The 576,716-nt window shown below is 44.9% G+C and overlaps 3 protein-coding genes across 3 annotated transcripts; 2 read left to right on the top strand and 1 right to left on the bottom strand.

Moving 5' to 3' along the window:
• Nucleotides 1–105,426: 105,426 nt before the first annotated feature.
• LOC115323642 lies at nucleotides 105,427–124,135 on the top strand. Its single transcript, XM_042294745.1, has 4 exons — nucleotides 105,427–105,782; nucleotides 108,537–108,696; nucleotides 111,135–111,313; nucleotides 123,962–124,135. Exons 1-4 carry the CDS (start codon nucleotides 105,576–105,578, stop codon nucleotides 124,133–124,135), a joined length of 720 nt encoding a protein of 239 aa, XP_042150679.1. The 5' UTR covers nucleotides 105,427–105,575.
• Nucleotides 124,136–148,116: 23,981 nt separating this feature from the next.
• LOC8025322 (guanylate cyclase 32E) lies at nucleotides 148,117–461,079 on the bottom strand. The gene is made up of 21 exons (XM_040210470.2): nucleotides 461,032–461,079; nucleotides 314,818–314,964; nucleotides 277,012–277,187; nucleotides 275,863–275,998; nucleotides 266,984–267,138; nucleotides 250,982–251,072; nucleotides 249,752–249,824; nucleotides 247,110–247,218; nucleotides 243,745–243,766; nucleotides 243,002–243,066; nucleotides 227,781–227,873; nucleotides 214,252–214,428; nucleotides 205,860–206,031; nucleotides 202,658–202,807; nucleotides 201,831–202,020; nucleotides 190,616–190,756; nucleotides 185,805–185,928; nucleotides 178,169–178,412; nucleotides 169,529–169,627; nucleotides 149,928–150,019; nucleotides 148,117–148,680 (listed from the first exon to the last, which is right to left on the bottom strand). The coding sequence occupies exons 1-21, from the start codon at nucleotides 461,045–461,047 to the stop codon at nucleotides 148,261–148,263; spliced, it is 2,892 nt and encodes a 963-aa protein (XP_040066404.1). The 5' UTR covers nucleotides 461,048–461,079; the 3' UTR covers nucleotides 148,117–148,260.
• Nucleotides 461,080–572,103: 111,024 nt separating this feature from the next.
• On the top strand, nucleotides 572,104–574,664 carry LOC121838467. Its single transcript, XM_042294744.1, has 2 exons — nucleotides 572,104–572,149; nucleotides 572,197–574,664. The coding sequence occupies exons 1-2, from the start codon at nucleotides 572,104–572,106 to the stop codon at nucleotides 574,527–574,529; spliced, it is 2,379 nt and encodes a 792-aa protein (XP_042150678.1). The 3' UTR covers nucleotides 574,530–574,664.
• Nucleotides 574,665–576,716: the final 2,052 nt, after the last annotated feature.

The raw sequence follows: 576,716 nt of genomic DNA, 5'->3' as shown, positions 1-576,716 counted from the left end.
TTTTCCCTGCTTTGTTTTCGGCCGTGTTCCTTGCTACGTTTTCGACGTTCACGCTGCGACCCGTCATCTGCGTGAGTATGCACATAATTTTTAATATGTTGCATGTTTACACTTTGGGTAAAGCGTTACCTCGTGCGTTTCAACAATAGTTCTTAATATGTTGCAGGTTTACACTTTTGGTTAAGCCTTACCTCGTGCGTTTCAACGAGCGGAAAGCCGCGCCGTGCTTAGGGTCGGAGCAATATAAGCGCGGCCCCGAATGGCTCCAGGCTTTGACAGTTGCTCCTCTGCACGGGATTTTGTACAGCCAATGTTTTAACTTGTGCGACGAGGTCGCGCTTGAGGGGAGACGCGGGTCTTCAAATACCAAAAAATCGCAAAAAATGCCATTTTTCAAAATTCACGATTTTGAGGTCTATATAGTCCAGAGTTTGTCCTCACAAAATATAAATGCTCAATTCAATCTCTAAATAGGAAAATAATGACAATTTGTAAGCGTTGACAGACCCGACTTGAAGCCTAAATTCTGAAATGTCAACAAAGTTCAAGCCGTCTGAGCTCTGCAACGGCTCAACCGATTGCAGCCATCTTGGTCTTGTTCGAACCCATACAAAAATGGTCTATGGTCGGCTATAGAAAATCCTTTGTATGGCCGGCTATAGAAAATTGGCCCAATTAGCTATAGCCGCTTCTATGGCTGTCTATAGCTTTTCCTATGGTCTACCCTATGGTTGTTTATAGCTTTTTCAATAGAAATTTGGCTATCGAATTTCGTATGGTTTAATCTATGGGTCTCTTTAGAAAAGATGCTATAGCCGCCTATGGCTTTTCTTTTGGTTCCTTTGGCCGTCTATAGCTTCTTGTAAGGTCTTCTATAGAGATCTCTATGGCTTACTTTATGGTTCGCTTTAGACACCGTGCTATAGCTACCTATGGCTTTTCTTTTGGTTCCTTTGGCCGTCTATAGCTTCTTGTAAGGTCTTCTATAGAGATCTCTATGGCTTACTTTATGGTTCGCTTTAGACACCGTGCTATAGCTGCCTATGGCTTTTCTTTTGGTTCCTTTGGCCGTCTATAGCTTCTTGTAAGGTCTTCTATAGAGATCTCTATGGCTTACTTTATGGTTCGCTTTAGACACCGTGCTATAGCTGCCTATGGCTTTTCTTTTGGTTCCTTTGGCCGTCTATAGCTTCTTGTAAGGTCTTCTATAGAGATCTCTATGGCTTACTTTATGGTTCGCTTTAGACACCGTGCTGTAGTTGCCTATGGCTTTTCTTTTGGTTCCTTTGGCCGTCTATAGCTTCTTGTAAGGTCTTCTATAGAGATCTCTATGGCTTACTTTATGGTTCGCTTTAGACACCGTGCTATAGCTGCCTATGGCTTTTCTTTTGGTTCCTTTGGCCGTCTATAGCTTCTTGTAAGGTCTTCTATAGAGATCTCTATGGCTTACTTTATGGTTCGCTTTAGACACCATGCTATAGCTGCCTATGGCTTTTCTTTTGGTTCCTTTGGCCGTCTATAGCTTCTTGTAAGGTCTTCTATAGAGATCTCTATGGCTTACTTTATGGTTCGCTTTAGACACCGTGCTATAGCTGCCTATGGCTTTTCTTTTGGTTCCTTTGGCCGTCTATAGCTTCTTGTAAGGTCTTCTATAGAGATCTCTATGGCTTACTTTATGGTTCGCTTTAGACACCGTGCTATAGCTGCCGATGGCTTTTCCTGTGCTTTCTTTAGCCGCCTATTGCTCTTTGTATGGTTTGCTATAGCTCATTCTATAGTTCGTCCTATGGTTCCTTCTACCCATCGTGCTACGGCCGCCTATAGCTTCTTGCATGGTCTGCTATAGAGATCTCTATGGCTTACCTTATGGATCTTTTTAGACACCGTGCTATAGCTGCTTATGGCTTTTCCTATAGTTTTTTTAGCCGCCTATGGCTCTTTGCATGGTCCGCTATAGCTCATTCTATAGCTCGTCTTATGAGTCTCTTTGCCATCGTGCCAAAGCTGCCTGTAGTTTTTCTTTTTACCGCAATCGTATGAAATGTGAAACAAATCATTTGTTGTCACTGGACATCTTTAAAAAAAAACCTTGTGAGACGTGCCGAACTTCATAGCCCCATTTAAAACAAATAGCTAACATTTCAACAAAACAACAACAAAAAACAAATGCACTCACTCAGGTGTTTGCAAAAGCACAGGTAAACAGACACAAGGTATTGTTTTCAAATCTCCTAGAAGTTTATTACACACAGCCCATTCTGTAGACAAGCACACATTAAGCAATCTCTACTATGTGAAGAGGTACTTGAGCTGTTATACAACTGAGAATATTGCAAAGCAAACAAGAACCAAAGGCAATTCCTGGGTAGTGTCTAGTCCCCCGGCAGCCGGCCGAATTCTCCCCCCCCCCCCCTTCCCCCCGAAATTCTAATGCCAGTCGCCACTCATTGGCGCTGCAATCAGTTTATCAAACGACGTTTCATCGAGATCGTTTCATCAACACGTGACGTTTATAAACAACTCAAAATATGTCTTTTTTTTTTAATAATTTGCCAAGAAGTGGCGTGAACAGGTGGGCTGAGTCGGTGAGCACGCGCTTCAGGAATACAGGCGCGACGAAATGTCCCTGCAGCGTGCAATTCGCGTAACGAGTGCCGACTAAACGTGTGTCCATGAAACGTCTTTCCACGCAAAGGTGTCCATGAAACGTCTTTTCACAAAACGCTGGGAGAATAAGAATGTCAGTATCCTAACTACAATTTTCACATGATTTCAGAGAGCTAATGGCAGGCGACTGCGTTAGAATTACGGGGAAATTATTCTCCCAGCTGTCAGAAGATAGGCACTGCCAGGAGATAGACACTACAGAACGGTCAATTGTCGCCAAGTAGGTTGCAGCGCACTTACGTTCAAAATACCGGACTTGAAAGATGTAATCCGAAATATACGTCGACACGGGCACTGCAGACCAACCACTCAAACACAAAACCGAGAAGGAAGGGATCCATGAAGATTCACCACGATGTAGCACAAGCTGTCATTTGCCGAACCGAACACTGAAAGCATCACAAGAATGTCTTGGGCTTCCTTGAAGAAATCGCTTGTTGCCGACATACGGGTAGGACTTTTCGATCGGGATACCTTTTACCATAGAAGCGAAATCCACAGCAGCCCCGCGGGCCGCACGACACGCGAAACTAGGTCCGCAAGCAGCCTCATTCCGGGATTGGCAGTGGCTAATGCGTCATCCGTCAAACCACGTGATCACGCTCCTTCCGTTACATGCGCACAGAGAGCGGAGTGAAGTGATAAAAAGTCTACGGTTGATTGGTCCGCCGAGTCCGCACCTCCTACAATGCTTTTAGCTTAGGGAAAAAGAGAAAACAGAAAAATTGAAAAGCGGGGCTTCTTCAAGGCCAAAACGGGGGTGCGATCACAAAGACTAATCTTCAGGGGCATACCAACAATGAACACAGCGAGAGAATGTGTCACTTATATCCTGTTGACAGTTCGAGCCAAGGTTGATAGTGCAGTGGATGCTATGTGTGGCCTTGGGCTTAAGGCAGGTGCCGTGTCCAGCGTTATCACCAGCTTCGAGACAGTTGTCACGGGACCCTAACCCGAGACGTGATTGGCCTCAAACACGCATAGCGCCTACTCTGCTGTCACTACCGAGTGAACAGGACAGCTCCATGAAGCTTTTGGACTTTTTTCTAAAGCTGCACTTCCCAGAAGTGACCCAAAACGAGGGAGGTTTGAAGATATCATATTTTACGCCTTGTAGCCCACATTATAATTTAAAATGAATAATTAATGGCGAATACTTTTCTTTTGCGCAGAATGTCCACAAGCAAACAAATAAATAAATAAATAAATAAATAAATATATATATATATATATATGTCTTTTTTTTTACCAAGCACTTTTGAATTATGTGTACACTGTTAGGTTCGCATTTTTAAACTTAAATTTTGGGAATCTTTGCATCGTTGTGGCATCTATGATTGCGTGGTTAAAGAAATTTGTGTAATACGTTTTTCATCCGTGAGTTCAGTCTATATCACTGCCATCAATGACAATCTCTGAGCACCATGATGACACGTGGTGGGGATGTGTGCTCCAAGAAGCTCTAACGACTTTAATGTCTCATAATTTAAAGAAAAAGAAGAGAAATTAGCCACAGCGCTTGCTGATTTGTTGAATTCGCAGAACAGAGAGATAATAGGACGCACCTAGGGTAGCGCGTGCCTAATGATATTAATTTTTTTTCGGCTGTTATTTGTGTATATTTCGCCGTTCTCGACATGGGCGTTGACGGAGATTGCACCGCTGCTCACGCCCCTGCCGGGGTAAGCTTTTTTGTTGTCACGACACTCTATCCCGCTATAGACGCGTCGATTTAACGCTCATGAAGTCTCGAGAGAACTGTCAATTGTTTAGTCAGAGCAACGACGCAGCAATCGCGAAGTGAGAGACGACTGCGCCTCACTCTGATAAAATGTGAGCGTGGGACTCTCGAGCAGCGTTAACTTGCTGATGATGCAGGGCGCTGCTTTGTCGTTGAGAATCTTTGTCCTGCGAACGCCGGCGAAAACGTTCCAGCGCTCGGCGTACCCTAGGCACAACGATGTCAGCGACCGCCCGCGCAGCATCGCAAACTTTCTGGAGCCTACTGGCAGTCTGCGAGCGCCGACGATTTATCGTCGCGACTTCAATGGGAGCATTTTATGAACTCCTGCGGCGAACATGAAACACCGCGAACATGAACTTCCGCGAACATAACCCCCGCGACGGCGAACCGCCGGGGCTCGCAGACGGAGGGTTCCGATGCTGTGCGAACGGTTGTTGGAGGACACTGCGTAGGGTATACGCCGGGCGCTGGAACGGCTTCGAAGCCATTCGATGGGCAAAGGATTCGCGACGACCAAGTAGTGTCTTGCATCTTCAGTAAGCTAACAGGGCTCGAGAGTCCCAAGCTTACATTTCCACAGAGCGAGCGCGGCCGGCCAGATCGAGGCGCAGTCAGCACTCGCGTCGCGATTGCTACGTCGTTGCTCTACCTACACCGATGACATGTGCACCGGCATTCGAAACCGCCCTCTCGAGACTTTATACGAGTCCAATGGACGGCTTTATAGCGCGATAAACCGTCGTGGCAAGAGTAAAGCTCACCTCTGTAGTGGCATAAGCAGCGTTCTTGACGCCGCGTCGAGAACGACGAAATATACACAAAAAACATTAAATATATTTAACACAGCAGGCAGAAAGAAATAAAAACATGGCAGGGATATGGACAAAGTAGAAGGCGCGCTATGAAATACATATACTTACAAAATACACTGGAAACGACAGATAATTAGAGCTAAAAAACGGAAGATTGAGATGACGTCAACGCCGAAATAAGGCAATGTGCAGGGAAAGCAGCCGGCAAAACTGCAATAGTCCTATAGGCAGCTAAGGAAGCTTTTCTGATCGCGGGCGTCCAGCCGCGGCGACGTACGCCCCGTTAATTTGGCTGAAAAAAATTCTCGCCCCGATCGAGCGCATGAATGACTCTCTTCCACTTTCGTACATCTGCAGTAAAAATTAAAAAAAAAGGGTCGCGGACCTATAGTTTAAGCAAACCATTGAGCCGACTAAAAAAATTGGATGGTCGCGAGTCTATAGCTCGGGAAACATACATCCCTCTATAGCCGGCTAAAGCACATTGTAAGGTCGGAGGCTATAGCTTTGGTGACATAGAACACTATTGAGACGGCTAAAGAAAATTCAATGGTCGCGATTCTATAGATTTAGGGACATACACCACTCTATAGTCGGCTAAAGCACGTTGAATGGTCGGAGGCCTATAGCTTAGGTGACATAAAACACTATAGAGACGGCTAAAGAAAGTTCGATGGTCGCGAGTCTATAGGTTTAGGGACATACACCATTCTATAGCCGGCTAAAGAACATTGAAAGGTCAGAGGCCTATAGCTTCGGTGACATAAAATGCTATAGAGTGGGCTAAAGAAAATTCAATGGTTGCGATTCTATAGATTTAGGGACATACACCACTCTATAGCCGGCTAAAGCATATTCAATAGTCGCGAATCTATAGCATCAAGGACATACATATGTCTATAGCTTGCTAAAGAATATTGAATAGTCGCGAGTCTATAGCTGCGTAGTCATAAATTATTCTATAGCCAGGTATAGAAATCGGAATGGTCGAGATTCTAAAGCTTTGAAGACATACATTTTTCTATAGGTGGCTATAGCGTGTTTTATGGTTTCTTATGGCTGACCATAGAGGGCCATAGAAGGTGATAGCTCACCATAGGATTTTCCATAGACGTCCATAGACCATTTTTGTATGGGAAAGCTGGTTTCCCGCGCTTATTTTTCCCGCGCTCCAAAGCGGCGTACCCTTCAAAGCCGTGGCGTCATCGATGCCGGACGAAAGGCCGTCACCAGCGCTAGAAAGGCGCTGATTGGGCAAAGCGCGCGCTCCTCCGAGGCGCAGCTCTCTCATTGGCCAAGACGCGCGCTTCCTCTCCTGGCTTCCCCGGCGCGACGTCCAAGTCGCTCCGCGGGCTCCCGCGTCGTCTGCTTTCCCTCGCTTCGCCGTTCGAGGCGCACGTTACATTCGGATTTCTCCACTTTCTCTATCAATATTTTCAGTGTTTTCTTGTGCTTCCTAGTATTTTGTAGGTTCCCTGTCTTCCTCGCATGGTTCGTGTAAATATTTTGATGCCTCTTTGTTTTGGCTTTGCTTTTTCCTTTCTGCGCCGTTGTTCTTTGTTTCGTTCTGCGCACTTCGATGGTTGGGGACGCCGGTTTGAAACTTAACACGCAGAGACTAAACAGAAAGAGGAGACGTGCCTAGACCTCCGCATTGACAAAAACATTCCGCTTCGCCGATGCGCAAGTCTCTCTACCGCTGGTGGAAGCGACTGGATCAAGTTCGTATTCGACAACTTCGCCGATGCCTAGGGGGAAAAAAAACACCCTAAAAAGCCCTCAGGGCTAACCAATTGTTGCATATGGGGCTGCTTTCCCTACCCGTGTCTCTTTTTTAGTATGCAATTCTAACCAAAGGCATCCCATCAAAACATTGTTACTTATGCATATCCAAATTTCGAAGTCTATTACCCCAGCTTTGTTTTTTTTTTTTTTTTTCAGCATAGGCTTTTGATTCACTTGCGCTCAACCGATTTTCATAAACTCTGTACAATTTTCTTTGGAATGAACTAGGCTGCAAGCTAAAGCAACTTTTATATGATATTTAGGTATATAGAACTGGCATTTCATTATTAGACATTCTTATAGCCTCTATTATATGACTTTTGTTCACTTTAATTCTTTTACATGATTATATTGTGCCAAAGAAACAAAAATAGCTTTGCTTGTATGGTATTTCTTTAGGAAGCAAGCGATACCTTTTTTGCATTAAAATTTTAATAGGTTTTTTTTTAAACCCATGCTCAAATTAGCTAATTAATAATTTATATTGTTGATAACTTTTGAAAAAGAAGAGATATCTGAAATCTGATAGCAGTTATGGAATCAGCATAGTAAACTGCATGCCTATGCGAAACATCACTGACATACCAATAAACAATAAAATATTGTGCCGCACTTCCTCCCAGTGTGATTTTATAACATTTCACTAATTCTTTACTTTTATCATATTTTTTTCTAATGTTCCGATGAATGGATTACGTCATTTTTTATGTCAAGTTGTTCAGGAAGACTTACACTTCACCTTGATCTATTGCTTATCATTCTTCACACAATTTTCTATGTTCACTATCAAAACTTTAACTTCGATTTTCTCATCTTCGTGTTTTTTGTCAGCATGCTTAGCCTTACAGGTTTTTTCATTAGGTTTTTATCGCAGCATTCTGGAAACTTTGATACTGTTTTATTCAGAAAGCACTGGACTACGGAGTAAAGCTATTTTTTTAGTCTAGAGTTAAAAAAAATTTATGATTAATAATGTTACCTCGTTAATGTCATAATTGGCATAATTAGCCAATTTTTATATAATATTTTCATTTTGTGAAAATTTAAATAGCTTTATAATGCCTGGCAGACCTTTAGCTATGCATCTACATTAATAAAAAAAAATGTTTTGTTGGAAATGGCCTTAACGACTCGTAAGAAATTACCAAATTAGGCAACGCTATTTTTAATAACTTGAGAACAACTTAAGATATTTTAAGACTGATTTCATATTTATATTGAGAAACAAGAAGCACATAGGCACAGTGATTTTCATTAGAATAGCTGCAAAAATAAAAAAAAAGTAAATTTTAGAACCTGATGGCAGGGCCACTTGTTACTGCAAACCTGTGTCCATATTTGTTTGTGACAGGTGGTGCATGCGCTGCTCCTTGGGGAGCTCTGGAACAGGATATGCAGTTAGTAAACATGACGCCTATCTTCACTGCTTCTTCCCTGTACAGAATGAAAAAATTTGCGGTGGTGAAATTTCCACAAGAAAAAGACTGTGTGGCAGCCGTGCCCCTTTCATGGCTGTCGGAAAATCGTGCGGTCTGCCACTGGCCATCAAAAGATGCAGGCCTGGATGCTCTGGCACTGGCCAAGCAGGAGGCTTCACCAGGCACTGTGGAGGAAGGGTGGCAGCCCTTTCCAGTTGATGTACTGGGAACTTCTAGTAAGTAATTTGTGCATGTACTCTCTCTCCTTCTCTGCATGACTGCGATTACAAGTTTTATTTCTCCAAAAGGGGGTCAGAACTTCCAAGTACATGACATTTGGATTGAGACGCCAGATTATCACAACTTAGCACATTACAGAGTTAGTGATTTTGAGAATTTGTTACACTTCTAAGGGGATTCGCATTAGACAACAAAGTTTATGGTTCGAAACAATGGAGATATGAATTAATGTCTGAATACGAATGGAGATACGAATTAATGTCTTGATGTGTAAAGGCTGGTTCACACAGTAGCGTTAAGTGCGACTGCAACCGCCTGCAATGCTTAAAACAAGATTGCCTCTGCGAGATGGCAGATCTACTCTTTCAAAATGCATGTAGACACAATCGCAGCTGCTTCCCACTGCATTTTAAAGGGATGCGGAAACAAAATTCTAGCAGTCATTTTATCGTTTACATGTCCGCTAGGCAGTGGTATCACCTCTCAAAGACCTATATTTTGTCCAAAAAAACACCAAAAGGAATTTTAAAAATAATTCAATAGTAACCAAATAACACTTCGTGGCTGCTTCAAAAGGTTCGTTGGAAGTCGTTGCATCACATGCTGCAAAAGCATCATGTGATGCAACGACTTCCAAGAAGTCTGCGGGCGCGGCTTACCCATTTTAGGTGGCTTAGGCTTGAACGCAATTTTTTTTAAACCTTGGCAGAGAAAGTCGGTAGAGCTGGCCACAGCGAACCAACCTACTACCTCATGCCCATGCTTTTGCTTTGCTGCACACAACTTGAGAGATGGAACATATATAGACAAGGTCCCTGCACCGCTTCAGATCGTAGCTACACTGAGGTTGATCGTGGACTATGATTAGGCACGAGTGCCGCGTCAGTGTTTGGCTGGCACTCATGTTCAATCAGCATGTCGAAGGTCGGACGAAGACGAAGCAGAGGGATCGTAGACGTATGACTGCAGGTCAAATCTCCTCTCCGAAAACAAGTCACGAGAGCAGGATCCTCGTCCTCGCTGACATCGTTAGCACCAAGGTAGTCGTTTCGGTACTCGTTCGATTGAGCCATGGTTATGGAATCGGTCCTGGCACAATCAAAGTGGGAACAGCTGCCAATATGCACGACTAGCGCATGATAACACTTTGCATATGTGTGGGGTTGTCTTTAATTCCAAGTTAGTCTACGTTGCGCACGTCCTCGAACTTTAGGCTTTTTTCAGCTCTCTGCACAAGCGCGTCCAACGTTCGTTAGGCCTATCACATCTTCAGAGAGCCCTCCTTGCGCTGCATTGCACAGACTCGCCTGATTGAGCACACGGACGTCACGTCGCACACCAATACAAATCACGAGAACACCACACCACAGAAGTGGTTCAGATCGCAGTGCACAACGCACACACACACGGTTCGACTGGTTGACTCGTCCTTCGCTGCAATCTCGCCTGTGCCGCTGGGTGACGGAGCCACGGAGCTCTCGCTGGGTTGCGATTTCTCTTGAGCTTTGGTTATCTCACACGGCTGAGTTGCAACATGCTGACGCCTCCATGTGGCAAACGTGATTATCATGGCAACCTCCATGTAGCTTTGCCCATACTCGGAGCTATGACATCATGGATATCACTGAACATCCCAGCTTGCATTGCACCCTCCGACCGCCGCTCATCAAGTGCCAGCAAGATTCTGGCGTTTGGAACGGAAATTAGATCGACCCGCAAGAAATACCATCGTGCCATTGTCATCTACGTACAATAGGGATCGCATTTTGCTTGTTTCTGAACAAAATACCGTATAATTGCACGTAAGGGCTGCGCCCATGTAAGAGTCGTACCCCCGTATATAGGACAAAGAATTGCAAAAAAAATATTTACAGAAATGATTTGTGTATGGGCCGCACCCCCTCGCTTTCGAGGCGCGCCGACTGTAATACCACGTTTCTATGAACATATATGGCTACGTGGCGCTAGCCACCGCCTGAGCACATAGCGGCACGTGTCCGCATCCCCGATATTTGCTCTCCACTCATCTGTATCACCGTATGGCACAATGGCTGTCGACCTTGATCGTGGTCGGCCGCACTGTCAAGATGCGTTTATGTTGCGGCAAGGCATTGAGAAAAGATAAAGGATATGTCAGTTTACGTGGCAAGCGTGAGGAATGGGAATTCAGTGGGCTGGGCTTGTGCATGTACTCGGGTTTCCGAACGCCACTGTACGCTCTGGGTAGGTATCCTTTTGTTCTTCGATTAATGTCAAAGTGTCTTGATTTGTCTGCATTTTCGCACAATCTGAGAGCTATGCGCAAGTACCACTTCAACAGTCATACGCGATTCGAGCGGAAAGTTGTCGCGCATGCTATCAAATACGGCAAAAAAGAAAAAAAGTGTATTGTGCAGTATGTAAACTAATTAAGTCCGACTGCCGATTGGGTCCGGATACCATAGTGGGGGCGTTTCCGACCAGTGCAGCCGAGCGCGCTCATGTACGTTCATTTTGAAATGTGGATACAGATTTTTTTTTTATCTGTGTATAGGCTGCATTTTGAAAATTTGCCCTCAAATCGGGAAAATAGTGCGGTTCTTACACGGGTATACGGTAGCTAAACATCAATTTTCGTTTCAGTACCCCTTTAAAACGGCAAATGCATTGGTAATGCTGCCATAGGCATGTTCTCGCAAACCCGCTATCTGAAGTGTCACAAGCGATTGCAGTCGCCCTCTGTTGGACTCAACGCGATTAACTGTGTCAGCCAGCCTTAAGTCTTCATGTATAGTATGTGGAGACCTCTTTTACATCGATGGAACTGCTGCAGCAATTGCGTCCTTAGCTCAAAATGACTTTATATATCTACCATGCTCATACAAAAGTAAAACAAAATAAGAGCAAAGTTGCTAAAAAAATCTGTCCAGGTCCTACCAAAATTTCAAGTTCCTGCTGGTAACATAATACCAGCTTAGAGGGTAGATTCTTGAAAGTATCGATTTTCCACTGGCTTTTAGCTTGGTTGCATGGGGTTGGTGAAAATCTATAGTGCAGCGCATTGTAATTTGTTTGTATGAAGAAGCAGGTTTTTTTGTTTGTATAAAGGAGGCACTTAAATTTAATTTTCCTTACAGGCACCTACCAAAGAGCAGAGAAAAAGCTTACCAAGTGGATACACACATGTTCCATTGAGTCCTCGGAGATTTCCGGTGATCAGAGTTTAAATTTTTTATAGAAAGATGGTGGGAAATAATGAACTGTATTCTAATGGGCATATATATTTTACTACCTAGACAATGCAGTACCGGTAGAAAGGAGAGCAGAGGCGACACATCCCCGTCTGCAGATACCAGTACTATGTAAGTAATAAATAAAAATATTTATTGTGCTGTTTTACTGAAGGGCTCTTTACGATAATGTTTGCCTTCAGTATTTTCAACTAAACGCATTTGAATGAAGGGGGTTCTTCACATTCATGCCTCAAGGGTTTCGTTGCCCCCCTGTCCCCCCGTCCCCTCCCCTCGAAAGGGCACAACCTTTAACGCCCAAAATATCCCTCATCTTGGTTGCAAGGTGATGGCCGTAGTCTGAAGCTTATTCATCAGTTTTGCTTGTGCCCTAGACCCGTAAACGCATCACATGCTTTAGCAGCCCAGCTGAGCTCTCTACGTGAACAATCTCACTGTCGAAATTGTTCCTGCTTTAAAGGACACATGCAAAGGAAAAAAAAACATTTTTTTTAAACAGCTTAGAATGAAAAAGGATGTCATAAAATGATTTTACAACAAAGAAAAAAAACTTTTAGAGCTATATTTACGACGCTATACGAGTTTGTAGTTGGCGCCCATCGGGAGCCGCCGCTGGTCACGTGGTAGGCCCGCGCCCGCCGTGCTGCGTCGGCGCCGCACGGTGCGCGTTGTGCGGACGCCGCTTCAACGCGTTTCTCCACGCTGCCGTCGGCGCCGCAGCACAAGGGGCGCCGCCACCGTCTGACCGGCACACAGGTCTATCACGTCTGCTTGCGCTTTGTCAGGAGTTTCCTTTGGGCTTTAAAAGTTACCTATTATTATAGTTTTTTTGTTATACTTCAAACAAAGATGAATAAGTTAACTTTTAGACGCCACACGAAGCTTCCGAAAGAGCGCAAGCACCACGTGATAAATAAAGGCCAGTCACGTGACATAGAGGGGCCACTTTTCCGCGGCGCCGGCGGTTGCCAACTACAAATTCGTATAGCGCCATAAGCATAGCTCTACAAATTTTTTTCTTCGTCGTAATATTGTTTTACGACATACTTTTTTCATTAAGCTGTTAAAAAAAATGTTTTTTTCCTTTGCATGTGTCCTTTAAGATGTGCTCTTCTCATTTAGCTCACTCTGAATCTTGAGGAGAAGCAACCGGAGATCGAGATATAGAGGTTACACCTTTTTCTTCTAAACAATTCGTGGGTCAACGAACTGTGACAAGTGCAGGAGGTATGCTTTGCTGCGTAGTTACTTTAACATAGACTAGAAGGTTAAAAAGAGATAGACAGAAAAGAGTACAACATACATGTGAAGGCACAGACAAACCTTTAGGTAGAAGGAAGGGAAAAAAATAAGCAGTTCTTATTCCGCACCTTCACATGTACGTCATGTTTTTTTCTGTCTGTTTTTTAACCTTCAAGTCGACGTGTTTGTTATTGTGGAACTACGCAGTGCAGCATACCTCAGGACCTTGTTTTAGAGTGATTTCAAGCCTTTCTTTTTTTTCGCACCAAAAAGCATGCCCACGAGGAAAGATGCTTGTTTTTATTTGTGGCTTTGCAGCATGGATACACTATATATATTTCACTTGTTCTCTTAAGTATGTTTTGGGCTAGGCATTATACAAATCCACAACCTCCATAATCTTCCAGTAATGGAAGCATAGGTAGTGCTTGGGCATTCACTAAACAACAGTAATCATTAGTGTTGTGACAGGAATTGGGGGTGCCCAGCTAGGACTTCTTGCTGCTAATGTTTCTTGTTATTCAGCCCCACAGGCCCCATCAAGCTCCTGTTCAAGTGACGGTCCTGGTGATTCTGCTCCGGCATCGAAGCAGCAGTCACAGCGGGTTGAAGAGCCTTCACAGATCCAGGCGAATGGTGGAGCAACCCGTGAGTCTTCATTTATTCTTAAACAGTTACGGCCTACATAGGTTGAAGGCTGAGTCAGTTCTGTCATATACGTAATGTAAGAAGGGCTGACTGCAGGCACATATCCAAGTGAGCGGCCCGGCCCCCCTTTCCGCCCCCCCCCCCGAAATTTTCCATTTTGCTGGGACCTCCTCTCCCCCCTCCCCCATACAGCATTTTGACATGGGCGCCCAAGTAGCACGGGGAGCCCGGCCGAAGGATGGCCATATCCCCATGGCCGAGCCTAATTTCATCGGCCATTGCCCGGCCAAAGAGGTCGGTGCCGACCTCGTTATGGTCCCTCGGCATAAGAAAGGCCCACCTGCCCGGGCTTTGGGAGGGCCGGGCCTCATGGCCGAGCACCCCTGGCTCAGGCATCGGCTGGGCACCAATGGCCGGGCACCGGCAGAAGACTAAGGGCCAAGGGCGGTATTGGGTCGGCCACCGAGCTGGCATGGTGGCATTGGCAGAACACCAGTGGCCGAGGGCGGATTTGGGTCGGCCACCAACCTGAAATCGTGGCACCGGCAGAACACCAGTGGCCGAGGGTGGATTTGGGTCGGCCACCAAGATGATATCGTGGCACCGGTAAAACACCAGCTGCCAAGGGCGGATTTGGGTCGGCCACCGAGATGATATCGTGGCACCGGCAGAACACCAGTGGCCGAGGGCGGATTTGGGTCGGTCACCGAGATGATACCGATGGCACTGGCAAAACACCAGTGGCCGAGGGCGGTTTGGGGTCGGCCACCGAGATGATATCGATGGCACTGGCAAAACACCAGTGGCCGAGGGCGGATTTGGGTCGGCCACCGAGATGATATCGTGGCACTGGCAAAACACCAGTGGCCGAGGGCGGATTTGGGTCGGCCACCTACCTGAAATCCTGGCACCAGCAGGACCCCAATGGCCGATGGCGGCTTTGGGTCGGCCACCGAGATGATATCGTGGCACCGGCAGGACGCCAGTGGCCGAGGGTGGCTTTGGGTCGGCCACCGACCTGGGATCCTGGCACCGGCAGAACACCAGTGGCCGAGGGCGGTTTTGGGTTGGTCACCAACCTGAGATTGTGGTACCAGCAGAACGCCATTGGCCGAGGGCGGCTTTCGGTCGGCCGCCGAGTTGACAGTGTGGCACCGGCAGGATGCCAGTGGCCGGCAATGGCATTGGGTTGACAGCCAAGCTGGTATGGTGTCCATAGAAAAAACTTGGCAAAGATGGTTAGCCCAATGACTCTCACTAGAGGCCACGCTCAAGGTCTGTTCATACTTGCAAGACGCAGTGGTTGCGTGACTGCATTTTGGTCACCGAGAGACGGTGATGATCGCAAAAGCGACTGGTTTGGAGTTGAAACCGCTCGCTTTTGCGACAAAAAAGCAGTCGCGCGACCACCAGATTTTGGAAGTGTGAATGCGCCTTTAGGGACTCCACTCCCCGATTGTCTTGTGGCACCGCCAGAAGATTGAGTGAGACCGCTCTGCCATGAACCGCTTCAACATTTCTGGACGACGGAAAGCTGTCCTTGAAATTCTAAGTAAAGCTCCAAATAATTTGAATACAATAATTTTAATCCATAAGATGGCCTAAGTGTTGTTACTCTGGAGCATAGCTTATTTAGTGTCGCTTATGTTCCCCTAACCAGTGGATTGCAGGTTTCCTGTTGGCCTATTCAATTTCTTGTCATGCAGCTGGCCTCCTCTGTTTGGGGGGGGGGGGGGGGGGGGGGGGGGGGGGGCTACAGAAACACACCCTAATTCATGGCAGGAGCCAACAAAAATATGTAAATTTATTTCAAGTGAAAAATAAACAAGTGAACAGGGAATCCTATTTGGCAAGTACACATTAACAGTAAGCAAAGGACGGATATGTAATACTCTTTCAAGGAGCAATGACAGTCAAACTTCAGGGAATAACATTACCTAGCATTCCTTCATGTGTGCTTTGTTGAAAGTGATGAGATCTGATCATTTTGTTTCACACACTTGCTTCTGTTCTGTTGGGAATATGTGGAAGAGCGTCCTCCGGTACAAGCCCGTGCCATTGACTGCACTACGGTGCTGTTGGTAACCGGATATGCCTATATGCATTTTTCTCATGAGCACATGCCGTTGGCATTAGATCCTACAAGAATGACATCACCCTCAGCAGCTCCTGCCATCTAAACACAGTAAATGTTTAAAGTTGGAAAGATTGCTTGCCCCGATTTCCAGCAACCAGGACCCTGGTTAGGAGCAAGAGTATAGGGCTAGACACATCTTTCGTTAGTCTTGCCTGGCAATAGGTTGTTCGAAAACACCATGAACTGTGCTGTCGAAGGCCGAAGCTGCTTTGTCCTGACCCTAGTTGACCTAAACCCGTTGTCACATCAAGAGAAATGTTTGCACATTATTCAGGAACTATGTTTTGTAGGTATGTGTGTACAGTCAAACCCGACTATATTGAACCCGTTTACTTGGAATTATTTCTTATATTGAAAAACTTTTGTGCACAGTAATGTTACAGCGATAATATATATCAACAATTACGGTTACATTGAACAAAAATAGCAGCCACTACCGATACATCGAACTGCCAAGAGTGCCGTTTTGCTCTGCAAGCTTGCTTTCCCCCAATGTTTGCGGCTGCATTGGGGGAAAGCCAGCTTGAAGAGCACGCTGGCTTCTTTTTTGTGGGCGGACGCATTGACTTAACACCTCTAAGAAAGAAGGCCGTAGCGCTCCGAGTGGTTACATCACAATGTCGGAGAAGGAAGGCCATGGTGCAACTACATAAAAAAAAAATATCACATCGTCGTGAAAAACATTTTTCTTGTCAAGCGGCACGGTGGGGTTTGTGCGCGTTTATCCGACATTAATATGTCTTAAAAGTGCTGTCTTGTACAATTTATTATATATATATAATATAAATGTAATATACAATGTGCTACCAAGGTTGAAAGTACCAATTTTATATTCATGATTACCCCTATAACCGCGGGACTATGTGCAGTCCCGCAGCTCCCCACAACTTTCGAATGAACCAGTTCGGTGAGACATTTTCATCTTCCCTCCAACGGCTCCGATTCTGGTAAATGTATGTTGTGTGCGAGCTGCAGACTGTCTGAAAAGGAACGCTGGGACTTTCAGAAGGGAAGAGAATGGAAAAAAATCAAGTCATCGCCGTGGGGAGCGCACACGAGCAAGAGATGGGCCGACAACGTTAAGCCTCCCACACTGCTCCGCTGCTCTCGTGTGAGGTTCTTTTGATCCTTGTTCCCGACGTTTTTCTGTCGTCACCGCAGTCTCGGGTAGTTTTTGTGTTCGCTTGATACTACGGCATTTACGTGGATTCGCGGAACAAGTCCTGCTACTGTTTGAGTGACGTGTGTGGAAACTAGCCAACAATGACACTGGTTGATTATCGATAGACCTCTCGAGATCTCGACTAAGAGGGACTTCTTGGAGCTTGTCTTCAAATGTTTTCGTGCCAGATATTGTGGGACATATGGATACGATCGACAGGTGAGAAACAACTTATTTACGGGCTTTCTTGGTCATGTGGGACGCAAGTAAGTGCTGCAGTCTTTCTTTTAAAATTTTGTGATAGAGTGGAATTTTGTTCTTTGTCGCTATCCGTGTACAGTGGCGTCGACATTTGTAAATATGCGTTGTAACATTCTAGTTTTCACTGGAAGGTGAATGACAAGTTTGTGCGATCATACAAAATGCATTTTTTGTGGTTTCGTGTTTGCTGATACTAATGTCATTTTATTGCCTTTACCGCATTTATACCAGGACCTTAACTGTATTACGGCAATAGTATTATTGTATACAAAAGAAGTTATATTTTGTTTACATGATTGCAAGTGACCCTTCTCTAGCCGTGTCCACGTTGACTACGTCCACCTGATCTTTAACTGATCTGTTTTGCTGTGTCCACTCACTGCGTGTCTCACAATTTTGTTGAAGCGTTTCTGTATAAATTATGCATTCCTACAACAATTGCGTGACTCAATGTTTTCAACTTAAAACAATCACTTTGTATAGGCGTCTTATACGCATACTTCGTGCCATTTTGTACCGATTATTTAGCGATGTAATGCTTTGCCCGTGAAATACAATGTTTTCTAGACCCATTGTTATGGGCAGCTTTCATTTTAGCTAACAAATCACGCTTATGTGACTAAAACCGCGTTACAACAATCGACCCACGCGCGTTGCCTTCGCTTCGACGTGCGCCCCCGATGGCCTTCATTTGCGACGTCACGAGAGGAGCGCTACGGCCTTCTCTTCTGGGAGGTGTTGGTCGACCGCCCGGAACAAAAAAAAAAATCTCTTTTGCGCAGGGAGCAGGGGGAGGGCGCTCCATGGTTCCTCTTCCGACTCCGTCCACAAAAGAGAATACTGCCTTTTCTTCCGAGAAGGTTGAGGCGGCCGCCCGGAAAAAAAAAAGCCAGCTTGCTCTGCTAGCTGGCTTTCCCCCAATGCAGCTGCCTGCCTTAGGGGAAAGCCAACTTGCAAAGCGAAACGGAAGCTCTGCAGGTGCTACTGCTCGGACGTGCTCCGTGCTCTCGGCATAGTTCGGCCCTAATGTGCGAATATAGAAGGCAGCGGCCTCAATTTCGGAGTCCATCGATAGCGTAGAAAAATATTGTTATTGCGGATGCAATGAAGAAAAAGCAGCAGAAGATGCAAGACTATTCATTGTGTAATATTGCCGCGCGCAAGGCTGAGAAAGCAACGCTCGGTCACGGTCCTCCAGAAAGTTCCCGTTTATTCATGTACCGCACGTAACTTCTATCATTTATCCCTGCATTTGTTTTCTAGAAAGTGCGTGTTCATTCTCGCCCCGATCACGCGACGCTCGAACCGCTTTCGCCGAATCTTCGAGATAGCGACGCACTCTAGATAAGAGGCCGACCGCGACCTTGTCGAATCAGTCTCGCCTCAGCGTTTGATCGTGCTGCTTCGCCGCCTTCGACGCCCGCAATGCCCTGTTGTTATCCTTCTTTTGTACCCTTTTTATTTTTGGCACAAGTTCGCCACATTAAACGTTTATTTATTCCTCTTTATTTCTTGTTTATTGGTCACTATCCGTGACATTTTGGTGGAGGTGCTGGGTATCGCATTCTATGCCCATAAAGCGTACCCCTCCGAAGAAACCCCGGCCAAGTGAGGTGCTCAGCCCCGGAAGGCTACCCTTCGCAGAGGACGCCGACGGCAGAGCAAGCCGCCGTACCAAAGTCCAACTCCCGGGATCCGGACCCCTGCTGCAGAACCCGAAGAAGAACATCCCTACGATGACCACCCCGCCCGTCGTCGTCCTGCCCGTCGCTCCGCGGACGCCTACCCCCTTTCTCGGCGAGACCTACGAGGACGTCGAAGACTGGATCGACCAGTACGAGCGCGTGGCTCGCCACAACGGGTGGAGTGACGAACAGCGCCTGCAGAACCTTTATTTCTCGCTTGAAGGCACTGCAAGGCGCTGGTTCGAAAACCACGAAGCTTCCTTGACTTCGTGGGAGCTTTGCAAGAACGAGCTGACGCGCACGTTCGCAAATCAACACCGAAGAGAGAGGGCCGAAGATTTGCTGCAATCCAGGACCCAGGGCCCCAATGAGAGCGTCACCAGTTTCGTGGAAGACGTCCTGCGCCTGAGCTCCCGCACCGACCCTCAGGCCAGCGAGGAAAAGAAGCTGCGTATCCTGATGCGCGGCGTGAAGGACGACATTTTCGGTGGGCTCGTACGCAACCCACCGACGACCATTCAAGGATTTGTAACCGAAGCGACGAACATCGAGCGTGCTCTGAAAGCCCGAGCCAGCCACTACCAGAGGCTACCCGGCGTCATCGCGGTTCCGCCGTCCGCTTGCGACCTTGGCTCCAGCATCCCAGGCATTCGCGAGATCATTCGCGACGTCGTCCGGGAGGAGCTGCGAAAGCTGCTACCCGCCGCTGACCGACCAGCTTCGCTCTCCATCGCTGAGGTCGTGCGGGAAGAGGTGGAGAGAGCCATTCAACCAGAGGCCCCCATCAGCGCAGCAGTCCCCGAAGAACCCGGGCTAACTTACGCCGCAGTGGCCCGACGGCCACCACCTCCTCCTCGAGCCTATGTCGCGCCGCCCCGACGTCAGTCTCCTGCGCCGCAGCACGACCGACGCCGCGACGACCAGCTCCAGTACGCCAGCCAGGAGCCCCGCGCACCCCGGAAGACCGACGTGTGGCGAACGCCCGACCGACGCCCTCTGTGCTTCCACTGCGGGGAAGCCGACCACACCTACCGCCGATGCCCATACCGTCGACTCGGTCTACGCGGGTTCCACCCAAACGACCCGCGCCCCCGGTATGGTGAACGCCCTCGGGAGATCGACGAGTACCTGCGACGACCTCAGTCTCCCGAGCCTGCGTCCCGCCGAGAGTTCCGATCGCCCTCGCCACGACGTCCAGCCTCGCCGATGCACCGACCCCGACGTGAAAGCCTGTCGCCCCTCGCTCCACACCGGGGAAACTAGGCGCGGCAACCCCTGGAGGTGGAGTTGCCGAAGACGACCGACGTAAAGAGCCTCCACGAACGACGGAGCGCTCCCACTCTCCCGACGCTACGCATCACAACGACGCTCCTGCTTCGGTGTCCAACAACTTAAACGTTGTTATCGACGGCCTCGACTCATCGGCACTCGTGGACACCGGAGCAGACTACTCAGTCTTGAGTGGGAGGCTCTCTCGCCGCCTGCGAAAAGTCATGACGCCGTGGGATGGACCCCAAATACGAACCGCCGGAGGACATCTCATCACGCCGGTCGGGAGATGCACTGCTCGCGTCGAGATCCACGGTGAAACGTGCCCTGTGAAGTTCGTCGTTCTGCAAGACTGTTCGAGGGACGTTATCCTCGGAATGGACTTTCTCTGCGAGTATGGCGCCGTCATCGACCTCGCTGCAAACCAGTTGACGCTTCGAAAGCCCGTCGTGCCGCCGGAGGAGATCAACACGACGTCCACCGCGATCCGAGTTATCGCCGACCATGTGAAACTACCGCCGCGGTCGAGTGTTTTCGTCACCGTTATAACCGACGCAGCCATGCACGGTGAAGCTCTTCTGGAAGGCAGCGTCCAACTGCTCCTCGAAAAAGGAATTGGTGTCGCAAGAGGCGTGACGGATCTCCAAGAAAGACGTACAACTGTTCTTGTGACGAACTTTCGAGAAGAGCCGCAGCACCTAACGAAGGGTACCACCGTGGGCCACATCGAGGAGCTTCAGGCACCAGCCGTGGTCACCGCAATCTCCGAGGAAACCTCGTCGCCACAGCAGAAGAGCACGACGCCGCCGCCGCTCGACATCGACCCCGAACTCCCAGCTACGAAGCGCCGGCAACTGGTTGATCTCCTTGCCGAATACAGTGACTGTTTTGCCACGACATCGAAGATTCGCCAAACACCAATGGCGAAACATCGCATTGTTACCGACGACGACGCACTTCCTGTCCACCAGTCGCCGTATCGAGTCTCCTTAAAGGAAAGGAAAGTGATTCAAGATCAAGTCCAGGAGATGCTCGACGACGACATCATTCAACCCTCAAGGAGCCCATGGGCGTCCCCAGTCGTCCTTGTAAAGAAGAAGGACGGAACCCTGCGGTTCTGCGTGGACTATCGTCGACTGAACGCCGTGACAAAGAAGGACGTCTATCCGCTCCCCCGCATCGACGATACGTTAGACCGACTGCGCCACTCCCGATATTTTTCGTCGATGGACCTGAAGAGTGGTTATTGGCAGATTGAAGTCGACGAACGTGACCGGGAGAAAACTGCCTTCGTCACTCCCGACGGACTGTACGAATTCAAAGTGATGCCGTTCGGACTTTGTACAGCACCAGCCACCTTCCAGCGCGTCATGGACACCGTGCTCGCAGGTCTGAAATGGCAGAGCTGTCTCGTCTACCTGGACGATGTCGTGGTATTTTCACGAGATTTCGACGAACACCTCAGACGACTTCGAGCCGTGCTTCAAGCCATCAAGACCGCCGGCCTGTCACTCAAGCCATCGAAGTGTCGGTTCGCCTATGGGGAACTAAAGTTCCTTGGCCACGTCGTGAACAACAAGAGTGTTCTACCTGACCCCGAGAAGACCCGCGCCGTAGCTGCATTTACGCCGCCGTCTGACAAGAAGGCCGTGAGAAGATTTCTTGGACTCTGTGCCTACTACAGGCGCTTTGTTCGAGACTTCGCCAAGCTATCCGCACCGCTGACACACCTCACGAAGGACGCCGTAAAGTTCGAGTGGACAGAAGAACACCAGAGGTCATTCGACGAGCTCAAACGAAGACTCCAGACGCCCCCGATTCTTGGCCATTTCGACCAGTTTGCTGAAACCGAGATCCACACCGACGCCAGTAACACCGGACTGGGTGCGGTACTAGTCCAAGTGCAGGACGGAGCCGAGCGAGTTATCGCATACGCAAGTCGGACGCTGTCTAGCGCGGAGAGGAACTACTCAACGACCGAAAAGGAGTGCCTCGCTGTCGTATGGGCAATAACAAAGTTTCGCCCATATTTGTATGGAAGTTCTTTTCGCGTGGTCACAGACCACTACTCACTCTGCTGGCTAGCGAATCTGAAGGACCCCTCCGGTCGCCTCGCTCGGTGGAGCCTACGACTGCAGGAATTCGACATGACCGTGGTGTACAAGTCCGGCCAGAAGCACAATGACGCTGACTGCCTGTCAAGGGCCCCAGTCGAGGCCGGTCCTGCCTGCACCAAAGAGGACGACGATGAGTGTTTCCTCGGCGCTCTGGATGTCAGCGACATGGCAGCACTCCAACGAGACGACCCTGAGCTGCGAGCACTCATCGAGCACCTAGAGGGACAAGGAAGCGCCGTTCCCCGCGGTTTTGTACGAACACTGCCAACCTTCTCCATCCGACAAGGCATACTGTACAAGGAAAACTTCAGCGACAACAACACGGCGTGGCTGTTGGTGATCCCTTGCAGTCTTCGAGAAGAAATTTTTCAAGCCTGCCACGATGACCCGACGGCGGGACACCTTGGTTACAGCAGGACTCTTGCGAGGATACGCGAAAAGTACTACTGGCCCAAGCTTGCGAAGACAGTACACCATTACACTCGATCTTGCCACGAGTGTCAACGACGGAAGAAACCACCGACGAGACCGGCAGGACTTCTTCAGCCTATTGCGCCGCCATCTGCCCCATTCCAGCAAATCGGTATGGACTTACTCGGACCTTTCCCACCGTCGACGCAAGGAAACCGATGGATAATCGTCGCAACCGATTATCTCACGCGGTACGCCGAGACAAAAGCCCTTCCATCAGGAACGGCGGTTGAAGTCGCCAAGTTTTTCATCGAGTCCATTGTCCTCCGGCACGGCGCTCCCGAAGTCCTGATCTCAGACCGTGGATCATCATTCATGGCCCAGCTGACGCAAGAAGTCCTTCGTCTCAGCCACACCAGCCATCGTCGCACCACGGCGTACCACCCGCAGACAAACGGGCTGACTGAAAGACTCAACAAAACCATCGCCGACATGATCTCCATGTACGTCGACGTGGAGCACAAGACATGGGACGAGGTGTTGCCGTACGTCACATTTGCCTACAACACGGCCGTACAAGAGACCACCGGAGTGACACCCTTTCAACTGGTGCATGGGCGCAAAGTAACGACCATGCTGGACGCGATGCTACCCCATGAGCCAGCTGACATTGAGAGCGACGACGCCCAGGTGGTTGCTCAACGGGCCGAAGAAGTCCGCCAGCTCGCCCGACTCCTGATTCAAGACCAGCAACGTGTCGACGCGGGCCGCTACAACCTTCGTCGCAGGGACGTCCACTTCCAGCCCGGAGACAGGGTGTGGGTTTGGACGCCCATCCGTCGCCGCGGCCTCAGTGAGAAACTGCTGAAACGGTACTTTGGACCATACAAGGTACTTCGTCGCCTCGGCGAGCTGAACTACGAGGTGATGCCCGACGGAACACGAACATCGTCACGCCGCCCACCACGACCTGAGGTCGTCCACGTCGTGCGCCTGAAGCCGTACTACGCTCGATAGGACTGTGGACCTTGTGTGCTCCAAAAGACTCTTTAGTTTATCGTTCTTTTTTTTTATTATTCTGATTTGTTTTACACTGCATCGGGGCGATGCACTTTTAAAGGGGGGAGTAATGCCGCGCGCAAGGCTGAGAAAGCAACGCTCGGTCACGGTCCTCCAGAAAGTTCCCGTTTATTCATGTACCGCACGTAACTTCTATCATTTATCCCTGCATTTGTTTTCTAGAAAGTGCGTGTTCATTCTCGCCCCGATCACGCGACGCTCGAACCGCTTTCGCCGAATCTTCGAGATAGCGACGCACTCTAGATAAGAGGCCGACCGCGACCTTGTCGAGTCAGTCTCGCCTCAGCGTTTGATCGTGCTGCTTCGCCGCCTTCGACGCCCGCAACGCCCTGTTGTTATCCTTCTTTTGTACCCTTTTTATTTTTGGCACAAGTTCGCCACATTAAACGTTTATTTATTCCTCTTTATTTCTTGTTTATTGGTCACTATCCGTGACAATATTTCAGCAGAAAGTGGATTTTTGAGAGTCAAATTCATTAATACTTCTAATTGAATAACCCGCTATATCGAACTGGCAGACGTTTTCTTGCGAGTTTGATGTAAACGAGTTTGACGTATAGTGGATTTTGAGTTCAAAACGAATTTAAAGTGAATATTTTTTTCTGTTGAATAGTTTTGAATTTAATATTGTTATAGTTTTTACAAGCCTTCCACTAGTGTACGATACTTAAATAGAAACCCTGCAGGTTGCTGCCGAGATTTCACTTGTACTCTCCTAAGTCCTTATTTTAATACGTAACTCATATTTATAAACTGCGGCATCTGAACAAGAAATTTGTTGCAGATATTCTAGTCAAGGGGATTTTTAAATCTGCTCGTTATATGCAAATATTTTGTATTCAATATAAAGTATGAAAAAAAAAGGAGCATGAATGATGAACGTATGTTCTCAAGGCCTCTTTTGCCTAACCGAGACATTGTTTCTCAAAATTAATGAACTTCTAATTGCAAGTTTTAGAATGTGTCCAAATTTGTGCGTTTCAAAGAAATGGCATCGTCGTAATGCGCCAATCCAGACAAGGTCTAGGCTTGGCACATGCGCACTGGTGACGACGCTATTTTTGCTTCCGCAAGGCTTTTGGGTACTCTAGCCTATAATTGCCTAAAACTATTACTTAAGGTACTCACATCAAACTTGATCACATCAGTCATGCTCGTGAATGCAAGTGACAACCTAGCTTTTCATAATCTACACCTTTTTGTGTCTAGAAATTTAGTTTTTTATCCAAAAGTGTCTTTTGTGTTCCTTCATACACAAACTCATCTCTGTTACGTCACAGTGCGGTGGTGGCGCTTCGGGCACAATTCCGGTCTGGGGCTGTGGGCGGAAGTCCCCGTGCGAGACGTGTATTCCTGCGTTGTTTTGAAAGGAACCTGACAAAAACCCGCTTTCTCGTCAAAACATCACGACTGGGGCTGTACTAAAAGAGTCTAGAAAGGTTTGAAGGTTCGTTTTCATGTGCTCGGTTCGTCCGAGAACGTGGATATGTGCCGTGAAAAGGGAAAACCAGATGCCGTCGGACCACATCTGCTTGGGCGGGAAGCACTTCGGGTTGAATTCACGAATACTGGTGGTCATCAATTTATTCTTTTGTTCCCACATGAATGCCAAAAAACCGTCATGTTGTACCGACCATTGTATAATGACTATGTTCAGTGCGTCTTCAAGTTCAAACGGCCGCCTGATCATTCGAACTATCGTCTGCTGTCTCAGACAATTCTGCTTGTCTGCTCTTTTAGAAGACACCGGCCCTAACATCAAATGTTGATGCCGTACTTGCGATAAGAAGTAAGTGCAGCCCTCAAAAGACTTAAATTTGAAACTTGGTAAGCAGGCTTCATGTAAACAGTAGATACAAAAAGATGTTCATCATTGTTACCAGTGGCCATCACCAACTTGTTATGCCTAATTCACTTGGTCCGATTCTGCTTGCGATTTTCAGTATCGGCGTCGACCATCTCAGCTACGGTTCACGCTGTTGCAGCCCGAGTGACTTCGCGACTGAAAATTCCGAGCGAAATCTCATCATGCGAATCAGGCTTTAGCGTACATTCTGCGGCGTCCACGCGGAATGAATCGCCGCATGCCACATTATTCACGCGAAGTTTTGTGGTGTAACGAGCCTCGGTAATCTCCCTGAGGCCGCTCAAGTAGTCAGGCATCGCAAAAACGACGTAGAATCACCAATTCAAACGCCAAAAAGGGCAGGGGGACTCACACCGACAACGACAACATCGCATTCCAATGGTTTGTTTATGGGCGACGGCGAGCTTCTCGCCCACACTCCATCGCGCATGCGCGGCGCCAGTGGCGCTACAGTTTGTAAATATGAACTGGTGTAAACTATAATTTAGGGAATGACATATAAAATATCAAGCAAATAAAAAAATGTCAACCATTTACCTACTACTCAGTTTCATCTGAAATGACCCAATACCATGGTGTTAAGAGAGTTCAGCCTTCAGTTGTGTGGTGTAAACATCAGCCAGTGTGCAACGGTATTACAAATACCAGAGTCACCACTTGCGCGAAGGCATGATGTTGCTCCAATGACACTGCCTAGCTTTCTGCTTCTTCGTCCATTTATCATTTTCTTTTTAGACACAGCCTGCTATTGTTTTGCCCTCGCCATGCCCGCCATCAATTGGGGCATAAAATTCATAATGTTTCCTGTTCATATGTTCGTTATACCTTACAATACAACACAGACCATGCTACAGGCCACACAAGTCAACTCAATGTAGTGACCTCGGAGAGAGGCGCTGTGATGCGTTGTCACTTGATGCGCTAAGTTGCCCGAGACAGCTGGCAACGGCCGCTACAATCCATTGCACTTACAAACGGAGTATAGTGACTTCTAGATAAATTAATTGAATCATTTTGTCAACTCCCTACATGCACTAAAATACTACTTCGAGAAATTAGCACAGTTGAGAGCAATCAACCAAGCACAGCACCCCGAGGACTGATGCACCACAAAGTTCAGTTTCCATAGGCACTACCAGACACATCACAGATAAAAAAAAATATAAATAAAAAAACATTTTTTTGTATGATGCTTTGTGGTGCCTGGGAGATAATGCGACCAACTATGGCCACTGTGGATACGGTGCTCGAGTAACCACTAGTTGTTGAGACACAGCACCTCCAACAGAAATTGACTGCAACACTCGGCAAAACCGTTATTTCTTTATTTTAAGACAATAGAATACAACAGGTCTTGGTGGTGGATTCTGAATTACATGTTTCTAAATGTTCAATAACGAAAATTAAAAAAAAAAATTGAGGATGACAATATCTTTGAATTCTCACAAAAAAATTGTTTGACTTTTTCTATATTTAAAAAAACTTCTGAGCATGCATAAAAATATTTACGTTTCGGGAAGTTTTATTACCCTGTGGAGCTCGAACATATGTTTATGCGCAATTGGGAAAATCATATTTCCACCTCCTCAGACGCAATTTATTTTAACAAAAACATTGTAGGTCTTTTTGTAAAAGTAGGTCTATTCCATTGCAAGGACATATTTTGCTAGCTCCTATAAAATCTTAATTGAAAACAAAAAATAGGCACGACATTATTGTCCTATCTTAACATGTTGCCCCATTTGTTTTTATCGCCTTCCTTGTTTCTGTTAGACTCTACACATTGGCCGCTTCCCCAATTCCCCATTCTTGGGTCAGGCTCTGTTGATGCACTGTTTAGTTAAATTAAACTATTATTGCTACATGAAAGTTTTATGAGTCTGTGCTTTGTCGGACACATGTCTATATTTCCTGTTTACAGTGTAACAGTTACACTTGCGGCTCACCCGGACCGTGTCGCTTGCTCCAGTGCCGCTACAAGTCATGCCTTCATAGTGCCTTGTTTGGAAGACTTCAATGTCATGGGTGCCTTGCGACCACGGCTTCTAGAAAAAAAACAAAAAAACACACAATTAATTGCCTGCACGCAGAACACCAAAGAAAAAAATCAAACCTCTGGGTATCTAATGCCTGTCAAGAATATCAATGTAACCTGTGCTTTAGTGCACATTCTATATACTCTGTGCATTAGTTGTAACATGGGGAAGAGAGCAGATGCTGTACAGAGATGTTGTCCACCTAAAGTAGGTTTAAAGTATGTCCCTTACATCTATCACTTGCTTCATGCAGTTAAGCATGTTATGTACGAACCAAGATTGAATATGATATTCAGTCAATTTCCGTGCAAACGACATAAACAGTCACGTGCCTCTGTCAAGTGGCAAATTTGAATGCAAGCTCTGCTAGGTACATATATATGTCTTGTCTGGTTGAAATTAATCACAGGAGCTCACTCTTAAGAGACATTGCACAATTTCAGGTTGTCTGAGCCATGCAGCTTGCTCCCCCTTACGTATCATTGCGCAGCATCTTAGTAACATGACAGCCTCCTTGTCAACGCTAAAGTCATTTTCCTCGTTTGAGGTTTTTTGGCAATGCTTATTCCACAGCCTACAGCCCTAAAACTTGAATCTCTATCATATTGAGGGCTATATCACTCAGCTTGCATCCCCCCCCTTCTACAGGCTGCAACCACAGAGGCATAACATAAACAGATCCAGTCCCTATAACACCAAAAAATATTGAACGGTTCCAATTGCATTGCTGCATCAATAGACCCATTTTCTGAAAGTCCACACAAGGCACACTAGATCTTGTAAAGAGGTACAGTAGCACAGCCAAAAATAATTTACGTCCCCACTCACCCCTCCCAATATTAATTAGCGCAGTACGCTGTGTAATAATAACGCTACTTTCCACTTACAGTATGGGTGCATGTTCTGGTGTAAGTCATCGCACCAGTAATAGGCAAAATAAAATTGCCCATAAAACTGCATATCGAGTGGAACCTTGATTATGCATTTCCAGTTTATTCAACGTCCTGCATTTTACTATAATTTAGCGCAGGTTTGTCAAAGTGCTGTAATTATTGTCGTTTTGGGTAATACGACTCCGGGTTCATTATTTGACACTTTCGCGCGTTCCCATAAATGTTGTATAATGAATGTTCCACTGCATACGGTCTAAACTTCCAAGGGGGAGGGGGGGGGTACTGAAGTTTCATGAGTAAAGCACTGCGGATGCGCCAAATGCCCAAGAACTACCCACGGTTATGCCCAGAGAACTGGCAGGTGCGGATAAAAATAAATTAGATTTGGCGGATTGTGAATTGGATGCAGATGTCATGGGCTACAGGCGCGGATATCCGTGGGTCCGGATCTATATTTTTGTCGAGGGGGCTCTCAAGCGCGAGTTATCGCAGAGCGAAGGGAATAAGTGAGTAATTCTACAAAGTGCATTATGGAATGTTTGGCAGGAAAAAAATTACTCTCTCAGAAAAGGAGTGCCAATTTGGGAGAAAATATTTCTTTACACTAAGACCTGAGTCTTATCAGAGATTGGTTTAGAGTGTTCTGCGTCACCAAACCTGCTGTCCCTACAAAAAATAAAGAATGTAGGGGCATCAATTGCCTTGGGAAAGTGTGTTCTTGTCTGGCACGAAAAGAGTGGAAAACATTCTTTGGGCAAAGGAAACTCAAAACGTACAAGCCACAAAAAAGTAGAAGCCCCAGTCGTGTAATCGCGTCTTACCACGCATATACCAGTGCTTCTCTGCAAAGAGTGACCGCCTTTCCTCGCACACTTTTTTTATTTTTTAAAGGGACACTGACAGGGTATTTATGCTCGCCAAGGTTTTTAGTTGTACGTGACATATGAGAGCTCAACTACCCAGAACAGAATTTGTGGCTCAAAATTCGGTTTCTTTCCGCCCGAAAACCGCCGATCAAGAACTGGCCGGTTCGAGTCTCGCTCACTCTCCTTTCCGCGGTCACGGGCGGTTTTCTAAGGTATCGATGCGACCACCAAATTTAATCAAAGTCGTGGGTCACTGAAGGCACACACTCAATATTAAAAATAGAAAAAAAATATGAAACCCATTTTTTGTGGCTTCTAAAAAGCTGTAAATACGTTGATTGATAAAAAAAGTTCCACAGACAACCGGAAGCATTCTGTGCGTTCGTCGTTTCGCGTATCGTGGGACTCGCGGGGACGGCGATGGCAGCGGACGACGGGCATGGGACCTCTATTTCAGAACTGTCGTTTGCGGTACCGGCGAATTCTGTCTACCGTTAAAAGAGAAATTTGGGACTGATCAAAAGAATTGGTATTCATCCCGTACGACACGCCCGGCCACCAAGCAGATTTGCACGAAGACGTCGCCGAGCCGTCGCTCCCTTCTCGTGGCTGAAGACATCGCTCACGCAAACGTCAAGCACGACGTGTCTACTTCGAGTTGAATATGCACGCGTACGATTTCTTTACTACGTGCGAATGTCCCCAAAGCGTGGTGCTTCCCGACTTCGACCCGGGAGTGCTTTTGCTAGAGAAAAATCGACAGCAAACTTTCCAACTTACAGTTTACCGGCTGAATTATTACCAAGAAAAGAGATCCACCAGAAGTGAGATGTGCCAGTAGCTCAGTGGGAAAGACGTCCGGTTCACACGCGTTAGGTCTGGGATCGATCCCTCGTGTAGCTCTATTTTTTTTTTTAACATTTTCCGATGTTTACATATCTTTTTCTTTTTTTTTTACAATCATCACTGAAGAAACAAACAAAAGTTGTGGACAATACTTCGCTGAATTAAATGGTATGGGATTTCCGTTTTGACACCTGCGAACTCAATGTAATCACTTTCCACAAAATACGAGGAGCATATAAATCAGGTAGCGTCCGCTTTCCGAGGTGCCCGTATATGTTCTACAGGAATTGCAGCCAGCCATTGGTCCCGATCCCGTTGATCTTTCGGAAACTCTGTCGCACAATGCCACTTTTTTTCGGATGCAGGACATGTGAGCCAGCTCTTCACGCAACATCTTGGGTGTATTCTTTTCGGAGCTGATCATGGAAATTCACCACGGGCACCTACTACTCATCCTCCAACTCCTCAATGTACAAAACAACTCATCTTGGAGTACAAAACAACGAGCGGAACAAACATAACTGCAAAAGAATCGCACGGCGAGCAGTTCCCGCACGCCGCATAGCACACCGCATGTCGTGTCGTCTGCTATGGAGAGGAGAAAACAAAAACAAAAACGCACGGTCGGGTGTAGCCACGTGACTTCCGCCACTCACTCTCTTCTCTCCACTTCTCCGACCTCCGTCGGGTTTCGGTTTCGATTTCGAGCAGTTGCGTCTTTTGGCTATATTAAACAAATACGCTACTCTGTTGCAATATATTAATTGGGTAGTCCTCCGACACCATAATGAAGCGCCTGGCAAAAAATAAAAAAATTTGGGGGGCTGTCAGTGTCCCTTTAACTTAAAAGGGACCTTCAAAAAAGAAAATGTAGGAGGGACACGCAGGTAAAAAACAAATTTAACATGAACAAAAAAAAATTTTTTTAGAGGCTGGTACACATGTACAGCACAGAGCTGATGAACCTAATTTAGCACTAATTCACCACTGTATCACTGGTGTAGGACAAATGTAAGACTGCATAAACAAGATCAGCATTACAGTATAGACCACTTATAACGTAACCACTTATAGTGCAGGACCGGGTATAACGTGACTTTTTTAAACCACCGGTTCGCCTCCCATAGAACTCCATGTAATTACATACCACTTAAAATGCAGGCGCGAAGGGAAATACTGGTTATAGTGCGGTTTCTGGAACAGCGCGCCGATTGCCCTGCGCAGCCAGTACGCTTCCCTGTGCGACACTAGATAATGGCGCTAGCCTGGCTAGCCGCAAGCGGCACTCGCGGGGCAAAGAGGTTGCTCGAAGTCGTGGCTCCAAGAAGCGAAGAGAGAGGCTTCAGTTGCCATACCGACGAAGGGACACACGCACGTGTCGTTCACGTGCGTGCGTTGGAAACAACCGCAACGACAGACCAATTGCAGGTTGGGGAGAACTGTTATAGCGCGTTGCATGTCAGTCGCGGGCCGGCTTCTATCCGCAAACATGGCGTCGGTTGCGATCGTTCCACGCAAAAGCACTATCCTTGACTGTGAATTTTCGTTGTGTGCCGCTATGATAACCCAGCACGTACTAGAAGGGGAGATCCACCTACTCGTGCGGTGATGTCGTGGCGGCACTCTCAAGACGGCAGAAACGCCCGTGTCGTTGTGTTTGTTTACTTCGACTACAGTGGTGCTTTCTAAGCATTTGTGTTTTTGAACATCGCCCGGATTTCTTATCTGGAGCATTTCACGCCTGTGCTAATGTTGAAGGTATTACTGGCGCGTACCGTATAAAGGATGCGAATTTTCACGCGTCTTCATCACCGGAAAAAAGTGATTAGGGTTAGCAATCCTAACGCTTGCAACGTCCGTCCGCAACCAGCGACGCCGTTAAAAGGCTGCGCCAGGCAAAAGTCGCTCATTTCTTTCAAAATTGACACACTTAAAAGAGAAGTGTACTAGTCTGGTGAAATAAAGACTCCTCTTCGACTAACATAAAATACATTTTTTTTTTTTTAAGGTAAGTTGTCTCATGGCATGTATTTTGGCCTGAAAAATTGATGTTTTCGTTATAATGCGGTACCGCTTATAGTGCAGATTTTCGCGACTCCCGCGTTTTACGTTATACGCGGTCTACACTGTATTCCCAGGTCTTGACTAATAGCCCTAATTTAGAGCTGTGGTTGTATGTGTAAACAGGCCTTACATAATATCTTTTTTTCACTATTACCTTGAAGGTTTCACAACTGCGGTGATGCGATTGGCCTAACCCGTTTTGGAGCACCTTTCGGAGCAGCCAAAACAGTGTTTTGGAGCAGCAAAAGTGGCCTTTGCAGCAGCCAAGACAGTGTTTTGGAGCAGCAAAAGTGGCTTTTGGAGCAGCCAAAACAGTGTTTTGGAGCAGCAGAGGTGACTTTTGGAGCAGGTATTCTTAGAAAAAAAATATTTGTTTTAAGTGCTGGACAAACAAAGGGCACTTTGCTCGCCGCAATTCGCGACTCCAGCGACCTATAGGGGGCGCCACCACCAAACAAACATGGCGGCTGAGTCCAGGTCGCGGCGGCTCGGCCGGGCCGCCTGAACAGGTGGCGCGTTCAATTTAACAGATTTTCTTTTGTTTAATGCCCAATTTTATAGGTATTTGAACTGAGACGGTTAAGTGTAGCCGGTGCAGATAAACTTGCAAAGCATAGTTTTGTTTTGCCGGTGTTTGTTTGTTCTTTTCGTGTCAAACTTTCGTTTCGGAGGTTTCGTTCAAAACCGAAACTATCGGCTCCGGAGAGACGGTAATATACTAATCAGTTTTGAACATCTAAGGAAAGCGGCGATGACTATAGAATTGTTCCACAGAGAGTAACTTTTCAGCTAACTCGCATGCCTCGACCATGCGACTTATCTGTCCGCGGAATCGAGCTTTTGTGCGTATCCGCGTTTACGAAACAGCTCCAGTCGTCTGCTCGGCCAACAACACAGGCTGCAGGAAAATTACGAAAATTAAGCAACCGCTTCTTGAGCCAAGGACCATGTTAACCCGCCGGCGCCCCACTAAGTAGCTGATACTCGTATTTCAATTCAGGTTTTAGTAGCAATCGAGAAGTCATTTCGACGAGCCGGTTATGTATTATATTACGTATATATTACGTACTATGGGAGTACCACTAAAGCGATATTAGTATATCCTTCGGGTTGAATTATGAGCTTAGTTGACTAGCTATGAGGTGAGCTGCTGAATAAAAGTATATTTGACAGACGGAGACATACTACTTAAATTTAGCCAAATGGTTCTATAGCCGGCAGCACGGAGACAAACTGAAGAGAGTCTTCATTAAAGACCCCCGCAGAACCTCTCTGCATTGAACTTTGCTTCGAATCATGAACGGAGAAAATTAGTATTTTTCGTGGCCTGTCAACCTGACTAATGTAGACGTATATTGCTGCTGGCTTCGACGTCCTCGTAATATAAATATTGGAGGCGCGATAGGTCAAAATGCCGTGATAGCATCTAACGTTGCGAGAATTGTCTCCCACCTTTTGAAAACAGATAATTTCCCTCATTCATCATTTGGAGCGAGCAAGTTTTCCTGAAGCAAGTAATTGCGAAATCATCCCAACTCCTTCAGTGTGGTCCAGAGGCTTTTTCGGTGAAAAGCAGCCAAGATGAATAGCCAACGCACCGACCGGCGTGGGTGGCTCAAACTTGAAGCTAACCGAACACAACCAAACTCAAGAAAAGCAGCTATCGAACCTTCCCATTCACTTGACTGCAACATTGATGTTCCCTCCAGTATCAATTACCAAGCAGTCGTCACTTTGAATGTGATTCGAGACAGACAAGAATTCAAAAAGTTTTTCCGTGATTCTTCCCCACCCAAGAAATCGAAACCACGCGACCGTGTGCTGTGGAGTAAACGCGCTTTCAAACACGTAATAAAAGAAAACAGTCTACTGAGGCTTCACCACACTAATGATCACTAAGGCAAACTTAAGAAATATTCGGACCTTCGTCAAATTACATTGTTCGCCACCGTGCCGACAACACGTGTCCGCGAAAGCCACCAGAGACGCGGAGGGGCGCGGAGCGACCTGGACCGGCTGGTTCCCGGTTTTCCCGCTTGGCGGCGTCCGTTTTGCTGGAGTTGCGAATAAGCAAACTATGGTCAAGCTAGACCACCTGGGAGTCTCAACGTGTAACTGAAATGCCAATGACATGACAGATTTTGAAGTGCTTCAGGTAAATTATACACACATATGTAACTGCTGAAGATAAATAAGAACCAAACTGCACATAATAAAATTTATTTGAAAATGATCAGCTTACAAGTAAATATCACAGCAGTAGGTTGACTAGTTATATAATATAATGAAAGGAAGCAGTCTCCGACTGATGAAACGCGTAACTACTGCAGAGCAATGCGAAATTGTACACAAGACAAAGGTTCATTACGAGTCTTAGCGCGTGCTTTTCTTTTCGCTTTTTGAAACTTTCTGAAAGGCTGCTCCAAGCCTCGCTTTGCCTTCGGCTTGAAATGAATGTCAACTTTCAATGTCTCCAAAGAGACATTCAGACATCCCATAAGCGTACAATGCTGTAGGCGTTGCCGAGCGATTCCGAAAAACCGCTTGCCGCCGTTTCACTGGTTCCCGACGTGCCAGATTTTTGTCAAAAGTAAGCAAACGTAAAACAATGAATTGCAAGCGTCCCAGCAGGTGCTTCTCTTGTACAATCATATTCGCATGCACCTGAGGGCAACTTCGGCAAGCTTGCAGTTGCACGTGCTTCGTCGCGTGAGCGGAGATAGCTGTTCGACCGAAACCATGCTACTCCGCTTCAGTGCCAACTGGTTCCCAAAACTGTATGCAAGATGCAACTGTCCAGGATACAACAAAAACGTCCAGCGGCACGTGCTTGATAGGCAGGCAAACAAGGTACGTACTAAACACACACAAAAAAAGAGAACCTGAGCGCATCGATGCAAGACATCGCGAGTAAGGGTCAAAAAGCTTTTGGGGCGCTTTGTGCAACGACTGAACTCGAGACAAACAGGCACGCTCTGCGAGTTCAGCGTGCATACATTGCCTTCTTTGCTTTAGATCACTTCTCTGCACCCACTTTCTTCCGTGGGAGATTTTTTACGTATCAGGGTCCCTCTCGAAAAAAAACCTACCAAGAGAAACCTAAATAATCATTACTTCGACAGAGCAAACTGAGTTAAAGAGGGATTTTTGTAGTAGCGTAAGATTTAAAAATGCACAGGAATTTCGGTGAACACGCCGCGAACATGCGGCAGTCCTTAAATTTCAGTTTAGAAAGCGCCACATCTGCAGCGACGTGCGGATGGCAACGCCCGACGTTGCGCCACCACGGTGACTGGCAGGCAGACACAAAATATAGTTTTCCATCAGCCGTTCTTTTGAGGAGCGAGTGCTTCAGCTCACAAAGTAACTCCTCCCACCGCGCAAAAACGTGGTTTCGTTTCACACTATGACGGCATGGCTGGCCTGGTACCCGGTACGCTACTGTCGGAGCATCCACACATGCCCGCGTTTATCTTTGAAAAAAAAAGTCAGCCGCGTGAACCGCAGCGCGTGCAGCGTCATTCGCTCCCTAACACTCAACACTTTGTGTGTTGGGGAGCGAATGACGCTGCACGCGCTGCGGTTCACGCGGCTGACCGAAGTTGTTTTGTTTTCTTCTTTTACCCTAAACCACCGATCTATCAAGATCGGCCGCGCCGAAAAATAAGGCAAAACGACGACGACGACGAATAAACGCTCAGTCTTGTGACAACCAGCTAGGCTGACATGACTCCTTCATTTTGTCTTCCGAATTTACTTCACTCCTGCATGCTCAATTATGGTACTCAGTTTAGTTTGGGTTTCGAAAAGCCACCAAAATTGGTCCTTTGGCGCAGATTACTTTTATTTTGGCGAAATATAGCAGGATGTAGCAGGGTTAGTCCCTTGGCGCAGTTTGGCGTAATTGGCGCAGCAATCACATCACTGCAACTGGGCATTACACAAGGGATAGGCTGCTGATACAGTCTAGCCCGGTTATAACGAACCCGTTTATAGCGAAATAGCGGTTATAACGAAGGGATATGGATTTCCCATTCCCATTTCTGCATTTTCAATGCAATTTGGGTTCAGTTATAACGAAGTAAATAAAACAGCCTCAGCGGATATAACGAAGTCAAATTTCGTGCCGAGCAGATAAAATACCTAGCAATCACAATAATTTACGACCTTTTTTTGGCAAATTTTGCGTAAAAAACCACTCAAAATTCGGCTGCCGGCAGCCTCCGCAGCGTCGTCTGCTCTCTCTATCGCGTAGCTCCTATAAGATTGCTTCACCGCACCACCTCATGCGCCGCCGTGTCCTTGAAACTTTTCAAAACCAACAAGAAAGAAAAAAAAAATTTTCTGACGACAGCACTTTCACGTGGCCAATCGTCGTTGTCTCTCTCTCTCCCCTTTGCTGTCACGTGACGGGTACAGTCGCTGGAGCCGCCAGTTTAACTCGGAGTTGGCTGGGGTAGCTAACGCACAGTAGCGTCGTTCGTGTACTCGAGAGTGACACTCGTAACTCTCGCGCAAGGTGCAGGCGTCGTGCAATGCCAACTCCAGAGTCGCATCGCTTGGAGTTTCGAACACACCGCGACACGGGCAAGGGGGCGCCGGGGCGCTCTTCTTCTTCATTGGGTTTTAGAGACAGCGAAGGGAGAGTGGATTTCAAGACTGTAGAGATTACCAAGCAAAGATTAAGTGAATGGTGGCAGAAATCGAGAGAAAACTAGGTATTTTCTTATCCACTGATGGCAAGGGGGTTTCATAGCCTCACTTTCTTTGCACTGCGGAGTGAATATAGATTTCACATCTAAATATTCTAAGCTTAAATGGTAAAACAAAATGGCTAGGTGGCGTAAGCTACCGCCCGATCCAAAGGGCTCAGCCGTATTCATCCATGCATCCATCCATCTTCGTTCTCTGCTTTTCGTATCGTACTGACCGCTTCGCTGCTTCTGCCATCCTGACTTTCCCCCGACAACTTTTGGACAACGGACTTACTCTAGTGTTAGAATTCCACGGAAACGACTCGGACTGCCCCTTGATTCTTCTGAATCACCGTTTTGTCGACCATGTCGAGTTCCGCGAGCCCCGGGACGTCGGCGGGAAAAAGGAAAGTGCTGTCCCTGAAGCTGAAGCGCGCCATTTTGGATGAAGTCCGTAGGAACGTCAAGAAGACCGATATCGCGCGAAAGTATGATATCGCGCAGTCTACTTTGTCGACGATTATCAAGAGCGCCGGCAAGATCGACGCCGTTCTAGATGGCGACGTTGGTGGTGGTGACCGAAAACGGATCCGAGGTGCCACCTACCCCGACGTAGAAGCGGCGCTTTACAAGTGGTTCGTGGATGCCCGCGCGAAGAACATCCCGCTGAGTGGACCACTCATGCTACAAAAAGCAAGGGATTTGGGCTTCGTTCTCCACCACGACGACTTCCAACCAGGAACTGGATGGCTGCAGCGGTTCAAAGACAGGCACGACATAACGTGCAAGAACATTGTTGGTGAGGCCGCGTCCGTTGACGATCCATCACTCCAGAAGTGGATGGAAAAAAACCTGGACCGCATCCTTGCAACGTACGCCGACAGAGATATCTATAACGCCGATGAAACCGGATTGTTTTTTCAGCTGCTACCAGCGAAAACACTGGCGGCCAGGACGGACAAGTGTGTGGGAGGCAAGAATAGCAAGAACCGCATTACGGTGCTCGTTTGTTCGAACATGGACGGCTCGGACAAGCGCGATCTGCTGATCATAGGAAAGGCGAAGAAGCCACGGGGCTTCGCTAAGGTGCTGTCCATGCCGGTAGCGTATCGCCATAACAAGAAGGCCTGGATGACGCGAGACATCTTCACAAAGTGGCTCACCGACTTCGACAAGGCGATGGACAAAAAGAAGCGCAAGGTGCTGCTTCTGTTGGACAACTGCAGCGCTCATCACGTGAATGCTCATCTGAGTGCTGTCGAGGTGCTGTTCCTGCCCCCGAACACGACCGCGAAGCTACAGCCGATGGACCAAGGGGTCATTGCAAACTTCAAAGTCCTCTACCGGCGCAGAGTGATCGAGCGCCTGCTGATTGACATCCGCACCGCCGTTGACCCAGCCAGCCTGAAGGTCCCGTTGGAGAAGGCCATATTCTTTGCGAGCGGAGCCTGGAGGGACGTTAAGCCACAGACCATCCTCCACTGCTTCCAGAAAGGTGGCTTTTCGAGGAGCAGCGGTGCTGACGAGAGTCCTGCCGGAAACGGAGCAGCAGCCGCTGATGGTGACGCAGCAGCGACATGCTTGGGGCGGCTCTGGGAAACTGCAAGCAAGGTCGACCTCGTGCCTCCCGGCGTGGATCACATGGACTTTGCCTTTGCCGACGACGACATCGTCGCTACGGAGGACGTGTCCACCGAGGACCTTGCCAAGAGTGTCGTGGACGAAAGTGCCGATGACACTGCCTCCGACGACGATTGTGACGACGGTCGCATTTCGCAGCCAGTGACCTCGGGAGCAGCCGTTGCTGCGGTCGACGTGCTTCGAATGTACTTCGGAGGTTCCGATCCGAGCTTTGATCTGCAGTTTGACAAGTTTGAGGCCGCGATCGTTAAACGCTCGCTCGCGAACAGCGTGCAGGGAACCCTAGATGGCTTCTTGCAGAAGGAATAAACACGTTCCCCCAGGTGAACAATTTTGTTGTTTTTTTTCTTTAGTTCGGATATAACGAAATAGTGGATATAGCGAAGTGATTTTCAATTCCCGCCGACTTCGTTATAAACGGGCTAGACTGTATTTGCGATAGCAAATAAGTGACCATTACACTCAAGAACAAGAAAAGTCATGTAGGTAGTGTTCTAAGACATAAGAACTCGGGAGCTACATTATAAAGAATGGTCACCATCTTTTGGTTTTATTTTACATCCACTTCCTTCCCTTCTTCTCATACTTCAGTCCTTGTCTTCTTCGGTCTCCTTCCGCTTCCACACTTTGAGACTCATACCTCCTGGGATGATAAAGTAAAATATTGCCAATTGTGGCAAACTTGAGTTGGCATCACTATTTCGATATCCAATGGTCTTCAAAATGCCTTGCTGGCTGGACATCTTGACAACGCGAAAGGGCCAAGGAGGTTGGAGTTTGTCCCTAGGAGGTCTTTACGAACTAAGACCAAGTCATTCAGCTGCACGTTGGGTATCTGGCTGCCGTGGCGAGCCCTGAAGTTTTTCTTCATGCTGCCTCGATATTTGAACCTTTTGTCTCCTATTTTCCTTCATTCCCTCAGCTCCAGTTTCTCCGAAATTCCCAGCTGCTGGTCCCCTGGCAATTTAGGAGCGTCTTCAAAGACAGCATAGTATTGCACCCAGGAGCGGCAGTACGCGAACGTTGTGATGAGCCAATTCTGCCGTGAGGCAACGTTTCCATACGCCTTTGAAGGTTGGATACATCATTGCATGTTGTTGGAGGTCTTGGATGACCCTCTCTGCCATGCCATTAGCTGCTGGATGGTATGAAGATGACCATTGCAAAGTGATTCGGCGCTGCAGACCCCAGTCCCAGAGGCGTTCGCTTACAAAGGCAGGTAGGTCCGTTGTCAAAAATGACGGTCCTCCCATTTTTAATACATCCCACTCCAAAAGACGTATTACACTATTTGCATCTTCCTTTCCAGTACGGACGGTGACCCTTCGTGTGCCCTGGTCGATGCTTGAGTTTTCTGAATGCATGGGCTCTTTTTTATATCGGCGAAATCCAGATGAACAGTCTTGAAGGGTTTTCCGGGGTGTTTTGGAAGAACCATTTCGTTAGTTCGCGGACGGTACCCGGCTTGATGGAGTTGGCATTGGTAGCAAGTTGTAACATACTTCCAGATGTCCTCCTTCATGTGGTTCCATCTGAACTTTTGTACCAGTTTGTTGTAAGTGCACCAAAAACCACAATGTATGCCTGCATCTCCAATATCTTGATACAGCTGCAGCACTTTATGGACGAGTGTGCCAGGAATGGTGTATTTGGCGTCTTCGAATTGGAAATCTTCTGTTCCTTCAGATACCTTTTGAAGATTAGTCTCCTCGAATGGGAGGTCTACAGCCAGCCGGGACAATGCATTTGCGTCAGCCAGAATGCTTCCAGGACGATGGTTTACGTAAAACTCGAACTGTCCCAGTTTGTTTATCCATCTCGCCAGCTTCACTTTTGCTTCCATCAAACCAAGAAGGTAGGTCAGCACTTGATGGTCCGTGTAAACATTGAAATTCTTTTCATTGAGGTAAGTATGAAAATATTAAATCGCCATCAACAAAGCCAGTGCTTTTTTCTCAGTGGGTGTGTAGTTGATCCGTGTTTCCGAGAAGGTGAAAGAGTAGTATCCGATAACCTTGATTTGTTGATTCAGGGGTAGAGTGGTGTCTATGATACAGCACAGCTCCTGTTACATAGTGCGAGGCGTCGGTATTCAGTTTAAATGGTAATTTGATACCTGGCAGGGTCAGCACAGGATCACTGGAAACACCAGTGATCAGATATTGGTATGCAATCTTGCACTGGTTAGTCCATTCAAATGGTCTTTCTATCTTCGCGAGCCCCATGAGGCATTTCTTTTCTCTAAAATAGCCCTTTATGAACGCCCGAAATCGACCAGCCAAGCCGAGGAAACCTCGCAGAGAATGAACGTTATATGGCCTCACAAACATGGATATCCAATCGACGGATTCTTGCTTCGTCGTCTTTGTGAAGCCATCAAGCGTACGATTCAGGAAGATGACCTTGACTCGCTTTCCTTAGCATAAATTTTTAAATACGCAGTCAAAGCTTTAAGAACACTTGTGAGCTGTTCGATGTCTTCTTCGGCGGTCCTCAGGCAGACGATAACGTCGTCAATGTACACTGGAGAACATTCCTATGAAGTGCTTCAAGACCCAATTCATCATTTGCTGAAACAAGACTGGAGAATCTTTCCACGCGAACTACAGCCGGCTGCACTCGTATATGTCGAATGGAGTCACAAAGGTGTGTACTTGTATTCTTCCTGTAATGAGACTTGCCGGAAGCCTTTGCATAAGTCGATGCGCGAAAACATCTTACAGCCACCAGTCTCGTCGATGATGGCTTCAATTCGTGGCATAGGAGACGAAAATAGATGTTTGTTAGCTGATAATCCTGTAATCCGTGTACAGATGAAACGACCCATCCTCTTTCGGAACAACAGTAATTGGTGATGTGAAACTTGAAGTAGATGGGTTTTTTTTTTCGCGTCTAGCATCTTCTGCAGCTCCGACTTTGGCCACACCTTCCTCCCTCTTGACATGTTGTAGGGTTTCCTCATGACAACCATTATGACCCTTAGCTTAAAAGGTACCTCGATTGCTGTAGTCATTTCTGGAAAATCTCCAAGACATTCGAGTTCCCGGTACATCTGTGTGACGTCCTTTGCTGATTTGTGTTTTCGGAGAGCTCTTTCTGGAGTCGGCTGTGCATCTCTGAAGACTTGTGCTTTGTCAATGCTGACCTCTCCAGTCTAGTAGATGTTCAAACAAAGCTGCTCAATGAGTGGTCAAGGCAACAGGAGTTGATAGCCTTCACAGTGTTTTGGGCATGCAATAAATACCAAATACCAATACCAATAGGCAACATTCTGCCTCATCAGTGCATTGACTTTGGCGTGGTTTTTTTGATAGATGATAATTTCTGCCCATTTTCAATACACCAGCTTTTCACCATCGTAGCCCTTCACCTCAATGTGTTCATCAGATATGTTGGCATCCTTGACATGGTCCACGTTAATTACAGCGACAGTTGCTCGACTGTCGACTAAAGCTTGAAGCTTGTTTCTATCTACATTGACCAAGATATAAAGGTTATGATTGTTCAAAGAAACAGTCTCCCTTGGCGTCATTGGTCAGATACCGAAACCCTCTTTTATTAGTTTTTTGCATTGCAATCTTCCCCCTGGCCTCTTTGACGTTGCCCTCTTGGGCCACGTTGACGGTGTTGGGAGTGGTCTACTTTTGTATCCAATCATTGGGGGCAGTAACTTCATCCAAATGGTCCAGTGGACCTGGTGACAGAGCTTCCAGTGCTTTTGTGTGTCGGCACGCTGGGCTTCAGTGGAACTGAGCAGTTAAAAAAACTTTCCGCTGCTTGTGTGTGTTGGCTAATTCAGACAGTTGTTGCATACATCTTGGCAGTTATGCCAAGATGTATGCACACAACTGGTCCTTCGTCATCCCATGAATGATTAAAGGAACCAGTGAAGAATCTGGTAGCTTTGAATCTGCAAGCTGCACAAGTATCCTCTTCTAAAAATGTATGGCATTGCAGTCCCCTCTTTGTACTTCTAGGCTATTGCTCGTTGCCATGCTTGTAGCTTTTGACCAAAAGAGGAAAGAAAATTGTCTTGTCATTCCTGCCATGACTCATACTCATGCAAAAGCACGCACAGCTCGTAGTACTTTTTGGCCATGCCATCAAGAAAGAGACACAAGTTCTTCTTAACTTTGTCGTGAACTGTCTGCCAGTTGTTAGGCCCACAAGCATGCTCATAGAAATTAATCCAGCATTCTGGGTTGCTAAAAGCTCCATCAAAGATGTCGGGCTTCACCATCTTAAAACGTGGTTTGTTCGCCGCTTGCAATGTGAAAGCAATTGTCTGAAGTAGTTTGAATTGATGGACCATCTGTTGTAATCCAAGCATCCTTGCAAGTAGAAGGCCTGCATCTTCACAGTGCAGGTTTGTTGGCTTCGGTCAAGTAGTTTCCAAGATGAACTTCTGATAATCTGACAGTTTCATGTTTATCTTGACCTTGACTTTTTCTAAAACATGTTCAAGGCTTCGGCCTGGCTTGTCAACTAGATATTGACTGAAGGTGCTGGTGCTTACCGCTAGCGGTAACGCCATAGGCTCTTCATGCAGCTGACATTTCATGGAATGTATAACTCCCCTGTCACCGCTTTCAACTTCGAAGGTCACCCCTTCAACTTACTGCAATCCAGTCGGCTGTGCCGTTTTGTAGTGTTCCAAAACATTAAAACTCGGGAGCCACATTATAAAAGAATGGTCACCGTCTTTTGGATTTTATATCTTCTTCCTTCTCTTCTTTTCATACTGCACTCCTCGTCTTCTTCGGTCTCCTTACAACTCATAAACTCAAGAATAGTATACACAGATAAAAAAGTAAGGGGAGACATGGCCTAGGAAGGTCAACTTTTGAACCATTCTCTCAAATTTATTTAAACTTTCAGGGTGAATTGAACCCCATTAGGCTTGATGACATCTAAAGTTTAAGTCTTATAGGCCAGTTCTACAACCCCCCCCCCCCCATACTATGCTTAACAAACTCCAGAAAAAAGTCACTTTATTAGGAAATGTATTTAAAAAAATTGCATCCCAAAAAATGTTTGGTTTAATGTGAAGAAAAATACCCATAGTGCAAGTTAAGGTAGACATTAATTGTAGAAAATGGAATTCCAGAGAAAAACAATAACACACAAAAAAAGCAAGCGATTTTAACAAATTTCTGTGTTTTAAAGTATTCAGTTTCGTCATGAATTTAGCTTTTTCAGATTATGAGTACCTTAACGTGTCCATCAGAAATTTCAGTCCAGAACACCCTGAATGAAATCTTCACCCTTTCAATATGTCAAATGATACATTTCCTAATACCATATTTCCTGCCAAAAAGTGAAACTGAGAAAAATTCATTTGGAGTTTCAACTTTAGGTTTCTTTCTTTTATATGACTTTGAGGTAGGCAAAATTCCCCTGGAGCATTTTTAGCACCTTCCTTTGCGGCTTTGTTGTTCCCCAGGCAATAGCTACCAGTTTGTGTCACTTGCAGGCGAGCTAACTTTTGTAGCAGGCATTCCTTGACAGATAAACTGGCAAGAACTAAGAGGCAAACATACTAAGGAAGAGCAGCAAAGCAGGAATAGGATCTGAAGTGGAACATACTGTGAAAGGGTGTTACCAAAGATAACAGAATATCACTTCACCGGACAGGACCAATGATAAACCCTGTTTCGGGTCTCAACCAATAAGATTGCTCTCACCAAATTTTCTGGATTTTTTGTTTGGATGTATAGGCTTCTCCTGGCCATTGATACTTTTAAACTTGGAAAACTTCTACGGGCTAAACCTAGAATAAATAGCACTTACAACGAAAGTGGTGAGATGTTCTGGGATTGTTAAACAAGCATTAAGCCGTGCTAAATAAAATGCGCAAAAAACTTGTTTCCCATTCACTCGGATATGTCGAAAATAATTTATTGTGAGATAAATCTTGCATGTTTATGAATAAAAGTTTCTGAAACCACTCTTTTGAAGTTAATAAACATAAACATAATCTTTTTTAAGAAAAAAACTTTTTTCCTGAATTTTTTTTAGTCTGAGGCATTATCACCCTTTAGCAAAAGTTATACATACAAAAATTAACAAGGGACATCTTATCACTTGAGTGGTATTGTTAGAACCATTGATTCCAAATATTGTTAGCAGTGACTATGTGGTCGGGCAAAGCGTTTCCTTCTGTTATTGTTAAGGGTATCAAAGAGTTTGCACAGTGGACACGAAGAAGGCCTGATTGTTGCAGGTAATGTCTCGTCTTGGAAAAATAATGAAAGGGGAGATGAAAACAATGTGTTCCTAAGTGCTGGATTATGTGGTAAAATTTGTAAAACAAGTGTCCGCCGACATATTTCTCGTCTTAATGGTTAGCTCTGGGCAACGTTATTAGAACACTCAATTGGGCAACTAACCCTTGAAACCCGGACCGCGTGCGTCCACCAAGACCAAACTTTTTTATTTATTTACTTATTCATATACCCTTAAAGGCCCTCATGAGAGCATTACATAAGGGGGTGGGGGCCTGCGTGGATAAGTTTCATACAATAATTACCTGAACAAGGTAAAATAAATATACACGCATTAACACGAGTTCCCATAAAAGCACAAAAAAAAAACATTAGGCACAATAAACACATTTCAAGATTAAACCTCGCTGTTTAATCAAATAATCTCAATAATTCAGTTCTGAATGCTTCAGAGTTTTCAATTGTTACTATGGCATCAGGCAAGTTGTTCCAGTCGACAATTGTCTGGGGAAAGAAACAGTGGTTGAATGCGTTCGTGCTACCAGATAAACGGGCGATTGTTCGAGAATTCCCTTGTCGGGTCGATGATCGGAGGAGAGAACGCAGTAGGGCGTCGCGAGGCGTAGGATGATAATAGTTAATTTTGTGAAGGGCTGAAAGGGGTGCAATTTTACGGTGGACTTGTAATGGTGGGAGGTTCAGTTGATTCTTTAGAGCAGATACGCTGGTGGTGCGGTCATAGTCGAACAAGGTAAATCTTGCTGCCCGGTTCTGAACTGATTCCAGATTGTTGATAAGGTGGATCTGATGAAGGTTTCAAACCGATGCTGCATATTCTAATTTTGACCTTATGTATGTGTTACATGCCACGTTCTTTACATGCGAGGGAGAAGCTTTTAGGTTGCGTCTAATGTAACCCACAGTTCGGGATGCTTTAGCTTTAATGTTTTTAATGTGGTCAGACCAGGTAAGGTTAGCTGTCATTGTTACACCGAGATATTTATATGAGTCTACAGCCTCTATCAGACCGCTTCCTATTGAGTATGAGAATACTGATAATGATTATTTTCGAGTAAAGCAATTTAATTTACATTTTGATTTATTCAGTGACATAAGCCAGTTATTATACCATGTGCTAACTTTGTTTAAATCGCTTTGTAGCACATAGTGGTCATTCTGATTAACAATTTGTATAGTATAGTACACAGTCGTCGGCAAAAAGCCGAATGGTAGAAACGACAAATACAGGGAGATCATTAATGAATATTAAAAAAAGTAAAGCTCCAAGCACTGATCCCTGGAGAACTCCTGATGTCACTCGTTCTGTGTTAGATTCACGATTGTTAACGGATGTAAATTGCGAGCGTGAAGAAAGGAATTCTTGAATCCAAGACAGAACCAGTGAGTCAATATTAAGGCATGAGAGTTTGGCGATGAGACAATTGTGAGGAACCCTGTCAAATGCTTTTGCAAAATCCAGAAATACGGCATCAGTCTGGATGCATGCTTGAAGGTTAATATGATGATCATGGGTGAATTCCAGAAGTTATGTCTCACAGGAGTACCCTTTCCGAAATCCATGTTGATGGTTATAAAATATATTGCTAAATTCCAGATGCGATGCAATGTGCAAGAATAAAACATGTTCTAAAAGTTTTGATGCTATGCAGGTTAATGATATTTGGCGATAGTTCGAAACCAAGGAGTGAATGGCAGCTTTAAAAACGGTAACAACTCTGCCTGATTTCCAATCTGCCGGAAGACGTGATTGGAACAATGATTGCGCAAATAGTAAGTGGAGGTACGAGCTTAAAGTAACTTTTGTGTTAGCAAACATTTTTGAGCAGATATAACCTCGCCCACAAGAAGAAGTGGGTTTAAGTCTTTCGATGAGCTTTGAAATTCCAGCAGGGGAAATTTCAATAGGTGTCATAGGCTCTAAATCCAAATGACATAACAGGGGAAAGTTATTTTCTGTTTCAACAGTAAAAACAGACGAAAAATACTCATTCACTGCACTCGAAACGTTAGCTTCACAGACAGGACTTCCATTTTCATCCATCAGGTAGACAGACCGATCATTGTTTTGGGGGAATATGAATTTCCAAAACTCTTTGGGGTTATCTCGTCACATCGATGGAAAGTCCTCAAAGAAAAACTTTTTTTTTTTTTTTTTTGATGAGCGAAGAGCACTTTTATACGTCTTCAACTACATACGATTACAGTGCCGCCTCTTAGCGGCGAGTCAAAATATCAAAGTTGCTTTATATAGCTACTTCGAGATGGTGCTGCGAGATGGCGCCACCGGCCCTTGTGCAACTCCGCTGATCTGGTACGTGCAACCATGCAGTTCCCAGAGTGGGCGCTACGAGAGAAATGGCAGCAATACAATCTTGTCTAGTTCGGTTCTCAAGTACGGATCATAGCCAATTTTTCAAAGCAGGCTCCTAAGGCAGTTTCCCCGTCTGAGTTGCTCTAGTAACGTTGGCTCTGGGGGATTCACTCTCTAATGCAATTCAGAGATGCTAGTACAGTGATGCGATTGGCCTAAGCCGTTTCGGAGCACCTTTCGGAGCAGCCGAAACAGTGTTTTGGAGCAGCAAAAGTTGCCTTCGGAGCAGCCAAGACAGTGTTTTGGAGCAGAAAAAGTGGCTTTTGGAGCAGAAAAAGTGTTTTTTGGAGCAGATATTCCTAGAAATATAAAAATATTCCTTTTAAGTGCTGGACAAACGAAGGGTGCTTTGCTCGCTGCAATAAACAAATTACGGCCAAGTTAGACCATCTGGGAGTCTTTGAACATGTAACTGAAATGCCAATGACATGACCGATTTCGCAATGCTTCAATTAAATTATACATATATATGTACCCATCATAAATAAATATAAACGAAACTGGACATATTAAACCTTATTTGAAAATGACCAGCTTAGTAGTCAATATCGACAGCATTAGGTTGACCAGTCATATAATATATGGAAGCAGTCTTAGGCTGATGAAACACGTAACTACTGCAGTGAAATGCGAAATTGTACACAAGACAAGAGTGCATTACGACTAGCGGGTGTTTTTTTTTTTTTTTTTTTGCTTTTCGTAATTCTTAGCAAGGCTGCTGCAAGCCTCGCTTTGCCTTTGGCTAGTAATGAATTCCAACTTTCAATGCCTCCAAAGAGACATTGAGACATCTCACAAGTGTATACATACATTGCTAAGGCCATTGCCGAGCAATTCCGAAAAACCGCTCGCCAACGTTTTACTGGATCCCGACGTGCCAGATTTTCGTCAAAAGTAAGCAAACGTAAAACAATGAATTGCAAGCATCCCACAGGGTGCCTCTGCCGTGCATTCATGTCCGCATGCACATGAGGGCAACTTCTGCAAGCTTGCAGCTGCACGTGCTTCGTCGCGCGAGCGGAGATGGCTGTTCGATCGAAAAAAAAACATGACTCTATGCTCCGTCACCAACTGGTTTCCGAAATTGTATGCAAAGTAAACTGTAACTGTCCAGCATATATACGACAAAAAACGCACCCGTATTCACCAGGCGCGAGTAGCGCCTGTTTAACCACTGACTAGTGACGTCATCGACTAAAATTATCACGTGGCAAGCGATAGTCGCCGCTAGGTGAGCGCTTGGTTTTCACCGGTCGTGTTTAGGGCATAGTCGCCCCGCACGACTGAGGAGTCGACTGACAAATCTTAGTGATAGGGTAGGGCTAGTTTAGCCCGTGTTTAGCGGGTGACTAGCGACTCAGTGCCATGGCCAACGCGTATAGCACCGCTGACCGCCAGCGCTAACGAACCCCTTACTCTCTCGGAACCCTGGGGGCACATCTAGAAAGAATTGGAGAAGCAAATAATGCGTAAATAGCCATGTTCAGTGGACCGAGATACCGCTAAAGAGATCTCAGCAGGGCGCTGGACGACAAGAAAAAACATGTTTACCAGCGCTTTCATATTTGTTTATGTCGCTGGCAATGCGGCTTCCGTGTTTCTCCCTGGTGTTGTTTTTAAATTTTTCTTTGTAAAACTGTCTCGGACAACATGTCTCTCATTGTAACGTTTTTTTTTCCTGATAAACATTTAAAGTTTAGTTTTTATACGAAACAATACCCATTTACGCAGTTGCGTTGAAATATGCATATCCGTGTCCTATCTTTTTACGTATCTTTCGCTTGTTAGTTCTGAATAGATAGTCACCCGCTCGCTTCGCGCTCGTGAATATTGCAGAACATAATCTGCTCATTAAACGCGTATTTCTCGTTTAGCTCGCGACTACTTAGTCGTGCTACTAACCTTAGAATGGCGCTGGTTAGTCGTGCCTGGTGAATACAGGTGACAGAAGCTAAACAAGCTAAACACACGGGAAAGAAGACCCTGAGCGCATCGATGCACAACATCGCGAGCCATGGGGTCAAAAATTTCTTGGAGCGCTTTGTGCAACGGCTGAACTCAAGACAAGCAAGCGCGCTGTGCGGGTTCAGCGTGCAGACATTGCATTCTTTGCTTTAGCTCAGCTCTCTTCAACTTTCTTTTGCGGCAGATTTTTCACGTACCGGGGTCTTTCTGAAAAGAAAGCCCACCGAGAGAAACCTAGGTAATCAATACTTCGACACAGCAGTATTTGAGTTAAGAAAAATTTTTGTATTAGAGTATGATTTAAACAACAGGAATGTTGATGAACATGCGGCGGTCTTTACGTTACAGTTTAGAAAGCGCCATACCTTCAGTGACGTGGGGACGGCAACACTCGAGTTCGCGCGACCACGGTGACTGGCAGACAGGGACAAAATATAGTTTTCCCACGGCCTTTGATTTCAGGAGCGAGTGCTTCAGCTCATAAAGTAACTCGCACCGCGCAAAAACGTGGTTTCGTTTCACAGCATGACGGCATGGCTGTTATCCGGCACACTTGCGTCGGAGCGTACGCACAAGCCAGCGTCTACAGTTGAAACAATTTTAAAAAGCCGACGGACGAAACCCACGAGACGACGAGCGCGTGAAACGAGAGACGGCGGGAAAAACCATGTAAGACCGGACGGATAATTGATGCAGAGTACTTTCTGTCGGGCGGACGCTTGCGCCACCTAGCTCACGCATGCTCAATTACAGCATTCAGTTTAGTTTCGGTTTTGAAATGCGACCGAAATTGGTCCTTTGCTGCAGGCTTGGCGCAGATCACCCATATTTCGGCAAAATGTAGCAGCATGTAGCAGGGTTGGGCCCTTGGCGCAGCAATCACATCACTGTAGTATAAGAAGAGTAGACAGAATAACTAAATTGTAAAACTTTTTTGGAGAAGTTTTAATTCTTCAGCAAGATAGTTCTGCCATGGAGACCATACAGATGATGAATGTTCTAACTTAGGGCATACAAAGGTAAGGTATGCAACGCATTTATTATTAGGAGGGGCTAGTATTAAATTGTCCAGGAGAAAGTCAAGTGCGCTGTCTTCCTTACCGATAGTAGGTCTAATGCGGGTGATCCGTGTAAAATTTCTTGTTATATAAAGACAAACATATTTATAAAACAAGAATGTGCTGATGATGGTATCGTTAATACTGTAGACATAAAAAGATGGTAATGAAAGCTGAGCAAATGTAAGCAATTTGCATTTCTTTATCCTCGAGGACAACAGCCACTATCACACCAACCCGCTATGGATAATAAGGCAGTTTGCAAGGATAAGTGATGATCGCCATCTGTGACAGGAGTAAATTAGTCATCTGTGAAAAGTCAGATAGTGGACGCAACACGAAAAGGATGATCATTGATACAGATTAGGAAAAGAAGCGGTCTGAGCATGTTTTCTAAAGGAATGCCCAATGTTAAGTTGGACTTGGATCACATGAAGTTATTTATAACAGTGCATTGAACTTGATTGGAAAAAAAGTCAGTCAAATTTAGGGGTTTTACGTGCCAAACCTACGACGGGCATCTGGCACGCCCCAGCGGAGGACTGAGGATTAATTTTGACCACCTGGGGATCTTTTGACGTGCAACCGAAAGCTCGGTTACACGGCGCCTTCTCCGCAATAAGCCTCCGTCATATTGTGGGGGCACCTCGGTCGGGATTCGAACCCGCCACCTGGGGATCTGTAGGCCGGCGCTGTCGTCTCAGAGCCGCCGAGGCGGCTAACTTGATTGGAAACAAATTAGAAAATCCAGGCAACAATAAAGGGATCAATTGTGACATTGCACGATAAGGTGGTTATGAGACACCAGGGCCGTAACCAGGGGGGGAGATAGGGGGTTCTGACCACCCCCGAAATTTTTTTCTGGGTACGGCCCTGGTCGGTGCACTTGCAGCCAGCCGATTTTAATCTCCACCTCTGCGCACGCGCAGTGGCGCCGGTCGGCTACCGGATACCAAACCGGGACCGGTTCTCCGGTTTGCTGCAACTCTCCATTATATACCACCGATGCACATGATTCATAGGTGAAAATAAGACAATAGACACTTTCAAAATGGCCGCCGTTGTCGCCGAAAACCCCCCCTGAAATTTTTTTCTGGGTACGGCCCTGTGAGACACCCTGTCAAATGCTTTTGAGAAGTCTAGGAATATACAGTGGTGAAACTGACAAGAGGTGATTTGGAGCAGCTCTTGTAACAGGAAAAAATCGGTTTTGGAGCAGACAATTTTGAGCTTTCATGTCAGAAAGTTTTATACAATCTCTTCGAAAGTTAGCCCATAGAAAAGACTGTAGCTGTTGGAGCATTGGGAGACTGAAGTGTTATGCCCACAGAGGACCTGGCCTGTACAGATATTTATTTATTTATTTATTGAACAGTCATACGCCAGCAATTTTGTAGAAGTCTCAATTAACCTATTATTAGTACCGATGGCATCTTCAGTCTGTGTTTAACGTAAAAAGATATTTTCGGCTACTTTGTAGCGGGTTTTATTACAGTGACGTAATTGTCACAAATTTAACATCAAACGGACACTTATGGTTGAAAGTGCCTCACATTGCCCTCCCTCGTATTCAACTTGCTGCTGTTCATAGAACAGCTAAGCGGAGCACATAGCTACTCTAACCGATCACGAGTAGCGGTAGCTATTCATTGCGATCGATGTGAGCACCGTTCGCAAAAAAAAAAAGAAAAAGACGACAACTCTTCATTTGGCATGAGCAAAAATAGATGTTGGGTTTCAAGCAAATTCAAAGTGAATAGTAATAGTTCTTTCGGTCGAATATTTTTTAATTGAATATTGAAGACTTTTTGCACCTTTCTCCATGCCTTTTACTACTGTTCCACCATGCTTAAACAAAAATTCAGCTGGACTCACGAAGGTTGTTCCTAATTGCCCACTTATGAGTAGTTAAATTTAATCTAGCTATATTTATAGACTGTAGCCTCAGAACGTCCACTACCTACAGTGGGATGGCAAGTAAATGACAAATTTGACATACAATTAAGCCTATAAAGGAGCCTAGCCATACATAATAGAGGGGATTTTAAAAATTTTCTGCCTATATAAAAATATTTTTGTTGATTCTGAATTTAAAAAAGCACAAACAATAAACAGAGGTTTTTTGAACATTGCTGCCTACAGCCTGTTGTAACTCAAGAAGGTAGGGTGAGGGTAAGACGGGCCAGGAAAGAGGAAGCAGATGGAATGCTGGAGAAGAGAGGGGGAAATCTCTCTTAAGTGTTCCGTCTGCTTCCTCTGCCCCGGCCCGTCTTACCTTCACCCTACCTTCTTGACTTGCAACGGACTCTAACATATACCCTTGAATAATAGTTACAGTTAAATTTTGAAGATTTTACTGCAATGTAATAATAACGCTCCCAAAACTTTTATGTTTTTTTTGTTTTGTTTTTTTCTTTTAATATACATTAGGCCTGCGCGTGCACCATACTAGTTTGAAGATGTGCTTTTCGCATAAGCGCGCGAATGAGCTGCGGCGAAGCGGGTAGCGAGATCACTGTGTCAGCTTCATGGGTATTGCTTCTCCGCAGTGCAACTGTGTTTGAGGAGAAGCGCACTCAAGGGGGCTAACCCACCGCAATCAACACTTCGAAATGTACGAATATTGCAGTTAATTTTTTAAGCGAATATCACCATATTATTTCAAACTACTATTAGAAAATTAAAATATTCGCGTAGCTCTATTCTTCGCACATACTACTTAGGCATCAAGAAAAAAAAACTACTTTCTTAACTTTCAGTGGCATCGCTTGTCCCGTGCCAGACACTTTCAGTTTCCTTTTCGAGAACTGCTCCCTTTCGGCGCAGACATGACGCAAATTGCGCGCAAATACAGCCTTTAGAGCAGCATGTAGCAGGTTATTCATTCTGGCACAGTTTGGCGCAATTAGCGCAGCAGTTTTACCACTGAATATAGCAACGGTTTGTTGTTTACGTTGCAAATTTAATTGAATGTCATGTATAAATCACAAAAGCTGTATTTTGCATGATAATGTCTTTCTAAATCTGTGCTTATTTTTGTGTAGGAGCATATTAGGCTCAGTGTATCTAATGATGTTTGAAGATATCATGCTGAGTGATATAGAACAATAGTGAGGTGAATTTCTACCTCCGAACCTATGTACCTACTTTTTGTATAACATGTATTAAGTTATGTTAATCGTTTAGTTAACGCGTTTTCTGTATACATTTATTACCCTGATTGTTTTTCCTGCATCTCCGTCACCATCTGCCAAGCTCTCGGGGCCCGGACCTAGTAAGCCAACAAAGATTGGCTTTTTTGTCCGTGGTTTCGACATCTGTACTTGCAGATGCAATAAATGATTTGATTTAATGTACAGGGATTACATGGCTGATTTTTAAAAAGGCCCTGCAAGGACTTTTGTACTGGTTTTTAATTTGCACCGAACCTGAGTGCACTGAATGTCGTATCTTAATGAAACTGTTCTTTTCACGAATTTTACTTTATTTTAAAAGATATAGGCAAATTAAAAATACAAAAACAAGCACAAAAACCCTCTTTCATGACGTCCTCGTCGCTTGAGTGGTCGTGAACTAGAGCAGGATTAGTGAACTCAACAAGCACACACGGCTGCCGCACTCCGTGTCGACGGCTCGAGAGGGCGCCACTAAAGCATGTTCCGGCTAGGCTGTATGAAGCGGGCGGCCAGGGTGGCTCGCACTGCACTTGCTGCACGATTAAACACTGATTCGGCATGACACTTCATTGGCCACCAACGATAGCAAACACGAGTTAAAAATCAGTTCAGAAAGGCAGCCACTTCGCGCTACCATACCACCAAACGGCCAAATCGCAAGCCAAATCTGCTCGCCAAAGGCCTTCGAAACGCTCGGAACCAGTCGGATCCTCGAACCGTATACGACCGCAGCGCCGCCACGTACATCGGAGACCTTTCTACACTCGCCGCTCATCGGTGCCTGACCCCACTACCCCTCTAGTATGCGCCGCCTTTTCCACCGATTGGTGGTGGATATGTCGACGGGTCATTTCTTGTTTCCGTCTTTATAAACTGCATTTGTTTATTTTCTGATCTAAAATACTGAACAAAAAGTACTTTCATAAATATCTGAAACGGTTCGCGCCACTTATATTTTGTATTTCGACTAAAAAGAAGCTTTTAGCGGGTCTGACCAGTAGACTACACAAATTGCGCGCTTTCGGCACCGCAGGTCGCCCCCGTAGGTGGAGGAGGTTTCCACATCGTCCGGTTAAAATATAACGCACTGGTATTTAGTTACTCTCTCCGTGCCCGCTGCCTTGCCCGAACCCCAATAGATTTGGAAACCGCAAAGAAGGTAGACGCTTAAATATGATTGCAGGGCCCCTTTAAGTCAAGAGGTATGCTACCAGAGGAGTGATTCTCGATAGATGTCAGTTAGAACCAGAAATTCTATATGGCTTGGTGTTTTCCATGACTGCAATTTTATGTGGTTGCCACCAGAACTTGTGGAAAGTTCCAGATCTTCAATGGCTAAGGATGTATATCTAACAATTATATTCTGCAGATATTAAACAGGGAATTGCCATTATTACACAAATAATTACAATGCTCCAAGAAGTAATTCCACTAAAGAATAAAACTGAACATACCAACAGCCTCCTGTCAGCAGCTTCCATGAGTCTTGGTAGTTTCAAACTGCAACATGTCCTCTAGAAGTGGAGCATAAATGGCTCTGGTCTGTGCCTGGTCTGGTGCTCTAGCTGTCTGAGGGCCATGAGTCCACAGTCACTTGAGCCTTGGTTTCACCCCTCTATTCTTCTACACTGGCCACAAGCTGTAGTACCAGGCTTGCAGTAGAAAAGAAACTGAAGGTGTTAAAGATGCACTGCTGAAAAGACAAGGCACAAAAAAAACCATTAACTACTTAGCTTGAAAGGTGCTAAAAAAGAAAATCATACAGATTTAATTAGAACAAAACTTTGAAGATTCATCTCAACCACCCAGGTATTGTGAACCTAGACTGATCTTGCAGCACAATAAGCCTCAGTCAAATTGCAGGAACCTCAGTCTGGTTTACAACCTAATAACTCGGCATCTTGCCTCAAAGCCAACTTTCAATTAACAGCTAATACATTAAACTCTGAAGATACAGCACCAATAAGAGATGAGCATGGTCATGACAGCCTGCTTGACTTACAGTGTCAAGTTAAGGGTTAATCAATGAAACTATTCTCCTATGCCCTTGAAAACTGTGGTCGAGACAAACGTTACAACCAAAAAGATACTTCAAGTAGCTGTCAGCATGCGCTGTACAAGCAGAAGTGTCAAGGGAAGGTTGAAAGGGCCACAGGAAAGCACTGGCTTCCCAAACCTTAGATCCGCCACCCGAAAAACACCCTACTTTCACAGGGAGGAGGGAGCTAGCCTTGTGGCTACAATTTCAGCTATCTGCTCACGTGATAGGGACAGTATACCCAACCTCGACATCAGATTGGACATAGACTGAAGGTTCAGTTGACCGACTGCTTACAAAGCAAATTGCACGGACCAGAGGAGCCTGCGTTAGTATGTTGGTCAGCGACTGTGTGCTGAAAAATTAACAAATAGGGAAGAGTCATGCTAATGCAGTGCTTATATCTGTAGTGAGTTTGAAAGAAAAAGATTATGCACGTAAAATGCTTTCAACAGGCTTGTGAATGTGCATTAAAAATTTGCATAAAGATGTTGGCCTGAACTAGGTTTCGGTCGGTGCTGCTTCGATTGCTCACAACTGATCTCATTCCAGGGGTAGTGATTAACAGAAATAAAACAGGCACAAAGGCTGTTTCACACACTTGCGACTGCTTCTGGCTGGAGAGGTTAAAAGACTGGCTTTAAACCTCTATAAATGCTTATGACTGCCGTGCCGGTTGTAGGCAGTTGCAAGTGTGTGAACCATGCCTGCTTTCTTCTGCAGTAATACACTGCACAAGGAAACTTATTGTATGTTTCTATAGTTGCAACACAAGAATGTGGTGAGACTGGAGTATTCAAGTTCTAGTGCGGTGAATCACAGTTTGCTCTTCTATTTAGGCCTGCAAGAATGATGTCCTGGGAATAATAACAACATCAAGCCTATACAAACAAAAACACCTACCTGCTTCCAATCATACTTTGAAAAGACCTTGTTTTTTAAGGCATGGCCAATAAAAGAAAAAGCTGATGGCCATAGAGAATCTTCTGTCACAGAAATAACACTATATACTGCCATATATGTCAGGATAGACCATATCCCAAATTAACCATGCACAAAAGAGAATGCTGAGAATGTATGAACATACACTGCATGTGCTGGTGTCTGCAAGCGAATCTGTTCAAAGGTAAAAATCTAAAATAAATAGCACATTGCACACACATTCCTCGAAACCCTATTTTGGTTTTTTGCCTCGAATCCTTTATGCAGAGAAGGCAAGCGTGTGCAGCATGTGTACCTACGTTTCCAGCATTCCCCTTGGTGCTTGGGTAATTAGCAAAAAGTCTATTGCTGAAGTTGTGTCAAATGTGTGTCCAAGCAACACACTGTGGTCGTTGCAGACATCGTGCTTGCAACGGATGCTGTCAAAGCTACAGCTCCTGATGCAAATTTCTGAAAGGGCCATTAGAGGCAAGCACACATGTCAAAACGTCGGTGAGGGGGGGGGGGGGGGGGGCAACTTACCGGTGAAATTCCGCTGCCTCAAAGAATCATGACCACCTGTGACATCTTCGGGCGATAGTAGCTCCTGGGGTGCTATTAGAAAATAAGATGGATTGTTAGGTACAAATCTTCTAATACTCAGAATTTAAAAAATAACTATCAATTGAGTACAGAACCCTCAGATGCATCTGCTATATAAATGCTTGTGCAGCGAGAGCACATTCGAAAAATGCGACCTCCTGCTGAAAATAACAATGTATGTATGCTTTACATGCAGCATTTCTTTGCAAAGCTGGTGGTTGCATATTATCACTGTTCTCGAACTTCCACTTCTATGGTGCACAACCATGTGTTCTATGTTGAAATAGAACACAGGGCTCTCAAACCAATAAGTGTTTTCACGACAATGTCATACCTACAAGTGTTCATTCTGTTGTTTGTTTGTTTTTTCCTGTTTTTATCTCTTGAGACATATGATAGTTATCTCTTCGCTGTTTTTGTAGCTCGCTTTGTCAAGAAGATGAAAAAGAATACCTTGTCAAGCAAACAACTGTTGGCTTTTTGTCTGCCTCCCAGCATTTGTACTTGTACAGGTGCAAATAAAATGATTAATTGATTGATTGAACTAACACAAAATGGAAGTGCAACAATCTAATTCATTCCCTATAATCAAACAACAGCATTCACGTTTGAAAACAATACAGGTGCCTTCACTAAGGGAAGAAAAAGGTAAAATGTAGGCTTCAAAAAGCAAACATATTGTAGCCAATGGCGTCATGTCACTTGACACTCAGCAGACTACTTCCCGCTGCATATGCTTAGCTGTTGGCATAGGCACATAGCCCCCTGCTTCTCTCATTCACCGTCCTCTCCCCCTCCCTCTTTGTGTCACACCCTCATGGAGCTTTGGGAAGCAACTTGAAGCCAATATATATTTTGTTGCAAGTTAAAAGCCTGGGTCATCTGTATTATATTTTATGTCCCTCTTTTCTTGCCCAGTTTTCTCGCTAGACTGGCCAGGCAACAATCAAATGCAGGCGCACTTACTGCTCCCTCTCTTAAATCTAGGCTCTCTCCGTCATCTCCGCCGGCATGTTGTCGTTAGCGCTCCGAACGCCTCTATCGGCATGCCACAACGGCTTCTCCGCGTGCAATGCGGTAAAGCTGCTTCCCAGATAAGGAGCGGAGAGCAGACGACAGCCTTTCCCGCATCTTCTACTGCCTGTTTTGGGTGCCTTCTTGGTCGTGACAGTAAGGTGCGGCGGTCTGAGACTTAGGGCCAGTTGCACCAATGCAGCTTAACGCAAATCAGAGATTAGCAGGGAACCTAAGCCGAGTTTTGGTTTTGTTCTGTTGCACCAAAATCACTTATCGCTAAACCTAGCACTAAACCATGCCTATCGTGAGCGCTCAACATCGGGTACTTTACTTGGTCGTTTCTTAATCCTGGATTTAAAACATGCCGGCTGGTTTGTGGCGGTCTACACGGTGGACGAAATTGGTTGTACAAAGTGTTTTAGGCTACAGCAGCGTGAGAGCCTCAACAGAATGACCTTCGATTGTGACGAGGATGCAAAATATTATGTGAAGTGTTTATCGACCCGTTTTCAAGTTGACTTTCCAGTCTCAGTGTGTGTTAGCCCTAACCAGGGAAGGTATGCAGATGTGGGGCTCACGCACGGCTCACGTCCATCTTCCCATTGGTTTTTATTTCAGCGTGCTTATTCGTATGCAGTTATTTGCGCATATCTGTAACGTATTGCTATTTACAACCTTGTTTATCTTAGAGCGCAGCTCTTAGGCACCCGTTTCCGGCTTGAGTGGAGTCGGCGTAACCGCACGGTGCATTATGGAACACTACCCATGATGCAATGCGCAGGGAGGAGGATGAGGGGGAGGGAAGGAAGGAGGAGGAGGGGAAGAGAAGGAAGGAGGGGAGGAGAGAGGAGCTTGAAGGATGAGGTGAGGGGGAGGTGAAGGAAGATGAGGAGGAGGGGAGGAGTAGCAGGGAGGATGAGTGGGTGAGGAGGAGCAGGGAGAGGGGGTATACCCTCCCCTCAGTACCCTTCCCTCATCTTCTTTAAGAGCTGTGCTCTAATTCGGCGTTACAGGGTGTTGTAAACGTCAGATTTTTACTTTCAACGCATTTCCTTTTTTCCAATCAGCGCGTTGAATAGCGGCAGTGCACGATCTCGGCGATCAGCCGATTGTAGCCCCATTCTTCCGTTGTCATTAAATTGCGGTGAACAACGCATTTAGACAATAATGCAACGAAAAGGCTATTTTTTTTTTTTTTTTTTTAGTGTTAGGACAATTTTTAAGAGAAGTTTCTTTGTCTTCCGAGTAAAATCTTAGCTTCGGAAAACTGTGTCGTTCTACAGTCGAAACTTATCTGGTGACCGCACTTTGTAGCGGCGACAAGAAATCATAACGACTAAGATGCGAGATTTGCTCAGCACTGTATTAGGGCAGGCTGTGGCGGGTGGTGCGAAGAGATGACTGTTCTCATAGACACAATGTGATGACCTAGTGTGAGTTTTCATACTTCAAAGACCGCCACCGCCTTACGTTCAACTAGGGAGACAGGCAGTGTACTGTGCCACAGCTCACACGCCATGCCCCTCTGGGTACAGATGTTACAACATGTTCTGCAGTACCGTAGAAGCTAATAATCGTTCAGTAATTGTATTTGCACTTCGATATATTTAAATTGTTGTCAAAATTGAATACAATATTTACTTTTATTTTTGGGGTGCACTTTGTTGCAATGCACATAAGTTGTGTTGTGAAGTAGGCATCATGAAAATACCCAGTATTTCTGTTTTCTGGCTGCACTTGGAAATTTTTTATACAAATATGTATGGTTAAATTATCCTTGGCAAGCAACTGGACCCCAGCCCTAGACTCAAGCCTTGCTTATTCCAGCATCTGCTCATCTATTTTCTTAAGGAAATAATTCAGGTACTAACAAAAACATGAAATGGTTATGAAGGCTGATCGGGAATCTGAATGGTTTATTTTGGAAAATCACGTAGGTCATAAATGACCTAAGCTTAATGTGATAATCCTAGTGTTGGTTTTCATGATTGAGATCTGAGGCAGAGCAGGTGAAATAGAAAAGAAACTTTGTACAATGTCTAGGTCTAAGGCACAGCTTGTATTTGTTTGCTAAAAGACAGAACTAACAGACACTTAGAAAAACCCTCAACACCTAGGCATAGAAATTAGAACAGCATAATAGAACCAGAGGAATGAAATGCACGACTGCCACAGAAAGATGGAACTTTACCAATCTGGGGAAACTTTACGTAACACTGACTATTTAAAATAAGTGAGAAACCAGACCGTAATGCAGCTTGCTTTTTGAACTAACCTAAAATTAACTATCTTCAATTTTATGAGCTAACAAAATAATGACTGATGCAGCACAAAGAAAGTCAGAAGGTCAAGTTACAAGGTTACATGTAAAGACCCCAAGTTAGCAGTCATGCTGCATATGGTAAGTTTTCTTTCTGCAGTGGAGACACAAACAGTCTAATTTCATAGCTGACTGATTCATCACTCTCTGAAGGCTAACAACCCATTTAATTTTGACTTTTATGACCATAATAAGGTCAAAGTAGGAAAGTTTTAACCTACACAAAGATATACCAGGTGTTTCTTTCAAAACTTAACAGATTTGTTTAAAAAGCCGTGAAAGTTACACTTATGCGGTTTGTGCAGATGAGTTATACAGCCAGGGGGATAGAGTATTGGGGCTAATTGTAACGATCAGTCAGCTAATTATTTAAAATTCGTTAATTAACTTTTTAAATAATTAAAAATCGACACATAGTTCTAATTAGAAACTTGCTAAGCGCCATTGAAAACCACTAAATCAACTCTTTTTAGAACATAAAGCATGGGCAGCATTTTACGTCGTTCTAATGAAGCGCTCAATTTGGATGTGTTTCTAGGTTTCGCTTACTTATCCGAGCACATCTCTGCGCCCGCAATCCTGTCCCCTCCCCCTCCCCTCCCTCCTCCTCCTCCTCCTCCTCCTCCTCCTCCTCCTCCTCCTCCTCCTCCTCCTCCTCCCCCGGTAGTCGCGGCACAAAGCCACTCCCTCGCTTACCTTGTAGCATAGAGGGAAGTTGGGCGCAACTGTGTTGCACGTCTCAGCCACTGTCGAGCAGGACCGTGGGAGCAGAGATGCACTGCAATAACAAATCGAAACCTAGAAACGCGTCCACATTGAGCGTTTTCATGGAACGCTGTAATATACAGCCCCTGCGTTATATCTTTCGAAAAAGAGTTGATATAGTGGCCTTAGGTGACGCTGAACAAGTTTCTAATTGGAACCACATGTCTATTTTCATTTATTAAAAAGTTAATTAACGAATTTTACTTAATTAGCCAACTGATCGTTACGATTAGCCCCAATACTCTATCCCCCTGGCTGTATAACTCATCTGCACAAACCGCATAAGTGTAACTTTCACGGCTTTTTAAACAAATCTGTTAAGTTTTGAAAGAAACACCTGGTATATCTTTGTGTAGGTTAAAACTTTCCTACTTTGACCTTATTATGGTCATAAAAGTCAAAATTAAATGGGTTGTTAGCCTTCAGAGAGTGATGAATTCAATTAAGGTTAGCTTTGATGCTCAAATCGCCAGGTTAAAGTCAACAGGATATCCTAGTGCATTACTTACAGCCGTGGCAGAGGATTTATTAAAGAGAATAAGATGGGGTGAACGACCTAAACGCAATACAGAAAAGAACAGGACGGCCGTTGTTCCATATATACATAAAGTTTCGCACGGTCTAAAAAAGATAGGTAACTGCATTAACATTAATGTTGCTTTTTCAGCACCAAATAAGCTTCTAAGCCTGTGCCGGAAGGTAAACGGATCGGCACACCGGGAAGTTGGTAGTTCGAAAAAGCACCAAAAGAGCTTTGTAAATTGTACTGAAGGAGTTGTATATTTTGTCCCACTCTCATGTGTTAGAGAGTATGTAGGCCAGACTGGAACGTGTTTGAATGATCGTTTAAGAGAGCATTTTTATAACACCAGTCGTTCTGGGCTCCGTCAATTAAATATGCCGTACCGCTTGTCTGGCTCCAGTATTGCTGCTTCAGAGCAATCCAGAAAATCTAGAATCCTCACCTTTGAACAAGAATGAACTGGCGCCTGCAGGCTTGTGGGCCGTGTAAACTGCAAGAGATTTGCGATTAGTTACGTTTAAGTAACAATTTTTTTGAGTAGCCAACTACAGCACACTCAAAATTATATGCACTGGACATAGATGCCTCATGCGACGAACTTCCTTCATCCTTGTTTTCTGTTAACTCTGCCCACCTTCACCACCCGCCTCCAATTTCTGTGCTACTTTTTAAATCTCGATTCCCTGGTTCCCAAAGGCCATGCCATGGCTTGTGCCACTCACAGGTCTGTCAGCTCTGCAACCGGCGCCATTGTGGCAAAGACGCCAAAGCACCTGGCGCTTATGTGCTCTTTTAATATTTTGAGCATGGCTCAAAACAGGTGTATGGGTGTCTGGTATGCCCTTTGCTTATTTGCGGATCGTTTCGAATCAGAGGGTAGGCGCTTCTGCGATCTGAGCGCATGCTCGGTTTTTTACAATAGTTGAAATTGAACTCTGCAGGAATTTTCAATCATAACAAACAGAATGTGCATGCCAAAAGGCATAGCAAATGAAACATCCACCGTCTATCTATTTTCGGTTCTTGTCCGCAAGAAGCTGTCGTATATGTAGCCTTCCTTGCTTAAGCCACTCATCCCTAATGTCCCGGTTGGGTCTCGTCCTGATGAATTGTCGGTGGAGACCTGAGGTGCAGTCAACATCAGATTAGACCTTTTGAGACAGAACCATATACTTGCTGGAAGGAAGTACACCCAAACGAATTTTAGACATGTCATTTATAGTGAGTTTTAAAATGAGAGGCCTGATGTAAAATGAGACGTCAATACTGATGCACCAATTTTGCGAACCTAAAATTTTGAAGGCCTTGTCCCCCTAAGGCACATGAATCCCGGCATGTGGATGAAATTTTTACCTTAAGATCCTGACTCAATGCCCATCCCCGAATATTTGACCACCACACTTTTAGAAAAAGATAACTTTTTAGAAAACACCGAGTCATCGACCACCCCTACAAAAGCCTGAACCAAGCCTACTAGTACCGTGGCTTGTTTGCTCCGTGCCGCCTTGAGTTAATTCGGGCTGACAATTTTTTTTTCAAATGGAACCCACATTCTCAGTTTCGGTTTCACTTGTAGAGGCAGGTGGATACTTTTGTAAAGCTTCCTCCCTATGCGCTTCCGAGTCAACATTTTTGCAATGGCCAACCCCCGGGCTTTGATTTTTGCGCTCCTTGACAAATGCTGAAACTCATATAGCAGTGATGTGATTGGCCTAAGCCGTTTTGGAGCACCTTTCGGAGCAGCCAAAACAGTGTTTTGGAGCAGCAAAAGTAGCTTTTAAAGCAGATATTCTAATAAAAATAAAAATATTTGTTTTAAATGCTGGACACGCGAAGGGAATCTTGCTCGCCGAAATAAACCAATTATGGTCAAGTTTGGCCACCTGGGAGTCTTTCAAGATGTAACTGAAATGCCAATGACATGACACATTTCTTTTTTGGTTTTCGAAACATTCTGCAAAGCTGGAGCAAGCTTTGCTTTAGCTTAGGGTAGTATTGAATGTCCAATTTTAATGTCCCCAAAGAGACATTGCGACATCCCACAAGTGTACAGTGCTGTAGGCATTGCCAAGCAATTCCGAAAAACCGCTTGCCACCGTTTTACTGATTGCCGACGTGCCAGATTTTCGTCAAAAGTAATTAAATGTAAAACACTAAATTGCAAGCGTCCCGGCTGGTGCCTCTGTCGTGCAATTATGTTCGCATCGTTGGTTCGCATGCACGTGAGGGAAACTCCGGCAGGCTTGCAGGTGCATGTGCTTTGTCGCGCGAGCGAAATGGCTGTTTAATCGAAACCGAAAGCATGCCTCTCCGCTCCGTCCCAACTGGTTGCCAAAAATCTATGCAAAATGTAACTGCCCAGCATGCGACAAAAAAAGAGTCCAGCGCCGCGTGCTTGCAAGGCCGGCAGGCGAGGTACGAGCTAAACACAGAAAAAAAGAACCTGAGCGCATTGATACAAGACATCGCGAGCCAGGGTCGCTTTGTGCAACGACTGAACTCGAGACAAACAAGCGTTCTCTGCGGGTTCAGCGTGCGGACATTCCCTTCCTTGCTTTAGCTCACTTCAACTTTTCTTCAGAACACATTTTGCACGTACCGGGGTCCCTCTCGAAAGAAAGCCCACCAAGAGAAACCTAGGTAATCAATACTTCGACACAGCAGTCTTTGAGTTAGAGAGGGATTTTTGTAGCAGCGTATGTTTTAAACAAGAACATGAATGTTGATGAACATGCGGCGGTCCTTATGTTTCAGTTTAGGAAGCTCCATATCTGCAATGTCGTGTGGCCATTGATTTCAGGAGCGAGAGCTTCAGCTCAAAAAGCAACTCCCGCCGCGCCAAAACATAGTTTCGTTTCACAGCGCCACGTCATGGCTGGTACCCAGCACGCTAGCGTTGCAGCACACACACACGCCAACATCTATCGTTAAAAAAAAAAAAATCGCGAGACGAGATTATTGCTTACGAGACGACGAGAGCATGAAAGAAGAGACGGCATGGCGGGAAAAGACCATTAAAAAAAACCATGGACGATTGATGCAGGATATTTTGTGTCGGGCGGTTGTTTGTGCCGCCTAGCTCATGCATGCTCAGTTACGGTACTTAGTTTAGTTTCGGTTTTGAAAGGCGACCAAAATTGGCCCTTTGGCGCAGGCTCGGCGCAGATTACCCATATTTTGACAAAATGTAGCAGGGTTAGCCCCTTGGTGCAGTTTGGCGCAATTGGCGCAGCCATCACATCACTGATATAGGCGGGCAATAGCTCGCCTTGAAAATACTTGCTCTTGGTGGCCGAGAACAAACTCGTGTTTCTGATTGGCAGCCATTTGCTGTGAAGGATACCTGCACATGTCCTAAAGAACCCAGTCTTAGTCTAATACAGATGCTTTGGCCGGACAGAGACACAAAAGCCTGACACAAGACCACTATAAAGACCGGAAATAGAGTGTCTGAGGAATAAAACACACAACCCAGATAGGCATCAATCACTCACCTTGAAAACACTTGCGATGAGCGGCAAAGAGCAAACTTCTGGCCTTGATTGGCTGGTGCTTGCCACCAAGACCTGCATGTATAAGAAAGAACCCGGTCTTAATTAAACTTGGGTGTTTTTGCAGAAGGGAGACAAAAAATACTAATGCAAGACCACTACACATAGGAAATGGCATCCAAGGAGAATGAAACACTAAACGCAGTGTGTTAGTGTTGACCGTTTTTTCCCCCCGAGTCACCCGTTTTCTCGGGCGAGCCCCTGGGCTCGGTCCTTGGGCCACTTTTGTTTTTAATTTTTATTAACGATTCAAAGATACACCACCCCAATGTACAAAGCCGATTTTTTGCTGACGATTGTGTTTTATTTGCCAAGGTAAACAACCCGTCTGATCAAGAAGAATTAAATTAATGTCTATCTTTGGTTCATGCATTGTGCATAAAATGGAATATGGTTCTAAACTCTAAAAGGCGTGTTCAAATGGCCTTGACGCGGAAGAACAACCCTTTGTTTTTTTACATATTCTATCAAATGAGTACCACTCGATACTGCTAACCAATATCAATACCTCGGAGCTTTAATTAACTCTGATTTGTCATGAAGTGCACATATTGAGTTTATAGCTCGTAAAGCAATGCGGAAGCTCTGGTTTTTAAGACGAAATATTAACCTGTGTTCACCTGAAACTAAACTGACTGCTTATAAAACCATCATAAGACCAATGCTAGAATATGCATGTATTGTATGGGACCCTCATACAAAGCTGTCAATCGATATGTTACAGACTGTGCAAAAAAAAAAACATTGCAGTTTGTGTACAACCATTATGGTTTTATGTCATCAGTTTCAGATTTGTACCCAAGATCGGGATTGAGTGATTTGGCAACCCAGAGAAAAACGGACGGCTGAAGTTTCTTAATAATATGATATAGGGTAATTTGCGACTGCGTCTCTGTGATTACACTTCATTTAACGAAACAAGGCCCATGAGAGGCAAACACCAATTAGCACTTGTCGAACCATTTTGTGGAACCACTTTGTTCAAAGCATCCTTTTTTCCTAGAACCACGTGTGAGTGGAATAAGCTTCTTGAAAGTGTTTTGATTTGAGATCATTAGATGCTTTTATTGAAGCACTACTCTCGCACTTTGTTGAGCAGTGGCGCTGTCTGCTTGTTTGTACTACTTCCGCTTGTCTTTGAATATTGTTTTTGTACACCTCCTGCCTGGGCGTTCCACAGAATGCTGGCAGTATCACCAAATAAATAAATAAATAAAATATAGGCAGGCAATAGCTCACCTTGAAAATACTTGCTCTTGGTGGCCGAGAACAAACTCGTGTTCATGATTGGCAGCCATTTGCTGCGAAGAATACCTGCACATATCCTAAAGAAACCAGTCGGAGTCTAACACAGATGCTTTGGCCGGTCAGAGACACAAAAGTCTGATACAAACCACAAAAACCAGGAAATAGTGTCTGCGAAAGATGGAAACAGACCCAGGTGGAAAGGCTCGTTCTGTTTCACCTTAGTGAAATGGTGTAGCTCATTTTGCTAAAACAATGCATATTTGCTAAAAAATGTATAATATATATTTTGCCCCATTTAGCAGAGTTTACTGCCAAGGGTACCTGCACACCAGAATAAGTCAGACTTAGTTTTTTTTTTCTTTTGATGAGCGACAACAGAATCCTAAACGGGTGATGAAACAAAATATAAGCCTACCAAGCCAGGCTAGTTTGCCTTGATGCAAGCACAGTGCCTCGGCCGACAAATGGCGTTCTATTCTTGGTCACTTGCCATATTTGGTGGGAATAGTAAAGTAAATGAAAATAAGGCTATCTCTCTTGCAGCCCACAGCTGCAAACGAAATTCATATACCTCGATAAACGACCTAAAAATAAAATTGGGTGGTGGCCAAGCGGTTTATGGTGTCAAATTTCAAATTTACAGACTGTGTTGTTCTGGTTGAAGTCCTCCTGGTGTATATGTTTATCCTTATTAATTATACTTAAATTGTTTGTTTTTTTATTTTTGAGGCACTAGCACATAATTTATACGCTAATTCAGCTTTAGAAGCGTTTTAAGAATACTCCACGGCTTCCTAGTGCTTGTAATAAATTCTCAATAAGAGCGGGTTTCAATTTTTTTTCTTGCTCTCGCTGCTGCTTGCTTCCTCACCCTTAAAATGCTGACAACTCAACACAAAAGTAATAAAAAAATGTGCTTCAAATGTGATGAAGATGAGCATTTCCAAGTTGTACCCCTGCTTCATGCCCTGACCACGCCACCATACCACAGCTGAATGCAGCGACGAATGGTCCCAGGTGCTGTGACCCGACCGTATATAGCCTTACGGTGTGGCGCGACTCATGCAGCCCCTATGCTTGATGATGGAGCCAGTGTGCGAGGTGCGACCTGCTAGAGCTGTGCAAGCCACAGCTTTACAGCCTGCAAAGGGTGGGAAGATGCCCCTCCCTTTGCAGAGCTTGCAATAGCTTAGCAAGAAGCTATTGCAAGCACTAGGGAGCCACAGTGTGTGAATAAAGGCACTTCTGAATGTGAATTAGTGTGTAAATTATGCGTCTATACGTTAAAACTTAAAGGGACCATGAAATGATTTTAAAATCGAGTTTCATCCACCGCACGTCGTAAAAGGTGTGAAAAGAAACACAAAAACACAAAAATAGGGAGCCCAAAAAAATTATTTGCTATAGAACTTTTAAAAGAAAACTGGACTCTTTTGCGCCTTCCTTCCTTCGCCTGTTCACTACGATGCATACGCAGAATCGGTGCACGTCAGCCGAATCCACATCGCCTATTGGGTAAGAGCCTACCTCACCAGCCCCGCGATCGTAAACAATAAATAGCCGGCGAATGTTTCCTAAAAGTTTTGTTAAATAATATTCAGATCCACATTTTGTAGCATAATTAGAGATGTGTGGCGAAAATCGCCAAATTTGATAATGCTGAGAGCCAAGCGCCATCTATCGTGTGGTAAACGAAGCAACTACTGCGCGTGCGCAGTAGGGCAGGGCCGCCAGTTACTTGGTTGACGGCGACCGACGAACATTTATTTTCCTTCCTCTCAAAACTCTGACTGACTGAACGTTTATTTTTCTACGTGTTCTTCCCGCGCGTGCCGACTTCAAGCAGCAAGAAAACAGTACTTAAAACAGACCACGACGAACAAGAACGCTGGATTCACCGACTCCGACGAAGCGTATAGGCCTAGCAGGCATTCCGACTCGGCGCTGCGTTGCTTCGTCGCAAGACCGTCTGCCTACGACCGGCTGGCGTGCTAAATGGAATATGCCCGCGCGACCCTTGTGGACCCTTCCCGTATTATAGTTTGATCACTGACCTCAACTCTAGATTAAGAGGTGAGGAGGTCAATCTCTTCCCCTTGTTTTCCGAGGCAGTGTTGACGAACACTCGTCGAAAAGGGACTCGTCGATTCTATCTTCTTGTTTTGTGTGATATAGAGCTGAAATAAACGCCGTATGGATTGCCTTCGTAACACGGTATGTACACTTTGTTATTGGTATGCCATTTTTATTCTGACAGACTGCACGTCACTGTCGACCCCGGTCCAACCTTTCTTTGCCGAGTGTCGCGTCAGTATCGAGTTGCAATCGTAAAAGAACGGTCCCGAAGCGCTTACCAACAGCGCGAATACAAGACTTCCATCAAGCGCGCGCGTCCGCTCCGAGTGTAAGCAGGTATTTACGTGGCTCTTGCTGACACTCGTAGTTCAAACGTATCTTTTTTAACGTCGGCTCGCTCCTGCATCTCCGAGGCCGCGAAAAACGCCATCTACGTCGCTTTGCAAACGACTGACACGGGCCGGCCCTTCTGCCAACAATGACGGGGTGGTGACAAGACTCGCTGCACTTCCCAACAGGCATACCGGCGTATGGGACTAGTCCCATGCTGTCGCTGTAGCGCAACATATCTCATTGAATTTCGCTCAGCTGCGATGCGGCGATGAGAGGCGCCGATTCAGGAAATACGTCGGTGACATCAGCGCAGTAAAACCTACCGGCGCACCCCAACTCGTTGCCGCTAACACTCCCATTCTCCTACTGCCGAGAGAACTTCCGGTTCCGGAAACGGTCTACGTCACGGCTTCTTTTGCGGTCAGTTGGAGAGAATGAAAAAGTCGATATTTCAATAATTTTTTGTGTAAAAGTTAATAAACCGAGACGAAAACGGATGCCTGTTCGGCATTCAGTGAACATTGACGGTTCAATGTAAAAGTTATCTGGAAAAAGTAAAAAGGTCATTTCATGGTCCCTTTAAAAAAAAGTATTATTTATAAATATATATATACTGTATACTAAAAAAAAGGCAAAAAGAAAAGAAACGTCTCCAGGTGGGTTTGAACCCAGAGCTCCACTGCCCTTGATTTCAGTTCCCTAAAACCCGCTTCAGATGGGGCAACTTTTCTAGCAATTTTGAGGTTGCTGGCGGGTAATTCCCTAGGTTTTCCCAGATCAGCACGAATTTCTGAGATCAGGTTCGGCTTAAAACAGACACGCAACTCGAACAAACTGGAAAAGTTTGAAGCGGCAGCAGCCAATCAGGGACGCAATATTTTCACGTGACACCCCTGTGGTGGTGAGGATGACAGCTGAAGACTTGGTCCTGGTTTCAAATGGATTGTTTTTAGAAATAAACTTTTTCAGAAACATGAGTGAGTATTAATGCCAGTCAAAGATATAAAAACATGTTTTTAGCACGTAGTTGTGCGTCTATATAGTGCAAGAAAAATCAAATTTCATGATGATGATGGCAAGTCGTAGCAATTTGGTTGCAGCGTCTGAACGCAGGCGGCCTCTGTTGCTGGTGTTGCGACGTTAAGTTGCTGGGGGAAATTGCCCCGTCTGAAGTGGGGCTTAGGCTTGCTTCCACCGTTCACACTCGGCGAGCAAGCCCGCTCAACCGTTCACACCTCAAGGCAAGCTGGACAGCTACAAGCCACCTAAATGTCTACCGCCGCATTCCCGGCCAGGCCGTGACGCGACATAACTTATTAAAAGTCTTGCTGTCAGTGCCACGACCGGCCAGAGTGAAGTCGAGAAAGAATCATCTAAATCAATTCGTAGCTTTCTTGGAACGACCCCCCTCAAGGGAGAGTCGTCCCTCCGCCTTTTGTCGACTGTTGGACTGACGCGAAGAAACTAGCCGTCTTGGCCCAGCAGTTACAAATCATAGTGCTCATTAACTCGCCTGCCAGCGTTCCAGGTGCCAACCGCAATTTCCGCCAGTTTACCCGACACCCGCTGACAATCTCGTCTGCCAGTGTTCCCGGTGTCAACTGCCATTTCCGCAATCTTTCCAACACCCACTGTCAAAAACCCATCTGCACTCCAGGCCTCGACAAGCGCTTACTTGCCTACCGCATCACCCCAAGCCTAAATCCTCAATCTGCAATGAGTCCTGGCTGTTTCCCCTCCTGCCACTCGTTATCCTGCCTTCCAGCGAACATGCAGTGGATCTCCTCTGCCTCTGGAGACGACTTTCTTACACCTTAACCGCGCTCCCAGTCTCCTGCCAACCACTATTCTAGGGTACCCGAGAAAGCGTGTATTCAACCTCGTTCTTCAAGCCCTTTAGGTACTTGATTCGAGGAGACACCTGCTGAGGTCTGCCGTGAGACAAGTCGCCAAAATTCCAACATATTTGTCTCAACGGGCATCGTTAGCATTAGTGAACAACCCGCTCAACAAATCCGTATGACTCCCTGGGGACGACTAGAAGCAGAGGCATACCGAATGAGCCTCACGTTGGATGTGCCATTTTAATACTGGTTTCTTTATGGAGTTCGCTTAGCTACTAATAATCACCGCCCAATCGGTATGCGCTCCGCCCGTCACCCAGGGAGTGACATACAGCACCGAGAAGACAGCGAATAAGTTTACTACCTCACGGTTGCCCGTCGTTCAGAGCCAGCAGTCCAGGCACGCCGACCCTTGTTGTCGTCTGTCGATCAGAGCTCACAGTCAGAGTCAGTGTCCAGGCCTGCGGATCGTCCTTCCCATGCCAGCGCTGCGTAGGCTGGCTGTCCCGGGCTATCACTGCCCGAGTCTCGCTGCGAAACCACCCCGGGATCGTCGTGGCCTAGGCTAGATGGCCAGGACTCGCCGCTTCTACCAGTCCGGTTTGAACCTCGCTGGTGGACCGCTCCAAGCCAGGCAGCCCGGCTCCGATGTTCCTGCCCAGCTCCAGCCTCGCTCAGCACGCACTGTCTCGCGCCAGCTCGTGACTTCTTTCTCCGCCGACCGCCTGTCACGTGCCCTCTGCGTCGTCTTTCACCCTTGGCTCCCACAAAGTTAAGGAAAGGGAATGTACCATTATGCTCAGTGAAGTTCGGTGAGAAGACCCGGGACTCGAGCAGGAATGCCGTTATCCTTGGTGTGACCCTACGAGACTCTCTTGCTGCTTTTGCTGGGGTTTATCTAACTGAAGTACCTGTCTGAAAAGTAGAAGAAACATATGTGCATAACACTCATTATTCACAAGAAAATTTGTCAACATCCAAAATGACCCATGGAGAAAACTATGTGAGGAATTTGTTGGCCACGTTGGCCGAGTCACCTCTCGTGGCCAATGTTTCATTGCAACTTTAATTGTAGTAAACAGTCAAAGGGTATATTACAAGGTGAAATTTGGTTTTGTGCGAACCTACAACGCACAAAACAGCACTCTAACATAGTATGTAGAGGTACCTCTAAACAAATTCCAGGGTTTCATGGAGCCTCCTTCAGATAACTGATGTTGAACATAAAATGTGTGCACCAAGGAGTGAGCAAACAGTGACTTTCAATTAGTCTCAAGCACCAGCGACATGTCGACGAGGAGTGCAATGCGTAGAATGTCGTCTAGAGGTGTGCAGCCAAGATAAAAAGGCGAGATATAACGATATCAGAATAAGATCACACCAAAAAGGTTCCGTTACAATCTAGGCACAATAATGAGTCAACCGACGTACAGCCGCGATTCACTCTGTGTTGAGGTGAAACATGGCCAACAAAATATAAAAAACGCGTCTTCTTTTTTTTTTTTTTTTTTTTCTGTACATCATTTGCTTTGCGCCGTTGATAGAAGGACAGTTGGGCGGCGTCACAAAGTCACTCGCTAGCGCTTTTTCAAATTCGTTCATCGGCACTCATGGTATACCCGGGAGGAGAAAAGTACGAGCTCAGAGCCGAGCCGCCGAGCGTCGATTGCGGCTTTCCTAAAGAGAAGCTCCGGTACACTTCGGCGACTCGTCAGCTTCAGACGCCTCTTCGAATGAGCCTGACGCGCCCGCGAATCCAATGAGCCGAACGGGCGCGGCAGAAAGCACGCCGGAAGGAAGGGGGCTGGAGGCTGAGTATCCGAAAGAGACGCGGCGCTGGTTTCTATGTCTATTTCGTACATGAGATAACAAACTGGCAAAGCTAGCCGAGTGTGAACAGTGACTGACGTTACATTGGAGCACACGCAGTCGAAATGACGCCTGCAACAGAGCACAGCTAGGTGCTTTCAACAGGGGACACAGGCGTTCAAAAAGGCCTCGATTTAAAAACTTCACGTATCCTTTCTGTCCTTCGGTGTTTACTTTGATCCGCGTACGCCAAAGCACTCAATGCTGCAAGTAAGAGAGTCGTGTATACGTACCTTTCGAAGCAATTGAAAGTGTGTAGGTTTCGCTCGATGCCCACGACATCGAGCGACATCGAACGACATCGAGTGCGACGAACGCCAATCACGCCGGCTGGCCAGGCTGGCCGGGTCGCGCAACACACAGTCGTTGACACAGACATAGTGGTGACAGTGGCGCAACCGACGCCCGCCCGCTGCGCGCTGCGCACTGCGCATGCTCGTCTTGGCGGCCCGCCAGCACGCCGGCGACGCCGGCATCGCGCCGGGCCAGCCGGGCTCGCTCCCTTCGAAGTTCGAACAGTTCGAAGTCCAAACTGTGGCCCAAACTGCTTGCGCGCGCGTGCGTGTAGGCGATGGAAACTGTCTTCTCAAAAAACGAGGCTGTAACGTATCGTTTGATGGCGCAAGTGCACGTATTTTTCACGTTGTTTTTTGGACAGTGTGTGTATCTCGCGAAACAGGCGACGAAAAGTGGTGGGTGAAATGTGCTCGCATGTCGTCGTGGATTTTGTGTACCACGTAGGATTACCCAGAAAGGTGGATCAATATCGATAAATGTGTGCGTAAGAAGCAACTACATGCACGGGACCTGTCAAACCTATTCACCGTCATTATTTTATCGTGCGAACCGACATTGTCACGTATAGCGTTCGATTTCGGTCCCAACACCGGTAACTAGTATATCGTGTCATGATGTTGTATTTCTCACCGTCGGTAACTTCGTATTGATAGCGTATTCGATGTGGTGGTCGTGTCCCAACACCGATAATTTCTTGTTGTATTGCGATGGTGTGTTGCAACATCGAATTGTATCCCGGTACGTTGGGTTTATCGTTAGGCGATCAACTTTTGTTGCATTACAACTGCAATAAACATTTGTTGGAAAACAATCACTCCAATGAGCACGTCGTTATTGGGCTTTCTCATTAAAAGGTAGGTCGCGGCGGGTGTTCCGGCTAGTTATTCTGAATGGTTTGGTGGTTGTCTAGTTTCAAGCGCGCGAGGCTGTGTGTACTGTGTGCCGTACTAACAGCTGTACATACTTGCACTGTCGATCAATGTTAATGTGTTCGCAACGCAGAACGTTTATGTTATGTGTGTATCCACACCCAATATATTTTTCGCGTATTGCCGTGTGGATATGCCAACGTAATGTATGTTGGTAACTTGGTACCCGCGTTCTGAGATATATGCACGCGATATCATATTGTATTCTCCTTTGGTCCCATGATCGACGACCGATATTTGTATATCGTGCGGCCGTACAGTATGTCCATGTCGGTCACCAATATGCACGCGATGTCGTATTCTATTCCAATAACCGTGTAGTATATCGGGGTATTGTGCTCCGATATCGTGTTGTATACCAATAACCGCAAGTTATATCGGGATATTGTGCTCCAATATCCTGTTGTATACCAATAACCGCATACTATATCGGGATATTGTGCTCCGATATGAATTCCCATCGTGCGTATTGGGTTAATCGGATAACAATAAGTTTTTATTGGTTTCCATCATCTTCTTTGGAATACAATATTTCCAATAAGCCGAGTTCATATTGGCCTTTTTCAATAGGGCTATATCAAGTTTAGTAACAAAATACAAGGCTACTGACATTTGACAAGGATTCAGATGCAAAATAAAATGTGTATTTTATATCTTTAGACTACCACAGTCACTCGTACATATGCAGCTTTAAGCATCGACTAGAAGAGCAACGCAACCTTATGTACTCCATAAAATGCTGTGCATTGCGTGTCTCCATAAAAAAAATTAAGGTACCACAACATGTTTCAGAATAAAGCAGTCCTTGCTGACCTGTTTTCATTAAATACAAATGTTCTTAATCCCTGTTCATAAAATACAGTAATCCCTACACCCAAGTTAACATACTAAGCTATATCTAATTACTTTGGATGGAAAAATATATTGTCTTAAAAATATCACAGCCACTAATACATATGCAGCACAAACACTGACTAGAAGAGCCCACAGGCTCCATGTTAAAAAAAAAAGGGTTGTGACTAAGCTGAATCTGTGTAATTTAGAAACAACTGAAGTTCACCTTTTTTTTCACAGTTTGAAGGGCAGAGTCAATTTCCTTTATGCGCTCGAGTACTTTGGGCAGTTTAGAGTTCACATCTCTTAGCAGGAGGTGTCCACTCCCCACCTTGTCCATGTCCTTAACTGCCTCACCCTTGCTTATGAGTTATTGTGCACTCAGTAGAAGTGCTTTAAGAGAAGACAGTTGTGGGGGACAGTGAGCGGACTGCGTGTAGAAGACGGCGCGCCAGCAGGAAGAAGAAAAAGGGACGCTCGTGGTAGGTGCGCGAGGACGAGAGTTCGAAGGGCCGTGAGGAACGAAAGAGGCGGTGCTGAACGAGCCCAGGCAAGACCTGGACCACAGGGCAACCGTGGCCTTCCACAGCATCGACGGCACAATTTGAGTATTTATAAAGTGTTTGTCTATGATAGCGCTCCTTGTGTGACTTCCTCGGAGCGAGTAGAACTAGGCCTGATCGGGAATTGACAGGCGACCCACATAACTGGGGCAGTTATGTGGGTCGCCTGTCAATTCCCGATCAGGCCTAGTTCTACTCGCTCCGAGGAAGTCACACAAGGAGCGCTATCATAGACAAACACTTTATAAATACTCAAATTGTGCCGTCGATGCTGTGGAAGGCCACGGTTGCCCTGTGGTCCGGGTCTTGCCTGGGCTCGTTCAGCACCGCCTCTTTCGTTCCTCACGGCCCTTCGAACTCTCGTCCTCGCGCACCTACCACGAGCGTCCCTTTTTCTTCTTCCTGCTGGCGCCGTCTTCTACACGCAGTCCGCTCACTGTCCCCCACACAGTTTGAACGAGACTGAAAATGAGATGTAGCTGATCAGGCGCTGATCCCTGCGGGGCAGGCTGCCTTCTTACGTGACAAAAAGCCCACCAACTTCTCTCTACCCTACCCTACCCCCCCCCCCCCCCCCCCCAAACCAGAAACTTATACAAGTAGAGTGGCTATAGCAAGTTAAGGTGCGTTCTTGACAGGAATCGGCAGCGCGGGAGTGTTGTACGGCATTTCTGATGTAACCCCCACTCCTCCACGCTAAACGAAAGAAGCAAAAAAGTGTGTAGCACTGCCAATTAACCAACTCGCTTAAGATCGCGGGTATTGTTTTCGCCAGTGGTTTGACGGCGGTAGACAACACACGACAGCGTGCACATTCGCGCACACAATGATGGTTTTGGTTTCGTTTTGACAAGACAAATGAGCTCGAGAACGGATGTGCCTGTGCTCGCGATTCTTCACGGCTAAGCGTCCAAATATGGTAGGCTACCAAATAACAGGTAAAGCTAGTAAAGACCACTTACTTCTGCTCATGTTAATGGCCAAGGTAGCCCACCGGTGCCGAGGCACCATCTTCCACGATCACGGCAAATCGGGACCACGAGCAACTGCATGCGCGCTCCAACCGCGCCAACCAACTATGCCCGAAACCAAACCGATGTGTTCGTATATAAACTCTTTGTAGTAAAAAACGACATCGCACTCTCGATTAACTAAAATCGACGAATCGCCCTGAGGTTAGACATGGTTCGGAGCCCCAGTCGAGTTGGTACGAGTCACCCGCAGTGACACCTAAGCAAAAGTACCCACCTCATGGTGGCCCGTGACCAACCGTTTTCCACTAAATTTAGAGAAAACACAAAAAAAAAAAAGTTGAAATTGGCGTTTTGGAGCAGGCTGGCGCCGGGAAGTGAATTGGCGCAGGGTGGCGCAATTGGCGCAGCGCTTCCACCCCTGCATATTTTGGCGAAATGTAGCAGGATGTAGCAGAGTTAGCCCCTTGGCGCAGAGTTTGGCACAATTGGTGCAGCAATCACATCACTGATGTTGGCAGCGCCGATTCCACAGAAATATTAGTAGTTGCACGGTGTTTAATTGGGGGAAGACCTGTGTTTCGGAATTAGTTCAATTTGAAACAAATGCATAATCGTAAACATATAATTAAAACAGTGCAAACGAGCACAAAGACAAGTAAAAGAAGGCACAGAGACACAGCGCTGACTCACGACTTGCTCTCTTTTTCGTCTTCTTAAAACACATCAACATAAAAAGACGTGAGTCAGCGCTGTATCTGTGTCCCTCTTCTAATTGTCCTTGTGTTCGTTTGCGCTGTTTTAATTGTGTTTTTTTATACACCACCGACTAGCTCACCTCAAAACATTACTGCAAATGCAAAACATTCACCTTTCTTTTTCTCTTTTTTTTTTTTTTTTCGAGATTGATTAGCGCTAAGTGGCGCATTTGGGTAAAGATTGAACTGTACTCGCGCTCCGGGGACTTGTAAAAAGGCATGAAAGCAGGAAATAAGCAATCCTATTTTTCCTTCAGTATTTTCTTTTTCTTCTTTCTGTTAAACAAATTATTATTATTTGCAAAAAAAAAACCAAAAACAAAAACCGGAAGCTTTGCGACAGTTAGCGCATTAACATTGTGTGGTGCTTAGCTTGTGGGGTCAGTAATGTGGAAACGGACGGCGAGCAAACAATTTTCAAGGCGCAATTGCCGCCCCCCTCAAGCACACACACACAGATGTCCCAAACTTCCGCTGCTGCTGCGCCCGAAACCCACAACTTTTAACAGCCATCACATCTATCGTCGTCTACTCACAAACGCGCAAATCATTCTTTAAAAAAAAAAAAAGAAAAGCTACAGTAACAAATGGCCAGGGACTTTTCAGGCATTCCCCCATCTAGTAGTGTTAAAAGTGTTCAGAAGACGTGTATTGCCTTGTGTTGAGATGATGAGGGCAGTGGCATAGGAAAGGGAAGGGTCTTTTTTTAATAATATTGTTTACTGGAAATGACTGATTTTCCTGCCCCCCCCCCCCCCCCCCCTTTTCCTATGCCACCGCATCTAAGCACAAGACAATACAGGGAAAAAATTGTGCACTGCTCTAGTTTTTTTTCTTTCGTCAACAAAAAAAATATTTAACCCTAGAAAAAAAAATTATCGCCAGAAGCTTTCTTTTTTGGGGGGGGGGGGGGGGGGTGTTGATGTGAGTGGGATGCCCCCAAGTTTTGGAGTGGGTAAAATATTACGAAGTGTCTAGCGTTACGTCCAACGTAACCCAAGTTAAGTCCAAATCTCCGCCTTTCCCAGGTTCACGGGGGAGAGAGAGGAGGGCGGGGGGGTTAGGTATACGTGTTTCAGTGCTCCGACAGGACATAATGCTAGCCACAGTGAAAATATTAATAAAAAAGTCCCACCCCCCCCGCCACAAACACATACATACACATTGATCACCTGCGTCCAATCCCCGAGGCATGAGCACCGTTTACTCTCAAGTGCACCACCCAAGGCTAGTTATTTCTTTCAATAAAAGCAAAAATATTTGCTTGAAATTAATCTAATTCTGAAACTAGAACCGCCAATATTCCCACTGACTTGTCGAGGCTGCATAAAAGCCGATGTCATTCACAACACAAAATTGAGAACATCTACACCACTGTGTTCATAGTTTCCCGCAACAAAATCGCGCAACAAGCGGAGTGCAGGTAAATAAGATCCAACAGACTCAACAGCTTCGTGCTAACGAGCCTCCGCGCCTCCGCACGCAATCCGCACTCGGAGTGCGGATAAGAATCCAAAATTATTCGCACTCGGAGTGCAGATTAGAATCCACCACCGGGCGCGCTGAGTCCGTGCTCCGGAGCGCGAGAGTTAGATGCTCCTTTCACTAAACGGACAGGAGTGCCACCGGAGACCGACACTCGAGCGCGCTCTTCGTGCACCGAAAATTTCTCGTAGCGCGAGTGACTTCTTCGCGCTCCATGACGTCACGTAAACAAACGAGATGGCTGCGCTGCTTTTGAGACCGTCGAGTCGAGAGGCGTAGCCGGAGCGCTGCCCCTTTTCAGTTGATCAGTGCTTAATCCAGCAGGTAAAAACGATTTGATTTGAAAGCTAAGACAGCAATTAGAGTTCCGAAAAAGGTTTGTTCGTGCATCTCGCATGAAAAAGAAATTCGTCTGTCAAACGGTAGCGTGCCGGTAGCACAGCGACAGTAAAGTTGTCGATATGAGGAGATTAGGACCGCGCTTTTCCTTTTATAATGCTTAGCCCAGCGAATAAAGATACTTCGATTTGAAAGCCAAAACATCAGCGAGCGTTGAGGAAAAGGTTTGCTCGTGCGTCTTGCCTGAAAACGAATTGATCTCTCGGACGAAGTGCTGATAGCTCAGCGACAGAACAGTTGTGATGAAAGGACAGTCAGACCGCTGCCCTGCTTAGAATGCTTAGCCCAGCCGCAGCGAATAATGATACATAGATTTAGTGATGGGACGAATCTTTATCCGAATCGAGATTCGGAGCTGTTAAGTTTGTAAAAATCCTGCTTATTAGTTAAGGTGATTTTTGTTAGGAAAGTTTATCTTTCCAGAGTTGCGTCGGCATTGTTTTTTTTAGCTTTCTATGTTAGTGTCGGCGGGGCCAGAGCGGCCGCGACGCGGGAGCGGTTCCCCCCGCGGTCTTTAAGAAGCGTCTCGGGTTTCGGAAGCCTGCTCGGACCGGGAGCGGGACAGCCCGCGCATGGAGAGGCTTGTAGCTTTTAGCCGAATGTGCCTGTACATAGAGGTTTTTGCCGCTTAGTATCAAATTGTCGCTTTTTACCCGTTGTAATAATTTAGCTGTTGGCGCCAGCCCGTCTGCGTAAAATGCAGGGGTTGATTCTAGAAAGAATTTGGATTTGGCCGTTGGAAGTGCTAGGCTGACAGCTTGTTGACCATTGGAGAACAGTGTACCACGTGGGAGTGGTGAAATTTGAAGGGATTGGTTGGAGCCTGAGGGGAAAGGAGGCCCCTACGAGGCTACAAAAGGATCCCCGAGAGGGATTCTGCAGATTTGGCTTCGATTCGATTTTGGGAGACTGGGAACAGAAGTATGGGGTTTAATTTTGGGATTTTTAACTCACTGTTGAGTTGTTTTGTTTCATAATAAACGTGGCCACACTGGTCACTGTAAAGCCAACCAACGTCGCAATGTGTTCAGCGGGATCGAACAACTTTTAGTCCTTTTTTTTATTAGTATCAACTTCCCGGGGGGCTGTCATCGGGCGACCACCGTCATCGGTCATCCCCATCCGGACCAGGACGCGCCCATCCCTACACCACCAGGTCCAGGCCCCGGTGAGGAAAGTTGACTGGAGCCAAATCTGAAGATTCGGAAATATTCGGAAAAGTAGCCGAATCTCAAGCGATTCGGAAAAGTTCGGAAATATTCAAAGCGTTGCCATGGTTGCCAGATCACGTTGATGAGTGTTTCAACTTTTCGTGATACTAAATTCACTAAATTCTACAAAGTGCACAAAATAATGTTGTAATATAATATCATAGTAATTAATAAAATGCTCCGCTTTGTTTATATTTTGGATGTTTGTCGAGAATGGAAACCAGGCATCGCGGGAACATTGGTTTCGGTTCCGGATTACGACCAAAATAGGCATGCTTGGTGCACGTCGAAATACAAGCATACAAGCGCATGTTTTCATCGCCCGAGTGGCTTGGGCGGTTCGGCGACAGCCGGTTGTGGACCAGGGACCTCCGGCGTTGTCGGCGGGGCCATGGCAGTGACAACCGCGGCTGCCCTTCCAGCGAAACGCAAGCATGAAAAGTTCCCCGTGGATCTCGTCAGGCTGGGCGTGGCCGCCCCAGCCCGGCGGGATTCAGCGGACGTGCAGCCAGTGCAGCGGCGGGTCGACGGAGCGAGCTGATGTTTACGTGAAGATCAAGTTCTCATACTCCGGGGTTACCAGAGACGTCGACCGCGCTCGTCCGAGGTTCGCAGCAGTCCCCCCCCCCCCACAAGAGATTGATGCCGTACGTGCAGGAACACATCTCGTGCCCATAATTACGGTCATAGTAGCACCAGTAGCACACACCACACATATGTAAGTATGTTCGATTCGATTATCTTTAACGTGTGTCCACTGCGGTATTGTTATCGAAACACGGGAAACAATCTAAAAGTCCTTGCGCCATACTATGTACGGCGGAAGGAGTATTTGTACCTTTCTAGTTAATGATATCTTAATTAGTGTTTGTTCCTGAACAATAAAGTTGCGCTAGACACCCCTATGTTGTTTCTTTTTCATCAAATAAAGTTCTAGTATACAATACTTGCTGCCGAGACGAAGAAACGACAGTGCCAGTGTGACGTTTTTCTTCGCCGGTGCCGTACGCGGTCGAAGCTGGGACGAGCAACACTTTTCATCGCTCTCCCGTCTTACGCAGCTAGCTCTAGAAAAGGAGACGAATCATTTCCTTGCCTGAATATATTTATTGAGCGTTGCGCCACATTATGTATAATAGACAGCATTTCGCTACATTTTACCGATCCCCTCGAAACCGCACAGAAACCAAAACCGTGTATTTGTTAGGCCTACGCCAACCACACCGATCAGCTCAGCTGGACCTGGGCGCGTGCCAGGATTTAGAATGACAGTACAGTACATACCATAAGTTGAAGTAAGCAAGACGAAATCTGGAACACAACTGACCGCATTCGCGAGGTTTACGACAAGGTTCATAGTGCCGTCTGCAACCAGCAACGAACCTGACGAATCTCCGAATCTGCCGAATATTCGTCGCGGGAAGTTCGGAAATTTCCGAATCCGACCGAATCTGAATCTCCAGTGATTCGTCCCATCACTACTTAGATTGGAAAGCCGAAACACCAGTTAGCGTTGCGGGAAAGGTTTGCTCCATGCATACCGCCTAAAAACGAATTGACGTGCAATTGAACAACGGTGCGCCGGTATCGGCGTGCTTCCGTCTCGCTGCGAGACGGAACCGACGGAACCAGGGAATCTGACAAATTTGGGGGTTTCCTGCGTCGACGAGCCGGTTCAAGAATGTTTTCTTTAATTGAAATCGTAACAGCATGCATGGTCAATAGGGAGTATTCACTGGACGCCATATTTGAGGGCGATGTTTAGAGCGCATGCTCGGAACGAGCTCACGTTAATAGGCTCCTAAGACCGGCAATCTTGGTGGTGCGAAACGCACGTAGCGAAAGAACTTTGGAAGCACGCCGTCAGCACAGGCTCAGCAGTCGCGCACATAGCTATGGCCGCCAGTAAATACTCCCTATAAATACAGGGTGAAACAAGGAGACACCAGGCTCTTTAAATCGACCGGAAAATTCGGTTTCTTAACCTATCGCGCTACGACTTTGTGCAGCGTTGCCCACAGATGGTGCACTTTTTTTGTAAAATTTACAAAGAGCGAACTTACCTGAGGAAAAAGTAAAGAAAGAAAAAGGCTTAGCTCCTATGGAAACGCAGCGACGCCACCGGTCTTCAAACAACACGGCGCCGTTTCGCACGGGTCACAAGAGATGGCGCAACGAACGCCGCCAACGAACGAGCATACGGCGCCGAGAGCCAGCGCCTCAAGCAGACAATCTTTTCGACTCAAAAGCGGAGCGCGTTCCGCGGGCGGCGACTATCGCAGAAACAAAAACAAGCGCGGTAACAACAAGGAACTGCAGTTTCTGTCTGCGTCGTCTGCTCGTTCGTTGGCGGCAGTTGGCGTCACGACCGCTTGCGCCATCTCTTGTGGCCCGTGCGAAACGGCACCATGTTGTTTGAAGACCGGTGGCTACGCTGCGTTTCCATAGGAGCTAAGCCTTTTTCTTTCTTTACTTTTTCTTCAGGTAAGTTCGCTCTTTTCAAATTTTACAAAAAAAATGCACCATCTGTGGGCAACGCTGCACAAAGTCGTAGCGCGATAGGTTAATAGCGAGTTCGTTTCACGGCACTCGTGCCCACGCGTGCCCACTCGCAGCAAGGAACGGGTTCGTATCGGCCGGCGCTCCACGAGTGGTTGCACTCTCCGAGTTCGTTTCATCGCTGACACCCCACGCGTGCATGCGCTCGCTGCACCGAGAAAATCGGGAGTGCGCCAAAATGCAATCCCGTCATGCCTCGCTCCAGCGGGGCCGGCGAGGAGCGGGAGCAGACGACGAGGGTTCGTCTGCTACGATATGTGGCGGAACCGAACGGGAAAAAAAAGAGGCGAGAAACAGACGCACAGTGCTGTCTGTTTCTCGCCTCTTTGTCCCCGTTTTTTGAGCGCTAAAATGTATTCCAAAAGCGCACTGTGCTGTCTGTTTCTCGCCTCTTTGTCCCTGTTTATTGAGCGCTAAAATGTATTCCAAATTCTAAAACCAACTAGCCCAACAATCTACTCTACGGAAAAAAAAAAAGTAGATTTTCTGATAGAAATCATGTCCCGCGGGCAACGAAATCAAACGCGAACTTGAATTGTGAGCGCCTGCTATTTCACAAAGGAAGCAATTGACAACCCGTGATTCATTTGCAGGTTTTAAATCACTCTGTTGCCGTAAAAACGCTGAAATATACCAGTGTGTAAAGAAATGCTCAGAACAAACGCAACAGCGGCCCTCGAGATTTCTATCACCGTCCGTGTGCGGGTGAAAAATTGAACATTTGTCGATAAAACTCCCCCTCTGACTACCCAATAAGCATTAGAGAAAGCTAAAGATGGTGACTTTACCCGAGGATTGGGCAACATCATCATGTTTAACATTTACCTAAGCAGCTAACTTGCCCCGTCGTATTCTGTTCGAGAAAGCTCTCGTTCTCGACGCCCTCACCAAAGCTAATATCTAATCCACCTATAGTGACGATTTAAATCGAAAATCCCAGTTTCGCTGGATATTCTAACAGGCTAGTTTTAAGCCGTACCCTTTCAGTGGTTCACGCATAATACCATGCTCAAACGGATCAAGCTTCTGCTCGGACAGCATCATTAGTTTTCTTCAGTGTAAACGGTTATAAGAATTGAAAGATCGCAACCAGCTGCTTTGTAGACAGCTGGTTGCAGAAATTTACGCCGTCTGTAACTAGCTCTACGGCAGCCGAGCTGCTTGAAGACATTGCAACTATAAACTACAGGCTGCAGTTGCCAACGTTAGTAGATAAACGTTGGTAGCAACTGCATTCTCGCATTCCCACGCATCACTCAGAACCTCTATGCTCGGAACAGAAAGGCGCTAGTTTCGGTTTGAAGTCGGTGCCTTTTCTACAACATAGATGGCGGCAGCATCAGTCTTCTGCACTCGGTGCATTTGGCAAGTTCGTTTGAGTCCAGTTTTCCGTGCAACACTCTGCGAGTGCGATGCCTTCTGTTAGAGAACTCGAACGGTGCCAGTGCGTGCGAAACGAACTCGCTATAAGAGACCGAATTTTTCAATTAATTTGAAGAGCCTGGCGTCTCCTTGTTTCACCCAGTAGATCGGCCATGGTAACCTTCCAGATATGTGCACGAAACGAGTCTTAAAACCTTTCAGGAATATTAAAACGTTCGTAGAAACTTCATACGTTGCAGTCTCTTTTGCTTTAGAGTCTGCGGCTCCACACGGGCCTAATTATTTATCTTCGAAATATTTTCGGCTTCTGCCACCCGTATTCACGGTTGGAAGGAGCTTACTCGATCTACCGATCTAACTCTAGGGTAAAGGTGGTTATCGAAAACCTACCCGCGTCCAGCGTTTCTCTATTTTTGTTGTCACGTGACATAATCGGCCAGTGTAACTCGGATCCATTCGAGTAGTTTTGGAACGCAGCCTCGGCGTATCGCGCTCTTGTACGCTATGCGCCGTTTAGTTGCTGCGCTCGGAGTATGAAACTCGGAGCGTCGGAGTAGGAGTAAAGAAGCGCCGACTTAACGCGCCCACTATCCGCACTCGGAGTGCGAATAGGGACAGCCTGGATGGACTGGCTCGACACTGACAGTTATCTATTCGGACGTGACACGCCCGGCGGCGATGCTCTAAGCTCGTCTCTGTCATTTCGGCATGCGTCTCACTTCAAACTTTGAATCTACAACGAAAACTAGCTGGATATCCCTTCAAATATGTTCAATCAACACGCTATACAATCAATTTAAAAGAGAAACACTTGCTTACCGGCGGTTAGCGTTTCCCGAAGGTGCTCCGGCAGCCGTGCACAACCTACGGTCGTTGACTAGACGCAGCGTCCATCAGCGTCTCCCAGATATCGTTTGTTACTCTTGACAAAGTACCTGTAAAAGAAAAAAGAAAAAAAAACCTAAAGGAATCGGTTTAAAGGTAGAAATGAACGCAAACCACAGAGCGACGTCGACGACAGCGCGGTTCCCATTCGTATGCCAGACTGTGCCAGACCATCTGGAACTACGGAGCAAGTGGTGGTCACAAACGCAAAACTTTAAATGCTCTTTTTTTTTCTTTTTTACTTTTTCTTTTACACGTCGTATAAACAACGGCTTTTTTTTAACGCGCCTGCGACAATATTTTTGGAGTGACCGCTTTTGTGCAAAATTGTTTTGGTGCTACTGTAAATTCTGAATACTTTTGGTTTCGGTTTCGGAAACCAGGTGGAGAAAAAAAAAAAAAAATAACGCTTTCGGAAACACTAGTAGTATCTCTGGAATCGTGATTTGAAAGGGAGATTGGAAATGACGCTTTCTTTTGTTTTAGTACAAACTCTGCCTTTATTTTTTTATTTGTGCTTTTTTTAACAATTGTGCTATCCCTTCGTCGCGTAGTACAAACTGTGCCTGCATTTATTTATTTTTTGTGCATTTTTGTGCAAAATTTATTGTTTTTTTATGCTATGGCTTCGTCACATTTTCCAAAATAAATATTTGTAGCACTTCAACAACGAATATAAATGAATTAATGAAAATGGGTAAATATAAAGACGAGCTACTCTAATTCACAGTATGCCCGAAGTGCAATGTGTGCCCTTAAAAATATTTTTAAATGCAAAGGATATTTATTTTCATAAATGCTTTCAGTATAGAAATAGGAATTTCGTGAGTATGGCTTGCAGCCTAGATGACGTCACAGTATTTCGTGACACTGATGCTATCATCCCAAAGGCGCTCGAAATTCTAACCATACTCCATCTCAGAAATGTTTGCAGTAAAGACAAAGGCGCAGAGAGGCGCGTGAGCATCGCTCAGTAGTGTGCTTTTGTTTGTACGAGCACTCGTTCATGAGAGGCACTTTCTAAAGCCACGCGCTCGTGCCGGTGCCTTTGTCTTCACTGCAAAAATTTAAAAGTTCTTTTTTTTTTTTTTGCACTTTTTGAAGTAGGTTGGCCGTAGTTTGTTCCCAAAATGACTTTTTGTTTTCTTTTTACACCCTATTTTTAAACGAAGTTTGAAAGTCTCCGCAGGCACACCTGACCGCTACTGTTAATATTCTGCCGCTTTTTAGCTACACAAATTACATTTTGTTTTACATCCAGGGCCAGTGGCGTAGCCAGGGGAATCCCCCCAATACCCCCAAAAATGTGGCGGTAGGTTGCGGCATACGGACCCCCCCCCCCCCCCCCCCCTTTCTAAAAAAAAATTATGTCACCAATGTCCAGGGCTAACAAAATGAAATGCACACAGACACAGACGCACGCACACGCGAGCGCGCAAGCACACACACAGACGCACATTCACGCAGACATGCACACGCACGCACACATACACGCACGCGCACAGGGACGTGGCATACACGCGCGCGCTCCCGCGCACACATGCACACAAACGCATGCACGCCTGCACACCAGTGTTGCACACGCAATCGCATCCGCAGAGGCACGCACACGGACTCTCGCGTTCACACCTACACACACACACAACGCACGTAAAAAATGCATTTAATTTTTTTAACGTAATCTAAACCCTGAGACAAGGAGAAATAAAATAACGGAGAGGGCAAGTTGTTTTGTCTGTTATTTTGTTTATCATTGTCTCAGGGTTTACTTTCGTTCCTTGATCTTTCAAACCTGCCGGAATCTATACCGAAACTACCTCAAGTATAGTTTCGGTTTCTTTGCATGGGCAGCGCTTTGAAATAAAACTGGTAAAACCGTAAAACCGGCCGGCCAAATCAATCCATTTTTTCAATGGCGTCGCAGACTCGCAGTTTCATCTGGACGTGTCGTTTGGACGTGTTGACGGATTTAAAGGTGAGATATTATCTGCAACATTCTTTCGAACACTTGTTATTTGTTCGGGAACCTGGTAAGTGAATATAGAAACCTTTTATTGTTTACATTTGATGGGAGCGACCACATATGTCTGACTGTCTTTTTCGTGGTTTCGCGGATTGCTTTCGCTCTTTAAAAATACCCTGTGCCCAGAGTGCCCTCATTCAATTGCATTCTCACGGCGATATTTTGGGGTTCTTATGGTATCCGCGAGTTTATCGTTAATATTTTATTTTGAAGTTCTGCCGTGGTACTAGCGACATGATAACGGGGTGATCTGCTTTCAGCTTCTCAACCTGTACTATCGCGGACAAAATGAGCTGAAACAGCGCTCCGCCCTGCGCCGCCTGCCGCCTTGCTCCGCACGCACGGCGCACCCTGAGGCCGAGATAAATTCTCACTTGCGCTCGCTGCGCCACTGCGCTCTTCCGTCCGTCTGCTAGCGAGACGGCTTGTGCGACAGCGGGCGTGTGCGTGGTAGGGCGGCAGGGGGGGGGAAGGGGGATGTGCATTGTTGAGGTTGTTCAGGCCACAGTTCAGGCGTTCCGCTCTAGGCAAGGGGTTTTGCGGTGCGGCAAAGTCGCTCCCACACCACGAGGCGGCGTTTTGTTGCCTCCGTCGGATGATTCAAGTCCCCATATGGCGTATAATTTTTACGGTCACTGTCGTCGTCGTTGCCCTCCTCGGCCTCGTCTCCGTAGCCAAGGGCCTGTGCTATACCGCACTACAACGTGCTTTGCCCTTTCTGGTCGATGCTACTGCGTTGTCCCAAGATGTGTTCGACAGTCTCCTCGTCGCCGCCACAGAGCCCGCAGTTTGGATCTTCTCCATAAAGCTCAAATCTGCGTCTCTGGGTCAGTAGGGAGCCCGTTCGAGCCTGGAACAGCAGCGCGCTGGCTCGGTCTCCCTGCTAGTGTGGATAGGGCTCTGGTTCCTTCGTGTGTTTCCTGTACAGTTGGAGGCTCAGTATCCTCTGTATTGTCCTTCTCCAGTTCTCTATTCCGGCCCGTGTCACCTCTGCCCGTATTGTCCTCGCCCACTCCTGTTCCGTCGTCACCAGATGTCTTGTTGTGCCCCCACAGTACTTAGAGTCTATGGTCTTTATTCTCTTCATCCAGCCTGTCTTGGACCCCTGATATCGGATGTGGTAGTACATCCCTCTGGCGTAGCTCTCCTGGGGAAGGAACTTTAGTCTGCTCATGTATGCAAGCTTCGACCTGGCCTCTCGTATCTTGTAGGTAGACATCCCATTTCCCCGGTTACCGCTGCGTTTGCTGTGCAGCTCAGCAGCCATCTCCCCAGTCTGTATTGATGTCGATCCAGACACTTTACCACTGTCTCGCTGTATGTAATCGCGTCATTCGCGTAAGTCACTGCTTGGACTGCAAGGGATTTCCATAGTAGCCTCCCAACCGAGTGTCTATTGTATGAGTGCCTGGCGAGATGCCACACCACCCCCTTCAGTTTGTTTGACTTTTTAATTACGTTTTTTTCCTGTTTGGTCAGGTAGTCCTTGCTGTGCGTTATTGTTACACCAAGGTAATTGTAGGCTGTTGTTTTCTGTACTGTTTAATTTTGTAGGTAAAAGCTGGTGTCCAAATTCACGTTGGAGCCCATCCACTGCGTTCTTCCTGCATTAAATTTAAGGTTGTCCCTCGCTGCCACCCCTGTGCAGATGTCAATCATGTGCTGCATATCGGTTGAGGACTCTGCGAGGAGCACCACATCGTTCGCAAAGGCCAGGCATGGGATGCACGTGTATTCTTCCTCTTTGTCCTTGGTCGTAGTGCTGAAGCGCAACCCTGCCCCTTCCTCCTCCGGATGTTTGAGATGTTTGAGAAGGTCGTTTGTGTACACATTAAACAGTGTTGGTGATAGGCGACACCCCTGTCTCAGTCCAAAACTTATTGGTACTGGTTTTGATTTGTAGTTTTCTAATGTGTACCAGGCCTCGCAACCCCTGTACAAGCTCTTCAGGCGTTCGACACTTTCCTTTTCGAGTCCGCTTTTCTCCATCTTATCCCATAATCTTTGGTGTGGTACTGCATCATATGCTTTCTCGAGGTCTAGGAATGCCAGGAACAACTGGGAGTTTTGGATGTTTTTCATTTCTATGGCTTGGGATTAACGTAAATAGGTTATCGCTTGTTCTTCTGTTTTGCCGAAAGCCATTTTGAGCTTCTACGAAAAAGTTGTTTTTATCATACAAGATCTGTAGCCTGTGGTTTATTATGCTTGCAAATAATTTGCAGACTGCTGATTATTGCGATTGGTCGATAGGCATTGAGGTCTTTTGGGTCTGCTTGTTTCCCTTTATATAGGAGCTTTACTCTTGCCTGTTTCCACACTTACGGTATTTCTGTTGACACCAGGCGTTCATTAAAGCATGTTCTGAGGTTGTTTGCTGCCTCTTTCTTAATTTCCTTCAGGAACTCGTTCGGAATATCATCTATACCGGTTGCCTTCTTGTTTTTCTGTCGTCTTATTTGCCTCTTCATTTCCCCCGTGATTATGGGATCTAGTATGGAATGCTTCTGTATTTTGCGTTTTCCCAAAGTTTCTTTTTGACTGTATGTCTCTTCCGGGGTTTGCTTCAGTTTTTTGTTGTTGCTGTAAGAAGTACTCAGTCATCCATTCTTCTATTTCGCATTTTTCTTTCAGGTCTTTGCCCCCTCTTTGCAGCATACGTGTCTGTTCTTTCTTTTTTTCTGCATGCATTGTAGTAATTTGTCTCCAGAATTTCTCGCTAGATTTTTTCCCCTTTTTCAGTATGTCTTCCTCTGTCTTTCTGCAGAACTGTTGAATTTTTGTGGCCACTATACTTTGTTTCACCTTGTGTTGTACCGCAGGAAAGGCTACAAGCGCGAGCTCCTTGCTCTATGGCACACCTCGGCGGCACAAGCTCTCGTGCACCTAGGGCAGCTGCCAACGCTATGAGCTCGCACTTCTAGCCTTCGCTGCGGTACAGCATGAGGTGAAACGGGGTATAGTGCCTTCACTCGAACTTTTTGTTCTTCAAAACATTCCCACAGGTAGTCTTGGGTGTAGCCTTTTCGTTGTGCCCACCTGTGCTGCCTGTTGATCTCTCGTCTTCCCAATTGCCTCCTTTACCTCCTGTCGAACCAGGGCCTTCGGTTTTATTGTTTCCCTTTTCTGGTTTTTTCCACTTGTTCTTTGGCTGTTTGGGTAATTAGGCTCATTAGTTCTTCATATGTGTTGTCTTTTGTAATTTTTTTCTCCAATTCTGATGCAAATTTTTCTATTTTATCTTCTGCTCCTAGCATCCAGTGGTTTTCCTGGATGTTTTTTTTTTTTTCTGTCTTTGGTTGTTGGTGTTTAGTTTTAGCAGTATTCTGTTATAATCGCTTGCACAGCTGTTTACCTTGCTCTCGTCTATGTCTATAGCATCTATCTTGATGTTTTCTTTGCCTGCCTCGTCGTTTATGAGGATATAGTCAATTGTTGATTTTTGGTTGTTGCGGCTCCAGGTTGTTTTTCCCTTGCATTGTGGCTCCAGGTTAACTATAGTTAAAGGGGGAGGGGGGGGGGGTTTCAACAATTTTATGGTTAAAAGAATTTGCATCTCCTCATTTTTACATTATCGTGCCCTGGAGGATAGAGAAACCATTTCCTTCCTTCAAAATGTCGCGATTCCGCTGCATAAAATTGCAAAGCAAAAGCCGAGCTTTTTCCCCCACTTGCAGCCGCAAGTGGCAGCCGGAGGAACTACGGCTAGAAGATTACGTGACTTCGCTCGGCTCTAAGCTGCAGCCTAACGCCCGCTAATGTCAGCAGAGAGAGGGAGAGGAAGTGTCCTCCGAGACAGCACACGGGAACGCACACGGCACTCCGAAGGACGTCACTAGGAGGGGGACCAGGTGTGACCCTGAAGACTGGGAGTGAGTTGAGGGGTGCCCGAAATGCCAATATTTATCTTTTTTTATGCAACAACTAGGACACGCAGGTGAAATCGGTTTTCTGTTTGTTACTTCAGAAGTGTCAGAGGGCAACTTCCACAAATTTTTGACCGAAGTCCGGAAATCGTTGCACCCCCCCCCCCCCTTTATGCTGTGTTTTTTACTAGTTTCCTGAGTTCTGCTGCTTTGCTTTCCCTACCATCCAGTTCTAATATGTGGCAGTTAAAGTCACCCACAATCATTATCGGTTCATTTTGGAAGGTTGAGCCAATGTCTTTTGAGATGCAGTTGTAAATTGATTTGTTCCATGCCGGATCTTCATGTGCCGTTGCCGAGTAGGTTGTGCAGAGGGCGCCACTTGCCCTCGAGGCTTCCAGCGCTCCCTCAATGGTCTAACCCGAGCGACTGGCAGCAAAGTTACAGTACCTGACAAAAGTATTGTATCCTTGTCCCCAACTTTGTCGGTTCTTTATAGAAGGTAATAAAACTAATTGAAAAACCTAAAATTGTAGTCACATGAATTTTTTTTTTTCTGTGAAAAGGCATTTTGATAAATACCGAAGCAAACATTATCTGCTTCTGTCCTCGCGAACGCCAACTGTCGTTTACATGCACTTGCATTAATTTTTTATGTTCAGTTTTATTTTATTACCAACTAGCGTTCCTTAGGCCGCAGTTAACGCGTGAGCAACATAGTCGAGGCTTCCAGCGCTCCCTCAATGGTCTAACCCGAGCGACTGGCAGCAAGGTTACAGTACCTGACAAAAGTATTGTATCCTTGTCCCCAACTTTGTCGGTTCTTTATAGAAGGTAATAAAACTAATTGAAGAACCCAAAATTGTAGTCACATGAATTTTTTTTTTTCTGTGAAAAGGCATTTTGATAAATACCGAAGCAGACATTATCTGCTTCTGTCCTCGCGAACGCCAACTGTCGTTTACATGCACTTGCATTAATTGTTTATGTTCAGTTTTATTTTATTACCAACTAGCGTTCCTTAGGCCGCAGTTAACGCGTGAGCAACATAGTCTCGGCCCGTTTGCTTGAAGCGCTAACAGCTGCTAAAGTTAGCCGCACTACCTAGGAGGGGGATTATTATATCACGTGACTGGCTCGGTAGGGATGCGGGGAAACGTGGTGGTGCCCCGGTGAGTGAGTGCCGCTCGCTTTGGAACTAATATGTCGTTGTAGCTGTAATATCGGGCGCGTTAGTCAGCAACGAATCGTGCAGGAGGCTTTCGCTTTGCCTTACCTCACTTAAATCGCAAAGCATGAGCAATGACCTTGCCGCATCTTTTTTATAGTTTTTTGATTCTGGCCATTACTAAGCCTAAATGAACGCGATAATTGTCGGCATGGCAACGTCTTTGGAAAGCGGATTGCCTGACTCAATTGGCCGGGTATTGATAGCACACAAAAGCTGACAGCGTCCCATTATACCTTTTTTTAAACTACCCAAGCATCGAGAACAACGCTGGAAGTGTAATTCTACGGTCCGCGCGCGCTGGCCTTTCCCTTATAAAAGATTCAAAGTAAATAATCATAATAAGGCTTTGACGAACGTGTGTGCGAGGCAAAATTTGTTTTGGACTTTTTGATTTAGAACAATTACTACTGCAGACGCTAGCACGTGCAATGCCTGTAACTACACTCGGTGCTTGGGGAATTTAGAAAAAGGTCTATTGGGACGCTGTACAAGCTTGCACAACGTCTTTGCGGAGCAAGCCACTGAGCTGCTTCGCCTAACTGCACCTAGCCGCCTAACTGCACAAACAATTTTGTTCTTAGCGTCCCTCAAGCAGGGTAAGCAAATGGGAAAATTAAAAGTGTCCTAATGTCACTCTTCTTTTTTATTTTGCCTGGAGTACATGTGACCGAATAACAAAAAATACACCCGTTATGTGGCATACTTACCTTTGGTAATGAAGCATTTCGCATCATTGGTGATTTCCTTCTCTTGCAATTAAAATGTGCAAACACTGTTGGAATGGCAGTCTGTTTCAGCTTCTTCCAACCATCTGCGCAATTTTGCTCAAACTGGGATCCTTCAAATTGCCTAGAAAAATATAATAAATTTTACTTAACAATGCCCTATAATTAACATTTGCATGCTTAGTTGCATCATGTACATTAAATCCAGGACAACTTATAACTTTCAATTTACTTAGCAGTCACTAGTTTAAACAGGGCTGTCATAACCAGGGCCCCTTGGAAGTTGCAGATAGTGAACATGAGAAATGCGCATAATTAAAATTAACTTTGCCGTTTTGTTTCATTTAAATTCCATGTGCTCGTATATCTTTATGCAACAAACAAGGATTGTAGCTTTAGTGATCACACATGCTTATCTTGATTGCAACGAACTATAATTATGTCTCACTTTCTTGAGTTGAGCCAAAGTTTGAACTGCATATATGACCAGATCAATGCTATTTACAGTAATGTATAAATCCATACCATCCGTGATTGTAGCTGTAGATGCGATCACGCAAGGCACGGGTGATCATTTCCATAGTGGAAAGTTTTTGGAATAAATGAAAAGATTCTTACCTCACAAAGTCGGGAACCAGCCGTTGGCGTCCACGTGTCGCGCTTTATTTTTATTAGCCAGAGTTTCCCTCATTTTTTTTTTCGGAATAATAAACAACCGAAAGCCGTCATGGCTGCTGTTAGAGCACCCGACGGCGCAGCAACAAATCATTTTCGTCTTTGAAAATAAAAGCTCAGAAAATCAAGGAGCCGGTAAACCTCCAGGGTAGCCTATGCACATGTACGGGGAATAAGAACAAAAATGGTGGTCGGGAGCGTGTCGATTGCAGCGGGTTCGTCGTTGCCACGCGGTTGCTAGGGCCAACGTCAATGCCGGTGGGAGGAGTCAAGGGTCTGCCTGGGCTCACCGAGGACAATGGATGGCCAAACTCTCCCCTATCCATGGCTCTGATCCTTGGCAGATGGAGGCACCATCTGTGAGATGCTGTCACAAACAGCGGCATTCTGTCTGCTGCTTCTCAGGGACGGCGTCCTCTCCTAGTCAAAAACAGTTTTCCACTTCTAACTTTTTATTCCGGTAATGATATGCATTAAAACTTAAGCATCTCGCTTGAACGGCTGCGGCTATGTTCCAACAAAGTTTGAGCTTTCTCCAAAGTCTAGTTTATTTTTGCGGTGCGAAAACCAGGGTTCGATTTTTTCAGGGACATTCTGTACAATAAGCTATTGCACCCTCCTCCTTGTTAAAAGTTCTAGTTGTTAGGGTTTTTTTTACTTACTATATGGTGTGTCTCTCTTCATGATATAAACCACAGTGAAGTCTGAATTCTTGTGCTAGGTGCCACCCTGACCAGGCTGAAGCTGACATGATTAGCAAGCATCGTAACGTGAGTTGAATGAAATGACAGCATAAATTGACTACCGTGTGGATGTTCGTGCTTCATGGCAGTCATGCAATAACAGTTGCCTTGACGTCACTTGTGTTGATGAAAGGTTGCCCTATTATGTCAGCAAGAACTATTATTTGTTTTGATTAATTTAGGGAGCTTGTGGGCCATTACATGGAGTAACTTTGTACAGCATCCTTGTCTAAGGGCTATACCATATTTGCTGTTGTGCTTCCTGTTGGAGGATAATGCCTTATTTGCATTGCATTCCAAATCTCACTTTTTAATTACTTCAATAATACCTAGTAGCTGGCATTTATGTCAGCTTCTGCCACATCAACCAATGACCTTTGATTGTGTGCCAAACACACCACTAAATAGAAATGGCTTCGTTATTCCATTTTGTTCCTCCATTGCATAGGATATGGGAATCCCAGCAATTACATTCTCCAACGGTATTTTGTAATATTCACAATTTCAAATTATGTTAACAATTTCATAAACCTCCAAGTCACTCATTGACTGATCAATTATTTAAATAAATGTCAACTGTTAATCGGTTGCAAGTTTCTAATTAATGCACAGTCCCACCCTGCATTACTGTTTGTGTATAATATCAGGAAATGTTGATTAAACATACAGGTTATTTCATAACAACTTTTTATGTCTGACCCATTATATTCATTGTTTTCTAGATAAGTTTGAAGTTATATAAGAGAATGCTCATCTTAAAATTAAGCCATACCACTGGATGTACACTAGTGTGTGACCGATACTAATGTTCCCAGCGAAATGAAAGAAGGCATTTAAAGGACCCATGAAATGAATTTTAGGCTGGAGTAAATCAATTTATATTGGGATTTTACTAATAACACATCGTTCAGTGGGCCAAAAGAACAAAGGTAGAAAGTCAGAAGCCTGACTTTCGCTACGAAAATTTGCAAAACATAGCGGACTATTTCGTACCTCCTTCCCTTCGTAAACTCTCCGCCTTTTCACTGTGATACATCCGCGGACCCCGCAGCGCGTCACCGGGCTACTAGCCACCATAACCGGGCCCCCGCAGCGCGTCACCAGGGCCCAAGCGCACGTCACACGACACCGGACCTCACTTAATCCCTTTACCCCTAAGCTGACATTGCGGTGGAAGCTACGCGCTTGCCGGACCAATCAGCCGTCTCCCTTTCATCACCTGACCTCATTCTCTGCGGGTCGGTATGCGCGAGAGGGCATGATCACGTGGAAAATGTGTGGCTGGCCCAACGAGCACGTAGCTTCCACAGTACTGTCAGCTTCGGCGTGAACGGGGTGGGGAAAGCAACTAGTCGGAATTTTGAGCGACGGGCTAATCTTCTAGGGGGACAATGGCTGTGTCCGGCTAGTCAAGCGAGATTCCGAGCAAGAGGGGACTCCCCCCTTTCCGACTTCTTGAACTGTTTGGTACAATGCACGATTTATGAGTTGAGAAGGAAAGCTAAACAGAAAAAAGTTGAAAAAGTGTTTCATGACTCCTTTAAGAAGGGCAAACCACTTGCTTTGCTGTTTGTCTTGTCTTCTTCTAAGTGCATGGGTGTTTACGTCTAGAAGTGTTAAAGTGAAATTTGCTGCTGCAGGACTAGTTTTCCTGACTCAGCTGGTTTGTCTGGCAGCTTGCAACCTATGGGAACCTGAGGAACTGCATCACAAGAGTGAAAGGGACGCCCACCCAACACTTCTTCGAGGGTGGTGCCTTGAAGGGAGAACTGCGCCTAAAGTGAATGCCATGGCAGGTGGGTCATTACAGTGAACCCCTAGCACAAATAATCCCAAACAAAAAATTATTAACAAATGGGTTAGAAACAAAGAATGGAAATATGGAAAAAGAGGTGGAGGTGAACACACCGTAGCACTGTGTTTTATGCGTCTGTTCTCTTCTGTCCTCCGGAGTCAGGCATCATGCCACTGCAATCTCTTCTGAACGTTATCTTTTATCGCTAGTTGAAGTTTTCTTGTTAAGGCAGTGCCACTGTTGTCAGTCGTCGCTTGGTCATTTCAGCTTCTAGCAACAATGACTGGACTGTAGGGCTGATCATTGATTATAAATTTAAACCTCATTATAATTGCCATCCTTTAACCGATTATTATTAAATTAATCATTCTCATTCCTTTCCATGCATACTCAAAATTATATATATTTTTGTTTGCCTTTGCTGAATGTTTGATAAACAGTATACAAAATTGATTATGAATCAACTTCAATACATAGTTGACAACAGTTTGAGGACACACTCGCAGATTATTATTTGAGTTGCATGAGGCAAAGAGGTTTGTTGATATTCATCGGCAAGAGCGGCTTCCTTTGATTGTTCTCACTGCTCTAAACAGACACTCAATATATGTTAAAGTGGCCAGAGCACATGTAACCCTCTGCACCTTGTCTGGAGTTACAAATCTTGCCCTTACAGTTTATTTTAGGTTAAAATTTCACCTAAACTTTGCCCTTCATATACATGTACTTGGCCATTTCTCTATGGTAAAAGCATTTAATTTTGATTTTCTTTTGGTTCTTCAAAGTTTTACCGGTTGACCGGATAAACAGAATAATCCAGATTAAAGCAATATTTGTTTAATTGGTCGGTTATTCTATCCATTGCCCAGCCGTACTCTTCAATAGAAGACGCTAAGGTCCAGCAAAATATTTTTCTTTTGGAGATGGTTGTAAGTGGAAGTGCACCCATGGAAAGGGTTTCTTAAAGTCTCCCTCTATATGTTCTGTTGTGTGCCGCTTAATTAATAACTTTTCTCTCCATTTAAATTTAGCTGAGCCCCAGTCTTCGAAACATTCATCATAAGAAATTCCTTTTACAGTGAAACTTCAAGGCAATGTCAAAATTATTGCAAGTTGAAGCAAACCAAAATCACAGAATGAAGTGATTGTTTCCTCTTTTGTTTAGAGAGAACTAATGTTTATCAATATTTTGTTTGAAGGTGCTTTTATGACAAAAGGTGTCACCAACTTCTGCTCAAGACCATGTGGCTTGCGGCTTTAAAACCCATCACATTCAAGTGTTATTTAAATTTTTATCTTCATCATCATCATTTTCTTGAACCACAGCATTAGAGCACCAGTTTTACAAAGAAACTTCCATTGGGGGGGGGGGGGCAGAGACTCATGCTCTTATTAATTGTGCAATGACAGTGCAGCCACCAACTGCCAATTCTAGTGAAATAGCGGTCTCTGGTGTAACAAATCCAACAATGAACAGTGTGGAATAATGAAAAACAGTCCACTGCTGTTTTTCCAAGGTCCAGTGAATTGCTTCTGCAGGCATTTATGGTTTTCCAATGCAGTGTAAATGTGATCAAACCAAAACAGAAGATAGAAATGTGCTGCATTAATGGTCCCTAGACCTTCCCAGTGGTGATGCTCCTCCTCACCTTTTACTAGGCAACGAGCGAGAGGACTCTTCACTAACGTAATCCATCTTGGGCTTCTGGTATAACGAAGTCCACTGGGAGGGGCTCGAGGGCAGTCTGCCTTGAGGGGAAGTTGACTTCTTGATTGCTGCTACTTGGGGACTCCAAGATAGACGGACGAGGCTTTTCAGCAGACCGAGGCTATTCTGGAGTTTGGGGTGGGACGTTTGCGAGTTGTGTTACTTTCCTACATGGCGACAGCGGCCTCCTGTGCATAAGTGAACTGGTGCTCATCTTTGTGTAAGGTTGCTATTCATGTCACTGAAGGAAGCTTTACACTTCTCGTGTGGCATGTCATTTATTTGGCAGCTAGAAAAGCTGTTGCTTGAAGTCAATGTTCAGGTTCTTGGTTTTTGGAGGACCGGAAATATTTTCTAATACACTCGACTCTCAGTAACTCAAGCTCCTGGAAGCCAGACTTTAATTTGAAATATGAGAAGTTTGAATTATCGGAAATTTATGGAAAAGTGATATGAGGCAAAGTATGAAATTGCTATAGGAATAACTACATATACCAAGCAGTTGTTTATACTATCCTCTGCGCAGGCCTATTTAAAAAAGGGCACACGTAAAACATTGGTGAGGCTTAAAGCAAATATTAATATTGGCCGAATATTTTCTAATTAAATATAGAATAGTTTCTCAAAGCCTTTTACTACTGTTGTGCCGTGCTTAAACAAAAATTCAGATTAACTTGTGAAGGTTGTTCCCAACCTTCCCCTTGTCCACTTCTAAGCTCAGTTAGTTTTAATATAACTACATCTATGAACTGTGGCCTCTGTAAGTCCAATGCCCACATTGGGGTGGCATGTAAATGACAGATTTCACATAAAATTAAACCTGAAGAAACGCCCAGCTATCCTAATCGAAGGAATTTATAAATCTGCTTGCTATATGCAAATATTCTTTCTTTCATCTGGAATTTAATCCCCCTTAGAAAAATCAAAGAAGCACAAATAAATAAAGCAGATTGTCAGGACAGTGCTCCTTGCATAATCGGGATGGGTTAGTCCCATCGAGTATGCTTCTCACCTAGCACCCGTATACTGCGGCAAAGCAATGACCACGAGCTTTGCGTGTATTGCTTTTCCGGAGTACACAGGTGCTCGATGAGAAGCGCACTCAACGGGACTAACCCTCCGCAATGGACAAATAGTGTGAACGGAGTGAAAACATTGTTTGAAATAAACAGCTTATAGATGCACTTAGATTTAGCAAAAAAACTAAATTTTTAAATTTGTTTGAAATAACTGGCAGTACGAAATATCAGACTTTGATTTATTGCGAGTCCACTGTACTTTTTTTAGTTCAGACAAAACAGTATTTAGTGGCAGCTGTCAATGCAAATAGTAGTGGTTGTATACTTCATATACTTTTTTTCAGGTGCCGTAGTTTTACAGTTTTAGAGGATTTTAAACGATCACATGAAATTGGTAATACAGCACATCATTATGCTGTAACTCGCCTCTGGCAAGCACAGTCCAGTTTTACAAGCAGATTATACTTTTTCATGCAGCCATATGAGTGGAAATTCTTCGGTTTTCTGCTTGTCTAGTTTGGTAGAAACATTGTTCCGAAATGGTGACATGAAAAGAAGCTATTAGTCTAAATTAAATTTTGTTTGTCTTGATCCTATAAGTGAATTGCTCTCATATCATTTTGCAGGCATTGCGCTGAGGCTTGGGCCATGTGGAACTGGAGGCAGCCAAGTCACCAAAGAAGATAGGACTTTGGCTCATTCAGAAACCATGTGAACTACGGCACAAGAGGCCCAGGGCACCGGGACAGCTGGCTGAATAAACAGCTAAGCCTTTCAAACATTGAAGTGTGTGCTATCCCAAGGAGAGTAGTTTGAAGGGGATTAGAGTTTTAGACCTCAAGGCAAATAAATGTATTTTTTCCTGCCAAAGGTTGGATACAGCCCTGATTCAAAAATATGAAAGAGTTATACAAGGAAGGCGGACAGGACAAACACCTTTCGAATTTCAACACATTGGTGTCTTCTTTTGCTGGTATAAATTGACTAACCTGGGGACATGCACTTTTAATCTGACAGTGAATCGAACTGATGACCCTTTCTTACAGTGTCCATTGAATTCATGATCAGTTAACCAACAACCTGGCCACCAACACCTTTGAAATTTTTGGACTAGGCAATATATATATCCTTCGGAGACTATATTCTTGTGAAATCGGTAAACTGTTTCTTTGTTGTATGTTTGCCTATAGTCAGTTACAGGTTAAGAAGGTAGCGGCAAATGCCCCTCAAAGGGAATCGGATATCCCTCCGCCACCTCCGCATCCAATAGCGTCCCACCGTTTCCGTGACGTCGCGGCCAACGCGCGAGGAGGGTCTTGCCTTTCTGTACATATTTGCTTTACCTTTTGACTTTGACTTAGCATTGTGGAAGCCACGAGAGGGAGATTAGAGTTCTCCTCCACCGACGGAAACAAATACGACTTTCGGGGATTAGCTTCCCCCCGATGGATACAAAGGCTGCTTTCAGGGGCTCGGTTCCCTCTCCGATAAATACAAAGGTCGCTTTCTTAAAAAGTGGGATCGGAGACAAGTGGGAATTCATAGAAGCGGAACAAGGAGCGTTTCCAGTGAACTCTTCTTTCGACTGCGGAGAGATTTGAAACGGGCGCATCACACTTATGGGAGGAGCTTCTCCTACCTTCTTGACTTGTAACCGACTATAGTAGATAACATACACTGTAAATGACACCAATTTTTTTCTTACGGGGTGACAAGAAACATTGCACATCATTTGTGCCAGACTTCGGAGGTAGTTGTTGGAAACCTAATGCAACTGCAATTTAGCCTAGAGTTTGATTATCATGAGCAATTGCAACTAGGTAGGTTTTGTCAATCTTTTTTCTTTTTGCACAGCGAAGCAGCAGGTGCATTAACATGAAGGTTCAATAAGACTGGGTGCGTCATATGATGTTCAGATCACAAAGACCTCAATCTAAATGCCTCCTAGCTGATCTACCCCAGTGCCTTGAGTGCATTACAGTGATGCCTAGAGCTTGAGTATTGTTGCCTGCAACATGATGAACCTACAAACACAAACATCTGTTCTCGCATGTTATTTTGCCTTTAGATTGAGGACAAAACTGCCGTCTGCTATACCTTTAGTGGCAATGAAAATGCCACAGCTAGCATTATTTGCCCCATGGCCGAGGTGAAAATGACCTTCGGCTATGCCTTTGTGGCCAGGCAAATGTCACATTGTTTTTTGCTCGATGGCCGTGGTGAAAACAAAGCCAGGCTAATGCCGCGTCGGTATTTGCTTCATGGCCAGGCTGAAAACAACCCTCGAATATACCTTTGTGGCCTAGCAGATGCCGGCCCTCGTTCTTTGCTCAATAGCCGAGATGAAATCAAGGCCTCGGTGGCCTAGCAAATGCCGGTGTCTCGGTCTTTGCTTAATGGCCGAGGTGAAATCAAGGCCTCGGTGGCCTAGCAAATGCCGGCCCTTGTTTTTTGCCCAATGGCCGAGGTGAAAACGAGACCTCGGTTATACATTTGTGGCCAGGCTAATGCCGCGTCGGTATTTGCTCCATGGCCAGGCTGAAAACGACCCTCGGACATACCTTTGTGGCCTAGCAGATGCCGGCCCTCGTTCTTTGCTCAATGGCCGAGATGAAATCAAGGCCTCGGTGGCCTAGCGAATGCCGGCCCTCGGTCTTTGCTTAATGGCCGAGGTGAAATCAAGGCCTCGGTGGCCTAGCAAATGCCGGCCCTTGTTTTTTGCCCAATGGCCGAGGTGAAATCGAGACCTCGGTTATACATCTGTGGCCAGGCTAATGCCGCGTCGGTATTTGCTCCATGGCCAGGCTGAAAACGACCCTCGGATATACCTTTGTGGCCTAGCAGATGCCGGCCCTCGTTCTTTGCTCAATGGCCGAAGTGAAATCGAGGCCTCGGTGGCCTAGCAAATGCCGGTGTCTCGGTCTTTGCTTAATGGCCGAGGTGAAATTAAGGCCTCGGTGGCCTAGCAAATGCCGGCCCTTGTTTTTTGCCCAATGGCCGAGGTGAAAACGAGACCTCGGTTATACATTTGTGGCCAGGCTAATGCCGCGTCGGTATTTGCTCCATGGCCAGGCTGAAAACGACCCTCGGATATACCTTTGTGGCCTAGCAGATGCCAGCCCTCGTTCTTTGCTCAATGGCCGAGGTGAAAACAAGGCCTCGGTCGCCTAGCAAATGCCGGCCCTCGGTCTTTGCTTAATGGCCGAGGTGAAATCAAGGCCTCGGTGGCCTAGCAAATGCCGGTCCTTGTTTTTTGCCCAATGGCCGAGGTGAAAACAAGACCTCGGTGGCCTGGCGAATGCCGGCCCTCGTTTTTTTGCCCTGTGGCCGAGGTGAAAACAAGGCCTTGGCCACTGGGCAAATGCCGGGCTAGGCCCTTCCTTGGTGGCCAACATGTAAAAAAATACCTTGGATGGCCGGGAGTTTGCCGAGCACTGCCCTTTGCCAATGGCCGAGCTGAATTCGAGGCATCGGCGGCCTCGCTTTTGCCGACCATGGTTTTTGGTTGTCCACCGAGGATTTGCCGGTGGCCGACCAAATTGATCGTTGGCCTAGCAATGGCCGAGGCATGGCCGATGATTTTAGAAAATTCTGTGCTACTTGGGCGGGCCACCCCCAAAACAAAATCCTGGCTATGTGCCTGGCTGACTGTACCATCTTCTTCCTTGCTCAGGCTTAATTTTGCCAGGAAATGCAAACAGTAAGGCTGTGCTTCCTAGAAGATTGATGGAACCACCCTTTGCAAATCACCAAGTGGTTTGTGTTCAAACAAAACCGGGAGAAAAGCTCACCCAAATTATTGGGGATCTAGAGAAAAGCCTGCTTCGTTTTGATTCTACTTAGAAAAAAAGCTCTCCTGCAATCTAAGTTTTTGTTTAACAATGGGGAGTTTATTTTGTTGGGCCTGCACTTGGGGCGGTATCAGGATCAGGCCTCCAAAAACAAGCTACCAACCCCCCCCCCCCCCCCCCCCCCCCCGGATGCGGAGACTACGAACATCTCGCAGCTGGTGCTAAAAAGCTGATCGCTATTGTATGTTTCGTTAAACAGCCTATGAACCGCTGAAGTTGCCATTTACTATGCTTCATTTATTTTTATAGTCCTTAATTCTGTTATTATATATAAATATTTCATTTTATATTTGTCACTGAACCTACGGCACCTCTAAATGTAAGTCCGTCTCTTCAAAAGAATCGTAGCAAAAATGCATGCATGTAAAGGCTTTGAGACCTTTCAGTTAAAGGGGAACACTGCTTCTTGAGGTTTTTTTCTTATTTACGGTCCAGCCCAAATGAAATTTATAGAGCATAATCATCTTCCCATTCTGATGACAAATATTTACTTTGTTTCAAAATAGCTTGGTTAGTTTTGATAAAATTAACTCTTTTATTTAAACATTTTATGGGCGAGATTCCAAAAAATTATGATGACGAAACTCAAAAAGGAATATATCTCTGTAAACTAGAAGGTCTATAGAATCCAATAAGGTATAAATAAAGGCTCCATGATTTTTTATAACGTTTTTACAGCATTTCGAAATTTTCAGTTTATAAATTATTTTTTACAATATATTCGAGGTGCTAACAAAAAATACTGATGCCTAGGATGATGCAATTAGACCCCACTTATACACCTAACAAAGAAAGAAAGAATTAGGAAGATCGGTTGTGTACAGGCCGAGATACGGCTTCCGCAAAATAACAAACTGCGCAAAAAGTTCATTTCGAGAAAACAGCGAAAAACGTTCTCGTACATATTTTTACTGCACTTTCCAAAAATTCTTCATCTATCTACAAGGTAGAGGTTTAGTAGCCACCAGGAGATTTACTGCAAGTCCATAGTCGTGATCGCATTTTATGAGTTCGACATCGCCGCAACAAACTTCGCGAGTTGAAGGAGCGCGTTCACGACGTCGAGGCTTACCACGATGGAACCCTCTGTACTCTAGGGAGCTTCTTGATCGGCGCCCGAGACGCCAGCCATCAGAGCAGCTTTCCGCGTCGACGAAAGTTTTTTGAGTTTTTCCTCTGCTTTTTTTTCTTTCTCGTCGATCTCGGAAGCGCTGAGCATCACAGTGTCGAGCCGCACTCGCTCGCTTGAAGTCACCAATGTCGACGGCGCCGTCGATGCGTCATCTTCGTGTTCGGGCTCCCGCACCTCGTCGTCGACGTTCAGGCTCGCGGGAAGCTGAACTGCGCCGTGGATTAGCTTCCTCAGGCCTTTTTTTTTCCGTTTTTTTCCAAACTTGTGGGCCGTTTGAAACTTTTTCCGTGGAGTTGTTGTGCTCGGCATGGTCGGAGACGCGCACGAGAATCAAACAAGGTGGCGGATCGGAAACAACGAGCAGACGCTGCGTAACCCTAACAGCCAATGAGAAAGCGTCATTTGCACACATGATCCGAAACAGCCAACAGCGTGGCAAGATTTAGTTTTAGAGCGCAGCTCTTAGGGGCCCGTTCCCGGCTTGAGCGGCGTCGCCGTCGCCGTCGCCGTCGCCGTCGGCGTCGCCGTCGGCGTAACCAAGGTCATCCCAAGGTCACGTGACCCCCAAGGTCACGTGACCCCCCCCAAGGTCATCTAAAGGTCACGTGACCCCACGTGACTCCCAATGTCACGTGACCCCTCGAGGTCACGTGACCCCTCCCAAGGTCATCTCAAGGTCACGTGACCCCAAGACCCCACGTGACCCTTTGAAGGTCACGTGACCCCCGTCACGTGACCCCTCTGAGGTCACGTGACCCCCGAGGTCACGTGGTCTCCTCCCCAAGGTCACGTGACCCCCAAGGTCACGTGACCCCCAAGGTCACGTGACCCCTCCCAAGGTCATCTCAAGGTCACGTGACCCCAAGGTGACCCCCACGTGACCCCCAGGTCACGTGACCCCTCTGAGGTCACGTGACCCCTCTGAGCTCACGTGACCCCCCGAGGTCACGTGACCCCCCCTCCCCGAGGTCACGTGACCCCCCTCCCCGAAGTCACGTGACACCCCCCCCTCCCCCCGAGGTCACGTGACCGCCCCCCCCGGAGCATATTAAAGAATGAGGGGAGGAGGAGGGGTCTACCCTCCCCTCAGTACCCTTCACTCCTCCTCCTCAAGAGCTGCGCTCCAATTCGGCGTTACAGGGATTTGTAAACGGCTTCCACTTTTTTTATTTGTGCTTCGTTCTCAGCGGCCAATCGCCGTCTAGCATCGTGAATGGCGGGAGAAGAAAGAGCGGGAACGGAGCTTTCAAATGAGACCAAGATGTCTCCCTTCTATCGCGTTGTTCTCGAGCTAAAGGCGGTCAAATCGTACCATTTTTTTTGCTTGTTTGGGAGGAAGCATCTCCGTTTAGATACTTCAAATCAATACTCCAAAATAAATAGGGCATATTTTGCAATAATACTTAGAGAAAAGATGCGAAAATACCTGTAGATGTTAAAAAACATAGTTTCAAAAATGTGATTCTTTTTTTCATTTTTTCTTTCGTTTCAAGGAGCCGTGTCCCCCCTTAAATCAGTGCTTGATTTCTGCTGTTTGAACCACTTGACCATTGTCCACTGCGCTGCCCCGAAGCTCCCTTGTGATGTGCTTTATACGAAAATTACAGCAGCCCATTTTTTTCGTATTAGCTGCGCTGCATTGTCGCACCATGCTTGGCAGGGCTTTACTTTTTATATTTTCGTGGGCAAAGGGCACTGAGCGCTGGCATCTCACAAGGAAATATTTGCTTGTGTTTCAGGTGCCCAGCTGCGGATCATCCACCTGCTAGTGGAACTCCGCCACCAGAACCGTGAGATGCAGCACGAGACTATGCAGCTGAGGCTGGATGTCCAGCAGCTGTCGGACCAAATAGCAGCTCTAGAGGTGCCAACGGGGCAAGCTGCACCGATCCCGACGGCTGCGATTCTTCCACGGGAACTTCCGAGGCTGCCAGCCAGCACCCTGGAGGAGCTGGAAGCAGCGGAGGCAGCCATTCACGACGAGGCTGTAGCCACAGTCTTGGTAATAACAACATCTTGATTCTCTCTATCCCTATCTTGTATTGCTATGCGCTGTTACACACTATCTTTGATTTTTAAATTGTCCACCTACTGTACAATACTGAGGAAGCGCCCACCCCTCTTCTGCTGAAGAAATGGTTAAAGGGCAACTCCGCTCAATTCCGAAAAATTTAGGCTTACATGTGATTCCATTTCACAAAGCACTACTAAACAGCTCTAAGTCTTCGAATATGCGAAATGTGAAATAATATTTGTGTAATCTTAATTTAAACATCAGCTGAAACCGGAACTTTGGTTGCATCAGGCAACATTGGCCGCGGCCGGGTCATCAGAGTCATGGCCACGTCACGTCGAACCACGTGGTCTTGTGCCGTTCGTGGGGGCGAGGAACAGGACACGCGACGTGGACAGGTCGCTTCGGATGGCGTGGATGGTGACGGCCCGGGGGAGAGGGAGAAGACGAAAGAGGAGAAGGGGAGGCAGAGAAACGGACCGATAAGTGCGCCGGGAAGCGCAAACTAGTGCATCCGCGTTACGGTGATCACGTGGACGCCGTCGAGCCAACACCGGGAGGAGAAACTCATGACGTCATCGTTCAATTTCGCTCCGAGAAGTAAAAACAAACAAAACGTGAGAATGACGTAGACATGCCTCTGACGTAGTGGCTTATCGTTGGGTGCTCCAACTCCGTCGTATTGACTGCGCTGACGATTGCGCCTCACGTCGCACGCTAGAGTTGGCAGATTTTGGCGACTTGGCTTATTTGAAAGTTCGCTGGCCAGTTTATTAAATATATAGACGGAATTAGATCGTAATATTTGACATGAGGTCTTCCTATATGATGTTGAAGAGGGCTGCATAGTTTTCTAAATATCAAAAATGAAGCGGAGTTGCCTTTTAAACTTGGTATGGGCGCTTTATCTGTCCAAGCGGTTAAAACCAAGATTGCAGCTACTGAGGAGCAGTGAATGGGGGAAGAAAGCATTTTTTTTTAATGACAAATGATTGGTGGAGAGTACTCTACCATATTTACAGTACTAGTCTACCATATTTACTTGCATACTCAATGCACTTGCATAATTATGCACCCCCAACTTGAGCTTCAAAAACGTTGTTTTTCTCCTGTACGCATTTAACACATCCACAATATACGAAGGAAGCAACAGGATGCCACAGTGGTGCATGCCGCGTGCAGCAACAAAGCCGTCATATAAAAAGAAAGCCGGACAGCAGCCCAGAATTGCCAGGCCCCCTCAAAAATGCAAGTGGAGGATGTGCTGACAAGAAGGAAAGCATGCGCAAATCTCGTTTATTGTGAAGACAGGATGTCACGGGAACTATGGAAGCACACACTTCGACAGCTTCGATCCTGTGCTTGTACTCGCCGAGAGCGACTGAGTGTGTTCCGGATTTCGACATTCAGCCTGGTTTTCGATGATGTGCTTTGCACAACTAACATGTTCCGGATTGGAGATTCTGCAAGGTTTTCATCAGCGCTGCAGTGGCTACAGCCAAAGTTGTATCTACTGTAAAATACCGAGTAAGCCCCCATTTCCTAACAAGTGCCCACTACTAACATTGCAATTTTCCCAAGGGCCGTGGCCCGCGCGCGGGGAATTGTGGGAGAGGCTGTCCCTCGCCTGGCCACTCTGCCTTGAGATCGCATTACCTTGTCGCTTGTCTCCTCTTAATTCTGTTTTTCGATTCCATTACCTATTTTTATCTATTCCAGTGTATTTGTTATTGCTTTTAAGTGTTTCTATTCTATTCTGCGCATGATACTTGTATATATATAGTATTCACGTCTTTATTTTGCCTTTTTCGACGGGAGTGCCGACGAACAACACGCCGCTTCGCACGTCGTCCCCGGGTGAGTTCTACCGTTGCTACCGATTCCCATCGAGTTGTTAGCTGTTCATTTTGGTTAATTTGACCTGCGTGCGTGCGGTCGAGAGGAGCTGTTTGTGAACACCCGCGCACATGTCGTAGGGGTAGGCAGAGCTCTGAATCAACATCTTGGGACACGGCGCGAACAACAGACGCGGGCGATGAAGAAACACTCTGGACAAGCGCTGACTATCAACTGAAATATTTTAATAGGAAAACTCATAAAAACGACCATTCATCTTTTGCAGTTCACCAACCCGTCTGCGTATTACAAGACACTAGCGGCTCTAACGTCGCAATTGTTGATTCAAAGTTCTGCCTACCCCTATGACATGTACGCGGGTTAAATGAACCAAAATGAACAGCTAACAGCGCGATAGGAATCTGTAGCAACGGTAGTACTCACCCGGGTAACGACACGCGAGCAGCGTGTTGTCCGTTGGCACTCCCGTCGAAAAAGGCAACGAAGACACAAATACTGTATATATAACAGAAATATTGCGTGCAGAAGAGAATAGGAACACACGCAATAAAAAATACGCTGGAATAGATAAAAAATAGGTAATGGAATCGAAAAACACAGGATTAAGAGGAGACAAGGCAATGCCATCCCAAGGCACAGTGGCCAGGCGAGGGACAACCTCTCCCCACAATTCCTCGCGCGCGGACCTGGGCGCTTGGGAAAATTGCAAATCGTCTATTTGGAACTTGTGTTTTAAGACACATACTTCGTTTGCTTTCCGAAGCCACCCACATGTGGGTGCTGGCCTGTGGAAAATTCGTGCTGGGATATGGATTTGAAGACATGCAAAGGTGTATGATTAATGTACTAATGTTAGCTTCTTTTGTCATTTTTCATGTTTTGCAGAAGGAGCAGCTCCTCAGAATTGGAGGGAGAACACTGCTGGAAACGACAGCAAACGTCATGAAAGGTTTAATGGGCCACTCTGTCCAAGTCCTATTTTCACTGTACGGGCGGAAGGGGAAGAGGCCATTTAACAGCATGCAGCTGTGCAGAGTTGCAATTGGTAATATATTTCTAAATTTTGATCTGCAAACTTAATTCATCATTTACTGCTAGTGGCAGGCAGTGTGCTTTGCTATAGTCATTACAGCTTAAGTATTCAATGACATAGTGGACTCGAAGCATTATGCACCTGTTTTGAGTGTCTCAATCTTGTGTCAAAAAAATAGTTCGCTATGGCACGGACCCTTTTTTTTTTTCCAGGATAAGGGCTTAGTTCGAAGACTATCTTTTTTATTAAAATGGTCGCTGGCACGTCATGTTTTGTATGTGCTATGTGCCAACCTCTTCTTGGATTCGTTGCAGGCATTATACCAAACACGCGTCCTGGTGACTCGTGCTCGTAGCTCATACCTTGCACTTTGTGTGCTATTTCTCATTATAGTAAAAAGTCTTACTGCTATTTACAACTTGGTCACTAGGCCAGCAATATTAATGTAATGGCACCGCAAATGACCCTATATAAATGTCATGGATGAAGAAAGAATAAACAATTAAAACAGGGACAACACAACCACATCTTTCAACTAGCAACAGACGAGTAAACTTTCAACAGCGAGCAGCCGACTATACCCAGTAGGAGTAGGGGAGAGAAGGAAAGATAAAACACGCGAGTTTTGCAAGTCAGGGTGGTAGCGTTATCTCGGATTTTAAAAATTCAACCTCGGTTTTCGTCAGCAGGAGGGAAGGGTTTGACACGTTGTTTTTTGCTGTGGTCATGGCGAATGATTCTATGATTTCCCTGCCGAATCTGCTGTCATGCCCCCCAAGGATTTTTGTGTCATCAAAGAGGGGATGACAATGCAAACACGAACGGGAATGTATGACTATGGGACGATATGAATCTGGAGAGGCCTTAAAAACTTCGTTGTGATGTTCGCGGAGTCTGTGATTGTGCATCTGCCGGTCTGTCCTATGTATTGATGGCCACAGCTCAAGGGGATGGAGTAAACTTTCTTCTCTTTGCATGGGATGAATTTCTTTTCGTGTTTGACAGTGCATCCAATCGGAATCCGGTTGTTGTTCACTTGGTGACAGAGTTTAAGACGCATGCGGCACGAGAAGACAACATTCGTGTCGAACTTTGAGGCAAGGGATTTTATTCGGTGGGCTGAATTGTGTACGTGAGGAATGACGGCGAATCGGGCTTTCTTTTTTGTGGCTGGTGACTGGCGATCAGGCCCGCGAATCATCCTTTCCATTGTCTTCTCATGCCGCATGCGTCTTAAACAACTGTGTCAACAAGTGAATAACAACCGGATTCCAATTGGCTGCACCGTCAAACACGAAAAGAAATTCATTCCATGCAAAGAGAAGAAAGTTTACTCCATCCCCTTGAGCTGTGGCCATCAATACATAGGACAGACCGGCAGATGCACCAATCACAGACTCCGCGAACATCACAACGAAGTTTCTAAGGCCTCTCCAGATTCTTATCATCCCATAGCCATACATGCCCGTTCGTGTTTGCGTTGTCATCCCCTCTTTGATGACACAAAAATCCTTGGGGGGCATGACAGCAGATTTGGCAGGGAAATCATAGAATCATTCGCCATGACCACAGCAAAAAACAATGTGTCCAACCCTTCCCTCCTGCTGACGAAAACTGAAGTTGAATTTTTAAAATCCGAGATAACCCTACCACCCTGACTTGCAAAACTCGCGTGTTTTATCTTTCCTTCTCTCCCCTACTCCTACTGGGTATAGTCGGCTGCTCGCTGTTGAAAGTTTACTCGTCTGTTGCTAGTTGAAAGATGTGGTTGTGTTGTCCCTGTTTTAATTGTTTATTCTTTCTTCATCCATGACTTAAACCAACACGCTCTTCTACCAAGCATATCAATGTCAGTGAGCTGTTTTGAAGCATAAACAGGACCCATTTCATGACAACTCGTTCTGCATGTGGAAGAATATTGCTTTGAAAACATGATTTAAGTAAGTAAATGACTACAGACAGCAGAGAAGCAAGCAAACTCCAGTCGGGTGGCCTCGAAGTTTATTTGAGCCTGCCACGCAGCGTACCACTCCAGTGGTGATAACCACAGTATTTTCACATTGTCCCACTGATGCCGCCACAATTTTTAGACAACTTGAATCGGGGTCTAGTAGACAATGAAAAGGAGCAGATCTCGTCCTGCATATACCTCCCGGCGACTACTAAGCCTAGCGTGGACTTTGAATAATTCAGTGGCAATGCTACTGCTCCAATCTTGCAGCACTGCAAGAAGTATCCAGAAGAAAAGGGTATACCATCAGGACATACACTCGAGCGGAGAGAACAAAAAATCCCTGCGAGAAGTCACTAGTTTGCTGGGTACATCTGTAATACTGAAAGAGTTGATATTAAGAATTGCGTTGGGGTTGAGTCGCTGAATTCTGAAGCTGTAACTGACGAATTAGAAGTAGTTGTCAATTTTGTCTTGAAAGTTAGGTGTCTGCTTGCAGATGCCATTTGCGAGAAGCAAGCCGTGGATAGGACGACGGCCCTGGCCGTCATCGGCAAGTGGCTGCCCGGGTCTGTGGACCGGGGCGGTGGAAGAAAAAGGAGGTTTGCGGCAATGATTGCCGAACCTTCCGCCCAGCTCTCCGCCGAGCCCTCCGCCCAGCCTCCTGCAGAGCCTGCTGCTGACCCTGCCTAGGTCGCCCTGGTTACGCAATTTTTTTATCTTTTTATTTGATTTAAATAAATTATGAACTCTGAAACGTTTTGAATAATTCATTTGCATGCTTTAATGATTTCTAAAGTGTCCACATACAGTAAATTTGCTGCATTTATTAGATTGGTATTATCAGAAAGAAAACAGCTAGTACTGTTTTCTTTCTGATGCAGTCTAATACACTGGCTATTTTTTGCATCCATTGGCTATGCCATTCTTAGATGCCATTTTTCACCCAGTGCTGCAAGGTTGCAGCACTGGGTGAAAAATGGCATCCAAGAATGGCATAGCCAATGGATGCAAAAAAATAGCCAGTGTATTAGACTGGATGCCAATATAGGAATAGCCAATATTGGAAGAGCCAGTGTGTAAGGCGCTGGATGCCGATGTTGGTTCAGCCAACGGTCAAACATCTTATGCCAATATTGGATAAAATGCGCAAACCACGTTGGTCCAACATGGGCTAGAACGTTGGCAAACCAGTGGTTCAACATTGGCACCAATGTTGGACCGCCATTGGATCGGGTGGCGTTTTCGAAAATGTCAACGTCAGACCAATATTGGAACCATTTTTTGCCAACATTGGGCCAATGGGGGTCCAACGCTGGTGTGCTGCCTGGGGTTCAGTTCTAGAAAGAGGAATCAGTGTCGTTTCCACGGCGATACCTGACAAAAGATATCGCCGTGGGCCACATTGACTTACTCTGGAACTCAGCCGCGATCACTGAACTTTCGGACGAGCCGACTTGAACCCAGCACAAGAGAATGCCGCGTTGAGAATTTGACATTGACCCGAAGCTTCCGGCTACTGAAAGAGCACTGCTGCAGGACGGGACCCTGAGGTTCTGCGTGCGCTGTCGTCGACTGAACGCTGTCACTAAAACGGACGTCTTCCCGCTTCCCATATTGACGATACTTTAGACCGGCTGCACCACTACCGATATTTTTCGTCGATGGACCTGAAGACACCTTCAGATCGAGGATGACGAACGCGAACACGAGAAACCTGCCTTCGTCACGCCCGACGGATTGTACGAGTTCAAAGTAATGCCGTTCGGACTTTGTATAGCACCAACCACCTTCTAGTGTGTCATAGACACCGTACTGGCAGACCTAAAATGGCAGAGCTGCCTCGTCTACGTCGATGATCTTGTAGTATTTTCACGTCATTTCAAATAAACTCCTGAGATGACATCGGGCCATGCATCAAGCCATCAGGACCGCCAGCCTGTCATTCAAATCAACAAAATGTCGGTTCACCTATGGTGAACGAAAGCTCCTTGGCCAAGTCATGAGCCATGAGGGTGTTCGCACTGACCCCAAGAAGCCGCGCTCTGTAGCCATATTTAGACGCCATGTGGCATGAAGTCCATAAAAAGATATCTCGGATTCTGTGCCTACTACAGACGGTTTGTTCGAGTCTCCGTCAAGCTGTCCGCACCACTGACTGACCTTGTTTGTTTTGTATTGCATCGGTGCGATGCGCACTTGGAGTGGGGAGTAATGCCGCGTGCCCAGATAGCCAAGTAAGCAGCGCCCTTGGCTCGCACGCAGACGGCCGTGGTATTGATCATGTCATCGCTTGCCGTTCGTTTTTTCTTTCTCTATGTAAGCATAGGCTCTAGAACGCTGAGGGGCCGCGTAGCTTGTTCATGACCAGCTTGTATGCTACCGGAGCGAACGAGGTAAAATGTCCTGGGCTCCCGCTCAAAAGAAACCCCGCCGCGCAGTACGGAGTCAGTCTCGCCCCAGCATTCGGACCTGCTGTAACGCCGCCATCGACGCCTGCGACGCTAGCATTGTTTATTTTGTTTTGGGCACAAGTTTGCCCCATAAACGCTTAGTTTTCTGATGTCATTGGTCGCCTTAATAATGGTCATTCGTAAGAATATGAAGCTAAAATGTTTTATTGCTTCCAATTTTTTTAATGCGTGTTTCATTTGACTTTTTTATTTCAGTGTTTTTAACACTTCTATAACATCAGACTACGCGGTTTAATCACGGTAGGCAGCTACATCTATACCGCCGAAACAATAACATTTTTAAGAGATCTTTTTTTTTTTCAAGAACCATCGGCGTATGGTTTTGCGTACCTAAAGATGCCCTTAGCCCATTGCCCGAAAACATTTTATCAGAGAGTAAAGTAGTACATTTACAGACTGCCCGATGAAATTTATTATTATTTGTTCTTGGTGCCATGTCGTATGGAAGATGTGTCACTTTTTTATATAATTATGGCCTTTCCTCTGTGATATGTCCTCACCTGCCTGGGCCCTTACGGGACCTTTACTGTTGCAGACAAAATATAGAAATCAGGCATCCCCTAACTCCATGTATGAAACACCCTCGTTGACGAATTTGAACACATCCGCTCTCTAACAGTCTGCCAAGAACTTAACGAAGTAAACAAAGCGCCCTTCGTACATCGTCAGCGAGCTGTCCTCCTTACACGCAGCGCTCTGACCGCTTAAAAAGTGTGTGATGGTAGTGGTAATAATTTGAACGTTGGTCGCATCGACTCAACTTTGTCATGACGACGGGCAGCAACAGAAGCATTGTGGTCGATAAGTTGTCATGGGCGCGTTGCAATCCGTGCATTGCGCGACACTGTTAGCACTAGCAAGCGATAGCTTTTTTCGTTTCATTTTAGACTTCAAAGGTTTTTGTCTAACCTGCAACGTTCGTGCGATGTGCTAAATTGTACCATTAACAGTAGTGGTAAAACTTGGAGACCGGCATTCTCCTTTGAAAGTAAAACACGGAAACAGTGCCGATGTCATCTTTGAGCAAACAATGTTGGTCATTCACTGCGCAACACTGTTAGAGCGAGTACGACATCATTGATGTGTGATTTAGTTATCCACATCATCACCAATCTTGTTAGGAGGGTTGATCAAACTCTTTGCATTCGAAGGGACGAAGATCCCAGGCAGCGCTAGGTGTTTGGCCAATATTGGAAGAGCATTGGCAAAAAAGTCACAATAATGGTCCACTTTAGCCAATCTGCTCCCAATATTGTCTATGTTGGCCTTTGAGTAAGTACACTTTGCTTGCTAACATTGGATGAACACTGGAATAAAATGGTCAACGTTGGCCTGTCTGTGCCGTTGGCATTCCAATATTTTATGGGGACTGGCATAAAATGGACACTGTTGGCTTCTCTGTAGCATTTGCTTGCCAATGTTGGATAAACACGAGCTTATAATGGTTACTGTTTTCCTGTTAGTACTATTGGTTCAACGTCATTTCAAGAACACAGTGGCATATGTCACACAAACACACACATATACAGTGTGTGTTAGTCTGACAATACCATTAGCTTAATAGTGGAAGCATGTTGGAATAGGCTGGTTTAGGCGTGTTCGTTTTTACTCAACAAGCTGAAATTGCTCGAGCGCTTGTCGATTTTATGTTATTTTGTCAAAGGTGCTTTTCTGCAAAGAGAACAAGACAATAAGAAGGTACAGAACTTAATGGCGATGTTTTGCTCCTTCTTTGTGCATATTAAGGAGTCGCCAGCGATATGTGCTCATCAAAACCGCCAACTGGAAAAAAAGAACAATAATGAAAAACGATGTCCGCATTATAGAGTCAACATAATAACTACGTGCTTGTGGACTGCACCTCATGTCAGGTGAATAACTTTTTTGTGATTGACTCGAACAAGACACTATTCTGAAATGTGGTTATACAATGACGGATCTATTACTTTACGGCACTACTGGTGCCACAATAAGAGCCCAGATGCCTCCTACATGGCGCCAAGGCACTGATAGCAGAAGACAATGTTGGTTTTGATTTAGAGTTTAGCCGGATTGTCTAGCCGGATTTTGGTCTTGATTTAGAGTCTAGCACCTTTTTTCCGCATTTGATTTATCATTGTCTCTTTTTAATTTTGACATTAGGCTCCGAGCTGATTTCGGATCTTCGTGTCTGTCAGTCCCTTTTCGTCCTCTTGCGGTAGAGTTATCATGTCTAAGCAATATCTACTGCATTGGTTTCTGGAAAACTGAAAAAAAATACCAGAAGAGACAAACGAAAGAAGTTGAGAGAGAGAAGTGTGTAGGGGAGGGTCGGCGCCGACGAGCTCGGAACGGCTTGGGAAAGGGCGAGAGAGGGCATTGAAAGAACAGTTCCCCTCACGTTTTCCCCCACGCCGTCACTAATCTCTTCAAATCTCTCCTTAGTGAGCGAAGAGGACTCGGCGTCCTTAAGAAAGGAGGACACTGCGCATTCCTAAGCTGACAGTGCCGGGAGAGCTACGCGCCGGCAGGACCAGTGATCACCTGCAGCGCTCTCCGCGCGTGGTTACGGGAGAGATTGTGATCACGTGATTAAAAATAAACCTGCGATTGGTTCACCCAGCTTCTTAGCTTCCTCCACACTCTCAGGTTAGGGGTGACGGAGTCGAGCCCGCGAAACACACGCACGCACGCACACAGAAAGTGGGATCGCGTGCACCATGGCCACACGATAAGGTAGCGGCTGGAAGACGGTGGGGACGGTCTCCAGTAGGGAGCCTTCATGCGCGCTTTGCTAGGGTGATGCCACTCTTTGTAATTCCACTCGCTGGCAAACCAGCAGCCATTTTGATTCTCGGCGATAATCTGTGGGGCTTATAACCCTCCCGGAAACAAGCACCTTATCTCACAAGTACGGAGCAGCGCTGTGGAACGCATGGAGGGAGGATTAGCATTTTCCCCCTCGGATGGGAGGAACGAGGGACACAAAGGCCACTTTCCGGCGCACGGGGAAACAATGAGAGGAACAAAAAGGCGGTGGAATGGGGTGTGGCAAAGGAAAACAGGCAGTTGGCATCACTCTATGCGAAGCGCGCATGAAGGCACCCTAGTCTCCACAATTTTCAACACGCGCATCCGCGAACTGCAAGTGGGCAGATGCGCTTCGCAATTTGTGCATGTATTTTTTTGTTTCTATTTTGTGCCAGAAATAGCTATCTTCTCCAAGGAACAGGGGTGGCAAGATAATCATGCGGATATCAGGACACCGTGGTGTCTGTTTCAAAGTTTTCTGAGTGCGTTTGATTGCTTAGCAGACTGCTTTTATCGGGCGAGGCGCCTCGGCATCTCCCCCATCCACGCTACCCTATACTGGAACCGGCAAAAACGGTGGTTCTAGAGTTCAGATCACCAGCAGCACATTTCGTCTTAGTGCCAAGTGCGATCTTCAACATGCGGATTGCCAAGACCGTGGATATTCTTGCGGCAGCGCCTACACACCGGTGATCTTCTTTAGTTGTGGGCATACATGCGACCACTAGCTTCGACGGGCCGTAGACACGACGGACCGCCTTCTCTTTTATGTGAGTGACAAGGAGAGGTCCCCCTGAGCATTGGGGATAGCTATTCTTGCTTTGCAATGTACGTTTAGTCACTATCCGATGAGTTTGAACCGTGTCGAACTCTGTGCCAGCAATCTCCGACGAGTTCAGCGTGTAATCCACAGCGATCGGCCCGAAAGGCCCTGCGCAGCGCTATTTGTAAGTGCTTTTTATTCTAATCGACCGTGAGAGACGTTCTGATTGGTTATTTCTGTGTTCGAAGTCATTTTTATTACTCTTTTTTTTGTTAAAATATGGCTGTCTTCTTGGCGGTAGATGTGAGCTGTAGTAAAAAGTCCTCCCGGTATGTCCAAAGCCGAATACCACAGAGCGTTAACTAGTCCTTATTTGCCAAGGTTTGGCTTGTTGGGTGCGAGTGGAGTGTCTGTTATGTCACCGGCGCTCTGCGAGTTTAATTGCCAGTAATTGTCTTTACACGACAAGCTATTTTATGTGCGTGATATATTTTAAATTCTTGATTGATTCATGCATCAAGTTCTGTTCAACTGCCATGTTCTTATGTATGACGGGGTATTGGTTGAACTATTAATTTAGTAGTGCGTTTACACTGGTGAGCTGAAGAGGGAGGCCAGCGGTTGGATTTATGAATTGTAAATTTAATTCAGGCAATATGGGTACATTTATAACTACATATTTCCGTGCCGCAAATACCGTCAATCTTAAAAAACTTTTTTTTGTCAAGTCAACGTAGAAATATTGGTGTGAACCTAAATAGAAAAATTGTAATTCGTAAGACTTCTTAAAGTTAGATGAAAGGTAAAGGGACGCCATGATGTTGCAAGAGTAGATCTAAGCATTTTATGAAACAACCTTCGTACTATTTGATTATTTTTTTTAAATCACTATTAATATATTAATCTTGATCGATCGAGGGCTGAGTAAGGAAAAGTCGGAGGAACGAAACAATAGTAACCCCGCTCCAAAAACCCGCAGACTATGGGGTTGTGAAACCGTGTGGGTCCCACAGAAATTGTGTGGGTGTTCGGGTCCCTATGGGTCTCCGCACAGTTTGTTTGGGTGTGTGGGTCCCCACAGAGTTTGTGTGGGTATGGGGACCGCATGGGTCCCCGCACACTCTGTGTGGGTCTAGAGGAGCTGTGTGGGTACTGCAGAGATCCTATAGGAGCTGTGTAGGACCAAAGTCCTGTGGAGCTGTGTGGGTAACCCATAGGGTTTCATAACCCCACTCTCTGTGGGCAATCTGTGTGGGAGCCTGTTGGGGAATGCATGCTTGACACTGTATTTCACTGCAGACCATTGCCAAGAACCGGCGGGTTCTATATTTACTGCTTGGCTCTTCATTTCTCTTGCTTTCGCCGGTCGTTCATTTTTTCTCGTCGTATGGGGTTCACTTTTGCTGTGGTCGACATTACAGCCATATGACATCCACATGATGTTTTCGGCCACGGAGCTTGAACACTAGGCATCCTGAAAAATATACAATGACGAAATATTTAAAGGAGCACAGCTTGTAGAGGTAAGGCGTAAACAAATATTCATTTAAATCACATGCCACATCACTTTCATTAACAGTTTTATTTGGAATAGCCTTTCATAATGACACTCTTGAAAACCGCAATTGTGACATGCTTTGTAAAATCAAGAATTAAAAAGTTAATCAACAAATCTTGGTTACTTAGTCAACATATTGTGACGGTTATCCCCTTAATCTATGTTCGCCGAGCCCTACAAATACACAGTTAAAACGGCATCCACGTAACTCTCGCTCTCTTTGTCTAAACATTATGTTCGAATCAAAATGGCACATTTTCTATGATGTCAAACCCGATTATATCAAGCTATCCCTTGTATCAAACTCTTTGTGAACAGACTAGTAGCTGCAATAAAAATGCATAGCGAAACATGCGGTTACATTGAACGAAAATTGCAGCGTCTCCCGATAGATCGAACTGCCAAGAGCGGCGTTTAGCTCTGCGAGCTGGCTTTTCCCCAATGTTGGCAATTCATTCTGGGAAAGCCAGCTTGCAGAGAAAGCTGGCTTTTTTTTTTCTTTTGGGCAACCGTGTCGACTGTCCGGAAGTGGGGAGAGGATGAGCCGGTGAGACCTCGAAAAACGAAGAAGCGGCCACTGAATAGTTATGTGGAGCGTCCCTTATGACGTACAGACGCTCCCTCAAGAGTAAAACACTTTTCTAAATATGTCGCGTTTGTTTGTTGTCAGATTCATTCAAACTTTCATGTAGAATTGCAAGCTATATCGAACTGGTGGAGTTTTTTGCGAGTTCGATATAAGTGTATGTATAGTTGTATAACTGTATAGCAATTACTAATCATCGCCATTTTAAAGCTTTTTACGTCCAGTTCCTGGTTTTGACAAGTATTGGGCTCATTAAAGATACCGTCACCACGTCACCGTTTTCCACAACCATAATCCATAGAAAAGAGTGCTGGTTATACCTTTAATGTAATTTTTTTTACACTTATGCTTGACTGCGCCGGCCGCGTGTTTGAGACCCAATATATGGTGCCCCTCTCCTATCTAATGTTTGAGCAAGCCAAGATGAAGCCATTAAAAAATAAGTACAACGCTGATGCTGAGTTCAGTTTAGAGAAAATGATTAAGAGTGTTCAAACTTCCTACCAGTCATTAAGAGTACCAATACACATCACATATTATAACCCTGCTTTTGTTTGCCACTGCCTGACAAGTACTTAGAGCTACTGTAATTTTGCACAATACCTACTGGGAGTTCAAATTGTTAAATGGGCACATCGAAGTGACCAGATAAATGGGCATATTGCGCTATGATTTATTACAAGGGCATGCCTTAAAACGGTGGTTTCAGCATTTCAGAGATCTGGACATAAACCTCCTTGAGTCAAAAAGAAGAAAGAAGAAAATTTCGCAGAGCGTGATGACATCAGATATTATTCAGGGCCACTGTGGCATGTATTGGAACTGCAAATTATTGGTATAAAAAGGAAATGCCCTACGCATTGCTTACTTCATATAGCCAAAATAAAGGCCAGTGGCACAAAAAAAAGAAGAAATCTGGTATTGACTATTTCGACGTCCGCCAACCTATCTCCAAAATTATTTTAACATCCCCCGTAAAGGCAGCTGTCGCAGGGATACTAGGGTGGTAGCCATTTTGTTTGGTTTAGTTTCCGACTGAGGTATCGGTGTTGACGGAGTCCCATGTCGGTATGTCGCATGCCCGAAAAGTTTTGGTCCTTCTTGGCACTGGAAACGTCTTGTATAGTGTGTGTGAGCTCGACTGGCACGACACTTGATCCTTTCGGACATGACACGTCTGGTGGCGATGTTCTCAACTCTTGCGCGTCATTTTGGCACGTGTCTCACTTAAAGTTTTAAATTCCCATCCATAACGAGCTGGATATTCCTTCATCTTGGCTGCACATAGCAAAAGTAAGTGCGTATATAAACTACATAACAAATTTAAGGGCAAACGTAAAGTACGAAGACTGAGAGTTTTGAACAATTTTTGTGTTTCTAGGCTGCCACACCGTGCGAGCACATCTTCGAATCGTCGCAAAGTCTCGCTTTGCATCTGGCTCCCGCCCTCTCTTTTAACTGGGTTTCGTGGGTTTGCTGTTTCACCTAGATTTTATATTTGGTTGGTGTATAACATGCATAATGAATATGGGTCGCTTACGAAATCATTATGATGTTCAATAAAGTGTTGTGATGGCGAACATTGCCTCCTTGACATTGATTGGCGCAAACAGACAACCGAGGTTGCAACACACCGATTAAAAAATTACCATATAGCAATCTGCATTGTGGTTGTACGAGATACATGCATTTTCCTACAGCAAGTATCATGCTGCAAATTTTGTGCCACGAGAATCAAATCCAAAACTTTACAGAACACAAGAGCATTCTGTAATGTTTTCCACAACCAAACAAATGTCACGTGATGTCAGATGCCCCAGTTGTATTTTGAGTTTTTTTTTTACATTCCTCATAACTTATAAGGTGATAAATGGTTCACTCGGCAGCACATTTGTGTCCTGAAAACGTGTGTTGAACTGCAACGTCTATTGCAGGGGTGGCCAAACCGCGGCTCGCGAGCCGCATGTGACTCTTTGGTGGTCACCGTGCGGCTCGCGAATCCATCGTAAGGAAGCCCCCCCCCCCCCCCCACCCCTCGCCCCTCTCCGCGTTTCCCCAGGAAAATGGAAAGGATTTCAGAACAAAGAACAACGTGCGGTTTGGCAGCCTTGTGCCCCCATACGTACACTCGAACCGCTTTTCACTTGTATGTTTCCACAGATCCTGTTTCTTTCATTGTTCGGGAGAGTTTGCCGGACCCTAGGGGGAAAGGCATCAAGGAAAGGAACTGTCAAAACATGCATGCACTTCGGCTTTGGGTCGAGAAAATATTCTGTCTCGCGGCCTTTGTCACTCGCCGGTGATACATGTCCCCTTTAGTTAACGGATGTTCCCTCCATATCGTTTCTTGTTGAAGGTCGCGGAAGCCGGGGTTGACCTCATTCGAAGCTTCCACTAGTCAGAAACGTTATGTTCAAGTTCACAAAGCACCAGGAACATCCTCATTGTTATTTTTACCGACTTGCAGTTGTGACCCGCTAGCTGCTTTCTTATGCTTTCGGGGAAGGAGGGGGGGGGGGGGGGGGGTAACCAGGCAGCGGTGTTTGTTTTGCCCTCCCCCGCCCCCCTTTCGGCGGCTCTTAGAAGTTTCATGGTTTCCTTTGCGGCTCTTACGCCGGGTCAGCCTGGCCACCCCTGGTCTATTGCAAGCAAGGTGACATTTTTTCCCCAGCTACTTTCGATTACATTCCAGGTCAAAGCTCTGAAGTCCCAAGTTGGAGGCGTCAAAATAATTAATTAGTGCTACTACTTGTGACGTTTGTTTACTCAGAGTCGTGCGATATACAGTGATGTCTCGTTAATGCACACCCCCATTCCCAAAACAAAGTGTCCATAATGTAAGTTATTCATAATGATGGTACAAAAATGCATCTATCAACCCCGTTTGTCTCCCAAACTGTTGTCACAATAAAGGGGGTCTGTGTTAACACGAGAGGACACATACATCGCTAATTGGGAAACCTGGGATATTCCTCAAATAAAAACACTTTGAACAAGTCAGTTATTCGTTTTCTTACATCTTTATTTGCACACGTGGAAAAAAGTAACGCCACACAACATAGAAAAATATCAGTCCTCTGACCAAGCCTCTTGATCAAAAAGCAGTTGCCAAGACAGTCCATCAAGCGTTGTCGGATGCAACTGACTGCAGATAGAGGAGAAAGCACGCACCCTTGCACAGCGGCCTGCCACCCACATATAGTTGCAGTTTGTAGTGGTAAACAACGCCTGTGATGATGCAGAAGTAACAGTTAATTGTGACGCAAAAAATTAGCGTTCTAGAACACCAGTTCTTTGCGTCATAATTAACTGTGCTAGTCGCAAAAGTCGCGGGTGCTCAATTTTTATACATACCGGTCTTCACTCAAAGTTGGGACAAGCCTCAAGAATTTGGTTTTGCTCACTGAAATGGCTTCTGCAACCACCGCCAAGCCCAGTAAGGCGGTTCCGAAAAAATAAAGTTAGTCTGAGATCTAGGATGACGTTAGCAACGAATCGCTTACATTAAAAACGAATAGGAAAAATGGTACAATGTGCGACCAGCAATACCGCAGACGGCTTATTAACATTAGACTTCATCGTTTTTTTTTTTTTAAGGGCGACTCCGCTCAATTCTAAATACTTCGAAATGATGAGTGATTTCGCATAAACAAGCCCTAGTAAAAACACTACAACATTTTCTTCGCGAAAAGTGTGATATATATATTTTTAAGTCTCATTTTAAACACGAGCAAAAATTGAAACCGAAACTTCGGCTCCGTCTGACAACATTGGCCTCGGGCTGCCAAGAACACGGCTATCACATGGAACAAGATGTCACGTGATCCTCTACACGACAACGGGCGGGATTGGAATTGGGGCGGGCAAGTGCCAGGTGCAAGTGCCGTCTGCACCACAACCTTCACCAAGTTTTGGTGTCTACAGCATTCGACGACGTCTGCCCAACTACGGCATAAGTCTGTGCACGTAGTGGCTCTAGTGTGGACTAAATTGCAAGAGACAATAATCACAAACGGGGAGACGACGACGGCCGTTGTGACGTGGGAGACGGCGGTTACGGCGGGCGGCCGGACGGCTCCCAAGAAGCGCGTTGCGCAGGCGTGTTGCGCCAATCACGCGGACACCGCTTAGCGCCGAGAGGAAATGTTGCTGACGTTACACATTACGCTTCCCCGGAGTAGTGAAAACAGGGGGCAATGATGATGACGTTTAGCTCAGTGTTGGCTACGCCCACGCCGTAGCCTTGACTGCGCTGTTGGTTGCCGCCTCAATTCGCCCGCTCAAGTCAGCCAATTTCGGCAACTTTGCGAGTTGCAAAGTTTGCCGGACCCTTTATGAAACCTGCAGAGAGAACCAGGTCGTAATATTTGACGTGTGGTCTCCCTATGTGATACTGAAGAGGACTGCATTGGTTTTTCAAAAACAAATATGAAGCGGAGTGGCCCTTTAATACGCCGCTAGGGTTTCCAACTATAATAGCATCCAGTGCAAGGACCATATATGTATTCAATTTACACTGTTTAAAAGACGGGGGAATGTTACCGAAAGAGTGAAAGAGGCCGTGTCACAATTTTCGGATTTCGGTCAAATAATTGTGGTAGTTGTTCCCTTTCCTGTCTGGAGCAAAGGAGCTGAAAACCAATTTTGCTTCTGCACGTAAGTTTGTTTAAAAAAGAAAAATTAAAAAAGTGACATAGAACTGAATATAGCGCCGTTTTTTTTTAATAATATAGGCTTTTTAGACATTTACTCATGTTGAAACAACAATATTTATGAAAGATAGCATTAGATATTGAGCACATAGTAGCACACCTTGCCAACTTATTACAATGCACCGAGGTTGGTGTCATGCCATAGCTCCCATGGCCGCCACTTGCAGCTGTAAATAGCAAAATGTTCCTTGTTTTTTTCTTTGCTAATACACAATGGAATCGCAATATTTCACAAGAATAAGGCGGTTAAAAACTGCAAATTCTTTCGAACTTAAATTTGTTGCATTGTCCTTTTAAGCGTTGGGTGCTGAGGCCCCGAGCACTACACTGTACTGCCAAGGTACTTCACCAGCGAGAGAGCAGAAGTACCTGCTGAAGGCGTCCCTCACCGCTTTAGCCCTGTCGCCAGGCGCAATCGAGCTGATGCAACCTAAATCTGAAAGGGCAGTGCCATCATCTACATCAGCTCTCCAGCCACCGCTCAACACGCCACCCAAAAGGGTCTCGTGGTCAGCGTAGTTTTGAGGGCAGTAGCGGCGATGTCCCTGCTCACTCTCATCACACACCCTCAAGTAGTTGTGCAAGTAAACGCATGCCCAGACAACGGCGGCCTCTAGGGTTTCCTCAGAAGCCTGGATTGGTTGTCTGAAAATGCGCCACCTCGCCACCAAGATGCCAAAGGCATTCTCAATGATCCTCCTTGCCCTGGAGAGTCTGTAGTTAAACATTCGAGAGAGTAACTGCAGTTCTCTCCTGGGAAAAGGGCGCATGAGGTTAGGGAGCAGGGGGAACGCCTCATCGCCCACGAATACGAAAGGCAGCCTGGTTTTTGTTTGTGGTAGGAGCCCAGCTGACGGGAGACCAATTTCCCCCGACAGCATAGTCCGCCCCATTTTGGACTCTATGAACACTCCCCCGTCACTAAACCGCCCTGGCTGCCCAACATCTATAAGATTGAACTTGTAAGTGGCATCGCAGCTGGCCATGAGGACAGTGCTGTGGAACCCCTTGTAGTTGAAGGTGTCGGAGCCCGCACCGGATAGGGCCTGGATGGCCACGTTCTTGCCATCCAGGGCTCCGACACAGTTCGGGAAGTTCCACAGCCTGCCAAAGTCTGCTGCGATCCGCTCCCACTAGGCAGTGTTGGGGGCCTAGAACACCAGTTGACCAAGTCTTAGCCAGAATCACACAAACACCGCCAATACATACCAAACACCTCAAATCCAGAAGTGTCAGATGTTACATCATTTACACTTCCTTTTCGTAAGAAGGCATAAGTGCCACGAATACTAAGATGTTTTTCAAGTGATCCTAGCACAGCACTCATAGTCCGTGTTCCCAAATTGACTCAACCTCACTCAAGGGTAAAGGTTCTGTACCTGGTGTTGGAAAACCTAAACGCTTCCAGCGTTTCTTTATCTTTCTTGTCCCGTGACATGATCTGCTGCAGTAACACGGATCCATTCGAGTTAGATTTGGTAAACAGCCGTAATGTTGCATTGGTCGCAATTATTTGCAGTTGAGAGTTTACAGAGAGTCTACGCTTCACACAGTGAATTTTAAATCCAAAGTATTCATAAATGTCTCAAGCCAGAGCATTAATTTCTGCTAAAGAGATGCAGCCATAACTGTCTTTCACTTTACCTTCTTTATTTTATTCACTTCACTTTACCACTGTGGTTTGCACACTAGGTTGCTGTCTGCGTTTATTGTATCTTCAAGAGTTTTTGTGAAGCATTATGATCGCAGCCATGAGATGTTGGCTTAAAATAGGGCTTTTGCAGCACAGGGAATTCATGTTTCTGGATAAATGGTTAATTTGCGAGACCTAGCCTGTGTTTTTGATTTACTTCTTTAACTCCTAAAGTGACAAGGCACTAGAAGCTACTAGCTCAGTAGACGTGTTGTGTGTCTATCTTTCGTCGTATGATCACGCTCTCTTCTGTGCCCACGAGCAGAGATAGCGGTCAGGAGACGAAAGGGTGGCGGTTGATTTTTCTGGCAAGCATGTAGCTCCCACCATACTGCCAACTTAGGGGTGGAGGAAGTGTAGTGCAGCACATAACTTGTATGATGGAGCATAAACACCATTGTGCTTCTGTCACTAATGGAGGCTTTTTGTGGGTTTGCTCCTTGTCATCAACAGTCCCAGTGGTCAGCATTTCTGGGAAACAGAAATAAAGCAGTAATGGCAGCTCGCACTTGGCTACAACTTTGCCCTGCGAGCAGAGAATGCCGTGGGAGGGCTAGAAAAAGATGTAAGCCGAATTCAAGGAAGTACACAACGAAGTACAAGTGGCTACAAAATGCAGAACTATATTGGAACGCTCCGCACTGCTGGCGATGCAATGCTCAGCACACTCCAGACACTTACAAATTACGGACAGCATGTTGCAATTATTGCAAGAAATGCGGACACATTGCCAAGACACGCATCAAGAAGCGGAAGGATACGAAACATCCGCACACGAATCACATTTATCCATAACAGCGTCAGCTGCAGACAGGTGTGCCACAATTGTCATGCACCGTCCCTCACTGGCTAAGTCAACACTGTACGAGCTGAACACCGTGACAAATACTACCAATGTGCTGTAGTTCACATTGGAGGTATCAGTTGACAACAGATGCTTGAACTTCAAGGTTGACTTCGGAGCAGCCTGCACACTCATCAGCAAAGCGCTGTTATGTTCTACATGGACGAGCAGCCCGCCTCGGCTGGAAACTGAACTGAATTATCCGACGCTGTGCGACGTTAGGTCCGGACATAACAGCGACACTGACATACTCACCGGGCGGTACAAAGGGTCTACTGCATGGTGCAGTGCCCAGCACGTCTCCCGTGGGATACTGCATACGGTGGATTGCCTGATCCTGTAGCAGATGGATGCCAGCTGCTGAGAAGACCCATGAGCCAGGCACCTAAAATGTTAAAGTTGGGGGTCACAATGATACATGTGCTAACAGACAACCAACAGAAACAGTCAATGCTTGGAGCAACAGAGAACAAAAAGAGTGATATAAAAGATGAGTGGGGCTTAAAATAATGTAAATGAGATGTTTGTATATAGACAGTTAAAGGATGTTCTACCTTTGAAATACGATGACAGTAAGTTACAATCAGTGTTCCATGTTTTCAGTAAATACCAATAAAACCTTGAAAAATAAAACCGAGTCAGTTTTGTCAAAATTGGGAAAAAAACTGAAAAACTGATTTCGAGCTGTCCTTGAATTACAAAAGCGCATGCTTCACGGGAATATTCGGGCTGTCCTTGAATTACAAAGGCCAAAGCTTCACGGGAACGTTCGAGCTGTCCTTGAATTACAAAAGCCCAAGCTTCACGGGAACAAGCTTATTATGTACAGCTTTATTTTTTGCTGATCCGGAACAGGGCTATTAGAAAACTGACTGCTTCTTTCGCAGGAACCGCAGACCTTGTTCCATTTCCTGCTATTTTGGTCCTTGGAAGTTTTCAAGTACTCGGGTTGCGTGCATATTTATTCAACATTGTCGTTGGAAAACAACCAAACCGTGGAAATATAACCTCCAAAAATACACCCCCAATTTGAAAAAGAAGAACTCTGAAAATATGGAACTTTTTTATAATGCTAGTCAACAAGCCAGTATAGTATGGGTGCTAGCTGTAACGTACAACGTACAGTGGTGACACGAGCAAACACCAATACGATGCTCAATCAAATTGAAACGGGTAGGAGTGGAGATTTAGGCCAGGCTCCCTGGATCCCTGAGCATGAACCTTTTCCTCTACCTGCTCGGAGTCATGGTGCATTAACACATTCGGCCACTGATCCCCCACGCTAGAAGTCTCCCCATGGAAAAATGTCAAGATGGCATCGCATTGTGAAAATTTCCAGTGTATTTTAAAGGGGCAATGTGAAAACGTTTGTGCTTTCAGGACCAGCATTCTCTTAACTCGTTTTAAAACGTCTTTGCCTGGGCCTGCACAGTACTGTGCTCGATACAAAAGTACGAAAAAAACAACATCACAGAGATCCTTATGCAACTTTTTGCGGGACACTTCGCTTAAATATTCGAACGAAAAACGAGCTGTCAGGAATTGACATGAAACGACGACCTCCATCATATAACCGTGAATGCGCCCTGGCACCCATGCCGAAGAAACCACCAACTCGGGCAGAGCGCTACTCAGCCTCACTTGGCATACTGTGCGCAAAAAAGGGTCACCTACATCCCGCAGAAAGATAAAACGGTTCACAATTTGACGCAAAAACAAATGTGTCAATCCTAGTTCGCCGTCTGAACCTTTTCAGAGCGAGGACGCTCCGAAAAAGGTTCAGACGACTCGTCCGTTCCCACACCGAGCCCCAAATAAACACAGCAAAAACCCGGTGCAGTTTCTGCATATTCACCCGTGAACAGTGCACGACTTGGAGCACATACCGTAGCTTACTAACGAGAGACAGGTTGCAAACCGTCGCCCGAGCAAACATTGAGGATTCCTAACCTCTCCATTTCTCTGTTTTCTCCCTGAGCTCTGCCGCCTGTCCGCGCCAGTAGGGCTCGCTATCACTGTAGTTCTCGAGGGGTACTCCCTAATAATTTACTGGAGTGGTTTGCCACCTTATGTTTAAAAATACGCTTGGAGTCGAACACCAGTTCCCATGCCGAAAACCCAGACATTTGTCCCCATTGACGGCACTTGCACTAATGGCACAAAAATGTTTCTCAGTCTTCACCACTTCAACAACGCTTTCTTGATTTGTGCAATAAGTAGCAATATCGTCCGCGTAGGCTAGGATACGCACCTCAGAAGAAAAAAGCTTAAACCCATTAATACTGTTGTTTCTAATAATGCTCAGGCAAAAAGACTCGATATAGATGCAAAAAAGAGGGGGTGAGGGGGGGCATCCTTGGCGGACAGAACGGAGCGCTTTGATGGCATTTCCTAACGCTTTGTTAACTATTAGCCTTGTCGTACAACCACTATACGCCATTCGCGCTCCTTCGCGTAAAACGGAGCCGACATTATCTGATAAGAGGACGTCATGTGGCACCCGATCGAAGGCTTTCACTAGGTCTATCTGCATCATTGCTACACCAACATGCATGACGTCGCAACACTCCAGGACACTCCGCGCTTTATGAATATTAGTGAAAATTGTCCTACCTTTTATGCCACACGTTTGGTGGGGTCCTACAAGCTCTGCTATTACAGACTGTAATCTCCTGGCCAATATTTTCATGAATATTTTATAGTCCACATTAGTTAAGCTTATGGGGCGATAAGACGTGACCTGTCCAAGCTTGATTATGTCCGCTGTCTTGGGTATCAGAACGGTGTGCGACGAGAAATAGGACGGCGGGAGGACGTTAAGCTCAAAGGCCTCGTTGAAAACGTTTGTTAATACGAAAGAAATCGGAGCCACCAAGACGATCGAACATCCAAACGCATCTTTTTTGTGACTGTTTATGTTTAAGGAGAGTTAAGTACACACCTTTGCCGCGTCATGCGGAAATATCGGAAGAAGTCGCTTCCGTCGTCGAGGCGCATGTCCCGGACAAGCTGTTAAAATTCCGTGTGCGTTGCCCGGTACCGGAGCAGAAACCGAATCCACTCACGTGGCTCCCTTCGTCGGGAACGCACGAGCATCGCTGTGTACGCTTGCGCCACAAGTGCCCAGTCAACGTCGTTTTCTGCTTCTGCTATGTATCCATCAACACACTCCAAGAACAGTGTCCGCAGCACATCACTGCTGCCGGAGTCAAGCCAGTCCGGCGGGATCGGGGCCAGGGGTGAGGTTCTTGCCGGAGCAGCCATGTTGGGACGAGAAGCGAGCACCCTCGCTTTCGCATCATCCAGTGTTGTCTGACTATGTCGATTGCTAGTGGCTGAAGCCGAGCCCTTTAGCGTTCTGCTATTGGTTCTTGACGCGCGTACTACGCGAGTACGTGCGACGCGACTACGTACGACGTGAACAGCATGTCTTAGCTGGTCTTAGCAAAACGCACCATAGCAACTGTCGTCCTAAGTAGTTGTAAGAGGTTTAAAGAAGTTTTAGCGCACTCGGTCGAAGTCGGTCGCAAGGGTGTGAACGAGCCTTTAGTGGCGTTGTCAGCGTTGTGGTGGCGTGAATAGCGTCAGCGCGTTACAGCCACGTCTGCCGTGTTATAGCTAATAGTGTCAGCGATAGTAAATAGTCGAGCTGTCCTGTAGAGGCGCAGAGAGCTCACGAGCACACGGAAAGCACACGAGGGCGGAGAGCACTCGAATTCCTAATGCCGCCGCAACCCCCTAGGCGGTGGCAGTGGGGAGGCGAGGGATCGTGTCGCCACAGCGCTATCACGTGAGCATTTCGCAACGGCTTTTGCCGGAAGGTTAGGAAAGGGAGAGCAGAGCCTGTGCTGTAGATTGGGGTTTCGCGTACGTACATGAGCATTTGTCGCCTAGAAACAGCACTTGCAACTACCGCTGTAAAACAAACTTTATAGTTCACTGAGAAACTTAAATGTAAGTTTTCATGTTGGGTGCGCCAGGTGCGCGGTAAAATGAGGACGTGCCGAAGGGCAACAATGAGAGTCAAAGCTGAGGCAATACCATCTAAAAGACAAGCATGCACATGACGCCATTTAGATTAGATCCCCGGCCCCGGCGAAGGAAAAACACGATGTAGCTTGCCCAAAGCCACCGCGAAGCGGCGGACGCGTCCGTCTCGGCGAACTCATGTGCCAGTGTCAGGCTCTTTGCGAGACGTTGCCAGACACACTTGAAAACAGGCCGACGCAAGCCAGACGGCGCTACAAGAATTCATTAGTTCTGACGTTTAGGGGAAGAATTGCCGGCCTTGTCGTCTCGGTGGTATTGGTTGAGGCTGGTGGAGACTTCGGGGGCTCTAAGTTGAACACTTGTGGAAAACCTTGGCCAGGAATCCGGTGGACATGATTAGCAAGCGCCGTGCTTGACCTTGGCGCCATCCAATCACCGCGGTCGAGTTCCTCGCCGACGATTTCACTGTAGGTCCAGATTAGAGCCCCCACTGGAGGTGGAGTGGCGTCGGCGTTTGAGGTGGCGTGCTTAAAGGGAAGATGGGGCACTTCTACATTTGAGAAAAAACACTTGAATTGCGTTCATTTGGCCTTTAGAATAACAGATATCAAAATTATATTTCAATGCGACGCGCCGGAGAGCCACAAGAACAATTTCAAAATAGGGCTGAAGCCCCGCCCCCCTAGCCTTGGGCAGCCAAAAGAGCCGTCGATGACGTCATGGACAGCGACTGTCTGTCGCGTTTTTCTCGCGTTTAACAATACTTACGCAGCAAATGGTTTGGGTATTCGGGTTCACGGGGTAAAAATACACTAGAATTCACTTCTAACTCATTTTTTCCAAGAAGCTCCGTAGCTTCCCTTTAAGAAGATGACGCCTCCGTGTGTTGATGCACGCCCCAGAACACGCCCACCTGACTTCGGCGGGGGTTTCGGACTTGGAGGAGCCGAAGGCCGGGTCAGGGAGACGGTAAAAATAACTCTGGGTCTTGGACCAGTGACCGGTTCGGTGATCAATGCGTCTATCTACCCTGGTGGCTAAAATAGCCGCAAGATCGGTTTTTTGGTCATTCGACCCACTCAGAGGGTAGAATGAACCTGGCTTTTCAGCCGCTCAGAAGGCATAAACCTTGCACGTCGTTTTCTATAACTGTTACCTAACACAACCTCCCCAAGAAAAAGGTGTACATGCCCCCTCTAAAGCACACTATTGTAATTCATTGTACAAATCCCTCAAGGCTCTTCAGCATTTTTTTTTTTGTAATAATCGGGGTTTTTCGAGACCGCGGAACCTTACTTATGAGCGTTTTTCCGGGAAAGTTTGTGGGTGTGTGAATGTTCGTGTCTTCGGTAGTACTGTGCCAAACCTGTGAAATTGCATATGTGTGCCGGCACATCGATAATTTAGCGCCGTGTAGCAGTACAAAATATTTCGTCCAGACTGCGAGCTAAAATCAGTTTTTTGCGTAACGCTTCTCAAAATATGAGGCGCTGGAGAAAGTACGCCATATGTGTTGAGTCCTTATTTCAATCTCTTTTTGCATACGTTCTGCCCATTTTTCAATGCGCAGATTGTGAACACAAAAAGTTTAAAATAATAAGTGAGTACAGATTCGCCAGCGCGTATTATTTCGAAGAGCCTCACTAAAAGCATGTTAAACTGGCCTTCCGGAGGCTAATTTTTCTCCCTGGAACATGGGTCTAAAGTATGAAACTGCCTATGCCCGTTAGGAATTAATTTAGACATTTGGAAAATTGAAGAGGTCAGTAAAACAAGGAGTGCTACTTTCCTCCTAGTGTACATCGAACGTATTCTCACATCATATATATCCCTTTTTAACACTGAATATGGTTCATTACCCAATTTCTAAGAGAAAACCGTCGTGAAGATTCGTGATGGCAATTCTTCTGCAAAATGTAGCGAAGTAATTAACGCCTCTTAGAGTTTATTTCCCTTATTACTCCGCTACACTGCGAAATAAAAGCCCAGTGACCTCGTCATATGACCTCATTTTACGTGAGGATTAATTCGAACCACCTGGAGATCTTTCGATATGAAGCCAAAATTTCGTTTGCACGGCGCCTTCTCCGCAAAACGCCTGTCATATAGTGGGCACTTCTGCCGGCATTCGAATCCGTCTCCAGGAGGTTCGTGGGCCGGCGCTGTGCCTCCGAGCCACCGAGACGGTGACGGAATAAAAAATTTTGCGTGGTGGCGGTTTGCGATGAACAAAACCTGTGCTGGTCATTCTTTGCCAGCACGATCAAGCATGAAGGGGGAATAATTGTGTTTTTTACCGACAGGAAGAAAAAGCAAATAAAATATTTGTTTTATCTATTCGTCAAATTGTACACCCCCCATTCCATCTTGCTCATTTTAAAACAATGTCCGTTTCACGCTGATACCAAAGCGTAAGTATTTTCATGTGATATGTATCACCATCTAATTTATAGGAAACAAATTGAAGATATGTAGTGAGGCTCAAATGGCCGCCACTTTGGTTATTGACATACTAACCGGTTCCCTATTGAAAACTCTAATTTGTATGAGAAATTTCTGTGTCCAATAAAGATATATGAATCACAAAATATATATAAGAACATATAAGAACTTTATAAGATATGTAAAAACATATAAGGAACAAATAAAAAACTTGGGCGGCGGCAATTGGAGGAAATACCGCGGAAAGCACAACGGGAAGCTGGAGTCACTGCCCAGGTAGCACACCATGTCGGCCGATACTGGGATTACGTCGGCCAGTACCGGGAGCTGTACGGCGGATCCCGGCCAGGGACGCCGGTAAGAAACCGATCCCGGCCGATATCGGGGACTCGTTGTCTAAACTGGCCAGCGCCAGCCGGAAAGTTCCCGATGCCGGCCGACATCGTTTTCTTGCTGTAGTCACCGGCCAGTCTAGCCGTGGAGTTTCCGGTGACTGGCCGATATCGTTTTCTTGCTGTAGTCGCTGGCCAGTCTAGCCATGGAGTTTCCGGTGACTGGCCGACATCGTTTTCTTGCTGTAGTCACCGGCCAGCCTAGCCATGGAGTTTCCGGTGACTGGCCGATATCGTTTTCTTGCTGTAGTCACTGGCCACTCTAGCCATAGAGTTTCTGGTGACTGGCCGACATCGTTTTCTTGCTGTAGTCAGCGGCCAGTCTAGCCGTGGAGTCTCCGCTGACTGGCCGACATCGTTTTCTCTCTGTAATCACCGGCCAGTTCAGCCACGGAGTTTTCGATGACTGACCGACATCGTTTTCTCGCTGCTTTCACAGGCCATTCGAGCCATGCAAGTTTTGATATGTAACCGACATGGCTTTTTCGCTGATATAGAAACTATATGATGGTTACAAATGACCGTTAGGTTGGACATGTCTTCAATATGCTAAAAGGTGACACCTAATATTATCCTTGGCCTAGTATTAACGCCGCATCATCCTTGAACCAGTTAACAAAGGCTTATTTCAGTTTTGTTAAAAAAGACGGGATCAAACATGGCTGTGGAATGAAAATTCAATTTGGTTTACATCTATTAATTTTTTAGAGAGCAGCTCTTAGACGCCCGTTTCCGGCTTGAGCGGCATCGCCGTCGCAGTCGCCGTCGGCGTAACCGCGCGTTGCATTATGGGAAACGTCCCATAATGCAACGCGCGGGTCTCACTCATGACCCGCGCATTACATTATGGGGCCTTTCCCATAATGACGGCGTGTGCGCGTTGCATTATGGGAACCCTACCGAAAAATCCGGTATAACTTTTCGCTATCCGGATGATGGAACCGGAAATCTATCTGGATTCTATCTGGACTCTATCTGGAATTTAGGTTTTCAGAAATTATTCCTTTGTCTGCAATCTGGATTTCGGGTTTCCAGTAACAAATTTCCGGTTCCATATTCCGGATAGGGAAAGTTATACCGGCATTTTCGGTAGGGAAGCGTCCCATGATGCAACGCGCGGTCGGCGACGGCGACGCCAACATCGCCGTCGGCGTAACCGCGCGTTGCGTTATGGGAAACGTCCCATAATGCAACGCGCCGTCTCATTTGTGACCCGCGCATTGCATTATGGGAAGCGTCTCATGATGCCACGCGCGGGTCGGCGACGCCAACGTCGCCGTCGGCGTAACCACGCGTTGAGTTATGGGAAACGTCGTATAATGCAATGTGCAGTCTCATTCGTGACCCGCGCATTGCATTATGGGACGTTTCCTATAATGACATCACAATTGACGTCACATGTGACGTCACAAGGGTCCCGCACGTTGCATTATGGAAAAAGTCCAATGATGCAACGCGCGGGTCACTCGTGACCTGCGCGTTGCATCGTGGCGGCGAAACTTGCTTTCGATGAGTTGGGCATTTTTACTGCGGCACTGCGCTTCCGTAGAAATTTCCACATGTTCTGAACGGCAAGTCTCAGGGCTTACAGAGGGTTTTAAAGAGCTTCTTCGACGATTGACTACGAACGAGTAGAAAACGTGTCTTCAGCATGTTGCCGCCAGCCTCCGAAACGCTCCAAAAACGCGATTTTTCAACATGCAAAATCGCCGATCGGTGGCTTCACTCTCGTGCTGCAGCTGCAGCGACCAAGCGGGGATGCGCGATCCAGCCCTTTGCCCAGGCAGATGCCGAGCGCTCCGCGCAAGCGGTCGTTCAGCGGTCGGCCTCAGTAAGCGATCCACCCAGTTGCACGCGCTGCCACCGCTTTCATAGCGTCTGCCCTCGCTTTTTAACAGTTTCGGTTCCCATTGCTATTTTGCTGAAAGCATGAAGTTCTGATCGGAACTTCATGCTTTGATAAAATGTCCTGCCGTCGTGGCGCTGTACGTTTTGCAAAGGGGCTGTTAAGCAATACCAAACACGCATGCCGTAAAGCGACCGTCATCTCCGCAGGCGAGTTCCATCTGAGGGGAATTTGTCGTATTGTCTTCTAGCAAACGACATACCTAGCTCTTCATCCGAATAGGTGTGCACAACGTCTTCGACGTAACGCCATATCTTGGGCCTCTTCGCTGGCAAGGCGAATGAGTCGGCAAAGACTTTGCCGAGAACGGCTGCCTCGTCGTCACTCGAGCTGGAGCTAAGCTGGTATCTTCGTCGCTGTCGCTGATTTCGCTGCTACTGCGTTTTATTAGACGATGTCAGCGCCGCAGTATGCTCGGGCCAGTCGGTCATGACAAGAGGAGCGAAAGCAAGCACAGCAAGAGAGCCCACCCAGCAATCGAAACAAAAAAACAGCGAAACTCTTCATTTCCCCGCGGCAACGTTGATAACGAAACTGAAATGTTACGAGTGCGCGGAGAACTACTCCGGGTCCGAGCGGTCTGTCCGAGGAAGACACAGTTTGTTCGGCACATTCGTTTTTTACATCATTCTGCATGATCGTAATCGAAACATCACGTGCACCCTATATTCAACCAGAAAGGGTCACTACTTCCATAAACCCCTGCGTGCAACACGGCGCGCGTTGCTCTTTGGGAACTAGTTGGCCAGGGAGGAGAGTGGCATGGTTTCGGTTTCGATCGGCAGCGTGGACTATTAACGGCCGTGATCTCACGTTTTTTGGTCTCGAGAGCATCATTTTTGGTCTCTAAACTAACCTAAATGGCCAGACCTCGAATCTATAGCACAAGCCCGAGACGTATAGCTTGCCTTCACACATGCTTGTTGCATTTTTATACTCTATCGAGCCTTTCTGTTTGCGTTTCGAGATATATGTGAACGAGCCAGTGCTGGGAATCTCGACGCTGCGTAGCTCGGGTATCTTGCTTGTGTACGAGTCAACAAGCTGTAACGACCAATAAGTTTGCATACATCGAGCTCGCACCTTTACAGCTGGTCAGGAAGTTTGTTTGTTTTATGCGTCCATAGACGAAATAATATTTTTTGCAACTACTGTTTTTCTTAATACGCCTGAGTACGTGAGTTAAAACTTGGAGGCACCATTGAAAAGCTCAATTTGAACAAACATCTTATCTCTTATCTGTACTGACTGCACGAAGCTAAGTCCCCACCCGCTTGCATTCCGCTAATATTCAACATCGCGTATGTACATAAATGTTTTCTGCAATCATATAGGCACATTCCCCCACACAAACCGTTTTAAGAAAGCAAAAGTCGAGCAATTGTGTGAAGAACGTCGCACCGTTCGCCGGAAGTGCGTCGGACGGGCGTGAACCTTTATGCGGTGTGCCAAAGGAACGAAATTATTCAAAGCGCATTTGACGGTTGGTAATGGCCGTAATATTTATGTGTTTGCTTTCTTCCTGACTGAGTATGCCGAGATAATTTCAGACACACCGTTTAGACACAAATCTTGGGCGTCAGTAAAAGCTCGTCCAAAAAGGCTTAGCGAAGAGTAGGAGACGCTTGTTAGAGCCTCCGTCGTAGCTAGCCGACCTCAGCGTTTGCGAAGACCTAATCTCCTATCAGCGTAAAATTTGAGTGGGCGATATATGATGACACGAGGAAGACACCATAGTAATTTGTGTGCAAGGAAATTGCCCCAGTTTTCGTTTTGTCAACCATTTCGTCCTTTACCCTGAGACTGGGTTTTTTTTTTTTTTTGAAGAGCAGAAGTAACAGAAAAAAACAGACAGGTCTCAGGGTAAACGACGAAATGGTTGACAAAACGAAAACTTCCACCAGCTAGCCTGTACTTTGACTCTTTTCTCGTTTCGTTTTGTATCGTTCGAGAATGAATGTATTGTACGTTCGTGAAAAGTCAGATCATCGAAAACTCAAGCGGCGCATTCGGTCACGGCGTGATAGCATGAAAGGAAGCTGCTCAATCGAAACCGAAACTGAGTGGCCAACTAGTTCCCAGAGGGCACTTCGTCGAAGCGTCGTGTACTTCTTTGTGCCCCCGTTTTTTTTTTTTGTTTTTTTTTTTTGTTTCTTTTTATAGAGTAGCACAGTAGCACAATTATATATTTCCGACTTCGTGTTGAGACTAGAACAGACCTCATCCAGCATCGAGCCAGCTGTTGATAGACTTTGCTAGAAAGCCGATCCAGCATCCAATCCAAAGCCGGACAAGGTGAGCAAACACAAATGGCGAGCGGGACGTTGGCGTGGTTCGCGGCATGGTTCAGGTACGGTGGCTCCGGGGTTGAAAAATTGTATGTGACCGTGGTGGCGAGTGAAAGCGCTGCATGTAAATCTATGCGGGGCAGAAGTCGCTCGAAGTTACCGCCTGTGCTTTGATTTTGATGTTCGTGTTCTGTCGGTTTCGTCGTATGTAGGCCTAGTGAACCAACTTCCGCTCAACAACGCTTGCTGGTGGTTGACTCGACGGTGTTGACGGCCTTTCGCCGTATCCCGACGATCGTTTCGTCGGCATGTCCCGCAAGACGGAGTAGCCGTCAAGTAAGAGAAAGTACGAGCAGCAGGAAAGGGATGCGACCGCGTATTATTTCGTAGTGGCGAGCGGCGGCACTTTTCTGTTTACGTTCGCGCACGTTTTTGCATCGGCTTCTGCCCGTTCGTAGTGTAGATGCCCTTTGCCTTTTGTTGCATCGCGCTGTTTCCACGCTTCGAGCGCACCTTCGGTACTCCCGGCCGAGTATGGACGAATGTCGCGAGACGGCGATCGTTCGGCGGCGGCCTCCGTGTGTTGTAAGCGTTGAAGTGAAATTAAGAGGGGGGGGGGGGGAAATAGAGTCAATCGTGTACGCGCGCTAGGCGCATTTGTCACTGACTTGGGGTGGGGTGAGGGGAGAAAAGTGGGGGAGAAGATAGAAGTAAGAGTCGGGCGTCAGGAGCGTCGTCTCACCGTCCCGCTCGCTCGTCATCCCATCGTCGCGCTTAATCCGTGAGTGAGTGTGTGTGTTGGGGGGGGGGGGGGGGGATTTAGCACTGCTGGCTGGCACCGCGCGGTGTCCGGTGATCAAGGCGGTCTCCGGGGGCGACCGCGCCGTGTTGTTGGAGGCATGCTAGCTCGCCGAGACGCTGCTGGCGGGGCATCGGGTTGTGCCGTCCGCGAGACGCTTGTCCGTTATTTTATTTATCCTTGCATCAGGTTTTAGATTATGACGGTAAATTTGCATTGTTTGCCATACTTCGCAAAGTCGTAACAATTTTTCTACAGGTGACTCCTAGAGCCGCTCGTCAAATTTTGCGGCACGCAATACAACTTTTTTTTTCTTTTTTCGACACACTTTTTTTTTTTTATTATAACTTAGCGATATATCGAAACTTTCTGCTCGTAGCGCAATCGCACCAATGCTGAAAAATTCCGCACGTACTGGCTAACCGTCATCATCATAAGCTCGACTCGTTTTTCCGAGTTCACATCAAACAAAACTAGGTTCCTTCTATGAAAATACGGTGTACCGTTAAATACCGGGCAAGCGCGCACTCAAACTTTGGAAATAATCGCAAAAAAATGGGGGATAGGTGCTTGTCCGGTCGTCAATTTTACATATAAATGTACTGTGCGTATTTTCCCAGATCTCACAAATTTGGTAATGGGCGCTTAATGTGGAATGGGCGGATGCACGGTATTCTACGGTATGTCCAGGCAGTTAGCGGCATCCTATGCCTTGGTAAGCACAACCGCGCGTTGTGAAGTCCACCACCGGCGTGGCACAGGGCCCCGTCCTTACCTAGCATGTCGTCATATGCAAGGAATGTATACTCCGTTCGCCCCTAAGTTGAGACTAGAATCTCCGCCTTCAGTGCGAGCTCGCTGGCTTCTGCAGTGCTTTGGTTGCGCGTGCCTGCGTGATCGCACTTGTTTTAGCAAGGGCAGAAAGCTTGCGTTGAAGGCGGAGCTTCTAGTCTCAGCTTAAAAATGAATGGAGTATAGTCGAAACGCCATTGCCATTGCTTGAAAAACTGGATGTAAATAAGCTAATTGCACGAAACCTCGGTATCACGAAACCGTTGCAAGTAAAAAGCTACAAAGCATGGTGTAAACAGGCCTTTACGCGAAATGAGCACCGTTTTTCTCTTTTACTGCTACTTTTATTACTTGGCGTATACCGGAATGCGACGCCGTCGTGTTTCAATGTGGCCGTGCATGGGGATATGGCCATGGAGTTATTATAATATATGCTAAAGGTTGCAAAGACCTGACAGTGTGAAGTTACTTGAATGAACATCATGTCTGACCACGCCTTTTATTCTAGTGAGGAGGAGTACAGTTCATCAAAGAGAATGACGAAATAACGGTGGCGTCCGTCCCTCTGTTGTGGTTCGACTTGAGTATGAAACAACGGCAGGTGGCCAAGCAAAATGCCTGGGGCGGACATCTTGTCTCGTGTGCGACCGGGCCAAGCACCAGACTCTGACTGGCCTTCGTTCAGAGCATCAAGTTTGCTGAAATACAGTAAGTATTATTTTGTACTGTTCCTTTTCATCTAAAGTCCTGATAATGTGCTAGCACACGTTTTTCATCTGCCCTCTTTTAGCATGCTTGACCAGATTAGCTTGCGGCAGTTGCTCAATTTAGTTAGCTCCATAATCTTCGTAGTGACACATGCACAATTACAGTAGTGACCGAGTTCTTCAATACGCTACTGGTCACAAAACTTTCTCATAATGCTGTGGGAAAGCATTGCATGCTGCAAAGAACGGCCGTGGTGCTGTCCTACTCTGGAGAGGTTCGACGGACAGCTTAGAGTGTTGTTTTTAGGTGCAGCAAGTTCGCTTCGGCGCCGTGCTGTGCAGCTTCTGTTTGTACCTTGAAATGTTGTACCAATGGCCCGATTTTGGTGTTTTGTGAGATTGAGATCTCGGCAGGCTTGTACTGAGGGAGCTGACCTTTCTTTAACAGACACGTCGCCTGCTAACGTGAGTAAAGAGGGAGGGTTTGTCTGCCCTTGAGTGTCATTTGCTGCGGGAAACAAGACGCCGCTGCGTCGTCTGCTACCAGAACCGAAGAAAGGTGGATCATCTGTTACACACTGTATGCTGCAAGTTAAACGATAGAAAACAAAGTTGCTTTGGGAACTTCTGCTATTTAACAAGGGGTGCAATTGATGACCTGTGCTTTACTTGGAAGTGCCAATTCATTATAAAGCGTCATATGCCTAGGCGCGAGGTATCATGTGACCACAGAGCAGCCGCTTGCAGCCAATTTCGTTTTCTATACCAGGGCAAGTGTTCTTAACGGGATTCTCTCCCATTCTTAGACGGTTGATAGTTGAAAAAAAAGGCCGTCCTGAAAGCCCAGAAAATGGCAGTTCCAACAAGGGTACAGGCACCAAGCTAGGCCTAATAGGCACGGACCTATATATCAGATTTTTAAACTGGTGCTTATCACAGCCAAGCGCAGCGCGTCTCGCGTGCATCGCCGACGAATCAGTATTTTTATTTCCTTTGATTGTCAAAAAACATCATAAAACTTTGTGGGAGCATTCACTTTGACCATACAAGCCAAAACTGTGACGTTCTGAAAATTGGGGCCGTGTCTCCTTTTCAGAAAGTTTATTTGATTAACACATTTTTTTATTACATTTATGAATATTGCATACAAATTATAATGTCTCTTAAATTTTTACAAAAATTTGAAACACTCACTGTGTCTGGCAACCGTTCCTAAGCTACCCAAACCATCCGAAACACCTGAAGGTTCAAGCGTTCTTCTGAAACTTCCCGAAACCCAAGTTTCTGAAAAAGTTTCTTCGCATCATCAGTGCATAATGTTGATCAGCAAAATGGATAATGCTTTCTTATGCCTTGGTTATCTTGCAGCCTTCGACGCTCAGCTGCTTAGGCCGTGATAGACCTGCACATCCAGAATGGGCACCTACAGCAGCAGAACAGGGAACGGCAAGTCTGTTGGGCAGGTGCTCGGGCATGTGGTGTCTTTCAAGCACCAGGGAGAGCAGGCGAGGCCTGGGGAACAGGTGACGCCCCAGGAACTGGCCAGGCCTGAACCACCCGAGCTGTTCCTGATGCCTCTCCGCAACATGGAACAGCTTAGTGCTGCAGAAGCGCAGCTGAAGAACTTCACCAACAGGACACTGCAGGTATTTATGTGTCCTCTTTTTCACAATATTGACGGGTATAAGGCTGCGATTCTTACTTTGTGGTTTAACTTGGGTTATCTGAAGATTTATGCAAATGGGGTTGGAATGTGGACTGAAGCCTTTTACCGTAATATTTCAAATGGATGCCCACCCAAACCATGTTTTAAACACAGTCAGTGGCAAATTAAAAATGAGTAAGTTGCCGTCCCTTCATTACGGGCCTTCTGTTATTTATAACAGCAGAGTGCATGCACAGCCAATGCACATCGGAAGGCTATTTATTGTAAGGGGTACCCTTAAACTGAACCCTGCGATAGAATTGTGTCAAGGTGACGCAACGCCAGTTGCACGTTTTGCAAGTCAGCTTTAGTAGCCTGCGTAAAGTTTTTGCTATTGTTAAACTGTGTTTCATAGAGGCTACTGAAGGGAGAAATGATGGACGGTGGCCACCAAAAATTAAATATTTGTGCATCTTTACATTTTTGAACAGTTCTTTCCACCCGAAGGTCGTGTAGACAAGAGGCCTTCATGTGCATCCTCATTGAACTGCATTTTAAGTCTTTTTCAACTGCCGCTTCTTGAAATATTTTTAAGTAAAACATTTCACAACGGGGGAAGTAAAATCGCCCAACACATTTGCCTTTGGGTGCTTACAATATGTCGGCCTGCAAATAATCATAAATCATGCTGATTTGCTACGACACTTCTGACCGTTTTATCCTTAGAAGTTAAATTCCGCACCTGCAACAACTCTCGCCGTGAGTATGTGTGTGGAGCACGCACAAACCTGCCTGCGTGCTTTTTGTGTTTAATGCTTGCTTGACAGAAGGATCGAGATGCTGTAGTATATTATGGGCTTCTTTTGGTTTTGTTCCTGTTCTCACTTGAGGCTATAGTCAAGAGATCTAAATATTTAGGGCGACAAATTCATTTGCGCTTTCGGCATCTGCTACAGAAGTAAAGGTACATGCTTGAAAATAACTTTTAGCCTGGTCTAAAATCGCTTTTAAACGTGCCCACCACATGCGTATGCCCAAACAAATTTGTAAGGGGTTGCCAGATAAATCTTAATTCCATCTTTACTTTACATTAGTAGTGCATTTCCAAAATGAGATGTTAACCAGTCCTAACCGAAGGTCACCCTATGAGAGGAAATCAAATTTTCCAAGGTGAAAGAGTAACTGTCATTGCATCCGCTACTTTATTCAGGGGGTGTGAGTGCATGCTTAGCTGTGTCTCCAGGCATAGCATACGGTAGTCGCACAAGCGATTATTACACGAGGCGAGCTTGAGCTGAGTAAGTTGGTTCATTGGCCTACAGGGCCACCACTGAGTCAGCACTAAACAAAAATATGGAAAGGTAACTACTCATACTGTGCTGCTATTGCCATTTTTTGCAACTATGATGACGGTTTTGGTCAATTCCTGCCTTTTTATGCCTTTTTCAATTCCAGTCTTCGTAAAGTCGTAAAATAGGTGATAAATTTGCAGGGTGACTAACCGGCAGCTAGACTAAGCTTTAACAAAGTCGAGATGCGCAGGGTCTTGAATGCACTGTTTTGAGAACCACATACATTATTAAAATTACTGAGTGGATGCTGATGGGCAAAGAGGATCCATCAAAACGTTTGCACAATTTGGACGTTGCAACGAATTTGACTGACTATTGAGATTTAGCAGAGTACGGAGGGAAATATTTTAATCTTCCTGGTTTCGTCTAAGACAAGTAGAGTTGCCATATATTCTAATATTTTTTATTCTCTCTCTAGTAAATATGGTAAAATTTTGATGCATGTATAGTGTGGCTTGCTGCATTTACCTGGGCATTCACATTCTCTTACTTGAGACATGTTATGCATATAAATAACTTTATTGACATATTGAGAACACATTTTGTCTTTCTAGGAGGGGCAGCTCGTGTCTCTAGGAGACAGCAAGAACCTGCTGAAGGTGGTGCGAGAGATGGTGGGACGCCTGTTCTCAAAGCAAGTCCAGGAGCAGTTCTCCGGCCCTTCTGGGCTACCAAGGAAAGTCAAGGTTCAAGGACGCCATGATGTGTAAGGTGGTCATCGGTAATGCATATTTTTTACTAGCTATTAAATTGATGGTATCTCTATTGGAGCTCAATAGACAAGCACAATCTTTGAAATATGTTGACAATTAAAGGGAAACTGAAACACTTCTGGACAAAAAAACGAGTTATAGGTGACTTCTGGCGTATTTTTGTCCTGTGAATCTGAATATCGCTTTCGTTTTCCCCGAAGGTGTAACTAGACGCGAGAAAACACGAAAAACCTCAGAGCAGCCGTGACGTCGTACTAGGATCTTTGGGGCGCCAAGCACGTGTCGCTCGTGTGGGTGGCGCGTGCAATTGCAAGCTTGCCAGTTGTATTTTTCCACACTGACGCCAGTTGTGGCGTCTATTTCTGACCTTTTTTCAAATTCAAGAAAAAGGTCAGAAATAAATTTTACAAATTTATTTCTGACCTTTTTACAAATTCAATTTTCCGAAACCTCCCAGCATGACGTCACGCCCCGGGAAGGAGGGGCTTCAGCTGTACTTTAGAAATTAATTTCTGCTTCTCCTTGCACCAGATTGAAAAAATAAACTCGATATTCGTGATCCTGGAGGCCATATGAAGGCGGTTTTGGTGTTCTTCCTCAAATACAGAACAGCTTCAGTTTCCCATTAAGTCTTGCAATATGCAAAATTTAAGTCGTCAGTTCCTGTCGTTTTTAATTTGACTTGCATTCTCTATTATGAATATCTCCTGTGTTAGCATTCTCGGAACCTTCATACTGAAAAGCAGCGTTTTGAGGGAACTGGGAAAAAAGGTTTTTGTTGGTCTTGTTTTGTTAACCTGTTAGTTTCCAGGTTGAAAATCTAATGACGACCATTTAGAGGCCTTGGAGTGTCAGTTGGGGAAGTTTTGCTCTTTTTTTACCCACTCATCTCTGCACCCCACCCCGTCTCGCCCCCCATTTCAGATTAATAGGATGTTGCGTGAAATAGCCATATGCCTCCGTAGAATCTGCACCTTAGCGTGGTAGCCAAACCCACAATCTCCACCTCTGTGGTGCTCTCTTTCTGTCACCTTTGAATTGCAGGCTGGTGAGGGACCCATATTTACACAAAGGAAACGCTCGCAAACTGCAGTGTTTGAACAGCACCTTGTGTGTAGCTAATATGCAAGATATTGGCTTCCCCTATTTCTCAACTAATCTGTGTGATCTGACAATTCTCTTTACAGGTGCCATACAAAGTCGCACTCGTGCAGCGTGGACGCGGTGCGGAAGTGGCTGACGGCCAGGGAGGCGGGCAAGGGCAATAGAGTTAAAAAGACGGACACTCCACTGGTGGTTCCAACCGCCTTTGACGATGAGGGACACTCTGGCTGAGGAGCTAGCTGCTATGGATGCACGAGTCACAATAAAGAATGTCACGGTAAAAAACATTTTGTATGTTCCCTTCTTGTACTACCCACAATATGCATCTGGGCGACAGATGAATGGGACATGTCGTCTTAACGAGTATACAGTAATTGCCATGAGTATACTGTATACATGGAGAAAGTCAATTGTTCACACAGAATTGTTTCTTAAAATTGCACAAATACTAAACCGGCTTTTTTCAGTTCAAGTCCGAAAAACATGTTAAAAACGGTCAGCACCTATAAAAGATATGAAAACCAATAAAATGGTTTGGACTGAGAAATTTAGCATTTCCACGTTTAAGTCAATTTGATCTACTGAGAAGTTGGTTGTTCAAAAATGCAGTAGGATGTCATTCCTGGGCTTTAAAGCCTGACACTGCTAGTATTCTGCTGGTTCTATGCTGGATACACTGAATGACGCATACGCTGGTGCTGATCCGCAATTTCGCAGGCACTGACCCGCAATTACGCTGGCACTGATCTGTTTTTACGCTGGGACTAATCCGCAATTGGACTGGCTCTGACCCGGAATCACGCTGGCACACTGATGGTTTCCTACCGTACCACCGGTTCCATGCCGGGGATCTGTGTCGGGAGCTCGCTGGGAACATCCCGTATTCCCGGCATCCCGGTTTCCCAATAAGGTCCCGGTACCGGCCGGATTCCGGCATTGGGCCCGGCCGATGTCGCCCCTTGGGGCGTTTCCGGTACTGGCCGGTATCGCTATCCCGGCAGGCCAATACCGCCCCATCCCCAACCCGGCGTGTTGTGCTACTTGGGTGACGCTGGGCTTGTCTTAGCATGTTCACAACTCCTGCTCTTTGATTGGTCCTTCGGCGTTCTTATCGGCCAATGCTGCAATGTTATTGGCTGAGGAATAATAATTAGGTGCCCTTGACTCGCCACGCTTTGCTTTTTCCAGGCTGTGCGGGACTATATGCGGAGAACAAGTCGACTGCTTCTCTCGCAGGAGTTGCGGTGACGCCAGTACAACGCGAAGCTCTGATTGGCTTTGATTTGAAGGACAGTGGGTGCATCTCGATGCTAGATGCCTCGAGGTATACACACTAATTTTTCCAATAAGCCAATAAGAGTCGGTGTTCTAACATCTTAGAAACCCCCTGTGCAAGAAGAAGCCGAACTGGCTTTCCTCACAAAAGGACACCACAAGGTGCGCACGTTCTTTATGGCGGATATTTGACGGTTGCGGTCTGAGTGTCAATAAAACATTGCGTGAATTGGAGATATTCTCGACGGTCCTCTAAAGTCTCTTCCAAGTTTTTTTTTTTTTTTTTTTTTTTATGGAAACGGCCATTATTATAAAGTTTTAGTAGATCGTTCTAATAACTCTGATAACGACAGCCGATATTCCACCTGCGCCCTTGCGCCCGCGCATCGTATCGTTTTCGGTGGTATCAGAACGCTCTACTAAAACTCTTTATGAGCGAGGTTTCACAGTGGGTACCCGGATGCATTTCCTGTTGGGTCGTTGCTCTTAGGTAATTTTTTTCTGCTAGGTTTAGCGGAAATTGTTCCCGCCAATATTAACTTGACACTTTATCCGCTTAACCGCACCGTTTTACATGACGCGCGTGACGTGACACCACGACATCATGCGACATTGTAGAATTGCACTGTGGCGTTACTCGGCGGCGTCCCGTGATGCGACGGCATGCGACGCCATGGCATGATATCGCAATGTCACGGCATGTGATGCGATTCCGTCATATGACGTCATTACGTAAGAGTGACGACTTATTGGCACGTGACGCTGTAGTGTCAAATGACGACATGTTTAGTGTGCAGTGTGATTGTATGTAGCGTGTGTACAGCAGTCTGTGCAGCGCCTCGAATTTGGCCGTAGTTTTTACAATATGTTCTATGCACCAAAATCAAAAGTATTGTGCCACCTGATTGCCCTTTTTCAGGAAAAAAAAAACTGGAAGCGTGGTGTTAATTGTACGTGAGTACAGGTTTTACAAGAAAGCATTCATTGTGTTTCAAACAAAATCATGATATCAATTCTTGTTTATTAGCTGGCAAGTCAACGCATCTTTCACTACACTTCATGTCATCATCAGGCAGTCAAATCCCTTTTCGTCTTTTTCTTTTTCAGGTGCAGTATGTGTCAACACTTCCACCGCCCTCTTATTAGATTGCGAGAGTTCGTCCGGCATGGGTCTTGCTTTTTATTCGAAGTTATTCAATTGACACAGCGTATTCTATTATGAGTTCATTTTGAAATACTGTCCTTTTCTTAAAGCCCTTCATTCTCACTCGTGGAATACTTAAAAAGTTTACAGAAATGTTTGTGGTCTCTTTCTTTCTCCTGACGTAAGCATAAATGCGGAATAGAGCAGGCACATTTCTCAGTTTACCGTACACCGATTGGAGGACATGTGGAACACATCTCACAGTTATTGCATTAACGAACACGTGGCTAACAAAGACGTACTTTTTCGTGTATATATATTGGATTGCCATACTTTAGATGAAATATCTCAGGTAACTCGTCTTAGTAATGCCCTGTGCCACGCGCCGCTTTATGGTTGTACAATGTCCTACAGAGAATAATTTGTTTTCCAATTAGGGACACATCCATGTATATAACTGCAATAGTCTAAGCTGAAAATTAACACCATAGCTTTCTCTGTAATAGACAGACCTGCGCTTTTTGCTCAAGAACAACTACCGCCAGTCGCAGTAAAAGAGGCCGACGCGGCAGGCGAAGAAAGAACAGTTCCGAAGCCAGCGCTAGATATGTAGCCGTAGCGGTCTATTCAATTATTCTTCTCCCCGGGTTCGGTGGCCTGTCCTGGCGCAGAAGGCGCAGGCTTTTGCATCATAGAAGGGGGCTGTAGATACTCAACTTGAGTTCCATAGACGTCTACAAGTGCAACCCCTGGGCGCCGCCACCTTGCCGCTGTCGTGTGTACATCGTCCGATACTTGCAAAGTCGTGCCCATGTTTGCCAAAGTTGTGCGCAAATAAAACGCTTCCTATTCACGGTGACGAGAGCAGATCTCGAAGCGCGATCGCTCGTAAACATCTATAGCCGCAAAACACGAAAACGGCCAATCGCGGCGAATTATAGATGGTTCGCTGCAAATAGCAAAATTTGGAACGACTGAAGAAAAAAAAAGTTATGTGCAGGGACATCGACTACGGCGTTTGGCTTGTTCAATTAGCCCATCGCACACTGCATTGATAAGACCTATCGTGAGTAACAGCATAAGACGCACAGTGCGCAGCTAGTCTCGGGTTTCTAATCATCGCTCCATGGCCAATGATACTGGGGCCTTGACTATAATTGTGTTCTGAGGCTCGTCATTGGCTGCAATCATTCTACCACTTGCCATGATTGGTCGGTATTTCTCTTCTGTAGGAACGTAAACTCACAGACTCTTTTTGAGAGGGGGCTTCCACCAGCGCTCTAAGCCAACACTACCTAGTGTAACCAAAGCCGCGGTGAACATCCTCCTCCACCTTTACGTAACATCATCACGCCTGGACGGCGTCAGTCAGTACCACACGAAATACCTCCGCGTGAAGTTGTGGCTTGTGGCTATCGCGCAAAATAAAGCGTAAAATCCCAACGCATTTACTGTGCCCAATCGGTTTATCCCGTTGTGATAAATGCACAAAGACGACGGGAGCTATGACGATGCAATTTTGGCGCTGCTCGATTACGCTCGATCGGCTTTATTGGATCCCAACGTCAGCTGCGGTCGGAATATTATGAAACGGAGTATACGGTGCACGATTTTTGATTATGCTAGGCGGCGTTATCCGAGCACACGTATACCAACTCACTGATGTCCACCAAGATCGCATTCGATACTGTCTGCCGCGCGCGTCGTCGCGTTCAACTTCAGTAGCGGCTGCCTCTCGGCCGGAACACTGTGCTCGGAACTGATGCGACTTCCCGCACAGTCGCCACCACCGCCATCGCCGGGACTAGTCTTTGGGTCGTGCTCTTCAAGGGAAGGGCACGAGTGTCCTCTCCTCCAGAGCGTGGTGGTGGCTTGATGAGGGGTCTGCGGCGCCGTTGTTTGCTGCCTGTGCTTCGCGTGCAGGCGTCCGACGCCGGGCTCGCTGGCCTGGTTGCGCAGGGAGCTGCAGGTGCCGCGCACCCAGCGCACGGACGGGGAGCGGCACGGGAACTGGGGCCGCTGCCGCCGGCCTTCGACTTCGCCCACGATCCAGTAGGTGCGCATGTCACCCTTGCCCTAAAAAAACCGCGAACAAAAATACGCATCGACTGGGTTGGAAAATGCTCGAAGCCAAAAAGAAAATAATGCTCCTTTTTAGAGCACAGTTCTTAGGCGCCCCTTTCCGGCTTGAGCGTCGTCAGTGTAACCGCGAGCACCCCCCCCCCCCCCCCCCCTCGAGGACCTCGGGAGAACCTCGGTTTCCTTCGGCAGGAACTCGGGTTCCTTCGAGAGGATTTCGGGAGGACCAGGGGTTCTTTCGGGGGGACCTCGGCAGGACCTCGGGTTCCTTCGGGAGGACTCCGGGGAGGATAGGGGGGGGGGGGGGTCACGTGCCCCCCCTCCACCCCAAGGTCATGTGCCGCCCCCCCCCCCCCCAGGACACGATAAAAAAATAATGCTCCTTTTTTATCGTATCTTTTTAGAATAATATTGGAAATAATAAAACACCACATCTTGTGCATCCCTTGGTAGGTCATCCGACGTTAATTTCCCAGTAAATTTATTAGGAAAGTTGGCGTCACGTAAAGTCATTTTCAGGTCCCCTTAGCGATAAAATTATTGAAGCTCTAACGGTTTCTTCGTAACGGTTTCTTCGCATAAATCAACTGGTAACTTACATTCCGGGTTAATACACATAAGAAAGAGACAGATGAATGAAGAAGCTACTAAACACGCCTGTGTTCATGCCATTCGGAAATACAGTGATGATTCATTTGTGATATACCCTTTTGAAAATTCGTTGCCGCCTGTTGGCTCACCAAATGTGTTCCACTGTCAACAAACTAAGGGCGGTCATGAAACTAGTTTATAAGGCACCGTCGATTTCGCACGTCAATGGCGGATGAAGATTCGTTCTTCAATCGCCTCATAATTTATTCTTGATTTGTTTCAATTTTGATGGTGTGAACATAAGAACTGACCAGTGCAAAGCGGCAACCCATAACCCCCTCATTAAATTCTTACCATGAAGATGGTTTAGAGCCATACTTGTGACAAGATATACATTAGGCTACACTCCGAAATGAAATGCTTACTCAGCCGTTGTATCTCATTAATGCGTTGTGTTGTACTAACGTCTCTTACGTACAAGTCTCATATATCCCATTTGAAGTATCTTCAGCCTCTTTCTTTATCAGCCTCAGAAAGATCGCCATTTGTTTGATACAAGTACAATAGACTGAGATGACCGTGTTCAAAGTTGCCGGACTGAATTCCGAAAAAAGGTCTATTATCTAATCGCTTGTGTAAAAAGTCCCGATCACCTTGATGTAGACGACGCCTCTGTCTTCAATGATGTAACCCCCTAGCTTGTCCAGCAGGACCTTGCACGCTTCGCTGCAGTGAATCTTCAAAGCTGGAACAAAAATGGAAGTGTTTTGCACACGAGCGCCGAAGACTGAAATCAGCAACCGCATGGGACCAAATACGCCCAGATGTCTTCATTCGAAGCCAAAAAAGACAAGTCCATAATACTCGGCTAGGACATCTATTATGACTTGGAAGGGATATTTATTTGCAGCTAGCTTACAGGCTGCAGAGCTGAGTGTTAAGAACAGGAAGGTAAAGGAAAGTTAATCAAAACGGCTAAAAATATACTCCAAAAATATTTTTTGTGAAAAAAATGGTAATGCGTCTCCTTGACACCAAGCCCCCTGTTTGAAATGTGTGAAGCGATGCTACGTTTTATAGGTTATAGAGCTGTTAATCTTTTAGACCTATACTTTTCGTCGACACCTAACCCACAAAGACAATGAGCTTTATGACAATGCATCTTCGAAGCTGCTTGAATGGATCCATCTGACCATATATCGTCGGCTGCGGCATGACTTAAGGTGAAACGCAGTATATTATTGCAGATCAAACAAAAGTCTATGGCTGGCCTGGGCAAAATATTTAATTTTTCAAAGCAGGGGTAAATGGTGCCTGTACAGACTCTGACTGAGGACTTCAGCTGCCCCTCCGGATTGTCAAGGAATCAATACCATTACTAAAATAAGTTTAGGTATTAATACTTTTATTAGAGCCATAGTAGGATAATTAGTGCTCGTTTTCGGCCAGTCATATACTGCATATCGACAATCGAGGTCGTTTTAAACAAGACATTTGATGGTTCTACGCTGTTTCTTGTTTCGGTTCATATATCGATCCTATATGACTAAAAACACATACGTTGTATTTTCCTGTGGTCAAACGTTAAATATATAATTTTCAGCATGACGTGAGATGTTTGCTCTCCTTGCTACGCTTTATATTCCTAAATAAAAAAAAACAATTGAAAGCCGTTTTTTTGTGTTTTATTATAGTTTTTGGACATACTGCAAATCTTTTAATTTTCTCTGCCCATATTTTTCGCGATTCTGTCACCGAGCACATAAACGAGGTCACGAAAGTTCGCGAATTACAGTGCGTCTGCATTGAAACTCTTCAGGACCAAAATTTCCGGTGACCATAAATTTCGCAATTTTTTCGATTCGCATACTTAGGGAAAATTAAAGGCTCGCGAACATTAAGGGTTTTACAGTATTTAAAAATTCGTCTCAGCAAGAGTAATCCAGCAATATTTTGAAAGAGACCGACGTAGATTACCGACTGCGCGAGTTTTTTTTACATTTTGCGCAGTAGTATAATTACCTCATAATATTTTTGAGGGTTTATGACAACTTTATCAATTTAGCAGACTTGTTACTAGCGATTTGGCAAGAGCAATACGCTATTAGTTTTACTAAATGTTGCTTCCGATTTACTCTATACTCCGCGACAACTTTTCTTGGCAATGCAGTGGAAGGTACGTCCCGCGTCCCCTCTCCCATTTTGAGTGTACGCAGGCTCTCCTCTTCTCGGAAATGGGGGAGGAGGAGAGCCTGCGTACACTCAAAATGGGAGAGGGGACGCGGGACATACCTTCGCCAGCATTTCCAAGAAAAGTTGTCGCGGAGTATAGCGGTTAACTTGCCGCCACCGTTTGCCAATTATGACGTTATATTACAGGGTGAAACAAGGAGATGCCAGGCTCTTTAAATCGACCGGATAATTCGGTTTCTTAACCTATCGCGCTACGACTTTGTGCAGCGTTGCCCACAGATGGTGCATTTTTTTTTTGTAAACTCTGCGAAGACCGAACTTACCCGAGGAAAAAGTAAAGAAAGAAAAAAGTGAAAGCCGTTTACAACTCCCTGTAACGCCGAATTGGAGCGCAGCTCTTGAGGAGCAGGAAAAAGTACTGAAGGGAGGGTAGACATCTCCTCCTCCTCCTTCCGTCATTGTTTAATATGCTCCAGGGGGGTCATCTGACCTCGGGAGGGGGTGTCGTGTGACTTTGGGGGGGAGGGGGGTCACGTGACCTCGGGGAGGGGGGCCACGTGACCTTGGGGGGTCACGTGACCTGGGGGTCACGTGACCTTGGGGAGTCACGTGACCTTGGGAGGGGTCACGCGGCCCTGGGGTGACCTGGGTGGCCACGTGACCTTGGGGTGACCTTGGGAGGGGTCACGTGACCTGGGGTCACGTGGGGGTCACCTTGGGGGACACGTGACCTTGAGGTGACCTTGGAAGGGGTCACGTGACCTTGGGGGTCATGCGACCTTGGGAGGGGTCACATGACCTCGGGGTCGCGTGACCTTGGGGGTCACATGACCTTGGGGTGACCTTGGTTACGCCGACGGCGACGGCGACGCCGCTCAAGCCGGAAACGGGCGCTTAAGAGCTGCGCTCTAAAAGGCTTAGCTGCTACGGAAACGCAGCGACGCCACCAGTCTGCAAACAACACGGCCCTCTTTCGCACGGGAGAGAAGACATGGCGCAACAAACGCCGCCAACGAACGAGCATACGGCGCCGAGAGCTGGCCTTTTTAGCAGACGATCTTTTCGACTCAAAAGCGGCGCGCGTTCCGCAGGCGGCAACAGTGCAGAAACAGAAAAGACAGGCGCGGTAACAGCAAGGAACTGGAGTTCCTTGTCTGCAAAAGGGCCGGCTCTCGGAGTCGTCTGCTCGTTCGTTGGCGGCAGTCGGCGTCGCGACCGCTTGCGCCATCTCTTGTCTCCCGTGCGAAACGGCGCCGTGTTGTTTGCAGGCCGGTGGCGTCGCTGCGTTTCCATAGCAGCTAAGCCTTTTTCTTTCTTTACTTTTTCCTCAGGTAAGTTCGCTCTTCGCAAATTTTACAAAACAAAATGCACCATCTGTGGGCAACGCTGCACAAAGTCGTAGCGCGATAGGTTAAGAAACCGAATTTTCCAGTCGATTTAAAGAGCCTGGCGTCTCCTTGTTTCACCCTGTACAATACGTGTTATTACATTACATTATGTTGTTACTATGCATAAATAACGTTATATTACAATACATGTAAGTGTGCGCGATAGAACACACACTGGCAATGTTTGCATCAAAGCTAAAAGAGCACTGCCGAGCTTTAGAGGAAACCGACAAGTGCAATACTTGAACAAAAAGCGTTTTCATACACGACACTCATGAGATCCATTGTCGATCATATAAAGTCATAAGGGACACGTACACTGAGACAAACTATGCTAAGCTTCAAACAATTAAACGATTAGCCTCCGGATTTATCTTAGCCGCGCTTATTCACCCACAAAGCTATGTGAACTCGCAAAGCTCCTAAAATTAGAATCTAGAACACAGTATGACTGCATCAATGTTTTTCCCGGATTATTTATAATCACGTAAATATAATGAAATAAGACTATTTCAATATTCACTCTTAGAAACCATCTATACATCGCCTCAGCGTGCACATTCCAAGTCCGTCTACACAAAATGATTGTTTTAAATTCAGTTTTCTTCTTGGTCATAAAATTATGGAATACGTTACCGAATGTCACTGCTTCATCAGCGTCACTAAGTTTACTTATTTAAGGCATTAAAAAAGTATTTTATATGCCACTACTTATATTCACGATATTCATTCCCACTTTGCATTATACTAGCCCCTGGTCATGTGTTTTTTTTTTTGTTGATCGCTGATGCTTAAGTCACACGCAGTTAGTGACTACTTTTTGTAAACGTGTTTTGTTACTTTTATGAGCAGCATGCTAGTTGGTACCTGCGACCTGTATAGAGTTGATTATGTATTCTTCTTCAACCCCGTATTCGCCCTAAAAAGTCTGACGGTAATAATAAAAATGACTGAATAAAACGTATGTGCAAATGGTGATGCAGCAGCGGAATCTCATTTGCGAGTTATCGAAGCCCCATATTGTCTTTTTACTAACAACGCGAGATTCTATTAACCCGAAAATATGCGATTAATAAAAAAAATGGCTTAATCACATGCAGGCGCACACGACCCGAACGAATATCGTGCAGGGATATGTTATCGGTCCTTTGATTCAAAATTTTCGAAACTTTATTAGATATGTTTTAAATTTTTAGCCACACTGCTGCACAATTCATACGAAGGCGCTCATCTGGTGTATGTCTTTAGGGCAATGAAAACAGCCTGACGACGGAGGGAGGTAGACGAACCACAGCAAGCCTGTTTTTTTTTTCCTATGTTCTTACTTTATTCATCACCGCATCTTTATTATTTTATAGAATAACAAATTTAATACGATATTTATTTAATTGATGCATGCAGCGCCAGTGGCATTATAACTGGGGAAAAACAACGACAGCAGCAGTGCACTAAAGAGTATTTGGCAATTAGAAACAGAACATATATTACATGCAAATATGTGCACACCCCAAAAAAGGCACACAACCGGACACTGTCCACTTTCGACGAAATGATCTACGATATAATGCGATACGATTATTTTTAATTTTGACGCAGTGGTGATTAATGTTAAATTTATCATATACGTTGCATACATTTGCTCACTAGGCTTGTTAATAATTAAAATACATTGGGCTTGGGGGTTTTCCGTTGTTTTTTTTTTTTTGCTTTTTATGGCGCAAAAAAAAAAAGCAAAGTTGTGTGTCCTTTTTTTTTGAGCTCTTCATTTACTATTTCCGCGCAAAAAAACGATTGTCCAATAATTGCACGGTGCGTGATGAAAGGGACACTGCCATTCATAAATGCTTTTGAAACTGTGTTTACGGTTGCGGTAGACGATCATGCGACTAATGCTATTTTTGTACTTATTTATAACTTCTGTTTATTTCATTGAGTTAGGTACACCGCAGTACAGAAGCATTACAAAGAATTTACTTTGAGCCAAAATAAGGAAGAATAAAAATTTTGTTTTTGAAGGGCAATTGATCTACTCTTACCAATTTTAAATTTAATGCAATGTCAAATCCGCTGTTCGGAAAGTCAGAAACTAATTGTTCAATCACATTTGACATGTAACACACCCAGACGTGTGATCGTTAGTTCAAAAATGCAATGGATTAGAATTACAAATTACATAGCCTCAACTGTAATGGATTGCAGTTACAAATTAATTTCGCTGAAAAGTAAAGGATTATCTTACTCGTAACGTTACAAATTACTTCCACGTTACTTTTTCCGTACACAAATCCAGAAAAGGATAGAAACAATTTTGATAGTTTTGAAAAATGATCTGCAATCACTACTTTTCATTTCTCATACGCCCGTATTTCGGTAGTCCTTGTAAAATAAAATATTGCAATTAAGAGAAAGAGTATAGGTGCGCCCCGTTCACCTGCAAACTGACTAGAAACCGAAGGTTACAGACACGCCTGCCATCCCGCTAGCTTAAGGCCTCCGGAAATGCTCCCAGGAACTGTGCGTACAAAGCTAGCGGTGCGCCTGCTCAGTAGCAGTCTCTACCTCCGCTAAAGAATTTGGAGCTAAAGAAACGATTTAAGAGAGCTCCCTTTGACTCGGGTGTCTCGCCTGTTAGTCACAAGAGAAGAAAAACTTGGTTCTGACGTTACCATCTTTACCAATGCAGACTGTAGGCTTACCTTGATGTGTTTTCGCAGATTAAGGTTTATTGTTTTTTCTGATGACAGTTTGTGTTTGTTTGACAAGCAAAGTATGCACTGAAACTCTAGTTTTCTGTTCTCCTATTTCGAACATCTCATTAAGAGATTGCCGTGCAGACGACGGACACTGCATGACCGAAAACTCGACCAGCCGTTACGGGTTGCCAATCGTTCATCGGTTCTCACTTTCATACCAATATTCGTGGAAGCCAGGGGAGGGGAGGGCATAAAGAGCGAGGGAAGCGGTGCCCCCATCGGTCTCATAAAATAGTAGAGGATCACACCACGTTTACAAGGGCTTCTAGTCAAAATGTCCAACGAGACGAAATGTCCATCGAGTCAAAATGTCCAATAGGCCACGTGACACCCGTGTCAAAATGTCCATCGAGACGAAATGTTCAATCGGGTCAGAATGTCCATCGAGTCGAAATGTCCATCGAGACGAAATGTACAATCGGGACAAAATGTCCATCGAGTCGAAATGTTCATCGAGACGAAATGTCCATTCGGGTCAAAATGTCCATCGAGTCAAAATGTCCATTTGTTTGTTTGTTTGTTTATTTTTATTTTTGACACAATTGTCGGGGAGGTTGGGACAAAAGGCGAAAACGAATCACCTGACTAGATCCCAACCCCCGTTACAGCACTCAGCAGCAGGGCACAGGAAATGGATCAAAAACAGCATGAATCAAAAATAAAACAATATCTGAGAAGATAAAAATATGAGACAGAAAAAATGTACAATCTATTTTGATTTGTACTATGCTAGGAATACACACTAGGCGCATTGAAGTATACCGTAAGGTATTTTTGTAGAGACGAATATTCAAAAGGGTCAAAATGTCCAGGTTAAGGTGCTCAAGCATGGTTGATTGACTACACACAACCCTCGGTATAACACAAAAGGCGCTAAATTCTTTTTTTTTTCTTTTGTGGGTCAAGGTCAGTGGAGATACAATTTTGTTCAAGGATTTCGCCCCTCTGTCGGGGACACTGGGTCCGATCGGCCGGTGACCCCGTTAACACAAAAGGCGCATCTCGGTACGACAAGATTCGACCTGGTTTGCGCACGGTTTGCCTTATTTTTGCGCACGTCTGCGTTATACAAGACATAAATTGTCGGAACAAGATCTCGAGTCTCGCTACCTAAAGAAACAAGTTACAACAGCTTCTCGATTCGACACGTTCTTCTAGGATCTGGTGAGTGGAAAATTTGTTTCTCTTTTTTTTTAATAACCACGACAATTGTTTTACCAGCCAGTGTCTACTCTCGGAGATTATCAGTTGCCTGTGCGCTGGTCAAACAGAAGTAGGGTATTAATTATGTCTTGTTGATTAGTGAAATGTTGCTTGAGTTCTACGCAAATAATTGGTTTTCGAATGGTTCAATATAAATTTTAATGTGATATACTCTTATGATTATCCGCAGGTTCAACGAAAGGTACAGGACGACATCAGATCAGCATTCGACTGTTTTCGTGTCGACATGGAGCCCGGCTTCGGAGTCCCGTTGTTTGTGTCGTCACATAAGCGCTCAAGTCGACCTGTGATCCAGTATCGAAGTAAACGATGGGAGAACGCTGTGCTCGAATTTTCTTACAAGTCAGCACACCCCAAGGATCCCAGCACAGTCTACTATAGGTGTATCGCCTGCTACCGCCTGAGTCAGCAAGTCGGATCAACTGAGAGGTGCCCAGTGGCTCACCTGACACTAAGAAACGGCGTGCTGGCCACCGATCCAGATCGGCCGTCGACATCCCACAGCTGCAACACGTCTGGAGACTCCAATGCTTCCACCGTTCTCTCGAAACGCTTCGTGTATGAAATACGGACAAACGTCCGCAGGAGCCGAAAAAGACCGAGAGAAGCATTTGACGAAGCCGTCTCCTCTATTCCTGAGAGGTTTGCTGATTATGACGACACCGTTCGAGGGGAAATTCAAGCCCAACTCAACAGTGGCTACGGATTTTCTACCAAGCGACGATGCCTTTCACGGAATAGACACCACGCGGCGTTGAAAGGAAACGCTCTTGACGCCATTCTACCTGAGCTTCGTGTCACTACGGCTTCGCAAGTGTTTCTTCAACTTGAAGACAAGACTCAAGGACGGCGGGCACTGGTCTTCTACGCCGAAAAGGACCTCGATACCCTGGTGAGCGCAGAACAAGTTCTGGGCGACGGGAACTACAAGTACAACCCCCGGAGTTTCACTGCCCAGGACAGCTCTACACCCTCCACACCTCTATGAAAGGGGAAGCACACCCTGTGCTTTACGCGCTGATGCAAGCCTGTGATGTGCAAGCATACGAAGTCGTGTTTCGGTGCTTGCAGGCATCAATGGAGCGAAGATTCGGACATACTGGCACATTATCAACGACGGCTAGGTGGGTGTTCGATTACGAGTCCGCAGCAATTCAAGCTGCAATCAACGTGTTCAGGACATCTTCAGGACGCCCACAGGTGATTTATTTACGTTTTCATAGAGCGGGGCACACTCCCAATTCTCATGTTTTGTGTAGCGTTGCATAGGGTGAACTTGAGAAATGTAGAGCTGCCACTTATCGAAGCATTGAGCACGTGCCATTGCTCTTTAGATGTGGAGTAGCATGCATATCACTTTGAGTAATCAATAATTCGCAAAAACAATTCATCGTGCTCCTTGAAGTCTCTGAAACGAGGCCTCTGACATAGCAAGTGACGAGCGCCCACACGCAAAAATAAAATGCATATTTAGGACAATGCGTCATTCATTCTCTAGTACAATCATGCTTTACTCTCGAGTTGAGTAGATGAAAATGTGAATTTGTTAGGTTGGTATACAAAAACGGGGCGTGGTGTTTGCCTAATTAACATGCTTCCTTACATTCTACGTTTTTTGCATCGCAACAGATCCGAGGGTGCGCCTTCCACTTTGCAAAGGCTATTAACGCAAGGCGGGACGAGCTGGGCCTCAAGACACTCTGCAAGGATAACCCTGCAGTCCACGCGTGGTTCACAAGAGTGAGGCACCTCCCCTTCGTTCCGGACGCCTTCCGCTTGGAATTTGCCAGCGACCTGCTCTCAGACAAGCCAAACCTTCAGCCGCTGAACGCTGCGCGCCTGGACCAATTCGAGAGGTACTTCAGAGGGTTCTGGCTTACCAACAGCCTGCTCAAGGACATCTGGGGGCAATTCGGAAATCGAGGTGCCAGGACAACCAACAACGTGGAGGGCTGGCACAACGGTCTGCATAGCCGCCTGCCAAGCAGACATCCCGACCTGGCAGAGTTTCTGCAATTCCTGAAGTCGGCTCAGCATGCAGCGCAAAACAGGATTCAAGCGCTACTGCTTGACCCTCTGGCCGTGGCTCAGCCGCAATCCCACGTCATCCAAACCAGGAACAACAAATTGCACCAAGAAATGGACGCCTTTGCATCTTTCATCAGCTCTCACCCGCCCACGTTTGTTGATGTCCGGAATTACATCGACAGAATTGCCAGCAGTGGCGCGCTCCCAGTCTCACATTGAGCTGATTAACGGCGCTTGAAAAGGCGACACTATTTTTGCATGTAGAATAAACAAACTTGTATTGAACCATGTGTCATTTTTTAATCCATTCCATGCTGTATACACGCTGTATGGCTTTCGTTAAGAATGCTTATCATGAAAGTTCTTGCCACCCTGTTCAATGTTGCTTATATCAAGCATGACCGAGCCAGATATGGCATAGAAACGCGCGAAAAACTGCGGGAGGCACAGAATGCGCCGACCCCTGTCCAAGGCCTTCTGACTACTGCCACTAGCAGTGACTTTAATTATAACGAGGATGCAGTCATCTGTCCCCTTTATCGAGGGAAGGAAGATGGCAGCGAGCAAAGTAAGCGTTGCCGAATCTGAAGCATGCTGGGTTTCTTCGTACCCACTGCGTATTCATGTGCTCGCCCGGGGGAAAGATTCGGGGTGGACGACTAAAATAAGGTAATGGCGAATGCACGTTCAATGTGTAATTTCTTCTTGAGTCTCGTTTTAAACGCTTCTGCTGCAAACGTCCGCATGTGAACCTCGTGGACCTGGGCACGAAGCAGCCTCCTTGGTTTTTATGCATTAAAATTGGCTCAATATAAGATAACATTGTAGAGGCAAAAGATACAGACGAAAAAGAAGACATAAAACACAGCCTTTCTTTTTGTCTTTTTTTTTTTCGTGTTTTTTTTTTAGTTTTTCATTCCTTTTAGTCATGAACCAACTACCTAATCCAAAGTTTTAGTTAGCGCTATTTTATCTTTGCTTCAATCACCTTATATTAGCTACACAATCTATTATTGCATTTGTTGCCGTTATTCATCACTTTTAATTATATTGCCTTAGGTGTCTCCTAATTTACAGGTTAAAGAAGGAAACCCTGTTTTAAGCATCGCAAAAATATGCTGGATATAGCGGTCAGCACCAACCCCGCCAGTACATAACTCCAGCGGCTGGAGCAATTTTTCGGAAAATAGCGTAGTCTGATTCATTTTAGGCAATGCTTGCGAATACATGAAGATGAATAGCGCTCGTCTCCGGCAGCGGGCGCCATTTGTTAATTAAACCCCCCCCCCCCCCCCCCCAACCTATTAAATTTGACATTTTCTTCCAACCGCTAGGGTTACATTTTAGCGGAGTTCCAGCGTCCGCAACGTATATTAGTGTTTTTTTTTTTTTTATAGAAATATTTTTTTTCTTTTTTTTTTTTAAAGGTTTGTGAGATTTTTTCAAGTCATCACACTACTACCGCCTTAGCGAAAACCCGGGCGCGTGTAGGTATTCGGAATTCTAAAGACGTCCGTCTCAGTAATATGCAGTGCCAGAGTCTGGGCCAACGATACAGAGAGGTCAAAATGTCTATCGTTTAAAAACGTCCACCTATTCGAAATGTCCAATTGGGTCAAAATGTCCAAAGAGTCAAAATGTCCAACGAGACGAAATGTCCAATCGGGTCGAAATGTCCAAAGAGTCAGAATGTCCAACGAGACGAAATGTCCAATCGGGTCGAAATGTCCAAAGAGTCAAAATGTCCAACGAGACGAAATGTCCAACCAGGTCAAAATGTCCAACGAGACGAAATGTCCACCGAGATGAAATGTCCAATATTGGACACTCTGACCCGTTGGACGTTTCGTCTCGTTGGACATTTTTACGTGGAATCGTTTACAAGTACCTTCGCTCTCTCTCTCTGTCAGCACTCCTTAGATGGCCAACCCCCCCCCCCTCTTTGTGTGGATTCCACGCCAAAATGTCCAACGAGACGAAATGTCCAACGGGTCTGAAAGCCCAATATTGGACATTTCGTCTCGGTGGACATTTCGTCTCGTTGGACATTTTGCCCTGCTTGGACATTTCGTCTCGTTGGACATTTTGACACTTTGGACATTTTGACCCGATTGGACATTTCGTCTCGTTGGACATTTTGACTCTTTGGACATTTCAACCCGATTGGACTTTTCGAATCGGTGGTCGTTTTCACCCGATGGACATTTTGACCTCTTTGTATCGTTGGCCCAGACTCTGGCACTGCATAATGCTGAGACGAACGTCTTTAGAATTCCGAATACTTACACGCGCCCCGGGTTTTCGCTAAAGCGGTAGTAGTGCAATGACTTGAAAAAATCTGACAAACTTTTTTTGGAAAAAAAAAATATTTCTAATCGCAAAAAAACAAACAAGAACTAATACATATACGTTGCGGACGCTGAACGTCCGCTAAAATGTAACCCTAGCGGTTGGAAGAAACTGTCAAATTTCAGATTTGTGCGCTGGTTAAAAGGTGAGGGGGGGGGGTGATTTTTTTTTAAATTAACAAATGGGGCCCGTTCCCGGTGACGGACGCTATTCATCTTTATGTATTCGCGGGCTCTGTTGACCACCATTGCAGCACTGACAATTTCTAAGTATTGCCTAAAATGAATCAGACTACGCTATGTTCCGAAAAATTGAGTTAATTGCTCCAGCCGCTGGAGTTATATACTGGCGGGGTTGGTGCTGACCGCGATATTTAGCTTATTTTTGCGATGCTTAAAACAGGGCTTCCTTCCTTAACCTGCAAATTAGGAGACAGCTAAGGCAATATAATTAAACGTGATGAATAACGGCAGCAAATGCAATGATAGATTTTGTAGTTAGGATACGGTGATTGAAGCAAAGATAAAATAGAACTAACTAAAACTTTGGATTAGGTAGCTGGTTCATGACTAAAAGGAATCAAAAACGCAAAAAGACACGAACGAAAAAAAAGAGGAAAAAAAAGAAAGGTTGTGTTCTATGTCTTCTTTTTCGTCTGTATCTTTTTGCCTCTAGAATGTTATCTTATATTGAGCCAATTTTAATATATAAAAACCAAGGAGGGTGCTTCGTGCCCATGTCCACGAGGTTCACATGCGGACGTTTGCAGCAGAAGCGTTTAAAACGAGATTCAAGAAGAAATTACTCATTGCACGTGCAAATCCTTGGAACAAAATTGTGCCTCCACTGATCTTGGCCGACAAAAAAAGTCGGCGGCTCTGCGTTAAACAGGGTCTTTTGTGTTAAACGGGGTCACCGACCGATCGGACCCAGTGTCCCCGACAGTTGGGCGAAATCCTTGAACAAAATTGTATCTCCACGGACCTTGACCCACAAAAAAGAAAACGAAAGAATTTAGCGCCTTTTGTGTTAAACCGAGGGTTGTGGGTAGTCAATCAACTAAGATAGAGCACTTCTACATGGACATTTTGACCCCTTTTGGATATTCGTCTCCATGGACATTTTGACTCGATGGACATTTTGACCCTATTGGACATTTCGTCTCGATGGACATTTCGACTCGAGTCACTCGATGGACCTTTTGACCCGATTGTACATTTCGTCTCGATGGACATTTTGACTCGATGGACATTCTGACCCGATTGGACATTTTGTCTCGATGGACATTTTGACACGGGTGTCACGTGGCCTATTGGACATTTTGACTCGATGGACATTTCATCTCGTTGGACATTTTGACCAGAAGCCCTTTGTGTGGACATTTGACTGTAAAGTGAAATGTGATCTCGACCACCATGCCAAGACAAGTAAACAAAAAGAAGTATCGTCCGTACCCTCGAAGACGATGCTCTTAGCCTCATGCAGGGCGCTTTTCAGCCGTGTCTCAAGAGCGTGCTAGAATAAACTAGCGCGCATCAAAAACAAAACAAAAAATAATCGACTCACTCGCGCGAGGCTACATCGTCTCTTACGCGAGATGTGAACGTGCGAATCGAGGGGGTACGACCAGCCTTTGATGTCAGTGCAGGTGGCGAGAGATGTCAAAGAAGTTGGAAAGGGTGAAACGGTTTCAAAGACAAAAACAAATAGACACGAAGGGGAATCGGTGGCAGGGTAAGCTAGCGCACACCAGCTCGGAGCACGGTGAGCGAAAGTTCGCGCTGCAGAACTCGGAGATTCTGGGTTCACTTCCCATTCCTGCCCGTTATATCTGGATGAGCGGCGAACCGGAGTGCCGTCGCGTATCACTACTGCATGGTGCACGTTAAAGACCCCAGGCTAGCAGTTGTACTGCAATGGCTAAATTGCTTATCTATAGATTGTTGTGTTGTGTTTGAAACCTCCAATTGCGCTTCTTCGTCTTTTTTTTTCTGTTCATATTTATATGTTCGCGCACCAAAGAGGGGACCTGCAATGTTGTTTTTGGGCTGCTAAAATAAAAAAAACAAAATGTATAGTGGGTAGCAATTTCTCCCTGTTCTGGCAGACTAAACTCTTGCGGTATAAACAAGTGATGGCTAATTTGTTTGTTTGTTTCATAAACACGAAGAGCTTTCTCCTGCCGGGAGAAGAAGAAAATCACGATGGCGTTGTCTCAGTTAATCTTTTGTCTTCGTATATTTGTATATTCTATGCCCATCTTTCTAGTGGTTCTAGTGACTAGTCATACGAAAAATCGTACTTTTTTCGGCTATTCTCCCCTTCCTGATATTTTAATGCGAAATTATTATCTGTCTCATGGAGAGAGCCGACGTCATCAGCTTTGAAACCATGCAAGAGGACACCTTATTGAACGCACGCGCAAAGCTAGCCAAAGGCACGTTTTACACTTCTGTTCCATTGGCCGGCGCGCGTCGACAAGGCTCCCATTGGCCGCTGCACGTCAGTTTGTGTGGTGTCGTACTGACTGTATGATCACACTGTTGTGTGTGTTACCACTGATCACCGCGTTCGCTCGCCTCTTATCGGTTGTACAGCGCGTGACAATATATACGGCGGATGGAATCAACCAAGGGGTTCGTTCTGCTAGAACTACGTTGCTGTTTGTTCCCTCCTCGCGCCGCAGGGCACACGACAGCTTGAACGATCGCTCACCGATGGCGCTTCGTGTCCGCGAGGCAGCGGCTCGACCATTGCACGCCCAATGTTAGCGCGTTGTACGCCGCAGATTAAAGAAGCGAGCGAAAAACGGCGTGCGTGCTTTCGCATTCACAGCTCATAAAAAGTGCTTAGGTGTACCTCGAGCCTTTTTTTATTTTGTTAAACTTGCTCTTTTTATGCTGCTGAATGTTCTGGTCGTGTTCCTCCAGTTGCTGTATTATGCTAATATTTTTAAAAAGGAACGAGCAATTCAAGTAATCGGTTACCAATATTTTGTAGCGAAATTATATTAAAAATACTTCTGAAAAAAAGTAACGTTGCAATTACAAAATTACTTGAAAAAGTAACGAATTACAAGTCATCCGTTAGTTGTGAATGATTACTTCCCAAGTCGGAAAACAGCCATGCTAAAACAACTATTGCTCTATGCTAGTGAAATTAACTATTACATTTCCAGTAAGCTACGCATGGTTTGCCTAGAGAGTGTCTAGCAACAGAGTCTATATATATGAACTAATGATTACGAACAAACCGGAGTGTACCTAGCGGCACGCCGCCGACGCCGCGCATTCGCGATGGGGTACGGGCAAGAAGCACGCCTTCCCGCACCAACAGAACCATTGGAGTGTGATGTTGGTGTCCGTGTAAGACCTCGTGCTCTTCTTAGTGTATTAATTGTTGATACTATGCGTTCCCAGGAATGTCTTAATATTATAATGGCCTGAGCGAAATTAACACGGATCATTACACAACAAAACTTTGCGTAAATTATGTGGGGCGCGTAGATTCATTAAACGTAAACAGAGCAGGATGGATGCTAAAGCCTGATTCATATGATGAGATTCAGCTCGTTATTTTCAGTCCCGACGTCGCTCGGGATGCAAAAGGCTGGACGGTAGCTACTGTGCTCGACGTCGGTATATGAAATGCAGTCAGAATTGAACCAAGTGAATCAGGCATACACCCCAAAAACAATCCGTTCTTGAAAGTTTTTTTTGATGCCCAGAGAACTGTTTTAGCTCGTGAAGAACGGTTTTGCCCAAGCCCTATCGACCCCTGCCGGACTAGAAAGGCCACTTGATGAAGAAGGTATATTTGACATAAAAATAGGAGCTTAAAACAACCCTAGAGCGCAAGTTCGTGTGCTTCTCGCACGCGAGGTTCCGATGATGTCAGAACGCCGAACTCTTATATGCTGATTTAAAAAAGAAATAGTGAACAGAGCTCGGGGCATCTGGCTTCGAGGTCTACCCACTATCCCTCCAGTCGAATCCTAGAAGATAACTTGCTCTCCGCAGAGATTTTCACAACCTCGGTAAAGTGCAAAATTTGCACAAGCCGCAGATTCCCTCAAGGGCATTTTGCGATCATATTTTTTCTTAGATTGTAGCAAGTTGGTGATGCCCACTAGTAACAATGATCAACATCTCATTGTATCTACGGTTTACACCAAGCCGGCTCAACACCTGCTAGAGAAGAAAACCTAGTGTTGCATTTTTCTGCGTCACTAAAGAAGGCCATCGTGGGTCACAGATTGGACACGAAAGCTGCGGAAGCTTTGGGCCGAAACACGCGCCCCATCAATGAGAGCCCGAATCCCGGCTGAACGCTGACGCCGTAGTCGTGTCCAGTCTGTGGCCTACGCTGGCCTTCGCTAGCGACGCGGGAAAATTCCGCCCTTAGGTTTTCGTATCTAGGAGGTGCTAGCCTACTTACCTCAAAGAACTTTCAAACTTAAGTCTTTTGAGGCCTGCACTCGCTTCTTATTAATTAGTTGTTAAACGGTTTGTCTCCGGGCCGCTGTCCTTTGGACGAGCAGACGACATTTTGAACTAGCAGACGACAGTTTCAATGTGAAGACGAGCTGAACGGTGGTCCGCAGATGATCCGAATAGTCTGACGGCTTTCGCGCGTTCATGTATCCCTGAATTCAACTTAAATTGCTTGCCGCAGAAGAAATCGTGTTCTGCAAGTTTTACGTTGTCTGGTTTTCCCTTTTCACTGCATCAATCTACGTTCTCGGACGAAACGAGCAGGCAGAAAATACATGATAACTGATCACAAATTTCCCGGCTTTTTGACGAAAAGGTAGGTTTTCGGCTTCAATTTCTTCCAAAACAACAGAGGAATGCCCGTCACGCACGGCAACTTCCGCCCGAACTCCCAGACCGGAAGATCGCCCGAAGCCCCACCGCCGCGGCTTGACGTGACAAACGTGGGTTCCAAATTACCGCAGATAAGGAAAAAGGAAAACACGCAAAAAAAAAACAAAAAAACTTCAACTTTTTTTTTTTTTTTTTGGAATGTGAAGATGCGGGTGCCCCAAAGGACTGAGAAAGACGGTTACATCGCAAATCAAATAAATAAATAAAAAACAAAAGCTTTTTCTTTGGGGAAAAAAATAACGAAAGACGTTTACAAATCTCTGTAAGGCGAAAATAGAGCACAGCTCTTGAGGAGAAGGAGGGAAGAGTACAAAGGGAAGGGTATGCCCCTCCTCCTCCTGCTCTTATGGCGCGTTCACACTGGAAGCGGATCCGCGTTCGCGAAGCGGATCCGCGCGTTCTCAACCGCAAAGCGGCTAGGATCGAGCAGTTGGAGCGCGTTTTGCCAACCGCTTCGGGACCGATTTCTCCCAACCGCTTTCACGAACCGCAAAGCGGCAACCAATCACAACGCGACGCTGACGTCAGTGACTTTCGAAACAAGATGCCACCTGTTGCTGGTGAGGCGCCCAAGGCGCTGTAGTCCTAGCGCTGTAGTCTTAGCTTCCGACAAATCAACGGAGAAACTTGATGTTCACGTCCGTCACTTGATTCCGCCGCGAAAATAATTGACTCAGTAATTTTAACGGGCTTCGCACCGGTGATTTGGTTCGGGTAAGAGTTTGTTGATTATTCCGGGTGCCACAGCCCAAGCTCGCTGCCTTGTTAATCTCTGCCTGTAGAACGTCGGAACCCGCCCCTGATCGACCGAAATGTCAGCTTTTCTACCCCCTAGGGTAGTCGCGTGAACTATTGAATGCTTTCGGCACCGTGCATCACCACCACGAAGGCCGATAGAGACGTCGAGAGCTCGATTGCGTAGCCAACGCACTACCGCGGAGGGGGCAGGGTACCTGCGCTAGCTCGACCTGTAACGTTTACTACTAATAAAACAAATAAAGGGAACCTAATCAAGGAATAAAGTGTACGTACCAGAAAATGCAGAGGTAATCCATACAGCGTTTATTTGAGCTTAATGTCAAACAAACAGTAGACTGGATCGACGAGTGAGTGACGAGAGGAGAGTCCGCCACCAACGAAGCCACGACCGGCTAGCACCGAACACATTCCCGCACCACGGTCACTGTACCACGGTCCACCCAACCGCTCACAACTTCGAAAATGATAAGAGCGAACAACAACGAGGGGGAAAACTGGCTCTCTATCCCGAAAACAAGGTCAGCTATTCATGCGGGAAGGGTTCACTTCGAAGAAAAGGTCGGGGGCATCCTGTTCTGAGTCAGCAAGGCGCGCCTAGCTGGGCTTTGCTTGTGGGCGAAGTCGAGGAAATCACAGGCGAGTTTGGCGGGTCCATGCTTCTTTTTTTTGCTGCCTGAACTCGTGATGTGCGCGAACATCCCGGAGAAAAATATTTCGAGTGCCAAAATAGCAAAACTTTCGCTTTGGATCTTGAAATTAAAGTGGATTTTGGATTGTAAAACAGGGTTGCCAAACGCAAGTCTCAAAAGATCACGCATGATCGCCGAGAAACCGCCAACCGCCTCTCGGTGTGTCTGAACGGGGTCGCTCGCGAACCGCATCCGCGACCGCTTCGCGAACGCGGATCCGCTTCCAGTGTGAATGCGCCATTACACAGCAGGTATTTTGATGCTTCGAGAATTATCCTGAAATTACCGTGAAGGCTGGTTCAGACATATGCAGCGAACTTTGGGGCAAATTAAAATGCTCATCCCGGCACGTATGTTCGATTTTAAATAAAACTATCCAGAAGAGTTTCGAAAAGTGCCAGCGGATCTTCGAGGGGTGCCACTAACTTTATGGCGCATTCACACTGGAAGCGGATCCGCGTTCGCGAAGCGGTTGTAGATGCGGTTGGCGAGCGACCCCATTCAGACACACCCAGAGGCGCTTGGCGGTTCGCGAAAGGTGGTTGGCGCTTTCTCGGCGATCACGCGTGATCTTTTGAGACTTGCGTTTGGCAACTCCGTTTTACAATCCAAAATCAACTTAAATTCACGATCCACAACCCAAATCTTCGCTATTTTAGCACTCTGAAGATACCTCTTCGGGATGTTCGCACTTATCACGAGTTCAGGCAGCGAAAAAAGAGACATAGACAAGCGAAACTTGCCTGCGATTCACTCGAGTTCGCCCACAAGCAAAGCCCAACTAGGCGCGCCTTGCTGACTCACAAGAGGATGTCCCTGACCTTTTCTTTGAAGTGGACCCTTCCCGCATGAAATGGCTTACTTTGTTTTAGGAATCGAGAACCAGTTTCCCCCCCCCCATCCCCCCCATCCCCCCCCATCTCCCCCCGCCCCCTCGTCGCTTGCTCCTATCATTCTCGAAGTTTAGGGTGGTGGCGTGGACCGTGGTGCGGGGCAATATGTTCAGTGCTAGCCGGTCGTGGCTTCGTTGGTGGCGGACTCTCCTCTCGTCACTCGCACGTCAATCGAGTCTGCGGTCTGTTTGACATTAAGATCAAATAAACGCCGTACGGATTACTCTGCATCATTCTTTTACGTACACTTTATTCCTGGAGAATGTTCTCTTTGCTTCTTTTGTGAGCAGTAAACGTTACAGGTCGAGCTAGCGCAAGTAGCTCCGCGGTAGTGCGTTGCCCGCTCTACGGTAGTGCGTTGGCTACGCAATTAGGCTCACGACGTCTCCATCGGCCTTCCTGGTGGCCATGCACGGTGTCGGAAGCTTCCAATAGTTCACGCGAGTATCTTAGTGGGTACAAAAGCTGACATTTCAGTCGATCGGGGCGGGTTCCGACGTTCTACGGGGAAAGATTAACAAGGCAGCGAGCTTCGGGCTGTGGCACCCGGAATAATAAACAAATTCTTACCCAAACCAAATCCCCTCGCCGAAGCCCTTAAAGATTACGAGTCAATTATTTTCGCGGCGGATTCAAGTGACGGACGTGAACATCACGGTTCTTCGTTGATTTTTCTGTTGTAACGCTAGGACTACAGCGCCTTAAACGCCTCACCAGCGGCAGGTGCCATCTTGTTTCTAATGTCACTGACGTCACGCCAGTGTGGTGTTCTGATTGGCTGCCGCTTTGCGGTTCGCGAATGCGGTTGGGAGAAATCGCTCCTGAAGCGGTAGGCAAAAACGCGCTCCAACCGCTCGATCCTAGCCACCTTGCGATTGAGTACGAGCGGATCCGCTTCGCGTTTGCAGATCCGCTTCCAGTGTGAACGCGCCATTACACCATCTCCCTGGCATTTTCTGTATTCTACTATTGGCTGCCACAGTTCTGGCGTCGAAGGGCCGGCGTTACCCAATAGTGTAGGAGGCTATGGTATAACTTGCTTTCCACGGAGATTTCTGTAGTTTATTGTTAGTTAGGATATGAATATCTCACGCATTCCAGTCGACTCCATCCTTGAGGCCGTGTTCACGGTGTCTCCGAACAGGCAGTAACGAGGCATCTTTCTCCCAACCACACCCGCACACACAGGTCCTGCAGCAAAGACAAGTGCATCGGAATGTCACATAAAGTAGCACATAGAAACCATTCGTAAAAGCAATACGAAGCTTTATAAAAAAAAATAACCGAGTTTTTTGCCCCGCGTAAGTGAACTAGTCGCCGCAGAAAGCTCAAACTCCGTGAGAATGTTGCACTACAGGTTGGCAAGAACGCGTTCCTTTTGAGTTCATGACATTGCTTAGATAAAAAAAAAGAGAAATACCAAACTTCTTTATAAGCATTGACGTTCACATTAGCTTAATATCATCAAAACACAAAATTACATTGTGTCAGGCGTGTACGGTTACCCAAAAGATTGTATTTAAGTGACTAAGTAGCGGCTTCTTAAGTAATTTGATTTTAGCATAAATTATTCCTTTTGAAATTAATTGAGCGAACCCACCCACCATGGTCCGTAAAAAATTGGAGTTACTTTTGAAGTTACTTTTTTTAAAGAAAAGGTACACCTGTTTTGATAACAATAGCGCAACCCCGGTAGCCTAATGGAAAACACAGCTGTTTTATGGCTTCTATTTTTACCAAAAGGCTTTATTAGCTTGAAGAAGCAATTTGTTCTCAAAGTTCTTGTCTGAAGGTTCTGCTTCTTCGTGCCTTGTTGCTTTCTTCCTGGTAGGTAATATACTGCAGACGTTCCGAGCTTGGTTTTGCAGAGTTTTTTTTTTTACTATTTATAGTGTCCAGATGTTATGAGATCGATATTTGGATTTTGTTTCTCCTCCTTGGTGATATTTCAGTGTGTCATGAAAGCACCTCCAGTAATCGGGAAGAGTTCCTACGTAATGGCGAAGGGGACGGGGGGCAATCTCTTTTTTCAAATGCGCGAAGCGATTGCTTTTGGGAAGCTGGGGTCAGAAAGAAATATCTGCCTCCCGTGATAAATCCGCGGTTATTCAGCCCCACTTGAAGACATATTTGGAACACGTATTCGCGTTCAGTGTCTATTTGCAATAATCGTTGAGGCAGATGGTGGAGCTTATATAGACCTGAGAAGATATCTTTCGTTTAAAATTGTATTAACTTGAGGTCTTTCCCATCTTTTTGAATATCAGGTGATCAATTGATATATTACCTTCTTCTGTGTGCAAATGCTTGTTGACAAGCAAACCCTACCAGTAAACTCTCAAACTAATTTTTAATTATTTGGGAATTTATTCTAGGGTTGACGAAGCCTAGGATTGAAGAGATTCCTCGTGGGGTTTTTCGGAAAGGTCAATGGCGCCAGAACAGAATTGTGCATGTCTTAAATACTCGACACAAGGTACTGTATTTGAAACACTTTTGGCAGTTTTTTCTTACATTTTGCAAAATACCTATTGTTTAGCGTAATTGCTCCTCTATCTTATTCACTTTTCTCAATATCTTGTACTCATTATCTCAAATCGATTTCGAAAAATCCTCGAAAAAGTTGCCGCCGGATTAATATACAGAACTAGGGATCGTTTGACTCCTGGACAAGTCTTAACCGATTGCAATCTTGGAACCAAGCGAACAAACACAGAAGAGGAAACAAAGCTCCAGCAAAACACACTTTTCGTTTGCCTACAAAAGACCAAATGGATAGCCTCAAGTTCGCCCGCATCTATCTGTCCTCTAGTTAATTTTTTTTAAAAGTTGTTTTTGAATATCACGATGCGCTTCGGCCTAGCAAAGTGCTGGTGACGTCATCGGGATTTTACACTCATATCCTACCTTTGCTCCGAAGCTAGAGTGCTTCCGTCAACGGAGGATTCTGGCGCAAACTCTCGGCAGAATCGCAATAAACCATTTTCGGAAATCGGTTGATAAAATTCCGGTATGAAAATGCGCGAACACGTTTTCATGCGAGCACAGGCAGTCCTTCTGCCAGAAAACGCCCGATCCTGCTGGTTTTATTGCGCTACAGTGACGTAGACTGGACTTCCCCAAAATCTCCTTGTGTGTTTATTTTGGCGTAAGTTTGGCCCCTAGGCTCATTGAAATGCGTTTCTTTTCTTGTGGAAAACAGCGCGTCTCCTGTGTAGTCGTTCCTTTTTGTTATTGTTTTTCACCATGAACATGCTAGCACTGTTCTTCACGGTGAACTCGTACCAACTTTCTCAAATGTCCGTTCTACTAAGTTTTACCTCTTCGCCATCTAAATGCGCGCATTTTTTTACCCTCAAAATTCTCAAAACCAGTTTTCTGATAGGTGGAGTTAATTAATTCTAAACAGGTGGATTTTGATCCCGGAATCTTCATCATCTTGACCGGAATGCTCCGCAAATAATTTCGAACTGGTGCAGAAGGGCACATGGGAAGAGGGGTTAGAAGCGGTTTCGTGGAATATTTCTTTGTTCCCAGTGTTCCCCTCTTGGCCTCTCGAATTTGTTTCTATAGCCTCGTTCCACTAGAGCGAGAAGCACCGGTTTTTATCCGATGACACCAAAAAGTTCCGTGTCGCCGATGCAGTCCCACTGCAACGACCAACACCCGCGACAATCGCCGACACGCGCCAACAAACGACCGACGACGGGCGAGGTCTTGTCTGTCGTTGGACTTGAAGCGCAGCAAGCAGTCCCACTGAGGAACATCTCTCGGAGACAAACTTATCCTCCTCGCCCGCTTATGCTTTCTGTTGCCTCCCTTCCCACCCTTCTACCCTTCCTCCCTGAACAAGAAGCCCTTGGGGTCCACTCCTCCTTCCCGCAGTTCCGGTCCCTCGATTGCACGTAGTGGTCACGGGCGCGGCTTGCTGGCTGGCGCCGGGCGGTCCTGTTGCGAAAGGGAATTTGCTGTGGCCATAGAGTAATATAGTAAACGTAAAGAGAGGACACTGAAGCCGATTCGCGGCCCAGATAGTGTGTTTAATGCCCTCTGCTACGTGGCGCTTTTCTGTGATTTGGTTAAAATTAGGTAGAACTCTTTCCGTGACAAGTATTCATTTTGTGTTACGTTTTAGAATTATTTAAGTACTCAAAACGACTAAATAGTTTTAACTGGATACGTCACAAAAATTACGCGAGGTATGGCGCCTGCCACGGCCTGCCGTGTGCCTGCTTGCCTACACGCCGTCACATCAGCATCATTTTGCATGGCCTCTGCTCGTCCGTGCGTCGTTCGTCCGTGCCGTGCGTGCCGTGCCGTCCGTTTGTGCTTTCTGCTGCAGCGTGTTCGGTCAGCTTCGCATCAAACAAGATGACGCATGACTGCCCGCGTGCTCGCATGCTCGGCGTGAGTTTGTGGAGCCGAGCGGTTTCAGCTTCTCGCGCTGTTGTTTCCGTCGGGCTGTCGGGTGTTAATCGTGTGTGCATCTTGATTTTCGATGAGATTTCTTTGAAAAGGGACATTATTTATTACTCTGCGAACGACATTGTCCATGGATTTACAGATGACGGTGTTGAACGGTGTTTCAGATAGATCCTTGGTTGTTGTGTTGTGCTCTCTAGAATTTCCAGGAGGTCGGTTCAGCCACTTGCATACACTGTTGTGCACACTTCAATACCGTTTTTGTTAACCGCAGTCTCCTCATTTCTCTCGTTGCAAGAGCTTAAGACTGGCTTCCCACTAAAGGCTTTGGTCTGAGATAAGGGGCTCCAAACGTGAGCTTGGCCAACCCACTTGGTGTGTCTGTGGGTAAGCCGTGTTTTTGGAGCTGATAACGAATATGTTTACTTTATCTTTGATGTTTCGCACCTTATCAAAACAACCAGGAATAATCTCCAAGCACACAAATTTTGCCTTGGAATTAAGGTCATTGACTGGTCCCATATTGTTAAACTTTATCGTTTTACCCATGAGATGAGGTTGCGATTGGCTCCGAAATTTACTGAGAGACACATTTTTCAAAACCCTTTCAATAACATGAAAGTAAAACGTGCCGCACAGGTAATCAGTGCCTCAGTCTGTCTTGCAATCCTATTCATTGTTTATGCCAAGGAGCTTCCTGAGGCAGCCTTGGTTACAGCCTGCCTCTGCGATAGAATGGAGAGCTTTCTAAATAGCTCACAATTCAAGAAGACAGGGCAGAAGGTTCGTCATGCCATTCTGAAAGGAGAATCTGAGGTATTTGATCTCCTTCACCTGCAACTCGGATCTATTTCAACATGAAAGTTCGAAAGTAGGATGCAGTCACAAACCATCATAGGGTGGACATTACTAGAAAGAGTGTCCTCGTGGTGTGGGAGGAGCTTTCAAATAGCCGTGACATTTTCTTGCTTACACGACGTTTGCAGCAAGACCCACTTCAGAACATTTTTGGAGCTATATGACACCTGCAGGGCTGCAATACAAACTCAAAGTTGTATCAGTTCACCTCAGGACTGAAGCAGATAGGAATAAGGAAACTGTTCAAACTGTCGAACAATGGAAACGTAGAGGATGACAAGGCTGACCTCTTGAAGGAGTTGCCAATATTTTTGCTTTATGAAAGTTCAATTGCAGACAATCTGTAATGTCTTCCAATTGGTAACTTACCGCCACTCGAGGATATTTCTGAGCTGACATTAGACATGAGGTTTAGCATATTTGTTGACCTGGCCACTTGTTACGTTAGGGGCTATTTGATCAAGCGTTTCCTTGGACTGACAACCCACAGCTGTAGCTGTTCTCAGCTGGTGAGGGAAGAGTCTGAGAGCTTGGCCAGGCCTCACCAGTACTTACTTGTGCTTAAAGCATATCACGTGCCTGGCAAGCTCTTCGGGAATCTAATATACCATCCCAGGCTGCCTTTAATTTCATTCAGCAATTAGAAAATTGCTTTCTTGCCGTAATAGAGAATATGGCGCATGTTTGAGGAGTGTGTGCTGTCTTGTATCGCACCCTTTCAGGTCTGGGTAGTTTCGGCATTGCTTAGAGTGCCACAAATGGTTTTTAAAAATGTTTCGCAGAATACGCTTGTGTTGGCATGTTTGATTTCTTAACCGGAACCTGGACAAAGTTTGGTTAGACTCTTCAGTTGCTTTAAAGCAACTAGACAAGTTTAACTGTAATAACAGAGGTGGTTGCCAAATCGGAAACAGAAAGTTCGTATTAATTGAGCGGTGCAGCTTGCACTCGAAAAATTTGTTTCCCTTATTTCCAGCAAATATGTATCACGGCCCTTTTGCAAAGGTATTTACCCACTTCCTACATAATTTCTATAGAAAATAGTGTATAGATGCTATAGATATTAGAAAGAAAATGTATCCACCGAGTATAGCTTTTAGCCGCTTTTTTGAGCAATACTTCCTTTCTGATCAAATCTATTTCGAGGAATGTTTAGGAACGTTGAATATTGTCAGATTCTTAATAGAGTTCTCAGTGTTTGGTATTGGCTCGCCCGCAGTGTGTTTCAGGCTATGCCAATTCATATGTTTTATGATAGCCGGAAATTGGGAATTCGCACTCTTCGCTGTGTGCTTTGCACTCGTGTTATACTCTGTTGACTGGTAATGATAGCGATGTCTTATTTATTTCTGGGCTTACTTCCCGAGCCCGAGTCGGCGTGAAAGCGAATGGACCATTCAGCATGTTCTCTGTGGAAATGTTTTGTTAACTTGGTCCCGCTAAAATCTAATACGAAGTGAGCAATATGCCGAACTCCCTCATATTCATTTATTTTTGTGAGTATTAGTTTCTGTTTCTAATATAACATATATAGCGTCTGAAGTAAATCATGTAAACACAAATGTGGTCCAATAAAGTATTTTCGAACCACTCACTGTTGTTGACCCCAAAATGCTCCACCAGTCAGGAGTCAATGTGAAGGTTGTGTGACTTCAATGTTTTACAGTAGAGAAATCAAACAAACAAGATATACGCATCTGTTGTGTGAAGTAGAAATTTTGTTTTACACATTTTGCAGGAATCACATCGTAAAAACTATAATAGAACTGCGTCAACATTAAAAAAGAAAAGAAAAGAAACAGTAGCTCCGAGAGCCGAGGAGCTCCCGAGAGCGTAGCGAGGAGCGATGCAAGAAAGAAAAATTGGGAGAAAGGGAAGGAAGAAGGTACTGGAGGACCGGAGCAAAAACGCCCAAACCGAAACCGAAACTAACTTGACCGAAACCGGAACTAGGTTGTGTTTAATACCGCCTGCTAGGAGCGCTAGCTTTCACTCGTCTTTATGGGCCGCTGGGGCCTATGGCAGTGTCCGCTGTTTACCTTGTGTATATTACTCTATGCTGTGGCTGGTTTTTTCTCGCGAAAACTTGATGCGCGAGGTGGTACTTCAACTTCAAGACGCCGAGGTGTACGCCCCTGCATCAAGATAGATACACACATGTTCCAGAACTGACCAAAGTAAGACCGCTCCCCACGACGTAGAACACGACGTTCCGCGGCAAGCCATTCCGGCAGACGAGAGACTTGTCAACAGGCTCTGTTATAATCGGGTTGCCATATTGTCCACCAAAAAACGCCTGCCTTCGATCGATCATTCGAATATGAAGTTATAAACATTCTAAAAATCGGCGTGAAATTCCGTGGCGCTCCACTAGACCACCAAAAAAAAAAAAAAAAGGAACGATCCAGGTATTCTAGTTCGGAAAAATGTTGGTGTCGATTGTTACTACTGTTCACGAAAAGTCGCCAACGGCAAATGAAGAGAAGCGGAAGTTAAAACAAAACATATAGTAATCATCTCCACTTTCACCGTATATTTCGGCGCGTTTTATGCCCGAAGAGCAAAACACGAAAACCGCGTCGCCAGACTCTGTCTGTCTGTGTATTTTAAAGTGTTTTACTGATAACTCAAGTCTAACTAGGAAACAAGTTTCCTTGCCCCCGTGTTTTGCGTCGTGTCCGCCAGGTGGGACGGCGGACTCTGACAAACAGGCTGTCTTTTGTTGCTGCCTGTCGCTCTAGTGGGACGCGGCTATTTCAGTTTGATTGTACATGTGATTTTCGCTTCTGATTGGGGGGGGGGGGGGGAGGGGGGCAAAGTACTTGCTCTTGGTTGTTGATCAGCGATAGAGGCTGCTTTCCTCGAGTCGATGTTACTCCTGAGTGTGCACGTGTGTCGTTCACTCGCATAGTCATCAACAAATCTGGCTGCCTGATCAACTTCTACTTTGGCTGTTGGTGACATGCAATGCCGGACTACATGGCAAGTCCTCTGAATCGCGACGAGCCATATTAGAAACTCATTGCGGAATGCGTCATGAGCCGAGCCTTCTGCCAGGCAAACGCTCGGAAGGTTACATTTCTACAACACGTGAATTGCGTTTGTACTTAGAATACTCCGCAACACATTATGTTGCATATCCCAAATTAGGTTGAAGTAGACTTAGAATGTAGCAGCTACGCACCTCTTGAAAATCAAGAACATCGCAGCAAAATCTAATTTTTAGCGAATTCATCCGAAATAAAGCGCCCCCTTTTGAATTTTTTAGAGCGCAGCTCTTAGGCGCCCGTTTCCGCGTAAACAGGTGGCGGCGTAGCCGTTGCCGTCGTTGTCGGCGTCGCCGTCGCTATCGGCGTGACCGCGCGCGCTCCTCTATGGGACGTCACAGGCCTCTACACTAATTCAATTCCCGCTAAATTTGGCAAAGGAGCGGAATTTGTGTGTGTAGGTCTGTGATGTCCCATAATGCATCACTGCGCATGCAGTTTCCCCGCTAGATTTGGCATCGAAACTGACGTCACATGTCCTCAACACCAATTCAGTTTTTCCTCTGAATTTAGCGGGACATTGAATTGTGATTGAGGTCGTGTGGTGTCAGTTTTTCCGCTTAATTTGGCGGCGAAACCAACTTCGAGTTTAAGTTACGTGTCATAAACTCATGTGACATCGTTTACCCCCCTAAATTTAGCACGGAAACTGAATTGGTGTTGAGGTCTCGTAAGGTAAATTTTCCCGCTAAATCTAGCTTGAAAAATGATTTTGTTCATAGGCGATATGACACAAAGTCTCGTGACGCCATTTTTTTTTTTTTTGTAAATCTAGCGGGAAAAATGAAATGGTGTAGAGGTCATGTGGCGTACTTTTTCCAGCTAAATTTAATGGGGAAACTGAGACGGAATTTGACGTCACACGCCGCGGCTTCACGAAATCCGGAACAACTAGCCAAAAATGTCACGTTCAAACTAGCGCGCGTTGCATTATGCGGCTCCCACCGCGCCCTCCTCATCCTCCGTGGCCAACCCTACAGAAACCACAACAAAAATCTAGCGTATACATGTATATATATTTCTCTCTCAAATTCTCTACGACGCTACATCACAAAATCAACATACCTCAAGAGCTGCGCTCTAAATTCGCATTACAAAGAAGCGGAAAGGTCTGTATTTTTTTATTATATTACGAGCTTGGAACTTACTTGCCAAACATCGAATGTAATACCATTAAATTTCAAAATAATTTCACTCTACTCAAATAGCCTGCACTAAATCTTACTTGAACGCTACTTTAATTTTGAAAAGGTATTTTTTTTTTTATCCCATGATATGTTCTGTCGTTAAATATTTGCAACACCACTGCGTCAGATAGCAGGAGCATGGCGGCGCCCAAAAAAGACAGTCGGGGATTCGATTGTCGCTACTCTCAGCTTTTGTAGCTCTAGTCTCGCCCGCTCACCGGAGTGTATCCCCACGCGCAGCATGAGGGTGTCGTGGGGCCTGTGGCGGATGCGGAAGCAGCGGACCTCCGCGAGCAGGTGCAGTGCCATGGAGGCCACCTGGGCCGCGTGGCTGATGCCATTGCGCAGCGGGAGGCCCCCGACCACCATGTAGGCGTCGCCGATAGTCTCCACCTTGTACACCTCGTAGTGCTCGATGATCGCGTCGAAGCAGGTGTACAGGTCGTTCAGGAAGTCCACCACCTGCGCCAAGGAGCGAAGAGACACAGCGAGGCGATCGCAGTGAACATCCACGCTATTAATCTGCGGTCACACATGCTAATACATCATAGAAAAGACAGTCTGCAAACACTGTCTGAGGCTTCCTTGCTCGTGGCTCATTTTTTGTACAAAACCTTTAGGCAGACATGTTTAGAGCATACAAATGCATGAAGCAAATATGCTTAGAACATGTCTGAGGCCGGTCCGCAAAAAATTCTCTCACCATGTCTGCGGTGATACTCCGTGCCCTTCGTATGATCTACGGGCAGTGTGACTTTGTCTTAAAAAAGTCGCTAAAGTAAAGTATGAGATCGTCCTTCTACGACCATAACTCGGTCTACAGCTTTTATCGCCCTAAAAAAACAGGAAAGTGTTACCCTGTTAGTTTTGCTCTCACGAACGGGATCAGCAATCGGTACACGCCTTTTTTTTTGCGATTCGACGGAGATATTAGAGGTTGCCGTCGGTCATTCCACCGTCCATCACGAGCTACCGCTTAACACCCTGGAAGAGGTAGGCCATTCAACGGCCAATTGACTTTCGAATCTGTGGGATTTGCGAGCAGGAAGCGATCGCTCGAAATTGTCTTTCTCACCTCCCATTGCTCCCTCTAAATTCTGCGTCAAATCACACACACACAAAAAGCGGGCTTTCATGACCGTTGATCCTAGTTTTAATAGGAAATCGAACGCGTTTTAGTATAACCTTTGAATTTTTAATTATTCTTGGAGGCCGAAGATTGTGTGGTGACCGTAGAATGACGACGCCAGAAACAACTTTAGAGGCTCTTTAAGCAAATTCATCTCCACAGTGGGAATAACTAAACGAATTATTTTTGGGTTAGGGCCGCAACTGAAATTTTAAACAAATGAATGGAGACGTTTCATGAGTTGATGAAGCGGATAATTGGTCTTGTGTGGAGGTTGGTCAAATCATAAATAACATTGCCTAATTTTAACATTGTACAATGGGGACGCAAAATCTGAGATTTGCGGAAACAGTACTTTGTTAGAAATGAATTTTTTTTATATAGTGGATATATAGCAGCCACAAAATACAGTAGGTATGATGCGAGCTTCGTCTACTTCTAGATAGTTATTTAATGGAAATGGAATAACATAGTAGACTTGAAAAGCACGGCGCTGTCCTGAAATACAGAATAGAGCGTAAGGGCGCGAGTGAGCTGGTGTATACTGATCGTTTTGAAGCAATCGGCACTGAGGAAATACGACGGTTAACACCAAAAGAAGATAACGAGAACGTCTCAAACACATGTAATGTTTCTTTTGTTGTCAGCACACGTATTTCCACGTCTCGGGTTGCTTCAAACTATGCAGTTTTACCGGATCTTCATCTTCCTTTTTTAGGGCACAACACTCTAAATCTTTTGACACACAGAATTGCTTAGAAAAGTGTCTTTTTGAAACGTCTTGTTTACACTTGCTTACATAAATTTTTGAACATCTAAGGGCGTAACCTTTGTGTAAATATGCACAGTATTCTTCGTAGACATTTCGTACAAAGTTAGGCCCAAAGATGCCAGATGACAACCAAACTACCAGGCAGTGAAGCCTAAGTTTGGCACTTGTTTGGCGAATTAGGGCCAAAAATACCCAGACTGTTGCCAAGGGAGGTCAGGTTTGGCTTTACTTTGGCTTCTTCGGGCTTTTCAATGCCCTAAACTCCCAGACGCAAGCCAAGTTTTGGCCCAGATCCTGGTGCTGCCTGGGCGGCTTTAAAATAAAAAAAGGAAACCGAAATGGCGGCACTTAGTATCAAAGGAAAATTCAAGAAAAAATTTGAAAATAAGCAATTTCTGACTGGAATATTCCTTGATTTTTGAAAGGTATTTGATTGCTTTAAACACAATATCATGTTTTTCAAGTATCATTTTATGAAAATCAAAGTGATGCTTTAGATTTTCTACGTAGTTCCCTCGTCGACCACAACAAACGTGTTTTAATGGGCAGCGGTCCACAGCGAGAACAAATTTGGTACTCGTAATTCTCGGCTTTGGTCGTATCGGTGTGGGTGGTCGGTGTTAAAAATTCTCCAAGAATTTAAAACTTTCACGACCTATAGGTGGCGCGCTGGCACCTATCAAAATGACTGTCATCTGGATGGTCGTTGTAGAACAGCAGTATTCGCGTTTCCAGCTCGGCGCTCGCCCTCCCGCGGCGGAAACGGGAAGCGCTCTAGTGAGGGTCCCCCGATTCTCCTGCTCAGCGGGCATGGCGGAACTGCTTGCGATCATGGCTCGCGAGATGTCGTTTCCGAATGCAAACCGTTCTTCACTGTCCCAACGTAGTGCTGCAGCCAGTATGGGATTGTACCTTACAAGAGAGTTTTAGTATAGCGCATAGAAGCAAACGCAAGCGGTGTGTGTTTGCGTTAGAGTTGCGTGCCCCACGTTGTGCGTGCGCCTCATCGCCATGCGTTATCCAAGACCGCCATTTCGGGCTCCGCGCACGTGCAGTGTGGAACGCGCAAAGCTAACGCAAACACACAGGGCTTGAGTTCGCTCGTATACGCAATATTAAAACTCACTACTGTTTCACCGGCTTCCAACGCCAACGAAACGTGCTGCGGTGAGCAGACGTGCAAGCAGGTAGGCGTTCCTTCGAACTGGAAAGGCTGAGATTGGCAAAACAACGGCGAGTAAGTACAAAAGTAAATAAATGTTATGAAAAAACTAATAATTAAAAAAAGTTTTTTTTTTTTTTTTTACTTTTGGGCATTTGGTCTGGAAGTATATTGGCGACGACTTTGGACGTTTCGCCGATTGTCAAAAGTCGCGACCTTGATAGCACAATATACTTTAACCACAATTAATGTAATTTTACATGAATTTCTCACATTAGCTAGCATGTTTTCATTGATTTTAGACTATTTTTCTTTTATTTGTAATTAAAATGCAGCAATTGGAACCAGTGATAATAATTAGCACAATTTTCATTGTCATATTTCTTCGCGCGTTTAAAATTAGATCATAAGCAACAAATTATATTAGAGCTTGAAGAATTACTTATTCAAATATGTGAATTTTAATATTATTATATTAATACAAATCGCGGCAATGTATGCCTCTAATTAACGCCAAGATCACGAGAATACTCTATTTAACCAAATAGTCTTTCCAGAAAGGTATAATTCTGTTTTATTTTTAGCATATGAAAAAATCCGACATAGTTATCAAGATAGACAAACAGTTAAGCGCTGGATGTAATATGAAGTCCTACGCGTCACGCGGTGCTTATAAACACACACACACACACACACACACTTCAGCTGTCTGACTCGGATTCCGTCTTGGGTTGTTGTAGTGAAAGCAGCGTTTATTAGTTTATGCGTTTCGTGGACATATTGTTAAAATTGGAATTATTCTGTTATTCTTGTGCTGTGATAATTGTCATTATTTCCCATGACAATTATCTGAGCGATAAAAAGGCAGCGAGAACGCACAGATATCAGCACTGATTTTCTCAACAACTACGAATATCAGCCTGGATCGAACAGTATGTCACAAAATAAAGTTTCCGCGAACAACTTTTCTAAGTAAATAATTACGATGTGAGACATATCTTGAGTCATAGAAGAATCCGAAATTAAGACCTCTATCGAGAAATTAAATCCAAAATAGAGGTAAGTTTCGGTTTCGCTCCAGAATTAAAACACGCATCCTTCCGTAATTAATACGCAAAACACCGTTCTTGTTTTCAGGTTAAAGAGGTGACCTGCGCTCATAAAACATTAGCTTCCTCGTATTATTAGAAATAATTTATGCCGCTCAGCGAAGCCAGCACACTAGACAGGCTCAACAGCGGCACGCATCTCTGACCCTCACTAAACCCGCCATCTTGGAAAATGAGTGGCGCCACCTATAGTTAGTTGGAGTCGCGAATAAGTCTTGGTCTGCGACGCATAAGTAATCTTAGTTTTGCTTTATGCGAGCAGTATTAGAGCCTCATTCCATCTTTTACGTGAGGAAAGTGCAGGCAACCGCCCTTTATTTCAAAGCCTATCGTCCAGGAATTAGTGAGTGCAATTCTCACACCGCGGTACTACCGTCGCTGAAAGTTACGAATGCGAAGAGGCATTCCATACACCGTTTCTGCGCTCAATCCCAGGGTACGTTTCAGAGACATCTCTATTCACAGCCCAACGAGTGGTAGTTTCTCCGCTCATGGTGAGCCCATACCTCGGGTTTTCAAACTTGCCTTCAGCTGTTTGGGGTTGCAGTATGTTGAGTCAATATGATGGGTGCCGATGAAACCCGATAAGTGATAGATGCGGTCGATTTTGCGAATCGAAGCTGGATCACAATACATACCGTATTGTAATCTAGCTTCAATTCGCAGAGTCGTGACGCGAGATTTTGAATAGAAAATTTGTAGCGACTGATATATGGGACGAGAAACATAACCCTTGCCATCGTCTTCAAACAGAAACTAATCGCGTGAGGAGCGCCAGTATGTCGGTGTCGCAACCCTCCGTCGGTTCTACTAGCGAAACAGGCCGCTACACACCAAGTCATGTCTACGAACAAATCGTAGCGTCCCTAGCAGCAAGCCCCCGGCGACGCGCAAGCGCGATAGGGTGTGGGCAAGAAGCGCCCCGTCCCGCATCAACAAATCATTGGAGTCTGATTTCGTCGTTGGTGTAAGTCCCCATGTCATTTTTTTTCTGTTTTTTTTTTTTCGCGTTGGAATTGTTGGTTTTACGTTTTTCGAGGAATATCTTTCTTGTTCGGTTGACTAAGGGAAATTAGCCAGGCTCGTCGCACCGCAAAGCTTTATGCAAATAATGTGACTTGTGCTTATTCATTCCGCGTGAACGGCGCAGAATTGACGCTAAGGCCTGATTCACATAACTAAATTCTGCTCTCGATTTTCAGTCTCGATGTCACTTGGGCTGTAAAATCGTGGACGGTAGCTTCGATACTCGACGTCGATACTGGAAACCAGTGCTGCCGCAATGCCGCTTCGGTTTTTCCCTCGCCAAGCGGCGAAAATTCCTTTTTTTTTCCCACAACACCATTTTAGTGACAGAAGCCGTTTTTAAGATACGCATGACGCCAAGTATATTTAAATGCAGCAACACCTCCCCTATGTTTTTGTTTTGCAGAAGTTTGCATTGCATGAATTACGAAATGTAGTTGGCATTCGGCAAACTGGTCTCCCCTCGTTCTTCTCCGAACTATACGTTGGTTATATGAACCAAGGGAACTAAATAAAGCAAACGGACCATTAACTAAACTAAACTAAAATCACCTGCTCGTTTTCGAGATGTGAAAGGAACCCCACCCACTGTGCAATTCATGATCTAACGCACTGACAAAGGATTAGTGTGCGTAGCTAGCGGTGAGAAAAGCGCGCGAACCGGCAGTACTGTACCGGCAGGCTTGCAGCACGCACATGATGTAAGTCGTGATGAATTAGGTTGGCTCTTCAAAAGAGCAAACTGATTTGCTGGCTAGTGCCACTTCCTTTCTCTTGTTCGATGTAGATGAGAAAATTACGATATTTTGGTTCAGTTTCGTATTAAAAAATATTTCACACGATTACAAGTGTTTAAATTCTGGTTTCCCCTTTTCCCTAGCTGTCATGCTTCTTCCCACAATATAGAAAATTTCCTACGATTCGGCAACACTGCTGGAAACCGGAAGAAGAAGCGGACCCAGGGAATCAGGCATAATAAGTCGGTGATGATAAGAATGATCTACATCTTGTAGCTACTGCTTACACCGATCTTACATACCCCAAATAAGTTTCAAACTTAAACGTCGTTTGAGGCATGCACTTCTTATCGTAACGTTTTGTCTACTGGCGCTGCTTTTTGAACAAATAGACGACAATTTGTACTATCGGACGGCCGTTTAAACTTGAAAACTCACTGTACGTGGTCCAGCCGTGGTCCGGAAAACTTTACGGTTTTCCCGTGTTCATGTTGGGACGAAACGAATAGAGCTGGGGACCACAATTATCCGTGAATTCAGCCCAAAGTGCTTCCTACACAAGTAATTGTGGTCCGACGGTGTCTGTTTTTTTTGTTTTTTCTTTTCACGGCGCCTATCCACTTTCTCGGACGAACCGAGCAGGCAGAAAACATATGAAAACTAACATTCGCACTTTTCCCGGCTCTTTTGGTAGAGCTCCAGTCCCGCCGTTTCGACGAGAAGGCAGGTTGTAGTCTAGGTCTTGCAAAACAATACAAGAATGTCTGTCCCGCACGACGACTTCCACCTACAACCCCCATACTAGAAGTGCGGCCGAAGCGCCACTACCGCCGCGTAACGCGACAGAGTTATGTTGGTGTATAGCGCTGCTCTTTACCCACGTTGTTTGGATTTGAAGTCGTGTACACTGATAACGTTCCTCTACCGGTAGCCCACGCTACTAACTATTGAATCATCATTTCGCTGCAGGACTAACCGCACTGAGGTCAAGCGTGAACCCTCTGGGTACGTATACCCCTAAAATAAAATAATAAAGCCTTGTAAAAGGTTTTGGTAATCAGCAGACTAATTAACCCATTTAGCATCTTTTCTTGTGGCCGCGGTGTTAAGAAACTTGCACCCAGACATAAAACCTCGACACAAGTTAAATTTAAGCATTCTGGGCCTAAAAGAAAAGTATGCTTGGAACAGGCTTTCTATACGACCTGCAAGTTTGCCTGCTCTTTGCACATCTCGTACTTTTTTTTACCCCCCAAAGCGTGCACACCTGATTTTTTTAATCTCCAACCAGAACCAAAGATCGCGCGCTTTTGGCTGCCTAGTCATCGCGCGTTCTCTACGTGTCCTCTATTTTGCCCTTTGATTTGCATGCTCCATCTTTCCTTCCGATGGGCGAAAGACGCATATTCGAACACTCCCTCGCCGTATTCCATTTTTCTCGCGTGAGCAGTGACCCGGTGGCGCCAGTGTGCGAATACACTTTAAACATTCGGTTCTGAACAAAAGCGGCCGGGTTGCAGTATTCCTGAGATGAAACCCACGCGGTATCTTTGAAAAAAGTGATTGCTAACAACAATTGCCTCATTTGATTCACCTGCACCAGCCTGCACTGGTAACGGAAAGGGAAGCACGGTGCAGCAATGTGCGGGACAATGTATTTCCGGTTGTGTTTTTTTATATAAGCTATGGTCGTAAATCAAATACGGCAGTGTGCACCGAGTGCTTCTGGTGCACGGGGTGCTGGTAATTCGAACGCAGCAACAGTCGGATGTCATTCAATGTAATATTGAAAAATAACTTAAATGTTAACAAAAATAAGCAAATATATGCGGACTGGAAGTGTGCCAAGGTTACACTATAGATGGCGCCGCTGAGATTGTGGCGAAGAAAATCAAAAGGGGGAATAAATGCGAGAGTACCTCGAAGGGAGTGCTTTCGGCGGACATGCGCGTGAATCCCACAATGTCACTGAAGTAGACTGTGACGGACTCGAAACTCTCGGCCGTCACCTGCCGCCCACGTCTCAACTGGTCGGCTACGGACCTGAAAAAAAGACGACAAACATAATTACAGTTAGGAATTAACGCAATATCAAAACTTTTAGGTAAGCACCTGCATTTTGCCCTTTTTGAGTGGGTTTGCGCGAATCTGATATGCTTACGTGCAGATATATTTTTGCGAATTTGTATAATTAATTTCAATGCGATTGCAGTTAGTTCTGGTATAACGGATATTTTAAGTCTTTTTTATGGATAGGAAAAAATTAATAGCATGAATTTTAATGACAACATGCAGTAATATTCACTCTTAAGAGTGCATGTATGTCTGCAATTAAACCTGCCCATCATTGAAAAAAAAAAAGCAACAGTATATATTTGGCCCACTGGGTCACTGAAATCAATGGTCCAGGTTTACAAATATTCCTTACTTATTGTTGATTTCTCCCCTTTACTCAATGGATGACATGCTAAAACTGAACCGCAGAACGAACTGTTAATGAAGTTAAAATTTACTACATCTAGCTGGCAGATTATTAGGCTCCTACGGTGGTTCACGCGTCATTACGGCCCAAGTTGTTTTTCAATTTTTATAATAACTAGTGAATTCTTGGGTATTTATTTTCATTCACCGGTCCGACGTTTCCTCTGTGGCAGGGGAAGTGGATACAAAAATGGCACTGTACTTCTATGCCTTTGCGACAGAAATTGGGGATTGCGGCCAACTGCTCCTAAGTGCCGCAATGTCGAGGACGGCTTTTAAACTTCTATAAAATATTGTTTGATTGCTTGGTTAAATCTGCTCGGGACTAATATGCCGCCTGGAACGATTCTCCGACTGGCGTGTTTAGCGTCGTGTCCCACAAATACTTCAACAGTTGTCTTAAAGGGGCAACAAATGACGCCACAAAAGTCGAGGTGGAAAGCAGTTGGAATTCATTTATTTATAACATTATGTGGCCTCTTTTATAAGCCCCTGCATGCCCTTAGAAAAAAAAAAGGTATGGACAGTTCTAGGACGTTCTATAGGTAAGCGTCCATAGGCAGAACGTAAGGCATCTACAGGAAGATTAAGACTGCCGTTGCCTTCGTGAGATCGTCCTATGGCTGCCCTATAAAATATTGTCCAACGGTCGTACTATGAACGTCCTATTCTATTGACGATGCAAGGTCATTCTATACATTCTCTGTAGTGAGACACCCTATATAGTCCATAGGGACTATATAAGGTGTCTACACAGGATCCATATTGTGTCTATTGGGTGCCCGCGGAGAACCCGTACAAGGTCTACAGGGAGTCTCTACTGGACCCTCGGGGAAGGGATATCGGGTCTACAAAGGGTCTTTATGGGGTCTGCAAAGAACCCATACAATGTCTACAGGGAGTGACTAAGGGGTCCGCAGGGAAGCCATACAGGGTCTGCGCATGGTCCTTACGGCGTCTACAGAAAAGGCATACAAGGTCTGCACAGAGTCCCTACTGGGTCCGTAGAGACGCCACTCAGTCTGCAGGGGGTATGGCTACGGGGTACGCAGAAACCAAGGTTACTAGAACAAGTCAGTTAAAAAAATGCCAAAGAGCCTGCACTCAAAAAGTGGCACCGATCCGTACTCGAGAAGCGAACTAATGGCGATCGCAAAGCCGCATTTCTCAAGCAGGGGCCGCACTGAGAACTGCGCGGCCACGAGCATTGTTTTGGGAGTATCCATCTTCGACAGCGTGTGAGTGTTCTATTTTTATTTTAATCGGCTATTTTGGCTCCGAAACATATATGATAAAAGGGGATGACAACCCCCGTCTGCCTGGGTGACGCACCGCGAATCACCAACGAAATTTGGTCGCACCCAGGTCGGGATGCGCTGCCTGAAGTCACCGGCGAGACATGGCTATATGAAAACAATATTAATTGTGCCTAAAATTCCTATAAGCTAAACTTTCATGCAAACATCACGATCCGGTCATTTTGTACGAATCTCCAATAAAGGACACTACAAAAAGTTTTTTTCCCGTTTTTTTACGCAAAAACATGCCTTGTAAAAGTTTTTCTTTAAAGTGTAGGCTCCTTGAGCGACTGCGAAGAAGCCATGCAAGATCTACAGGGAGTACCTACGGGGTCCGCAGGGAAGCCATACAGGGTCTACACGGGGTCCTTATGGCGTCCGAAGGGAAGCCACTCAGTCTGTGGGGGCTATATCTACGGTGTCCACAGAGACCCACGTACACCTACCTCCCACTGATAAACTAAGCGAATTATTCCGGTACATACTGAACGCGTTCGTCTCCACATTGAATATGCCCTAAGGTTGGACATGCCTCCAGGCATCAATGTAACATATTGATGCCCGGTGCTTACTTAACTTTTTAAATCGGACACCTTCCTACACCTAAAGAAAACATTTACTCGGCATCACTTTATTAATTTACCAATCTATAGCTCCCACCAGAGAGAGGATTAGTGATATCCATAGACCAACCAGGAGCATAGCATGAAAACAGGAAGGAATGAAAGCTTTTGTTTCGCGGAAATCCCCATAGCGTTGCGGTGGCCGATCTAAAGAAAACCAGCAGTTCAAAAATGGTCCGAGAACTGTCTACAGGAATCCATAGGATGGACAAAGGGGTTATAGAACGGCAAAAGTATGGACATAGCACGTCCATAACTATTTTTGTAAGGCTGTCCGGGGCCTGAAACATCAATCACTATCCATTTGGAATGCATAAAAGAAAGAACAAATTTCATCGGCTATTTAGAACTCAGTTAAACAAGGATATTATAAATAAACGCCACAAAAACAATGTAAAATATTGCGACATAGAAAACAATGAGGGTATCTATCACATATTACATCGACTTCAACAAAATAATAAATCTTGGTAAAAAAACTGAACACTGGAAACGAAATATCGCGTTCCTGACGTTTGTCATGGAAATGCTGGCAAAAAGGTACGAGCGAACGCGACTGTCGTGGTCGTCGTGGCGTCCGAACTCCTGGCTGCCGAAGCTACCGTTGTTTGTCAAACTTTAGAGAGACCAGCAGCAGAATAGGTGTCTCTAACATACACCACCGCTGCTCGGACACCGCCAGGATCGCGACCAGCGACACCGTGACAGTTCTATGACGTCATCAGGAGGAAACCGAGGCAGTACTTTTTCGAAGGCGGTTAAAGACACCGTTCAGGGACGCGTTCGACACCGTACTACAAATGCAAAAAAAACATCACTGGCGTTTCTCATTTATTGGCTGCAAAGTATACGCCCTTCTATTCTAGAAATACGTATTTAGCGGGTCTGACGTCCCCCTAAAGGGCCGTCCGAAGAGGAGTCAGCCGATACCGTGCAGCATGCACTATACAGGAAATGGAGGATTTCCTGTATAGTACAATGCCAATCCGGTCTCCAACGTTATTTTTCTTCTTCTTTTTTCCGGGGTGGAAAGCTGCCCTCTTATGAGTCCTTGAAAAGACGCTTGAAGTGGGCTCGTCAAGCGGGTCCGGAGAGTAACTCCCTTGCTGTGTTGGATGTCGTCGAGGCCACCGTAGTTTCGGTTCCCAATCACCCCAAAACAAGAAAGGAGCGAAGACGACAACAAGGGGCACACATTTTTTCTCTTTTTGTTTTTTTTTGCGTTCTATCTCATTTGCTGTGTCCTGTTTGGAGAGCCTTTAAGGTGTCAGCAATGTGACCAAGGTTCACTGAAAGGCTGCGAGTTTGCAGTAGCTACAGGGAATAACCTGACTCAACGTAGGAGCCCATCTGGCACGCCATTACGGGAGAGACGAAGTTGACTGCCCTGACTATTCTAGCATTTTGAATACGCACGCGATGGTAGCACTGTGCCTAAAAGTCTGGCTCGCACTAAAAAACCACCGCAAGGTCGAAGGTGAAGAGGTGTTGCACGCTGTTTCGCTTCTTTCTCGGCATAAGCAGGCAGCATTTTCGCGTTTACGCATTCACCAATACATCCCTTCTATTCTGCATTACTTTTAGCTCTTAGGTGACCTTACGTTTACGCCTCCGGCGTAAACGTAAGGTCAAGTGAACCCACCAGGTCACGTGAGCCCCCAGGTAACGTGACACCGCAGGTCACGTGACCCCCAGGTCACGTGGACCCCCCGGTCACGTGACCCCTCCAGGTCATGTGACCTCCCCAGGTCACGTGACCCCTCAGTACCGTTTTTTTAAGTACCCTCCCCTCAATACCCTTCTTTCCTCCTCCTCAAGAGAGCACTCTAATTCGGCTTTAGAGGGAGTTGTAAACGGCTTTCATTTTTTTTTCTAGAAAACTGGAATTAGCTTACTATGCGCCAGACGAGTTCAAGCCTCCGGACACTTGGTATGTTTCGTGGCCAGCGCTGAACAGTAGGGCGATGCAAATATATATCGATGGTATTTTTGAGACACTTTCGAGCACTGGTCCTCTGTATCGATATAGATGTGAAAAATGCATTTTTATCCGAGTAGTGAAACCCATTTCCGATATACCGATTGTATTGTAACACCGTGCGAACATTAGAAATGTTGTAACATTTTCTGTAGAGATTTAGCTCTCAGGCTTTTACGGTAAAGTGAAAATGGAATCAATTTTAGATTTGACGCGACGGTCTATATTTTGTAATTTTTAAGTGGGATCGTATTTCGACCTCTTTGCTGCCGAATGCGCAAAACATTCTTAAGATTCACTGTAAACACGTGCCCTTAATCCAACATTGTACGTGATGGTGAAACACAAACCTCGGTAGCATTTCGTAAAGCAGCGCCTCTGTTTTTCTCTTTTCTTGGACCAGCTGGTCAGTTCGCTCGTCGACGAGAGCCTCCAGATTAGTGGCGTATTTCTCCATCATGGCCAGCATGTTGTCAAAGATGTTTGGCTTCCTGCACATGAATTTCATGCATAAACACATATGGGGGAATTTCGCTAATAAACGAACAAACCTTCGCGCGCATTTCTTTATGTTTTCCGTGATGAAATAATATCTGGCAATATAAAATAAAAAAAAATATATATATATATATATTCCCCTCGGATGTGCTAAAGTAAAGAATCTCAAATTTACTTAACGCAAACTAAGTTAGCTGTAATGTAAGATCGAAGGTACCGTATGGTTTCTAATGCTCTTCAAATATAATTATGGCATATTTATGTTCTACTATAGGCATATTCGGGTTCCGAAGGAACTCGAATTTTAGAATGCCTATAGTAGTTTCGAGCCTTCAAAAATAATGCCATTAGCAACTAACAAGTTCTCAGAGACAATAAAATGCTAATTTGAGGAACCTCACTTAGTATTGAGCTCTCTTTGAGTCGAGTAAAGTCTTACAGCGGAATTTGGACTGAATTTTATAAGTCGAAGAAGACCAGAATACTAATTTATTAAGGATAAACTTCATAATATTACTCTTACTTTTGACCTTTGACCTTTGTAATTCGGTAGTTTTTTTTTTCTTTCTTTTTTTTCTAGGGTTTCGAGGTCTACACTTTCATCAGTACCCGCCTCTTATTTTCATAGTATTTCTAGCAAAGAAAGTTGACTGCCGCTGAGAGCTGAAATTCTTTTTAACTGAATTATTCGTTAAACTTGTGACAGCTAGATGATGGACATAGAAGAAGAAGAAACCAGGCAGAGCAGGGATAGAAGTAGAAGAAAAGGGGGAATCATAGAAATGGCGGATCGAGTAAAGCACTATTTTGTAAGCTATCTCGATTTGTATTTGTAGAACGTTACATTTTGGCGCAGTCGACAGGATCCCATCATGTGGATCACCCTCACTATAAAAGATGACGCCGGAGAAGACCTCGTCTTCTCATCTTGCCAGCCTCAAGACGAGGAGGCATTTCCATTACCACCTCGTATCACTACTCGGGAGTTGATTCAACTCGTTTCTGACAATACAGGACTGGACGTCAGTGCCATCCTACAGAAAAGGACTGTCAAGGTCAACCTAAAGGTAGCAGATTTTCAGACCTTTATCATAGAGCCCATGGAGGAGGGCCCGTTGAATCCTCAAGACGGCTTCCGCTTCCATGCCGGTCCTCAAGGCGGCTCTCAAACCGGAACCCAAGGCGAGTTCCAATCCAACTTTCAAAGCGATTTCCAATTGGGAACTCAAGGTGACTCACAGGCCTGTCCCCAAGGCAATAACCAGGCCTATCCCCAAAACAACTTTGTCGGGCTCGAAAGCCTTCAGCGTGCTGTTGTCACTAACCCTGAGGACCCAAATTACCTTGTCCACCAGATCCTCCTTGCACAACAACAACAAATAATGCAAAACCAACAACAGCTTCAAGCCATCGTCGGACTTTCACGAAACCAGGAAGCTCCACGCTTTCGAATGGTAAAGCCGGACCCGTTTGATGGTCACACAACAAACTCAGAAGCTTGGTTGTCATTTTATGAATACGCTAGTGAGAAGAATGGCTGGCGTTCCGACGATGACAAAGTAAAAAATCTGCGACTTTTTCTCACCGGAATGGCGAAAAAGTGGTATGAATCCCACTTAACGGACCATCTCAACGACCCCTGGGAACAGTGGAAAAGAAGTTTTCATTCGGCATTTCAAGAGAATCCCGTGGAGAAGTGGGATAAAGCTATATTCTACAAGTACAAAGCAGGAAGGGTCATGGAATATTTCTATGAAAAACGACGATTGCTCCAGATGGCAGACTACTCCCTACCAGACACATCCGTAGTCCCGCTGGTTATTCACGGACTTCCAAAAGAGCTGCAAAAACAGGTCCAAGTGAAAGCGCCCAAAAATGTGGAGGGCCTTCTGGACTGTTTTCAACATCTCTGCTTAGATGCGTGGCCCCGAGCAGCGCAGAAGCCTGCTGAAGCAACTCCTCAGTCGCACAGATATAGAAGTCTTGGACAAAAGCCTTCGCATTGGAATCCACAAGCTGTGGCACAGAAGCAGTCAGCGACACACCTAGCAACATTTGAGGACCGTGAAATGGCTGAAGTCCAGACAACCACAAAAAACTGGTAAAGGAGGGTGTACAGTCCCACCCCTCGACAACAATGGAGACTGTCTTTTTGTCCCAATCAACACGCTTGTATATAAATGTAAATGTGAATGGAACAACTTTAAAAGCTGTCGTCGACAGCGGAGCGTCTGTAACTATAGTTAACCTAGAGGTTGTCGATCGTGAAAGAACTTTTGAGGGTCGTACAATCGAGGTTCAAGGCTACGACGGAGGAAAGAAAATACACTCCAAATGGATTCACCTGACCATTCAATATGAATCCCAACAAGTCCAGACCGAAGCTCTAGTAATTAATGGATTAAATTATGACTTGCTACTGTCTCGGCCGGATATGAAGAGAATGCACATCAACATATACTGGGATGATACGGTCCAAGTATCTGACACAAACCTTGCCAGTGCAAAGAATAAGGTAGAATATGTGGAATCGGTTGATGATATACTCATTAACTACCCAGAAATAATACCTGTGGGCAAATACCCACCCGCAACCACTTGTTTCGAAGTACCATTCGAGTTGGCGGATACCACCATTGTCAGACGGAAGCCATACAACATGTCTTTAGAAAAGAAACGTTGGCTAAAGAGGGAACTAGAAGACATGCTGGATGCCGAAATCATTCGACCATCTGTCTCTTCTTTTGCATCACCAATAACCATCGTGCCGAAGGAAGATGGATCACTACGGCTATGTACCGATTATCGCATGATTAACCGTCAAACCGAACTTTTTCCTTTTCCAATGCCCAGAATTGACAACATCATCGATGAGACAGGAGGATGCACAGTATTTTCTAGGATTGACCTGTGTAAAGGATTTTTACAAGTTCCTTTAAGGGAAGAGTACAAGAAATATATTGCATTCGTAACACCATTTGCAGTATACGAGTACAACAGACTTCCCTTTGGCTGGAAGAATTCACCAGCCTGGTTCCAAAAGATGATGAACGAACTACTAAGCCCATTTCTAGGAAAGTTCTGTAACGTCTATATCGACGACATAATTGTATATTCAAATAGTCAAGAAGATCATGGTCGACATCTGGCATCCGTGCTGGGAGCTTTGAAAGGGGCACATCTTAAGATCAATGTAAAAAAGAGTGAATTCTTCCAAGGAAAGGTTGTATTTCTTGGGCGGAACTTTGACGGAAGGTCTAAAACTACCAAGCGAAAATTCGTTGCTCGGATCTCCAGCCTCCGAAAGCCCTTTGACGTCCATTCGCTTAGAGTGTTTCTTGGGCTTGCCGGACATTTCAGGCCTTTCATCCAGGATTTTGCAAAGAAGACAAGGTGCCTTACGCGACTAACGCAGCATGATGTACCATTCGAATGGTCCAACGAGTGTAAAGAATCGTACCAGCATCTAGTGCAAGCGATTTCTTCTGATCCTGTATTGATTTTACCCGATTTTGACCTGCCTTTTGAACTGAACACGGATGCATCCCACTATGGTACAGGTGCTGTTCTGTATCAACGTAATCCGACAAAGCCAACATCTCAACAGCTCTCTGTCATAGGGTATCACTCATATACTTTTTCTAAGCCTGAAGTAAATTACACAACAACAGAAAAAGAAGCCCTAGCTGTTCTTAAGGCCGTGCGATACATTCGCTCGTACCTCGAGGGCCACAAGTTCAAGCTCTTCACGGATCACCAAGCATTAACGTTCCTCCTATGCATGACTGAACTGAAAGGAAAAACAGCTAGGTGGATAAACGAACTCCAACAATTCGAGTTTGAAGTATTTCATCGGCCAGGAGTTCACCTTAAAGATGCAGATGCATTGTCTCGTCTGTCGATTTCCGAGATGAGGCATGATACGGAGGAGGTCTTCTACACTCGACTGTGGGAGGGAACCGAAGATCTAACTTTCAGCGATGGCAAGTTTCAAGTTCCAGTCACGGCTGTGAGTTACATTCTCAGGCTATACCATGATAGTCCAGAATCAGGCGGCCATGATGGATTTTGGAAGACGTATAGTAAACTGGCTCACCGATTCTGCTGGCCTGGAATGAAGCAAGATATCTACCAGTATGTGCGTTCGTGTCACGAATGCCAGATGAACAAAGCCAAGCAGAAGCAACGATTCAATGAGATGACTTTGCCAATTCACTCGGATGTCCCATTTGAAGTAGTTCATCTGGATTTCGCCGAATTAAGAAAGAAGGGTGATGGAGTGGCTAGAACCCAAGCTTTTCTTATAGCCATAGACGAGTGTACGCGCATCGCTGCCTCAAGAGCAGGAAAAGAAGACGCAAACAGCGTCATTTCAATGCTAGAAAGGGATATGTTTAAGAACACCAAGGTGATTGTTTCGGACAATGGTCCTGCGTTCCGGAGTAAAAAACTGGAGCAATGGGCAAGATCCAGGGGAATCGAACTGCGCTTTGCTGCCCCATATCACCCGGAAGCGAATGGCCTCGCAGAACGACTGATTCGAGACTTGAAGCAGTACTTGTTTATGTACCCGAACTTCGTCGGCGGTTGGAAGTGTGCCCTTGAGGCAGCAGTGGCCCATCATAACCGCTCACATACTACAGCCCTAGGCTGTAGTCCCAACTACGCGGCCTTCGGGCTTGCACCTTACTTGCCGGCAGATGTACAACTTGGCATCAAAGATGATCTAGTGCTGACTGAAGAAAAGAAGACCTATAAACAGGAAGAGCTTTATAGGAAAAGAATGAAGAAAAACTTTGACAAAAGATTTCGTTCAGTCCCTAACATTCAAGTGGGCGATGTCGTCATTGTTAGGAAAGGCATCCATGGAACACACACAAAGTTTTCCGGGCCCTACCAAGTGACGAAAAAAGCTACCACGCAAGGTATCCTAAAAGTCATATGGTATACCACTTCAACAAATGTCACTGAATGCGCCACCATCGGAAATGTGTTTCCATATCATCCCAGGAGGAATGAGTAAAAAAAGGTTGGTATAATGTGACAGCTAGATGATGGACATAGAAGAAGAAGAAACCAGGCAGAGCAGGGATAGAAGAAGAAGAAAAGGGGGAATCATAGAAATGGCGGATCGAGTAAAGCACTATTTTGTAAGCTATCTCGATTTGTATTTGTAGAACGTTACAAAACTTAAGGGTCCTATCGCGCTTGAACGCAGTATTTCAACCCTCCAAAAAGGCTTAAATCTCTAATATGGTCAAGAGTTTCCGTTTGACAGAAAGTTCTTTCTTTTTAAAAATTAAGTTTAAGAAGATAAGGTTTCTTAATTTCTAAATATTGCTGTTATCGACAAAAGTAATGTTTGAGCAACAGAAATTAAATGTAAGCCGAATTTATATTATCAGAGAAATTTTTTCTTTTTTACAATAGTAATATCATATATGTATATACAGGATGCGCCAATTGGGGCGAATAAATTTGGCACGCCTTATAAAATTCGAGTTTTAATCCTCCAAATGCGCTCGCGAGCGTAGTTACGTCAGACGTTTATAAACATTTTCAAAGCTCAATTCTAAGGTAATGAAACATGAAAAGTAAAGCAAAAGCGGAGCTGAGTACTTATATTTACAAAACTTGAAAGTATAAAACAGAGAGGACGAGGACGAGAACAGGACATCTTTGAAAGATGTCCTGTTCTCGTCCTCGTCCTCTCTGTTTTATACTTTCAAGTTTTGTATCTATTAACCAACACGCTCGTTTTCAATTGTACTTATATTTCCTTCTAAGGTAGTAGAATATTCAGATAAAACAATATCTGGGGCCGTGTAACACCTATGTCCTACGCTTATCCTTGTTTGTCGTGTGCACTCTGATCCATGAGCTCGCTTCCAGGTGAGTACATCCGGTTGGCTATACCAGCATGTTTGTTGTATGCATATAAAATCGTTTTCGGGTGACATGCTAAATGCAAAGAAGGCAAAAAAAAATAGCAGAACCTGCCGATGAGTAAGATCGGGATAATCAATACTATTCGCAAAATGAATCAACAATGATCACCTAGGAGCAAGCTCACGAAGTAGTACATTCAAAATAGGGTATAGGAAATAAACTGCCGCCGTTTTTCATTTATTTTCATATCTTATCACCTTTAAATTGAGTTGCAAAAAAAAAAAAAACACACAGAACGTTTTGCAAAACTGCCCTCACTTGCACAATATTAGGTATCTACAGTCCTAATCACCCTTCTCTATAACGCGCGAGCGAGCGGCTTTCTCCGGGTAGCGCTAGACTGGTGGCATTCGCGGAAACTAAGCTAGTCACGCAGCGCAACATGGAACAGTCCGCTCGAGGGGTGTCTCGCCCACTCTATTGGCTTGATAAGCGATAAAAGTAAAGTGCTTTATGATATCTTTTTGTTTTTTGATGACGACATCGTTCATACGCCTTCATGCTTTTGTGTGTTTATTGTTCGAGCAATAATGTTTGTAAAAAGCGTGCGAGCAGCCTTCCGCGTTCGCCGCCAGCTGATAGAGTGGGCAGGGCACACCTCGAGCGGGCCGTTCCATGTTGCGCCACGTGACTAGCTTAGTTTCCGCGAATGCCCCGAGGGCATGTCCTGCAGGGCATGTCAAGCGAAAAACCACTTCGCAGCCTGGTGTAAAAAAGCGTCGGAAGTCGGTGAATTGAAAGACGAAGACGACGACTTCGAGATTCTCGACGTACAAGTTGACAGCCTCAGGAGCCAGCGAGACTGGACTGTGAAGGCAGTCATTGCCGGCGAAGAAGTGGTGTTAAAAGTTGATACCGGATCCCAAGCAAACCTCCTTCCCTACTCAGTCTACAGGAAAGTTAAGGCCAGGGCTCCTCTTCGCCAGAGCGGTTCCATCTTGCGGTCCTACAGCGGAGGTGTGATCAAACAGATGGGTGTCATCAACCAGCAGGTGACCTTCGATGGCCGATGCTGCAGCCTCGGTTTCTTCGTCGCAAAGAAAGGACGTCAGGCGCTACTAGGTCTCCAGGCAAGCGAGTCTTGGGCTGGTGGCCCGCAACGTGGCTTCTGTAACAACAAACAGCTGTGAGCGAATGCTGGAGGAATTTAGCGACGTGTTTAAAGGCACAGGGTGTGTACAACGCCGTTACAAGATAGTGCTACGCGACGGCGGAACCCCAGCTGTCCACGCGTCTCGACGCGCTCCTTTGGCCTTACAAGAACAGCTGCGCGACGAGCTGAAGAGAATGGAGCAGGCTGCCATAATAACAAAAGTCAACGAGCCAATGGACTGGGTAAGTCCGCTCGCGATTGTCAAAAAGAAAGACGGAAAACGGGAAAACGTAGAGTTTGTTTGGATCCAAGAATGATCAACGCGTGCATTAAGCGGGAGCACTACGAAATGCCGAGACGCGAAGATATAGAAGCCGAATTACCAGGAACGAAAGTGTTCAGCCCGCTGGACGCGAAAGCTGGGTTCCACCAAGTCCCTCTTGATGAAGAAACATCGAGGATTTGTGCGTTCTCTACTCCTTTTGGACGATACAGGTTTCAATGACTGCCTTTCGGAATCTCGTCCGCATCAGAGGTATTTCAAAAGACTTTGAACGAAAGTTTTGACTCTCTGCCCGGTGTTCCCGTGTACGTTGATGGTATCTTGGTGTGGGGAACGTCCAGGATTCAGCACGACCAACGACTAAAAGATGTGCTTGAAGCCGCCAAGCAAGTAGGACTAAATTTTAATCCGGAGAACTGTGAGATCGGAGTCTCGGAAATGGAATTTTTGGGCGATAAAATATCTCAGGAAGAAATAAAGCCAAACCGGGAACATATCAAATCTGTGAAACTGATGCCGATTCCATCCGAAAAACTAGGCGTGCAGAGGCTGTTGGGTGTAGTCAATTATTTTTCCAAGTACCTTTTCTCGTTGGCCGAGAGAACACCTCTGTTGCGAAGCTTAATTAAGCACGACGCTGTCTTTGAATGGACGCCTAACCACACCGAAGAGTGGCAAGGCATATGCGAATGTCTAAGCAAAGAACCACTTCTTGCAATGTTTGATCCGGGTAAAGATACGAAAGTAACGTCGGAGGCGTCAATGAATGGTCTGGGATCATCGCTTTTACAGCGTCATGGCGACAACTGGCGTCCCTTGACGTACGCATCGCGGACGTTAACTTCAGCCGAGTAGCGTTACTCGCAAATTGAAAAGGAGACCCTAGCAGTGAGCTTTGGGTGTCAAAAGTTTCACTACTTCGTTTATGGCCGCAAGGTAATTTTGGAAACAGATCATCGGCCATTGATTGCAATCGCTCAAAAGGCAATTGGAGAAATGCCACCCAGATTGCAAAGGCTTTTTTTTGCGGTTACTAAAATATGACTTCGTTATGGAATATCTTCCAGGGAAACAACTCCTTTTGGCCGACATACTCTCAAGGCTCACGAACGACAAGTCACGAGATGACACAACCAGCAAGGACGAGGTCGAAATGCACGCCGTGAGTGTAGTAACAGCCTTTGTCAGCGCTACCACAATGAAGTGAATTGCCGAGGGAACCGCTAAGGACCCGTATTTACGCACCGTGATACAAAGTGTCAGCAACGGCACGAGAGTCGAAGGAGAGCTAAAGCCTTTTGAGGGCGAGCTGTCAGTGGTGAAGGGTATTCTGCAGAAAGGCACAAAAGTTGTCGTACCCGAGGCCATGCGACCCAAGATGTTGAAGAGAATTCACCAAAGCCACATGGGCCTAAATAAGTGCAAAGCGAGAGCACGTCGATTCGTATTTTGGCCAGGTATTAACGCAGATGTTACATCTCTGGTAAAACAGTGTGGGATATGCAGACGCTACGCATACAATCAGCAAAGAGAACCCCTTGTCTTGAGCCCGACACCGAAATTTACGTGGTACAGGGTTGGTGTTGATCTCTTCCAGTACGGAGGAAAATCATACTTATCCGTATATGATGCTCTTTCCAAATTTCCAGAAGTGGAGGAACTAAACAACACGTCGTCAAGCACAGCCATCGAGAAGATGGCGGCCATATTTGCGAGATACGGCATCCCAGTCGAAGTATGCAGTGGCAATGGAACCCAGTTCTCAAGTCGAGAGTTCACCTTGTTTGCTCGCAAGTATGACTTCAGACGCATAACGTCAAGCCCGGAGTTCCCTCGGTCAAACGGTTCATCAGAGAAAGGCGTGCAGGTTGTGAAGCGGATCCTCAAGAAGACAAAAGAAAGCCGAGACGATTTTGGCTGGGTTTGCTGAGTTATAGGTCAACCCCACTAGAAGACGGACGTTCGCCAGGGGAGCTGCTGCAAGGACGAAGGTTGAGGTCAAGTTTTCCGGACTTCGGTGACCAGCCAGGTTTGAAGGTGCAGAAGCACGTCCAGACTGAGTATTCCAGAGGTCTACTTCTGCCATTGAAAGAGGGCCAGGTCGTCAGAGTCAAAAAGAGATGGTGGTCTAAGAAGGCGAAAGTTGTCGCCAAGACACGCCCGAGGTCGTACCAAGTTTTAACCGAGGACGGCAGGGTTATTCGGAGGAACACGCAACATCTGCTACCGACAAGCGAGCCTTTCAGACCGAACACACCGCAAGATGACACACCGGACGAGGAAACTCATCCAGACTTACCGTCGGTGGCATCACCGGGCCATGCTTTAGTGCCTTTAAGCAGGCGTTCGCCATCGCCTCCACGAAGATCCCAGCGGCAAAGAAGGCCTCCTATGCGACTACACTAAGACTGTAACTTTAATCAAGTGCCTTAATGTGTTTTCGCTTTTTTATTTGTTTTTTAACTAACGTGATTGCAAACATTAAAGAAAAGAAAAACAGGGGGGTGTATCGTATTGCGCTATACAAGATAGCCACATGACGAAGCGATGAGGTGCTCGCGCTACCAACGCGAGCGCCCGGGACATCGTTCGGAGCTTTTGGGCTGAATGGACACACGCTGGACACTGTGCGACTTAACATAGAGCTGATAATTATGTCGCAATGATAAACATCGATACACCACGACGGAGACCCCTGCCGAAATAAGCCCGCTGTGGGTCCAACGACGGGAGCCCACTGCCCAAGTAGAGCTACTGTAGGTTCCCCGAGGCAACCCAGGTGGCCTGCCCATGTGGGCCCCCTCTGGCCAGACTTACAAAGCTGATGTGGGACCCATGTCGCCTCACCTTTGTGAGCCAACTTTGTGCTACCTGGGTGAGGCTAAGAAATGTGGCCATGGGCGGCGCAAAAAAAGAGGTGATATTAGATATTTAACTGAAATATTTCAATTAACTTTCCAGTTTCATATTTTTGGGGGCATAATATAGTTAGATAACTGACGCTCGGCATCATGGCAGTCTTAACTTGACGCGAAATATTCATAAAAAGTTCCTAATGGGCTGTATGGGGCGAGAAATGCCGCCCATGCACACGGCTCCAAAACCGAAAATAATCAGCGAAACGCGCCCATGATGTGGATGTCTTCGTCCTGAGACGGCTCTGCAACCCGCGCGTCCACGCCGCAGATGGCGTCAGACCTACGCAATTGCAGAGCAGAGGGATCAACGTGCCGATCGCGCTTCGACTGATAGTTTCGGCTTCGAAGCCGTGTAAAAGTATGACAGTTCTCGCCTTGAAGCACCCCCCAGAAATTTTTATTCAAAAATACAAAGTCACAACGAGACCACAATGTGTTCAAGCGTTAATTATCTAACTACGTAATGCCCTGAAAACTAGCTCAGTAATTAACACATTTCACGCCTTGCAGGTTCGGCCATTGCCCTCAATTAAACAACGCAACATAAAAAAAAGTATAGAGCTCAATTAAAAAAACAGTTTGCATACCTTTACCTGGTTTCTGTGCGCACGCGTATTGCCCACGCCTGGTGTGAGAAAACGCGTTTGTTTGTAAAAATCGTGTTGGGTGCATACGTGTATAACTTCTACAAGTTATACTATTCTATGCTCGGTTTTCTACTTCTTTGAGGTAGAAAACCGAGCATTCGGTCTCCAGAGATCGAGTTGTCTTTTATCAAGCTGGCAACGGAGAACTCGAGACTCAGCGGGAAGAAGTACACGTACAGTCCCTTGCGCATCGGTCGGAGCCTGGTGCGAATAGCCTTGAAGTCGGGCCTCGCGTCGGGGTCCTCCGCCCAGCAGTCGACCATGCAGTCTCGGACGCACTCGGTGCCTTCTCGCTCGGGCAGGTCCCAGAGCTGCGGCCTGAAGGGCACGGCCTGCTTCTCGGGCCACATCACCCGCCGCACCATCTCTGCGATGGACGATAGGATGTCATTCGCACGTAGAGTTAAAGGGGAGCTCCGACGGCTTCTTGGCTACCCACACTAAACTCTATTTCTGATTACGGAGGCTTTACTCTTTAGAGCACATTAGTGGCATTCTCTGAATTTAAAGCAGCTATTGAGAAAACGGGAAAAGAAAGCTCATCTTTAATGAAACATTTCAATTTTGAACGCCTTTAAGTGGGGTGACGTCACAGGTCGTATAACTTGCAAGTCGGGCCGGCAGTCTTAAAAAAATTAATATTATTATTATTTTTTTTTTTGCTGGCATAAATTTAGTGAGATTCATTTGACACCATCAACCGGTTTGAGACAGAACGGGAAGAGTGCTGTAATGGCGCGATATTGCCCTGTAGTACAATGTCTGACGTCACGTTCTCAGTGTCTAGGTTGAGCCTCTCAGCGTCTGAGACCAAATATAAAACTTGAATAACTTATGCGAACAAAAAACATCGTGGCGTTTTGTTTAGGTTAATACTTCAGATGGGTCTATTAATGCGTTGATGCACTTTTGAGCCAGATCGCTTAGTATTAAAATTTAGGTGAGACTCAATTTTCCGTATGGCAACTATCACGACACCATGAATGCCTTTTTTGGCGTCTCACCAGATGGCAGCAGTGACGTCCTGCCGTAAGGGCCCTGCCTACCCAGGACCTCGAAGAGGATGATGCCGAACGAGTAGACGTCTCCCTTCTGTGTGCCCCACAGGGGTGCCAGGGCGTCCCGCAGGAGCTCCGGGGCCCTCCACAGGAGACCTGGGTCCCCCCGAACAGTCAAGGTTATTGCTCATATTTCCAAGCAAAAATTCGCTTTTATTTCATACTGGAAACTGATGTCTTCAAAAAAAAATGTATTGTGGATTAAGTAAACAGGACAATTTCGTCACCCTGATTGGCGCACTTTCAATGACGTTACATCGCCTGCTTTAAGGATAAAGAGAGAGTCGGGGAAAAAATAAAGCCGTTTACACCTCCCTGTAACACCGAATTAGAGCGCAGCTCTTGAGGAGACGGAGGGAAGGTTTACCCATCCTCCCTTCTCCTCACCTACACATCCTGCCCGCTACTCCGCCCTCCTAGCGGCGTCGCCGTCGCGTCACGGGGGTCACATCACCTCACCAGGGTCCCGTGACGTCACCGGGGTGACGTGACCTCAAGGGGACGAAAATGATCCCCGGAGAAGGGGAACAAGAGACACAAAGAACAAACACAAATCTCCAAACACAGCTAAGTAACTGGCAAAAGACTGAAAAAAAAAAAATAAAATATCCGCCTAGTCCGGGTATCGAACCCGGGACCTCTCCATTACAGGTGGAGCGCTGGAGCGCGTGTGATCGTGCTTTGCCTGTCTTGTTCCGTTCTCCAGGGATCATTTTCGTCATTCTTGTCCAGCTCGCTTGCACCTTTGCATTTAATTGCATTATAATTATGACCTCAAGGGGGTCACGTGACGATGGCGTCATCACGATGACGTTAACATAATGACGTCACCAGTGACGTCGTCAGTGAGGATGACGATGATAATGCGGACGCCTATGACGTCATCGGTGACGTCACTGAGGACGTCATCAGTGAACATGACCATGCCGTCACTGATGACGTCATTGGTGACAATGACGTCACTGATGACGTCATCAGCGACGTCACCAGGGACGTCACGCGTCCCAAAATGCACCGCGCGGTTACTACGACGCCGACGCCGACGGCTTCGCCGCTCAAGCCGGAAACGGGCGCCTAAGACGTGTGCTTTAAAAAGGGGAGAGGCTTGGGTAAACGTGCCTGAGTGATTCATGCGCTAGTTATTAGACTGCTTTCAGGTATGCTTACGATTATCTGGTGTTGTGTGAAGTCAGAAAAATTCCTACGCCATATCGCAAGCGCCCTTGATGGTTCTCAGAAATCTAGGCTTTCTATACGAAGCTCCGGGGGAAGCGACGTCATCCAGATCAAAAGATGTGAAGTGAGAAAGTACGTCCTACCCGTTTGACCATTTTCTTTAATCCTTTGCGTATGTGTGCATCCTCTTCCCGGCTCTTGCTTAGCGCTGTTACTACTTTTATAAGTCCACGAGCAACATTACCATCACCTCGGTCCCTTTGCTCGTATTTCGCCTTTTTTTCGCAGCTGTGTTTAGGTCACATGCTATTGACTTCCCGGATAAATTGAGCGGGAAAACTGAATTGGTGTATAGGTCACGTTACATCAGGTCACGAGAAGTCATTTTTTTCCAGCAGGAACAGTAAATTTCCCAATGGGTCTCGTGATGTGAGGCCACGTGATATCGAATTTCCCGCTCAATTTAGATTGGAAATTCAATTGGTGTATTAGTCAAGTGACGTTAGATTGCGTTCCGTCACATTCCCCGCTAAATCTCCCAGGAAAATGGAATTGGTGTATAATTCACGTGATTGCAAATTTTACGCTAAGTCTAGCTGGGAAACGGAATTTTGGTATAGGTCACGTGACATCAGGTCATGTTACATAACTTTTCCCGCTAAATGTAGCTGGGAAACGAAATTGTGGTATAAGTGACGTGTCCCTAATTTCTTCGCCGATTTTGGCTGGGAAACTCAATTTTTGTGTAGATCACGTGATGTCAGGTAACGTGAATCAGTTGCCGTCACGTTACCTAAACATCAATTCATTTTGCCCACTACATTTATCGGGAAATGCAAGGACAAATGGAAAGACGGAAAACACTTTGGAAATGGGATTTCCGTTAACAAGCATTTGATGATTTTGAAGAAATGCACCGAAAATAAAATATCATGATACCATACAAAAGACCCAAAAACTTTCGACAGAGCCACTTTAAACTGCTTACGTGCCGGAATGTTTCCGCATTCCTACACGTAGAGCATTCCTACACGTAGCGCATTCCTACACGTAGAGCATTCCTACACATAGCGCATTCCTACACGTAGAGCATCCCTACACGTAGAGCTTTCCTACACGTAGCGCATTCCTACACGTAGAGCATTCCTACACGTAGAGCATTCCTACATGTAGAGCATTCCTACGCGTAGCGCATTCCTACAAGCAGCGTGCCACGTCTTCCTATCGTACACGGCGATGCGTTGGTGACATCACACTCCCAAACTTCACAGGCGCGGCGAACCTTGCAGGCTTCACGGCGGCTTCCGTGAAGAAGCATTGCATTGCTGTGCTTTTATATGTGTTTTATTTCTGAAGCGCGTTCGGTTTGACCTAGAGCGGCCGCGCCGGCTTTAATGACTAAACATCTGATGTGATGCGTCCCAGCCAATGTAGGTGCCGTTTTTCGGGGGTATGAGTTTTTATGATGGATTTTTACGCGGTTACAGACGCCGCCAGCTCTGCTTCATGGACAGCTAATGATTTCGCGTTAAAAACGTTCCTGAAAACAAGAAGTTTTTTTGCCAAACTTCGCAATTCTAGGTCGTTGAAGACCACCTTCCTTAAATTATACGGTCATCCTACAAAGAAAGAATAATAAAAAAAAAACATTGCCGATGCTGTGCCCTATATCTATAAAAGTAAAGTATCGAATATAAAAGTCTTAATAAATCAAGTGGAAGAACTCCATGCAATTTATATTCTGTCTGACGGGAAAAGTACGGCGGAGAACCGTTGACAAACACAACATTTACTTCTGTGAAAAAATGCATATAATTTGGCATATGGTACTTTAATATAGTATTATGTGATATATTCGTCGTATAGGTGCATATGTCTTTTTAGTAGGGTGGCTTAAATGTGAAAAAGAGGAAAGAGACCGAAATGGGACGTCGTTGGGGTTGCGAATAAAAAGCGAGATGAAAGCGCTCACGTTGGCATTGCGCCTCCAAGTCGGAGCTCCCGTGTGGTGGTTCGGCGCCGACCTTGAGCTCAGACATGCCAAAGTCGGCAACCTTGAGCACCCAACGGCTGTCCACGAGGCAGTTGCTCGAGCGAAGGTCTCCGTGGGACCTGAGCGGGCATTCGTGCAGGAAGACCATGCCCTGATACCGGGAGGAAAAACAATTAAATACATTTCAATGGGGCGTATTGTATTGTATTGTATTTATGTGGCGATTCCCTTTGAATCGGGCGTCTACTAAATAGACACGCCAAAAAGATTAATAAAAAATTAAAAAAAAGGTTAGAAAGCGGAGTGTATCCACTAGTTTCAACAATGTACTGCCCACCAGGCCTCGAGTCTCCGCTTCGAGCACTGCACATAAGTGTTCTCCTCGGTAAACCCGAGGGCTTGCTCGATGCGAGCGCTGACGTCTGCTGCCGGTGCGAGTGCCGGACACTCAAGTACCAAGTGGTGTATAATTTCTTCCACTTCCCCACAAGCACTGCATAGGGTGTCGGTCACGTTGCTGTCGTATTTTCGTCGATAGAGGCGGGTACGCAAGGCGTCCCCTCGGGCCTCAGCGAGGAGCCTGCTGCCCAGCGTATTACCACACCAGAGGATTGGAGCAATGGTGGTCTTGAAAGACGCGTAAAGGTGCATGCTTGAGTGTTCTTGCATGTCTGCTCTCCACCGGTTCACCTCGACGGTCTTAATTTTCTCTCTCACCTTGGCAACCCACTCTTTCTTCGTCGGAGGCTCGTCGGACATTGAGAAAGCCCCGTATTTCGTGCCCAGTCGGATGGTACGGCGTCTCCATGTTGTGTGCGCGCCTCTTAGGTGAATGTACACGAAAATCCGCCGTGCCCAGCGATCCCCATTCATGTGTCGCAATCGGGCGTAGTATTCCAACTTGCTGCTGGCCTCCCGTGCCTCAAAGGAGGACCAGCCAAGGTCTCCTTGGACCAGTTCGTTTGCGACTCTTCCATGGCATCCGAGTGCCTGACGTCCGATTTCCCTTTGGCGCCGCTCAAGGTATTCTCGGATCTCGCTGGGGGCACATGTAACGGCATTGGCGAAAGTGAAGCCTGGCACAGCGACAGCTTTCCAAAGTTCACGGGTTAACACATACCGATCGCAGCACCAAAGGCTCTTTCGACGTAGCACATTTCGCTTCCTCTGCGCTGACGCCTTGAGAATTTGATGGTGCTCTGCTAGGTAGTCTTGTGCACTGGTCAGGGTCACTCCAAGGTATCTGTAGCGGCTACTAACAGGAAGCGCAGTGTTCTGGATGGTAAGAGATTCAAGGCCCTCGCCCTGCCCGGAGAAAAGCACCACGGCCGACTTGTTGGCATTGAATCGCAGTCGAAACCGAGCCGCTTCCTCTTCGCAGGCGATCAGCAGTTTTTTCATATCTGAGACGTTGTCGGCCATCAGTGCTAGATCATCCGCGAAAGCGAGCCCGGGAAGCCGCCATTCAACCATGTCTCCGTGTTGCATGTGTCGCAAAGTAAAGCCAATACCTGTGTGTTCTAGCTCCTTCTCCATGCCGGATGTATAGAGCATGTACAGAACGGGGGATAACGGACAACCCTGGCGTAGTCCCCTACGCACCGGAACGTCACCAGAAAAGGCTCCGTTGAACGTTGCCATAACTTGATTTCCATCATAAAGCCGCTTTATTAGCTCCACCCAAGGTTCCGGCATGTCAAGCTGCTGGAGCCGCTTGATCAGCAAGGAATGGGGAACACTGTCGTAAGCTTTAGCAACGTCCAAAAAGCAACAGATAAGGTTCCGCTTTTCCAACCGAGCGATCTCAATGCATATGGTCAGGGTGAACAAGTTGTCATCCAGTCGACGATCTCTGCGGAATCCATTTTGTAGCTCGGTGAGAGCACCAGCACACTCGGCCCAATATGAGATGCGCCAATTAATAATGGTTGCAAACACCTTGTAGGCTACAGCTGTTACAGTGAGTGGGCGGTAGTCACGCAGATGTTGTTTGTTGCCGCCTTTCTTAGGAATGAATGTGACTCGGCCACGCTTCCAGTCCCTTGGGATGGGTTCATCGCCGCAAACTAAACGGCTAAACAGGTGCGCCATTTGGGTGCGGGAATCGGGTCTCAAATTCTTCAGCACCTTAGCCGAGATTCCGTCTAGGCCCTGAGAAGTGTTGCCATTCAACCGCGCGAGTGCACGGTCTACATGCACTCGCCCCACTAGTGATACAAATTCATCATTAGATGCTGACAATGGAACGTCCTCTATGATTCGGCTTTGAGTTTTCCAGTTTTCTGAGGAAATTTCTACATCCGCAACTCCGAACAGAGCATAGAGCTGTGTCTCAAGAAGTTGTCCGATATTCTGAACTGGATACCCACTGTCGTAATCTAGCAGTTCTGGAGTACTCTCTTTGCCAGCCAAAGATCCCAAATATCTCCAGAACTTTTCGACGGCCTTTTTTCCTGCATCTTTGATGTCCGCCATCACCTTGCAGTCATGGGCTTGTATTTTTGCTTCCACAGTGTCCTGCGTTTGTACCTTGCACTTGCGGTATTCCTTCCATAGTTGCAAGGTCACGGGATGTTTTCCAAGAGTCCTCAGTGCTTGCCTATGTCGCCGATTAGCTTCTTGTCGTACTTAGATGAACCTCTTAATTTCGACATCCCACCATGGGACAAGTTTTCGTTTTCCTCGTGCGCTCTTGACGGTGGAGTGATTAGCGATAATGGTCCTGAGCTCTATTGCAAAGTCGTCGTAGCTTAGTGCGTGCATACGGCGGGTGCTCTCGTCAAAAGTTTGGACGACAGTGGATATGTCGTCTTCGCGTATGTGAGTTACAGCTTTGCGTTGTGAACGGCTCGGAGTTCCTCGAACAGTGCCGAAGTGCAGGAAAATGCTGTTGTGATCGCCTGCTGACGCTCCACGCACCTTCTTCGTCTACAACCACCTTTTGAAGATTGCTCCCAAGTCTTTTTGACGCGAGCGCATAGTCTATGCACGTCCGGCGGTCTCGCACTATCCAAGTGTGCTGTCCCTCACAATCTTCTCTTAAGTTCAAGATCTCCAGTTCGACGTCCTCCGCCAAGTCTCTCATCATGGTTCCGTTATTATTTTCCCGTCCATCCAATTCGACCAGGTGGCCATTAAAATCTCCCATTATCAGCACAGAGAGACCTGTGGGCAAGTTGTGTATATCTCGACGAACACACTCGATGATATTGTTATTCTCTTCTTGGCGGTTGTTTCCCACGGAAAGATAAATGATGCAGACGGCTGTCAGCACGTTACCTATCTTTCCGTGTACCCATAGGTGCTCCCTGCAGTTCTCACATGTCCGAATCCACGCTGGTCCGTGACTTGACCAAAGCAGTCTTACTCCTCCTCCTCGCCTCTCTCCTTCAACTCGATTTCACCCAGTCCAGCACCAGGCTGGATCTATAGGTGGTTCTTCCATGTCCCTCAAGTGGGTTTCCGCTACACCGAATATAGAAACGGACTTTGTAAGGAGAGTCGCGTACAATTCAAGCCACTTTCGTTGACGGCGCGTACCATTCATATTGAAAAAACCTACCACAACACTTCCTGGTTTTCGCTTCTTGGTTGTTGATCTTCTTTTCGGAACGTAAGCAGGATCAACTGCGTCTTGTGCTCCCGCTCGCGGCCTTTCTATCACTTCTGATTTTGCATAGCTTCGACCTGCTGCTGGACTACTTGTTGCACGAAGTGTAGCAACTCCAGTGATGGGGGAGCAGGAGGGGGTCGAAGAAAATTCTCGTTGATTGAGAAGCTTGGCCGGAGACCCGGCACTGTCGAAGGTCTGTTGATCTGAGCAGTTGCACTCGGAGCTGGGAAGGACGGAGGAGCTAGGAGGCGGTTGAAGTCTCCGCGGAACAAATTGTTCGGCGAGCTTTCCGACACAGGGGGTGGTCTGTCCCAATAATGAGTGTCCCTGATTGGCGTCATTGTAGAGGCTTGTCTTTGCGGGTGTCCAGGGCATAGCGTGCACGCAGGAGAACTTCGCATTTCGAGTACCGCCAATGGTGGGTATTCCCTCTGGTACTCTGATGCCGATCCTGGGCCGATCAAATACGGTGCTTGCTTGTGGCCAGGGTCCCCGGGCTGCGTATGTGGTCTCATGGTGTGTTCAACGTTCAGCGCCATCTGGTGACTCGAAATGCAGTTTCACACCCGAGCAACTAACGGCGGCCATGAAACGGTTTTCTATTGGGCACAGTTACTTTCGCACCTCAATGGTAGATGAAGATTGGTCTTTCGATCGCGTCGTAATCATTTCTTGATTTGCTTCACTTTCGATATAGTGTGAGTAGGACTGATCAGCACAACGCGGCCACCACATGAGACCCATAATGAAATTTCTATTATAAAAATGGTTTGCAGTAAAACTTGTGCCAACAGAATGATTGGACAGCACTGCAATATAAACGGCGACGAAGCAATTGTATCCAATTTGCGTTTCCTGTTGTATTGAGTTATCAAACCTTCAGGCCTTAAGCGCCCACCGCTTGGTAGCATTACGGTGACGGGAACGCGCCCCCTACTAGTCTGCAGGGTGTCACAGAAGAAAATTTACAGGGATTTTTTTACCGCAAAAATAAACTAGGCATTGCCCAGCGCTCATTCTTCGCCCAAAGGTTGCGCTAGAGGTCGCAACCAGATGCCAAAGTTTCAGCCCGATCCGCAAAAGTTATAAGTGATTTTCTGAAAAGTTCAATGGGAAGATGGCGGCCGACGGAGTTTTCGAATACATAGGGCCCTAGGGCGCCAGAAACCGAAACGGGCAAAAATCGGCTCCATTTTGCCATGGAACTTTTCAGAAAATCATTTATAACTTTTGAATAAGGTATCGGATCGGGCTGAAACTTGGACATCTGGTTGTGACCTCTAGCGCTACCTTTGGGCGGAGAATGAGCGCACGGCAATGCCTAGTTTATTTTTGCGGTGAAAAAATTCTTGTAAATTTTCTTCTGTGACACAGTGTACTTAGCGTCCTATTCCGCCAACGCATCCGAAGTGGACCCTAAGTGGCAAACAATGACGTCACAAAAAACAGTGTTACGCTGTTGGATGTCGCGACCGTGGCGGTTGGTCGTAGAATTGCTGGCGAAAAGCGCGAATGAACGGGAGTGTCGCTGTTGCCATGGCGTCCCAACTTCTGGATGACGAAGCTTCCGTGGATTGGCAAGCTGACGAGCGACAGGCTGCAGAACAGGCGTCTGCCATATCCGCCACTGCTGTTGTCACGCCGCTAAGATCGCGGCCGGCGACAGTGTGACACTTCTGGGACGTCAGCAGGTGGATATCAAGGGACCATTTTTTTTTGGGGGGGGAGCGGTAAACGCATTAGTAGGCGAAGCGTTCCAGGAGCCAGAGTACTATCTCCTACTTCTTACTTCATCATCCTCAAGAAGGCCGCTATTAGTTTGGAACAGATGCCATTCAGCAAAATGATGATTGTGATTAAATTCGCCTGTGTAGATTCTAACATTAAATCCTGCAAACCTAAAAAAAAATAAACTGGAATACTGCACATAAAGTCCTGCACAACTCCTCCTTACCGCGTAAAAGTTAGGAGAGCGCGAGGGTAGCGCAGTGACTCGTCCGACTGTCTGGCTTTGTCTTCTTCTACAACCGGTACCTTGAGTTTCACGGCATTCCTTTCAGCGCCGCGGGAGGCACTGCAAGCTTTGCTAAATGTGTATTACCCCTTATCACATCAGTAGGGAAACACATAACGCGCTGCTTGTTTCATTCCACCTGGGCTCGATTTTTTTATTTTTTTTTTAGTTTGGGGGTGACGTGAAATTCCGCTAAATCTAGCGGACAATAAACTTAGGGGGGAGCGTATTCCCTGTTAAGTTTAGCAGGGAAGTGACACAGAAATACTTATGCAGAAGCTATTTTTTTGTTATATCTAAGCGGGTAAATTGGTGTTACGAACTTCTGCACTAAATCTTTGTGTGCTTGTCTGTGTGTGCAACCATAGTCATAAAAACATGTTTTGTCTAAAAGGCCGTAGGACACGCAAAATCGGCAAATGAATGCGGTCCAGGCGTTGAGCAGGTGCAAAATACTCGTGTCTAATCGAAGACAGCTCTCGAGTCTTTCTGACTTACAAGCTGTAGCGTCATTTTCATTCAGATTAGAAACATTGGGCACCAACAGGATTATGTAAAGAGTGGAGGTCTTTGCTTTTACTGCTGCTGATTGAGCGTGCTGCCCTCTCTTGCTATTTTATTAGACGGGCGTCACGAACAAACAAAGAAATGGGGATTTCTCTAGGATGCATCTGTGCATCTGTACTCCCTCCCTAATGGCCTATTTTCCCGCTGTCGCTATTTCTGAGGGACACTCGCTGACAGCACATGCTCATCAGTTGCGCAGACGGCTATGGCCGCCGGAGAAAAAAATACTCCTTATACAGAGCGACACTGCTAGCGCGATCAAGCTTTCGCCGGTTTTTGCCATCTATCTCTTAGATTCGAAGGTCTGTTATGCAAGCTACTTATAGGATAATGCGGGCTCATTTGGGGCACCTATCTGTAGCGATTAAATGTAATGTCCGCTATCATCCTTTCGGACTATAGGGCTAACGCGCGCCGATGTCGTGTTCCCATTAACATAATCGAGGAGTGAACTTCTCTATTCCTTCGTTTCATAAGTGATTAAGACGGCAATTTCGATTTCTAACAGATCTGACCTTAGACTTTTCAGGTGGCCTCATACAGTTGCAGCTTGTCTTTGTACAGACAACGACATATTAGTGCTTATTTGGACTAACTAGGACGAATGTATACCATACTGGGTGCACCCAGCCAATACCTGTTTTCTGACAAGGATGTGACGGTAATCATTACAAGCGTCGAAACCAAAGAAAGATTGTTACGAAAGTGTGATCACCATTTTACACATTACTGTGAGAAGGCGGGGATAATATTAAATACTTTACAAGAAAGACGGCTAAGTAAAAGAAAAGAACGTTCAGATATTTAATAAAATATAACCAATAAATACGTTATACAATATATAGAGGAAAGGCTGTCTTTTTGGCATTTTCTAATGGCCTTCAAGCGCATGGCGTTCAGAACGACCCTCTCACGTCCACCAGAAAACAACAGTCTGTCTCACACACTGCACACCACAACGAAAGAAGCGTTCGTAAACAGGTGCTTGAGTTGCCGGTCGGCCGCTGTGTAATGGCAACTGGCTTCAAGTATTTGACGAGTCCAGCGCTTCGCTATGAAATCGCGTCACTCGCCCCTCCTTGTTGGCCCTGTTTCGTTCGCCGTTGTCAATTTTGCGCCGCCCTGGTGGTTCAGAAACCCCGCCATTAAGCGCCTAAGGAGAACATCTGGTCGGCTTTGCCGTCCAAGCGCACGCTGTGGAAAGTTCCCGCTCCAAGAGCAGTCGCCGACTGGACACCCGGCGCCGTACATTGTGCGCCGCACGCTCCATTTGCCTTGCTCTATCAGGACTGCATCTCATACTATTAGAACAAAAAGAAAAATAATGATGTCTCGAAATGTTTTTTTGACGCCCCATGAACCCTCAGCTCGTGAAGAAATTTCGCCTCGTACACTATCGACCCCTGGTGCAATAAAACAATAAAAAAGGCAACAAATAACTCGTTATATTAAATCACGGAAGAGCTTAAAGTAGCTTTAGTAGCTTTAGTAGCTCTTCCTCCTCTTTAAGAATTTAAGTGATGCCATTGAAACTATATCAGTGATGCGATTAGTGTTCCTCGTGTACTTAAACCAACTCGGTTATATTTGGTAGACGTTCATATCCTGGTTTATACTCTCCTTTTCTCGTCGAGTCCAACCGCAGTCGGCGCTACGATTCAGTGGAAGCGTGGCCAGTCGCACCCATACGTGCATTGTTAGCGGGCTCGTTGTCTTTGTGGCTTTGTTATCGGCGACAATCACTCGCAGAAAAAAAAAGCTTAGAATTGCGCCGCATTTACTGCGCATGATTGTAGCTCCCAGTGGTAGCAAACGCACAAAAACGACAAATGCCGTGACGTAGCACATTTACCGCCACTCGAATATTGGCTCCATAGGATCTTCGTCGCGTTTGTTCTAACAGTTCCGCGCAGTCTGACTACGCGGAGCGGAAGTTCATCTGCTTCATTTGCGGGGGTTTTGATGACGTCAGAATGCCGAGCTCTGATTGGCTCTGGTTGAGGAATAGTGGGTACACGTCGAGGCAGCTTGCTTTTAGGTTTGCCCACCATCCTTCCAATCGGAGCCAATCAGAGCTCGACGTCATTTTGACGTCACAGCGATCCTTGCAGAAGAGGCAGACGAACTTGCGCTTCGTATACATTCGGCCTTAGCCCACTGGTACGTTTGGCGCTTACCCTGACGAGGTCGCCAACGAGGGAAGCGACGAACATGGCGTCCAGCTTGACGTCTTCGTTCTCTAGAATGTCTGTGAGGCTCCCTCGAGTGCAGTACTCGGTGATGATGCAGACGTTCGGAGGGTCCACGCAGGCGCCGATGAAAGTGGCCAGGTTGTCGTGGCGCAGGTCCCGAAGCTGAAAGAGCCACCCGGAGAAGCGTATGAACGACGATCCGACACTCTTAATCACGCTTCTCTTAAACCTAACATAACCTAACCAAACCCAACCTAACCTAACCTTACCTTACCTTACCTTACATAACCCAATCTAACCTAACCTAACCAAAAGGAACCGTGTTCTGCAAACTTGGTCGTTTACACGGACCAGTGTTTCAGATAATTTTTATATAATTTATACATTACACATATCAGTACTTCAGATGATTAAAAATTGTAAACGACGCACGTAAAAATAAAATTTAATTCTGGAAGCATTAGCATGAGCAGATTGGCGCTTTACGGAAAGGGATAACTGGTACGGTCCAACAGTTGAACGATGATCCCCGTAGCAGGTCCATGTTTGAGGTAAGAAAACAAAAATTAAGCGAATAGAACTTGCGTTTCACATCTATAATCTCCCAACCCACAAAGAATGTGGCCTTTTCCCGAACAAAATGTTTGGAACGCGAATTGAACTGAAGCCTATGCACCGACTCAACTCTCTTACGCCACGCCACTGCGGCGGCGAGGCGATCGGCTCTGCGCATGCGCAAACGGTTCCTCTCACATGAATCTGGTGTATGCGCACGCGCATCGCCCACGCCAGGTGTGGGCGAACGTGGGCCTGTTTGTAGACAGTCTATTAGTGCATGAGAGTGCACTCGAAACTACCTGCTTGTGCCTATGCATGCGAGGGGCTCCAACTTAGTTCCGAGCTGTTCGACCTAGATCACGTGATTCTCGAGTGGCTTTTGTAATACAACCCTATTGAAAAAATTAACTTAAGCTGGTTCCAGCTTCAAGCTGGGTTTTTGCCCCAGCATGCCCAGCTTGGCATGCTGGTCATGCTGGTTGATCTGGTCCCAGCTTCAAGCTGGGTTATTGCCCAGCATGCCCAGTGTGGCATGCTGGTCATGCTGGTTGATCTGGTCCCAGCTCCAAGCTGGGTTATTGCCCCAGCATGCCCAGTTTGGCATGCTGGTCATGCTGGTCATGCTGGTGGACTTCCCAACCAGTTTAACCTGTTTAAATTAATACACAGGATAAACAAGCCAAGCTCTTCAGAAAAGCCAACTCGGCATCCAATTTATTATTTTCATACTTGCGGCCGCCTCACATGAACTCAGATGCTACATATCCTCGGCGCTGACACAGTACTAACCGGCGCACAGAGAGTGGTTCTCGGTGCAAAGTCAACAATGTTAATAAAACCATATTGTTTATCTTTCAACACGAAAAATACTAGACACACGCCAAAAACAGGCAATAGCTAAAGAAAAAACTACTCGGATGAGAGAAGCGAACGTGGGTCCCGCCAGTGATGGGGGCGAAGCGGCAACTTGCGCGGTCGGCAGAGGCGAGGAAATCTGTGTGGCTTGGATGGCATTGGCGATACTCCTCGGCACTACCGTCATTCACGAGCACAAACACGTTCGAAGACACGAAGTGACGCCTCAGTCAGGGAGTCGGACATCTTCCGGCACCGAACGGAGTGCAGCTCGCTGTCTCCTCAAAACCCGCTTCGCTTGCATCGTCGTTCAACTAGTCTTCAAACAACGCGCACACAGCCGTCCCTTCGAAAGACTGCCTAAGATAGCCAAACGCGTCCTAAAATTCTCCGTTCCTACCACTCTCTCTCTTTCCTCACACACAAAGGTAGCTTGCAGTGCGCCTGACGCGCCCTGTCGTCTACCAAAAACGAGAGGACAAAGAACAGGACGTGGCCTCGCTCTATCCTAAGCCGACCTTGGCGCGCGCGCTCCCAGCAATGCCAGTTCGGCTATCTCTAGCCGACCTTGGCGTCCGCGCTCCCAGCATGACCAGCTTGACCACCACGATTATTAGTTCGACCAGATTCACCAGCTTGTCTCCCAGCATGACCACCTTGTCTCCCAGCTTGACCACATTGGCTCCATGGAAAACCAGTTAAACTAGTTAGGACCAGACTGGCTCCCAGCTACACCAGATTGAATCTAAAACCAGATTCTGGTTAGACCATGCTGGTTTTTACTTAAACCAGACTGACCAGCTTAAATTCTACCTTGCCCAGCTTAAACCAGCTTGATTTCCAGTTAAACCAGTTTGATTACCACATTGACCAGATTGACCAGCTTAGTTACCAGCTTGGCCAGTTTGATTTTCATGCTGTTTTTTCCAATAGGGAAGGTATGAGTGGGTGGAGAAAAGGGTCGAGAGTCGTCGGTGCCTAGCACACAGTCTGGCCTCTCCACCTCGGGTCCTCCTAACCACGAGACGACGCACGCCTGCGTACGTGCATCCAACCTTCGGCGCGCGAGGCGTTCACATTACATTTCGAGCGCTCGTCTCCGTGGTTTGAGTCGCTTGCTCTCTTAAATCTAGGCTCTCTGCGCAACTCTAGAGGAGCAAGTGCCATCCAGCGTAACAGACGTGAAGAAGAGATGTGGCGAGCTACCCCGGGACCATCCGAGGGTGCAGCGAAAACTGGTGTGGCCTTGCGGCCGAAATGTGAAACAAATGTAAAGACGGTTGTAGTATACAGGGTGTTTCACGAAAAGTGGACCAATTCGATACTGCCGAAACTATGCGTCGTAACAAAAAAGGCTTGTGCAGTTTTGGTCCTGGGCAAGAGGCCCATTTAGGAAAATTGTTAAAGTTTGGGTAATTAAGCTTCTAATTTTTTTTTTGCGTAATTAACTCTTTTAATATTGTGTTTAGGGGCTTGGTTTCAATTATAAAATTACTGAGCATCATCGAAAAAAACAGTATATCAATACATTGCAGAACGATAGAAGGCACGCGCGGCATTTTATGGCTGTCTGAAAAACGGCGCAACTTCGACGCGATTTTAAGTTTCGGTTCGCAGTCGGAGCGCTTTTGGGGGACCGACGGCAGCGCGCCCCGTTAAAATCGCGTCGAAGTTATGCGGCTTTTCAGAAACCCATAAAATGCGGCGTGTCCCTTCTTTGTTCTGCAATTTATTGATTTAGTGTTTTTGGTGATGCTCAGCACTTTTATAATTGAAACCGAGCCCTTAAACGAACTATTAAAAAGTTGCTTACGCAAAATAACTAAGAATCTAACTATCTTGGACTTTAATCATATCCCTAAATAGGTCCCTGGCCCAGGACCAAAACCACGCAATCGTTTCTTTATGTGGCGACGCGCAATTTTCGCAATATCGAAGTTTTCCTGTTTTCGTGAAACACCCCGTATATATGATATTATACGAACAATTGACACATTATTATTTGCTATAAATTTATTCATTTCGCATTTTTTTTTAAATTTGCTATTGATGGTATATGACTTTACTATTCACTCAAGTGCGTTTTCAACGATGGTAGAAATGTACATGTATTCGTTTTTCTTAAGTACAATTTTTATATGTTTGCAATGTTGTTGGTGAATATTTTGTGGTTATCTTCAAGAACGACCGCTGAACTGTAAAGGGCAGACAGGATATCGACACGCAGAAACGCCCTTTTTCTCGCCCGCCTTTTTGGGCTTGGCTGCATGCAGAGACAAATAAATAAAATATCAATGACGTCGGAGGTGCAAATACCCCACTTGAGAGACAATGAGCAGACGACGAAAGCTCGTGTCCTGGCGAACCTATCACAACATGAAAATGAGGCACGTGATATCCTAACTTCCTCCCGGTGTGAAGGACTGTCATATACATATTTTGGCGTGTTTACTTGATTCACAGGCGCCGTATTTCCCACATTCTGCCGAGTTTTGTGTAAGGCACGAGTGCCGAGGCAAAAGGCCTTGACTGTATATAATAATAATATTAATAATAATAATATTAATAATAATAATATTAATAATAATAATAATAATAATAATAATAATAATAATAATAATATTGATCAGAAGAAGAAGAAGAATATAATTACAATAATAATAATAATAATCGTCATTCTCATCATCATCATCTTCAATTTGCTTGTGCCCACAATCACGACGGTCTGCTGAGGGGTGCCCACTACAGTAACATCACTCACGTAAAAAGTAGTAAAAATCAAACCAGATTGGCTAGAGAAGCAAGACTAAAACATATGCAACTCATGCTGTTGTAATATTCAGAATCACAACATCCATTTACTCAAATCTAAATTAAAATCAAGAAAACAGCTATAAATATTACAGTTATCTCGATGTGGGTTGTCATAATTATTTTGAATCCTTGATTGCAGGAATATAGTGGTCATAGCTGATGGATAAAACGTTAAAAGGTTCCGGCTGACAGGGGTGACGGGACAGGGCGTGAATATCTATCAACCATGATAAGTCTTAATTTCAAGTTACCGTAAACAAATTTTCGCAAAAAAGGGCCTCCTTACCGCTGACTCAGAGAATACACGTCGGCGGAGTAAGGTTTTTTAATGGTTAAAACATCGCCTCTTAATAAAACTGTCCATCACTATTCCAATTATTCGTTTCTGTCCAATTTGTAGAGCAATGATTTGTGACAGGATCAGTCAATTCCAAATGACACAGCCAAATCCAAGCCGTAATCAAGCTAAAAATATATACAGGTAAAGATAAAGAGAAATGATGTGAATATTGGCGACACAGTCGTAAAATTACGTCAAATGTTCTTGATATGCGTACACAGTGACGGAATCATGATTACTGAAAGAACGTCAGCTGTCAGATACAGACACCAAGATCCGTGATTCAAGATACTGGTGGAATCAAGATGCCTTCCATATTATATAAAAAAAAGATAATCGCGCACTTTCTAGAAAACACAGTACATTTAGATTTCTGGGGTTAATTGACAAGGCAATTTATCGAACAATGTTTCGAAACACGTTTTATGTAGACTGGAAAGCAGCAACAATCATATGCCGACTTCACATCTAAAAAAACCCAAAAAACTTAACATCATCAGCAAATAGAAGTGCCCTTGCATCGGTTACACAATAAACAATATTGTCTATAATTAAACAAGAAGCAAAGCGGTTTCAAAATTGACTCCTGAGGCACTCCTGATCATAAAATAAATTGGTGAGAGTAAATAATAAAAACACATACGGAATTGCGACTATCATTCAGACAGCTTTGTACCTAATTACAGGCTGTAGCGCAAGCTCTAAGACAACTACCGCGATTACTTTATTACGGGGACGAAATTACCCTCCGCGTAGACCGATTCATCAAAATCACTGGATACTTTTTTATTGACTCATTTTCGTGAATCGTACCAAATTACATGAACTAATGGACGATAGGTAAGGAACGTCCTACGATAATTTTCATCATAACGCCACGAGGAGCTTCTAACGCACCCATTAACGCAGCGCGCACGAACGCACAAAGAAATGACTTTGTAGTTGTCTTATTTCAGCACTAAAAATTAGACCCAGCTTGAAACATCTGAGGGGAAAAAAAAAGAGAGCCTCCTACATAGCGCGACACTGTTAACTCGAAGCAATAACCTCTTTCTTCTGTTTTTAGTTTATGATCAGAACATTGTGCTTGTGTGGTGGTGTGCTCTTTTTGGCCAGTATCTCAGCAATGGTTACTAATGTTCTCCAGTACCCTTGAAAGGAGCAGGCGAAAAGGAGCAGGCGAAAATTCGCCGAGGTCTCAGAGTTCACTCAGAGTAACGCTTTGTGTATATCATTGGAAATGTGTGCAGGGTAATTGAATTGCTGTACGAATGTCGCGTCAACAGCGGAGGTGCGCATATGACCTAAATAATACGAGCTTCGTATAATAATAATAATAATAATAATAATAATAATAATAATAATACATTTATTCACACATGTAGAATCAACAATGGAATTACGGGTCCGGTCAAAGCCAGCATGGGCTTGTGGGACCAGGCCCTGCAGTAAAAGAATTCGGAAGTGCACATTGTCACGAGGAAGAGAAAAGAAAAAAGACAGTTGCACAAGACAGTGGCAGTGGCACAAGACAAAACAAAGGCACGAGATAAAAGGCATAGTTTCATGAATCCAAACCATCACATGTTGTAGGCTGAGCACTATGCACACGATGCGTTGACCCCGTTGTCTGAAGGATTGTAGCTCGAAGTGATCGAACGACGAGGGATCACTGACACTCATGGACACGAAAGCTTGCACATACCGTAGATTGTAACTGTGTCGCTGTTAAGGTGGCATCGCACACACACACCAAAGTACCGAAGTAAAGTGAAAGAAAAAACAACCATGAGCACATGGAGACTATTGTCTATGTCCTTGATGGGTGCAGGCCTGTGTCAGACGCAGACGTCTATTTTTGGTATTGATAGCCATCATAAAAGACAACATAGTACAAGGTGCCGGTGCATATCTGAAATTAGGGTTGTATTGGATGCGCGCTGGCCAAGAAGTATGGGGTCAAAATTTGATACCAATTCCGCGTGCTTTATATCATTGCATCGATACGGCAGAATACATCTTTCTCAAGCTTTTCGTCAATGTTTTGTTGGAAGTAATTGCCAAAACCGACTCAGGGATGCTATTGAAGACATTAGGCACATAGAATATACGCAAACTTTCACCATAATGGGTCCTTACATGAGGAATTTGGAAACGAAGATGATTTCTTAGGTCACGAGATGGTAAGGATGGTATAATAAACTCACTGTCCCAAAAATGTCTTCGTATTACAGTCTGAAGGAACAGGGAGTGAAACGTAGGCAGTTCCAAGAACGAGAAAAGGTTGACATTTTTTGAACATTCTGTGTTGTATGCAATGCTCTTTAGAGTATTTCGTAGAATTCTGTCAATTCTTGACTGCCATAGAAGGGGGCAATTAAAAAAAAATGGTGATGCCATACCTCAGGACACTGTAAGTAAGAGCATGCATTATACATTTTCTTATAGTTAGCGGCATATATGTCTTAATATGGTACATCATACAAGCGACTGTTCTCAACCGTTGACATAGGTATGACATGTGGGTGTTCCAAGATAGGTCGCAATCGAAGTGAATGCCCAGGTACTTAATCGTGTTAACATATTGAACAGGCTCACAGGTAGAACATGAGCAGCCTGAGTTATGAAGAAAGAGTGGAGCGGTTAAACTCACGCTTTTTAAAGGGTTGCGGAAACAAATAAGCTTTGTTTTGGTAGTATTTACTCGAAGTTTGTTTGCCTGGAACCAGTCCATTACCTTATTGGCATCTACTTGCAGCATGTTAACCGCATGGTGATATGAAATATGTTGAGACAATAAAACTGTGTCATCTGCATATTGTAGTATCACACAGTTCGTCGTAACGGATGACATATCATTCACGTAGATGTTAAAAAATAAAGGAGAAAGAATTGAACCCTGCGGGACACCAGATGTTAAAGAAACTTGAGAGCTGTGGAAATTATCTATTGACACAATCTGAGAGCGATTAGACAAGTAATTCTCCAAAATGGCATGAAAGGGACCACGAAAGCCGATCCTATACAACTTGTCCAACAGAAGCTTGTGATTCACAGTGTCAAAAGCCTTAGCAACATCGATGAAAAGAGCACATGCGTACATATTTTTGTCAAAAGTTGAGTGTAGTATGTCCGAAAAATGTTCAAGTAGGTTAGTAGTACCTCGACCAAATATAAATCCATATTGATTTGGAGTGATTATTGCGTGTTTTTCAAGGAAACTGGACATTGCAACAAAAATATGCTTCTCTAATATCTGGGAAATGGATGACAATATTGATATTGGTCGGTACGAGGTAATAATAATAATAATAATAATAATAATAATTTTATTGGCGATGGGGAGAAGTTTAAAGAAGTTTAATTAGCGGGACTGGACAAAGCCTGCTTGGTCTTATGGGCCCAGGCCCAGTATGCTAAGTTGTCTATTAAAATGTTTAGATTATAATTTGCTTGCAATACATTATTGCTTACACATACGTATCTTTACACCCATATACATGCACAAATGTCATTATTGTTGCACCTCTAAACCATAGTGAAGCAGTGCCAGGTCGTTGCCTCGGGAGTGATTGCTGTCTGAAGACCGGCCGAGAGACGCCCAAACAGACACACACACACACACACCCGCACAGGCACAAATGGGCTGAAGTAGACCGGAAGAAATGTCGTAGAGTATATAACTCTTCTCGAGAGGGAGCAATCACAATTCCGTAAAATGATATGCAAAAAAAAATATTGATTACAATGAAAAGTATACTAAATTATGCAATTTTGAAATTAGTTAACATTTTCTTCAAATTTCTTCTCGTCGTAGCCTTGAGAATACGCTCTGGAAGCTTATTGAAAATAAGAGTAACGTAATATGAGCGAACTCTCTTACCGTAACGCGTGAAGCATCGCGGGGTTTCAAAGCGAGTTGCGTGGCGAAAATTCCTTTGAGAGATGAAGGGACGCTTAGAGTCATCGCTCCAGAAGTGGCGAAGCACAACGCTTTGTAGAAATAAGGAATAAAAAGTTGGTAATTGCAGAGTTTCAAAGAGTTCTATGTCAGATGTGAAATTCATTTGGTATCCAGCGCTTTTCAATAAGCCTTTTAGAATACGATTGATCTTGTCATGCCATAGTTCTGAGCAATTTGCGAACAGAGTGATGCCGTACCTAAGTATACTGTAGCCTAGAGCATGCGTGGTTGACTTTCTAATAGTAAATGGCATTTACACTTTTTGATTAAAGAGTAAATAACTAACACTACGAAGATTCTTACATATTTGTGAGAGATGCCTGTTCCAGGACATATCCGAGTCGAAATGTATGCCCAAATCCTTCACATTATTAACACATTCTAATGGCAGACATTTGCAGTTGCGACAGTTTGATTTGTGTAAGACAACCGACGAGCGCAGATTCAATTTCTTTAGTGGACTTCTAAAGCAGACCAACTGTGTCTTGGACATGTTAATTTTTATTAGATTTTCGTCAAAACAGTCCATTAGCTGCGTCGCGTCCTCTGTCAATAGATGTATTGCTTCGTCATAATTCAGATGACGAGATATGAGAACAGTATCGTCTGCATACTGAAATATTCTGCAGTTGGATACTCTGGTTGAGATGTCGTTCACATACAAATTAAAAAGTAAGGGTGACAGAACTGATCCCTGAGGAACTCCCGCTTTTATCATTACGCGCGAACTTTGAAAATTTCGAACACTTACAATTTCCGATCGATCAGAAAAGAAGTTTTCTATTAATGCAAAAAATGGACCTTAGAAGCCGAAGTTATAAAGTTTCTGAAGAAGCAACTTATGGCTGACCGTATCGAATGCTTTAGCAAAATCTAGGAAAAAGGCACACGTAAATAGGTTATTATCAAATGCAGTGTGTATGCGATCGGTGAAATCCTCAAGTAAGGACTGAGTGCCTCGTCCAGCTACGAAACCGTATTGATTCTCTGATAAAATTTCAGAGGTGTCAACAAAACTAGTACTTATATTGGACATGTATTTTTCCAATATCTCGCCAATGCACGGTAAGATTGAGATGGGTCGATAGCAGTCTATCCGACTTGGTGTTCCCCCCTTGAAGAGTGGTTTTACGAGTGCTGCGGGTTTTTAATTCAGCAGGAATGTTGCAAGACGACAGGATACCATTTATCATGATAAGAATGACGTTTTTGATAGTTTCAAAGTTTCGGCAGAGGTCTCCAATTCGTACGCCATCGATACCTGGAGACTTTTCCGCTTTATACCGAATACAATTGATTGCAATGTGTGCTCATCTATTGGGGGCAAAAAAGCAGATGGAGATATTTGTCAACATGACTAGGAGTGATGAATGTCACTCTGGAATCCCTGGAAATTCCCGATGATGTCGCAAATTGCTTGTTGAAGTCATTCACAGTTGACTGCAAGTCCGAACCCAAATGCTTCTCTAGGGACGCAATTATGGGTTGCCTAGATGCCCACCCTCGAAATTCGAAATGCGTTTATTAAGTCCCAGGTTTCTCGTGGATTGTACCTCGTCTCAAAAAAACTTTTTTTGGAAGTAACGGCGCTTTTAGGATCGGATCATCGCATTCAATTTGTTTCTCGCGCAACAGAATTCTGCTCTTAGCTCCAAGTTACTAGGAGCGCGACGAGAGCGTATTCATAACGCCTCTTTATCTTTAATGGCTGTCATGATATTGATGTCCAGCCAGGGCTTATCTGATCGTTGTTAGAAATTGACTACTTTGTTGGAGTTCTCAGAAAAAGACTGAAAAATTGCAACAAAAGGAGGGTATACATTACAACGTTCTCTATATTGCAGGAAGTCATTCCAGTTGAAGGCAGCAACTAAAGCATCACATTTAACAGTATCTGTTATAATTACGCACGTTTGGTTTCTTCTACTATATTTCTATCGGGTAGCTTGGTGCTCCAAGTGAAAACCTACCAAGTAGTGATCGGAAAGCTTTTGATGAATGACAGCGGTTTTCACAAGTCATCTGGGGCTCTGATATTTATGTGATCGATGCAAGCGACTACTAGTGTACCAGATAGAAGTTCTTCTCTTGTTGGGATGTTAATGGTATTTTCAATTCCATAGTCAGACAGTAAACTTAAGTAGTCACAAACTGTAGATTTGTTAGGCTTTGAAGTGCCAATATTCATGTCTCCTATTAAACAAAATTGCCCTTCTGACCGCAACTCTTTGGGGATAATGTACAGTTTTGCTAGAAAAAGCGAGGGGTTCTCCGAAGGTGGCCTGTACACTGCCAGCAAGAATAAAGAAAATGTGCAGTACGTAACTTTGATGGCGATTGATTCTGCATGTTGAAAAGACACACCTGTACTCGTTGGCAGCCATTTGTCCTTAATATGAATGGCAATACCACCGCCCCTACGAATATTACGCGTGTAAAAAAATTCATTATACCCATTCAAGACAAACTGATTATATTGACAAGCTGTCACATCAATCTCGGTTAGAACAAATATATCTACAGCTGGAACTAAGTTGTTTACGACTATTTGGAACTCCTCCCAATGCTTTCTTAAGCTTCTAATATTTACATGAATAATTGTTAATGAATGATTATAAATTGGACCTAAAATAGGATTAAATGAATTACAATCTGGAAGGAAGTAACAAGTTGTAGAAGAGATACTCATCTATGTTTAAGTGATTTGATCCAGTGCACCAGTGTCAGTGATGCGGAGGAGGGGAGAGTTCTGGCTCTGCTTAGCGTAGATTTTGCCATGTCGGAACCATACAAATTTGAAATTATTTTCCTTCCCTCTGGTCCGCGCCATCCAAAATAGCTTCCTGTTTGAATCCATGAGATTTTCGTTAAAATATACTCGGGGATGAGAATCATCCCGAGGTAAATAACCCAGGCGTCCTCTGTAGCCCATCCAGTGCTCCTCAATGGAGACAGACGAGAATCGGATTAGCACGGGTGGTACTGCACCAGACTTCACCGGCAGGCGATGTGCAGAAACGATATGTGAAGGATGAAAACCCTCAATGTTGATTTTTTGTGCGAGCCCTGTTAGATGATCCATAATGTTCTCCTGGGGTGAAAATGGGATGCCATGCACCTCTAAATTGGAGAGACGATTAAATTGCTCCATGTCATTCTGATTTGTTTTTAGCTGTTGGATTTCACGTGCCTGCTCAGATACGGTGGATTGCAAGGAACATGTTTCAGCTTGTAGCCCTTTGATTATTGTGGCCTGAGATTTAACTGAGGTCACAAGGGAGTCATACTGTGACGAGACAAAGCTAATTGATTCCTGCATTGTATTGACCAAGTCGCGCATTGTGTCGACGGCCTTTTTCATCGATAATAAAGCATCGACCTTTGGGCGTAGTTCGTGAAGGGCATCAACGGTGTCCTTCCACGAAAGCAGAAGGTCACGTTTTTTGTTCACCAAAAATAGCTCTGCCAAAAAGGCAATGGGATCAGCTTGAGATGACGGAGTGAGATCGCCGTCAAGATTTGATTTAGACAGTCCTCCCCGGCATCCGGGGCAGCGCCATTTCTCATGTTTTGCGGCGCACATCCCTTTGAATGTGCTTTCCGAGACACCGGAACTTCCTAAATGGTAGGCAAGCGCGCAGTCTGCACATTTCATGAAGCGACCGTCATTAATAATAATAATTATAATAATAACTTTATTCACCATATCACATATGATGGGAGCTAGAAAAAAAAGTTGGCAAAGCAGCTTGACGGGTCTCCAGCCCCTTCAACAGGTACACAGCGGGAGCCAAGTTTCGAACAAAGCAGAAAAATAAAAAAATAAAAGTAGAATAAACTGAAATGACCACAAAACGCTATTGTGGTAAGACAAAAAGATGGCTAACAGGCCATCAACTACGCATAAAATCAACAATGGCAAAAATATGCTAAAAAGTTTCCGCCTTCAAACAACGCAATGATAAGCAACAACAACAAATTTATTTCAACAGTTGATAGTCACGTAACTCACGCGGGCTAGAAGGTATACCAACATTCGAAGTTATGAAAGAGTTTAGAAATGTAGGAAATGCTCTTCTAATCATTTGAAGGGGTAATCTGTCCGCATGTATTAACCATCCGGAAATCTGAGTTGCGAGTAGAATGTGTAAGTGCCCTTTTTCTAAGGGATACCCTGCCTAGCAGGAAGCTATCTATCACAAAATATTCTTGTTTATACTTCATTATAAGCCTGTATTCGTATTGTTAGTGTATTCTTAGTACCCGAATGTTTAAAAAATTGGGGGGGGGGGGGTGAAAAGATGAGGCACGTTACACACGAGTCTTAATGCTCAGTTTTGCAGTAAGAATATTATATGTAAATTTGTTTTTGTAGTGGTGCCCCATACCAAATGGCAATAGTTCAAATGAGATACAAATAATGTGTTATGCATAAGTAGTTTAACACTTGGTGGAAGAATTAGACGATGGCTATGTAACAGATCCATTATACAAGCAAGTTTAGAAACAACGTAATTTAAGAACGCTTTCCAAGAAATGTGATTTGAAAACAACGCGCCAATGGTCTTGAACGTGTTAACTATTTCAATGGTGGACGAGTAGAGGAAGATGTCGCTCACAATATTAACGAAACGGAATTTCCACCATTGAAGCCGCCGCCAGAAATAAACAAAACTGCCTATAGACATGAAGTAGGCCGCTTGGAGAAGAAAAAAAACTCTGTCTGAATTGCGATGTGGTGGACTTAGTAAGGTTTTTGATATGAGTATTTGCTTTTAGCTTCACCGGTCTCTCTAGAACATATACTTCTATAAAGGGCAGCGAAGCAATGTTCGAAGCGTGCAAAATAACATTCGTAAATTTCAATATTTTTTGTTAACTCAGATACTTGAATATTTTTGTTTGGTTTTCATCTATTAGAAGATTGAATGAAGCGCATTTCAGTGAGAGTGGCCCGGGAAGTGCGAGAGGTGCATCGCTCACTATTTTCAGCTGCTCTTTCATCCGGCGAGTGATGTCGACGGACCTCTTGCGTATGCGCTTGACAGCGACCAGCTGACCACGGTATAGCCCCACCTGCGACAGGAGGAAGGTGACAGATGCCGTCACAATATCATGAACATTGTCAACGTCTACGAACATTGTTTCTTATGTTCCTATTTGCTTTCACGTGTAAAGCTTCTCGTTTTTTTTTTCTTTTGCTCTTTCAAATCCGACCAACTTTATATATCTATCCACAGTATCTGACGCAAGAGATTCGAGATCGTTGCTCAGTTCCATACTACTTCCGAACTCAAATTTCTCAGCCGCAACCTGCGTGCACAAAAGCATTGTTAATAGCTACTACGTTGAAATCAAATGATTTAACAAATAAGGAATGTGCGCTCAATTCCTTAGGTTAAACAATGTGATTCAATTAATTTTATTTTGACATGTTCTGTACGCATAGGAACCACCAATACAATCAAGCTTCCTATTGGAAGCATTTTGTCTTGACTCCTCTGAACAAATTATTGAAATGAAGTTTGAATCTCAAAGTTAAAAGAAGTGTAAATCTCCCACTCTTACAACGATTCTGGATCATCGGGCAGCCCGGTGCCTGGTGAGACATGCGGCCAGCTTTCATTAGGGATAAGTCCAATATTTTTAACATTAAAAAAAAAAAACACTCTGCTCAGCTTATATTTCTTTAATTGTTCACTTTGGCGCAAGGGAGAGACAGTGCGCCATTTTGCATCGAAATACTGCGATTCTGCTGCGTAACCTCAAAGAAAACAAACGTATTATTGCCCGATCTGCTGCCTCATGCGGCGGTCATGGCCGACATGATCTGACGACATGGCACACAAAATTCCGTGGCGTCATGTAATGAAAGTAAACAAAAATATTTCCCCTGCTTTGTTATCTTCCCCATTGTATCCGCAGTTAGTCACCTTTTGCCTTAACCACTCGCCGCGACCTATCGCCTTCGCCCATGCTGAAGTGCAAGCAAGAAAAATGTTTTTGTGTTCTTCATTGTGGTAGGTGACGTAGACTAACTCCCCCAATTAATTAGCGAAAGTACGAAAATCGTCGCGCCACTCTTTTAAGCTCGCTTATTGCAGAGACTGTCAAGTGACCTTACATCTAGAATCCAGCAACATTCGTCACGAAAAGCACATCACTAGCACAACCTCTCGTTCACGAGGAGTTCAATGTTCAGGAATGGCAATTATAAAAATCAGTGATATTATGCTGGCGCATATTTCTGGAGCAATCAGTGCCGTCAGATTATTTAATGCAAGGTCTATTATTCAAAAACAAAGCCTCGATACATTTCAGTGGCTGCGTTCTAGACGCCGCACCGTTCGCGTTTAAGGAAATCGTGTGGCCACTTTCCGAAGTAGTGCCAGCATTTCTCTTTCGCAGTGTGCTCTATTTTAACCGTTCCGCGTGCCGCAAAAACCAGGGCCGTGATGGATAGGCATTATCAAGCAATTTCATTTTTTTTCAGCACGTGAACAGGCAAACAAATAATTTTTTTTCAGAGCTGTAACATCGTTAGTGCATCAAAGCTAGGAATTTATACATCATATAGGTGGACTGAAGTAGAAATTGGTAGACTTAGACGGGCTGGATCCCGTTCATATCTGAAGAATAATGCTGAAATGCGTGGAAACATTAGTGTAGAATAGGTTGAGTATACGTCCCTTAGGAGACGAAGAGAATCACCGTTCCCTATTGGTTACTGGTTCACTACGGCTAATTCAGTGTTTAAGGTACTGCAGAACGTGGTGCAAGGATCGGCCACTAAATCCCTGAATACTTTGCAGCCTATTTCAAATGAATATAAAATAGGAGAGCAGTTCTACTCTATTGAAAATCCGTCTATGCGGCCCACCGGAATGTTTTTAAATGCTTTGACGTACCCTTGAAATGTAACTGCAAAGAAAAAAAAGTGTTGCTTTAAACAGCCTAATTGGGACCAAGCATATGTCACAAAACAAATCTTTCGCGAAAACAAATATCATTTTTGCAATATTTACGACACGGGACGGTAATTTAGTCGGAGTCAGAACCTCTCCACATCTGAATCTCGCGCTCTTTCGACCCCCGCGAAGGACCAATACGTCCCACCACTCACTTTTGATTTTGCTCTTGGAGTGACTTGGCAGCGGAGTTGAACGACGTACGCAGCGCCTCTACTTCCGGCGCGTCTTGTCAAAGATACGCCGCGGATCGGGGGGCGGGGGGGGAGGGGGGGGGGGGGGCGGGGCGTAGGTGCCGTTGATCTCCGGTGGAAGCTAGAGCCGGTTTGCTTTCGTTGTTTTTGCTTGGTCGGAAAAGGTCTGGCAACAAACCGCGTTAAACATGAAGCCGGTATTCTTTTCGTTTGACGGGACGCGAGAAGCTCCGCGTTTTGCGAGCGCATGTAGCCAAGTCGTGACCGGAGAAGTGCCCCTGGGTGATTTCAGATAAGATCGACCAAAGGGTGGCTGGTCGACATTTTTAAATCAACTGATGTTTTTATATGACATTGTCTAGTGTCAGAAAACCTTTGTCTAGTGTCAGACCAGAAAAAAAATTTGGAGACAAGAAAAATCGTAAGGCAGGGAGAGGTGGACAGTTGCAATAACGCGCACTGATGGAGGGGGCAAGTTTGAAAGTGAATAATTAAAACAATAAAATTAGGAGAATTTTAACACTTTTTACAAACAAACTATGGGTACAACTTGCTTGTAATATAAAGTAATAATATTTATTAAAAATTTATTTATTTTCTAAAAATTGCAAAACATGCCTGCTCGAACGACAAATGGCAAACTTTGGAAATCTGTATCTCATGAAATAATTTAATCATTATTACATAACTTGCAGACATTATTTTACTAATATATGGCTATCATTGAAAAAATAAATAAGGTATCTGAGTGACACAATAGTTACAATATATTCAGGCAAACATGGGAAAAAAATCAAACAAAGAAAAATTCCAATGCAAATAAAAAAAAACGCCCCCTTCGATTTTTTTTTTAAATTTGGGTACCCTGTTATACTCTATTCCGGCATTCATTTCTAGTGAAAACATGTTGCATCATTGCACTGTGAAAGAAGAAACAACTCCCCAAAGTAGGGTCCTTTTTCAAAGCCTACACTTAGCAGTGTCCTATACAAGAAGTGACTCTGAGTTCCAGTTTCATGAAACTTGCACAAATCTTTTATATACATTTATTCAGATGAGGTCATTGATAAAAAAGAGCGATCGGTCCCACAGTAAAAGGGAGGAGAAACTATATACAGCATTTTACATAAGCGTACAAAGTGGTATCATATTAGAGACTAATGATTTGAGAAAAGATGATGCAGTGTGAAGTTGTACCTTCCGGTATATTTTACATCTAGAGTAAAATAAATAACTTTACTTCCACACACAAAAACAAAGATATAATAGTAAGATATTTAGGTTGGCTGTGTATTTACGATTACAAACAATTTCAGGTGACGGATGCCATAGTGCCTAACTGGAGCAGCTTCGATGCTCTCGGTGTATGAATGAATCGTGGCAAGGCGATATATTTTATCCTGCTCGAGGATAACATTTTGGGATTTTTTTATAGTGATCAGATAAAAATTATTAGTAACCACCAACAAAAACAGTAGGGTAAATACCCCGTGAAGAAAATTGTGATAAATAAGATGTCCCTGCATTCAAAATGAGCAGTCCTTGGGAAATCAAATTCCGCACTTTACGCTAAGGTTTTCCTCGCTGTACCCATTTAATAAAGTTGCTTCCAAGCAGATCCTACTGTCCGTGCTACATATACGTCACAGGTCCCTTCTGTTGATGACTTGCTGAGCCGCCACGCGTGCCAAGGCTGAATGCCAGGGAAGGCGCGCACCGTCAGCCACTCTTCTTTTTTTTTGTTCACGATACCGAACAACCTCATTTTCGTCCAGATATACAAGATGCACGCCTTTCAGTTTCTTTGATAGAACGCTCACCATTGTCCTGGCCGTCTGAATTGCGCTTACTGAACGTTCTCTCAGGTTGTTCAGCGTGGCCTGGTGCTTCACGAGTCCGCCAACTCCGTCACATGCATTTTTCCCATGTCCAGATGCAGAAAATAACCACTGGGCTTGTGGGCAATCGTCCTTTGCAAATTAGTGAAGCTGGTAGCGATTCTTGGAATGACTGGCGGCGCCGTCACTTACGTACGTCACGTACGAGTATACCGCAACGTTGTCTTCAACCCACTCCTTCACTTTTTCTAGAGCCAAGCAAGCGTGAGCGGCGTCGTGACACAGGTCCTCACTGATGATGGCAAAGCTGTTTGTAGATTTTCTTGTCGTCACTACACATGTAAATATCGAAACTTGTTTTTTTTTTCCAGTGATATGCTTGCACTTCGTCAGGAAGCACGATGGTCCAGTTTTCAGCAAAGTCAAAATGAAAGACAATGCTCCCGCGTTGTATGCACTGTTTTTCATCGTAGATCGCTTTACCTTGCGTTTGCCGGATATGGTTGTGAAGTAACCAAATTCCAACCGTCACTTGGATGACTTTTAGAAAAGTCTCAGGTTCCAAAGTTTTTTTCAGAAGGTCGCCGGACTCCCATGTTGCAAGCACAATCTCTTCATCCTCCGGGATATCAAGTCCCTGGAGTGTAAGAAACTGGCCTTTTGGGCAGTATTGTGAAAGGCTACGACACACCCGTAGCACGTTTACGAGAGCGGCGCGTGCCCCTAGCTCACGTGGTGCAAAGCACGCTCTTGCACCGACCGGCGGCTCGTGCGGGAGCTTTGGAGAACTCGGCTCTCGAGGCAACCTTTGTACAAGCTGGGTGTCCGTGTCTGTGTGTGCGCGTGGATGACTCTTCAGCGAGCGAGCCACCACGCCGAGAGACCCGCCACGAACTTCTTCGGCATTGGCTGGCCGTTGGCACACGAACTTCTTCCACATTGGCTGCCGAGGACCACGTAGGCCCCTGCGATTGGACAAGCCAGTGAACGGCGAGATGGGAGGCGGATATATAAAGAAAGGACACCCGTGAAGTTGTTGCGGTACGAACACTGAAATGATGTTGTAATTAATGTAAATATAGTGTGTTCTATTTTGCTGAGCTCGTCGCCTCCCGGCTCCTCGATCCTGTCTCCTACCCGGCACAAAGTAGTGTCGCCGGGCTGGGAGCCTTCGTCGGAACGCTCAATCACGACAACTGGTGGCAGCGGTGGGATACGACTACGTGGGACTCGACTTCGTGGAATTCGACTACGCTGGATCGACTTCGCCGGACCATGACTTCTTGTGTGGGTGAGTGCCCGGCCCTTTCTTTCTCAATCTGCCAGACCCATTAGCTCAAAGTTTTGCCTATGGGGGTTGGAGATAATCGTTGTTAGAAGGACTGTGTGACCGTTCTAACGCGAGCATTTTATGAGAAAGGGGGCCAAGACAAGCTAGATCATGAGTCTAGAGGCGTTCCGTTGGCATGAGCTGGTACAGGTCTGTACCGAATTAGGAATCGATTTGGGGCAGACAAAAAGAAAACCGCACATCATCAAACTCCTTCAAGCCGAAGACGTCAGTGTTGAGGAGTTCGCAGAGGCTCTGGAGGAAGTTCGCGAAAGGGAGCGGGAGGAACGCAGAAAGCGGAAAGACCGGAAGAAGGCTCGCGAGAGGGCTAGAAAGGAACTCGAGAGGGCGCTCGAGGCGGCGAGATGGGAGCTCGAGAAGCGCGAGTATAAGCGCGAAATGGAGCGGCTCGACTACGAGTTCGAGCAGCTCGAGCTCGCGAAGAAAGCGCGGGAGTTGGAGGCTCTTTGTCGGGCAACAGGCGTTGAAGCGGTAACAGGGAAGGCGTGTCAGAGAAAGGAGAAAGTGGGAGCTGGGGACACTAAGATGACCGGAGACCAGCGTCTTTCTCCCGACACGGCCGTCACCGTTCTTCGCAAGCCCGACCCGAACTCCGAGCGGCGGGACGGTGAGAGTGACGTGAAAGCAGCAACAGAACTGGTGTGTCAGGAAAAGAGGAAAATGGAAGCGGGGGACACCGAGGTGACCGGAAACCAGCATGTTTCCTCCGACACGACCGACGCTGTTCCACGCAAGACCGACGCCGTTCCGTACAAGACCGACCGAACGCCCGAGCGGCGGGAAAAGGAAGAGAAGGCTCTTCGGGCGTCCAGCTGCGACTTCCTGGAGGATGAAGGCGACGCCAAGACTGAGACGACGCCGGGGGAGTCCAGCCAGCTCATGAAGAGCAGCGCCGAGATGCCGGGGAGAGCGGCCCAGCAATCAAGCCAGGATCCTGACCGCTCTGATCGGCACGCGTGCGGCTTTGAGGACAAGCCCACGGCGCCATCGCAGGAGTCCAAGCGGCCCACCAGGAGGGAGGTGGTTGAGATTTCCCTCGACGAGATCAACCACACCTGCCTGGTGTGGTTGGGGAACCCGGACTCCAGGTCATTCACGGAGTCCAGGTGCAGGGAGGACGACGAGTGCGCGTCCGGCAGCGGGTCGTCATCAGGGTTGGAGGACGGGAGACCCCAAGCCGGCCATCCCAGGGGACCTGCAACCGGCGGTGGCTGCGCGGGCAAGGGACCCTCCGGAGTCACGATGGAGCCCGGGCGGGACCAAACAGGCCCGACGCAGGTGCTTCTAAGGACGTCGTCGTCCTCGCGGCATGGGGGATCCGCCACCGAGAACTTGGAGGCCGTCATGATCCAGCGACCGAGACGCAAGAGGAAGAGGCGGCGCCGAATCAGCGTTGTACGCTCTAGCAGCAACGCTTCCTGCGAAGAGCGCCAAGGAAAGCGCGACGAGCGCCCCTTCAAAAAGAAAAAAGCGGTCCTCGAGGCTGGGAGGGGGAAGACTCCGAGCCCCTCGTCCCAACGAGCCACGGACCCACAGCTCAAGTACGAGCAAGCAGCCTGGAGGAGGCAACAACGAGCCTGGAATGACTCGGCGAGGTTCCAGACGGAGTCACAGCTCATCGCCTGTGGTTCAGCCTGGCGTCACGTCGGACGCGGAGACTAAGGGAGATCTCCGAGACTGCGACTTCGGGCCTGCACGCAAGTCCAAGGAGAAGAACTTGAACAGTCCGAGTGATGCCAAGAACAAACAGGGCGTGGGTTAGATACAAAGAAGGACTTTCGAGGGAAAAGGTGGTTCTTTAAGTGCTATTGAGTCGACTAGGTTATCCGGCAAGTTTATTAGCTTTTCTTTTTTTCGGGAGTCCGAGTTTTGCATTTCGTTGGGTTTTAGCTTGTTGTGTTAGCGTTGTTCCTTTAAAGCGGTCTTCTCCTCAGTAGAGCTTGCATTACGGAGGACGTGATCAAATTTAATAGGGATATACCCTATGTGAGTTACGTTCCGGTTTGTAATGTGGTTTTGTTTTCACGGGAGTCCGTTTTATTTTGGGTTGAGCGTTAGAGGGCTTTTATTGGTCTACAAAAGTTTCTTTCGCTAAAGCAACCTGTCGTAGGAAATAAGTTTATGTGTGTCTTTCGTTGATAGAATAGCACGGAACTTTCAAGTGGCATTTTTTATTGTTGTTTGAGAGTGGTCTGGCGGATTGAAGGTATGGAGGGCTGGGCGCTCGGCCGCGCGGAGTCTGGTTCGGTGTTGTGGGTTGCGTTACTGTCACTTCCCAGAGTTGACTCCAGCCTGGACCTCAGTCGCCAGCCTTGCCGTGAGACCACGTCTTTCAAGGGACCAGTGTGGACTGCTCCCCTTCAAGACACTCTTCCCAGCGGCGGAGGAGCTATTGTGAAAGGCTACGACACACCCGTACCATGTTTACGAGAGCGGCGCGTGCCCCTAGCTCACGTGGAGCAAAGCACGCTCTTGCACCGACCGGCGGCTCGTGCGGGAGCTTTGGAGAACTCGGCTCTCGAGGCAACCTTTGTACAAGCTGGGTGTCCGTGTCTGTGTGTGCGCGTGGATGACTCTTCAGCGAGCGAGCCACCACGCCGAGAGACCCGCCACGAACTTCTTCGGCATTGGCTGGCCGTTGGCACACGAACTTCTTCCACATTGGCTGCCGAGGACCACGTAGGCCCCTGCGATTGGACAAGCCAGTGAACGGCGAGATGGGAGGCGGATATATAAAGAAAGGACACCCGTGAAGTTGTTGCGGTACGAACACTGAAATGATGTTGTAATTAATGTAAATATAGTGTGTTCTATTTTGCTGAGCTCGTCGCCTCCCGGCTCCTCGATCCTGTCTCCTACCCGGCACAAAGTAGTGTCGCCGGGCTGGGAGCCTTCGTCGGAACGCTCAATCACGACAGCAGTGATCACAGTCTCCTTGAAGGCACAGTTCTGTTGCTGGGTCGCACAGAAATGCCGAGTTCATTTCACCAGTGTTGAATGTTGAGCCTGTAACGTTCTCAAGAGCGGCAATACAAAGATAATAATTGGCGCAGCGCACACAAACGCACACTTCCTGGTGTGGAATACATTGGACCCATCTAGGGCGCAACGAATAAAATTTCGTTAGCCCAACGCCGGAATCGGGATGCTTGTCTTTGTATATACGGAAGGCCTCTCGTATTGAGCGTGTCATGAAGCGCTTTGGCACGAACGTTTTCTCTCCGTTGAGCATGACAGAGATGACGTCCTTCTGGTTGGGACTTTGGCGCGAACATTGTAGCTCGTCTTTCGTGAAGTACTCTAGGGCAGCAGACAGGTTCTCAGGGCTCACCTTGCACCTCGTGTAAGGATCCGGCTCATACCACACGCCATGCGTTTCCTTGAGTTTTCGGGATTTACTGATGAGGTACATTGAGGCCTGTGGAATCATCTTTTGAACCTCATTCTTCGTCAGTGTTGACGGTAGGAGTGTAAGCAATTGACAACGTTCCCGGAGAGAGGTGGCGGTTTCACAGGCCTGCCGAAAGTTGTCCACCCACTCAGTGCATGTGGAGCATGTTGGTTCGGACGACCCTGATGGTGCGTCCCTGTCGTACGCAATACGTAGCCTTGGGCGTATATTCTTGACAGCAACCTGCTCCAGTTCTGTCTGCTTTCTCTTGACATAGGCAGGCCTGTCCCGACTTCTTACGATGCTTGGTTCTCTCAGCGGCGACACATCTGTAGGTAGTATGCTGCGATTTAGATCTTCAATTGCTTCTTCAGCTGGCACAAATATGTCAGGGCACTGCTCTGAGCTTCGCATCGAGATCTCCTTAGTGATGTGCATGAAGCAATGGTAGCACAGGTAGTCCGTCGCACTCACTTTGGTGGAACAGTCAGGCGGAAGCATTTGCTTCAACGAGTTTAGGTCCAACTCGCCAATACTTCGAAAATTCCGCTGCTTTGGTATAGTCTTTTTGTGTTTGCAAAAGTAATCTCCACAAAACACTCGTTCGGAGCTCCAGGACGTCTTCATAATGTACACATAAATAATACAAATTAAACCCCAACTGATGGCATATAATTGCCAAGTGAAAGAACTACTGGGTGCACAAGTGACACGTCCGAGGCTGAGGAGCTCACTCACTGCAAACGTACATTTGAAAAGAGAGGTCACAACTGAGGCTGTCGGCAAAGCTTGATCCACGTCAAAGGAAGAAAGAGGGAAAGTCTCCAGACAAAAAACTGTGGTCAGCGGCCTTCGAAAAAGACTTTCCGGAATCGCACTGTCGTCCCTCCACGCGCTGATATGAAAGCACCCGAGCTTCTACCACGTGGTTTATGACACAGCCTGAGCCATGTCGGCGACCGGTTCGCGAGGGGTTGGCGGTGGGCTTACGTTGATGGTCACTCGGATTAGCCCTTGCTGTACTGAGCTACCGCCTGCAGTGCCTTATCGCCGGCTGGTGTCAACAACGAGAACACACACACCCTGTCTACACCAAAACTACAAGCGTTCACCGCAAACGCGTCGCCGCCGGTTTTAAGCTTTTGTGAAATTGCTTTCTTTTGCCGCGGAGAACCGCCTTATCTTAACTACGCGCCTGAAATCCTTCCAGGCGGGCGTACACAATATCAAGCGTTTCGAGAAATGCCCGTGGAGTAGAACTATGGGAAAATTCGGAGCCCGCGATGTCGATATCGTCGCCGTTGTGTTAGTACGCCGTCGCGTACTGCAGTCCCCCGTTGGCGGAGGGGGGGGGGGGGGACGGTCTTACTACGATAACATGGCGACAGCGTTTACACTCTATGTATTTACGCGAGGCTCGAGTATTTGGGGATAATGCTGCCGGTTGGTGTGCCCCTTTGTGCCTGATATTATCGCCCGTGACGCCAGCGAGTGAAATGGCGACAGGCATGACTGCTCAGTAAACAGGCGTCGGCGGCCATGTTTTGCTGGTTGAAGCGAACCTCCTTGTCCTTGACAGCGAGCGGGGAAATGCGAAAAAAAGATTGTATCGGCCGTTTTGCCAGAACTAGCGACGAGTGTCGTCTGCGGTTTCCGGCAACTATTTTGCCATAATCGTGAGCTTAGCGAGGAAATGATTTTTGCTAGCCACAGAACACTACCACGCAGAAAGGGAATGCTTGAACATGTTTTTGTTCTGGATATATATCAGGGATATATATATGAGAGAGAGAGAGAGAGATGAAGGTAGAGCGGAAGAGGGAATACCATATAGTGTCGCAGGAGAATAAAGTAAACGAAGTTCCTAGTGGCCGATGGCTGCATGATCTTTTCTCGGATCACTAGTCCGTAATATGATAGCTCTTTGTACACAGTAGTTTCTCCTTAATTTAAGTGTGTGAACGATTTCTTTAGTTATCATTGGCCTCATCTGAATAAAAATATATAAAAGATGTGTGTTGGTTTCATGAAACTGTAACTCAGAGTCAGTTCTTGTATAAAACACTGCTAAGTGTAGGCTTTGAAAAAGGACCCTACTTTGGGGAGTTGTATCTTCTTTCTCAATAAAATGATGCAACATATTTTTAATGGAAATAAATGCCGAAATAGAGTATAACAGGTTACCTAAATTAAAAAAAAAAATCGAGGGTGGTGTTTTTTTTTATTTGCATCGGAATTTTTCTTTGTTTGATTTTTTTTCCATGTTTGACTAAATATATCTTAACTATTGTATCGCACAGATACCTTAGTTTTTTTTTTAAATATTAGCTATATATTAGTAGAATAATATCTGCAAAGTATATTATAATGATTAAATTATTTCATGAGATACAGACCTCCAAAGTTTGCCATTTGTCGTTCGAGCAGGCATGTTTGTCAATTTTTAAAAAAATAAATAAATTTTAAATAAATATGATTACTTTATATTACAAGCAAGCTATACCCATAGTTTGCGCCTAAAACGTATTAGAGTTCTCTTAATGTTATCGCTTTAGTTATTCACTCTCAAACGGGCCCCCTCCATCAGTGCGCGTTAATGCAACTGTCCACCACCTCATGCCTTACGATTTTTCCTGTCCCCAAGTATTTTTTCTAGTCAAAACTAAGTTTGGATTCGTTCATACCAGACACTAGACAATAACATATAAAAACATCAGTTGATTTGAAAATGTCGACTAGCCATCCTTTGGTCGATCTTATCTGAAATCACCCCCCCTTGATGTTTCCGGAAGACGAAAAGTATCATTTGTAACCGTCTTGTGCGCTTTAAAAGCGAAGGGAGTGACAGGGTCCACGAGTGCGCAACCACAAGCCAACGTTCACGTCACCGCTGCTTTGACTTCGGCGATCTCGTTCTGTATTGTCCTACCCGGCGATCCGGCAAAGAACTGAAACGCTCGTGGTGTGTGGTGAGGGGCTCGGAAGTAGAAACCTAGACTAACCGGGAGCGCAAATTGGTTGCAGTGGAATTGAGGTTCAACGGGTTCAATCCCGTCGTCGGCAGGTGATCCAGTCCAGCTGGTTCGGGAGGACGCAGCGAGCGTTCTTAATAGTGATTCATTGTTCCATTTCAAATTGTGTAAGATTCCCGACGCATACGGTGAGTAAAAAACTGCAGGCATTTTTAACAAAACTAAGTCGTTTTAATTAAAAAATGAACTCTGAATTGTTTTCCTAAATCTGCCATTTTTCTGCTTTGTGCTGTTGAACTGCGTTTGCACAGCGACGCACACCGCTCAAATAGATGATACGGTCCTGCAAACGACAGGTTATACAAAATATCAGGGAAACATAAGTCACAACCGATATTTTTCTGGAAATCTCGTATGAGTTTGTTGAACTCATCATGCGGTGTGAATAAATTTGGTCAATATTTCCTACCTGTCTACAGATGCATGCACTGAGCCCATTTTTTACTCAGTTCTTTTCATTTATTTTGGGAAGAGGCGTTGGTGCATTTATTACGGTACAATGACTTGAGAGTTCAGAAACTGGGGAGGACGAGCAAGCTTCCCCAACTTTGTCTTTTTGCTCTCTGGCACTGCCCCTAGTTTCAAGTTCTAGTTTCAGTAGACATAAATACTAGCAGGTACAAACTGATCTAAAGCAGGTAAAAGACTGGGATGTGGGGACGGTGCGGACTGCGTGTTTCGCGCTTTTCGCAAGGTAACTGGGAAAGTGCTTTTGCGAAAGATGTGAAATATGCAACCGATTTTGTTATGCATGTCGTTTGCGTCTCTCCAGCAAAACGAATAAGATGATCTAAAAAGCCGCAATCGCAAGCTAAGGTTCACAATAACACTACACATTCATTTCAAACAACTTTACGTAAAAAGGTTCGGAAGCCGTGAAAAAAATCTGTCGGCTAACGCAGAATTCGGACGCGCGAAGGCTTCTCGGGGAGCTGTTACGTGATAACCTGTCTGTACCGTGCAGGTATTTTACGTAACAGCTGTGTCTCTGTCGCGGACGTTCGGTGCACCTGGTGCGAATCTCGAAGGCCTCCGGAGCGAAATGACGAGAACATACCTGGACCAGCCGAATAGCATTCAGCGGGCCATCTTTCGCTGCGACATGGCTGCTGGAAGACTCGCTTTAGCGATCACTCATCTGGCAGCACTTTACAGAACAACGGTGCCGAAAGGAGCTGACATCTCCAAAACATAAACAACATTTGCACGCGCAAGCGAAAAAAAAAAAAATTCACGCTAAGAAAGCAAAGAGGAAAATGAAAGTAACAAACCGCACTCTGAAAGCCCAAACCCCACGTCACTTCCTAAAACTAACAGCTGCGACAGCTGCCAAATACACACTTCATCACTTCAGGAAGTTTCACTCAGGCACCTGGGTCAACACGAAACACTGATCAATTCGGCGAAACGACTGTCAAGGAAGGAAAGACCGGCGGGAGCAGAGACTTCGGAGGCCATGGAAGAATGGCGAAGATTTTGTGTTTTTATGATATGAATCCAAACGGAAGTGCCCGTCCTCTAAACCGTTTGTAAAGAATAATAACTGGAATCACATAGATTGTTCTTTAAACGTAGAAATATGTTGCTCAAAAAGAAATTACAACATATCACAAAGGTTTAACAACCAAGATCTGAGCTGTCAATCAATCTTTAGCTATTGAGAATAATTGTTATCGGACGTCGCTCCGGGACGTATAGCAGCCACTCCGTGACGTTTAATTCCCACTTTGTGGCGTGGGGTTAAAAACGGACGAAACAGCCACAAACTGAAATCAGTCTCGCGCAATAAATATTGCTGAAAAAATATTTTTTTAATGAAAAAATTGTTTTGAGTCATGCTTGTCTCAAATAGGATGTTTAAAACAACACTCTTTTCTTTGCAGTTACCATTTAAGAACGTTTGAGGGTATTGAGATGTTCGGCGACGTTTCCTAGGGTGCCTTACGTTACGTACCAGTCGAGATTTTCAGTCGAGAATTCCTAAAGGGTGTAAGACACCCGTCATAGTTTTTTAGGGGCCTTTGGTGTCTGTCCCAATCTTTTCCGTGAAATCAATGCACATATCAAAATCGTTTCTACGGGTGTGTGGCAGAGATCAGTTGACCCTTCCCTTATATGCATCGGGGAATCAGCTTGGCCAGTTTGTATGGGGCGGCCCCAACGAGTCCAGGAAATTTAAGAGACGTTCTCTCGTCACCCCCGCCTCTATCGTGTCATGACCTTGGCTAACATGGCCCCTTGGCTGTGTCTGTGTGTTCTCTGTACGTGCTGCACGGGTTGGACAAGAAGCGCCACAGGTCAACGATTCGCTCACGAGGAAGAGAGCGCGCGTGGCGAAAGCGGGAGGGGGACTTGTTTTCTGTGTGTTTAAAGATAAGCTGTTCCATTCAGTCAAAATACTGCCCTCGTCGAAAGCTACACCCAGTTTTTTCTCCGTCAACAAGCGCAAACAAAATGCTGAACAACGAGCGGACACTAAGGGTCGGCTTCCTGTACCATGCTTCGGACCTATCCTCTAGACCAACTGGCTTTTCGGATCAAGAAAATCTCTCAGCGTCCTGGGGTTTTTGCGCCTCTTCGTGCGTCCGGCCTCAGAAGCATTCAGCGAGCGAAGACGCCGCAGATGACAGCGTAACTTTGCTCGGGATTTCTCAACGGCGGCGGACGTTAACTACGCGTTCGTAGTTTTCGCTAAACGTGCTACTGACTGTGTGTTTGTGTGCGTGTGGTTCACCTGCTTGGTTTTATGAGCTGGAAAACTGTACATTTCAGACCTTAGAATTTACAATGCAGCAGTCTGCGTACCTGGATGAATATTTTTTTCCGGCAAAGAACTCGGGATTGCCTTTTTGGTCTGATCGCCTTTGTCTACAGTTGATTGCGCACGGGTACGAGTAACCGTTGGTTCTCATCGTCTTTTTGAGTTACAAGCACTTAAAACTCAATATCTGAAATAATTGTAAATCAAGTTTTAAACTCCATTCCATATCTCGTGTAGGTTCCCAGTCTTTTGGGGTCTAAAGGTTTGAAGGGATTAGGGGTCTGAAGGGATTTGAAGGGGTGAACGCGTGTTTGGTAGGCTGAAGGCGTTTGAGGTGCTGAGAGGTTTCCATAGAACATCACAGCTGAAGTGTTATTTTCAATAGGTTGGGCACGACGTGCCAAGGGTTGCAAAGCAGGGTCTCATTCCAGTGGTTTCGTTCTAATGACTGTTCAACAAACTCATGTGATACACTTCAATCGCTTCAGGATAGCTGGGATACGCACTGCTGCTTAGCCACTATTGTACCTGTGGGGTCATCAAAGAAAACCTGACACAAAATCTGATAAGGATGCCAGGCTGGCTAATAACTATTGAGTAAATCTTGCACTATGATCGCCTTCTGAGATGTAGCAAAGTTAAACATGTATAGAGGCGTCAAGGTCTCACCTGGGTGTAGACAGTAGAATAGCGGAAGTCTGCCTCTGGGTGGGACGACAGTGACACCTGGGAGGCTTGCACGGCAGACGTGGGTTGTGACAGGAAAAGGAGCGGCAAGGACCGGTTGCTGCCCACCTGAAGTATAGAAAAATATATTTCCGTTTGTTGAAATTGGAAAGTTGTATAACAAGACATTTTCTTAATTGATTTGAGTACTAATTCTTGAATGCAGTACACATATTTTCCACAGCCGAAAACCGGTTGAATTATCCAGCATACTTTTAAACTCGGATACGGCTTCGCTCATCAGGTGATTTCACTGTAAATAGCGAAACAAGACACCGAACCTAAGACGCGTCTCGCTAACGACTAGAAATCTGACTGAATAGTGGGAAATGTGGCAGTCGCTAATTTTGCATGTTTAATGCGCGCCATGAAGTACTGATATGTAACTATGTTTATATATAGACCGAAACGCGGAGCGGCTCCGTTTATTAACACGGCGGTGCCGCGCATGCGCGGAAGCTATGTGGGCAAAAGAGGCCTGGCTCTCCGTGTTTTCGTCATTGCGTTTTGTGGCGTGCGCTCGTTGTTGACATTGTAGGGACGCTTCTATCTTTATTTGTCAGTCGTATTTACTGACCAAGTTGGTCGTATGCTATGCCCGACTCTTTGACCTCGCTACCTGAGCCTGAACGGCAGCGGTATCGAAACAAACTGTGCGTGGACGGCGTTGCCTACGAGGTCCATACGCCGTAAACAAGGCCTGCTGGACTTCCGACGTGAAGTCGCTGCCACCGAACTCGACGGTTCACGTCGTTGTTTATTTAACTTTTCCGCCAAGCCAGTTCAAGACCGACACGGTGCAGGCGAACAAGTCTCTTGAAACCAACGATTACTTCGAGTCGGTTTCTGCAATACCGCGGGATCAGCAGACTGTGGTCTGCGGAAGTGTACTTATTAATTGATTAAATACGCACAGCGTCTTAAAGTCAAGGTATGATATTATTCCTACCTTCATGAGCACAAGACATGACAAGCAGTTACGCTTTGTCCGTTCTGCAGTCTCGGCGGTAACACGTTACAGGCAATGACATTACCAGGAATGCGTTACTTTTTTCAGTAATGTATTAACCTACTCGTTACTTTTTCGACAGAGTAACGGGTAACGTACTTAAGTTACTAATTCAAGTAACGTAGTTACGTTACACGTTATTACTTCCCAAGTCTCAAAGAAAATGGACTTCAATTTTCTTCTTGTTTTTAGGCGTCAAGTCATGTTTTTCTTTGCGTTTTTCTGGTGAGTATTTAGGTGAAACGGTAAAAATATATAAAGTAATTATGTTCAGTTTCAGCATGAACGTAATGTTTCTTGATATATGAGCTCATGCTTACCTTTATCGTGAAAACAGTAGAACGTATTAAATCATAGTTTTAAAAGTAACGCAGAAGTAACGTTCATTACTTTTTATCGGTAGCGGTAACGCGTTCCTTTTATTTTTAGGCAACGTAGCTCAGTAACGCGTACTTTTTATTTGCAAGTAACGATTAGCATATTTTGTTACTTTCTTTCGGTAACGCCTATAAAACTGCCGTTCTGTCGCCGATCCCCTTCTGCTACGTAGCACGGGCGAGTGCTTTGCCGGTGCTTTGTGCTCAAACACCGTGGGAACGAAATCCAAGCGGTTTTGATCTGACAACGGTTTCCCTGCACATAAGCCAGCCTCGGAACGGAGATTGAAATAGAAGCTGTACTTGCCTTAAAGAAAGTGCTTGCTGCACAAACTGTCGTTCGCGCGAGGCGAATATTCTTTTCGATCCACAGCTATTATCCCCCTTCGATGCCTTTCAGAGTCTGCCGGGATTTTGTGGAAACTCACTCCGATACTTTTCTTGTGCAATTCGGTGCAATAGACCCTTCCCGAAATTCAGTGCCATCTGGTGGCTATAATGTCAGTTTACTTTTTGCCGTACTAATGGCGGCAATGAAAATGGAGTTTGCCGTATTTTATCGGGCGTCGTCACTTTGGCAAGTCAACGGCAAACGACAGTGTCCGTTTTACTGTACATTTCCTTCTCGATCTTTTTCAGTGACGACAGAAACAAAAATGCAACCAGTCAGAACGAAGCGTCAACCCACGTACACGGCTTGATAAACTTCTACAAATCAAGGGGCTTTGAAGCACCTTGATGCTACCAACAGATTGGCTGGGCCCGAGCTAGAAATAAACGCTTAGGCAGATTTTGCTTTCAATTCCTGCTTCGCATCGTGCTAACGTCACAAATGTTTAAGCCTCGAATAATCTGCTAAGGAGCATCTTCAACTTCTTCCTTCATCAGTAAACAGAAGACCGCTATTAGTATGGCACATATGCAATTTTTTCGATGATGATGGTGATCAAAGTGGCCAGACTGAATTTCGGAAAGGGTCTATTGACAGCAACACAGCTGCGCGGCATGCTCAAATGCTTTGACGCCCGTACGAAGCGTGCGCCCTTCTGCCCACACCACCCGGCTCCGGCGCTATCGCAGCGCCGCGGCAGCTCCGTGACGTCAAGCCCGCGTGTCGGTCTATAGCAACCGACATATATCAAGAAACCGATAGACATCTGACGTTGTCACGGTGAGTGCGAATTACACGCAGGGATTTAAGCGAATCGAAAGAACGTCAAAGAATCAATTTTAAAATGTTTTATCCATCAGGACGCAGGGCTCCAGATGTCGCAACCAGCTTTTTAACGTTTTATATATAAAACAAGTAGCTGCGATGTTTATCCAACAAAGCAGGCAATCTTCCCACAGAAATTACCACACTTTCGAAAAAGCTACCCATCACTCCAGCCGCAACTTTAACAGTTTTCTTTTTATATTGGATAGGAGGTTGCTTCGAGTCCAGTGCACTGTGTATATATAATCAAGCATTATGAATATTTTTCCTCGTATAATTTTTATCTGGCCGCTTTTTTTAAAGAATGCTCAATGGTCATTATGGCGAAACATTTCACTCTAGTTTGCTACCTTGGTTCTTGAAAATAACTATCGGCATACTCTTTTATGATACTGTTACTTATATAATAATATTTCTCTAATAAAATATTATGTTGCTGTTTGTTTTATAGTCGGTTGAATAGCTCTCGTAAAGCTCTAAATTGTCTAGCGCCCGCAGCCTAGCCTCTGAGGGTATTGTGTTGCTAGGCTGGTGGCCACGAGTAAAAATACTCGAATAAATTATTAGATAAATAAATGAATACAAAAACATAATGAAATAAAGAAATAGAAAGAATTTAAAACTCATATTTCGAAACGTTGTTACGAACCCGGCTTTTTTTTTATTTTATAAGGGGAGATCATGCTTACAAAATTAGGAAATTCAACTGTACGGCTCGAAAAAGCCATGACGGAGGCAAAAAAAGGGGCGGGGGGAGGCAAACTTAACGTCTCAATTTAGATGCATTTTTTCTCCCTTTTCTTTTTCTTTTTCTTGAGTTTTATACGTTGGTTCATACTTAGCGTGCCACGCTGTCAAAGCTACTGTCGCGAGCGCGTGGCTTCATCTATGGTTTTGTTTGCGCGAGAACGCGTGCATATGATCAACGAGATCAAGCCCCACGCTTGCGCCAGTAGCTTTGACAGCGTTGCACGCTAAGTATGAAACAGAGTACAGTATATCGATTCGTCACTAGCTTGCCCGCTTATTAACGTTAATGGTCTTCAACTGTGGAGCTGACGTTTTGAAAGACATTTTTTTTTTTCACGTACGTTCGGTGATCGGTTTTGGCTAGCCTGTAATATCGTACGTATGTTCGACACTTGATATTTTTCATTCGTCATAAAACATAATTGATTTATCCTTTTTTCATGTCATGCGTTTTTATTATGATAGTGAAACTTTTTTTTTCTCAGAGTGATTGGCTCTATTAAATCGTAGCATTTGTTGCGATCGGATTTGAAGTGAAACGGAACATAATGCTAGGATTGAACAAGGTTTGGGACCGGTCTCAGTTTATGGCTTGTTTAAGATACCTCCGCACACAACCAGCGTCTTTCAGGAATGGAAACACGGCGGCATGAACAGCTGTCGCGGATTGCTGACTTTGTGCGTGTAGGTAAACGAAACGATGCTTGCCTTGGGTGCCTTGTTGGAGGGCGTGAATTCGTTGATCTGGATTTCGCGGAAGTCCACCTTCCAGAGGAGGCTGTCCAGCTCTTGCTCGTAAGCCCAATATCTGCAAGAGATGCCCGATAGAAGACAACGGACAGATACGTGGCAGTCACATTCCTTAGTTTTAGTTCCTCTTGTATATATATATATATATATATATATATATATATATATACTATTCTGGACCTTTAAAAAATTGTTCCCGTACCACTCATTTCCCTATAGCAGTATATGAGACCCGTGGCATGTACGATATAATTTTTTTTCTCAAGAAAGATGAACGCACAATTTAATTTGATACAAAGAACAAAGGGCGGGTTGGTGAAAATACAAGAACGGAAAGAATAATAAGAAATGCAAAACGTTTACGATTCCCTGTGATGCCGAATTAAAGCGCTACTCCTGAGGAGGTGGAGGAGAGGGTGCGGAGAAAAGGGTATGCCTCTCCTCCTTCTCCGTGCCCTCTCTCCCCTCCTCCTCTCCTCCTTCTCCATCCTCCTCTTCTTCGCCTCCTCCCCTCCGCCTCCCCCTACTCCTCCTCCATACGTCTTCTAATGGGGATGGAAAGGAAAAGAACGTGCGCATTTAAAAGCTAGTTGCCACTGCCTAGTCGCTAGGGTAGGGGAATAATCCAAGGAACACAGCAACTAAGAGGCCGTACCGGCACCGTATGTTTTTTGTAAGAAAAGGATTTATATAGTAAACTGTATAAATAAAAGTTTTTTTTTTTAAGTGAAAATAAAAAGGGGACGCGTCTTAGACGACGAAACGCAGCTGAGATTCCCACAATGATCGTTTGGCAACATGTCTGTTTAGAAAGCTAGCTCCGATACTTTATACTAAAGAACATAAAACAGGCAGCCAACCCAGACTTTACTGAAGCACAGCCTTTTATCGGCTGAAAATGGAAAGAGGGCAATGAAAAAAGTGGGTCGGAGTTAACGTTCCTATACCCGTAATTTATTATGAAACGACATTGCAGGTGCAGTTCAGGCAAATACTAGCCGACCAAATGCTCTGATAACATTCGCTTTAAATTTGGGATTGGAATAAAAAAAATATAACTTGTTTTGTTTGCTCATCTTTTTGGTATATATTAACTTTTTTAGGAGAAGAAAATAATAAAAAGAAAGTACCTTCCGTGTTATTACGAAAGACGCTCTATAAACTGCGAGATTTTTCTCGGTTGATGTGCGCTTCACCACATCTTTTGTTTATGGATTTCTGAAATGTACGCTATTCGAAAGTAGGAAGTGCCAACCGAGAGTTAAAATATCATGGCGATTTTACCGCTGCAATTTCAGTTTTGAACAGATTACTACTATAAACGACTGATGATAAATGTTTTGTAGCTCGGAGAGATAAAAATCTTATGACTCGGGAGAGCGATACTATTGTTTGAATGTCTTTGAAAAAAAAAAGATCATCTACCTCTAGCCTCCCTCAACTGGAATCGCCTTCCCGCGTCCGTAGTCTCACTTACCGACACTGCTGATTCTAAAGCCGCCATATCTAATGTTCTGAATAATGTTTCGTAGTGATTCTGTACCATGTGATTTTTTTTTTTTGCGTTTGTGTTTATTGTTTGACTTGTATTAATGTATAATTATCCCACTCCTCTCTGTGATGCCTTCGGGACCTGAGAGTATAATAAATAAAATGAAATTAATCAAACTTGGAAGAATACTTGTAGCTATGTGTTCAATACCAACTAACTGTTTTCTTTACTTGTGGCATAATATGTCCTATGCTTTGTTTTACTAATATCCAAGGTTAGTAGGACAAAAAAAAAAAGAGTCATTCCACTCTGTGGGAAGGTGGATGACCAGCGAAGCTGTTCAGCACACGACAAAAACTTGACGCACAATTTTGAACAAAGGTACGAACAAATTTATTGTCTTGGTCGGTGGTCTTCGTGATGAAAGGATACGCACATGATAAATTACCCAAGCATCAAGGAGAATGCAGGGAACGGTGTTCCACGCGTCGCGCGTGCCGGCGTCTCCAGCAGTAACCATTCTAAAGCAAAAGACTAAAACAAATGGCATATTTCGCGTGCGTTGGTCAATGCTTTATTTTGGTTATTTACTTCGACTCTTTCATACGGGGAAGGCGCGCGAGCAGCGCATGCGGCGGTGCGAGCGTAGAGGTTTTGGTCATCTACATAAAAAATACATAAAACCCTTGCCATAGACAGCTTCGCTATAAAAGAAAACGTTCGGTGGCGAGTTTCTTCTAGGGCACCTCGTGTATTTCTGCGTGACTTGTTTTCAAATTGCCTAAACACCTCTCAAATAAACGCCTTTATCGCTAACAATTTTCACTCTTTTTTCTTGCATTGTTTGAGATCCACAACGCAAATTTACAAGCCACGTATATGGAATTAGTGGAAATAAAACAAGTCTTATAATATTTATCTATTCGACACACAAAAGCTTGCACAGATTATATAAGTCGCATATCGATTCCTATAGTCGCTCACATTTTTTCGGGTTTATTGAACTAAGTCGTATATTTTTCTTTTTTGATCACAAAACGATTTTGGACTCTAATATTTTAAGCTCTACTTCTATGGTGCGCATGAAACCCACACTCACCTGTACACCACAAATCCCACAATGAGCAGTAGCAGAATGATGCCACCCGAAGCGCCTGTAACGACCTTCCAGGCTGCGAGGTGGAAGGAGGGAAAAGGTGGAAAGTTTGTATGAGATACAGTGGAAGGAATTACAATAGCCTGCATATAGGCCAAAGATTGCACTTTTGGTGCAGGAACAACCGACAGCGAGGCTGCGGTAAACGAGGGAGGAGGAGCGGAAGGCGAGAAGAAAATCATCTTGGAGGCAGCGCCACAAAGGTGTCGTAAGCTGAACCAATTCTTTTTCTTAATTTGTATATTTTGTGGTAGAGGAAGAAAAAAAAAACATAAAAAATGACTTGCTGCTAGCAGTGGGAATATGAGAATGCACTGACAGACTGGAAAAAGGTGTTGCGCCGTAAATAAAAATAAAACAAAAAAATAATGTTTTTTTGTTTTTTTTTCAAGAGAATACAGCCCCAGAAACAAACGTACGGGGAAATTGCACGCGGATCTGTAATGGCGCCACTGCATTTTTTAAACTTTCGTTCATATTGTGTCGTCCTGTATCTCCCAGTTTTTGAGGCCGGTTCTGGCATCGAGGCGCAGGCTTTCTTTTCCCACGTAGGAGGCTACACTCTCAGAAAGAGAGGGTGTAGTAGTTACATCCCTGCCTATATAATGCACCCCTAAACTTCAGTTTGGGGTATATGGTGTTGAACACTTCGGGTGGACACAAAGACATTTTCAATTCCTTAGTGTCTAAACGTAATACAACTTAAGAGGGTATCAAACCACGCGCTTTGAATCTCATTGTCGATTTTTTTTCTCAGAAAGGAATTTTAGGAAACAATATGTTACGATAAGGAGTGGGTGTCTTCGCAAGTCAGTTGAAGAAAAGCACACCATTACAGTATTTTGCGCATTCTTTCTTTGGTGGCATGAGCCTAATCAGTACCTATTTGACGCCGTCAAATTTCCTATAATCCGTCGGGAACGAGCTGCAATGACCCCCTACTGCCGTGTTACAGCAACCGATGTCAATTTTTTTTATTTCCAGTAAAACCTCCAAGATACACTTCGCTAAAAATAAAACACTGTGGTTTACAGTTTGGGCTACTGGTCCAGGTAGATATTAAGCTGTCGAACGATTTTTGAGGCAAATCAGTTACTATCAAAATTTCGCCATATTTTTAATGTCTGTCCAATGACATCAACGAATTCCGCTGGAGGGCGATGTGTCACTCACTGACGCACTTCTCGCCGTGAAATCCGCAGCCTGGTTCATCCAAGGGCGGGCCTCCGCCCACCCAGTCGAGTTCCGAAAACAGCTTCAGCACCTGCGGTAGGAGATCAAGGCAGAAGTAAAAGTTGTTTACGGTTGGACGAACAATCCCAGATTACAAGGCCGTCCCCAGTAGCAAAGTTGTTTTGGCCCAAAATTTACTTTTTGTCTGGTAATTCGTTGCCCTGACAATGACAACCCTCCTAGAGTCAAGGTATAATGTTACCTCGCAGTATGTATACAGAATGTAAGTAATTCGGACCTAAATTTCCTAAGAAGCGTCAGAGATGAGCTTCACTGCCTGGCTGTTAGATTGTCACCTCGCTTCCTTGGGCCATTCTTCGCAAGGAAATGCCAGAATTAGGCCTAACTTCTAGTTGTTCAGTTTTCACCTGGGAACATTTTGCCTGAATTGCCAAACAAATGCCTGAATTAGGCTTCGCTGCTTGTTGTTTAGTTGAAATGCAGTATATCTAGCTCATATCTGACACCTTGGCGATTATGTGGCGAACCAAAATAGAAACGTTTCAAAACGCCAAAGCAAAACACATTGGCACTTGCTAACGCCTTGGAACAGAACCTTATGAGTGTCGAATTGGGCCCCTATGATTGACAACCAAAAGTTAGGTGTTTCTCATGCGCGCTGCTTGGGTAGCACTACAGTTCCTATGTCATATGACAAAGGCCAGCGCAGTGTAGAGTCTGAACCCGAGCACTGCGGCAATATTTGGCAGAAACCCGTACTCTATCAATGAGGACACAAGTTCTATGCAACAGCCGTGTCCAATCTGGGACCCGCACTGACCTCCGATTTTCGACGTAGATAGTCTGTCACTACTGGCTTTGCTGTCTAGGAGGTACTGGCTATTCGTGCTGTATCGTTTCCTTCACGGATTTTGTGAGGGTCCATAAGGCCTACGACTAGATTTTTGCACTGCCTGTTCCTCAGGCGGAAAGGGCGGACCCGTTCGACTGTAGACGCTCCAGTAGATGACGTGAAATATTACACATTACGCTTTTGCCATCAATTAAAGGCTTGCGACAAGGCAGTAGCGAAACAGTGCGGCTCCTAGGAAGGAGCACTTCGCACACACCACGGCCGGGCTGGCATAGACATCTAGTGTAGGAGCCAACCTTGGTTCAAAAGTGACGTCTACTTATCTGAGTACAACGCTATACTAAACATTGGGTAGCAAACTCGGCGATAAGTTATTCTTAAACATTTAGAAACTGGAGACACATAAGGGACGATACAGACAGAACAATCATTGAATGAAAGGTTGTCCTGTCTGAACCGTCCCTTATGTGCCTCCACCTTCCAAAAGTCTCAAAAGCACCAACACGCTCAAATAGTACAAGTTCTTCTTCTATACAAAACCCAGAAATGGAGGTCACAGATCCCCTCGTTGCGCTGGCTCAATGCGCTGTAGTCATTTCAATTCCAATACGTCTATACTTGATTCCACGGCGAGCGAAGAGCAATACGATAGCAATAGGAACGAAAAGTACTTATCACGTAGATTTTATCAATTGCTGGCAGTGGTGAGTGTTGTCTCGACGTGAATTCGGGACCGTCGAAAAAACAAACGCTTCATAGGGTCAACTTTCATGACCATATACACGGGGGAAAAAGCGCACAAAAGCCTTGTGGTATCTCGACATCGTTGCCGTTTACAACTGTGGGACACGCAAATGAACCCGAGCTCTCCGAGCACTCTAGCGAGTCGAATGACGGAAACACACCCAGAGCAACAGTAGAAGAGGGTAGATTTCGAATGTCATTGTGCCAAATCTTCAGTCCAGAGCTATTGAGAAACACAGTCACTGGAAGGCACAGACCCGGCGAGGACGCTGTGGGGGCATTAGAATGCGGAGCGAAAATTCGCCTGCTTCTTTTGTAGGGGTTTTGGTGACGTCAGAATACCGAGCTCTGATTGGCTCTGATTGAAGGAGAGTGGGTAGACCACTGATCTCTATGTCTATTTGCTGGATCGCGTTTGACCAGCTCCTCCTATGGAGCGGAATGCGGTCACTGGCGGCCATCTTTAGGTAGAGTTATATCATCTCTAGCCATCATAGTAATATGGCGGACAGCGCAATGGCGACAGGCTGCTATAAAAATAGCCATAGATCTAGTACACTGTACCGTGGGTGACATTTCGTGCTTGATTGAAGTTGTTCGACGAAGCAGATTCTTAAAACCCGGCGTGAACGGTAGCCTCATCTTTGAGGACCCGACAAAAGTTCTACGAAAGCGCAGCACCGGGGGAAAGCAGCGCAGCTCGCATCAAAAGCAGACTCCGTACCGTCGTCTGCTTTCGATACTTCTTTCGATGCGACTTTCGATACGTGCTGTGCTGCTTTTCTTCCGGTGCTGCGATTTCGTGAAACTTTTACCAGGTCCTCAAAAACCGGACTGCTGTTCACGCCGGGTTTAAAAAACATGTTTCGTCAAATAATTTTAATCAAGCACGCAATATCACCCACGCTATTTTGATCGCAGCCTGCCAACCCACCTGCCAAAACGCTATCTGCCATGGATGGATGATAGCGGCTGCAGCAGCTTACATTGGCTAGAGGTGATATAACTCTACCTAAAGATGGCCGCCAGTGACCGCATTCGCGGAGCGGGCAAACGCGATCCAGCAATTGTCATAGAGATCAGTGGGGTAGACCTTCAAGCAAGCTGCCTTGAGGTCTACCCGCTAATATTCAATTAAAGCCAATTCGAGTAGGCGTCCTGATGCCACCACAACCCTTGCCAAAAGAAGCAGACGAACTTGGGCTCCGTATAGGTCGTAGCGGGCATCGCTTTACTATTCGGCGACAACAATCTACAACTCCCAAATCATTAATGTTTACAAATACTGGAGCGCACGTGAAGACCCGTGGTGCACTAATATGCCACCCGTGCAGCAGGAGCAAGGCTGGTGGTAGGAAAGCGCGGACGATAAGGTCATCCGCGTTTTAGTGCAAGTATGAGTGGTAACTTTAGCGCACCGCAGCGCTTCTCACTGACTGTAAATCTTTTAGAATATATTAGCTTAGCAGTTTCCAATCACGCTCAGCAATTTTCTAATTGCAACCACGTGTTTGTTTTCACTACTTGAAAAGGTAATTAAAAACTTCTAGTTAATTATGTGACTTACCGTGGCAATAAGGTCTCTATAATATGGCCACCGGCCAAATAAGTCACTTCGACATGCTGCATGAGTGTACTTTTCATCGCTCTTTTTTAAAAGTTTTTGCTCGAATTGATATACAACACTACGTATGTTGAAGTTACACATCTAAGATTTTAAGCAGAAAACCTCTTCGGACTATATGAGCTATTTATTATTATTATTATTATTATTATTATTATTATTATCGCTGCTTGGAACTGAAACACCACCACGAGCCGTGCATATACACTACCCCATGTGATCTTGGCAGGTCCTAATGGTCTAAGTTTTCTGAATGACTATGCCCGAAGATGACCATCCTAATGCCCCACTCGAGCGGTGCTGGCTAATGTGGTAAGCTATTCTGTATCCAGTTCAGGTAAACGCGATCTCTAATCAAATTCTGGCCAACCGTTTCAGGCCTTGACAGTCGCGGATTTACATATTGTGCGACTGTTCTCCACACGCACTGCTTGCAAAATATGACTCGCATGTAAAAACTGAAACATCTGAACTATAACTCACTGCAACATTCATTCTGAGCATTTCAAAAGTCCCTTGGAGATGTCAAAATGATTTTGACACCTAGAATCTCGCTGAGTACGAATGCGACAGACGGTTATCATAGTGGATGACATATGTGACACCTGTTCTCTGCGCGATCGTAGCGGTTCGGTCTTTGTGTACTTAATTGGAAGGCCACAGAGAGCTTCAAAGCTTCCCGTGAAATTTTATTCGGTATATGATTTACGATGTTAACATCTGTTCATGTATGCGGCCTTGTTTTACTCACCAGGCTAATATTGCGCTATTGTAGGCTTTAGCGAATGAATGGAGAACTCCTGAATGGTTGCACCTAGCTCATTATCGCATTCAACCTTATTTTCGAATATCTGGTCTAAGGGTAAATAATGAACTAACTTATTAAGAAACAGAACCGGTTAACCATGCTTTATTGTGCTGGTTTGGAATTTCGGGCTGTGTGATACTTTAAGGACTAAGCAGCTAAATAAAGAGTAATAAGATTTCTAAATGCCCTAATGAAACACGCAAGGCTCAGCATAATCGTTATTGTAAAAGGCTGTGCTGTTATTTTTTCTCCCGTGTTGGTGCTTATATTTAATTTAGCGCTAAATTCACAAAAATCCCTCCTATCTGGAAACGTCCTGTCATTGTTGCCATTTATAAGACGGTTGATTTTAGCACCAAGAATTGTGGCCCAAGTTCTTTACTTTGCCGCTTTATCTAAAGTCTTTAAAATGGCGCTGCACAAAAGTCTTCAGATATTTTTTTTGACCCAGGATTTGTCTCGAGCAGCGCGTTTTCTTGGAAAATAAAAGTAAGATGAGACAAATATATATATATATATATATATATATATATATATATATATATACGTTCCTGAATGGCGACATGTAATTTCCCTTAAAAGAAACTGTAGTAAAATTATTTTCAACCTCTGTTGAAAAGTTTCTAAAATGATACAGACAATTTATTCAAACGTTTCGAGGTTAACATAAATTGGTCTCTTAATTTTTTTAGGATTCCTCCTAACATAATTTGTATTAAATTTTTTTAGGACGAAACCACAGAAGAACGTACAAAAGACACTCGAATTTATTTGCAATATATATTTTGTATCCTCTTAGGAATTTGTGTCCCTGCGGTACTATACACATACACATCCCACAATTCCCCTTATAACCGACAGTTAAAGTTGTTGGTGTTGATGGTCCTCCCGGTGGTCTGGGAAGCAGGTTCCGCTCCGATGGTCTGGAGCGTGGTGGCACGAACGTCGCTGAAGGACGGGTCAACTCACTGCTTGTAGAGTACTATGTGCATTTATTTACACTCTTTTTACAAGTCCCAACTTGGGAGACCATCCTGCCTCGTCTAAAGTCTCGATTTCTCTCAGTCACATCCAAAGTCCGAATCCCTCGAAATTCTCTCCACGCTCTTTTTGTAGGCCCGTGGGGGCCTCCTTTCTCCTCAGGAACCGACACATCTCTTCAAATTCCACCATTCACACGTGGTACACTGTTTTCCAATGGTCTGCGAGCTGTCATCCTGGCGCTCCTACCGCGAAACCTAAATTCCTTGTAGAGTTGTTCTCTGCAATTTTCCGAGTCTGACTGACGCCAACCGCTAAGCTATTGCATCGTGCAAAAAGCGACAATTTTACACTAAGCGGCAAAACCCTCTATATATCGACACATTCGTGTAAAAGCCACAAGCGTCTTCAAGCGCGGGCTCTCCCGGTCCCTGTCCAAGCAGACCCCCGAAACCCGAGACCTTTCTTAACGACCGCGGCGGAACCGCTCCAACCTCTCGGCCGCTCTGCCCACGCAAACGCTCCCTTCAAAATGCCGACACCCACAAAGTAAGCTAAAAAAAACAATGCCGACGCAACCCTGGAGAGTCCTAATCAAAGAAAGCGCACTAAATAATAAGCATGATTTTCATATACTTAACTAGGGAGGAAAAATGTCCCTCTTAATATGCCTTTGTTTTCCGACTAAGAAAAATAATCCTACATTAAAAGAAAAAAGAAGTGCAAAGCAACTTACGAACATTTTCAGAGCTCTAACAATTATGTCAAGAGAAAAAAATCTGTAAAAAATCTATTTTCCCTTTCAATATTTTCAAAAAAATCTGGGCTGTTGTTATTCAAAACTCTCTTCCCAATTATATAAAAATATGTGTTCGATATTTTTAATAAATTTTTTTTTTTCTTTTTACAAAATCATATAAAAATAAAGTCAAAATTTTTGTCATCATAATATTTTTATTTTTTTTTATTTTTTTAGAGAATATCGTACAAAAGACGCCATTACTACCTTTTTAATTTTCTTTTTATAAATAAGTTTACAAAATAATTTTTTCTTTCTTTTGAAAGTTTTGACAGCAAACAAAACAAACTGCGTTTTTAAAGAAATTCACCAGGATCTCGGAAATTCAGTAAGGAGCCTAAAATAATTAAAAAGAAATTTAAGACCTGTTCTTGTAAGGATTGCTTATGGCCAACAAGCTAATGCAATTTATTTTGACATTTGAAAAGCACTCGACAGGGTGAATCACATTATGCTTCTACGTAAGTTGGAAGGCTACGGGCAGTGTCGCATGTACTGCCGATGGTTGAGAAGATATCTCACACGTCGTAAAAACTCTTTTAGTAGTTGTGGATTATCTAGGTCAGTGTTCTCAAACTAATTTGAGCGTGGGGGCCAGATAACCGATGCTGGAAACGCCGAGGGCCAACGTTAGACGGGGGGGGGGGGGGGGGGGGGGGAGTCAACCGATTTAAAATTGAACAGACCTCGTGCTTTATGCTTTTGTAGACTCAGTTTTGCCAGTGACATTTTTAGATGTGATTTGTTTTATGACTATTTTGGGCCGTGACCTGACGTGATAACAATAATTAAAATGACACCGCCACGCCAACGTGCTCGCATTTTTAATAGAACAAAAGGGCAAGTACGCTCGCTCCCGTTGGTCAATTCACTCAGGAATTAACCAAGCTCAACATTTATCTAAAATACACTAGGGAGTTTTAGAGTAATGTACGCAGTTTTAGCGCACGCTAGCGCTTAATTTAGAGCTTGTATTAGCGCACGCGACGCAAGAGAGTTTTAAAATAGCGTTTCTCCGTCGCGACGCAAAAGCCCAAGCAGCTCGCGCTTGCGACGCCCCCAAGATAGTCACAATTTTTAATTCACACACGAAAATCTGTAACTTTAGAAACAAACAAGTTTTTTGGTTCAGAGTACTATTTTAGATTTGCTTAAACACGAGATTGCGACGCAAGCGGTTGACCGGTCGTGTCCGCTTGTGTCGCCTCGGCACGGGAGGCCTCGTGTACTGACCGTCGCACATCGTACCTTCGCCGAGAAATCTTCGCGCGTCGCAAGTATCAAGTTGCCGGTGATCGTTGCCAAACCGAGTACAATGTCGTCCCGTATTGAAACTCGCAGTCGCGAGGAAGCCGCCGACGTCGCACTCACGACGCCGCCAAAGATGCCACCGACAAAATCCTGGAAGCCGCCATTTTTAGAGCGCAGCTCTTACGCGGCCGCTTCCGGCTTGAGCGGCGTCCCCGCCGACGTAACCGCAAGGTCACGTGACACCCAGGTCACGTGACCCTCAAGTCACGTGGCCCCAAGTCACGTGATCCCCAGGTCACGTGACCCCCCAGGCCACGTGACCGCCTGAGGTCACGTGACCCCCTAAGGTCACGTGATCGCCTGAAGTCACGTGACCCCTGAGGTCAAGTGACCCCCTCTTCCGAGGTCACGTGACCCCCTAACGTCACGCGACCCCCTCCCCAGGGGTCACGTGACCCCCCCCCCTGACGTCACATGACCCCCCTGAGGTCACGTGACCTTAAGGAGTCACCTATCCCTCAGTACGCTTTCATCTTCCCCTCAAGAGCTGCGCTCCCACCGGCGTTTTTTGTTAACTCTGTTGGTCTTGGCTTTAGCCAACTTCATCACGAATCCTCCTCGGAGAAGCTCAAAGACTCTTTGCGTACGCACGCTATTTCCAAAAATAGCGCACGCAAAGCGCAAAACCTGGTTTGCGTTCGGAGCATGTGCAGTGGCGACGACGCTATTCTTTGCGTACGCAAATGATTTAGCGTGCGCTATTCTAAAATTCCCTAATAAGTCATTTGGCAGTTCTTGCTTTCATGATGATTTTTATTCCAACACCCATACTTGTCTTTTAATAATAATTTTTTTAAGGTGAAAATTCTGAGTTTGTAGCTTTATCTTCGGTAGTTGCTCCTGCTGGTCGACAGCACGCGCAGCCGAGATGCATCCTTCAACAAAGAGCTCGCGCTTGCAGCCTAGTAGCGGAATTGTTGTACATTTCAAAAAACTGGGAAGGATAAGATAAAGTGAAAAGAGGGATGGGCAGTATTTAAAATACAAATACTTGAAATACGTATTTCAAATACTTCGTGTATTTTGCATTTGCATTTAATTACAAATCTGGTAATGTATTTGACGTGTGTATTTAAATACTAAAACGTTGGTATTTCAGAAATAATTGTAATTAAATACAATTTTGTGGACGAAAATGCATCCCTCAAATTTATTGTCACTGTCCAGAGCAGGAAGAAAACTATGTTCTGCGCCGAATGCCTCAATCTCTCAATTAAGCACAAGCGTTTAGTGGCTTTGTGATTACGGTGCTACACTCTTAGAAAAAAGGGTATGGATAGTCCTCCCTTAGGGGAGGAACGGTCTTGTAACCTATGTTCCTTTAGAAAGGGAGAAACTTTCGTCCTTGAAGCAGGGGAGCAATGTTCCTCCGTCGCTTGCATCTCAATATGGTTGCCCCGAATAGAGCAAATCGAGCCCAATAAGGCTCGATGAGGACGCTACGTCTCTTGTACGGGACGGGAGGAGCATCAAATAAAAGCGTAACACGAGCTTTCCGCATACTGTGTTTATTTCCGAAGCCAGATTCCCCCACAGGTACAGAAACTCGCGTTTTGAAAGCAGTTACTCCGACTTCTCGTCGACAGCACTGCAATGTTAAACGGAGACAACCAATACCCAGTTACTTCGCGCACTTTGCGTCTTACCTTTGGTGTTCCTCGAGTCACAATTCCTTCGTCAACCGCACATCACGGAGAAGGGCAAACTCAATCCGCGAAACCAAAAGCCGGTCTCGAAAGAACAAACTCGAAGCCGCTGTTTATCGCGTAGCGTGAAAGAAGGTTAAATCGCTAGCCACCAGATGGCGGGGTCGAGCAGAGTAATTGCAAGCAGCTAGGTACCGCCCAATTCATGTTCTAAAAAAAAAATAATTTGCTTTCCTCAGGCCACTACCCCGCTTGAGGATCCTCTACTATAGACACATTACGCTTATTACAAGCATCGGGTGGACATACATTGAGCACATAAACGGCACACACAAATATCAATACATCGGAACACCACTCTAACCCGAACACTGCACCCGCGCTCTGCGTTTCCATCTTTTATACTGGTTGTTTTGAGAGTACGGAACTTTTCGGTGACTCCTTAAGCAATACAAAATATTCCCAGCATGTTCATTTCTTCCCAGCAATGTCATACTTCTGAGAGTATATTGAATGGCTCAGGGGATAAATCTCTTATTAAAAAGTAAACGCTCAATTATGCCGTAATTATTTAAAAGCCAATAAATGAAGCCGCTCCAATGCGGTTCGAAGCCATGAGTTTGTTTCCCCACACGGAACGTCGTAGCCTGTATTTCTATTGTTTTTTTCTATTTGTGCTGTTCGCCCAAAGCTGCAATTGCCGTCTTGAATTAATCTCTGTAGAGCGGATATTCACTCAGCTGGAAGTGATGCTTCACGGGCTGAGAAATCGCTTTTCGATCAACTTGAATGCAGTCAAAGCCGCGACTTGCGGCAGGTTTTAAGTGTACGGAGCTACGCCGTGGCGAGCCCGAAAACATCTAGCGCTCATCCCAGCGCGCCACTTGGAGGGCAGTTTCTCCAGGAACCGTAGTATATTTAAGCAACAAAATAAAGGGTAGCTTTTTTTTCGATTTTGCCTACTATTGTTTTTTAATGCCGAAATTCCATACTGTAAATATACGTACTTTCCGTCACGATTTCGTACTGTTCGGTCCTTGCCCCAGAGCGAAATCGCTCTCGGGGACGAGACAATTCCGACAGTCACATTGGCCACTGTACGATAGGAGCTTCTACTGTTCAGACCAGCGTTCCAACATGACTATCCGCCCGTTGATCGATTGCACGTAATCCCTCAAGTGGTATTAAAATTTTAATGTAAAGCGGAATCCCAACCCGCGACACCCCGCCCCCTCCGATCAAGGCCCGACCAGCGGCATCAATGCCCAACAGTTTACGATCTCATCTTGTTACAGATACGCGAACACACGGTCACATCGGCGATAATTCCAGTCTTCTTTTCACAACCCACAACACTGCCATCACGATGTTGCAGCTATGTTGCTGACACGCACAAACACAGAACCACGTTGAACGCCGGTTGTACTCGGCATCAGAAAACAGAACCGAACTCAGCACGGAAGGCACCCAGGCAGCCGGCAGCAAAACCTGCCTGTCTCGGACGCAGTTCCTGCGGTTTCCATAACGTCGGAAACGTCGACACAGTTCCGCGTGGTTTCGCTACTGTAATTCCGTGCCGCGCGAGTCCTGCGAGTTCCGCAATCCGGAGACGGCCATCCCCCAGTGTACGTGGCGCTGCTGGCACTGCTCCGGAACTTCGCTGTTTCTAGCGGCTTCGTTTGCTCGTTTGGTAAAATTAGTGATAAAAACGTCAATGCAACCGGAATGTTCTGCACGTTTAGACTAGAAGACAGAATTACAGGCGGCCCTCGCTGCCGCTGAAGCTCAATCAACTCAACAACTACTTATTAAACAATGTGCGCGACCTGCTCGAAAAACGAAACCGAAAGAAGATGAGTCGGGAGGGTGAAAGCTTTCTCCCGTCTGCCTGGAGAAGGAGAAAAACGTTTCGTTCCTTCCCTTTTCTCGTGTCCGCTTGGGGGCCCGTCAGTAAAAGGGAGGAAGACGCGCCGTTGCTACTTTTTTCCTCCATTTTTTCTTAGAGTGTAGTCCAGGGTAAGAATAGTGACGAAATCGACGTTCACAGGCAGACTGGCTAAATAAGTGCCTGTGACAACTTGTGATGCTTTCCAGCCCGACTTCCTCCCACATCTTTCCTGGTACATTCTAAATGCGCGGATCGTCCAGATTTTCGTAAGTGGTGCGAGTTGCAACAATAAAACATTCTCTAGCTAGTGCTGCGCGTCTTGGTCGTCTCGGTTCTTTGTTGGTCTATACCAAAATGTAATCGACAAAAAAGCTACTTAAAGCCCTGTACCATTTGAACCTAATACATCCAAGCTGATTACACTTTTTTGTAATTATATTTATATTACGTTACTAGAGCCTCGCACACTAACTCAAGAGTGTGCGATGCAAAATTAAAATGAGATACTCAGAAACCCGCTGTAGGTACCCTGAAGTCGCTGACGCAAATTTTGAGGAATGTATGTGGAAAAGTATTTGCAGGAGACCAAATACCAGGGATGGGCAGTATTTGAAATACAAGTATTTGAAATACGTATTTCAAATGATTTGTGTATTTTGCCTTTGTATTTAATTACAAATTGGGTAATTTATTTGACGTGTGTATTTAAATACTAAAACGTGAGTATTTCAAATACAATTGTAATTAAATAGAATTTTGTAGGCGAAAATGCATCCCTCAAATGTATTGTCACTGTCCAGAGCTGGAAGAAAACTACGTTCTGCATCGAATGCAGTGTCTCTCAATCAAGCGCTAGAGTTTAGTGACTTTGTGATTACGGTGCTAGTCCAGGGCAAGAATAGTGACGAAATAGACGTTCACAGGGAGACTGGCTAAGTAAGGGCCTGTGACAACTTGGGATGCTTTCGAGCCTGATTTCCATCCATATTTTTGCCTGGAACATTCTAAATGCGCGGGTCGTCCAGATTTTCGTAACTGGTGCGAGTAAAATTTCTCTAGCTAGTGCTGCACGTCTTGGTCGTCTCGGTTCTTTGTTGGTCTATACCAAAATGTAATCGACAAAAAATCTGCCTGAAGCTCTGTACTCTTTTCACCTATTACGTCCAAGCTGATTACATTTTTTTTTGTGACAACATTTCCATTACGTTACTAGAGCCTCGCACACTAACTGCTCAGTGTGCGATGCAAAATTAAAATGAGATACCCGGAAACCCGTTTTAGGTGCCCTGAAGTCGCTAACGCAAATTTTGGGGAATGTATTTGGAAAGGTATTTGGAGGGAGCCCAAATACATTTGGTTGTATTTGTATCTTCTACTTAAATGCTTTTTTAGAAATGTAGTTATATTTGTAATTAAATACATTTTTGACGAAGTAGTGTGTATTTGTAATTCGATACATATTTACATGTATTTTGCCCATCCCTGCCAAATACTTTTGGCTGTATTTGTATCTTGTAGTTAAATGCTTTTCTGGAAATGTAATTAGATTCGTAATTAAATATATTTTTGACGAAGTATTTTGTATATGTATTTCGATACATATTTGCATGTATTTTGCACCTCCATGAGTGAAATAAGGAAGACATTAACACAGATAAGTAAAAACTCTGTAAATACGTTGAAAGAGCGGAGCGCCTTTTCAAGCGAAAATGAATTGGCGAGATGAGATCACTATGGCGCATGCGATTTCTAGCGCTCGATACATAGGAACTGGGACGCGTAGCCGTTTATCTGCGGGCCTCGTCCTAGGGAGTCGCGGGCCGCGTGTTTGAGACCCCTGATCTAGGTGATCAGCGTTTTTACTTGCTGATGACCTAGAGCTGTTTTATTGGGTTCGTTCTCAGTCTGAATGCGCACTTATTTAGTATTATGTGTTTAAACTAAGCGCGTGATATTTCCGAAATGATAATGTGTTTAATAAACACAAGACAAAAACAATACAGTTATGGGCTCTGTCCCATGTACTGCCGATGGTTCAGAAGATATCTTACACGTCGTAAAAACTCTTTTAGTAGTTCCGGATCATCCAGGTCATCAGCGCTTTTACTTGCTGATGACCTAGAGCTGTTCTGTTGGGTTCGTTCCCACAATGAATGCGCACTTATTTAGTATTATGTGTTTAAATTGAGCACGTAATGTTTCCGATAATGATAATGTGTTTAATAAACAGAAGACAACAACAATACAGTTACGGGCTGTGTTCAATGTACTGCCGATGGTTCAGAAGATATTTCACACGTCATAAAAACTTTTTCAGTAGCTCCGGATCACCTAGGTGATCAGCGCTTTTGCTTGCTGATGACCTAGAGCGGTTCTGTTGGGTTCGTTCCCACAATAAATGCGCACTTATTTAGTACTATGTGTTTAAATTGAGCACGTGATGTTTCCGATAATGATAATGTGTTTAATAAACACAAGACAAAAACAATACAGTAACGGGCTGTGTTCCATGTACTGCCGATGGTTCAGAAGATATCTCACACGTCGTAAAAACTCTTTTAGTAGTTCTGGATTACCTAAGTCATCAGCGCTTTTACTTGCTGATGACCTAGATCGGCTTTGTTGGGCTCGTTCTGACCCTGAATGCGTACTTATTTAGTATTATGTGTTGAAATTGAGCACGTGATGTTTCTGATAATAATGTGTTTAATAAACACAAGACAAAAACAATACAGCTACGGGCTGTGTCCCATGTACTGCCGATGGTTCAGAAGATATCTCACACGTCGTAAAAACTCTTTTTGTAGTTCTGGATCATCTAGGTCATCGGCGCTTTTACTTGCTGATGACCTAGATCTGTTTTGCTGGGCTCGTTCTGACTCTGAATGCGCACTTATTTAGTATTATGTGTTCAAATTGTGCACGTGATGTTTCCGGTAATGATAATGTGTTTAAAAAACACAAGACAAAAACAATACGGGAGCATGTGCTCCGAAATTTGCGTTGGGCGCATTAAAACACAAGGAGGGCCACGCCAAAAAAAAAAGGGGGGGGGAGGGTAACGCAGAGAGCGCGCAGGGAATGCGTGATGACAAAGGAGCCGAGAGCGCGTCGTCGTTGATTGAGGTGGGAGGAAACAAACGCACGTGGACGTATTTGGGGGGCAAACAAACGCACGAGGTACACGAAGGGCAGACCAAACTGCGCGTCGTATACATCTGTAAAAGAAAGGGAATGCGATTTGCGTTTAACTAGGTTTTAGATAACACTGTCATCAAACGCGCTAGTGTTATGCATGATCTCGGAGTTCATGTTGATACGCCGTTAAACTTTCAGCATCATGCATCGGACCTCAGAAAATTAGGGGCCATATACTTGGTTCACAAAACAGTTTTCTTTGTATCATGTTCCCCGAATCATTTACGTTGGGCGTGTAGCTTTGGTTTTAAAACATGTTACATAGTTCATACAACTTTATCTTCATTTGTCCCGTGTTTCGTTTTAATTTTGCTTCCGAGCTTTCTTCGTTGAAGAACAGACCTAAGCTGCAGGAACTCTCGCCCAGCGGAAGAATAATAGATAAATTTTCGAGTTCGAGGTTCTCGGCTTCAAATAGTTTTACCATTCAAATACGAGCTTTTCTGCCTTCATACTGCGGCTATACACCTTTCCAAAAAACGCCCCTAGGCCGCCGCCATGTTGCTGATGCTGATGCGGCTGGTGAGACTCTCGCGCCCTCTATGAGCTAGACATTTTCTGCCACTCTCTGGGACTGTGAAGACCCGCTCAGAGCGGTTCTCTACCTACGTTTTTGCGGTTTCGGATAAGACGTTTTTTCGCCCCTCTTGAAAGTTTCCACCTAATTTTTTTATGCGTGCTGCGTACCCTTTTTGTGTTATCTTCCATTGTGAGAAATAAGGCAGGTAGGTGCCTGCCATTCAAGCTTTTCTGCTCGACATTCACAGGAAACGAAGAAGGTGAAGGACGTCGAGCGACCCTCTACGTGATTTTGCGAACATTGTTCTCCCCCCTCCCAGAGATAATCCGCGTAGAATCCTCAGTCATCTCCAAAAATAGTTGTCCGGGTTGGGGTGAGAAATGGGTCAGTCGCGTTTCTTTCTTTGCCTTGGTGCGATTGTGAAAAAAAGGAAGCTCTCCCCAAAACGTGTCCCAAAACGAAGTCATCTCGGATTCCGCCCGATTGTCAAGATGTGACTGTCGTCGACTGTGACTCTGTTATTTGAGATCTGTCTCAAATAAATTCTTGTTGGATAACGCTGCATCGTGTGGTACGTACGATATATAGTTCGAATGTTAACACTTCCTCAATTGTATGTTCGTGTCCTGTCCATCGTTAAACACGTTATTTGTGAGCGTAAGAAATGCATGCCTTTTGGCCCTCTTCTGTCGCAATCTATTTTTGACAGCAAAGTGCTTCGTCGTTTCACATGCGGCGAATCCCACGGCGCCGTCAAAACGTATCGTAAGAAAAAAACAAATAACTAGAACTATTCGTTCCAGTCGCATTCGTTCTGTCGCGCGCGTACCCAAAAAAATTGTTTACAGATTTTTTTGTTGCTTTTTTTTTTTCAAATGCGGCACAATGCTTTCTGAATGTCCTCGGGAAAATACATGTATCATTAAACAAAAAATATAGCCGAAAAAGACGAGAATTTAGCTGCCAGCAGCGTTTGAAACTGCGCCTACGCAGGCTGCGCTTGTTGAAATCACAGTCCACTCGGCTAGGGTTAGGAGGGACGCCGGTGAGAGTCTAGCCTCAAACTCAGTGACTGGGCTCGAAAACGGTTTTTTGCCCCTGGGGTTGAGTGTTTTTTGGAAAGATGTATAGAAACCCCTAGAAAACCAAAAAGTGTCTTATGAATATATTTTTTTTTCAGAGCATGCTGAGCTGGAATAATTACCGAGTGAACTCAGCAATGGGGCCGATAGCGTGCTTGCTCTCTTGTTTTGTTAAACATTGCAGCACGTTGGCAGGGTGGTGTCATTTTAATTCGTGGTATTTTGTCAGGTAAGGACCCAAATTAGTTCAATAAACAAATGAAAGCTGAAGATGTCACTGCCAAACTCCGAGTTTACACAAATCAGAGAGCACGAGCTCATACACCCGCCCCCCCTACCCCCCTTCACCCCCGAAAGTTCGAGGTCCTTACGTTTGCCCTCGACCTTTCTGGATTGGGCTGTCTGCCCACCAAGCACGAATTACTTGAGACCCCTGTTGCTATTGGCTTAACCCGCTGGGTTGTGACTACCTCGGCGGTTTAACAAGGTATTGGAGATGGCTTGGGAAGGAGGGGGGAGGCGTTTACCGGCAGTTGGGATCCGTTGAGCGGGAGCTGAAACATGCCGATGGGGAAGAGCCCGTACTCTCCGGGCACGGCGTCCAGCTCCCGGCGAGCGATTAGGGTGTAGTTTCCTTCCGCGTCGCCCTTGTCGTCCATCTGCACCATGTAGCCCATGGCACCTGCGGCTCCAAGGTAAAGTAAAACAAACTGTTTTAGCGGCACTCAAGGTTTACAATGTGTCCTCGGGGTAAACAAAATATGGCGTTTTCTTTGTCGAAAAAATTAACTACGCATCGTCGAACGCTCAGTTTACGCCCAAATATAACGGTAGCAGTCCGAAAGGACCGCCAAAGTTTCAGAACGAACTTTTGTCTTATTCAAAAGTTACGATTTTCAGATATTTTGTTAAAGAAAAATGGTGCACGACAAAGCCCATGAATACATTGGACTGAAGAGAAACAATCATGCAGAACGGGCCCCGGTTTCCAATTGAAAGTTTGATAAAATCACGTGTGACTTTTTAGCAGGGTAGGGCAGAAATACTCAAAAATGTATTTGGAAATACAAATACTGGGGTACATTAAAATTGTACCTAAATTCCTGATACTAAAATATATCCGTAAACGTGTATCGTGATACGTGTCGGAAACACATTTCGAAGGGAGGCAAAAGGTATTTGGAAATACAAATACAAGAATACATTTTACCGAAGGGCAGAAATACAAATACAGAAATACTGATACTGCAATACATTTTTCGAATTTGTTTGAGAAGCCAAATCAGATGAAGCTTGAAGTTTGAAATGGAAGTTTTTGATCCCGAGATTACTTTCCCGTAGGCTTGGCACTATGTCTTGAAGGTAGTGGTTTTGGACGGCAAAGAGTCTTCAATGGGCTCGAAAAAAAAAAGGTTCCATCTGGGGTTGACCGCAATCCCATCTGTGACATCCTCTCTGTCTGACGAGGGAAGCGAAAAGACTTCGACCTCTAAATAAATTCGAGGTCACCGTAAATCTCATCAATTTTCTTCCTCTCAGATTTCTTGTATTCCTGAATTTTCTACCAATGTCTATTTTCCAATGGATCCAATCTGCATTGACACTATAGGCATAACCAATGTGATAGATACTTTCAAAATGTCGTCGTCTGCTGGTATTGACAACATCAATTCTAAATTCTTAAAAATACGAAAATGTACAGTGCAATTATTTTATCCAGACTTTTTGAGCAGTCTTTGGAGCTTGGTTTTATCCCCGACGATTGGAAGATTGGGAAAGTGATTCCTTTGCATAAATCAGGTGACAAACATTCTCCAACAAACTATCGTCCCATCTCAATTACTAGCATACCCTGTAAAATTCTTGGACATATCATAAACTCTCACCTTGCTAATTTTTTAGAGTCTAACTTTTACTACTGTAATGCTCAACATGGCTTCCGGAAATCATTTTCTTGTGAGACTCAGCTCTTGTGTTCCACCCATGACCTTCATTCCATTCTTGACCGGGGCTCTCAGGTACACTGTATTTTCCAAGATTTTTCTAAAGCCTTCGACAAGGTCCCTCACACCCTCGTTATTCAAAAGCTTATCATACTTAATTTAGACCCTAACGTCGTTGCATGGCTAAGCTCGTTTCTTACTAATCGATCGCAGTTTGTCACTGTCAATGATGTGGCTTCCCAGCCTTCACCAGTCACTTCAGGTGGGAGCGCGACAGAGCAGCACACGACAAAACAGCACGCGACAAAAGAGCATGGTCAAAACAGCACGCGTCAGAACAGCACAGCGTCAAAACAGCACGGCGACAAAACAGCACGCGTCAAAATAGCACGCGACAAAACAGCGCGGCGTCAAAACGGCACAGCGACAGAAGAGCACGTGCCAAAACAGCACGGCGTCAAAACCGCACAACGACAAAACACCACGCATGTAAAAAGGGTGTGATAGGCAGCGTTTTATGAAAACAAAACAGAACGTAAAGAAAAAGGGTTGGACATTGCATGCCATTATTTAACAGCTAGTGGAGAAACAATAAAAAAAACAAAAACGTACGCTGGCGGCGACGGGATCGCCACGTGCATTTTTTTTTTGAAACTTCAAACGCTATATTTAGGGTTCAGCGTTTTCGGGTTAAACCGAATATAACTGAATAAAAGTACGCCGAATTCATTATTTTACATTCGGTCTTAACTGAAAAGTTCAGAATTTTCCAGGGCGTTTGGAGTGGTGTGTGTGTGTGTGTGGGGGGGGGGGGGGGGGGGAGGGGGATGTGACTAATAACTACGTTTTCGAGTTTTCGGATAAATTCGAAAAACTCCCGCCTGTAAAAGTTTCGTCTATTCGGATTTATCTGATAAACCAGGGCTGGTCAAGCTGACCCGGCCTAAGAGCCGCAAACAAACCCCCGAAACTTCTAAGAGCAGCGAGGGGGGGGGGGGGGGGGGGGGGCAAACCTTTGTCTAGAGAAATAAACGAAACTCGAACTACTTGCAATCTATCCGAGTCAAGAGCAGTCCAACTGTACGTAAAGTAGCAGTAGCATACGACTACCAAACCGCAACCTCTCTCAATTTAAAACGCGTTCCATTTCTCTTTTTGGGGAAGTGCCCTTGTGACCGGGAGGGAGACGTGTGTGTGTGTGTGGAGGGGGGAGGGAAGTTGCTAGGAGAGGGAGCCGCGAGCCGCACTTTAACACACGAAGAGCCGCATGCGGCTAGGGAGCCGCAGCTTGGCCACCCCTCTGATAAACTCTGAATTTCGATGTGCCAATCCCCCCCCCCGCGCCCACACACACACATACATATATATATTATACAATTAATGGTTTAATCAGCGCGTAGAGTAAATGTCCTGGGAAAATGCCACCACAAATATCTTTCGAATTTCGGTCAGGACAACAGGTCATGTACTATCGGGTCAAGACAAAAGCCACTGTTTATGTTTCCGGTTTGGGTCATACTATTTGTGCCTGAGGAGAAGGAGAGGTTGTGTTTTTGTAACCGCGAAAGCTATGGACCATCGAAATTACATAAAGTGAAAAAGAGGACCAGTTGAAACTTCTGTATTACATCCTTTTCCACTCTATCTCTTGCGGCCGCGCATTAGGTTGATGGAATAGCATGGAATAAATACAGGCTTCCCAGCGACTACCTCCAGTAGGTCATTGATTTTAAGGTATTGACGCTTATCGAAATAACACTTGTGTGCCACTTTTGTTCTAGGACAAATTAGTATTGCCAGTAGTAATGACACCAACGCCAAATCCAACTGAAGAAAATATTATTTGATACAATCGCGTTTTTTTTTTGTTTTTGTTTTTCGTCCAGCGTACGTTTACATTTGGATATTATGTGTTTATTTTTACTGAGAAACACTGCGAATTTGAGCTCCAAATTTCGGAGAATTCGGAATAAAAAAAAAAATAAACTCCGATAAACTCCGAATTTTCAGCAAAAAATAAACTCAGAAAAACACCCTCCGAACTTGACGAAAACTAAACTCCGAAAACACGGAACCCTACTCATTACCGACCATATGACCACTTCCTTTCGCAGTTTTCAGTTTGTCTGCGAGATCGGTTCAACTTTCAACATAAGCTTCGGAGGCGCAGGAGTCCACAGGACGAAATCTGGGTTTTTCACCTGATAGAGATTTGTGCCGAATTCTTTGTTAAAAGAAGAGAGTTTAATCGTGAAATGAAGCAACGGAAATCAAGAGCATCCGTAAATACCGCGCATTGTTTAACACCCCTAGCTTCCGTCTATTAGAGCAGGGCATAAATACGAGTGTTTTATTGTCATTTCGGCCGTCGGCGCGAATGGGGGAAAACGCACCGAGTACGATGCTTGCTAATTTCTCCATTTTGATATTTGCCTCTCCGACCGAAGTGGTACTGAAGCTCATGCTCGTCCTGTGTACAAATACGAGCACACGACGGTAATGTCAGATACGATAAGGCCCCAGTGCATTTTACAGAACAAGTCGCGTCGGTTGCCAAAGACGGCAACAAATAAGAAGACCAGTACTTGGTACTCAATATACATTTTACAGAAACGCTTTTAATTACTGCATTTTCGTTAGTATACTGGTTTTCGTCAATAAGCCTAATATAACTGAGAAGTTTATGAGCCTACAAATATTCACCGCAATAAACCGAAATATTTTATTTGGAATAAAAACCGAAAAAAAAGTGCGCGGAATTTCAAATAATACACACCGAAAACGCCGAACCCTAGCTATATTGTCAATGTCATGTTTTGACGCTGCACTGTATTTTCGCTGGGCTGTTCTGACGCTGTGCTGTTTTGACGCCGTGCTGTTTTGGCACGTGCTCTTCTGTCGCTGTGCCGTTTTAACGCTGTGCTGTTTTGTCGCGTGCTATTTTGACGCGTGCTGTTTTGTCGCGTGCTGTTATGTCGTGTGCTGTTCTGTCATGGTGCCACTTCAGGTGTTCCCCAGGGCTCTGTTCCCTCTTATTTCTTATCTATATTAACGACCTACCTAACAATGTACGTTTCCCTGCCAGTGTGTTCGTAGATGATTGTGTTATTTATCGTGAAATTACTAATGACTCTGACATATCGCTCATTCATTCTGATGCTAACTCTATCTCTGAATGGTGTAGTTTGTGGTGCATGTAATTAAATACTGCTCAATGTAAATACATGCGTGTGTCTCGTTTTAACTCAACACGTCCTGTTTACTCCATTGGTAACATTCCTCTTGAGTATGTGCCATCCTACAAGTATCTGGGAGTGCACATAACTTCTGATTTATCCTGGAAAACGCATATTGAACATATTGCTAAGAATGCTAATCGCATGCTTGGATACCTTAAAAGAAACTTTTTTCTCGCGCCTATGTCATTGAAACTCATTCTTTACAAAACCCTTGTTGAGAGTAAGCTAGAATATGCTGCGTCTATCTGGGACCCCGGTCTTGAATCGCTCATTTCTGAATTAGAATCCGTCCAGAATCGTGCGTCCCGCTTTATCCTTTCTAATTACTATCGTACCGCCAGCGTAACCGTAATAAAAACCAGCTTATCCTTGCCTAATCTTTCTATCCGCAGAAAAGTGTCTCGCTTGTGTTTATTCCACAAAATATATCACCATAATTCATCTCTCAGGCAAAGGCTTCTAACACAACCCCATTATCTTTCAGCACGGAACGATCATAGATTCAAGGTTGGCATTCCATCCTGCAGGACTAACGCATATCATCATTCCTTTATTCCCAGCACCTCTTTGTATTGGAATCACCTTCCCATGGATGTTGCCGAAATCCTCGACATTAAGAGTTTTAGAAATGCCTTAACTAACATGTATTGCTTCACATAACTATAGTCCTGCCGTTTTGCTGTTGTGTATTGATTCTATGCTTTTTTTTTTTGTTTTTTTTAACCCACTCCTCTTTGTAACGCCTTTGGCCCTGAGGGTAAAATAAATAAATAAATAAAACGTCACAACGCCCCTCTTCAATAAGACTGCCCCTGGCAACATTGATCACATGACTTCACGGTAGAATGAACTTGTATTCTTTATCTGTAGGTGTGGCTTTAAACATGAAAATTTAACACGCTGTTGTATGAAAGGTCAATACCTACTTTCGTTATAGGTTACCTCGTTGAAGATCGTGCAGGCAGTGTCATTTAGAATTTTTGAGAATAGTGGACCACCTGAAGCATCCTGGAACACATCTCTTATCGACTACTACGGCTGAAAAAACGATACGGTAGCATCCCTGCTGCGATGGCCCTTTCTGCCGACCCTCCACCACCGACGGATGAATTGCAGTCCTCAAGTCTCGCCTAGCATCATCTAAACAGAGACCTCGTGGATTGCGACCTTATACTGCCGGCACAGGTCGAGCTCTCCGAGAAAAAGCGCGCTTGAGACGAGTCGCAGATGTAAGGAGTCTGGGTCGGCACCGCGATGCCACGTCTGGCCTCCTTTCTGGGTTTCGGATCGCCGGAGCAGCGGGTCACGTTCACGTCGGCTGACGACGTACTCTTGGGCCGTGCAATATTACGGGCGGAGCCGCAGACGCATTCGAATATGTGTTGAACACGTGATTCATCCTACTATTTCAAGCCAACCACCGCCCGGCTCGTGCTGCAACGTACTGTGACTCAGCTTTTCCCGCAGGGTGAGCTGTGTACGGTAAGGCAAAAGAGATGGTTAGGAGCGGGCATTGGATGCCAGCAAACAATGAGTCAAGAAATCCCTTTCTAAAAATTTGCGGCAGAAGATGCTCTGACTCCAGTCCTGGCACGCCACCTGGTTCGAGTCCCTGACTGCGGAACACTTCTCAGAAGAGAGAAGAGGACGCATAGGAAAATAGTTAGGAGAATCGGAAGAAACATTAGTCAGCATACTAACAATGCCCCAGTAACACCTTGACCCTAGTGCTCCCAGAAAAAAAAAAAGCGTCCGGATTTTTTTTTTCGTTATTTCTCAAGAAACTTAACAGGAGATATTTTTCAAGAAACCTAACGAAATACATTTCTTCCTGATTGTATCGCGATACAAAAAAAATATTCCAAATGCATTTCGGTACAGGAATACAGATACTGGTAAAAAAAATGTATCGCGATACAGAAATACAGATACGAAATGTATTTCTAAAATACTATCGCAATACATTTGTATCGCGATACTGCCCAACCCTGCTTTTTTGTAGATGACTGTAAGTTTTGAAACCTAGGCATTTGGTCCGGAATGCTAGCAACACTTAGAGTTCGGCGATACGTAATTTATTTAAAGTACCCTTCGTCTCCCACTTAAATTAACATGAACACTTTTCAGCTCTTAAGAAACGGTGTTCATTTATTTTTGTATTCTTTTTTTGTGTTTATTCTACTAAGACTCAGATGACTACCCATTATTTTGACTGGTGATGGAGTTTTTGCTTTTTCACCGGCAATTTAGAGTCCTGAACGCCCAGAAAGGTCAAGCTATAATCTAACTTGATAATATTTTGCCAGAGTTTTGCAAAGAATTGTCAGTTAGGCCTCACTGCCTGGCGGTTTGGTTGTCACCTTTCTTCTTTGGGTAGATCAGTTTCTGAAAAAAATACGAGAATTTCGCTTTTGCTGTTGTTTTTGGGTTTTCACCCGACAACTTCTACCGAATTGTCAAATGATTGCAGTCTTAGGCTTCCCGTTGGTTTTTTGGTCGAGACGTGACATCTTTGGCTCATTTCTGGCAAATACGCAATCATGTGGCGAACGAAAAAGTGAAAGCCGTTTACAACTCCCTGTCACGCCGAATTGGAGCGCAGCTCTTGAGGAGGAGGAGGGAAGGGTTCTTAGGGGAGGGTAGACCCCTCCTCCTTCTCCTCCTCCCCTCATTCTTCAATATGCTCCGGGGGGGGTCACCTGACCTCGGAAGGGGGGGGGGGTCACGAGACCTCGGGGGGAGGGGGCGTTGCGTGACTTCGGGGGGAGGGGGGTCACGTGACCTCGGGGAGGGGGGTCACGTGATCTTGGGGGGTCACGTGGGGGTCACCTTGGGGATCACGTGTCCTTGAGGTGACCTTGGGGTCACGTGACCTTGGGGGTCACATGACCTGGGGGTCACGTGACCTTGGGGGTCACGTGGCCTTGAGGTGGCCTTGGTTACGCCGACGGCGACGGCGCTCAAGCCGGAAACGGGCGCCTAAAGCGCGATCCAAACCAACGCTTCTTTTTGCGCCTGTAGGTCGTGCGGCTGCGGATGTGACGCATTTCGTGGCGTTTTTGCTGTTTCCGGGCGCGCTTTCTGAGTCAGAACCGTGCGCTTTGGTTTGGACGGGCGAAACTTCGGGCGAGCGCGCACGCGCGCACGCAGGCACGAGCGCTCAAGCAAAGTGCAACTGCGACAGACTGGCCGGCCAGACGGCGAGAGAAAGAGAGAGAGAGAGATCGCGTTGTCATGTTGGAAGAGAATAAAAGGGGGGGAGGAGAGGGCAGCCAGACGGCGAGAACCGCGGAGCCGGAACTAGCTTGCCCTGCACCGATTGGCCGGGACACAGGAGCGTCCTTCTACGTCACCGCGCGTTTTTGTGCGCGTTGAGAAGAAGTTGAAATTATCCAACTTTCTCGTGCGCGGCCGGAAGGAGCGAAGAAGCGGCGCGACGTCAGGAAAATACGTCACATCCGCACCCGCAAGACCTACAGGCGCAAAAAGAAGCGTTGGTTTGGATCGCGCTTAAGAGCTGCGCTCTAAAAAAAAGCCGTAAAAAAAAAACACACATGAAAACGATTCTTTGCACCTAATACACTGGCGGAAAAAACTTATGAAGCCCAAGTTAGGCCGGCGGGACTGCTCCATTTCGACCGAATTAGGCGTTTTAGGGGCGGGCTGCCTGAAGTGACCAGGTATACTTTGCGAATAGCCACATTTTTTAACCAAATTCCAGGTAAGCTTCATTCCTGTCACCATTTTTCTTACGTCAGGTTTTTGGGAGCTCCTTGGAGGATACCTTTTTACTCCATAAGCGGCCACATCGTCAATCACGCATGAATCCTCTATAAAGTAAAAAAAAAATAAGAAAATAAATGCGAACTAACACAGATGTGTAGCAATTTTAGAACTCCATATTGCAGGCCTAGAGACTAAGCTGTCGACGTTGAACGGTGAAACTGGGAAATAGAGCTTACGTAGTGCACTCAGCCCCGCTGCCGGCCTGTAGCCTCATGTGATTTGTATATCTAAACCACCGAGCTGAATTATACTGCCAGCCCGTGCTCCAAGGATTTTTGAGCGGCATCGAGAAACGGTACGAGTGACGCACATGCTTACACATTTTCCTCATTTTAAACGGCTTTCTAGCTTCTCACTTTACCAAAGTGCCTTGTAAAAAGTTCAATTCTCTTGTTCGCCGGCATCTCGACCGAGGCTTGACCGGTTCGGAATACACACTCTTGTAACTTCGGCCTTTCATGAGCTGGAACATCTGGCGTCCATCGCGGTAGTCTCTCCCCAGTGCCAGACACTCGTTCAGGGCTCGTGCGTACACCATGACGGCGTCGTACAGGTAGGCGCCCTCAGATGGAATCTGCACACAAGACCGACAACGACGCAATGGAGTGAAATCTTACGACGTTGTCCTGGGCATTAAGCCCTGGGGCTGACCATAAAGCCACAGCTACAATGCCCCATACATTATAAAAAGACGCGGTCTGCAGACCTGATGACAGGATTATCTGCAGAAACGCCTCAAGCATTGTCGAAGCAGGTTTTCCTCGTGCCTTTCTTTGTCTTGAACATGTCTTAATGAAGGACATTCCTCCATAACACTCACCAAGCAACGGTACTCCTTTCAAACGCTTGAAGTTCGTACAATAAAAAAAAAAAAATGACGAAGCGTAGCCATTTAGTGGTAAATGCGAGCGCGACGTTTAATATGTTGAAGACCAGAGCTAGTGCGCATGATCAGAACATGCTCCACAGCATACACAAAGGTAACAGCACACATAGTAGACAGATAATAAAATCATCTAGACTAATATAAAAAATAAGGCAGAGGAGGAAATAAGAAAGCGTGGCGACGTCGGAACGCCGAGCTCTTATTCGAAAGACTAGGGGTAGATGCTAGCTGGTTGGCTCGCAGCTACCCAAGGTGCACTCATGTCCAAAACAGAAATGTTTTTGTCTCTACTCTATATCAGAACAGCCCATAGAGAAAAAGACAGCTTGCTGTGTGTATACCAACCAGTCGTCCCAATCAGAGCTCAGTGCTTTAACGTCCAAGCCGAGCTCCCATTTACTCATCTCCCTCAGTTTTTATTCGCGCAAAGAGCAATCTTATATTACTCTGTTTACACGAAGGTCCCTCTACAATATCAGATCAAGCACGCAAAAAAAGAGTCAAACTTTACCTAATTAGTTTAAACAAATTTATTTTACTCTATTCGTAAGTTGAACGGAAATTGACTATAATCAGAAGTACGCCTTATTAAACTATCTGTTTAATAAGGCGTATCTCTAGCTCAGTACGCATAGAAGTAGTCGTAGTAGTGACGGTAACGAATTTTTTTTGTGAGGGGTCTGGCGAGTTCGTTCCTTCACCTTCTTCATGCCCCCGAACGCGTCCGCTGCGTTGACGATGTTGAAGGGCGGCCTCTGCATGTACTCGTTCACGCTGACCGAGAACTCCTCGTAGCCCACGGCGGGGGAACCCACGATGCCCAGGTAGGAGCGGAAAGCGCGTTCCACGCCGGGCTCCACGTCCTCACGGAGCAGACCTGCGAGTCATTCGCAGAAGAGCGAACATCGTAGGCACGATGATTTGTCTTTAAAGCTACAGTTTTACGTTGGCCGTCTTGAATACTTACATTGCGGTTTTATTTTAGTAAAATAAATTGAAATATACATACTGGAACATAGCTTTACCCATAATCTTCCTTGTGTTTTGGGGGGATTCTAGGACAAGCTAATAAAGTAATGTAATGACGTGCAGCCATCTGGTGTGAACGTGCCTTAAATCCTTTCAGCTGGCACCACTGCAATTTCACAACACTATTTTTCAATGCTCGCAAGTGCGCCCTTACTGTCCTCTTTTTTTTGCTGAGGTTGTACGTTTTTGTTCATGCTGCGGGTTGTGCCTAGGGTTTGCTCAAGACTACCGGATCTCCCATTTTGGAGCGGCGCACCGCCATCTGGGGGCCAGTTGACAGAAGAGTTCATTTTTGACCTCTCCATTCTGAATGGGCCAAACCAAATTAGGGGTGACAAAACCGACAGAAAAATTGAAATGTCAGAACAAAAAGTGTGGTGCAATCGACAGCGGCAGCTGTTTCCCTGTTGAAAGATATGCTTTAGGGGACTTGCTTATTGTCCACAGGTTGGGCAGTTTGCCATTTTGCAAGGCAGAATGTCGCGCAGAATTTGGAACTACTCACGTATTGGCCGGGTAACTCTTGCACAACAATGACAACGTGTTTGCATTGCGTGATGGATATGTCCCTCACAAACCCCAACCCGTCTCATAGGTTGCTCGAGTACCCAAAACGAATGCCCCTTGAATTTCGGCAGTCGCCATTGCGAAGGGAACGGCGTTCTGCTTTTCCTTACATTTCTCTTCAGTTCAAATCAATTTTATTAACTCCATAGTCACGAAGAAGACTATGGAAGTCCCTACACCTAATAAAGATATATCGTTTTGTGAACTCTTAAATTAATCATAGTCAAACAAAACCAGGAACATAAAACTGGAGCTCAATACCAATTCATCACAAAAAATTCATAATATCCGCAAAGCTTCCAACATTCGCGATAATAGTGTATACTCTCTTGGGTTGTTTTAGAATATATTGTTAATGGCATGTGCACGTGCGTTATTTGGCCATTCGACATGCATATTAGATAAATACTCTTTTGAATGAGTTTGTTTATTGCAGGGTTATAATTTAATGAAGCATTTACAATCCTTGATTCGCTGTGGCATGCTGCACTTTATCTTACAGGACGACGTATATGATTTGAAATAGAGTGTTGATCCAGCAGTGCGAAGTCAAGAAATAATTTTTTTTTACGAAAATCACTATTTCTTTAAGTATGTATCAGTCTCGCACTATATGTCCGCGCGCCCGTGCTGCCGCAGCTTGTCGTCTGCGGACAGTTGTTGGGGCATTCTTTTTGCCTGTATCTAAACGTGCCGAGAACATTTAGAAACCTTGCAGCGGCGGCGTCGGGAGAGAGGGGGTGGGAGTGGGGAAGGGGGGGGGGGGCAAAAAGCGTCTAGCCGGAGATTACGTAGTTGTGAGAGGAGCGACGATGAGAGGCAGAAAGTGAAAGCACGGCGGATCGCTGGCCTTCTTCGCATCGCTGCCCGTCTCCCAGCGATCACGCGGTTGTCTGTGCTCAAACAACGCCGGAGTTTGCCGGAAGGGGGCACCAAGAGCGAAAGCTATTCGCCTCGAGATTGAACCGTGCCGCCACCGTGCTGCCGAAGTTGGAAATATGCGAAAGCGGGGATATCGCTGCGCGTCGTCTGGTAGGGGCTCACAGTTAAAAGCATGGATCTCGACGGCTCAAGCACGTTTCCGGATGAGCCGAGCCCTCCCCATTTAATGCTTTTTTTTAATCTTGTTGTCGTTTCTTGTCACTAAAGGTTGTATTGCATCATTTCACATGCGTCGAAATTCAGCAAATCGATTAGTATTAAGTCGGATGCTTCCATAATCTTACGTGTTGTGGTTTCTATGCAGCAGCTGGTCTGACATTTTTTTATTATCTTGCACAAACCACATCTTTTATAAAGCTGTGCTTTGTGCAACCACAAACCGAAGCCGTGGTTTGATTAAAAATATCAATCCGACCGATCGTTACCCTTCAATACACTAATCAATTGATAAATAAGTTAAATGATTTTTCATCGGTCATATTGCACAAAAAACGTTAAAACTGCACTTTGTTACTATATTAACTTTGAAAATAAAAAGACTATTGACTTTCCACTTCAAACTTCACGTCATGACGTCTAGAGAAATATGAACACGAAAAGCCTTTTCAAGTGAAGAAATTTTAAGGTTATTATTTAAACGGTATAATCACCCTTGATGATAATTACAAGCATGCTGAAGTGAGTTGCCTTGCCAAGCCTGTGTTCTAAAAAAAAATAAAGACGTCATAAATGTATTGTATTGTACTGTACTTTGCGGCGCAATATATTTCAAACGAGAGCCAAAGTTGTACATTTTTTTTTCGACATAATGCAGGCATTTTTTTTTACCTTTTTCTGACTTTTTCCAGCACAAGATTTCTATTAAACGGCAAAAACAAATATCGCAATTGAAGCATCACTCGAATAATTTGAAGGTTAATGAACTGCCCAGTCCCGATATGCGTTCGGTGAGGGCGGAGGATGATCGGAAATTCTTGTGGAAGTCGCTAGCCTTTAAAAGTAAAAGAGCGTCGCTGCGGCCGATGCCGTCTGTGAGGTGGTGCGGGTCGTTCGTTCGAGTTGTAGTGTCCAGTATTTTTCAATAGAAGATTATTTAGCCAGAAATTTATAATATTAGCCTTTTGGAATCCACCGGGTAAATTGAAGCGGGTGAACCCACATTACCGTGAAAAACATCGAACACAAGCACGCTACTGCATTGCTCGGTTACATCTCTTTGCTCCCCTTGCGGTCGATATATTAAAATAGTTTGTCTCACTTGTTTCAGTTGTCCTGCCAACGAACATTTTCTGGATCGTAACCTAGAAGACGCACTCTCTCTTCAAAGCAACGAATTGTTCCGACTCCGAAGAACTTATTCACAACACGGCACAGTAAAGAGAAACATTGGCTTCAGCGAAACGTAATATCGCGGTAATTGGCGATACAGTACTAACGTCTGTTCATGCTAAATATTTATATTACTGCAGAAACTAAAAGTTCCAGAAACAAATATCGGTAGAACCTGCGATTTAACAGCCCACAGTTACCGTATTATGTTATCCGGGTTGAAATTCACTGTTTTGTTGAATTCCCACGCGGGAGAACCGGTACATCTGTTTTAAAATAAGCAAATATTTAACATAAATAGTGCAGTTCACCCGAAGACAAGCATCTGTGGTGGTAATTCATGCTTCCCAACGTCTGCCTAGAGCAGACGACGTATCCACAGGAGCGATTATTAAAATTTAAGCCGTACGCTGGTAACTCGATTCGATCTTCACTAAAGATTCGAACGGCACCACGACATTTTACAATAAAATTGTCTTCCCACTGACACTGTGCTACAAAATAAACACATGTACATAAACCGTCTCGCGCGCGAACGTGGAAAGCCCATGGGGCGGCCGTGCTTTTAACCCCGTTTCAATGATGATGATAGCGCGACAGTAGCGCCACCTCTAGGTCGATCTTGAGGCCAATAAGAAATATATCCAGTGAGTGACTATAGTTAAGACTAAACGACAGGATAGCTCACCAAAGCAATTTCCCTTTGCTGGCGTCGCCTAGCTGGTTAGGATCCGGGAATGTGAACCAGCAAAAATTGCCAGTGTCGCTTTGATGTTGAGATTTAAATCGGACACCTTCGCCTCCTTCAATCGTCTATCATTAACACTACGAATGATTTTATTTTATTTGTAGCCTAAGAAACTCGATTAAATGCCCTTTGCCAAGACCGGTAGCTCGGTGAATTTGCACTAAAGGCATTCGACCGCTTGCCGCTACATGGAAGCAGGGCGCGTGCATTCTAACAGCGTTTCTATAAATGTTCTCTTCTAAATGTACAGCTTGCATGATAACGAGATTGAAAATTATCGCAATTTTTTGCTTCAGGTTAATAATATTCCCTGAAAAGTTGAAGGAAATCGCGTGTACAATGTAGCATGAATTGTCTTTGTTTAAACAAAAAAATTGAGATATTTTCACGTTCATGTTTAGAGTCAGGTCCTATTTGAAAAAAAAATACATCTTTTTACTCTGGTTTGTTTTCTTATTCAGTGTGCAGCGTGCGCTCATATTTAGCAATTTTAACTGAGCACGTATATTTTTTACCAGGACAAAGTACACTTAAGCCAAACATTCATATGAAATCATTATTTGGTAAAGTAATACCATATATCGAGCTTTTTCGCGAGAAATTTTTACGGAAAGTAGTTTGAATAGTTCCCACTCAAAACGAAACACGCACAACTGTATTTGTTTTATGAATCGCGTAAAAATAGGTATCGTTCTTGGGGGTATTGGTGGCCGAGTAGGCTAGCGCACACCAGCTCGCAGCACGTGGAGCAAACGCTCGCGCTGCAGAACCCAGGTATCCTGGGTTCAATGCCCACTCCTGCCCGTTTCGATCTGAATGAGCATCGTACCGGCGTGCGGTCGTGTATCACTTGCATTTGCTTTTGCTTTCTACCAGATGGCTGTGCATTCCTATTTGACAAAGTATTTCCTAGTTTGGTACCTAAAATACAGATTTTGATTGAAGCAATTCGTGCCATCTCGCGTATACATTAAAATATACCAATCAAGTTTAGGTAAAATTGAAGTGTTCCTTAGAAGAAGTTTGTCTATGCGATGCATTATGGAAAAGCAGTAATACATAAATATTACTCTGCAGACCATGCTGAGGCCTCAAAATACCACACTTTTGTTCAAAAAAGAGAAAAAAGGAATTGTGTTAAACTTTAGAGATGTTCCGTCTTCTCTCAACTGTAGTGATCGTCGTCAGCGTCTTTAAATTATAGGGTGCACTTCATGTTTTAGGCGTACAGTGTCTTGTGTTCTACATATCCGGCATCAAACTTTGAATTCAGTGATTTTCGAAAAAAAACAAAAAAACTATAAGTTTAAAAGCGACGGTAATCATAGTCATTCGCCGCGGATGGAAGGTCGTTTATGGAGAAAAAACTACGGCTCCCCGATTCGCGAGACCGGTTATACTCTTCCGTTTTTTCTTTCTTTTTTTTTTTTTTTTTGTTTCCTTTTGGTTTGAACGCTGTCAACATTTTTTTCATACGCAAGCCTCGGCTTTTCGATATTGCCCCTCAAATAAAGCCAAGAAGCCGTGCAGAAGCAAATATTTTTTTTTCCAACACACTACTAAAAAAAAAAAAAACTTTTTGAAATTAAAATGGGTGGGGAGCTTGTCGACCCGTTTAAATTGAACGGGTGGAAAACTTGTCAAACCGTTAAAAATCATACGAGATTTTGGGATACGGGTATCTGTTTGATAAGGTATCAGCTTGAAACTTTGCACGTTTGATGAGGTACCGTTTGATACAGACGCCAGTTTGACTAAGCATATCACCACACATCTGAACGCGCCCTTCGGATAATCAGGCAAATTATTCGTTGGCCCTAAATGGCTACCCTCTGAAAGGTTGGATATCTTAAACGTATGTAAGACGTCCCGAAGTCATCCTATATATAACGTGAGAGAAACCCGAAAAATAAATGTAAACGCACTGGTGTTTGCAAGTAGGCAGGAAAACAGACACAAAAGTTTGTTTTCGAATCTCATAGAAGTTCATTACCTAGAGCCTACTCCGTAGACATGGACAAACTTGCAAGAAATCTGTGAAATCTAAAAAAAAAAAAAAAAAGAAAACACAAAACAATAAGCTTGTATACACCTGAGCAAATGGGAAAGCAAAAAATAGCCGTGGTATTTCCAGGCTATAGACTATATTCTCCCGCAGCAGTGTAAGTGATTTTACCGAATTTCTACTAGCAAACGTCGCTCATTGGCGGTGGCAATCAGTTCATCGAACGACGTTACATCGAAAGATCGTTTCGTTGACACGCTATGTTTCATCGACAGATTATTTTATAGACAGATATGATTCGCTTTTTTTTATAAGTCACCGCAGGCTGTCGCCGCAAGTGGCTTGTACGGTTGGGCCCAGGTGGGCCAGCATTTTTCCAATGAGCTTTCGCAGACTGCCGCCGCGAAGCTGCGTGTACAAGTCCGCCGACCAGTGATACACGCGAGACAAAATGTCCCTAGAGCGTGCATTTCGCGTGCAATTGTCGGCGATATGCTAGTGTTGACGAAACGTGTGTTCATGAAACATCCACGAAATGTGTCTAAGAAACGTTGTTCCACGAAATGCCGAGAGATTAAGAAAGTCAGTATTTTACCGGCAGTTGCATAATTTGAGGCAGCTAATGGGAGGCGACTGCCCGTAGGAGTTCGGGAAAATTATTCTCGTGGTTACAGGCAGGATAGTCACTGCCTAATTCTAGGGGTAATCTAGTAGATTGCAGTGCATTTACCATACAAATTGCGGAGTTGAAATGTGTAGTTCGAGATATATGTCGACACGTGCTCTACAGAACAACCACACAACACAAACACAAAAGCGACGAGCAGTGGCTAAGTGAAGATTGAACAGAATTTGGGACAAGCTTTCTGTTACCGAACCGAACCACATCACAATACTTTCTGTGGCTTCTTTAAACAAATCGTCCTTGCCAATATACACGTAGAACTTCTCGAATGCTAATAGATTTGGTACACTTTGAATAGGTTGTCGCCGATGATATATAATTTACTGCTGAAATCCATGGCAGCCCCACAGGCCGAAGCACACGGGAAACCAGATGAGCAAGGAAGCATTCCAGGATTGAGAACCGCTAGTGCGTCATGCGTCCTTCTTTTACCACCTGATCACGCTCCCATTGAGTTGTTATCAGCGCGAAGAGACCCAGGTCAAATGATAAAAAGCAGAGGGTTGATTGGTCCGACGAGCCCACCCCTTCTACCAGATTTTAAGCTCAGGGAGAGAGAGAAAGACGGAGGAGTAGGTACGCAGGCGCTCCTTCAACGTGGACAGAGGGGTGCGCTCAGAAGAAGCTTAGCTTCAAACGGCATCCCAGCATTGAACAAAGCGAAAGGATTTGTCACTTGTGTCCTTTTGTGAGTTCGTCCCAAAGTTTAGGGTGCAGTGGATGCCATGTGAGTGGCCTACCTAGCAGTGATCTTCAAGCAGGTGCCGTGCTCTGCCTTATCACCCTCCTGGAGACTGTAGTCACATGACCGTAACCGGAGACACGATTGGCCTAAAATAAGCATAGCGTCTGCTGTCAGTACCGAGTGAAGAGGACAGCTATATGAAGGCTAGTTTTTGGAGTTTCAAAGAAACTGGACAGCCCGAAAGTTAAGGTCTGTTCACACGCTTCCGTTTGCCTCCGACCGACTAAGTCTAGACCGGTTTTTAAGCCTGTCAGGACGGCTAACGACCGGATGCGCAGCAATGCAGCCGGTCGTAAACCGTCACAAAATGCTTAAAACCGGTCTTGTCTCACTGGGTCGTAGTCAAGTGCAAGTGTGTGAACGGTCCTTTAACAAAAATATAGGAAGCATTTAGATATTATGTTGGACCCCAGAGAAATAATATTCAGTGTTTCCACGTAAGGTAGCTTCCGGTAATCGCGCATAGACAGCGCCCCTCAGGTCTGATGCTGTAAACCGTAGATGTAAAACCAAGAAAAAAAAAAAAAAAAAAAAACAAGGTAAATGGAATCAAAATAAATAAATGAAATACGATAATCTTAGTATTTATAGAAAACATAATGAGCCCGGTTATATTTATGAACGAATATTGCTGTTGCTCTTCTCTGAATGTGTCTTTCAACGTATAATTTTACCTTTCGGTTGGAACTTCACCTGGTATTTTATTTCCCGTGATTTAGGGAATCACGCAATTAATGCGTTTTAAAGGGGCCACTTATGGCGAGAAGCCAACAAGCCGGAAACTCAATTTGTTCCTCGGGTATTGATCCATGTTCGTTATCGGTGGGTGCAAACATTTCTTGAAGTGTTTGGGCTTTCCTCCGCATAAGGCAGTATACGATAGTTTTTGTCAAATACGGTGTACGTGACCAGTTAAATTTTCTTAGACTATGTACCTCGAACTTAACTTGTAAAATGGACGATCGTAAGGAATTGCTTGTTCACGCTCTCCAAAACTTCCACGCATCGAGGGTTTCACGTCACTTCATTGGAAACAATAAAAATAACGTGCCAAACCAAGCTAATCAAGAACGAACCTGGCGTTTGCCAATCTGCCAATTCAGAAAAGAAAGGTTCATATCAAAGTATGGACATATCTTAAGAATTAAAAAATCCGCACGACTATAAAAAGAGAATTAACCAGTTTTTTATATTTACAAACAGGCTACGCAAGTTTAATGGGTACATTGAACAAACACCTGAATTGACTAGTCGGACGTAGGTACCTGTAAAAGTTTCAACGGGAAGCTACACCTGAAAACAGCTGTGCTGGAACATGCAATTTTCTGGTTCTCACGCTTGCCTTTTCTCTCTCATTCTCTCTCATCAGGATACCTTGCTTGTGGGTATGGCAGCATCTCGCTTCCGTCGTTCAACATGGGTCGAGTCTCTCTGCCGTCAAACTCCATTTTATCTCTATTGGGCACGTCATGCGTTAAGATCCACAATAGTTCCCTAATTCAGAAGTATAAGGTGTTTCTCATTTCGCCCATTCGCTGAAGGCTGATACTTTCTTGTTCGAGCCTGATGGTGTCTCGGATAATTAAAGACAGTACTGTGAAATCCACGGACATGTGGACGCAAGTTGCAAGGGCTGGAAACCAGGGCAAGGACCATAAGTAGACAGGGGGATGAAGTGAGAACTCTCAAGAGGGAGCTCGACATATATGTCCCACAAGAAGAAAACCAAACAGTACGCTGGGAAATTTGTCGACAGCGTCATCCTTTGGTGGCAAGGTCAGTTTATGGTCATCTTTGTACTGAAAGTAGGTTGACTCATCCTATACCATCCGAGCTGTGCAGCTTACAGGGTGTTTCTAAAGTACTATACTGCACTTCGCATAACTTGATAAAAGTCAAGAGCTACGGCACCGTGGATCCAAACGCAAACATTTGGCTGAGGCACGGGGCAATATATCATCGGAGTACACTCCTCCTGCCGTCAGCTGTCACATATACTTTGCTTCGTCGCCCTGATTGGCCTAAAGGGGCCGCAGCACTTTTTTTTTTTTTTTTTTTTACAAGTTACGCGAAACAGGGTGCAGCTGTAGTGTGACCACTGAGATTGAAGTGGGAGCATGCCATTCCTCATGAGAGCTCTGGCTTCTATCCTATAATATTTTATGCAATTATGAATGTCGCAGCCATAAGTGATCACTTGTCAATAATCCACAACTCATCGTGTAACAGACGGCGTAAGTGGTTCGATTATTCATAAACTAAGTTACTTGAGCATTAATTCTGGTGTGTTTAATTGGATTGCAGCATTTTGCAGCGCAGCTCTTAGGCGCCCGTTTCCGGCTTGAGCGGTGTCAAAGTCGGCGTCGTCGTCGCCGTCGGCGTAATCGCGTGGTGCATTATAGGACGTTTCCCATATGACGTCACACATGACGCCACTTGTAACGTCATGCTGGTTACCAGTGATATCACTCGTGACGTCACGCCGCGTTGCGTTATGGGTAAGTTTTTTCGCTGAATCTAGCGGAAAATTTTCGCAGCTACATACCTGCTAATTTTCGCGGGAAAATTTTCTCGCTATGTTTAGCTGAAACAACTCCCCGGTAAATTTAGTGGAAAAAATTTCCCGCTAAATCTAGCGGAAAAATTTCTTATCTAAATTTTGCGGAAAAATTGCCCGCTAAATTCAGCGGGATATTTTCTCCGCTATATTTAGCGGGAAACGTCCCCAGAAATGTAGCGGAAAATTTTCCCCGCCAAATTTAGCGAAAAAAAATTTCCGATAAATTTAGCGGGAAGTTTAGCGAAACGTTTCCTCTGAATGCTAAGTGAGGAGGGGAGGCTACGGATGAGGAAGTGGGTCATACCCTTGGCTTCGTAGGTTTCCCTCCTCCTCAAGAGCTGAGCTCTAAGTTGGCGTTATAGGGGATTGTAAACGTATTTCAGTTTTTAACAGACCGTTAGCAATATTGTAACCTTAAATAGGGAGTTTTCGTAGACCGCGTTGCCCCCTCCGCTAAGCGTTCCGCAACGAAGAAGTTGCTACTGCGCCTGCGCGCCGGTAGCCTTGACTGTGGAGTTCCCGCTATCGTAGCGGGTTGCGGAGGGCCTTGCGGGACGGCGAAAACGGTCTACGAAAAACTTCCTATTGACATTAGGGAGTTTTCGAGGCGCAGTAGAAACTTCTTCGTTGCGGAGGGCTTAGAAGAGGAGAAAACGCGGTCTACGAAAACTCCCTATGAACTCGAATTTCACATGAGTGTTTTCCGGCGTACTTATAGGGCCCGTTTTAGGTCCTTCGCTTATTTTCTATTATATTACCGACCTTCACAGTATTGTCTCCTCCCAAATCAAATTATTCGCTATCAACCGTGCTATCAATTGAAAAATACCTAATAACTGACTCAAAGGCATTACAGCGTGATTTAAGTTCAGTTTTTATACGGCGTGAGCTCTGGTTTATTAAACTAAACACTAACAGGTACAAACTACTGCGCATGGCCGGTAATGTAAGTTTTACTTCTGCGTATAACTTTAATAACACAACACTAGCGCTTGTAAACCGTTATGACTAGCCTAAGTTCCGAACTCTCCTGGAACCTACATATTGGTTGTGTGGCTTATAACGCAAACGGTATGCTTGGTGATCTTAGACGCAACTGTTTTCTGTTCCGTTCATCGCTAAAACATTTTTTTTTATAGAACACTAGTGCGGCCAAACTTTGATAGGCAGCCTCCATCTGTGATCCCGGTACCGCCTACCTTACCGACTCAGTTAAATCAATTAAAAACAAACCCTCGCCTCTTATTGTGTCGAAATATATTCGCACAGCTAACGTACTAACACCAACGAAAAACATTATTTCTACCCAGCCGCGCAATTCCTAGTATATTAGAATTTTAACAAAATTCGTCATCGCAACGCCGCACTCAAATATCATCTCATTACCCCATCGTCATTTGTTTCCGCGTACCTGGCCTACCGTCACAAGGTAGGCGTTTCATTTTGCTCTTATAACGTATATTTTGCATCAAATATCTCCAGGGATTCGAATGAATGAAATCATCTAACTGGACTACTTAGATCAATTTTTCATTCCGCTCTTTTTTGTTCCAATGTCCAAAAACATGTATTCTAACTACATTATAACTATTTTGTCTTTTATAGTGTTATTCTGTTTCTTTTATCACAACTGCCCTCTGTGAGGCCTCTGAACCTGATGGTGAAACAAATAAATGAATTAAGTGCAGTAGCGGCACTTTTGCATATCTGAGAAAGACTACGGCTAGGAGGGATCTCATGACCATTTGTCTTTGTCAAATCTGTCTTGGAAACCCCTTTGGAGCCATTAGTCATAAGGGAAACTTCTCGGATAACCCTGACAATAATTTTCGGCTTGCATAATACAGTTGAGAAGGAGAACCTTATGCGATTAAGCCAGGTTTCATGCTGTGATCAGGACTTTGATAAAATCTATTTTGTACAAGTGGCCTCAGCATTTAGCTTGCAAAGGGTGAAGCAATTATATCCATTAAAATTTTAGACTCCTGAATACAGGAGCTGTTGTCATTAACACAACAACCACAGGTTGTTGTGCCAGTAGACCTCGTTCTAAGGTCCTTTGGACCTTAGAACATAACACCTATAACCAGTCGCAAGCATCATGTTGTCTTAGGTAGTGGACAAGAACAAGCCTATTCCTCTAGTGAGCTTGAACAAAAAGGGCTCTTGAATTTGTAGTATTCTCATAGCACCTTGGCGCGCAATGCCCGCCTAACTTAGCTATTTAAAGAAAAATAATTCGCAGTTTTTTTTTTTGTTTTTTTTTCGCAGCAGCAGCGGAGCTTTGTTCTTGGCGCACTTAGTTTGCCAAGAACAAAGTTCATTGAACGCAATATACACTAGTCGAGTGTTTCCAGTTTGGGAAACTCGTTTGTAAGCAGCCTCGTTGTGTGAAGCACCGTAGAACAGAAAGTGGTACGAAAAGCTGTCTTGATATTTCTTGGCTGTCACCTTTACCTGCACTTTATCTTTCCCTGTGTAGACTATGTTATTTGATTGGCGGTTTATCCTTTTTATGCACATAGTCTGAAGGCTAACATCAAAATTGTTTGTAGTAAGGTGTCTGTTCGCTGATGGACCTCTACAACCGAAGCATTGCATGTGCTGTTAGTAAGTTTTTTTGTATAAATTTTACAACGCAGAGAGCAAAGAAACCGCAGCCTGCTTGAAATAACTCGTGTTTGAATAGATTACCTGTGACCGTTGTTTAGTTGCTTGCACTTCATAAGGAAGCGAGGGCGCAGTATAAGCGAACGCGAGAACTCAATACACAAAATACCTGTGGGGGCCGTCATCTTTAAAAATAAAACAAGAAACCCGACACCCCCATAAAAGGTTTTTAATATTCCAATTCGAGGTGAGGGGGCGCTTTATGTGTTAAAATATTTTGAAAATGTTTTTTTTTTCGAATGGCTGGGTTGGCGATATAATTTAGATCTTATTATATATTATGAGTCTAGTTCCACAATGTACTTAATTGACACAAAGTCCTCAATCACGTGGTTTTCGATTGTCACACGTTTATTTTACAGTAGGCAAACTCTATATATAAGCAACTGTGGTTGGGAAAACACGGGAAGAAGTAGAAAAAGCTGTCGCGTGACTCATTTTGTCCCCCATCTCCAATTGATTTTGTCCTCGTTTGTTCGTGGCGTAGCGGCAGTTTGTGCACATGAAAAGTTTGAGCTGAAGGCAGCTGGATACTTGAGAATGAATACTCCCCATGAATATCTTGCTTGCTGGGCAAGCAAATATCTATGAATATGTTGCGTGCTTGGCAAGGATATTGCATCAGTGGCATTAATATAGAACGCTAATAGGATGTTTACTTGCAAAATTTTAAGTTTTAATTTGTTAGCATTAGTACCCACATGACAGGAAAAAGTTGACGGCGTCTCTTTGCGGACAAAACAGTGGAAAGCGAAGCGCACCGCGTAGAGAGGAGAGTAGTGACAACACCACCCAGAGCTAAGGCCTCAGCGCGCCCAGCTGTGACGTCAAAGAATCCAAGAGCGGGCCGGAAGCAGAGGAAGGCTTCTCCGCAACACATGTTTTTTTTTTTTTGTTTTTTTTTCCTTATATTTTTTATTCCTCCGGAACTCCAAACGGCGCAGGCTCCGGGATTTTTTTTTTTTTTTTTGTAGCTCTCTTTAATTTTTGAAGTTGCGCAATGACAGTTTTCGCCCCCTTTGCGCACGGAAGTCTTGCGCAAGGCTCGTGGCGGGAGTACGCGAACTGCTTTAGTGGACGTCTCTTTTGTGTCTGGTGTGCATGGCAGTTAGTGCATGGCAGTTAGCCATGCCTCATAAATGCTGTTTCCCTGGGTGCAATGGGAACTATGAAACGCGTGCTCGACGAAAGTGCCTGCATTTAAGTTTCTATAGGAATATAGAACTGCGAAACACATGGGCGCGAGTGATCTCTCGAGAAAATCTGGTGCTATCGGCACATAGTACGGGGAGAACTTTATTATATGTTCACATCCCATTTTCTTCTTAATTACTTTCTTTCGGCTGACATGGCAGCGAAGCCGAAAAGTACAAGCTAGCTCGCGTTCTTTGTTTTAGAAACTGCTTCGCAGCGGAAGCTCTCATTCGCAAAACAAAGGTCAGGGGCCTGTAGCCTTCGTTCTCCGTCCCTCCCTTGTTTCTATTTTTGTGGCGTACATTATAAAAGAAATCAATGTGATCTGCTTCACTGAACTCTGGCTGAGCTATGTCCTGCTGGGAAAGATTCAGTCTGATTGCTTGGAAGACCGTTTCGCGAAATACCGGCAGCCGACTGGGCTCGCAATATCGCGTATATTAAGGCAGCTCTATGAGGGTAAAAACGAACTCCGACTGCACAGTACATTACCGGCAATCACGTGTCAAGATGAGTGGTGTGATGGAGGACCTGGAAAAACAAGTAGACACGCCACGGCCCAGCTGCAACATAGTCGTTGCAAAAGAGGAGGTGTAGCAAGCAATAAATAAGACCCTCCCAGTCTTCTACACTCGTAGATAGAAAGGATACGCTGTTTATGCCACATTGAAAAAGCTGAACCGTCATAAATGCTGGAGAGCGCAAACAGCGCAAAACAAGACAGCAACTTTCACTCACGACGGAGACCTACTATAGTTTTGTCAAGGTATTTGAATCGAGGAGGGCTTCTTTATCCAACTATGTTTGCCGTTTATGCCGTGATACACAGTTACGTTGTTGCTAGAGAAATTTCCGAACCAGCGCCAGTTCGGTACCGAGCTCACAATGGACCTACTGTCTACAAACGAGACTGCCAGCTTCGACGCCTGTGAAGAAGGACACACACGTGAGGTCGTGCTGAAGCACTTCTTGTGGTTGCAGCATGTACATTGTGCAGAAAAACTATTGTGGAGAGGTGAATGACCAGATTTATTAGGTTAATACGAATTCAAATAAAATAAAATATGAAGCCCTAAAATTTTAATATTTAATTTATATTCAGCGCAACAGTTGTCATAACATTCTAAATGTGGCAACTGGATTGAAATCTACATGCCATACATGTGCTGAGTCTTAGTGTCCCGAAAGCTACGGAACGACATCTAAGTGCTTGTCTTTGAATTGTGTCAAGATAGACACAAGAAAAAAGTATGAATATACGTGAAGATAAAATGTGATGCTTTTAAAGGTGAGAACACTTCCATTCACAGCTTCGATTCGTAGTGGAAATTAACCCAGGTAGTTGCGGGCATGACGCCGCCACACGCGTTATTTACTGAAGATTGTGTGTTACGTTTGGTAAGTTTGCCTGCACTCAGTACAATTAGAGGTTGTCCTGTTTGATTTAGACGGTTTCCGTCCCTTCTTTCCCTGACTTTTCTGCGTTTACTTTTTTGTTTGGTTTTGTGCCCAGCCTGGATTAATTTCTTTATAATAAAAATCGCCAGCTCGCCTGCAGTTTTTTTTTTTTTTGTTATATTGTTTGTTTACTCGTGCTAAAAATTACATTTGAACAGATTACATTTTTTTGGAACTCCAGTCAAACACGAGTCTCTATTTATTAAATATTCTAATTTTAAAGAAAATTATTTTTTAACGTTTATTGTTTTGTTTTTGTGCCCCAGTTTTGGAGTAATTACTTTATGGTAAACATTCCCCAGCTCGAATAGAGTTCATTATTAAATAGGTTGTTTACTTCTGCTGAATACTGCATATGAACGCACTACAAATCTTTCGAACTCTAAAATAGCATCAGTCCACAAATTTGTAATACTGCTCTTTTAAATAGCTGCAAAAAGGGCTTCAGTACCCACACATGTGCAAGCATCACTTACTTGATTGTTGCTGTTATGCATTTCGGCGGGTCCCCTCACTTCATAAAATAACGTTTTAGGGCAATTATTTCATCCCTTAAGTCCACCCGCTACTTTAGGTAATTAAAACACTCACGATTTGGATGCCTAAAAAGAAATCCACCTTTCTCTAACCGTCGTTAACCTTGTTTTTGCGTATCGTGACAATAATTGTAGGTCCTAACACGCTGCCCATGTAAGAAAATATGTTTGGCTTTCGTTCAGATTTTTATAAATCCTGTTTTACCTATTAACAAACGTTTGAGTTAATACGAATGCCATAATGCGTCGGTAAATCTATGCGCGACACCTTCAGTTCAGGGCTTTTACGCGGCGCTCGCCAGCCGTCTCGTGTGACGTCACCGGAGGAGCGCTGCGGCCTTTAGCTTTAAGTGCTGTTGGTATTGAAAGACAAGGGCGAGGTGGAGCCGACGTCACGATGCAGAAGCCAATGCGCGAGTGGATCCTGGAGCGAGCCCCAACTTGCAGGTTTGCGGAGTGCGTATGCCTTGGTTTGTGCTACGAGATGGAGTTTTAACAAAATACTTGCACTAACACAAATAGGCGCAAAAAGAAGAGAAAAAAAAGTATCGTTCTATTTTTAGCGAGTGCTTTAGCGTGACCCTTGCAAAACGCGACACACGTCCCCCTTTTGGGAAACGCTAACACTGTCCACGTAACGAAGCCTAAAACTAAGCAGCAAGAAATAGAGGAATCAAAAAAGAAAGCTAAAAGAGAAAGCCAAAAGAGACAGCTAAAACAGAAAAGTGAAGGGATCAGCCATTAGCGTTTCCCCATGAGGGAATTGTGCGGCGTTTCCGAATGTTTATGCTAATGAATTCCATACGGATCCACCAATGGATCTTCCTTTAATCCTTTTAATGCGCGGCTCTTAGGCGTCCGTTCCTGGCTTGAGCGGCGTAGGCGTCGGCGTCGGTGTAGGCGCAGGGGTTGGCGTCGGCGTAACCGCGCAAGTTTCATTATGAAACATCGTAGTTTCCCCGCCAAATTTAGCGGGGAAATTGAATTGGTGTTGAGGTCACGCGACATAATTTTTTTCTCGGTAAATTTAACGTGAAAACTTAACCCGGCCAAAATGAACGTGGCAATTTTTGCTAAATTTAGTGCGGAATTCAGCGAACATTTCCCGCTAAATGAAAGGTGAGGAGGATACAGGGGGAAGGGAGAGGCATACCCTCCCCTCCTCCTCCTCAAGAGCTGCGCTGTAATTTCGCGTTGCAGAGGAGTGTAAACGTCTTTAGTGTTTTTATTCAATCACGCTTTTTGGTTACGCTAGGTACATCGATGAGCGTGCTTTCAGCTCTAGAATTATTCCGTGTTTTCACGGAGGATGCTGTCGGCAGTTTATTCCGTACGCTGCTGTCAGGTGCCATGTTTTGAAAAGTCATAGACATTCGAATGCCCAAGGGTACGTTTCGTTTGTTTCGAAGAGTTTGGAAAGCTTTCAATCTACTTTGCCGACATGCTTAGTCGAGTGTCGCACAAGGGGGACTTTTGCTAACATATCACAAAGGTCACATCACCAGTCGTATTTTGGTTTCGTGTCCGTACTGCAACTGCCAGAAGGTATTCGGAGTGGAATTATCGTATATGGCACATTTGAGCAGGGCGCATTCATGTGTGACGGTTTTTTGGGGCGACAGCGTATCGCCTGCAGACCCGCATCAGGTTGAGTAGCCTTCAGCTCCGTCAATCAGTGCAGGTTCTAAAGAAAACGGTTATGTTAACCTCATGCGGTCCTATAATAATAACAGTTACGTGTTAATGTATCTGTCTGCAAAACAGAAAAGAGCGGCCGTAAAATATAATATTGCTTTTCTTCCTAAAGTTGAAAGGAAAGGTCATATTCTAGGCCTCCCTTTAATGTTTGTTTTATACGTGAGTTGTGGAAGATTGACTAACAATAATCATCATCATGATCAGCTTACTTTATGGTCTCATGAACAGCGAGATTGCCTTAAATATGATGGACATAAACGACAACACATTTGAGATGTCGATGCCCGCTCAATAATTCCGTTACAAGAATTTTATACGTGTCAAGAAAACTAGATAACATGGTGTAATTTGACAAAGGTAGCAGCGTTAAAACTAGGCCACGAATAAGGAATGCAAATTAAAAATGACAAAGACAGAGCTCACTCCCAGGATCTTTTTTACATACACAATGACTAGTTAAATATGAGTGAGCAAAGATATAAATAGTTGAATGTCTGAGTTGAAGGTGTCCATACTTTCTGTCCTGATTGTGACATAGAAATGTGGCACATGGCTTAAAAAGTTGGTTAGGTTCATTTTTCCAACTGATAAAGTGAGAGTAAAACTTAATATTACTCGCGGTACATAAATACCTCGGGCTGACGTGAGGCTCTAAGGATCAATTAAACTATGCGAGAACTTGTGTAAAAAATTAGATCACTCTCAAGTCTTCTCGAGCTTAGCGTAGGATAACCCCTTTATAAAATTTTTGCATTATCATAATATGCAGTGGGGCCAATGTCGCGGTCATAGACAATTAAAAAAAAGTCTGCACTTTTTCAGTTTTAGCTTGGTTAGTACAAACAATACAGTTGCAAAGGACTGAATGAAACTGATGTTTGGTTCTTATCAAAGTATAATATTAATTGAATATACAATCTGACGGTGAGAATTCACGCGTAATCTTGAAAGTGATACCTTGCGTCCGTAAACCAGCATTTATAATGTGAGAAACATGTTCATTAAATTATGAAGTTGATTCAATATATACTTCTAGATTTCTTGTGCACTACACCCTACGTCGGAGTAAATTGTCAAGACTAAGGAAGAACTTACGTTTTGCAAATCTTTTTGAGAAAGAAAAAGCTACGTACTGTTTTATCAAAATTTAGTTTTAACAAACTGCGGGAGAACCCTTTATGCACTGAATTAATATCATTCATCAGCAGTAGACCGCATCGCTTGATAAAACCTGGCAAAACAATTTTGTATCATCCGCATATTGCAAAATGTTTAAATGATGGGTACAAGAACTAAGATCATTTATGCAAGTATTGAATATAACTCGTCCCAGTATGGACCCCTGCGGCAAACCGGAGTATGACAAGTAAGATCTAGAAATATGTCCCAATATCCCAATTTTTTTTTCTGTCAGATAAATCGAAAATAAAACGCAAAGTTGGTTGCTCTTCCAATATGACCTAATTAGTGTGGAAGAATTCAAGGATTAACTAGGTCAAATGCTTTCGATATATCAAACTCTACCGTGTCTACCTTACTACGGGAATTAGTTGAGCTAGTTGGTTATGATACATGATGGGTGGAACCAGCTGAACATTTAAGGAAGGAGACACAGAAAAGACCCATCAAGTCCAACAAAGCTTTGATCCACAAATTTCCCGTCTTCACAATGCCGGATATCCAAAAACCTTATTGACTTCCATATGTGAAAAAAATATGCCGCAGTGTCACGAAGAACAATGCCCAAAGTGACGCACAAGCAAGGAAAACAAAGATGCCCTTCGCAGTAATCCCGTACATTCATGGGGTCACCCACAAACTGAAAAAAATAGCAAACCGGCAAAACGTTCAAGTTGTGTGCTCGGCCCCCAATAAGGCATATGCCGCAAGATTAATCGGACACGAACGGACATGAAAGACAGGTGTGACACCCGACACAAGACAAAATACCTTCCGTGCCAAAAAGGAGTCGTCTACAGCATACCGTTAATTTGTGGACGATGCTATATTGGACAGACGGGGAGATGCATAAATGACCGTGCACGTGAACATGCGGCCAACGTTAAAAATCTCGCGGGACCAGGACACCTAGCTGCCCATTGTAGAACTTGCAAGTGCAAACCAAATCTTGAGCAAGCCAGCATCATAGGGCATCGTAAAAACCAGCATGCAAGGGAGATGTTGGAGGCCTTGGCTATAGACAACGAGGAAGAAAACAGCGTGAGCTCCGCTTCAATAACCCTACAACCGCAAGAAAAGCTCTTTTTGAAGGGCGCCCTCTCTGCTAAGTAAAAATAGGAATAAGCAAAAGAGGAAAAGAAATTGATACGCATCAAATTTAGTAGAAGAGGAGGACGACCTATTAAAATAGTTGGTAGTCCAGCGAGTGGTTGTCTTTTCTGTGTCTCCTTCCTTAAATGTTCAGCTGGTTCCACCCATCACGTGTCTACCTGCTCGCGCTGGTGTACAATTGGAGACACAAAATTAAAAAAAAAACAAATATTAGATTGGTCTCTTTAGACCTAACCGTAAAAATTTCATGTTCTGTAATGCTAATTTTACGCTTAAAAATTGTGGCATATTGTCAAGCAGGAGGATTTCATATACTTTTGCAAACGCACAAAGCAGTGATATCGCTCACTAATTTTCAATATTGTCGGTCCTACCACCTTTGTGAATGGGCACAATGACTACATTTTTTTCAAAGCCCGCGATAACCAGCATTTGAGAGGGATAAGGGGGAAATATACGTAAGTATTGGTACAAAAATGAAGGAGCAGCTTTTCCCAATAAAGCTTCAGATCCCGTCAAACGCCATCGATATGTTGGGCGGATTATAATGCAATTAAATGCGAAGGTGCAAGCGAGCTGGACAAGGTGGTAGAGCGCTCCACCGGCAATGGAGAAGTCCAGGGTTCGATTACTGGACCAGGCGGATTTTCTTCGGTCGCGCACCAGTCACCTAGCTGTGTTTGGAGATTTGTGTTTGTCCTTTGTCCCTCTTGTTCCCCTTCTCCAGAAATTATTTCTGTCATTCGTCGATATATTGGGCTTTCGTTTTTTTATTGCAAGTTCCGTTTCGGAGTTTCGAAACAATGCTATTTAGAGATTATCATTGGAATGGTAATAATCATGAGGATCGAGTGCATGGCCCAGCTTTATTTAATGAGTAAACGAATTCAAGATTGTTGACGAAAGCGTTTCACAGCCATGCAGGTTCACTCCGCACTTTACCTGATGTGTCACGTAGGTTTATCTCCGAGGAGAACGAAGTGATGCGATCCTTGACTTACCGCCAGAAAAACTTTGGGTTACGTTGTAAGCTAGGTTCAACCCATCCGTGATAAAATTTCTTCCCCCGCGTCATCAACAATTTAGCTGATGGCCGTTCTTTTGAAAATTTATTGTACCAAACTTGTGCTGGGAGTAAGCTTGTATTTTCAATAGTAGGGAAGTTTTTTTATTTTTGAGCACACGCCTAAGCTCTTGGGAAAACAAATGAGAATAGCGGGATGAGTGACGACACCTGTTTGGAACAAAAACTTCAAGCGCGCTTTTATTACATTTCGTAAGTAATTGAGCGGTGCAATTTACATCTGTTTTTTTCATATATGAGACCAACCAGCATTGCTTAAAAATTTATAAAGCCTAAGATAGTCACAGGTATTACAAGCAAAAGAGTCGTAGATTTAAATATTCTCATTTCAGCACAGAAGCCTTGAAGAAATTAAAAGCAATGTGCCACCCGTCGGGTGGGAGGGAAGGGTTAGAACACTGAATGAGTCTGTCAACTTTACAAATTTTAGAAACGCGAGTCCTACCATGTTTCCTGCAGTGATCGCGTGGCTAATTAATTGCTAAACACCTACAAAGGTAATAGCATCGAGTAAAGTATTTGACTTTAGTGTGGCACAACCGCAAAATGATGATGGGTGTTCAAAATCCCAGTTTACATTTGACACATTAGTATTTCCATGAATAAAAATACGGCAGCTATCTACACCGAGTTTATCAGCAAGCAGGTTCATTTGTCCAGAAAAGAGAGTAAAGCCAAGTTTGGGTGGGAATTCAAAATATGTCAATGAGCAAGCTGTGGTTATCACGACTAGGTATTTCAAACCCAACAGACTCACTGTAAAATTCAAGGTCAAACCGGCGGACAGCTTGCAGAGGCTTTTTTACAGTAATGAGCACACCACCTCCAAAGTTTATGGGCATGCTGTCACATTGTGTGTCTCTACAAAATATACAATATACGGGGTAGAGTAATCAGATGATGCCAAATACCAGTTCAACAACGTTTCGCTTAATGATAGTATTCCTAGCAGCACACTTCCACGGCCCATACTTGCGCAAGCATGAGCCAGGCTTGAACCAAGTTGGCTTTATCTCGCGCCAATCTGGCTCAAGCCTGGGCCGGGAAGTCTTATACATGGGAGGCCATAATCACAGAGACATTGTTGAAACAGGTATTGGCCGTGGCACGTAGTTCACGAACGTTTTAATAACATAGAGAACAGTTCATAATAAAGGCTGTGCTGGTAGTACACTTGAAATGTCTTCATCAAGCCTTAAAGACCCGAAAAACTGCCTGAAATATAGACCCTTGGGCCAGACGTCATGAATATTTATTTCCTTTGTGAATCCTTCTCTTTTACGCAAATGTTAAACGAGTAGTAACTTTCGTGCTTTGCTTTCAATTTAGTGCGCTGAAAATATTTGTCTCTTAAAATGGGCGCAAGCTTTGCCTCAACATCGCCGTATGTTGCGGCCGGGGGAAGGCGTGAGACGAACGTTGCTTTATGTTTTCGTGATCTCGGAACCGAAGTCAGCCTACTGCTTGTAGAGGCTCTTGATGAAGCCTTGACCCTTCGCTTCTGTTCAAAATGCTTGAAGCCGTGGGCATCCGTTGCTGCATTACTCTCAGTCGTTTCGGGTGATGGTTGCGGTGGCTAAAGAGAGTTCTGTCAATTGAGGGGCACAAGGTCGATGTTTTGAACATTAGTGTTTCCTTTGATTCACGAGGAACCGCGCGGCTAGTTGACTGTTTTCATGCCACAAAGCCAAAGTTGCGGGGCCAGAGTGCTGCTTGGAATCCCGTGACGGTTATTAACCGGCACTATAATTTGAATGGTCAGACGACGCAGCAGTTTGGTGTACCAGGTGACGTGTATCTACAAGTGCGCGTTATCTACCCTGAAAACGAAATTTTGTTTCAAGAGAGCGTCAATCTTCTCCCACAAAGTTGACACAGACTTGTTGACACAGCCACACGTGTCACAAGTTTCGGCCACTGGTACATATTGTGTTAGCTGTTTTTCTACAGAGCGGGAAATTCCTTGGTATAATCTTCAGCAGAAACGGCGACATCTTGAGCACCGTAGCAGCTTGTGCAATTTGGACACTGCACGTACTTCAGCCGTCACTCATGGGGAACTCGTAGTCGTCCCCGACGACGTCGATGCACTTGCAGCAAAACCGTGCACCACAAGGGCCAGAACAACGTAGGCTTTTCTGCTGTCAGAAGACTTCGGAGCTGCTGCCGCAGACGTCTTTTATGCCTCCCATAGCTGACGTTAAGTTGGTCGGCTGATAGCGATGACGTAGCTAAACCACAGTGGTTGATTTCTTTGGCATCCAAGTCACGTCCCGACGAGGATAGCAGCGGAGCGCGAAAGCATGCGACTGATATTCATTGAACAGCGCGAAATGAGGGCGGCAAGTTATACTCGTATAAAATTGTACTTATCTCAAATGCAAGCGGTGATAATTTTATTTTCCTAGACATCGTCACACTTTGACTTGGTTTTAAACAATTTCCTCTCCCTGGAATTTCAGACTTCGACATATATTGCAAAACATGCATTGACGCTGGGTGCGAAATATTGTCAGATGTTTACTACAGAATCGTAGGCTTTTTTTTTTTTTTTAATCGAAAAATGAGGGGACTTTAAGTTACCTTTGTAATCCTTGGATAAAATCGACGGTGCTTAATCATTTCTGCTGCACATGTTTTCAAAAGTTATCCAGTACACTGAAAAACCAATGCCGTTCTGACGTAAAAACCCTTTCATGCGGAAGCGATGTTTGATGTTGGAATGTTGTTTACACTACGCTCCAAGAGACAACTTCTGTAGCGGTCAGTTCGGGATACGTAAAGCTACAGATAATAAAATCAAACATAAAGAAACTGGGTTTTAAGTATGCATCTATACACTTCAATATCTTTTTTCATGAGGGTTTGATGCCGTAGCACTCCAAACACTAGGCATTTTGTATGTCGTGAATAATTTAAGCCTGACCATTTCGAAAAAAAAAATAATCAATGCGTGCTACTTTATGAATTATTATATTTCTGCGGTATCTAACGGTTATATCATATTAATTTCCTGGAATTATTAAATTCGGGACTTTTGTGGAAAACAGCTCTGAAATATCATTTAGTGGCATTTCTGTTTTTAGTTATCGTCCTGTGCCACGCTCACTATAATTGACACTGTAATTGAATACATTTTATTTTGTCAAAAAACGAGATGAGTATTTTTGAATTTTGGAGCAGCAAATTATTTCGCATACAATAAATTTAGGGTCGACCCTCATCTGCTAAGTGCTGTGGGGTGACACATTGAAACTCCGATTTAAATCAGTTTTTACAAGAGGGGTTAGGTTGCAAGAATATGACAAATTATGTGTATATATCAAAACTTCAGCTTGGGCAAGTTGATGGTTCATGCTTAAGCGTGTTTCACATGCAGCGGTTTTGGCCCTAGAGCGGCGCGATTTCTGCCGTCGTGGCGCTCTGACCAGCACCAGCGGTTGAGCGGCCCGAGCGCTGCGACGGCAGAAATCGCGCCGCTCTAGGGCTAAAATCGCTGCATGTGAAACACGCTTTACACTTCACAGCGAAAAAGATCAGACAGGCTTCAAAAATTCACTTACACCAAGAAAGGACACCCACGCTGCGCTGACTGCCGACTCCTTGTTTGTATAAGCTTCTTTATCTTTTTTACTGTTATACAAAAATATGTAATTGTAACTCCTGCTTGTATTACTAGGCAACTTTCTACAAGTAGTTTAACTTTCTTTTTATGAAGCTATCGAACGGGTGATAACACGTATGCAATCTAGCGTGACAATTTTCGCGGTTTTTGTGATTCCTTGCGTCAGTTTGTTGCGCCTGCCCAGCATAATTTGGGCGTACATGACAGGAGCAATAAAAAACTGACGCGATAAATCCTAGAAACCGCGAAAACTGTTACGCTAGATAGCTTATATGTCAACGCCCCTTCGATAGCTGTATCAAAGGAGAGTTAGACTACTTGAGAAAATTAACCTTGTATTATGAGCTGTGGTTGGAATTATTTCGTTATATATAAGAGTGAAAGTAAATTAAGAAGAACCGTAATACAAACCAGAGTTGAGAGTTAACGCAGTGAGTGTGTTTTTTCTTGGCGTGAGGAAACTTTTGAAGGGTGTCTGCTCTTGTGCGCTGTAAGGTATGCGAAGCACAGGTTCGTCTGCTTCTTTCAGATCGGTTTCAATGATGTGAAAACGCCAAGTTCTTATTGGCTGAACAAAACGAATATAGGGTACACCTCAAGCAATCAAGCATTGAGCACTACACACTATTCTCCCAACCAACGCCAATCAGAGCATGGCGTCCTTTTGACGTCACCGCAATTCTGCGCTAGATACAGACAACTTGCTTTCCGCATAGGTATATAGCATTGAAAGCTAAGCATCCTACAGAAAAAAGAAATATTCCTCCAATTAAAAAAAAATAAATGTGGAACGGCATTTAAGACACATGTTGTCTTTTCTACGTTTTATGAACACAGGTCTCAGCGTAAAATTGTGTTTACTTTCAATCGCGCAGTTAACGTCATGTACTACGTTAAGGATGCGTTTATATGAAAAATGCGGATAATGAACACTATAACGAAGATTTAAGCACCACAGGTGATACGAGACATGGTTTTTATTTACGTGTACATTACTCCCAAGGAAATGTGTAAAAAAGTAATTATTTCTATAAAGCAATACTTTGGTTTAAGAATTCGGCTTCAAAGATGATGCAATGTCACTTAAAACCCGTCGCTCAGTGAAGAAAAAATGTTCATAGTTCTGTCGTAACGTTCCCCATTAGCACAAGCCAAAATCAGTTAAGCGAACAGGCTCGTAGACATCCAGTTTTCATTTATAATTGAAACTTAATTTAAAGAATATGCTCACTAAGGATACGCATAAAATGCTATAATCATCGAACAAAATATTGCCACTTTCAATACACCTTATCTTCGCATACTTTCGGGTCCTTCATACACCACTTCAACATTTTTAGACTTTGAATTTTGTAATATTACTTCCTGTGAGCGTTTTTTTTTCTATTCTTAGGTTTGTTATCGACGCGCATAGGCTTAGTTATGCGAAAATCCGAGTTCCCAACGTTATCCGCATAGCTGACTTCACAGTTTCTATCACCGCACACTGAAGAACCGCAGCATTCCAATAACGGGCATTTTCGGTACACAGAGAGTGCGTTTTATAGAAACGTAAGGTCTTCTCACTTCCTTTCTTATTTATGCTTTGGAGCATAGCTAAAAATCTCATTTTGAGAGGGAGTATACGCAGGATATTAAATGGTCGTAAATTCTTGAGAGCTTCAAAGATACTAATTTAGTGCCGGTAGAACTCATCCAAGTTACCAAGGCACAATCGCTTGAGGACGGGCTAAATAGTTTCCTGATTTCATCCGAAGGTGGATTTTCATAATCCACCAGATATTCGATATCCGCACTGTAGTGCTGAAGCTCCAAAGTGTTTACGCAGTGAAGGCTGTGGCAGCACAATTTTCCTTGTATTTTGTCGGATTTATATGTTGCTATTGCTATTTATGATAATATTGCTATTATTCACTCTGGCATACATTGCATGTATCTGCATCTGCAGGTTCCACGTTTTGTTGCAATGTCTTTTAGAGCGCAGCTCTTAGGCGCCCTTTTCCGGCTTCAGCGGCGTCGGCGTCGTCACCGACGGCGTAACGCGTCGGCGTGACGCGTAGGTGTCGCCGTTGAAGTCGGCGTAGCCATAACGCGTCGGCGTGACGCGTCGGCGTCGCCGTCGGCGTAACCGCGCGCTGCGTTATGGGAAACGTCACATAATCCACCGCGGTGACGCGCGCGTTGAATTATGGAATGTTTCCCATAATGTGCCGCGCGGGAGGGAGGAGGGACGAGGGGAGGGGGGAGGGGGGGACGGTGGAGGGAGGGATAGGGAGCAGGGGGACGGGAGGAGGAAAAGAGGGGAGGAGACGAGGAGGAGGAAAAATATGGAGGAGGAGGAGCGGAGAAGAAAAGGGGAGGAGGCGAGGAGCAGGAGAGGAGTAGAGGAGTAGGGAGGAGGAGAGGCATATCGTCATCTCTGTACCCTCCGCTCCTCCTCCCCAAGAGCTGCTTTGTGATTCGGCATTACACGGAGTTGTAAACGTCTTTCATTTTTTTTATATTTATGTATTTTATCATTACCGACTTCTTTATAACATGACACGGAGAAATCTTTCGTCATGTTTGCACATTGCTGTAGTGCCGCTTGTTTTAGTTGTGTAAACTGCTGGGGCGAGAACAAGGGCATGCGGTACTTCTTTAGTTAATAGAAACGAGATACGTTTTATATGCTCAAATCCTACACCTTCGCCTTATTTGCATTTATAGTTCGAGCTTTTTTATGCGTCACAAATTGCGAAGCTTTCCCGGTGTCAGAAGGGGATCTAGTACATTCATAAGATAAGGACCCATCCAGGTAGCAGTGTCCTTTTGGCCAAATTTTGTTTGTGCATGGAAATGTATGGCCTTGAAAAGCCGAAAGAAGACACGGTAGAGCCGAACCTTACCTTCTTTTGCCTTAGTCTGGGTGTATTGGCGTAAAATCGCCAAACAAGTGCCAGCGTTAGGCTTACTGCCTTGTAGTTTGGCTGCAATCTAGCACCTTTCTGCCTAAATCTCAAGTCAAGTGCCAGAGTTAGGATTCACTTCTGGTTGCATGAAGCGAAAGTATGCAGGCGATAAGGAACGTCACTATTTAAACCCTGAGAAACTTATAAAAAATATTCTATTTCGATATCATTCAGGGCTTAAATTGCAAACTTCTGGTTGTACGCTTTTCAGTTTTAAACTTTGGGCAAAGATTGACAAACTGCCAAAATTATGTTTCACTGTTGGTCGTTCGGTGGATACGTGACATGTTTAGTTGACGTCTAGCACTTTGCCAATTAGGTGGCGAACCAGAGAAATCCCATGCCGTAGCCAAATAAAATTTCTTGAGCAATAACTAACGCCTTGAAGCAACACCGTATTAAGGCCAACCTAGGCCCGACTCACGGTGTAAGGCCATACTCTTCAGGTGAGAACAGCGCACTCCTCGCGGAATGCAGAAATAGTTCGCTTTTCACTCTCTCTCTTTCTCTCTCTCACTATGGTTTCAAGCGGCGCGGCAGATGGCTCGTCAACCCCTGGGCACGGCAAAGACGTAAAATAGTTTGTTGTGAGGCGAGTTGGTGAACGTTTGGATTCATGGTTTTGCGCAAAAAAGACGGACACAAGAGAGAGAACAAACACTTAATTTTCTGCAGTGCCTGTACACTGCAGAAACTGTAAGTGTGAGCCACGTTTTTCTGACACTGCAATTTTAGGCGGATGTAAGGGACAAAAAGCACGTGAGCTGTTGCAAGGCTTCTTATCACAAAGAAAGGCGACACATGTGTGAGCGATACCTCGATAAGTTTGTATAATGCTAAAAAACGCTTCCTCGATAAGTTTCTGTGACAAGCGTGTGATAGTGACACGACGCATGCGTGGACGCATTGAAGTCGACGATATATCTGCATGTTTTCTAAAGGTTTCCTCAATACACTTGTAATTTGCGCTCGTGTTTGTTTTTCTCTCTTGTGTCCGTCTTTTTTGCGCAAAACCACGAATCCAAACGGCAAAGACGGTTCGTTCGGTCTCATGCTCCACACGCGCAGAGCTCCAGCGAGGTTGTCGCTTGCGCAGAAAGACCACGGTGTACCGGGGTGTCAAGGCAACGGGATAATTTTATTAGCTCTCACACAGTTTCACCGTGTGTCCGCCGGCGACACTATCAGCTACTGAATTAAAATTAACTGTTGGGCTAGTTAGTTGAACATCTTAATTACAAAAGCGCAAAGGACAAGGTCAGAACAAATAATGAACAGGAAAAGCGCTTACTAACAACTGATTTTTTTAATGCGTGGCAAGAGAAAAACGATAATGAGATATTTACTAAATTAAATTTCCTATTGTATTCCCACGTAAAGTGATTAAAAATTATTTAGGAATTTTTTTTTAATTCTTTTTTTAATTAGCTCGGCTTTTCGCCGCCTGCTCGGTCGCGTGTTCATGGGGGACTTATTTTGCTGGGTGTTCGTCTTTCTCTTCCTCTCCTTGTCGCCGCCGTTAAAATCGTCGTCTTCTTTTTGTGGCTTCCTTTCTTTCGGTGTCCAGGACGGAACTGCTGTCAAAGTCGATGACGTGGTTGTTTTTTTCTGCACGTTCCGCTGGAGCGTTTCCTTGCATGTCCTTTTTTACATCATATGTGTGTCTGCGTAGACGTTCGGGGAAGTTCTTGGTTTCTTCTACATATGAAGCATTGCAGTGGGTGCAAGGAGTGCGATAAACAAGGCCGTGGGCTTTTTTTTTTACGATTTTCTGACAGAGGAGGATGATGGACCAATGATCGAGACGGGCTTGTGTGTCACTGCTATGCGGTATGGTTTGAGAGCACGGGTGAAAACTTCGCTCGTGCCTCTGAGGTACGGGACGCATATGCGGCTGGAGGAATAGGTTTTGTCGGCTGCAGATGGGTGACGAAGTTTTTTGTAGTCATTGTTGAGGAATCTTGTCGGATATGTGTTTTTTTCAAAAATCCCGCTTTATAATGTTAATTTTATCTTTAAGTTCCTTAACTGTGGAACGCACCGTGATGGCACGTCAAATAGTTCCGAAATGACTGAAACTTTCGGAGATGCGGGGTGGCCTGATAAAACAAATATAAGTATCGTCCGGTGTGCGTTGGTTTTCTATACACCTAAAACGTAAAATTGTTGCCTGTTTTTTTTTTTTTTTTTCACAGAAACATTTAGAAATGGAATGCAACTGTTAGATTCACGTTCAACTCTGAATCGAATATTTAGTTGGATTTAATTAAGGTGTATGCACATACACCTCAATTCAATCAAGCCAAATATTCGATCTGTAACATCGACTGCAATGCCTCATTTGTGAAAGAAACAAAGAACTTCCCCGAACGTCTACGCAGACAGAAATATGATGTAAAAAATGACGTGAAACTAAACGCTCCAGTGGAACATGCAGAAAAGAACAACCACGTCATCGACTTCGACAGCAGTTCCGTCCTGAAAACCTAAATAACCTGAAAAAAGACGACTTCATTTAAAGTCATGGCATATCCAGCATACCACAAACAACCTGAACCGGTCGATCGGTACCCTCCCAAGCGGTTATATTCACGGATTTCGAGGAGTCACTAAAAGAAGAAGAAGACGATTTCAACGGCAGCGACAAGGAGAAGAAGAAAAGACGAACACCCAGCCAAATAAGTCACCGTGAACAAGTGGCCGAGCAGGCCGCGAAGCGTCGGGCTATTTAAACACATTTCGTTAGAGTACGCTCATCTTCTTCTCTTAGTACTCACCTAACCAGGCCGATTTTTGCCGCAATGCTTACTTTAAAAAAAAAGACATAAATTTCTACAAGCTAAACTGTAAAATTAAGCTAGTTATTTCCATTAATTCCGGCTGGTTAAGCTTCCTCATTTGGCAAGCATAAATATTTTTCACACCTTGGCATTAATTCTAGCGGGAGTGCTTGTATAGCCTACGAACAATGCCAAGCAACAGGAGAAGGTATATCTTTACTGAGCTTTTTCTCCTACTACGCTTCACCCCTCGATGAACTGCAGCAGACGCTATGAGCCTTTTTAGCCAATCAAAAGTCTCGTTCATGTCACATGACTTGGGGGAGGAGTGCAGCGATTTTCGCGGTACGTATTCACGTTACACTTACATTGCGCTAAATTGTACTGAATGGCTCGCGGCTTTCGCTCCGGTTAATCATGATCTAAAGCAGAGTATAACGTGTTTTTCGACACTAAAGTCCTGTGTTTGCTGGACGTGGCCCTTTATTGCCCCATATTTTTTATAGCGCCCTTAAGGTAAATTTGAGCAAACTTCCCAAACATTTTCATGTTCCTACGCCTGCACGTGTTTTCATAGATGGCGGTCGGTGTTTCTTCAGGAGTGAGGATGGTAAGAAAATAGCCTCGCTTTTTTAGCGTATAAGCGCCTTGTAAAATACTAAAGTGTTTCGTCTTGTTCTTAATGTCACAATTTGATTCTCCATGTTTAGTGCTTCACCGTCTTGCCGAAGTATGTTTGCGTTTGGCCGAAGTCTGTAATTTTGCGTTATGGCTGTGCGAATATTACCCACACTTTCGTTGTTTTCTTGCATTCATTTTTTATTCCGTCTGCCTATACTTGAACTAAAAAAAAAACATCCCAATAAAATGTTTCGAAGTGCAGAAAGAAATAGTCTTCTGAGAGTTGGTAGCTTTCTAATTATTTTGTCAAATGAATTTGTCTGTGGACATTGCGATGCCGACCGAGTAACTTCTCGGATTAAATGAAAAACTCTACCTCTATAACGGAAACCCCGTTCCCCATCCTGCAAAGAAGCAATAAATTTTATTCAACCGCATTTGAACACCTGTAAACGTCGGGGCGTAAGCCGTGGGCTTCATTTCGGCCAAACATAATGAAATGCACACTTGGGTTTTGGATTAATATGAGTAAAAATAATATTAACTTATACCGAAGTATGGTGGGTGCCAAGTTTGGCGCACTCAAAAACCCACTGAATTTCAACATCAGTTGTAGGACCCCTGCATAAGTACAGGTTGATCCCTTTTTATGCCCTTCCTCCTCATACCACGTTGCCATAATTGAGCAGACGCACCGGCCAACCACGGCGTCAAATCTGTATTTGTGCAATACCAGGATTAGTCGGCATCATTTCCCTCTTTCTTAAACTCTCAATGCCTCGGCTGCCCGTAGCCATCATTGATCAAAATGCCCAACAACAAATCGCACCACATCTTACTGTACATAGGCCTTACTCGGTATGTGTTGCAAACTCGGCGCTTTTATGGTCATTAAAATCACATATCGATAATTAAGACACATTCGACCTGCCCCCTTATTTGTTACAAGTGAACTTGAGGCTCTTCTATTAAAATGGGTCTAACATTTTTCGCACATCTCTTTTTTCAATTAGGTTAGCTATTCTAAGGCACAAGAAAAAAAAGTGGAATGAGTAAAACAATATGCTAACTGAATATTAAATAACCTAAGCGTCTGTGTAAGCTCGAAAACGAAAACAATAAAAAAACAACTAATATATGGAAGGTTTTGATCTATTGTCCTCAGGTATTGGTAATCCGTGCAATAAAGCTTGGTGCGACAGGTGGCATTGTCATATAGGGAATTTTCGGAACTCGGTGCTTTGCCACGTCCCGCAACCGTTGGATATCACCTTCGACTGGAAATGCTGAGTCGTTTGCCGAAATGTAGAGTCGAGCTGCTGTGCGATTGGCAAGTGGTATGTATTACGCAATGCTGCCCTTTTTGTACACCAGTAGTGCAGACATGTAGGCTACCACAATTTTAGAATGTTTACTGTTAAAAAGCTCGAATAACCCCAATGGATTTTGTTTTATGAAGTGGGTAACGCTACTAGATCAAAGCCACTTGCGGCATGGCCGGTAAACTCTTCCTCAATGTGCGGTCCCCCTGTCCCTTAAAGGGATACTACAACGAAATTTCGGCGCTCATTTTTTGGTCTATATGTGTTCAAAAAAGCAGCATCACATCGAACATACCAATATCTTGTTAAAAAAGTCACGAAAAGGAATTTTAAAACGAATTAAACGATTAGCAAAGAGCACCTGGTGGATATCGCTAACGCCTCGCTTGAAAAGCCCGTCTAGGAACCTTGACAGCTAGTGACGGAGGTTGTCTCGTCTCCGGCCACGACGAGAGAAGAGGGGTAGGAGGAACTCCCCTCTTCCCGAGAATGCCTTTTGTGTGTCGCAGAAGTCGCTATTGTCCCCCTACAAGATTGCAGAAGATTAACCCGTCACTCAATATTCGTACAAAAGCAGCCGCTTCGGTGGCTGGAACGACTAGGCCATCCTCTCGACATCAGCCTCGCCGTAGCTTTGCTCGTCTTGAGACGACCTACGTCACGATTGCGTTGGATGTCACGTGGTCTCCGCTGGGCCTTCTCCGAGCGCTTGCCAGAGTGGGCCGTTTCTAACGAAAAATACAGCCACCAGGCTCAAAATACAAACGTGCGATTGTCATTTTTGGATATTGTGGATCATATTCAACCTATTTTTGAACACGACAGGAATATTTCAAATTTCGTTGAAGTATTAAGGTTCGACACTTATTTATTCGAAACGCCACGGTTTTGGAGATGTCTGTTGGGGGGACTACGGCTGATCGATTATTGCCTCCAGCGACCCTGGAAGTGTATTTTACATGGAGGGAGGGGGGGGGGGGGGGGGGGGCTAGCGGCCGGAATAAAGGAGGGGAGGGGGGGGGACGAAAAATATTGAAATTGAAAAAAATTATAATTAATATTTTACAGTTCATATTAGTTTTATTATCAAATGTTCATTCAAAATTCCTGTTACAAATCCATGGAATGTTGACACAATCTGATCCAGTAGTACTAGCTATACGGTGGCACGGATCTACGGTGTCGATGTGAAACGCAATGGAAAATCGGACGCCTGCACGTAGAAAGCTTACATTTTCAACGAAGGTGCATTTTAATTGTGGACGCATTCCTATGAAATATCTCGTTGCAGCTCCGTTCCTGTGAAAATTTCTAGAAAATTTCTAAAACGATTACCACTGGTAGACGTGGTCGTCCTTCGGAGGTAAACCTTCAGGGACAATGCTCTTTTTTATTTCGGCATCTTTCCTGTTTTTATGTACGTTTTTCCAAAGAAGGTAAAACACTCTGGGTGTATAATAGGGTGCCCGCCTGAACATAGCGGGCTGGCTCGCCAAACAGCAAATGGAAATGCAGGCGAGAAGGCCGCGATTCTTTAATATCTCCGATGACCGCCGTTATAGCGCCGTTATGGCGACGGCAATGTGCATATTTCAGCACCTTATGAAATACAAATGTTGTTCGTTTTATGATACACCTTCGGAGGTTTCTGTGCCGGTAGATTCAAAGATTAGGAAATTCAGGTTCCACGGGGTGAAAATGAAGCAGATGCCATTGTGGAGTAGAGGCTGTTTAGGAACAAGACGCTAATTCGATTGGGAAAAATGTGAAGAAGTGTCACGCACATTGAGCATCTCCATAGGGCCTCGTAAACTTCCGTTGAAAGGTTTAAAATGATGACTCCGCGTTCCTAGGAACTTGTTGACCAGGTCTACAAACTTATTTATACAGTACATGTCGCCAGCTCGCATAAATTCATCACGATGTTGAGTTAGAGAGATGGCAAAGACGGACCTCCTTGATGTCAAGTGGCATGATTACTTGGGCGCAAATTGCAATAGACAGTAACTCAAAGGATGTCCGTAAATTTCTTATTACAAGAAAGAAAAAGAATAACAATTCTCTGCCCCTAAAGAGCTGCTACTCTCGAGCTGCCCTCGGGAGTCTCAACTCGAAAACATTCCCAAGAATATAGTGTTTATATTCTAGTAATTGTTCCGATTGATTGGAGCTTGTCTAACTAGCTTTTTTAAAACTATTTTTTTTTACTTTTGGTAAATACCACTTAGAATCACTCCCTAAAGCCAGAACAAGCGGCCACTAACGTTAATCATAGCCACGCGCTGGGGTTGGAAGAGTAGAAAACGTGTGCTGGAGCTCCATGCACTACTACAGTTGGGCTATTTTCATCACCGCAGTTATTGGACACGAGCCACTACACGAGTTTCCGCCGAGGCACTAATTGTTACGAGCTGAAATGGAGTGCTTATGCGGTTCTCGTGTCCAGTCTATGAACCACGCTCGACTGTCGTCATGCGTGTGGTTTCGATCCTACAATTACGCCATCAAGCTTTGCGAAGGGAAGACTGAAAGAAATAGTGTCTTTTTATCCTCGCAATTTCACCGCGACCAAGAAGCTTCTGAATTCGTGGCGGTCTGTGCGACTACACTTGGGCCAGCCTAGGACCAGTACGCCTCTTGGAACATTACAACCCGATATAGTTTCATGACCCATTTAATTATTGGCTTGAACTATAAAGCAAAACACGCAACACAGTAATTTTGATTAAAGACTTGGGCGTGTTGGTGATCTACATTGACGTAAAACGAAAGAAACACACAAGAGGACGAAACAGACGGCACAGCCTTCGTTTTATATACTGTTTGGAGGGAAAAGAGATCAGATTTTTTAGGGAGGAGAGGTTTAAGGAGGAGCAGAGAGACTTTGCGTCAGAGCGGAGGGCCTCCGACGGACGCTTCTTGAGGGGAACAAACTTCTTTTCCAGGGCCAACTCCGCTTTCTTGGAGAAGTCACCCCGATCGATTACCACGAATCGACCCTCTTTGTCTGCCTCGAGCAGCACAAGGTCTGACTGGCGGAGCTCGCTTACCACGCGGTAAGCGAGCTCCGAAAGCTGTGTCGTCTGTTTCGTCCTCTTGTGCCTTTCTTTCGTTTTAAGTCAGTAAATTTGGTGGTTAAAGTATTTAGGGCTCAAACCGCCTCGTCCACCCTCTTCTTATAACTGAACTCTCATGTCCCAAACTAACATACTTCTGCATACAAATAATAAAAGAAATTATAAAAGGCTGAATGAGATTGTAATATGGCAACCACTGTCATTTGGGCACATTCACGGGGATTTCTCATAAAAATCAAGGAGGTATTTTTAAATCCTCTCCTACATGCTGTCTCTTTTAGGGGTAAAACGTTTCAATTAGTTTGGAAATGGTCTGTTTCTTCTAAATTCAGTAATTTATAACTTCGCAGCCATTTAGACGTATTATTCTAAGCTAAGAATAATAAGCCATACCTCAGAGGCTCGTAATAAATTGCAGAGATCATATCACTGAATGGCAGAAAGGGTGTCTCGCACTGGCAGCTCAGACACCGGCTCCAGAGCAGGAGCTTGCAGTCGTGGCCTCTCGAAAACTTTTGGGGGGCGTCTCAAGAGCCGGCTCGTTGAAACGCCTAGCTGTTAGTGGTTAGAGGGAAATACTTCGGGAGGCTCACCGATATTTCTTTTTGCTTATTTTATGCTCGTCGTTTTCGAGAAAACTTTCCATATGCAACTACGCTAAAAGACCAAATATGTAGAAAAAATAGGGTGTAGCATGTATGTTGCTCGCGTAGCCTTCCGCAATACTTGCTTGCCCTCCAACACACCATTGTCCGTACAACGCGTCGACGGGGCCCCAGTACAATAGAGAACTCCGTGGCCGTCCTTCCGTCTGGTTTTAATTAGAAGAGACCTCAAAGGGACCGCCAGCGTCGACAGCTTTGCTCTCTCCGACAAGGAGGGTGGGAGGCAACGCTTGCATTTTGTTGCCCTAGAAGACTCACAAACACCAGCTCGTCTAGGGAAGGCAACTTTGTGGCATCAAAGAGAAAAGGGGGGGGGGGGGGGGGGGAGGAGGGATGAAATGACGTCAGAAAGCCAGGGCCCAGAGGCTCCGATCTGAGTTTTATTCATGAGCTGTTCTGCACTGACACCGACTAGCATTTTTTTCAAACTTATGGGGCCCAGCACTGGGGCCCAGCACTGGGGCCCAGCACTAAGGGGGCTGCAGCCCCTTAGCCACGTACTTTAATCCGGCCCTGGACAAGAGGGAGGCTTTGAGCCAAATGCACGGGGGCTCTCATATCGCCGAGCACCCCCTGAAAAATGTCAGTGGGTGCTCAAGCCCCCATTGCCCCCCCCCCCCCCCCCCGCCCCCCACCCGGTTCCGGAGTCCCTGACTGCCTCCGAAGAAAACTGTTTTAAAACACAGCATCTCGATGGCGCTTTAAGTGATAGGTGTCGACCCGGCGAGAGGAGAAGGGGAAGAGAAACGGGGTGTTCGGTTATCTGCGGTTAACTGTCAAGATTAAATAAGGTTAACTGTCGAGAAGGGTCTTTGGTTCCCCACAGTAGTTCTGCGACTGCATTGATCTAGCAACGCTGATAAAGTTAACTGCCAATATTTAAATTAAAAAAAAAATGTCTAACGTTTTATTCACAATTCTGAGACTGGGAGGGCGGGGGGGGGGGGGGACGACAACGCAACACAAAGTCTCAAAGACAGCTGAAATTTATTGGACAGAATATCGTAATTTTATAGGGTACAAGTGCCCCGAAATCCAAAAGGAAGGAAAAAGCCAGAGGATGAACTTCTTTTTCCCGAACGCACAAGAGAGGGAGGACATTGACCAATAGCACCCCGGTACTGTCCTAACTCAAACAAAAGGGGGAAGGGGGAAGATCTCCTAAGCTATCTCGGTGAAGTACTTTCGCTCCTTTCACTTCACATCGGTTCCGTTGACCAAAAGAGAGGATCATAAACGCTTGGTAAAAGAGTCCCTCACAATTAATAGTCACGGAAATGCAGTAAATAAGGCGTCTCTTAATTTGGACATGGAGTTGAAAAGATTTCTACAAATTTGATTGTTTGGAGGTCACCTTTATATATGTGTATGATGTTGGTTGTTCGGGTTTAAGTTTCACCCCTGCCGCTTTGTGTCATGTGTAACAAATGCCGGGGGTTGTTCGCCTCTGTGCATGTCCGATCTTTCCCCTAATGGGTCGCCATCCCGCAGCCCTTTCTTTTGTGATGTGTATCAGGACCTCACCGAGGTGGGTTAAGAGATCTTCCGCCTCCCCCCTTTTGTTTGAGTTAGAACTGTACCGGTGTGGTCAATGTCCTGCATCTCTTGTGCGTTCGGGAAAAAGACATTCATCCTTTCCCTCTTCCCTTCCCTTTGGCTTTCAGGGGACCTGTACCCTATAAAACCACGATATTCTGTACAATAAATTTTAGCTGTGCTTGAGACTTTCTGTTCTGTTGTCTTTTTTCCCTCCAGTCTCGGGGTTTTGTCTAAAATGTTACACCTTCACCAGCTTGTTTCCACCCTTATTTTTGTCCATATTCTGTCTAGATGGCGCAAGCCAAAGCCCAATTAAAAGGTTTCATCCGTATGGGTTCAGCCACCCATTGGAGGCGTCTACTGTGTACCCAGTGCAGGTACTCACCGGTAAGGTACCTCCTGGGCTGTTCGATGTCGTACTGTTCAACATCGACGCCGACCACGAAATAGTCACCTCGGTCGAGCAGCCCCCGTGCCTCCATGCTCGCCATGAGGCCGATGTGCTCGAAGTAGTAGCCCAGGACCAGGTACACTGCGGCAGACGGTAACGGACACAACTTAATGTCTATAGACCTAGAAAGGCAATGCCACCTCCTAGAAGGTAAAACCCCCGTATGACGTTACCGTTAGTGGATCCCCGACCTGCCCCATCCGGCTAACGCGCTGAAGCTCAACAAGACACGCCAACACATACATAAGTATCCGTCTTGGCGTCGGCGCAGGTTAGGTGGCACTGAATGGATTCACTAGTGACCACGCTTGAGGGGAAAAGGCGCAAGCCTTCACTTCTAGGTGGTGTTTAAAGATGGCAGCTAAGCTCCTCACTCACAGTGGCAGTCTTTGGAAAACATTACATTTTTTACACTCTATTCATTAACATCAGCGTGGAGAAAAAGTAGCGACTTTTATAGATCGACTAGTGAGTGTATGCTACAATGGGAAACAAAGTCACAAAACGACACACGGACATGAGGAAGAATTACGCAGAAACAGCGTTGACTGTCCACATGTCCACTGTCACTAATGAGTAAAATGAATGGACAAGTCATAACCTTCGCTCTGTCTTTGTGGTGCCTCCATTTGTCCTCGAGTTATGTGTTTTTACTCTTTCATTGTGCGCGAAAAAAGAGTGTCACGAGCTAATTTTGTAATTTGCGTGAAATATAATGTAACATGAAATTTGCAGGTACAGAAAGACTGGAACCCATGGACGAAAAACCATCCGAATACCACGCGACATACAGAAGAGAAAAGTTCGCCTGAGTCCCCTAACAAAAGAACCACGAGTTTCGTATTTATACTACAGAATTCATATTTGCGATTTGAGTATATTCAATATCCTCGATATTTTCGAAAATAAATGAAAACCACGACCTCGTCATGGCGTCGACGGGACGTCGCGTGGCGTTGTGACCTCACGTCAAGTAACCGTGGCGTCCTGCTTTCACGTGACATCTAACGTGAATGTCGAATTTAAGCAACGGAACACCGTAGGTTCTATATTTCTTTTGTGACCATGATCTATAAAATCGCCAAAAGCCGGAGTCGTACTGGTCATACATCATACAAAAACAAAGTATTGGCTTTATGCAAAAATGATGAAAAAATTATCTGCACAAGCCTCAAGCATCTTCGAACCATATTTGCTTCAGACCTGCTTCGAAGATCGTCTTCTGACAGCTTTTGTAGGGCCAATTACAAAGGACCGTGTCAGAGCTGCGTCCTCGTCCTCTTCCACTTGTTCCCCTGTCTTCTTCCGCGCCGTTTCGCTTCTGATTTGACTCTGTACAGACTCGCCGAAATGGAAGCATCGTGACGCGAGCGCCATGCGAGGAGGAGACGCTTCCCGGAGAGTGTCTGCAAATCATCGTTTTGATGGATTAGCAGAGTGACTGCGGCCTGTTCGGTGAGTAGACCCTCCTCAAAGGTCCATCATTGAACGCTATAGTCCGTTACAACCTAAGAACGAAGGGCGAGGGTAAGGCGGGCCGTGGAGGAGGAAGCAGACGGAATGCTGGAGAAGAAAGGGGGAAGCCTCTTCCTCTCTTTAGTGTTCCGTCTGCTTCCTCCTTCCCGGCCCGACTTACCCTCGCCCTTCGTTCTTAGGTTGCAACGGACTATAGTGTTCGCCGAACCTTGCTACCCAATAATTAGAAACTAAGCAGAATAATATCACAATAAAAAGAAAAAGGGCAATGATCTGATAATATCATACCAACTAGCAGCAGTAACTTCGGTCCTGTACAAACTTGCAATGCAGGTAGTAAAAAGGATAGTAAAAGAATAAGCAGGAAACGATTTAGGCGAGCTACAGAACGGGTTCCGAAGAGATAGAAGGTTAGATGATAACCTATTTATCCTCACTCAATGTATAGAGGTGGCACGGATGAGTGAAAAGACCATTACGGATAGTATTTCTGGACATTAAACTTGCGCACGACAATGTGAGCCCGAAAAAAAAAAAAAAAAAAAAAAACTTTGGGTGCAGCTGGGAGAGTACGTTTTCGATGCACATTTAATTAGGCTTTTACAGCGTATATACAAAAATAATGGCGTTGTTGTAACATGAGGACCATAAATAGCAAATCTGGCGGAAATAGAAAAATGACCCAGCCAGGGTTCTCTCAGTTTTTCTTGGAGGTGGGATAGTCGGTGGTGCACTGTAAACATATAAATAGAACAGCGCAAACGAACACAAGGACAAGTTCAAGAAGAGACACAGACACAGTGTTGACTCACGGCTTCTCTTTTTCGTCCTCGTAAAACACATCAACATAACAAGAAAAAAAAGAAAAAAAGAATCCAACATGTAGGACATCTTCACTGTCATGTGCCAACCAAAGAATTTCTAACAGAAAGCAGAGCTGGGCAGAGACACTCCAAAAGGTATTTGGAAATACATATACAGAGATAAACGTATTGTAGGGCCAAAAATAAAGATACTGAGATACATTTGTCTTTTATGTAACGGGATATCCCTGAGATGCTTCTGCAAAACCAGCGACAAAGTATTTCGGAATACAGATACAGATACTTATAGAAATACATTTGTTCCCGAACGGTGTTAGGTGGGGAGGGTGTAGCTCGTGGCGAATATGAATGGTAATTTATGCTGGTGCTCCTTTTTGTGTAGTTTTATGCTGTTCCCCTTACCTCGAACTCTTTATGTAGTATTATTGCCGCTAAAGAAAACATGTCATCCCCGTGGAACCACATACTGTAAACGACTTAATTTTCGCGAGGAGCAAATTTTCGCGAATCGCCTACATTTCGCGAAAAATCGGTCCCGCTAACAATGCCGGTAGAATCTAAACAGATTGAAATCTATATTGAGCTCCCACAGCGTTATAGAAATTAGAAGCCGAAAATAATTCCAGAACTTCTTCTTTGACCTAAATCGCGAAATATATAGCCCGCGAAAATGAAGTATTTACAGTAGTTGCAGAAAGGTAAGGACTGTGTATCACTCTTGAAAAAGACGTCTGTCTAAAATAAACCAGGTTTTGCTGCGAAGGTGCATGTCAGACTGTCGTATTATAAGCTTCTGAGTCACCCATTGTGTAGGGAGATTGTACAACAGGACCGTGCTTTTTCTTCACTCAACTCCTTTAGGGTGTTCTCTGCGAAATTGGAAAGAGTAGAGGGCTTTATGAGGGGAGCTGATTTGCCTTGCTGATTTGTCTTGCCCATAATCTTTTTTAAACCACAGTTTGTTTTTCCTTTTTTATGTTACTAATTGAGATGAATTATGTAGGCGTGTTCATCTTATAAATTACCAAGAAACTTGTACCAAACTGATGTTTTTACATTTAAGATGTTTCTTCAAAACGACGACAAATGTAGCGCGATACCTAAGTATGGCAAAGTCTCTGCGATACAAGCGATGTATTTCACTACTGAGATACAAATACATTTTTAGAATGTATCTCGATACAGAGATACAGATACTCGAAAGTATCTCTAAGGTAGTATCGCGATACATTTCTATCGCGATATTGCCCAGTCCTGACAGAAAGTATACATTACAAGCTTTGCTCCGTCCTAAGGTAGAACGATGTATAGTTATATATTTCTCTACTATTTACTTTACTTCTTCATTTCTTTTTTGTAATGTATACTTTCTCTTATATATTATTTGGATCAGTGAAGATGTCCTACATGTTGGATAATTTTTATTTTAATTTCCTTGCCTCCTTATGTTCATGCGTTTTAAGAAGACCAATGAGAGACTGAGTCGTGAGTCAGGGCTGTGTCTGTGTCTCTTTTTCTACTTGTCCTTGTGTTCGTTTGTGCTGTTTTAATTATTTGTTCACAGAGTTTTCTCCTATCGCCTCTTCATTTTATAATATACCTGAGAAGAATAGAAAGGAAATTTTATGAATGCAATTTAGTTTCTGATGTGTCGTATATTCGTATAGGAAGAGAGGGGAAATTGTAAATTAAGTTATACGAGGAATGTTCTGCGCAGACGACATTGTACTCTGAGCAGATAGCCGGGACAGGTTACACGAGCTGATTAAGATCTTTTGAGAGAAAGGAGACTTTCTGGGACTGAGATTCAGTAGCGAAAAGTCGGGAATGACGGTTCATAACGATGAGAAGTGGGACCCACGATGAGAAAGGGGGGGGGGGGGGGGAGATAGAGAGAGAAAGAGAGATATATTATCTTGCGCCGGTCAAGAGCCAAGAGGCCAGCGTGATGATAACTTTGTGTTATAAAGAAAATACAAGAGTACGTTTGTCAGGGACGATGTAGCATTCCTCACAACGAATCCTAATGTATCTTGGCCGTTTAAAATGCAGGACACTTCATGAATGCAGGGAAAAATAAACGGATCATGGCAGCTGTTTATTTTTGGGAGTATTCACCTAACTTTGTTGTTGTTGTTTTTTTACCAAGAAATTGGAGATTTTGATCGTAAGAAGGAGTACACAAAAAGCGCAGCCGTCTCCATTTTTCTTGGTAGCATTTGTCGCCTGGGGAGCGGATAGTACGGTCTCTCAAGCCAGCCGTGAGGAATCTCTTGAGTCTATAGGGGACACTGAGCATATTCTCTCCCGGACAATAAATTCGTCGGAAGTTTGCTTCCGCGTGCGGGGAAAATAAATGGCTGCTCTTCTTCAAACGGGCCGCGCACGAGAGTCCATCCCACGTCGTGGAAATGACCCGGCGTTCGTTCATCTCTGCCCAGAGGGTCTGGCAACGCAGGGCCGGGCTGATTGTTTCGCTCTAGGGTGGCTTTATAGGCCAATCTATAAAGGGAGCAATAGTAAGTCGACCACTTTCATTTCCGGCTTGGAAATACCGGATATCCGGTGACAGCACGCTCGCGCGTATAATACATGCAGATGGCACGTCGTCGCTATTATTATTATTATTGTTCTTTGATTTAGTGGTGGAGAGCTTGGATTTGTCATTCGAACTTATAGCAGGGTAAACAGAAACGGCACGCCGGTTTTAAGTTATATCCATTCGAGGGAATCTGTTAGATGATCAAACATATAAGTGCAGACGATACGCGAAAATTCGTGACCCCGATCACACGCCTAACACATTAAACAAAATAGAGTCTGCAGAAGGTGCTTTTGGCGTGTTTCTTTCATGTGTGGTGGCTTTGTCGAATTGGGCACATAAAAACTGTGTTTACGCATCTTAAAACTGCGTTTACGCACAGATAGATATACATGAATAAAACGCACTTCAAAAACGCGTGAGGCGTGTCGGGAAATAATGCGGAGCGCAAGTTCCTATGCTTCTTTCGCAGGGGTTGCATTGACGTCAGATTGGGCTCGATTGGAAGGATAGGGGGTAGATCTCAAGGCAGCTAGCATTGAGATCTAAACATCATCCCTCCATCAGAGCCAATCAGAGCTTGGCGTTCTAACGTCAGTGCAACCCCAATGAAAGAAGCAGACGAACTTGCGCTCTGCATTCTTTCATCGTGCCTTCAGCGAACGGCATGTTTATTGTATGATGCATCAGCAGTTCGACTGGGGCGTTAGGATGCATGCCTGAATGTACTTACATGCGTTTCGACCATGCAATGAAGCACAACGGTATTGAAATGTGTTTTAGGGGATTTTATGGCATAATGAAATAATTTCCCTTTGCGGTTGCTTAAGGATATCTATTGACAAAAAATAAAGCATCTTCGACGTCCTCCAGCCCGACGTGAACGACGATGTCGTATGCTGTAGTAAAGGGTGCCGAAAATAATTCGCGAATTGAAACAAATCTTGTAAATAGAGCAACCTACTGAGTGCTTTGAAATTGATATTTTTGAAATATGTTCTAAGGTGGTGCACCTTTGAACCCGAGTCGACACGAGAGACCTTAGATCCGCTAATGAGGCGACAAACTTATCTGCGATGAATCCCATTTTCTGCACGCTCAGTCCCTATACCTTTTTATACGGATGATATTTCACAACCGGGGTGTAGTCCGAAGCGGCATTGTCTTTTCGCTAAAAAAAGTTTTCCATATCCAAAGGATAGTCCAAACGCGAGACGTTCCAAAACAGTTTAATTATGTCCGCTTTACTGGCGCAAAAGGAAGCTTGTATCAGAAAAATATCACCATTAACATAAGCTCTCATTCGAAAAGCTTTTGACGTCTCTCATAATGAACAATTAAAAACAATCCTTGTTGAGTCCGCACTTGTCCCCCTCCACCAATAATTTTACCTTTTAAACAGGTGTAATACGCTGACTATACTTCGGAGAAAAACGCGGAATCTTGAGAGAGGCTGAACGCTTTAACTATAGTCGCTTTTTGGCTGCTGCGAATGGCCGGCACCCTAACTGACCTTTATTTTTGGTTTCTTTCATTCTGTTTGCTTTGCTTTATCACGGAGGCCGCACGACAAGTTGTTTTCCTTCCCGACACTAAGGCGTTAATCTCTCCTAGAAGCAGGCTTTCTGTCGATTTGTGTCTGTCCGTTTCGCTGCCGGGCATCTGGATGTGGCAGCAGACAATCAGTTAGGGTGGCGCAAAATTAACGTGCCCAAAAAGCGACTATACATTGATTTATATTCTGATGTACAGCAGCAAAGGTATCTATTTATTTCATAGCTCGCACAGCGTCAAGTTACAATTTGGTTGGGTGGAGCGACGCACGGATCGCTGTCACGAGGCACGTGTGGAGAGCTCGATTGGTTAGGATGGCGCGTAGCGTGGTAAAGAGTTTACAATGAATGTGATCGCACTTGTATGGCCGGCCACTTTAGCCAAAGTGCGAAACGGGTTAAATTTGGGGTAGCGCACGCGTCGCAAATGTATGCTGCGCCGGTTCTGGAGACGTAGAATACGACGTTTAATGGGAGTATTCACTGGAAGCCATATTTGCGGGTGCCATTTAGAGCGAATGCTCAGAACGAGCTCAGATTACTAGGTTGCCAGAAGTGTAAATCTTAATAATTTGGAATGCACGCTGAAAGAGAACTATGGCAGCTCGCCATCAGCACGCGCTCACCATTCGCGCACACAGCTCTGGCCGCCAGTGAATACTCCCTACGAAAACTCCGTTCACCCTTAAGCCAATACTAGATGCTCCGCCTTCGGCTCGGGTTTCTGTCCTTGCTAACTTAAGTGCGAACGCGAAGGCACGCGCAAAACAAAGCGCGTTTGAAGCCAGCGAGCTCGTGCTGAAGGAGGAGCTTCTAGACTCAGCTTAAAGGTGAACGGAGTAGAGACGGAGCAGCGACGGTTGCTTTAATAAGTAGGGTCATCTAACGTAGTATGCTTGTAACTTTGAGATGGCATGTGGTAGCAGTTGTTGGACCAAGTTAGAGCTCAAATGTCCGGGTGCCGTGCCGAACTGTTACGCAACGCTCGTCCGCAATCACCCAATAAATTCGGTCGCATGTCCTATCTTAAGTTGCTCTTTTTGTACACCAGTCGCGCTGACCGGCTGGCAGAGGTCGGCCGAGTGTAGTTTATCCGCTTGTGGAGCAGAATATCGCAACGGTCCGCCATTTAGGTCCTCTGAGTATTGCAGAAAGGACCCTCAATGTTGAAGGAGCTAGACACGACTAGCGCAACGACATGTGGCGGCGACACTACGCGCATGAGCCATCGTGCACCTCCCGACCCGGCCTCGGTACCTTTGACGGTGTCATCTGCACCTGCCTTCTGCTGCGTCGCAGCCCTAAAACATCGCTGGAATTATAAAAGAAAAACGTCGGCCTTTTCCGTACTAGTGCGGCACAATGGTAACACAGGATGTCTTGTGACAGTGTGGACGTGGTGAAGGGCCGACAGAAGTATAAGGCTGAAGATTTAGCGTGTGCATCGCCGCACGAGACACTTGCACAGGAATCTGATGCCACCCGGAGATTGCAGTTTTTCTTCTAGAGAGTCATCCGATCGTCGTAGGACCCGGGCACGCACGCTTCAAATGCACCCTGGTGCGCACGCCTGGCCTCGCAGCCCTGTGTCGTACACAGTAAGCGCGTGAGCCCTGCGTTGATGTTTTACTCGTGAGCGCCATCTTCTTTGGTGGCAATGTGAATGCGAGCTCGCGAGAGCCTGCTGCGGTTTCAAAGGCAACGGACAGACCGCGCGGAAAGCAGAACGATTAGAACACGGTGGCGACGTAGAAATCCAAGGTTACATCATTTCCAAGTGCTCGATCGGGGTCAAGTGTGTCATGTGAAGCGTTTGCAATACGAGCCACGAGGAAGTAGAAAAAGCCTTGATCGCCTTTCGGCCTGCTTTCTTAGTCTCCATACGATTACGCAGCGCATGCACACTCGCGACGTATGTCCGCAGGAGGTGTTCGCCATTACGTTGCAAACGCTCTCCATCGACACGAGATGGATGCTCTGTTCAAGTTAGACTCTCAAGAGCATAGAGCTGACTCATGCCGGCAACTCGCAACCAAAGTGATTAAACCAGTCGAACTTTCTCAGCTCTGTTGCGGCAGAGGCAACACGTATACAGTGCTTTCCTTTCTCCGCTTTTCTGTAGCTCTGTCTCTCTCTCCCTCTTACGCCCTTTTTCCTCTAGGGAAGCTGGGAGCGAGCTAGTTTGGCGGGTTAGAGCTCCGTTGTTTATCTGAACACGTGCTGTTTTACTCCTCCGAGAGTGGCACGGAGGAACTCAAGGAAGAGGTTCGTCTGTCAATGTTACCCAATCGGTGAGTAGGCAAGCACTGCGTCAGCGATCATCTAAAAACGGGCCTGTCGACTTCCGTTGCACGACACCGTATTTGCGTCTTTGCGGTACCGGTAGAAACGTTGGCTCGACTTCGAGGCCCGACCATGGTGAAGCCGTCGTCCATCAATTTCGCCGAAGTCGCCTCGTCACCAGCACGAACTCCCGTTGCTGACGGAGCGCGAACCCGTTCTCTTGGATTGATCGAGTTCGGTTGTAACTCAGGGAACCTCCTCTGATGTTCGAGGGCGGGTGACAGGAAAGCAGGCGCGGATGCCACGGGAGACGGCCAGGGACTTTGAGGCCGCAGCGACGAAATAAAGCTCTGGTAATAAAGGCGGACGAGGGATTCGGTCCAGAACAGTCGTCTGCAGTCGCAAGACTTCGGACCAAACACCCTAACAAATTCCTGCGCTTCTACTTACCTGCACAACACTTGAAGGGCCAATCTCTGCGAACTACGAAATCAGCTTAGCGAATGATGAGGCGGAACATCCGTTTAGACCTAAAAATGAAGCCTGCGCTGTGGCATTGCACAGTGCAAAGCGCATTGTTGAAAATTGACTAGTAAAGGGCGATCCTGTCTCGCGCATGGGACATATTTTTGGTCAACGAGATCGTGAATGGTACTGAGGATGAAAGGAAGTGTTGGTGGCGCGAGAAGAGACACTTTCGTTTGGGAACGACGAGGAAGCAGGGCAATTGTCAGGATAAATTTTACCGTGGTCATGTAGATATCAAACCAAGTCCTTTTTATAAGTTAGTTCGTGGCGACTCATTACGCAAAAGATGGTGCCGAAACCCGGGACTTCAAGCCAGGAACAACCCTAAGAAACCGTGAACGATCGGTCTCCCCGGACTGACCTTTGAACGAAATTCTTTCAACTGTCGGTTATTACTGAACCTGGAACGACATGGAGAGAACAAGAACGAAGAGGACGTCGAGACGAGCACAAAACATTCGCATAATCCGAGAGGTGACCACTATTCTTCGGTCTACTGACGTGGTACAAATCAAAGCGACTCTGCGGGAAGTGGACGTCAACTACGAAGAAATCAAGAAGCTCAACACTGACTTCGAACCATTTAATGCAGATGGAGATCTTGAGGCAGAATACCTGTCAGTGACGGAGTACGAAGAACAGACAACTTCCGTTTTGAGTCTGCTTCAGAGTCGAGCGACGCAACTTCGCTCAAATAAACCGCCGCGCCCAGCAGCATCAGCAATTGGTTCCCACAACGAAGAAAGATGCGAAAGGAGACGCAGCAGTGTAAAGCTCTCTAGGTTGCAGCTGCAGCCATTCAAGGGCGATCTTTCGGAATGGCAGCCATTTTGGCAACAGTTCGAACGAGCCGTACACGACAACGGTGATATGTCGAACGGCGAGAAGTTCCAGTACTTGAAGAAGTTGGTCAACGGGCCTGCGAGGGCTTCCATCGACGGTCTCCCAGTAACGGACGCCCACTACAACGATGCGATCGAAATTTTGACAAGACAATTAGAAGGCGCCACGACTAATCCAGAAGGAGCAAATTTCAAAGCTTCGCGAACTTCAAGCTGTTACCTCCTGAACCGACACAAAGGGGCTGAGGAGGCTTTTTGGTCAAGTGCATGCAGACCAGAAGCCACGGAGCCAACTTGTCGCTCGCAGGTTTAGAGTTGTCCATCGTGAGTTAGTTGAAAGCGAGCATGCTGTAACCTAAGCCATAAAGATAGTCAAGTGCTGGCATATCCCGGAATCGGACAGATCACCACACCTTGAAACATTTACATATTAATTTAGCTACTCCCCAAGTAAGCACACATTAATTAAGCTATTATATACGAACAAAACAGACACCCAGCAAGCTCAATTATGGGTTACCGAATATTTATGCCAGTCTTTATTGCATCGGAAGAAAATGGCAAATTCATTGTATTGATCTCGTTAAGACCCCGGTTTACCATTGTGTCACAGCCCATGCATACCGATATGCCCTTCAAGCAGCTCATACATTATACAAAAGACACGTTGTTCGCTCCAGGCCATCATGAAAGATTTATCTACTGATACATCTAGGCATTTTCAAAGTATGTGTTATTGATAGATATGTGTGGGTGTATATGATAGATATATATGCGAAAAAGATTATATTTCGGGAAAATTTCAGCAGAAAAAATGACCCTTGGAATATTTATTTATTTTAGTAAAGCGTTCAACCATCTAAATCATAACCTGTTAATAAAAAAAACTAGGAACATATGGTTTCCGCGGACAGGTATCAACATTAATTGTATCATATCTTTCGCATCCTAAGCAATACGTCCATACCAATGGCCATTCTTCTAATAAAAAATCATTTGAATCTGGAGTTCCCCAAGGAAGTATTCTAGGTCCTTTTTGTTTAATTTATATGTCAATGATATCGTGAACTTAAAGAAAAATATCAAATATACAATTTTCGCGGACTACAGTTGTTTGCTATTTGTAGGTAATAACTGTAATGAACTAATAAATAGCGCAAATGAAACTCTTAAAGACCTTGTTAAGTGGTGTAGCTCTAATGTTCTAAAACTCAATGAAAATAAAATAAAAACGCGGTTTTATTTCGCCCAAAAAGCAAGAATGTTACTTGTACTTGTGATATCGTTTTAAATTCGACTAAAATTGAAGTCATCGCTAGCTTTAAGACTCTTGGTGTTGTATTCACGCATCAAATGCGATGGAAAGATCACATTAATTACATTTTTGCTTAAACTATCGCGTGTTTTGGGCTTGAAGTATCGACACCGCCATCTTTTGACACGAAGTGTCAAACTTTTTTTGTGACTCTTTATTTTTCTTTCACATTTACTGCGGCCACAGCTAGTTTGGGGTAAAACTACAAGTACAAACTTAATAAGGTACTTCTGTTCCAGAAAAAAAAATGCTAAGAATCATTTCCAATGTCCCATGCGACCCCCCTAGTGAAACCTTATTTAAAAGTTTAAAATCGATTAATGTTAATAGTATATATAAATAATGTTTGTGTGTTTGTTAAAAATCTGAAGTACAAAAAAAATTCAAATTAAGCTGATTGACCTGGCTTCTCTTGCTCCAAAAGTGCCAACTTACCCCACTCGAAGTTTGCAAAATTGGAAGTTACCTAAAATAAGAACGACCTATGCCGAGCACATGTTGTCTTATACGCCTCCAAACGTACTTAATTTTCTTAGCTTCAAAATTATAGATCTTATTAAGTCATTTAGAAAATATAATAAAGAATTTTTTCAGTATGGTTTTTAGTAGTACTTTCCAGAGCTTTGAGATGTATAATACTTCGTGCTTTCTGTGTATTTATCAAAATGCGTATATGTATGACATTTTCTGTGTATGTATCCTCTCGACGTATCTATGGTACGTATAATGTATTACATAAATACAAAGTTACATAGAACTCTCAATGTGCATATTATGTTACAGCGAAAAACGTTAATATTGCCGCCTGAGTACTTTTGCATGTCATTGCGTCGTATTTGTTTATTCTTGTGCCACTGCTGTTTGTGTGAGAGGGGAGCCGGGGACTCGTCAAGCTGCATCACGAAGCTTTTTTCCCCGGTCTCCCTCCATCATTTCTTTGATGAAAAAATAAACATTAATATTATTATTACTTGGAACATGTCTTAAGACATTTTTTATGATGAATGTTACGGAACTGTGAGACAAAAAAAAACACGCACCAGAAATTTTCGTGTGATGTAATAGCATTGTGACCGCCACTATAGGTGTGTAATGCACATTTGAATTTAGCATGCAGTAAAAAAATATGCAATAAACCCAAATATCAATATACCCTAGCAATATATCAATATTCTATGTCAATTCCACGTTCGGTGGATGATCATACAGGCAAACATTTCTTACTTACTCTTGGCCAGTCCTGTAGGTGTTATTCCGTAAAAATAATCCATTACAATTACAATTACATTTCCTTAAAATTATTCACTTAGAATACTTTATTACTAGAGACAAAAAGTTAGTGGCCGTTACTTGAAAAAGCAAACCGTTACATTTCTGATTTCTTCAGATTTCCAAGACGACCGAGATTTCTGCCGGTTTGAAAACGAGTCTTTTATACTGTCCATGATGGAATTGAAATCACCGAATCAAGAACTTTAATTTTCTTAATTCACCGATTTCGGTAAACCATTCTTTTGTTGGAGATTTAGTTCAAGGATTCTTCGGAGGGAAACTGCTGCGAAGAAAGGGCGCCATATGGAAACGGGAGGAAAAAAAGGTAATGGTTACTATTAATTTCAGTACTTTGCAAATTCAGTCAGCTTACTCTTAGACTACTTCCTGATAAATCTACTTAACTTATTTCAAAATTACTCCAAAAACTAGTTGATTACAAGTGAGTTGATTATTTGTAAGAAGTACGTAACAAGTCTGATTTTGGCAGTATGTTTCGTTCGCATTGTTTTATATATACAAGTTAGTTTAGGCACTCTCTCCACTACTTTGGTTTAACGGGAATTTGAATGTTTTTAATTATAGCTTCTGTCTGACATGCAACACTTGCATGCCTATAGGAGCCCAGAAACATCCGAGAGAGCATAACAGAGAGACGGCATCTTTGTTCGAGTGTGCCAATCCTAGGGGCTGAAGGCGTAAAGATTTTCTGCAGGGCGTTAGTGCCAAAGTGCGTTTCTTTAATGTATATACTGCTTTCAACTGGCTCGCAACATATTTGCGAAAGTGCAAGCCAGAAGCCAGGACTGTCAAGCATCAATCATACTACTCGAAATTAAGCCTAATTCAGACACTTCTTTGGTGATTTGTGCCCAAAATCGCAAAACGAAAAAAACAAAAAAAAACTGAGAACCTGAACTTAAGCCTAATTCTCGCATTTCCTTCGGAACTTTGTCTGTGCAAGCCATGGGACAAATGAACATTCAAGAAGTGAAGCGTAAGCCTGTCACTTTGAAAATATACGTCCGGAATTCCAAGACTCTCGCCAAAACACGTCAAGTGTGTGCATTTGTTTTTTGGGGAGTTTCGAAACTCTCAAGTGCAAGACAATGAGCAATTGTTAGCTAAAATAATTGTATTACTTGGGTTCTCAATTGCACTTAACCATATGTACCCATGCCCTTTAGATAGAATACGCGTGAAAACTTAACGCCAAAAAAAAAATCATAAATCGGTTTCCGAAACACGGTAGGTAACCTGAAACTTTAGATCTCGAATCTATCGCTCACACAACTAATGGTGAAATCGATTGGTAGATCCGGAGCCCTTTTCCGAAATTCGCGAGGGAGGCAAAACTCCGCTTCTTTCGACCCGCCGTGAATCGAGGAGAGGAAGATGAACTCGCATTTTCGGAGCGACCCACCGATTCACCCGACGCGGTCGATCGTTCAAAATGGCCGCTGCTCCAACTTGACAAGCCGATCAACACCTCAGCCGACGGATCTTGCCGACGACCAGTGACAACTGTCACGGCTTAGCTGCAGAAAGAACACGCGACACAGGCCGGGCGAAAATGTCCGTATCTTCGAGCCCGTGTCACAAATAACAAGGAAGACGTCCGCGTTCGTCACCGTCACGCACCTTTCGGCTGCCTCGAATCGGCGGCCCTTCGCTTGGTTTTGGCTAGAAATCTTACAAATGTTTATTGCACAACAAAAATTTTTTGCCAAACAATAATTTGATTTCCAAAATACCCCACAATCAATTATTTAGGTTGCTTCGTGTGACTTCCAGTCTCCCTTTCTACCCCTAGGCGGGTCATGTCATTTGTGACCGGATAATGCCAAGACCGCCCGAAGGCCATGAGAATCTGGGAAAACCCAGCGATAGTGAACCCTTTGGGGACATTTTTTCCTACTTTCAACCTGGGGCCTTTTTTTCCGGGGACATTTTTTTCCGGGGACTTTTTTTTTCGGGAACTTTTTTCCAGGGACATCATTTTCGGAGACATTTTTTACGGACATTTTTTTCCGGAGTCATTTCTTCCTACACCCCTTCTGGACGGGACATTGCAGGTGAACGTGGTTTCCTGGATTGGTTCGCCAAAGTAGCAACAAAGCGGCATTTTACGATCGAGCAAGCACCGTCGAAAACACTGCTCGAAATAATTTTATGTGGAGTTTCACGGCTTTCCACTGCGACATAAGCACGTGGAGAGAAAAACAAATATTGACAACACTAAATGTCGAATATTTTTGGCACGCTCACACCTGCTTTTTCTTCATAACTTGATGACTCATGCTTATTTCCGGTGCGCATGCGTCTTACCGACAGGCAATTTTATTGCATACGCGAAGATTTTGCGTACGATCCACAAAAGTTTGTTATTTTGAGTGTTCAAGTTTAATCGGTGCGTGTTATTTCTCGATCTATGTCTGAATGATACGAAGTTTCACGTTTTCATCCTGTGAGTGAGGTGAGTTGGTTAGTGCTAGCATCAAAGGCTTCCTTCGAACTCTTATTTGAAGATAATGTCTCTGTGGCTGCATCGCGGACAAAGATATATATGCTCTTATCACCGTAGCAAAAAAATGCAGGATTTGTGCTCTTGTTATGATCGTGTACCATTGTAGTCGACGTCATCCCAGCACGGCGCATTGTTTTTGTATTCTGTTCACCCCTCCAAACCACACCTAGGAAAAATATAAAAGTTTGCACATTGTTTGTTCAATTTTTTGTTATGCTGCTGAAACACATTGCGCCCCGTGTTTTTGAAGGCACGGTAGACGGTGGTCGACCCCATGTCCGCCGGCGCCTCGCTGGACGTCCTCTGAGGATAGGTCGTTTTTACTGGTGATTGGAGTATACGTCGAGCAACTCTGCGCGCATTGCGTTCTCCATCTCGGAGAACGCAATACATGACTCAGCTCTTTCTCGTCATTGCTCCAAAGTGACCAGTGGAATTCACAACTATAATCGGTGACAGTTCAAGAACGAAGTGGAAGCCCCTCCCACCCTTTTCCACTTCAGCGGAGCGAACGGTGGAGGGGAGGTCGCCCCCTCTCAAGCGTTCGCAAATGGCAAATTTTAGTTTATTGGGCCACTAATTGTCAATTTATGCTCGTTCCCTTACGTCCGCCGCAGCCGATAATGTTATCCCGTAGGAATCATTTCTTTACCAAAAGTATCAATTCTTTCAGAAAAACAAATATATAAAATTGTCGGTATATCACAGCTTTGACAACGCTTCACGTGTGTGAGGTTCGATGACCGACAGAGAACCTCCGTTGGCCGTGCTCCCGAAGCGGGGAAGTGCAATTTATGAAGACCGATCACCTTACGAGAAAGATGCACACAATCCAAAAAAAGCATTCTCGAAACCATGAGGTTCCAGTTGCATTTACACATGCCTTATCATCAAATTTGACGGAGTTCCTGCGAACACTAAGAGTTGACAAGAGTGAAGATTACAAAGGAGACTATCAGCAGGAATCTATTGTTTATTCAAAACAAAGCAAGCATTAGAAAAACGCATTTCGGCGGCCGGGGCGGCCAGAAGCACGGACTGCGCGCACCCGGCGTGGAACCAGCGAATGAGGGGGCACTCCTATACTTCGTTTCAGCTTAGATCTGAGCGCGGTCGAGGTTATGAGCCGAAGGGCCAATCAAACAGCGAAAGAGGCACAACGTCATGGCGTGCTCTCGGTAGTTGATAGGACTAGCCGGTATTCGCCGTCTCTCTCTTCATGCTCCTCCGCCGGCTAGTCCTATCAAGCGCAGCGACCACGCGATTACGTTGCGCTTTTTGCGCTCTTTGATTGGCCCTTCGACTCAGAACATCGTCTGCGTTCGGACCTAAGGTGGAACGAAGTACAGCAATTTGTTTTCAGAACCACAGTATGCCGGCTGCCCGCGAAATATCCACTTTAATTCTATTATGGCTTTCGACAGGGGAGTACACGCTCGAGAAGTTTCAACAATATCACGCGAGTGCCGACCGGCCGTGACGATGCGGTCAGCGCATCGTCACGGCGCGAAATAGCGATATCAACGACAGTACGCGCGTGCGCAGAAGAATCGCGCCGAAGTCGGCGTCGGCTGCTAAGCTGTTTCCCCAATCACAACCCAGCCCTGACGCGACGCCCACCGCTTGCTCCACCCCATAAACAGGCGAGCTATAATCAAAGCGACACACACAATACGCAAGCACGAACAGCAGCCAGTAGGAAGGACACTCAAACAAGCTTAGTCATCGAACGAAAAGACAGACACAAACTTCATGTTAGGCACACAGAGCAGGGGTAGTTACAAGGATGAGAGGCATGCGCAGACGGAGCTAAGCAGTGCGAAATAAATACGCGAAAACTCGCGGCAACCGAAGAACCACGCAGCAAACACCTACGTTCACACACACCAGATGCACCTGCGTCACGCTGCGTATCGACGCGGAACTGGTGATTTTTGGCATTTTGTTAATTTGAAACTTTGCTGTCGATTGTGTGAACGATTTATTCAGTAAACTAAACCGATGGAGCCTGGCTTAAAAAGAAAATCGTTTGACAATATGAAAGCGATTGAAACTCTTCATAAAAGCTATATTAGCAGAAAGTGCAGTGTTATAAAGGACCACACGAGTTTCGACAGAGTTTTCCAGCACGTTATGTTGCAAGAAACGCAAGAACCCAAGTGTACAACCAGTTTCCGAAGCTGGAAACCACAGCTGGAATCAGCCCCATCCTCTGCAGTTTCCTGAACCTCGCGTAGTGATATTTCAGCCGCCACTACATACAACCAGACATACAATTTATATTTTTTGTATTTTTTATGATTTCTTTAATAATTAGGCACGATTACCGAAAATGTGGGCTAATAATCAGGACCTGGAACAGTAATCTCTACTTCATTTTAAAAATATCGGCCTACATGTATACCAGACGGTGTCAAAATAGTCGTTTTTGATTGTCAACGAATTCGTGATTTCGCCTATATTCAAACTTTTTTTTATGGAAACTCAAAGGTGAAATTTAGAAAAAAGGCCTGGGTTTAAAAAGCAGAATGGGTTTTTCTTTTCAGGCCTACAAGTTTATTCAACTCTGCCTACTCCTAAGCGGTGTACCACTGTACTACCAAATGAGGATTGCCAAAATTTGCTTGTTTTGTCAATTTTCACGTGAGCATTCTGAAAACAGTTTAGGTAATATTAAAAAGAAATTAAGCGTAGCTCTTTCGTCTGTAATCGCTAACACCTGTAAAAAAACTTCAAATAAAATGACCGAGTAGGCGCCGAAAAATGTGTGACTGAATGTGCTTCCGGGAAGTCAGTTTTTCTCAAGTAAATATCTGTCAAAATAAAATAAAGAACAAACAAACAAATGGCCTCCGTTGACAATGAATGCACTCTTCTCTTATAACATTTTAAAATTCGAAAGAAATTGCTCCAATAGTGCACCCTGTACCACTGTACTACGAAACCATGCAGTAAAGTGGAGATTTGGGCCAGTTGGTTCATTGCAAGCAAAAAAGCGCCGAAAAAATATACAGGGACACAGACGAAGGGAAACAGGACAAGGCGCTCTCTCAACTGATGTTTATTGAAAAATTCACACGTCATATAGCCACACACACACACAAAAAAAAATAATTTCTTTTTTATCTACTCAGCCCGCGTTTCAAAAATTCAAACTCATTTGTAGATAAGGATACCGACGTGTCACTTATACAATTCTTGTCTCTGGTCCTAATTGCATACGCCTCGTGTAATTCCCGCGACACTTTATCTTTGTATCTAGCCAAAATCTTGGTGTCATTGAAGGCCGGGGTGCAAGAGCATCTATTGCAATGAATTGCAAGGTGCCCCGAAGGCGTCGTTCTTGTAGAGGCAGCGTGCTCTCGGGTGCGATCATTAACGCACCTGCCCGTCTGGCCCACGTATGTCATCCCACACGTCATGGGGATTTCATAGACGACGCCAGTGGCACATTCAACGTACTTATTTCGATGTTTGGTAGTGCAGGGATCTGAAGATGGCTGTGGTGAATTGATCTGGCGACAAAGTCGCGCCATCTTATTGGGTGCTGAAAAAGCTACCGGCACATTGTAGCGCTGGGCTACCTTTTTCAGATTGTGCGTTATATTGTGCATATATGGAATGACAACAGGCCTCGTGGTCGGTCTATCGCTGTTTGATTTCCGATTACCTTTAATCTTTTTGATTAAGCTTTCTGCCACTTCAACCAAAGCTCTCAACGGAAAACCAGCCCTCTGCAGGCGTTCTATCTGACCCTCGAAGCTGCCTTGCGCACTGTGCAAACATGACTTTCTGAGAGAAGCCCCCAGGCACGAACTGGCTATGCCCCTTTTCACTACCTTCGAGTGGGCGGAATCAAAAGGAAGGATGCCCTTCCTAGTTCGAGGCGCGTACTTCCAACAAACATGGTCCCCCAAAAACGACAGCTCGAGGTCCAAGAATTGCAGTTTGCTTTCTTTTTGTAACTCATGCGTGAATGTCAACCCGGAGCAACACAATTTAAACACGTCTAGCAACTGAGAGACTTCACTGCAAGGGGGCCCCGCCGAGCGGCTAAGGATGAGGAAATCGTCGACGTATCTGAAGATCTTCACATTGTCATCGTTCGAAATGTTCAAAGCGATGTTTTTTCCACAGCTGCCTAGAAAAATGTCACACAAAACAGGTGCAACACTGGACCCGATGCAAACGCCTTTTCTTTGCACATAAAGACCCCCCTCGAATGACGCAAACGTATGTTTTAAGTAAAAAACCAGGAGCTCAAGAAAGCTATCAACACTGATGCCCGAAGAATTCTGGAAAGCGACAACTCCGTTCTGGTCTATGCATTGTCTCACCGCCGAGAATAGGGGTTCATGAGGAATCGAGTAAAATAAATCCTCGACGTCGATGGAAAACCCACTGCGCATGCACTGGCCCCCTTGCCTCAAAAATTCAATGACACATTCTGAATTTCGCACTATGAACGGATCATGCAACTCAAGCGCGCACAAATGTTTGCGCAGGAAATTACCCATGTGAAACTGCCAAGCGCCTCTTTCTGTAACAATGGCCCTAAAGGGAACTTCAGGCTTATGTGTTTTAGCAGTAAAGAATATGTCGAGGTTCAATTTCTTGCTCGACTTCACGCTCTTTAGCAACCCCGGTAGTTCCAATTTGCTGCATAAGTCCTGGGCCCGAGATTTCACCTTTGACAAGGGTCCCGGAAAGACTCGCTTGAAATTCTTGTCGATGGCCTGGCTTGCCTTCGCACCGTACAAAGCGGACGGAGCAACGACGAATCCTCCTTCCTTGTCAGCAGTAACCAGCTTGAGGTTGTGTTCCGAAAAGTAGGTGACGATGTTGCTGGTCTTGAAGCTTCTCGTTGATTGGCCAGCGGTGCGTTGGAGAACGTCCACGCCGTCGGCCACGCATCGTTCTTGGTGCTCAGGCACAGCCAAGCCGCCCATCCATCTCACCAAGGACAGCTTTGTGACGGGGCACAATCTCGGTTCCTGGCTAAACTTTGGTCCGTGGTCTAAGGCAGACTTGATGTCTGGTGGTAAAGTGGCACCTCCAAGAATGGTGACACCCTCTTGCTTCTTGACGCTGGCGGCACTCTTCTTCACCAGCGAGGTCCGGACTTGCTCCCAAAGGACATCTGTGTATTGTGCCGCTGTTCGAAGGTGTTTTCTGAAGGCTTGTTCCGCAGCGTGTGTCCCGGCACCAGAAGAATAGCACGTGATCTTCAAGCAATACCTGTACCTCTCAACTTGTTTCCAAGTCTCAGACCGGAGAATTCTGCAAATTCTCTTGGCATGACCAGTAGAAGGCTGGACTCCGTTGAAGAGGGAGGTCACTTCACATGAATAGCATCCACGGCGAATGGCATATGAAAGGTGTCTGGCTCGACAGCACGAGAGGGCGATAAGGTTAATTAAAGGATAAACGGATTGATGGCTGTTAGGAGAACATAGAACAGAGCCCGTTGCAAAAGAAATAAACTGCAGTAAAGTGGAGATTTGGGCCAGTTGGTTCATTGCAAGCAAAAAAGCGCCGAAAAAAATATACAGGGACACAGACGAAGGGAAACAGGACAAGGCGCTCTCTCAACTGATGTTTATTGAAAAATTCACACGTCATATAGCCACACACACAAAAAAAAAAAAAAATCATTTCTTTTTTATCTACTCAGCCCGCGTTTCAAAAATTGAAACTCATTTGTAGATAAGGATACCGACGTGTCACTTATACAATTCTTGTCTCTGGTCCTAATTGCATACGCCTCGTGTAATTCCCGCGACACTTTATCTTTGTATCTAGCCAAAATCTTGGTGTCATTGAAGGCCGGGGTGCAAGAGCATCTATTGCAATGAATTGCAAGGTGCCCCGAAGGCGTCGTTCTTGTAGAGGCAGCGTGCTCTCGGGTGCGATCATTAACGCACCTGCCCGTCTGGCCCACGTATGTCATCCCACACGTCATGGGGATTTCATAGACGACGCCAGTGGCACATTCAACGTACTTATTTCGATGTTTGGTAGTGCAGGGATCTGAAGATGGCTGTGGTGAATTGATCTGGCGACAAAGTCGCGCCATCTTATTGGGTGCTGAAAAAGCTACCGGCACATTGTAGCGCTGGGCTACCTTTTTCAGATTGTGCGTTATATTGTGCATATATGGAATGACAACAGGCCTCGTGGTCGGTCTATCGCTGTTTGATTTCCGATTACCTTTAATCTTTTTGATTAAGCTTTCTGCCACTTCAACCAAAGCTCTCAACGGAAAACCAGCCCTCTGCAGGCGTTCTATCTGACCCTCGAAGCTGCCTTGCGCACTGTGCAAACATGACTTTCTGAGAGAAGCCCCCAGGCACGAACTGGCTATGCCCCTTTTCACTACCTTCGAGTGGGCGGAATCAAAAGGAAGGATGCCCTTCCTAGTTCGAGGCGCGTACTTCCAACAAACATGGTCCCCCAAAAACGACAGCTCGAGGTCCAAGAATTGCAGTTTGCTTTCTTTTTGTAACTCATGCGTGAATGTCAACCCGGAGCAACACAATTTAAACACGTCTAGCAACTGAGAGACTTCACTGCAAGGGGGCCCCGCCGAGCGGCTAAGGATGAGGAAATCGTCGACGTATCTGAAGATCTTCACATTGTCATCGTTCGAATTACACGAGGCGTATGCAATTAGGACCAGAGACAAGAATTGTATAAGTGACACGTCGGTATCCTTATCTACAAATGAGTTTGAATTTTTGAAACGCGGGCTGAGTAGATAAAAAAGAAATGATTTTTTTTTTTGTGTGTGTGTGGCTATATGACGTGTGAATTTTTCAATAAACATCAGTTGAGAGAGCGCCTTGTCCTGTTTCCCTTCGTCTGTGTCCCTGTATATTTTTTCGGCGCTTTTTTGCTTACGAAACCATGTTTTGCCGAAAAGGCCAATATTCGCGGAGTGGCCACTGAATTAGCTTTTTGCATTAGGAAAACAAATTCTTCGTCAGAGGAAAGATAATGTTGCACACTACAAGATGATATTTAACACGTAATTTTAGCTAGCTTGAACACGCCACAATCGCATTTCAAAAACGCGCGGAAAGCGTCATTTGTCATGGCCGCCGTAGGACCGCAGCCTTAAGTAACATAATTTCTGCCAAGGTCACCACTGGCCAGAGCCCTGCAATTAGTAGAAGTGGGCTATCTGTGTTTTTTTTTTTTTTTAAATAACAAATGCCTTGGTGGCCTGACATGATACCAACGTGTGCCATTGCCGTAACAGTTGGTCGGAATCTTTATGGGAGAGCCAGCTGCTCTATACTCATCCCGGTGGAAAATATACAGCTCCGAAAGAGGAGGTTGTTATTGATCACCATTTCATACTTCGTACGTCACTGGTGTTTCTTTACCACCTTTCCGTCCTTGTCGAAACATTTCTTCAAGGACGCATCTTTCCTCTGCTCTGTCGAAAGCTTCTCGACTGTCGTTTCGACAATCGGTACTTGTGGCACATTCAGTGGAGGTTCCGCTTTGTTAATAATAATAATAACAATAATAATAAGCTTTATTTTCATTTCCCGTTACAGGTAATGGTTGGGCCGAGAATAAAAGCCGCGATAGACGGCTTGACAAGCTCTCGGCCCGTTACATTCAGCAGCAGTCAGAGGGAACAAAATAAAATACAAAGGCATTCAATCAAAGAATAAGCACATTTAACGGATATCAATGACCTTGTTTATCTTCAAAGCATATCAATGTACAAAATCTACGTTTACATAATAAATATAAATACATGGTCATAAGAAGGCATTATTAACAACTTACCGAGAACATAGATACAACAGCGAAGATATACAAAACCAAATATCAGTAGACCACACCAAAGCTATACATGACAGTACGTAATTCATTTAAACTCAATTTATCTATATCAATATTGTGTAAAATTAGTGAATTGAGATGTCTTGGGACTCGGTGGGCTAACATTTCTTTGCCAACATTCAATCGACACGTTGGTATTTGCCAATCATCGGGGTTACGAGTTTGATATCTTAAAACATGTTTTTGTAGATTTGACAATGTTACCAAGGAAGAGGTGTTATGTTGCAATTCTTTTTTAAGCCTTGTGGATAGTCTATAGCTATACATATTTTTGATACTAAGTATATTATAAATTTTGAATAAGTTTTCTGTATGCGACAAATATGGTGCGTTTGCAATGGTTCTTAGCATTCTTTTTTGAATTAAGTGTACTTTCTTCGAGTTTGTTATAGTAGTTTCACTCCAGACTATAGAACAGTAATTCAAATGAGAATAAAATAACTATTTATATAACAGGAGTTTAATTGACGTTGGAAGTATATACCGGTGCCGGCATATCAGCCCTACAACCTTAGATAGCGTTTTTTTTAGATACGCAATATGATGGTCCAAGGTCATATTATGAGAAAATACTACACCAAGTGTTTTAAAATCCTCTACCAATTCGATGTCAACTGAGTTTAAGGTGATCCTACATATTGATGAAATAAATTTATGTTTTGTCCGAAATATAACAGACTTAGTTTTGCTAGTATTTATTTTTAGAGCGTTCCTGTCGGTCCATGATGATATTTTATTCAGTACTAAATTAATTTTTGACACGAGCTCTTCCACATTATCAGCAGCATAAAGAATTGTTGTATCATTGCATACATTACAATTTTAATAGACTGGTCAATATTTACTACATCATTTACATAGACATTGAAAAGAAATGGCCCTAAAATACTTCCCTTTGGTACCCCTGAGAAAATTTGTTTTATATTAGAACAAAAGTTACCGCACCACACATATTGTTTCCGATTTTCGAGAAAGGACCGTGGTAGATGCAAGGCTTGCCCCCGAACACCATAAAATTCTTTTGTAATAGCAATTCATGGTTTAAATAATCAAAAGCTTTAGTAAAATCAATATAAACCCCCAAAACAAATTTCTTGTCCTCTAAGTTGCGTAAGATAAATTCTTTTCCTTCAAGTAAGGCAAGTTCCGTAGAACGATGTTTTTGAAATCCAAACTGCGACCTTGTAATGAGATGATACTTGTCGAAAAAGTTTGACAATCTTACAGGAATAAGTTTTTCAAGCCCATTTGAAAACACGGGAGGTATTGAAACAGGTCTATAGTTATTAATGTCATTCTTATCACCTTTCTTATGCAGTACAGAAACTTTGGCAATCTGCATACGTTTTGGAAATATACCTGCAGATAAACGCAAGTTAAATATATGTGTTAAACAATGCACGACTAACTCTAATACATATTTTACGGGTCTAAATTGGATATCATCCGCATCTCTACTGCATGCATTATTTAAGTTCATAAATACAATATAGACCTCGGAATCGCTAACGGGATCCAAGTGTATTGAACTTAAGTTTCTATATTTAATATACTCGCAAGCCTTATCATCGTAAGCTAGAGCATCTAGGTTTTCAAAGTAATAATTAAATACATTAGCTAAAGCAGTATCTTTAACTTCTTCTCCGTTAATATGCAATCTATCTATATTGTCATGGTTCTGATTATTTTTTCTAACTGAATTTACCTTTTTCCAAATAACATCAATACGTCCAGCTGAAGATCTAAAACTATTGTGATAATACCGTTCCCTAGCGGTTCATAGTTCCTTCGTTAACTGGTTGCGATAAACTTTAAACTTTGTCAAATAATCTTGATTTTTTTATTTGTTAAATCTTTGGAATAACTTATTTTTTTCATTAATTTTCGATAAAAGACTTGGGGTAATCCATGGTTTCCGAATTCTACGTGATTTTTTTAGTTTTTTTAAGCAAACTTTTTTTTATATAGAGGCGTTCAAAACTTTCTAGGAACGTATCGTAAGCTACATCAGGGTCCGTTGCAGCTAAAACATTGTTCCAGTCAGCATTTTCAATATCATTATGAAACATGTCCAGATTATAAGGGGTGATATGCTGAAATAGCTTGAATGATTCTGCATATTTTTTGTGAGAAAGACTATCATTTATGCATAGGAATATAGGTAGGTGATCGCTTACATGGGCGGTAAATATACCACCTTTCAGACATACGTGATCAATGTTTGCAATAAAAAGGTCAATAAGGTTTTCCGTGTGCACTGTAATTCTTGTTGGTCGAGTTATTATGTTAGCGTATCCATACGTTGTAAGTAATTTTTCAAATTCACTTCTAGGCGTAGTATAAAGTAGCATATTAATATTTAAATCCCCTCCAATGATTACATTCAAGTTATTATCACTACCGAATCCCAAAAGCCCCTCAAAATATGCAAGAAAAGTATTAATAGTGCCATCGGGTGGACGGTAAACCACAGATATAAGCATATTTTCTGCCACGAAAGATAACACTTCATTATTCTTTGTCATAGTACAAAAAGTATGTAATAATTCGGTTTTGATGCTTTCTTCAATCAACAAACAAACACCTCAGCCACGATTAGAAACACGATTTAAAGAGTAGTGGTTATAAGATGGCAGCCTAAAAACATCTTCTTCCTCGATATACCATGTCTGGTTAAACAAAATTATATTGAATTTCATATAAAACTGGCTGAAAAGACACTCGAGATCAGTTACTTTATTTTTAGCAGACCTTGCAATTAAATGAAAAAATTTCAGTGACGACTCAAAACTGCGTTCAAGATATTGTGAAAAATCTGCGGAAAGTACGTACGGTGATTCTTTCATGAATTGCGAAGGCCCTAGTATCTAGACGATGAAGACCTCGAGCTACGAATGGATCGCTTTCAGATCATCTTCGCTTCTCATCACATAGGCGTCATCACCATCTTTGCGTCTGATAAAGACTTCCATTCCTATGCCATACGTACACGAAGCCTTTTCCCTTCTTCCATTCTTTTGCTCGGTTAGTAGTTCACGATTTTGCTTCGTCAGGCTTTCATTGGTGAAGTATTTGTTTCCAGTGTTTCGTAACCTTCCCCTCCTACTCAACCATGCGTCCCTTGTTTTTTGCGAAGCAAAGCGGAAAATAATGCCAGGGATTTTATCTGGCTTTGAGGGCAGTCGGTGAATGGCTGTTACTTCGGCTTCAGCTAACTCAGGCAGTTCTAGGCTAGGAGCTATTTCATATTTTTTGCTCATTAGATTCTCATCTTTCGTCTTTGTGATACTGTGAAATTCAAGGTTGAGGTTTCGGTTTCTCCATTTGAGGTCAAGAAGTTCATTCCTGAGTCGCTTCAGCTCCCCACCATTGTCTTTTTCCTTGAGTTCCGCCACATTACTTTTTAGTTGTTTAATTTCTTCCCTCTGTTGTTTGACACTTTCTAATATTTCATCATATTTTGCCGACATCATGCTAATGGATGCTTCGATGCCTCCAACAGTTTCTTTGAGATCTAAGAGTTCATCTAATTTGTTGTTCATGAAAGCTAATATTGTCGCTACGTCAACATCCGATTTCGGTTTATTGGTCGCGCCACTCTTAAGTTTTGAGGTTCGACAAGTAGGGCATTTTCACGCGTTACGAAAAGGTGTTCCCTTTGTTGTTAGTGTTAATTCAGAGGTTCTCACACAGCTACCGCTATGATACGCGGAACCGCATTCACTACACGTAGTGGACTGCTCATCATCGAGGATTTTCTCTTGGCACTTCAAACACAACGTATCGGTCATCCTTGATAGCGTGCATAGACCAAATAGCAGGACAGAAAGCAGCAGCAGCGACAATGATATAATTGCCTCAGGAATGATAGTAAAACAAACCAACCTGGAATGACGTACAGAACAGATTATCGTTTGTTGCTGTTGCTCGTCGCTGCTGCCGCCAGAATGCTGCGGCTCACGTTGGTGACCTCTTTTATGGCTGGATTTCTTGCTTCAGAGGTCGCTTGGGTCTGGTATCATGGGCAGGGCTACACACTTCTCTTCGTTGGATGAAATCACGATGGTCCGTTGCTTGTAGTAACACGTCACTGCCGATCCCACGTTGCAGCTTCCGCTTGTACACGGCCAGGCGTTCAGCAGATAACTTGAGTGACGTACAGAATAGATTATCGTTTGTTGCTGTTGCTCGTCGCTGCTGCGGCCAGAATGTTCCCGCTCTAATTCTTCCTCGACCCTCCCAGTCCCGCAGTACATGAAAGAGGAGTTATTAGTCCCAAGTCCGTGCTTTCCAAGTCGTCCGGAGAGGCCTACTTGTGGTCCTTCCTCTCTGGTACCTCGGCTCCCCTGTCCAGCTGGTGGTTAACTCCCTGGAGAGTTGGTGTCTTCATCTCGTCACTTCGCTGTTGATCGGAATCCCAATATGGGTTCAGATCGTCGGGATCTCTCACTTGTAGAACGTTGTCGAGCACTAAGTTCTATAGGGGATCGTCAATGTACTTCGCCACGAATTCTCCTGCCAGAAAGGGTGTGTTGATCACAATTTCCGCCTCAGGTAAGTATTTCACTGTTCGGTCCAGTAAATAGACGGGACTACAGTTTCCAGTGTAGGACCCAACGGGCACCAAGTTCTTTCTTACGACTACTGTATTGCAGCCGGTGTCCCGAAGTACCGTAACTTTTCTCTCGTCAGTGCGGCCTTCGACCACAGGCATATTCTCCACCAAAAACTTAGGTGGCCTCCCTACAGCTGCGTTAACCACTGGTATTTTGTCGTCGTTCTTTAACGTGAGGTAGGTCTCATCTGGTTCGCCTGCCGTTTTGTCGGAGGCTGTCTACAGGCAAGAAGCTTGTGGTTTGTCACCAGCCCTCATAGTACATTTGTCGGCCTTGTGTCCCATCCGGCCGCAGTGCCAACATGTTGATGGTTTGTATTGCTGATTGTGACCCTTGGAATTCTCGGCTTTGTGTCCTACCTTACTGCATAAAAAGCATCGGAGGATCCTCCTTTTCTCTTCTCTGAAAGCGTTAGGGACTGCACTTGCACTGGTTTTCAGGTCTTGTCCCTCTACCTTCACTTTTAAAGCGCTCGGCTGAGTCTGTGCTTCTAGAAAGACGTCGGCTTTTTCAGACAAATCATCTAGGGTCAAGCAGTCTCTTTCTTTGAGAAAGACCAACAACTTACTAGCACAAGTTGTCATGAACTGCTCCATTAGCATTCTGTCCTGGAGCGCCTCGAAAGTCTTCTCGACTCCTGCCACTTCAATCCACCTATCGAAATACCCTGTCAACCTGGCTGCAAACTGTTTTCTTGTTTTCCCCATCTCCGGGCTTCGCCTCACGAAATCTTTCGCGATAACCTTCCTTTATATACCGGAATCTTTGAAGCAGCGCCAGTTTCATCTTTGTATAATCTATCGCATCCGCAGGGGTCACGCGACCGACCACCGTCAGTGCTTCTCCTGTGAGACAAAGATTTTAAGTGGTGGCACACTTGTTTTGTGGCTATCCGAGGCCTGTGGCCGTACGCTGAAACCTCTGCAAATACGCGTCGAGGTCGTCGCGTGTCTAATTATACTGAGGTATCAGTTTGTATGCACTAGCCCTATGGCTTGGTCCAGTCGAACCGCCTTCTCCTCCTTCGCCTCGTGCTTCGCAATTTCCTCTTTCCTGGGCCGTGATTCTGAGTTGCAGAACTTCCCGCTCCTTATCCAGTCGGACACATTCCGCTTAACATGCGCGTTCTTGCGCCGCAGCTGCGCGTTCTTGCGTCGCGTGCTCTACTCTTGCCGCCTCCCGTGCCTGTAGCCTTTCCCTCTTTGAATATTTTTCTCCATCTCAAACCAGACCTTCAGCTCCCCTCCAGTGTATCCTAATTCCCTCCCAGCCGCCATCAATTTATCAATCTCTACAACCCCGGACCCAGTCATGGTCGCGAACTCTCTCCTCCGGACCAACGAGATCAAGCCAGTGGATTAACGATAGCCTGGCAAGCTCGCCAAATTGTCGTCGTCAATCGGGAAAAGAGAGAAACGACATCCATGAGAGGATCAAAAAAAGAAATGATATATCTACAAGAAGGAAGATAGGAACGTGTCAGAAGCGATACAATAGGAACATAATTAGCACTAAGAAAATAATAACAGTGAAGGCAGTTGAAGTGACGTCAACACACTTATAGCCCGTTCCCGCTATCGTCCTTGCCTTAAGTTCAAATCTTTCCCCTCGGTGCCTTGCGGAGCGTTCCCGCTTAATGGGATGATGCAGAAGCCGGTGTCTCGTACTCCCCGTGGAGTTGTTCGTAGCAGCGTCGCCGATCGTAGCGGCTGGTCCTCCCGGCGAGATCGACGAGGACATCAAGGACTTGATGAAGCACTACGGGCGCGTGGCACCCCATAACAGATGGACTGATAAGCAGCACCTGAATAATCTCTACGTTTCGCTGGAGAGTGCTGCGAGGCATTGGCTCGAGAACCGCGAGGCTTAGCTAATTTCGTTGGACATCTGCGTGGCCGAGGTGAAGCGAACATTTCGGAGACAACACTGACGACAATGGGCGGAGGACGTGCTTCAACTAGGGACTCAATCCCCGAACAAAAGAGTGACAAATATTGTTGAAGATGTGGTACGTCTAAGTGCACTCGCCGACCCGCAAGCCACCGGAGAAGAGAAGTTGCGTTTCCTTATGAAAGGATGGATGAGTGAAATTTTCGATTGCCGAGTATCAAATCCCCCAACGACCGTCGACGGTTTTGTGACCGGAGCAACCGCCGTCCAGGGTACCATGCCGGCCCGAGCAAGTAATGAACACAGACTCGCCGGCGCGCCTGCTGCTCTAACCGTCGTATCTTCCCGACCGAACCTGAACACTACTGCTGTCGGCAGCCTTCAAGAGATCGTTCCCGATATCGTTCGGGAATCTTTCCGCAATATGATAGCCGCTTCTGATCGCCCCGGCCCTTCTCCCTATGACTCGCCAAGGTCGCGCAAGGGCTTGAAGGCCTGAGGCTCCCGTCACCGCAGCAGCACCGGAAGAGCCTGATACAAGCTACGCCGCAATGGGCCGACAACAACCACCACCTGTGCTCTCGTACATTGCGCCCCCCCCCCCCCCCCCCCCCGCCCACAGGAACCTCCCGTGCTGCAGTACACCCGACGTCAGGACAAACAACCCCACTATGTCCGCAATCGGCCAACTACAGGCGGCTCGGCTCTTGCCTAATTCTTAATTATTGTGGCGCTGTTCTCGCTTCTGCCTCTCTTTTTGACATCGATCGTAAGGGCCTTCATGCTATTTTTGCTTCTTCTTGATTCCCCATCCATGCCTTGTCCGTACTTCTACGACGAGCCAATATAGACGGGCTTGATCAACGAACCGCTCTAAGCGGCGATCAGGTTCGTTTTGACGTTGCCGCTTCCTCCCATCGCGCTCGTTGTAAGACATGGCAGCATACGGTGGCGGAAAATCTTCAAGCAAGCTACGTCTCGCTACACTAGTTGTTACGTATGGCTAGGGCCGAGGCTGAATCGACACACCACCGACGTGCCAAGTATGCATCCCAAGGAGCACATATTTGGACAATCATTGGCCAATAGCTCGCAATGGTCCTTTGGCCAGTGGCGGGACGGTGGTCAACCATTGGCCGTTGGCTGGCCTTTCTCTGGCCATTGGCCATGGCTGCAGCGCATTAGCCATTGGCCAAAGATTGGCCGATGAATGGCCACCTTTTGGCTATTGGCCTAAGGACCATCGCTAGAGATTTACCAATGCTTGCCCGATGAATGGCCACATTTTGGCTATTGGCCTAAGGACCATCGCTAGAGATTTACCAATGCTTAGCCGAAATCCGTGCTGCTTGGATGGTCGCCAAACGCGGCCTAATTAAAAGCCGAGGCTGCGGCAGTGGATTACCAAGTGCAGATCCCAATCGATGCGCCAACTGCTGGAGGCAGATCTCCGTTACAATGTGCAGGACAAGTTCGTCTTCTCTCAAAGGGTAAAGGCCCGTTCACACTCTTGCGACCTCTTAAACCTGGGTTCCTTGAAACTTCTTAAACCAGAGAACACACTGGCGCCATCTATTGGGAAGCAGTGTAAACTCGGCGAACAGGCATATTTTTTTTTATTTCTCGCGCATTATCCTTTCTTTCTTGGCTCGAAAAACTTTTGTCAATGTTATAAACAAGTCTTTCTATGGGTACTACGCACATTTGACCTCGGAAAACGTGCAAAATCCTTTGGTCTTGTGAAATGCAGTTCCAGGGTCACCGCATAGATGGCGCCACAATGCCCAGTGTGTTCCCTCATTCTAAAAACGTTTAAGAAGTTTCAAGAGATCTCGTCTCTCTCAGTCGTACTCGGTCGCAAGAGTGTGAACGGGCCTTAAGGGCTCCCGGTGTGGACGTCCGTCAAGGTCGACCTTTTAGGGAACAGGGGCTTCATTTGAGATTATCGTCTGTTGCGCTGCCCGCGGATTATCCAGCAAACCTCTTTCCAGAACCACGAGGCCGCTTGATTAAGGGAGCCGCCAGGATCGACGTCTCACGGGCCGACAGCGGGCCCATGTCCGTCGCCCCCTTGAGTGGCTTCCCGACTTCAGGGTGCGAGAGTGTATCGGTGCCAGAAAGTGAAAAAAGTCTGGTGTACCATTTTGCGGGTTTGCACGCGTTCTCCAAATTATGAACATGGCAGGAGCCAGCCCATGTGGCCTTCGTTGACAGCTTGGCCACCATTGGCTGCCAAGGCTGGGGTAATAAAGAACAGAAGAAAAGAACATGTGGTCGCAAACGTGCTCTCTGATTTTGTACATTGTTTAAATGAGATGTGTATACTCCGAAAGAAACCCGGATCTTCATCGTTCCCTCATTTCCGTATCCCAAGTTCGTTTATAATTAACTCCCCATAAAGGGAATACGAATTGTAGGTGAACGAATCGTCTAAGGTGCTCCACAGGTCGTGATATTCAACAATGTCACTACACTTGATGCGACCACTTTTTTTTTCTTTTTGTCCCAAAAATGTTTTATAACATGTATCAGTGATATCCTGCTAGTTATAGTTGTACTGCATAAAATATCCCTACGATAGCCTTTCCTGGAGAATGCGAACAAGGGTGACAAGGACAAAAAGATCTTCAAACAAGGCGTGGTGACTGTTGACTCCAGGGATTATTTTTTTTTAAATTTTTGTCCAGCTCGCTCGCTCCTTTGCGTTAATTGAATTATCATCATAATCCTACTATGTTTTGTTCTGTTTTGCCGTTTTGTTTTGTTGCGTGCTAATAAACCATCCTGGCAAACCAGATTTGCGCAACTTCCTAATTGTGTTTGTCACTGATGTCGATAGAAATTACGCAATGCGGAAGCATCTTCGAATGTAATTGAATTACATTTTTAATTATTTGCACTCTACTCAAGATAGGTTTGAGTGAAAGCAACTTCAGTAGTATTTTAAATATTTTATTAACCAGGTATTTAGTAACTGAACTTAAATACTTTATTCAGTATTTTGTCCAACACTGCATAAATGTTATCGGACCCTCCGAGATAAATACCTAGCGCTAAAAGGGAAGTGTATATACGCTGAGTAGAGAGATGCCGAGTAATCCTGCGACGCGCCGTGTTGCACTCTAGTTCCCAGAGTGCAACACGGCGCTGTTGCACTCTGGGAACTAGTTGGCCAGGGAGGAGAGAGGCATGGTTTCGGTTTCGATCGACATGTCGACAAGAGATCATACAAAGAGTGTGGACTATTAACGGCCGTTAACTCATGCTTTCTGGTCCCGAGAGCGTCATTTGTGGTCTCTAAACTAACCGAAATGGCCAGACCTCGAAGTTTTAGCACAAGCCCGAGACGTATAACTTGTCTTAGCACATGCTTGTTGTATTTTTGTACTTGAGCCTTTCTGTTAGCGTTTCGAGGTATGTGGACGAGCCAGTGCTGGGAATTTTGACGCTGCGAATCTCGGAGATCTTGCTTGTGTATGAATCAACAAGCTGTAGCAACCAATAAGTATCCATACATCGAGCTCGCGCCTTTACATTAGTGTTGTTGATCATGAAGTTTGTTTCGTGCGTCGGTAGAAAAATATAACTTTTTGCGATTACTGTTTTTCTTAATACGCCTGAGTACGGAAGGTAAATCTCGGAGGCGCCATTGAAAAGCTCTGTTTGAACACACTTCTCATCTCTTATCTGTACTGCCACGCAGCACCGCACGACGTGAAGTCCCCACCCGCTTGCATTGGACTCATACTCAACATCGCGTATGCGCATAAAGTTATCCTGCAATCATATAATCACGTTCGCACATAAGATCCGTTTTAAGGAAGCAAAAGTCGAGCACTTTTGTGAAGAATGTCGCACCGTTTGCGGGAAGTGCGCCGGATGGGCATGAACCGCTATTCTGTGCGCCAAACGAACGAAATTATTCGAAGCGCATTTGACGGTAGCTGATGGCCATATTATTTGTTAAGTGTTTGCTTTCTTTCTGACTGAGTGTGCCGCGATAATTTCAGACACACCGTTCAGGCACAGATCCTGGGCGTCAGGATAAGACAAAAGCCGTATTATTTAGATCACGAAAACAAACTGTTTATATACGTTCATTCCTTCTCTTGGAACACACTGTATAGATATAGTCGAAAGCTAAAATTCTCAGATTTATATTTAATCAATGCATGTCCTGGGACGAGACTGTACAGCAGACACTTAAAAAAATATCAAAAGTTGTAGGTATTATGTACAAATACAGCCACATCATCCCAATTTCGGTTATACTTTTTATATGTAATTCCCTCTTTTACTCAAAATATAATTATTGCTTCTTGGCATGCGGAAATACGACCGCTACAAACATATATCTGATACATACTCTCTAAAAAAAGCTGTTCGCATTATAGGTAATACCGAGTATAATAATCATACTGGTTCATTATGTGGTAAATTGAATTTTGTACAGATTCCTGATCAGTAATATTATGAACTTTTCTTTCATTGAAAAGATCTTTTTGCCAAAAATAAAATGTATTCATGTATATTTCCAACCTTAGGATGAAAGAGGTGGCCTATGAATCTAGGTACGTAGCCACATGGTTAGTGCCTTACTCCAGAACGAACTACGTTGATCAGACGTTGAAATATATAGTACCTGGTTTTTTAAATCGCCTGAGTGAATTGAATGTAAAAGTTTTGAATGAAACCATAAAAAAAAAATGTACGTTCCATGTTTGTGAGAGGGTGCCCCTGGAATTTGTAAACTTGGCTAAATCGATTACTTTACCCCCCCCCCCCTCCCCCACCTAATGTTGTTCATTTTTGTGCTATAAGTGTGATGGTGTAAAACAATAAGTATATGTACTCGCTGTGCTCTTTCGCTGCTGTGGGGAGGCAGAGGCTCGTCAAGCAACAACCGAGTTGCTTTTTTCTGTCTCCCCTCTCCAAATGGAGAGAAATAAAAAGTTTGAGTTTGAGGAAGAGCTCGTCCAAAACGGCTTAGCGAGGACTTGGGGACGCTTGTCAGGGCCTCCCGTCGTAGCTAGCCCATTTCACCATTTTGAAAACTTAATCTTCTATCACCATAAACTTTTAGTGTGAGATATGTGATGCCACGATGGACACATCATAGTACCTTTTGTGCTGAAGTGAGGTCGAATTTATTGCGTTTCCTTAAAAGTTCATGCGCCAACTCTGGGCTCACCTTTGATATTCCTGTGAGGATGCGGCTTGCTTTTCGCCCAAAGAAGTAACAAGAAGCGGACGTGTCTCAAACAAAATACGTGTACGGCTCAAGGTGACCGACTTTCAGTTGTAGTTCACTAGTACTAGACGGGATTACTGACATTGCGCTCAGATATGCACTTGTGGGGTAAGGTGACTTATACCCGTGCCACACGGGCAAATCGAATGCCATTTACAACGAATGACATTTGAGCCGTAGGTCAACCAGCGCGCGACACTCCAGGCGTGGCGCATTCCACGCGTGACAAATAGCGAGCTAATTCGCCGATCACACAAATGTCGTTCGTTGTAAATGGCATTCGAGTTGCCCGTGTGGCACGGGTGTAAGCTACGTCTTAATACGATTGCATACACACGCACAATATCCGGTGTTTCGGGAACCGAGGAATGTGCCTCGGTCTTCGTTTTGTATCGCTCGAGAATGAGTGTATTGTACATTCGTAAAAAAATAACATAATCGAAAACGCAAGCCGCGCGTTTGGTCGCGACGTGACAGCATGAGATGAACCTGCTCAGTCGAAACAGAAACTGAGTGGCCAACTAGTTCCTAAAGTGCACTGAGTGGTACTTCCCCGCGATGGGGCGCGTCTGTTTTGGAAGAAGTCTATTGGCTACTTCCGAGGGCCAGAGTGTTCTCAAAGAAAAGACGGATTCCGGTTTGCGCGATGTAAACCCAAGATCTGAAATTCCCGTGGTAGCAACGGATCAAGATATAACCGGGGGGGGGGGGGGGGGGGGGGCAGAGCAAGTATTGATGGCTGCTTCCTGGGGAACGAGAGGCATGCCGATAAGGGAGCCACGAAGCAAAAGTTCAGCCACCTCATGGAGAAAAGCACAAAGAGGAGAAAGTCAGCAGATAAGGAATCAAAACGGAATTCCGATCACCCTGTTCGCCATCCGGCCTTGAGCCGACCTTGAGAGCAAGCACAAAGGCTCATACAACACGCCCGAAACAGGGCCATTTATTGGGAGTGTTTGGCCATCCTTTCGTTTGAATGGGCGAGCATCTCGTGGCCGGCCAACCACAGGACGCGAAACAGCCCCTAGTGGTGGTCGTGAGACCTAAAAATGCGACTCCACTAATTTGAGCCGCTTTAGCGTCGCTAGAGTAAGAAGGTGTAACTCTTGTTTACTTGTAACTTACCTCTTGTAAATTGTAAATCACGTCCAAATTCAACGGTAGAATAAACGAACGTGCGCTCTAAACCAGAGCAAACTAAGAAGTTGCGATCCTTGCTGCTGCGAAATTTAACGCTTCTTTCTCGCGCTTTAAACGTCATTTCCAATACTCGCACATTAAAGTGTCCTGATTGGTCCACGCTGCGTCGAACTATTAGTTTACACTCTAACCGCAAGGGCAATATTCAGTGCTGGTTTGCGGCCTTTGCTCCGCCTTTTAGCCGAAGTCTCTAAAAACTGCTCTGACCCGAAAAGCTCATAAAAGAAAAGGCTGCTATTTCGAGGTCCTTCAAGGAGAGCAGATTCCTGCGTAGTGCGTCTGCGACAACGGGACCAGGTCTTCTGCACCAACTGAGGACTGGGTCACCCAAGGAGTTCAAGAATCGGGACAGGAAGGTAAACGCCAAGACTTCAAAATCTAACGATTGTCACACCTTCCTATGCCATCGCAGAACCCTCGACGAAGATAAAGCACGCGATGTGGTTGTCACGCCTCGGCGGGTCGTCAAAGCAGATCGAACGCAAGAGGTCTCGCAATGGGAAAGCGTCCTACAATCTATTCCGGCCGATCCGATAAAGAAGATCATCGGAATCTCGACAAATGCAAGTCCTCAAGAAAGGGCGGTGAGGTCGGTGAACGGCAATCACAGAGACATCCATACCAATAAGAGGTCAACACACAACGACAGCCGTAACAAGGAACCCAAAAACATGGACGAGTGCTGGCCAGACAAAGAGAGAACGTCGAAGTGGGGGCACCCGGAAAAATCGTCGCGATCGCGATTCGAAAATTTTGATGTCGAGAACACTAACGTCGCTATGACCTTGTTGTCAAGAAAAATGTTTCGCGGTGTCAGCGTCTTTAATATTGGCACGAATGATTCTGGCCAAGAGCGTCACCGGAAACACAGCAACCGCTCCTCCAACAAGCCGAGGCCTCATTAGGGCTGGGAAACGGGAAACGGGGAGGCTTCCATTCCATGTAGCCATCAATCGACAGCGGCTTTTATATCAAGGAACCAAGCGGGAGTCCGGACGGAAGTTTGCTGGTGAATTCCTCGGTATCGTTTCAAGAAGTCGAATCCCTAAGGCACGAACTGCGGTCACCACCCGTGCCCAGAATCCAGTCGCAGGCTGAAACCGAACTGTCATGCTGCGACTTCAGGCTAACACTCAGGTTCACGAAGACGTACTTGAAGACTTGGGGCAACAAGGAACACACAGACGGGGCGGAGTGTAGGGAAGGGCGCAGGAGGACTTTACGAAAGGATATTGGAAAGCGATAATAAAAAGCTATAGACCGTTAAAGAGTTCTAATGCGATGCAATTAGACTACTTTGCTTTTCGCGCACGCCCGAGTTTTTTTTTTTTTCCCGCATTCGTGAGTTGTGTTGGAGAACCAACTCTTTAAAGGCAGTTTATGTTTCGCATTGTCTTGATTTTTTGAGCGCGCCTAATCGTGGAAATGATTTATGTAAGTTACGTAGCGGTGTGTAATTTGTTTTGGTTTTCATGAGAGCCTGTGTTTATGAAGTTATATCCATATTTGAAGCTTTGTGTTATGACGCTCGAATGTTCCTCTCGTGCAATTTAGTGTCCGCGTTATCTTATTTGCTTGAACCGCGCTAGATCTTGAAAAGAGTACATAATCATGTTGGTTACGTAACGTTGCGTAATTTTTCTTGTTATTTTCACGGCATACTTTTTTTTAAAGCGTATTTACGTTTTATAATTTTACAAGGCGGTCCTTATAATTGTCTTTATGTGTTTTTACCATTCTGCGTAGTCGCTGGCGCGCTCACTTCGGGAGGGTTCATTTGGTCAATGTGACGTTGAGCAAATTTTCACTTGGCACGTATTCGAGTGGAGTTGGACACAACTGGTGGTCTTTTGGGTCTGACGATTTGTGATGTCGTGAACCACTACTGACGTGCCTCCGAGAGTTCAAGGGACGATGGACCTGAGCGTTGCCTACAGTCGACGCCTCTAGCAGCGGGACAGCACTCTCGTTGGAGCGGTTACTGACATCTCCTTCTGAAGACCCTTCTCCGGTCGGTAGAGGAGCTTTTACGTATGGCCAGGGCCAAGCGCCAATAAACGCACAAACCGATCTGCGCAGTATGGTCGCCGAACGCCGTTATAATTAAAGCAGGGATGAGCTTAGGCCGCGACAGCAGATTGCCGGGTGAAGATCCTGAGTGCCGGCGCCAACTACAGGAGTCAGACCTCAGTTACAACGAAAGGGGCAAGTTCGTCTCCGTAGAAAGAGGAAGGGCTCCTGGTGTGGAGTTCCGTCTAGGTCGACCTTTCCCCGGACAGTGTCCTTCAGTTCGTTTTATAGTCTGCCGCCACCTGCAGATTATCCGGCTAAACTTTTTCAGGAGCCATAACGCAGCCTGATGAGAAAAGCCGTCAGGATCGACGTCTCACAAGCCGACAGCGGACCCATTGCTGTTGCCTCGTCGGCGCGGCCTCTCAACTTGAGGTCTGAGAGAGCCTTGGTGCCACAACATAAAAAAAAACGTCTGCCGCTCCAGTATGTGGGTGTGTGTGCGTGCTCGAAAGGATGAACATGGGTGGAGCCCGGTCATGTGGTGTTCGTTGGCCGCTCTGCCATCATTGACTGCAAACGCTGGAGTACAGAGCAGCGAGTTTACAAAAAAAGAGACCAAGGCGGCGGAAAAGTGCTCTGATTTTTTACGCAATGCAATTGATAAGTTTGACGAACCTGTTAGTTAATGTATATATCTACAAGACCCGGCTCGTCATCGTTCCAGCTAGGATCAAATACCTTGCCTGGCCCAAGTCGCCCCTTCACCACCACGGACACCTCTCGGTCCAAGCAGGTTCCAATTGGGACGATGCTTGGGAAGTAATGGCCCGGAGCTTCTTATTTCGTTGGTATTCGCAACTCCAGCAAACTACAGAGGGCGCGGTGGTCAGGTGGAATTGCGGCCCAAAGGAGATCGTTTTCGTCGTTAAGCACGCGGACCAACATAAATGTCTTGCACTGTAGCGTAAAATTGGTGTAACATATGAAAGCAAAGCGATTTTTCAAAGCTAGAAACCTTCTTCTAGTCAGTGCGTAGGAATGACATGGCGGAAGCAGAAAAATAATTACTTGTAGCGATGTTTGTTTCAATGCTGCCTACGAGATCCAAGCAGCGACAGCAGACAACAGAGTCGAAACGACCTCCTTTCCTGAGCTTCTCGGCGTTGCCGCCAGGCGGCGTCGATTTCGCTGGAGTCACCAATAGCGTCAGGGCACAGTAACTTAAATTCGCGTGCATCGGACCAACTACGATTTCTCAGAGGTCTATCCATACGGATTGAAAGTTCGTCCGACCGGATTGTCGTGCACATGCCCCAAGAAAGCGGGGTGTTGATTGCAGCTAACACCTCCTATACTGAGGGAGCGAAAGAAATGAGGGCACCGGAGACGCCATAACATCGAACTCTTGTTGGCTTGATAAGTATTGTTCATCCTCGAAATTATTCCCGTCAAAGGCGCGTCTTAGTCAATCGCCTTGCATGCGAGCGCACTTGTGCCCCACTAGTGTTAGTTAACATCTAGAAAGTGAGAAACATTTCTAGCCAATATTGTTGCAATATTAAGAGCCCCTTCATTATTAAAGTTCAGCTGTGATGTCGTCTCAGGTAAATTCACCATGAGAAATGTCTTCTTGTGTCCATTGTGAAGACAATGTTTAACCAAACAAAATACATAGATGGAAGTCACTATTTTCTGTTTTGAGGAGAGAAAACTAATGTCCATTGTCATTTTATATGAGGGAACTGTTATGTTAAGAAGTCTCATCGAATTTCGCTCAAAACCATGTACCTTGGGGTACATGTACCACAGTCGATGGAACTACACGATCGCACATCCGCTTCTTTATGAAGTGGACAACGGTGGACATTACTTGCTTTTTGATTAAATAATACGCTTAAGATATGTCACGTGACTGTATGGCCGGGTTGCGAGATGCGTAGAACCCAAGATGGCGAGACAGTTTCTGAATCTCTATGTTGAAGCAGAATAGTCGCGAAGTATGAAAACGGCGCGATGGCCGCGTTATTAGACAGGGTACCGGCATACTCGTCCTGTTATATTCGTTATCAGATATCTTGTCACAGGACTACTGGTCACACCAGAATTTGGAATCTAGGTCATTTCTGCATAGGAACACTAGGCACGGTGGCCGTTAGTCACCGACCCACTGGTCGCAAAGGTGTCTGTGCTGTGGTGGGAGAAAGATAACTAAACCCTGATTTACACAAAAAAAAAAAACGCAACACCCGAAATTCTTCCTGCCGTTTTTGCTACCAAAATAATTTTGGAGCCGTCTCAAATATGTTTAGGACGCTGATACTTGGTAAGACTACGTTCAGGAAAGTTTTAACCTTTCGAACGCTCAACATACAAGAACAATAATGTTGTACCGGGAATTTCGTGTCCTTGAAGAAAAAAAAACTTTGCGCACAACTAAATGAAAATGCAGTTTCGTTATATATTGGGTACTTGGGATAGCAGCTACTGCAAGGAAATCAATAACTTTTCTCGATACCGTAAGTATTGCGGGCGTTAGTAGCACACATACGTAGTTCAAGGATCCGACAGGCAAGGCTCATGAGTTACGGCAAAACATAAAAAAAAACGCTCGAGTCTATTTCTTAAGCACGCCGCGTTGTAGTGTGGATAGAGTTGGTCCGGCGTAATAGCCACGCCGGCCTCGTCGTGCCGCATATATTTTGCCGAATGCTAAAGCATTCCGAAAATTCTAAACTAATGCCGATGCTGCATACATAGCGGGAGACTATAAATTACACATATATTAATGGCGAACAGTTATGGCCACTGGCATAGTGCGAGCGTAAAGGAGAAGCTCCAGTTGTCCAAGCTACAGCCCGAGCGTCCTACGGTCCTACATTCTACAGCTCTAAGACGTCTCGTGTACCTCCAAAGCGCAACGGAAAGCCAATGCACAACGGAAGGCATGGAGCGCGTACTGGAGGCAGTGCTATCGAAAGATACTCCCTGCCGTCTCGCTCTGTCATTGACTACACTTGCTTTTCGTCCTTTAAAACAAAACACTTTAATAAAACAGCGAGGTGGGAAGTGATCACTAACGCAAGTATCGCCGATGCTGTATTCGCGATAAGAGTTTTGCGCACTGCCTGTGCGGTCATTGTTTGCGCGAAGATGAAATTGGCGCTGTACTTGCATTTTACTTTCAAATGAAAATGTGGGGCAGCATATTTTAGGACTTCTGTTAATTTCCTTAATGAGTGTTTCGCGCGCCAGTAATAATTTAGACAATAACCTTTCGACCCCAAGTAAAAAACTGAAAAAAATCGGCGATTCTTTGTTTGCGCTAACCGTATCGTGAGCTGCAGCTACCTTAACGCGACGGTACGGAGCAATCAAACCTGTTGCTTCTATTACTGCCCGTCATTATGAAAAAGTTTGGTCAACAAGATATGAGTCCTATAGGTACTATCACCATTACACACTTTTTAGACGCTACCCAGTACTGTACACCCTTTGAATGCTATTTCGATTCCGTGATGGGTGTGCGCAGGATTTACAAAGGAAGCGCGATAAGTGTACGAACGGCGTTACGTTCACCTGCACCCTCGTTACACCATGCGGACACTCTACAGTAACATACACGGCGTTTCACGTAAGAGCGTGAGTACTTTAAGAAGGGATCTTGAAACAAAGAAACGATGCTCTCGAGAATAGGTTGTCTACGGCGGCGATCGTAAGGAGGCATGTATAAAGCGCTCTATAGAGGCATAAAACACAGTATCCAATTATCTTTTTATAATTCTAGTTTAGCTAGTTTGTTTAAATTAAATATTTGCAGCGCATTGTTTACTCAGGCGCTGAGAAATTCAACTTCGAGTTATGGCGTGGCAAATTTTGGCAATCATGGCAGTGTGAAATCCAAACTAACTTGGAAAAGCGCCCCAGGAGCGGAAACAATTTCGCTGCCGAAAAGGCGTCTGGGTGTGACGTGCGGTGACGCGTAAGTTGCCGTGAACTCGTGACCAAAAGCATCGTGGTGACGCGTCAGTTCACAACAACTTACGCGCTTCCACGCGTCGCACTCTGACGCTTCTACGGTACTGAAACACTTTCTGCTCCTGGCGCGCCTCTTCCGATTTAGTGTGGATTTTCGGCTGCTGTGATTGCCAAAATTCGCCACGTAATAACTCGAAGTAGAATTTCTTCTTTTGAGATCTCTCAACTGCTTTAGTCTCAGAATATGACTGGCTGAAAATATATAATCGAAACGTTCTAGCTAGGTTAATGAGCCCAAAAGTTGGTTACGTTTTGTTCATTGAGCATCTCACTGTCACGTTAGACCTGCGACCTTCGTGTATGACGCCGTGTGCAATGTAACCCAGAAGGACTCCTGTCGTTATTTCAAATTCCCTTTTTCAAGTACTGTCACTCTTGCGTTAAAGACAGTGTGCATTGTGTAAAAAAGTGTAAAAAGGCAGTTAAAAAAAACAGGCATATTTTTTGCATGATTATGAATGTAACAATGTTTAGTATGTAGTGAATGTAAGGGCACATCACAAGCACCGGAGACGATTTGTCGCTTGAAAGTATGCATTAACGACTTGTGAGGTTGCTGAACACGAGCATGTTTTAAGCTACGGCACACACACACAAAAAGTAATACGAAGCCCTGAAATGCTAGAGTCAAAGGAGCCGCCAGTTCTTCACTCTTATTCCCCCTAATCAAAATACTCTTACCTTACTTTAAAACGAAAGCATTAACTGACGATGGAGTGCAGCCGGCGTTGTCTGTAACCGCGAAAAGCGGCACCTAATTCCGGCTGCGCGAAACGAGCGATAATTTCATTTGGCTGCGCCGCGTCATAGTTCCAAGGAACGTGATCACACAGAGAAGCCCTTTTCCTCGCGCTGCGGTCCGCGCGCCACCTAGTAGCCAAAAACGTGAATTTTGCAACCACTTGATTGACTTAAATTACATTTACAAAGCTTGTTTTTGTTGATGTTGAGAACATTCCTGCCAACTTTTTCAACCTGGGTGTTGTTGTTGTTTGCGGTTTTAATGACGCAAGAGCATCAATGGCCATACAGCGCCAAACAAGGTGAGTCAGTAAAAAAGGGTTAGTAGAATTAGACTATGGGGAACAGAATAGTTCTAAAGTTTGTTTAAAAATCCGGTATTTTCGAGGAAATCGAAAAGACGTTTGAATGAGATTAGTGGCCGCTCACCAAGCAGCAAGGCAGGGTGGAATGGAATGTGATACTTGAAAAAATCAGGAAAAAAGAATTTATGCTGCTGCCAAAGACCAGGACAAAGAAATAAATTATGAAGAACAGTCAGAGGTTCACCGCAGCGCTCACAGGCTGGAGGTTCTTCACTAGTAAGCAGGTAGCTATGGGTGAGGTAGGTGCGGCCGATTCTCAGGCGGCATATGAGGACCTCGTGGAATTATTTTTATTGTAAGATGTTTCCCAGGTACCAAGGTCTGGCTTGATGGTGTGAAGCTTATTGTTAACCTCTATATCCCACTCAGACTGCCACGATTGCGAGACTGCAAGTCTTAGTGGCATTTTTAAGTCTTGGTGGGGGATGCGGACATGTGACACGGGAAGATTTTGCGAAGAGACGGCCAGTTTATCTGCAGCCTCGTTGCCTGCAATGCCCACATGGCTAGGAATCCAGCAAAACCTAATGTCGTGACCATCCTGTAGGCCCTGCTGTACCTTAACAGGCACAGTCCGGGTCAGCCGATTCTTTGTTAATAAAACAGAACATACAGCCCGAACAACACTCTGACAATCTACAAAGATGATGGCTTTCTTTATTTTACTCTGAACTATATGGTCAAGCGCCATCATGACCACATACAGCTCGGCAGTAAAAATACTGGCAAGAGTATTTAGACGAGCGACTTTGGAAAAACGAGAAGAGTATACAGCCGCACCAACATACATTGACGACTTTGCACCATCAGTGCAATAATGACTATAATCTTTGTATTCTTCCTCCAATGCAAAGAATTCCTGTTGTGAAATTAAAGGGGAGACTCTTTGCTTCCTGAATTTTGTGAAGCAACAGTCACAAAAAATGGGTTTGACATTCCATGGGGCAGTATGGTATGAACTATTCAAGAGGTTAAAATCAAGAGTCAGATTGAGGGAGGAGCGAAGACTCTCGACACGAAAGCTCAAGGGCCGCACAACAGTTGGCTTATGGTTAAAGAGGCGAGAAAACCTAGAGTTTTGAATACAACTATAAGTGGGGGAGCTGGGGTCCGACAAAATTTTGTAAACATAGTTGAGGCTAAGTAGCTGTCGCCTTTTTTCAAGTGACATTTCATGACAGTCAACATACAAGCTAAGCACAGGGGAGGTGCGAAAAGCACCAGATGCCAAACGCAGCCCAAGGTGATGTACTGGATCGAGCATTTTTAAAGCAGACGGTTTCGCAGAGGCATAGACAATTGAGCCATAGTCATGGCGGGATCGAATGAGCGAGGAATATAGACGAAGGAGACATTTCCTATCTGAGCCCCACGACTTGTGCGAAAGAACTTTGAGTATGTTCGATGCCTGCAGAGTTTTTTGCTTGAGTTGTCTGAGGTGCGAAACAAAGGTAAGTTTACGGTCGAAAGTAACTCCTAGAAACTTGTGCTCCGTTTTGACAGCAATGTTGTTTCTATTTAACCTGGGTGTAGTGCAAAAGAAATGGCAAATGCTCATAGATGAAAGTGGGCGTGTCTGCTTCGAAAAACCTTCGTTTTAAATTTACGTATAAATTTGTGGTTTTCGTGTGTTACATTACTTTAGAAGAGTTCAGAGCACGTAGCTATGGAGCTATATTTCTATATAATGCCAGCTTTCATGATAAAAAACAATATATCAACGCAAAAACTTTTTTTTTTATATTCCGATTTTTCGTCCAAAATTTTAGTTCTTGAGAATGAAAAATTACAAAAATAAAAAATACAAGCTTATAGCTATATTCCCCTTCAAATTTCACACCAGAAAAACTCATAAATGCGAATCCAAGTTACTTAATAACAAAACGACATTTTTCCTTAAGTGATATTAATGCCAAAAAGTGGGATGGAGAAAAATAAGTTCAAAGTGTTCCGACCTCTACCTTTTTTTTTAGCATTGTTAGACCGAAAAAAATATAAGAAAAATACCTATTAAGCGTAAACTAATGAAACTCTCTGGGAATACTCTCTAGATGTTGGTGGATCAAGTTTTTTAAAGTCTTCTTTTTTTTAAAACAAAACGTTTTTTCTGGGTGGCGCGCGCGCGGCCGCAGAGGCCCAGCCGTCCTCTGCGGAGGCCAGCGGGAAGCGCTGCATGTAGGAATGAGCTGCTTGTACGAATGCTTTCGAATTCTCACACATCAGCAGTCTTAAGTGTCCCCCTGTAATATTTGCGATCTCTCATTACGTGAATATTGTGTAGTATTTGGTATAAATTATAAAGTATAAAGCAAGTATTCGTTTCAAAGAAAACAGAGATGCGCCAGCAAACCAAATTAAGAAGTGCAAAATGACGGCACACACGCATGGTGTTTGAAGCAAGCGCGCCTTTGTCCGCTCAAGGTGTGTACGTGCGCGAAAATGATATCCGCAAGAGATAAAGGGTCTGCGCATGCGCACACCGGACAGCAGCGTCGCCGAAGTGCCGTGAAGTCGGAGAGTTTATTTGGCGAATGACCTAGAAGGAAAGGGCGATATCTTTGTATCCGCTCGTCAAAATTCAACTCGCAATAGGGCAACTCGTCGCAGGGCTATTCCTTACGTAGACCGATTCGTCGTGCGACGATTCGTCACTTGGACAGCTAGTGGGAATACAGGAGATAATTCTTGAAGGATCGATCGCTTTTGTAATTCATTATCTGTGTAGTGTCCTCTTCAGAAATTTTAGCCTTTTGTCTCTTTCTAGGTTGGTAAACATTTTAGTTAATCTTGAAAGCACGGAGTATAAGACTTTCAGGAGCGCGACACAGACAGAATGCCTATGCGTGACACAGCTACAGACTGCACATGAGTGACCGAAACGTTTTACGTAACACCCAAAAAAATGCCTGGCGAATTCCCATTCATTTCTTCAATTAGTGACTGAGAGAGGTGCCGAGATTCTAGTGGACAAGACATAATTGGCCAGTGTCAATTAGAAATGCGTAAGTCTGATTTCGTGTGTCGAGAAAAAAATATTGAAATTAAGGTAGGAGGTCGCTCGCAATCGTAATCACTTGAAAGAACTCTGCTCGATAAGATTAGAAATGTCACAAACATAAAAAAGTGTGTTAATAGTTTTACGAATGGTCATAGTGACGTTACCCTATAACGAATCGCCACATCTGAAAAATGGCCGTGGTACGAGTTTACGTGTGGTGAACTGTCATTCGACGAACGGTCACACAGCCCTTAGTATCGCACTCGTTGAGACCCCAGTTCGCCATCATTGTCCACGTAAAGCGATGTGCCACGTAGGTTAAGAATTAGCGTTTCGCGTTTTCAGCTTATGCATTCCGAGGCTGTAGGACTGTTTGTCGAAGCACAATTTGCAGCAGGCCAATTGTTAGTAAAGCAGTTGGTCACATAGGAAATTTCGTCACAGGGCAGCTCGCCGCGGTGACAGTTCTTCAGACTTTTAAAATGACTGTTTTTCGCGCCATTTCTCTAGTTCACAGCGTATTGCTCCCCAATATAAAAGCTCGGGAGAGGTCCTATTGACAGGAACGTTTGAAGTCTTTTACTATAGCTTGTTGAATCGCTGTTACGTTCGCAAAAGATGCCGTCTCATTTCTCCACACACAACCACACCCCGGCTACGTGTCGTCCAGGTAACTAATTGGAAGACGGTGGCAAACATGCAAGTTTGTCCAAACGAATTTATTTAGAAATGATCACTCAACCATATAGACACATCTATAGAAATAGTGGAATGTTTCCGGCGCACAATTCGACGACGTCTGTGCTGTCTGTTGTTTCGTAGCGCCGAAGAATTACTTCAAGGCGCTCGTTCCGTGCTTTTTTCGACCTCGACACCCTTGTCGGGAAGATTCCGTTTGATACTTGGCTTAACTAACTTTACTTTCGGGCCAGTGCCTTCACTTTCTCGAGCGACTCAGGGAACATCCAGATATTCGGTGATGCACAATCGACGCGCCCTCAAATCATTTCACTATAAGTAATTATTCGGTGGAGTGACCATTTCTAAATAAAATGTTACGGACTGCCGAATGCGAAGAACTGCCTTGGTGCCAATTGAACTGCTACGAATTGTATTTTGACGACCGGCCCATAGCCCGTATACCGAGAATCCCCGTGAGATGACCCCCGAGAGAGTGGCATCAATATGAGAGAAAAAAAAAGATTTTAGGTTGTTTTGTATCAGAAAAAAATATGCCTCACTATAAAAAATGTTTATCTATAGTACTACTTTGTGTCGATCCGGAATACAACCCGAAGAACTGTACACAAGTTTGTATGTTTTTTCGAGAACCTGAACCTCTTACTGCCTTCCTTCTCATTTCAGGATTCTGACGTCTCCTAAATATTCGGGTAAGTGTATGTTTCCCGAAGGTTGCGTATCCCGTGCCCGTTTCCCGTTTTTATTAACATAAGCTCTGTTACGATTTTTTGTTCGCCAACCTGGAATGGGCTCGAAACGGAACAAATATGATCGCAACATATAATCCTGGAAATTGTGGTCACCCCAGAAAATTTCCCGGAAAAAATGGTCCTAAGTGCAATTTAAGAAATAATGGTTCCGAAGGTACGAATGGAAGCAGAAAGGCAATGGCGTTGACATGTCAACGCCATTGCTTTTAGAGAACTATGAATGTTTACTAATTATTTTTAAAAAAGCCTACGAATGTTGATATACCTGTCAGAATACTGCTGTTAATGTGTTGATTAAGACATGTTTAAGACAGGTTGTTGAAGGTAGGTATAAACTGAATTCAATCAACCAGAACGTCTAGTTGGAACATGCCTAAACATGAAAGTTATTGTTTCCACACTTGGTATCTACGTCAAGATGCGCCCATTCATGCCAACTAAACATTCTGGTGGTTTCAGATTGTTTTCGGACGCTGCTCCTGCTCTTCTGCGTCAAGCGTTTAAAGCCAACAAAACCTAAAGGTGGACCTTTTTTATGAATTAAGGACTCTTTACTTTTGAAAGTAACAAAGAAACCGTAGTCAAATGGCAGCACCCCAGTGTCATCTCGGCTTTTAAAACGTTACTTTAAAATGTACCCGCCTTGACCTACCACGTTTGCTTACAACCTTCAATGCGTGGACGATAAACATTTTCAATGGGTTGAGTTGTGCCGTATTATTTTATAACTGCTAATAGGCCGTTTGCACAAAATGTACCCTAAATCAAGTTTCTCGCTTCCATTGTTCGTGCTTATAACTGTATAAGAACCAAGGTATAAATACTAAAATAACATCGCCTCAAATGACTAGAAACAAAACACACTGCTGCCGACATCTTTGAATGTGAAAAACTACATCTCGTAAAACGGTCGTAGTTCAACTAAATTGTTTTGTAATAGAAGGAAATGAAGCCCAACAAGGGGCGGTCGAATTTTCTGCTTACGGCCTTCATGTACGCACTACATAAAGAAGTAAGAGGCGTCCGCTGGTGATACGTGAAGCGCGTTCAAGGGCGGAAGTCGCCAGTGAGAACTCCGAAGCTTACAGACTAAAGGTGTGTAAAAACTTGCAAGTCGTAACCGTCGAGCGACAGCTTTTGTTGCAAAGGGCCGGTTTGGGGCAGTCCCTTCGAAACCAATTTTTGCCACCGGTCTCCGAGTGGCCCTCTCTCTGAACCAATCAGCAGCGCCTGGGAGGTGACGTCCCTCGCATTTGTTTACATCCGGCATGCCACTTCTGCGAGTAATGAAACCAACAACTCCTCTACAACGCCACGGTTTTTGCGACGACACTAATAAACTCTATAAACGCGTACCTATTTTTTTAAACAAGCAGCACCCGTAGTGCAGCGAGCACCCAAAAAAGAACTTGACTTGGCGAAAATTCCGGGCCTTTTGGGATTATAGTTAAAACGGAGGTTCGAGCGAGTTGGTTGTTCATGACTGAGAAGGAAACAGCCCACCCTCAAAACAAGCACTCTAAAGCTTTCATGCACACAAAAGAAAGAGCCACTTACACAGCGCTGACTGACAACTCTTGCTTATATTTACAGTTTTTGTTTTCGTCTTTCTTTGTTGACTAGGCTGTCTATGGCGAAAAATTGCCCTAGTCTTTTTCATTCTTCTTTCTGTGTGTCCGTTAGGAAGCTAAACCGTAAAATTATTGTACGGCTAAGTACTCTAGTGTTTGTTTTTGATAACATTATGGAAGGATTGCTGAGAAATCTCTCCTCTTGTCTGGCAATGTTCTCTGCTTCCATGATTTCTCTTGTTACCTTGTCCTGGTTCGTGCCTAACACTGTGCATTTCTCCAGCTGCGCTGAGCAGCCACAGTCTCGGCAGTGAATTCGCAGGTGTCCTGAGTTTTTGTTGGTGATGGTGAACGGAGTTTGCATAGGATCATGCATTTCCCCTCTCCTTAGCGACCTCTATCTTGCCCACCAAGACAGGCAGTTACAGCACACCTTAGATACCTCCAAAGTTATCAAAGTCTTTCGGTATGTTGACGATCATTTAATCTTGCTAGACACCGATGGTCACGACTTTACAACCATGGTTGCAGACGTTCTAGACAGCTTTAAAGACTGCATGAAGCCTTTAGACATTTCGCACGAACTTCCGGTTGAACAATCGTTAGGAATCCTGGATTTGCTACTTTTCTTATATTACCTTATTTCTGGTGATCCTATGACCCCAGGGGGAAAAAAGCCACTTCTACATTTCAACTCGGCGCACTCGAAACTTGTTAAGCGGAGCATTGCGCGGTTAAGTCTCAACAACGCAATTAGAAAATCATGCTGCCATTTCATGCAAACAAGCTTCAACGGGCAAGTCTCGCGAATAAAATGCGCGGGATATCCAACCTCTTTACTAACATCAGTGGCCGAAAGACTCATCAAAGACATCAAGCAAGGGGACCACTTTAAACAAAAAGAAAAAGACTGCGCCGAAAAACCATCCTTGTGCCATATATTCACAACTTTTCCCGTGGTCTAAAGAAAATAGCTAATCAAGTTAACCTGGAAATCGTCTTCCCAGCCCGTAACAAACTTTATAGCCTGTACGAGGTAGTAAATACACCCACAAGAACCACAGTCAGGTGCCACGAAGAAACATAAAAACAACTTCGTACAGGGTACCGAAAAGGTAATCTACTCCTTCCCTCTAGCCTGTGGATGACAATACACAGGACAGACCGGACGATGCGTCAACGATCGCCTTTTCGTAAGCACAACTGCACTATCACCAACAAAAACTCCGGACACCTGGGAATTCACTGCCGAGACTGTGGCTGCTCAGCGCAGCTGGAGAAATGCACGGGGTTAGGCAGGAACCACGACAAGCTAACAAGAAAAATTATGGAAGCAGAGAGCATTGCGAGACAAGAGGAGTTATGTGTCAGCACTCCTTCCCATAACGTTATTAAAAAAAAGAACTAGAGTACTTAGCCGCACAATAATTTTAGGGTTTAGATTCCTATCATGGGGGCATGACACCGGCAAGATGGAACGCTCACCCCTTCTACTGTTCCAGGTGCTGCTCTTTTTCGGCATGCCAGGCGACAACATCACGCTTGGCGCCAACGGAACGGCCTCTTCTTCCTTCGCTTTCTTCACCACCGTCACGACAACACAACAGCCGGTTCTGGACCAGTGGATAACCCTGCCCTGGCAACCTGGATCATCTACAACCGGCGGGACCCTATATAAGGAAGCCATCAACGATTTCTTCTCGGGGCATGACACCGGCAAGATGGAACGCTCACCCCTCCTACTGTTCCAGGTTAGTTATAAGAACACGCGCTTTTGTAACAGTTCCTCCGTAGTTACGGTGTCATGCCTCTTCGACACTCTAGGTTTTTGTAAGCGTGTCCGCTTGTTGTTTGAATCATTCTTCGCCTCTTACTTGTCTTGTTCGCGACTGCTCTTGGCAGGCGACGTTGAATCCAACCCTGTCCCCGGGCCCGGTGCTCCTGACAATGTACAAACGCAAATACTCGATACCGTCAATAGAATAGAGGAAGGGCAAAAGGGAATTCTTTCAGATATAAAAGCCATGAAAGAACAGCAGAAGAACGCGGACGAACAGATAAAACAGCTATCTGCAAAAGTGACCGCGCTGGAGGCCGAACTTACAAAATGCACAACTTTGCAGAAAGACCCCCCCCCCCCCCCCCTCCAGCGAAATTTTGGTCACGTTATCAGAAACATTTAATGATATGGCCTCTAAATGCGACGACGCCGAAAACCGATCTCGCCGTTCTAACCTGCTGTTTTATGGAATCGTAGACGAACCAAGCGAAACGTGGGCTGCATCAGAAAGGAAGGTTCTAGAATTCTGTAGTCACCATTTTGGCATCAGCATTAACCCCGATAATATTGAAAGAGCCCATCGCATTGGAAGGCATACCACCGAGAAAAAACGCCCCATCATTGTAAAGTTTTCTAGGTTTAAGGACAAAGATAGCATCCTATCCTCCGGTCCTAAATTGAAAGGCACGCCCTTCTCTGTAGGAGAGGATTTTTCTATCCCTGTCCGCAATGCAAAAAGGAAACTAATCGAGTACGCCAAGACGAACAATGTTCCTTTTAAATTAACCTTCGACAAACTAAAGATTGATAACATTACTTATGTCTACAACTCTGATTCGAACTCTGTGAAACCATTATCAAGATAGCAAAGGGTAAACAATCCTACAAAACTGCCTTGCAATAAATCGGCCCTTCTTGCACTTTCACTTTCAATATCATTCACAAATATACGAAGCGTAATTCCAAAATGCGACATATTATCATCCTTTCTTTACAATAATGACTCTGATGTCGTCATCCTTACGGAGACATGGCTAAAACCAGAGATTCAAAATAAAGAAGTACTGGCTAACAGTTCAAACTTTAACTTTTACCGTCGCGATAGGATAAACAAAAGAGGAGGTGGTGTGATGATCGCAGTCAAAAAAGAAATTCCATCACACGTCATTCCAATTGATGGCGATATTGAAACAACCTGGATTGGTTTTTATTTCTCGTTCCAAAAGAGTATCCTGGGCGTTTGTTATCGCCCTCCTGACAGTACTTCCGAGTTCATTAATATTTTTTATGACCAACTTTATTCCATACGCCAAGATTTCCCAAATGCAAACGTATTTTTATTTGGCGACTTTAACTTCCCGCTAATAGATTGGTCCACACTAACTTCACCAGATGGAAAGGAAAGAAACTTTTAGACGTCTGCCAAAACTTCGACTTAGAACAAATAATTATTAATCCCACAAGTGAGGATAATATTTTGGATTTAGTCCTTACATCTACTCCCGAATTCGTTACATCTGTATCTTTTTATAGCGGGTTCAGTGACCACAAACTAATAAACATTGACATCACCATTCATACCGAGAGAAAACAGGTCACGACCAAGATAATCCGTGACTATAATAAAGCCAATTTTGCTTCAATAAACGATGCTCTTTCCCTTTTTTATGCATTTTACGTTGATGGCTTTAATACTAGAACAGTCGAGGAAAATTGGAACCTTTTTAAAACCAAACTATCTCAACTCACTGATAATTTTGTTCCATTGGTTCGCATTCGCTCTAACAGTAATCAACCATGGTTTAACAAAACGATAAAGGCATTAGGCAATAAAAAGAAAAGACTCTATCGCCTTGCCAAAAATTGCAATGCTCCCATGGCCTGGGTAAAGTATGCTCAATGTGAAAGCGAATACAATTCTACCATTGTCCTAGCTAAGCAAAAGTACTTTGGTTGCGACTTGCCCTCTCTTCTAACAAATAATCCCAAAAATTTTTGGAAAGTAATATCACCACAGGAATCACAATCATCAATAACCTTATTAGATGAAGCGGGGAAGCCAGTGCGTGATGCCCTCTGTCCTACAGTCTTTAACGAATTCTTCACATCTGTATTCACTAGGGAAGACCAATCCAACATTCCATCTGTAACTGACCTTGATTATTCATACATGTTCTCCATTGTAATCACAAGTCTCGGCATCAATAAACTCATAAATAACCTTGATATCTCTACGTCATCGGGTGCCGACAACATATGTTCAAAGATCTTAAAAAACACCAGTGCCGTTTTATCCGACACACTGTGCCTACTGTTTCAACAATCATTGTCATCTTGTTGCATTCCCACTGACTGGAAACTTGGGAAGATCGTTCCTATTTTTAAATCTGGCTCAAAATCGTCCGTAACTAACAATCGCTCCATATCCCTAACCAGTGTAGTGTCAAAATTGTTAGAGCACATAGTATTCTCCCATTCCGTGTCCCATCTTGAAAATAACAACTTTTTTTTATAAATATCAGTATGGATTTCGCAAAGGATACTCGTGTGAGACGCAGTTACTTGAATTCACCCATGACATTCACACCAATATGGACACTGGCTCTCAAACCGACGCTATCTTCTTAGATTTCTCAAAGGCATTTGATCGCGTTCTTCACTGTCGCCTAATATCTAAACTCTCCGCTCTTAATTTAGATTCACTAACACTTTCCTGGGTCCGTAACTTTTTCACCAATAGACAACAATTTACCGTAACAGGCGATTTTCGATCTTGTACTACTGATGTGACCTCTGGAGTCCCACAGGGCACAGTTCTCGGGCCCCTTCTTTTTCTTATCTACATTAACGATCTTTCAACCACTGTGTCATCTACCATACGACGTTTTGCTGACGACTGTGTGTTGTACAGAAACATTAACAATTCACATGACCATGATGTCCTTCAGAATGATATTAATATAATTTTTGACTGATTTACCACATGGCAAATGCAACTTAACATCTCTAAATGTAATCTGCTTTCTTTCACTAGAAAGCGTTCAGTCTCGTCTTTTACATATTTATTAAATAATGTTCCCTTCCCCTCTGTCCTTCCTTACAAGTACCTCGGTGTACATCTTACCTCTAATCTCTCCTGGATCACTCATATTAACACCATTTCCGCTGACTCCTCGCGCACTCTTGGCTACTTAAAACGAAACTTAAAGGCCGCACCCGCCCATTTACGTCATCTAGCTTATAATACTTACGTTCGCCCTTAACTCGAATACGCCTCGACTATTTGGAACCCCCATCAGAAGTACCTAATTAATCAACTAGAATCTCTCCAAAACCGTGCCTCTCGGTTTATATCATCATCTTGTTCTCGATTTGTTAGCGTCTCACTCATTAAACAGCACAACTCTATTCACCCCCTCGAAACTCGCCGCCTAATCTCACTGCTTTGTCTGCTACATCGTCTACATTTTAATCCCGGTCAACCAGGCTCATCACTTCTAGAACCACCGAATAGAGTATCTCATTGTCAAAATAACAGCAAAAGCTTCAAACGCATATTTGGCTTCACAGCCGCATTTAATAACTCAGCACTTCCTAACGCAATCAAGAACTGGAACGGTCTTCCCGAAGCCATCGTCAACATATCTGATAAAAAGATGTTTCGCAATGCCCTCTCCAATCATTTTTTCCCCATGATCCCCCACTGCATCCTGAATTTGTTTTTGTTTTGTCGTTCTATTGCCTTTTTTACTCTGTCATTTTTGCGTCAAAGTGCATTTTTTGTTTTTTCATCGTTTGTAATCATTTAGTATGAATTATTGCTTTTTGGGTTCTTGTCGCGCATGCTAGCATTATAACTTCATTTTCACATCCGTTTTCTTTGATCTACATACTTTCGCTTTGCATTTGCTTTCTTTCCCTGTAATCCAAGATTTTTTTTTTCTCTCGGAGCGCGCGTGTCTGTGTGTGTGGTTTATTTTTTTTTATTTTTTTTATTGACTTTGTGTTTATTCTTTTGTTCTGATTGATACTTACCCTGAATGTACCCCCCCTCATGTAATGCCCTTAATTGGGCCTTTGAGGTACCATGAATAAATAAATGAATAAATAAATAAATATTACAAAAACACAGGAAGCAGAAGGAAGAGGACAAGGGCAATTTTTCGCCAAAGAAACGCTAGTCCACAAAGAAAGACGAAAACAAAAATTGTAAATATAACCTAGAGTTGTCAGTCAGCGCTGTGTAAGTGGCTCTTTCTTTTGTGTGCATGAAAGCTTTAGAGTGCTTATTTTCAGGGTGCGCTGTTTTCTTGTCTGTCATGAGATTATAGGAAGTATTCATTGGCGGCCATAGCTGTGTGCGCAACTGCAGAGCGTGAGCTGATGGTTAGCTTCCAGGGTTCTTTTGCAACGTGCATTCCACACCGTCAAAATGGCCGGCCTAGCAGCCTATTAATAGGGTCTCGTTCTGAGCATGCGCTCTAGAGAGCACACAAAAATGTGGCGCCCAGTGAATACTCCTTATAGGGAGTATTCAATGGCGGCCATAGCTGTGTGCGCGAATTCTGAGCGCGTGCTGATGGAGAGCTTCCACAGTTCTTTTGCAACGTGCATTCCGCACCATCGAGAGTGCCGGTCTTAGCAGCCTAATGATGTGAGCTCATTCTGAGCATGCGCTTTAAGCAGCACCCACAAATATGGCGTTTACTGAATACTTCCTATGGGTACGTACTGTACTGCGTAACCTCTAATGAGTTCACGTCAATGTAACGATAGTGCTTTTATTGTACGGTTTCAAACCCAACTCCGAAACCAAGTAGGTATAACTTTTCGCTATATGGATTATAGAACAATAAACCTTATTGGATTCCATCTGGACTTCAGGTTTTCAAACTGGATCTCTGGTTTCCAATAAATTTCTAGTTATATTTCTTGCTCCATAATCCAAATAGCGAAAAATTATATTCGGCTTTGGGGTAGGGAAGAACTCATGCCAATGTCGCGAGTCTTTCTGTTATGACGAAAACGACACACGTACGTGTAGCTGTGAGAACACGAAAATGGAAAAGCAGCGACGTGCGAACTCGGGCTGTAGCTGCAAGAACGGAATTGACGGCGGCTTCCGAGAACCTTCCGAGAAGCGACTCGCCGATCGCACGCAGTGTGAACATCGGTGATCGTTTGTAGCATGTCGCTAGTCGGTCACGCGACTGTCGCGAGTCGCAAGTGTGAACTCGCCTTTCGCTCTGGACATAGCCTCAGAGTAATAGTGCAACCGACGCCGAAACGACTCCTTTGGCACTCATGCTGGAGACCTTGTTTCCTAACCAAAAGCTTGTAAATATTGCCCACATATGCGTAAAATGTTTTGTAACTATTTTTTTTCAATTCCTATAAATATTAAATAATGTCGCTCATGGTTTTCACCTTCTCCTCCTGTCGAATCTAAATAAAAAATATTCAATTCTGAAGATAAACCATGTTTTTTTGCTTTTTGGAAGTTGCGGGAGCAAATTGATGAAAACAAATTATAGATTTCATAAGAAGATGCCGTATATTTATGGCATAACTTGAGGCACCTCATATTACCCTTAATATTAGCTGCCTCAAATTACCCTTTAGTCGAGCGCCATTTTTTCTACGCCCCGAACGGATAGCGAAAACCACCGAACAAGTGGGAAAATATAACCTCGAAATAAGCACCCTCGATTTGAAAGAAAATAAGCCGGACAAAAGGGATTTTTATGAAATTGCACAGTCGATTGTGGTTGGTAAATGTGTTTTGGCATGTCTTAAATATGTGAAAAACACAAATAGCCAACCATACATTTTCCGGCAGTTGTATGATTTGATGAATATTAAACAAGCAATACTTTCTTTCACTCTTAGCTACAATTAATATTATTGTTTGTGTTATGCAAATTTTGTTACATTTTAAAGTGAAGTTGGACACTCTGGGTTTATTTGTTTCGATGCGAATTGAAATGCTTATACGTAATCTGTTTGTTTTTTTTTTAACTTTGATGGTTTTGGGAGCCCGAAATCACAATAAAAGGGGAGGTGCGACGACTTCAACGTTCAAAGAATTTTCAGATCGTTTTTTTTTATGTTTATGTTAGTAAAAATGAGAGAAAACGCGCACCGCCGTTTTTTGAATTGCTGCATTTACGCTATGTAATCACAAAGGGAAAACTCGTTATTTGTCAATGTTCAGCCACTTGGGGGGGGGGGGGGGGGGGGGGGGGGTGAGGGGAACCACGGTCTTTGCAAGTACGCGAAAGTAAAAAAAAAAAAAAAAACCGCTTCCGTGATTACATTTGCCGTCGGCCCCCGGTACGAACCTTCTTCTGTTTCAATCACTTGCCCCGAATTTCGTCAATGGGGAATCCAGAAAAGTCGTCAATTGCGAACTTAGCGATGAGAAGCCGAGAAAACAGAACCCGTCGGCAAAACAGGTGGTATTCCCAGTGACCTCCCTCGAAAGACGATGTGAGAGTACTCCGAACTTTGATTAGCTCTTTTTGCTTTCTTTTTAAAATAAAAAATAGATAGCGTTAGAAAAATTAGTTTCTGTTCTTCGTTCTATAGCCGCGAAACACAAATTTAGCCAATAATTACTCAAGGACCGACTCCTTTTTGCACCGCACCTCTAAGGCATGGGAATTCGATGTTAGGACCGTTCATAGGTAAGAAACTGCATATTATTTTTTTGAAATGAAGAACTTTTCTCGGACCTTGTTGCAAGAGTGTCAAAAAAGCAACTTCATCAATCGATATTGCCATGTTGGGTATTTTTAACGTCGTTGCATGATCGGAAATAAATCTTGAAGGGACGAAGATACCCCCTTCCGATCATCATTTTACTGAGGATTATAATACACAATTTAAAACAAATACTCCTCTACGTGCGCCATATTTCTTATTTTAATTTTAGATCATTCCTACGTCGATTGTCAATATTCCACATTCTATAAACCGGGAATTTAATGTATTATTGACTTAGGTGAAGAGATAAACATATTTGTAAGCAAATGTCGGAAAACATTCTATATATTTTGAAATTGTTAAAAATCAAAAACTATCATAAAATTCTTTACAAAACCTATTTATATATTCATTCATAGTACCTCAAAGGTCCAATAAAGGGCATTGGAAGCGAAGCACTACCTTACGTCCGTGTTTTTATGTACGTAATGAACGCAAAAACCACTCCCCATCATTCAAGCTTAATCATTCCCTTAACTCTACCAATACGTATTGCATTGGGTGTAGAAAAAATGTGTGTGTGTATGTATATACAACCTGGAACTTAGTCTGCCTCAAGGGCGGATTGCCTCCAAGCTGTAGATTCGGAATTTAGCCAGTGCAGTCCAAAACGCTAGCTTGGGGTCTTTACGTGCACCATGCAGTAGGGATACACAGCAGGTCACCTGTACGACGCTCATCCAGATCAAAACGGGAAGGGATAGGGATTGAGCCCAGGATCCCTGGGTTCTGCGGCACGATATTTCGCTCCACGTGCTCCAAGCTGAGGGGCTAAGCTCGAGTTCGGCGAGAATCCCTTCGATGCGACGTAACGGGGAAGGGGAGCAGCTTCTTTTGACTCCGCCCCGTCGAGTTTCCCACTCCTCCTCTTACATTTCCGACCCCCCGGGCGGTGGCGAGTCCCCCAGCGTAGTACCTACTTGTCCCTACGCTCCGCAGTGAAGGGTTTAATTTTACTTAAATTGGGGGATCGGTGGCCGGTTGGGCTAGCGCACACCAGCTCGGAGCACGTCCAGTGAAAGCTCGCGCTGCAGAACCCAGGACCCCGGGTTCAATCCCCATCCCTGCCGTTTGGGTCTTGATGAACATCATACCGGCGTGCAGTCGTGTATCACTACTGCGTTATGAGCGTTCAAGACTTCAAGAATACGGTGTACTGCCCTGGCTAAATTTCTCATCTACAGCTGAGAGACTCGTCGCCCGTTGAGGCAGACCAAGTTCTAGGCTGTATAAACATACACACACACCATTTTCTTTATTTAAATCGTAAATGACTCTAAGAATCGGTAACAGCACAGATGCTAATCATACAAATATTCCCTGGATAAGGGCTAGTTGGTTCGACATTGTGATGGTTTGCTGCTCTCCGTTCATGCAAGACAAACGCACTTGATAAAATTTAAACTAAAGCAAAGATTAGACGAAAAACAACATACATGAATGCCGCAGACTAACAACTGTGTAATTGTTTTCTTATCCTTTTCCCTCACGCCGCCAAAATAATTTTTCAAAATAGGGTGCACGTGGAGCGAACGCTTGAGCTGCAGATCCCAAAGATCCTGAGTTGAATCCCCCCCCCCCCCCCCCCCCCTTCCCCTGCCGGTTTCGATCTGGATGAGCATCGTACCGGCGTGAGTTTATGTACCACTACTGCGTAGTACACGTTACAGACTCCAGCCTGGCGGTTGTATTGCACTCGCTAAATTTATTATCGACAGGTCACAATGCCGCCATGTTCTCGCAGACTAAACTCCGCCTGTATAGACAACTAGCGACCAATTTGTTTGTCAATATACGGTGTAGAGGGAGAAAGATGAGAAAGAAATCACACCGCAGTTAGTCTCCGCCATTCATTTACATTGGTTTTCTCTGTCGTCTCTCTTAGTTTAAATTTTATCAAGTGCGCTTTTCTTGCGTCTCGCGACACAGGGGCACATCTAGAAAGACACAGGGGTTCCTGCGACGAAACGGGTTAGGGTGGGGCGGGCGCCTGGGAGACACAGCAATCGAGGTCGCCCAGAGGGAGGACCTGCCATATACATTTGCTTCCTAGATTTTAGGAAAGCATACGAGACAGTGGACCACAAGAAATTGTGGTGGCAGCTGTCGGAGCGAGGACTTATCAAGGAGTGGATTTACCTGCTGAGGGAAATGTGCAGTGAGACTAAAGCGGTGGCACAATGGTGGCAAGAAATAACAGCCCTAGTGGCCAGCATCTGGGAGCTGAAACACGACTGCCGACTATCGTCGCCGTTATTCATGCTGTAAATCACAGGAATAGAGAGGAAGCAAGAAGTGTGTGTGTGTGTGTGTATGTGCGTGTTCGTGTGTCTGTGTCTGTGTCTCTGTGTCTCTGTGTCTCTGTGTCTCTGTGTCTCTGTGTCTCTGTGTCTCTGTGTGTGTGCGTGTGCGTGTGCGTGTGCGTGTGCGTGTGCGTGTGCGTGTGCGTGCGTGCGTGCGTGCGTGCGTGCGTGCGTGCGTGCGTGCGTGCGCGTGCGCGTGCGCGTGCGCGTGTGCGTGTGCGTGTGCGTGTGTGCGTGTGTGTGTGTGTGTGTGTGTGTGCGTGTGCGTGTGCGCGTGCGCGTGCGCGTGCGCGTGCGCGTGTGCGTGTGTGTGTGTGTGTGTGTGTGTGTGTGTGTGTGTGTGTGTGTGTGTGTGTGTGTGTGTGTTTTTGTGTGTGTGTGTGTGTGTGAAAGAGGGGGAGGTGGTCCCGGGCTAGTTCTATGGAGACAATATCGTGCGGATGACGTACTCCCTACAGGACCTACAGACCCGCATGACTGAGTGTGGCGAAGTGAGGGCAGCCCTGCAGGGCTGCCCCCACTTCGATACACTTCGCCACACTCAGCTGAATCCCAACCCCATGGGGTTGGGATTCAGAGCCGGAAAATCGGCACTGATGAGCCTCGGGAGGGGAGTGGAACTCGAGACCGACGACCTGTCCATTCAGGGTAACCCTGTGACGTGGGAGCAGACACACAAGTACCTGAAGGTGTTGATCTACACTGGACTCGACTATTTGAGAGAGCAAGAGGCCAAGCTCCGGGCAAGCAGTAGCCGCCGAATCGCAGTGGCGGCTTGAGTGCAGTGTTAAAGATGGTCACAGTGCCGGGGCTCGAGTTCCCAAAATAGCTTGCTCTGTCATTCGTCATGAACCCGGGAATGCACCGATATGTGACAGAGAAGTGGGGTAGGCGGCCCTAGGAGCTAGCAGATGATCACCAAACGCGGCCGTGCAGGTGGACATGAAGGGGGGCAGTTTCGATGCCCGGGAGGCCCGAACAAAGCTGAATTTCACGTGGCGCCTCAGCAGGATAAGGGAAGGGCGCTGATGAGACAGGTGTGTAAAGACGTGCACCCGAACTTCATCTCGACCCGATGGGTGAGTCCAACATGTCAGCTGTCCCTGACGTAGGGCGTGAGCGACTCACTCCTCTACCTGGCCGAAGGACAGCAAGATAGACAACGGAGAGAAATACGGGCCTTGGTGAACGAAAGGGAGACGCAGCGGTGGGCCGGGACGGCACCACTGAAAACGGCGATGATCCTGTACGATAGGGAGAAGCAGAAGGATAAGAGTGTGGACTGCCTAGATGACAGAAGGGACACTTCACTACTCTACGACGCCCCAAGCCGGAAGCTGCATACTCGGGTAAATGGAGCTAAATACTGATATGTGGACGTGAGACGCATCGGGTGCGCACAAGGAGTCGCAGAGACGGCGAAACACGCCATACTCGAGTGCGCGGGCCTGACGCCGGAAGCGGTGTGCGACGTGAATAGGACGGTGGCGCTGGGTTTCCGGGACTCCAAAGAGGACGAAGGAGAGCAGCGAGCCAATGGGGAGGCTCACCGATACCACTACTAGAAGCAACAAGACGAAGACTGGAGTGCTGGTGGAAGGTGAAGCAAGCGGAGAAAATCGAGGAAAATATGAGTGTGTAGATCAAGCTCTCTAGCTTATATCCTTGGATACAGAGCGCTTGGCCCTAAATGCGAAGCCGACACGTTACGTCACGGCGGTGCTGCGGTATGCTGCACAATGTGCGGAATCAACCGCAGCACCACGGCGGCGTGAACTCACGGCGGTACTACGTTACGCGTTACACGGTGTTGCTTCACTAATTGCTAACCCGCTTGCCACCAGAGTTGGGCTCGTTACTGAAAAAGTGTAATGGATTACAATTTCAAATTACGGAGCTTCAAATGTAATTGATTGCAGTTATAAATCAGTTCCGCTGAAAAGTAACGGATTACTTTAGTCGTTATGTTACAAATTACTTTCACGTTACTTTTCCCCGTACACTTATCAAGAAAACAATAAAAACAGTTTTGATGTTTTGAAAAAAACTATTCTGCAACACTACTTTCCATTTTCCAGACGCCCGCACTATAGAAGCTCATGTAAAAACAAAAACACTGTATTTAAGAGAAATAATGTGTGTGCACTCCGTTCACCTGAAAGCTGACAAATTGACCAAGCTCACACCCACCATCTCGCTAGCTCATGGTGACCGGAAATGATTCCTGGAGTTCTGCGGACAAAGCTAGCGCTGCGCAAGCTCAGTAGCAGCGTCTACCTCCGCTAGGGGATTCGGACGGAAGGATTCGATCTACGAAAGTTCCCTTTTGAAACGGGCCTTTTAAGTGTAAGCACAACGTCCTATAGCTAAATACCACCTAGAAGACAAGGCCTGCGCGTTTCTTCTCTGAACGACATCACTAGCAGATCCCCTCAGCGTCCCTTAGGTGGCGCGGATGAGGACCATCGTCTGCTACCTTGTCTGCGACATCGTCTGCTCACTCACCTGCTTCAGTGGTCATGCTCCGGACGAGCTCACATTAATAGGCATTAAGTTCGGCAATCTTGATGCTGTCGCATGCACGTTGCACATGGACTGTGGTAGCTCGCTATCAACTCTCGCTCAGCAGTCGCGCATGCAGCTATGGCCGCCAGTGAATGCGGCGTGGTTGGGACTACAGTGCACTATAATCAGACTTGTACGTAACGCGTTACAAGTAATTGATTACTTGTAATCAATTACAGTTAAGTGTAATTTTGTAACGCTTCAATTACATTTGTCAAGCTGTAACGCTCGGAGTAATTCAATTACTTTTTTTCTGTAATCAATTACAAAATCAATTACACAATTACCAATTACATTTTTCATTCCACAATTTTTTTTTTCTCACAAAAATCAACATAGTCACTTAGCCATGGAGCAAAAATGATTGACATTTTTTTAACATCTAAAAAAAATAAAACTAGGATTAGTCGGCAAATCCTTTTTTCTTTTGCGCCACGCTCTTCTACAAGCGCGCCACCAGCCTTGGCTGGGGAGTTCCGGATCTCGTTGCAGATTGCTGATAAAGTCGACGGGAAGCGGGAACTCGCTATTGACTTTTTAGTGGGCTTTGTTCCTTAGGTCGACGCGTCAGCTACACGACAAGGTCCGGGTCTGAAAACAAAAAAGAGAACAATAACCAAACAAAATTGTGTACGCAATATTTTACTGTGTATTTGTGTATTTCTGTCATCGCAATAAGAAGTAACGTGAAAGTAACTTGAAAAGTAATCAATTACTTTGCAGTCATTGTTCAATTACTTCTGGGAGGCAGTAATCAGTAACGGTAATCGGTTACTTTTTTTACTGTAGTAATTGTAATTGTAATCAGTTACTTTTTTTCAGTAACGTGTACAAGTCTGACTATAATACGAGGTAGTGTTGGGAGTCACTTGGCGGCAGCGGTGGTGGCACGAGCATCTTTGTAATCGACTTGTGCATTCACTGCAGGTTCCTTGGTTTGTGGTCGATCACGATCGAGCTAACGGAAGTCAACAACGCTTGGCTGCGCTGAAAAGTGCTGACAATATCACCCCACAACCAAGATAGGAGCCTGCTGAAACAACGCCCACGACATTAGAGACAGCATTCGCCCACCTGGTTGGCCTGCCACCGTACACGTCATCGATTGTAAAGCTACAAAAGCACGGACATTCACCATCAACGTCTTACTTGGCGGCAGCGGTGGTGGCACGAGCATCTTCGTAATCGACCTGTGCATTCACTGCAGGTTAGTCACTGAACATTTTTGGTTTCCCCCTTTTTTGATAGTACCGCCACCGCTGCAGCTGCTGCTGTTTTCCGTAATATAGTTGTGTTTTTCTTTTTCTTTTTCTTCTTTTTGAGAATGTCGAGGATATGACTAAGCTAATCCTCGAACTAAAAGACGAAATAAAAAAAAGAGTTCAGGGACTTCCGAAATGAACTACGTGAGATAAACAAAGAGTTAAAAGAAATTAACGAGGGGATGAATTTCATAAATAAGGACGTGGAAGACATAAAGGCAAAACTTGATGCTGTTGTGAGCGAGAACACCGCTCTTAAGAAGGCAAATGTAGAACTGGTTGCAAAATGTGATGCTATCGCAATGTCGCTAAAAGAAAATGAACTAAGGCTCGTTCAGTGCGAGCAATACTCGCGGCGTCATAACATTGAGATAAAAGGGATCCCTAAAATTGACACAGAAGACGTCACTGAAGTGGTAACTAAGCTCGGAGACGTAATCGGAGAACCGATTGCTATTTCCGATATTGAAGTATGTCATCGTGTTCCGACTAAAGAGATGAGCAAAGCAAACGTGATAGTTCAATTTCAACGCCGGCAAAAAAGAGATAGCGTCCTTAAGAAAGCAAAGCAAAAACGGATAACGTGCCAGGACCTTGGCCTGAATGAAGAATCGCCCGTTTATGTGAACGAGCATTTGTGCCCCTCTATGAAAAGGTTGCTCGGAATGGCTGTGTCGAGGAAGCGTCAATTCCAGTGGCGATACGTCTGGGTGCAAAATTGCAAGATTTTAGCTAGGAAGGCGTATGGAGCCCCTATCGTTCAAATCTCATGTGAAGGCGACCTTGATAAGATCTGCTAACCCTAAGAGAAAAGGAAAGAAAGTATTTGCTTGGGTACGCTTTTTTTTCGGTATGGCTGTAAATCTCGGTACTATGACACTAGAAGGTCTAAGTGCTTTCTTAAAAATCCAGACTAATACAAAAACTAGCTCTTTTCATTTAAATGTACAGTCTGCACGATCGAAAGGAGATGATCTTGCATTGTTTTTTGATTCCATCGAAACTCCTTTTAACGTTATAATGTTCACAGAAACATGGTATAAGGACGATGATGATGCTTTTGTTATTTCTGGTTATTATAATTTTATCTTAAATCGCGACTATGGTCGTGGAGGCGGTGTGTCATTGCAGACTAATGTTTCCGGCTTTGTGCTCCTCAGTGATTACTCTGTTGTTACGCCACACTATGAAATACTCTGTATTAGAAAAAAACTGTTGTATTTATTCTGTCTTATATCGCCCGCCAAATGGAAATATTTCGGTCTTTATCAATTTTTTGGAGGAGTTATTTTGTTTTGCGAACGAAGAAGGCTGTAAATTGTATCTGGGTGGTGATTTTAATATAAATACGCTCGAAGCTTCCCGCATTACCGATGACTTTGCGAATTTGTTGACGTCAAATAATTTCAGTAATGTCATAATTCCTCCAACTCGGGTTTCGTGCTCAACGTCAACATTGATTGATCTGTTTATAACCAATGACTGTGAAGACAACGTTAGTGCTGGTGTGCTTGGCCATGGGTTAAGCGATCACCTCCCTATAGTTATGTTCATTAATAACAATGTACCATGTAATAGGGCTATCAACCCTTTAGTAATGTCCCGAAGTATTAGCGCTACAACACTCGAAAAGTTTAGAGAACAAATCGGTGCTATCAATTGGAGTCCCGTGTTGAGGGAAACTGATGTTGATAAGTGCTATAACCTCTTTTTAGACCTGATAAAAGACGCATACTATTCTTCGATTCCGTACAAGGAAATTCACTGTAATAAGAAGTGCAAAAAACCATGGGTCACTAAACGACTCTTAAGACTTATTAAAAAAATGATTTCCTTTATGGCAACTTTTTTAGGACACGAAATGAAAAAAAAAATATTGCTAGAATTTAAAATATTTAGAAACTTTGTCAATACAGAATTGAAACGAGCTAAACACCGCTATTATGCAGATCTATTTGATATATCTTGCTTAAAGCAGCCCGAAGTCGTATGAAAACATTTGCACTCCTTAATACGGAATCCAACTCAAGATAGAGCAGTCACTAGTATAAGTATAGACGATAGAACTATTTCTGGTGTAGAGCTGGCGAATATGTTTAATGATTATTTTGTGAGCGTAGGGAAAAGTAGTTATAACAGTTCTGCAGCAAATAATATCCCCAGAATAAACAAAACCATGTTTTTTAAACCCATGTGATACTAAAGAAGTACAATCTACTTTCATGAATATAAAAAAACAGTCGTAGCCATGACTGTGAGGATCTTCTAATTGGGCCGGTGAAATTTGTAGTTGACTTGCTATTACCGTGTATAACTCATCTGTACAATCTTATATTGTCTTCCGGTATATTTTCTAGAAGGATGCAAATTGCGAAAGTATTCGTAGTGTATAAAGGTGGTGATCGCAATGACATAAGTAATTATCGACCCATATCTATCCTTCCTGTCTTTTCGAAACCGATTGAAAAAATTGTGCACTCTCGACTACTACATTTTTTTTGAAATATACTCACTACTGACTGATTCTCAGTTCGGCTTCAGGAAACATAATCTACGGAAAGCGCGTTATTGGTGCAGAAGGAAATAATATTAGAAAATTTTGAAAAAAAACCTCTAACATTGGGTATATTTATCGACTTAAGCAAAGCTTTCGATAGGATAAATCATCAAATTCTTCTAAATAAACTTGAACGTTATGGCATCCGAGGTATCCCATTATCGCTTATAACGTCTTATTTACAATATCGATCGCAATATGTTCGAATTAGAAATTATGTATCTACTACTAAACGAATTTATTCCGGGGTTCCTCAAGGTAGTATTCTAGGGCCTCTATTGTTTCTCGTATACGTGAATGATATAGTAAGCATCGAAAATACCGCTATATTTATAATGTACGCCGACGATACTAGCATATTTTTTTTCTAGTTTCAAAGAAGACCTACTTACCTCCATAGCAAACGTTTTTCTAGGTAAATTAAAAAATTGGATAAATATTAACTCTCTTATTCTTAATACCACTAAAACTAAGGTTGTCCTATTTCAATGCCCGGGATCGTATGTTCAAATATCACGTGACTTGTATTTTGGGTCATACACAATAGAATGTGTTGATACCGTTAAGACTCTCGGTGTTATATTTTCTAGTCATATGTAATGGAATAATCACGTAACATACATTCATAAAAAACTTTCTAAAGTTGTTGGAATTATGAATAAATACAGGCATATACTTCCCGTAAACATCAAAAGGTTTATTTACAATTCCCTTTTTCATTCGATAATCTACTATTCCCATTTAGCGTGGGGAACAACTACTAAGAGCAATTTAGACAAATTGCGTCTTTTACAGAAAAAGGCTGTTAGAATAATTGAAAATGTACCTCGTGATTATCACTCTCTTCCTCTTTTTGAAAAACATAAAATCATTGATATATATAGTATGTATTCCTCCAGATTGATTTTAAATCACCAACAATGTGTAAGAAAAAATATTAACATAATCTTAGACCTTGCTAAACTAGAAAAAAAGGAGTCCCTTTACGCATCGCGTCATAGGCCCCCCTGGCGTCTTCCTGTATCTAGAACAAATTTCGGCACCCAGAGATACCGCTACCAATTACCGCTACTGTTAAACCTTCTTTTTTCTCATGCAATTGATATATACTCTGTAAACAGTTGTACAATACAAGACATTTTGTAATATAAAATGACTATTTACGTTTCAGATAGCTCTAAATATGTGTACTTAGATAGATGTTTTTTTGCTGTTTTTTTGTGATTGTTATATACTGTGTTCTTTTTTTGTATTCATGTCAGTTCCGCTGCTGCTTTGTATTGGGGCGCTGGGACTCGTCAAGCTGCTACGTGCAGCTTTTTTTCCAGCGCCCTTGTCACGAATGTATTGTTTGTGGCAGAAAATAAACTGATTTGATTTGATTTGATTAATACGAGGTAGTGTTGGGACCGGAGCGGCTCGCGTGAGGCGTGCGGTGTAGATTGCGACAGGTGTCGACACCGGCGCATAGGCAGTAGGGTCAGTATGGCGGCGGTTGTGCGCGTGCACCGCGTGCACGCGCACATGCGGCGTCAAGTGCGGACAGCGGTGATTTTTTGCTGCCCTGTCGAATGCAGCGCCTCGACTGTTTTGTACACGCGCAGCCTCACAAGCTCCAATTTCCGAGCCGCGCCGGTCCAAACTCTACCCCGTAGTAGTTGTTACGTGGTTGTGACGTGGCCCCTTCTCTCGACAAGCTTCGGGGTGTTTGCCGCTTGGGGCGGTTCGGGGATCTACCAGCGAGACGTCATACGCAGGCCTTGCTTTGTAGGTGGTATTGCATAGCTGCGGTCTCGTGCCTGTAGTTTTGAAACACTGGCAGCTTATAGAGCTACCGAGTCTATAGTTGCATGTAGTACTGAAATATGCACGGGCGTGAGCGCTCGTTTTTTAGCTTTTGTTGAACTGGTGGAAGAACACTCATATTGCTCGAGTTTTCGTATTATATTCATATTCGTTGAAAAGTAACGAGTTATTAAAATACCCCGTTGCCAATATTTTGCAATAAAATTACATTACAAATTACTGCCGTAATAAAGTAACGTTTCAATTACAAAAAAAAATACTAAAAAAAGTAACAGATTACAATCAATCCGTTACCTGTAACGGATTACTTCATAATTATGCTTGCCATCCAATAAAGAGCAGCTGGAGGCATCTTAGAAATCAGTTTTATTGGAGTACACGGCTTCACCTTGACGTAATATGTTGTGATCTTATTTCGTGCCACTTAAACGATGCGAACCATTTATTTTGACTTCGTTTTCTACCCGAGGTGGTTCTTTAAGAGCCGGCTTCGGCGCAATTCAGACGTGACCAAAATAACCCAAAAACTCAGATGAGTAAAAAAACAAAAAAAAAACAAAAAAACTTAATTTAGTAAAAAGAAGAAAAACAAACTTAGTTGGGAGAGCGTTAGTCTGAAGACACTAGATGTCCCTGGTTCGATGCCAGGATTCGGAAAATGCTTTTGAAGTTGTTTTTTTCTATGGCACGACGTTTTTACAGATCACCGATATGCCCCCCCCCCCCCCCCCCCCTCCCACATATTTTATTAGCCAACGACACGAAAGAGTGGAGCCCGCTATCTGTCTGAGGTATTATCGGCTCAACCAATCACGCAGCAGATAGAAAGCCCAGGCTCATGGGACATTCTCCGTCTGCCATTGGCTTAGCCTCAGATAGCAAATAGAGACACATTACCAGCATCGTGACGTTCTACGCACCTGTCGGCACTTCTGCTGATCGCAGCGTCAACTGCGGTTCGACCTAGAGTGAAACGAGGTTCCTTGACACCAACCAACGAAAAATAGTTAATTTCGTGGACATTCCGAATGGTACTATGACTGCTATACTTGAATACGTTATATATTCTATCTAAATAAAATTTCAAATTTTTGGATATAGGAGACGTAATACGGCAATCAATGTTTGAAAACGTCGTCTGACGGCGCCACCTTGGTGGTTGCTCCAAGGCGCAGAAAGAGGAGCGTGTCAGATCTTTGGTTATACTCTTTAATAGGGAAATCGGCCGCCCATGAGCGCAATTGCGGGTTATTAGGATGCTTAGGTCACGTAGATTCAGATATAATAACACGTAAAGGAACTAACGCATGCAGGCTGATAAAACGAACTAAAATTACTGTGTTATTAATAACATATGTTCGGTAATCCCGAATTCTCGGAAGCGACTAGGGGCCATTCGCGATGATGGTCAGGGCGAAATTATTTAAACAGTAGTATATGTTTTATAACGGAGTAGTTATAACAGCAAAGGGGAGAAGAATGACATTTTGTTAGGCACTTTAAAGATATAAAGGTTTAAAGGAAAATGTCACGATTTCGCAAAAAAAAAAAAAAACACTCACTTAACTGTTTAGTGCATAAAACATTATTGATGTGTTTTCCTACAGATCTCGACTAAGAAAGGTGCTCAGCGTGGAATATGTATGGTGCTTAATTAAAGCTTTGGATAGGGCTACTTGATTCATTGTGATCTAGAAAACTTAGAAGCGTAAAAACCATGGACGGAGAGGGCACGCATACAACACTGATGAGGAAGAGACACATGCACCATGGCCTGGTCATTGTTTGTTTATATGACGCACAAGACCCCACAGTCACTATAGTGTATGAAGTTTTTCTCATTCAAAAATCACATCACCCTTACAAAAGAAAGACACTCACAACCTTTGAGTGAATCGCACCTATAGAGAATGCTTACGAAGTAACACAAAAATAAAGCACATATTTCGTGTCATACTTGTATTATTATAAAGATTTCGTGGGCGTGCGAAGCACGGTGGTACGGTAAAGTTACCGCTCATGCAACGGGCTCAATGATGACTGTTTGAAAACGCCAATAATAAGGAGATAAAAAAAAAACGCGCTGACCCGTTTTCGTATTACTAGCCATCCCCGTTTGCACTATTTGTAACTTTGGCGTACCACTGCACTTTGGAATCTTTTGAAAGTTTACTTTTTTTTTTAATTTTGATGACGCTCAGCGGGTTTGTGATCGGAAGCAATATCTTGATCAGTATAATAATTAAAAAGTGAATTTGATTTGACCTCAACTCCACAGACTCCACATAACGAACAGCTCAACCGCAGAGACATAACTGGTGTAGCTTTCACGTATAAAAAAGTTGTAAAACCTAAAAAAAATGAATCGGGGTGTGTGTGTGTGTTTATACAGCGTGAGCTTAGTCTGCCTGAATAGGCCACTTCTCTCGCAGCTATAGATGAGGAACTTAGCCTCTGCAGTAAAACCATTATCCAGGGGTCTTTAACGTGCATCTCCCAGTAGTCATACAGGATCGCACGGCGATGCGATGCTCATCCAGATCGAAATGGGCAGGAGTTGGGATTAAATCCGGGATCTCTGGATTCTGCAGTGCACGCTTTCGCTTCACGCGCTTAGAGCTGGCGTGAGCTAGCTCACTCTGCCACAAGTACCCTTATAGATCCTTAAAGAAACATTCTCGTTCTCGGCTTTATGTGAGCACTCTTTATTTTTATGGTATAGTTACATATGTTAACATGCTGATTGCTATATTGAAACAAACGGAACTGACACTCTTTCAAGCATGTATTGCCGTTTGTTGCAGCCCCATCCTCGAGCATCATGGACAAGAGTGTGAGTAATGTACTTTGAATTCAATTGCCTTCGGGTTTCTTTCTGTTGGAAATAATACACAACTGAATATGTTTAGTGTTAAGCTTCGATTTTGCTGCAACAGCGCTGACTCTAATGAGTCTCAAAAAGAAGAACTCTGAGTCATAACAACTAAACTCAATATAAGGAATACATTTTCTTTCAAGGCATTAAATGTACAGAAATATAATTGTTACGTTTAAGAGTTTATTTTTGTAGAAAAATAGTTATTAAAGTCTCAGCAATGCAACAAGCGTATTTGCTGATCGTGAGTATTTCCTTTAAAAGTTCGCCTTATAACCATATATTGCCACGCGCATGATCGAGAAGATACGCTTCTCCGTTCATCTAGATGATTCGTGCATACTCTTACTCCGAGCGTAAAAGACGAGGAGGCCAGATGACCTTGTCTAATCAGTCCCGGCCTAGCTGTTTCCCGAACATTAATAAAAACAAAATAGTGCAAAGAAGACGACAAAGTTTAACGTAACCGACATGGCCGTAGCGCTGATTCTCAACTGAAAATTCATTTATGTTGACATTCATAATAAATAGCAAAAATGTCATATCGCATTAATCAGAGAAAAACAAGAAAAAAGCAGATCTCGAGTTCAATACAACGAGGTCACTAATCTGCCCGCTACGCTCCAAGTACTGCCGATCTTTATCTGAGGCTGAGAGCACGAGCGACGGGGCACTAACACAATCTGTTGCAGTCTTGCAATGTCAAGAGCTTCTAGAATTTCACGCGTGAGCCTGCGTTTATTTTATAAAAACAAAATTAGGTCGAATAATTGAGATGAGGAACGTAGTAAGATGAAGAGCCGAGAGCCGTGTAGAGAATTCGTTCTCTCATTCTCTCTCGCGACGGCCAGCTGTTACGCGGACTCACCGTCGCATTTTGCTGCCTTCATCGCCCCTCGCTGCTGCTTTCTCGACGTCTGTTCTTCCTTTTTGGTTCTAGCACGAGTTAGCTGCCATTAAATCTTTAGTTCTGTTTGTTTTCTCTTGCCTCATCTTCTGTCATTCATTGATCGATTCTTACCAACTTCTGTGAAATTTGTAGCGATATGCTGACATCGCAACTCTGGCTAGTACATCTTTTTGTTTTTGGCGACACAGGTGAGGTATACGGTTACGACCATTAAACCGCTGCGGATGTCGAACTCTCATAATAAACAAATATAAATTTAAACACAAATTTAACAATCCTAGGCTCGCTTATTTAGTCTAATCCTTTCATTGGCTGTGGGTTGTATACTTCCCGTCAACGCTCTATCCGGACCGAGCTCAGGGGAAGGTGAATTCCCACCACGCTAGTGTCCCGTTATCTAGCGGAAGTCATGTAAAAAATATTTATTGTTGACATCTGCCCGCACCAAAACTAAACTGTACTTTTGTGAAACATTCCCGCGCACAGAGTTCGCAAGCCTCTGTGCTTGTCAGGGTCGCTTCCGACAGAGTTCGCAAGCCTCTGTGCTTGTCAGGGTCGCTTCCGACAGCCGCTGATGATCAGACCTAAAAAGCTACTTAACCTCAAACTTACAGATCAGGCGCTTTGAGCTATTGAATTGATATTGATATTTTGAAAGCACATTCAAGCTTTCAGCACATGCAAGCACATGCACACTTTCAGAAATTCTGCTCTTCAAAGAAATAAATATCTTTGTGTCTATGTGTCTTTGAAAAAAAAATAAAGCACGTTGAGTTGTAAAAAAGTAAACTTGAACACCTGCAAATTCTCTCTTAAACAGTAAAAATAATTACTATATGTGTGCAGCGTTGGGCCATGGGAAGCATCATTCCCACACCGGTAGGTTTATTGCGCTTTTCGAAAACGTGTAAACTTGGCACAAACCTCTTATTAAAATACTTTCATCCGAAAGAACAAAATAAAGTTCACCAAGGGACAAACAAAGAAGTCGCCCATGAAAGATGAAAGTTAATATCTTTATTCCTGAACAACACCCTCAATATAAACTAACCTAGAAGAGTGAGAAAGAAATACCATGGTTGTTAGAGAACAGCGCGCATGAGGGTCAATTTGCATGCCTTCCCCGTAGCCCGGTTTTACTATTTTATGCCACCCGCGCTCCATACTCGAGGGGAAGCATCGCCCTGTCCAACCCATGGCATCAAACTAGCAAAGAGCTTAAAGTTGATGCCTGTATAATAAGGGAGCGAAAGCCAGATTCTTCGTCGAATTTGGAAAAAGCGCGTCGGCTTCGTTGCAACACACGAGTGCAAAAGAAAGGAAAAAATTTCCCGAAGGCACGCACGACATTTGCATACAAGTGTTTTCGAGGGTGGAAACCAAATCCCAAAGGATATGCTACGCTTACCTCAGGGACCGATTCTCCGCTAGGCATTTCTTCCGAAAGCAGCGATGTTGTTGTAGAAAAAAAAATCTAAACTCTGTTTTATTGGAAGGGAGTGCTTTATAAAAAAATCTGTTATGCTACGAGACCGAGAAAAAAGCTGCTCTATAGCAGTTTTTTTCCTAGGTCTCTCCCATCTTTGATTGAAATAAAGGCGATTATTATTATTATTATTATTATTATCATCATTAGATACGCTTGGCGCAACACTACTGAAATACAAACCTGTTCGAACAAAGTAGGTTTCCAGAATCCTAAAAATTCGGAGAATTTTTATATTTTACATCAAATGGCAGCAGTTAGATGAAACGGAACAATCGTGTACCATGATGACTTTTTACATTCACAAGTCGTTAATGACGACGCCTCCATTACCCAGAATAATCGCCCTCGCGTGAGTCGTCTATGAAATTGAATCTGGGTCAAAATTCTTATCCCGAGAGTTGAAGATCAACAGGCTGGAATGACCCTGCGTAGTCAGTTTAACCCAAGCTCGTTCCCTAATATTCTTGGTCGAATATTGGAGATGACGAGTATGGTAGATAAAGAGCCCAGCGCGCCGTATTGCCGAGCCATTCCCATATTCTCTCTCGAGATAGCCAGCTGTTACGCCGACTGATCGTCGCTTGCTGCTGCCGCCGTCGACGCTCTCTGCTGCTTTCTCGACGTCTGTTCTTCGTGTTCGTTTCTGGCACAAGTTAACCGCCATTAAATCTTTAGTACATTGCGTTTTCCTGCCTCAGACTCTCTCATTCGTGAGATAGGGCGGTGTGGCAAGAAGGAACGATATGCCGATATTGAAGCGCAGTCAGTTGAAAGGCATTTTGTTAAAATCGTGCGCTTATTGAAAGAGGAGTATAGGACTCACTTTCCTGAACTCCAGTGGCTGCCAGTCTTGGAGAACTTTGAAGTGTCTTAACGTTTAATGTCAAGCAGTCATGGTGGCGGGTTTTAGCGTTTTACATGTGCAAATGGTCATAACAATACCAATTATTAAAAAAACGCTGTGGCTTAACTCAGTACTAACGCTTCTGCCTCAAAATCAGCGTACCCAGGTTGTGTTTTAGTGTAAGCTCACGTGTGCATTCATGTGTGTGTGTGTGCTTGTGCCTGTGTGAAACGACGTGGGTGCGCGTGTGAATGTGATTTTTTGTTTGTGTGAGTTTGTGTATTCAAGGGTGCGCGTTCGTGTAGGCGTGCATGGCTGCTGATTCCATGCTCAACTACGATTAATTTAACTTAATTACCACTCATGGTGTTCATGACGTTACCATTGCATGCTGAAAAGAAAGCGTGGCATATTCCCACTTTTCTTTTTTTGCTTCTATCCAGCCATTTTGTGTTTACACTGATGTCTTGTTACCCTTTATAAGGATTTCCCATGTGTCCTTAGGACCGAGTAGCGAGCCATATTCTATCCTTCATGTGGATTAAATGTTACAATGACTTTTTCTGAGAAAAAAAATGTGATAGAGTGATATTTACGATTTATTATGAAATAAAAGGAAGCCTAGCTATTCGCACTGTAAAATATTAGTGATTTTTTCTATTAATACCGGAACCCGTTTCATAAATGATATTAATTTTGTACAGTTAAGAACACAACTGCGGGAACAAAAATAAAAAGAAGAAAACCTCGCATTGTATGCTTTGTTGCGCGTGTCTTTGAACACCCTAAGTCACCGTTGTCTGTAGCTTCGTCACACGATCCCCCGACTGTATCTGGCAAAGGTATTGTTTGTAACTCAATAAACGAAAGATATCCAGTTTCTCCAATCGATTTATCTGGTTATTTCGCCCTATGGTACAAAATTATTCACCTTGAGTAAACTTTTGAAGTACCAGTCTCAAGGATATACACGAAAATCACTTCGTCCAAGACGAGTATAAAGCGGACACAAAAATCCGGAATTATGTAAAATTAAGCTATATTACGAAATGCGCAATTATAGATTTCATATGCAACGAAGGCATTGTTATTTCTCTGTTTAGAAATAATGTATCTATAAGAAGCAGCCTAAATAAACTAGAATAATACACTGTTAACATATGTTAGGTGAATGCACATTAAATAAACTGTACCCATATGATTAAAATATGTTTATACCTCGATATACTTCACCAAAGTTTAGCCCTCTCGATTCCAGGTGATTTTGTGTTTATTACATATATATATTTTACCTTAAATGTATATTTTGGTTGTTCTGCTTGGTGCGCCTCTCTTAGTTTTTAGAGCACCATCCTATAACATGTTCAAGAGCTTTAAGAAGCAATTTATTACCACGAATTAAGAAACTATGAAAATTTTTTGTAGAGAAAATACACGAAAATTAGATAGAGTTACAATACAGGCGAAATCATTTTTGTGAAAAGGAATCGACTGTCTCATTATTTGCGCATGAAAAAAATATTCAAATCAAACTTGAATTTGACTTTTCCCTTGTAACATTTCTGTCAAAAAAAAGAAAAAAAGTCGTCTAGCCAAAATACGTTTTAGAACATGAAAATGTCGCACGACTAATTATTGTAATGGGAAAGGTTATTCACGTGTTTCATAATCTTTCATTCTATTCTGACGTTGTAATTACATTGTTCCTTCGAAAAACTGTCTCGTGTCACAAATTTATATTTTTTTGTTCAAAATCTTTTTTTGAACTCATTATCATACATGTTTTCAAAATAGTATATTTAATTTTGCTATGAATGGCCTTTTAGCGTTCATATCTATTTCACGCTCAAAGAATGGTATTTCGGCCTTCGCTAGAGCAACCTTGTTTGTGAGTCGAATAATTTTTCGTTTCGTTTGAGGCTTGCTTTGGCATTTTTACAAACGGCGTGGGTATGATTCTTGCTTTTACGGAATGCTTTAGGGAGACTACTTATTTATACTTATTTTAATTTTGCTTTAGTTCATAACCTTTACCATACCGCTTATGTTTGTTTTTTCTGTTGAGTGTAATAAAACAAAAGGAGGCAGTAAGTTGCAAATTACAGCGGTGCCTGCACACCGAGAATTTAAGAATCAGTCTGAGCAATAAAATGTTTTCATGCTGAAAACGCTGCAGGCTTTTTAACCTTATCTTCTCGGCGTTAATGTCGCCCATTAAGGGTTGTATATTTGGCAACATGAGACCATTATGCGCCTTGAGGACAATGTTGCTTGGAAAAACAGGTGTACAGCTAAACAAATAACGAAGTGAAATCCGCATGGGTACAAAAACAAGACGGATTTGGAGAACATGAAGCTTTCTCTGCTCCGTCTCCAAGCTGCGGTACGTTAACACATTCGGCACCTATCCACCCTTCACTCAAACTGCTTGATGGAAAAGAGAAACCGGGATTCTTTCAGAACTATGAAGCATCCAAATTTTTTTTTCATGATTTGAAAACGATTTTTGTGCATTTTTCCATAATTTTCCCGCTAATTAAATACATATATTTCGCCATTTCGAAGCTCCAGCTCAGTGGTTCTCAAAGGGGGGTCCGCGAACCCTTTGGGGTTCGCGAAGACATTCTAAGGGTCTGCGAAGCCCAGCCTCATCAGCCAAGCCCGATAATAAAGATGGTCTTTTTTCAGATTGAGAAGAAATGTTACTATTTTCGCGTGGGTTTTCTTGTCTATATCTCAATAAGAGAAGTCTACTTCACACTAGCCCTTAGTTATATCAATTTATTAAATTGCTACCATAATTATAGCCCATATATTTACCTTCACCTCACCACGAACGGGGTCCTCCATCATCTCCGCCGATCCACAAGGGGTCGGCGAAACCTCAAGGGTTGAGAACCACTGCTCTAGCTGATACATCGCTAAAACGTAAGCATTTTATTTCTATGGCATTGAAGATAACCGGAAGCTCCAAAGCAAAACTCTATAGTCTAAAACTGCCTGGCCATTTTGTCCCAATCGATCGTCTAAACTTCTCGATTGTTTCCGCTAAAACGGAAATAAACGTACGTATCTCAAAGACGAGGATAAATAAAATTGATGGCGTGCTTCCGAAGCCTCACCACTGCGTAAACAAGAAGGGATAAAGCGCGGAGCGGGAAAATGAAAGACATAGGTTATTTTGTAAACGTTCTCTATACTGTCTCTTTAGGGTGTGCAATCTCGAAAGGAGCCTACCTTTTATTGATTTGGCAAATATCCAGCCACTTTATATAATTCTCCAAAGAGGGTCTTTCTCCCTTTCTATTGACGTAAGTGAGAGGAGTTTGATTCACCGACGCTTGATAATGTGCATGCTTGGGATAGGGGGTAATTCACGCTTGGGTGGAACAGCGCGGATAAATAGTCACACTCACAGGCATACGACAAGGAAAGAGACTCGCAGCGCTAACTAACAACTCAGTGACATATTTCTTCTTCGAACCGTCATCTCCTTCTCCCTAGAGTTAAAGAGAACATTTCACATTTTCGAACACCAGAAATCAGATAGCCAATGAACATTCATATTTATCAAATAAATAATTAAATGCCACTTAAAATGAAATTAAAAATCAATTTAAAAATTATAAAAAATGAAATTTTTTTTTATTTTATTTAAATAAAAAAATTAACAATAGAAATGCAAATAATAAAAATACAAACGAATAAATTGTCCAAAACTATTGGTGCTTTCATGTTATGTCGAGATAGTCCAATTATTTCTTTGATAAAGCTACGGATGGGAGGGACGCTGACGCATTGCTTGTCCAACCTGGTTATCTTTTCAGCTTCGATAATTTCACGTGTCAGCTGATTACCACTTCTGGCAACTACAGCGCAGTTACTCAAGTCCTCTGAGCACCCGCCATCCCGGAAATGGATTCCTAGGTTGCCTGAGATTACTCTGTTTATGTTATATGATGTTCTCGGTAACGGTCATTCAGAGACCCCCCCCCCCCCCCCATCCCGGTTTGCCCGGCATACTGTCTACCATATGAGAGGGGAATTGCATAAACCACTCCTTCAGAGTACGGAACAAAACATATGTGACGCTCTTTTATACAACCTAAGGTTCTATCCGAGGATGAACTGACTTCTTTACATAAACTAGAGTGGTAACCAGCTGACACGAGAAATTATCGAATGTGAAAACATAGACAGTTGGACAAGCAATGCGCCAGTGTCCCATCATTAGCTTTATCACAGAAAACATTGGATTATCTCAAAACAACGCCAAAGCACAAATAGTGATGGGCAATTTTTCGTTTAATGATTTTATTTTCTTCTTATTTTTTATTTTTTTATTCCTGAGTTTTTATGTTTAATTTTTATTTTTATATTTTTAAATTTATTTAGTTGTCATTTATTTATTTAATTACTGTTTATTGTGTAATATTTAGTGGCTATTTGGTTTCTGGTGTTTAAAAATTTCAAATGTTCTTTTTAACGGCGAAGGAGAGGAAGGTGACGATTTGAGAAGGAAAAAATATATCACTGAATTGCTAGTCAGCGCTGCGAGTCTCTTTCCTTCTTGTGTGCCTGGGAGTGTGACTGTATATCCGAGCTGTTCCATCCAAGCGTGAATTACCAACTAGCCCAAGTATCCCTATTATCAAGTTCCCTTTTTAGTACATCGGGCCCATTTACGAGTTTACTTGAATACCAGCTGAGCCTTGAGGAAAAGCGATGGAGAGGAGAAAACGTAGAACCACACTGCTGGACTATCAACCTTTTAATAAAACTTCCTTTTCCCAGAAAACATCATAAGGGTGCTGTCGTGCTTGTGAATATTAACCATGTTGAATTAACCTGAGACTGCACTCCTCCCCTGCACCCTCACGACTTTTTCTAGGAAAAGGATTTTTATTTAAAGGTTAATAGCCCAGCAGTGCGGTTCTTTGTTTTCCCCTCTTCATCGCTTTTCCCTAACATTCAGGTGATATTCAAGTAAGCATGTCAAACCAACCGGCTCATCTCCAGGCCGTCACAATTTACGAGTTCTTCCTTGACTCCTAGCTTCCTTGTCCTCCTGATCGCCATATCAATCTGTCAAGCGCAGACCTCTACAGTTACAGCGCTCGTGTCAATCTGTTATTACCAGAGGTTCTGGCCCTGTTTGGTGGCTTCGATCCATCGTATGGCCACTGTAAAAGGATATGCAAGATCCTGCAATCCGACTGGCACAGACAGAGACCTGACATGTTAGCGAGTGCCTCTACCGTCATTTGTGCGAAAACGTGAGTCCCCCATTGGTCTACCCATTGGTAGAAGAAGGTCGCATGACTTTTCGACCACCGCGAAAAGATCAACTGAGACTCAGTGGGGTCTCACCTTGCGCCAACTGCGTTCTATACCTCCTAAAAAGTGCAATCATGTCGCAACCAAGTGCAAGTGGTAGGAGACATTAATCTGGCGGAGTATGCACGTCAAGTTCTCAGCCTTGGGCCAAAGTTTGCAGTTGGTCAAACGAAGTCAGCACCGGAACTCCCCTCTTTGATAAGGAAAGTGTCGAGGCGGGCTTTAGGAGCAGAAAGTGAATGTTGTATATCCGGAGACATCGACCTACTCACTAGATACAGACAGCCAGGCACACCTATGCCAATTAACAGAGCCGAGACCTACTTGAAAGAGAAGTCGATGTCCATCCTACCGGCAGACAAAGAAGGTTTCGTGATTATAGGTAAGGCTCCGTTTGCAGAAAGAGCCCTAGCTGCGATTAACTCCGTATTTACCCGCCACATTGACGTTTCGTTAGTTGGAGTAAAAGTAGGCGAAGAAACTTTGTCAGGAGCTCGAATTAAAGAGACTTTGCTCCACCGTCGACCAAAGGAAATATTTAGGTCTACACATTATGTTTAGTGCGAAAACACACAAAATTGTCTCCCCGTCGAAGTTGTAGTGTCGGACACGAGGACCGGGTAGAAGTCTGTCGCCTTATGTTTATAAAGAAGCTCAATCGGCTAACAGTTGACGACCCTTTTTTGTTAAACAACTCACATGAAGTAATAAGGTTCTTAAATGAACACAACAATGACTTTCAGGTCTTCTCCATTGACATTCAGGACTGGTATCATGCTACACCCCAAGAACAACTTTTAATGTGTATTGAAGCCTGCATTGAATCTTTCGGCATTATAGCTTTCCAAAATGCTTCAGGAAAGTCCCAAAGTGGTTTTGTTGAATTTCTGACAGTCTACTTAGTATCTACTTTCACCACGTGGGATGGAAATATCTACGGGAAGACGAAGAGTGTTTACATTGTGTCCTGTGTTGCGCCTCGTCTTAATGACCAATACTTAACTCATCAAAATAAAATCCTTAAAAGGCGTTTTGACACCTGAAAATTTGTTAGTGTTCCGCTATGGAGATGATTTTTTTTCTTTTCCCTTAATGGAAACGACATTTCAAGTACTGTATTTAATGGCCTCCCGATTTTTAAAAACTGTTGGATCCTTCGGACACAACCCATGCATTTCCGGTTGAAAAGTGTCAAAGGTTCATAGGACTCAGATTGCTTTTTTTTTCGTATCACACTTGTTGCTCCTATGCTTCGCGTGGGAAAAAGTCACTTCTTCATTAATTATTGGCCCACTCTAAATTAGTTAAGATGGGCGTATAGTTAACCTATGCTTAAGAAATTCCATCAAAACGTCATGCCTACGTACTGTAGAAACTAGCTTTCATGGGCAGATAGCAAGGCTACTTCAAAGGGGTACCCTATTATTATTATCTGTCGCAGAAATGCTTCTTCAGAAAAATTGAAAATCTCGATCTAACCCAATGTAAGAAAAGGGACCGAAACCAAAGGCCAGAAGTTGTGCCTTATATTCACCATATTTCTCATGGTCTCAAAAAGATAGGCAATAGCCTAAACGTCAACATAGTATTCTTTGCTTCATGCAAGTTCTCTAGTTTATGTAAAAACGTCAATTCATTATACGATAGAACCTTAGGTTGTATAAAAAAGCATCACACCAGTTTTGTTCCGTGCTCTGTAGGGGTGGTGTATGCCATTCCCCTCTCATTGCGTGAACAGTATGTAGGGCCAACCGGGATGTGTCTGAACGACCGTTTACGAAAACATCACTATAACATAAACAGAGTAATATCAGGTAACCTAGACCTCCATTGCCGGGACTGCGGGTGCTCAGCGGACTTGAGTAACTGGGCTGTGATTGTCAGAAGTGGTAATCTGCTGACACGAGAAATCCTTAAAAACCTGAGAAAATAGCCAGGTTGGACAAACAGTGCGTCTGTGTCCCATCCTTAACTCTATCAAAGGAAGAATTTGAGTATCTCGAAATACATCAAAGCACCGATAGGGATTGCCCATTTTTCGTTTAATTTTTAAAGTTTTTAATTTTTTTCTTATTTTTTATTTTCAATTTTTTAAGTTTAAATTTTATTTTTTTATGATTAAATTTATTTTCCTTTTATTTTTAGTTGTCGTTTATTTATTTATTTACTACTTATTACTGTTTATTAGCTATTCGGCTTTTGGTGTTTAAACTTTTTAAATGTACTCTATAACTGCGAAGGAGAAGAAGATGACGATTTGAGGAAGAAGAAATATATCACTGCGTTAGTCAGCGCTGCGAGTCTGTTTCCTTCTTGCGTGCCTGTGATGTGACGGTATATCCGGGCTGGTTCCACCGAAGATTCATCGACTACTTTTCATGGTCATTGATTCGTTTTCATTTTCCTACACTCTCGGAGCACACGATCCCTTCCGCCACCCAAGCTCACTTCTCCTCTCCTTGCCGCTTCGAACTACGACCGAAATTCGTCTTCCGACTCCGGATTATATACGGACCGTCGACGCCACCAGCTGACTCGCTCTTTTCTCTCACTTCATTTGACGGAGGAATATGTGGAGCGTATATCTTTAGTGTTTTCGATGCTCACTGCCATGGCGTTTCCGATGGAGGATTTGCGCACAAAAACAGAACATCGCGCGAACACAAGAAAAAAAAATATAAAGAGCACATTGCAGAGTTGGCCGTAAACCGTTTCATTGAAGCAGTGATGGACACAAAGAAGCGGAGGGGGGAAGTGTGTGGGCGTGGGCAAACATTCCATCTCCCACCGTTACGCAAAGTACAATCGTGCGAGCAGAGCACACAATGTAATATATGTATATATTATCTGCGTGTGGACACCGCGCGCCGCAGCTGCCAGATAAAGTGCTTTCCCCACTTAATTGCAAGGGGCGCCACCAGATGACGCCATTCGGCAAGATTATCATCATAATAATCATTGATATTATCAACATCATGATCATTATGATCATTATCATCATAATTGGCCGCCCGTCGCGCTCCCGGTTTTCTACACTTGTCTATGGGAGATATGCCTGCTTTTAAAGCTGTTTTCTTGCTGTGCCGCGCCATGTTTTATAGCCTGCTCGATACAACTTAAGAAAGACTGCGGAAAGAAACGCTCAAAAGATGTGGTACGACCACGCGAGCCAGTGCGAGAACGTCAATTTAGTGCCGTCATTACGAACTTTTTTCAAGATGCCAGCGCCCACGTAAGGTGCTCTACCGCGATCGCCGAGCGTGAAGGCGTAACAGCCCCTCCTTTCCAATGTTTCGTCTTCTAAATGCAAGGCAACGCTTTTACTGAAGCACGTACTGTGACAGTTGTAACAGAGTTGCTGGGGTATGAGTGGACAGGGCGGTAGCCGCATATGAACGGCGCAAGGTCAGGGAGTGTTACAACAGGAGAACGACACCGATACTATGACGGGACACTCGAAGCTTGGGCTTGGTCAAGTCCTGATTTTTGAATTTATTATTGAGTAAATTTTAAATCCGAATATTATGACGCGAGAAAAGAACAGTAAGCGTGCTCATAATATTTCGCTCGAACAAGTTTGTTGTGCGGAGGTATAGTCCTGGAAGTGGTGATAAGGGTTTGTGGGAGGAGCTACGTCCTGTCGTTCTTCAGTTGTATGAGATTATAGAACTTGCTACTTTCGCTACTTTTGTTTCTTAGACACACGATCTCTGATGTGGTGTTCGAGCCAATGTCCGTTTAAGTCAGATGCTCAGAGCAGAGTCGCCGAGCTGACAGTTAAAATAAAGACAGAGGTGCAAAGCAATATTACGCAATGCTGAAAATGAAAAAAAAAGAGAATGTTTACGTAGAGTATTTATTTATCTTTGTTCGAAGACTATATTAGTCTGTTTCAACCTCTAAGCGATATCCACAAAAAAAGGCCTCGTCAGTCATATGTTTACATTAAAAACAACAAGATTTAATCGCGTCAATAACGCCATTATTATAACCAGTATTCCAGGTATTATGAAACTACAACTATGCTGTAGATGTTAAATGGTTCAGTGTTTATGGGTACTCTTTAAGAGGAATTGATTCGCGCCATGAAAAATGACAAAGTCATTCTGAACACAAAAAAAATATATAATCTGTTAAATCAAGCAAATTAAAAATAACACCCACTTTTGAAAAAAAAAACGCGTTAAAAAATTAGAAAGCTAAAAGTAGAAGAAAAATATCCCGAAAGGAATTGTAGAAAAAAGAAATTGCAAACGACCACACAAGGTATGCTGCGACTGACAGCGGCAGCTGGTGCGTTGTAGAAATGCCCTCTCGAGCGTGGAAGTCGGGGTCCCGGGTGCTTTGTGCTTCGCGTGCCGTTGCAGACCTTAGCCTATTACGTCCAGCGGGGGCGCGCCTGCCATGCCTGCTCCTCGGACGCAGTGCTGCGCTTGCGTTGTTTGGCCATGTCTGTTAGAAAGTGAGCGCGGCTGCTCTGAAAGAAGCGAAAGTAAAGAGAGTTCCCAAGAAAAAAAAAAGCCGTGTTTTTCGGCCAAGGTAAAATAACTAAGCATCGCAGAAGGGTCGAACCACGTGACATTGTGACGCTAGCGGTTGGGATAGAGCGCTAGAGCTGGAGAAAATGACATTGCCTAAAAAAAAAAAAAAAAACTTTAAAAATTATTTTTTTGTGCCGACATCTACTGAAAGTTAACGTCGCAAAAAAAAACACAAAAAAACTGGCATTTTAAATGCTCTTGGAATTTATAATAGTGACAATCATTGATCGGCAAGAAAGAGGATATTGTTTTCTTTTTTTTTCTGCCTAGGTATTTCTTTAAAATTTAAATATATGTTTTAGGCGCCCACAATGCCATTACTTGTTTGGACAACAGTAGGCTTAGGTGGATGTCGGCTCATCAGGAACGTCCGTTTATCTCGATTATCTTTCGATGCAAGTAACGTCATGTTATTAGATTTTCAAGCTCTATCCGAACGGTTGGCGTCACATTCTCACGGAGTATGAGCTTCCTTCGATGTATAGTTTTGTTTTTTACTCCGGGCGAGAAAGACGTTTCTTTTTTTCGCAGCTCCCTCTACTGTCGCGGACACTATTAGCTATAAAAGGGCAGCCGTGTGCGTTCCGTACCCCAAGCGCCACATAGTAGAGGCACTCCGAAACACCACTTCCACCCCGTCTGCCCTGTGCGGCGGAATTACACTTTCAGGTTGCGATAACACACTCTCCTTGACGCTTGCAAGGTGTAAAGCAGAAGCATCCACAACACTTACCGACGTTGGCATCACAGTCTTTTGGGGGTGCCTCTTTCAAGCACCCGGAATCATAGAAACAATTCAGCTGAACTGAAAGCCGTTGGCATTCTTAACACATTTTGCTTCAACCTCCTAGTAAGCATTGAACTTTTTTACACAACTCTTTATTTTCTTCACATCTATAATATTGCCATCTGGTTTGGGGGCCACGTCATTGACCAACATAATCTTCATGTTTCTCAGACAAAGGCCATGGGCAGTATCGTCAATGCCCCATTTGATTCTAATACACAGCCCATTTTAAGACCCTGCATATCATTCCACTTACCAACCTGTATTACTACGCAACAATCTTAAAATACATAGCCAACATTAAACTGAACAATCCTTTACTTCAAGAAATCGCTAGTCTAGCAGGAAGTATAAATTTGTATTCTACTTTTAATGAGGATGTCTCAAGGGTACCATCCAGCAGAACACACTATGGAAAGCAGATGTTGAGACGCCACCTCCAGTCATTATTAAACAATCTAAGAAGCAACAACTTCACCATAGAAACATTAATACCTCGTGCCATCAAAAATATGTTTCTGTAGCTCACTTATTTTTGTATAGTGCGTTATGATATCAGTGTATATTTCCCGGTACATGTTTTTCTCACTCGCCTTCCTGCTGCATGATTATCGATTGTGTTTACATTTACTTACGATTTGCTTATCTGTCTCTGCCGAAAAAACGGAAGTGGGGCCCAGCCAAGTCAACATGTGTTGGCTTTTTGACCATGCACCTGTCGTCTGTACATATCGACGAAATTAACTATTCTGTCCATCCAATGAAGAAGAAATTCCGAGGTAAGCATAATTAGAAAAAAAAAATTTGACATAAGGAAAATTATTGAAAAGGTGCCTGTCCAGTTAATAAGAGTAAACAAACCAGAGGTGTGTATACAATCATCGACAACGATTATGCTTATCTCAGTATGTCCCTATTGTTGGAGGTTTCGCTGACTCGTTTCCGCGAGACAGGGGATCTCCGTTCCGAAAGTGGTACACACAAAAGCCGGTGAAGCAAACATCGGTCAGAGGTGTGGCGGCGTCTGGTTTGAGCGTAGCAGACGACAAGGAGGCAGGATCGCTACCTGAAGAAGTAACTCGGCCGCACATGGTATGCACGGAAAGGGCACTGACTCCGGATGCCCTTCATATATGTAGCACACGGTGTGCAGAACGACCACGTCTATTGTGTATTAGCTAAAAGTGTTCGCGATAGTACATAGTCGAGCTCTTCTGTAAAGGCGCGGAGAGCTCACGAGCACACGAAAAACACGCACGAGCGCGGAGAGCACTCACTTTTCTACTGCCTCCGGCGCCACTTGGGCGGCGGAAATGAGGAGGCGAGGGAGCGTGTCGGCCACAGTGCGGTCACGTGGGCATTTCGCCACCGCTTTTGTCCAAAGAGTAGGAAAGAGAGAGTAGTGCCTGCGCTGCAGATTACGGTTCCACGTAGGTACATGAGTATTTTTTGCCTAGGAAGTGTACTAGCAGCTACCGCTTTAAAGGACCCCTGAAACGAATTTTCGGCTGGAGTAAATCAATTTATATTGGGATTTTACTAATAGCATATCGTTCAGTGGGCCAAAAGAACAAAGGTAGAAAGTCAGAAGCCTGACTTTCGCTACGAAAATTTGCAAAACATAGCGGACTATTTCGTACCTCCTTCCCTTCGCAAACTCTCCGCCTTTTCACTGTGATACATCCGCGGACCCCGCAGCGCGTCATCGGGCTTCTAGCCACCATAACCGGGCCCCCTCAGCGCGTCACCGGGGCCCAGGCGCACGTCGCACGACACCGGACCTCACTTAATCCCTTTACCCCTAAGCTGACATTCCGGCGGAAGCTACGCCCTTGCCGGACCAATCAACCGCCTCCCTTTCATCACCTGACCTCATTCTCTGCGGGTCGCTATGCGCGAGAGAGCGTGATCACGTGGAAAATGTGTGGCTGGCCCAACGAGCACATAGCTTCTACAGCACTGTCAGCTTCGGGGTGAACGGGGTGGGGAAAGCAACTAGTCGGAATTTTGAGCGACGGGCTAATCTTCTAGGGGGACAATAGCTGTGATCGGCTACACAAGCGAGATTCCGAGCAAGAGGGGACTCCAACATTTCCGACCTCTTGAAATGTTTGGTACAATGCGCGATTAATGAGTTGAGGAGGAAAGCTAAACAGAAAAAAAGTTGAAAAAGCGTTTCATGACTCCTTTAAAGGCCGCTGTACAAACGGGACGTTCTGCAAGGAAGAATCTTCTCTCCCGAAGTTGGAGACGGAGAGGGAAAAGGCCAGCGTTGGGTTGAAAGGGCGTCTAGAGAATAGGATTAGCCTCGGGGCGAGCCGTCCTCTCGAGAGGGAGTGGGGACGGAACAAAGCTGCCGTGGGGGTTCCGGCTACCAGGTGGAAGATAAGCTTGTCAAACGGCGACCTCGGATGCGAGGACGGGCACGTCAGAGAATTTGAAAATAGCTGCTTGATTAGCCGCAGGACCCAGTGCGGTCAACTGGCTCTAGAAGGTGACTCGGATGAAGAAAACTCGTTTTGCTCCAAAACTCTAAAAGCATTCTGGAACGTGAACTCTCGCCACAAATAAAAATAACACATGCATGAAAAACTACGAAGGCACCTAAGCTTTCTCCTATGATGTGGGAATGCGTGAGCATTACAGGCAGAGTTATGTTGGCGCAACTTGCAATAACGAAAGAAAAAAAAAGTTATGTTGGCGCAACTAAGCGCAACGAATAGCGCGCTAGTTTCACGATCAAGAGGGCCTAGCTTCGAAACCGGGCAGGGGATGGTTTTTTTGTCGCGTTCTTTTTCTATTTCGTTTATTTTTTTTTGTTTCGGTAACGTGACTATAAAATACACATGAACAGAATTTTTTTCTGGCCACGTCAGCAGAGATTCTTTTTTTTTTCTTATTTCTCCTTTTCTTCTGTCTTTTTTTTCCCCTTTTTTTCGGTTTACGCTCCCTTTTGCAAAACTCTTTGCACCTATTTCGCGTTACTTTGGCGCCAGCCAAATCATTTTATTTATGGCAGGGAATTCTGCCGTACTTATCTTATGTTACTATTACCAATCCTGGCTTGCAATACGCATAGAGAATTTCGTCCGGCAACCAGATTGGGAATGACGTGGCCAAATATGTGTTATAATTTTTGTGAGGTATAAGCATAATTTCGGCCTCGTTATCCGTCGGTCTCTATGATTGGCACTTCAAGTATCTTTTAGGGAGGCAGACGACTGGCATTTTTAGAGTGCTCGTGTGTCGACCAGAGTGAACATTGCTGAAGCGCATACAATGTGATTTTGGCCGTAAATAACTGGAGGCCCCGGGCAAACCCACCCAATGTAGAAAAGTATCTACTTTTCTGGTTTCATAGAGAGCTCTGAAAGGGACGAATCCCAGCCGAGTCAAACTACCGGCTTGCAAACGCAATCGTATTGACAATAGCTCCAAGGGGTTTGTATGACTCTCTCTCGCGGTGTGCAGAGGGTAAAGGCACGGAGGTAATATATGCTTTCGCCTAGTCACCTCGCAAACGGTTGGGTATTGGCTGCAGAGATCCATTTCGCTTTGTTTTATCACCGGGATTATAGTTTGATTTCTGTGTTCCTAATTTCACAGACAGAACGAAATCACTTTTCTCGTGTGGCGTCACGGCGGTGAGACAGAAATCAATCAGTGTACCGGAATTCGACGCTTGTGCTCGTTCTATAGCGCTTCTAAAAACCGTGCGATCACGGCTGTGCAACGTCAACAATGCATAAACTGCAGTTACTTGTACTCGTATTGTATTGCATCGTGAGGGAACGACTATGACTGGGTAAACAGGAATAGGGAGAATTTGTTGAAGTTCGAATCAACAAATCAAGCTTCAACGAATGCGATAGTATTCCACTCACTCAACCAGCTATATGAGTTTTCAGACGGTATATACCTTCCAAGTATGCGATTCGTGTTCTGCCAGTGGTACCTCAGCTAAATTAAAAAGCAAAATCCACGTTGAACAAAAAAAAATAAAAGATTACGGTGACTCGAGCCGCTCCCGCGCCGAATCATGTTTCACGTAAGCGTAATCTTGGGGTCGATGCACGACGAGGGGTTTTCTATCATAAAAATAGTTTGATTACGATTATTGGCAACGCTAAAAATTTGAAAGCCAAGCAGTGAAGACAACGGTGTTCTTATAAATATTATATGCATTTTATTTTACACTGTTTGAATACGCTGCCCTCGTCATGTTCTTGAATTATTCGCTAGCTTGTGGCGGACAGCGAAGTCTAGCAGGACTATATGATAGGACCTACACTAAACCTGCCGCGCTTCGAAAAATGTTAGTCCAATGCATACAACTTACAAGCTTGTTCAAGGCGGACGGAGCGTTGCGCATCCGGCAAAACGCATTCAGTCGCTGCCCGCGGCGTTTTTTTTTTTTTTTTCGTTTTTTTTTTTTTTTTTTCGAGGAGCGAAATAATTTTTGGTCAAGCAGCAGGCCCCCTCTTCGGCGGGTTAGGCCGGATTAACGGAGGCGTCTCCTAATCCATTCTCCGTGTTGTCCCCTCGGGGGAGGGCGGTAAACAGGTGGGGGAGGGCGCTGAAGGAAGGAAAGGAGGGCAGGAGAGGAGGAAATGCAGAAAAAGTGGAAAGCGCGAACTGTACGGCGGCCTTTTTAAAACAAACTTGATATTTCACCGAGACACTTAGCTGTATGTTGTCATGTTGAACGCGCCAAGTGCTCGGTAAAATGAGGACGTGCCGGGGGACGTCGATAAGAGTCAAAGCTCAGGCAATACCACCTAAAAGACAGGCCTGCACATGACGTCATCGAGAGTGGATCCCCGACCCCGCCCCAGAAAAAACACGATGTAGCTTGACCAAAGGCGCCGCGAAGCGGCCGACGCGTCCGTCAAGGCGACTTGATGCGCTAACGTCACGCTCTTTGCGAGGCATTGCTAGACACACTGGAAAACATGTTGACGCAAGCCATATGGCGCTACATGAATTCATTAGTTCTGACGTTCAGGGGGAAGAATTGCCGGCATTGTCGTTTCGGTGGAATCGGTTGAGGCTGGTGGAGCCTTCAGGGGCTCTAATTTGGACACTTGTTAAAAAAGTCGGCCAGGATTCCGGTGGCCATGATTGGTAAGTGCCGCGCTTGACCTTGGTACCGCCCAATCACGGTGGTCAAGGGCTTTGCCTACCTTTTCGCTAAAGGTCCAGATTAAAGCCCCCGCCGGAGGTGCAACGGCATCGGGTTTTTGAGGTGGCGTGCTTGGGAAGATGGCGCCGCTTGGTATTGATGCGCGCCTGAGAACACGCACACTTAGACTTAGGCGGAGGTTTCGGTCTCGGAGGAGCCGAGGGCGGAGCCATTGAGATGGTAAAAATAACTATCGTTATTTTACCAGTGGCCGGTTTGGTGATCAATGCGTCTATCTGACCTGGTGGGTAAAATAGCCGCAATATAGGTTTTTTGGTCATGAAACCTGCTCAGAAAGTGGAATGAACATGGCCGTCCAGCGAATTCCGCTCAAGAGTCATGATCCTTGCACATCGTTTTCAATAATTGTTACCTAACACGACCTCCCCAAGAAAAAGGTGTACATGCTACTTCTAAAGTATACATTTGTTGTCCATTGCCCTGACATTTCAAGGCTCTTCAGCCTCTTTTTTTAATATTCGGAGCTTTTCGAAACCGCGGCACCTTACTTACGAGCGTTTTTCCCGAAAAGTTTTTGGGTGTGTGAAAGTTCGTGTCTTCGGTAGTACTGTGCATAACCCGTGAAATGTCATTATACGTGTGCCGGCACATCAATAATAAAGCGCCGTGTTGCAGTACAAAATATTTCGCCCGAACTGCGAGCTAAAATAATTTGTTCGCGTAACGTTCGTCAAAATATGAGGCGCTGGAGAAAATACGCCATATCCGTTAAGTCCTTATTTCAAACTTTTTTTGTACAGGTTGTGCCCATTTTTCAATGTGCAGAAGGTGAACACGAGAAGTTCAAAATAATAACTGAGTACAGATTTGCCAGTGCCTAATATATCGAGGAGCCTTATACTAAAAGTATCACAGTAGAAATTCGGCGAGTTGGATCATGTTCAGAATATAATGCTCAAAAAAAACAGGACAAAGAGGAGAGCAATCAGGACGAGGCGCACTCGCAACTAAAGTTTATTTATCAAAAGAAAAAAAAATATATATAGGCTGTAAAAAATGCCTAATCATCAGATCAATCAATAAGACCTCTTGACAAATTGAAACTCTTTCCCTGAGAGGGCACGGGAAGGCTCACTAACGCATTCGTGTCCCTTTGTCCTAATCTCAAACGCCTCGTGCACTTCTCGGCATATTTTATCTTTATATTTCGCCAGAACCTTCACTTCATGCAGGACTGGTGAGCACGGGCAACGACTACAATGAACAGCAAGATTACCAGACGGGCTTTCTTTTATAGCTACCGAATGTTCCCGTGCACGATCGTTGACACATCTACCAGTCTGGCCGATGTACACGAAGCCGCAAGTCTGCCGAATTTCGTTCATCACTCCGACGGCACACTCAGCATATATGGTCCGGTGTTTTCTGCTGCAGGGCCGCATATCTGGCCGGGGATTATTGATTATGCGGCACAAGCGTGCCATTTTTTTCGAGGGCTGAATGTAGCACGGGTACCCTAAACCGCTCTGCAACTTTCTTTAAATTGTGGGACATGGCATGCAAGTACGGAATAATTACTGGTCTTATTTTGGCTTCTCTTTTGCCCCATTAGTTTCCCTTTAAATTTTTTTTTAACAATCCTTCCGCAACCTTACTGAGGCATCCTTGTAGAAAACCTGCCTTCGGCAGGTGCAAAATCTGTAAATTAAAGCTGTCTTGCACAGAATGTTCGCAAGATCGTTTTAGAACCACCTCCAAACACGTGCTAGAATGCCCCTTTCTTTTAATTTTGAATGGGCAGACTCGTACGGCAAGGTGCGTTTCTTAGATCTTGGCTCGTACGCCCAACATATGTGTCTCTCCAGAAAGCGTAGTTTTAGGTTTAGGAACTGCAGTGTCCCTTCTACCGGCTTCTCGTGAGTAAACCTCAGACCTCCAGAACACGAGGAAAACACATTGAGCATCTGGCGTACGACGCCATCCAGCGAATGCTCTGCCAATTCGCTGGACACAAGGTAATCATCAAAGTACCTATAAATCTTCGTCCTGTTGTCGTGCCCTAGCCTCTCGGCAATGGTGTTGTCACATTTACTTAAGAAAATATCGGATAGCAACGGCGCGACACACGACCCAATGCAAATGCCCTTCTTTTGGACGCACCTATCACCTTGAAAGGAAACATACGTGCGCAATAGGTAGAAAGATAACAGTTCCAAAAGACTCTCCACACTGATGTCACTCGAGTTGGCAAAGGACACTTCGCCGTTTCGCTGTATGCATTTTCTAACCGCCGAAAAGATATAGTCGTGCGGGTTGAATAAAAAACATCTTCCACATCCAAAGAAAAAACACTACGCATCCCATTAGCGTCTCTTTTCAAATAATCAATAATTGTTTCCGAACTTCTAACCAAGAAAGGGTCGTGTAGTTCCAAGCAGGACACGTGTTTGGCAAGAAACCCTGACAGCTGGGATCGCCAAGATCCCCTCTCAGTAACAATCGCTCTAAAAGGAACATTTACCTTATGCGTCTTGGCAGAGAAGAAAATGTTCAAATGAAGTTCCTTGCTAGATTGCAAACATTTCAAAAGTTTTGGAAGGTTCATTTCACTGCAAAGTACCTTAGCGTAGAAAGGGTAAAAGCACACGCGAGCTGGTGAAGAACTTCCATCGTAAACCGGAGACACGGAAAAATAAAAAAACGGACAAAACAACAACAAGTCTCAAACACAGCTTCTTCAGAAGCTGTGTTTGAGACTTGTTGTTGTTTCCGCGGAGCCACTACAAAGCCACCCTTTTTGTCTGACGTAAGCAGTTTCAAGTCCTGGACTTTAAAGCAGTCTACGATGTGCGACATTTTCTGGCCCTCACAGCTTGCCCCGAATCACGCAAGAGCGCATCAACTCCGTCCACCACGCACCTTTCCTTGTCTTCAGGGCTTGCGTTTTCGGCTGTACTTCTTAAGAGTGCGAATTTGGCAACAGGTCGCAGCTTGGGTTTCTGGCTGAACTTGGGTACCTTGTCCAGTGCTGACTTGATGTTAGGGGTAAGTACAACATTCCAGAGTGTAGCAACCTGTTGTTGCCGTGGTTCCCCTGGTTTTTTTATTCTTGGGAAGCGTGAGCCTCGTCTGCTGCCTGAAGAATTCTGTATATCAAGTGGCAGTCCTTAGGTGATAAATGTAGGCTCTCTCAGCCGGTTCTCTTGCTGCACCTCTTTGATAGAAGCAGACCCAAAGGCACTGTTTGTACATGTCTACGTGTTTCCATGCTTCGGATCGAAGAATTCGGCAGATTCTTTTGGCGTGACCGGTGGAAGGTCGTGCACCACGGAAGAGAGCGTTGACGTCATTTTGGTAGCATCCGTTCCGAATGGCGTAAGCATAAATCCTGGATCTGCAGCACGTAATGGCGATGAGGTTGATTGAGGGATACACTGATTGAGGGTGGGTGGGAAAACATAAAAAAAGAGTCCGTTGTACAAGAAATGAACTGCAGCAAATTACAAATTTGGGCCAGTTGGTTCATGATCAGAATATAAAGCGCCCAAAAAACGACAGAACAAAGAGGAGAGTAAACAGGACGAGGCACACTCACAACTAAAGTTTATTTGTAAAAAAGACACATATGATGTAGGCCGTTAAAAACCCCTATTCATCAGATCAATCGATAAGACCCTTTGATAAAATCCAACTCTTCCCCTGAGTGGGCAAGGGAAGGTTCACTAACGCATTCGTCTCCCTTTTCCCTCATCTCAAACGCCTCGTGCACTTCTCGGGATATTGTTTCTTTATATTTCGCCAGAACCTTCACGTCATGCAGGACTGGTGAGCACGGGCAATGACTACAAGTGAACAGCTAGATTACCAAACGGGCTTGCTTTCATAGCTGCCGCATGTTCGCGTGCACGATCATAGACACATCTACCAGCCTCGCCGATGTACACGGAGCCGAAAGTCAGCGGAATTTCGTACACCACACCGACGGCACACAAAGCATATTTAGACCGGTGTTTTGTGCTCCAGTGCTTCTTATCTGGCTGGGGAATATTGATTCTGCGGCACAGGCGTGCCATTTTTTTCCGGGGCTGAAAATACTACGGGTACTCTAAACCACTGAGCAACATTCTTTAAAAAAAAAAAAAAAAAGCAAATAAAATATTTGTTTTACGTATTCGTAAAAAAAAAGAGGAAATAAAATATTTGTTCTACGTGTTCGTCAAATTATACAGAATCCAGCTTGCTCATTAAAACAATGTCTATTTTACGCTGATTCCTAAGCGTAAATATTTGCATGTGATGTACATCGCCATCTAATGTATGGAAAACAAAGTGAAGATATCTAGTGAGGCTTAAATAGCCCCACTTTAGTTGTTGCCAAACTAATCGGTCCCCCATTGAAAAATCTAATTTGTATGAGAAATGTCTGTGTCCAATAAACACATATGAGTCATATAATATATATAAGAATATATAAGAACTTTATAAAGCATATAAGGAACTAATAAAACAATTGTGAGAAGTTTCTTATAAGTTTCTTCTTTGGTCTTTTATTTTGTTATATGTCTTTTATACCGTATAAACAGGAATATAGGTCAAACAGGAATATATGTCGAGTCGTCGACCCCCTAAATTACAAGTTGGAAAGAGCGAAAAAAGGTTTTTATGCCAAAAAATGCAACCTTATCTTGGTAAGAAATTGGCCAAGTATTCATAAGGACGAGAAAACACGGCACATTTATTTAATCGCTTTGCACGCAATAAAACAGGAAGTGTCCGAGCGCTACTACTCAGATTCTTCAGAACCTTCGTCCAACGACGAGTTCACAAACGCAATTGAAAGGGACGATGCCGTTATTTTGAACTGCTCCCTCGAAAGTCCTGAAGCACGAGGGAGCTCGACCACTTTGGTGCGGATGCACTCCGACATCACAGGTAGCGATCTGGCGCGCAAATCTCGAATAATATTTGCCACCTTTGTTTCCGATTCAGGGTACACCGGAGTCATTCCACGAAATTAAGTTTTCTTCACCGTGATGCACGCCGCCAGTTTTTGTCTCTGGTCCCGCCAATAGCGTCTTCCACTTCCGCTCATTATCACTTCGGGACCGGCACCGGTAGATGTAATAAACCAAGGGGCACAACCGAAAGTGAAACGTGACCATCGCATTGGACCATCGTGAGAGGTGGACGAGTGCTAGGTGATTACAAAGAAAAGCAAGATGGCGGCTTCAGCCACGCAAAGTTGCGAGGTTATTTTTGTTTTTCCGACAGTGACCGTTACATAAGACAAGGGTCGACTTCTTCAGGCCCATTTTCAAACATAAATTTGACCTATATTCCGGTTTATACGGTAGTTCTTATATGGGTCTTATATGTTCTTATATATCTTGTATGATTCATATGCATTTATTGGACAAACATCTCTCATACAAATGTCATTTTCACTACGGTCGTGAAACTCGCGAATAGCAAGAAGTCGTTATTATTCGAGGTGTTTATTTCATTCGGCGTGAAGCATGCTGGCTGGAGCTACACGCTAATTTTTATCTTTTCGATTACCTTTTATTTTTATTGAATCTCCGAGAAAAGTCGTTAGCGGAGAAAGACACGAAAAAATAAGAGGCCAAAGAAATGCAATTGTCCGGAATGTTCTTCCGCGTCCTTACTAAGCGGTGCGTAAACCGAAGCGCCCCCTGCGAACAGATGACGGAGTAAACAAAAATTCTGAAACCACTGGGCATTTGGTGAAATTTTATTTTTTTCTGCTAAATCGTTATAAATAAAAACAAAATGCAGTCGTCTAAGACACACAGTGCAGTCAAGCACAAAATCCTACTTATAAGCTGACTTCCGTCAACTTCGCAGGAAGATATTGCTGGGGATAAGATTGCCAAGAAATAAAGTAGGAAGGAAGAGGTCCTCCAAGTGGGTCTTATTTGATCAGCTTGACACTATTTTCTTTTCGGGGTCTTACTTCGTGACTCGGACGAAACAAATGCCGAAATCCGAAGAAGTCTCCCCTTGTTTTTGTTTGCGTCATTACAGGAAAGATTTGTGGGATAACATGGCCTTATTATGTGTGCTTCCAAATGATACAGTTCCGATTTTGTTCACCTAGCAATATCTGCTTGGCGATTATTTATTTTTTTTTTTAATTTTATAGAGATCTTTTTTTTTCAGAATTTTTCGAGAATGATATAGTCGCGAGTTTAATTTTGGCAGAACGTGCTCTTATTGATTGTTTAAAGAAAAATTGAGAGATACATCTAGTCGAATGATCGCATTATATGCACTCTAATTATTGGACGGAGATTTTATTCAGGACTCGAAGATGACCGTGGCTACAAGCTTGTGTCTTATTATTACTTTTATTGGGAAAATAAGTCCGGAAGGCGGACCACAGACTTTGCGGCTGATGCAGGTAGCTCTTTTCATCAGATTACGTCATTTCAAATAACGATTATTCTACGTTAACGAATTCAACAAACAATGCGTGGAGCAAGAATACATGCATACTGTAGCCCGCGGTTCTTAATGTTCACCTGTAGGAAGTGCTTGATACTAAGTTATCATACTACGTTCTCAACCTATTCGTCCACTACCAGACTTTTACTTCACGGGCTAGATCGAATCTACCATCACGGTAACCTAACAAAAATGTCAAAGCATGGTACATAATAAATATTAGACTATGAATCTCTAAGGTTGTCTATTGGTTTTCCTCTGCCACTTCTTAAGCTAAAATCGCGCCTAAGGAGCGTTGCCAAAAGCGCTAGGATGTTTTCCCATTATTTCACTTCTGGTATTACATTTATCATATGCATTACGAAGCAAGACAAGATAATTGTGTTCTCTTTTGTTCCTCCCCGGACTATTAACGTTTTATTTTTAACCATGCAACAGAAAAAGTATGGAGGAGAGTTCAACAAAATGCCTACTTTGCGTCAAGTGAATACCTTGCTACCATTGAGCCGCTAACTTTAAAGTCACGTGACACGCACATTAAGATTCATTGAGAGCTCTTGTAGTACCGGGGATGCGCGAAAAACCACAACACTGTTATTCGCACCGGAAAGATAAAATAGACTTCACGGAGAGCTCAAATTCTGCCAAAACGTAGCCCTAGTCGTTCGAGCAAGCCAAAGTTTCAGTACCAACTGTTATCTTATTCAAAAGTTATAGGGGATTTGCTGAAAATTGTATGAAAAAACGGCGGGCTATAGAGCACTCGAATATCTCGGTCTCTATGGCGCCAGAAATCGAAAACGTGCCAAGCGGGGCCCCTTGTTCTTATGATTCTTGTTCTAGGCGATTACGAAGAAAAAAAAAAGATGACGGCTTCAGCCATGCAATGTTGCGAGGTTATTTTTGTTTTTTGGACAGCGACCGTTATATAAGACGAGGGTCAACTTTTTCAGGCCCATTTTCAAAAAAATAAATTCGACCTATATCCCGATTTATACGGTACTCCTTATATGAGTCTTATATGCTCTTTTATATCTTGTATGATTCATATGTATTTATTGGACAAAAGAAATTTCTCATACCAATGACATTTTCACGAGGGTCGTGAAACTCACGAATAGCAAGAAGTCGTTATTATTTGAGGTGTTCATTTCATTTGGCGTGAAGCGTGGTGGCTGGAGCTACACGCTAATTTTTATCTTTTCGATTGCCTCTTCTTTTTATTTAATCTCCGAGAAACGTCGTTAGCGGAGAAAGACACAAAAAATAAGAGGCCAAAGAAATTCAATTGTCCGGAATGTTCTTCCGCGTCCTTACTAAGCGGTGCGTAAACCGAAGCGCCCCCTGTGAGCAGATGACGGAGTAAACAGAAATTCTGAAACCATTGGGCATTTGGTGAAATTTTCTTTTTTTCTGCTAAATTGTTACAAGTAAAAACAAAATGCCGTCGTCAAAGACACACAGTGCAGTGAAGCACAAAATCCTACTTATAAGCTGACTTCCGTCAACTTGGCAGAAATATACTGCTGCGGATAAGAGCGCCAAGAAATAAAGTAAGAAGGAAGAGGTCCTCCAAGTGGGTCTTATTTGATCAGCTTGACACTATTTTCTTTTCGGGGTCTTACTTCGTGACCCGGACGAAACAAATTCCGAAATCCGAAGAAGTCCCCCCTTGTTTTGGTTTGCGTCATTAGAGGAGACATTTGTGGGATAAGCATTGCCTTAGTATGTGTGCTTCCAAATGATACAGTTCCGTTTTTTTTTTTAATAGCAATATCCTTTTGGTCTGTTTTTTTTTTTGTAAAATTTATGGAGAATTTTTTTTACGGCTTTTCTCGAGAACGTCATAGTCGCGAGTTTTATATTGGCAGAACGTGCCCTTATTGTTTGTTTATAGAATAATTGAGAGGTACTCTAATTATTGGACGGAGATTTTATTAATGACTCGAAGCGGATCGCGGCTGAAAGTTTGTGTCTTATTATTATTTTTGTGCATTGGGTCGTGCTCTTCGGTGTTGCATTGAATTTTGTCTAGATTTTTCTTTGTTTTCGCCTTGCGGTATCTTGTGTTGGCCCCTTCAATAAAGTCTTAATTATGTCTTCTTTCGTGATGGCTTTACCCATATTATCGGATTTTATGGAACACAGATTTTCCAGGCGGCTCGCTTGAAAATATGGCGTGTCGTCAAGCTAACCTTTCGCTAGTGACAAAAGTGCGTATATACAGAAAGTACCGGGCGTACGCGGGAGAACCCAACCTTGTTTTTCGCAACGCAAAAATAAACTAGACATCGCGTAGAGCTCAAACACCGTCAGTACGTAGCTCCAGCGTTTGAGCAAGATGTCAATGTTTCAGCACCAATCATTTCATTATTAAAACGTTATGCGTGATATACAACTTTCAATAAGAACAAGGGGCCCAGCTTGGCCCGTTTTAGGTTTCTGGCGCCATCGAGATCCGTATATTCGAGTGATGCATAGCCCGCCATTTTTCCACACAATTTTCAGCAAATCGCCAATAACTTTTGAATAAGATAACAGTTGTGTAATGACTGACGCCGACTCACAGTAAATTTGTTATATTTGCACTCGCATGACAGATGACCCCCAGCGCCATACACTGGCCCCGTTCTCGACCAGGCTTCTTCTTCATCGTCCTTGCGGCTTGACACCAGCAGGGTGCAAGACGGATTGATGATCATCACATCTCTTCGCCCTTAGTCGCTGTCGACGCCGTATCGGCACACAGGTCGTCGTTCTCGGAAAGAGCGACGCGGCTGTGGCGAACCTTGCTGTTCCGACGACGTTGCAATCGGCGGTGGCTGCATTGGTCGGTGCGGCGGTGTTGAATGCTGCTCACTATGACTTGGCTGAGTTTTAGACGGTAGCTTCAAGGACTCGTTTATTCCAGGCCTTGTGGACGGAGGTGTACTCGCCCACGCCTTCCTTACGTGATCTGCATGACGCCGATTTGTCACGCCATCAGATGTCTGCACCTTGTACATCACATGTCCCAGACGTTGCAGGACTCGGGCTTTTAACCACTTAGCACCCACCCCGAAGTTCCGCACATACACAAAATCCCCACGACTAAACACTCTCTTTGGTTCACTGAACGCGCAGTAGCCATCCGCGTGGCTGTCTGGGTGAAGCTTGTCCTGTGGAGACTGTAATTTCCGTCCTACACTCTAATACCCCTGTCAGACGGCAGCTAAAATGGCATTTACGCCAAATGGCATTCAGTGTAAATGTCATTTAGGCACTGCCACACGGCAACTCGAATGGCATTCAACCGAAATGCCATTTCAGGTAAACTGAGTTCGCAAAGCGTACTCTCGTCGGCAGCGCTCGGCACATGTGACGGGATTTTTTTTAAAAAGAAGGCATTAATTGCGGAAACAATTTTTACTTCGTTTTATTTACGAAAACAATTAGTTAACGCATATTTTGCACACACTTTACGTTCCTAAATGTTTAACCTACTCACGGCTCCAGCGATCTAGTAGGCCTAATGGCTCTGAACCCTGCGCCGATCCGCGGTAACTGTCGTGAGCTCGCCTCGGTCGGCTGTTGGTTCGTTGGTTCCATTTCCAGTTACGCTCAACATTTGCGCGTTTTTACGATGTCGGAAGGAGCGCCTGCCGGGAAGAAAAGGCCACCTGTTAATTATACCACCCGCGAGACGTCGGCACAGCTACGTGAGACGAGCACCTCGAATGCCTTCGGTAGCAGAAGCGGAACGGCGGGTTCTGCACCTGCATTCGTGCGTTTTTAGAAGCCCTCGGTTTTCAAGACAGATGTCGCAGTCCATCACAACACCGAAACCTCGAGGAACATGTTTGGGTAAGATATAACTTTGACGGTGGGCGTAACCAACGTGAGCACGCAAAACCACGACGCGTAAGACAATTAGCGGAGCGGACGACCGCCTAGTGTTTGTTTTGCGTGTGTGGGTCGTCACAGCACTGCGTACCTTGAACGAGTTCATTGCACGACCGGCTTGGTCGTGGTTCATACTATTATAGCTGTCTGCGCCTAGCAGCGCTTTAAATTTCGCATTTGTTGCGCAGGCAACGGCTCCCGAGGTTGGCTGACATGCCTTGTCAAATGTACTACCGCCGTATAGAGATTCTGGGAAGAATGCAAGACGTCAAAAAGAGGTTATTTTTCTTTTTTAAGTGGTACAAATCTTGTAAATTGTGGTCTGTTGTTCTAATAAACGTAGTGTAGGTATTCGCCACCGTGACCTTTTACCGGCTTTTACATTCCCATTGACGTGCTCCAAAATGAAATAAAAAGAAATGCTGCATAAAGTCAGTCTCTGATTGTGTATATTTCTAGCTTTCTTTGATGTTGGAGAATCCCATTCTGTTTCAAAGCTAAATAAGCTACGTATGTTTACATGATAGGTGCACATTTTTATTCCAAAACATCCCAAAAATCGTTTAATAAGGTATTGCACATATACATTGAATACAGTTGCTGCACTGTTGCTACTTAAGATATCTACATGTTCCAGAAAACATCTGCTGCTGGGGGCCACCATAGAAGTAGGCAAAGTGATCTGGCTACATTACAGAAAAATCTATAAGTTCCTGGGATCACTGCCTCTAAATAACAAGTGCAGTTTCTTGCAGCCATGGCCACTTATGTGACATTCTCCTCACTTGTTTTCAGATGAGCAATGCAAAAGCACTCCAGAAAGCGCAACCTGTGTAAGGTAACATTGGAAAAGCCGCAATGAAAGAATGTTGTGGGGCTAACAAGGACAGTGCAATAGCCAGCATCAGGGCTGCCACTGGTAGTGACCCTAAGATACCAGTGACAATGTCGGTGATGATGCCACAAGTTCCAGAACAGGCCGACGAAGCAGGCCTTTTAATGCCATCGTTTCCCACTTGGCTCAGTACAGCTTCCAGCCCGGACGGAGGGGCATCGCAGGCCAGCACTATGGGACGTGACACATTGTAGTGTGTTAGAACATCTGAGGATTCTAGCAGACCCTTGGCACGCTTGTACACCTCTCTTTCCATCTTCGTCCAGGCCCACACCTTACCCAGAAGGCGATAAAGGGTTCCAACTCATGGGCAGCCCCCTTCAAAAAACAACCATAGAGGTTCAGAGCTCCCAATAATGACTTTAGTTCTGTCTTGTTCGTCAATTCTGAAGCTTCCTTGGTGGCCTTCACCTTTTCAGCCGAAGGACTGACGTCGTCCTTGTTGGTACGGTACCACAGCTACTATACTTCCTCAACTTGGAAAGCGCACTTGTTAGCATTCAGACACAGGCCGTTGTCCTGGATGCGCTGCAGCACCCTCGACAGCCTATCATCGTGTTCAGCTCCCGTTTGTCCTCCGATGAGAATGTCATCCGAAATAGCCTACACTTCTTCAAGGCCGTTCAAGAGCTCTTCCATATAAAGATCTGGGGTTCTGCCGGGCACTGTTAGTATATTATTAGAGGTATGAAGGGAAAAAGAAGTGCCTAAGGAAAGAAGTGGAATGACGTTTCAACCAAACGGTCTTCTTCAGGTATACTAAAAGGGGAGACGACAGATCAAAAGGGTCAGATCGGCTTTGAAGTGCAGGGACGAAGGACAGGCCCTTGGATAAAATAACGTGTTCGGGGGCAGTGAGGGGTAAATCGTCAAGTATGGCAACACCATCATTCCGTTGGACGGCAGCCTCATGATTTCGGGGCAAGAAAGTGTCTAGTTTCCTTGATTTACAGGCGAGACCATCGGCATAGAGATACGAGTTGACTAAAGAATTTTGTCGACAAGTTTGCGTGAGTGAGAATGGAAAGATGAGTCAAGGGACTTGAGGAGCCTTTTAGCGACCGTGAGGTTTTGGCGTAACTGGGCACAGTGGTCATTATGATATCTCAGATCTGCCTTCACTAGGTGGAGAGCAGCATTATCTAATATTTGTGACACTTTTTAAGGGCCGGAGAAATTCTCATTGGCAGGTTGAGAGGAGGGCCGGTGTGTTTGTACGCAAGACATGTCGGAGTGCCGCACGGCGTGGTACCGGGGAGCAAAGTCTTACGCTTTGTGGACTGGTTGCTGCGTACTGGAAAGGATCGCAAGTTGGGCTGTCGATAGGAAGTTAGGGTGGGTGCTTTAAAAATAACTTTAGAGTCTACGAGGTGGGAAGTGGTCTCCATGATTAGTTTGCCGAGCCTGGGTACGGAAGGATGGAACATAAAGATGAGGGGGTTTCGGAGTGGTTGCTATGTACTAGAAGGGATTGTAAGTTGGGCTGACGACGGTAAGTTAGGGCGGGTGCTTTAGAAACTACCGTAGAGTCTACGAAGTGGGAAGTGGCTTCCATGATTAGTTTGCTGAGCCTGGGTATGGAGGGACAGAACGTAGAGATCAGGGGGTTTCGGAGAGGTTGCTGTGTACTAGAAGGGATTGTAAGTTGGGCTGACGACGGTAAGTTAGGGCAGGTGCTTTAGAAACTACTGTAGAGTCTACAAGGTGGGAAGTGGTCTCCATGATTAGTTTGCCTAGCCTGGGTATGGAGGGATGGAATGTGAAGATGAGGGGGTTTCGAAGGGTGTTGCTGTGTACTGCAAGGTATCGTAAATTGGGCTGTCGATAGGAAGTTAGGGCGGGTGCTTTTGAAATAACTGTAGAGTCTAGGAGGCAAGAAGTGGTTTCCAAGATTAGTTTGCCGAGACTGGTTATGGAAGGATGGAACGTAATGATGAGGGGGTTTCGGAGTGGTTGCTGCATACTGGAAGAGATCGTAAGTTGGGCTGTTGGTAGGAAGTTAGGGTGGGTGCTTTAGAAATAACTTTAGAGTCTACGAGGCAAGAAGTGGTTTCCAAGATTAGTTTGCCGAGCCTGGGTATGGAGGGATGGAACGTAATGATGAGGGGGTTTCGGAGTGGTTGCTGTGTACTGGAAGGTATCGTAAGTTGGGCTGTCGATAGGAAGTTAGGGGGGTGCTTTAGAAATAACTTTAGAGTCTACGAGGTGGGAAGTGGTCTCCATGATTAGTTTGCCGAGCCTGGGTATGGAGGGATGGAACGTAAAGATGAAGGGGTTTCGGAGTGGTTGCTGCATACTGGAAGGGATCGTAAGTTGGGTTTCGATAGGAAGTTAGGGCGGATGCTTTAGAAATAACTGTAGGTGGAAAGTGGTCTCCATGATTAGTTTGCTGAGCCTGGATATGGAGGGATGGAATGTGATGATGAGGGGGCTGCATGGTGGTTTAGATCTTGGTTGGGGAAATAGGGCGTCGTGCCGCGAAATGTTAGAGACGCGACTGCTCGCATTGCGCAGAACGCCGAGTGGGTAGCTACTTTCCATAAAGAAGGCGGTCATCATCTTAAAGGGGCACTCAGGTGGATTCTGAGATCGTCTATTTATTGTCATAACTCAATCTATGGACTCTAAGCATCCTAAGAAACCCGAAATTACATACAAGGGCGGCCAATCTCGCTATTTAAAATTCTATTAAAAATTGGGGCATGCCCTCCTTTCTGTGCCGTGGCGCAGAACGCCAGAGGGTGCCATCGGACGGGAAGGCAGCAGGGGAGGGCACGTGACAGCCAATTACGAATAATGGCTTCCCAGCACACTAAATTTTCGAACATGTGCGCCTTTGAAAAATCAGTCCGCCGCGTTGCCGTCACTCATGACTGGCTGTCGCGTGCCCTCCCCTGCTGCCTTCCCGTCCGGTGGCACCCCCTGGTGTTCTGCGCTACGGCACAGAAAGGGTGGCGCGCCACAATCTTTAATTGGATTTTTAATATGAAAACCGGCTGGGCCCTTGAATGCTATCTTGGGTTTTTCAGGATGCTTAAAGCCCATAGATTGAGTTATACCAATAAATAGACGATCTCAGAATCCACTTGAGTGACCCTTTAAGCTGTTGACGGAAATCAATGTCGTTGCTGCAAATCCTACAAAGGCAAAGGATCTGCAGCCTCAAACGGCTTTTTGAACTCCAACACTGGTTTGCCCAGGGGACGACGCTGCACCCTTTTGTCCAAGACACCACACAGTAGACGGTCCTATAGCATGGCTGACAAGGTCTCACCAAAGTTGCAGTGTTCGGAGAAGCGGCGCGGGGCGGGGACGAAATTCGCGATGCTTTCTCCAGGCTGTTGGCTGCACTTATGAAACGCAAAGCACTGAACAATCACTGACAGGCGCAGTGTGAAGTGGGCGGTGAGCTCCAACACAATGACCGCATAAGGAGTCCACTGGCACACACAACGAGCATACGACGGAGTAGATTGTCGGTCCACAAACGCTACACAGGACTGCGCATATTGGGGACTCCTCGACGATGTTGTGCACAATGAAGAAAAAGTTTAGTCGCTCCTGGTACAGTTGCCACGCTTCAATCTTTTTGGGTCGAACTCTTCGAGATGTATCAGCCGCCCCATGATGACAATGTTAGGCTCATCCTTTTTCGCCATATGCTCTCGTCGTTGCCAAGTTGCCACGAAGCTGTCGTTGCTAAAAAAAGTGTGGTTGCGTGCCTCGGAGTTTGAATTTCTTCATTCCCGTCGTTGCCCAAATCTTTATTCAGGCAGCCAACTTGGCCGTGCAGAAAAGAGGAGTTAGACAAGAGGCACATGGTTTACGAGTCCCCGGAATGACAAACGGTTCGGTAAAACCAGCTTGACTCGCCTTGGCTTGACTTCTGCTGACTCGCCGATGTTGCCAGATGCACACACACAACACGCACGACGCAAGATTTCGTTTCATTTTAAGTGCAAGATCCAGGCTTTCAATGCCGCTACCAAGCATGCACGATCATGTAGTGGTAGCATCGTTCAGGGCAACATGCTCATTCTCATAGCTTCAGCTTCACTCACGCATGAAGTGAATGAAACCATGGCCCCTGTGTCCACTCTAATTCTCCAAGTCAGTAGTAGGCTGAAATTTATCCATCACTATAGGAAGTTGGGAGTGATGCTGAGAAGTCTGGGAGGGTTGTCACATGTACGGAATTGACCGATCGACGTGCACAAGATGATGTCCTGGATTGGGCAAGGTTCGAGCATGTTGGATGGTATCAGGAACACGTGGTTACACAGGATCCATGGGGACACGGTGGTCCCATTGACTTTGGCCATATGTGCCTGGGGCGCCACTGCTTCCCGAGCGCTAGCCAGTGCCAACCTCTGGAACATGGTCACGACACTGCCTCAGCATCCCAACATTGAGATACTGGAACTGGTAGCAGTGGTCTAGAAGAGCCAGAGGAATCACTGTAGTTGGATAGAAACATTGCAACAGATGCATCAGTCCTCTAGGCATAAAATATCTTACACCTTAGTCATATTATTCTTAAAATTGGAGATTCAATGGAGATGCAGAGCAGTTAAAATTTCACCACACAGCTAGCTTGGAACATTTCTTTGAAACTTCACAGAATGGCAAACATTCTATAGCTTCTACACATAGTATTTACAGTGCTAGAAGCTGGCACTGTTGTCTCGTATCTAGAAACAGTTATTCAGTCATTTTCACCTCATCAAGGATGCACAATTGGGAAGATGATCAATCCAGTTGTTTTATTCACATTAAAGCGAATTAACGAATAACTTTAAAATGCTGACAGGAGCCATATCAGTTAGTTTTGAGTGACATTCAGTAAAAGGAAGACAAGTGAATTTCTTTTTTTCTTTTTAATTTTGTGAGTTTGAAACAAGATAGCCTGCATTTTCTAAGAGCTAAAAAAAACATGTAGGGATATTATTTCTACTAGTTCAAACTTTTTTTATTTTATTTATTTATTTATTTTTTTTTGCAAAAAGGGTACTTACTATTTTTATTGTGCTTTGGTAGCCGCTGGTGCTGAAACTTGATGTCCCAGGTGGCATTCCTACGGCGATTCTCTACGACCTGAGGGAGTCCTGGGGCAGTTCGGTTATCCCGTGTGTGTTTAACCGTTCAGCGGTCGCGGCGGTGCTCACGATCTTCGGCCAGTCGCGTCGGAAGGGTGCGATCACTTGGCAGTGGTTTGCCCCACGACGAGCAAGTTGGCGATGGTTCTGTCCTCCGCAGGAGAGTATGGCTTTGCAGCGCCGACTCACTTTGTCACTGGGGTGGTTAGGTGCACGAAAGTCACCTGGCCAACCAAGCACTCTATGTAACACAGACACACATTCACATCGCCGGCATCAGCCAAACGCCTGCTTGAAGACGCGGTACGTTAGTAGGTACGGTAGCCTGTCTTCAAACCGAAGCTCGCGGAATGCTTCTACGACGAAGATGATGAACGGCCTTCTCAACAGGGGAGACGCTCGAACAAAGATCAATTCATACCGCCGTGATAGTGACGGCGGAAGCGCAATACGGCATCCAGGATCCCTCGCAGACGTAGAAGTGAGCACGGCAGCCGAAGATCGAGCGTGAGGGAGAACCAGAGCAAGCAAGCACTACCGAAATTAACGAAAGAACTGTGCGAGCAAGCTGTCAGCTGTAGTGGCGGAGCGCGGGAGGCCCGGCTTACGGATCGGCTTATGACGACGTTAGGTTGACTAATGAATTTCGCCCCACGCTTCGCTTTATTTTTTCGTCAGAAACTAGTGAGCGCAACTTTCTATCCCAGTTTTTTGTTATATTTTCTTGTCCCAGCAGACAAAACACACAAAAACAAGTGTTTTGCCGTGTTAAAATTGTTTATTGATGAAAACGTGTTCTATGTGCACGAGACGAATTTGCGACCGCAATCGTAATAGACATCACTTAAATGTCATTTTAGTTGTCGTGTGGCACGTCCCATCCTGAATGTCATTTGAAAACCTGAATGTCATTTGGCGTAAATGCCATTTTAGCTGCCGTCTGACAGGGGTATAAGAAAGGAGGGGAGTTCGAGGGAGTTAGACGGCGTGACAACACCCACAACGTGCGCTAGCACCCCTTCGGAAGGAATATCCTCTCTCAAATAGAAGGAGCGAGCAAGGGGAAAGAGAATAGGGTGCAACAAGAGTCCCCTGGGGATTCGAAAGGATTATGGGAAGGGGAAGCCTGCCCTCGGGCCAGGCTTCCTTTGCGAAGTGGGACGTGAATGACTAGCCTTGAGAAAGTTAAATCCGATCCTGGAGTTTATGCTTTTACTTTACTTCTTTTTTTCTTTTTTGCTTCACAGATTCTTTGAAATTGCTGACGTTCCCTTTTTCTTCGTTTTTCTTTTTTACGTTTTCCTATTTACTTCCAAGTTCAAAAAGTTACCTGACTGTTTCATAGAGGGCGCTGGCGGGCAGGTCGACGTAGAGTTCCTGTATACACCAACTCATGTTTACAAACAAACCGGAGCGCCCCTAGCGGACGTCACCGGCGCCGCGCATGCGCCGTGGATGGTGGGCAAGAAGCCCGCAGTCGCCCATAAACAAACCATTGAATTGCGTTGTTGTCGGCGTCGGTGGGAGTCCCCGTGCTCTTTTTCGCGTTGGAATTGTTGATTCTACGTTCTCCTAACAATGTCTGACTACTTGAGCGGTATCAGCAAAACTATCGAGGCAAAACTTTGCGTGAATAATGTGACGTGCGGCGATTCATTTCACGTGGACGCCGCAGAATGGGCGCTAAAGCCTGACTCCCACGTCGAGATTCTGCTCGCTATTTTCAGTCGCGACGTCGCTCGGACTGAAAAAGCGTGGACCGTAGCTGAGATGGTGGGCATCGATACTGAAAACCTCAAGTAGAACGGGCATTACAAGTCGGTGATGGCCACTGGTAACAATGATCAACAACTTCTTGTATCTGTTTACACTTAGCCGACTTACCCCAACCGACCTTCAAAGTGTTTTGAGGCCTGCACTTAGTTCTTATCGCAATTACCGGGTCAACGTTTGGTTTACCGCTGTCGTTTGAACGAACTGACGACAAAAAGCAGCCAACTTTGAAAGAGCAGACGACAGTTCGAACGCACGCGCAATGGAGTACGGGCAAGAAGCACCGCGTCCCGCGTCAACAAACCATTCGAATGTCACGTTGTCGGCGTCTGTGTGAGTCTGCATACTCTTTTTCGCGTTGGAGTTGTCGATTCTACGTCCTCATCGCAATGTCTTACCACTTCAATCGCCTGAGCGAAATTATCAAGGCTCGTTACGCCGCTAAACTTTCCGTAAATAATTTGACGTGCGGCGATTCATTCGCATGAACGCTGCAGAATGGACGCCAAAACCATGATGAGATTCTTGTAGCTATTTTCGGTCACGACGTCGCTCGTGCTGCAAAAGTGTAAAAGGTAGCGGCGATGATCGACGTCGATACTGAAAATCGGAAGCGGGAACAGACAAAGCGTAACAAGTAGGTGATGGCCACCGGTACCAATAATTAACATCTTGTATTTACTGTTTACACCGAGCCTACTTAAGTCTTTTGAGGCCTGCAATTACTTCTTATTGCAATCACCGGGTCAAAGTTTGGTCTACGGGCCGCTTTTGTTGGAACGAGCAGACGACAAAAAGCAGACAACTTTGAAAAAGCAGACGAAAGTTCGAACGATCAGGCGGCCGTGTGAATTTGAAGACGCACTGAATCCGTGGGTGGTCCGGAGGCTCCGGACAACTTGGGGGTTTTCTCTCGGTCATGTTGGAACAAAGCAAATACATCTGGCGACTACAAATTGTGGCCCGCACACGCAATCTTAGTTCGACAGCGTCAGGTTTGCCCTTTTCACGGCTGCTATCCACGTTCTCGGACGAACGGAGGGTGCAAAAACACATGAAAACTGATCTTCAAACCTTCCCAGACTCTCTTGGTAAAGCCCCCATCGCAGCATTTTGACGAGAAGGCAGGTTTTTTGTCTCGTTTCTTCCAAAGGAACACAGGAATGCATGTCTGGCACGGCGACTTCTGCCCACCGCCCCAGACCGGAAGTGCGTCCGGCGCGCCACCACCGCGGCGTGACGTAGGAGAGTTGAGTTGGTGTATAGGCTCCCTACGGGAGCCAGAGTTGCGCGTTCATGCATGGCATGTGGATACAGCTCCTCACGTGACTGAATTCGGCGAATAGCAGCGCCGCGCGTTCGAGGCGCGCTCAAAAGCCAGGGAACGTACGCCGGGGCGCGTGCAACTTCTACTTTGCTGCACGACACTTGATACGGCTCCTCACGTGATCGGATCCCGGCGAATAGCGGCGAGGGCGGCACGCGGGACGTGGAATCAAACGCGCAACTCTGGCTCCTGTAGGGAGCCTATACAGGAACTCTAGATCGACAGACCGACACACCATGCCGTGGCTTACATTTTGCGAGATCGAGTTTTTACAAGCTTACGGTTGAGCATGTAACCTTCAAAGGAGGTTTAGATTGGTCTTGTTTACGCTTCTGACACAAATGTCTTTGTCGCTGGTCTGATCCGGTAAGATAGAGGACACAAACCAATGTGAGACAATCTGGGTAGCTAAAACGATAATAAAAATATCTCGCCATTAATTTGTTTAGCGGTGGGAGACACTGAAAGTTGCATTCCGGTGACAACCAATTTAGTCAGCTGCACGCGCTGGCGACCGAAAAACTTTTAACTTAGGAAATATATAGCAAAAGGATAAAATCGTGGAGAAAGCGTGAAGACAGCATTTATTCTAGATTTGAAGTTCCGCGGGCACGAGGTTTTTGCGAACTCTTGAAGCTTACCCGATATTAATTTATGCCGCGTTTTATATATCGTACAAATAAATTGTGAAATAAAAAGCCCGCGACCATACTCATTCAGGGCACAACTTTTCACAAAGTTTTTGTTACACAGCGCCCTACCTCGCCCAACCGAAGTTATTAGTGCTGAGGAGTCAGGACATTGTCGGAATTTTTCACTTGGTATGATGACCCTCTCTGTTTGCGTTAGGATATTTTAGCGTAAAAACTTCTGGGAGCCATCCTTTTTTATTTTGTCAATTTGAGAAGTTTCTTGACTGCTTCATGTACGGCGCTGGCGCACTGCCTGGTGGGCCGAGACGCCATTCCCTAAATTACATTTTGTGTGTTCCAGTTTCGACAAGCTTACGGCCCTGGCGTAAACTGCGAGCGGATTTTAGGTCGTTTTCGTTTATTATGTCCCTGTTATACGAGGGTTCCGACCGAATAGAGGTAAGATTACAACGTGAGACGGGCTGGGCGGTGGATCGAAAACAAGAATATTTAAAGGGGCGATGAAATGGTTTTAATGCTGAAGGAATTCGCAGCTTGTAATTTTTGTATCGTTTATCTTAAAAAAAAAATCGAAATCACGTCTATTTTTTTTAATAAATAAGGCTATTCCGTTTCGTAAAATGCAAAGCAAAAAACGGTAAAATCTCGGGTCTTTAAACCACGCGCGGCGGCTGGAGTGACGGATATTTGGGTACATCTGGGTGAGTTTTCGCGACACCATCTGCATGAGGCGCACAAAACCATTCTATATATGATGCTGTGGTGAAAGAATGCGAACACACACACGTTCAGACACAAAAGGGACGATGAAAGGGGGCTCGACCTTAAAAAGACTATTTACAGAACCCAGACACACAGGTTAAACCTGTGCTCCTGCTTTTATGCGAATGACTTTGGTGTAGATAGGTGTGTCTATTTCCGCTTTCAAGTCCAACAGGATGGCGCCATTCCACGCGGGTACGAATGAGTGCAAAAGGGTCATCTTGAAAAATCAGTTTGTTGGAACAGTGTCGTGTATGAAATATCTCTAGCTTGCGGGTCTGCGCATGTAGGTCAAACATAAAGACGCATTAACGACAGATTAAATGAGCATAAAAGGAATGCCAAGACCAATACAACGACCTCTGAAATAGCTAAACGTGTTCGTGAGCAACTCTGAAGTTGTGGTTGGGGCCCTTTTTAGGGAATAAAATGTACAAAATGCAAAACATGACCTTTTTTTTTTTTTTTTGAAGTGTTGTGTTTTTATATTTTGCTTCACGATTCCGGGGTCTGTTAGGGATTGTCTCTGTAAGTTTTCGATGCGTCACGGTTATAAAATTGGCTTACAACGTGTTGTACTAGCTTTAGGGTTTCATGACGCAAGTTATCGGGAAGGGGCGCGGCATGGGCAGCACAGGGAGGGCGCTCCTCAACGATAGAAGGTGGCCTGAAGGCGGACATTCCCCAAGAGAAACAAAGGTAACGATACCCGCAAGTTCACTCTTCCCCTCTTCTCTGGCGTTCATGTCCGCCCATCGTCTTTTCTGCGTCCCGATCAATATTATAGCATTAGCAGAACGCCCTTCCACATTTCGCTTTTGTGCGATGACAGGCTATTCAGATGCTTGTTTTACAGCAATCTAGGAATCCCACGCATACATCGAAAGTTCGAAACACATGCTCCAAAAAGAAAACAAAAACAGCACCGTGATTAAGTTTAACAAATTCAGTTTATGTTTTCGGGTGTTTGCTGCAATGCACTCTATTTGACATGTCACAAACTCAAAGGTATGTACATATTTTCTGTGAGGAGGTCTAGGCAATCAAAAGTTGTTCTGGATTGAAACTGTCCCTACTGTAGACGGATAGTTTTGCCACCGCAGTGCGGAAGTTAACGTGGGATCTTAACGTTCATCATGCAATAATAATAAATTTTGCCATGAAACGATACTGAATTTAAAGATTAAGCACTTCAAAAAAGAATGCTGACAGAAGTATGTGAACTCCATGCTCTCATGCAATGCCTCTGAACTGTGCGTTTTTCTTTTTTTTTTGCAGTTTTAAAAGCACAAGCGAACTCCTCTTGCAGTAGCTCCTACGCAAAGCTTGCTGACGCAGTTTCGGGAAACCATGACGTTGATATACCACGGGTATACCTTCTGAACTGTCGTGACTGATATTTGAATGGGGTTCATGTGTTGGACTCGAGCACTGCGTTGGCACTGCACTTAGGCTTAGCCGCAATTGATGCCTTGCGGGACATTCAAATTTTGGCTCGAGCTCAATCACTGCAGTGACCGCCGGAATAGCCAAATGTACGAAGTGGGGAGTGCGTACGGAGTGCGGAGTGCGGCGCGTGCACCGCTCATTGACAACCGCTGCGCATTGCTGTAAAGATCATTCGCGGCACATCATCTGCAAGGAATACATAGGGCAGGCGAGCTGGTTGGAAAAGAACATGCTGTATTTGTAAACCCTGGGACGGAGAGAATTGAAAAAAAAAAAATAGACAACACAGCTCATTGCCTCAAACTTGTGGCCGCTTTTTCTGTTCAAAGTGCAAGAGCAAGTTGTGTTTATTAAACATTTTCTGCGACTACTCGTGCGCGGCCAGAAGTGCTAATAAGTGTTTGATAGGTTATAAACTGGAGGTATCTGACGATAGTGGAGAACAGTTTTATTGTCCCTTTATCGCACTCCTGTACGATGATAATCCGAATCCAATGGGGCAGTGGCCGGGATCTAAATCAGTAATTCTACAAAAATTCACAACCTTTTTTCCCATTATATAAGCAATATTGCGACTTAAATTGAGAAGCTAAAAATAATTTTAAAAACTTCCATAAATATTCGTTTCTCAAAGCGTGAGTTTTTTTTTTTTTTTTTTTTTTTTTTTTTATACATAAGACGTGGATACAGGACGTCAGAACAAGTCTGGTCAATGTTTTATGAATTGTTCTTCTTTCCCATAAAATCACGATGGAGAATACAGAGCGCGGCCTAAAGAAGACGAAGTAATTATGAAAAATAACGTCAAGGTGATTTCTCCGGAGGCTCTAAAATGTTTTCGCTCAAGGTTTCCCAGCGTACGCTGACAATGGAGGCACGTGCGCCAGCACCCGGCCGCTCCTCTATAATCCCTTACGTCCTCTAACCCGACTTCGCTAAGCTAGGGGAAGGACAGACTCGACAGGTTTGTTGTTCCCTTCTGCCCTTGGATGGGCATTGACTTTCCTCTAAAGTCCGGTTCACAGCCGTGTCATCTCGTACCCTTATGGCGTCACCGGCGACGTGGTACGGCTATGGTGGCTAGAAGGACTTGGTGTCCGGAGCGAGCTCCCCCTCCCATTGACAAGCGCGGGCCGTCTGAGGAAGACGTGGATAGGTGGCGCCACGACACCCTGGGATGCCAAGACGGGTTGAGCCGAGGCGGGAGAGAAGCCGGTGAAGCGAGACAGAGAAACAAAAGGACGCTTGGTGAGCGCGAGCATGTGCTGTAATTTGGCCGAGGAGTGATTAAGTACAATGACTGAAGGCATGAAACGAATGAAATCACCGAGGTGAGCGAAATGGCGGACGGGGCAGCGCCGAAGCGGTCGCCAAGGGACAGGCACTGCTGTGTGCCTGGATGCAAGACAGGTTACCGCTCGGCTGAGCGAAAGTGCATTATTTTCGGTATTCAAAGACAGTGAACGGTTTCTTCTGTGGTCCCGAAGGTGAGCAGAAGTGTGGAGTGTAGATATAGCTGCTCAGTTTTTCTGTACAAGCTGTTATCTATTGGTATCATTATTGAACATTACTCTAAGTATATTGTGTGAAATATTACTGCCATTTTCGGAACGCTTTTATTTGCAGGTGAAACATGTTGAAATATCTTCTCTATATTTTTTGTAAAGCAATAACCTCAGGCAGGTGAATAAAGTACCAATTCTGTTGTTTTCTGGCGTTGTGTTTTTCTAACCGTTTGTTATGATTTATTTTATCAAATGACATGGCCGTTTAGGAAAACGGATGAAAAAATGTTTTCTTTCAATGTGCCGTATGGAACCACCACGATAGTTTCGACAGAATCTGCCGAGCCTCATTCGTTAGCTGGGGTGTTCCAGATTCACCCCTCATTAGTCTGGATCACAAACCCTCCCCCTCCCCTTCCCCATTTTTTAGTGGCAGTAAAATCGGCCGACGACATCGCTACCACAAATGTCTAATGTTATTTTACTTATTTTTTGCGGGCTCAAAGCTGAAGTTTTGGAATAATTCGTGGGTTATAATTTTCGCCATGCGGTGGGATCTCAATATAGATCCCAGTGTGTTTACATTTTACCGGAATTGTTCGCGGGACCTATTTTTCGCGGAAATTGGGTCCTCGCGAAAATTAAGTCGTTTACAGTACATGTAGTGAATCTCATGTGGGCGGATGTGGCTATTCCAAGTATGTGAAATATAAATATAATTTCGATTTACACCCAGCAGCGCCCAAAACAATAGTGCTGGACTTTTGTTGGCAGTGCATGCGCTTCAAACACCGATCAAAGCTGCGCCCGCGCGAGAGAACGCTAGAAAAGGTTGCCCCTCGAGTATCGGCAGAACGGTAGTCACCCTTACGTGGAACCGCTTGCAAGAAGTTAATTCTGTCAACGCTAGATTGGTGTGCCTAACAGTCGGGAATTCTGAATGAACATCAGCAAAACAATTCAGGATACAGCCCTAAATACGGTCCCACTGAAAACGAAACGCGCAACGCTGCGCTGAGGCGTCGCGCGGCCGCGCCACCCCGTATCCTGACGGCCCTACGTTGCACAGCGCCACCTACCTCGTCTTCCTCAAACGGCCCGCGCCTCGAGCGGCGCTCCGGACACCAAGTCCTTCTAGGCACCATAGTACGGCTACGGGTGTTGTAAAAAAAGAAGAAAAAAAAAGTTATAAAAAATAAAAAGAAAGCAACAACTAGAGGTTCAGGGCGAGGGAAAAGTACGCTGGGGAGGGGGAAGCAGGCGGAATGGTGCAGAGATGGGATGTTCCTTCCTCTCCGCTCCAGCAATCCGTCTGCTTCCTCCTCCCGTCCTACCTTCAACGGCGTGCACCAGTGTCACTTGTTCGTGACTTCCAAGACATCTACAAATATTATCGTTGTTGGTGGCAGTCGAACAGAGAAAGGAGTGCGCCAAGCGTTTTTAGAATCGGCCCTCAAGGTGTTCGTCAACGAGACTGATGATTCAGGTAAGATGTGGCGCTTCATATTTCTCTTAGTACAAATTGCTTAGAGCGCACTGGTTCCGTCAAATTATATTTAAGGCCATCGGAATAGTCTTGTGTCGACTGGAGTTATAGTCGAATAATTCGTGCTAGAAAACAAAAGTCGCATAGTCAATGGCTTGCCGAAATTGGCGAGCTCATGTTGTAAGCAGGAATATTCTCGGAATATTTATTTAAGTTCCAAAATGTTAAATACCGAAATATTGACATAGATATTGGCTTGTCTAGAAAATTCTTGCCTAAATAAAAAGACTACAAAATGAAAGAGCTCTCAGGGGAAATTCAGTAAACCATTCATGTATTAAACTTTCAAAGCATCTCAATCGCTTGGTTACTAGTAGGGCTAAACGTCGGTAAAAAAACATGTTAGCACGATTAAATATTTTCTCTTATTCAAATAACTAGTTGATTAATCGGTTTCGTTTATCACCATGAATAATAGACTAAAAAAGTCAAAATGGGATATTTTGCTTTCGCTGAATATTGTTATAAACGGCGCAATATACAATTCAGGACTTTAAATCAACCTTGATGTGTAGTTGAAATCAGCCAAAAGGCATTCACACTCCCAATTCATTACTCCAGCCGCGGAGGCGAAGAGGTTCCTTCATATTCTCCGGCAATAGCGAACTGTTTTGATTATGCGCTAAACGGACTCTCGCCAGGCGTTGAACGTTACTGGGACACGTATACCTTCCACTTGGATTACGGTGAAGACGTGTTTATCGTTGGTGATCTGTTCAGGACTTTGAGGGAATGCGAAGAGATTGTTGTTTTATTCACTAGGTAGTAGGGTCCTTGTTTTATCTATGCTTAACATCTACTATATTCAACCTTTTACGCTTCTTCAGATTTATACTAATTATTTCTAAAAACAATATTAATTTCAGACAATCATTTTTGTTTTCACAGATTCTCAACAAATTTGAGCAGCGCAGTGATTAGATGCCTTATGGAAGCCTCACTGTATTTTTCGAGCCAAAGTCCTAGCATATCCTTGAACTGACATGGAGAAGGTGGGCTCACGAAAGACGCCTCGCTATTCCTCAGACATGCGCAGCTGGAGCAGAGCATAGCTAAAGCAACCGATCAAGAAAACCTACCCATCACAAAAATGCAGCGAAACTCGTGTCGATGTGCTCACAGAATACGCGGTGGGTTAATCACTTTGATCTACAGAGCTCTTCAGCGAATGACGCAGCTCATAACACTGTTTAAATCGAAAACGCGATCTGTGCAGGACAATATTTTCCTTTTCCTGTGCGTGCCTGGCGAGGTTCCTTACGAGTCCTGACAAATTACAAAGTTCAACTGGCCCAGCTTTCTAGCCTAGTACATGACCAAATCGTGTGCGACGTTTCGAGAATTGGCGTTGCACTAATTGGGTCCAAATTGAGCTAAATTCATATTCGAATTATATGCATCCCCTAAACATGTGCCCGCTTTGTACTAGGCAGATGAAGGTCATATGTATGTTAAAATAATTTAAACACTACCTGTTCACTTCATCTTTGATATGTGAGCATTTGGTGAAAGGCCTCAACAGTCTATGCAAAGTTAATGGCTGCGAACATTGAAATCATTACGTGACATTAAAAGCAAAAGTATGCACTCACACAGCATACGGAAGCAGGCAATCTCTGATTATTATATCTAAATATGAAAAATAATAGAACGTATAATCATATGACCCATGTTTGCATACTTTTTTTTAAGTGTGGTACTTTATTATATTGCAGGTTCCAGGAGAAAGATAAACTTATCTGACGGTCCTATTCTCTACAGAGGACGCCTTCTATTCTGCAGCTGTCCAAGTCCAGGTGAAGGACCTGTCGGTGGATGTTGGCGACGTCATCCATGGCTTCAGCCTCATAATCTATTGAACTTTGGATATTCAATATGCAACGGGGATCAAGTCCGCCTTGGCTTTCTTTGAACGTACGATCGGGCTGAAAGAAACACCACTGGAAAAGGTTGCCCTGAAGCTTCTTGGCAGGCTACAAGCTTTTACTAATTACTATTTAAGCTTTTGACCTGTATCAAGTTTTTGATTTTACAATAAAAACGTGTTTGACAATATTGTTGGCTGACATGACTGGCAGGACTTTTTTTCAAATGTCTGGGTTATGTGTTTCTAGAAGTTTTCAGTTAAATTTTGATGCCGGCATGTTGCCCGTGGGTATTATTCTCTTATCCCTGAAACCTCCTCGAAGTGCCTCCTTAAGGAACTTGACACGCAAAGAATTCAGAACTCTCTCGTATGACAGCTGGCCTTAGGAATCATCGCCCCTCCAGCACACCTGAACAAGCCAGTTAGCTGAGTCTCGGGGTCTGAAAAAGTGCCTTCACTATTTGGAGCTCCGCGAGACCCATGGTGTACAAAAGCGACCCCAAAAGTGGGGAGTCGCGGAAAACCTCGAAGGTTGTGTATAGTGTCTGACAACACTCGCAATTAGGGGGATCACGCGAGTCTCTAGGTATAAAAACGGGCACCACAAAGCACCCAATTTAGGGGCGATCAAGTGATTTCCTGAGAGTTGTAAGCGGTACTAAATAATTCCTGGATTTACGGGTGTCACATGAGTACCTGGGTGTCGCAAAAGGCGCCAAAAAGCACCCTATTTAGAAGGGATTCATTGACTCCCTGAGAGTTGAAAATGGTTTCATATAATTCCTCTAATTAGCAGTGTAATATAAGTACCCGAATGTAACAGAGGGTGCCAAACAGCACCCGAAGTAAGGGGTGTCGGTTGAGGCCCGTGGACTTTGAGGGGGGTGCTAAGTGATCCCGTATATCTGGGGAGTACTTGAATTCCCCAACTTGAGAGGATACCACAAACACCCCAGAGGAGTCACATATGGGACACGGTCTAACTCCCCTGAGGGGAGTACCCGTATACACCCTTTTTTCTTAGAGTGTAACATTAGCTCCGCCGGAGTCTTCCCGGTACCAGCGTGAGGAGTTGAGTGTTGTTTAAACAAAAATCTTGACACCTTGCATGCCACTGTTCCTTCCTCTTGCTTCTTGAGGGCCATTTTTAGTTCATGAACCATTGCTAAGCCCTAACATTGCTAGCCGGATGATAAGGAGCAGTCTGCATACTTTTGATTCCATTGATCTTCAAGAATTCTTGCATTTCTTGACTCACAAAGGCTGTTCCATTATCCGACACGGCTAGGTCAGGCGGTCCATATGACGCGAATAATTTGCGCAGCTTTTCGATAACCATCGACGAGCTTAGTGACGGTACAATTTCCACTTCTGCCCAGTTGGAATATGCGTCCACGACCACAAGAAAGCGCACTCCGTTTACTGGCCCAGCGAAGTCGATATGGATTCTGCTCCATGGCCTATCAGGCTTGATCCAGAAATGAGTGGGCACCTGTGGCTCACTCTGTCGGTTATGTTGACATTTTCTGCAGTGTTTCACAAAGCAATCGATGTCCTCATCGATTTTTGGCCACCAAACGTAGGATCGAGCAATTGCCTTCATGGCCGTTATTCCAGGATGGTTCCCATGCAGCAGCAGCAACACCTCCATTCTCAACGACTTGGGCAGAATCACTCTGTTCCCCCATATTATGCAATCTTGCTGTATCGAAAGTTCCTGGCTCCTCACCTTGTACATGTGGTACCCCTCAGATAGGTATTCTTGCCGCCAGCCATGGCGAATTTACTGCATGACCGTAGACAGGTGAGGGTCTTTACTAGTCTCTCTGGCCACGTCCACTGCATTGACCGGCGGGAACTGGACAGCTTCGAGGAGTAGAACATCTCCTGGAACTTCTGCTTCTTTCCGGGTGACCGACATCGGCAGCCTGCTAAGGCCGTCTGCATTTCCATGGTCCTGGGTTCGTCGGTATTCCAGGGCGTACGTGTAAGCCGACAGCATGAGCGTGCACCGTAGCATTCGCGGGGAAAGCACGAAAGGAATCTGCTTCTGGTGTTGAAAAATACCGAGGAGTGGTTTGTGATCAGTTATTATAACAAATCTTCTTCCACAGAGATACTGATGAAAATGGCGGACGGCAAACACAATGGACAACGCTTCACGGTCGATTTGAGCATAGTTCCTTTCGGTTTTGTTTAGCGTCCTTGAGCGTAAGTGATGGGCAACTCGCGACCCTCTTTATCGCGATGTGATAACACTGCCCCTACCCCGACTGACGAGGCGTCGCATGACAACACCAGTGGGACCTCTTTCTTAAAATGAGTCAGCAGAGAATTTTAGATTAGCAAGTCCTTAAGGCCATCAAACGCTTTTTGGTGTTTTGCATTCCATTCCCATGCTGATCCATTGTCTGGAAGTCTGTGTAACACTTCTGCTACCTCAGAGCGTCCCTTCAGAAACCGGTTATAAAAATTTACCATACCAAGAAACGCTTGAAGCTCCTTCTTGTTGGTAGGTGCAGGCGCTTGGTGGATGGTTTCCACCTTGGCCTGCACTCTAAAAAAAAAGTGTCGATTTAACTCTTTTTGCAGTGTAAGTGGCTTGTCACAGAATCCACTCTTTTAAAGAGTAACTATAACTCTTCGGAGGCAAGAGTATGTTTAACTCTTCCATACAAGTGTTCACTTAACTCTTCTATAGAGAGTAACTCTAATACTTTTTAGAGAGTAAGGGTTACTCTTTTGATGTGTAAGTGCAAGAGTTAACCCCACTCCTTTGTGTAGAGTAATTATAACTCCATGAGAAGTGTTGCCTAAACTCTTTGATGAGAGTACATTTCACTCTTTTGTGTGGAGTGACAATAACTCTATCAGAAGTGTTGCCGAAACTCCATGTTGACGAGTGAAGGATGCTCTCCAGAAAGAGTTACCTTCATTCCTTCGTGTAGAGTAACCACAACTCTGTTAGAATGTTGCCTGTACTCTGTATTCAAGAGTTACGAGTACTCGCCAGGAAGAGTTACCCTCACTCTATCGTCTAGAGTAACTAGAACTCCATTAGAAGTGTTGCCTAAGCTCTGTATGCTAGAGTTAAACATATTCTCCCAGAAGAGTTGAATTCACTTGTTTGTGGAGAGTAACTAAAACTCCTTTAGAAGTGTTGCCTGAACTCTGTATTTAAGAGTTAAGCACGCTCTCCAGGAAGAGCTGTTATAACCTTTTTGTGGGGTAAATACAACTCCGTTAGAAAAGTTACCTAGAGTCTGTATTAGCGAGTTAACTATGCTCTCTGGCAAGAGTTAATGTCACATGACAGCACACTTGAGCAGTTTGTGTGACCCCGCCTTAGAGAGTACTTAACGCTTTAATACAGAGTTCAGGCAACACTTAGAATGGGGCTGTAATTACTCTACAAAAAGAATTGTGTACAGTAAGTACAGCCCCATTTGATGTGTTGCCTAAACTCTGTATAAGAGAATTAGCACCCTCTTCAGGAAGGGGTCACACAAACTCCGCTCAATTATGCTGTTAAATATTGTTTTTAGTGTGCTGTTGAGTGTAAGTTAACTTAGTGAAAAGTAACGGAAACACTCGAAAACAGAATTAGAAGAACGGAAGTGTAAAATTGGCTTTGTTAGAAAAAAGCTTGCTGAAAAAAAAAAAGGAAATGTGGAACTGCAGCTTAAAAATGACATGAAATATATAGCATATGAGCCTGCACAGAGGCAGGCAATAGGTTCTCATGAAAGTCAGCATAGAAAGAAAACAGTAGAATAGAGTTTATTAAACCAAGATTTTAATTTCAGAACATGGCAAAAAAGGCAAAAGTGGCACACAAATTTCCTCTGGCTAACAAGTTTTTAACTTTGTGATCAAGTCTAAAGCCAGGACGGACTTTATTCTGTACTTCAAACCAATGAAGTGCCCAATCATTGCAAGCGACTGGCTTGCTTTTTGACGGTAAAAAATGTCGTGGACTCCGTGCACTGCAAGAACGAGCGCTTCACCAGCCACAATCAGAGGTCGGCATTTTAGGTCGCCCTCACTCACCCTCACCCTCACAGCCACACTCACCTAAGCCCCTTACTCACCCTCACCCTCACAGCTACACTCACCTTCAGCCCCTCACTCACCCTCACCCTCACACTCACACTCACCTTCAGCCCTTCACTCACCCTCACTGAACCTCACGGCCCTCGCGCACTCACCGCCCTCACGGCCCTCACGCCCCCCACCGCCCTCACGGCCCTCACGCCCCTCTCTCACTCACCGTCCTCAAGCCACTCACAGCCCTCACAGCCCTCACCACCCTCACGGCCCTCACGGCCCTCACGCACTCATAGCCCTCACGCCACTCATTGCCCTCACCGCCCTCACGGCCCTCACGCCACTCACCGCCCTCACGCCACTCACCGCCCTCACGCCACTCACCGCCCTCACGCCCCTCACCGCCCTTGCGGCTCTCACACCCCTCACGCCCCTCACGCACTCATGACCATCACGCCACTCAGGCCAGCTTCAGATGGGGCGATTTCGCCCAGAAACTTTACGTCGCAACACCAGCAACACGGGCCGCCCGCGATCGCACGCAGCAATCAAATGCTGCAATTTGCCATCGTCATCGTAAAATTTTATTTTTCTTGCACAATTTAGACACAATTACGCGTTATAAACGTGTTTTTATGCATTTAAACCTCGTTAAGAATGCTAATGCACCTTTCTGAAACAGTTTATTTCCAAAAAACGATCGAGTTCAAACCAGAACCAAGTCTTTCGGTGTCATAATCACCGGCACGAGGTATCACGTGAAAATTTGGGTCCCTGATCGGATGCAGCCGCTTCAGTTGCTTGCTTATTTCGAGCCGGACCCGATCTCAGCAATTCGTGTCGATCTAGGGAAAGCTGGAGAACAACCCGCCATTAACACCAAAATTGCTGAGAAAGATGCTCGATCTGAACGGGTCTCACGCACTCACCGCCCTCATGGCCCTCATTGCCCTCACCACCCTCACGGCCCTCACCACCCTCACCGCCCTCACCACCCTCACCGCCCTCACGGCCCTCACGCACTCATAGCCCTCACGCCACTCACCACCCTCACCGCCCTCACGGCCCTCACCGCCCTCATGGCCCTCACGGCCCTCAACGCCCTCACGGCCCTCACCGCCCTCACAGCCCTCACGGCCCTCACTCACCCTCACACTCATGAATTTTCCTGGTTCAGAAACTCACTCACCCTCACCTCACCTGTGAGGATGAGGGTGAGTGAGGGTGAGTGAGGGCCCTCATGAGTGAGGTTTGCCGAGGTATGGCCACAATATCAATCACCTCAAAGGAGTGATCCTCCAAGACCACAGTTATGGCACTTGAGTCCTCTTCGTCGATTCGCATCACCAGATAGGTTGGTCGGTCGTGTCCCTCCTCCTGTGAAGAATGAATGCTTAAATGTAGAGTCAGCAATATTAAAAGAGAGGAAACAGCTCGTTATTTCCCTTAGCTAATACCAGTGCACTCATTTGCGAGACAACGGACCATTTGCGAAAATTCCAAGAGCCATTCATAGGATCCGCTCCAATAGTTGGCTGGGACTCGCTTTCCTGCCGATTGAACAAGAGTCCCAACCGAACACTAAGGCAGCACTCATTGCTAGCTGGCCCAGCCGCAATCATCCAAAACCATTCGTATCCCTTCTGATATGAACACCTAAGATAAAGATAAACCACATCCCTCTCTCTCTCTATTTTTTCCCCTTTGTACGGAATGGCAGCCATAAGAGGTTGCATTTATTTATGGCATCCCCAAGTTTGTACCCTATCGGAAAAAGAGGGCGAGGGGAGGGGGCAGTCCCCCCCCCCCCCTTCTCCCTGACTTTTGGAACAATTGTAGCAGGCAATATGGGAGAGAGGGACAGAGTTTAGCTTCCCTGCACATCATCCCTCCACCTTCCAAACTGTATCAAATCAGCTGGCCTCTGCCCATAGCGGTGAAAGACATAGCTCTATAACGAGAATCTGAGGAGTGGGATGAATGCAATTTCTTAAGTGGCATGCGATATGTTAGGAACATTCTTATAGATAAATTAGTGTGAACACCCTATTGGGTTTCAGTGCTGACTGCCGTATGTTATAGTTTATTTTACAACTTGAGAAAGGAAGCTAGCGAATGCAAGTAACATCTAAGTTTGGGGAGGCCATTCATTAAATATTGTAACTACAGCTCTACAATGGGCTAATTCGCAAAAAAGTACCATTCAACCTTAATATAAAAAAAACAATTATACATACTAAAATGCACGAATTCTAGACAAAACAAAACAAGACGAAAAAGAAATTTAAAAGTAGCCCAAACCAAGAACATACAAATTAAGATTGACGGGTATTAAAATAACTAATAAATATGCCACATGTCAAAACAGAACATGCATCGCGGCGAGCTTAAGCTCTGCCACAACCGACACTACTAGATAGTCAGCGAGCTGCTCATGTGTGCCACTTCATCGTGCTGCTGCACTATAGATGTGGGCTCTATGTTTTTTATTGCACGCGGATGAACTGGTTGCACCACTCTGAATGCATCACAGTGTCCCTCAAGCCTTCATCTAGCCTTCAGACGTGTTTATTTCAATCTCGACATTTAAGTTCACACCTATATTTCTACGTTGATTTGAAAAAAAAAAAAAGAAACAGTTTTAAGAATTGCGGTGTTTGCGTTGCAGAAACATGTAGTTATAAATGTGCCCATATTACATCCATGTTATTTACAAGTTATAAATCAAACCGCTGGCCTCCCCTTCAGCTCACCAGTGTCAAATGTACTACTAAATTATCAGTCCAATAACTACTCTCTTATACAAACAAAATATGACAGTTGAGCGGAACATGATGCTTAAATTAGTAAATCATTCACATAAAAAAAAAATTGTCGAGTAAAGACGATTACTGGAAAACACACTCGCATAGCGCGGCGACATAGCTGACAGTCCACAACCACCCGACAAGCTGAATCTTGGCAAAGGACTACTCAGCGGCCCGTGGAATTCGGCTTTGGACATACTGGGAGGACTTTACTACAGCACAGATCTACCGTCAAGAAACAGCCATATTTTAACAGAAAACATCAACTAAAAATGACTTCAAACACGAAAATAACCAATCAGAATGTCTCTCACAGACTATTAGAATAAAAAGCACTTCCAAATAACGCTGTACTGGACCTTTCGAGCCGATCGCTGTGGACTACACGCGGACTCGTCGGAGATTCCCGGCCCAGAGTTAGACACGGTTCAAACTCATCGGATCATGACAAAACGTACATTGCGCAGCAAGAACACATGTCCCCGATGGTCAAGAGGAAGGAGAGGATCATCTCATTGTCACTCACGTGGAAAAGAAAGCGGTCCGTCGTGTCTTCGGTCCGCGGAAGCCAGTGGTGACATGTATGGTTGGCCACAACAAAGGAAGATCACCGGTGTGTAGGCGCTGCCGAGTGAATATCCAAGGTCTTGACAATCCGCATGTTGAAGATCGCACTTGGCATTAAACCATCGTTCTTACTGGTTCCAGCAAGGGTAGCGTGGATAAAGGAGATGCCGAGCCGCTTCGCCCGATAAAAAAAATGTCCGCTAAGCAATGAAATGCACACAAACAACTTAGAAACTGACACCACGGTGTCCTGATATGAACATGTTGATCTTGCCATTCTTGAAAAGAGCTATCTCTGCCGAAAAAAAAAAAAACACTTCATAAATTGCGAAGCGCATCTGCTCCTTTGCAGTTCGCGGATGCGCGTGTTGGACATGGGGACCGTCCCCACCGTCTCCCAGTCCCTACCTTATCATTAGGCCTTGGTTCACGCGATCCCACTTTCTGTGTGTGTGCGTTTGTGTGTGTGTGTGTGTGTGTGCTTCGCGGGCTGGACTGCGTCACTCCTAAGCTGAAAGTGAAGAGGAAGCTAAGGTGTTCGGTGAACCAATCGCACGTTTGGCTTTAATCACGTGATCACGCTCCCTCCCATAACTACGCGCAGAGAGCGGAGCAGGCGATAACCGGTCTGGCGGGCGCGCAGCTGCTTCAACACTGTCGGCTTAGGAATGAAGGGATCCCTCCTCCTTCAAGGACGAGGACGCCGAGTCCCCTAACATAGCCTCCTCTATAGACCTTTTCATTCCAGTAGTTGCCTGACCGGCGGGTAGAGGGCGCTGGCGCACTCGGCGCCATTAGGTTGCTTCATTTTGGTCGGTTTTGGTTTCAACGTGCACGCGATTGTGATGCTGTTTCATGCCAATTTCGAATAATTTTGCGATATGAATTTCTTTCTAGTAGCACACAGCGAATGAAGCAATAGTATTGAGCCACTTGGCAAACCACGAAGTGGTCTCAAGCTTAAATTGCGATCTTTTTTTACTAACGCTATATGCGTCGAATTCCGTCCATCATTAATTTCGGCCAGGTTCGGCGGTGAAACAACTGCGCTGATGCACAGGGAAAAGTACCATTCTCCACGGCCGTACCTGTAGACACTAATTTCAAGAAGAAAAAAAAGTAAAGAGCAGGACAAGCTCCGCCTGTAGCGTGCGCTGGTTGGCAGCCGCCGTGCTTTGGCTGTGCCTGCACCGAGTGGTACGGAAGTAGATAGCTCCCGCTCAAGTCAGATATTAAACTGATCATCTTATATTGCAGTCAATAGGCTGACTAGAAAATTTCTTTAACTAAAGAACTCATTTACAGCATTTCAAAATATTGGCCTTATGAAATAAACTTTTTGTTATATGGACATTTGCTTACGACGTTCTCAAGGTATGAGGATGGTGAGATAAGTGAATGCCAGACTTCAAATAAAGTCTGATATTCATCCTCCGTAAAATTTGCCGAATGAAATTGAAGAGCGCAAAAGAAATGATGTCTGATGAGTTTGGCTGAAGTCGAACGCCAGGCGCCACCCAATGGACCTGTGTAGAATACTGTTCACTGATTTGAAACGATGCGCTTTGCATATTTTGATGTCGCCATCTACTGAAAGTGACTCCCTATTCGAAGTCGACAACCGGCTGCACTCGGGTGATTTTCATGCAGAAGGATTCTTTTCGGCGTCACATTTAATGAATCATAGGCACTATCAACCTGTCTGTGGCAGTTTCTTACGCGGGGAGTTAAAATATTTGCGTTGAAATAAATTAATTGAAACTGCATGGTTATATTAAAAAATGACTTAAGCAACAGAAAGACTATGGACATGGGACCAAGCATGATATACAATTTCGTGGAATTCATAAATAAACCGATGAAGCGAATGCTTATATCACACACGCGATTAAGAACGTAAAACAGATATAGGTGCGATATTGCGAACAAACAAGTTGCCTAATGTTAAGGTACCATTATTTCTAGCATTAAAAATAATTAAAACTAAATGTTTGTTCCCGCGCTTTGTCCACTAGTGTCTAGAATAATCAAAAGAAACTGTTTTCAATCTGTTGGAACTACAAAACACAATGTTTTCAGGAAAAACACGTGGCTAATTACGCTGAGTGTTTTTGTTTTCTTCCTTGACACCAATGGGCACTCATATATATAATAACATTGGGCTTCCTATTGCAAATGTTCCGCCCTTATTAGTAACCAAACCTCAGTTCTCATAATTTATTGGTATTTGAACCCTCGAGGCTCTCTTCCAGTCATATATGTATTAAATGTGCGCAAGTGCTAACGCTGGTTCCTGTTCCTATAGAACCTTTTCACGCGTATCCCGCACGCCGACGGTAAAAAATATTCAAAACGTGTTAAAAAATTAACTACAGAAATTGCACGCATAATGATGTAATGCAATTGCATGGTAAGTATAAGTATCGGACGACACTTTACGGAGTAAGGCAAGAGACGCGGTGAAACGCGACGAAAAACACGGATTCAACGCATCCACCAAGGCGCGGACGGGAGAGCGGAGCAACAAGTTGAAGCAACCTAATGGCGGCCGCATCACGTGATTCCAAGATGGCAGCGCCCATGCGGCGGAGGGTGAAAAGGTCTATACGGAGAAAGCCTGGCACATCGACGACGGAGCCATAGAGCGCGCGGCCGCAGGAAAAAGGAGAGGAGGAGCGCGCCGAACGGTGACCATTATGGTAGCGCAGAGCAGAAAGGGCAGACCTAGACAGCGAGCGCTTGGGTCGTGAGCGGCCGCTCCCCGAACCACGCTTGTTTTTGCGTCTTCGTCACCGTCGTTTTCGTACTCCGGGAGAAACGGGCGCGGCGATTCGGAAGGGCGCAGAGAGAAACGGGAAAGGGTGGACGGTGAGGTTCTCCTCTCCACGATAGCGACAAGAAAAGAGAGAGAGAAAAAAAAAAGATAGTTTCTGCGTTTGGCCGCTCGCTCTTTTGTGGCGCTAGCGGACAAGGTTCTCTCCGCTCCCGTTTCTCCGCCCCTCCTTTCCCATTTACGGCGGCCGTCTTTTCACGCGACGCGCCAGGCTTTCTCCGTATAGACCAACACACTGTTTACCAACAAGCCCGCGTTTGCCCACACCAGGTGTGGGCACTGCGCAAGCCCATGAACCAGATTCGCGTGAGGCGAAGCTTCTGCGCATGCGCAGTGGCGACAACAGCGCCATCGCAGAGGTGTGACGTCAAACCCGCGTGTCGGTCTTATAGACCGACACGCGGGTTTGACGCGGGTTTGGTAGGAGGCTATGCCCCTAATCTCAAAAGAGATTTGGAGAGATTAGTGATGGTGGGTGGGGAAAACGGGAGGGAAACTGTTTTCTCGTCACCTTCTCTCGCCCTTTTTGAGAGAGAGGGAGCTCTTGCGCCAGGCCGAGGGACCTTCGTAAGCAACCCGTTTCGAGGCCATCGGCGCGCCCCTCCACTGAGCTCTTCCCTCTCTCGAATTCTTCCGTTTGTCTCAGCTGGTATTTGCTATCCCGGTATTCAAAAACCAATATGGCAGAGATTGCTTAGGCATGATAACTCTAGAACGAGAGGACAAAAAGGGACTGACAGACACGAAGCACTGAACTCAACTTGAAGCCTCATGTTAAAATTATAAAGATAATGATAAATCAAATGTCTCCCAACAAAAAGAAAAGGTGCGATATAAATTTCAAGAAGATTGTCGGCCACTTTGGCGTTCCCTCAGAGCACCAGTGAAGCTAACTAGCTTATGCCTCAAAATAAATAAAACAGGAGAGCATGCGCACAAAGAGACATGCACATAAACATGTGGAATGCGCCACATCGGTAGTCTAAAAATATCAACGATATGTGGGCGATCGTACGGGTGTAGCATTATAACCCCAAGTGCAGAATCCGTGTGCACGCTTCAACCAGCATTGTTCCATGTTTTAACCTAATATCTTGAGGGTCTACAAATGACGGCATGATTACGTTGCACAGGCTCGTCAGCACACTAACTGTCACTTAATTAAAAGCAGAATGCTCCGCCGTCACGGTGAGGACCAGGCCACATGATCTGAGAATTCGCGTCATGGGCTTTTGATAAAACTAGCCTTTTGAAGGCAGGGCAAAAGGGAAAAGGGCGGGTGTCAGTCGTGGGGCATTTGACATCGGGTGCTTTCGTGCACCACCCGATCGTACATAGGACATGAACTTTCTGTAAAGCGGTCTCCTTTAGGGAACTTGGCAGTCCACTGTGATAAGTGCTCGTATGACCCTTTGCTGGATAAAACAGATTCCGGGCAAGTAGGAACAGAAAACAGAGGGGAAAACTTTGGAGGTGTTCAAATTTAGCGTAAAGAAAGATGATAGTTGCATCAGCGCGTCGTCACTCGTTTCCTCAAATAAGAAATTCAGATTCATTTGGCTTGAGGTATAATAAAGTGTGTATCAGTGGCGTAGCCAAAAAATTTTTTCAAAAAGTTTTTTTTTTTTTTTGCTTAAGCTGTTTGAAAGACACACACACAAAAAAAAGAGAGGAAACGAAACTGCCCAAACACAATATTGTTTACTATTTTCTGTTTCTTAGACGACAAAAGTCCAACCTTCTTTTCCACATCTCGTTCGTCCAATATTTAAAACAGGGAAATTTAATGTTAAATGACGAAAGATCGCAGTCATTAAATATTATAATTAACTTTGAGTAAAAAAGTCCAGACTGGCTCACAAAAAAATTACGGTGCGTGCACTTCAATGCGGAACACTCGAGTATCCAATGACTGGAAACTGCGGAAAAGTGCCAAAGAATAGCGAAGTTTAGAATACGATTAAACACAGAAACTGCAATGCGCACTGGGGCAATGAGCTAGTGAATCGTCACGCTCATTGTTCCTGCGTGGATCACATATTTCACAAATTATCGTTTTATAGTCATGTTTTAAATTATTTCCGTTCTTCGTTGTCGTTTTACGAGAAAATGGAAGAGAAAAATACCAGTTTCTATCATTGTGTGGGGTCTAAACATTTAGTGGAAGCCGCCGTCGGTCGATAGAAAGAAGCGAGAGTACCCTTTCGGTGCTGATTTGCATATTCCGGTGAATGTTCAAAAGCGCAGCCCCTATTAGCGGCGAGATGTTTTAATGGCGCCCTCGTATGGTTTCCTCTCGTGACGTCATTACCTTACGAACAACAAGTTCGACGGTGTTTAGAATTAGCATGGTGGAAGCTTGAGATCATTGCGTTCTTAAACCAACACTGCCAACCCCGTCAAAATTGAAGTTCTTACATTGTTCTTATATCTTTCAATGAGAAAACCTTTGCTGACGTCATAGTGACCATTCGGCCAATCGTGGAAGGCCGATCACAGTGACGCTTTTGATCGCGCACGTCGCCAATGCTGCGTTCACCATTAAGGCCTGTTCACACATGCAGCGGAGCGCTACAAGCATAGCGCTTACCTCGCGCTAAGCGCGTGCTGACGGGAGCGTTCACCAGCTTTGTATCGCACTGTCAAAACTGTTGCTCATGGCAGACGATAAGTAGCTGACGGCACGTGAGAAGCGCTACATCAGCGCTTCGCTTCATGTGGAAACCGGACTTTAAGCTCAAACTAGAAGCTCCGCTTTAAGCGCGAGCTTTCTGCCCTTCCAAAAACAAGCGTGATCGCGCAGGCACGCTCAACCAATGCACTGCCGAAGCCAGCGAGCTCGCGTTGAAGGCGAAGCGTCTGGTCTCAGCTTAGAACGGAGTAGCAAGCGCCTCTGGGACCTTGAAGCCCTCAGGTGCTTCAACGTTCCAGTCTTCGGAGTCTCGAAAACAAATGTTCCACTTCAGCGCTGCTAACGAGCATGGTGGCCAGGATTTGCAGCAGGCGGGTTACATTAGGATACAAGGCCTCTGGGCAAATGCAAGTTGCCTGTACCGCTGAGACGCGCTAAGCGGTGCGGTCCCTCCACATCTGTGTCAAAACCAGTACTTCCCCAGGAAGTTCATCTAACAAAACGAATGCTCCGCACAGGCTGGAGATTGGCGACCGGCGTCGTTGGCCACAACATCGCTGTCGCCTAGGGCGGACAATGCTGCCTGGCGTGAGTCTGTTGGTTCTGTTGGAGACGTTGATGACACGCTTGAAGTTGTAGGTCAATAATCATTCTTAAGAAAAAGTCAAGAACTGCTTGGCTCTTGAACTCATTTTTGAAAGTCTATATACGTAGAGGAAGTTCCACGACTCACGTGCTGAACGCAAGCATGTAAACATTACCCACTTCAGCGATTAAAGAAGTCAACTAGGTACGCTTTGAAACCAAATGATTATGGGCATTCCAAAGTTGCTTCAACAGTGCATATGCTGTCGATTTTCTCTCTTGCTTCTTTTCTTTTTTTTTTTTTTGAATGATGGGGATGTTTTTGAGTGTGTTTTTTGCATTTTTGTTTGTGTATTATTGAAGCTAAATAAGTAGAGGCGAGTAAACCCCAAAAAAAGACAAGACAAAAAAAAAAAAAAAAAAAAAACACGATCAGTTGTTAGTTATTTTGTCGTCCGGTTTTCTCCTCATTGTAGGGTTCGTAAAGCCAGAGTATTGCTATTTTGGAGTTCTGTTGCGCTGCCCTGCTTGTTGCGCTGCTCGTCGAGTCCTCAACACTCAAAGGGTAGGGGAACTTTAGTTAAGCCGCCTGCATTCCCCGAGGCGAGGCCAGCGTCCTTCGAGGTCAGGATTTCGCGGCTTTTGTGACGTCGGGAACAAAGCCATTCGCACCTGCGAGCCTGAAGAAAGGCTTTGGTTACTAACATGGCCAAGTTTGGAGAGAGCTGTTCGAAGAGCCGGAGCCGGAGATGTATTTTTCCCACAGTCCACGGACAGCGTCGTCTTCGTTTTGCTTCGGTATGTTGTGGGCACAGCCCCTCGCCGTAGTGGATTGTGGAAACGAAACACACAAAAAAAAATTATACTGACATTGGAAAGGGGGAAGGGGTAAAGAGGACAACCATGAAATTTTGGGAATGTTCCGACCCTTGAACCCCCCCCCCCCCCCCCCCCGGTCCCCTGGCTACGCCACTGGTATGCAAATATGTTCGTGTTTTCCAAATAAAATTTAGTTGGCAGTAGCGCTCCTAGTTTGCACTACTACTTCTTTCAGCTCGGTTGTTTGTTTTTCTTGCGCTTCTAAGTATAGGCTTGTTGCAGCTGACTTCACTTCCGGCTAAACTGTAGGTCAAACCAACACTGTCGTCTACTATCAATGCCTTGGCGACATGTTGGAGGCAAAAAATGTTCTTCACCTGACATGAAGTGCACTCCATAAACCCGTAGTTAGTGTACGAAGCTTTTCTGTCAAGATCATACAGTCAACTATAATCATCTAAAGCGAAAAGTCCCATGCGTTTGGCCGCGACGGGAGGGCGATGCACAAACGCGGTCATCGGCGGCCAAATTTGGCGGTTCCTATGAGCTCATATCGCTGGCGACGCATATGCACCGAGGAGCAGCAAAAAATCACCTGTAAATAGTGCACCTTTTTTTTTTGTTTTGTTTTGTTTTGCAGAAACACTTGAATTGCGTGTTGACAAAATTAAATAAAAGTAGGCTGTACCCACTCACTTATTAAAACATCCCTGCCTATCTCCCCCCCCCCCCCCAAAAAAAAAAAAAAAGCAAAAAAAAGAAGCAAGTAGAGAAAAAAAAATCCTTCCCCGGGAAAAGAAAAAACGAAAAAGAAATCTGCGCCGAGCAGCGTCGAACCTGCGTCGACCGCGTCGACCCCATAGCGGCGCCATCTGTTGACAGCCCGTGATACCGCGAGGAGAAACTAACTCTCGTTACAGTTACTCTCGAGTTCGAGTGAGGGTTAAGGGAGAGTATCATCGAAAGAAGCGGTGGCGAAAGAGTAACTTCGATGAAGAGAGAGTTAAAGTAGAGTAAGTTAGGGCACTTACTCTTCTTTGACACCTTTTTTTTTTAGAGTGTGGCTTGGGAAGATTCCGTATCTGTCAATCTTGTGTCCTAGGAATTCCAGACTCTCGACGTAGAACTCGCACTTGGAGGTGTTCGCGCGTAGTCCGGCTTTTGACAGTCGCGTCAGCACCTCGATGAGCACCTGGTTGTGTTCTTCCGTTGTTTTTCTGGCGATCAAAATGTCATCATCGAGGCCTTTTGAAAAAGTGTTTTCAAAAGGCCTCGAAAAAATTCTACTTTCGCGTATGGTACATTTCGCAGATAAACACGGTTTAATCTCTCCATCACAGTTTGGGTTTCGCAAACACCGTTCCACAGAATTGGCACTCCTGGAGCAAAAAGAATACATCTTGAAAAGCTTTGAAGAAAAAAAAATGACTCTTGGTATTTTTATTGATTTCAGCAAAGCATTCGATCACTTAAATCACAGTCTGCTACTAAAAAAATTACAAATGTATGGATTTCGTGGACATGCATCAACTCTCATAACATCTTATCTTGCACATCGTAAACAGTACGTTCATATAAATGGTTATTCATCTGACATTAAACCCATTCTATCTGGCGTTCCACAAGGAAGCATATTAGGTCCCTTCCTTTTTAATTTATATGTTAACGATATTGTCAATATTAATAAAAGTGTTAAATACGTAATTTACGCTGATGATACAAGTTTATTTTTTACCGGTAACTGCTGTCAGGAACTAGCAATAAAGGCAAATCAAACGTTGAAAGACCTCGCTACTTGGAGTCAATGTAATGCTTTAAAAATAAATGATAACAAAACAAAAGCAATTTTATTTCGCCCAAAAAGTAAGAATGATTATATAACTACTGATATTGTTTTAAATGGAACCAAAATAGAGATTGTATCTAGTTTTAAGACACTTGGCGTTATATTCACGGATCGAATGAGTTGGGATGAACACGTAAATTATATTTCGGTAAAATTGTCACGAGTCGCAGGCTTAATGTATCGTCATCGCCATATTCTGCCCACAAATGTAAAATTAATTATTTATAATGCATTGTTTCTCTCCCACATTCATTATTCCTTCTTAGTCTGGGGTACTACTACAAATACAAATTTAAACAAAATACTTGTGATACAAAAGAAAATATTGCGAAGTATTTGTAACGTGTCATACGATCACCCTAGCGAACCTCTCTTTAAACGTTTAAATTTGATGCCTGTAAATAGATTATATAAATATCGTTTATGCATGACCTATAAATCCGAAGTACAAACAAATCTTCATGCCCTTAGTGAATTGGCGTCTCTCTCGCTAAGAGTAGCAACATATCCTACTCGAAACACGGAAATTTGGACGCTCCCTATTTGCAAAACTAACTACGGTGAACAAATGTTAAAGTATGCACTTCCTCGACTGCTTAATTTTCTTGTTACTCACAACATTGACCTTCCGACAACATCTGTAAAAAATCTCCGAGCATTTTTTTCTTTTCCAAATGTGATTGCTTAGTTGTCATGTTTCATAAACTAAATTTTTGCTGAATTTTATAATGCTTTGCTTGCATGTGCTTTGATTTTGTTTGCCTTCTATATATAGTCGCACCTTTTTTGTAATATTTTCCTGTTCTTATCTCTGAAATTGTTATCTTTTCTCTTGGTTTTCTTTTTGGATTACTTGTGCCACTGCTGCCATGTGTAAGGAGGGGGGGCCGAGGGCCCGTCAAGCTGCATGATGCAGCTTTTTTCCTCGGTCTCCCTCCGTCATTTGTGTTTTGACGGAAAATAAACATTATTATTATTATTATTATCTAGATACGCCACCACCTGCGGGACACCTGGCAGCACAGTGTCCATGGTTCCTTGGAACAACCCTGGCGCGACAGAGATTCCATAGTGCAGCCGCCTAACCTTGTACAGTCCCTTTACTGTGTTGATCGTTGCAAGCCCTGCTGCCGCATCGTCGAGCGCTAGCTGTTGGTAGGCTTGAGTTAAATCCAGTTTGGTGAACACTCGGCCATTTCCCAGTCTTGCAAAAAGTTCTGTGCTGGTTGGCAAAGGATAAACATGGTCTCTCACCGCCTGGTTTACTGTGCTCCGATAATCCCCACATATCCGCAAGGATCCGTTCTTCTTTCGCACCACTACTATAGGCGTGGCCCACTCAGCATACTGCGTAGGTTCTAGGATGCCTTGTTCCTGCAGCTTATCTAGTTCTGCGCACACGTCATCCTTAATTGCAAAGGGTACACTCCGGCATTTCAAGAACCTTGGCGGTGCACCTTCTTTCAGCTCGATGCTGATTGGCGGTAGGGCAGCTCCTGGAAAAGACTCTCCAAACAGGTCTGGAAATTTCAACACGACGCTCTCGCGCGCGTTGGTCACTATGTGCAGACCCACCACTTGGATCCCCAGAGACGAAAACCAATCTCGGCCCAGTAACGTGCTTCCCTTATTCGCAACGACCAGCAACGGAAGCACTAGACTCTTCTTGAAGTTCACGAGCACCATGGCTTTTCCCAGCATATCAAGTCCCTCTCTCGTCCACGTGACTAGCTTTGTTTCGGAATCTTCGAGGTGGACACTTTGATGAGCTTTCAACTTGTTGAACTCTTGCACGGAAATGATAGAACGCGCAGCCCCCCAGTCGACTTCCATTGTGAAGTTTTCACCAAGTATTTCCACAGTCACCAAGATTCGTTCTGGTGAACTTTTAATCTGCTTTATGTTTAAAAGCTCGTCGTAATCATGTTTTGGACACATTGTCACGTTTGAACAATCTTCCACATGGTGACTGGATTCTCTGTTCCCCTTAGCCTTGCAAACTCGAGATATTTGCCCTTTTCCCGAGCAGGCGAAACAAACCATTCTGATGTTAGCCTGAGACTGAGGCAGGAAAAGAGGAAGTTTCAAAGTAGAAGAAAAAGGAACAGTCGAGGATACGTCTCTTACTAAGAGACGTATCCTCGACTGTTCCTTTTTCTTCTACTTTGAAACTTCCTCTTTTCCTGCCTCAGTCTCAGGCTAACATCAGAATGGTTAATTTCCACCAGCTCGCCTGCGCACTCACTACAATAACAGGCGAAACAAATCGCGTTCTTGAACTTGCACCGACTTGGATCATGATAGCCCATGCACCGATGAGAGCGCGATGAAGCATCCGCTTTTAGTTGCATGCCTCTCTCTCCTTGCTTGGTGTGCCGACTCGCGCGGTTACGTCTTCTTTGCTTTCTTCATCGCTCCGCTTGCTACCGATGTCTTTTTGCTGCTTAGTTGTGACCTCTGCCGTGATAGCTAAGTCATACGCAGCCTCGAACGTCAAACCTTTTTCCCCGAGTAGTCGTTGCTGAACTACCGCGTCAGCAACTCCGGAAGCCAGTCCGTCACGGAGCATGATGCTTAGTGGCAACTGAGCGTCACTAAAACCGCAGTTTTCAGCCAATTTACGTAGTTCCGTAACGTAGCTGGCAACCGATTCGCCGTCGTGTTGGTCCCGCTTCGAAAAGACGCACGTTGCGTAGAGTTTGGATGGCCTGGGGTTGACGTGGTTCTTGACAGCGTCGACGATGGTCCTGTATTCCACACTCGGTGGTCGAAGGGGCCTGACGAGAGTCGATATCAGCGAGTAGGTGTCCTGGCCACAACAGCTGAGCAGTGCGGCCCTTTTGTCGATGTCGGTAACCAGCTTGCTCGCGGCGCAGCATAACTCGACTCGTTCCACATATTCTTCCCATGAAGAACCCCTGCCAAGATCGAATTCACCGATTTTTGCGCCGAAAGCCATTGGTTCGTTCCTTCGTCGCCAATGTAATGACTGACGCCGAGTCACAGTAAATTAGTTATATTTACACTCGCATGACAGATGACCCCCAGCGTCATACACTGGCCCCGTTCTCAACCAGGCTTCATCGTCCTTGCGGCTTGACACCAGCAGGGTGCAAGACGGATTGATGATCATCAGAAGTTGGTACTGAAACTTTGGCTTACTCGAACGGCTGGGGATACGTTCTGGCGGGGTTTGAGCTCTACGCGATGTCTATCTTATTTTTCCGGTGCCAAGAACAGTGTTGGGGTTTCTCGCGGACGTCCGGTACTGCAAGAACTCTTAATGAATCTTACTGGGCGTGTCACGTGGCTTTAAAGACAGCGGCTCAATGGTAAAAAGGTACTGACTGGACGCGAGGTAGCCATTTGTTAAACTCTTTTCCATACTTTCTTCTGTTGCATCGTTAAAAATAAAACGTTAATAGAGTGGGGAGGAACAAAAGAGAACAAGGTTAGCTTGTCTTGCTTCGTAATACAGATGTCAAATGTAATAGCTGAAATGAAATATTTGGAAAACATCCTAGCGCTGTTGGCAACGCTCCCTAGGCCTGATCTTAGCTTAAGAAGTGGCAGAGGAAAACCAATAGACAACCTTAGAGATTAATAGTCTAATATGTATTATGTACCATGCTTTGTCATTTTGGTTAGATACCCCAGTTACCGTGATGGTAGATTCGCTCTAGCCCGTGAAGTAAAAGTCTGGTAGTGGACGAATAGGTTGAGAACGTAGTGTGATAACTTAGTTTCAAACACTTCGTACAGGTGAACATTGAGAACCGGGGGCTACAGTATGCATGTATTGTTTCTCCACATATTGTTTGTTGAATTCTTTAACGTAGAATAATTGTTATTTGCAATGACGTAATGTGATGAAAAGAGCTACCTGCATCAGCCGCAAAGTCTGTGGTCCGCCTTCCGTCCGGACTTATTGTCCCAATTACTCTGTGGACAGATATTTCATTACTAGTACGTTATGACTCATTTACATGTCTATCATACAAAACTATTGTACAATTAAGTTTTAACACTTTCCTTAATTAAGTCAGAACATGTGATGTCAATAAACGATTCCGAGTCAAGAGGTCCAACGCGTCAAGAGGTCCAACGAGTCAAGAGGTCCAATATTGGACCTCTTGACGCGTTGGACCTCCTGACGCGTTGGACCTCTTGACTCGCCGTGGATCTCTTGACTCGTTGGACCTCTTGACGCGTTGGACCTCTTGACCCATATTGGATCTCTTGACTCGTGCCTCGATGTGTCAAGAGGTCCAACGCATCAAGAAGTCCAATATTGGATAGCTTGAATCGTTGCATCTCTTGGTGTGAAATATGAACAGGCAAGGGGTGTGAAATAAGTTCAGGCAAAAAATGAGAAAAAAAATTATGAGGGCACCTAAGCTTTCTCTTACGATGTGAGAATGCGCGAGCACTAGCTTTTCCCGAGTTGTGCTGCCGCAACGGATAGCGCGCTAGTTGCGCGATCAAGAGGGCCTAGGTTCGAAAGCAGGCAAGGAATGGTTTCGTACTCACGTAACCAAAGAGGTCACGTGACCAGAGTTTTTTTTTTGGTCCAAAGTTACCACAGATTTTTCTTTTTTTTGTCACATGACCAGAGAAATCACGAGACCAGGGAGATCACGTGACCAAAGATATCAGGCAACAAGTTTTATCTTTTTTTTATTATTTTGTTGGATTGTGTTGGACAAGTCACGGATTTTGGCGACGGATTTTGCCAACGGCCTTTTCGCTCACTGAGCCAGGTAATGCTCACGCATTAAAAAAGCAGACAACTGAGATGCTGACAATAAAGGCGGAGAAGAAAAATGTCGGAAAAAGAGCAAAAAGTTGAGCTGTGAAGACTTCCACACGGCAGGGGGATCTCACGAACACGGCTTTGATGAATTGTTTCTGGCCGGTGATGTAATCACAGCTCGTGCGTATAACCCGTGATTTGCTTGGCTTGTAAAGCGACAGATACGCGCACGCTGGGCTGTGGGGATCGCATGCTGGGCACTGGATTTGTAAACACCAGAAATCATTGTTGTTATAAACTGTCAAGCTTATAGCAACATTCGTTTGTCGGGGACTTGTGTGACTTCGCTCTTCTACCCCTGACCACAAAGTCGTAAATCTGCATCTCCCGTGTTGCTCTCCCCTTCGAATATCGAACACCACTACCGGAAAAGTTTTTACATCACACGATTTAACACGCATTTTTTTTTTTTATTTTTAAGAAATGATTACTTTGACATTCGGGTTCGAAATAATTGTAAAACCATTTTGAACACATTTTCCGTCATATACGAAAGATATGTCCATAGTTATTTGCTATTCGACGTCTACCATCACATTAAAGCACTATTACAGCGTTTGACGTCGGAATAAATGAACATAGTTTTTTTTTCTTAATTTCTGTGTCATCATTTTTAAAAATTGTAGTAATTAATATAATTTGTTCACGTCCCGTCAAAATAGCTTCTTTGATATTTTGAAGCCCTTGGTCTTCGAGGAGCTTGGAGAGACAGTTTGGCCGGGTGCAGATGGCGTGTAAAGTTTCTCATGTTTTCCGTTCGCCGTGGCCAATTTTAACTATAGCGCTGGACACACTAGATCTATCGGCTTCAAAGATCAACGTGCTTTCCGACACGAACAATTCTTCAATCGACTTCAGTCTTTATAATCCAATTTTCTAAAAATTATTGAGGAACTAACCCACCATCTTACAAATCCAGCCGGCTAACATATCGCGTAATTTTAACTAAAAATAGGTGATATTGACAGACAGGTGTTCGGTAATTCGTGTCAAGAATGCTTAATCATGAAACGTTCAGTTTCATGATTTATTTCACAGCATTCTCAAAAATAAAGAGCAGTAAAGGAGTTACATATAGCTAGCATAAATATTTGTGGCTGCTCCGTGCTTTTGAGTAAGCCAACGGCCCAAATTAACCCGCTATAGCTTGCACCCGTCACAACGTTTCAAGAAGACAATGCTCGCATTCATTTGCATCACTCTATTGGACGCCAAGTGGCATAATCTGGGCTCGCTTAAAGACGCCTTCCAATGATATTTGAGCTTATTTCTATGTTGTGTTATTTACCTCTTTAGTGATTCGGTAAACTCAGTGAATAAAAACTAAATCATAAAATAGTAATGCATTATATTTTTAATAGAACATACGAGAGCCCGGGACTGGACAAAGTTACCCAAGGAAGTATTTGCGATTACAAATACGGAGATACATGAAAGGGAAGGCTAAACGCGAGATGCTGAGGTACATTTGTAGTTTATATCTCGGGAATTTAAGATACACTTCCGTAGAAATAGCATAACTGAGTCCTAGAACAGAGAGACTGGAACACAGATATTAAGTTCTACAAGTCCAAAATATCTCACCAGGCACTCTCCATTATTTAACACTCAAATATATATACTTTGTGGCAAATAGTATCTGTCTACTTGTCTCCAATGGCTATGTAGTACTTGTATTGTCCAAAATAATTCAAATAGTTCAAACTGTCAGAAACCGTCAGAAGCAGTCATTAAAAGCAATATCATTATAAACAAAGAACATAAAAATAAGGTTCGACGGACCTCTTGACGCGTTGGACCTCTTGACGCGTTGGACCTCTTGACTCGATGGACCTCTTGACGCGTTGGACCTCTTGACACAAATTGGACCTTTTGACTCGTTGGACCTCTTGACGCGTTGGACCTCTTGACTCGAATTGGACCTTTTGACTCGTTGGACCTCTTGACTCGGCTGTCACGTGGCTATTGGACCTCTTGACTCGTTGGACCTTTTGACTCGTTGGACCTCTTGACCATAAGCGTCAATAAACCTATGTTTCATAATACTGCATGATACAACCTTGTAACACGTTATATTTATTTTCCTTAACAAAGAACGCACAAGTAGTTTTGATATCTGGCCATGGTTGTCGGCCATAATTTTGTTGTCAGATTACACATAAATGAAATAGTTTTATTCCATTTATTTATAAATTTACAATTAGATATATTGTTTGAAATATATGAGGGACAAACCACTGTCAATATATTATCGTGCCTTGTAATTGTGATACGTTTATAAGGTAAAAGATTTATTCTTGAAAGAGATAAAATTGAGAATTCCACTAATAACTACATTTTATTTTCTGAATAATTTTCACACATATTGCGATGCATAAGTCGTATGAATTAGCAGCATATGTTTTTTTCAGTTGGGTATTCATACGTCGGAACATGCAATGATAGCCTTGGTCACATTGGTTTTTATTTATGTAAAAAAAGCAGTTGTAAATGTCATGTTCATATTCAGCTACAGTTTAACGGTGTAGCTAGTTTTCTTCCGGAGAACTTATGCTTCAGAAGGACTTTCGGCAGACGCCGCTGCTGCCGACAGTTGAAAACGGTAGGCACAGTCAATTACCGGGTAACACAAAGCCCGCTCTCGAGGAAGACTTGTCACCACGAAAAGAAAGCTAGGGTCGTAACATGTAAATTATGTATTTTGTTTCTCAACAGTGTGTGACGACAAAGAAACCAGCTTACCATTCCTAAGTATCGATGCATCGCGCACAGTAGAGAGATATAAGTTAATAACTACAAAAGCTTTGTTGTTGGGTGTTTCCATGTCAGGTAATACAATTATAGTCTGTCATATTTTGAATATTTTTGTAAAATATGTACTGAATGAGAGGCATATTCTTTAAAGAAGGACTCAGCTATATTCTTATACATATATATGGTATTTCACGAAACGCGGGCCACATCGCTCCTGTGGAAAATACGCATTGTACAAAAAAAAGAAGAAAAGAAAAGAATGCTAATGCAGCGTTGGCCTCTGCCGAAGGGCACATTTAGAGGAAGAGAAGAGCGTTTCATGTAATTAGGGTAATATTGATTGTTAGTAATTAACTTTGTTATCAAAAAACTTTAGGCTATCATTTCGATTGGAAACAAACGGAACATCATCGAAAATTATTAAATTAATCCACATTATTGCAGCATTTTATGGCGCAAAAAAACAAAGCAAAAAAACTCAATTTGGACGCGTTAAAAAAAAGAAAAAGGGGGGGGGGGGGAGTGTTGCGAGGAACCGCAAGGAAACGGAAATATAAAACTAAGCTAGACACAGCACCACTTTCTACTGCCTACATAAGACCGGTTCTAGAAAACAGGACGACTTGGTGCTGAAGTCGTGCGGCAAAGCCATGTAACATGAAAAATCTAGCTCAATTTTACTGAAGGTTTAATGGCGTTTCACTTTTTTTGGTGGTCATATGATACTCGATTTTTTATCAATGTTCTACCAGCACAGGTTTATTCAACACACTGCAGACGATTAAGGAGAGTTCAAAATAAATAAATGATAGAGATTTTTTTGAAGATTGACACACAATTTTGCCACATTTAGAAAAATGATCCGCCTTTATGCATTAATAAAACTAATAAAACAATAGCTATGCTTACCATTTTTACATATCCGTTAATATATTTAAACATGTAGATTTCAGTTCATTTTACACCAGTTGATTGAAAGTGTATTATTGGTAAAAAAAATTTGAATCTGTTCCTAAACATGTTTACCTAAGGTGTTTTGTCACTTTAGTTGCATGGAAACTTTTTATAGTAATTCTGAATATCCTGTGTACATGTTTTAAATGTTCCTACAATCAGTAGGAAAATTATTACTACGTGCATGCTTCGTTGTAAAATTGACGGTTGTGCGAATTACCAGAGTGATATGTAGGCAATATCCGGGCCTTGATTTTTGAAATTTTATATCTCCGGAAGAATTGTAGCTGCAATATTTATATACAGCTGAATGCTCGTCCCAAGAACGTAACTTTCGCTAGCGATTTTTGTACCTATATATAAAAATACGACCCGTACCATAGTTGTACGGTCTGACATGAAAACAGCGAAAAGGGTACGCTCATATATTAAGTAAATACATTGAACTATTGCTGTCTGTGTGTGTGTGTGTGTGTGTTTGTGTGTGTGAATATTGATTGTTTTAAGCACTAAGGCTGAAAATTAAAATAATAATATAAAAATACTAAACTATGTTAAACGCTAAACTTAAAATGCAAATTCGGCAAGAGTAGCTCCCTAAAAAGCAAAATTTGCCTTGCAAAGATAATTGGCAAACCAGTTTACATTCAGGCGAGCTGGTGAAACGCCATTATAACTAAAATCAGACAATATAAAAAAAGTCGAAGGCTCATCGAAAGAACGCGCATATATGCGCCATTTAGAGAAATGCAACGTCGCTAATAGAAAGCAGGTGTATGTACGTACATTTTTGATGTACGGTTCTTTTTTATCTCTTTATTTTTTTTTTCGGTGTCTCAGGTTTTAGTATTGCTTATAATACTGGTTTCGAAAAATAGCCTTGAATGAAATCTTACTCAAAATAAACGGATAAACACCAAAATCCTACGCTAAAGAAGTTCCAACGTTATTATATTTCTCCGGTATAGAATCGTCGACATCGCCATACCTTGCGAGCGGGTGTTCGGTCATTAAGACACGGAAGTAGACGCCGTACTGACCGCTTACTCACGGAGGCTATAATTCGCTTCGGGAACACGCGGGTTCAATTAATGGAACCAACAGAACAACTTCAAAAGTGAAAATAATTAGGGCATCCCTGTAATTGATCGGTTCAGCGATAAAAGAACACGTCTAGACAAGTGACATAACACCGTTCCTTGTCGCGATTTTCACGCCGTCTGATTGGTCCTGTCCACTCATAGCGTTGGCTGCGTTTGGACTTAAGGCGAACCGAAGTATAGCAAAATGTTTGCCACAATATTTAATTGCATGGAAAATTTTTATAGTAATTCCTTAATATCCTGTGTACATGTTTTAAACGTTCATACAAAAATCAGAAGGAAAATTATTACTACGTGCATGCTTCGTTGTAAAATTGACGGTTGTGTAAATTACCAGTGTGATATCTAGGCAATATCCACGCTCTGACTTTTGAAATTATTTATCTCAATTTCTCTTTCCCTAACTTTATTGCAATAAATTCAATAATCCCCTTCTCCCCTCTTCGTTCTCAATATTACCACGGCTGCACTTGTCAATGTTCACTCATTCACTTTATATATGCGATACAGCTTGGCCCTAGGGGAATGAGTGGTTCCCTAAATATCTTGAAAGACGGGCCCTTTCCGACGTTTGCATGCTAAGATAACGTGTCACTTCACTGCCGCAATTCGGAACTAGCGTGGGCCTTAAATCAGCAGCGGTTGTCGTCTACCCAGTTAAGCGAATTCAAAACTAATAGTATACAGAGAGCTAGTCAAAAATGGAGTCCGCCGAAACCAGTGGCCGGGATGGTCTATAGGTTAAGGCGTCATCCCGGACAGGCGAGGTTGCGGGTTCAATCCCCGTTCCTGGCCCAATTTTTCGCTAGCTCTCATTTTCTTTCCCTTTCCCTAAGTTTAATGCAATAAATTCAATAATCGCCTTCTCTCCTCTTCGTTCGCAATATTACTACGGTTGGACTTGTCAATCTTCACGCATCCCCATTATATATATATATATATATATATATATTGTTAGGAAAGACGACAACGACGACGACGACGTGGCGCCAGTGGCGCGCTCAGGTGTCGGCCGCTGAGCGCCCGCGCGATTCGACTCGGACTGACTTCACCTGGCTGCGCTGCGGCACTGACCATCATCTACAATCCCCCAATCATCTCATTAAATCTGCACATCATTGCCTCACAGGTTGCAGATCGAAGTTAGGACGGGTGCTGCTGGTCCGTAAGGAGGGGCGGCTGGCGTGGCGTGCCCCAGAGCAGCGCGCAGTTCGCTTCGAATTGCGTCCTTTATGCCATGAACGTCAGTATTTGTTTGGTGTTTGTCACTAGATGGTTGTAGCTGTGCGACAAAAATACGAAGCTCCTCGCGTATTATGGAGCGTATGAGCGAAGCAAGGTTCGTGTCGGGAGTTATTCCCTGGGACACCTTTGGGAGTCGCTCGAATTGTTTGTTTTCGAGATACGTGCACTATCGAGCTCTTCGCACTGTCGGCAGTCCGCTACCTGCCAGAACAGAGGCATTCCGCCTCTGTTGTAGCAGGTGCTTTTGGAGCCACGACGGAGGAGAGCGCTCGCGAAATGCCCTTGAAGAGATGGCGAATTTTCTCGTCCTCGGCCTTTTCAGCATCAACGCGACGGCACAGACGAGGCGTCATCAATGTATGCTGTTGATGTTTCTGTGGGTCTTTGATAGCGGCGCAATAGTTGGTGCCAGCAGCTGAGAGCCAGGCAACAGCCAACAGCTGACTGCCAGCCAGACCAGTGGCACACACCTTGCGTCTTCGATCGACAGGGTCCTCGGACTGCACGTTAACGAACAACTCGACCGCAAGCTGAGAAACTTCAAGGTCCGCTTTTGCAAAGACCGCCACCCGGCCGACACCGGCGCCAACAACCGGGGTGTGCCGGACTTCCTGCGTCGCCGGAAATTGGACCGGTTCGTCTCTAAGTCGGGCACGCAGGGAGCCCTCGCCAGGCGCTCGAGACTTGCTTGTTAGAACTTCGCAACCCATGGCGGCCCCGAGAAAACTACCGTAACGAAGACCGCTGCTAGGCCTAAGGCTCTTCACCCTCGTCAGCAGCAACATAGACCCCTTACCCTCTCCCGCGAGCTCCATTTCAACTATATTTTTTTTAAACTTATTTTTGCAATAGGATTTCATCATTATTGGACGCGGCGCCGCGGGCCTTTACGGTATGGGCGACTTGCCTCTCTGCGGCGTCGTGGCTACCCCCAACCAAACAAAATATGTATCTATCAATCTATCGATCAAGGGAAACTCACAACGCTCCAGCGGAAGTTTTTCGAAAATGGCGCCCTTCTAAAGAAAGCTCTACATATTACGAAACATGTTTCTGCCCACAGGATGTTTGTCACAGTGTCACTTTTAGGGTGCGTAGCATTTCCTGCAGATCTTTTATTGCAAGAAAATGGAGGGGCAAATTATTGTAAGGTGGACAAAAATCTATCCACTTGAAGTAACGTCTGTGAACGTTTAAGAATGATAAGTAAGCTAATAAATATGTAAAAGAGGTACGCTTCTATTTCTGACCATGACGGTAATCTTTCAAATATATACAAAAATTAACCCTCCCGGTATTGAATCATTTATTTTATGCGCTTGATTTTTTTAGTTTCACTTTATATCCGGTTGCAGCCGACGCTACGACCCGAGGGAATTAATCAGTCGGCGCCAAAAGCCAGTCGGGCAATTTAAATGCTCTCCGATTCTGCGTTTTATTTTTTATTTTCTTATCTGCGTGATTGGTTGCGCTCGTGATAGTGAACCACGGAAGATACTGAGCGCCGCGATAAGGCACTCGTGTAGCTGCTTGATATGCCTAATCGAATAGTAGCGTCGGTGGCTGTCGGACCTAAAGTGTAAAGGAACATAAACGTTTAGTTTTTTTTTTAATAATGAAACAGATAAAGTATTAGACATTACTGATAGAAATGACTTTACGACACGCGAGTCAGCACCAAATGTCTTTCGCTTTGTTACCCTGGTATGCTCCACCCTGGAAGTTATAGGCGAGCACATATAGTAGCTATTGATTTGTCAGCATAAAGGATGACACGTAAAAAAATAAAAGGTTGTAGTTGCTCACCGCGTGCCTCGTTCATGGAGTCGGCGACGAGTCGGTCAAATGGACTTGGTCCGTAGCCGTAATGGAAGGTTCCTCTCCACGCCGCCAGGTGGCGAAGCCGAACTCCGTGCGACGCTAGTGTCGCTGCCACTGTGGCTGCGACGGGACCCAGTCTGCGGGAGAACCCGCGAATAAGAATGTTGCTGCCAGTTCTAATATTGTGTCGACCGGTAATGGCTTAAAACGGCTATACTAAAAATGGTAGGCCAATTGCTACTCAATTGCATGCGTTGGATACGTGCAACTGTCTTGCATCACGACCGTTCAGCGATACTCCGCGTTTCTAGACGCCAGACGCCTATGTTCACGGCGCTCTTAATCGGATAGTTTAATGCCTGACATGTGCACACTTCATATTTTTTCTAGAGATAAGCGATGCTACCAATGCTCGGGCTATCTTCCAGAGCATTCCATACTTTCGAGTTCCTCTCCCTCAGTGCGCACAGATAATGGAGCTCGTCCGCTTCAACATCACTCCTCTTCGCCTACCCCTTTAGTAACACGAGCTCACTTTTATTTGGGCTTAACGAAATACCGAACACCTAGCCAAAGAACGTTTCACGTTAAAACGTGTGACAGGATGCCAAGTTCCCATTTGCCGGACCCAGTGCGGATGCGCCACGGGGCTTTCTCGCTAATAGACCATTTGCAGTATTCCCAAGCGCTTCGGCCCGCACTCAAGGAATCATGGGAACGGTGTTCCTTCAGCTCTCTAGTGATCGCTAATTTTCGACAAACTCCATGGTTACACGGGTTTTGAGAGTAAATCGCGGTCACCCTGAACAAGCACCTGTTATACCCCAGGGACCTGTCATATCACTTTTAAGATCGCTCGCCAACGTCAGCATTTTCGATACTGTGCATGCGATTCATTTTTCATCCTGGTTGAGCTGCAGAAATATCTTACAATATTATCATTCTCATGATTGTTGTTTGAGCAGGGGATGCTTAAAAACCGATAATTCACGACAACAAAAAACAGGATTTAGCTGGGAATCGGCGGGGCTGTTTATAGCATTTTTAGCGTTTCTAACTTAATATCAGCATGATAATAATGTAAGAGATTTCTGCAGCCCATCCAGGTTAAAGAGTGGACATTATGCACAGTATCAAAAACGCTGATATTGAGGAGAAATTTTAAAAGCGATAGGACAGGTCATTGGGGTATATCAGGTGCTTGCTCAGGGTGACTCCGAATTACGCTCAAAACCTGCGTACCTGCGTAACCAAGAATAGCGTCGAAGTTACCAATCACTAAGGGGCTGAAGGAACACCGTTCCCATGATTCTCTTAACGCGAGCCGGACACTTGGGGGATATAGCAAATGGTCTATTGGGACCTCAACTCCCGGTTATGTGTTGTGACATGCTGAAAATACACTCGCATATTAATCTATATGGTCTGGCTGCGATTCCCGCCTGTTGCAACCGCGTTTTTACTGCGATAGCCTCCTTCCCCCCCCCCCCCCCCTCACTCAAAAAGCCATCACTTACCGGGCTTCAGCTTTCTACAGGCTTCACATAATACAAAACAACTAGGCAAATAACTTTTCACGCTACAAACATATATTTCTGGACAATTGGAGCACGACTGACAAAAACTGGTTATTGAAAAAAATTACCTATGACTTTGAACAGTGATTGCTGTTATTTATTGCGTCCCCATAGAATGTTCGCCGGTTCTTTACTGCTAAAACAAAGAGAGCGCGTGCCGATCCAGGACTTCTGCACAAAAACCGTCTACAACCATTGAGGGCAGATGATGAATGCTTTCTAACGACGTTCGGAATCATCCTGCTCAAGTAATGTAAGAGTAAACCAAGTAAACGCCTATAAACAGGCGCGTTTGCCAATTAAAGCTGTGTATACTGCGCATGCGAACAAACTCGTTTATGATAGAGTAAATGTCCATGCGTGCTTGTTTCTAGAGACAGAACAACAGCCTTAAATTGACGTTCAAATCATGAATGGTTCGATTACACATCAAAGCAAATCTAGTCATCGGGGACCTCTCCAAATCCTTGTCTCAGCTCCATTTTTTCATAACTTGGTAAACTTCGAAAGCTACGTCTCTCACCGTGTTCCAAATTTTACTCGATCTCACTCTAGATTAAGGGTTTTGTACTTTGGACTTCCAAAACCTACCAGCGTCTAGCGCTAGCAATCGGTGTTGTCACGTGACGCGACCCTCCCGAGCAACTCGGATCCATTTCGGCAAGATATGGAACACATCCCCTATGAGCCTATAGGAGCTTCGAAGGAAATTACATGATAACAAAGCCCAGTAGGACGCTCCTCTGAAGCGGTGCTTCGTAGATGGCGACCGAACTAATTCTGTCTCATGAGACAGAACTAGTTCGGGCTCCATGTGCGAAACACCACTTCAGAGGAGCGCCCTCCGGGGCTTTGTTATCACGTAATTTGCCGAAAGAAAGCTTAGAAGAAGGCGTACCACCCTGTTCCAACAGGGTCGTACGCCTTCTCGTTCTCCAAGTTATCTCAATGCAAAAAAACATTTAGATTCCTTATATATGACCCAGTTTCACTAAATTGTTTAAGCGTGGGTCACATCATGCAAGACGTGTACATCAGAGGCAGTTGCCAATTTACATGGAGAAATATTGGTAGCAATAGACACTCAAAATGTAAAACAAGGAAAACAAAAACGGCTTTTCAGGCCTCTGTGTCAGCCCTTTGAATGCAAAGATGACGTCTGACCTTGCCGCATGTAGTAGAGCCACCTGTCGCCAGCCCATGGCGAGAAGTAGTGACGCAACCGACTTCGAAATGTGCGTGTCCGGGGGCCGTGTCCGAGCGAATGTGGGAAACCGGCTCTTGTCCGACGTCTCCCGGTGTATGCAGTACTGCGCAAAAGAGAAGCGGAGGAAGTACTGTTAAAATAAACTCCATCTAATTTATTGCTGCGTCATCCATCAATCAGTCAGTCAGGTGGTTTATTGTGGCTCCAATAGGTGGTCGGCCTTAGGAAGTATGTACGCACATGAGGAGAAAGAAGAATATGACGAGCTAGGAAATATGGGTAGTACACGTTTAACTAACTTTGTATTCCCTGACTTCCAACTTCCAAGCTAAACAATTTCCAATCTACATCACAACAGTAGTCCTCATCTTGTGCAATGTATTTATTATCAGTTGAATTTTTTCGAAGCATTGTGGAAGAAAAAAAAGCTGTCCCGACGGCACCGCCTCACCGAAGAGCGGGCGTAGAGAATGTTCTGAACCATCTTCGAGAAACACCGTGAGATGGCGCAAAATGTAAGGGGCTGGTGAAGGCCAACTGATAAGTAGTCCTTATTTTCGCACACGTTTAGAAGGCCACGCGGCGCGGTACCACGCCTGTGCAAGGGCCCCACAGTGTTAGTGCTCCTTGAGGGAGTGTGTGACCCACGAGTAAGCCTTTGCCACCTTGGCTGGCCTTGTTCAGACACCTCTATCTTCTTCCAGCATGGTCGCGTATTAAACATTTCGTGATCGTCGTCTTCACTGTTTGCGGAACCTTCAGGCGGACTCTGGTTGTGTTTTGTGAATTTGACGTACTATTCAAGGCATTTAAAAAGGAAATGCAATCTCTGAGGCTTAGTCGGCAGTTTTAAACCGTTCTAGTGCATGACTTGCATTGGCATTGCGTTAGCTGTAATTGTGCTGGCATTGTTGCACAGAGCGTACCTTCCGCGATGTAGATTTCTTGCCATTGATTGGGTGTTTCTCGGAAAGAATGCTTTTAAAGCAATGCCAACTAGCATAGTCTATGATTGTCACGTGAAAGCTGGAGCGATTGCTGAGCTTGACATTCTGATCATTTGTAATTTGTCTATCAAATTCTAACTTTTAGCAAGGAATGCGCACTTGAGCGACATTGGGACTGAAAACATGAATATCTGAGCATGGCATCATGATTGCCTAGAATATTCCTTACGACATTTAGTATCAAGCGTCTCAAGCGTACTCCCAGCGTTTTTTCATAAAGTAGCCATTTTGAGCAATTCTACGTTCGCCATGGTTAGTCTTAGGAATCTATCGCTGCTACCTGGCGGAACAACAAATCAAAAAAGTTCATTCTCACCAGAAACAAAGTACTGGATTGAAGGAATTTTTATAGTCTATTTTTGTACTGAAACTATGTGATAGTCTCTAAATTGCCAAGCTAAAATCTTTAAATTATTTCAAAACGCATGTTTAAAATTTGACAAAATGTGTACTTCTTCCGGAGTAAAATAATATCGCTCATATTAGCAAGTTGAAAAATATATTAAATGGGGTCTTCAAGCAACCCAGAAACGATAGTGCGTAAAATTATTTTGAACTTTACACAAGCTTACTGGAACTATTCTCTGTTCGCTCTTTAGCTGAGGCTGCAGTCGAAGCTACAAGCGCGAGCTAGTCGGCGCTCTTGGCTTTGAGACCTGCATTTCTAGTGCGAGGGCTCGGCCTGCGGAAGAACGCTTCAAAATAGAGACCACGAGTTCTCGTGCTTATTGGCATTGACTGCTGTCTCAGACTACGGGTCACCAGCGTATAATGGTGCCTAGGGTAACTAGAACTTGGACAAATATCATCACTGCCTTCCCTCTCTGATAGCCGCACAGGAATCGATACAAGAATCACTGAAAGAACAAAACACTTCGGAACAATGACAGGCAGCACAGTTAAAGGGGCACTCAAGCGGTTTTTGGAGAAGCTACTTTTTGGTGCGATGGCGTTAAGGAAGTGTCAGTGAATGAGTATCTTCAGTTTGAGAAGGCAGAACCGCCTATTAATCACGCAGGAATAAAATACGTGCGGACTCTTTTCTGTACTTGCGAGGACCAATGAAATTATCGTATGTTCGAAAATGTTGGCGGTCGTTGTAAAGTTTCGCTAAAGAAACAATTTTCAGTTCATTTAAATATGTTGTGCAAGACAATTTCACAAGACGTAAAATATTTCTAGTTTAGAATACGCGATACTGCAATTATCGTTTCACAAACAAGGGACTACATTTTCTCCTTGCCTTTCTCCGCGGGGTGTGAATTTCCCGTTCCTTAGGGATGCGCGGAAGCGCACGTATCTCCGGGCGTTGCAGGCCGGTCGGCTCCTTCTATCCGCCAACATGGCGTCGGTGGTGATCGTCGGCGTGGTCACAGCTCATCGTTCCGCGTAAAAGCGCTATCCTTGACTGTGAATTTTCGTCGTGTGTCGCTATGATAACCCAGCACGTACAACAAGGAAAGATCCACCTACGCGTGCGGCGACGTCTTGGCGGCACTCTCAAGACAGCAGAAACGCCCGCGCCGTCGTGTTTCTTTACTTCGACTACAGCGGTGCTTTCTAAACATCTATGTCCTCGAACATCACCCGGATTTCTTATTTGGCGCATTTGATGCGTGTGCTCAAGTTCAAGGTATTACTGGCGCGTACCGTATAAAGGATGCGAATTTTCAAGCGTTTTCATCACGGGAGAAAAGTGATTAGTCTTAGCAATCCTGAACGCTCCAACATCTATCTGATCACAAAATCATATTTCTACGTTGCTATATCGCTGCTTAGAATACATTGTCTTTTATAATCGTAGAAAAGGCGTGTGGCGAGATTTGTACTATTGCAAAGTCGTGTGTTAGAGTCGTAATCGTCCAAGACGGCGGGCTGCATATTTTTATTTTATTTTTTTCATCCACCGTACCCTCCAAGCCTATCAAGAAAAAATAATAATAAATCTTTAGGCTATAAAAAAACTGTCTGTCTGTATTCTTTTACGGATTGAGTAGCAGTGCGTCCCCTTTTTAGAGGGGCCGCTGAAACAGCTGAAGGCGGCGTATAGAAGCGGTCGCCGTGCTGACGACCCCCTGCGCTTGTTGTAGTGGTTGCAGGTGTGTGTACGCGCGGCGCAGAGCGGTCGTTCCGGTCGCTCCGGTTGCAACGGACGCAGTCGTAGGTACGCGCTCGTTGCATATGTCTGAACCAGCCTTCCCCCCGTCCTCCCGAGGCGAAAGTCAACGTGGCGACATCGTTTGACATCACGTACCAGAGGTAACGCTGGGATGTCAAACGTTGGTTTGGTTACGACTTGCCCCAACCGCAAATCGAAGAACGGCCGAAAAGGTCTGCGTTTCGTCGTCCTGGGAACCCGAACATGACTCCGAAGCGCTGCTATCGTCCCCATCGCACGTCGGAGTGGCGTCATAGGAAATCATCCCCAGGTCGGCTGTCGAAGAATTTCAACCTCTAACGGCCTCAGGTCCTTGAGCGTAGAGAACTCCGCCATGATCGAAGCTCGAATGACAAACAGGTTCGGCCGATGCGGCTACCTCGGGGCCACCGCGCGAGGGAACGCCGTCCAACGCCATTGGCCCGAGATCCTCTTGATAAGCGTGCGAAGACCAATGAGAGTGGTTTCGTTTGCAGATGGATCCGAGGTTCGGCGGCCTTCAATTACATTTTTATTAAAGAAATATCACCATATGACTATACTTTTTGGTTTTTAGGGATACTTAGGGCGACTAAATTCAGCTGTCATCATCAAAACACGAACTGAAAAACCACTTGAGTGCCCCTTTAAGAGAAAGAACTGTGCTGGCTGCCCTTGTCTATAGGTGTTTTTATTCGCTCTTTTATACTTGTATTTTCACCAACCCGCTCTTTGTTCTTTGAACACACACTAACATACAGACTACCAAACTTTGCAACGTGATTGCCTTATCGGTCTCAGTTGCCGTAGCAATAGCCATTTTGGTTCATTCAAATCTTCGAAATCTAGAAACGGCTGCTTCGAACTAGTTTTGCCAAAATTGCTATGGAGCATTATCGTACTTAAAGCGCTCCTGGAAAATAGAACCGTCTTAGAAATTGAGCACACAATCACCTTATCAATCATGCATATCTCCACCGAACTCTTGCAACGGTATTGCTGTTCTTGTGCATATCAAGATAGAAAAATTGTTTTTTTCAATGCCGCCAATTAACAACGCCGCATGAGGTGGTGGTGCAAAGATGTGCGCTTGTTTCGCCGGTGAAGGGATAGGATCTCTGTATTCAAGAAATGTCTTTATAAAGCAACATGTCACCGGGTATTCTGATCCAATCACCAAGAATGGAATAGTCAAAGAGAAGCTGCTTACTCAATGGACCAAAATGGCGACCATGCGAGGCGTTTGGCGCTATTTTCTCAGGATCCAGTTTTATTAGTGGGTCCCAAGTGTACGCGAACCCAACGCCACTGACCAATAATATTTGCCACCGTGTAATCTCAAGAATAAAGCGGATATTTTCTGCTAATCTTTCGTTCGGCTGACTTGATGACACAGTTGTAGATTCGCTTTATTGGCGTTGTCAACAATGTGATCTCCAGAATTTTATATGAAGTTTTGCAAATTTCCGTGATGTAATTGGCACATGACGTTCATACAGTGGACATGAGCACTTGACCATTCCAGAAGCAATCGATTTGGACTCGTGACAATCTGAGCCACCACGTGCATTCGGGTAGTCTCTTGCCCAATCGCTGAATGTGTGAGCGCACGGGCGCCCATAGCTTTAACTTTATTGCGACGTACAAGCTTAACCCGAATAATATAGGATCGAGCATTATAACTTCTCAAACAAAGGGCGGGATTTTTACACGTCCAGTCTGACAACGCCTAATATTTTTATTCCAGTGTTGTATATAATAGAAGCGCCGTCATATTAAACAGGCAATGCTATGATTGCTATAATTTTTATGAATACGGCTTGAACTTATTCCTTGACATTCACAATTAACCCTTAATACACGCCTTAGTTTTGATTGTCCGCTCAATAGCAGTGAACAAAAAAACAAAAAAAACAGCACGAATAGCGTTTACTTCCGAAACTGGCCGCAAGAATAAGCGGCCATGTCATCTGGAGCCGATTATGTCTGTCAATATGTATCACAGGCAACGTGATGCGGTTGGCAACGCACAGGGGCAACGCACAGGGGCAATGAAAGCGCTTTCATTATAGTTATAAAAAAAAATAGTGTTGATAGTTGAAAAGTTGTGCGTGCAAAACCATCCTTGTTAGAAACTTTAGAATGTTCTGCAGTTGAATTCTCATGGTTTACTATTTATATTGCTCATTTTATGTTTTATCAAACTTCTAAACAAGAATAGTGTGCCACAACTGCATTCCACAATGAATGCGAGGAGCGGCGCGGGACGAGCAGCGTGGCTACGATTCTCACCAAACGAGAGAGGACAGAAATGGTTTTGACTTCAAAACTGTGTCACCGTCACGTGATGTGGTGGCGTATGACTTGGCTGTGCACTTTCCGGTTTTAACCGAAAACCACAAATAAACATTTGCTGGAAATGAAAATAGAAAGTCAGATAAAACCGAAAAAAACGGTAATTAAATATATTTTTGCCAATTTAAAAAAAACGATCGTTGAACGTTTTTGTTTTAGCGAGGGCGGGCTGTTTTCTTTGTAACTCCTTTCTGGTATAGGTACGCTAAACGTGTTATCTTGAGGAGCATGCATCCTTCCAGTCTTTATTCAGAGGTCGCTGTGATTTTCAGTGCTGCCAGATGGTCTTATCAAAAACCTCCAGACGGTTGGAAAAGCATAGCCCAAATATAGCTAAAAACGGAAACAAATATCGCCAAAAATAGTCATGACTAAAAAAAAATATTTTTAAGTATTTCATTGACACTTTTTAACACAGAAACAAAACACGTTACATTTTTTTTCAAGCTTAAGGTGGATCACATTTCGGGTACATTATGAATCTTTTGAATTTTTTTTTCGAAAAAAGGCTTCGGGAGCATGTGCAAAACATATAAACACAGCTTTATGGTGAAGCCCGGGAGATGTCACCATACAGTACAAGTACAAAATACTTTTGTACTTGTACTGTATGGTGACATCTCCCGGGCTTCACCATAAAGCTGTGTTTATATGTTTTGCACATGCTCCCGAAGCCTTTTTTCGAAAAAAAAAAGTGCAAAACATATAAACACAGCTTTATGGTGAAGCCCGGGAGATGTCACCATACAGTACAAGTACAAAATAGGGAAACAGGACAGTCAGTACAGATTGCAAATGTTGTTATTACAAAATGTGTGTGCGTTTGTGTACAATCCACGCAAATTAGAGTAATGAAATTTTTTTTTCTGACAGGGAATATCATACTGCAATAATCGTCTACAAAATAGAGCACTATGCTCTTTTTTTTTTCTTTTTTTGCTTCAGGAGTTATGCGTCCGGCCCTCAAGTCTCGAGCGTTGGCACGCTTGGTTGAATAGTATTCCGGGCTTTATGGGACAACGATGCTCGCGCATTCGAGGTATCACTCCGCGGTTCGACCGCGAGGATACGTCGCTGGTCATTATCCTGTTCTACGTCCTGGTTCTGGTAGATGCTTTTCCCATCGATGGAGATTTTCTCGGTGTGTTGCAACGTTTGATTGATTTTTCATAAGAAAATCGCCTGCGTATCACCATGAGTTAAGAATTTATAGAACGCTGAGAGCCAGCAGAGTGAGTTATCGCTACATTTCCGTGATAACTAACTCTGCTCAATACAGGTTTATTTCTTCGAATTCAGTGTCTGAATGAGCTCATACCGACTGCACAACTTTCATTCAGAGCACACGGTTGTGAATGTTTTCTTTTTATGTATTCTCTGACAACAATAATTCGTTTACAACTGGTTCTTTGTGAGGTGTGTTAGGCACAGACGCCATTTTCACGGACTGCCACAGTTGCGCACTTGCCGCGACGACACCTGCCTTGCACACATGCACGCAGAAGACACGTATGTTGTAACCTACACATTTTTAGTGTTGCTACATTTGTTCTACAAAGGATAAAATTAGTGGGCAGCAAAACTCCTCGGAGCAGCCCTCGTATTATCTGCCCGAGTCTCCTACCCGAAAAAATACATAAATAAGCTGCGAAATTCAAAGAAGCGTTTTTGATAGTTGTTGCTCTTTGCCAAGTTGTTTGATCATTTTTTCGCCCATGACTTCTAACTTATTTGAAAGACAATGTCTGTGACTCTTATTACTAAATGTTTTCATGTGAAATGTTTACTCGAAACACTACAGATCTAAATATTTTCACGCAAAAGTTTTTTTACCGTAATGTTCGCATCCGTTTAATCGTAGCTTTATTGACTATGATATTGCAGTTCTGAGTGGAACTACGAATTGTATTAAAGTTTATGAACATACTAACGTGCATACAAAAGGCTCGACATATTTTAAAAAAAGGTGATCGTGCGTGCAAGCTAATACCGTGCTTTTTCGTTTGGAAGTTCTCACTCCAAATACTTTTGTTTGTTAAACGAATAGTTCAAAATGCTTGTCTTCTCATGCTTGGGAGCACTTTAAAGTAGACTCACAGGCCATAAATCCTGGTTGAGAGATTTTCACTTGAGTTTGGTTTAGTATAGTACGAATTCTGTCGATCGCGACTCGTTGGGCGGACCTAAGTTGTTATATCAATGATCTCGTCATGAGCTATCATATCCTGTCATAAAGCATCCGGTCCCACTCAAAGGCCAATGCCTGAAGCAATCTTAATGTGTAATGAGACAGCAAAACCACGTGTACGCACAAATGTATGTGACATTGGAGGTGCAAGGTCACTTTCAAACTATAGTGTTAGAACAACTGGCATCACCTGGAGGAAAACAAGATTCCCGGAATCCTAAGATGATACAAGACGCACATTATGAAGTTGTGTCCTAAGATGATACAAGACACACATTATTAAGTTGAGGGATGAGGCGCCTTAGAAAGGACTTGGGGGCTAAAATATAAGCCACAATAACCGCAACAGGAAATTTGAGGGAGACGAAGCTAGGTCCCTGGAGTTCAGTGGAGCCAGCAACATCTAGCTTGCTTGGTCAAGGGAGTGCCCGCGTTCGCTTGAGCACGGGCCCACGAATTTTCATTCTAGATATTCTTTCACCGGCAATTCTAAAAGTGTTGCATTGAAGAGTATATACGTATCACCTGCAGCTCGATGGTGCGCTGACAAGTATAACATTGAGAATTTAAAATAAAAGACGCTATATTTCGAAGTTCAAATTGTTCAAAACATGGATTCGTCCTATAAGAGAGATTCATTGGTGGCAGCTGCAGCCGTCAGCCCGGCAAATGGAAATATATTTCGTTCATTCTTATGCTGACAGCGCGATGGGAGCCACCCGCTTGTCGGAAGTATCACCCGCCTCCCTTTCTTCTCCCGACGCCGCTTTCTGCGTGAAGGCAGGACTGAGAGCGGCGCCACATGGTAAAATGTATGCTTATGACAAGTTCAACGAGGTCGTGGCTTCCACCACACTGTCAACTTAGGAATAAATGTAGAATAAGGAAGCAGCTGTCGTCCATTCTACTTCAACGCCCCGAACTTGATCAATTTCCTCCCTTGCGATGCTCGCCCCCTTTTGCGAAGTACTGAAGGGACACTAACGGAATTGTTTATTGGGAAACTCCAAACTTATAATCACAAACCGTATTAGCAAGTCAAATACGAAGTCTAGTTTCTACGTTTTATAATTGTTTGCCAGTAGCTTTGAGATGAACTCAAAATTCAACAGGAACTGAAATATAAACATCATTTTTTCAACTACCTACAACACATGATTGAGCAAATTACAAAAGTAAATTCAGGGTGCTTTGATTCTTTAAGGGCAAGTGAAGAGTGCCTTGGGGCTTCACGAGAAACTAAAGCGGCTTTGTATTTGTGAAAACAAAAAATTCAACAGCCTTTATTCGGTCTCCAGGATCACGAAAATCGAGATTATTTGTCTACTTGTTGCACAGAGGCTGCAGAAATTAAATTATAAAGTACCCCCGATGCGCCCGTCCTTCCCAGGGCGTGACGTCTTACTAGAAGTTTTCGGAGTCTCTTTTCTCGCCCATCTTCAGCTGCTGTCAAAAATATTTTCACGCAAACTTACTTTTTTTTTTTTCAAAACGGACAGAAAGAGACGTGAGGACTGGCGTCAGTGCGGAAAAATATACCTGGCAAGCTTGCAATTGCACGCGCTGCCCACTCGAGCAACAGGGGCTTGGCGTTCAAAGATCCTAATATGACGTCTCGACTGGTCGGTGGTTTTTCGCGTTTTCTCGCGTTTAGTTAGATTTTCTGGTAACCCTAACGTAATGTTCAGATTCACACGCTAAAAATACGCCAGAATTCACCTCTAGCTTGTTTTCATCAAAAACTGTTTCAGCTTTTAAAAACCTTCTAGTAGACCTAGTGTTCTGTTTATTCTTATAACCGGGTTATTCCGGCATAAACGATATCTGTATTTATGAATTTGCATTGTTCAGCATCGCCTGAGTGCGTTGTTGCAGAAGAAGGTGATCATATTACCCGGGTTGTTTCAATTGCATGTAAAACTTGAATTAGCACGCTGAGAAGCCAACACGATTTAATCTCTGCCATCAGCGAAAGTCGTACATTGACTCCCCCCCCCCCCACACACACACAGACAAACAATGAGACGACGAAGCGGCGCAAGTGGTGCAAAACCTAAAAAAAACTTGCTCAAAAATTCTAAGGTACCCCTGCACAAGATACAAACAATCACAGAGGGTTCAACCTACGGCTTACGTTCGCTGGCGCTAGTGGTAAGGCCGCAATTCGTGTTTTCAGTAAATGACGAGCAAATTTAAAATTGTCTTTCCAGGTTAAGTTTATAAAATTCCAGGCAAACAGGCGATTCCCCAGTTGGAGCTATACTTGATTAAGAAAGAAAAACATATCCAATGCTCAAGGGAAGACAGCTTCTATCCACGGCTATATTTTCTGTTGGCTGTTAAAAGAGTTCACTTGAGTGTATTCAACACTGCAATGTTGCTTCTATAACGCGCATTTTAACTTGCTTCCTTTTCATATAGGTACAGGGATGTTTTCTATGAATTCATGTCACGCGCATGTAGTTTGGAGGCTGGGAAATTCCATGCACATGTCTTCATTTATTAAACGTAAGCGACGATAATCACCGATTTTTTTGTCTGACATAATATTTTACATTGATAAAAAACGAATCCACTGCAAAATGAAACGTCCGAAAGAATACACACCCGAGTTTAAAAAAATAATAGACAACGTACGCCAGGAACTCTAGCTACAGGTAGATCTCCATGCTATGAACCCATAAATGTAGACCCCGAGCTGGTTTTTATCAAAATCGATAAAAGCTGTCCTAGAAAGGTCCTAAGAAAGTCCTTAAATGGGAAAACTGAAGTTTTTAAAAAACTTTTTTTTTTCACTTCAGTGAGTAAATATTTATTTCCCTAAATAAGTGGGTGTAGCCCGAAAGAACCCATTCCCGTTTGAACCCGTCTTATTTCGACACATTCCCGAATCGACCTTCCCGTTTGAAGCCGTCCCGTTTCGACCCATCCTCAAAACGACCTTTTCGTTTGAACCCGTGCCGTTTCGTCCCATTCCCGAAAGTACCTTCTCATTTGAACTCGTCCCGTTTCAACCGATGCCCGGAAGACCCTTTGCGCTTGAACCCGTCTATTTTCAAACCATTTGTATAAGACCCTGTGCATCACAGCCTCTTCGCGAAAATTCTAATCGTTCTAACCCTGGTCTCCGCACTTTTTCTGCTTAAAGAGATACTACAACGAAATATCGACGTTCATTTCTTGGTCCATTCGTGTTCAAGGGAGCATTATCACACCAGACACAACAATCTCTTGTTGAAAAAGACTTAAAACGAATTTTAAGACGAATTAAAAAAAAATAGCAAAGAGCATATTGTGGATGGCGCTAACGTGTCGTTTGTAATTCCAATCTAGGAACCTTAATAGATAGGGGCGATAACTGCCTCGCCTCCAGCCACGACGAGAGATGAGCTGAAGAAGGAACTCCCCCGTCCCCGAGACTCTCTTGTTTGTGTCCCAGAAGTCACTGTTGTATTTCTACAAGATTATATAAGATTAACCCCTCACTCTAAATTTGCACACAGGCAGCATTGAGGTTACTTGTGGTGGCCCGAGCGCTGGTGCGCTTCGGCTGCTTTCAGCAGATGCTACGAGCCATCGGGGCCTATCCGAGGCGGTGTGAATTTCACGCGACCTTGGAGAGGGTGCACAGCCACGAGCAGAAAGGGTATCACGGGCTACGTCTACAGAGCGGGATTGGCTGGGATAGCTCTCAGCGTCTGCTGCGTCCGGATGTAAGGTCCCGAGACAAACTAAGTGAAGATTGCGGCGGATGTGACGTGCTTTCCGCCAGCTGGTCTCCGAATATTTGCCCAGAGTGGGCCGTTTATAAAAAAAATAGCCATCAGGCTCAAAATACCAGTGTGCGATTGTCATTTAGAGATATTACGGATCATATTCACCCTATTTGTGAACACAAGGGGTATATTCGAAATTTTGTTGAAGTATCCCATTAAGAATTTATGTTCTGAAATATTTTTGCATGCCAATATACTCTAAAAATATGCACCTCTTTCAGGCAAGCTTTGAAATAATATATTGTTCCTATTTCAACCACTTAAACTGTGTTTGTTATATTTTTATTTCAAGATGATCCCCATAATGTGTTAGCGCGAAACGGTATATGTAATCTCTGCGACACCGTTTGTGCAAAAACGATTTTTTCGTGTTTTTTTAAATTTTATTTCAAAATGTTACTAGAAGACTAAAAATTTTATGCTTTAGGGTAGTGGCTCAAAGGAGCACTTTCAAACACCGTAATAGTTTGATGGCAGCCTTTTAATTCTGTGAGATAAAGTGCAACACCACCAATTGCTTGTTCGCGCTAACAATGTCGCGCTGCGTACAATAATGAAATCCTACGTACACAAGCGCATTGATTAAGCTGAAATTAGCGTCGCCGACATCACGCTATTTTTGGGGCACCCAAAGTGCTTGCACATGTTATTCTAAAACCTTACATTAGTGATCTTGATATTTTGGAGAGCCTTAAATGAGACAGTGTGACAACGCATATGACTGCGACTTTATTTTTTTTATTTTTCTCCGATATCGAACACTGTACCCTCGTGCACACAGGAAAACATCATAGACCAGAAAATGCCTTCCCCTTGTTGAGAACGTCGAACAGGAAAATCGTGCCATCAGGATGGCGACACTCTGACCAGTTCTGATGGTTTGCGGTTCTTGTTGACCCACTTGTGCCCCCTGGCCCGCATCCAACAGATAAGAAACGCAAGTATGTTAAATAGAAGTGAAAGGAGCGAAAGACTTTCTTGGAGTAAAGCTTAAATATATGTTGAAATCAAATCCAAAAAACTTTTGGACTACTATTGGGCCTCAGAAGGCCATGGTAACCCCTAGGGGGCTTCTTAACGACGAAGGTAACCCTATGTCTGATTCTAAATATGCCAACTCTTTGAACGTATTCTTTGGAGAAGTATTCACCAGCGAGATTTTCCCACTTCCAACCTGTGATCCCGATGTTAACATTCCTTTTCTAGACACAGTTAGCCTTACTTCTCTTGGTATCAGCAAACTCATCAACAATTACGGTTATGCGGTCTGTGCACGTGAGTTGTATGGCCAGGGGACCATAGTATAAAGGAATGATTGTAATAATGAGTACGCTCATTAACGGGAAGTGCGAGACTTCTTTCAGAAAACTAGATGGAGGTTGATTCCAGCGTAATTTTATCCCGTGAATCTGAATATCACATTCATTTTTCACAAAGGTATAACCAAGCGTGAGAAAACACACACACAAAAAAAACTTCCGACCAGTAGTGACGTTGTAAGAGGATCTTTCGGCCGCCAAGCCTGTTTCGCTTGAGGGCCGCGCGTCCAATCGCAAGCTTTCCAGATTTATTCTCCCGCACTGGCACCGGTCGCGACGTCTTTTTCGGCCCTTTTTGAATATAGCGTTTCCGTGTATAGCTTTGATAGGCGCTGAAGATGCGTGAGCACACGTTTCGAAAGCTCCTTTTGCGACGTCACGCTCCAGGAAAAAGGGCCTTCAGCGATACTTTCAAAATGATTTACGCAGCTTGGACTCACCAAATTAAGAAATAATTTGGATATTCGAGATCCTCTAAGTATAGCAGGTTTTTTAAATTTTTAATTGGTGAAAATAGACATATGGCTCCAATTAGAAATTTGCTAAGCATCATTAAACACTAAATGAATTTTTTTGTTCATATATAAGACAAACGCAGCATTTTACGGCGTTATATATATAAAAAAAACAGCTGAAATTGGGCGCGTTTCCAGACTTCGGTTTCTTATCAGAGCGCATCTTTACGCCTGCGATCCTTCTGCCCGGTGGCCGCAGTACGGAGCCACCGACTCCTCTCCCTCGTAGGATGGAGAGAAGCAAGACGCACGTGGTGTTGCGCGTCTAGACCCCTAAGAAACAGGACTGTGGGCGCGCGCCCCGATAAGAAGCTGGAACCTACAAGCGCATCCAAACGAAGCGTTTTTACAGAGCGTGTAAAATGTTACTCCGGCGTTATATCATTCTAAAAAGAGTTGATTTTTGTGATTTTTTATGTCTCAGCAAGTTTCTAACGGAAACCAGGTGTTGATTTTCTTTAATTACAACGTTGATTCACAAATTGAATCTAATTAACCGACTGATTGTTACTATTAGGCCCCTATGTTACGTACCCCTGGCAGTATAACTTGCCTGCAGAAACACCATAAGCGCAGCTTCCACGACCTTTTTAAACAAATCTGTAAAGCTTAAAATAAATCGCCCCACATAACAGTGAAAAGACGATACCAGCCGTATGGCTCCACCATGTTAGTATTGCAATTTTCGCTGGTATAGGATGTCCCATTTTACGGTTACGCTTGTATGAGGCTTTTTCCATCGTTTTTCGAGCAAGTTTTTCCAACAGGGATAAGAAATGAGAAAGAATCCTGCGAATTTATGAGCTCGACCTATATTCAAACAAAAAAAAAAAAAAAACTTGTCGAAGACACTTAAGACTGCTTGTATGTCGGAATCCGAAAGCAATCCTACACGCAGCGCATTCCTACAAGTAGCACGCTGGAGTGGCGAACCCCGCTGGCTTCACGACGGCTTCCGTGACGAAGCATCTCCGTTGCTCTGCTTTTCTTTGTGTTTTATTTCTGAGGCGCGTGGGCTTTGACCTTGAGCGCCCCAGCTGACTTCCGCGGCGAAGTACCTGCGTTGCTGTGGTTTTCTTTGTGTTTTATTTCTGAGGCGAGTGCTTGATGGCGCATTTTCATGGCCATCTTTCGGGGACTACACCGACGCCTTTTTGCGTATTTGAAAAAGCAATGCTTTCGCTTTAAAACGTGATGCCACATCCGTATTATCTCCCGATGTTCTTTCCTTGCAGCGCCGCGGCCGTTTGCGATGGCACTCGTGCAGTTGATCGCTTCTGCTCAAAACATCGCCCTGGCATTAGCATTCGCCGTATTTCCGGTTGAATCGAGCCTGTGGTTGTCTCATCAACTGTTCCCGAAGTGCTTGCTACTCTGCACTCTAAAAAGAGGGAAAATTTTTACACCCCTTGTCACATGTACGAAACCCCAAAACTTCAATTCAACGTGAAGCGCGCTGACGTCAAAGTGACCGCCTCACCTTTTGCGAGAGGGTTAATGACGGAGCAATATAACATATCAAACTGCTAAAGTACCTATCGTAGTCTACAGAAAAAAAAACAGAGCTTTTATCATTGAACCAAGAAAGCCACGATAACGTTTTCGCAGTCAGTTACACTTGTATCGGCTATTTTAATAAGTAGTACAAATCAGCTATCAGGCCGCTCGTGAAATTTGGTATATCCAGCTGAAGTTTTGGGGTGTTGTATATGTGACAAAATATTTAAAAGTTTACCCTTTTCTTTAGAGTTTAGCGGAGGCAATGTTGGGGCGGTGAACGTTTGTCCGAAGTTGGCTGGTTTTGCAGCAGACGACTGTTGGCCAGCATACGACAGCCGGTTCCTCTGGGTCTTCCATTTGGCGCAGACACACACACGGTCCCATGACTTGGTGTCTCATGCCTCGCTCCGACGCTCTTATTGGACCGCAGGGGCCGTAGACTCCACAGTTTACCAAGTTATTATAAACGGAGTACATAGCTGTTCGTTCTGCAGCCACAAGTTGAAGTTATCCATGATCGTGAGATTTATATTTATTTACTTATGTACTTCGGCCAGAAACATCAGAAAGGGGAGTAGTTTACATAAGTGGAACACAGTAAAAAAATACGCAGTAGTTTGTGTCCGTAAAAAATATACAGGGTTAGTGTCGGCAGTTCGAAAATTTTTGTTATCCAGTATTTCGGCGATTGCTTGGGGATAGTGATTTCACAATGATAAAGTGTTGGGAAGAAATTGCTCATAAAACAATTTGAGCGACGGGAAGAGATCACAACTTTATGACGGTGATCGATCCGGGCTAAAAGAAACAAGACAGATGATTTCAGTTATCTTTAATTAAGAATGTAATAGTTGTAATACATGTTAAAAAACAAGCGCTAACGAAAAGTTTTTCTGCGTTTTGTGGGAAGTGGTAATGATAAGGTGGATTTCATTACAGTTTTCTCTTGAGGTATGAGGATGGTCGGAATGTGCAACGCAGGTGTTTTTTATGTAAAATAAAGGTAAAAAAATATTGACAGAGTTGTCCATTGCGATATTGTTCTATCTTTGTGTGTGCATTAAACCAGCGCAACAGCAATATGACCATGTCAAAACCTCCGATGTAAGCGTCAATATACCATTCTTCAGACGGTGTTCAAATGCGCGAAACAATGGTTGGCGTTGTCCTTCTAGATTTAATATATTTACTTCATTTTACGTATCCTAAATGACACGTCAAAGAAGTTCATAACATGAGTCAGGATCTAGTTCAAAAGCGTTAACAGGGAAGGTACCCGAGTAACAATTCTATTAAATATGAACAAGATACATATATGCCGGTAATTTAAGGACCCAAGTAAAGAAAGTGATATTGAATAAACATTTTTACCAACAAATATCTTCCAAGGTGTGCCTTCCGATGATAGTCTGATTAGTCTCAAGTACGCTCATTTTAGAAAGAAAATTCCGGTGAATCGTACCTATGGAAAGCGCGTAATTTTGAAATTGATTAGTTCTCGCGAATATGAAGTTTACTTATCAGTTCTTGTTGCGACGCAAATTGATTTAAAATGGTGGTTGACAGGAATGAACTCTAAGAATGCGAGCTGCGACCGAACGCTGCCACGGTGGTCACGCTCGGTTGTACCTCGCGCTGGCCTGCTGCAGGTGACGTAGAAAATATAGCCGTAAGGCCTTGTCTCCCGTCGCTCTTGGGGATCCGGAGGGTCGGGGAGAAAGGGAGCGGAGTGTGGATCGACCCAGAGCTGTCGGAGGACGGCCTGTTCAATGACTCGACTTGGACAATAATTGCCATCCGGTTGACAGGAGCCGCGGGGCCTGCCCTAGTCGAGCTCTTTCAGAGTTCCGCGGCAGGGGCGCGCCCCTTATGGTCGCTCTTGCAGCAAGAAGCTCCGAGCTTTTCGAACTGCGAACGATTTAATGACGTGCTTTCGGGGAGCCGAGAGCGTGCAGAGAGATTACACTGAGAGGGGCGTAAGTAGTAGCCATCATTCAGGCCTAAAATGGCATCCCCAATGAACTGTATGTTATTTTGATAGAAGGTCACTTTAAGATTTCAAAGTCATGCTTAAGAAACCGCGAAGAGTTAGCCGCGCCAAGGCTTTTATTCTGCTGTAGCGTACGCGAATTATAGAAAAAGTGCTACTGTGTTAACCATTATATTAATAGGCTTCCAAAAAAACTTCACCAGCTAGATTCATTTATGACAAAAAATACGAACAAAAAGTGAAATGTTTCCACTTGAGCTTATAGTTGCACGTACGTTGTCCTATAGTTTCTGCCATTATTTTTACATTCCCTTGGTTTGTTTTAATAGTGCCATGCCATCGGTACATGCTTCATATCAAATGCAGTCAGTTGGACGCCAGGCCCTGCATCCATGCACTGATTCACTTTCTCCATTCGCATAACCTAAACAAATGTTTCCAATTTGAAGTTTATTATAAATATTGTTATTATTATCATTGTCATTAGGAAGAAGAAGTTCCTGCGACTGGTTGGTCTTTTTGAATGCTCCTCGCATTTTAAGCAGAAACCAAATTATTTAATGCACGTCTACAACCATCAGCCAGTCAAAGACTCAAGAAGAAGCCAAGGGAACTTAACAGCGATCCTCAAGCCAAGTCAGGTCGGCAGCGTTTTTATTGGCTCCAGTTTCCGGGCAGGCTTGCGCAGCATCTAAATTCCCGTCTTTCGCACCCGCTTCAGTCGCGCAGGTCTAGCTCATCTAGCGCCACATATTTTGCGCTGAGCTGAAAGACATTTCTCATCTGCGCGAAACGTCGGACCTAGCGCAAGCTTACTACAGTGAGCACTTCTTGAAACATCATGAAAGTGGCAATCGACTGGTGACCAGCGAAGCTCAATCTTCGTTTCCTCAAGCCCACGCTAGAGCCGGCTGATCTCTGTTGGTGGTCACGTGCAGCACACTAGCAGTACTCTGAGTTTACGGGTGAGCCTAGAAGTGTCTCTCTTGCTTGCTCATAGTTTATTTTGCCAATTCTATCTTCAACTTCTTCGTCGTAAAGTAAACACCATGGGAGGACCTGAGATTTGTGCTCAATGCTCCGATTCGGTGCCAAAAAACGGTCGCTTCATGAAATGTGCAGACTGCGCGCTTGCCTACCATTTAAGAAAGAAATATTCCGGTGTTTCGGAATGCACGATCAAAGGGATATGCCGCAAAATATGAGAAATGGCGCTCTCCAGGATGCCGGGGAGGACTGCCTAAATCAAATTTTGACAGTGATCTTACTCCGTCATCTCAAGTGGATCCCATTGCCTTTTTGTTGGTGAATTAAAAACTTGACCTTCTGCTTACGTGGAAGGACACCGTTCATGCCCTTCATGATCTACACCCGAAGTTCGACGCTTTATTATCAATGAAAGAGGCGGTCGACGCAATGCGTGACTCGGTCAATACGATGCAGGATTCCATTATATTTGTCTGGTCACAGCATGAGTCCCTTCCTTGTGACCTCAGTTAAATCTCAGGCCACAATAATTAAAGGGCTACACGCTGAAACATGTTCCTTGCAATCCACTGTGTCTGAGGAGGCACGTGAAATCTAACAGCTAAAAACAAATCAGAATGTCAGGGAGCAATTCAATCGTCTCTCCAACTAAGAGTTGCATGGAATCCCATTTTTAGCCCAGGAGAATATTATGGATCATCTGACAGGGCTTACACAACACATCACCATTGAGGGTTTTCATCCTGCAGAATCCGATTCTCGTCTGCTCCATTAAGGAGCACTGGATGCACTACCGAGGACGCTTCGGTTACTTACAAATGAAATCAAATCAAAGCTTTATTTTCCAGAAACACTGGAAGGAGTCGCCCACAGAAAGCTGTTGAGACAGCTTGACTGGGTCTGAGACTCTTATCACATTGGCAGCAGCTTGGTAGGGCAACATTCTACAAGTATAACATTTGATGAAACAAAAATAAATTAAAAATCAGAACTTTTCAAACATTATAACACTAAGTTAGAAAACAACGAAGATATAAAAGCGCAAGTCTTTTGCTAATCTAGCATATGTTTATGTTGTTTGTGAGGCATTTATTTAAGACAAGTGGTACACTATAATCTAAAGTTTGTAAGTTGTTGTTGGGCGGGAATAAGGGAGGGCCCAGGCTTCTCTGCGGAGTGTGTTGACATCACACCTATGCCTTACAAGCTCAGAAATAATGAATAAGAAATCAATGAATAGGGAACAAAGGAACAAAAGAAACGAATAGGGAACAAAGGAAACGATATTCATATATGCGTTCAACCGGAATCATTTGATATTTTAAAAATAAATGTTTTGTGTGGTCTGTGTAGGAACCATCAGCAATATATGATTTGTGATGGTTCCCATCCCGAGTATATTTTAACAAAAATCTTACAGATTCCGATTGGAAGCTAGTTTGAATAGCGTGCACCAGAGGGAAGGAAAAGAATTGTAAATTTGGATGGGTCCGTCATGGCAAAATCTACGCTAAACAGAGCCAGAACGTTTCCTTCCTCCGCATCACTGACGCTGGTGTATTGGATCAAATCACTTAAACATCAATGACTAGCTCTTTTACAACTTGTTACTCCATTTGTGTCTGTGCGTGCGTGAGTCTGTGTCTGTGTGGGCGTCTTTCGGCCAGCCTTCAAGCTGCAATCACTCCCGAAGCAACTACTTGGTACTGTTTCACTGTGATTTAACAGTACAACAAGAATGACATTTTGCGTGTATATGTGTGTGTAGATACGTATGTGCAAGCAATATTATATAGCAAGCAAATGATAATGTACACATTTTAATGGGCAACTTAGCATACTGGGTTTGGGACCGTAAGCCCATGCAGGCTTTGTCCAGTCCCGCAAATTGAACTTCCTTAATCTTTTCCCCGTCACCAGTGCCATATATTATTTTAGAGCGCAGCCCTTAGGGGCCGTTCCCGGGTTGAGCGGCGTCGCAGTTGCCGTCGCCGTCGGCGTAACTGCGCGGTGCATTATGGGATATGTCCCATAATGCACCGCGTGACCCCTTCCCCCCGTGTTCACGTGCCCCCCCCCCCCTCCGAGGTTACGTGACCCCCCCCTTCCCCTGGCGTCACATGACCCCCGAGGTCACGTGACCCCCAGGTCACGTGACTCCCTTGAGGTCACGTGACCCCCTCCCCCGATGACGTCATCGTCACTGATGACGTCGTCACCGGTATCCGCATCGTCATCATCACTGATGACATCATCAGTCACGGCACTGATGACGTCATCAGTGACGGTGCTGATGACGTCACCGGCATCCGCATCGTCATCATAACTGACGACGTCATAAGTGACATCATGTATGACGTCATCGGTATTCGCATTGTTATCGTCATCGTCATCGTCACGTGACTCCCAAGCTCACGTTACCCCCCCCCCCCCCCCCCCGAGGTCACTTGACCCACTAGCCAGTACCCTTCCGTCCTCCTCCTCAAGAGCTGCGCTCTAATTCGGCGTTACAGGGAGTTGTAAACGGCTTTCACTTTTTTATTCTTCTAATTATTATTATTATTAATATTTGTTTTATTATCTGATTAGGCTGAAAGAGACAATAGACTATGTAAAGAGTATTTTAAATGTGAGCAGAGGACATGCACATAACAAAATGTGAAATAGTTTTGCTAGGAACTGCTCCATGACGCTACTGTCTTGCTGCATTGGGTTTGTTTTCAGGGTATGTTCACTTTGCATAGACAAAAAGATGACGTGATCGATCATTCCTAACAAGAAATTTCATCAGATCGATTGCAGAATATGTGTCCACATACAGGACAACATATTATCATTAAACCTCCTACCTGCCTTGTCATGTGTACAGTCTGCATCAAAATGAGTTGGCTCGACAAAGCGACGACAGAGCTGAGAAAATTCCGCATGTGGAAACACTGTCACGATAAGCCTTTAAGAGCCTGGCTGAAACGGGCTGGTTTAATTGAATTTGCGGGAGAGGTTGGTAATGACAAGCCATATGAATAAGTGCCGAACAAGCCAACAAACGCTGATCGTAAAAAAAATGAATGTTGGGATGATGCACCAAAATCGCTTCGCTCTCAACGACTTTTCGCGGCAGTTGCGCTAGATGCAGGATTTTCGGGGCTCCGGCTTGCCTTACGACGAGCCAGCTCATTTCGCTGCCTACTGTGCCTAACCTACCTTTAAAAGAAAAATGTCAATGTTATGACCACTCTCCTGAAGTATGACTCTCCATAAGGATGGCTGGCCCGATCGGGCAGTCTGCCGACTTTGGAATCCACCTTCATTCGTTTAAAAAGACCAGTAACTCTATTTGACTAATCCGATCTTCGGATCCAATCAGTCGGAGAGGTCGACTATGGACATCCTCGGGAAGGTCGCACGTCCATCGGATTAGTTAGGCGCCCCCTCTCCTGATATAAGCCACGTCCCCACGCCTCCGCATTGCAACGTGGGCATCACCATCTCGAATCCCCCGGCGCACTCAATTTCTTCACGCGAAATCTACATTACTCCGTCCACTCCTAAGTTGGCAGTGGGGTGAACGCGACGAGCCAGCAGGACTAATCAAAGCCTCCCTTTCATCGCCTGACTCAGCTACCTAAGCGCGTGCCGGAGCGTCATCGAAGGCCAAAGATTGACCGATGTGTAGGTCAACAAGCACGTTGCTTCCAGGGCACTGTTAGCACTGGGATGAAAGGAGTATTGCAGTCCTAACGGTTAACCTGATCAATCATGTCTTATTTAGGCACGACTAGTTTATGGAGGAGAAGGGGGAGGAAGAAGGAAGAGGGAAAGGAAAGAGGGGAGCAGGAGGAGGAAGAGGAGAAGGGAAGAGGAGGGGTATACCCTCCCCTCAGTACATTTCCCTCCAACCCCTGAAGAGCTGCGCTCTAATTCGGCGTTACAGGGTGTTGAAACGTCTTTCATTTTTTCCTTGTTTCTTAACGTGACGCCTATTTTCAGAGCATGCAGTCGATTACTATAGCCGTTACGAAGGTTCACATATGTTACGTGTACTGAAGCGGGACAGCATTAGCCACCTGTAGGGCCTAATTAGTATCACAGGTGTTCACGCCAATATCGGCCTAACTTTTCTAGCGCAAATAGACAATCAGCTATATTACTGAACCATCAAAGATAATTCTAGCAAGGTGGCCACACGCGCTGCATACGCACGCCTTCTCTACGAAATTTATTTGAAGTAAACACAAATAAAGCATTGGTACAACATGCGTGCGAACTACCATTTGGTTAAAAAAAAATTATTCCTAACAGCCAAAGCTGCAGACGCATGCCGCGCGACGTGTTTATTTAGGTTCCCGACGTTCGCTTTGAGGCTTGGGTGATTTGGAAGAAAAAGGCAAAACGTCGATATTACGTGTTAGAGAAGAGGGATTTTTTTCACGCCAGTAAATCCGTTACCGGACTAAGAGTGTAGAGTTAGGTCACCAGAGGCGGTCGCAGAATCATACTGTAAGTTTGGAATGCCTCGCAAATAAAAAAATAGATACGCGTAGATACAGACACAGGTCAAGTTACAAAAACACCGACTTTTCACTTCACTGCTAATAGAAGCAGCCTAAAAGGCACATCATATACTACATCACACAAACCCCGATTCACTGAAAATTTCAAAGTTATGAGAGTCAGGTTTTGTAAGGACACAGACTGTCGTATTAAGGCCCACAGGACGAGGAACATCCGTGAAGCTATTTAATACGTATTCCACAACTTTGTTGCAAGCCGAAGATTACACAAAAATAGATCACTAAACTACTCCGCAAACTTGCGTACATTCGCCAAGTTACAACGAAATGTAGTTACGTCAACGAGTATCGGCCTCCAAAGTAACTTGAGAAAGCATAAATTGATAAATTAGATAGTAATTCAGTAAACTACTAACCACCTTTAAAAATTGGCGAATTTAATAATAAGTTATTTCTTTTTCGAAGAAAATAGAGCACATACATTTTTATCCGTTAGTCAAATCCCACTAGTCTAGTAGAAAGACAGCCATTTGGCCTGCTTGTGTTTTCCCCAAAATGCTGCATCAGCTCGAAGAAGAAATTAGCTCTCCAAGTTCAAATTAGAAGGTTCTGCCTCGGCGTGCCTTGATGACTCGTTGTTTTGTTTTGACAGATGACTTACTAAAAATGTGCCATTTATAGTTTGATAATTTGTTTTTCTGAGATGAGTTTTTTTGTAAACTGTTTGCCTCTTCAGTATTCTTAAGTATGAAACGTTGGTGGCATGTCTAATGTTTCTCAATCGATCTTTGGATCTAGGAATGTATTCTGAGTTCTGGACGAAAAGGGCAACACAAAAAAGTCCCTTTCGCGTTTCCCTCTAGCTTGCGAGTCTTCAAGTACAGCACAAAACACAGGAGCACCACACGCGCTTCGAAGCAGCTGCTGTGTCACATTTGTTGGCTCCGCTTATAAGGATGTGGTGTATAATGCTGCACCTCTTCGCAACGGGCAAGAGTGCCGTCGTGTTAATGAAAGGGGCGGTATGAGCGCTTTATCCAAATGCGCGAAGTGCTTGCTTTTGGAAGTTTAGGGACCAAAGAACACCAGTCGCCGCAGCTAATTCCTCGGCTACAAGCAACCACGCTTGAAAACACACTTGAGACAGACCTTCTACTTTCGCGACCGGTTGTAACTCTCGTTGAGACAGACGGAGGCACTTACTGAGCCCTGTGACGGTATATTTCAGTCGGGATTGTCTTGATTGGAGGTTTTCCTTCTTTTTAGGATTATCAGCTTATGTTCGGCATCTTATCTCTTTTTGCGTGGGAAAGCTTGTTGATAACTAAACTCCTTTAAATTTGAATTTAAATAAAAAGTAAGTCGCTATTTGAGTAGAAGTAATTGGAAGAAGTATTTAAAGTAAGTTACTAATTACGAAATTGAAAATGTAATTCAAAGCTTCTTTCTTGCTACTTCTAAACTACTTAGGAAAATAAACTACAGTCACTGAAGTAGTGCAGTTGAACTACGTACAAGTCTGACCTCCGCCTTTCATTTGCATTTTAAGCCTATTAACACCATACCCCTCGAATATTCTTGCGCACTGTGCGACTTACTGGCAGCTAACAGAGGGAATAATTTCAAGATAATTTAAAAAGCTACTTGATAGGTTTCCGCAAATTATGGCTCGAAAATAGTCCTGACAAGCGCAAAAAAATCCCCACGCCGGTGGTCTTCTGAGGTGGGGACAAAATAAGGGCAATGATACTTACTACTCTTTACTACAGTACATGCTTCAAATAGCGTGGAATTGAAAGGTTTCTAGGAAATAGTGCGCATATGTTTGGCAATTGTTTACAAACATAAAGTAAAAATGTCTTCTATGAATGAACACTCATAGAGACTAACCTCAGGATTACTTGTCCAAGCGTAAGAAGGTAGCTGCAAATACTGTAGTCTCACTAGAGTGACAAACAAATAAAAAGACACCAACCCTCCGCTTGCAGCATGCACGCAAAGGAATCTCTGGTAGTCACTCGTAGTTGTTTTAAAAGCACCAAGAGACTACAAGCCTGCGGAAGGTAACTCCTCTTGCATGTTGGATGTGCTTGGTGTCTGTCGTTTGTGGGCGGTCAATTTCACCCCTTCCTCGAGTGGAGGCAACCCACGCTCTAGGGTAACGATTTATTACCACGGCATAATGTTTAGGCGGCAAACCTCGCGTCAATGTTCCGGCAGTCGGCGGGCGGCGCGCAAACATCGTCAATCATCGGCCCCCTGAGGGTCACATCGGTGACCGCCATAACAGAGCGTCCACCATTCACGAGTAGGCTGTTTGCGGCTGCTTTGCGCGCTGCCGTGTTGGGCCAGCGGTTGCAGTCGTCGGCCGACAGCAGCGCCGTCGCCGCGTTGGTCCCGACGGGCCGCTGTCGTCCATGGGAAGCTGCAGCTCCCGGCTGCGAGCCCGCTGCGAGGGCAATCAAAGCCCCGCGGCCATTAGCAGGCAGCGGCTATCGTTCGGTCCTGGGCAGCCGAGCCTAAGCTGCCGTCTCATTTTCCCTTTTGTAGCTCGTCATCTTCCGACAGCGCTGCTGTGGCCACGAAGTGGTCCACTTCAGCGGCGCCCCCTCGGTGCTATTGCCGCAGGGTCGCGTGGCATCAGCAGCGCACGCCGCGGTGGGAGGGAAAACGATATGCTTCCATAAGGTGTAGTGGGACTCGGGCATAAGCTTCACGCCAACCAAAGACCCACTCTTTATTCGCGGAGACTTTAGAAACGACGTGCCTTGCCTGACATAAACTAAAAGTGTATAAACGCCAATTCAAGACGGACCCGTTTTAATTGGTCTTGTTCCCAAAAAAGTGACACCCGAAAACAAGCATATAGAACCCGTGCGGAGAGCAAGTTTGTCTGCTTCTTTTGCATGGGTTGTGGTGGCGTCAGTAAGCCGAGCTACGATTTGTTCCGATTGACGGTAAATGGGTAGACCTCAAACCAGGCTGCCTTGAGGCCTACCCCCTATCTTTCAATCAGGGCTAATCAAAGCCCGGCGTCGTTTTGACGTCACCGCAACTCCTGCCCAAGAAACAGACGAACTTGCGCTTCGCATAACCTTATGGTGATTGTAACTACTTAAGACAACGAAGCACTTCTGATAGCACCGTTAGATGCTTCTTTTTTTTTTTTTTTTAGCAATACAACGAAAGTTGAAACGCTTGGAACGGAAACGCTGCAGAACACCAGGGATGCTGGGCTCAATGAACACCATTTAGAATTAAATAAAACGTGCCTTTTGCTTTCAGACCTTATGACTACAGTAAATGCATGCAGCGGCGCTTTGCGCCAATCCTTGTATACGGCGCGACTTGCAGCGTCTCATGACGCACCCGATCCTGGTAGACGGCGACGCCAAGACGGACGAGACTGCAGCCTTGCGGCGACTCTCGTCAAACTTCAGCGTGTTTGCCGCTCGAGGCGACTCGGAGATCCGCAAATGATGATGTCATGCACAGGCGTTGTCTTATAGGAGGTGTTGGATCCATCCCCACTTCTGCCCGTTTCAGTCTGAACGAGCATCGCACCAGTGTCGGGCAGTGTTCCACTGCAGCGAGATGCAGGTCAAAGTTCTCAACCGTACTAAACCGATTAATGTTTCTTCGTTTCTACCGGCCATCAGCGTACCCATGAACTGTGAAAGACTAAGCTCACAAAGTGTGCACATCATAGACAAATATGAGTTTTAATTTTAACTTTGTTTATGGGTCTTTTTTCATATATATATATATATATATATATATATATATATATATATATATATATATAGTCTTCCTGACGAAGGCCGGACTCCGGCCGAAACGTCGAAGATTAAATCGTCCGTTGTTGCTGTTTTTCACTAAGGGTTTTTTTCTTCTCAGTTTTATGTGTATATATATATATGTATATATATGTATTATATGTATTATATTCGACCTCCCTGTAAGGCCATAGTGGAACCAATTGAAGCGTGCGACACAAAAGTGGCGTCACGGTACGGCTCCTCGGAGTAGCATTTCGCATAGACATCGCGTGTAGCAGCGAGCCCTAGTTTTGAAATAATGTTAGCTTGCTTGAGCACAGCGCTATACAAAACCTTGAAGGTCACAGTGGGCGCTAAATATTTTCAAACACGACGCAAAAATTAAGAACTCATCCCATCCGTGCGCTGGCGAAAACAACCGCGATCCCCTCAATCCCCCCGCTACGTTTATTTGATATGCGCGAGCAAGTGAAGAGTTATTTGATAAGAGGAGCAACAAGACTTCTCACGTCAATTTTATTACTTAGCGGCACTAGTGAACGTCGTGCAGTAGTAATTTTCGGACCGTCAAACACACAAACGCTTCGTAGAGAGATATTCCAACGCAGACAAAAAAAAGCGTCGGTGTGCAGCGGGGCCGCTTACACTATTGGGGAACATGACTAAACTCCATCTCCGAGGACATCCTGCGGGTCGAATGAAGTGAGAACACACAGATAGCAACAATGAACGGGGATAGGCTTTCAAATACCACGGTGGCATACGTTTACTTCTGGTCGAGATCGTGAAACGTGACCGCAGAAAGCGCAGACACAGCCAAGATGCAGCGGGTTGAGTCCCAAGTAGAGCGGCAGTCTGAGTGGGCAAACGTTACGCGGACGCAGTAGTTTGTGCAGCTGCAAAGCCGGATCGTCGCTCGGTCTTTCAGGTTTTGCACGCTCTCCATGGGTAAACATGGAACAAAAATGAATACAAATAAACCTACCAGTTTGTTCTAGCCGTTTTATACTAAATTGCCCTTTTCCCCATACAAAGCAATATTTATTTGCCTCTCAACTGCCATTATAATCTATAGCTTCAACTGACGTCAATATCACCGCAGATAACTCTATATAAAACGCTGGATAAGGACCCTAATCAAATGCAAGGCGATCGAAACATCCTCCTGGGAGGCTCTGTGCCGCGGTTGGGTCGATAGCGTCAAGAAGATAAGGCCTGCGAATGACGTCATCCTTAGTGGTTCACCGACACGCCCCAAGCGGCAAACAGGCTGACGCTCGGCAAGACAGGCCGTAAAGCTTCAGACGTGTTCGTCTCGTCGTCGCGCTTGCTCGCAGACGCTGGAGGATTGTTGGCAGCGATGCAGGCGCAAGCCACGCGATGCGGCATGGATCCACGAGTGACAGTGTTCTAGTCATTAGCGAAAAAAAGTAACAAAATACGTTACCCGTTACATGCACATAAAAGGAACGCGTTACCGTTCTACGTTACCTCCATATAAAAGGAACGCGTTACCGATAAAAGGTAAGGGCGCGTTACTTTTGCGTTACATTATTTTAATAATGAAATAACAGGTTTTGCTCTTTTGACGTTACAGGTATGTATGAGTGCCATATTTTAAGAAATATGATGTCCATGCAGAAACTGAACATAATTACCTCAACTTTTTAATAAAATCTTTACCTAAAAACGCACGAGAAAAAACGCAGAAAAAAGCGAAAAAGTCCAAAGAAAAAATTCACAAAACGCCGGGAAAGACAACGCAACAAGTTGAAGTTTATTTTTTTTTTTAAGTCTTGGGAACAATGCGCAACGTAACGGCTAACGTACCTACATCATCCGTTACTCGAAATAAGTAAAGTAAGTACGTTGCCATTTACTATTGTAAAGATGTAGTACGTTACTCGTTACAGCACAAACATAACGAGTTACCAGTAATCCCGTTCCTTTTAACGGCTCACCACCAACACTGACATGCGATTGTGTTTCTTTCTTTTTTTTTCTTTTTGCTCGGGGGTGGAGGGTAAGCGTAGTCGTTGTCTTCTAGGACACAATGGTCGGGTTTTCCTGCTCCCATAATCGTAAGTTTCTTTTCGGCGGCTTTTACGCTTGAGGCTTTATTACCGCTCGGCTTTATCGGCCGTTAAAGGCTGCATTGCGCCGGGGACGTCATAAAATCCAGCAACCCAATAAATTCTTATCGCTTTTCACGCTTGCATCACCGCAACGCAGACAACTTACCAAACTAATCTGTTCAACGATTTCTGAAGTGCATAGTTATTTCTAATGCTTCTTTCGAATAACTGAGAGCTTAGCTAGTACGTCTTTCGGGTGACATAGGGCAGGGGCCTTATACAAAGTGTCCTAAATTAGTTCCACGGAACTTAACATAAAATCGAAGTGCTCCGAGGGAGTGAAATCAACTGTATGTTGTTAGCAAGCGCCTTACGAAAGTGCGCGATCTTTTTGGCGCGCCTGGTTATACTATTTTGCTATCTTTGCAATTATTCTCTTTAGGAGCGAGGTGTGCTATGGAAAGTTGTAGGGAGCATTGAGAAACACCCAATTAAGGTTTTTGTTACAGAATACGTCTTAAACGCTTTCTTCTTTTTTCCTAAAAAGAAAGTCCGCGAAATGAATCAGAGACCGCGTGACAACGCGCTCGCACGTCGCGCGTGCTCCACTCTCAGAAGTGCTCTGTTGGATCGAGGTACACCTTACCAGCGGCGCGCTGTCCGAGACAATGGTGTGCGGCAGCCAGTGCTAGCGCCTGTGTTCCGAATCAGAATCAGTTTATTTTGTCTATATAGACAGACGACAGGTACATGGGCAAGAAGCCAACACAGGTTGGCTCGACTGGGCCCCATCCAGGTTTTCTTGGCAGAGGCGGAAAAGCCAATTGTAAGAAAATGTAAATAAAATCGGTAATTATGCAGCAGGAAGACGCATGAGAAAAAAAGTTCGTGTTGGCCTACACCAACAGGAGTTCGCGTTGGCCTACATCAACACCGACTCCTGTCTCGAACAATGCGCCAGTGATAAGCTGTTCCTCGTGCCTGCAGATCAAGTCTGAAAGCGCTGAAAGAGACAGGAGTTCGTGTTGGCCTGCACAAACACAATTTCCTCTCTCGAACAATGCGCCAGCGATAAGTTGTTCATCGTTCCTGCAGATGGAGTCTGAAAGCGCTGCAAGCGTGTCGCGTGGTCGGGTTGTCAATTGTTCAAAAAACAAACAAAACAAGCGCGCAAATCTATCGTGTAGCAAGCACCTTAATTTGGTGTTTCTCAATGGGCTCTAAAATTTCCCATCAACATTTCGTTCCTTAAAAGAGTTTGCTAATGAGTTTTAGACTACAAAAGAGCTTGGCACACTATACAACGTGTCTTCACTTTCGTAAGACGCTTGCTGATAACATACGGTTCATTTGACTCGCGTAGGGCGCTCGGTTTTTTTATGTGCAAGTTATTTGTGGCACTCTTGACACTCTCTGTTCCCAACTGTATTTTCCGAGCGGTAGTTCGCTGACTATACACGTTTTAAAGCTAAAATCTTACGTGGTGTAAACTATACACAAGTTTGTTTTTGAAGATTGTTCGATATAACGAGATGTCATACTTTTTGGGAATTACATGTTTGGTTAATTCCTTTTTTTCTCTAGAATAAAAACTTCTTCAAACACTGATAAACCAAAATGTTTCTGACGGTGTTTTATGTTTTGGAATTCGGTGTGCGAACTATAAACCAGTTGCCGTTTACCGCGTACGGAGTGCGGTTGGGAAAACACGGTAGCCCTTCCGCATGATCCTTCTTGTAAGACTCTACGATGTCTGTTATTTATTGGCTCATGGAATTACTAACGCCCGATTCAGGTAGGCTTCAAATCCGTTCAGCGATTAGCCTGAAAAGCTTATTGAGGCCTGAAAACAAACAGGCACAAAATATAAAACATTTACTGGGTGTGCACCCAAAAATATTTACAGATTTGTTTAGCAAAAAATTCAACGACGCATTGCTCAACGCTCATTCTTCGGCGCACTGCAGTACTAGTGGTCCGCACCAGATGCCAAATTTTCAGAAATCACCATTATTTCATGCAAACGTTGCGACTGACTGTCGTCAGTAGATGTCAATTTCCTGATCGGCAACTGTTCTGCGGTGCATGACATGGCTTAGGGGGGTCCGTGGTTTATCTAGAAATCTGCTGATGAGCCTCAGGATCCTCATCTCCAACTGCAAACCGCGGTTTTGGTGCACTGGGTTTTGCCGAGGATGTAACTATGAAACAAGCACCAAGATAGTTGCACCGAAATTTCAGAATCATTGCCTTTGTATTGTGGAAGAATGAGATATTCTTCGGTAACTGATTAAGTGTAACGCAACTTTCGGTGCATTTCAAAATTACTACATGGTACTACACACTAAAGAAAGAGCCCCTTTTCCTGATTGTCGAATGTGTTTCAAAAAAGAAAAATGCAGAAGCCTTTTGTGACCTCATCACGCATAGAAAGCAATTTCATTTCGTATATGGGAGGAAGGGGACACAATTATTACGGAAATTAAAATATCTGTTTCACTGCACTTCAGGTTGATCAGTTAGATCGTGATGAAAGGTGACAACCTTATAAAACGTAATCTTCATATTAGGACTCCGAGAAGCAATTCGCAGTCACAATCGAAACAGTTGTCCAATCTCAAATGCTTAGGTAAATAAATATATTTCTAGTACAGTGAATCTAACGCTCTTGGTACAGGCTATTCAATAAAATACATTTTTATTTGTACGGCACTAAACTTGTAAAAACATCCGCAGCCAAACGCAAGGCCTTGATTTTAGCTCAAAGGAAATTGATTGCTTCACTTAGTATAACGATGTATCCAAAGTACGGAAACAAAATAATCTATATTTTTTTTCTTTTCATTCTATACATACGCGAGAAAATGGCAAACCAAAAACAACGCGTTAGAGCCGGATTTTTCTTACATGTTAACCATGTCTATTTTTCGGGGGTAATGAATTTCAGGCTTTTGAGAGGCACGCTTGCTCAGTCCTCATCATTCCGTTCAGTGGAATGGAAAGTATTCGGCCATCCATTTTTATACTTCAATTTATACTGAAGTGCAAACAAAATCTATTGTCATCGTGGTCGAAAACTTTATTTATGAAGGGGTTCATTTTCGGTTATTTTTTTTTTTTATTATGTAGCCTCTCTTAAGCACACGTCGACTATTTTATAACAAAAAAGATTGACAGTTTCCGTTATCCTGAGAGGGCCGTTACGCGGGAAATTCGTCAAGCTTTTTAATGACTGTTATATTAACAGTACAGTTTATTATGAATACATGAAATTTTCAGAACGATGCCCATGGCCAACTTTTAGTTCAAGTTCATGTGAGCGAGATTTCAAAATTTAGAACAAATGCCTTCGTGGATTATTGCGTTGCCCTGATCTCACGCCAAGTATTCATGTCCCCGTTCCAACGCAATTTTTCTCTCTGAAACCATTTGAATTAGCCCCATGACCCGCCATCATAGCTGTATGAGACCTTCCTTGCAACGGGTATTAACGTTTTAAGAATTTCATTTTATATATGTTGTGTGTGACTTATTTCCTAATATCAAAGCTTGCGCATTATTACCAAGGCATCAGCTGCTCATGAGCACAAAAAATAAACAAATGAACAGATGCATGAATGAATGAAATATTAATGCATGCACGGATAACCGAAAAAATCTATAAATTGAAGGTTCTGTGTGCCTCAAAAAGTACATCGGAAATAATATTCGCGTACTTTTTTATCATCATGAGGCTCTGATAGAATTCACAAGGCTCATTTTTCCAAAGCGCAACTCTAGAAGGTAAGAGCAAGAATTTCGGCGAGGATTCGTAGGCCCTTTGTCATACACAGGCGCCTCGTGGTGACATGCCAGGTAGCACGGCAGAGAAACGTCCAACTTGGACAGAAGTGTGGCAACCATAAGGACCTAAATTGGGGCCAGTTATGTTTTTGCTTCATGGTGCTCATCAGTGCCATAGTACGATGTCTAACTATAGCCCTAGTTAGGCAATCCCAGGGAGTGCCAAAGTTTGGCTTTCTTCTGGTCCCCCAGAGGAGTGCAAAGCTGAGTGTCACACTTGAGCCATAAATGCCAAAGTAGATTCTAATTTGGGGATGAAGAAAGTGACAAAGTTTAGCTATTCTCCGGTCCTCCACAGGATCGTAAAAAGTAAGTGCGATACTTCAGCAATAACTAAAAAGTGAATCCTAAAATGAGGATTCGGGCCATGCCAAAGTTTGACTTTTCTCCGGTACGCCACAGAAGTGCCAAAGTAAGTCTCATACCTGTGCCATAACTGCCGAAGTAATTTTTTAAATCAGGGCTACTGGACGTGTCAAAGATTTATTTTGCGGTCCGGCGCAGTCCTACTGAGCCGTAACAGTCAAACTAAATGCTAATTTGAGAATTCCGAATGTGCCAAACTTTGGCTTTTCTCGGGTATGCCACAGCAGTTCCAAAGCATGTGCCATAGTTTAACAATAACTACAAATTAAATTTAATTTGGGGACTCCGGATATGTCAAAGTTTGGCATTTCTCTGGTGAACCACCTGAGTGGCCAATTAAATGACACTTGAGACGCAACTGCCTAACTAAACGCTCGTTTGCGGGATTTCAGACATGCCAAAGTTTGACTTTTCTTCTGTTCGCCACAGGAGTGTCCAAGTAAGTGGTATACTTAGCCCATAACTGGAAACAAAATCCTAACTTGAGAATTCCGGCCAAGCCAAAGCTTTGCTTTTGTCCGGTCCACCACTGGAGTGCCATATAAGTGCGTTACTTGAGACATAACTGCCAAATTAAATTGTAATTTAGGGAGTTCGCGCGTGACGAATTTTGACTTTTCGCTTGTCCGACACAGGAGTGCACAACTGAGTGCTATACTTGAGCGATAACTGCAAGACTAAATCTTAATTTGGTGATTCCGGACACGCCAAAGTTCTGCTTTCTGCCGATCTGCCACAGGATTGCCAGAGTAAGTGCCATACTTGAGCCATAACTGCCAAGTTAAATGCTAATTTGGGAATTCCGGGTATGCCAAAGTTTCACTTTTCTCTGGTCCACCACATGAGTGCCCAACTAAATGGCACTTGAGACGTAACTGCTTAACTAATTTCTGATTTGGCGGTTTCAGTCATGCCAAAGTTTGGCTTTTCTCTTGCCCTCCACAGGAGTGCCGAATTAAGTGGCATACTTGGGTCATAACAGCCGAACTAAATCCAAAATTGAGTATTCCGGATATTCTAAAGTTTGGCTTTTCACCGATCAACCACAGGAGTGCCAAGTAAGTGGCATACTTAAGCCATAGCTACAAAAGTAAAATATAATTTGGAAACTCCAGATATGCTAAAGTTTTTTTTTTTCTGGTCCGCCACTTGAGTGCCGAACTGAATGAAACTTGAGATGTAACTGCTTAACTAAACCCTAATTTACAGATTTTAGACATGTTAAAGTGCGGCTTTTCTCTTGTCCGCCAGAGGAGTGCCCAATTAAGCTCCATACTAAAGCCATAACTGCAAAACTAAATCCTAATTTAGATATTCCGGACATTCCAAAGTTTGGCTTTTCTCCGGTCAACCGCAGAAGTGTCAAGTAATCGCCACACTTAAGCCATAGCCACATAATTAAATCCTAACTTTGGGATTCGGGCCATGCCAAAGTTTGGCTTTTCTCCAGTCCGCGACAGGAGCGCCGAAGTAAGTGCAATACTTGAGCCATATCTACAAGAATAAATCCTAAAGAGGGGATTCAAGCCATACCAAAGTTTGCTTTTCTACGGTCTGCCACAGGCGGGCCTAAGTAATTCCCATACATCTGCCGTAACTGCCAAAGTAAATCCTAATGTAGGGATTACGGATATGCCAGTTTGATTTTTCTCCGGTCGGCCACAGGAGCGTCAAAAAAGTGCCAGCCTTTAGCAATAACTTCCAGCATAAATCATAATTTGTGGATTCAGTCCATGCCAAAGATCGACAATTCTCCGGTCCACCACTGGAGCGCCAAAGTAAGCGGCATACTTGAGCCATTACATCCATAGTAAATCCTAATTGGAGTATTCGGACCATACCAATATTTGGCTTTTCTCCGCTCTGCCAGAGGAGTACCAAAGTAAGTGCCATACTTGAGCCATAACTGCCAAAGTGACCCTAATTCGGGGATTCCGGACGTGCCAAAGTTTGGCTTTTCTCCTGTCGCCACAGGAGTCCCAAAGTAAGTGCCGTACTTGTGCAATAGTTGCCAAACAAACTCATAAATTGGGGATTCCGGACGTGCCAAAGTTTGGCTATTATATGGTCCGCCTCAGGAGTGTACAAGTAAGTGCCATGCTCGAGCCATAACTGCCACTTTAAAGCATAACTTGGGGATTCAGGACATGACAAAGTTTGCCTTTTTTTGGTTCGCCAAAGTAGAGGCGAAGTTCTATACATGAGCCATGAATGCCAAACTTTATCCACCTGGGGGGGGGGGGGGGGTTTCAGACCAAGCTAAAGTTTTTTTTGTCTTTTTTGGCTGTCGGCTACAGTGCAAATTATGTGCCAAAATTGCCAAAGAAATCCGAGAGCTCTGGCGACATTTGGGATTTCTCTGGTGTGTAGCAATAGTTTTCGTTTACGTGTTCCGGAACAAAATAAACATAAATAACCGTTACAAACACGACAAACATATATCATTGCTGTCCTCATGCAGCATGGTGATTTTTGGCAGTTTCGTGCCACTACCGGCCGAAAGTCGGTTTTAATATTGGCTAAATGTCCAGTATTTAACCACCCGTCGATACCCGGCCACGGGCCTTGTATTGGTGCAATATCTTGCGAATACTCTATCGATCCGTCTGCTCCGTATTCGCCGGAGGTCGTGCAAGTCTCTTTTTATAGACAGTTGCATATCAATCGTTACATATTATTCGCATACACGGACAAACAAATTGTATACGATCGTTCCCAGAAGTTTATTAAATCACTAGCATTACACGAAGCTTACTCTTGACATATTTACTAAAGTGATACTTCTCTCTAAAACAGAAAGCAAACCATGAAATATAATTAACATTGTGCTTATGTCATGCTAAACTAAATAAAAACACCAAGGACTCTGGGGTTTGAGAGAAATCACGGCTACAATCAGAAGCATGCTTGCAGTTTACTTACAAATAAACGCGATACCATGTAACCAGTGACATATCCATAATCTTAATTGAGTCAGAGAACAGAATCGAAGGCCGAGAAAGAAGAAGGTCGCCCTCATTTAACGGAAGTCTTGCCATCGCTGAGCGACGGTTGCTTATTGAAGAGCGTTCATCAAACACAGCACAACAATTCAATGGAGTCCGACAAAGGCAACGGTCATTACCTAAAAGTTCGCATGAACGTCTTCCGGCCGTTTACGACGAAAAAACACGACGGGAACTGCAACGCATAAAAGCTCCAGAACACCGAAGAGCGCATTTAGGAAACCGGATCTATGTGGACCCCTAAACATCTTCATAACTCGGAAAACCGCAAAAATAACGATCCTAGTGATCATCTCAGTGCGTCGGAGCTAGTAACGTGGCAAAAGTTTCGTCCAAGCGTTTTTGTCCTATGCGATCTACGGAGAGGTCACGCGTTTCGCATCATCCGTTTGATTTACTCGACTCGGCCGTTGTGCTCGCTCACAACCACACGAAAAACCAAATTCAGGTTGGCAGCCTTACCAAAAGGTGAGGACGAAGGGAGATGGACAATGTAGCTAAGCTCCCTTTGCACTTTTGACTGACTGATAGTATCGTATGGACTCGCAATATCACCTTTCGTTTTCAGGGGGGGGGGGGGGGGGGGGGCTCAAAGTTTGTGACAGGAAGGAGTGCTGGGTTGGAAAATGACCGTTCAAAAAATCGTCGCCGCCAGGATTTCGTCGTAAGGCGACTTGCACTGCTCGTTCTGGGACACGCCGGGGTGAACTTTTCTGGAGCTCGCCTCTATCACAGGGTGACCGGGATCGAGACGGACGTGTTCATGTCGTCGTTTTAGATCAGTTCCCCACTCCAGATCTCAATTCGAATGTGAGAATTTTCACTCCTTCCAAATTTGCGCGGATTGGACCGGAAGCCAGCCTGGCCAGCCCTCAGCGCGCACACATGAATTCCATTCACGCTGGGCAGCATCTCGCCTCGTAAGAATTCGTTATGACCGCTCGCGGAGTTCCGCCGCTTTACTGCTGCTGCTGCTGGATGACAGTTCGTTGCCAGCAGCGGCTTGACCAACAGCGACGACGAGGATTGCATGTATGTCCCACATGAAATTGACAGTCTTTTAGAGCGCAGCTCTTAGGCACCCGTTTCCGGCTTGAGCGGCGTCGCCGTCGGCATAACCGCGCGTAACCCTCGTTACCCTCCTGAGGGTTACAAGGGCTACGAGGGTTACTCTCACGAGGGTTACCCTCACAAGGATCACGAGGGTTACCCTTGTAACCCTTGTGAGAGTAACCCTGGTCACCCTCGTAACCCTCACGAGGGTTACGAGGGTTAGTTACCATCAAAAGGGTTACCCTCACGAGGGTCACGAGGGTTTTGAGACTTACCTTCACGAGGGTTATGAGAGTTACCCTCACGAGGGTTACGAGAGTTACCCTCACGAGGGTCAGGAGAGTAACCCTCACGAGGATCACGAGAGTTACCCTCAGAGGGTTACGAGAGTTACCCTAACAAGGGTTACTAGGTTTACCCTCACGAGGGTTACGATGGTTACCCTCACGAGGGTCACGAGGGTTATCCTCACAAGGGTCATGCGGGTTACCCCCTGAGGCCACGTCACCCCCCGATGTTACGTGATCCCTTGAAGTCACATGACACGCCTGAGGTACAAGACCTCCCTCAGGTCACGTGACCCCTCTTGTCATGTGACCCCCCTGAGGCCACATGACCCCCTGAGGTCACATGACCCCCTGATGTCACGTGATCCCTGATGTCACGTGACCCCCTGAGGATCACGACCCCCTGAGGGGTCGTGATCCTTCTCAGGTCACGTGACCCCCCTGAGGTCGTGACCCCCTGAGGATCACGACCCCCTGAGGGGTCGTGATCCTCCTCAGGTCACGTGACCCCCCTGAGGCCACGTGACCTCAGGGAATCACCTATCCCTCAGTACCCTTCCATCCTATCCATCAATACCCTTCCATCCTCCGCCTCAACAGCTGCGCTCTAATCCGGCGTTACAGGGAGTTAGTTGTACACGGCTTTCATTTTTTTTTAACTTCCGCAAAGCGGCCGAAAATCAAGACGCGCTTTGACACCTTTCACGAGAATTTACAATGACGAGGCAAGTGGGCAACGCAGATGCACATCGCTTATTGACGCCTTCTTTCACTTCATGATTAACTTCGCTCGCGCGTTAAGCAAGTGTTGTTAGCGCCGCGATTGCGAAAATATCTACTTCAAGATTAGGGACCGCAAGAAGGTAATTCCTGACAAAGTGAATGATGGGAAGACACTCGGCAATCCCGGAGGAGTGGTCAGGTTACGCTGTGGATCCGAAGGCGGTGCGATACCATTAGAACCGCGTGCTCCGTCTCGGATATTATCTACATATCTCGGCTCCCTCTAAAACCACCTGTGGAATTCGCCATTAATTACCCTGAGTGTGAAGCGGGCGGGTGCTACAGAGTCACGGCCGCTTCTACTTCATGATATCGCTAGTTCTTGACAGTTGTCAATCACAATGCAAGACACGCACAAAGCTTCACTCACTTTCGCAACGCTACGCCTAATAATGGCATTTGTTGAGGGGACATGCGCGCATCCGTCTCGCGTGACACTCGCGTGATGGCCGCAGTCGCGGTAACGTCGAGCAATTTTCACTACGTGTCCGGATATTGGCGTGTGTAAATACGCGCGAAAAAAAATTTTTTGCCGCCATCTGCACTGTTATTTGGTTCAGCCGCGGCAAAACATTCAGCAAACCTTGGACTGGAGATATTAAGATACACGCAAGGTAAAATTAAAAGTGGCGAGCATAATCAAACTTAATTTTATATAATTAAGTTGCAGACTACCCACGTGCAACCAATGGCTCATCGGCCATCTATCTCCAAACCTAAATAATCCAGCGCGAACGGCACCTGCCATGATTACTTCCCACTGGCATTTCGTAGAGAATTGAGGTCCAAATATAGGAGAGTCTAACTGTACTACCAAAGTGTGACGCCGAACCTTGATAGCTGTTGGGTGATTTTGGAACAAAGACGCTAGATGACCACCGATATTACACTCGGAAAGCTTGACTCTGTCACTTGTTAGGTGATTTAGGGCCAGAAATGCCAGATGACAACTGAGCTATAAAGAAAAGAAGCCTAAAGTGGGCAGTTGTTTGGTGATTTAGGCCCAAAGACGCCAAACGGGAGCCGAAATGCTGGCACTAAGCCTAACTCTGGCACTTCTTTGTCAAATTAAGAGCAACATTCCAGACATGTACCTAACGCGTTACTCGTAACGAGTAACTTCTGCCTACTTACTTTTTTGGCAACAAGTAGCGTACTTAGTTTCTTTTTTGGAGGAGGAACGTGTAACGTACTTACTTACTTTTAAAACCAAGTAACAGTATTTCGTTACTTTTGATGAGTAACATGTACAACGCCATTTGAATAGCCTCGTTTTAATTCTAAATTTAGTATACGTCTATTGCGTAAAAAACAGACGGGTAATTTGAAAAACAACTGAACAGTAGGACAGTATAGCAACGTTTACCGCTGAAAACTTCAGTCGATCGCTACAGCTGGGAACGTTCCTCGTACAGCGAACGCAATGACGTCCGTGGTCGGTACCTTCCAGAATCCTGCACAGGTCGAATGTAAACTCGGGAGGTTGCCAAACCGTGAAGACAGAAACCATTGTGAAATTCAAAATTAGGAAGCAGAGAAAACAAAGAAAAAGAGAGGCGAATGTTAGATTCACCGGCTCTTTTTAAAGCACAACACTGTCATTCCTTCGAGCGCGTCAGTAGAGCAACTCATCAGTGTCGCTGCAGATGTATCCTCAAGGAAGAGGGGAAACATAATTGATGAAAGTTTTGAGTGGCTATAAACTATAAAACAAAAGTTTTGGTCGTCAAGGTTACGATAAAATGAACTCGTTATTTTTGAGGTCAAGCAAAAAGGTCTCCTGAATATCGGTAACGAGTAACGGATTTAGTTACTTTTTAAGGCGTAACATGCACATGTCTGCAAAATAATCAGACCCTTGCCAAAAAAGGTGAGATATGGCTCTACTTTGGCTTATTCGTGCTTCTCAAGTCCCCGAACTCCTAGACAATAGGCGCATTTTGGCCCACAACTCTGCGCTGTCTGGGCAGTAACGCGTTACTACCTAAGACTTGTCTGTATGAGCACATGTGGAAAAGTTTCATCCATTCAAAATTTTACGCTTCATCACGCTACGTTTAAATGGTCTTTTATCGCAAAAATAGTTAGGGTTGTGGTTTCTCGGTAAATACAGCTAGTCGACGATAGCTAGCTCCCAAACCGTTTTAATAAAAATCAAAAAACAATCTCTATACCCCCCCCCCCCCCCACACACACACACACACGCTCTACGCGAGGCTGCTGGTTTCCACGGAGCCTGCTGCAAATATTCGGGTCGCCTGTATGTTTGTTATCAGCTGGGAAATACCATTTCCGTGCCTTAATGAATAGGACCCGATTTTATGCTTTCCGAAATCCAAAAAAGGTGCCAAAAAAACCTGATCAATGGAAAAAACGAAATCCCCAAATACTCCAAATTCGCGAAATTGTAAACCCCGAAATCACAAAACCCTATTTCTAATCGTCCCAAACAAGCCGACTCATAAACTTTCAGGAGTGTAACATTGATTGATGCCGTGCGAAACGTCGGCGAGAACTTTAGAGGCCAGCACTAGTTCAACTTCTTAGAAGAGCCTTAATTTTGTGTCAGGGAGTTGATTCCAAGCGTCTAACGAGTAACATTCCTCCAGATATAAAGCACTTGAGGAAATTGGAAGGACTCAAATTCCCTTAAAAAAGTTCTCTTGCCCGGTTAAAAAAAGAAAGAAAACTTGCCGTAAAAAAAAAAAAAAAAAAAAAAGATCTAGGAAAAAATCATTTACTTACATGTAGCTGCACGCACGAACAGAAAGAACCGACGTCGTAACTTTTTCGCTCGCAAGAAATGGAGCTCGCATTCTTTTGACTCCAGTTGGAAGCGGACTCTGATTAATCGTGTCCCCGGTTCAGTGATCGTGTCGCGTTAGAAGAGTAATTACCCTGCACTCGGAAATCCCCCGTTAGTGTATTGTCCCCTCGCGACGACAACGGCTTGTACTTTACCCGCTCGCCGGAACGGCCTTGTTCGCCTTCTCCATCATTCAAGCTCGAGCAGTGTGCAAAATCCCGGCCTGCTGGGAAGTCGCGAAGAAAGAGCGCGCTGCGCAGTAAAAGAGAAGCCGCTCCCTGACTTGCTTTCAGCTTCAGTCCAGACGCCGACGACGCTACACTCTAAGAAATGCCTGCGGGCCTACTTACCCACCAAACACTCAAAGAGCCAATCTCTGCGATCGAAGAAATCAGCTCCGCGAATGATGAGGCGGAACATCTGTTGAGACCTCAAAATAAAGTCTGCGCTATGACATTACGCAATGCAAGCATGACGCTTTGCATTGCGTAATGCCACGGCGTAGACTTAGTTTTATGGTCTAAACGCATGTTCCGCCTCATCAGTCGCTGAGCTGATCTCGTAGATCGCAGAGATTGGCTCTTTGAGTGTTTTGCGGGTGAGTGAACGCACAGCTATTTCTTAGAGTGTACGAGCTAATGGGACCGATCAAGTAGAGTCAAATGTATAAATCACTACGCCTTTGTTTCTTTCTGATTGGTTCTTCAGCGATTAGAGACCACGTACATAGACATGACGAACCCCGCGACGGTGCGCTTTGGACGCTGTCTGATTGCTTCAAATCTGCTCGCATCGTCGGCTGCGTTCGGACTTGAGCAGAAAACTAACCACAGTCTCCAATAACTTAAGAAACGCCGGAAGTGGTGAGCTGCGGGCATCGAATTATTGCTCCCCAGTTAATGCATGGGATTGTGGCATTTGCTGATTGGAACGCCAAGGAGCGAATCAAGAAGCAGGAATCCCGAACATAATTACCCACGCCTTGCCCGACTTATAAGCCGCTTTTGGCTTTAATTAAAGGCATTCCGTAGCAGACGTGAGATAAGTCAGCTGTTGGTGAAATTTAGCGATCGCTCTCGGAAAGTTGAAAGCCGATTTGAGGACAAAGAAAGCGGACCCAAGTCGCCGACACGTTAATGAACGGGGGGCGGGGTTTAATATGTTAAACGCGTCTTACCTTGTGAATCCTCCTCCGTCGTCCTCAGCGATCAATGCCGTAATGTAACCGACCGCGAAGTGACGATAAGATATTTCTGTGCGAGTCAAGTAAGCCGGGTTAAGGCCCATTCACCCGCTTGCGATATCTTAGAACCGAGTGCCTTAAAACCTCTTAAAATCTCTTACGACAAGAGAGCACAATGGCACACTGGCGCAATGCATATGCGGCGACTCTGGAACTGCATTTTACTGGAGCGAATGTTTTGCGGTATTTGCGAGGTCAAATTTATGCACTAGCGATGACGAACGGTCGTTTATAGCATGGACCAAAGGTTTTATGAGCCAAGAAAGAAAAGTGTGATGGGCAAAAAAAAGATCAAACATGTAGAAGCGCCAAAAGTTCCACGACTCCCCGATAGATGGCGCTAGCTCGATCTCTCGGCGTAAGAGATCTTGAGACTTTTCAAGGCACACGGTTCTAAAAAGTCTCAGGTGTGAACACGCCTTAGGAGAGAAATTAACTTGAAACTCGTTCACATAACTACATGCTTTCACGTGTCTTAGATGATTTTCTATCATTCGAATTCAGGGTGGTAATTTCTTCGGGGTTTATTTTCTCTTACAGGTTCCGTGTTTTTGCCACCAAATATAGGCGTTTAGCGAAACAATCGGAGTTTATCGGGGCATACGTTGAAGAAAATCGAAGACGGGAATGAGATTCTCCAATTTTCGGGGTGACTGGAATGCTTGAAAAAAGTAGCCCTACCGTTAACAGAAGGAAAGGAGACAAGGAGTGTATATCGACCCAGAAGAAGGAAGCTGCATTCTGAATACTTCAGTGTGGTCTATATTCCGGGTAATTTCCCGTAAAACTCAAGTTTCACATAAAAAAAAGTTTCGAACAAGTTTTTTTCTTATTTTTTCTCGATTTTGATAGACCGGTTTCGCAGTTCCTTTTTTCGGTGCATTTGTATTAGCCAAAAATATGGAACTATCTATAGCGTATAATAGTATGCCCAAAAATAATTGTGCATTTAAGCGTGCGAACACGCGCTCCGAAGAATAATGAGGATAGGACCACTGGTGGACGTCGTCACGTGGGCGTAGTACACTGGCCACACTAGTCATCAATGAGCTTCGTTAAGATTTAAATGAGCAGGCTTACGTAAAACTTTAAACAGAATAAAAAAACAGATGCACAAAGCGCAATAGAAGCCACTACCCATGCACAGCGTACACTTTGAAAAAAAAAAAGATAATATCAAAGGACCCAAGCGCCACAAGAATATTAGGCGAGTACGTACGCAACGTTGTTGGCAAATGCTCTAAATATACGGTTCTTCCTGTCCACACGATGTCTGGACAGTATCGTGTCAAAAGTGGGGCAGTACTAGCAGATTATTGTTGGAGTACTGCCAGCGTCGGCTGAGAACCCGCCGGACGTCGCGTATATCTGTAGAGAACTATAGCAGCGTCGGTTGAGCATCCGCCGGACATCGCGTGTCAATCGAGTACCGTCAGTGGCGTCTGGGTACCCGCCGGATATCACCCTTGTATTCATAGAGAACTTGGAGAGTTGGCTGAGTATCCGCCGGATATCGCGTGTGTCGATCGAGCACTGAAATTGTCGTCTGAGCACCCACCGGATATCGTACCCATGTCTATAGAGAACTGGGAGCGTCGGCGCTGGATAGCGCCATATTCATGTGCTACAAAAATGTTTTTATTTGCTCTCGCCACCATTACTATTCGGGCCCTTGGGGCATTTTTATCATACACACATGCAGATATATTAAGTATACCACAAGCATCACCTGAACATATACATTGATCGCATGCAGATACACGGCAAATACAAATATCAATCCAACAGCACATTAACCCGATCACTACTAACGAGCAGTCAGTCAGTCAGAGTCTTGAGAGCAAGAAAATCAAAGAAGGTGTTGCTGAGCCGGAAGTTCAATATGTCACCCTTGTTTTGGGGTAGGGGAGGGGGAGTGAAAGATAAAAATAGGAGAAGGGTAACTGCCCCAGTGTCGCGCCGCAAAAAAAAGAAAAAAGAAAACGCCGCCGCGCCACGCAAGCCGCACGAAGCCCCCCCCCCCCCCCCCCCCCCCCCCCCCCCCCGGCCGAGCAGAGCGGCCGGTGAAGCGCATTTCTTCCTCGTAGAAGTTGAGTCAGAGTCTTCTTTAAATCTTGAGTCAGTCTTCTTTAAATCTTCCCTATAGTGGGCCGCCACAAAATACACCAATGCCAAGCACCACCAAGGAGCCCTGCTGTACAAACCTAATGTTAAGCCGAATTAGGACCGAATCAGAATAATAAATAAATAAATAAAATAAATACAGTTGGGCCGGAATGATAAAAAATTGTGGCCAGATGGGATTTTGTTCCCTTTGTCTTCCGCCGCGATTGATGTGTCAACCGCGGTAGCAATTTGTTACCGAGCGGCTCGCGAGGCCGAGGTTGTCGAGCCGCGCGGGTCGCCCCATAACAGGCGATCTTCCTAGCTCAAAGATCGCCTGTGTGTTCCCGCCTTTTAAACTGGTCGTTTTGAAGGTGGGGAGTTTTTGGTGACCACCTAAGCAATAAATAAAATTCCGAACATGTTGATTTTTAACGGTAATATCTTACCTCCAAGAGTATTTTGAACGGCTCAGGGGATGAATCTCTTAGTAAAAAGTAAGCTCTCATGCCGTGATTATTTGAAAGCCAATAATTTAAGCCGCTCGACTGCGGTTTCAAGCCATGTGTTTTCTTCCCCGCACGGCGCGTTGTAGCCAGTATTTCTCTTGTAGAATTTGTTTTTGTATTTGTGCAATTGGCGTGCAGCTGCAATTGTCGTCTTGAATTAATCTTTGTAGAGGGAGTATTCACTCAGGTGGAAGCGAAGCTTCACGGGCAGCGAAATCGCTTTTCGAACAAACTGGAGTGCAGTCAAAGGCGCGACTTGCGGCAGGTGTTAAGTGTATGGAAGTGCGCCGTGGGGAGCTCGAAAACGTCTAGCGCTCATCTCAGAGCGCCACTTGGAAGATAGTATCTCCGGAATCGTAGAATATTTAAAGAGCCAAATAAAGCACATTCAAGCTACATTCTTAGCCGTGTAACCTTTAGTAGATCATACGTTTTTGCAGATGTGTACGTTTTAATATAGCAGTTACGATGTTACCGCCAACGCGGTACCTCTACGTAGTGGTCACGTGGAAGCTTCTAGATAAATTTTACAGTAGGATCTGACATACACACTTTTTTTTTTTACTCTTTAAGGTTTAAAGTGCGAGGGACCGTTGCGTCAAGGCTTTTTTATTTTTACACTTTTTTTTTTAGAAAAGGAGGTAATTGCTACTTGTATTCCGTCTTCACCGAATTTTCGTGTGCTCGAGGACATTATAAGAGAGGAAACACGTCACATTATGTTCATTAATTAACCAAAATTTGATAATTATCCTTTCAATTAATGACTTAATTGGTCATGTTGCAATTGCAGTTATAACGGGAGTAATAGTTAGTGCCTAACCCAATTGAGGCAATTCGTGAAAAGTCAATAATCTTCGAGATATTTATGGCCAAAAAGTTCCCTTCACTCCATTCAACACCGCAAGCTGATTATAATAGGTAGGAAAGTGACGTAGTTACTTCTGTCCCTCCGTCCCTATCAATTAAGTGAGACGCCGGGGCGTCCCCGAAAGGCACGCCATCGAGATGGTTACGAGGAGGCCCGATACAACTGAGTCACGCTTCTATGCACCATAATCAGGCGCGCCTTTCTGCGTGCGGGTTTGAAATAAGCAAGGAATGCAATCTGTTAAACGACAAATATCTCAAAGGTTGTTATTTCTTTTTTTGCGAACAGTCTAAATTAAGTCAGGCTTTAATAATTGGTCCCGTTATACTGGAATTGCGACATGGCCAATGGGGCGATTAATTTTAAAGTTAATGAACATATTTTGAATAATAGTGAACAATATGTGACATTTATTCCCTCATCTAATGCCCGGCGAGCCCCACAAAAATGCGGAAAATACTACATTCACGTAGCAATACCTCCTTTTCTTGAAAACACCGTAAAACATAAAAATACCCTCTGTATATCGCATTTACTTGTGTATACTTTCCAGCAAGACATCTTCGCCAACTTGAGGTCTTCCTTGAATATAACTTTCAGTAACAAAATAAATAACGAAGCACGCCCCTCGCCCTAAAATCAGCCATCATATAAAGTTGACTATAGTCAATAATATTTGCGACCCTTGTCATTTTTACGTTACAAAGGCTCGTTGATTGTTGAGTATGGTTGTCCCGCACAAGAGTGTGCACTTGGGCAGCTCAAACAATTCAACAAATGTTGAGAACTACTCTTATTACTGGCAAGGCCTTAAAGTAATTACAAAAAATTTAACTCCAGCCCCACGACGATGTTCCTAAATGAATGAATATTTTTATGCAAAGTAATGTTTGGCAAAGATCACTCAGGTCTTCATTGTCCCAGCTAAACCAGCAATGATGTCAGTTTTCCTTTCATTAACGCTCGGGGTACTTTGTCCTCGAGCAAAATCATTTTTTTTGGAGCAGTGTCACCGGCTGCGCAAGTGCAAGAGGGTAGTGGATGTTCTTAATGTAATAGATAGCAGGGCACATAACGAGTGCTTTCTCTAGTGTGCACGGACCACTCAGTGGAACAAGTTCTCTTGGCATTCCGCCGTAAATCAAAATCTTCTCAGATGTTGCGTATACACACGAGGGGCAGACAAAGTGGGTTCGTCTGGCACCTCTGCCTGCGGAATGAACATAAAAGACAATTTAACCCACCAAGCATAGGGAATTTTTCATATCGTTGGTCTGCTGAACGTATCAATATTGGTCCGACAATTTGTGTATTTATTCTCTTGTTAAAAGTACTACAAGGGGACATTGTCTGCCTGCAAGTAATAAATGCTTCACTCTGTATTTTTCCAATCTAGGGCACTCTATTGTTACTTACGTAAATCATATGCATTAGAAGTATCAAACTTGTTATCGGAAATATTACCCAAGACAATGCAAAAAAGTGAGTCTTGAATCCTTCCGTACCTGGTCGATCAAGAGGTACTTCATTCCAGCTGGCTGCAGGTGCCGCTCAATGTCAGAGAAGGAAGAGCATTTTCCGTGCATGTTTGAAAAGATGTTGACTTCATTGATCACGACCTCCACGAGGGCAGACGTTTGCCTTCGGGACCTCAACTCGGACTCAAAAGCAAGCTGCATATAAAGACCAGTCGGTATAGAAACTCGAACCGAAGCTGATGCAGATTGAGTTCTGCGTCGAGTATAACATCTTTCTCACTAGCCAAGCGTCAAGTATACTTTGTAAAGATTTGGCGTCTTTGAGTAATCCAGATGAAGCAGCAGCGACGACGAGTTCCGATCTGAAACCATGCACGACTGCCGTACGCAGTCACAACCGCGATCCCTGCAAAACCGAATTGTCGGCGACTCGGCGGTGAAGGCAGTGAAGGCGCGAAGGAGTCTGGTCACGTGAGGTTACGTCTCTATAGTTTCGGAATTCGTTGAACTAAAAATGTTGGATTCACTCTTTCTTGTATCGTCCCCCTTCTCGCTCGTGTCGTCCTATCCCTCCCCCTTTCCCTTTCCAGGATCTCTCTTTGGGAGGAAAGAAAAATAAACAACGGTGTCAATCATGTAGAGGTTACCCGGTATGTTTACAGTATATCAGGAGTGCGTCGACGCAATATAACAGCTATTTCGTGGACATCGGCAGTGTCAAAATGGTACCGGCTTTCTTTCAAAATTATTTTAATATCGACCGAGAATGCCATATACTGCGCAGTTTTTGCCTATTCGGAACCGATATTCAATGAAAAAGACGGTTCGTGTACCAAATATATTATGGTTGCATCGCCGCCATATAACAGATATTCCGTCGACATCGGCAGTATCAAACTGGTACCGGTACAATTTTCCCGATACAACGGAAATCTCGGCAGTATATTCGCACGGCTTTCCCGACCCGAGCCGAATATCGCAACAATATTGTGTGCTGCCTGGCGATTAATATCAGCTTTTGGTTCTCTGAGCTCCGATTTGTTCCACGAAGAGACCATCTGGTTCGAGCTAGGTATCGTGCGCAAATGCTGAGGAAAACTGCGCTTGATTGACCGGAACTAACCGCAAGGCGTGCGCGAGCGAACGCAGCCATTAGTCCTTCTAAAGACAGGGTGAATATGTATGTTCTTGTCCCCCAAACGCACAAACAAGATGGCGGCGTCTGCTGCATCACCGATGGCCAGCGTTAGCGACGCACTTACTGCTTCGGAACCAGGGTGTCAGATAGACAGGTAGGGAAACGGCTCATAGAAGCCTACCGCAGCGCCGTGACCGGATTGTGTACTCGTCTGCTTGCGGGTACCCCCGATTTGCGACAAATGGCGCTGCGGCGAGAGGAAAAAAATTGGAATCGGATTTGCATGGAACTTTATGGAAGAGTGCGCAAAATAAAGCTAGAGCACGAAAGTCCTCCATTGAAAATCCACGAGAAATCATCTACGTCAGTTTAGCCGGTCGCCACCGGTCGCCCACCCGGAGTGAGAGTTCGCGGTGCTCCACATAGATGGCGCCACAGAAAAAGAGAAACCCGAGGGGGACACAATCCGGTCGCTAATTTGGCTCTCGTTTCCCCACCTGTCTATCTTACACCCTGTTCGGAACGCAGGGGGAGGTATCTAAAGACAATCGTAGCATCAAATATTGCCGGAGGAGTAAGGGTTGGAGCTGACTTTATATAGATCGCAGCCTGTGCTCCATCAGATCATCGAAGAGAGTGCTGACCGCGAGCACGGCTTTTGGCCATGCGGCTTTTGACCGGTCTCCTGGTGTCCTTACCCTTTGCGTTTTTTGGATCGTGCTTTAGAAGCGTTTATACTTTTTTGTTTTTTTAAAACTGGGATGAAAATAGCCACGTGCCCACTAAACATTATTACACCCTTAAGGGTGTAAATGGCTTGTCCGATAACTCAGACCCTCATGTGTAGAAAATAACTCTAAGAAAAGGGTTTTAATCCTGACACCCCTAAAGGAAGGCGGTATTCTGAACATCCCTAAATTAAGGTGTGATTCCACAGTACACCTTTTTATTGGGATGTTATGACGGAAGTGCACCCTGCAGATTAGGTGTACCACCGCCCGAAAGGGTAGTAAAGAAGGCCAAATGAGCAACACCAATAAAATAGGATGTAATAGCCAAAAGATTGCACCCCAAGATGACTGCAACTGAAAGTAAAACATGCCTGGTTAACTTTTTATTTTTCGATCAAGGCTCTACCAAGTCTATCTGGCCGCCACCATATCTCTGCTCGTGCGGGCCAGTGCGTGAAATTACAAGCTTTCCAAAGGGCAACGCTACATTCACGCGCACGTCATTAAGCTTTGCGAAGGTACGAATGAAACAAAATGCGTACCTTTTATGCTCGAAATTTTCACAGCGACCAAGGCGCTTGTGAATCAGTGACGCTCGTACGAGTGTACTTGGGACAGACTAGGGCCAGTACGTCTCTGTAAAATCCTAAACGTTCCAGCCGGATATCGTTTCACGACCCCCTTAAATTGTACAACCGAAGACCGTAGCTAAAGCTCCAACTTTGCTTCCCGTGCAGGATTTTTTTGCTTTCTAGCACTTGTGACGAAAGAAAACTGGACAGGCTTGCAAAGACTGAACGACCGGGAATCGCTTGGGACGCAAGCGGCAGTTCATGTTTGTAAACAGTAAAATGGACAATTGAGACGGAAGCAGGACTATCAGAAGCATGCTTGCAGAGTACTTACAAGTAAAATAGCGATATCATGTTATTAATAGCGCTGTTCGATCCAAGCTTGAGTGTGCGAGTTCGGTGTGGGACCCAGGCCATGGACTTCTTATTAATCAAATCGAATCCGTACAGACTCGTGGCGCACGTTTCATTTTGTCAAATTTCTCACGTTCTTTCAGTGTATCATCCATGAAACTAACTTTACATCTTCCGAATTTTTTATTGCGTAGGAAATTACCTGGTTTGTCCTTATTTCACAAAATTTATCATCGCAACCAGCATCTAAGTGAACAGCTTTTTTCTGAACCATCATATGTATCCCATCGGAATGATCATCACCATAAAGTCAATGTGCCTTTCACTCGCACCAAACACTTTTTTTTATTCTTTTATCCCAAGGACTACTAATGGCTGGAACCACCCGCCAAACTCCATCGCCACAATCACAGACGCTCCTGCATTCAAGTCTGCCATCGAAAACTAGTATGTTAACTAATGTGTTGAATTCTATTTTTTGTACTTCTGTTTTCCCCCACTCCCTTCTGTAACGCCGTGTGGCAATAAAGGTATTGAAATAAATAAAATAATAACCTTATGATCGATGCATAATCCGACTCGGGCGGCACAGAACAACTCAAACGCAATGTCGAAACGGAAGGCGGTCGCTCACATTCAACGGAAGTCTCGCGGTCGCCGATGGCCTGTTCTTTGCCGAAACGCGTCCAACAAGCACAGCACAAATATTCCGTGAACTCCAACGTAAAAAACTGCCATTACCAAGAAGTTTACATGGATGCATTCCCGTTGTTCAGGACGAAAAACCACGGCCGCGATTTCAGCGTTCGAAAAGCAGGAGTACATTGAAGAGTGCTTTTCGGAAGTCGGACAGTCGTGGCCGCCTACACATCGCCATAACTTGGCGAACTGCGAAGATTATGACCCCAGTGAGCCCATCAGCACGTCAGAGCGAGTCACGTCAAAAAGTGTCGTCCAAGCGTTTTTGTCTTACAGAGAGCGGTCACGTGTTTCGCTCCACGCTTCTGATTCGCTAGGAGTGGCCTTCGCACTCGCTCGCAGTCACGCGAAGACAAAAAAATAAGTTAGGAAGGCTCATCAGAAGAGGAAGTCAAAAGGGGACGAACAATGCAGCTAATCTCCCTCTGCTGCTTTGTATAGGCCCTTCCAGCGGCAATCTGGAAATAAACGATTTGCAGCGTGCGTCGCTAATTTGGAGACTGTACGTCAGTGTAGCTCGACTGCGCTCGGTTGTGCGTTTTCTCGTCAGTTGGCTCTGGCAGCCTTCGTACGCGCAATTCCGGACACTGTGGCAGCTAAATTGCCGTGTTTTTTCTTTCTTTCGTGTTCTATGGCGAATAGAATTTCTTGAGGTTTTCAAGGACGCATTGTATTTTTTGGGGCAACAAGAACTTAAAAATGAAAGCTATTTTTGGTGAGTCCATGTAGGACCATGCAAATGCAACTAGAATGTTTGTTTCATGTTATGTGTTTTTTTTTTACTACGGCAGACACTCAGCCGTGTCAATCTTCAAAGGTCTTTTGTCGAAAATATTTGACCACATAGGAGAGCCTAATTGCATGGGTATTCCCCGCTAACAACATGCAATTTAACGAGTCTGATCAATACAACATTTTGTACGTTTCCCACGGTGCGGCGTTATTCATACCAAGATTTATTTGAAGAAATATTTTAAATAGCAGAGCCTATCCGATACACAGTGTCCGCGAGTCACTTTACGACAATCGGACGGAGTACGGCTTGTTTTTGGGTACGTTTTGAAGAGAGCTGTCTTCTTTCACAACATGAAGCCAAATTAACGAACGTGTCTACTTGGTCCCCACGCCCCGACCCAATCAGCTTTTTTTAGCGAAGACCGGGAACGTAGCCGGGTATTTTCGGGGATTATATTGACGGAAATAATCCTCGAGGGACGTCAAACGGCCCGCATCGCGGGCAGCTTGACGTTCGCTCTCTTCGCTTGTCTCAAAATTGCGTTGCTTGTATGTGTAGACAGCGTTAATGTTGGTACGCCTCTACCGGTGACCGGTCTCTTAGCTGTAGATGGACAATTTAGCCAGTGCAGTACAACAGCTAATCTGGGGTATTTAACGCCAACCAGGCAGTAGGATTACAGGAATCTCCGAAGTGTCAGAGGCTGAGTTTTTTAGCTCGTTTTAGCGTTCCCTCATCCGATCATTTAGGCTTTGGCACGTCTGTCCGATGCAATTAGCACCGCAGGACATGGGAATTGAATTAACGCACATTTACAGCAGGTTACATTATTAATCTTGTGATGTTTCTTGCAAGAGGGCGCTGGACCGTGGTTGTTGACCTTTCTACAAACAGAAGCTAATTAAAATTTTTACGAAAATACTACATTTGTGTCGAAACCGAGCGCGATTAATTTCAGGCGATGTGAAGTGTTATGTATGCAGGGGATGCATGCGAAGCACGACTTAGGAGTGAGGGGTTTGGACCTGTACCCCGCGACAAGTCTTTTGATTGTTGTTTCAGACAAGTCTCTGGGTATCCTGCCTTGATTAGGCGGCTAATCTGCTTGGATAGGCTGGGGGTTAGAATGGTGCTGACGGGATTTATCTATGGCCAAAGCAATTAGATTTCGGACAATCCCATTTTTTTACATTCCTCGAGTATCAACTGTTGAAAAGGAAAACAGGATTAGAGGACCTCTGCTGGTGAGCCCAGCAGATGTTTTTGCTAGTCGGGACCAACCTGAGATCGAGAAATCGTAAGCCTGCAAGGGAGAAGGTCTCTTTGGTGAACGTGGGCCCACGGGAGTTCCTCTAAAACACGCTCTCTATGGCTGCGGAGTCGGAGATGAAAGAGTGCAGGACTAGAAAATCGTCAACATAACAGAAAACCTTCGCATAGAGAAAATGTTGTTGACGGTCCGACTGAACTTTGGAGGCAAAATGAAACAAGTAAATTTCGCTAAGGGCGGATTCCAAGCAAGACGCGATACAAACGCCGGTTTTTTGTAAGAACACTTTACACTCATATTCAACAAGCGATGATTAGAGATACAGTAGTGTCAATTCAAGAAAGGAGGACAGCGAGACGCCACATGCATATTGAAGTTTATGAGACCTGTCTGGTGAATGGCGTCAGAAAGGAAACCAAGAAGAGTCTTCACGTTTAGGCTATAGCAAAAGATCTACAACATCGAGACAGAACGCTCGTACAGTTTCAGTGCCAGTGTGCAACCCGTCCAACACGGGAAGGAGGTCTCCCGAATTTCTTAGTGAAACCGACGTCGCATTCACGAGATGAGGTCGAAACTGTCAGACAACGTTACTCGCGCAATATTAGATTCGTGATTGCGTGTCATTCTTTTCAGTATTAATTAATATGTAGATACAAGCGCGTCGAATGCTATTATGAGGATGAACCGTAAAATAATCACCATAAGCGCGACGAATGATATCCCAAATAATAAACGCAAACAATATGAGGAAGACGTTATTGTACTGCTCATCAATATTTTTTTTCTCATGGTATTTACGCGTAAAGAAATGGCATGCCTGAAATCCAATTGAAAATATCTGATATAAACACGTGCACGATTAGGCGGATGTTTCTAAGTTTCATTTTCATCCACAATTTGTGATGTCATTTGACACAGAGAGCAGTTCTCTTTCAAGTCTACTCCTTCGACTGACGTCAACATCGTTGCCTTTATTAGGCGCCGCAGTGAACGAAGACATTGACGACGTCCCCTCTCTCCTTTGAAGGGCTATGAAAGAATCTGGTGCACGTATAACATGTCGGGACATGATGGCGCGCTTGCTAACTTTTGTGAACAAACTCGTTAAAGAAGTTTTCAAGTCATAAAAAAAAAAATTTTGGAATAAAGCTTTTAGTTTTACTGCGTGTACCCCCGAAATTTCTACACCACATTTTCTTGTTCTTTCAACGCAAAATAAAGTACGGATCGCCAAACGCTCATTCTCAACAGAAACGTAGCGCTAGCTCTTCAAACCAAATGTCAAAGTTTCAGAGCTCACTGTTATCTTATGAAAAAGTAAAAAAGTTATTTTTGTATCTTTCACTTGGAAAAATAAATTTGTTCTCGGTTGTTTACGCCATTCGGCTTCATGCATTTCTTGACATTATCAGGCTCTTATCTACTCTAGATATTAAAAACAAAACTGGTTCTAACCGCTGAAAAATGAAACGATTCGTTCTGAACCTTTGGCATGTGGTTCGGACCGCTGTCTCTACGTTTAGGCGGACGATACCGTTCGGGGATCCGAAGTCTTTTTTCCCTTCTAAAAAAATTATTAATTTTTTTTAAATACATCCTGCATGGTACATTATACGTGCCAGACCTCCGTGAAAATAGTCGATTCGTTTTGCATCACAATCACTCAGATTGATAAAAAAAGAAGCAATGGCAACATCTTGTAATAGATGCCGACAAACAAAGCTGGGACAATACCAGCATAGCAGTTGAAGGGAACTCCTTCCGTGTTTTCTTCTGAATAGCTGGCCGGATACGGTCATGAGAACGGTGCTACAACGCGGCATTACAGTACATGTGTGCACTTACTCAAAAGCGTTTTGGGGCTCTGGTATTTACTTATTAAACGTTTTATTTGCCTTTTGAACAGGGTTGTACCAAAACGTTTCGCAACAGGACCAAAGATTATTGGAGTTACAAGGCAAATGCATGCTTCTTCAGAGTAGCTCCCACTCCCTCACCGCGTTTTCCCTCACCTCCATGCAACTGTTCTTATGCAATTTTGGGATAGGTGTTTTATCGGTTCCGCTGAGTCCTTCCCGTTACCCTGGACAAAAACACCCGACAAGATATTCCCAAAAGACATCAATTACTTGAACTGGTATTTTCTTACTGAAGGCATTAAAATGTCTTCACAGGTATTAGTTCATAGTGTAACTTCCCGTGTTAATTTTTATGCACTTTAATATTGCGTATCTTGATTAATGCCGCTTAGGCAAGTTTGTCTATGTACGTTTCTTTTTCATGAAATAAATACTTAACTTATTTAAACATTCACCATGCAGGTACAGAGCTTAGTTTGTAGGCATTTTTGGAATTTCTATTTTGCGACGTCCTTCGTTTCAGCAACCGATTCGTTCTTCACTTTTTTGCACTCAAAATCTGAAAAACTTAAACTTGGTGAGCGGACTGAGAATACGGGTAGAGGTTGCAGAATGGTGCCTGGAATAGGCCTTTGACTGTTTTATTTTTTATCGTCCCTATTAAAAATCGCTCTGAGGGGGACTTCCAATTTTTTAAAGGGTGTGAAGGGGACTTCCGGAATTCCTGAGATGTTTGAAGGGGGCACCGATATTTCGTGGTGTGTTCGTTGGGCCCATCAGAGGCTCTTCTGAAATGTCCGAAGTGCACTTTACAATGTCTTCAAATGTATGAAAGCCTGTCACGAACTTTTTTAAATGAGGTCGGGAAAACCTTCAGGCTTCTTGAGATGTCTCTGGGCCACGGCTTAGGTGGAGAAACCGAAATTCTCCACCTAAGCCAAAACTCTACTTTCCGCTCAAGGCAGTAGAAAGACGAAAAAACGCGCCACGGCGCAAAGTGCCCACCGCGCACAGTGAGGCTAAAAGAAACTACTTGACGCTCGCGACAAAGCTACACGGACCGGCGGACCGCGGGAGTTAGAACATGCCCGCTCGCGGAGCAAGTTATATCCCGCGGTCCGCTGGTCCGCGTAGCTTTGTCGCGAGCGACAAGCAATTTCCTTGAGCCTCACCGTGCGCAATGGGCACTTTGCACCGAGGCGCGTTTTTTGTCTCTCTACTGCCTTGAGCGCACAGTAGAGTCCTGTAACCAAGTTCACTGTTGGCGTTTCAATATATTTGTTTTTATCAGTCGTTGCTCTCGTCGTTGAACGTCTTTTTGCGAAGCTCCGCCACCACCAACGAGCATCGAAGCGACAACCCAGCGCGGCAGTCCGTGATCGCCCGGCCCTGACCTACAACCTCTAGGAAGGACCGGGACGAAACAACCTGACCGTCCGGGAGGGGCATTATTTACTGCTCTTCTATCAAACATGACTTGGCTCCTGTTCCCGTCTGTCACGGGCCGGGTGTTCGGTCGCCAAAAGAGCCACGGGGGCGATCGCCCCATGTGGAGAATTGACGAGGCGCGGGCCGAGGGTAGTTGGCCGAGCGGCGTGTTGAGGCGAACAAGCACGAATAATAATAAAAAAAGGCAAGCCGAGAGCAGCGCGTTGCCCAAAAACAGGGACGCGGGAGGGAATGCGACGGCGAAGCGGCAGCGACTCGTTCCGTTAACCGGTTCCTCTGCTGGGGACGGTCGCCAAAAGGGAGAAAATAAACAGTATCATTTTGCTTTTCACCAGGGTCGGACGTCCTCTCGTTTTCGTCGTAAAAATCCACGAACAGGCAACCCACTCTTTTTATCTCCGCCCGGCGATGGGGAGAGTGTACAGAACCGCCAGGCCAGCCAATCAAGTGTTGGCCGGTCCCTTCTCCAGCGGTCGGCAGGAGAGAGTGGTGTGAATAAGCCAAGGAGGGGGGCCAAGAGGCTGGTATACTCCTTTTTTTTCGCTCGTGGGCGGTTTGCTTTTTATTGCCGTGGATATCTGGAAGAGCTCGGTTTCCTCCAGAAAGATGAACATGGCTTTGAGGGCTCGCCCCTTGGTCTGTCTTGATCCGTGCAGTTTTCTCCTCGGTTCCGCAGGTGAACCCCAGCTCGGCGTTGGCTGCTTTCAGCACCGCTCGAGCGCCATCGTGTTCAGCGAATTCAATGATGTGGTGGCCGGCGTCGGCCTACTCGCGGCAGGCCTGGCAGTCTTGGTCAGCGTCCCACCGCAAGCAGTGCCTGCGCACCTGGATCATGGCACTGTGGATCCTGAGACGGTGGATAACGGCCGCTTAACCGCCTTGTTCCTCACGCCGCTTCGTCCGTCCGGCTTCAGAAGCATCCAGCGAGAAAAAAATACGCCAAAGACGTCGCCCCGATGGCATCATGGACAAAACCGTGACTGTGCTCGGGATTTCTCAACGGTGACTGGTGCTGCTTGCGAAGTTGATGTTTTCGCTAAACGTGCTTACTGAGACTGTGTATGTGTCCGTGAGGTGCACCTGCTCGGTTTTATTAGCTGAACTACCGTACATCAGGAATTTACCCAGCGGCATTATGAGTACTTTGAAAGATATTTCTCGTTATGATAAAGAAGTCAGTTGTTTCTATTTGATATGATATCTTTAGTCTACAGCTGCTTGCGCCCGGGTTTGAACAAGCGTTGGTTTTTATCATTTTTTTTTAAGTTTTTATATGCATGTAAAACTAAATGTACGCAATAAGTTTCCAATAACGTCTTGAACTGCATCGTTTTCTATGGTTTACAGTCATTTGGGCGTCTAAAGGGTTGATGGGCTAAGGGCTTTGGGCTGAAGGGCCTGACGGGTTGAAGGACTGAAGAGTTTTTCTGCGGAGTATACCTGAAGGGCTTTTCTGTAGGGTACTTCTAAAGGATTTTGAAGGCCTGTGACGTCCCATAATCCATCAAGGCTGATGGGTTTTTAGAATTATTTTTAATAGCTGTCCTACCCCACCAATGCATCGAGACCGGTCCCAGAGCTTCAACGAAATTCGCCACAAGCACCATCCTACTGACTTGTAGCTGTGATGTCGGAAGCAAAGTCTAGCGGACGCGTGGGTCACTGTGGTCGCACAGCGTTTAATCTCGTTTGGCCTCGGTACCCCCCGACCGTCTGCCTACACAGCTTCCCACAGAAGAACAGGTGTCTGTCATATCCGTCTCCGCATTCGTCTCCGAGGAATGCAACATCATGGCTTTTTTTTACTTCAGTAGGTGCAATAGAGAAGACCAGCTCTGATGAAAACAATAGTTAGCCTGGCGGGTTATAAGTATTACGAAAATAGAGAACGCGAAAGATAAGGGCAAATGGAAGAGCACACAGTACAAGAGTTTGTCCAGTGTAGGTTTCTACTCGTCTTTGTCATTCGGGCTTTCTATATTTGTGACCAGTACTGAGGATGCGCTGAACACACCAGTCGAAGACGCGCTCCAGAAATCGTAGTCGCAAGGGGCCACGTGGTAATCTTAGTAAGGTTGATGTGGGTGGAAAACGCCCATTTTCTGGGCGAGCGGATCGGAAGCCAGGCGCTTTTCTGTCTGGGGTCTCTTGCTATATTCATTATCATCGACCTTATCCCTGCGGTCCCAGAACTACCAATGCCTTTGAAGAATCTTGATAGCGACATAGTTTAACTGTGCTAGAAACCTGCCTGACATGTGGATCCGTTTTGGGTCACCACCTAAACCGATGTATGCAGCTTGATAGTAAAAGGGCTGCCCAGTGATAGTAGGTGGAATAATTGTCTTTGCACAAGCTTACTGGCACGGACAGAACCCAAATATACTCGACCGCAACGCTAGTAATCAAGAAACTTGTTTGCCCTCGCGTAATTTCAAGAATAAAAGCCGACGTCTTTCTTCTTTTCTTCTTCGAAACGCTTGATGACAAAGTTCTTGGGTTCGCATTGTAGGCTTTGGTAACAATGCTGTCCCAATAATTTTGGCGTCAAGCTTTGCGATTCCCGCGGTGAGGATTTTCAGAGGGACCATGAAGAATATTCAAAAATTCAGTTTAACAATTTAAATAGATGTCAGGTGTCTTTCAGGTACTGCTGACAAAATTTGAGGCTAAAGTTGCGCTGGCGCGTCACAGAAATTGATGTGACATATACAACAGAAATCACACCAGGACCACTGTCAGCAATGCCGTAGACTAAAAAAATGCAGCTGTTCAGCCACGTGGATTGTGACATCCATGTAGGCTGGTCAGGCGATTGGGCGAAGTTAACGTAATCCGCTCGTCCTCAATTTTGATTTCAAATTATCAAGAAAAAAATGTAGTTTTTTTAATGTTATAGCAACGCAAACCGTATATTTTTGTCAGAATGGATTACCCCAATACAAATAAAGTACAACTTCAGTGCGCGGGCGCGTTGACTGAAAACACAGAAAAGCCGAGCGGCTTTCACACGTGATAAATGGGCAAGGACTTATTTGAAAAATCTTTGGTGTAGCAACAACATAAAAAAATATGTTGAGGAAAAAAATGTCGCATCATTGTGTTTTGTTTCTTTTTGTCGAGCGATGCATGCTTTCACGTGTGAAGGGAGCTGCAGAAACTGTTCCAGGCTAACAACGTGCAGTTTCCGGCGCTGCTATGGGTACATGTCAAGAAGCCTCTGTCACACATCGTCCATTACCGATTTCAGGGGCGAAGCTCCTTAGGGTCTAGCCTTGTCCATCCGTCCGGCGTCCGTGCTCACATCGATTGCCATGCCACCTGTCTGTTATGAATGAAACGTTGCATGTAACCGCTCAACGTCTCTACAGAGGAGGGCGCTGTGGTCAAATGCGTATATAATCGCGTTAAACATTGCATGGATTGGCTCAACGTTTATAGACTAGAGGGCGCTGCGGTCAAATGCTCAAACGCGTATATAACCACGTTCCATTCCACACATTCTCTTTCTGACATGGCCCGTTGACTTAAGCGGTGGAGATGCGTTCCCACGGCTTTTAGAGGATACAAGCTGAACCGCTAGAAGAATCACTGACTGTATTTCACCGATTATGAAGCAGTAATAACGAAGTCACAACGCAACCCGGAACTCAGGATGAGCAATGAGCAATAAAAAAATCAGCACTATCAGCCCTATAAACAATAAAATCAGTATTATCAGCACCACCAGAGCTTCGCCCCGATGTACATCATTCACCACGTGGAGATGTTGTGATTTTTTATGGACATCCACCCAGGCTTTGATCCAACAAGATCTTCCCCACTTAAATATTTAAAAGGGTTTAACAAGTGGTTCCGCTTTACTTTCAACTGGTCCCAATTTATCTTTAACTGATCGCGCTTTAGCTCTAAGTTGTCTCAGTTTACAGGAATCGCGCCGACGGCACGCACGGAATCTCCGGCATGGTTGCGAAAAATATTCAAGAAATTTAGGTTTCCTTTCTGAGAGTTCTGAATAGTGCGTTGAAAATTACTTCATTGGCCCAGCAACCCCGCTGAGGCGCGAAGGAGCGATAAAACAGTTCAAGGGGGCAAGGTAAAGATACTTATCTGTTTGTTTTCTTTGTGTTTGCTGCAATGCAAACCGGCGATTTCAAATTAATGAATATGCTGAGACGCTCTTAGCTTACTCGCAAGTTCCGGTTCGAAGCCTGATAGAAAGAAGCTTGACAGAAGGTAATTTTTTCGCGCTGTCAGTTCGAAAGCTTTTGTTACCCAGAATAATCAGATGGCAGTGCGAAAAGAAAAGCGTATTTTCAACGTCTCAAAAATAAACTTTGGACTTCTGAAAGCATTAACTTGCCAGAGTTTTAGAGTTGACTGACTGAACAGTTATGAAACAATGTTTGAAAAATTTTTAATGGGAAAGTGAGGTTAAGTATCTCCGAAGTTCCCTGATAACTTTATAATGAAATGTCAATAGTTGGTGTCAATAGACTGTTGGGATAATATTCAGTCGGCTCTCGGCATTGCACAATTTACTTTTGGGATACGAAAGAAGTACCGGTGTTCCCCCCAAATTAATAGGACTCTATATATTTTTTTTACTGCGAAAGTTTTTAACGAATTTTTGAACAACCATTTTAATCCCGGATGTAGTGACAGCGAGACGAGCCAGACGCCAGAGCTTCACAAATAATATTTATCCTTCTCGAAATTTAAAAGGTATTTTCTTACATTTCCCATGCGAATTAAAATCGCGTTCAATGGAGCTCTCGAATACATGGCGCTGAATGATGCCAGTGGCCAAATACGTGCCTTATTCTCACAGTAAAGCTTTTAGAAACTCAGTTATTAACTTTTCAATGCGATAATATTTACATCTATATTTTTGCCATCTGGTTGAGACCGCTGGCGCTTTGTTTGGACGGATAATAGGTGTTCGGCCAACCATAACGTATATCATCAATAAAGAGAAATATGTGGAAAACTTTAAGGGAGATGGGGGGTTTGGGGGGGGGGGGGGCACGCGCTGCACAAAGAGGTTTTTAAGTTTACTGGGCAGGTACTTTTGGACGGCTTAATTCGAGCTAAACTAGTTGGTTTACTGCCATATACGATGCCAGCTAAACATGAAGCAAGATTTAATAGAGAGAGGGACAGAAAAGGCATGCACACTGCTGGACTCGCAAATGTTTACTTAAACAATATTTTTTTCTTTATGTTGTGTTTTACTTTCTTTTTGTTTCTCTTTATCGTCATAACATTTTAGCTTTTTTTTTTTCATTGAGGGGCGTATTCATCCTTTTATACTCCTATACACGCGCCATGTGCCGTGTGTTTAATTCGTGCGCCATTGCTGCCTCCCTTTTCAGATAGACCGCTTCTCTTGATGTAGCACAATCTAAAGCCCACTCACACAATTTTCCGCCTTCGCGTCAAGAGCAAGAACCTCCAGAATTTATCGAGCGAACTTGTTGCGATATCTTACCAGGATGTTTAGGCTAGAAACATCTGGCGCACACTGACACGCCTCACAATGGGCTGGTAGGTGCGCTGCTTTTGTGACGACCTTCACTCGAGCGTCATGACTTCACTGAAGTAGCTCTGCTGCTGTGATGGCGTTCACAGCAGCAGAGCAGTTCTGAGCACTTCCGCTACAGGCTCTGTACATTCCGCATGTCGTCGTAGAAGATTGAGGGCGGCTGTTGACAAGACAAATGCCGCTCTTAAAGGCCGACTTACGAAACCATTTTCCGCAGGGTAGGAAAGTGCTCCCCAACGACCTTCGCTCCCTCCCCTCTCGCACTCCTTCCTCCTCTTCCCCTGAAAAGGGCGGGTCCGGAAGCTAGTCTCCGTGGAAAGGAGAAGGGGTTTCCTCCTTTCTGGGTGGAAAGGAGGAAACCTCTTCTCCCGCGGAAAATGGTTTTGTAGGTCGGCCTTTAAGGAACTACATGTCCCAAGATGCTTTGCCTCGCTCGCCTTATACTCCGGACCTCGGTGAATCAGACTTCGGCTGTTTTCCTAGATAAAGGAACATAAAAAATGTACACGATTTGTGTCCAGCGACGAGGTTACCTATGCGGTGCGCCGTTGGTCCAGTCACCAGCTAACCTCAATCTTCTACAACTGCATGCACAACAGTGCACCGGAAGCGGAAGTGCATCGCAGCCGGTAGGGACGATAGTGAAAAGTTACATGCTCCTGGGAGATAGCTGACTAAGGTAAACCTTATTGATCACCCCTCATGCTTCGTGACGCCTCACACCTCACCCGACTGACCTCTTTTTTTTTCGGTGAACGACAAAAACGAAACAACACAAATACAAGTTTCACGTCTAATTGAGGTCGCACGTACTCTTCATAATTTGCAAACAACCTATTGTAGTTTATTAGAACATATTCCGCACAATCTAAATTAACTTGAAGTAAACATATAGATAACCTTCAATTTATTTATAGTGTATTTACAAAAAAAAAATATAACCATATACAACGGCTTACGTCTATTGCATTGATAGTACAGTCTCAATAGAGCTTAAATATGACCAAGTACAGCTACTATTTTTGCATTTACTTATGTACTTTTAACACAGAGTGGAACACTTATTGTGTGTTTAAAAAGTAGCTTTAATAGGCTGCCCTACTAAAATTACGCTTTTATTGTACTAAGTATATTTTTGTGTATTTATTTTAGTAAGGGGATACCCGTCCCTTCGTCGCGACATTCCGCATGCATCGTTTCTTTATTGGGTATTGGTATCAGAGGATGGAAAAAGATCCACTGGGTCGTTTTTTCATTTTTGCTAACGCGCGTATGGTCCCTCGTCGTCGCGGAATCCCATGTTCCTGTCCTTTTTTTTTGTTTATATAAACACCGATATTTTTTTCCGCAACGAAAAAATTACACTAAAAACACCGAATCCGGGACACAAATAAAATAAAGCAAACACCCGCCCCCCTTTCCCTAAACTTGGACGATAAAATAAACCTCGAAAAAACGCAGTCTAAAACACAAAAAGTGCCGCGACTGCTCTCCCGCGAAGCACTCGGTAGAGCAAGTCGCTGCAGCCTAAGGGGAGAAGCTCGGCCAACGACAGGGTTGATAACATGTTAAGACCTAAGAAAAACCGCCTGCGCTGCGGCATTGAGGACAGTGGAACTTCACGTTAATTGCCACATCAAAGACTGTTTTTCTTTTTTTAATCCTAGACGTAGTTTCTATACTTCGTAGTTATAAGAAATGCTGACTCCCAGTATAGAGCAATACGCGAAAGCCGCCGAGGGAATTTGGGTCGACCAGCGACCGAAGGGGACAAAAGCTAGACGCAGATATTGCGCACCCGACAGCGGAGGCCCTTTGTGCGCCGTAGGGTCAGCGCCCGGGCTCGGAACCCCGGAACGCGGCGTCGGAAACCCGCGGCGCCACTCAGTTTCCGTGTCCTAACCACGGGCCGTCACTACTTCGTGAACGAGAACGGACGCGTTAACAGAAACATCAAGCAGCAAGCTGTATACCCTAGCCCTGCGATCGACGAGCTACAGCTTCCTTCGATCGGTTTTCAGTCTGTTCGTTTGTTTCGGTTTGGAATGGAGAAACTTTTAAATGATAGAAGGGGAAAGGAAAAGGGGGTTAACTTAAACAAATGGCGTCGCTATTCACTGTTCGTGCTGGAATAATCACTGTTTCTTTTTCTTTTTTTCCCCTTTTCTGCTTGTATCCGCCGTTCTGTTAGAAAATAGGTTGGCTTCGGTGCATGTGTTTATTTTTTCGGCGTTGCTGCGTGAGAGTAGATCTTGGCGTAACTATAAAAATAATCTTCAATAAACAGATTACTTAAGAAATAGTCGCCTGTGATATATCGTTTAGGATCAACTTCCTGCGCGTTCACATATGACGCGGCACTATTATTAGTGCCGAGTGAATTATGTTAAACATTTTAGGCTTTGGCCAAGTGCTTGAATGTGTGAACGACCGTTGGCACTTTGCGAAATAATCTTGGAAGTAGTCGGTACGTTTGTATAATAGATAGTTTATTACGTGCCTTTAAACAGTCAATATTCATTCATTCATTTAAGTCCTAAAAGCTACGGAATTTGGGTTAAAACATCATTATCTGCTCCACTGAGGGTATTGTAGAGGCGTTGAATACGGGTCATGGGACTGTTTGGGAAGATGTGATTAACATGGAAAGTCGATGAAACCCGCAAAACTCAACTCGGAACGGGAAAAATATTAGCAGATGTGAGATCTTTGCAATGAATTGATCGATGAATACATTTATACAGGAAAACGAGCTCGCGCTTACGCCGTCTAGAACCCAAAGTTGGGCATTTGCATCGTTCCAACAGTCTCGCATAAGAATATTAAAGAGTACGACCAATGTAACGATCACAGACAATTAAAAAAAAATCTTTTGAACCATTTTCATCATCTTTTAGCTCATAAAACAAATACAATTCCAGACTACAGAGAAAAACTCCAGCTTAAACAGGATTAACGAGAAATGCAACCGTAATATACAGGTTGATGTGGAGAACTCAAGCGTGATTCTACAAATTACTCCCTGCTAAAGAAAATAATTATTTATAAGGTTGTTAAGATGAACAGTAAGGTATAGAGAGGAGTCTATGGATACACCAAGATCACGCGTGCACTGGACTCTTCGGAGCGGATCATTGTCAATCTGGTAGAAAAAAGTTTATTTTTTCTACCTTTCTAGACAAAAACATAACATCGGTCTTAGAAGCATTAAGCGTTGGCTTGTTCTGATGACACCAATTGCACACGCGCCTAACATCCTTCATAAGTTTGTCAGACTATTCCAAGGATATGATCTTCTTAACAACTTGTATCATCTGCATATCGTAAGACGACCGAATTGCGAACAATTGAGCTCAAATCATTAATAAAAACATTAAAAAGGAACGGCCCAAATATGGAGGCTTGCGGCGCACCCGAAGCCGAAAAATAAGACCGGAAGTGATGTACAAGAGCACGAACGAAATTGTTTCTATTGGACAAATAATCTAGAAACACGAAACAAAGAGAGGTAATCACACCGTAAGATTATAGTCTGTGTGTAAGGAGCAAATGGTCTACCAGTTCAAACACCTTAGAAAGGTCAAGATATACGTATATTTGTCCACGTTGACATCAAGTAGGTGAAAAAAGTTAAAAAAAAGGACATCAGATTTATCTTAACAGACCTTCCACGCACAAAGCCATGTTGTGAAGGGCTTACCTTACGCTGAAAAAGTTGGAAATGAGCTCAAATACAACAATTTAATATATCTTACCAAGGGAAGGTAACAACGACGAAGGTCTGTAATTTGTTGCATTATCCGTTCGGGCATTCTTATGTACTGGCACAGTAATAGAGTTCTTCCACGGGGAAGGAAATGTAAAGCTCTGCAACGACAAGTTAAAAATATGCGTTAAGAAGGGTGCAACATTATATGCATCCTTTAACAATGAAGATTAGGATACCGTCAAATGCAACTGATAACTTTGGCATCGTTTCCTGATAGCAAGTTCAATATCAATAATTTCAAAACCTAAGATTGACAGGTGATCACTAGAATTATCACTGGCGCCGGGCACAGGCAGTCCAGTTTGGCCGCAAGGATCAACTGAAGAAAAATAACTCGCGAATGGATTCGATACATCTTCGTGCTCAGACAGCATATTATCAGACAAGTCAATTACGTTTTTTTGATGACGAAGTTGTAGTTGTGCGATTCTTTACATATCGCCAGAAACGCATTGAGTAACGATTTAAGCTACGCTCTACTGACTCACGCTGTAATATTTTATCGCGCTTAAATAATGGTTTACCTAGCGCACGTGACTCAGAAAAATTTTGGTAGAAAGGAGCAGAATTTGCGACCGTATAATTCCTATGACAATGCATTTTTTTTAGAACTTATCTAAGCTCCTTGGAGTACCAGTTCGGATAACGACTTGTGTAAGGACGCTTTTTGGCAACGAACCTTTTAAGTGCATATACGATACAGTTTGTAAACGCTTCATTGGAACGATTTACATCGGTCCTACAATATCTGGAAGCCCAATCCGCGTTATATAAATGGAGATAAAGGCCAAAATAATCGCCTCTTGAGAAAGCAAGCGACTCAGGGTTTTTAGTGTTTTACTTTTCTCACAGACATCATAAACGAAACAGAAAAAGGAACGTGTCAAACATGCGGTAGAAGAAGCGGATTGGAAGCAGACATTAGGCTGTCGATGGGAAAGTCGGCCAAGGCCAGATCGAGCACATGTCCTGCTGAGTTATGAAGACCATTTATACGCGAAAATTCGAGAAGCTTAACAAAATGAAAAAAAAAGCATTCGCTTTAACAGTATGAGCAGAGAGTGCAGAATGTTTCGAATTCCAGTTTATTTCAGGAATATTAAATCACCAAGTATGAGTGTAAGATGTTGATTCTCACCCAGTTTGTCCCCTAGCAATTGGTCAGACAACTTAGATTCGTAGACATTAGGAGTAAACAAAAGTGCCTATAAGTAAGTTATTGTTATCACGAAGAGATATTTCAATCCAAAGACTCGCACTCGAATTCGAGATCAAGCCGGCGAATAGCCCGTAAATGTTTCTTAACTGCAGTTAGTTCTCTAGCACCAAATTTAACGGAAAGGTTTTTTATAATCTTGATCCCGTAGAAACACCGTGTACTCGAGGGGGAAATAGTGTAGGGATTGCAAATGAGCTACTTAACCAAGTTTCACCTAACGAAAATTTATCATATTCACCTAGAACAACATTCACCAAATTATGAGCCTTCGTACGCAGGCCGCGGACGTTTTGAGGAAACACTGAACAGTTAATTTTAAGAGCTATTTGGGTGTAGCTGTGTCACGATCATCACTGCGCCGTGCAACGTCGAAAAAGGCCGAAAAAGGGAGCCCATTGGCCAAACGTCTGTATTGTTTATTTTGTCGAAGTCATCCTCGTTCACAGCATGCGAAATTAAGAGTAGCTTTTCTGTCTAGTTTCTAACTTGGTGCACGTAAAATATTTTCTCTTCAAAACAGCAGTTAGCACTTCCCCAACATCACTACACGTAGTGTCAGGATTGAGACGCGAAACAAAAAGCGTCTTCATCCTTGGTGCTCTAGAGCTGACGATAGCTTACTGCTTGGGCAGGAACTTGAGAATGGCTCTACTATATTTTTCCCTTGGATGAGCGTGAAGCCAGCGGCGTCTGTCGACGCCTTCCGCATGGTCGCTGCGGACGGCAGTACGGAAACCCAACGGCCACAGCAGACGCAAATGTAACAAAATGTTCATCTGGGCTTGTTGGTTCATGACTGGAAATGAGCGTCAAAGGAACGGGGACAGGTAGAGACGTGGACGTCCCCTGTTGTCGTCCATTTCTTCACCTGTCCCCGTTTCGTTGGCGCTCATTTCCAATGCAGATGCACTACCCAGACGGGCGGAAGTAAGACCTTCCCGGCGCCTCCAGAGTGGTTGATGCAGCGAACTGGCCTGGTGAATATTTCCCCATAACCTTCGCGAAACTTGCGGACTAAGAACCGGGTTGCTCAGACGGCATTACAGTCGGCCGTGTCGCAACGTTTTGTGCAGTAAAACGACGTAGCATTTCTGTGTTCTTTTGACACATGCAGAAGCAGAGACGCGTTTTCCGCCTTGACCGAGGCAACTTCTTTGTCGAGGCAATCAAATTTGATGCCAGAACTAAAGTGAATTTTGTCTTACACACAAAACACAAGTTTATCGTTTTGAAAAGAACACTCAATTAATATATGCCAGAGCGTAACGAAGTGGAATAAAAAAAACGGTCAGCTAGAACGATAGGGACAAAAACAGATAGGGAGAAATAGACACATACACACAGCTGACTATCCAACTGAGACTTTATACTTCTTCATCACTTTAACCCAAAGATTCACAGCTAAAGTAAGGCCAATAAATTGACGTAAAAACTAACAGTACTAAAATAAAGTAAATAAGACAAAAGTATTACATTTGGTTAATTATATCTCTCTGACCCAACCCACAAAACCCACCGACACATATTTTCAGGGGTGGTGACCAATAAACAATGAATAAACAGGAAGAAATAAACGTTTAATGTGGCGAACTTGTGCCAAAAATGAAAGGGCACAAAAGATAATAACAGAGCGTCGCGGGCGTCGAAGTCGGCGTAGCAGCAGAGTCGAACGCTGGAGCAAAACTGACTCCGCTCGCCTTGCGGAATCCCTTATGTACCCTCGTGGGTTTCTGGATCGTTCGGCGTAGAACGTTCGGCGCGCAGAACATTCTGACCTCGAATCAGCCAAGACGGTTCTCGAATTCACCAGAGCATCACATTACAGTGTCCAAAAAAATGTGTAGCCGCGGCTAGGAATCGAACCCTGGCCTTCTGCGTGGAAGGTAAGCGCGCTAACCGTTAGGCCACGCGCGCGCTGCCTACTTGGCCAGCTGCGCGCGCGGCATTACTCCCCCCTTTAAAAAGTGCATCGTCCCGATGCAACCCAAAAACAAAACAGAGCAAATAAAGAAGAACGGTACACTAAAGAGTCATTTGGAACACATAAAGTCCACAGTCCTATCGAGTGTAGTAGGGCTTCAGTCGCACGACGTGGACGACTTCCGGTAGTGGTGGGCGCCGAGATGATGTTCTTGTCCCGTCGGGCATCACCTCGTAGTTCAGCTCCCCGAAACGGCGAAGTACCTTGTATGGTCCAAAGTGCCGTTTCAGCAGTTTCTAACTGAGGCCGCGGCAACGGATGGGCGTCCACACCCAGATCCTGTCTCCGGGCTGGAAGTTGACGTCCCTGTGACGAAGGTTGTAGCGGCCGGCGTCGACGCGTTGCTGGTTTTGAATCAGGGGTCGGGCGAGCTGGCGGACTTATTGGGCCCGTTGAGCAACCACCTGGGCGTCGTCGCTCTCATTGCCAGCTGGCTCATGGGGCAGCATCGCGTCCAGCATGGTCGTTACCTTCCGACCATGTACCAGCTGCAAAGGTGTGAATCCAGTGGTCTCTTGAACCGCTGTATGTAGGCGAACGTGACGTAGGGCAGCACCTCGTACCATGTCTTGTTCTCTACGTCGACGTACATAGAGATCATGTCGGCGATTGTCTTGTTGAGTCGCTCCGTCAGCCCGTTGGCCTGCGGGTGGTATGCAGCGGTACGACGATGGCTGGTGTGATTGAGCCGCAGAATTTCTTGGGTCAGCTGTGCCATGAACGATGATCCGCGATCTGTAATCAGAACTTCGGGAGCGCTGTGCCGGAGGACAATGGACTCGATGATGAACTTTGCGACTTCAACAGCAGTCCCCGAAGGAAGGGCTTTCGTTTCTGCGTACCGCGTGAGACGACCTGTGGCGACGATTATCGAACGGTTTCCCAGGGTCGACGGCGGAAAAGGACCAAGTAGATCCATTGCGATCTGCTGGAACGGTGCTGTTGGCGGAGGAATTGGCTGCAGGAGACCTGCCGGCTTCGTCGGGGGTTTTTTGCGTCGCTGACACGTGTGGCAGGATTGGTGGACGGTTTTGGGGAGCTTGGGCCAGTAATACTTTTCGCGAATACGGGCCAATGTCCGGCTGTATTCAAGGTATCCGGACGTCGGGTCGTCGTGACATGCTTGAAAAATCTCCTCTCGAAGGTCGGTCGGGATTACCAGCAGCCACGGCGAGTTGTTGTCCCCGAAGCTCTCTTTGTAGAGCACACCTTGTCGAATGGCGATGGTTGGCAGGGCTCGTGAGAAAACACGGGGCACGGTACCACCGCGCCCTTCCAGGTGCTCGATTAAGGCGCGCAGCTCCGGATCGTCTAGTTGACGTCGTGCCATGTCATCAGTGCTCACTGCCCCTAGTAAGCACTCGTCGTCATCGTCGTCGCTGCTGCCGGAAGGTGTTTCGACAGGGGCCCTGGACAGGCGGTCAGCGTCGCTGTGCTTTCGTCCTGACTAGTAAACCACAGTCATGTTGAACTCTTGTAGCCGGAGGCTCCATCGAGCGAGGCGTCCGGACGGATCCTTGAGGATCACAATCCAGCAGAGCGAGTGGTGGTCTGTGATTACGCGGAACGGGCTTCCGTACAAGTACGGACGAAACTTCGTGATTGCCCAGACGACCGCAAGGCATTCTTTCTCAGTCGTGGAGTAATTTATTTCTGCCTTGGACAGGGTCCGACTTGCGTAGGCGATGACTCGCTCGGTGCCTTCTTGTACTTGAACTAGTACCGCGCCAAGTCCTGCGTTACTTGCTTCAGTGCGAATCTCGGTGTCCGCATCCTGATCAAAATGTCCAAGAACCGGAGGCGTCTGGAGTCGTCGCTTCAGCTCGTCGAATGCCTGCTGCTGTTCCTCGGACCATTCGAACCTCTCGGCGTCCTTCGAAAGATTAGTGAGTAGTGCGGAAATCCTTGCGAAATCCCGAACAAAGCGACGATTGTAGGCACAAAGTCCAAGGAATCTTCGCACGGCCTTCTTGTCTGTCGGCGCTGGAAATGACGTGACGGCGCGAGTCTTCTCTGGGTCGGGGCGAACGCCTTCGTTGCTAACCACGCGATCTAAAAACTTCACTTCGTCATAGGCGAACCGACACTTCGACGGCTTGAGGGTGAGTCCGGCGGTCCGTAGGGCTTGAAGAACAGCTTGGAGTCGTCGCGAGTGCTCATCGAAGTCGCTGGAAAGCACTACGACGTCATCGAGGTAGACGAGACAGTTCTGCCACTTCAGTCCTGCCAGTACGGTGTTCATGACACGCTGGAAAGTTGCTGGCGCCGTGCATAGTCCGAAGGGCATCACCTTGAACTGGTCCATCCCATCCGGCGTGGTGAAAGCTGTCGTCTCTCGGTCCCGTTCATCGACTTCGATCTGCCAGTAGCCGCTCTTCAGGTCCATCGATGAGAAGTATCGAGAGTGACGCAGCCAGTCTAACGTGTCGTCGATGCGGGGTAAGGGCAGACGTCTTTCTTCGTCACCGCGTTCAGCTGCCGGTAGTCCACGCAGAACCTAAGCGTTCCGTCCTTCTTCTTAACCAGTACGACTGGAGAAGCCCAAGGACTGATTGGCGGCTAGATTATGTCGTTGCTCAGCATCTCTTGGACTTGCACCTGGATCACTTCCCTTTCTTTGACAGAGACTCTGTACGGCGATCGATGCACAGGGCGCGCGTCGTCCTCGGTAACGATTCGGTGCTTCGCAACGGCAGTTTGGCGCACCCTCGACGACGTCGCAAAGCGGTCGCGATATTCGGTGAGGAGGATAATCAGATGCTGTCATTTTGGGCCCGGAAGCTTAGGGTCAATGACGAGCTGCGCTGGCGACGTACTGCCTTGCTCTAGTGGCGATGATTGTTCAGCAATCGCGGCGATTTCGGCGAAGCTTCGAAGTTTCTGGGCGTGGCCAACGGCGGTACCTTTTATGAGGTGCTGTGTTTCATTCCGGAAGTTCGTCACGAGGACCACAGTCCGCCCATGCTGAAGTTCAGCTACTTCTCTTGCGACGCCTATTCCTCTTCCCAGGAGCGATTAAAGGTTGCTTTCCAGGACAACTTCGCCGCAGGTGGCTGTATCAGCCACGACGGGTACGACAACACTTGATCGCGGCGGCAGGTTCCCATGGTCGGCAGCGACTCGGACGGCGGCTGACGCTGTTTGGGGTTTCTCTGGAGGTGGCACAGGCGTCCGCAGCGTCATTCTGTTTTCACGAAGGTCGATGACGGCGCCGTGTTCAGATAGAAAGTTCATGCCGAGAATGACGTCCCTGGCACAGTCTTGTAGAATGACGAATTTCGCAGGGCACGTCTCACCATGGATCTTGACGCGAGCGGTGCATCTCCCGACTGGTCTGATGAGATGCCCTCCGGCGGTTCGTATTTGAGGTCCATACCACGGCGTCGTCACTTTTCGCAGGCGGCGAGAAAGCCTCCCACTCAAGACTGAGTTTTCTGCTCCGGTGTCCACGAGTGCCGATGCGTCGAGTCCGTTGATAACAACGTATAGGCTGCTGGACACCATTGCAGGGACGTGGGTACGATGCGGGGCGTCGAAAAAGTGGGAGCGCTCCGGCGTTCTTGGAGGCTGTTCGCTTCCTTCGTTTTCGGCTACGTCACCTCCAGGCGTTGCCGCACTTAGGTTTCCCGGCGACGCAGAGGAGATAGGCTCTCTCGGCGGGGTCGTTGCGCTGGGGACGCTGAACGTCGTAGCGATGGGGAGCGGGCTTCACGGCGGAGAGACGACACTGGGGAGGGCGAGCGTCGGAGGTACTCCTCAATGTCGCGAGGGCGTTCGTCGTATCTTGGGCGCGGGTCGCTCGGGTGGAACCCGCGCAGCCCCAGTTGTCTGTAGGGGCATCGACGGTAAATGTGCCCGGCTTCACCGCAGTGATAGCACAACCACCGTCGATCGGCCGTCCTCTACACGTCGGTCTTTCGTGGCGCCGCTTGTTCTGGGTGGGCGTGCGACCAATCTTCCTGGCGTCGGGCGAACTGCGGTGCTGGAGGTTCACGTCGTGGTGGTGCCGTGACCTGGCGGTGATTTGCGGCGGTCGTCAGGCCATGGCGGCGTAGGTCAGTGTCGGTTCTTTGGTGCGGCCACGGTGACAGGGGCACCACATGGTAGGAACGCTGGCTAAACCTCGTCTGGGACGACCTCGGCAATAGAGATTGAGGCCGGGCGTTCAGCAGTCGGCAGAAGCTTCCTAAGCTCCTCCCGGACAATGTCCCGTATGATGTCGCGAAGGCCGGGGATGCTAGGGCTGATGTCGTAGCCCGATGCGGAAGCAGCAGCGACGCTCGAGTGCCGATGGTAGTGGCTGGCTCTTGCGAGGAGGGCACGTTCCATGTTTTTAGTTTCCGTGACGAAGTCTTCAACAGTGGATGGGGGGTTGCGAACAAGTCCACCGAAAATGTTATCCTTGACACCTCCCATTAGGATCTGCAGCTTTGTTTCCTCGGTGGCTTGAGGGTCGGCGCCAGCGACCAGGCGCGAAATATCCTCGACGAAACTGGTGATTGTCTCGTCTGGTCCCTGTGTCCTCATTCGAAGACCTTCTCCGGTCGATATTGGCTCGCGGATGTCCGTCTCAGCACATCCTTGCAGGCGGTCCACGAGATCAAAAAAGTCTCGCGATTCTCGAACCAGTGCCTTGCCGTCCCTTCGAGCGCAAAGTAAAGACTCTGCAGGCGCTGTTCTTCAGTCCATCGGTTGTGCTGGGCCACTCGCTCGTACCGCTGTAGCCAGTCTTCGATGACTTCGTGAGGCTCACCGTGGAAGGACGCAGGCGTGCGGGCAGCGACGGGTAGGACAACGGGTGGAGTGGCCATCGTCGCGATCTTCTTCTTTGGTTTCTGCGGCAGGGGTCCGAGTTCAGGGGGTAGGCCTTGGTTGCGGCGACTTTACCGGGCTTTGGTCTGGTCTTCTGCGAAAGGTAGCCTCCCGGGGCTGAGCACGTTACTTGGCCGGTGTGTTTTCGGAGGGGTACGGTCCACAGGCATAGAATGCAGATACCCCGCACCTCCACCATAATGTCTGGGATGGTGACCAATAAACAATAAATAAGCAGGAAGAAATAAACCTTTAATGTGGCGAACTTGTGTCAAAAATAAAATGGTACAAAAAGATAATAACAGAGTGCGTGGGCGTTGAAGTCGGCGTAGCAGCAGAGTCGAACTGGGGCCAAATTGACTCCGCTCGCCTTGCGGAATCCTTTATGTACCGTCGTGGGTTTCTGGATCGTTCGGCGTAGAAGGTTCGGCGCGTAGAACATTCTGACCTCGAATCAGCAAGATGGTTCTCGAATTCACTAGAACACCACAATACAGTGCCAACAAAAATGTCTAGCCGCGGTTAGGAATCGAACCCTGGCCTTCTGCGTGGAAGGCAAGCGACATAACCGTTAGGCCACGCGCGCACTGCCTACTTGGGCAGCTGCGCGCGCGGCAATGTCCCCCTTATTCCCTTCACGGGGTCGTGTCACATTGCAAAAAACTGCCTTTCTTTCTTGCTGACCGTGACGGAGGGCATACTCACGCCGTCATCTGTACTCTCCTTAATGGTCAGGGCCTCGATACTTTCGCGTGCAAAAGCATTTCTGTGTCTTTTAGGAATAGAAACGCTGCCGAACCGTTTCCGGCACCCGCACGTGCGGCAAAGGCTGCAAGGTGCCCAGTCCCCGTGCCCTGCACCGACGCCGCGTGCTCCTTGGTCTGTCAATATTAAAGCGTCGAGTCTGCCTGATGTAGCAGCACCCGCACGACATACATTGGGATCTGGCACACAGCAGCAGTCTGGCATGTGGCGTACTTAGCTCTGTGCGCAGTGTTGCAGGCTGACTGATGGTTCTTGGCTTTATTTACCCTGCGGCACATAGAGTTCCCTTTGTTAATGCCGAGCACATGACCCGGAAATTCTGTCGTGCAGCGTGCTTATCGAGTCGGTGGGTGACACTGTGGGTGTATGGGACAACCGCGAAGTTCTTTCGTGGAGTCTGGATATCGAGATGTCATGACCATTAAAGAAAGCGCCGATGCCTGTGCCTTTCTTTCTTGCTCACCATGACTCCGTCACGGTCGGCAAGAGAGAAAGGCAGTTTTTGAAATGTGACACGTCCCCGTGAAAGGGAATAAAAGGGATATGTGTCCATGGGGGTTCGTGGGTTGGGTCAGGAAGGTATAATTGCCCAAATTTAATAATTTAGTGTTATTTAATTTAATTTAGTAATGTTAGTTTCCAGGTTGATCTTTTGGTATTACTTTACGTGTGAATCTTTGGGTTAAAGTGATGAGGAAGAAGTATAAAATCTGAGTTGATAGTCAGCGGTGTTTATGTCTCTATTTCTCTCTGTCTGTGTTTTGTCCCTATCATTCTAGCTGACCGTTTTCTTTTGCATTATGTACCTACTAGCTCAACTTCAGCCTGTTATTGAGTAGCGATGTGGATAAGAAAGTGAACTAATAATGTACTTCTCCTAAAGATCAAACTGCAAGTTTGTTGCAACCGCGCCGTTGGACACTTGAAACACACAAATATATATGAAAATGTTTGCATACACTTGCAGGTTTTGCCGAATGGATCTCGGAAGCGCACCGGAAACGACAACTCTTTACAGACAAGCGTACTCTGTCCACCTTGCTGCGGACATGACACGTCATATCCGAGCCTTCTGTATAAAGAGACATAAGGAATAGATCAAACAGGGGAAGTGTTTAATTATAAAAAAAACAATGCCGACCAATTGTTTCTTCATAAACCGTATGAACCAAACTCCACTTAACATTTTTAATTGAATTCCTGTAAGAAAGAGGCGCAGAGCTCTGCCCTACACCTGCAAACCTGAGGCGCGGCCGAACAAGTGGACAATGAAGAGCACGAGGGCTGATAATTATGTTTTTTCTTGCCGCAGAACCGCACCAAGCCATCGCAGTGAATAGTAAACTTTGTGTAACACTTGTTAGCTCTACTTCAGTTTGGAGTTCACTTGAACTCCAAGAACCGTTACGAAAGGTACGAGCCAAAACTTCCGGTCAGAAAGGGCCGTTAGCAAAGGTGTGGTTAGACGGACGTAATAAAAAAGCTATGAGTACAATAAACTTCATGAGTGAAGCTGAATTACAAAAAAAAAAAAGTAAAAAAAAATGTGGCGATGTTTGAGTTATATTTTTCTGGTCAGTTGGGCACCACAGCACATTACACAAAAAAAGTGATTCCTCAGTATTTTTCCCGGTCACGAGGCCCCATTCGTAAAGCAAGGGCCTTGCCCGCTGTGCAAATACTGGTACAAAACTGACAAAACCCAAAACGCATTAATTTTTTTATATGTCTCTGTTATATTTCGGTTGTGGGGTAGGTTTACTATCAAGCCGCGTACCACTCCCGTGACCCCGAAGAGCTGCGTGAGGTTTGCGAGCCGGGGTTTGTCGAACACTAGAGCAGCCCGCTGAAGTATTTTTGAATTTCAGCTGGAGTGTGTTACTTTTGTACTGTCCCTCAATAGATCCGACGTTTTTCAAAAAAGGACAGTCAAGTGCATTATCCATCTTATCGAACAATTTTCAAATATCGTGATAAAAGAATGCTTTGAGTTCAGTACCTACAATGGCAAGTCGTAAATGAACATATGCTAGTTGTGTTTCTGCGAGTACTTATTATGCGTGGCGTAATGAAGTTGCAATATGAGAATCTTATAGGGGTGTTCTCAGCTCAATTCAGGCACTATTTTGGTTTCAAAATTTATATTAAAAAAAATGGTTTTGGGGGCATTTTCGGAATGAAAGAGAGCGCGGAAATGTTAAACTGGAAAAAAATTATTTTTAGATTTTTTTTTTTTTTACTATTGACAATTGAGGTTTTTGAGGCAGAAACAGGCGTTATTGTCACTGATGGGGAATAGTATGTTTAACCGCTCAGTAGTTTCTCATTTCTCAAAAGGAATAACAAATACACTTTAGCGATGCTCTTTTATATTTCATTAAACAGAAGAAATTAAAGAAATATAATTTTAGACCATTTATTTTCAAAGTCTGAATTTGCTCCTTTGTGTACCTTCAATGAAGATTGGCAAGTTTTTACGTGTGACCTATTCGGGAACAGGCCCACTCGTCACAGCCAAGTCGTCATGAGGAAACTGATTGATTGATTGATTGGGGGTTTATGGCGCATCAGCGACTAAGGCTATATTTCGCCAAGCTTAGACTATTGTAATTCGGGTTTAAGAAGAGGAAAGAGCTATAGTAGCGAAATATATGATAAAACCATGAACATGAATGTGTATAAGTGTAAACGATATGACAATGAATTTAGGATAGAAAGTAAAATCACAGTCCGTGTAGAAGGCCGATATCTGTGAGGAAATTAAAAACACAACTGTATGGAATGAGCGGTTCGTCACCTAGCAGTAGGGCAAGGTATAGTGGAATGTGTTCTTTATAAAGCAGTGAGTAGTGTTTATACCGGCATTGGTCATACCTAGGGCATTCAATGACGATGTGCATAATACTTGGAGGTAGGTTACAGTGCACACATTCAGGGGCATCCTCCCCGCTCAAATGGTGTCCATGTGTGAGACGAGTATGACCGATTCGTAACCTACACAATACGACTTCATAAAAGCGCTCCCGATGTCGGGCGCTCTCCCACTCGCCTAGAAGAGGTTTGATTGCATGTAGTTTGTATCCGGTTTCGCCGTTCCACTGCAGCTGCCACTTTGCTTTGATGCAACGTTTCAGAGAATCTTGGTAATCTTTGTAGGGTATTTGGTGTGTGTCAATTTCTCTATCATTAGCAGAGCTGGCTGCACTATCAGCTGCTTCATTTCCAGGAATGCCAACTGCCAACATGGCTCGGAACCCAGCATAAGACTATGTCAAAATTTTTCGTTGCAGCTAGGATTATCTTGTACTTTAACTCGGAAACCAGTGGTTTTTTTACACGGTTCATTGATGCGACAGCCTTCAGAGAGCTTAAAGAGTCGGTGTAGATTACAGCGTGAGAAAGGCGTTTTTTTGATTATGTAATCAACAGCTAACAACAAACCATAAAGCTCTGCTGTTAGTATAGAGGCTTTTCAAATTCATTCCCTTCACCTGATTTACCGATGGTCCCACCATAGCACAGCCTACTACCGAGTCTTTTTTTGTCCCGTCTGTATAAGAACTGGCATACTCGTGATATTTGGTCTGAAGCTCAAAGAAGTCCTGCCTTATGTTTTCCTGTGGAACATTCTTTTTGTTATACTTGGTGAGTGCAAGGTCGCAATGTATCTGGCAGTTGTTCCATGGAGCTGTATCTGGAGGGTATTGGACTAACTGAGGCTTTGCATCCATCCCAACGGATTTTGCTGCAGTATTATTCCTCATAAAAAAAGGGGGGACTGTGGAAGGTTTGTTTCCAAATGTGCGTTGGAACTTGATCGTCTCGATATTATCTCGAACGGGGTGCTCCGCGACCGAGCGAACCCTGACAGAGTACATAAAACCCAGGGAAAATCTCCTATACTCAAAGGACAATTCGTTTGCTTCCGCGTAAAGGCTAAGCACTAGGGAGGTACGAAATGCACCAGTAGCCAGTCACAGTCCTTGATGATGAATAGGATCTAACACCTTTAGAACGGATGCCCGAGCAGAGTTATAGACAATACAACCATAATCAAGCTGGGAGCGAATGATTGAGTGATAGATACGCAGCAGACACAGTCGGTCAGAGCCCCAAGATGCATGTGACAAGACCTTAAGGATGTTTAGAGATTTAAGGCACTTGAGATTTAATCTCTTAATGTGCGGAACGAAAGTCAACTTCGAATCCAACACAAGGCCCAAAAACTTGGGCTCATTTTTTACAACAATAGGATAACCATACATGTTCGAAGATGGTTCCTGAAGGGCACCACGTCGACGAGAAAAGTTGACACAAGCTGTTTTTTTCGGGAGAAAGTTTAAACCCATTCGTATCGGCCCATCTGACCAAATTCTTGACCGCAAGTTGAACGCGACGTTCAAAAATTGAGAGATTACAGGATGAAACGGATATCTGGAGATCATCAACATATAAAGAATATTGCACCGAAGGAGGAATTACACGGCCAATGGAATTAAGTTTGACGATAAAAAGAGTGACACTTAGCACACCCGCCTGAGGGACTCCATTCTCCTGTAAAAACTCCCTAGAGAGAGTTTTTCCCAGCCTCACGCGAAACGTACTGTGCTGCAGGTAACTCTGTATGGCACTCAACATTCGGCCACGGAAACCAAGATCGAATAAATCTTGCAGAATGCCGTATCGCCAGACTGTGTCGTATGCCTTTTCCAAATCAAAGACGATGAAGAGACACTGTTGTCTGTTGACAAACGCCTCACGTACGAAGGTCTCAAAGCGGACGAGATGATCGACAGTCCACCGTGCTGAACGAAAGCCACACTGGAACTTGTCAAAGCAGTTGTTTTGTTCCAGAAAAAACATGAGTCTCCTGTTAATCATCCTTTCTAATGTCTTGGAAAGACAGCTAGTTAGAGCTATTGGTCTGTAGCTAGATGCACAAGAGGGATCTTTGCCGGGCTTCAGCACTGGTACAACCACAGCAGTCTTCCAGGAGGATGGAAAGTGGCCCTCGAGCCAAACTCTATTAAAAAGGTACAAAATTAGCTCCATAGTGGATGGATGAAGATGTTCGAGCATTTTATAATGAATACCATCTGGTCCAGGGGCAGTTTGTTTGGAACAAAGATGTGCCATTTGAAGTTCGTATAATGTAAATAGAGTGTTGTAGGGTTCGTGCGTGCCACCTGATGAGATAACAGCTTTTTTTTCTGCATTGATCTTGTGTCGCTGGAACGTTTGGGTGTAAAGTTCCGAACTGGAGACATACTCGAAGTGTTCACCAAGGATGTTGGCCTGTTCCTCAAGGTTTGCAGGGAAACTCCATTCCGACTCAAGAGTGGGACAGTGAGTGCCCGGTAAGAGCCGTCAATTTTATGTACGCGATCCCAGACTTCCTTCGCAGATACAGTGCTGTTAATTGAAGAAGCGTACCCTCTAAAACTTTTTTTCTTAGCTTGCCTTCTAATCCACCTCGCCTGGGACCTTTTTCTCTTAAATTCAATAAGATTGTGTGTTCGAGGGTAGCGCCTAAATATACCCCACGCTCAATTTTGTTCTTTTTTGGCCAAACGGCAATCTTTGTTCCACCAGGGCTTTGGTCTCCTGGGCAGATGCGAGGACGTCATGGGGATGGAGAGAATGGCAGCTTGTAAAATGTGCTGAGTGATATGTTCAGTGGCTTTATTGATATCGACATCGTCAAGTGATGTGCATGCTAAAAGAAATGATTCTTTAAAGGTAGGCCAGTTGGCATTTTCGAATTTCCACCGAGGACAGCGGGTTGGGACTGTCATGGGAAGATGGTTAAATTCTAAGATGATGGGAAAGTGGTCACTTCCGTGAGGATTCGGTGTGACCTTCCATGAAAGGAATGGGGATAATGATGGGTGACAAATAGATAGGTCAATGGAAGTGAAAGTGTGAGTTGCTGAGCTAAAATATGTAGATTCATTTGTGTTTAGCAGGCACAATCCCGCAGAAAGCAGAAAACGTTCAACAAGGACCCCCTCAAGAATCCCGTCTGTCACTACCCCACAGGGGATTTTGTGCATTAAAATCTCCTAAAAGAAAAAAAGGTGAAGGAAGTTGATTAACAAGGTCTTCTAGCTCCTCCATATGTAACTGATAATTGGGAGGTGCATACAATAAACACTGTAATTATTCGATCTAACAAAATACGTGTAGCCACCGCCTCAAGTGAAGTCTGCAGGGCTACCTCGTTAGAAGGAATTGAACGTTGGACAACCACCGCAACACCTCCAGCTGCGTGAGCTGCATGTGTACGGTCCCTACGAAACACCTGGAAGTGTTTTAAAACATTGGTGTGGGTGGTTTTTAGGCGCGTTTCCTGTAAGCAACATGCAATGGGCCGGTGATCCTCTAAAAGATCGCTCACATCATCGTAGTTAGACAGGAGGCCTCTACAGTTCCACTGAAGGAAGGAAGACATTTATCTTCAATAAAAGAAACGCCTCAATAAGTGTTTTACGCAGAAATTGTGAAATGTAGTTTATGTGTCTTTTGGTGCCACAATCCGTGAGATGGTTTTCTTTTTTGCAGTCTTTAGGCCGTCCTACAGCCTCGCCGGAGGCAGAGGAAACAGAGCCTCTTTGAGAGAGAGGAAAGTCCTCATCGGAGAGTGGGACGCTCACATCTATCTTCTCCTTCAATGAGACCTTGGGTCCTTTGGGCGGCAGACGTGAATCTGACCGCCCAGGCTTTGAAGAGCTGCCAGAGGCACGGGGAGGCAGCCCCCGACCCCGGCCAGAAGGGCCAGTTGTGCAGGTAACGGCACGTCTGGCTCCTTGGAGGGTGCAGCACCCTCCTTAGAGGGCACAATACACTCATTGGAGCATGAAGGCGGTGGGTTGCCCACCGTCTTCGGGCGTATGTAAGAGGACCCTTATGGAGACGACAGGTCTTCCGGGGAAGTCTGCGTCTCCACGGATGCTATACACAGTGGGGGTCCCCTTTGCACTGCCTCGGCATATGAACCCCTTGCCTTGAAGGCAAGCTGTTCTCTAGCGTCTTGGTAGCTGAGATTGTGTTTGACCTTAAATGTAATTATCTCTTTTTCTTCCTTCCATATTGGACAGGTGCGTGAAAATGCGGGGTGTGGTCCGCCACAGTCTACGCATTTATGGTCGTTTTCACATATGTCAGCGACGTGGTCAGTGGCATTACATTTCGCACAAGTTTCTCGGCCGCGGCAGTTTCGGGAGCCATGCCCAAAACGCTGGCAACGAAAGCACCGCTGTGGGTTCGGAACGAAAGGACGAACCCTGCAGTTTAGATACCCTGCCTTCACGGTGGCAGGCAGAGAGTGAAGTTCAAAAGTCGGGACTAGGTGTCGGGTTGGTATCTCTTGTCCGTTTCGTCGTAGGGTGATTCGCCGCACGGCTACAACAGCACTCTTACGCAGCCCTTCAAGGATTTCCTCTTCAGTACGCTAACGGAGGTCATCCTCAGATATGACGCCGCGGACAGTATTCAAAGTGCGGTGCGGGGCTACACAAACTTTGTGTTCGCCTAAGCTTGTCAACTTGAGTAACGCTGTGCTTTGAGTTTTATTTTCTACCTCAACGAGGAGGTCCCCAGCAAGTTTTTTTTGCCTTGTAATTCTTTCCAATCGTCTGCTCTAGGACCTCAGAGACAAGGAAAGGTGACATCTTTGACAACAGTAGACTGTCGTTTGTAGCACGGAGTACAAGAAAGCGTGAAAAGGTGTCAGGTTCTTTGGCTTTTGCAAAAGTAAGGGGAGCGGTGCGAACCCTTTTGGGGGGTCGCTCTGCTCGGGGTTTAGAAGAGAGGGGCGCCATTAAAAGGCAAAGGTTGTTCAGAATCTGTGGCGCGCCGCCCACCACGGAGCCCAACGAGGGAATAGGTAATACCCCATAACAAATACGGCTTTGCTGGAAGCATTACTCTATTAGCGGTACCTAGAAACTATACCCAAGTGTGGATCTGGACGAGAGTATCTGTCACCACCCAAAGTTAGCCCTTGCCGCCAAAGAAGTTGAAAAGGAAAGAAGAGAAATGAGAAGAGTGAAAAGAAGGAGAAGACAAAGGTGAAAGAGGGGAGGGGATAGTAGGAGGAGTGGCGACTAAACTGAATCATCCTGGCCGGGCCTTACCAGGGCTCCCGTCTGTGAGAAGCGGGGGCCGAAGTGGTGTATTGCCTCGCCCGGGGGGCCCCGAAGGGTCCAAACCTACCCCGGGCTCGACTCAACCACCATAATGTCCTTTTCCCCAGACACGGGAAAGCCACGCACAGCCAGACGTGGGCGGGCGAACCCGCATGGCTCGGGGACCGTGGAGACGCCACTCTCCAAACACCTGCTTTCACAGGTGCCCCCTGCGGGGTGAGGAAACTGGTCATAGGTGAACTGGTAAAAGAGGGCATCGCGTTCTAGGTAAACCCGTGGTAGGGGAATTGGTAACAGTGACCTTCTCATTATTAGGAAGTTCGTCACAGACCTTTTTTAGAGGGGGGCTTCAACCTGAAAGGTTGTTGCATGCAACTAATTGTCCCAGTTGCAAACTTGTCCTCTCCTTTAGTTTGTTTGCAGGGGGCGGTTGTGATCGAATTTTCGGTGCTTTGCTTACTTTCAACGTCCATTCGTTATCACACCCTTTTTGAAAGCTTTGCTAGGTCGCAACTTACAGCACAATGAAAGAAAAGTCACCCTGTGGTATGAAGAACTCCACACCAGATGCTAGGAAGCGTAGCAGCAAGGTTTCGTCTTTGGAGGCGTCTTCCTCGTTCTCAATTGTACAATATCTACCGAGATCCTAGTGAAGGAAACATTTTCCACAGAGGTTTTTTTTTTTTTTTTAATCTGATTCGAATATTTATATATATATATATGTAGCGGAGAAATGTGTGTAACTTCAGATAGCACGACCGCGTCTCGTAAGATGGAGCTAACTAAAACCCAGCGTGGCGCTCCCATCCATCTGTACGAAGGGTATTCGTATACGCGCAGCCGAGGAGACCCCGACGCTGTGTATTGGGTCTGTCGAGGTAGAAAGCATTGCAAGGCAAAAATCACCACCGATGGAGACATCACCGATGTAATCAGAAGGACAGGAGAGCACACTCACGCCGGAGATGCGACGACTACCAACCTTCTGAAAGTGCGGAGTGCGATAAAGGAAACGGCTGGTAAGTCGTATCGTTTCGGATATCTTCATATCAATCAGTTATGGAAACATTGCTTCAATATAGCTACGTACAACAAGCACAGCTTTACAATTGCAGGACGTCCAATTTCCTGGAGCCATCACCATCGTCTGCGACACATCCACAGGAACGCATCGCCCATTCGTTCCGGTTGCTCTACGAAGGCAGCTTTTTGATGCCATTCATTCGTTGTCGCACCCCGGCGTGAAGGCGACGCAGAAGCTAGTGGCCAATCGCTATGTGTGGCCACGGCTCAAGTCCGACGTGCGAAACTGGGTACGGACCTGTTTGGCATGTCAACGCGCCAAGATACACCGACATCCCGTCCCTCCACACACGAGCTTCCTGCAGCCCGATTCCCGTTTCGACAAGGTTCACCTTGACCTTGTCGGACCCCTTCCGACATCCCAAGGGCAACGATACATCCTGACGTGTATCGACCGCTTCACAAGGTGGCCGGTGGCTACACCGTTGGCTCATATGACTGCAGCCACCGTCGCCGAGGCTTTCGTGTCCTCTTGGGTGGCGCGCTTCGGACGCCCTTCTGAAATCATCACCGATAGAGGGAGACAATTCGAGTCCAGCTTGTTCACCGAGTTGTCCCGAATCCTAGGCATGACGAGACCTCGGACAACTGCATACCACCCGCAGTCTAACGGCCTGGTGAAACGTTTCCACCGACACCTCAAGTCCGCGCTCATGGCCCACGCGAACTCCAGGGAGTGGGTACAACAGCTTCCACCCTTCTTACTCGGAGTTGGAACGGCGTTGAACCAGGACCTCGGTTGTGCAACCTCTAAACTCGTCTATGGGACGACCCTCCGATTACCATCGGACTTTTTTGAGGTCGACCCGTCTCCAAACACGAGGCCAGAAGACTACGCCACAAGGCTGAAGGAGGTTTTTGCAGACCTACGACCAGTTCCTACGCGCGCGGTATCTGCGAAGACTCCTTACGTCTCTCAAGACTTGTACAGTGCAACGCATGTGTTCGTGCGCCAAACCGCCCGACGGAAACTGCTCAAACCACACTATATGGGACCGTTCCCGGTTCTGGAAAAGAAGCCAAGTGGCTTCGTTGTACAGATCAATGGACGATGAGACACCATCGCTGTCGAGCGTCTAAAGCCAGCCCGTCTGGAGGACGCACCCGTGAACCTCATCACATGTGAGACGCGCGAAGAAAGTCCAAAGTCTCGTAGGAAGTCTGCTCAAGTCCACTGGACAAACTCATCACCACAGCTAGCGCCCTAATTGTGTGTTGTCGTTTTTCGCTTTGTTTTATTTAATCGCTCGTTGGGGCTCTTCGCTAAGGGGGGGGGGGGGGGCATATCTGTAGGCAGCAACGCACCCAAAGACCCATTCTTCTCATCAAAATAAAAGAGATGGCTCGAGGCGCAGCACGCCACGCGCCTCGGAGAGCGCGTGCAAGAGAATGCTCTGAAGACGCCATCACAGGCAGACACGTCGTTCGCTTGTCTCGTTCTATGTCCTCACTTTAAATAACGTGGCAGGGCCTCGCGGCCCCCCACACTCTTTTCCATTTCTATTTCTCAAGCTGAGGGAACTCAGGAACCCCAACAAATTCTGCTCGATGCGGCGGCGTGTATAAGCGCAAACACGGCTTCACAGATGCAAGCTCCGAGCACATAGCGCCTACCATACGGAAACAAATGCTACAAAGTCATAGTCCGTACTCCGTTCCTGCAAAACGAAAGGATATCGTCCTTCCCGATGAGTACAAGGTATAAGATAATAATAATAATAATAATATAATTTGTTTATGTAATGTGCCCAAAAACAACCACGCGGGTCTTCACATTGGCGCACACAAAACAAAGTAACACAGCACACGCACAGCTTAAGATGTACAAATTAGCAGGACAACAAATAGGTCGCACACTTCACACAAAATATAATAGTTTCAATGTGAAATGGGAAATAAAAACAACGTGAAAATTGCTAATATTTCGTCATGTTTTACGATAAGCAATATTTGATTTCACATTTGCAGGTCTCCTTAAAGAATTAATCCTTCGTCGTCCATGACAGCGGAGTTGGCGATCGGAACCGCATTCTAGTCTTCGCCACACAGCCCAACATTAATTTACTCTTAAGGTCTAAGGTGTGGTTCATGGACGGGACGTTTAAAGTCACGCCGTCTGTATTTTTTGAAGTATACATGATCCATGCCATGTACAGGACGCGGTTGTACCCTTGGTGTATACGCCCTGCTTCCAAACAAAACTAAAGGGACCTACCGAAGTAATGAATTATATTGAAACTAAGTTTGAATGGTAAACTTGTTAATTTTCGTGACGGACTAAGACGACCGGTGGTGCCTTTCCTGGTTCTTCACTGTACTTTCGAGCGTCCTCGTAAAACCCGCGCTGGAACTGGTGTTCTGTGATTTTGAGTCCGCCGCCATCATCGCCAGTGGACACATCTTTCCCTAAGAGCGTGTTCAATGATGTTTTTCCACCTTTGTCAGGCCGTTTTTTGCAAGGTCCGCAAGCTTGGATTCCAGGCACGCTACGCGTCCGATGAAGAGTTTGCAGCTCTGGTAGTTTGGTGCGTTTGCTTGTGAGTTAAGGAGTATACTAATTCATATAGCACCATGTTTATTCCAGTCAGGTGAGGATGTTGCCTGCCTTAGCATTTTTGCCACCTGCGAAGGTACCCGACGCCTTCGAAGACCTCTTGACACTGTTTCCACCCGAAGCCATGCCCCTTCCACTGTACTTCGAGGACATGTACATCGGACGTCGTTGACGGAATGAGCTGTTGTCTGCCATCTTCCCGACGAGTGTGTGATCTGTCCACAGATCGATCATAGAAGGTCTTCCTCGCACGAACAACTTAGCCGAAGCATGCACCGCTGCTTCCAGGTCTGTATCATCTTTATATTAAGCGTATTGCCGTTTTCCTTAGCTGAGTTATATCAGTTGTCATCTCTGATTATGTTCAGACCAACATCAACGGCACCAGGCCGAGCATCTGGTCTTTCCTTGGATGAGCACACAAGGAGCAGTCCCTGCAAGAGTTGAGTATCGCGCAGCTGGATGCTGGTCAGCAACCCTCCGGCCTAGCAGCGAAGTACAGGGCTCTCAATGAGCGTATTGTAAGAGTTCTGGGAGACCCCGACAGTGATCTACAGCTTTTGACGGTCGAAAGCATCACCCGAAATGTTCGGCTGTAAAACGCGCATCCCGTGGAATCTCAACATCCACATTTACTTCATCTTGCGAATAAAGAAAAATTAAACATTCCTTTCATTTATTTCTGTCAAATTTTCGGTTTTGGCCTTTCATTCCTGCACATTTTAGTTAAAGACAACGTGACTAAGCAGGCGAGCTGGATATTATAAGACATTCCACAACCCGAGGCGGCGTTTAGAAAGAGAAACAAATACAAACATCTCAAGTGGAGACGTTTGTGTTTGTCCCTCTTCGTAAACGTCCGTCTCGGGTTGTAGAATGTCTTACATTGTAGTCACGGACATTGTAAGAACACAACGTCACCGCTGCAACTACTAAATAGTGAAGCTTAACGAAGTAGTATTTTCATGTTTCAGAGTGGTCGTTATAGTCGGTCATGGGCCAGTGAGTTTGCTTCCGTTCATAGCACGAGCGCACAAGCTCAACCAAAGCATGACGGAACCGAACGTGCGTGTTCTTGACTTGTCGCCGACAATACTCCATTCACAGTTACGGCACAGCGTGCGATATTTAAAGCCCAGTACGTGCGTGTTTGTCGCTTCGGAAAGCGAGCAAAGCACGCTCCATACGCGCAAACTCTCAAAATGGCTGCTATCAGAAGCTCTTTTTGAAAAAAAAAACAAAAAAAAAAACAATCTATAAGGTCTTTTTTTTTTAGTTGTAAATTAATTTTTCATTGGTTATTCAAGTCGAATTGCAAACACAGGATCTACGAAAAAGGTGAAACTTTGGCGAAGTGAACAAGTGCCCACTTGCCCCCTGTTACGACTTTCCCGTGTGCGAGATGCCCTATGACGACTTGCCCTACTTTACGAGTTCACTTATGTCGAGTTCGCTGGGACGAGTCGGTTTGTGACGAGTTCTCCTAGACTCTACCTATTCAACATATTTTAATGACCTCTACATCATCCGAAATCTCAAATCCAGCTCCGCTTAATAGTTTAGGTGCCATAATATATGCACGAAATAAAACCAGGTATCAACGTTTGAATAAACGCAATTTTTGAAAACCTAAAAAAATCAAGAGCGATTTAAAAAAAAAGAATGAGAAAAAATGTTTGCTTTATTTTGTATTAGTAGAAATGTGGTTTATTACAAAATATAAATGTACTATATGGTTACCTTGAGGAGTAAATTGCATTATTTCTTTTCAATCAAAATTTTATATCTGGTAGCCAAACATGTCTACACTACGAAACAGTCACAACTTTTGTAAAACATTACCTCCTTAAAAAAAATAATCCTCGTCTATTTTCCTATTTGTGCGACGACACAACTTTTAAGGGTCAAATGAATGAGTGTAAAATTTGTAAAATGTACCGCATAGTCCACGTTTTGACCTATTTTAACAAAAAAAATGTGAGCACTTGACTTTTTGAACAGTTCTTGCACTGCGCCGGGACGTTTTCTGAACATCAAAAAAGTAGAAATTTTCGCATTTTTGTTCAACAATAATCAAATGTGATCTTCCTTATTGTTTTCCTAACTTCTTCTATAAACCCTTAAAAACCGGTAATTCAAAGGAGGTAAAAAGATACTGCATTATACTAATTTCAATTAGGAAAAAAAGCGTCTAGCCAGATATGTTGCTGTCGATTGCCATGGGAGTGTTTTTGCTTCAACAGAGGGTTTCTGTCTCTATGAAAAAATATCTAATTTTGTTAGTTAAGTTAGTTACTATGACGCCGATGGTGCACGTGACTGCGACTGAGCAGCTAGCTCTTCAGGATCTACGATTTTATGTGTCCCGAAGTAAGTTTGTATTCTACAGGAATAATTTTGGATTCGTTTATATAATATTATGGGCGAGGACATGTAAACATAGAAAGTAAATTAAAAGTTTTGAACATTTACGCACTTTTCAATCTTATGTGAAATCCCTCAACACTGGGTGATTTGAGCCTTTCGCTGCGCAGTGCAAACATCACCCGGTGTGCGCTTGCCTTATACGCACCAGAGGCATCCCTTGCGCGGAGGCTCAATGCTGGCCTAAGAGCACTACCTGCGGTCCACTTCATCGTCCATTTATTAATGCGAAAGCAATAACTGTCCCATAGAGCGAGCCGACGTCACCAGCTTTGAAGCCGCGCCAAGCGTTACCTAAACCCCTTTCTCCAGCTAAAGCCACGTAATGATGGCCGCCAGCTTCGAAGCCGCGCGAAAAGCTTAGCCAAACGGCGCATAGTTTCCCTTCTCCCAATCAAGCGCAGCAGAGCATAAATCTGATGGATAGGTCCCATTGGCTGGCGCGTATCATAGCTTCAAGGAAGGAGGCTCCCATTGGCCGCTGCGCGTCGGTTTCGACTACCGCCACCCGGGTAAGACGAAGCGTATGGCCGCCGAGCGAGGGAGCGCCTCCACTGCCGAGGTCAGCCAGTCTCGTACACGTTACTAAAAAAAAGTAATGGTTACAATTACTATTACTCTTGACTAAAAAGTATTCGTTTAGATTACTTGATTACTCGACGGCAAAAGTAATTGGACATTACTTGAAGAAGTAATTGTTACTTTTTCGATTACTTTACTGTGTGAAGACATATCTTTAGCGCTCATAACAATTAACTATTTCCAACTTATATTTCACATTTGCACAAGTATTGAAGAAAAACTGGCTCTCTCTTCGTGGTCGTTGCACCTTAACAATGCGGACACAAGCATAGAATTTGTTTGAAAACGTTTAATGATTTGGGCGTTCGCCAGTGTGCGTGCGTGTGGGGGGGGGGGGGGGGGGGGAGCGGAGGGGGTTCTAGATCTTGTTAAGCTTGAGCAAGGGTTGTCGCTCAAAGTTTGCGTCAGTCATATTATTATTCACATGTGGATGAGCTCGCATGTTGTACAAAAGAGCAGCAGCTCCAGGATTTGAAACAGATCATGTGTAGTATCCATTAGCGGAAGAGACCGCCCCGACCACTTCTCAACTCGAAAGATTGCTTGTCACAAAGACCATGTAGGGGAAAAGGGGAAATATTTCAACTGCCTTTGTTGTATTTTGCATCCTCTTGAGGCATTCTTCGGTTCTGGTCCTCCTACGGGCTGCGAGTAGGTGCCCTAAGCAGGATTTTTTTTTATTTTTTTTTATTTCTGTGTGTGTGCGCGTGAGGGGGCTAGTTTGAACGAAGGACTCACAAAGCTACATTCTGCTTCCTAAAACTTCGCCCTGAATGGCCTTTGTCACGCACTGTAGCTTCCCTGGGGCGTCCCACTCCCAGTCCCAGCTCGAAAAAAAAAGAACCGACATTCCACAGAAACTGTACATAGAAATAGATTGACCTCGTTTCCGACAGCTCCGCAAAAATCTTTCTTTTTTTCCGTTCGAAAAAAAAAAGCAAATTTTATTTTTGTCATTTCATAAAAAAAAAGGCGTGTGCCCGGGGGGGGGGGGGGGGGGGGGGGGTCCCGTGGACAAATTGTAACGGTTACAAGTAATTTTATTACTTCAAAAAGTAATCAGATTACTCTTGTGATTACTGCCTAATAAAAGTAATCAACTGATTACAAAATTACTCCAAAAAGTAATAGATTACAAGTAATTTGATTACTTGTAATGCGTACGGTACAAGTCTGAGGTCAGCGCAGCGAGGAGGAGAGCGAGCGCTCGGCCGTCTTAGAGTTGCGCGTTCATACCCGGAGCGCCGCCTTTCCTGCATCGCATGTTGATCCCGCTCCTCACGTGACTGAATTCGGCGAATAGCGGCGCCGCGCGTTCGAGGCGCGGGGCGCGCTCAAAAGCAGGGGAACGTACGCCGGGGCGCGTGCGACGTCTTTTTTCCGGCATGACACTTGATCCGGCTCCTCACGTGATCGGATCTCGGCGAATAGCGGCGCGGCGGAACGTGGAAAACAGACGCGCAACTCTGGCTCCCGTAGGGTGCCTATACAGGAACTCTAGGCCGTCCATGCCAGTACGTCGAAGACAAAATAAGGGAGCCGAAGAACGACATGCATGCTTTTGCATTCACAACTCATAAAAAAATGCTTAGGTGTACCTCGAGCCATTTTTAAGACTCGCTTTTGTTCCGCCCTTGTCACTTCGGCCAAGGGTCAGGGCATACGATTCCGTAACGTCGACTCTGCCTATGCCCAGTTTTACCTTACCATGGACCACGGAGAACGCTTCGAGCCATACATACAAGGCAATGCAATGATGCGCGTTAGGTGGACTTCGAGAGGTGCGCAGTGATGCGATGTTACCTGAAACGTTTAATTTTTTTGAAACAGCTCGTGACTCCCGCTACAGTTCACAGTGATTGGGAACTGGAGTGTAGTGACGCCTAGAGAAATCAATCGAACTATTTTGCCAGCAGACTACCCGTAATGAAGTGCTACCTTTGGGAAATAGCGCGGTGCAGCGCAAGAAACTGAGTACAACAACCAAACGCGCTCTGCACTCAAGATTTTTTAAATAATATCAATAACATCACCATGAAAACAAAACAAGAAACACCTCAAAGTTTTTTTGTTCTTTTTTATGATTTTGTTGTTTTTTTTTTTTTTTTTTTTCTGGGCGATAATGCGACAAAGCACTGCCACTGCGAACGCGGTGCTCGAGTACCACTGGTCGTTGAGCCAGAAAACTTCCAACGGTAATTGATTAATACGTAAACCTGGCTAAACATTTTTTTTTCAATTGAGGACAACAAAATGCAACACGTTTTCGCGGTTTTTGAGTTACCGAGTTTCAAGAGCTCACCAAGGGAATCTTGCGAAAAATTGAGTATGAGTGTTCATTTTTAATTACCGAGCAAAACGTCGATAATCTTGACTCTTTCAATACTTACTAAAATACCGGGCGCAATGAAGAAAAAAACGCATTTCCAATAGTTTAGCGTTAATGTACTTGTTAAATATTAACAAGGCATGATATACTCTGGAAAACTGTTTCAACATCATAACTTGATTCAAAATCTGCTTATGGTCACCAGATGAATTCATGATTATTAAAGAGTTGATCAAGAGGCCACTTTGTCGTTTTATTTTACTATAGATATAAAATTAAATAAAAGCTAACTAATTCATATTCATTAGTGAAAGGGCTTCAATCATAAAAATATCTACGCTTTAGAAGCTTGTACACTTTATTATTGTGGCTCTCAAATTTGCATCTACGCGCGTTTGGAAAAAAAAAATGTTGTTGCAATTGCTTACAGACGCGATATGTTTTTACGAAGACAAGGATACACTTTGCAAATGTAAAGCCCGTCCCGTTGTATGGACATGTGCTAACTTATATAAAATGTAATTGAAAAAATAGGCGTAACACCTTTCTCAGGTGTTCATTATAAAGCGGATCATGCGCAACTTCATTCTTCCAATGGTTCTGTGGTAATGAAAGTAATAATTTTAGTTAATTAACTGTACAGGGCACGATGTAGGTTAAAATAAACCCAACGCGAGAACTCATCACAACAAACTGTCAATAATGAGGGCATAATTGCTAAAATACAAACAATATACTAAATTATGTGTTCCTATCTGATGATCATCCACAATTTGCAGTGCTACCAAACAAAAAGAAATAAAAAAAAGATACAAAATTATTTTGAATTTGTTGGTATTTCAAACAGTTCATACCATCAAGGGCATGTAACATATCTCAGTTTAAAATATGTCTGGTGCTACAGATCGCTTTTTTCTCTTGCTGCCCTTAGTCCTTCCGTGTACCACCCTATTTTTCTTATTTTTGTACCGCTAGTTGCACCTCAATGTCCTACTGTCACACTTTGCCCCCCCCCCCCCCCCCCCCCCCCCGGTTGACTGTCCATCCTCGGCAGTCAGTGTTTCATGCTGGTCTTGAATGAATGTCTGTCTCGACACGTACAGCTTCAGTCGACTGCGGTGAGCAGGGAAATTCCGGGATGCTTCTCGAGGCGCACTGACGTCTCGTAGCCGGTAGCTGACGAGTCCTGTTTGTCGAAGCACTTTGCAGGTCCTTTGCATTTTGAAAGTAGCTTGGTTGATTACCCTTTCATTCTAACGGGACGGCGAACAGGATAAAGGTCTCCTAGCATGACGATGATTGGTTAGCATCCGCTGCTGAGCTCTAGTTATTGCGACGCAAGCCCGGCGGAGCCCGACGGCAAGCCTCATTGAGTATGTCCTCAAAATGATCGCTCATTTCTTGCCTTCTATGGTTCCACATGATGGATAACATTGATTTCTTCAGCAGAACCGGAGTTCCACCGTACACCAGTTTAAAAGGGGTCGTCATGGTACTTCCTTTACGAAAATGGCAGATCTGGACATGTGTCGCTTTTCACAAGTGTGCCTGTGCCTCTCGCAGTGTCTGTGACGTGGGAGGCCCTCTCGTCTGACACGAAACTCTCCGAAAGAACGTGCCTTGAGGTGGACGAGATTTGCCGTCTACTGGAATTCTGCCTGTCCAGCACTTATTTTTCTTTTGCTGGCCGCTTCTACAGACAAACCAGTGGTACGGCTATGGGTGCTGCGGTCTCCGTGACTGTGGCAAACCTCGTAATGGAGGCGATCGAGAGAAAAGCCCTGGACACTTTCTCCCCAGCACCCGTGTGTTTCCTGCGGTACGTTGATGACTGCTTTTGTGTTGTAAAGACCAGTGAGATCGACCGTCTCCACACACATCTCAACTCCATCGAGCCAGCGATTCAATTCACGATTGAGCACGAATCAGATGGCTGTCTCCCTTTCCTAGACGTCTGTGCAGTGAGAAAGTCCGGCCACCTGGACTTCCGTGTGTATAGGAAGCCGACACACACAGGCCGATACCTGGACTTTTCCTCAAGCCACCCTAGGACACATAAGTCTTCCGTGGCTTCGGCACTCGTCAGACGGGCGATCACGGTCTGCACATCAGAGGAGACCCTTCGAAAAGAGATCGAAACGATCAAACAAGACCTGCGGAAGAATGGCTACCCAGCTGGATTTGTAAAAAGCACGATCAAAAAAATTCGACGCACCCCTTCAACCCAAGACGCCCCCCCCCCCCCCCCCCCTCCCTCCACCCGCGTGTGTGTACCCTACATCAAGGGCACAAGCGAGGTTCTCGCCCGAGTACTGCGACAGTACGGCATAGCGGTATCACACAAGCCAGTCTCGACCATCGGCGGCCTTCTCCCCCTGCCAAAGGATCGCCCCCCGAGGGAGAGGGCACAGGGACTGGTTTATAAAATTCCCTGCGGTGACTGCCCCGTTGGGGAAACGAAAAACTATCCAGAGCGCCTGCGGCGCCACCGCTACGACATCGCGAAGAAAAATGTGGAGGGAAGCGCGCTGGCCGAACACGTCGAGAAGACGAACCACTCCATCGACCTTGACAACAGCTCCATCCTCGGAACGGAGAAAAACTGGCGGAGGCGCCTCCTGTTGGAGTCGTGGCACATTCAATGCACACGTGGCAACATAAACCGGTCGACGGGGACCCTTCCCAGCAGCTACGTTTCGGGGTTAAGAGGGATAATCCGGAAAACACCCGGGGGTGTTCGGGTTCGTGGGCAGGCCGTTCCGCGGGACAAAAACAGTCACCCGTGATCAAGGGACCGAGTTGGTTCCGAAACGTCGGGATTTTTGCTTTTTAATAAAGCTTGGTTAGAGTTTCTAAGTTGAAGATTTATATAAAAAATTGGTCATATCTGCGCTTATCAAGCGCATCAGTTCTTATAAGGCTTATCTAGCCAGATCTGCCCAATTTTTGTATATATTTATATCTGGGTCTCTTAAATAGGGTTATGTCTGCCTCCCATATCAGGCGAGATATGTCCCTATCAAATAAGGCAACCATTATATACAGGGCGTTTTTTTGTGTTTTTTTATTCTTGCAGATTTGTTTTTAAAAAAAGGCATGAAAGCTACACTTCTGTGGTTTTTGCGAGGGAGTTATACGCCCAGGGGGACATTATGCGGGTGGCTCATCTTTGCGATAAGTAGGGTAATTATTTGAAATTCACTACTTAACTTTTCAATTAGTGAAAATAGACATATGATTCCAATTAGAAACTGGCTGACCGCCGTCCAAAACCCCTAAATCAGTTATTTTAAGAAAAACATTCAGCGCGCATGTTTCTTCACCTTCTTCGATAGCCAAGGTCTCCAGCATTTCTGGTGCATATTTTTTTTTTTTTTTTACGAGGATCATTATGATGTTGAAAGGTGGTATGCATTTACATATGCGGGAATGAGGTCGCGGATGAGCCGCTGTAGTTTCCCTGACAAGTTCTGCGTGCTCACATGTCCTATCATTAATGCGTCCGCCAGCCTGGCCTATATAGAATTTGCCCCACGATAGGGGTATTATTATAAACAACCTTTGTTTCATACGGCGCATAGTCTGTCTTGGGGGGGGGGGATGTTGGTAATTTTCTTCTGGTTGGTGTTGCGGGTTACTTTTCGGCACATAGAATACGCTTTGTTTGATGTAAAGCAGACAACCTTTATTTCTTGCCTCGTGGCTCTATTGCTTAGATTATTGCTTATCCCATGGATGTACACCTCTACTGAGTATTTCTCTTGGGTTAGTGTTGTTTCTCTTGCACCTGTGTCAGCTGATTGACGCTTCAATTTTGTTCAGAGATTTTCACACACGCATAACAGGAGACCAATCAGATAATGAAAACACGTGGGCCGGTAATTTGCTTGTTAAAGCTTTGCTGAATATTATGACTACAAGATTTGTTTAAATCCGATATAAGAGTGGTATTGCAATATTTCGTTTTATAGTATGGGAATGTCCAGATGGAAAAGGAAGAAATCGTTTGCTCTATTTCGGTTAATCTTTCTAACAAAAGTGTGTTTCATTAAATTCCAGTGCGATATCTAAGAACTTGATGCACCTATCAACGGTTAGTTTATGCGTAAATACCAATTTTACGCTATGTTTTTTTTTTAAGAACAGTAAAACGGATTTGTTGCATTCATTATTTGATCTTATACCTTCGTTCATGTAAGAATTTCGATGTTATCGGCGTACCTTAAGATGGCTGTGATCCTGTTATGATTCATATTTTCGTGGGTAGACTTGCCCCATACTGCTAGGAACAAATGACACAGTTGTGGGATTACACAAGTGCTTATACACACACCACTTGTTTGTACAAATTGGTGGTCTTAGTGTGCATCCGCTGTCGCTTATAGGCTTACTAAGCAGTTCCAAGCAGGTATCCAAGTTGATCCCCGCCGTGTTTTTTGAACGATGTATTGTGCTTTTTTGTGTTTTGACGGAAAATTGATTTGAGGCTTGCATGGGAAATAGCAGAGATGGGCAGCATTTCAAATACTAGTATTTGAAATACGTATTTCAAATAATTTCTGTATTGTGCATTTGTATTTAAATGCAAATTGGCTAATGTATTTGACGTGTGTACTTAAACACTAAGACGTGGGTATTTCAAATGCAATTGTAATTAAATACAATTTTGTGGGCGAAAATTCATCCCTCAAATTTATTGTCACGACTCATTATGTTCATCCTAAAACGTGTCCAGAGCAGGAAGAAAACTACGTTCTGCACCGAATGCAGTGTCTCTCAATCAAACACAAGCGTTTAGTGACTTTGTGATTACGGTGCTAGTCCAGGGCAAGAATAGTGACGAAGTCGACGTACACAGGCAGACTGGCTAAATAAGTGCCTGTGACACCTTGTTATGCTTTCCAGCCTGATTTCCATTCATATTTTTTGTCATTCTAAATGCGCGGGTCGTCCAGATTTTCGTAACTGGTGCGAGTTGTAACAACAAAAAATTCTCTAGCTAGTGCTGCGCGTCTTGGTCGTCTCGGTTCTTTGTTGGTCTATAAGAAAATGTAATCGACAAAAAAAGCTGCTTGAACCTCTGTACTTTTTTTACCTGTTACGTTTAAGCTGATCACATTTTTTTCGTGATTATATTTCTATTACGTTACTAGAGCCTCGCACACTAACTCCCGAGTGTGTGATGCAAAATTAAAATGACATACCCTGAAACCCGTTGCAGGTGCCCTGAAGTCGCTGACGCAAATTTTGAGGAATGTATTTGGCAAATTATTTGGAGGAGACTAAATACATTTGGTTGTATTTGTATCTTGTTCTTTAATACTTTTTGGAAAATTAATTAGAATTGTAATTAACTACATTTTTACGAAGTATTTTGTATTTGTGTTTCGATACGTATTTGCATGTATTTTGCCCGTCCCTGGGAAATAGAATATACGCCTATCGTACATTCATCAAAAACAATTAAAGGGGCCCTGCAATCATATTTAAGCATCTACCTTTTTTTGCGGTTTCCACGTCTCTTGGGGTTGGGGCAAGCCAGCGGGCACGGAGAGAGTAACTAAATATCAGTGCGTCATATTTTAACCGGACGACGCGGAAACCTCCTCCACCGACGAGGGCGACCCGCGGTACCGAAAGCGCGCAAAATGTGACGTCTTTGGTCCTGGGCTTGTCACTGGTCAAAGCCGCTAAGAGCTTTTTTTAGTCGAGATACAAAATATAAGTTTCGCGAACCGTTTCAATTATGTATGAAAGTAGTTTATGTTCACTGTTTTAGATCAGAAAAGAAACAAATGCAGTTTAGAAAGTACGGAAACGAGAAATGACCCGTGGACATACCCGCCACCAAGCGGCGGAAAAAAAACGGCGCATACTAGAAAAGGCTAATGGGATGAGGCTACGACAAACGAGGAGAGTAGAAAGGTCCCGGATGTACGCGGCGGCGCTGTGGTCGTATACCGGCTCAAGAATCCGACCGGTTCCGAGCGTTCCGAAGGCCTTCGGCGCGGGCCCTGTTGGCGATTTGGCCATTTGGCGGTGCTTCAGCGCGAAGTGGCTCCCGTTCTGAACTGATCTTTACCCCGCGTTTGCTGTCGTTTGTGGCCAATGAAATGTTATGCCGAATTAGTGTTTAGTCGCGCTGCAAATGAAATACGAGCTGCCCTGGCCGCCCGCTTCATACAGCCTATCCAACACGTGCTTTGGTGGCGCCCTCTCGAGCCGTCAACACGGAGTGCGGCAGCCGTGTGCGCTCGATGAGCTCCCTACTCCTCCTCTAGTTCAAGGCCACTCAAGGCAAGGCCTACGACGTCATGAAGGAGGTTATTTTTTGCTTGTTTTTGTTATTCTAATTTGCCTATAACTTTTCAAATAAAGCGAAATTTGAGAAAAGAAAACTTGGATTAAGTTACTACGTTCAGTACGCTCAGGTTCAGTGCAAATTAAAAACCAGTCAAAAAGTCATTGCAGGGACCCTTTAAGACGTCATTTGATCATTGAAAATGTGAAATCACATTAAAGGTACGAAATTATTTTTTCCGATTTTTTAAAAATCTTGTATGAATCATCGCACTGTAATAAAAGACAGTTGCTTGGCTAAGAACCTTGAAAGATGCACTTGCCAAGTACCTTTTTTTTGACACGATAGCCCGAAACGAAACGCTCTCCTTGTGCGTCTTGGCTGAGAAAAATACTTCTTAGTGCCGCTCTTTTGTTCCCTTTATCTTTACGCATAGGTTGTTCAGATGGTTCTCTTGATGCGACCTCATGACGGCTTGTTCCGTACTTCTGAGTCGTTTTTTTTTTTTTCTTTTAACCTGGATAAAGTTTTTGGCCCGAGAGGCTGCTCACTACTTTTCAAAATGCAGTGGCTTTAGTGGTCATCAACGCTGAAAAGACCGAATTTCTGCGTATTAATGTCTTTTCAGCATCGCTTTTTGCCCTTCCATCCAAGTGGAGGGCATGTTGTCGGTGCGAGACTGTCACTCTTTTATGTAATGTCCTGTTTTTCAACCGACTGGAAAATATTCCGTAATCTGCTTGCGTCTTCGGTAAGCCACAATTAATTTCTTTATTGTGCAACGAGACAGATGTCTGTTTACTATTGTTTATTTTATGTCCGACCTAAGGGAACACTATGATGAGATGGAGTCAATCAAGTCGGCCCGAAAGTATATCGCCACTGTCCTTTTTGCATTTGTAGACATGATATGACCGGCAAAACCAAACATGCAGAAAAAAGCACAGGTGATAGCAAACGAACAAAGAAGATGAGCTCCTTCACGAAAAAAATTTGCCGTCGAGTGACTGACTGCATACTGTAGCATCATCTGCAGTCCAACTAATGCAAAACAGATTACGGTGATTCAATGAGAGTGATTAGACACTTTAATTTAATTATATCTTCAGTTACTTGTAACTGTAGGTTTTTTTAAATTATGTCAGCAAATAACTTCAAAGTTCCCTACTGTTCCAGTGAGGAAATATCCAACGAAGCAAGTGCTACTGTTACATTGATCGCACGTCTGCATATTTCCAAAAGCACCACGTCTTAACTCTCAGCACCTATTAATAAACTACTTCTTTATTTCCTCAAAATTAGCGTCGTGCTTTTTACAGTTCTTTCTATTCAAGTGATACTCAAACAATTATGAATAAGTATAATTTACGGGACGTAATTTGCTCACTTCATTTGAAATATACCAGCGGAAACAAACTTGGGAACTACTAGAAATAAGACACTGACATAGGAAATTGATATGAAATATGCCAACGTAAAACACTTTGGGTTATCGCAAAACAACCAAGGAGACAACTTTAAGGAATTCTCTTTTTGTCGTGAATAGAAATTTAGAAAAAAATATGTCTGTGTAAAAATATGCATCTTTATCTTGCACTGTTTTCTGTATGATTTGCGGCACAATGATACCTGAATAGGGTACGGATCCTTGTAAAGCGTTTCATTCAGATTTTCTCCCTGCCATCTCTCAAAATGTTTAAAAACGTGGGCACTGTAATGAAATTAGTAATCGCGCACTTTATTTAAAAGTACACTTATACAACTACCTTCATATTGGGTTAGAGTTGGGGGTCATAACAGCCACAGAAAATTCGAAAAAAGGAAGAGCAGAGAAGTGTACCCCATTTGAGAGCGAGAGGTCGAGCAGGCCGAATTTCGTCTTAAGTAACAAACCTTTTTTATTCCAGGTGGTTCTGGCGTTTGCTGTTTTGCATATCAACCTCCGGTATTCGCGTAATATGTTTTTTTTTTCCTAGGGCTGAGCATTGGGTCGATTAGCATACCGGTCAATCTAATATTCCTAATCGCACTTAAATAGTTTAATCGATTAATTGGTTCAATTTGGTAAACAAAAAAGTGTAAACATTACACGCTTTCGACACTGAGACTTGTAAGAGTACACCTGTATGAAGGCAAAGTCTAGGTGAAAGTTTACATAAAGTAAACTGTAGGGGCGAGATTTGTAAGTCTAAAAACGTAGAAAAGGTCATATGTTTCCCGGCCAATTCAACTCCGCGAGGGTCTCTGTATAGCGCAGCATTAATTATTCCCAACAATCAAAGAAGTTTCCTATATCCGAAAAATATCAACGAAAATCTTTGCCTCTGCGGATGAAGTAAAAATTTCTGAGTGTGGATGTCTTTTTGACTGTTCTGAAGTACAGATCAAGGTAGATCTAAACTCTCAAATTGTACATTGCGCGACTTATCCCAAACTGAGGAAAAACAAACTTAATCACGACCCTTTAAAAAGTATTGTCTATGGCAATGAATGATACCGATTAATCGATTCATGGTTTTATTAAATCGTGACGATTAATCGCGTTAAGGTACTTATTGACGCCCAGCCTTAGTTCGGTTCTATATGATATTAAGAAAACAGCGTCAGCTTACTTTAAGGATTTTTTTTTCAAATGCTGTTCTTTACAAACATCCGAGTGCCATATATTTGCCACAGATGTAAATAACTAAATAATATGAACACACATGACCCATATTTTATATGCAATACAAAAGCGGACTTCACAATTTTTGGTGGTTTAAAACTGTCTGCCTTTCCCTATAACTGTTAAATACTAATAAGAAGAACAAGATATTGCCTTTGCTGTGTGCCCTATCTACTTAGTTAAGATACTGCCAATTGTCGAAGTATTAAGGACAGGTAAACGTAAACAATGGCATGCATGTGCCATCTGAGAGAAATGTAATATAGTCCGTGAAGCTCGGGTATTTCTTCATCAGTACAGCTCCGGTTCGTGTTTTCTTCTTCGCCGATCTTAAGGGGAGAAATTACCCCCCAAAAATGTCAAAAAGTAGATTTTTAAATTTGTCATATTTACAGCCATCAACATCTAGAGAGTATTCCCAGAAAGTTCGTTTCCTTTATACTGCATAACTACATGTTTATAAGTTACTTTTCTCCACCGATGCTCAAGCAGAGGTAAAAGTTCGAGCACTTTAAACACGTTTTTCTCCGCTCCACATTTAACCATAAATTTCAATTTAGAAAAAAATATCGCTTTGTATCGAGAAAATGGGAAAGGCTCGCTCAATATTTTTCCTAACTGGACTTTATTGAGCGATGCCACTGTGTCCTTCTTTTTTAACTTCGTTTCTGTTTGTTGCCAAAGATGTCAAGAATGTGTTCCAATATAAAAGGAAAAAAATAATTATTTGATGTTTAAGCGCAAGTTTAGTCAAATAAATTACTTCTAGAAAATCTTGTCTTCACAGTTGCACTGTCAGTATGGTCCCCATGAAAAGGGCTATAATTTCCCTCAGAATTTATGTACATAGATGAAGTTTTGCACTGTACTCTGCCCAGCCACTTTCCGTATCTCTAAGTTTGAATCACATTAAGCCAAAGGTTCAAACGTTTACCATTTTAATAGTGTCCTTCCTCAATATTTGAGTTCAATGGTTAACAAATTACGGAACACAAAACACGCAACCCTAAATATAAATATGCAACACAACATATGTTGTTTTTTTTTAATTTAAACTCTCTCTGCCATAATAGACTCCACAACAAGGTAGCCAGAAACTCACTTTAGCGGCCTCTTTAGAAGCTATATAAATTGCGCAAAAAAAAAAAAAAAACAACGAAGATGTCGACATTTGTTCTTTTAGTATTCCAACAAAATTCAATCGAGGTTGTTCGATGTTTATTATGGAATCTTTTGCCGCAATTCTTGAAACACGTAATTCTGTTTCTCGACGGCGTGAAGGTCTAATTTGGCGGTGCATCTGACAGTTTGTAAGTTTCGATCCCTTATGTGCGCCATCAGTATTCCTAAACATCAGTGCTCCTAAATCTGTGCCGACAGCTTAATGTTCGGTCGAGGAATTTGCTCGAGCGAACACCGGATTAATTACGTAAGTCGGCGCTGTTTGACAATCATTGCATTCGTGTTGCGCATGCGATGCATTGATCGATCGCTGCTGCTCAAAATTTCTCGGACGGAATAAATTCTTGAATATAATTTCATGCAGCACTTGGGATAATAAACCTCGTAAACGGAGTGAAACTAAGACGTTTGTTTCCGGTTTAATAAAAAGGTTCTCTCAACAGTCACAAAGAATAAAAGGAGAAACGCGAGCGAACGTTCGCGATCAAAGTTTTATGTTTTGTAATTATTTAACTTCTTCACATACTTCGCTGATCTTCTCAATATTATGCAGTGGTAGTGCTGACATGCTCATAGTCATATTATATTATAAATTTTAAACTACGTTTCTGGTTCATTCATATTCTATTTGCTCATAAGATGCTTAAATGAATTCGGAAACTACTCTTTAGTTAACGTGATAGTGTTATGTAGTATATATCAATTATTTTGTTGTTTTCGTTCCCAAAATGTGTGCATTTTAAGTGAAAGAGTAAGTATCCAGTAAAAGGCCAAAAACTAGGCAACGCGATTGTTGAAGCAAATCGCGTTCATATTAAATTTTCTTTTTCAGTGAGCAGACGCCGCAGTTCAGCGCGCTTGATATCTTCTCGTAATGCGGCTGGTAGAGAATAACGTAAATATGTAAAGTTCTAACAATTCTGTCATTTGGCTATGGAGTATGCAGCATTCTTTGATTTCTATTCTTGACGTGGCCTCATGAAATCTGTCCGAAAGCCTTAACCCTTTCAATACTGTAAAAACTCGAAACTGAAGAACAGCTTGAAGCACGGTTGTGCACTGTGCTATGCTACCTAAAAAGAGTTTCCGATTGGTCTGTTTATTGCGTCCAAAAAAGTGGTTTTCTCGATTTCTTCCTGATGACGTCATAGTCGCATCATGTTTTCGCCGGCGGCGTTCCTGACGGTGTGAGAGCAGCGACCTGCTGCATGTGGCAGACGCCTGGTCCGTTGCAGCTGGCTCTCGAGCTTGTCGCTCCATGTAAGCTTTGGCAAGCAGGAGTTGGGACGCCGCAAGGACAACGACACCAGCGTTGTCTGGTAATTTTTATTAGAACTTGTACGCCCGACCGACAGAATCACGATGTGGGACAGCGTGACATTTTGCCTTTTGTGACGTCGCTCTTTGCCACTTCAGGGCCACTTTCGATGCATCGGTTTTACGCGGAGCACAGGGAGTGTTATAATGTTAGATTGTCGAGCTCTTATTGGCTTACAAAAATAATAAAGGGTAGACATCGAGGCATCTAGTATTGAGCTCCCCCAGTATCTTTGCAAACAAAGCCAATCAGAACACGCCCAAGTAGCACAGAGCTCTGGGCCGAAAATTTGCAAATATATGGGAGGTTCGGGCCTTGCAAAAACCCGAAGATGCCAAAGTAGAGCTAATTTTCAACTTCTTTAACAAAAGTCAGGGTATTATGGCCCTAATTCACCGAATAAGTGCCAAAGTTAGGCTTTACTCCCCAGCAGGTTGGCTGTTAACTGTCCTCTTTTGGCCAAAAATCACCAAACGAGTGCCAGAGTTAGGCTCACTGCCTGGTAGTTCGGCTGTCATCTAGCATCTTTGGGCCCAAGTCGCCAAACTAGTGCCAAAGTTAGGCTTCGCTCTGTGATAGTCCGGCTGTCACCTGACAGGTACGGGGCCAAAGTCGCTGAACAAGGGCCATATCTAGGCTTACTGCCTCGGAGTTCGGCTGGTGAGATATTGGATGTACACGGCGAGTCTGCAACTTACTTAAATAGAAATCAAGTTTTCTTCTGCTTGCAACTCTTTATTTTACTTTTGGTATTTATATTTCTCCAGGCCAAATGTAGACTGAATGTTTTTCTGCGGCTGAAGCAGGCTTTCCCTACAGAAAAACCCGGTATAACTTTTCGCTATCCGGATTATGGAACCGGAAATCTATGGGGATTCTATCCGGACTCTATCTGGATTTTAGGTTTTTGGAAATTATTCCTTCGCCTGCAATCTGGATTTCGGGTTTTCAGAAACAAATTTCCGGTTCCATAATCCGGATAGTGAAAAGCTATACCGGATTTTTCAGTAGGGTTGCCAACGCAGATTGAGTCTTATTGTCGTAATAGCGCGCTCCGCGACACCGGTTCTAGGTTACAATAATTGCTGCCATGGAGCAAGTGCTTGGACAGACTGATGTGGGCACGTATCCTCACACATACATTTATTAGGATGCGCATTGGAAAAGCGAGTGTAGTTCTGTGCGTGTCGTGCATTGTGGTTGAGCACTGTCAAATCCTAGGGATACCAAAAAAAGGAACCGACCGGGGCTCTGTGGTACCGCTCCCGCTTTACACATAGAGGAACTAAGATGATATGCCGGCGGCGACGATTTTTTAAACGTTAATTTGTAGCATTTGATAGCACTAACCAGGGCACTTCTTTCTATCACAATCTTTCACTCCCCGCCCCCCCCTCCTCTCCTCCCGTAACCAAAGATGATATTCCAAGCCTCGGCAGGAAGCTACAGGGGAGTGAGCGTATGCTAACCTGTTCAAGACGAAGGAAAGGTAGAACGAGATAGAATGGCTGAAACTCCCGAGTTACTCGTTTACCTCCTCTTGAACAAGTCGGTATGCACTCTTTCCCTTGGAGCTTTGGCTGTGCTGCACGTTTTCGTTTTATAAGTTGTCTTCACTTTCCTTACAGTCAAAAATGCAGAGGTAGCTGAGCTCATTGTTCGTGCCGCTTCGGTCTCGCGTTTAAGACTCTTCATCTGATTTTGTGTCTTCGTGTGGCTGTCAGCGAGCGCGACGGCCGCTTTATGCAAATCAGAAGGGTGATGCGAAACGCGTGGCCCTTCTCAGTAGGACGCGTATGAAAAAACGCATGGACGAGTTTGTCATGTAACTTTCTGTGTCACGCTGATGATATCTCTGGGGCTGTTATTTTCACCATTTGCCAAGTTACAAAAATAAACAGGTCACGCAGGTCCGGTTTCCGATATTCGGTCTTCAGACTTCTGTTGCTTTCGTGCATTACAGTAGCGGTTGTGGTTTTCCTTCGTAAACGGCCCGAATGCGTCCATGCTAATTTTTGGTGTTGATTCTACTTTATAGTTTGCTTTTCCTTTTACAGAAAAGTATGACTTTTGTAACTATGTCGAGAATACGCTGTGTGTAATGATAGTGGTTTAATAAACTTCTGGGAGCGTTCGAACAAATTTCGTTCGTGCGTGTATGCGATTGGTACACAAGAAATAATATTCAACGTACTATGCAACACAGACATGAATGCCTTCCGGCCAATACAGAGCACACGCATCGTAGAGTATTTGCAAGATGTTGCGCCAACACTGGGCCGTGGCAAAATCACAGTATGACAATATCTGCCGGATATCAAATGGTGGTGCAAAACTGGACATTTGAGAGATATTGGAACCGACTTTCGGCAGGTATCGGCACGACACTGCCACGCAGCACGAGCTGCTTGGGAACTGAGATGATGACATCTGACCATAGAACTCCAACGCTTATTTAATGTAATTTTTTTTCTGGAGCACGTGAAAGAGCACATTTGGGGCGCAACAGTTAAATTCGAAACTTCGGCAGGACTCTGGGATTGTTTTGCGCTTTTGGTACTTATCTGGCGCTCCTGTGGCTAGCCAGAGAAAGGAGAAACTTCGACATGCCCCCGATCCCCAAATTAGGTTTTACTTCGGCAGTTAGGGCTCAATTATGGTACTTCCTCTGGCACAACTGTTGCGGGCCAGAGAAAAGCCAAACTTTGGCATGTCCGAAATTCCAAAGTTAAGAGTTGCTCCGGCAGTTATGTTTGAAGTATGGCACTACTCGGCACTCCTGTGGAGGGCCAGAGAAAAGCCAAACTTTGGCATGTCCTAAATACCCAAATTAGGCGTTGCTCTGGCAGTTATTGCTTAAGTAAGGCACTACTTCGGCATTCTTTTGGTGGAGGAAAAGGAAAGCCAAACTTTGGCGTGCCATTGTATAGCCCAACTAGGGCTATAGTTAGTAAACGTACTATGGCACTGACAACCGCCATGGTGCAAAGCGTGACTGGGCCTAAGTTAGGCCCTTACGTTTGACCAGAGCCTCCTAGATAAGTGTACTATGCCTGTCAGCTCCGCTTTCAGGGCGGTACACGTGCCGTGTACGGGTAAGTGGCGCCATCAAACGACTTCTGTGCTAAACCAAGGTAAGTGTATCCAGGAGGCGCTGGTGCGGCGCGACCGCCGAACGCTTCGTCTGCTAAAACGGAATTTCGGCGCTTTCTCGGGCGGGGACGGAAACGGCGTGCAACGACTGTTAACAGGTGAGTGACAGAATAAATCTAAATAATATAATGAACATGAACGCAAATAATCACCGCGAAGCTACCATTTAGTGCTCTCACAAGCCCGGTAAATAGCGGCGCAACGGCATGCGCGACCCCAAAACAGAGCATTCTAGACGCGAAAACGTCCTAATGTTCCGTCAAACAATTTTCCAGAGAAGTAGCGTATGTCTCAAATAATTTTATAGCACGCCTGTATAAGAAAACTACGGAATGCTATATTTTGGTGGTTCAACTGTCATTTTAAAATTGCACATATACCAGCTCGGCTCTTGAGAAAATATAAAATCTACCATTCTCTCCCCTCGTCAAAACATCTCATGTCTTATATCGGTTTCATGTCTATGTCTCGCCTGCTTTCATCAGTTGCCAGTAGCACATAAAAAAAGAAATCATTTTCTTGCGCTTCGTACATTACCGAAATTTATACAGCGTACTTGGTCCAGATGTCAGACGAGACCTAGATAAATCTTTAAAAAATCGGATTTGCAAGCTACGACAGTGTAATTGCCCGCAGAAGTTCGGCTCGGTAGTGGATTTTATTTCTGAAAATAAAAAAAAGGAAAGACTTGACCCACTCAAAAAAACAAGCAAAGTTCTATGGGCCGACATAAGGTGAAGCCACAATCTTGTGGGCCACTGGGACGTTTGGTAGACAAAAACGGGGGACGATATCAAGGCTGTCCCGTCCACGCTTTTGTTAAATCAAGCACCCCAATGGCCTACAACCACGGTTTCTTTTTTTTTTTTTTTTTTTAGATCGAGATACGTGGTAATTTATTGATTTTCCCTTGTAACTTTTGACTGAGGGAAGTATTTTTCTTGATATTTTAAGTAACTAAATTCACCACCTAGCCGAACTTGCGTGATAAATTAGTGTTGTAGCTCGCAAATACGAATTTTTTGCGATTTATTTAGGTCTCATCTGACACGTAGACCACATATCAGTATGAGGATTAATTTAGCTTTATTACAGATGTGGTGACATTTCGTATTTTTAGAAGCCTGTTTGGAGCGAAAATAGTGCATATATCAGCACTGGTACATGCTAGGCATCATTTACATAGTATCTCCATAGGCAGGTCATCATATTGAAATAAATCAGCGTCATTTAGCGCTAGCATACTTGCTAATATATATGACTACAAACACATATACGTGACGAAAAACAAACTCCTGGGAGATAGTTTAAGGAAGTGGTCCAGTAGCTAAGACGTTACCATTCTGAAAAATCAACCGAGAAAATCCAGCTTGAGTATCGAAGCATTTATTCACAAACATTTGTGTACTTCGCAAGTGGTGTTAAATAAACCATTATAAAACAAAAAAACACTGACACCCCCCCAAATTTTTTTTTTAATTTTTTGCCAGGCGATTTATTATGGTATCAGAAGACTATCGAATCAATATGTTGCTACAGCGTCACGTATATTTTTAATAAAGTTAAAAAAGAAAACGCAACTGCTTGAAACCGAAACCGAAACTGGACTGGGGAGTCTAGAAGTTTTTGTGCGACACAAGGGACAATAAGTGAGTAGACACGGACAAGCCCCTCTACTTCCTTCTGTCGCGCAAACACTACTAGACTGCACCATGAAGCAACTAGGCCAACAAGTTTTAATGAACTGGGGAGGAAGAAGAAATATAGGAAGAGGAGAGAGGTGGCTGTGATACTTCTTTCCCCCCCAAAACAACGTATTTGCAGCTTTTTAGAAGCCACAAATAATGGGCATCATATGTCTTTTCTATTTCTAATATTGTGTGCCTGCCTTCGATGACGTACGACTCTGATCTTTGGTGGTTGTGTCTAAACCATAAAAAACGGCATATGGCCACAGAGAAGAGAGTAAAAGCGCGACTCAAACCGGCCAGTTCTCGATCGGAAAGAAAACAAATTTTGAGCAGCGAATCGTTTTCCGGGTAGTTGGGCTCTCATATGTAATGTACAAATAAAAACCTTGGCAAGCATAAATACACTGTCAGTGTCCCTTTAAACCTGTAATAGGTTCTGCGTTTTTGAATAAAGCCAATAAAAAGCAGAAAACACTTGCCGATAAAAACTTTTGTTATTTATAAATTTTGTCAATTTAGATTTGTCGTAAAAACTCGAAATTTGTTGGGTCTGCCAGCTTTAATAAACCCAACAGGCCTTTATATCACCGTGGTTCCGCGAGCCAGCTTACGATTCACTTCGTTTTTAGTGTGAATTTCCAATTGAAGGTGTCACAAAATTGCTGTTTAGTCTTTTGTAATAAAAATAAGCTAGCCTCCCTACAACCACAATCGAATATGTTTCACACATGAAAAGGCTCCTTTACTAAATTTGGAAACTGCTGCTTTCTACCTTTCATTCACTTCGGCTAGAAAAGCCACTCTGAATTTCATGTACCACAAACTAAAACTCCGAAAAACTCTGCATGCATTTTGCTCAGAAATGAAATCCAATACGCAGAACCCCAAATATGTTACAAATAAACACTGAACATACTCCTTTTACGAAAATGCGCTGTTTATCAGTCGAAGTTCACATATGTAAAGAATGTTACACACAGAAGATGACAAAGCATTTAATTGCAGATACACGAGCGATCACTATTATATTCAGATAAGGAAGAGAAAAGGATGGTTTGGCCCTAATCATGACGTCCTATTTCAGGCATGACCTGCTGCATACCACATTGTGGTTCAAGCAGACGGAAGCCAGGTCAAGAAAGGAACTTTGCACTCCACGAAATACCATCAGACCCGGATGAACGAGCGAGCTGGCTACAAGCAATCAAGAGAGATGACTGGCTGCCATCAACCTACTCCATGGTTTGCAGTCGGCACTTTGTGCCATCCGACTATGTTGAGGGCAAACGCCGAAAGCTGAAGAAAGGCGCTATCCCAAGCATCTTTTGGAGCATGCCGCCTTCAAATATCACTAAGATGAAGGACGCTATCAGAAGGAAGTGCAGCACTCCATATTCATCAGAAGTTCCCAAGAAGAGGCAATGCCTGGACACAGGCAGTTCGCAAGCGACTGATGCGACATCAAGCTCTACACTGGACACTCCACCGACCTCCTTTCTGTGCAATGAAGGTGCTGAACGAATCCAAATCATCTGGACATCTGCAGCGAGCACCTTGGAGCCTCAAAACAGGCAGGCATCAGAAGTGCCAGACAGCAGGCCATGCCAACAGCCAGTGCTGTTCACCCATCAAGGAACACAGGCAAACGTTCGAAAAATGTCAGCACAACTAACCGTAGAGAAACGTAGATGGACCCGACGAGTCACCACCCTGCGAAACCAAGTGGAGAGACTCAAGAACACGGTTGACAGATACAAAAAAGACTTGGAAAAGTTGCGAAACCTGAGGGAAGAAGATGATGTCACAAATTTTCTTAACATCCGTGAACAAGCAAAGGAAAAGAACATATCGGCTATGTTTCTAGTCGACCAAGTAAAGAACTACCACAAGAAAAGCCCAAGGTGGACAGAACATACCATCCGTCACTGCATTTTGCTGAGACACATTTCTACGAAGGCCTATGAACACATAAGGTCTGAAGAGCTTTTTAAACTTCCCAGCAGGAACACTCTGCAAAGCTACATCGGAGCTGCCTCAGGTCAAACTGGCTTCAGCGACTTGGCGAAGGCTCGGCTTCAAACAGAACTACACAACCTGGCAAACACACAATCAAGGACATGCTCTCTCATTATTGATGAAATGCAGATCAAACAGAGCTTGCAGTACAACAAGCAGCAGGATGTCTTTGTGGGCCAAGTGGACCTGGGACCATTGACTGAAAAGACCAAGCAGCCCATCCTGGCAAATTCGCTGCTGTGCTTTTTCATGAATGGGCTCAGCATTCCATACCGGATCCCTGTTGCCTACTTTTTTACCAAAGGGTTAACAGGGACCGAACTGGCCAAGCTTCTGCTTCATGTCTTGGGCAAGGTGGAAGACGTTGGCTTCAAAGTACTCCGGATTGTAACTGACAATCACCGAGTGAATGTCAATGCAATGAAGCAGCTTTGTGGGGGACTCCTTACACATCACATCCTGCACCCAAATGACCCGGAGAGGATTCTGTTCCTTAGCTTTGACTATGTTCACATCTTGAAGAATATACGGTCCCAATTCCTGGAACGCAACTTTGGAAAGGACAATGAGATCAAGTCCTTCTACCTCAAGAAGTTGTACGAGCTCCAGAGAGAGGCGGCTGTTAAGCCAGTCAGGTTCCTGAGTCGCAAACATCTTTTCCCTAGCAACATAGAGAAAATGAATGCCAAGAGAGCAGTCCAGCTCTTCTCCCCTGAAGTGACAGCTGTGCTCAAGCACCTCCAGGAACAAGCTGGCCATACGAGTGACCTACTGTATGCGGACGCAGGACCAACCATCTTCTTCATGGACTCTGTGTACCGCTGGTTCATTTTGCATGATACCAGTAACTGCACACAACACATACACCAACGCTACCCAGATGTGCGCCAGTATGATCACCCAGACGACCCTCGTCTGGAATGGCTCGAGTTTTCGTTCCCAGCCTATCTCGAGCAGATCAAGAGCACGGCAAGCCCATCACAGTTCCTGACGACAGAAACCTTCGAAGCCCTTCTCTTGACAACATACTCGACAGTTGCATGTGTACAACACCTTCTCACCAAGGAAGAGTTTGGATTTGTACTGACCAGGAAGTTCAGCAGCGACGCCATTGAGTCCCTGTTTGGCTCATTGAGACGATCTCAAGGGTGCAATGACCAGCTTAGCGTTCGGGCTGCAATCTCCGGAATTGAAAAGATCCTGAAGACTGGTCTCATCACAGCTTCCCAGCAGAGCAATGTGTCACATGCTGCCTCGACCTCATCGGGTATGACTTCAGCAATTCGGTGCATACCACCAGCAGTGTCAGCTGCCACGCCATTCCAACTTCCACAGAGTGCAGCGGAAATCTTAGAAAAGCTGTCGGATCCCAATGTACAATACCTGCCAAGCCTCGAGCTGTCGGCGACAGCGCACGTTGGGGGCTACATTGCCCGTGTTGTACAAGAACACTTTTCATGCTTCTTCTGCATACCTCTTCTTACAAAGCCGAAGACAAACAGTGCCTTGCAAGGGATCACAAACCACCTGGACCGGGGAGGCCTTTTGTATCCCTCAGATGAACTTGCCCACCTTCTCAATGTCCTCAGGATGTTTGCAGCGGATGTGTTGTCGTACAACCTCAGGAATTGGCAGCCCCTCGAAACTCTTGTGAAGTTTGCATTGCCAGCAGTGTATGACTCTCCTTTGCTGCTCTGCCCAACGAACAACAAGGCTCATCGCCGTGAACTGATCCATCTTGTCTGCACAAAGTTCTTCAGACCGCTCCTTGTTAACTATGCCTTCTGTCACACAGACAGGAACGATAGATTTAAGATGTTTGCACGAAAGCCTCGATCTCGGAAGTTTCAGAAGGTGAGATAGAGTGCACGCAAAGGTAGATTAGAGCAGTGTTTTTTTGTTTTGTTTTTTCTTTTTCTACCTTTAGTCAAGCGGAACTCTGTTCATATGTATTTTATTTGGCCTTGGCATTTAGTGATTTTGTGTCCGAGTTGGTCTTTCTGCGCAAATTATATGATATATGTACAAAGATTATATTTGTTTCCAATGAGTTTACTGGGTGCCTTTACTCCTGCTAATAAATCCAGCACCTGCCACAAGTCGGTTTTCCCTTAAATTTGGTCGGATTTCCAGCGCTCGTCACTGCAACGTGACTCGATCACGTTCCACCGGTAACATAGCACAACACTGCAGCAATGTTTTGTGTTGCTAGGGTTTGTTTTAATGCGTTGAAACGCATCAATTATAAAAAAGGGAGACAAAATGTTGTTGCAAAACTTCTTTCAGCAGAACTGCTGTCCCTTATTTGGACACACTTCGATTCTTGCTTATCACTGCTCACGACGTAAAATTTTTTTTTTTTTTCATTTAGATAATTTAACATGCTGAAAATTTAGACACGATGCAATATTATCATATGGAAAGCCTTTGACCAGCGCGACTGCGTAATATAGAAAGCCGAACTCTCGACCGACGTTTCACTGCCTTGCATGACCTTAATTTTGCTCTTTTCTGACGTTCGAGCTTGCAAACCCTGCTGGCGGAAATTATTAATACCGCAGCGCTTTTCCTACTTACGCACAACTCAGGTTAAGATTGCGTTGTAACCCAGATACTGCTCCTCATCCGGGGTTCGAGTCCAATCACAGCGGCTCATGGGGTTCTCACCGAGTTGCCGCCGTGCACGCCGATATTTGGCCATTTGGCCGCCGAGCACGTCCGGCAAATCTTCTGCTCCCTTCGGGAAGGGCCATGGGCTTCACCGCACAACACAACATGTACGCCTAGCTGGCGCCGCCACGCGGGAACCACACGCACTTTTTGCCGGCCGCCTTTGCATTGCCGGAGCCACGAGCTGACGGGCATTGTACACTTATATAGGAGGCTCTGGTTTGACACACTTGGCCGAAGTTGAGCGAGTCTCTAGCGTGCTCTCAGGGCGGCCTCGTTTTGTCGTCACCGAAACACCTGCTCAAGAAGAAGACGACTTGCCCTCCGAATAGGGCGCCAAACACGCCAGCAGGAGACGCTTTTCAGGCATCGTATTCGTACAATTGCTTTGCTACCTAGTATAGTGAGTTCACAATGTTAATATCTGACTAAAAACCTTGCTTTCATTTTTACTTTAGCCTTTTCATGAGATATTGTATAAAAAGGTCGAGAGATGGGGAAAAAACAGGACGCGAGGGAAGGTTTGAAACCTACGAGTTATTTACGCTTTCGATCGTTGTCATCTTCTATGGTTTTAGAGTTGTGTGTTTTCTCATATTGCAATATACTATACTATTTCGTTTTTGCACTGAGAAAGGGACTTGAAGAACGGCTCAATATTAACTATTAGGTTACTATTGCAAAGTTTAATTTTAACCACACTCCTGACGAGAGTGCTTAAAGCCATTCGTTGCTAGGGGCGTCATTCTCTTACAATACGTTGGACTTAAGTTTGTGTTTAAGAAAAAAATCATTAAAAATGTACACTACACCTAAGCAATTCCGAACTAATATAAATGATAAAGAATGAATACTGGAAAATCGATTAAAATTGTCATGTTTATTTAAACTGTGGTTTGCCGTTGCTTCTTCAAACTGAAGCTGCGGCTCCAGCATCCGGCCTTGCGATAAAAAGGTTAAAGTTGGGTCTTGTGTAGGGGAGGGAAGGAGGATGAGGGTGGGGGTGGGGGGGGGATTAGGATGCGCCGTCAAATATTTACGCATAGAAATTAAAAGAAAGGTGTTTTCCAACAATGTTCATGGCCTAGAAAAACATAGTACGTTGTCTTCCCGGGACAGCGTTTTCTCAACCAATATCGGAAACAATCGTCAAACACACATTCTTTCCAGACGATGAGAGTTTTACAGGTGTAGTGCTCATTCATTATTACGTTATGTTTTAGTTAGTAAACTTTGTTGGGGCGTACCTACATGATAAACGCTCCCTGCAGTTAGCTGCGCGAAATGAGGAAACCAAGAAAGTTTTGAATGCGCGTTAGGGAAGCAGATCAAAGTGTGTTGAGTTAGACAGCTGTGCTTTGAGCCCCAATCTCAAAGTTT

The sequence above is a fragment of the Ixodes scapularis genome, unplaced genomic scaffold (genome assembly GCF_016920785.2).
Source record: "Ixodes scapularis isolate PalLabHiFi unplaced genomic scaffold, ASM1692078v2 PGA_scaffold6__148_contigs__length_123643588, whole genome shotgun sequence".
Taxonomy (NCBI): Eukaryota; Metazoa; Arthropoda; class Arachnida; order Ixodida; family Ixodidae; genus Ixodes; species Ixodes scapularis.
This window is presented reverse-complemented; position numbering and strand designations above follow the sequence as displayed.

Coding starts and splice junctions, on each gene's coding strand:
- LOC115323642 (XM_042294745.1), top strand. CDS start 105,576: ATGCAGCACGAGACTATGCAGCTGAGGCTGGATGTCCAGCAGCTGTCG. Junction 105,783..108,536: donor AGGCTGTAGCCACAGTCTTG/GTAATAACAACA, acceptor CATGTTTTGCAG/AAGGAGCAGCTCCTCAGAAT. Junction 111,314..123,961: donor AGCCTCCTGCAGAGCCTGCT/GCTGACCCTGCC, acceptor TAAATCTGAAAG/GGCAGTGCCATCATCTACAT.
- LOC8025322 (XM_040210470.2), bottom strand. Junction 227,874..243,001: donor ATTCTACTGTCTACACCCAG/GTGAGACCTTGA, acceptor CTCCTGTCGCAG/GTGGGGCTATACCGTGGTCA. Junction 150,020..169,528: donor GATGGAGTCGACTGGAATGC/GTGAGATATTCA, acceptor TTTTTGTTCCAG/CTTTGAAGATTCACTGCAGC.
- LOC121838467 (XM_042294744.1), top strand. CDS start 572,104: ATGCGACATCAAGCTCTACACTGGACACTCCACCGACCTCCTTTCT. Junction 572,150..572,196: donor ACTCCACCGACCTCCTTTCT/GTGCAATGAAGG, acceptor GGACATCTGCAG/CGAGCACCTTGGAGCCTCAA.